The 576,716-nt window shown below is 36.5% G+C and overlaps 1 protein-coding gene, 1 non-coding gene and 1 pseudogene across 26 annotated transcripts; 1 reads left to right on the top strand and 2 right to left on the bottom strand.

Annotated features, from left to right (window-relative positions):
- Positions 1-100,018: 100,018 nt before the first annotated feature.
- On the bottom strand, positions 100,019-100,120 carry LOC141567414 (U6 spliceosomal RNA). The gene has a single exon (XR_012489997.1). It is a non-coding gene; the product is annotated as a U6 spliceosomal RNA (small nuclear RNA).
- An 11,400-nt stretch (positions 100,121-111,520) lies between these two features.
- ARPP21 (cAMP regulated phosphoprotein 21) lies at positions 111,521-533,762 on the top strand. Of its 25 annotated transcripts, none has more exons than XM_074312647.1 (21): positions 111,521-111,543; positions 425,115-425,288; positions 427,083-427,249; positions 428,254-428,295; positions 429,088-429,177; positions 433,103-433,247; positions 434,684-434,762; positions 435,406-435,465; positions 436,227-436,367; positions 450,567-450,675; positions 452,545-452,646; positions 458,775-458,812; positions 460,678-460,734; positions 464,769-464,998; positions 471,624-471,857; positions 479,189-479,370; positions 480,271-480,375; positions 481,350-481,610; positions 485,634-485,763; positions 531,667-531,815; positions 532,977-533,762. In XM_074312647.1, exons 3-21 carry the CDS (start codon positions 427,121-427,123, stop codon positions 533,232-533,234), a joined length of 2,541 nt encoding a protein of 846 aa, XP_074168748.1. In that variant the 5' UTR covers positions 111,521-111,543; positions 425,115-425,288; positions 427,083-427,120; the 3' UTR covers positions 533,235-533,762. The 25 variants fall into 25 exon arrangements, 23 of the variants coding, with proteins under 23 accessions (XP_074168748.1, XP_074168744.1, XP_074168742.1 ...); XM_074312643.1 differs by lacking the exon at positions 111,521-111,543 and adding an exon at positions 373,332-373,494; XM_074312641.1 differs by lacking the exon at positions 111,521-111,543 and adding an exon at positions 373,596-374,806.
- Positions 455,564-455,716, bottom strand: LOC141567393 (U4 spliceosomal RNA; annotated as a pseudogene).
- Positions 533,763-576,716: the final 42,954 nt, after the last annotated feature.

Raw genomic sequence — 576,716 nt, 5'->3', positions numbered from 1 at the left:
TACTATCGTGATGGATACATATCATTGTATGTTTGTCCATGTCCATAGGATATACACCACCATGAGTAAAGTGCAATGTAAACTATAGAGTTTGGGGGATTACGATGTATTAACATAGTTTCTTCAGTTGTAATAATTATATTACTCTGGTAGGGGATGTTGGTAATAGGGGAAGCTATGTATGCATGGGGATAAAGGATATATGGAAAAATTTCTGTACCTTCCCCTCAATTTTGCTTAAAACTTGTCTAAAAATGTGAAGTCTTTAAAATAGGGAGGACTCCCCTATTTCAGACATAGACCTTGTAAAATGACAAATATTGGAAGAAATTATTAATGCATGATTAGTCAGATTAATAGAATTAACTGGAAAGTCAAGAAATATATATACAAATACATGAATTTAGAGTATAACATAAATGACAATTTAAATCAAAATCAGGTTAAAGTTAGGACATTAAATAATAGTAAAATTTAAATTTGAAGAATGTTGTAAATGATGTTCAGATATCATACTTTATACTGATATAAACAGCTGATGAATGAAAAGATTTATATGTGAAAAGTAATTCTAAATGTAGCAGAAAGAAACATAGGAGAAATATATATTTTTTATTATTTGAAGAAGGAAGGATCTTCTTAAATATAGAGAACAAAACAGAAGCTTAAAATAATAGAATCATAATCAGAATATGAGAAATGTGAATAAAGGATCTAAAAGATTCTGATACAAGTTATTGACTACAGAGAAGGGAAATGATAGTTGAGGTGAATTTTATTTAGTGTATACGATTTAATTACTGAAAAAAAAAGAAAAGAAAAATCTATCCAAGAAGAACATGACCAGAGATTTGTGAGGAAGAATTTGAACATACTTTTAGAATAAAGATTAATCACACGTTATACAAAATATTACAGAAATTATAAAAGGAGAGGAAACTCCCAAAACTTAATTTATAGGACAAGTGTAGCCTTCATGCAAATTCAGAGGAGGAAAAAATGCAAAAGATATACAGGATAGTCTCACAAATAATATTAGCTAACAAAGTCCAGTATATAGAATTAATTGAAAAATAAAAGGATTGCTTAACATTTGAAAAAAAAAAAAATCTTTCAAAAGAGTAATTCAATAAAAGAGTAAAGGGTGTCAAATAAGGTGATGGAAGGAAAAATGACTCTGGATGATGAACACGCAATCTAATATACAGCTGATGTATTATAGAATTGTACACTTGAGACCTATATAATTTTACTAACCAATGTCACCCCAATAAATTTAACAAAACGAAAGAAAACAAAAGTAATTCAACATGTTCATTAAAGGGAACAGACATATGATCACATTAGATGCAGAAATTGTTCAATAAAGTTCAATTTACGTTTTTGATTTAAATAAATACCTTAGAAAATTAGGAAAATGTGTCATCTATAGTAAGACATTTTCTCCATGTATTTATAATGAATGATAGGAACAATAAATGAAATTGCTATATCCATATCACCTCAACATTGTATTAGAGATCCTAACCAATAAAATAGGGTAAGAAAAATATATGTATTTTAACAAAAGTTATATTAATTTCAAAAATATTGCCTGCAAATAGACAGTTAAAATTATAATAAATTTTATTATGATATTCAGATGTAAGATATACATGTACCTAAATGCCTATGTATATATAATACTTAGGACTATGTTTTCAAAAAATATTAAATAATTTTACAGAGAAAATAATTAAAATATTTAGGGACATGGAGTAACACTTGAATAGATGGAAATATGTGTTCTATCGATGTATACAAAGACTCAATGCCAAAAAAATGATGATTTAATTCAAATCTCTATAAAATGATATGTCATTTTAATCATATTCCCACAATTGTTTATAGAACCAGACTAGATAGTCTTTGGAGGTAAATTGCTAAACAACAGGTCTGTAATTCATTCTCTTTTCACTGGAAGATGCCCAGTGAAAGAAAGAGGGTGGTAAAGAAAGTCACCAGTTCAAATATCTTTTAAACTTTGTAGGGAAAATCGACCTGAAAACGACATAGTGGTATTTACTGGTAAGGAAGATTTTATAAATGCAGTTCTATTTTCAGGATATACGTACTTGGTTATCTATGATTTCTTTTGGTAAAGAACCTGTAATTTAGTTTTATAGGTTTTGGCCCCACGTAAACTATGTATCTGAGTATAATATGTATTACACATATTATATGACTGCATACCTTGTATAGATACCTCGTATGCTTATCTGGGCCAGAGTGTCTTGATGCTGAAAAAAGGGAAGTGTATAGCTTTGGAGTTCCTAGATTTCTCCTTACTTTATCTATGCTTTGAGATTATATGTATCCTTTGAATTATTAGTAAAGTTTGATATTGGGAAAGGTTTCTGATTCATGTTAGTCTCACGTGGCAATCTTATCCTTTATAATATCTCAAATCTAAATATTGGTATGGAAAAGGAAAGGGAAAAAATAGTGCATGTTTTTTTATTTATTTTTTTAAAGACAAATTTGAACTACCATGTTTCCTTGAAAATAAGACCGGGTCTTATATTACTTTTTGCTCCTAAAAACGCATTACAGCTTATGTTCAGGGGATGGCATCCTGAAAAATCATTCTAGGGCTTGTTTTCCGGTTAGGTCTTATTTTTTGGGGAAACACGGTATTGACTGGCTATGCCAGATATCAAAGCTCATTTAAAACCCATTATATGAAATTGGGTAATATTGGATGAAGCAAACACAATACAGCAAAAAACCACACAGAGTAAAAGGTAAACCTCAGAATGGGAGAAAATAATTGAAAGACAGCATATTTTATGCCTCTGTCTGATAACTAAGAAAATTAATCACTTTGGAGAGCTGATTAAAAAGTTCATTTTTAGTCTATATCATATTTGATGATATACTTTTTATGATATGCATTTATAAAACATTTTTAATTAAAGTTTATGGGTTTCAGGTGTACAATTCTGTAATACATCTCCTATATCTCACATTGTATTCTCACCACCCAGAGTCAGTTCTCCTTCCATCACCATATATTTGATCCCTTTACCCTCATCTGCCACCCCCTCCACACCTACCCTCTGGTAACCACTAAACTATTGTCTGTGTGAGTTTTTGTTTCCTCATTTGTTTGTCTTGTTCCTTCGTTGTTTTCCATTTTATATACCACATACCAGTGAAATCATATGGTTCTCGACTTTTTCTGTCTGACTTATTTCGCTTAGCGTTATAATCTCAAGATCCATCCATGTTGTTGCAAATGGCACTATTTCATCTTTTCTTATGTCAGAATAGTATTCCATTGTGTATATACACCACAACATCATTATCCAATCATCTATAGGACAGTGGTTGTTTCCATGTTTTGGCCACCATAAATAAAGCTGCTATAAACATCGGAGCATATATAACTTTACAGGTAAATGTTTTCAGATTTTTTTGGTGGATACCCAAGAGGGGAATTACAGGGTCATATGGTAATTCTACTTTTAATTTTTTAAGGAATCTCCACACTGACTTCCATAGCAGCTGCACCAATCTGCATTCCCACCAACAGTGTATGAAGGTTCCTTTTTCTCCACAGTCTGTCCAACACTTATTATTTGTCTTGCTGATGAGAGCCATTCTAACTCGTGTAAGGTGATATCTCATTGTGGTTTTTATTTGCATTTCTCTGATGATTAGAGATGTTGAATATTTTTTCATGTGTCTATTGGCCATTTGTATGTCCTCTTTGGAGAAATGTCTGTTCAGGTCCTGTGCCCATTTTTTAATTGGATTGTTTGTTTTTTGTTGTTGAGTTGTATGAGTTCCTTATATATTTTGTATATTAGCCCCTTATCAGAGGTGTTGTTTGCAAAAATCTTCTCCCATTCGGTTGGTTGCCTCTTTATTTTGTCAATGGTTTCTTTTGCTTTGCAGAAGCTTTTTAGTTTGATATAGTCCCACTCATTTATTTTGACTTTTACTTCCCTTGCCTTTGAAGTCAAATTCGTAAAATCCTATTTGAACCCAAGTCCATAAGTTTAGTACCAGTGTTTTATTCTATGCAGTTTATTGTTTTAGGTCTTATGTTTAGTTCTTTGATCGATTTTGAATTAATTTTGGTACATGGTGACAGATAGCAGTCTAGTTTCATTCTTTTGCACGTGGCTTTCGAGTTCTCCCAGCACCATTTATTGAAGAGGCTGTCCCTTCTCTGTTGTATGTTTTTGGCTCCTTTGTCGAAAATCATCTGTCAATATTTATGTGAGTTTATTTCCGGGTTCTCAATTCTATTCCATTAGTCTATGTGTCTGTTTTTCTGCCAATACCATGCTGTTTTGATTATTGTTGCCCTGTAGTACAAGCTGAAGTCAGGGAATGTGATACCTCCAGCATTGTTCTTTTCTCTTAGGATTGCTCTGGCTGTTCAGGGTCTTTTGTGGTTCCATAAAAATCTGATTATTTTTTGTTCTATTTCTTTAAAAAAATGCCATTGGGATTTTGATGGGGATTGCATTAAATCTGGATATTGCTTTGTGTAATATGGCATTTTAACTATGTTGATTCTTTCAATCCATGAACACGGAATGTCTTTCCATTTCTTTGTGACTTCTTCAATTTCCTTTAAAAATGTCTTATAGTTTTTAGTGTATAGGTCTTTCACATCTTTGGTTAAGCTTATTCCTAGGTATTTTATTCTTTTTGTTGCAATTACAAAATAAATTGTATAAAACATTTTTTAAGCAGATTGAAGAGTCATATTCAATGTATTAAGTATGTTAGAAAAACATCATATGGATTTAAAAAATAATTTATGATCTTCCATTTAAAATATTTATTGTAAATTATTCACAATTACAAAAATAACTGATTGCTGTAAAGTTAGAATTTTAAAAGATTTTCATTTCTCTAAAGCAGTGTGTGTGTGTGTGTGTCTGTATCTGGTATTCTTTAAGATATAATTATTTTAATGTTTCCATGATATGCCACATTTAGATGGTTTCCATGGATATAATTTCTGTTTAAACTTAGGTGAGAATGTAAGTTAATTTTAAATGAGTTGAAGAAGTGGAAATTTCATGAAATGAGTAGTAACCATATCTAGCTAGCTAATCTATTTTAAATCCTCAAGTTGGTCAAATCTTTTTTTAACCATATTCATTTCTCCTTTTTGTCCTCTTCCTATTTCTTCCTATCTTCTACGTTCTCTCTTTTTTTTCTCTCTACCTCATCCCATTTCCTTGCCCATTATACTCTTAGCTTCACCTTCCACTTCTTCTTTTGTCTTACTGAAAAATAATAATAAAAAGTTAGTACAAATTGTAGCAAATAACTGGAAAATCGTTTTACTTTTCTAAGTTCAGTATGCTCTTGTCTTGATTATTTGGTTGTCTAGAGCATTTTACAATGAATTCAAATACAGATAGTCATTGGGATCGTCTTTTCCAGGGTAGGGATTACTTCTCTCTCACCTCAGCCTAGAAAGAGAGGCTCCAGAGATCTACCCGGAGAGCTTGATGTGTGTGCTGGACTTGGTGGGACACAGTGGAGTCAGACTCGTACCCAGTTCATAGGGGGTAAAAGGCTGGCTGCAACAGATGTGCCAGCAGAGGGGAGGTCTGCTGTTTGGGAAACAGTTCACTTGCACCGATGACAGAAGGGAAGTGCAAGTTTCCTATGGAGCAGAGATGGAGGAAAAAAAGACTGGATGTAAGACAACGAAATAAGACTTTGTAGGTAGTGGAACCTCAAGGGAGACAGTTTGTAAGGAGGTTAAACTATAGGTTAAGGGGTGCACCCTGAGTGGAGAACCACAGAATTCCCACGTTAGAGAACTCCCAGGGAAAGTAGGGATCTCCCAAGAATCTATAAAACCACAGGAAACAGTCACTCTGAATACACGCCTCAAGTGGGTATGAGAGGCACATTTCAAAGGGAGCTGATTAAAATGCTTTGTATCCTTTCTCCCTCTCCCTTCCCAGTTCAGCAGTGGAGGGATCAAGAATTGGAGCTGAGTTACGAAGTGAGAGGAAGCAGGAAGATAGTGAAAAGGTCAAACTTATCCCCTATTTTCAGTGGGTTTTCCATGGTCAGTGGGCCTGAACTGGTTAAAAGGAGAACCTTTAACTTTAAATTATTTCAGAGGATTGGACATCTAAATTAATTAAATTGAGACTATTGTTCTGGATAGAAGGGACCGCTGGCCTTTTTCTTTAATTACCTAAGAGTAGATAGAGGTGATGTTTCTTGGCTTAGTAGTCACTCTAGGATAAAGAAAAACAAAACAAAACAAAACAAAACAAAAAACTAACCTTACAGGGAAGGTACAAAGAACTCCTGGTCTGAGAAGGAGGAAACTAGTCTTTTGATGATGATATCCTGCTTTTTTTTTTTTTTTTAATAATTTATCAGGTCCACGAAGTCAACATTCCATTTCAAGCCATTAGTCTTTTAGCCATCTCTAGAAAAGTGTTTATTATTTTAGAATCTCATGATTTATTTATCCAACCCCTAACAATAAGGTCCCAGTGATTGTGTAACATTTTTTGTAATAATTTATTTATTTTTATTGGGGAACAGTATATTTCTCCAGGGCCCATCAGTTCCAAGTCATTGTCCTTCAATCTAGTTGTGGAGGGTACAACTCAGCTCCAAGTCCAGTCGCCATTTTCAATCTTTAGTTGCAGGGGGCGCAGCCCACCATCCCATGCGGGTATTGAACCGGCAAACTTGTTGTTGAGAGTTCACGCTCTAACCAACTGAGCCATCCGGCTGCCCCTCCTGAAGCTCAGCGGCAGCTGGCTGTCTTCAATCTAGTTGTGGAGGGCGCAGCTCACTGGCCCATGTGGGAATCAAACCTGCAACCCTGTTGTTCAGAACTCGCACTCTAACCACCTGAGCCATCTGACCACCCCTTGTGTAGCATTTTTTTAAGCATCTCTCAAAATTTATTTATAGTAAAAGTTATTTTTACTTTGTGGATGGTAAAGTATCAAGTACTGCTAAAAGGATAATTATTTTAATCGACTATTTCCATAAATATGGGCTTCTGGATAATGTATCTTTTAAGCATTAATTTACTAACACAGCTGACATAAAATCAGTGGACGAGCATGTTAGTGTTATACTGACAAAGAAAAATGCAATATGCAAAAATTCTGAATAAAATCACTAGTCTACATGAAAAAGGCCCAGATTTCAGACCAATACTTCCAAATTAGTGTTTGCACTATAAAAGAACCAGTGTTCCTCATAAACAAGCGGCAAATCATTTAGAAAGTGTCTAATGAATGTGCACACACATCACTTTTCTAGAATACATTTAGTGAGTAAATCAAAGTTTAGCTTAACAGAACAGCAAGCAAATTGGTAAGCAACAGTTAGTATATTATCTCGTTGTTTACTAAAACCCTGTTGATGGGACAAATTTTCATTTATTTTAGATGGGGGGAGAAAAAAACTAACATTTTTGTTCACTAAATGTGCAAATAATGTAGGTCTCCTGTATTTCCTTATTCGATCGTTCCAAAACATGTCTCTAAGGGAGTTATTATTTACCTTTGACACACAAAGAATAATTGATGACAACAAACTCGTCAAGGCTCATTTTGCTTTCCATCTCTACAGATCTCAAGAATGACATGTGTAGCTCCTTAAAAATCCCCTCCTTTCTTGGCTTTGGAAATACTGCTCTCTCCTGGTAACTCTACCTCTTAGGGTCTTCTTTTTCCTTAGTCAGGTTCCTGTTAGGTGCATACTTGAAAGGTTGCCTAGAAAGATGCGGACCATCTATTCTCAGTACTTCTAGTATTATGCTATACAGGCCCTAGCTAGTGCAATATGGCAAGAAAAAAATATGAAATCCATAATAATTGGGAAAGAATATATATTTGCTATTTTGTCTAATGACATTATTGTGAATGTAGAAAAATACAAAAGAATCAACAGACTTTAGAATTATTAAGTGAGTGTAGCAGGTCTACCACATACAACTTAACTATAAAATTATAACTCTATCAGCAACAAAATATAGGAAATAAATGTGATAAAAATGTTATTATGATAACATCAAACAGCTCATATAAAAGAATCAATCTAATAAAAGTCATACAAGTCCTGTATCCTGAAAACTACAATCATATTAAGAAAATTTAAAGACTATCTGAATAAATAGATAGTCATACCATGTTCATAGGTTGGAAAACTCAATACTGTTGTGACGCAACTCGCCTCAAACTGATCTATAGATTTAATGCAGTCTCAATTAGCATTCCAGCAGAGCATTATTGGAAATTAACAAATCAATTTTAAAATTTAAAAGGGAATGCAAAAGGCCAAGATATCTAAGGCAAACTTGGAAAAGGATACATTTTGGTGATTATATTCCAGTATACTACATATTAATTTAAAGCAATAATCCTCACACCCCATTTTGTCCAATTAATTCTTAACTTCCAAAACTGACCTTAAATTTTAGGTTTTTCAGGACCTTAAACAATTTGGGGGTCTGTTTTTCCATTGTGCCCTTAATCATCCTTTTTATAGCTTCATTAGTTATTTGTAATACTTAACAACTTTATGAATATTTCAAACATAGAAAATAGCATAATATTTATGCCAGAGCACATTAACCACTTTTTAACAAATATTAATATATATTAATTTTGATATTAACACTATATTCTAATGATTATTATTGCATTGTAGTCATTATACCTGTATATGTGTGTATCACATAACTGTATATGTGAGTGGAACCTAAAAATGATCTTAAACATTCTACATTTGCACATGACTGCCCATCAAACAAAGAATTATCTGATCCAAATGTCAATAGTGCCATACAGAAATCTTCACACACCCACGTGTGTATACACAGACTTATATCTTCCAGTCTCATTCGCCTTTCTTGTGGTCCTAAAGTTAATATGTGCATTTATTAATTTAAAGTACTTATATTCTTTACTGAATCATGAGTCCCTTGAGGGCTGGGATTATACCTATCCATGTTTTTGCTCTACCTAAGCATCTAGCATTGTGGGTTCCAGACCCATATAATTAATATATTTTTTATCTGATTGAATAGATTTTAAAATTATTTTTCAGTATTCCATTTAAATTTATCTACTGGCATCTTGGCTTCAACTCTTTGTGTTACCGTTATATGTTATTATCATGCCTCCTCTAGGGAATAGTGCTACATAGCTTTTCACAATCTATTTAGAGTTAAAATAATTCCATTTCAAAATGTAAAAACCTTTCATAGGATCACATAGGTCCTTTTTGTAGGGTTACAAATCCCCAGTGTAATTTATGTTACAATATGCATTATGTCACACATCTTGAAGCACCCAGAAGGCATTTTTTGCTCTAAACTTCCATATGTGTATTAAAAAAAAAAATTCAGAAAATATATTTTATGCTTATCCAGATAGTTACCATTTCTGTTGCTCTTTATGCTTGAAGATCCAGGTTTCCCTTCAATATTATTTCTCTTCAGCCTAAAGTACTTTTCTTCAGTATTTCTTATTTCATATGCTTGCTGGTAAACAATTTTCTCCTAGTTTTCCTTCATTTGAGACTTTCTTTCTTTCGTCTTCATGCACCATGAGCTTCTCTTCTAAAAGACCGGACTCCTATTCACCATAGTGGAATGATTTCCATTCCCCTGAAGATTTTTTATAACCCACCAATGCTGTGCTGACAGATGTCTCTTCCTGTTAGGATGTAAGATCCTTGAGAGTAGAAGCATAGTCTACTTTCTGTCTGTGTTTCCATTGTCTCTAATTATATGGATCTTAAAACATGTTTGCTGAAGAAATGAATGAATGAAGCTTAGAGAATTGAGATATTTTTAATTTTAAGGCTTGGCATGATTCTACTAAGCCAGTTTATAATTAAGATTTTACCAAAAACCTATTTTATTTTCTAGAGTATATGTGCACACATACATAAACACACACACACACACACACACACACACACACACACACACACACCCGCATGCACGAACAATCTCCCCAAGTGGTTCTTCTACAATATTTCTGCTTGAGCAAATTCTCATTCCCACTCTTCTACCCTTAGTCTCACATGATGGCCTTGTTATCACCGTCTTTACAAAGACATGTGACATTGAGTATGCATTCTCATGTTTTTGTTTTTTATTTTTTTTTATTCTTTATCTCCTGGTATGTAATTCTCGTTGCAAAAGACTCATCTTTGCATATTCTCTTGTAGTGAAGAGTACAAATTTTATTTTTAAAAAGAGGTGGAAATTGGTATTCTTTATATATCAAGCCATTGTCAAATGTTTTACTTAGACTTACCTCACTATCTTATTCTCACAATCTTATCAAATTAGTATGTCAATTTCCACTCCTAATTTGGAAAATTGAGGTCAGATGGATTTAGTACCAGAGATCTGGTGTCAGAGTTATTATTTGAGGCTACAAATGCCTGCCTCCCTAGGTTACATCAGTGCATCACATTGCTGGTAGGACTGAAAGGAAGTATGGTTGTAAAGAGTTGCTATAATGTTATTATGTAGATGTATTCTAAAGTTTACAGGAAATAAACCAAAGTAAGTAATTAGAGGGTAATTAGAGGTCAGCTCTTAAAAAGGGAGTATTGTAGGCTGAGGGCCAGGGACCCACTGGAAGAAAAGAAGGGTTATGGGCACTGGGTCAGAGGAAGTCTGGAAGGGACTTAGTGGAAAGTCACATCACTTCTTTTGTCTGTGTTCTTCTTTCTTTTGTCTCTTCCTTGGAATCTTGTTCCATTAGCTATTGTTTCTCTCTTTGCTTCCTCTGGCTCTTTCTTATCTAACTTACAAGTCCTTCCGCTTAAAAAAAAAAGTTATCTCCTTGTTAGTTGTATCTTCTTAGTTACTGTCTGCTATCACATTTTTATTTCATTTTCAAACATTTCAGAAACATAATCTTATGTATCCCCAAATGCTCAAATTTTGAGTTAAGACTTTTCTTTTGATTAAAACATCTGATGAAAGCCACCCAGAGCTTGTTGATCACTAAATCAAATTTCCTTTTCCAACGCTCTCAACAATTCAACAAGACATTATATGATTAACACTCATGTTTTTCTTTGAAAACATTTATTTTCCGGATTCTCTATCTGATCTTGTATTTCTCTGATAACTACTCATTTCCCTTAGGCATTTCTTTTTCCTGCCTCCCATACTTCATGGATGTTTTCTAATCCCATGACCTTAGTTTTCTTTTCTTCTCTTACACTATCATCACACACAAGTTCCTTCTATTCTTCTTGTTACCATTGCTTCTGCACTCTAGATGACCCTTAAATCCGCTGAGATGAACCCATACTTGTGACAAATAAAATGAAACCTATTGAACTCTGACTGACATTTTCACTCCAGAATCCTTAACTCCAGACCTAGCTCCACATCTTAATCTCTAGTTTCACAATTGCAGTGGACATTGTCCTCCCGTGTGTCTCTCCGACAGCTCAAATTAAACATAAGTTAAACAGGACTTACCTTCCTCTCCCATAACTTTTCCCAACATCTCTATTTTTATTCATTGAAATACAATGACTCAAGTTATTCAGGCTTGAAACCTCAGATTCACTCTTGGTTTCTTTCACTTTCTTTGACATTTCCACCTTGATGTAAGAGGCATTCTTTAATAAATTTATTCCTGAGATGGCACATCCCTTGCTTGAGATGTAATAAGGTAGGTAAAACTACCAAGAGGCAGAAGTTTTGGATTGACAGCTTGGTCCTGGATCTTAGTTTTGCCACTTACCAGGTAGATGAGTTTACATAAAGCACTTAATCTAGACAATTGGGATAATAAAATTTCACAGGATGGCTGAAAAATCAAATGAATTAATGTGTATAAACCACTTGGAAGGACTCAAGTGTTAGCTTTTATTATAGGTCAGGAAATTGTTATTAATTTTCACTTAGGTTTTCCCATTTTCCTCCAAAATAAAATTCTGGGCTCCAGACTCTTACCTACACCAATTTATGCTAAATATTTTTAGAGAGGAATAATAATTTCCCACTCCTTCCATTTTCTTCCATGTTTCTGGAGCCTCCCTTCTCATCTTACTCCGCTCCAGTAGGTGATATGACTTATCTTACTGATAAACATGCACATAAACCCATCTTGCTGGTTGCGGACCAACCACTCCTTTTTTGCAACAAGCTGAAAACCAGCCTGCCCCGAATCCGTGTTCTAGGACTGGCTGTGACGTTCAGTTAGTTGGCCTATTGGGTTCTTACATTGAACTTTAATTCAGCTACTACCCACAGTAATGGTGATAGTGTGGCCAATATCTGCCACTGCATTTTTTTGTTTTTAAAAGCTGAAAAGATAAATTCCTCTTCTGATGCTCTTGGAGAAACACACATTCTGCTTGCTCCCAAAGCTCATTCTCATCCCGCCATTCAGAAGAAAAATAAAGTATGCATTTATTTAGTCATTCATTGAACAAATATGAGCTAAAGAAGAGGATGGGTAAGTTGGAGGGGGTGCCAGCATCTAAATGATGTTCTGGAGCATGATGGGAGAGAGATGAAGTATAACCACTGCATGCTAGGCGTAGGCTCTTGCTCACATATTGTTCGATCCAAGGCTTAAAGATTTACAGGATCTCCTTAATGCTGAACTTTGTCACGTCAGACTGATTGGAGAAACGCAGAGGATTCATTTTTCATGATTCTACTGTATTTAGTTTATTAAGCTTCTATCAAATTTATTACACCTTTCTCTGCATTATAATTGCATGGATTTTCATGGTAGCTAGCCAATGAGGAAGCAAGCTTCTTAATAAGAGGCACTATATTTCAAATAGCTATACCAAGAACTGTTGTACCAAGAATGCCAATAAATATTTGATGAATGAACTAATGTATACCCGCAGAAACTATTAGATCAAACAAACATGCATTTAATATCAGCTTCATCCCTCAGTAAACAGTTTTCCTTCACATATATAAAATTGGAATAATAATACAGAAATGATACCAGAATTAAATAAAATAATGTATGTGAACACCCAAATCACAGTACCTGGTGGATGGAAAATGCACGTTAGTGTACTCACACATTGTCTAAATATTGGCTGAATATGTGTAACTTGTAAGAACCTTTACTTCCATAATAAGTATAGGAGTCCATTGATTTTCATTATCAATTTCTCTAAATTGCCCAATATAAGTATTTAAGGAATCTATCTTGATATTGACACTCTGTTTTTTCTTTAGTGTGTATTTTGTAACAGTTTATTTCTGTACTGCACCATTTACATACTTAACTGTTGCTTTATCAAAGAATTCAGGATGGCTGATAAATGCCCAAGTAACTGTAATGAAGACTGCATTAGAAGATATGTCACCATGTAGAATTAATGACCTTTAGTGAAGCAATAATAGATGCTCAGGGTGTTCTCAAATCTTGCTAACAAGATGACATTATTTAGATTTTTGTTTCAGTTGCTTAGTTACCAGTCTCTGTAAGTCTTTTCATGTTGCTCCTAAGAGTTAAAAAAGAGGAAGTATATACATTTTTCCATTTTTCTTCAAAATAACACACGTACAGACAGACTGAAAGAAGAAAGAAGGCATGGTTGGGGGAAAGGGATTGTAGGTGACTGACAAGGAGTGACACCATGTTGGTAATATTCTGGGGAAGAAGAAGCTAATAGCTAACAGAGTATTTTGGAAGAGAGATGAAGCAAAACTGAAGCAGGCATTAACCAGCAAGAAAACGTGGATTGATATATCTTAACATCACTACAAACAAAGCTAGTGCCCATTTATTATCTACAAAAGAGATAAACTTCTATTTTGGGGACTTTGTTTGGAAAGTGTTTATTTGATGTTCCTTTAGTTTAGCTTTTGTTGTTGTTTGTTTGTTTTCCTTCATTGATGTCTGGAAAATTGGTCAGGGGGTTTCTGTCTTGTGAGTATCAGTTAAGTTGCATTTGGTTTATGAGCATTAGAAAGAACTTGATTAATACTTCTGACTTCATTTTTTAACCTTATAAAACTGAGATTGAAATGAAAGGAAATAATAATATGTTTTAATGTTTTATTGTGGTAAATTACACATAAATGAATGAAATTTATCTTAACTATTTTTAAGTTTACAGTTAAACGGTATTGACTCCATTTATATTGCTGTGTAATCATCACCACAATCCATCTCCAGAACTGTTATCATGTAGCCAAACTGAATCTCTATACCAATTAAATAACTCTCTCTCTTTCCTTCTTCTCAGCCCCTGGCAACCAAGAATCTGTTTTCATCTCCATGATTTTGACTGCTCTCAGTACCTCATGTAAGTGAAGTCGTATGGTATTTATCTTTTTGTGTTTGGCATATCTTACTTAGCATAATACCCTCAAAGTTCATCCATGTTGTAGCATATGTTGTAATTTCCTTCCTTTATAAGGTTGAATAATACTCTGTTGTAGGTATATACCACATTTTGCTTATCCATTCATCTATAAATGAGCATGGATGTACAAATATCTATCTCTTGAGGACTCTGTTTTCAATTCTTTTGGGTATACATCCAGAAGCAGAAATGCTAAATCATATACTAATGCTATCATTAATGTTTTGAGGCACTGCCATGCTGTTTTCCACAGAGGCTGTACCATTTTACATTCCCATGAACAGTGCACAAGTGTTTTAGTTTCGTCACATCCTCACCAACACTTGTTATTTTCTGTTTTTGTTTGTTTGTTTGTTTGTTTGTTTTTGTAGTAGCCATCCAAATGGGTGTGAGATGGTATCTTGTTGTAATTTGGATTTGCATCCCTGATGATTAGAGATGTTGAACATTTTTTAATGCAATTAATGGCCATTTGTATATCTTCTTTGGAAAAATGTCTATTCAAGTCCTTTCCTTATTTCTGAATCATGTTTTGTTGTTGAGTTTTATGGGTTACCTATATATTCAGGATATCAATCCCTTTTCAGATACATAATTGCAAATATTTTCTCCCATTTTGTGGGTCACCTTTTTACCTTGTTCATAGCACCTTTTCATGCACAGACGTAGGTGGCTGAGTTTATATGGCAGGAACTTGTTGGTATGTTCCTGTGTTTGCTTCTGTTCCTTTGTTGAAATATAAACAAGGGCATCTGCTGATAGTGAATATGAAGAGGAAGTATTCACTGGGTATTTTTGTTTGTTTGTTTGTTTGTATGTATGTTTTAGCTTTGATTTTAAATATATTGAGTCCTGTAAAAGATAGCTATTAATAAATGTCAGATGTGTGAGATGTGACTGATATTTTTCAAGAGAGCTTCTATACTTTTCTAAGTCTCTTCAGATTTCATTGTTCTTCAACTAGGAGAATGTGTACATGCCAGCTTGGGACGTTTTCTCCCACAACTACTAATGATAGGGCATGCTAAGCAGAAGCCACTGAGGAATGCTTAAGACCAGTAATGTATTTACCAGCATGCATACATCCCCTCACATTTACAGAGAGAAGAGAGAAAATAGACAGACACAGAGTATTTACGAGTAGTGAACAAGTCTCAGACTTTCCAGAATACACAATTTGCCAACTATTAACAGTTGCCTTCAATGTGTCAGGGATGAGCACTCATCCACCTCAGATCATAAAAGAGCACAGAAGGATTTCCAGGCAGAGAAAGGTATCCACTTAAACAGTAAACGCTAGACACTATTTCTAGGTAAATGGCCTGAAATCTATTCCATAATTATGACAAATAGGAGACAGCAGCACCACACGTCGAGCTCATCAGCACCCTGCAACTCTACTGAGACAAAATTCAAGTGACTATTCATCATTTCAATTGTATTAGCCACCATTTGTCTGAATTATTTTAGCATTAACCTTTCTCCCCTCATGTCTTTCAACAGAATTTACTTGAAATAGCTCAGAGAGGAAGTGACTAACTTCTTACCATTTATGCATTTGGTGGTGTTGGGGGTGCATCTAAAAAGACACAAATTACACAAATTATTATTTAATTAAAAGATAACCAATCCAAATTTAAGGATTGTTTGTATCTGGTTGACTTGTTTTTTGACGGTAGTTAAAGGAGACAACTATATATGTTATGTATTATACGTGACACTTGTTTATGCGTGTATATATATATGATACACAAATTCCAATGTGTAATATAAAGTATCCAAAATTAGCACAAATGTGGATGCAAGGGCCAAAATCTAGTTATTTATTATTTTCCCAACCAAAGATAAAATTGGTTTCTTTTACCAAATAATATTTTAAAATCCTTTTATTTTCCTTCTTACTTGGTTGGGAAAGGAGTGACAGTTGGTTGATGGAAACATTTCCTGTTTCTTAATTACCTTTAGAGAGATAGAAGTTACTAGACAGCACAAGTGCCCACTTGATACCTCACTCTGGAATACAAATCCAGCAAGAGAAATAGAGGCTATGAAAGTTTTTGGAGGTCTTAGGGTGTCAATCTTCTACCTCAGGGGTAAGCAAACTTTTTTCTAAAGGAAGAAATAGTAAATTTTTGGTTATATGAACCATTGGTTCTATCTCTGTAACACTACTCAACTCTGCCATTGTAGCTCCAGAGAAGTCTTAGACAATATATAAATAGACAGATGTGTTCCAATAAAATTTTATTTACCAAATTAAGGGATATGCAGGATTTGGCCTGTGGGTCATAGTTTGCTAACCCCTGTTCTACCCTATAACTGTCTCCTCCTTCTCAAAAAAAAAAAAAAAAAAAAGTTTTCACCCGAGGTGACAAGCAACAAATAATGAAATAAATATGGTTGGGAATACAGAGAGGCTTTAATGACATAGGTATAGTGTCATAGTAAAAAAAAAAAATAAAATAAAAAAATACCCATTTTGACCTCAATCAGTAAAATGTGTGTTTGTAAGACAATATGATTTCTTCCCTAGTAATAAATATAATGTGTGTCAAGGTGGTGGATGGAGTTATTTGAGAATCAAACATTGAACATAACCTTTATTCCCGCCTGGATTGACACCTAAGCATATATCTGTGATGAGCCTAGGACAGCATGCACAAAACATTATTTCTCCAGTGAACTCACTGTCTCTTGAAAAGAACAAGTTCCAAAAGAGCAGGTACTATAATTTGTGTTTTTGTTGTGGGGATGGAGAAGTTGAGAATAGATGTGTTTCTGCTATAATGTCATATATGCATGTGTGAATGTGTATGTATATGTATCTATATCTGTGTGTGTGTGTGTGTGTGTGTGCGCGCGCACACACACCTGTGTGAGAGCACATTTCATGAAAACCTCTGCAATGTAGCCCACTAAAAATTACAGGGCTTATGGGAAAAATAGAGTAGTGGAAGACCATTTAAAAACTTATGACAGGCAGGAATATTCACCACTATACTAACAAGGATAGCTAATTGGTGAAAAGCTGAAAGCTTTCCCATTACAATTAGGAACAAGACAGGATGCCCCCTGTCACCATTATTATTCAACGAAGCATTGGAAGTCCTCGCCACAGCTATCAGGCAAGAGAAAGAAAGAAAAGACATACAAATTGGGAATGAAGAACTTAAATTGTCACTTTTTGCAGATAACATGATTCTTTATATAGAAAGTCATAAAAGCGCCACCAAAAAAAACCTTAGAAACAATAAACAAATACAGTAATGTAGGATACAAAAATCAATGTACAAAAATCCATTGCATCTCTATATATTAACAGAGAAATTTCAGAAAAAGAAATGAAAAAACAAAAAAAATTCCATTTGCAATTCTGTAGCTAAAAGAATAAAATACCTAGGAATAATCTTAACAAAGGAGCTGAAGGACCTATATGCTGAAAACGACGAGACATTATTAAAATAAATTGAAGAAGACACAAATGGAAAGGTATTCTGTGTTCATGGATTGGAAGAATCAACAGTTAAAATAGCCATATTACTCAAAGCAGTATACAGATTTAATGAAACCCCCATCAAAATCCCAATGGCATTGTTTAAAGAAATAGAACAAAAAATCATAAGATTTGTAAGGAATCACAAAAAACCCAAACAGACAAAGCAATCCCGGGAGAAAAGAACAAGGCCGGAGTTATCACACTCCTTGACTTCAATTTATACTACAAAGTGACAATAATCAAAACAGTGTGGTATTAGCAGAAAAATAGATACACAGACCAATGGAACAGAATTGAGAACCCAGAAATAACCCCATATGTATATGGGCAGATAATTGTCAACAAAGAGTCAAAAATATACAATGGGGAAAGGAAAACCTCTTCAATAAATGGTGCTGAGAAAATTGGAAAGCCACATACACAGAATGAAACTAGACTGTTATCTGTCACCATAAACCAAAATTAATTCAAAATGGATCAAAGACCTACATGTAAGACCTGAAACAATAAGTTACATAGAAGAAAGCATAGGTACCAACCTTATGGACCTTGGGTTCAGAGAGGATTTTGTGAATTTGACCTCAAATTCAAGGGAAGTAAAAGCAAAAATAAATGAATGGGACCATATAAAACTAAAAAAGCTTTAGCACAGCAAAATAAACCATCAACAAAACAAAGAGGCAACTTACTGAATGGGAGAAGACATTTGCAAACAATATCTCTGATAAGGGGCTAATGTCTTATATCTTAAAAAATAATAATAATAATAACTTAAGAACTGTCTAGATGGGATAATTAACTTAGTGAATTTTCTCACACATTTAAAAAAGAATACCAAATCTTTTACAAAATCTTTCAGGGATAGATAGACAGAATAGACTTTCCAGCTTGCTTTAGAAAGCCAACGTAATGCTGATATGAGAAATTGCTAAAGAGATTGCAACAGGTAATATTGCAGGGTGATATATCTTAGGAAACATATAAATAGTCTAAAAATGATCATATTATAATGAAATTTAAGCAAAATATTATGAAAACTATATAAAAATGTGTCATGACTCACGTAACATTTATTCCAGGAATTTAAGATTGACTTAACATTTGAAGAACAGTCAATGAGATTCACCACAGTAAAAGAATAAAGAAAAAATAATTATAACCATCTCAATAGATGCAGAAAAACAATTTGATGTAATTCAATACCAATCATGATACAACTCCCAGCAAAGTAGTAAAATTAAAAAAAAAATAAAAAGTTTATTCATGTAAAACAGATCCTTGAAATTCCTCTTCATTCTGGGGGAGTTATAAACTCATACTTTGTGACTTTTGATCTTTGCTTAGCACTTTGGTTGCCTCAAATCTCATTGGTCTCACTTATCCCACAGGAGCCTCATGACAACCAAGCAAATTTGTCCATTCCAGTTCAATTCAATTTTATGAGCATCTATTTACCAGCTGATGTGCCAGCACTGAGTTTATTAGATACTTTTCATCAGTATAGGAAAGAAAACAGGAAGAAAGGCAAAGAAATGAATACTTTAACAATCAAATGTTTGTGCTTTAAAGGACATGATGAATAAAATGAAAAATAACACACATAATGGGAAAAATATTTGCAAATATATATCTGGCAAAGGACTAGTATCTAGAATATATAAAGAGCAACACATAAAACTCAATAATAAAAAACAAATAACCCAATGTAAAAATGAGTAAAGGATTTGAATAGACATTTCTCCAATGAAGATATACAAATAGCCAATAAGTACATGAAAAGATGTTCATCATAAGTAGTCATCAGGGAAATGTAAATCAAAACCATAATGAGATATCACTCCACTTCATACCTACTAAAATGGCTAGGATCAAAACGTCTAATAATAACAAGTGTTGGCAATGATGTGGAGAAACCAGAACCCTCAGACACTGATGATGGGAATATAAAATGGAGCAGATGCTTTAGAAAACAGTCTGGAAGTTCCCCAAATGATTGAACTCAAAGCTACCTTATAACCCAACAATTTCATTCTTTGGTATATACCAAGAGAAATGAAAACATGTGTCTACACAAAAACGTGTATATGAATGTTTATAGCAGCATTGTTCATAGTTAAAATATGAGATAAAAGGTATAAACAACAGCAAAGCCCATTAACTGATAAATAGATAAAGAAAATGTGGTCTATCCATAAAAGTAGAACAATATTTATCAATAAAAAGCAATGAAATGCTCACACATGCTATGACTTGGATAGACCTCGAATGCATTATACTAAAGTGAAGGAAGGCAATTACAAAAATCCACATATTATATGATTCCATTCATATTACTGTTGGAAAAGGAAAATCTAGAGACAGAAAGTAAATTAGTGGTTACGAAGGGCTGGGACAGGATTGGGAGAGGGCTGATAAGTAAATGGTGATAGCCAAAGGATTCTTATTGAAGTGATGAAAAAAGTGTACAATTGACTGTGGTTTATATTGCACATATCTGTGAATGACTAAAAGCTATTAAATTGTATACTCTAGATAGTGAATTGTTTGTTATGTGAATTATACCTCAAGCTGTTTTAAAAAGGAATGTCATACAAATGGAATCTTCAGGGAGAAAAAAAAAACAAAAACAAGGATAACATTTAATATAAGGAGAAAAAAATAAAACAATACAATGAGTATTATATAGTATAAAGAATACCAACTCTGACATCTGAAATTCACAGCTCTATTGTGAACTCCCCTGATCAGTAGCTTTAAAATTTTAACCACCAGAGGATAGTTTCTCATTTGGATAATAGAGATAACATCATCTACTTTAAAAGTTTTTTTTTTTTTAGAATTAACTAAGAAAACGTGTGAATATCATTTGTACAGTGCCTGGCACACAGCAAGTTCTCAAAAAATGTGTTAATTTCCAATTCCACCTCCCTGTTTTATTATAGAGTCACGTTAAAAGTGCCATGGTATCATATGCAGGGGAGCAACAACTGCCAAATAAGGACTAGGAAAGTTTCCAGGGGGGATAAGCTCTGAGATGGTTGAAGAGTGCTAAGGGTTTTACCAGGAGAGATCAAGGGGGGATGGAGAGGGAAATGAAAGGTAAAGCAAAACAAGCTTACTTCATCTGGAGCAATGGGGTGAAAGTGTGTGCTAGATATTAAAAGTTGTACATTTCAATTTTAGAGACAAGTAAACTGAGGCTTAGTAGGGTAAGTGACAGGTCCAAGTGCCACGATTGGTATTTGGCAGAGATGAGGCATGAGCATAGGCCTTCTGATTCCACATCTGTAGCATCTTTACAGTAAAAACAAAACAAAACAAAACAAAAAACCTGGAACTGTAGTTTCTTTATAAAATTTCTATCAGTAGAAACAGTTGTGATTCATGAGTCAGAGCCCCATGATATCCTAATTCTGAAGTTATCCCATTTTTGGTCAGCGTGAGTGGTCCTCACTCTACATTTTCTCACAGATCCTGTTACCATATCCTTGGTGAGACTGGGAGCCTCAGCAGAAACTGTGTCTAATTCAATATCCAGCAAGACAAAAATATTCATGATCAGAATTAAATGTGTTATTTAAGTAGAATGTATTCAATTGTGGAAGGTATAAAAATAAATCCTGAGTGTTTTTAAACCATAAACATTCTGAAAATGTCTTAAAGAACAAACCATTAAAAAAAAAAAAAGAAAGAAAAAAAGAAAAAAAAGACCAGCTGAGACTCTTCGGAAAATCAGGATTATTTCCAAATATTTTGGACAAGAAAAGATAATAGTTTCTGATGCATTTAGAGAGGCAGGGAATCAAAAATAACTGTTGGTATCAAATATTCATTGGGATATGTAATGCAAAGATTTGTTTTGCAGCACAATAATATTGTAATTTCCCTCCTGTGACTACTCAAAATATAAAATTCTGCAGCAATTCCAAGAGAAGCTCCTTTATAATAAATAGATGATGTCTGTACTTGCCTCTGTAAGAGCACCTAATGGCAGTACTTCAGTTTTTATCCCTCTCTACTGTCGTAAAAGCATATTTCAACCCTTTTGGGGCTGGAATGTTCAAATACACCTACCATCTTGATGCAAAAGTATTTAAAAGTTATTCCCAGCAATAATGAAATCTCAAGTACAAAGTTAAAAAAAAAATCTGTAAAAGTTTTCTACAAGTTTATTTCACAGATGCTGCATACATCCACAGACAAAGAGGAGCTGTGATTGCACCCAGTAGAATATTAAAAGTACAGTATTTTACATATTTCAAATCTTTCACTTCAAAGATGCTGTATATACATTTCTTAAGAAGGTTTTGTGCAAGCATGGTGTGTGTGTGTGTGTGTGTGTGTGTGTGTATGTGTGTGTATATGTATGTGTGGTCTTTGTTAGTGGTCGGAATCTTTATTTAGTTTGCTTTCTTTGACGGGGTGCATGTTACCATTTTTTTTCTTCCCACTTCTTTATCTCTTTCTTCCACAATTTGATTAAGTATAGCATTCATTATTTAGAAATAAATTATATTGTAATATAATATACATTTCTACCTTGTTACATTTTAATACTACATTTCAATTGCATGTTGTATTTTCATATTATATTTAAGTGTTAAATTGGGTTTCATCTGTAGTAGACAATTGGTGACTTGTTTATTCCCTTTACACTAGACTAGACCAATGTACCCATCTGTCATCTACTGTGCGTTGTGGCTGCTGGTGGCTCACAGTTTCCTCCTTCAACCCCTTTTTCTCTTAAATTGTCCTCAGATGAATGGATACATCCAACTCGAAGTCATGGCCTTCATTCACCTGGGAGGCCCATGCCTAATTCAGATGGATATGCAAAAGGTTGTCCCTCTTACCTAAGAACATGCACAACCAAGTAGCAAAATTTATGTTCCACAGTGCGTCATGGATTAGGCCAAGGCTAGTCTTAACCTGGGATCCTTTTACTCAGGCCCTTCCTTGTTTCTGTCCTACTCACTTCCTTTCCTCATTTAGTGAGGAGCAGTCCCTCAATGAATCACGTATAAGCAATTCCCTATCTAAGCCTCTGTTTCTAAAACAACAAGAAACAAAACAAAACAAAACAAAAAACTGCCTTCAGTACAATCCCTCTATGCCACTGTTTCTATCTTAATATATTATTTAGCACTTACTACAACTTCATTATGGGGTTAAGGACTGCATTAAAAATTTCATTTAACCTTGACCTCAATTCCATGAGGTTAGAAATATTTCTTTGTTTCTGTTTCGCATTCTCATATCACTTGAAATGGAGCCAGACAGAGACCTCCTCACTAATGTGACAGTTGTACCTAGGGTTTCATGGAGCTAGTCCTCAGAAAACAGTCCAGCATGTATAGAAGACACACACATAAGCTGAAACATAATGTTACATAACATAACACAAAGGATTGTGAATGTTTTCAAGTTGCTAAATAGATCCATTTAGCAAGATCCATTTTCTGTCTTCATGCCCAGGGAGTGGGGGTTGGGGGAGTGGAGGGGATGGGTATGGATAAAATGCATATACAAATTACTAATATTAATTAGTTATATCATATATGTGTGTTTGTGATGCTTTCCAAGCAGTGCAAGTGCAGGATTGTATGTTAAAATAAGATCAGGGTTCTACACCAGCCAGAGACATCAAGGAAATATACTTGGTGGATGGAACCTAAATGAGCAGGAGTTACTCAAGTGAAGAAGAAGAGTAAAATTAACTTATGGAATAGGGATCAGAATATGTAAAATACCTGAAACAAAGGGGGATACACAGGTATAAGCGATGTGAACTTATAGAGGTAAAGTTAAAAGAATGATTCCGCTTTCTACATTATGCATTTTTTGATTGTTTGGATTTTGACAACTTATGCATACATAGTAGTTTGTGAACTTGAAAGCAATAAGGAGGAAAATCTTGTGTTAAAGAATTTTAATTTTAAGTGAAATTATTTTGTGGAATCTCTGAAGCATCCTGATGTATACTCTTTGGATGCATCAACCACCCTTGGTCCAAGATTTATTTTTCTCTAGGCTTTTCATAATGTTGTCCAAATGTTATATAACTCATTACAAAATTATTTCCTCAGAGTATATAGCTGGTGATATAGGAGAAAAATTGGATGACATATATGCCTTTATGAAGAGATTTCAGGAGCTAATATTCAGAACTGCAGTTCACCAGTTCACTTTTATTTCAAGTTAATGAGATTATGCACCCAATAATTACTTGCATTCAGGTCTCTGTTCACCATTACTCAAAGCTAATTAAAATATACGGATTACTTTTTCTCTCCATTCTGAAGCAGTAAGAAAGGTGGACCGTGTCCTTTGAAAAGCACTTGAAACCTTCTTTCTAAAAACATTTCAGTTTATCTAGACATGTGTCAGTGGAATTTTAATTGTTCCCCCCTGCTTGTGAAAATGGACAGGTCATCTGTTTATTTTGTAGACTATATCTCTTAAGAATTATTATGTGACTAGCCTCCTACCAAGCTCTCCTTTTAGATGGAAGGGAATAGGGATTGGGGTCCAGCAATGATGGGGGTGTAGCCCCTCAACACTGTAGTGCATTTTCATAGTAGAATCTTAAATATTTGGGAATAAAATTAACCAATTAAGACTACTATAAAAAACTGTGTTGGAATTTTGTAATTTGATGTGTTACATCATGAGTAGCTCCTGCCAGAGAAACATGCACAGCTAGGTCATGAAAGTTGGCCAGTGATGTTAAATGTAGTCATCAGACTCAACATTATGAAAGTTTATAAAATTTCCAAATTGTTGGTAATGTTTTCATTGACTTCTGCTTTAGTCAGACTGTGTTGATCATTAATGTTCCTACAGCTGAGGCATATATGCGTTGCACCTATTTCCTCAGAATTTACGTATGTACGTATGTTTGTATATGTGTAAATACATATGTATGCATATATTTATTTTTAGGGGATCAGTATATTTCCAAGATTGATTTGTTCTATGCTGTGAGACAGAAGAAGAATGTCAAGAATGGTAACTCTCCTTTAGGACAGGACAATTAACAAAAAATAAGAGCAGACGTTGATCAAATGTTAAACTATGATTTTACAAAAGCCTGTATAATGAATGCCACTGCTATGAATTATTTATTCTATCTTTCCCTAAAATAATTGATTAGATTTTATGAAAAATTATGGAAAGTAACTTCAAAAGTCAAATTACTTTGACAGGCTCTTAGATTAATAAAGTTAAGGCATAAACCGTTCTTGAATGCAGGAGTACACGGTATCCAAATATTGCAAATTTTTTGGTATAATTAAAGTGGGGTTATGCAGCATTTGCCAAACTCTGTACATGTAGAAATCTTCCATAGAGCAGTGCTCAGAAGCAGAATTTGGGAATTACAGCTAGATATATAGAGTTAAAAAAAATGTGTAAATTGGACTTGTGAATAAATTTAAATAATACCATACCACTCTGTAAAACCTTTGTTATCAAAGCTTGGTATGAAATACCAAAATTAAATAAGTAAATGAATAAAATAAAGCCACAAAAAACAATATATTAATTTTAAATCATTTTACATTTTATTAATTGATAGTCACTTATAAATTTCCATATTATAAAGTTACTTTGAAATTTTGTGTCAAGAAGATAGTTCCCTGATTTGTTGCTTTATTTCATTTTTCAAATGAAAATTAGGTTTCTCTCTCATACTGTCTTCCAGAAAACCTAGAACTAGATTTAATGTTAAATTGCATTAACTTTGTTTGTTCAGGAACTGATTGCATTTGACTTCTCTTCTACAATTTGGATTAGACTTTCTTTCTTTCTTTTTTCGTGTGTGTGTGTGTGTGTGTGTGTGTGTGTGTGTGTGTGTGTGTGTAATGTGTTATACATTGACATTGTAAGATACTTCAAATCTACCCCTCAGTGGGTGTTAAATATATAAATCCATAATTCAAGAACAATGAATTGGAAATTCTGTCTACACAGTTCTCACACAAGTATTTTAGTCACAATGTCATTTAATATTCACCACACATTTTGTTAGCAGAAACAGTTTCTTCACAGAGAAATTACGAAGGAATATGTATTGGGATTCCCAGTTTTAAGGATATTCATCTATATGTAGGAGAATGTAACTTGCAAGTAGCTGGAGGAGAAAACTGGACTATTAAAATATATTATCTTGTGGGCCATTTCATTTTGAATGAGAAGAAATGAAATGACTAAATTTGCTCCCTACTCATTTCAGAATTTAAGAAGTGAAACAAAAAGCCATCAAAAAGGATCAATGTCATTGTAAGTCAACATTGCAAAAGAAGTCTAGGCTCAAGGAGAATGTTCCGATAAGGTATAAGGAAAAACAAACAGACAGGCAGGGTTACCAAATGCACAGTTAGTTCAGTCTTGCCATTGGCAAATAGCAGAGTTTGCTCTCGCACTGCCATCAGACGTAGCATCAGGTACCTGACCCATCTCATCACTCACAACTGTTGCCTCTACCCAAGGAGTAGTTATAGTCACCTGGTAAAAAGCCCCAAGTCTTGGGTGGTCAAAGTCTCAATTTATGCTTTAAGTGACTATAGATCAATGATTAGCTGTTAATTATTTTAGCATACCTTTCACTCACAAAATTGTCACATTTGGATAATAAATATGATCACTCTCCAAAAGACCATTCTCTTATATAACAGTATTTTCCTACAGTTCATTTCAGAATAGTGTTTACCACATAGAATAGTATTTTCAGTTTCCTTATCACATTAATTTTATTTATTTATTTATTTATTTGTCAATTTGTTTTTAAACTATATTGGGATTCCAGTTCTGATTGAGGATACATGCTTTCTTTTCTTTGTAAACTATTCTTTGAACAGAATATTCACAGAACAAAGGAAGACAAGGAAGAGGCCATCAGAGAATCACAAGCTTTTTTTCTTTTTTTTTTCATAAGTCTAAGTGTGGATAGAAGAGAGAAGAATCAGAGCAGAAGTAATGGTAACTCAGAAGACACACAATAGAAGATTGAAACATTCACAAATTGATGTATGTGATGGAACACAAAGATCACAGTCTCTTCTTTTTAAATATATATTTTTTTATTTACCAATTACAGCTGACATACACTATTATATTAGTTTCAGATGTACAACATGGTGATTAGACATTTATGTAACTTATGGAGTGATCACCCCAATAAGTCTACTACCCATCTGACACCATGCATACTTATTACAATATTATTGACTATATTCCCTGCGCTGTACTTTATATCCCCGTGACTTTTTTTATAACGGGTAACTTGCATATCTTAATCCCTTGCCCTTTTCACCCTTTCTCCCCATCCCCCTCCCATCTGGCAGCCATCAAAATGTTCTCTGATCTATGAGTTTGTTTCTGTTTCCGTTGTTTGTTTATTTTGTATTTTAGATTCCACATATAAGTGAAATCATATGGTATTTGTCTTTTTCTGTCTGACTTATTTCACGTAACATAATACCCTCTACATCCATCCATGCTGTCACAAATGGCACAATTTCATTCTTTTTATGGCTGAATAATATTCCATTACACATATGTACCACTTCTTCTTTATCCATTCATCTATTGATGGACACTTATGTTGCTTTCATATTTTGGCTATTGTAAATAGCCAGTGAACAATGCTGCAATGAACATAGGATGTACATATATTTCCAATTAGTTTTTTCTTTCTTTGGATAAATACCCAGAAGTGCAATTGTTGGGTTCTTCTTTGTCTCTTGTTTTTGCCTTTGTTTTAAAGTCTATTTTGTCTGATATAAGTTTTTCTACCATAGCCTTTTTTTTAAATTTCATTTGCACAAAATATCTTTTTCCATCTCTTTACTTTTAGTCTCTGTGTGTCTTTCTATCTGAAGTGAGTTTCTTATAGGCAGCATATATATGGATCTTGTTTACTTAATCATTCCACCACCCTATGTCTTTTGATTGGAGTGTTTAATCCATTTATGTTAAAGTAATTATTTGTAAGTATGTAGTTATTGCCATTTTATTATTCATATTTTTTTACCTTTTTTTTCCCCGCCTTCTCAAAGAAATCCCTTTAACATATAGTACACTGGTTTGATGATGATGGACTTCTTTAGCTTTTTCTGGGAAGCTTTCTGTTTGTCCTTTATTCTAAATAATAGCCTTTCTGGGTAGAGTAATCTTGGTTGTAGTCCTCGTTTTTCATCACTTTGAATATTTTGTGTCAAACCCTTTTGGCCTGCCAAGTTTTTGCAGAGAAATTAGCTGACAGTCTTATGGGAGCTCCCTTGTAGATAACTGCTTTTTTTCTTGCTGCTTTTAAGATTCTCTCTTTCTCTTCCACTATTGATGTTTTAATTATGATGTGTCTTGGTGTAGGTATCTTTGGTTCATCTTCTTTGGGACTCTCTGTGCTTCTTGGATTTGTATGTCTATTTTCATCATCAGGCTAGGGAAGTTTTCCTTCATTATTTCTTCAAACAGGTTTTCAATTCCTTGCTCTCTCCCTTCTCCTTCTGGTCCCCCTATGATATGGAGGAAGCTAAACTTTGAAGTGGTCTTTGAATACTTTTAATATGTTTATTTTTATAAATAATTTCATTGAAAACAATGTCCTTTTAGTGATGGTGCTGCAGATGTTTGTAGTGATGGTATCGCAGGTGTTTGCATATGTCCAAACTCATCAAATTGTACACATTAAATATGTGCAGTTCTCATATATCGACTATACCTTATTAAAGCTGTTTAAAAAATGTAAAGAGCTTTACATTTTGGCTGTACGTGTTAATATCACCTTACCTGCTCTTTTGCTCATAACAGCCTGTTGCTTAGCATCAGTGTTGGAACACAAGTTGAAATTAGAATCTCCGTATTGGCAGTTGGAGCTCGAGAGTAAATGTCTTCATCATTTTGTCATTCAGAGAGGAATGTAACGGATCTAACATAATAAATACAATAGATCCATTAATTATGACAGAAATAAAATAAATATTAAAGACAATAAGAATATTTTAAAATTTCAAATTTGTAGTCTCAGAAAGTTATAGAATGTATTTATCCATTAAAGAAAAATAGGCTATATAAAAAGAAAACAATTATAAAATGGCAAAGCTTTCATGAGGCAGAAATTACCTTTAAAATATGGTAGCATAATCCTTGTAAAGACCAACCTTCCACTGACAACATCTGTACTTCTGAACAGAATGAAAAAAAGATAAATACTTGGTAATTCTGAAGAATTAGCAAAAGTAGGTACATTTTGGAGAAAATTGAATAATTGGAGAAGAAAGCAGATTAGAAATGAATTTGTTTCCCTTGTCCTGTTGTCTTAATGGTGGCCTACTGTTGTAGGACAGGATAGTGCAATAAACTGAAAACTGATGGAGGTCCTGGTCTCTTTCTGGTCAGAGAAATCAGAGACAGGAATCTCATGTACCCCAGCTGGCCACTGGGGATTGAGAAAGGTAATCCAGAAGGGAGTGGCATATAAACACCGCACAAATCTCTGATTTCTCAGTGAATCACACTCATGAGAAATAGACTGAATGCAGTGTAGAAAAGGGTTATACAGTTAAACTGAGATTTGAACCACCCACAAATTAATACAGAGCTCACAGTGTAAGTTCAAGCACGTTAACTGGTTTGGGAAAAAAAAAAAAGTCCTTCAGAGGAATTTAATCCATATTACAAACAACATACCTTATAAATTAACCATGATATAATCTAAAATTATGTATCATGTGAAAAACAAGAGCAAGGTGATCCATCCTCAAGAGAAAAGGCAACAAAGGAAACTAGTCATGAAATGATAGATGTCGGAATTCCACAAAGAATTTAAAAGGCTATTTTAAATTTAAAAGTGATTTATTTGGGGGATGGGTTGTTCTCAGAAGAGAAGTGAGGGAAGCAGGATGGGGCCGGGGTATCAGCTAAGGATATGCTCTTGGCCCTAGTCTGCTGCAGCCTCTCACGGGAGAATAGGAGGGAGGATTGTACAACATGGTTGTCTCTCCTTGTGGGGGGTGGCGTTGGTTTTAGCACCATGGAGTCAGTCATTCATTGACAGCTGTCTGTTCCTGCTGGAGTGAAGGGTAACATGCTCCCTGTCTCCTATTCCTAAGGAAATACTCTGAGAACGGAGGGCAGCTCTGAGTCTTTAGAATATAGCACTTAGCAGCCTCCGGGAAGAATGCATGGTTTTGTAAAGGGCATCATCTGCACAGAGCGCTGTAGCAGCCACGAGAAACCGTGTCGGCTTCTCTATGTCTGCCCTTCTTTGGGTGATGAGAAGAAATTATCTGTGTAAATGCTCCATTTCCTTCCTTCTAAACCATGGGTGACCTTGGAGGAGCACTCATATTTTCAATGCACTTCCTAAATATGTAACACCGTAAGGAGATTCAAAAGATGATTATTAAATTAATAGTCTCCAAAGTATACATACGGTTTCTGTTACAGGCTTATTACATGGGAAATTACTCTCCTTTTTCTTTGTGTATTTCGAAAAATCACGCACGTACTTTAGAGTAAAATTAATCACAAACACACTCAGTCTTCAATGTATTCTACAATGTTACCAATCTAATTGTATGAGACAGTTGACCGGTGTATGTATTTCTGTCAGCAAATGTAAAGAAAATGTCTTATTGGTTTGTTTCACTGCTCTTGGTTTTTAATAACATTGTGATTTTGCTGACAGAAATCGATTGCTGAATTGATTGAGGTATTATGGCTTATACATTTTCATGTGCATGTAAAACTGCTTTATTCCCGTTTTCAACCAATAATTCCATTATGAATTGATTACTTTTTAAGTTCCTGCTATACAGGTAACATTTTTCTAAGTCTGCCCCAACTCCACCATGCCTCCAACTTTTTACATCAAGATTCTGCTGGGAAGGCTTTGGAGGTAACTTTTATTTAAAGAGTGATTTATGCACATAAAGAGTTGATGAGCCTATTTGAATCCTCACCTTGTAGAAATGTATACATGTCCATGTTAGCATAGGAACAGTGCTGGTCTTCAAGATGACCTCAAAAAGGAGGTCAGCTTGCAGAGCAAATACATTTCTTTCTTTCTTTATTAATTGCCCTCAAGACAATAGCAGAATTTAAGACAATTCTTGGATTTAAATATCCTGTTTTAGCTATTGAAGTTCAACAAATATAATTTTGCTTGCATTCGAATTATTCAATATCTCTGTGTCCCTCAATTATTATTATTATTAATAACCGCTGTCTAACTCTATTTTACATAATGATTCAAAGGATTTGTCATTAGAGTTTACCATACGTGGAGTTTGCACTCTCCATTTGATATTGTTTCATTTAGTAAGCAATAGTGGCAATTGTGTCAAATAAAACTGTTAATCTTTTATACAAAAGGTTATATTTCAGTTATATATTTATTAACAGAAGAATTAAAGCTCCCGTTTCTATCAAAATTACCTAGAACACATAGGGGCACTGAACTCTGGGTGTCGTAGTGATTTATTTCACCTAAAGTTCTTCCTGTTTCTCTTCTTTCTGATAGAATAATTGTGCATGTGTTAAAATGTTAGTGTTGCCCGCATTGGTCCTTAGCCTAGTTGCTTTTTTTCAACATTTTTTTTCTTTCTTTCTTCTGCCGATTGGATAATTTTCAGTGATTAGATTCCTTTCTTTCTATTCTACTCGAAAGACCAGCGTATATTTTATTGCATATGTTGTATGTGTCAGCTCTAAAATTTTCATTTCACTCCTATTTATATTTTCTATTTGCTGAGATTTCCCACGTATTTTTCTTTCATTTTGAGTGTATTTCTTTTTATTTCATTGCACAGTTATAATAGTTATTTTGAATCTTTGTTTGCTAATTCCAACATACGGATTATTTTGTGGTATTACTCCTCTGATTGTCTTTTCTATTGAGAATGGGTCGCATACATTTTTCTGGTTCTTTGTATGTTGAGCAATTTTGGGGGTTGTTTCTGGGTATTAGGAATGTTCTGATGTGGAGATTCTGAATTCTGTTATATTCTATCAAACAATATTGATTTCTTTTTGGTTTTTGTTTTCTTTAGCAATCAGTTTGTTTTCAGTCATGCAAAAAAGTTTGTCTCTCGAGTCACAATTAAATTCTCAGTTCAGTCATTTACTCTTCAAAAGATGCTTTGAATCTACCCTGCATATGCAACATTTAGTTATCATCCAGGTACTTGGATAGAGTTTATGCAGTATTCAGGAATCCCGTTTTAAGGCTCTCCTTCATGGAATTAATTATCACTTTCCAATATCTGTGATAACTATACATTACTTCTTCTTGATTTTCAGGCCAGAAAGACAGCTTACTTTCCATTAAAGTTTTAGCATCTTTTTGTACTGAGTGCATCCCATCGTTAGAGCAAAACCTATAGAAACTGGAAAATCACGTTGGGACACTTCTTTTTGCAAAGTGTTGACTTTCTACAATATTTACCTGCTCTTTTCGCTTTCCAGAGTTTCTGTTAGTTCTTTAAAAAACATTTTTATAGAGTTTAAACTTCTGGTTTCAGATATAATGTGAAAATATCTCAGAAGTTACCATTTCCATCCTTACAACAAGAAAAAGCTGGAAAGCTGAAAATCAACAAATTTTTCTGTGCCATCAGAGAAATAAAGCTGTAGGGTACACTATCATCCTGAAATCTGGAGAGACAGGTGTATTGAGAGACTCAGGAACCGAGATTATTCACTAGGGGCATAAACTCTGAAGCCATAAACTGGTGATTTGATAAATTTCTGGAGGCTGAGTGGGACTAGCAGGAGAGGGAAAAAAATCTTGGGTGTCACAATGTTGGGAGTATCTGCGTACTTTCTTAGGCTTTCCATTTAGCACTCAACTAAGTTCTCCTGGCGAAAATTTGATATATGATCCTCTTAAGAAATTAAAAATCTTCTCCAATTCCTCTATTTCTCCTCTCCCCTCCAGCCTTCTTGTCTCAGCTAGAGGGACAAAAAAATCAACAGGAGTCAGGGCTTCAAGGAAATAGGTTGGGAATGTTTTGGCCAAGGAAAGGAGCAGTAGGAAAGGGAAAACTAAACTGGTCAACCGGAAGAGAAACAGGACCCTTGTGAAGTCCGCAGCCCTGAGAGACACATCAGAAAACTAAAAGACTGACTGAGGCTTACTCAGACATTTACAAAACCCCTACCCTCACCCACACCCTCCTACCACACCAAGTCCCTACTCTAATGACAAAGTAAGTGACGGCTGAAAGAGCTGCAAAACACAGACTCTCTCTCGGAGCAGTACCTTGTTAATCCCTGAAGCCAAGAAGGGAGGCAAAAACAAGGATACTAGATGAACTCCAAGTCTGTAATAACTGTGGCTACAACAATCATTAAATACAGTCCAACACCTAGTGAGATTAAAATAAATCATCACACTAACGTCCTATTTACTTTAGTTTCCATTACTGAATACAAGATGATTGTCAACAAAAATATGCAAAATGGCAAAGAAAACTGGTATAAAAAGACAAAACAAACATCAGAACCAGACTCAGATATGGCATTATGTTGAATTATCAGACAGAGTATTTAAAAAAACTATGATTAATATGTTAAGGGCTCTAATAGAAAAAGTAGAAAACCTGCAAGAAGAGATAGGTAATATAAGCAGAGAGATGGAAACTCTGAGAAAGAATTAGAAGGAACTGTCAGAAAAGCAAAACAAAACACAGTAACAGAAATAAAAAATGCCTTTGATGGGCTCATCATCAGAAAGCCCAAGAAAGAATCAGTGAAGTTAATATGAAGCTGGGTCAATAGAAATTCTCACACTGAGAAGCAAAAAATAAATAAATAAATGGAAAAAAGAACAGAACATACTATGGGGCAATAGCAAACCTACCCCATAGAATAACTATGGGGCAGTAGCAAAAGGTGTAACATGAATGTAATTTGAATAACAAAGGATAAGAAAGAGAAGGTAACAGAGGAAAAGTGGAAGGATTAGTGGCTAAGAACATCCCAAGATTAATTACAAAAAGCAAACAAGAAATCTAGAAACACAGAGAACACCAAGCAAGGCCGCCCCCCCAAGATTAATTACAAAAAGCAAACAAGAAAGCTAGAAACACAGAGAACACCAAGCAAGCCCCCCCCCCGCCCCAAGATTAATTATAAAAAGCAAACAAGAAATCTAGAAACACAGAGAACACCAAGCAAGGTAAATTCAAAACAACCAACTAACCAACCAAACAAAAAACACCTTGCTATACCATATTCAAACTACAGAAAACTGAATACAAAAACTTGAAGGAAGCCAGAGAAATCCTAAAATTCTATATCCAGTGAAAACTATCCTTCAAAAGTGAGAAGAAAATGGCTTTCTTGAAAATCAAAAATTGCAGGAATTTAATATCAGGAAACCTGCCTTAAAAGAAATGTTAAAAGAAATTCTTCAGATAGCAATACAATGATATAGGGCAGAAACTGGTATCTTAATAAAGAAAGGAAAAGTACAGGAAAAGGAGTAAATGAATGTAAAATAAGATTTGTGTTTCTTATTTTTAACTGATATGAAAGATAACTACCTGTTTAAAGCAATACTAAAAATAATGTATTGAGTGATTCTAGTATGTAGAGAAAAGAAATGAATGACCATAACATCACAAGTGATAGGAGCGAGGAACTGGAAATACTCTGTCGTAAGGTACCTACACTACAGGTGGATGTGTATAATGCTATTTGGATTTGACCTAGGTATTTTAATGAACATGTATTGTAAACTCTAGGAAAACCACTAACTTTTTTTTAAAGTGGTATAGTGATAAATGGGTCAATTCTTTAAAAAGACATAAGAATCCTTAATGTGTATTGAACCTAACAGAACATCAAAATACATGAGGCATGAACTGGTAGAATTGAAAGGAGAAATAGACAACTATTCAAATTGAAGTCTTCAACACTCGTCTTTCAGTAACTGATAGATCAAGAAGGCAGAAAATCAGTAAGGACGTAGATGACCTAAATAGTACTATCAATCTCCTTGACCAAATTGGCACTTCTGCTGTTCCCCGTCCAGCATCAGCAGAAACACATTCTTCTCAAGCTCACAGGGAACATTCCCCAAGATAGAGCACATTCTCGGCCATAAAACACACCTTAACAAATTTAAAATAATATAAATCAGACTACATTGGAATTAAACTAAAAATCAATAATTAAAAACAGCTGGAATCCCGCCCTAATATTTGGAAATTAAACACATTTCTGAATAAACCATAAGACAAAGAAGAATTCTCAAGACAGATAAAAATATATTTGAACTAACTGAAAATACAAATTACAGAGTATGTATTTGTGATAAGCCAGAGGGCCAGTCTAGTGAGAGCTTATTTGGTCATTAACTTATATAACTCCTTCTTTGGAATATTATGTAACTTGGTTTTTCATACAAACTGTTATTCTCTGCCATTTATGGTAAGCTTAATTTTTTTTCATGCCTATTAAGATTACTGATACATTTGATCTTTTGTTTCAGTTGATCAAAAATTTTTTTCTCTACTTTTTTCATTTTCCACTTCTGGCCTTCCTGAATTTATTACATTTTCATTATTTCCTTCCATTTCCTATTTTTTAATATTCCTCCTAGTAGTGATATGATATGATATGGTATGATATATTATAACATAACACATAATATAACATACAAATGTGTGTAATACTTAATGTAATATAATTCTTAAGATACAAATTAGCATGAGAGACCCATAACTTATTATAATCCCTTAGTTCTAGATGTCTTTCTGCTTCAGCTTTTTTCTGATCTTAGAAAGGTAATGCAGCACAGAGCACCCATTACATATTATGTAACACCAGAAGCAGGACCTGGAGAAACATCGCATAATTATACATCAATATGTCTGCACTAAATCATGTGGTTGTATGCCAAATAAAGACTTTCAATATCCTGACACCACTAGTTCAGGTCACATTTTGCTGCCAGATTAGTTTTAGTTCATATTAAAGGGAAAGATTTTAAAAAATAACTTTCACCAATTTTTGTATTTCAGGATATCAGCTTAAAGGTTGTAGACTTGGTTCTTTAACCTTCTCCAGCAGAGCCATGGATCAAAATAAGAAAACAAACAAACAAACAAACATAAAAACCTTTGTTTTGAGTCTCTCACATTCATCTTCTTTCTAGTTGCCCTTTACTAATATTCTAGCTCTGTTTTTAATTCCCTGATGTAATAATCACTCCCTGATGTAATAATCACTATTTTTAGATTTCAATGAGCTTTAGCAATATGTTGCCTATTGTTTTGCTTACCATTATTTCTTGCATTCCACTCTCTTCTTGTGTAATCTCCTTTTGTGCTGAGGAAAATGTAGTATTTCTTTAGTTAGTCTGTGATTGGTAAACACTCCCAGTCTTTCTAAGTCTGAACATATTTTCTTTTTCATCCTTACTTTTGAATAATGAAGTTGTGCATAGAATTCTAGGTTCATACTTTCTAAAAATGCTTTAAAGACAATATTATATAATATTAGGTTTCAGTTTTTGCTAAAGAAATGTCTTTTGATTCATATATAAAAGTTTGGGGTTATTTTCTCTCTGATAAGTTTTAATATTGTTTTCCTATCCTTTGAGCTCATTTACTTGTGCGTTCAATTTGAAAGACTATGCTTTTTATGTCTAGAGTTGCTATTCGATACTTATGATATGCCTAAACCCTTCTATTCCTGCTTCTGATCATCTTTTTTTTAAATTTCTAATTATCTGAAAGTCTCATTCAGGTTGTGTTATTATTTCAAGAGCTTAGAATACTAGTCTTTGTGTTTAAAGGTTTGTCATTTCTTTCTTAGTGACCTCTTCGGGTATCCCTTGGGAGCTTCATGCATTGTCTCATTGGGTACATCAGTCCAATGTGTGCTTCCCTACGGTTACCTTGTACTGATTCTGCAACTCTGAGCACATGTTTTCTGGTATTTACCTCCATGGTCAATGCCATCCTGCATCAGCACCATTACCCTCTGCCTTGACCACCATAATTACTGCAGGCAGAGAGGCTCTGGGTACCCCTTTGACAGTTTATACTTGCAAAATTTATACTGTCATGGGTGCTATAGCAAAGTGGACGTGGAGCTGCTTTCTCTTTACTGAGATATTTTCTATTGTTTGGAAACCAAAACAGTGATTGGGCATCATGATGAATTATATTTTCAGTTTCACAGAGACATGTTTTCCTCCAAGAAACATATAGAATTTATTGACTATTCCTAGGTCATGAATCATTTAAGTAACATACTATTCTCAATTCAGGACTACTATCCTTAGAAACTTTCACTTTGTTGCTGAATTTGGCCCCATTCTCAGGGGCTACAGAGAACTCATAGCAAAAGGACATTTGTGCCTTCCCCCCCGAAAAAACCCTCAGGTCAAAAGATGTGCTTATTTGTTTGAGAGCAATTTTTCCATGATTTAATTTCTTACCTCAGAATGTTCTGTGTTATATGTGTATTGGAAGGCAAGTGTTATTTTGACATATCACTACAGGCCAGAAGTATTCAAATATGTCTCTGATATCCTCCTTTACACGGACAGCAGGCATTTTCTCTCCTAAATTTGCTAACAATCCTGTAGTGGAAGGAAGATGGAGGCCTGGATCATTGCAGTGCCATGTAAGTGCCGGTGTGGAAATGAGTATTACCTCCAGGCACATGTGCTCAGAGTACAGAGGACTCACTCCTTTGCAGGATGTGTCTCAGTGGGGTTTAATGTTCTATTTTCATTTTGTTTTGTTTAGTAGCCGCCTCAAATGACAGACTCATTAAGCTAAAAATTCAAAATAATTCATTTGTGAAAAGTTTTCATGACTGTGCCGCTGTATACCCATAGTAGCTTTCAGATTTCTGCTACTCTCGTTCAACTGTTAATTTAGTTTCACACATTTTTTAGCTTTTATTAGCCTTAGTAGTGAAACTTATAAATTGGAATAGTAACCTAGCTTTCTATTAATAGACAGAGCTGTGTGACAGATTGTAGTTTAATTCAGACAGGCATCACAACAAGCAAAAATAAATGAATCTAATAGTTTTTGTAAGAAAGAAACAGGTCCTGTGAAAGACAGGAATGTGAAAAAGAATCAGTAGTAAGTCTGGATTTTCCAGTTAACGTCTTGAGAAGAAAGAAAATCTGATAGCTAGCATTCATTCATTCACTTATTCAATAAACGTTTATTAAATGTTTACTGTGGACCAGTTCCTGTTCTATATGCTGGTGAAGTAGCAGAGAGCAAAAAAAGTAAGACTCTGTTTTGCTGGGCCTTAGGTTCTAGTGTGAGAGAAAATAACAAAACATTAACTAGAAAATATGTAGACTATGAGAGTGGCCAGTGCGATGGAGACAAATAAAGCGAGGAAGTGGGAGGGAGTTTCAGATGCCATTATTTGACATTGGGTACTTGAAGCAATTGCTCGCTGAGCAGGTGACGTATGAGTAAAGATCCAATGGCGATGAAAGAGCAAGCCATGGGTTTAACAAGTGAGAGAACATTCCAGGGAAGGAATAAATACAAGGGCAGGAACTTGTAGCATTTTACAGACCACATGGAGAAAGAATACTGTGAACACAGAGGAGAAACGAAGGAAAAGGAAGTGAACTAAAATGTAAACCACAGAGCTACTCTTTCAATATCATAGAGTTGTTTCTAACATTCATATATCATGGTAGTATAAATGCTTCTGATTACGAGGATAAAAATGAAGATTTACTTACCATGGAAACTAGCCTCCTCTTAACTACCAGTCAAATTTCTTCTTGTTAGCTTCACAACACTGTAGGCTCTAATTTATTGAATTCTTGCTTTTTTCCATATTATCTATATTCTTTCTGGCTCCCATGCTTTCATGAAAAACTACCTTTGCTTAGAAGATTTTCCCATTCTCCCTCACTTTAGCCCAAATACTATTCTTCCTTAAGAGATTAAAAATATGCAAACTTTCTTTTTCATCTTTCTTCCCCCTAGAATTGGTTAGGATGCCTTCAAGTGCGACCATATGACACCGTGCCTAACCCTTTCTATGACACTATACATTAAATTCTGGTACACTTACCAGCCTTAGGTTTCTTGAATGCAAGGGCTTTGTCTTTTTTACATACATATTTCCTCTACATTCAGCCCAAATCTTGGCACAGATATCTGTGAATATACAAACATTTAGTTGGCCTTAAGAATGATGATTACCATGATTACTTTGACCTCAAAAATCACAATAACCTTGCTTTATAGTGAAGTTTCCCCTCTGATGTGGAAACAACATCGTTAAAAAATGACTTTGAGTTCTCTTTACTAGCATTAGGGAAAAAAAAAAAAAAATGTGTGCAAGAAGGGGAAGTATAACCACTACAAAAAAATCTTCAGACACAACAATGAAAGCAAAGTAAATTGCTGTTGATGCAAATAGTTTCACTCTGGCACATGTATTTCAGAGTAAAAATAATCCACTCAAAAAGGAGATTAGGCAGTTGATTAGCTTCTAGTATGACAGCAATATTTCTTATGAATTCAAAGCTTGTCCTATGTTTCACTGAATGCTTGCACTTTCAAATTGTCAACACTATTCTTTGTTTGAAGTACTTGAGTTTATAAATTACATAGATACAGATCCTCAAAAAATGGCATCAGGAGAAAAATAAAGTAGCTCTGATAGTCTAATATTTTCATTAATAATTAAAATGGTCATGTAAAACTTACCCACTATAATGAATATTACTTTTCCTTATTTCAGGATTTTCAGGTATGGTTATGTAGTCTTGTTGGTTAATACTGTGAAATGGCATTCTAAGGATTACAGCCAGAGCATTTCTGTTGGTTAAATATACATCATGCTTTCACTTTCTTCCATGTTTTATTTTGGACAAAGGTGAAGTTAACTCCAAAATATGGCCCCTAGAATTAATTACGTTTGTACGTCTAGAAAGAGCTTATACCGGGACACGGTGATTGCTCACTAAAAATAATACCTAGTATCAACAAAAATGTATTCTATGGGTAAAACTTAACACTGATATTAATATTTCAATGTAATATGTATGTATGAATAAAAAGATATACACATATATATTTTCCCTGATGGTGATCAAATAGGAATGACTCAATATATACCTAATGTATTTATGTATTTAAAATGTAAATTTAAATATATATGTATATATGTATACATATATACATATTATTTTTCTCTGCTTTCTTTTCTGCTTGCTTGCTTGTTTTGTTTTGTTTTTTTCCTTTGTGAAAATACTGAGTGACTAAATGCAGTTTTGAACTTAAAACCCTGGAGTCCTTTCCACTCTGGTCTAGCCGAGCTAATAGTAACATTTGTAATAACTCAAGTGAAGCATTATTCCAAGTTTTTTCAGAGAGAGTCATGAATACAGTGACTAGTTTCCTAACACCAGGTCTAAACATCAGTGTATAATTAAGAATAGCCTGTGGATAAATATTCCCAAAGTCATCTCTAAATGACGACCCTCTAAAAGCCTTATATGAGTCTTACAGCGGTCACCCAAATTATTGCCTGATATCACTTGTAACACTTAAAGAATCTATTTTTAAAACATTGAAAACATTGATGAGTACATGGTAGTGTTCATTAAACATCTATTTTGCTCACCTACAGTAAAATAATTGCAAAGAAATCCAGCTCGGTGGTTTTGGGTATCTTTATTTGGATCTCTGGGTACACTCAAAAGTCTGTCTGTTCAGCAGATACTGACCACAATAAAAAGAACTAGCATAAGAATTATTTATGATTAATGTAGCCCATCCATTCCACAGATATAAAAGCTGGATGCAGATAGATGTCTTCACATGTATATAAAATATGTCAGCTTTCATCCTCAATCCCAGGGATTCATTAGATACAACATTGAATCTCATATCTGGTCTAGAAATGATATTGACTATAAACTCATCAGAATAGATAAATTTAAAAAGACTGACGTTACCATGTGTTGGTGAAGATATAAATCTAAAGGAATGTTCATAGATTTCTGGTAAGAGTATAAATAGGTAAAAATACTTTGGAAGAAATGTTTGACAGTTTCTACTAAAGCTAAATATATAAGTTCCATTAACCCAATAATCAAACTCCTGGGCATATAGCCAAGAAAAGTTTCATGCTTATGTATACCAAAAAAATGTACAAGGATGTTTATAAATGGTTTAAATACCCCACATACCCATTGAAAGTAGAATGAGTAAATTGTGAAATATTTATATAATTGAATATCACAGTGCAATGAGAAAGATAGGTTCATTATATACTCAACAACATGGATGAATTTCACTGATGTAATGTCGAGTGAAAAAAAACAAACACAAAAATAGTGCATTGTATGTGATTCCATTTATGCAATGTTCAAAGATACAAACATACTTGAAGGTGATAAAATTTAGAATAGTCCTTGCTATGCACTTATGGTGAGGAGGTGTGAGGAAGACTCGGTGGATACCGGAAATAATCCACATCTTGATTTGGATGGAGGCAGTCACATGGGTGCCATTCTATGAAAAAGACATCGATCTATATAGAGTTAAGATTTGTATATTTTGTATGTGAGCTTTATCTCCTGCTCAGAATATAATCCTAACAACCTGTTCTGGAACCCAGAGCTCCTTTCTCTTTGTTGGAAGTAGAAAGGGAGCTCTTGGCTGCAAAACAGGTTGACGTGGTGATATGGATTATGACCTTGGGGTGTAGAGTCTAATGGAAGCAGCAGATCAGGAAGAACCAGAAAACAAGAAGCAGAGTAATGAGAAAACCGAACTGGGCAGTGGGAGAACAGGAACCAGATTCCAAGCTAAGGAATGACAATAGATAACAGACAAAAGGGACAAAGTTCAGGAGGGTTACCCCTGGACACAGGAAGAGGAAGATATTCATATAGTATCTGAGGGCAGGAGGGAAAGTATCAAGAAGGCTGAGTCAAATTAAGCACAAAATCTCCTTATCCCCTTTCTTGGGTAGATAGAGGCTATGGTTTCCCTCGTTCACTTCTGCTTTGTGGGCTTTCTGACATTGGAGGCAGGCTGTCCCACGTGCTTCTTGTGGTTACACCACTGGACAAATATGTATGTGTGTGTGTGTGTGTGTGTATATATATATATATATATATATATATATATATATATATATATATAATTTATAATGTGCCAGATTCAATAATATCACAGCATCATCAAGAGTAGCACCTCCCGCAAAGCTTTCTCAGTTTTCACACCCCAAGTTACCCCAGTCTGTAAATTGAGGATAGAAGGTAGTTAGTAAGATATTAAGGAGGCCCGTGTATGAAATTCGAGCTGTTGCTCGAAATATAACTGTGAGTATAAATAGACCCTGTCATAAACAGTACAAGATTCTTGGATACCAGGTATTATATCTCAGTCAGTACTGCGTCTGCTCGTTAAATACGGACCATGATCAAAGCAGCTCATCCCTGTTTCTTCTGGGGTGATTATAAATGTGACATAGCACAGCAGAGTCCAGCTTTACAACTGCTATCCAAGTATAACTGTTAATGACACCCATTTTAGCCTCAAAAGTGTCTTGGTTTGGATGATAAAATGTTCAGTCATTCTGCCTACACTATAGACCACCGCCTACCTATGTTCTTCACATATGCACATACATTATTTTAATGATTATCATGTGATGTTTAAGTGTATTGCTTTTCTGTCTCCTCTGTCACTGACAATTTCATCTTTGTACTTGCCATGTATTCAGTGAGTATTTGCTGAGTGAACATGTTAATCATTGATAAAAATTCGATTATTTCTATAGTTTTCTATGGATTACTTATGTAGTTTGAAGTGGAAAGTGAATATGGATGGTACATGTGGGAAAGCAGTGGTTTGACACCTCCTGAGGCTGGCTGGGGAGAGTAACTTGTTCAGTAGAGTTTATCTGGGATGGAAGTGCAGAAAGGGAAAACCATCCATCACTTAAAGCTATATTAAGAAAGTTAAGCTCTCACTGCAAGTATGTGCTTCATCAGCACGACTCTATACTTTTCTTAACATTTTTAGCTTCAAAGACTCTTCTTTTAATTGAAACCCAATATGTGTTTATTGCTGACACATGTTAAAAATCTTGCTTATGCAGTACATAGATCTGTCTCCAAAGCCAATAGCCCTACATTGTTTGTTTCTTAATTAGCACAGACACTATGTGAAAAATGCAAGAGACATCTGCTAGGTGGAATGCCTATCAGTTTTAATTGACTATTTTTTTTTTTTTTTTTTGGTCCTGGGTACCTGGGTAGTCCAGAGGCACTGATGGTGTTGGCTTATCTTGATGGTTCCTTTAATGAGAACATTTTCCAGGTGCATTTAACATAATACTAATTTAGAGGTATTTTATTAGTTAAGTTCTAGATTCACCTCAAATAGTGCTTGGTGGCAGAGTTAAACAGCAGCAATCATACATTCTTGTCTGACATGATCTAGATATTGAAATGAAGTAAAACAGTGTCGTAAGTGTCCTGATATCAGAATAGTGTAAGCTGCATAGTACCGAGAAGTCATTGCAAAATGTGCTGTTGACAGTGAAGCCTTTTAAAGAGTCATTAGCTGGTCTGCAACAGAGCTAGAGGAGTAGACTTCAAATCACCTATAGAGTTTTTAAAAACTTAAGGTAAAATTATTCCTGTGTTCTAGTCACTACCACACGATTAGCGGTCTCTGTACTGTATTTGTGGTTCCATGCAATACCCTCCCTATCTCTCCGCCAACCCTACACACACTTTATATACATCCCATAATGAACTCTGTGCCCCTGTGCTATCATTGCACATTGACTTGTCATTTATTTCCTGTTTGACCTACTGTGAAGTCTACCATCTAAAATCAGGGCCATTCCTGCATTCATCTTTGTATTCCTAATGCCTGGCGTATTTTCTGGCAAACCAAAAGAACTCAGTCAATAATTGATGAATAAATACAATCTTGGGCAAGTTATGATAAGCTTGTGTTGTCATCTTTAGAATGGAGATAACAATATGTAACCTATATTGTTTTTGTGAAGCAAATATCTCACCCAAAATGTTTAGCCCCCATATTTAAAATGTATTAAGTGCATCAGAGAATTAAGAATCATCTTTTTGAAATAAGTTAATATGCTTTTCACACTTTGTTTTATATGAGTATCCCTGGATTTAGCTAGCAATATCCATGACCTTGAGAAGATTAGGATTATTATAGAAGGAATGTGAAGAGGAAAGATAGCTAATCATTTAAAAGGAGATTTTAGTAGGGGGTGGGTAGTGTCGACAGTACATTTGCATATAAGTCAAGACTAAATGAAGGAATTCATTCCTTATTTGTGACCAATGCCAGTTAGTAACAAATGGCTGATATTTGTTGAGAGAACTCTATTCTAGTGATAGCACTATCTGATTTATTAGGTTGGTGCAAAAGTATTGTGGTTTCAAAGGTTAAAAATTGCAAAAAAATACAATTACTTATGCACCAACCTAATACAAACATCCTCCAATTAGTTGTCACAACAGACTCTGACTTCAGAATTATCACCTACATTTACCAAAGGAGGACACTAAGGTGAGAGATGAACCTAAGTGCCCATGACTGATATTTGAAATCCAGTTCTCTGAGAATCATGTTCCTTATGGACCCAGCAGACTGAGCTAGAAGCAATGGAGTGTTCCAGGCAGGGAATAACTGAAGAGTCTGTCAATAACCCTGGGATATGTCTGTGAATTGCCTTTTCTAATTTGTGTTCACTATAATCTTTCAATCAAAGCAAAATAGTTAGACAGGACTTCATTAATTTGATCTAACTCCCTGACTCTATTCATGTCAATGATGAACTATGCAGTGTAAAATTTTCTCCATCTTTTCTTCAAAACTTTCCTCTTTCCTCACAAAGAAAACTTGCTGATTTCTTAATCCAAAGCCCAATAATAACAATCGAATTATAGTTGCCATTTGCTTAGTACTTTTACATGGTAGCAACCATTTTTCTAATTGCCAATCTATAAGGTAATTATTATCCTTATTTTATAGATGAGTAAACTAAAACCCAGAGACATTAGGTGGTTTACTCAAGGTCAAAATTTAATAAGGAGCAGCTTCTTCTTTCTGACTCTAAAATCTCCTCCCACTACATCTTGCTTTATTATATGTTATAATCATTCAACATAGTATAGTCAAAAATCAAACTAAACCAACCAATCAAGAAGCAAACAAACAAAAATGAAGCTGGAATGTCTTGTGCCAAAATCTGAGGATGTACTCAAAAGTAGATGCATATATATCAGAAACAACAAGGGAGTTTGAGAAGTCTCTTGCTTATCTCTCATTGTGGTTCATTTTATTCTTGCTATGTATCATTACTGTTCCATATAATGAATTCCTTCTAGCCTCCAGAACATAAATGTGATCTCCTATCTTTTTGTTTTTACATTTATTATCGCTTCTGTTTCTTTGTTTCTCCTCGGGCAGTGATTCTCAACTGGAGTATGATTTTCTTTCTCATGTGGGGTGGCCTACTAATAGCACCTAGTAAGTAGAAGCCGAGGATGTTGCTAAATATTCTGCAATATGCAGTACATCCCCCCACAACTGGGTAATCCCCCCAAGAATTACCCAATCCAAAATGTCAATACTACCAAGCCCGACCCTAGAGAATTTGGATATTCCTTGAGGTGATCTGGGGGCATCTGAATAATCAATATCAGCATCTCTGAGGTCTTTATAGAAGCAGACCTCAACATCACTCCCTCCTGGATGTAGATTTCATGATGTTATTTTCTCAATTGTGGAAATTGAGACCATCCAACTGAAACCAAGTAAAGTCTATTTATTCAAAACTTGCTATATCAAAGGAGTCAGTCCCCATCATTGATATTTGGCAGAGACTCAAAAACAGGCAGAAGAGTGGGAAAGCTTTATTATGGATAACAAAAGGGGAGGCTTCAGGCATGTCTGGACTGTTGGCATGAGAAGACTGTAGGCGGGGTAACTAGAAGCAGAGCATCCTCTGTGATTGAGTGGCGGTGCATTTCTTTACTCCAATGGGTTCTAAGTTGTAAATAGGGGCAAAAGTAAGAGAAGCTATAATTATTAATTAGGTTCTGGCAATTTGGGGACGAGGTATACACAAGTTATTGCTTGGCTTTCTGGACTGGTTGCTACCAGATACTAGTTTGACTTCATGGATTGATTACTGTAGACAGTATGTGGGTTGCCTGGGTTGATTGCTGCAGGTTGAGGATCAGAATATATATATATGGCCTGGCCATTGCCAATTTATTGTCAACTTGTATATTTAGTCTCTCACACTCTTTACCCATAGACATGGAAATTGCTCACTTGGATTTAGATCTAAGAAAGTCCACCAGTAGACGTTTCTAGCCAAACCCAGAAAGCAAGAGTTGAGTGAAAGGATTACATGAGTGAATCCCCAAGTCGGAAATGGGGAGGCAATTTGTAACTACTAATTTAAAAAGTTTAAAGAATGGAGTCACACAATTTTTATAATTCTGTGATTATTTATTTGTGTTATTTTTCATCCCCACACTCAATTCTATATTCTGCTTTTTTCTGGTGGGACTAGAAGTTCTCAAATTATATTTTCCTTGTTTCCTTGCTTTATATTGTCATCTTAGTTCCTTCTAATAGGAAGTCCACATGAGAGATCAGAATATAGGAGGTAACATTAAAAACAATAAAAACAATACCCTCTTGGTCCTGGCATCAATAGGGTAGCAGTTATTAGCAATTCCAGGAAGAATGTGGGGAAGCGGTTTATCCTGGGCTCTAGTAGCCCAAGAAGAGGCAGCACTTTTCTGGTGGATCTTTAAAAAGGCATCCTCAGTTCCATAGCAGTAGGTGAAGGCATTTGGACCCTAAACCAGAGGCATCAGTGCTTCTGATGTTCAAGAATGATCCCTTTTTTCTAGTTCCCTTCCTTACTTTGGTGCCCCAACTCTTCCAATAACAAGCCCCTATATTAATAACATATATAGTGAGTGGGAGAGAGGCAGAGAGAGAGAGAATTTATTTCTATGTACAGGATTGTAACTAAAACAGGCAGTGATCTGTGGATAATGTTAAGATTTTTAAAATAAGACTAATTTCACTTAATATAAATAGAATTTATTAATATCTGATATTTATTATCATTAAACTCAATCTTGTCAACAGTCTATTGCCCAAGTAGCCAGGTTAACAGAAGACCTTTAGGTCTTTATTTCTGTCTCTGTGATGAAAATCATTGTCTGTTTCAATTTTTTCAAATACCTTATAGAGAAATTGCTTCTATTGATTTTTAAAGTATTGTTGGTCCCCAAACAATGATGCTTGCTCAGCAATGCAATCCATAATATTCACTTGGCTACACTGGAAAACAAAAGGTTGTCTCCTTTGTTTTTTTGATAATTCTCCTAGTTAATGAACCAAATACACTTTGAGGAGATGAAGAATTTCACTGTTACATCAGCATCTTTTTAAAGCCACATCTATATGGAGCTAGGGTTCTTCCTGAAATAAATGTACCTTATGAAGAAATTTAAATTTTCTAGTTGCCTTTGCTTTTAAAGATATCTGTTGTGCTTGGAACCCCCCTGTCCCCCCCCACACACATACTCCTTTACCTCATTACACAAGGCTTTCTTGTATTTAGTCATTTTTCTTGATTTTATTTACATCAGAATATGCATTCAGAGTTCAATTCCAGTAAGAATGAAACAAGGTGTGAGTAGAAACTAAGATGACAAATTTTGCGTTAATCTTTCCATTAACAGAATCCAATCCCTGCACATGTTGTCTAAGAAATAAAGCTGGTATGACAGCAAAAGAAAAAACAACACATTTCTTTTCAGCCTAATCGACTTAGGGAAAGCGATAATCCTTCACTAATTTCTTCCATCAGAGCAAGCATATGTTGTAAAGAATCACATTTAGAACAAAAGCAAGCTGCATTAAGTGCCAAGAAATAATGCAAAGAAAGGTTTGCTGTCTGAGTATGTCAGATTTCGAAGGTTCAAAGAAAGAACCTATTTTTTAATGGGATATGTGAATTCTTTCTAAACAAAACTCACAAATTCTTAAGGGATTCCAACCTTGCTGTTTCAGATTAGTTCAGTATTAAACTGACTTCTTCCCTCATGGACTGTGTTATTTGAAAGTTGCCTTCAAAGTCAAGGCAATTTGTGTTGTAAAATAACCATTCTGAGGAAAATTTATTTGTTTAAAGTGATAGCAGTATCTTACCGCGTAGGAGCTGACTTCTACAGCAAAGCTAATCATTCCAAAACATAGTGACTTTGTCTTAGTCTGTCAGGCTGCTATAATAAAAATTATCTTACACTGAGTGGTTTAAACCAGAAACATTTACTTCTCATCGTTTGGGAAGTGCAAGGTCAAGGTATCGGCAGATTCATTGTCAGGTGAGAGAGCCTGCTTCCTGGTTCACAGACGACAATTTGTTGCTGGGTCCTCACATGACGGAAGGAGAAAGGAACTCTCTGGGGTCTCTTTTATAAGGACACCAATCCCATTCATGAGGGCCCCACCTCATTACCTATTCACCTACAAGGCCCCGCCTCCAAATGTCATCACCTTGGAGATTAGGCTTCAACATATGAATTTTTGGGGGATGCAAACTTTCAGACTCTAGCTGCCTTAAAATAAGGAACATGTGTAGAGTCTAGGCCTCACACAGTTACAGCTCATGGGCTAACTCTGACCAATAGCTAGTTTTAGTACAACTCAAGAGCATTGTATGGTTTTCACATTTTTAATGGATAATGAAGAAACAAAGAAGAATATAAGACGAAGAAGACGTATCCCTCACAAAACATAAATTATTTATTATCTGGACTTTTGCAGAAAAACGGTGTCCACCTCTGATTTAGATCATGTTTTTGTTGGTCAGAGGCTTATACTGGGCTCAGCAGTGTGGGTCTTTGGTCTTTATTAGGTTCAGTCACACACCTGTGACCCGCTGCCTGTCAGTCAAGTGGCTTTGCTTCTGGGGATTAGTAGCTGTTGGCTGGGTGTGGGGAGTACCGTGTTTCCCCAAAAATAAGACCTAACTGGAAAATAAACCCTAGCATGATTTTTCAGGATGACATCCCCTGAACATAAGCCCTAATGCGTCTTTTGGAGCAAAAATTAATATAAGACCCTGTCTTATTTTCGGGGAAACACGGTAACTTGGCCACATGTCTCCTATTATCCAACAAGTAACCCAGCCTTGTTCACATGGTGGCTGGCAGAGCTCCAAGAGGGCGTGCAGACGTGCATAAGTCCTCCCAAGGCCTGCACTTGAGCTGTCATAGTGTCACTTCCTTCACATTCCATGGGTCAAAATAAGTCACAAAAACCAGAGAGAGAGAGAGGCGATATGTAGCTGTTTTTGCAAAGGCCCACTCACAGAAACCGAAGGCTTCGGGAGCAGAGCTTTCTCGAACTGGAATGAGGAAGAGGAGAGCTATCAGCCACCTACACTGTTGACCCCACCCTCAAGCTCTCTTGCTTTCAGAGTCTCTTTTCTTTTTTTGCTTTCTCTACCTCTGCACCTCTTGCTCCTTTGCCTCTGGCTTGTTCCGCATACCTGCTTTACACTTAGCCTGCTGAGGTCCAGCTTTCTTTGCTGTCCCAGCCTGGGCGTCATGAGCTCATATAGTGCTTCTGGGGGAATTAGGAAACCGTAGCCTTTTCTCATACAAACACACTTGGCAACTGAATGTAAGAAAAGAGGCTACATAACAAGTACAGATTTGGTTATTTGCCCAGATTCTGTTGGTACTCTTCTGAATGACCATGTTCTACAAGGTCGGACAATTAAGTTTGTTAACTAATCCTAGAAAAGGTGCTACATTCCTCATTGCTGAATATCTCTGTGGTGACATTTGAAGTACTCCCCTTGGGAAGCTATGCACCGATGCCAGCATCTAGTGCTCCCTTCAAAGCAATGTTGGAACTCTTTTTCTGGAATGGCCATCAGAGCTCTTGTCATATTACCCATGATGTCCTGAAAGTCATCAAAATGTTTTCCTTTCAATATTTTCTTTATCTTCGGGTAAAGAAAGAAGTCATTAGGCGCCAGATCAGGAGAGTAGGGATGGTGTTGCAGTACAGCTATTTGTTTACTTGCTAAAAACTCCCTCACAGACAGTGCCCTGTGAGCTGGTGTATTGTTGTGATGCAAGAGCCATGAATTGTTGGTGAAAAGTTCAGGTTGTCTAACTTTTTCACACAGCTTTTTCAGCACTTCCAAATAGTAAACTTGGTTAACTGTTTGTCCAGTTGGTACAAATTCATAATGAATATACCCTGTGATATAAAAAAAAAGTTAGCAACATCATTGAAACAAGTTCACGAACTTAATTGTCAGGCCTCATATGGTATTTATCCCCTTCCTGCTGTGCTGAGAAATCAGTGTCTGCACTTATGTTCTCCTATTCCTATTGTCACATATAACTATCCTCAGTTTCTAAATGTATTTTAAAACCATATTATGTAAACAAACTGCAAGTATTTATTTGGGGAATCTTGTTTCTGGAATGACTTCTCAATCTCTTTGATGAGCACTGTTTAACTTGCTGGGTGAAGGGGGATACAAAGAGTGCATTCAACTATCACTTTAGCAAAAAGATCAATTTGTACTCCTATTTCTGTGGTTTTGTACCCCTGTATATTTGGCAGAAAAAAATCTCAGAGATCTTATTCTTAGAACTTTCTGTGTTCCATGTTGGGTGAACCTGGCCCATTTTCATTTTCCTGGGTCTTCTATAACCTTTTCAAATCACATTAAAGGTAAACTGAAAGGTGAGTTTTGGGGGCAAACAGACTTGACTTTGTATCTTACTTCCATAAATTATATATGGATAAAGTTGAAACAAGACACTTACGTACTCTTAAGTCTCCATCACTACATCTGCCAAATGGAAGTAAAAACATGTCTCATCATATTGTTGGGAAGATTTAAAAAATTCGTATTACTTACCCTGTGCCTGGAACAATTTTAAATTACTAGAAAGTATGTTATTTTATATTTTTAAGTCCTGAGGGAAACTCTTCTGCCCTCATCACTTTCAGAAGTTAACAAGAGACTCTGCTGCTGTTAATATGCTACTCACAGAGACATACTCTATGAGCATTTTGATACTCTATGAGGGATTAGCTTCTCCTTAAACACTGCACCTTTAGGATCCAGCCACATGCAAAACTAACCCAACACAGGTGGCATGGACATCTATGGACCCAGTGTATGTTTTCCTCATATTACAAGGAATTTGAAGGGAGGGGGTCTGGGATTAGTGCAGTGACATCGACAATACTTTTATTCTCTGCTCTGTCATCCTTAGGCCTTGGTCACAGGATGGCTGTGAATCCTCTGGGCATTGTGCCTGCATTCTAGGCTGGAAGAAGGGATGAGGGGGGAAGCAAAGGCATGCCAACTGGACCTGCCACTACTTATCAGCACCAAAACAGACTTCTTGCATGCCCTGGCCAGTCAATTTCTGCCCATGTCACATGGCAACACCTTTACATTTTTTCGGTTGTTTCCTTTTTTTAAAGGTGACCACATTGCCTTAGCAAATAACATTAGGATGCTGTTTGCAAGAGGGAAATGGAAAGTGGTGGTTAGTAGGCAACTAGCAGTTTTTGACACACATGCCTACAGGCACTTCAAAGTCCGCTTCTCCAGAAAAAAAGTCAGCTTCTCCAGCTGATGAGATTTTACAGAGTCAAGAACTGGGTACTTGACCCTTACTGCCATTCACAGGAATGTGACCTCATTTCTCTTGCCCACAATTTCCACTTCTGCTAAATCAAGGCATTCTGCCAGATCAGCTCCAAGTTCCTTACCAGAAAAACAAAGAAACAACAACAACAAAAATCTTTCTAGGATTCTGAATTTAAATGCACGTTTGATGAGTTTGGTGAAGGTCCAAAATGCTTTGCAATGAGCAAAGTCTGGAGTGAGCTGCAGATCGCTGCCCCAGTTTGTTCTCCAGCATGATCACGAATGGCTTCACCTGGCAGCAGGAAACAGCACTGCGTTTTTGTGCACATGTATGATAAGTCGTGTTACTGAAAATGTCATTATCAAGGACTTGTCCTCTGTGTCCCAATGGAGAGACCATGTCATTCCTTCTACAACTATACATAATGAGATATTCTAGGCAAAATTATGTATACACAGATTGCCAGAGAAAGCTGACTGGGAAATCATTAGCTATGGTATGAATTATAGGAAAATTGCTGTTAAAGTGTAGATGAAGGGAAATTAAGACTTCATTGGGAAGGTGGACTTTGAGCTGAGCTTCAAAATGTGTTTAGGGATCTAATGGGTGCAGAAGGTGGATGGTACATTCTAAGTTAAGAGAAGGATAATGGAAAACCATGAAGTTATAAATTAAAAGATTAAACAGATAGGTGCAATGCCAGGTCCATAGTACTAACACAGAAAAGACTGAGATAAGTGCTTTTTACCCTTCTTTTTTTCCTTCTTTCCCTCCTTCCTTCCTTCCTCCTTCCTTTTCTTCCTTTGCTTTTCTTTTTAACAGATAAATAGGCTGATTCAAGGAAGTAGGGATTTATCTAAGGTGACATTGCTCATTACTAGCAGCTGGGAATAATGCTGACCCTTGTGACTTCCAGGCTGTCCCTGAAGCAGTGAGATGGATTGAGCTCATGAGGCACTGTGAATTCTAGAAGAAATGATTAGACTCACTACCACAGGCAGTCGGGAGCCAAAGGTGCAGCACAGCCTGACTTGGGGTTTAGAAAGGTAATTTCAGAACTCATGGGAAGAATATAATCAGAGTTGGGTAGATCAGGAAGAAAATGGTGGTAATTTTCCAGGCAAGATCTGAGGACTATCATTGAGAAGGGATGGGAGAAGTTGGATACCGACATCGGGAATAAAATTGCCTAAGTGCCAATACGTCCCCTGAATGGGACCTGAAAAACTTTACCACTTGAAGGGATTAGAAAGAAAAAATTAATAGACACAATATAGCCACACAATATAGTATAGTATGGGGAATATAATCAACAATGTTGTAAAGAGTTTGTAAGGTGCCAGCTGGGCACTGAACTTATTGAGGGCATCACTTCATAGACCGTGTAGATGGCTGGCCACTGTGCTGTACACCTGAAGCTGAAGTAGAATAATATTGTATGTCAATTATAAGGGAATATATATATATATATAGTCATGGGAGGTGGAGTATAACATAAGGAAGACAGTCAATGGTATTGTAACAGTTATGTAAGATGTCAGAGGAGTCGTATCTTGGGGGAAGAGGGTTATCACTTTGTGAGGTGTGTAAATGCCTAATATTGTGTTGCTTTGTACACTTGAAACTAATAAACAAACAAAACAAAAAACTACCACAATAATCCATTCACCATAGGTCTAGTTATCTATCTAGTTGTCTACAGTGGTGTGATGGTAACAATTGTAAGCTCCTAAGAGTATAGAAAGTTGAATATTTCCTCTTTAATTCCATTGACGAGAGAGAATGCTGGCATACAGAGAGTGTGGTCTCTTTCAATACCATTTCTTCTTCTATTGGCAACATACTGACTGGGTAAGAGGGACCTGTGACTATTGTTTCTACTGCAACACTTACTGGCAAATATCCATTCCCAGCAAATGTGCTTGATTGTTTATTTCTGACCATCTCTCCCTACTGTTAAATATAACAACCTTCCCAACTCTACTACCATCTTTATCAACCCAAACCTTTTTTAGTTTCCCTTAAGCTTCATCTCAGAAAACAAATACATATATTAAGGAAAAAAAGAAACATTTGAACCATATAGCTAAAGAGTACCATTGACTGTGCTAATTGCTCTGCTAAGTCCTACATCATTTTATAGCATGTTATCCACATGTAATTTCCCCAAACATGTCTTCTAACCTTCAGTAGCGAGTACCATGCTTCTGAGCTTCTGTTTTCTAGTTTGGATGAATGAGTGAACTTGGCTGAGGGGAAGTATTGTCAAAGCTGATTTATGTTGTTGTCAATCCAAACTGCTTAGCTCTGCAGCTGGAATTATCCTCACATGCCCATTGTTCAGAGTTCAGAAAAATACCGTCTGTCTGTTCTATTGTTCAGCCATAGTCAGGATACAGATTTCTTGTGCCATTGTCGTTCTTTTCCCTTGCATCAAGCTTTCCAACAATAATGGATGACTCTGTTGCAAAGGTTTTTGGAGCCTCATAGGAAAGGAGAGAGCAGTTTTAGAAATGGGCAGCAGTGTGCTGGAGGTGATGTAGAAAGAATATCTGAAAGCCTAAAACGCTATGAACCATTTTTATTTTCATAGAATACATTCAATCACTAATGAAAGAAACCGGTTTATTTATTTATTCTTTTCATTATGGCAACTGCTATTGAATCCCTATGTGTCCTTTCTTAGGCAAGACAAAAGAAGCAGAATGTCGGACATATACATAAGCTCTGCTCAGTGATTATCAGTGTGATGCCCCGAGTGATGTATCCAAAGGTAAAGAATAGGCTTTGCTATGTATACCTGGCCTTCATCTATCAGGATTCCAACAGGAAACAAAAGTTTTGCTCAAATTACAATAATTTGAGAAACGTTTATTTATAAATGAATTGTAAAGGTAAAACAAAAAGGACAGTACCTTGATCTTGGGGAAACTTGCTGCTCTTACCACTCCTAGGCCTAAGTGATTGGAGAGATTATTGGAATCTAGACCTAGAGAGATGTATAGAAGAGTCCATCTTGAGAGAAAGAGTGGCTTGTCATGGGACACAGCTAGCCCTGGCAGTGTCTCAACGAGGGAGCCAGAGAAATATATAACTACCTATTCTCCACTTTTCAAATCTAAGGTCTCTCCACTGGCTAAACAAAACTGGGAACCAGGGAATGAAGAGTTCCAGTGTGGCTGCTGTAATGGTTACAAGTCAAACTCCAAGACAAAAAATCAGAATGGAGTATAAAGAGGGTCATCTGCAGAGGCAAACAAAAGACACATAGTAAAACATTTGTCAATATGTCCATTATTTATTTTCTTCTTGAAGTCACCTTCTCATAAGGTTAACATCTTGAGCTATTAATTCATCACTGAATTTTGTTCAAAGTCAAAACCGAGTTATATCCCGTACTTGGTGATTTAAAATGATGTTTAGGAAGTGGCCCAGGACATGGCCTAGCACAAGGTATGTGGCCAAGGAATTTGCTCAGAAAGACGGAAAGGAACCTGTCCAACTACATCACCTCTTCGCGTGATTACAAAACACTTTCCAGTTCTGTATCTCATTCAGCTTTCACAATAATACCACAGGAAAGGCAAAAGAACTGATTTTTCTTGTCTAACATGGTGCTTATGCTCTGGGCTCTACATCCTTGGCCCTGGGTCTCTGTGCACTCCTTAGGTCTGGGGAAGAGAATGCCGTCTCTAATGGATGCCACTGTTCAGAAAACTTAATAACTTCTTTTTAAAAAAGTACAGATCTTGCTTAGATATACCAAGTTTTTCCCTTACAAGGCTCAAATCTTGAAAAGTGAGTCTTTTATAATAGGCATCAAGTGTCAGAACAGTGACAACTGGGTTTTTCAGAGTTATAATAAGAGCTGCTGGACTGGAATGATTTATCTTTAGCCTCAGCATTATTCAGAGACTTCGTGTTACACTGGAACCCAATTCTCCTCTGAATGGTTTTGGATGAATCTAGCAACACTTCTGCAACTCATACCTCTAGGCATGAGGGCAACCTGAGGAGCTCTCTAGCCTACCTCTGCTGAAAGAGAGAAGGGACTCTTCTTTTCCGAATGAATTCATTTTGTAAGATCACCATTTTATTATTAAACTAGTCGGAGGCTTAAAATCCCATCTTTTCCCAGAAATGATTACTAGCGCTGTATATACAGCTTGTCACACGTTTTGGAGATCTTCCCTTGATGAGCGATAAAATCCCTGGACCTAAAGATGAGGGTCTCCTTTACTTTGCTGATTATAGTGACAGCTTAAATCACATCTGCTTTTTATAATGTCTAGATTCCTGAAGTGAGAGCTTGTGTTTCCTCTATTGTTTATTGAAAGATTAGACTTGAATCCAAAGAGAACATTTTGTTAGCCTTCTTTGTAAATATCAAATATGAACATTTCCTTGGAGATGCAAAATATACTGTATGAATGGTCTTTTTCTTTCCATTCATAATAAAAGTGAAACTGAAGAAATTCATGGATTTTTCCCTTTTGTAGTTAGCTTTCAAAAAATTTTTAAGTAAAATGTATTTCAGGAAAAAAAAAAATCACCAGAGTCATTTTCTGAATTCTTTCTTCCCACATTTGAGCTAATGAACAAGAAACAATCACAGAAATGAATTAATTACTCTAATAACATCTCTCATAATCGCATTCTTTCAAGAACAAGGGTCTTTTTCCTTCTTGTATTAAAGAACAGCCAATCAAAATACTAAAAACTCCTTGCTCTCCTTTTTAACATAATTATTTTAAATATCTGGGGAGAAAAACTAAGGAGACACAATCAGAGGAGGAATTAATTACTCTATTAACTTTGCTTTTACTCAATTTCATTTATTCACAGTTCTGGAAGGGGCCCTCCAGAGGTCATCATTCCTTGTATCTGCCACCTGCCAGGGATACAGCTAAACTATACAGACAGATGGATCGCCTCCTCATGTTTTTGCTCCATCGTTTAGGTTTTATTTATTTTTTTCCTTTCTCTCTCTTTTATTATTCCTTTGTTTTCCCTGTGCCTTTTGGGCTATAATTACCCAGAAGAATGAAATATACATACATGTATATTTTTTTCATTCTTCTCCAGGACCTTCTGTTTCTGAGAGAGAATACACTATGTCAAAGGCATACTTCATTAAACCTAGAACTTATTTTTGGAAGAGTAGCATATCTTCAAAAATATTTTTTTTCCGTTTTGAAGATGTGAGCTGAAATACTGCAGGGTGGGTAATGATAGCACTCAGGAAAAACTCCAGGGAGTACAAAAAGGAAAAGAAGACATGTTGAGAATACTGCCTCATTTCTACTACTGGCCATAAATTGCGTTTTGAACAATGACATTTATTGTCGAGATTCTCTTTAGTTCCCTGCATGTTTATCACCTCTTAAACATTCCCTTTAAACATTTAAAAGAGGATTAAAATAAACTGTTCGAAATAAGAGTGATCCTTTTTTCCAATCTAGTGCAGTAATATTCTTTTGAAGAAAATTATAAAATAAGTGAAAGAGTCTGCTTGAGGACATATTTCAGGAAAAAACTCCTATTTACCTTGTCCCATAAAATGAATGACCATTGCAACAAGCTCTATATCCATTCTCTCATACTTTCTTCTTTTCGATGTTTAGGAGTCCAGAGTTTGAGTTAAAAACTGAATAGATGTAAATTGCAACCTTTGGGTCAACATCTAGGGCTGTGATAATTCTGATTTTGAAGAATTTTGAGGCAGAGACCAAGTAACAGTCTCTGTCCAGGGACCCATGTAGTTAGGAGCTTCTGTGGAACTAAATTTAAATAATTACATATTTTGTGTATCAATCTAGATCCATGTTCAAAGGCATGTAATGTTCTCAGGTATTGCCCTCTATGTATCTTTTGCTCTGGTGTATAATTCTCCTGCAGGGTTAATTAGTGATATTGCAATATCTTCAGCACAGGCTTTTATTGTGTTCATTTCTCTATCTGAGCTCTATAAAGAGGTTGTTAACGGATTTGCAAAGGGAAGTAGACTGGAGTTGTGTGCTGTCTATTGGTTTAAGTTGATTCGATATCAATTATGCTCACAAACAATGAAAACAGCTATATCAGCTTTTGCTATGAACAAACACCTCAACTCATAGTAGCTTAAAACAACCATTTTCTTTAGCTCAGTTACATGAGTTGGCTGGATATCCCTTCTCATACCTCTGTGATATTTTTATGGGTTGGCTGGTGGTTCGATAGTCTACCTAGAATGGCCTCACTTGTGAGTTTGGTGGTTGGAAGTCTGGTTAATCTATCGGGGCTTTACATGGTCTCCCATCTTCTAGCAGCCTACCCCAAGCTTCATTACATAATGTTCACTGCACTGAATTGCCACCCCCTCCATAGAATTTTTGTCCTCCTAGAACCTCAGGAAGCCATTTTATTTGAAAATTAGTTAAGTTGCAGTCATTGTAGGTTATGGTAGGCCCTAAATCCAGTAACTGGTGTCCTTATCAGAAGGCGAGAAGGCAGACTGAGAAGGAGGTCCTGTGAAGATAGAGGTAGAAAATGGAGTAATGTAGCTACAAGCCAAAGTAAACCAAGAATTGCTGGGGGCCACCAGAAATTAGGGGAAAGCATAGAACAGATTTCCCACTGGAACCCTCAGAAGGAACCAGCCTCGCAAACACTGAGTTAAGACTTCTAGCCTCCAGAAGTGTTAGAGAATAAATGTCTCTGGTTTTAAGCTACCAATTTGTGGCAGTTTGTTATGGCAGCCCCAGGAAACTAATGCATGATGGATTCAGGTCCCAAAAAAGAGAAAAGGACAGTAAACCCAATGTAGAAGCACTTTTCAAGTCTTTGAGTCACATTTGCTGATGTTTCATAGGCCAGAGAAAGTCACGTGACTAACCAGAGTTAAGAAAGGAAAAATAGCCTCCAGCTCTTAATGGCAGGAGCTGTAAGTTTCGTTGCAACATGGCACGGACATATATGGGGAGAATATCTGGCTGTTTTTGTTTGTTAGTTTGTTTGCATTCCACCTCTGCGCTCTTGAGATATGGCCCTTGCCTATGATCTGTGGGTAGCACAATCTAGCATACAGATTCAACATGCCCCTCAAGTGCATGTTGTTTTGAAAATACTATGAAGGACATTATTAGATTAACTGATAAAAAGGTCAGCCTAAATTGACTGTCTAGTTTGTTGGATTCACAGGCCAGGAATAGAGTCTCTTGCTTGGTCATGAACGGCAAATTAGATTCCAATTGGACATTCTGACTGGACAATTACGACCAGAAACTTTCATAGTTACCCTATTAACATGAAGATGTCTTAGATGACAGATTAGACCAAAGAGTTTCCTAAGGTCAGATTTCTGTGTTGTCTATTTTTTGTTGTTTGTTTAATTTCCTAGTCTTCTTTTATGTAACTATACCAGTCTCATGGAAAGGCGTATGTAACAGATAACAGAATCTTTGTTACTGCCAGTTTCTTTTGGTGCATTGGGACATTAAGAAAAAAATTCCCTACTTTTTTTATATGTGCTTGTTCAGATGGTACTCCTCACTAAACTTAAACTTCAAAGGACTTTGTTGTTTTGAAAATGCTATAAAAGACATTATCAAACAAACGGACAAAAGTGAATATGGGTGGTAGAGTAGATAAAAATACGGTATCGATATAAATTTATAAATGTGTCAACTCTACCGGTGCTATGTAAGAGAATATTCCCATTCTTAGGAAATACTCATTGAAGTATTAGGTGTAAAGGGTCATGATATAACAAATATAAACAAATATAAACATACACATATAGGATATACAGTAAAATATTAACAATAGGTAAATAGAAGTAAAAAAAAAGTCAGGTGTTCTTTTTACTTCTTTTATTTTTGCAACATTTTTAAGTTTAAAATTATTTCACATGCAAAATTTAACATTAAAATATGTATTTTTAATCAACTGGCACAAATCACATAAAATCGAATTTCTTCTTGTTTCCTCTCTAATACTGCACAGTTGTCTCTCCCCACCCCTCCAACCCCCTGGGAAGGAGGTGACATTGCCTTATGTGGAAAATTTTTATTAGGTCAGATCTACTTTGGAAAGGCCAAGTTCTTATGATTTTTTACTCATGCAGAGGGTCTAAGTAGGCAAGCAATCTGTCTGTCAGACTGCACCAGATGTCCCAGCTATTAAGTTGATCTACTACCTACTGCCCACACTCTTTCAAAGGCAGGCTAATGGGAGAAAAAAGCAGGTAAGTGAAATGTCAAGGAGAAAGGCAGTAAAGGCTGAGAACTGTATTCTAGTCTACTTTGTAAACAGGAAGATGGATAGGAAATAGAAGCATTATGTTCAGTGGCCCTCACCGAACATGAAAAATAACTTTTCTATGTTAATAAATGGCATTGGATGTATTCATACATCCTTTTTATCACAGCCAACACAGTCATGCAGTCACAAACCCAGTGATGAATAAGAAAAATAGTCCATGTGTTAAATATCTTTTATTCAGTTACCAGTGTGTCAAGAAGACTCGACTTCGTGGGGTTTAAAGGTGAAATGGCTTTATTTTTTCATCTTGCTTTGTCGAATTTCACATCACTATCCATTAATGATATCCTGTGAATTCCACAGCTTTCTATTCACTTGCAGTTATTAAAATTTGGACCATGTTAAAACTTTAAAAACCAAAGTGATTCACTGGCAGTTATTAAAATTTCGTCCATTTTAAAGCCTCAAATTCAAACTCAATTTAAAATTCATTTCCTCACCATACTCTACATAATCCCCCATTCTCCCCTCCATCACTGCTACCAGTAGAAGCTTGAGCTGAGACGCTGACTGGGGAGTGAGAGAATGAGATTTCTGGCTCTGAGACTCATACACCTTTTTGAATCCTGCTTACCCAGAGAGCTGCAACTGGGAAGGGGGGAGGCATAGATGAAATTTCTCCTTAATTAACTAGACAAGCTTTTAATGCTCTTGTTTCGGACCACTCTTGTTGCTTTAACCAACGCTGGCTGACCTTTGCTGTCCTCTAAATGGCAGACCTGTAAGTCCTGCCTCTTTCATGGAATGTGTGCTTAACTTATTACATTGTGTGGTCTGCCCATTCTACCTTTTCTTGAACACAGGTTTGGTGATCTAAATGGGACCAGAACTTAGGTGTATGTGTATATGTATATATATGTGTGTATATACATATATATATATATGTGTGTGTGTGTGTGTGTGTGTGTGTATATATATATGTATATATATATATATATATATATATATATATATATATATATATATATGTTTGACTTGCATTTTGAAAATTAGTCCTATATTATTAGACATAATATTATATTTAGTTGTTTATGTATCTGTCTTTCCCAGACTACAGTTCTTTAGCAGTAATCATGGTTAAACATGTTTGTATGTTAGTATTAAGCATTCTTATTTTTTGAATGTTATAAAGGTTTTGAAAAGAGATTAATACATGGGTGAAATAGTGACAAGCATGTATTTGGAGGTTGGGAATGTAGAAATTAGTTTGATAGTCAAACACCTTTTAATCATTAAGGAAGACAGTTCAGGCAGTGAAAGCCATCATTGTCTCATTATTTCTGTGTCATTGTGAAGGCTAGATTTCATTGTGATTAGAATCTTTAATTTGCCTTATATCTTTCTCCATGATACTTCCACATTCTCTACTAAACATGCTTGGACTTTAGCTCTGAGGAAAAAAAAATAGTTTGGATGCACAGGAAGTCTGTGGGAGGAAAGGTAGTTGCTCAGATACAGAGATGTGTCTACTGACTCATTACTTGCCTTTTGCCGAAAGATCTACCTGCTCATTCTAAGGACAAAGAGCAGTTAGCTAATTAGTGTCCTTAAATCCCTCAAGGAAAATATCCTACTAACTGTGACCTTTATTTCAGTTCAAGTTCTTGATCTCTCGCTCTCCTGTGACTTCAATTTTTGCTTTGTTTTATGACAATTTATATAATCTCAGCTTCTAAGTTATTATATATGATCCTTAAAAGCAAGAATGTGGCATTATCCATCTTTATATCCATCCCAGGCACAGCACAGGTGTAAGGCTTTGCTCATAGTAAGTGACCGAAAATACTCCAGGAAAGAAAGACCAGCTGTTTATTAATTGCCAGTGTGCACTGTGTTATATCCTGGGAACAAACCAGTAAATAAAACAGGCATGAAAGTATAGAAGACACACATCCAAACAAATAATCATATATGCAAACGCATACTTATAAGTATTATAACTAACGTTAAGGGAGATAATTAATATAATAGGATTGTGGTGAGAGTGGAAACTATGTCCAGTGTCAGAACAAAGTGTCTCTAAGTAAGTGATACTTAAGTGGAAATCTGGGCTGAGGAATTTGCCAGGGAGAACACAAAGAAAAGAACATTTTAGCAATAAGGAGCAACTTTTACGAAAGGGAGGCAGGAGTTGAAGAACTGAGAAAAGCTGACAGAATTGGGATTTCTCCCTCACTTCATAATCCTCTTCACTATTCTTCCATGTAAGAAGTTAGAAGACGCCCATCCCCCAAAGAATAAACTGGTTTACTAGGAAGAAGCTCCATCTTAATATACAAGATCTATAGCGACTGGGAACTTCTATGCAGTGAGAAACGCAAACATGAATTCCCCGTAATACTTGAAGAAATATTTCTTTCTGTTAAAAAAGAAAAAGTCTTATTAGTCCACAAAGGTTGAGAGACTGAAACAAACAGCCAGGCGACCTTGATGTAAAACCTATTGAATGCCTTCCTTATTCTAATGGTATATTTGTCTTCAGTAGGTGATTGTTGGTTTTGACTGCCTGAAGCTGCAGTCTAAATATTATTTCATATCATTTTGAGAGATTCATTTTTCTCATTTTTCTCATTCAAAATCAAGCGCTTTAAAACACTTTTAGATTTGTTGAAAGGAGAGACATAGTTAACAAACACTCCACATCAAATTGTAGGAAACTAAAATATGGATGTAAAATAAGTTTGTATCTTTTACGTCACAGGAGACAAAAGTGACGAAACTAAAGCTGTCCTACTTTGAGCACATCATGAGAAGGCAGGGTTCTCTGGAGAAGACAGTAATGCTGGGGAAAAGAGGGAGACCAAATATGAAATGGACTGGCTCCATATGAGAAGCCATAGGCATCAGTCTACAGGAGCTGAGCAGGGCTGTTGAGGACAGGACATCGAGGATGTCATTCACTCATAGTGTCACTGGGAGTCAGAGCCAACTCAATGACATGCAACACACAGAAGATTTATTGTGACTGAATGTTATGTGATTTGAAATTAGTTATTGATGGATATACAACTAATTGCAATTTTTCCACATCTTTGATATTATCAAAACTGGTTCCCTTTTAAATGACATTTTAAAGACTTTATCATTAAGAAAAAGAAAATTTGTTGAAACCTTAATCAACCTTAATATATACTGTCATAGTCATACCTGCTATTATTATTAGCTGCTGATGTTCTAAATAATTTGAAAGCATAGAGAAGATAGTGTTGTCACAGTGGAGGTCAAGCTAAGTAGAATAAACATTAGGCTAAGAATTAGCATATTCTAGTGGATTCTGATGAGAAATAATTTGTACATTTTCCTTTTATTTCTTTTTGTTTTCTTTTTCAACTTGGGAAATTATCTGGATTACGGTATCTTTTGTATTTGCTTTTCCAGTAATTGTCAAATAAAGCCCAGAGCTTAGTATCCTCATAGAAATGGCAGCCTCTATTAACCATCTGTTGTTCCTTTAATTATGGTTTACTGTGGTGAATATGAAAGAATAGAGATGAAAATTAGATAGAGTGGGGAGCCCTAGACCAAAAGCATTCATGTACATTAGCCTGAGAAAATGTTTCTATTAGACAACTTTCTTTTCCACATTCCAAAATCCATTAGGAGTTATATAAGGTAAAAGGACGATCTACATTTGACATTGGGTTTTAATAAATGATGGATTTCAGTGATGTTAGGTTTGGAATAATTTAAAGGGACCTCACACAGGAAGAATATGGTAAATAGATGAGAGTGCTTTGTAAATAATAAGTGTAACTATTTGGACCTCAATATTTAATTCATTTCTACCTTATTTCATGAGAAAGATACCCAAGTGGACTCCTCTCTCCTTCTAAATCTGAAAGAAATGGAAGTAATGATAAAGCAGACAATAGTTTCACCCAGAAAATTCCTGATGCCCTTATGAGCATTCAGTATTTAAACAGAGGATTTAGAAAGAACAAAAGGGCCCATTCTTTGAAAAATATCACATTTTACATGAAATAATATGAAAATAACTACCACTGTAATCAGTACCCCTCAAGACTCAGGCTGTGAATAAGTCAGTCATGCATTTTAAATCTTCGTTTCACTTTTCCTTCTTCAAAAATAACTTTTGGCAATGAGTTTTGATAAAAAGGTAGTTGGATGAAAATAATATAATTCTGAACTGTGCCTGAAAAGTTTAATGACTGTGAGACACTCGGAAAATTGTCAATATTCATTAGGTCTAGGGTTTCTCAACATTTAAAAGCTTAAATATTAAACAATTGAAACAATTAAAAGTCAAATGTCATGGCTTCAAAACTATCTATATTTTCCCTTCTTCTAACATCTTCTAGAATTTTTTCTTTGTCTTTGGTAGGTACAGTTTTAATATGATGGACCTAGTTATGGTTTCCTTTTTAGTGCATTTACTTGGGATTTGTTGGCCTTATGGAATCTTCCTTTTGGTGTTTCGATCTGTTTTGGAAAGTTTTTTGCCTTTGGCTTTTAAAATATTTCTTTGGTCTTATTTTCTGTCTTATTTCCTACTACAAATCCATTTGGAGTTATGCTCAATTGTCTGTCATCGGTGCTTTTGACTCATGTTTTCTTGTTCTCCTTGTACGTCATTCTGTTAACTTTGTTTTTGTTTTAATATATAACAGCTTTATTGAAATATAATTATATACCATAGTTTGCTATTTTAAAATGTATAATTCAGTGAGTTTTTAGCATATTTGCAGAGTTGTGCAAACATTACCACAATCAATTATAAAATATTTTCACCAACTTAAAAAGAAATCCTCTAACAATTAGTAGTCACTGCTCATTCCCCCCAAATGGACCTCCAGCCATAGGCAACCACTAATGTACTTTCTGTCTGTATAGATTTCCCTATTCTGAATATCTAATAAAAGTAAAATTAGGCAATACGAGGCCTTTTTTGACTTCTTTCACTGAGCATAATGTCCTCAGTGACCATCTGTGTGATATCGCTTATCAGTACTCCATTCTTTTTTATTGACAAATAATATCCCATTGTATAGAAATACCACTTTTATTTATCCGTTCATCAGTTGATATAACTTTGGATTCTTCCCACCTTTGGCTATTACAAATAATGTTACTGTGGTTATTTGTTAGGGGATACATTTTATTCCTCCCCCCAAAAAAAAAATTCATATATTGAAGCTCTAGCACCCTGAATCTCAGAATGTGAGTGTATTTGGAAATAAGACCTTTGAAGAAGTAAATATATTAAAATGGGATCCTTAAATTTGACTTTAATCCAGTATGGCTGGTGTCCTTGTAAAAAAATAGTAAGACACAATACAGGGAGATGAGAAACACAATTAGAAAACACTGAAAGAAGATGACTATCTATAAGCCAAGAGAAGCTTCAGAAACAATCCTACTTAAGCCTCAATCTTGGGCTTCTAGCTTCCAGAACTGTGAAAAAAACAAAGCAAAACAAAATATTAGTCAAGCCAGTTAGTTTGTGGTATTTTTTACAGCAACCCTAGAAACTAAAACAATATTCATATACAGAATTTTGTGTGGATATATGTTTTTATTTTTCTTGGGTATGTACCTAAGAATGGAATTGTTGGGTCACATGATAACTACGTGCTTAGGCTTTTGAGGAATGGACAGACTGTTCTTCAACATGCCTGTATCATTTAAATTCCCTTCAGTAGTGTAAGAGGTTTCCAATATGTCCACATCCTCACCAACACTTGCTGTTTTCTATCTTTTTAAATTATTATAGCAATCCTGGTAAATGTGAAGTGGTATCTTATTATGGTTTGCTTTGCATTACTATTACGGCTAATGATGCTGAGTGCTTTTTCATGTACTTATTGCTATTTATATATCTTCTTTGGAGAAATATCTATTTAAATCCTTTACCCATTTTTTATGATTGGGTTATGTAACCTATTACCCATCAAAAATTTTCTTATATTTTCTAGATACAAGTCCTTTATCAAATATTTGCATAACTTGCAAATATTTTTTCCCATTCTTTGGGTTGCCTTTTCATTTCCTTAATGGTGTCATATGCAAGAAGACTCTGCCAAACTCAAGGTTGGGAAGATTTATTCCTATTGTTTCTTGTGAGATTTTTGTACTCTTAGATTACAGTTAAGCATGATGAAACATATTAAGTCAATTTTTATGCATAATGTGCAAATAGACCAAGGTCTATTTTCCTGGTGTTGCATGTGAATATCCATTTCTCCCACCACAATTTGTTGAAAAGATTATTCTTTGCCCCATTGAATTGTCGTGGTTCCCTCTCAGTTAACTGTAATATGAGTGTGTTTCTGCACTCTGTGTTCTATTCCTATGCTCTTTTTAGCTATCCTTATTGCCAGTGCCACACAGTCTTGAATTCTATAGTTTTGTAGTAAGTTTTGAATTCAGAAATGTGAATCCTCTAACCTTTTTCTTCTTTTTAAACAATTTAACTATTCTGGGTCACTTGCATTTCCATATAAATTTTAGGATCAGCTTGTTAATTTCTGCAAAAGAAAAAAAGATAGCTTGAATTTTGATAGGAATAATATTGACTTTGTGGATGAATTTCGGGAATGTCACCATATTTTCAGTCTTTCAGTCTTTTCAGTCTATAGCCATGGGATGTCTTTTCACTTATTTAGCGTTCCTTTAATTTCTTTCAATGATGTTTTATAGTTTTCAGAATATAAATTTTATATTTCTTTGTTAAAACAATTCCTACATATTTTATATTTTTGGTGCTATTGCAATTGGAATTATTTACTTAATTTTATTGTTGTATCGATCATAGCTAGTATATAGATGTATTTTTATACTGATCTCATACCTGTAACCTTACTGAACATATTTATTAATGCTAATAACCTTTTAGTGGATTCTTAAGATTTTCTGCATATGAGATTATATCTTCTGAAAAATAAGGCACCTTTACCTCTTCCTTTACAATATAGATGCCTGTTTTTACTGTGTTTTTTTTCTAATTGCTCTGGCTAGAATCGTTAGTATAAATGTTGAATAGAAATTGTATGAGTGTATGCCTTTGTCTTGTTCTTGATCTTAGGGAGAAAGTATTTAGTCTTTCACCATTAAGTATGATGTCCCTGTGGATTTTTCACAGATGCCATTTATCAGATGGAGGAAGTTCCCTTCTATTTCTTGCTTGTTGAGTGTTTTTATCATGAATAAGGCCTGGATTTTCTCAAATTCATTTTCTGCATCTATTAGGAATTTTCTGTCCTTTATTATATTGATTTGATTTATTACATCAATTGATTTTTGGATCTTAAAACATCCTTGCATACCTATGATAAATCCCAATTGGTCATGGGTATCATCCTTTTTATGTTGCTGGATTTGGTTTACAAGTACCTTGTTGAGAATTTTTTCCTTTATATTGATGACAGCTATTGGTCCGTAGTCTTCTAGTAATGTTTTTTTTTGTGTGTGTTGTTTTATATCAGGATAAGCCTTTTCTCATCAAATAAGTTAGGAAATGTCCCCTCCTCTGTGTTTTAGGAAGAATTTGTGAAGAATTATTATTAATTCTTTAACTATTTGGTGGAAGTCACCAGTGAACCTGGGCCTTTTTTGTGTGTGTGAGAAGTTTTCAAAACTATGTTTTTCATTACTTGTTACAGGACTATTCATGTTTTGTGTTACTTCATGAATAAGTTATGATCATTTGTATCGTTCTAGGAATTTGCCCTTTCAAGTATTTTTTCTATATTTTGGTACATTTTTTCATGGTATTCATTTATAATTAGTTATATTTCTGTAGGCTCGTTATTAATGTCCCCATTTTACTTCTGACTTTAGTCATTTGAGTCTTCTTTCTTTTTCTTGGACAGTCTAGCTAATGGCTTGTGAATTTTGTTGTTCTTTTCAAAGCACAGATATTTTTTTTTAAGTGTGTGTGTGTATTTGTTTGTTTGTTTGTTTGTTTATTTATTTAGTTTCAGGTGTACAAAACAATGTAATAGTTAGACATTTATTATTTATATCCCTCACAAAGTGATAACCCCCCTCCCTCAATCTATTAACCCTCTGATGTCGCATACAGCTGTTACATTTCCACTGTTTCTATTCCTAATGCTGTACACCACTCCTTGTAACTATATATATATATATATATATATATATATATATATATATACACACATATATGTATATATATGTATATATATAAAATTATAGTAGACATTCATTATTGTTCAGCTTCAGAGAAAGACAAATGCCATATGATCTCACTTTCATGTGGAATCTAAAGAAAAGAATAAATGAAGAAACTAATCAGAAACAGTCGCAGAGACATACAGGAAAAACTGAGGGTTGCTAAATGGGCGGGGGGTGAAGATAAGGGGGAAGGTGAGGGGATTAGAAAGCACAAGGCACCAATTTTTAATTTTGTTGGTTTTCTCTACTGTTTTTTCTTAATTCTCCATTTCATCATTATTTGCTTCCTTTTGCTTGCTTTAGGTTTAGTTTACTCCTCTTTCCCAGTGTCTTATGGTGGAAGATTAGACTGTTGATTGACGTTCTTTCTTCTTTTTTTATAGGCTTTTAGAGGTTTTCATTTCCTTCTAAGCAATGCTTTAGCTACATCTTGTGTCTTGTGTGTGTCTTTGTGTTTGTGTGTTTGGTGTGTGTGTTTGATGTGTGTGTGTGTGTGTGTGTGTGTGTGTGTGAGAGAGAGAGAGAGAGAGAGAGAGAGAGAGAGAGAGAGAGAGATTTTAATTATTTATTTTTACTAAGACTTTATTTTTTTAAAAGCATTTTTAGGTTCACAGCAATTTTGAATGGAAGGTGTAGAGATTTCCCATAAACTTACTCCCCCCACAAATACACAGCCTCCCCATTATCAACATCCCCCATCAAAGTGGTGTATTTATACAACTGGTGAACCTACATTGACACATCATAATCACCCAAAGTCCATAGCTTACATTAGGATTCACTCTTGGTAATGTACATTCTCTGGGTTTGGAGAAATGTATAATGACATGTATCTATTGTTACTATATCATACAGAGTATTTTCACTGCCCTAAAAATCTTTTGAGCCCTGCCTATTTACCACCCATGCCCCCCCACCCCCACACCCCCACAACCCTTGGTAATCACTGATATTTTTATTGTTTCCATAGTTTTGCCTTTTTCAGAATGTGATATAGTTGGACTCATACAGTACATAGCCTTTTCAGAATGGTTTCTTTCATTAGTAATATGCATTTAAGCTTCCTCCAAGTCTTTCCATGACTTGATAGTTCATTTCTTCTTAGCACAGAGTGATACTGCATTAAATGGATCTATTAGTTTATTCATTCTCCTACTGAAGGACATTTGGTTGTTTCCAAGATTTGGAGATTATGAATTAAACTACTATAAACATCTGTGTGCAGGTTTTTATATAGACATAATTTTTGCACTCATTTGTTTTAATGTATAGATTTAAATTACTTTCTGGTGTTACTTGATTTAATCCTGAAGTACTTCCTTTAATATGTTTTTTATAAGGAGGGTCTGCTATCAGTGCATCTAGATGGCTAGCAGTCTGCTATCAGTTTTGTTAATCTGGAAATAGTTTCATTTTACCTTATATTTTAAAATATTTTTGTTAATGTCTTATTACACTAGTATGATATATTTGTTACAATTAATGACACAATATTAATATAATATTGTTTATTAAAATTCATAATTCATTAATATTTCCTTAATATTTAACCTAATGTCTTTTTAAGTTCCAGAATCCCATCCAGAATATCATATTACATTAATTTTCATGTCTCGTTTGCTCCTTTTAGTGGTGACAGTTTCTTAGACTTTTTTTTTTATTTTTTGATGACTATGACAGTTTTGAAAAGTAATCATCAGGTATTTCAGAGGAGGCTCCTCTATTGGAATCTACCTGTTTTTTTCCTCATGATTAGACTAGGGTTACGCATTTTGTCTTAATTTTTGAAAGATAGTTTTGCTGGCTATATGGTTTTTAGTAGATTTGTTTTTCCTGTCAGGAGTTTAAATATATCATCCAACTACCTTGTCATGTACCTTGTTTCTGATGAGAAGTCAGCTGTTGATCTTATTGGAATTACCTTTATGTAGTAAAATAATTTTCTCTTACTGCTTTCAAGTTTTTCTCTTTGTCTTTATTTTTCAACATCTATGCTATAATAAGCTTGGGAGTAGAGTCCATTGTTGTTAACCTACTTCACATTCCTCTTTCTTCCTTTTTGTTTCTTTGTAGATTAATGGTTTTCATTCCATTTGGGAGGCTTTCTTACCATTATATTTGAATATATTTTCTCCTTTCTCTCTCTCCTGCTGTTCCATTATGCATATATTGGTAAGTTCAGTGAAGTCCTCCTTTCTCTGATTTATTCGTCTTTATCCTTTCTTTTCCCCCATTCTTTAAATCATATTATTTCTATTGATCTCTCTTTAAGTTCACTGATTCTTCCTCTACCATTCCCAATATATTTTAAATCCTCTCTTGGATTTTCATTTAGTTGTATTACTTTTCATCTCCAAATTTTATATTATTTTTTGTAATTTCTATTACTTTATTAATGTTCTTGATCTGATGAGACATTTGTCATCACGACTTTAATTCTTAAACATGGCTTTCTTTAGTTCTTTGAACATATTTATGATAGCTGCTCCGAGGTTTTGTATTTTGAATCCTACATCTGGGCACTCTCACAGTCAACTTCTATCCTGTTTTTCCCTATTGTATAGGTACAATAGGGTCAAATGTACCTATTGCTTTGAGTGTCTTGCATTGTGTGTGTGTGTGTGTGTGTGTGTGTGTGTGTGTGTGTGTGTGTGTGTGTGATGTGTGTCAGAGATGTAGACAGAGAGAAGAGAGAACTAGAAATTTTAAATAACACAAGTATTGTGGCAAATCTGGATAATGATTCCCACTCCTCTGAGGCTTGTTTTTTTTTTTCATTTTTGTTTTTTGTTTTTTGTTTACTTGCCTGCTGATTGACTTTGCTCAACTATGTAGAGAGAAGTCACTCCTCTGACAGCACAGCCTCGGGTATATGGGTATATGCGTGGTCACCCGGGATGACTTTGGTTTTAACATGGCTCTCTTTAGTTATCTTTTTCCTTAATATCTCTGTTAAGCTGCCTGCCTCTGTTGGTATTATATGCTGCTGTTAGACTCCACTAATTGCCAGCTGATTACTCTATTGATTTTGACAGTGTTCCAAGACATAAATTGATCTACAGTTTGAGCCTATTACATTGAGACCTCTCTGTAGAGATAATTTTAGGCCATTCTTTGAGGTTTGTTCTCATCCCAGAAGAGCTCTTCTTAGCTGTCTCTTTCCCCAGTTTTCTCTGGTAAACTAGCTGGTTTACAGTTTAGCTTGTTGCTCTCTTGAAGTTACTAGCCTCTGTTTACTTACTTAACACCAAAAATCTCCATTGTTTCAAGAACGCCCTTAGTCTTAAACTTCATACTCTCTTCTAAATAAAGTCAGTCTGTTCATTTGAGGAGAGCTTCAGAACAAGTTGTTCTCATGTCCTATCTCTTACCCTGGGCAGAAATCTCTATTCTATTACTCTGGACTTGAGAGCATGACAGTGGCTTGCTTCTCTTGGAGTGACACCTGTGCTATATGAGTTGGAGGATGGGTGGGGTCAATAGCTCTGGTTTTCTTAGCATGTCTCTCCTAGCATGTCATCTCTGCCCTGCGAGGACTGGGAAGAGAGTGACTGAGGATCTGATATTCTGGCCTGTCACTCCTGGAATAGAATCTCCAACTATGAATTTAATCTCTGCAACACAGAAATGAGTATTTGGTGAGAAGGACCTTCTTGGGTACACCCATGAGGACTGGAGCTGGAGGTGGGAGGAGTAGCAGATTTTGGCTCAACTGCCACGGATTTGTGCTCTTCTTACTGAGATACAGTTTTTTGTGGGTTATTTTGATGTTGTTTGTTTGTTTTTAATAAATGTTCTGCATTTCCTGTATGCCCTTTTCTGGAGACTTTAAATAATTTCTTTTAAAAATAATTTTCACCAGCTGTTATTGTTTCACAAGGGAGTGGATCTATAGAGTCCCTCATGTTATTATTTCAAAAGCAGATTCTCTTTCATTTCTCTTCATTTCTCTTTTGTTTACCTAATTCCATCTTTCTGTACAATGCTTTAAATTTTAAAAAATTTAATTGCCTTGTGGTTTATTTCTATAAGTTCTTATAACTCATTTTCAAACATCTAGGTTTTTTTTTTTAATTCCTTATCTCTATATTTGTTTTCGAGCTTGCTTCGAATTTCTTCAAACTTGATTATTATTGTTTTATAATCTCCCATATTTGTTTGTAGTAAACTATAAATAACAAAATATTTACCATTTTAACCATATTTAAGTGTGTAATTCAGTGGCATTAAGTATACTTGTATTCACATTATACTTTCATATTTTAATATCTATTTCTTCTGTATGTTATTTATGTTGGTTTGTTCATGGTGTCTGTTTTATTTTATATTTGAGAATTTTTAATGTAAGGCCCTGGTTTTCTTGCAAACATATTTATGGGCATTATTTGAGGTCCCCAATAAAGCTGTGTTTCTCCGGAAAGGTTTGTATTAGCTTCTTGCAGGTGCTTAAGAGACTATACAAGAAAGACCTCCTGAGACGTAACCACTTTAAATTAGTACATTACTTGAGTTTTTTTGGATGACCTCCTGTAATAGGCTGGGTAATGGTCCTTGAAGACGCTCACGTCCTAATGCCTGGGAACCTGTGAATATGTAATCTTATTAGCTGGGAAAAGGGACTTTGAGAATGTAATTGATATAACAATTCTGAGATAGAGACATTATTCTCAATTATCTGGGTGGACCCAGTGTAATTAAAAGAGCCCTGTTCGAGTGGAGCAAGAGGGTCAGAGTCATGAAAGGAAGATGTGAGGATGGAAGCAGAGGTCGGATAAGAAAGCAGATGTATCTAATAATAGATACATGGGAACTTGGAATATGCACTTCAAATCACTGTAGTAAAGAAATACATTCAAGAATGTTGGAATCAGGGAATAGTTTCTTTGGGGAAAGATTATATAAAGCTGGATACTTTTACTAATATTAGGTACAGATGGCTCCAAATTTTTAAATTAAAGAAATATGGAATAAGCAGAAATCATTGAGTAATTACTTAATCTTCAATATTATACAATCTTTGTATCTTTGAGCATGTTGTGAAACTTAGAAACTGTAAGGATGTATAGCTACACTGAGATACACATGATAAAAGTCTTCCTGGCAAAAATAACACTACAATCAAACTCAAATACAAATTGGAAAAAAAAAAAATCAAGCACATTTAATAGGTAATGAATACTGTCTTAATATCCAGTAATTCTTTAATATCATAAAATAAACTTGAATTTACTAATATCATTGAGGAAATCATATATTAGACAATCTACCAGGCAAACATCAATAGCATTTATAAGAAAAATTAGTCAGAACTTTATTAAAACTTAAAAAATGATCAAAGTAACATGGTTAAAATACAGCATTTTTTTCCATGAAAATATTTATGACTGTAATACACAGTGGCACAAATATTTAGGGAAAAGAGCAATTTCACTTATATGTACATGGTATGGATGGCAATTTATCATCACATTATCAGCAAGCCTTAAAAAAGTGAACTCAGTTTGACCCAACAATTTCCCTTGCATGAATTCATCCAAAGGTAAGAGGCATTTTCGCTCTTTATTGAACAATATTTATTGAGTATGTTCCAAATGCCAGTCACTGTGATGAGCACATCACACACATCACCTTTTCCAATATTTGCTGTTCCACTAGGAAGTGGGGAACTTTTAATATCCTGATTTTCACATGTGAACACTGAGACCCAGAAGAGAAAAATATATTTTTCAAATGTTATGCAACAACTCGGATTAAGTAGCAGCTGTTTTTTTATATGTGTACGTGTGTGTGCGCGTGTGTATACCTTTTAATATATTGTTATGTCTCACTTAAGATGGGAGTATGTTCTGAGAAACAGAGTGCACTTATACCTGGATGGTCTAGTCTACTACACACCTAGGCTGTATGGTATAGCCTGTTGCTCCTAGGCTACAAGCCTGTACAGCATGTTACTGTATTGAATGCTGTAGGCAATTGTAACACAATGCTATTTGTGTACCTAAACATATCTAAACATAGGAAAGGTACAGTAAAAATACAGCATAAAAGCTAAAACATGGTCCACCAGTATAGGGTACTTACCAGGAATGGAGCCGGCAGGATTGGACGTTGCTGTGGATGAGTCAGTGAGTGAGAGGTGAGTGAGTGTGAAGGCCGGGCACACTGCTGTCACTACTGCAGGCTTTATAAACATAGCACACTCAGGTGACACTAAATTTACAAAATGTTCTTTCTTCAATAATAAATTGACCTTAGCTTACTGTAACATCTTTGCTTTATAAACTTTTTAATTTTTTTAACTTTTGACACTTTAATAATAACACTTAAACACAGACACATTGTATAGCTGTACAAAAATGTTTTCTTTCTTTATATCCTTATTCTATAAGCATTTTCCTAGTTTTAAATGTTTTTAAATTTTATTTTGTACTTTTTAAACAGTTTTGTGAAAAACTAAGACAGGAGCATATGCATTAGCCTCAGCCCACACAGGGTCAGAATTATCATCACTGTCTTCCACCCCCACGTCCTGTCCCACAGGAAGTCCCTCAGGGGCAGTAACACACATGGAGCTGTCACCTCCTATGATGACAATACCTTGTTCTGGAACACCTCCTGAAGGACCTGCCTGGGGCTCTTCTTGAGGAGGTGTCACTCTTTTCAGAAATATGTAACTGGTGGTCTGCTTGGTTGGTTTCTTTCTTTCACCATAGATTTGCTAGTAGGCAGATAATGCATCATAAACAGTCCTCTCTATTTAATGAAAACCTTTCAGGGTTGGGGTCCATGTTTTCAAACTTTTAAAGGAGTTTGTTGAGGTCTGCAAAAGCTTCTGCTAAACCCTTCATTGTGAATTTTCTTGGGGTTTCTTCTCCTGCAGTTTCCTTTCTCTTGACTTTTTGGCTATGAGTTCCTGCCCCAGTTCCAACACTTCTTCATTAGTCAGTTTCTCAGGAACTCTTCAATGCATTCTCATCCACACCCAGGTTAAATCTATTTGCCATCTCAACCACAGCTTTGATTTTTACAACCTTCTCATCCTTTGAAGTCTGGGCTCTGATATCACTAGGTGATAGGAATTTTTCAGCTCCATTATAGTCTTATGGGACCACTGCCGTATCTGTGGTCCATTGTTGACTGAAACATAGTTATGTGGTGCATGATTGTATATGTGTTTATATATATATATATATATATATAAAATCTGTCATTCTGTTATTTCTTGAAAGCCATAAAATAACTTTATAAGCAATAGGAAGCTTCTAAGTTTTTTGAGTAGATGAGTGACAGGGTTAAAGTGTGTATGCGTGCGTGTGCGTGCCGTGTGTGTGTGTGTGTGTGTGTGTGTGTGTGTGTGTGTGTGTGTGAGAGAGAGAGAGAGAGAGAGAGAGAGAGAATTAATATGGTGAGAGCACACAAGAAGAATTTGATTTATTACAAACTATATGTGAGGAAAAGTGCACAGAGCTGGATGTATAACCTGACGTATTATAATCAAATTTTGAAAAGGAAGAGTGAAAGTCTGAAAACAGACTAGGTCATTCATTAATTCTCACATCAGCAAGACCAGAAAGTGAGTGAGGGAGGAATCAGCATTGTTCCTTCCTAAAGTAATTTCTGAAAAGCTTTCCAGAATATTCCTGAGCATCTCTTTTAATAAGTAGTGATGCTTAAGTCACAGAATTGCTTCCTTCTGAAGACATGCATTTAGTCAAGAGTAGGAAACAGGTGGGAACTATTTCCATGTTTCTTTTTATCTTTACAGGATTCTAATATTTTATTGAAAGAATAACAGTGATTAGAGCAATGTACAACAAAATGAAGGCTTCATTGAATTAGCAATTTAAACTTGTGCTATATTAGCATCGTGTTGAATTATTACTCATCCTTGCTAATATAGCATTTATTAGGCAATTACAGTGTCATGCCAGACTAGTGTAAAAAGAAACCCTAATGGGGCATGATGTAAAAGCTATTATGAAAGATACTCACTATGAGGAATACAAAGTTTGGCAATTAAGTTCGCAAACTCATCGTAGAAAAAGTGCTATATACTTCATTGCTAAATATCACTGTGGTCATCTTCAAACTACTCTCCTTAGGAAATTATGCACCAATGCCAGAGCCTTGTCCACCCTTCAAAGCAATTTTGGAACTCTTTTTCTGGAATGGTCATCAGAGTTGTCATCGTATTACCCTTGATGTCCTGAATATCATCAAAATGTCTTCCTTTCAATATTTCCGGGTATAGAAAGAAGTCATCGGGGGCCAGATCAGGTGATTAGGGAGGGTGTTCCAATACAGTTATGTGTTTACTGGCTAAAAACTCCCTCACAGACAGTGCCCTATGAGCTGGTGTGTTGTTGTGATGTAAGAGCCATGAATTGTTGGCGAAAAGTTCAGGTCGTCTAACTTTTTCACACAGCCTTTTCAGCACTTCCAAATAGTAAACTTGGTTAACTGTTTGTCCAGTTGGTAAAATTCATAATGACTAATCCCTCTGATATCAAAAAAGGTTAGCAACATCGTTGCAATAAGTTCATGAACTTAATTGTCCAACTGCATATACGCCTTCTTTCCAATAATACTCTTGGATTTTCCCATTGATATCTTCACCGAAATAGGGGCCAGAAGTGGACAGAGAATATTGACAATAAAGAGCAGAATTTGTATAGCTGAGTATTGTCTTGAATAAGATTTTAGTGGGAGAACTACATTATTTTTGTCATCCTCTCTTGGGAAATTTCAAGATATATTTTGAAATTAGAGGCTTCTATTAACCTGTTGACTTTTTTTTTTTTGAGGCGACATTACTTTTTTTTAATCAACTTTTTATTGAGGCTGAATTTACATAGAATAAATGCATCCATTTAAACATATAGTGTGATAAGTTTTGACAAATGTAGACATCTGTGTAAACCCTACCCCAATCAAAGACTTATTTTTATTTCTTATTTTAAAATCAATGCATTGTATTTCTATTCTAGTGGCAGGTTTGCTGAAGAGTTGTTCTTAAATTCCCTGGATGTGTAGTATATTTTTAATCTACATAAGGAGTTTGTAGATAGCCAGCTGTAGTCAGTGAGGTAGTGATGTGGAACTTAGTTTGGATCTGTAGCAAATGGTCCTTGGATTGTTTTTATTTACGAGTATGTACAGGGCTATTAATTAGTGTCGTGGCATTAATCTGCTGATGCTGGAAAATATATGCTGGCTTCCAGGTGTCTAAAGGTGAAGATAGGTATGGTTTCATTTCTCTGGTGATCATTTAATTTTGTTATCTCTATGAATGATACAACTTAAACAAATATTTGAATTAAATGTTTAAAACTCTCTTAATAGTTCAGGATTCAGCTTTATTATTACCTCCTTAATATTATCTCTTTTATTCTCTTTCACATAATACCCAATAGTGTCATTCTCATTTCTCTAAATTTATTTCTCGTGGTTTTCATTTGAGCCCCCATTCTTACAGTTCTTACTGTCCTCAGAAGGTGGCGCATATCATGTCACATCGTGGAAACACCCTCCACTTCTTTCTTCTATTCACCTCTTTCAAGAACTGATTTTAAATTATTTTTCTTCAGAGAGACTTTCCGCTTTTCTGTTTATTTTGTCACCTTGCACCCATATCTTACCTCATCTTTCATTTTATGTGTATTTTCTTCTTTATAGGCTTGTGATTGTCCTAAAGCTTGGCCTATGGATTTGCTTCAATCCATTTGTTCTCACTGTGACTCTTACCAACTGTTCCCTGAAGTAGATTAAGCCTTGATGGAGCCAGTTGATATGATTTGGGGGAGGGCTCCTTAGGAAAGAGAACACAAATTGTGAATAAAGTATTAGGTATGAAATTAAGTCTTTATTTTTTTTCTTAAGTTTGTTGAGGTGACAATTGTGAGTTAAGTTACATAGATTTCAGGTATATAATTCTATAATACATCATTTCTATATCTCATGTTGTGTATTCACTACCCAGAGTCAGTTCTCTTTCCATCACCATATATTTGATCCCCTTTACCCTCATCTACTTAAGTCTTTATTTTGATTGAAAAATAAATCATGGGAATATTATAGTATTGTCATTAATAAACCAGCTGCTATAGCTCTGCAATGTTTTTCTATGTATTTTTGGCTGTATGTTCTTTGATTATTTGATTGCCTCTTCATATAGGTAGGAATCGTTTTTGTGCTATAATCAGTAGAAAGAAGAGAAAGGTAATTCAGTACTTTCTCTAGTATGATTGCTTAAAATCTATTGTTGTAACTATTAGCAGCAGTAGTCATAGGAGTCACAGATGTAGAAGTTTAGGGGAATTTTCCTTTCACTGTATAGCTTATTATGAATAATGTCATTGTTTATAAATGTCGATATAAACTTTATAAAATTTCTAGTGAATTCCAAAATTACATAACTTTTACCTATCAACCAGAAGAAAGTTACAGGTAAGATATTCCAAGATAAAAATTGAGTATTTATTATCATCTTGATACAGGGCTATGGGAATCTCTGGAAGATAAAGGTTGAACATAATAAGTAAATCACCATGATTCTGGTCTCCCCACTCTATAAAATTCTTATTGAAGTTCTCAGACTGCTTCAGCTGCCTGTAACAGAAATCCAACTGTAGTTGCTTAAAGCAGCTTGAAGTCATCAGGGGCCCAGGCTGCTCCCAGCTCATCTCTTTGCCATCCTTAGGTTACCTATGGCAAATTAAACATGGCACTTTAAAAAAAAAAATTTTCCCATTAAGAAATGAAGTCTATGCCCCCACTCATTGAATCTTGGCAGCATATGTGACTATTTTGAATAATAGAATATGGCAGAAGTAACACTATGCCAATTTCCAGGCCCCTCAAAATACTGTCAGTTTCTACTTCCTCCTCCTTGAAACATTGGCTCTTAGAGCCCTGAGCTGTCATGTAAGAAACCCAACTACCTTATTGGGGAGATTATTCAGACAGGCTCTGAGACAACATGGAGAAGGAGAGGGGCCGGCTGTGTTCAATTGTGTAGCCACTCTTATCAAAGTGCCAGCAATGAGAGTAAGCTGTCATGGTTCTTGCAGACCTGCCCTGCAGCGCAGGTAAATTTTAATGAGAGACCTGAAATTATGTTCCATAGAACAGAAGAATCATCTGATCCCCAGAATTGGTATATATAGTTATATGTTTGTTTTTAAAGCCACTAAGTTTTTGGAGTATTTTATGATGTATCAATAGATAACAGTATCACCATAGGGTGCAGGAAGAGCTTCAGCCACGTTACAGGAAGCCATGCAGCAGAAAGGAGAAAAGGGCAAAAAATTACATGGCTCCTACCTTTATTTAGACAGACTTCCTGGAGTTCACATATAACACTCTGTTTCAATACAGTTAACTAAAACGTGGTCACAATGCCACATGGGCTTCAAGGACTGGGGAATGTAGTCTTCTGGATGGGAATATTGCCAACCTAAACAAATTCAGTTATTTCACCAAAGAAGGAGAGGAATGAATGTTTGGTTAGTGCAGAGTATCTACTATATTCCTTCAGCCCTCTCATTAGTATAATCAATTTTTTCTCATTAAATTTGATTGTTTTTTAATTTTAGTTTTTAGAGTAGAATTAATTCACAGCAAAATTGAAGAGAAGATATAGACATTTCCCATATACCCTCTGCCCCCACACATGCTCCGCCTCCACCATCATGAGCGTCACCCACTGGAGTTGTACCTTTGTTACAACTGATGAACCTACATGGACACATCATTACCACCCAAAGTCTGTTATTTACATTGCTGTTCACTCTTAGTTTTGTACATTCTGTGGGTTTGGACAAATGTATAATGACATTTTTCCACCATTATTGTATCATACGGAGTATTTTCACTGCTCCAAAATCTTCTGTGTTCTATCTACCATGTTCTCCGAAAATAAGACTGTGTCTTATGTCCAAAAGACGCATTAAGGCTTATGTTCAGGGGGTGTCATCCTGAAAAATCATGCTAGGGCTTATTTTCTGTTTAGGTCTATTTTCGGGAAACATGGTATTCTTTCCCTATCCCCACACCAACACCTGGCAGCCATAATTGAAGACCTGTGGAGATCTTTTTACTGTCTCCATAGTTTTGCCTTTTATAGAATGTCATATAGAAGGAATCATACAATGTACCTTTCAGATTGGCTTTTTTCACATCATAACATGCATTTAAAGTTCCTCCATGTCTTTATATGGCTTGACAGACATTTCTTTTTAGCACTGAATAATACTCTATTACATGGATGTACCACAGTGTATTTATCTATTCACCTACTGAAGGACATCTTGGTTTCTTCCAAGTTTTAGTAATTATGAGGAAAGCTGTTATAAACATCGATGTGTAGGTTTTTGTGTGGACAGAAGATTTCAACTATTTTGGGTAAATACCAAGGAACACTATTGCTGGATCATATAATAAGAGTATGGTCTTTTGTAGGAAACCACCAGACTGCATTCCACATGGCTGTCCAATTTTTCATTGTCAACAGCAGTGTGTGAGAATTCCTGTTGTGTTGTATCCTCACCAGCATTTGGTATTGTCAGTGTTTTGGGTTTTGGCCATTCTAATGTGTACCAATTTAAGGTGTATAGTGGTATCTTGTTGCTTTAACTTGCATTTCCATGATATAACCTATGATGTGGAGAATCTTTTCATATGCTTATTTGCCATCTGTATGTACTTTTTGTTGAGGTGTCTGTTAAGACCTTTAATTCATTTTTTTTTAATTGGGTTGTATTTTTGTTGAGTTTTAAAAATTCGTTACATATTTTGGATAACAGTCCTTTAGGAAAGTTGTCTTGCAAATATTTTCTCCCAGTTTGTGGATAGCTTCTTAATCTATTGATATTGTATTTTGCATAACAATTTTTTTTAACTTTATTAAAATCCAGCTTATCAATTATTTTGTTTATGGATCATGTCTTTAGTGTTGTATTAGAAAGGTGTCACACTCCACAAGGTCATCTCCGACTTCCCCTATGTGATCTTAAATGAGTTTCTTAATTTTACATTTTACGTTTAGGTCTAAGATCCATTTTGAGTTAATTTTTATGAAGGGTGTAAAGTCTGTTCAGTATTTTATTTTATTTTAGTTTTGCATGTGGCTGTCCAGTTGTTCTAGCACCATTTGTTGAAAAGACTGTCTTTGTTCCATGATATTGCCGTTACTTCTTTGTCAAAGATCAGTTAACTATATTTATGGAGGTCTAGTTCTGAGCTTTCTGTTCTGTTCCAGTGATTGATTTGTCCGTTCTTTTGTCAGTACTAGACTCCCTTTATTACTGTAGCTTTATAGTAAGTCTTAAAGTCTGATCGTATCAGTCTCCAACTTTGTTCTTTTTCTTCAATATTGTGTTTATTCTGGGATTTTTGTCTCTCCATATATAGTTTAGAATCAGTTTGTTGATTACCATGAAATAATTCACTGGGATTTTTATTAGTATTGCATTGAATCTATGGATCAATTTGCGAAGAGCTGACATCTTGACAATAATACTAAACTTTCCTATCCATGAACCAGGAATATCTCTCCATTAACTTAATTCTTTGATTTAATTCATTAGAGTTTCATGGCTTTTCTCACATAGGTCTTTTATATATTTTGTTAGATTTATACCTAAGTATTTCATATTTGGGGAGCTAATAGAAATGGTATTGTGCTTTTAATTTTAAATGCCACTTGTTTATTTCTGGTATAAAGGAAAACAGTTGACTTTTCTATATTAACCTCGTATCCTGAAATCCTACTATAGTCACTTATTAGTTCCAGAGAGTTTTTTTTTTTTCTTTTTCAAATTTTTCGTCAGTTCCTTTGGATTCTTTAAATAGACAATCATGTCATTAGTGAACAAATGCAGTTTTGTTTCTTCCTTCCCAATCTGTGTATTTTTTATTACCTTTTCTTATAGCATTAGCTAAAATTTCTAGTTTAATATTGAAAAGGAATGGTGAAATGGGACATTTTTGCCTGTACCTGATCTTAGTGGGAAAGTATCCAGTTTCTCACTATTAAGTATATTGTTTGCTGTAGGTGTTTTATATTTTATTTTTATTAAATTGAAGAAGTTTCCCTCTATTGCTAGTTTACTGAGAGTTTTCATCATAAATGGGTATTGGGTTTTATCAAGTACTATTGCTGTATTTATTGATATGCTTAGGTGATTTTTCAGTTTAGCCTGTTGATATGATGGATTATATTCATTGATTTTCAAATTTTGAACCAGCCATGCATACCTGGGATAAATACCACTTGGTCATATTTTTTATACATTCTTGCACTCAGTTTGCTAGTGTTTTGTTGAGGATTTTTGCATCTGTCTTCATGAAAGACATTGGTCTGTAGTTTCCCTGTAATATCTTTGTCTGGTTTTGGTATTAGGGTAATGCTGGCATCACAGAATAAGTTAGGAAGTATTCCTCTGCTTCTATTCTCTGAAAGAGATTGTAGAGAACTGGTATAATATCTTCCTTACATGTTTAATAGAATTTACCAGTGCACCCATGTGGGTCTGATGCTTCCTTTCTTGGAAGGCTAGTATTGATTTAATTTCTATAGTACTTATAGGCCTATTTCGATTTTTTGTTTCTTCCTGTGTGCATTTTGACAGCTTGTGTCTTTTAAGGAATTATTCCGTTTGTATCTAAGTCATAAAATATGTGGACATAGAGTTGTTCATATTCCTCCTTTATTATCCTTTTAATCTCTATAGGATTTGTAGTGGTGTCCCCTTTCATTTTTCATATTAGTAATTTATGTCCTCATTATTTTTTATTTTTTCTTGGTTAGGATAATCAACATTTTTGAGCATTTGATACATTCTCTAATTCTTCTTAGGAAAAAAATAATATACAAGCAATAATTCTGTACTACTTTTTATTATGTTATAACAAATTATGAAAAACTTAATGGAATAAAAACAATACCCATTTATTAGCTCTCAATCCTTTAGGCCAAAATCAGGTGAACTTGACTGGGTTCTCTGTTTTGGGTTTCACAGGGCTGAAATTAAGCTTTCAACTGGGCTGGTCTCTTACCACAATACTCTGGTGAAAAATGTATTTCTATACTCTCACGCAGGTTGTTTCAGTTCATTGTGGTTGTTGGACTAAGGTCCTTGTTTCTCAGCCGCAGGATTCCATTAGCACCTTAAGTTTGCTGCATTCCTTCTCATGCAGCTCCGCTGTCTTTAAATCAGCAACAATGAGCCAAGTCCTTCTCACACTTTGAATTTCTCTGACATCTTCTGCCTTCAGATTGCTTTATCAAGCTGGAATTTAGACATTCCTTTATATGATCTTACAAATGCTTGGACTTATAAATACCAGTGAGAGGATTCTTTATTTTTTCTTTGAATCTAAATATACCATTTAATTATTTATTTATTTATTTATTTATTTATTTATTTATTTTCAAAATGGCCACTTAAATACTGTCATAAATAATCTATATGTTAAAGTTTTTCACATTAAAATTGAGTTGGCTGTGTGAAGAGCTGGTTCACAGTGCCATATTTTTCACTGTGTAATTTTGGAACATCATCCTCACTCAGAAATTATGTATTGGGTTTTTATTATCCACAAAATTGGTGGTAAGAGGATTGGCTAGAACTTACAATGTGTGTATTGAGAATCTCAGAGCCCAATGGGGAAAGAGACAAAGAAATAATAGAAGCTAATGTTATTTGGGTTGGGTTGTAATGAGCAACCCAGGGACTAGATTAAAAAAATATAAATGATGTCTCTGACCTTACCCAAAGGTGAGGGAAAGGTTTCCATGAGAGGTGATAGCAGAACTAAATGTTGAAGGAGTGATGTGAGTCATCAGGTGAAGGGGTAACAGGGAAAAGAGTTTCAAGCAGAAAGTGTCTCTTCTCTGCAATAAGGGTACAAAAGTTTGTTGCTTGGAGTTTAAAGGGAAATAAAACTGCAGTGGAGGGAGCAAATACAGCAAACTGTTACCCTCCTTGAAGTTCTGTAGTTAAATCTGCACCCCAAAGGCAAGATTATCACACAGAGTACATTGGAAATGTTTATGAATAACAGTAAAAGAACTCTGTACTTTCTTTTGACTGTAGACACAACTTTTATTTCTTAAAACTGGCTGCTAAACATTGACCTATATTATTTTCTTAAACATTTCCACAATTAAACAGTTGATCATGTAGTTTAATTGCAAAGGGAAATTGAAGGAGACTGTTATTAAATAGAAATGGCACATTAGTTACCTATAATGAAAAAACTCAGCAGACTGAAAAATAGGACTTCAATGGGCTTAAAAAAACAATAGATAGATGGGACCAGAATTTTGAATTGCTGCATGTAATCAACTTTTCCATGGGTCTGCGTAGAAAGAAAAAAAAAAAATTTTTTCTGGCTATACCTGAAGAGTTCTAAGTCTGTCCTCTCTTTGACTTTGAATCTCTGTATGTAGTGGTTTTCCGAAATTAGCTTTTATGTGATCAAAATACTCGTTTTTTATTCTGAATTCAAAGCTTTTGTAATTATGTTCAGAGCAGTGTAAAAAAAAGTATAAATGCATCTTTAATGTATGGAGATTGGGAGATCAGCAGCCAAGTAAAACTCTGCAGCACAGAACAGAGTGTACAAGAGGTCAGTGGAGCTGTTGGAAAGAATAGAAATGAGATCCTGTCAAAAAGGGGTGGAAGAATCACACTCACCCAGTGAAAAGAGCTGCCAAGAGGAATTTAATAATGTATTCCTTTATTTGGGGAAGCAGAACATTAGACACTTATAAGAATGTACACAATTTGAAACCTGCCAATACCTACTGCCTACTTACCCGCCTACCAAGTCATGAGGCATCCAATTATTAGGTATTTAAAACATTCCTCTTGCATACACAGCATTTGCTGGGTATTAGCAAAACTGTACAGCAGTTCATATCATATTGATGAATATCCATGACTGAAAAGGAAGAGGCATGTACGAGGTAATATAAGTTAGGTTATGAGAGTTTTTCAGACTTCTAAAAAAGAACACCTACATAATTAAAAACTCCAGTAATGCTTTATGGTGTGAAAATCAGTGTGTAGCTTGGAGAAAAAAAAATTAAAATAACTGTCTTTCACATTAGATGTATTTTTTAGATTTCTAAAAAAAGAAAAAAATGTACCTTTTTGCAGTAAGCCCCTTGGCATATGCTCATTACCAAGGAAAATAAAACAGTTATGTGACTAATTAGACTTCACCTTATCAGTTCAGGAAAAGCCTGACAACCCGCCCCTTGTTATCATAAATTAATGATGCCTCCCCACAGTACATGAAACAATCAGTGGTGGTTCATTACAGCCATGTCTTCTTGTTCCGTAAACGTCAAGAGATTAAAGGTGAAAGCTTTAGTTTCACACTTTTTGAAGATGGGTTTTTAAAAGTTCAGTGTGGTCAGATTATTTTAAGATGACAGGGATGGTTTCCTCATGATACCAAAATGTCTAGTAGAAAAGTCTAAAATCCTGTTCAGAAGTTTCTATCTGTTCTTCCTTGTATTCATCTCAAATACTCTGTTTCATTGATTTTTTTTTTTTTTTAACTATAGTAGTCCACTGACAGGGTAAGCCAATGTTTAGAGTTGTATAGAAAAAAATAAAATTTTTGTGTTTCTCAAAGTTTGTAGTTTTAACTTTGTGCATAGCACAGTACCACCCCTAGCACACACACTTATACACACACACACACACACACACACACACACTCACGGCAGGTACAGTTCTTCTAAGATGTTCACATCTTACAGAAAGTCTGCTAGTTACAAGCTTGTCTGACTTAGTTGAGTTCAGCACCTCCAAAGTTTTGTAGTTAAGGCAATCTCTCTGTGTGTATTGTAACTTCTTGTAGAAACATTGTTCCCTGAAACAAACTAGGGGAAAAGCTGTTTTAGATTACAATACAGAATATTTGTGACTCATTCAACCATCCGTGAAAATTCTTCATGTCTCATTGATTTGTATAATACTGACTTGAGGGGTCAGTAGTAGCCTTCTCACCAATTGAAGGCTTTTATTGGCAGAGAAACCCCTCTCCTATCCTAGCTCCCTACTTATTCCTTCTGGAATTTAATAGGAAATTCGATCATAGTTAGGCTGGGTGAGTGTGAAGGTTCTAGGAGTTTTTCTTCATCTAGAAAATGAGAGAGTTGGACTAAACTATTTCTAAAATCTTTTGGAGCTTTAAGTCTGATGTTAAACTAAATCTGTGACTGACAGATTAATGAGAAAGGGAAATCACATTTCCTATACGAGTATGCTTTACCTCATTCATTACTATTTCAATATTTAACTATCTCAAAACAATACCATAGGTTAACGGAGGTGGAACACGCAAAATCACTGGACAAAATAATTGTAACAAGAGAAAAAAAGAGTAATATTTCTTGATACCTACTAAATGTAATAAATTCTTCTAAATATGTTACATGACTATTCTATTTAAGTGTCACAATATGCCTAATTGTGCCTGAATGTTAATAATTCCTGTATCACCGAGGAGACTGAATCTCAAAAGGTTTTGTAACCTGTTCTACAGTTTAGAGTAGAAGGAAACAGTTTGTATGTGGATTCAGGTCAGGCTAATTTCAATTTCATTTCTTTTCTATGCTATTGTGCTGGTATTAACATAGAAACAATTGATTTTAAGTTGAATGAGGGGAAGCAAATGGAAGAAAATGACATTTTAAAAGAATAAAACCTGCATGCAGGCACTCACTACTGACCCCTCAGGTAAGACCATGGTGAATATAAAAACTATTTAATTTAGGATCTATTCTCAGAAAGCCAAAAATCCAAATAAAAATATTGAGCTGAACACCTGATTTGTATTCAAACAATCCGATTATAAGAACATATTTTATTTAATTTTTTATTTCTCATCTTTTCATTTGTTATAACTACCTAAATGTTTGGGAAAACAGCACATGTAACAGGGGAATAAGAAATGTGTCCTGGCTTTTATTAAATTCTGGAGAAATACGGCCTGCTAATATGAGACGAAGCCTGCATGGGAGGTAGGAGAGTTGTTGAGCTGCAAAAATTTAATGTATGATGAAGTGAAAACAATTTTACAGAAAAAAAAAAAAGTGTACATTTAGTGTTTTTTTTTTTTTTTTTTTTTTTTTTTTTTTTTTTTTTTTAGTTTTAGTTGAAAAATATTAATGCTGCCTTCCTGTAGAAGACATTTTATCATATTTTTAAAGTAATTACCTATGAATGTCCTCTGAGTAAGAAGATTTGAAAAATTCTGTCAGTAATAGTGCAACTTTTCAGAGGAAAAAAATACAAGGGCATTAATTTCAGGGGTGATGAGGGACCTAGAGAACCAAATACATTTTTTAGTGAGATGGTATTCATGTTGCTAAGGAAGAAGACATGATGATAGTCATGATGGAATGTGATAAAAGGGTTAAAATAAATGAGCAGAATTAAAAAAAAAAAAAAAAAAAAAAACCCAGAGGGAAAAGAAAACCACAAGAAAATAGGTTCACTAATGAATGAGGAAGGGCGTGAAATTAATGATGACTCTAAAACGGCTGAGTTATTGAACTCATTTTTTAAATCTGCCTTTAACAAGAGAAATGAAGCAAAGAAATATAGACAATTAGGGAGTAATGAAGACATTGTAAAAATTGTTCTCTCCAACATAAAGATAAGGGGATTCCTTACTTGGCAATCATTGGGAGAACCACATCACCCTGAGTTATTTAGGAGATGATTGACCAGCATGTTTACCAATCTGTGCATATTTAGTCTTAGAAAATGTAAGGGGCGAGGGGGTGGTAGATGATGTTAAACGGTCAAAACTAATGGTGATGGAAGAAAAACTGACTGTGGGTGGTGACGTACAATGTGACATATAGATGACGTATTACAGAATAGTACACTTGAAGCCTATGTAATTTACTAACCACTGTCACCCCAATAAATTTTAATAAAAAATAAAAAAAAAGAAAATGAAAGAATGTTAGCATAGTGGGGAATATGGAGAAAACAGACTCTTGAAAGCTATTAGAAACTCTTGTCCAGGAAGGTGAACATCAGTACAATGTAGCGTTTAATACCCATGAAACATATTAAGAATGGGAAACTGGCAGAGTGCCTTCAATAAGAATAAAGCAGGCCATAAGAATTCATAGCTTTCCTGTCCACAAATCCACAAAAGAAATGGAAAGAAACATGGGAAAAGTCAAACATCTGGACATTCGGATCACTTGATTTGGTGTCACCAATTGTGCATAAAAAATTAATCAGAGTGACTCAAAGAAAAGTGACTTAATCACAGTTTTGGAAATAGGTTAAAGATCACCATGACTGATGAAAATATATGGCAAATTTTATAAATGACTCATGGGGCTCAGTATGGGCTAGTGTTCGTTCTCTTTCTTTTTTTTTTTAAGGCTTTGTTATTTATGACTAGCAAAATGATTAATTGTTTAAAAGATTTAGAAAACGTTGTTATTCTCTTAAAGTCAGGAAAAATTTACGAAAACCAAAGAAGCAAAAAGATCAAAGGACTGTGCATTTCTAAGTGGAGCCTTACACTAAAAAAATGAAAAGAGATAGAAAAAGGAGGGGATAGGAGGTCTCAAGACCTCAAGGGTCTTCGCTGATGAAGTCATGCAGCATCTTGCAGTTCAAATGAGACAGAAGTCCAACAATGAGACAGCAGTACTGATGAAAGACATCACCGCTCTTTCCCCCTTGCTTTCAGCTGTCCTAAAATAACTCTCAGTGCTGGAAATGCTAGTTGATATCTTGTCTCGTCTAATCAAAAATCAGCATGAGAAACATTGTATCCTGAGAACTGTAGATTCATAAAAAATTTGAAATGGAACAAAGGGATAGAACAGTGATGATTTAACATTTTAGATGACTAACTCAACAGACACTTGTATGGGAAAAACAAAGATGTGACTGAAATGACTTAACCCAATCCAATGATTTGGTGGTCTCAATGCCTCAAACGTCACTCAGGAGATAGAAGGATATTCAGACTGCGTAGTTCAAATGAAGTCTCTACTCTTGATGAAGAAAGTTCACTACCTCTCAAAGGGAATGCACTATATATTTTCCTTCATTTATGTGTAAATAATACACTGTCTCAATTAATGAGAGCTCTACCCTTTCAAACACTTTCACTGTCTGACACTCTGTCCACTATTACTACCTTAGACGTCATCCCTCCAGGGCAGGCACGGTCATCTAAGCATCACAAGTAAGGAGTGTGACAGTACCTTTATGTGGTATTTCCAGTGTCACACTGCATGGAGGTTGTGAGGCTGGATGATAAACCCAGGTCTCAGGCTCACGAATCCTTGCTGTCCTCCGCCCACTGCTGTATACCAAGATTGACTTAAAAATGCAGAAACTTCTGTTCCTCTCACTCACTGTTAAATCGGTGGCTTCTTCATTCTGGCACTGTTCCCAATCGAAAGGAACTACAATGGGTTCTTGTCAGAGTCACCGTTCTCAATTACAGCAGCCCAAAGGGGTTGCTAGTAATGAAGACATTCCATTCTCCTGAGAGGTCTATGTTACATTAGTCCAGGGGTTACAGTTCTCATCATGGCCTTCGATAGCCTGCTCTTGATTCGAGACATTTGCAGGGAGTTCTATAAACACAGCCACTGCCTGTAACTCCCATGGCAGGACAGGTGCAATTTCTGTGCTAAACAGCTATGTTTTTCTTGAATGAAACCCAACAAGAGAGATAAGGGAGTTTTTGCCTTGTATCCCTTGCATGGCAGGTCTGTATACACACTATAACACACAGGCATCTCATCTTGGCAGCCTGTGATTTCAAATTCTTAATTCAGGGTCTGGGGTTTGCACCAGATGTCTGATTATTCAGAACATTTGTTGATGGGGACTTGGATGTCATTAGATTTCCTAGAAGTTCTATCTCTTCCTGAGCATGACTTCAAATAAGAATATAATATTAATTAACTAAGTAGTCCATTCATTCATTCATTCATTCATTCACTCATTCATAGAATCATTTTATATACATGTGCTGACCTCTGGCAGTGTATGTACCAAACTCTATATCCAGCCTGAGACACAGCACAAAGGCAACTAACTGACACTTTGCATCTTCATCTTCTAACTGGTGAATCTACTAAATTATGAGGCATTTCACAAGGGTTTCCTATTATTTGTCAAAACACTAAACTTTACTGATGACTTACCTATTATATAAAACAAATTCAAAGTTTTCCTTTTAATAATGTTATTTTTACTCCCATGATTCTAATGTGCGTTCCTAAATGTGGAAGCAATTGAGTTACTGAGTTAAGAAATAGCTTATTGCCTAGTCCCTGGGGAATATGTTGCATAAGTGATCTTTATGGTTAAAACAGAAAAATAAAAATGAAGTTGAAAAACACTGGATGTTGGGGACAAACATAAATGGATGACAGTGCAACCACAGGCAACATGGTATGCAAAGCACTGTGGATGCACAGGAGACATTGGGCAAAGTTTTCTGCGGCAGGTGGAATTGGAAATGGTACATGGAAAAGAAATCAGAATGACAAACTACCAGTCACTATGGCACTGGGAATGGAAAAAGACTGGTGTTGTGGATATAAGCAATGCTTTTGTCTGAATGGAGCACAAAGGTTGTGAGCAAAGCACTGGGTGAGCTAAGTCGGGAGGAGTTTCTGAGGGCATTTGAAAACCATGCTAAGGGTGTTTGGGCTTCATGGTATAATCATTGGCAAGCCTACAAATAACGATAGGAAAGTGCAAGATATCACCATTTTTGCAAGGCTTCTTTTCAATCTGCAGTGATGAGCTGGGTCATCTGGGGAATAACAGCTTCAAGGTTCTTTGACAGTCAGCTCTCGCAGTTTGGGAAAGATAAGTTCCAGACCCAAAACTGGTTCTCCTTCGAGGGAGAGTTGAATCTACTCCACCATGATATCCATCCCTGTGTCCATCATTCACTGTATAAACTCCGAGGCCTTCAATCCACCACCACACCATCAACCCAAACCATCTAGATGCTCTGCCGGACCCAAAGCCTTCAATGCCTTCCTTACCTCTCAAATACCTGTCTATGCTCTAAAGTCTTCTGCTCCTTAACTAGAAAAGTCTCATAAGTTCTTAACTCCTTTTCTGAGTGTTTTTGCATTAACTGAAATATGACTTTTACACAGTACACGTTCTCAAGCTGCATGTCTCACCTATTTTAGTGGAAGCCTGGGCATTTTATCATGGGTCAGATTTGCAAAGTACATCGGACAGATTCTGGATTTTTAAGCAGGTTACTTTACCCCAGGTCAGATCAAAGAAGCCAATGGGGGACAATCTGCTTAAGGAGGCCTGTGAAAGTAGATAGGGTCTGGAATTTAAGAAATCAGATCATCTATAAGAGCAAAAATAACAAACAGACTTGAATCCTGATTGCTAGTCATTAATGCCCTTGTTGTCCAGGGCCCCACAACTTCTGTGTAAACCCCATATTTCATATTTGTTTGTGAAGGGGGGGCAAATAAAAGCATGAACTATTAACATTTATATACTGTAAAACCTGTAATTGAAGTATAAATGAAATGTTATGTGAACACACACACACACACACACACACACACACGCTTTGTAAAACCCCTGGTTTGCTTCCAACCAGGTCCAGTTTGAACACTGAGCCCTTATAACATTGGGTTTTGTGCTGTAGCCATGGTGAATTCCCACCAGTTCCCCAATGTGCCCAAATCTGTGTGTTTCCTTCTCTTCTGTGTAAAACATCCTTCTCCATCCAACGCCTTTACTCACTTGCTAATTCCTACTCACTATGTAGATTGCAACTAAGGTGTTACCTATTCTGGACAGCCTGGCCTGATTCCCCAAGTGACGATTGAGTACCTTACTATGACATCACATACAGTTTGTGCTTCCCCTCATTTTAGCACATGCCACGCTATACTGCCATTGTTTATCCCACGCTCCTTGATTGCCACCACCTGGAACAGCGTTTGGCAGCATCAGCTCAATAAATGATTGTTGAATGGCTAATTTAGTTGAACAAATACATGATTTGAATGGATGAATGGAAAGAAACAGTGAACTGATGGATATATATATAGATATTTGTGGCTGGCTTTGGAGTATGAGTCATACCACAGAGAAAATTATTGTGTATGAAAAGAATGAAGTCAAGAGAACTCTGTCTCTGATCAAGAGAAACATACTTAAGTAATACTCTGTTGATTCTTGCATCATTCATTCATCAAATATTTATTAAATGCCTTACTCTTATGTCAGAAGTGACCCTTATTTTTAAAATTTATTCAAACATTTATTGGATGCTTACTAGTTATGGAAGAAAGAACCCTTTCTTCTTTGCTCCAGTAATGTATTTGTTGTTTTTCATATATTTTGGAAGCCAATAATGAGCTAAACCCATTTTAAAACTTCCAGTTGTACATATAGAACACATATTTAAAAACTCAACAAATATATATTTTTTCTTTTTCCCGTCAAAGGAATTTTAAAGCAAGGAATAATTGTCAAACTAGGCCCAATGTGCACTTTTCATGAAAAATTAACCTGCATCTACATAGACAAAGTAAGTGATTGCAAATAAAGAGGGAAATTAGCTTCTCTTCTCTCTGTGTGGAGATCCCATTGGTAGTGTGCTGATAAGCATTCAGATCAGCTGCAGGCCTGGGATTGAAGTAAAGCTCTGTTGGTAAACAGGATGTTATATAAGCTCTAACATACACTAGAACTACTTCAAGAGTTGAATTTTTATTTTATTTAAGAAACTTAAAAAGAAATCAAGGGGAAACTGGACCCATGCAAAGAGCAATACTTATTTTAAATTAGAGCTGAGCTTCTGAATATCTAGTCAAATGAACTACCTTGTCCTGAAGGTGGAGGAAGGTTTCTAGATGAAAGAGAATCCCTGAGGGCCCCAGACTCCATTCCATACAGATCCATGCCTTGTGGGCACCAGCGCTGATAGTCTCTCTGAGTTTGGAGTTCGTTCACCACTTGTCCACAAATGACTTACTGACAACATTTGCTATACTTACCAAGGTGTGGGAGCAAACAATTTTACTTCAAATAAAACATGTAAATATTTTTGGGAATTTGTGCAGTGTCTTTATCAGTATAGGGACAGAGGAACAAAAAAAATAGAGAGAAAGGAGGCATGTAAAGTTCTTAATGTGGGTATTGAGATCTATAGCCTGAGGTAGTTTGGGATTCTTACTGCTTATAAGTTGGATGGTATCCACCATTCCAACTAGAACCAATTTCCAGCTTTTGTTTCCAGGTTATATTCTAGTACGACTCCTCTTACCATGGGCTGGGTTGTAGGTATTAAACCTTTACTTGTCTTTGGTTTATTTCTTGAGAAACATTTTTATGTTACCTCCTCCAGGAACCATGTTATTTTCATTAGCTCTTCTGAATTTCTAGAGTAATGTGTAGAAAACCAAATGTCATGTGAATCAAGAAAATTTCAATGATGCTGTGATGTCTGACAGTACAATGTAATCAGGATCTAGAATGTTTACAGCCTTCTTAAAAAGAGTGGAACCGAATAAGACAAAACTATAATACTCCATACAATATTTCACAATCCTGTCCTGGTTCATCTTCTTCCCATCACCATGACAACACACATCCCAAGGCACCTGGGACATTATTACCATATATAAGAAAATCAGCCTTCCTTTGTGATGTTTACCTTCAACATGTAGATGTTGGTCTTTGGTGGTCTCATAGTCATTTTCTTGAGAAGTTTTGGCAGTTTAGATCATTGTGTACCTACCTAGGATCAGGGAGAATCATCCAGATGGAACTAGGTGCAACCAACATTTTGACATTATGCTTATTGCCACACTCCCTTCTATATAGACTCAATAGACCATTTAAAAATAAATAAATAAATAATATTTTATACTATCTGAATAGCTGGCAGTGAGTAGAGAGTGAGCTATACTAACATCTAGGGGAAAAGCATTCCATACAGAAGAAATCAAGAATGCATAAATCTTAAGAGGAGAGAGCAGGAATGTTTGACAAATGGCACAGAAACTGATGTGGCAGGAAAGGAGAGAAAAAGGGGAAGAGTGGAAGTGAAGGCTAGACCCCACAGGAACATTTATTACGTTTGTGAGGATTTGGATTGTTGCTCTGAGTGACATGAGAACCCACTGAAGCAATTTTTTGTAATTGAGGTGAAACTCACATAACTTTAAACATTTCACTGTGAACAATTCAGTGGCATTTTGTACATTAACTAGTGTGCAATTGCCACATCTATCCAGTTTGAAAACACTTTCATCAATCCAAACTAAAACCCTGAACACTACTGCCCATTCCTTCCTAACCTCAGCCCCTGGTAACCAACAATCTGTGTGCTACATCCATGGGTTCATCTGTTCTGGACATTTCATTAAATGGAGTCCTGCAATGTGTAACCTTCTGTACTGGCTTCTTTGACTGAGTACACTGCTTTTGGGGTTCATCCATGTTGTCGTATGTATCATCACTTCATTTCTTTTTATGACTGAAAAATATTTCATTGTATGGATGTACCACAATTTGCTTATCCATTCATCTCTTGGTGGACATTTGGGTTGTTCCCACTTTTTGGCTATTGTGAATACTGATGCCTTAAATGTTCACGTACAGTTTTTGTTTGAACATCTGTTTTAAATTATTTTGGATATGTACCTAGGAGCAGAATTGCCTGGTTATACTGTTTCCCCAAAAATAAGACCTAGCCGGACCGTCAATTCTAATGTGTCTTTTGGAGCAAAAATTAATATAAGACCTGGTATTTATATTATGTCATATCATTATCATATCATATCATATCATATCATACCTGGTCTTATATTATATCAAAATAAGACCAGGTCTTATATGAATTTTTGCTCCAAAAGACGCATTAGAGCTGATGGTCTGACTAGGTCTTATTTTCGGGAAAACACCATATGGTAGTTGCATATTTAACTTTTTGAGGAACCCAAAATTGTTTCATTTCAATTGTTCATTGAAAGATTTTGAGTCAGAGAAAGGACCTGACATAATTAATGATTCAAGAGATTGTGCATACTGCTATGAAGAGAATAGATTGCACAGGATAAAGGCAGAAGCAAGGAAACACTTGAGTTAACTGCAGTTATCTGACTGGGAGTTGGTAATGCCTTGAAGAAGGATATAAGCAATAGAGAATAGAGAGAAGGGCTCCAATTTGGGGTGTTAAGGAAGAGCTGACAGAATTTGTTGATGGTTTGGACTTGAAGGAAAGACAGGTTGCAAGGATGAGTGTAAGATTTCTGGCTTGAGGAATTAGAATATTGAAATGACCAATTACTTGTAAAGGGGAAACTGAAGTACTGGGTTCTGAGGATAGAACCAGTGGTTCAACTTTGCATATGTTTAATTAGCAGTATCTCTTCAACGTCTGTATCAGATACACATTACTATATGTAGCAAACCACTACAAAACTCAGTGGTTTAATTGATTATGAATCTCTCATCAATTTGGGCTGAGCTCAGCTGAGTAGTTTTTACTGGCACCACCTGGAGTTACTCAGGTGCTGCAACAGGCTGATGGATTAACTGGGGCCTGGATGACCTAGGGGACCTCAGATGGGATGGATCATTCTCCTCTACATAATCTTATTCTCTGATAGGCTAGCACAGGCTTTTTATGTGGAAATTTCAGGGGAGAAAGATAAACAGTGGAAGCTGCAAAGTCTTTTGAGTTCTCAGCTTGCAATTTTCATAGTGTCCTTTCCACTGTATGCAACTGGTCATATAATGTCACAAGTTCAACCCAGATTCAATGGAGTAAAGAGGAAGACCCAACCTCTTAATGGGACCATAAATATCACATTGCAAAGGGGTAGACAAAGCCAGGGAAGAATTTGTGACCTCTTTCTTTCTCCCTCCCTTCCTCCCTTCCTCCCTCCCTCCCTCCCTCCCTCCCTCCCTCCTTTCCTCTCTCTCTCTCTCTCTCTCTCTCTCTCTCTCTCTCTCTCTCTCTCTTTCTTTACTTCCCTTCTTCCTTTTTTAAATTGTCTGGCACACTATCTCAAAGTAAAGATTCTAGAACATACTCAGTTATATGCACTGAAGATCAGGAGAGAAGACTGTGCTGTAGGTAAGTGTTGACTGAACAAGAGAATCTTCCCAAAGATTGAGCCCTGATGTTTTCCAAGAATTTAAACACCAGTGAAGTAAGGAGAAAACAAAAAAAGTGAATCATACGGACCTACCTGTGAGGTAGGAGGAAACAAAGAGACAGTTGTGTTCAAGAAATTAAATTTGGCATTGAAATACACCAAAAATGACTGTGCATTTGTTGTTTATATAGTAGATAATGGCTTTTCTGATAGTTAAGTCTCTTTGAACTTATTTGACCAGTTTGTATTGGTGACTGTTTTTCTCTCTAGCCCTAGGCTAAGAAAGTGGCAGTAGTATATGTGAATACCAAAATTCTTCCTGTATTAAGCTCATTAAAAGATCTGAATCCATTAATATCCAGGGAAACTAGGCCAAAAATTGTCTGCAATGCTAATGGGAGCTATGAATTTAAATTTTCATTGAAGTAATAAGGGCAGGTGTTTTAAACACTGGCAAAACTCATTGGTGAGGGCAACTGAAAGACATTCACTTTATACCCATGTTAAAAAGCGTGATATTTATGAAACATCTTCTTATACATAAAATGATTCTAGGTCCTCACAATTATGCAAAATTGAATGACGCACTTGATCTTGTTTTTCAAATGGGTTGCCCTGTAAATAAGACAACGTAGCTGAGATAATAACTTCCATAAAATGCTAATGGGAAGGGAAAGTGATCCTGCTCACACAGAGACATATGTATGAAAAGCATGGAAAGATGTACTTAGCAATTGAGTACAAGGGAGGCGAAACTTCCATTGCTCTCTTCCTTTCCTGTTTTGTTATCCTACCTCCACTCTGCTTTCTGCAATTACCTTCCAATAAACTAACTGCACCCAATTCCGTGTCTCGGGCACTGTTTGCAGAGAACCCGAACTAAAACAGGAACAAATTGTTCCACGTTTTAACAGATATAAAAATAAGATTATAAACACTTAAGAACTTGATCAAAATCATGTACAGAAATAATTACAATCCAGATTTGGCCCTCCATCTTCTAAGTTAAGTAATGCTGAACCACTTAGAATTAAGGATTTCGTTATTTGTTATAGATAAATAAAATATTTATAGAGTCAACTAGGAAATTCTGTGATTCTAAATTATAATTTCTTATGCATAAAAGAAAGATATATTTTCTTTTTTTTAAAGTTTATTGGGGGTGACAATGGTTAGTAAAGTTACATAGATTTCAGGTGTACAATTCTGTAATACACCATTTATATATCACATTGTGTGTTTACCACCCAGAGTCAGTTCTCATTCCATCACCATTTTTGATCCTGTTTACCCTCATATTTTCAAGATAAGAATTTAAGACCTAGAACACTGAATATTCTGGAGAAAAAAGCTCTCTTATTCCCCTACTATTTTCAATAATAAATTAGTAAAGGAATATCTTCCTATTTTATTCTCTGAATGTTTCATTTCAATATACAATGCATTGGAAAACCCTACTCTTTTTAGGATTTCAAAAAAAGTGTTCCTTGTGTTTTCTGACTCTTGGTTAAGGTCCTTCCTTAGATGGCAATGATGGCCTACACTTGTATAGAATTTTACTGTTTCAGCGCTTGCACAGATGTGCTTCACTGTTTCAGCGCTTGCACAGATGCTATTCCATTTAACTGTTATGAGGTACTTGGAATCAGTCTGCAGATGAGGAAACTTAATCACACTGATTGTATCTGGCCCATGTTGATGTACCTGGCGTGTGGTAGAACCAGGTAATGAACCCATAGCTTCTTATAATGCAAAGCAAGTTTGTCTGCCGCATCATGGCCAGTGATGGAGTCTTTGACTAATACAATGCTGAGGAAAGCAGTAAAGAAGAAACTCTCTGGGTGTGCCCCATGCATAGGAAATGGTGTACGTATGTTTATAAATAGCTGCTTCCCATGAAGTGACATCTTTTATTCTCTGCATTTCCAAAACATGTAGATGCATGCAGAAGGTTGATTCTAATAAAAGTTATAGACAAGAATCACAGTGTTGGAGCACCAAGTAGTCAAGTGAAAGACCCACAGGAGGAGGCAGATACCAACTCCTCCACCAGGGTTCCTATCACTTATCTGTCTTCAATCTCTTGACCTTCAGTTGGCTTATTTTTAAAGTGATACTGATAATGTTGTATGAAAAGAATGTAAATGAACTTACCTTTAAACCATACAACAGTGTCAAATCTTAACTTGCTGTGCAGTCACCTTTTGCTAATTTCAAGCTGCTGGCTCTCAACACACTTGAAAATGGGAAGGCAAGAATCTGTGTATGAGTACTTAGCATTTGCCTTTTCTTAAAAGTCAGGGAAACTATTTTTTTTTTTAATTAGTCTTTTCAATCTGAGCAGTTTGCAGAGGGCAAGATTTTCTGTTCTTCATCTCTTCACCCCACCTGAGAAACAATGAATCCTTTAAATCTGCATGACATTTTCATGTGGTCTTAACAAGTTAATGATACACCTGACTCTTCTACCTGATCTACAATGACCCAAGCTGTTTTGATCTGTTAACACATGTCCTCTTCCTCTCTCCAATTGATGGTACTTTTATTTTTTATTATGTTATAAAAAAATACATAACATAAAATTTACCATCTTAACTATTTCTAAATTTATAGTACAGTAGTGTTAAGTATATTCACGTTGTTGTGTAACCATTAAACAATCCATGCCCATAACTATTTTTGTTCTATAGAACCAACACTCAACACCTATTAAATGATAACTAGCCATTCTCCTCCCCCAAGCCCCTGGCAACCACAATTGTACTTTGTGTCTCTCTGAATTTGACTACTCTGAGTATCTCAACTATTATTGCCATCCATTCCCATAACTCTTTTCTCTCTTTAAAACTGACACTCTACATCTATTAAAGTACAGCATATAGAATATAGTCAATAATATTTTAATAACTAGGTATGGTGTCAGATGGGTGCTAGACTTATCAAGGTGATCACTACATAAGGTATATAAATGTCTAATCACTATGTTGTATACCTGAAATTAATATTACATGTCAACTGTAATGGCAAAAAAATAAACAGAAAAAAAAAAAAAAAAAGATAACTCCCCGTTCTCCCCTCCCAGCAATCCCTGGCAACTATCATTCTACTTTGTTAATGAATTTCACTACTCCAAGTACCTTTTATAAGTGGAATCATACAATATTTGTCTTTTTGTGATTAGAGCATTTCACTTAGAATAATGTCCTCAAGATTCATCCATGTTGTAGCATGTAACATAATTTCCTCCCTTTTTTTTAAGGCTGTCTGATATTCCATTCTATGTATATACTATATTTTGTTGATCCCTTCATCATCCATTCATGGACACTTGGGCTGTTTCATCCTATTGGCTATTGTGAATAGTGCTGCCCTGAACACGAGTGAGCAAATATCTCTTTGATAGCCTCCTTTTAATTTGTCTGGAAATAGAAGTGGAATTGCTGGAATATTTGGTAGTTCCATTTTTAATTTTTAAAGGAAACTCTATGCTGTTTTCCATAGTGGTTGCACCATTTATTATTCTCACCAACAATACACAAGAGTTGTAATTTCTTCTCATCCTCACCAACACTTGTAATTTTCTGACTCTCAGTGCAGTTATTTATATTGGCTAGCCTAATAAGTGTGAGGTGATATTTCATTGTATTTTTGATTTACATTTCCCTAATGATTAGTAATGTTGAGCATCTTTTTATATGCTTGTTGGCCATTTGCATATCATCTTTGGAGAAATTTCTTTGTAAGTCCTTTGCCCATTTTAAAAAATATGAAATACATTATGAATTCGCATGTCATCCTTACAAAGGAGCCGTGTTAATCTTCTCCGTACCTTTCCAATTTTAGTATAGTTGTTGATTCCTAATGAGAATTTCAGTGTTTCATTAACACATTTTCCTCATCTCAATAAACCATCCTTCCACTATGCACCTACATCCAATGTTTTTCTCCTTTAAAAATACAGAAGGGACTTTGTATTTATTCTTCAAACATATTTTTTGCTCCTGCTCAAGTCATCAGCTCTTTACATTGCTGGATCACTGGTAGTCCTTGAGTTGTTTTTGTTTTATTTTGTCTTATTTTGCACTTGTTCATGTCCCTAGGTTTGGTGGAGAGGAAAATTTTAAGGTCTGGCTTAACTCTGCCACCTGAAAAACACCCTGATCAAGCTGGAGATGAGTAAGGGGCAATATTTCAACCTCGCTTCAAATGGGACATAAATCTTACTTTTTTTTTTTTTTCATTTTAATCAGAAGTTCTTAATTTCCTTACCATTGATGTAAAAATCATTTATGCTTGCACTGCAACCAACATAAATCATTAACACAAAAGAACAGTAAGCAACCTGTAATCAATACCACTTTCTTCTATGAGACACTGTGGAAATGAAAGAATACAACTTGTCATTGATCATAAGTCCCACAAACATTTAGCCAGGGCCTCGTATCTTCCCAGCACTTCCTTTGCTTCAGCCACACTAACCTTTTTTACATGTTAGGGCAAATCAAGGTCGTTTCCTCCCCAGGAAATTTGCATATCTTGTTCTTTTCATCATTTTATCATTTTTATTGCACGCTTAGCTTAACACCATCTCTTTGGAGAGGACTTCTGGATACCTAACCTAACGGTGCTGTGTCCTGCCAGTCACTTTTTGTCATTGCATCCACTTTATTTTCTTCATAGCACAAACAACTTTCTGAAATTATGAAATTATGTTATTAATTATTTACTTCTGTGCTTGTTTATTGTCAGCCACCACCACCCTCCATTCAAATATGTGTCCCACAGCTCTAAAGGCCTGTTTTTTGGTGACCTCTATATCCTCGGTGCCTGAAACAGTGCCTGATTAATAGCATATACTGGGGGTGTCAAAAAATTTTACACAAGTGGATACTTTGGTCAACGTTGCTCAAGCAGTAGTTCACCATAATCAGAAGTGTCTGGATGCTGATGGTAACCACTTTGAGCACCTCTTGGAATTGCAGAAGTGAAGCATGACTTGTATTCATCTTTTGTCATTGATATATATTACAATTTTAATACAGTTTTCCTTTCTTAAAATGTGTATACATTTTTTGGCATCCCCGGTACTTAACAAATATATGTTGAATAAATACATGGTGACAATGTCAATCAAGGGTCAGCAAACTTTTTTCTGTGAAAGTCCAGATAGTAAAGATTTTAGGCTTTGCAGCCCATATGGTGTCTGTTGTAGCTATTGAACTCTGCCTCTATCATGCAAAAGCAGTCAAAGACAATACAAAAACGTATACACATGACTGCTGCAATGAGGTTTTATTTACAGAAACGGGCTGGACTAGGTTTGGCCCGTGGGCAATAGTGTGCTTATTGATGGGGTAGATCACTCTGGTGTCAGGACACACTTGGGTGTTGATTCAGATGCTGGTGATTGCCAGGAAACCTGTTAGTAATAATAAGGGGCAAAAGATAAAATTGGATGTACTTCACATATATAGACAATAATTAAGATAAAGATTTAAAAATAGTCCAGATTTTATATATTGTGTTATGACTCAGAAGATTCAATTGGAAGAGGAATATTGGCATGAAATAGAATGTGCTGGTGGAAGGAAATGTTTGACATCACCTTCCGTGCACAGCAGTTGTTCCCAAATTCATGTGTGTGTCAGTCATCGGTCATTGCTAGATGCACACACAGGGCTCCTGGCATGGTGGATCTGGGGTAGAGGCTGAGAATTTGTGCTTCTGTGCAGTTTCAGGTCATGCTGATGTTGGAGAGATAGAGGTTGGAAAAGTGGAGAAGAAATGAAGGTTAAGATGTGAGTGAGGAGACATCGTTAAGAAATTAAGGCCTACATAATAGTGGGGACTATAAACATGCACGTAGGACATAAATAAGAGGACGATATCCAGAAGAGGCACATAAATAGGAATTGAAGATAACTGGGTGAAGAGATAAGGGGAAACTAGGAACCATATGACTAGTGATATGATTATAACATTGTTATCTGGGGAAAGGAGGTGAATGATCAATCTATTCATTGAAATAGGGATCTGAGGTTTGAAGGAAAGAGCATAGTTTCTTATTTGAATATGCTGTGTTTATGGTACCTACATCCATCCAAGTGAGATTTTCTAAGAGGACTTTGGAAATAAGGATGAAGCTCAGAAATGAATTCTGGGACCAAGACATATACTTTTGGTAGCAAGTTGACGGTCATTAAATTCACGGGAAAAGATGACATAGCTCGTAGGGGACGTATGGAATAAGAAGAGAAGAAAGTCTCAGGAATTCTAAACTATGCCAGCCTCACTGCATTTTCTTCTTTAACAGAAATAGCGGACTGGTAGTCGTAGAGGTGCGCTTGGTGAAGCCTGGCATTTGCCGATATGTTTCCTGATATTGTATTGGCTAAAATGAGCCACCTACATTTGACAGTGTATGGTATTAGTACCTGATTTTAAAGGATGTTAACACAAGAGCAGAACAGTGTGAAGGAGGATGACACATGGTGTATTAGCAGTCTCTGCCCTCAGCTGTATCCCCGTTGGTATGTCAGGATAGATAAATTGATGCTTTTGACATAAAACTGGAGCAAATGTGTTGAATGGAAGAATATTTATAATAAGGTGGAGTGAAAGGTTAAATCTTATCTTACCAGAATAATTAAAAAATAAATAAGTCTAACTTTTCATAAAAAAAAGATGAAAAGAAAGATAAAAATGAGGAAGAGAGAAATGAAGAACCTATGGAGCTAACAGATATCAATACTAACATGGGAGATATAAATTCAAATGTTTATGTAATTTCATTAAGTGGAAATAGACCAAACCTTCCGATGAAAAGGTAGAGAACTTCAGATTGGATTAAAAAAATTAGTCAAGACTGTCATCCCAGTAAATGTAATTAAAAAAATATTCAAGACTTGAACCCTATGTTGTCTATATGATAAGGTGAAAACAAAAAGATAAATATATGGCAAGCACACTATAACAAGAAAACGTATTAGGCAAAGTAGACTTTAGGACAACGATTATTATCCAAAATAAAGTGGGACATTTCATAGTGATAAAAATGGCAGTTTTTCTACTATTAGGTTGGTGCAAAAGCAATGCGGTTTAAAAAATTAAAAATATTGCAAAAACTGCAATTACATTTGCACCAACCTAATATGAAACATAAACATACCTAAAAAGAAAGCCTTATTATACATTCAGCAAAAAACTATCACTTCAAAGGGAGAAATAGAAATATCAACAATTAAACTTACTAGTTTTCATTCCCCTCTTTCAGTCATTAGTAGAACAAAGAGACAAACAAGTCAGTAAATATACATTAGACTTTAACAACATAATCAACCAAAACTAGCTGATATTTAAAGCTTCTCCTCATTAAGAAGCAAAAGCCACAAGATTTTGGAGGAAAAGCAGGAGATTTCTAGGAGGTTCTTCCACATTTATTATTTTCAGAAGTGTGTTTCAGGAATAGTTGTTGTGATATATGTCCTTTTTGGGACCTCTGCACCTTTTGTAGCCCACTTCACACTGAGGGCTATTTTAAGATTGCCAAAAATAACAGAATTTTTGGATGAGTCTAGTGTTCTTTGGCAACTTAATTTCTTTAAAACCTATTAGTTTTATGATTTATTTATGTCTACTCAGTTTCATGAGTGGGTAACCAGTCACACAAAAAGTGCCTTTTGAAACTGTTCTCAGTCTTTATTTCCTTGCTTCCTAGTTCCCTAATGTATCTCAATAGCAGCTACGGTGAGTAGATGAGGCCTGACTAGGAAACAGTCCAAATCTAATCACTTTATTGAACTAAGAATTCTCATCATATCTTTGTTCAAAAAAAAATTTGTTTTTCAGTTCTCAGTTCCATCTCCTGATACTTAGGATCTAGAATTCGTCAGTGTTTCTAGTCTCACAGGCCCTAAATGTGTAGTCTCTCTTTATCCTTGCATTTCTGCTTCTATCCTGTCTCATTTCTTTATGAGTTGCTAAACAAATTCAATGACAACCAACACTTATTTAAAAGATCTTTTTTAACTTCTTTCCCCCCAACTCAGGAAGCATTTGATCAGTCTTACATATTATTGCAGGCAAGAGGCTTATCAAATATTTTGCATTTGAATAACATGCACCAGGAGCTGTTCTGATTGTTTTATGTGTTGTCTTGACATCTTTCTTTCCACCACTGACCCAGTGCTGCATATTGAAAAATGTTTTTGCAATGACATTCCGGATCTGGTATTAATTTCTGTTAATTAGGATAATTCATGCCAGCTGCTGAAACACACAATACAGAATCTCAGTGGCTTTACATCATAATGGTTATTTTGTGTACATTCGTGTGTGGCATGTACCTACCCACACCCATACCAGAGAAGGAGAGGTAGAAAGAAAACAAATAGCTCTGACGTGTGCTGGTTGTCTCTAGGCAAATGGATTGCCCAGGGCTGAAGAAAGCTAAAAACTGGATCCAACTACTACTTGAACCCCAGCTACTGCTGCCAGGTTGAAGAGCTATTGCTGCTGTGCTACTTACAGGAAGCACAAGCCACCCAAGCAGCTCATCGCTGCCTCTTCTGCCTAGTGTCCTTACTGGCACGAGTAGCAGGAAGCCAGCTTAAAATGAGAAATGTAATTGTGGATTCCCAGCCCCGGCATTAGAGACAACTCCAGAGAATGGGTGCATTTTGAGTTGAGCAACAATAGCTTAATAAGTGGTGCAGTGTTTTCTGATCTATGACAGGTACAGGTATCCTTACCCCAGTTCTTATCCCAGTCACCTTATCGCAGTTCTGGTAACGGAGGCCTAATAATAGCAACCTACGTTATTATACAGAGCTTTGTAATTTAAGAATGAGTGATTTCTCAGATGAAATTCCATGAGTCCAGTTCTCTATTTGGTAGCACGGTGAGGGCTGTGGTTACATGAGGAGGAACCAGCATGCACATTACCCAGCCCTATCCACAAACAGTAGGGATGAATTTCCTAATGGGGGGCCCTGATTCTGCCAGTTTATTTCCAGGGACAATTGTTGGCTTGGGAAAGCAAACACTTGTGATTAATCCTCATTCAAGATAGCATCTTCTGCTCTTTTACTTGCCATCTGCTCATCTCAGGAACTGGCTTTGTCCAAACGTCCACGTTCTGGTTTACTCCTGAACAATGATGTTGCTGTAGGAAGTTCCACATCCAAGATAATTGCATTTTCCAACTATTGGCAAAGTAGATAAGGTCTGCTTAACAAGTATTCCATTTATTTATTGCTTTTAAACAAGCTAGCTTCAAATAATAATTGTATCAAGTTACATAATGTTGTGTGTTCGGAATTTGGGCAGGGCTCAGATGAGCAGTACTTCTATGGTATTAACCCGAGTTACTCAGTGATGTTTAACTGGCAGTTGGGTTTGTCGAGAGGGTCAAGACAGCTTCACTCAGATGGTTGTCTTCAAGGCTGTTCTCAGGTAGAACCTCTCCCTATCAATGGAGTCATAGGGATTCTTTATGTTATCTCTCCAACAGAATAATGAGGCATTTTACATGGTGGCTCAGGTCTCCAAGAGACCAAGGCAGAAGCCATCAGTCTTCTGAAAGGCGAGACTCAGCAATGGTATAGTTACTTCTCCTGTAATCAGTGCGTTGGAAATATAGCCTCTGTTTGCCTATGTCTTCCATAGAAGATAATTTTGTGAAGGTGGCATCTTGCCACATACCTAAGTATGCAGGCAGAATTAATCAGATTAGCATATGCTGATGAACAGACTAATGAGGCTTTCTTAAGCAAGTCAGCATTTTCAGAAACAGAGACCAAATAGAAACTAGGCTTGGAAGCATGAAGTTCTGCTATTCTGGTGATTTCATTTCAAACAATAGGAAAAATAAGCATTGCTCATGTGTTCACACAATTTCTCAGTAGTCTAAAATTATATCTTAATTTGGAGATTCAGAAGTTGAGCACATCTATACTGGAAACTCCACATGGGTGCAATCCAGAGGAAAGGCTGTTTAGTTCAGTCCTATGTTTAAATGTTGTGCCTTTCCTTCAACAATGCAGAGAATCTGGTATTTTTTAAATATATGCTCATGATCCAGTTTGCACTGTAAAATCTTAAGTCTTTTACCTTGTATCTGAAGTGTATCCGCCACCCACCCTGTAGCTTGCAACACCCTTAATTTGTTCCTTGTTTCAGCTCTCTAAACCTGATATATCCCCATCCTTCTTTTGAGAAGCTTATTATTATCATTATTATTACTTTGCTTTAGTAAGAGGTGGGAAAAAAGTCTTCATTATGTAAAATGTGATATATAAATCTATGTGAAGGGCTTCTAAAAGTAGAAAGTCTGCCAAGTTCTCTAGCAACTTTACCAGTGTGTAATTAAGTACTCATTTAAACTATAGTTTATGTTTGTGTGAAGGGAAAGTGTGGAACTCAGAAATAGAAGTTGTTGTAGGGTGGTTTTTCCTTTTGTATTTTCAAATTATATGTTAGCTTCTTGTTTTGACAGCTATGACTTTTAAAGTAACAAAACTTGATTCTTTAGTTCTAGTAATGTGGTGGCCTAGATGACCAGAAAAACCCTCTTGATACAGAATGCCTAACATGTCCTGGATAAAATATATGACCTGGTGTGAAATAAGACAATCTTCAGAGGTTAGAGATTGAGAGAAAAATCAGATTTAGAACAAGACTGAGAATTAATATGGCATATTTCCTGAAGCCTCTGATTATCTCTGATGGCCTAAATATTTAAATCTGCACTTTTGTGGTAGACTGGAGATTAAAGTCTGGGACATATGCACTGCAGGTGGGTTTTATACGACATTCTAGTACAAAGTTGGCATTTATGAAAGCCAACACCGATGGCGAGCTGAAGGAAAAATAATTCAGAGGGAGATGGACAAAACAGCTGTTTGTCTCATCCTTGACTCTGAGTAGAGGGGAAACAAAGAAAAAATATTTATAAATTGTGTATATATGTGTATGTGTACATGCACACAAATACACAATTACTTTGACAATTGCTAAAAAAAACAAAACAAAACACCTCATCTTGTATATAGGTTAGATACCAATTTAAATATCTATATGATTAAAACCCTTTCAAAGACAAAATTTTAGTTTTGGGTCATTCCATGTTACTTAAATGCCTCCAAGTTAAGAGTAGAGAAATAAAATTACCTTATGGAGAAGCATAATCTAACCGCAGGAGTCAAAGATATTTTTACAGATAGTGTTTCAAAAAGTGTGACTTCACAATAGCAGCAGCATCAACAACAAAAATTTAAAAATCCAATACACAAGAAAACAAGCCACTATGAATGGAAATTATGGTGAAAGAAAAAAAAAAATGAGATCCAGTACATTAAGACAGCAGACCTTGAATTTATCAGATAGAAAATATTTTATTTAGACTTATTGGTATGACAAAAGATTGCATTATATGTGTGAAGAAAGAATAAATAACTATCAGATTAACAGATGTATTTGTAAAAGACCTGACTCAATTATATATAATATACATAGACCTATATATATACATATAGACCTCAAACAATTATATATATGTATATATATATATACACATGTGTATATATATGTATATATATACATATATATATACATATATATTATGTTATATATATATATGAGTCTTATTTTTAACTTTAATTTTTATTTTATATACATAATATATATGTAATTGGAAAGTCAATGAACAGTTTAAATAGCATATTAGACACTGTAAAAGAGAGAAATAGCAAAGTGATGATATATCTGATAATGCAATAGATTACAAACATATAAAGGGATGGAAAAATATAAAAAGTACTCTGTGATACTGTTGAATGAGAAGTCAAAAATAAAGACAAATGAAGATCTAAAGAGAAAATCTGAAATGGAAAGAGTTAATATCTAAAAAAATCACTGAAGGTTTTTGAAAATTTATGGAAAAAATAAATAAATTATCAGATTCAGGATGACAAAGGAACTCCCTAAAAAATAAATAAAATAGAAGTAAAATGTTATAAAACAGTACAAATGCCTCACCAATATATCAAAATTTACATAAAGGATACAGCAACAGAAACTATAAGAAGCCAGAAAGAAAAATAGATTATTATTAAACAAACAATAAATAGAAATCTGACTTCTCAAATACAACAAAAGAAGTCGGAAATCAGTCTAACAATATCATCAAAATATGGAAAGAAAACAATTACAAATCTGGATATATATGTCAATTACAAATCTCGATATATATGTAACCTCAGATTGGGAGTAAAATGATGAGACGTTATAAAACTGAACATGTTTGCTATGTAAAGACTCTCATTGATGAACTATGTAAAAATGTGCATCTGAGATTAAAAGATTGTTAAGCAAAGAAAATAGAAAACATGTGGATAAATCTAAATAAATGTTTACAGCAGCAACAAGTGTCTTTTGGAGTGAAAAAATGTGACAGATGTTAAATGTACACAGTCTATAACATATACATAAGAAAGGGATTCAATTAATATGAAAGTCTAAGATCTTCATTAGAACGTTAGACTTGCCTAAATGTTTAGGTTCTGACCTATCTTTGCTTTTTTTCCCCCCTCTCTGTTTCCTTTAGCATATTTTCTTATTGAATTGTCTTCAGTTTTCCTAGTCACACCTTTTACTGTGACCAATTTATTTTTAAACATATATTTCTCAGCTTGGATGTTGCATTTTTCATTTTTGGAATGCTGAATTGATTTATTAATATAACTCCAATTCTATATTGAAAGTTATCCATCTTATCTACCTTTTCCTCTATTTTCTTTAGCATAATAATTATATTTTTAAGTGGCCTAGGTATATTGTCAGCCCTTTCTTTTGATCATACGGTAGTTATATTTTATTTCCTCTTTACATGTCCTGTAATTTTTAATTTTATACCAGACATTGTGATAAAAGAGCCATTTAGGTTATAGATTGCTGTGTGTTAAAGTCCTCTTTACTTTTGTTAGGAAAAGAGTGGGAAAAGGTAATAACATCCATCTAATTTACAATTAGCCTTAGTCAGAGGTAGGATATAGTTTAAAAGACTCAGTCGGAAAAAAGAAAATCTACTTGACCTTGCTTCTAGGAACTTCCCCCTTTTAGTGACACAGGGCACTAACAGTGACAGCCAGATGGGATGCAATCCCTCCCATCTCACTAATCAGGTCTGCAGTAAACATTATTTACATAAACATGCTATACTAAATGTTGTTTATTGATATTTGCTTTTTAGATTTAAAGTACTAAACATAGAAAATCTATGGTCAAAAATAAAAATTAAGTATGATCAACTAAAGGTAAATAAATGTACATTTGGAAAAAAAAGACTCAGTCAATGTTGGTTTACCTAATCCTCAGATGAGACCAACAAGGATTTTGATAGAGTCTTGTCAGTCTCAGTTTCTTCAGCCTTGGCGGACAGGTGGGGGTTGGGACTGCAGGCACAAATGCTCTGTCATTCAGTTTTCAGTTCAGGTTCCAGTCTTCTAACTCATCTAGCTTTAATATATAGCTTGAGGGAGAAGAGAAAGTGTATTTGATGCAGGACTCCTGCTCTGTAGGTCTTTGTTTTGTTAAGAAATACAAAACCCTAACAGATTATACTCTGTCTTTTAGAAAGTTTTAAATCTCTAGCTTCCTAAGCAGCCACAGCATCCAGCAAATGCCCCCATGGGAAAAACTGACCATGGTTTGTGTTTCCTCAGATTTCTAATTTGTTGTGTTAACATCAATAACTGTTAAATCATTTGCCTACTTCTTCTGTTACCGCTAGCAGAGGTTCTCTGCCTGAGCTGGATCCTCAGCTTGAATCCAGACACAGAAAATTCCCCAAGAAAAAAAAAATTAAAGTTGTAGATTTCTAGCTTGAATCAGAGATGTTCTCTCCTCTTTGGAGTTTTAATTTCTAATGTTCATTGCTTCAATAACTTTATGAGTATAATGCCTTTTAATATGAAATATATTGGGGGTGCCAAAAATGTACACACATGACTTGTATTCATCTTTTGTTATTGGTATGTATTGAGTATTAAAATTTTAATACAATTTTTTTCCTTTTTTAAAATGTGTATAAATTTTTTTGGCATCCTATATGTAAATTTCTAGTTGTTGCAATAAAAGTATTATCCTGCCATAAAATTCTACATATTATAATTCTTGCATTCTCCTGATGACTAATGATTGTGAGCATGTTTTCATAAATTTACTGGCCATTTGGATATCCTCTTTCACTTGTCTTATCCAGCTTTTTATTTTTTTTAATATCTCTTGCTGCTTTAGAATTTGTTTGTTTTGTTTGTTTTTTATACTGAATGAGTCCTTCAATATTTATATGTGTTGCAAATAACTTCTCCTGGTCTAAACCTTAACTGTTTACTCAATTTGATAAACAGAAGTTTATAATTGTAATTTATTTTATATATATTAGATAATTATGTTATATCATTATAATTCAAATTTGCAAATTGTTTTCTCTGTAGTTGGTGATATTTGAATCTAGTTTAATAAATATTTTCTTATTCCACAATATTAGTATATTCTTCGATGGTAAATTCCTTAGAAATTTAATATTTTATTTCTCACATATAGATAAAAAATTCACCATTGATGATTTTTACATGGTGTGACCTACTTATGTTATATTATTTTTCTACATACATATACAAATGATCCAACACAGTTTTGTAAAAAGATTATCTTTTCCTATTGTTCTACTTGCCAACTGTATCATAAATCAAACATTCATATGTGTATGAACCTGTTACAAACTTTATTCTGCCTCATGTGTTGCTTTCTTTATTGTTCACTTATTAACTATAACAGTATATCCAAAGAATTTTTTCTATATAGAGAAAATATTTGAATTTAACAGCAGTCTTCTTTCTTTGTTTCCAATCTACATGCCTGTATTCTACTTACTTACTTCTTTGTATTAACACAGATTTCTAGTGCAACGGTGAACAGACCATTCAAAAGAATGTTTTTGTTAGTCATTTATAGCTACTCTATATAAGATTAAGGAAATACTTTTATTTTTGGTTAGCAGAGTTATTTTTTCATAAATTGCCGATAAATTTCATGAAATACTCTTTTTTTGTATCTATAATGCGATCATACTATTTTGCATCTATGTATATGAAAGAAGTTGATCTATATTTCTCCTCTTTTTTAATATCCTTGTCAGGTTTTGATTACTGGGTTTCTGCTGTTCTCATCGTCACCTAAGAAGACTTCATATACCTACATGTTTGGTAGAAGTTACCACTTAAGGTATGTAAGCATGCATATTTCTATGTTGGAATGACTCAATTGTAGAATCAAATAGTTGTAAAATAAGTTGATATTTTATTTATTCTTATATTAATTCCTGGAATTTAGTTTTTTGGTCAATTTTCAAATGCACTACCATGCTTCATAATATTTTTGCATCTTTTTAATGTTGGTAGAATTGATATTCATGCTTCTATTTTTATTCCTGGTATCAGTCACTTAAAAAAAAAATCTGTCTTGTCAAGGTTTATGGCTTTTAGTAATCTTTTGGAACGTAATCAGTTGGTTTTGATGGTCTTTTCTAGTGTTGTTCTATATTTTATTAATACTGAATTCTATATTATTTTCTTCTTTCTGTTTAAGTTTAATTTGCTACTCTATTTCTAACTTCCATGGGTGATTGATGCTTTAAAACTTTCTCCTTTTATAATATAATATATGCATTTAAGGCCATGTATTTCCTTCTAAGTACATCATTAACTTTTTTCCAAATTTTTCCTCTATAGTACTTTTCTTTTACTGAATTCAATGTTTAAAATATTGTCTGATATTATTATTAGTTAATCTTTCATCCATTTTTCATTTAGAAGTATATGGCTTAGTTTCCAATTATTTCTGATTTTTAAGTCATTCTATTTGTGATCAATTTTTAAGTTAGTTACATTTCCATAAGGCACTAACTAGTGTGTGCTATCCTTAGGAGAACTTAAGAAGTTGTCACTCTAATGGTTTTCTGTGTTCTGAAGCTCTTATGAAGAACTCTGGTTGAATAAGGCTGAAAGAAGCCATAATTCAAGATTCTATTAAATTTGTACAAATTTCTTCGTACTGCATGTCTGGGTATTGAGCAGTTGTTATGTTTAGTGACTCTCCTTCAAATGTTGAACTTCTTGCAGAATTTTCTTGATGGCAGACAGAACATAGTGTGCTGACATCTGAAGTATAAAATAGCTATCCGCCACTTCATTAAATGATATTGACTATAAATTGAGTGACTTTCCCAAGAATGTAAATGTTTCTTTTAACAAATGTTTCTCTTTTACTGAATCTCCTCCATCTGCTAAAATTTTTAGAGCCTTGGAATTTTTGTACTGCCTTCAGTAAATTTTGTCAACAAGATAGAAACTTTATAAGTTACCTCTCAAATGTCACAATTATTACTTGTTATTTTTCAATTTAATTTCAGTATAAATTAACTTATTTCTGTGCAAGTAGCATTAAAGCTAATAACCCTAAAAAGGATTAAGATTAGAAAGTAATACTGCCAGTGACAAAGCTCATTAATGGCCTTTATCACTACAAGCTGATGAACTACATCTAGGATAATTGGCCTAATTATCATACATTTGTTTCTTTAGACAGGTATTCTTCACTTCACTCTCTATTGATTACTTATGGGTTCCCCCTTTGTCCAATTAAATTTCTCTTTCCACTGTATCCCTTTCTAAAATTGACAGTGTATAGCTCAGATGTCCGTATATATCTGTGCTTTGTATAGTGAAGAGCTACATAAAGGAGAAAAGAAAGAGAGAGGCAAAAAGAGATAGCTTTATCCTAGAGTGCAGGTCATAAAACAAGATGTACAATGAATAATAATTCTTTTGGGTTTCCACCTATTTCTTTTAAGTGGAGATGCTAAAGTTTATTTAAAACCTAATTATACCATAGACCCATGATGTGTTCTACTTGATTCATTCCCATACAGTACTTTCAGTTATTTATTTTTTTCATGACACGTAACAGAACACCCAAATAAAAGTGACTTAATAATAACAAAAAATGTTATTTTATGTAAGAGATAGTCTGGAATTAAAGAATTTCGTATTTGGAAAAGTAGCTAATGAGTATCTCTAAGGAGTCCTTTGCTTGGCTTCTACTCTACCATCCTCAGGATCTCAGTTTTTATTTCTTGTATCTGTAGGCCCTTGCTGTTTTAAGATGATTTCCATAGCTCTACGTATCAGCACCACATCCAAAGGCTAGAAACAGGACAGATACTAAGACAGTGAAAGCAAATCATCACATGATTCTCTCTTCTATTATCAGAAAATAAAAATAGTCCCAGAAGACCTTCCCTTACTTTTCATTGGCCAAAAATTGATAATATATCTCTGTCTATATTAGAGGGAGATTGGAGAAATTCTTGGATTTTCCACTGTGTTTACTAAGACAGATATGGAATGTAAAGGCGTTCGGTAATGACTTTTGAGTATACAACTAAAAGTGCATTTAAGAGGCAGAATTCCCCTTTTCTGGTAAGTGGAAGTCTCCAAGGAACATTGTGTGTCCATATTCATCCTGAGTGTATTGTATAAATTTCATGGAGGAACAAATCTGAATTCAAGTACTTGGAGATAAGTCAGTGTTTCCAGCTGAGTTCTAATTAAACGTTAGAATCTACTATAATGTGAATGCTCATGTAATTCATTGTCCAGAATAGACATGTTTGAAAGTGAAATGTGGACCAGTAATAATTTCTCTTGGACAAGTGAAGCTTAGTAATATCCCAAGCAGACTGGTACATACGATCACTTTATTTTTAGTAACTGCATTTACAAAGCAGAGCCACAACATCACTGATTCCTGACTGTTGGTTTTATCACCAAGCAAGGTAAAAAGAACATATTAATAACAGATAAGACCCTTAGTGAAACAGAGAAGCAGCTATTACCAACTGGTGCCCCAAACCATAAATGATTCATGTATAAAACTGGCCTGTAATCTCCCTCACCTATTCATTGCCATTTCTTTTTTTTTAAATTTATTTTTAAAATTTATTGGGGTGACAATTGTTAGTAAAATTACATAGATTTCAGGTGTACAATTCTGTATTACATCATCTATAAATCCCATTGTGTGTTCACCACCCAGAGTCAGTTCTCCTTCCATCACCATATATTTGATCCCCCTTACCCGCTTCTCCCACCCCCCACCATTGCCATTGCCATTTCAACATCAAAAAATAGGTGAATCAGAGGACAGGTTTATAGAACTGACAGTCATGGATACTCCTCAGGCAGCCCTTGACAAAAGTTCTCACTCTAATTGCAAGGGTTATTCATGCTCTAACCAATAAATAATGGGACAAATAGTCAAAAGTAAAAATACTATTAAGTGGTAAAAAAGTGATTACCTGCCTCCCAGACCTATCGACTGATTGGTCAATCAATCTATCTCTCTATCTATCTCCATGCAATTATAAATAATAATAATTAAAAAAAATTAAAAAGGTACTGTCATATGTTAGGGTTTTCACCCATATTTTATTACAAGTTTGTTATGGGCACATTGTGCTTACAGAGAATGTAAGTGCACATCAACTTGATTAAAGGGTACATTAAAAAATTATTTCATTAAATAGGTTGTATTAGACAGGAACTTTCATTTAGCTGCAGATAACACTCTCCCCAACCCTGCACACACATAAAACCAGTGATTTAATAAGGCAAGGCTTTATTTTTTTCTCTTGGAAATAGATCTTTGAAGGTGGGAAGTTGCAGTCTATGATTCTGTAACTCAAATGCTTCTTAGAACAAATTGATTCTCTTAGCTGTTATTTCTGTTTTTATTAAATTGATTGGGGTGACATTGATTAATAAAATTGTATAGGTTTCAAGTGTACAATTCTATAATATATCATCTATATATCACATTGTGTGTTCATTGCCCACAGTCAAATCTCCTTCCATCACCATATATTTCATCCCCTTTACCCTCTTCTACCTCCTTCCCTCCCCCCTTTCCCTTTGGGAACCACTAAACTGTTGTCTATATCTATGAGTTTTTGCTTCTTTGTTTGTAATATTCATTTGTTGCTTTGTTTTTTATCCTCCATATGAGTGAAATCATGATTCTTAACTTTTTCTGTCTGATTTGTTTCGCTTAGCATGATAATCTCAAGATCCATCTATGTTGTCCAAATGGCAGTATTTCATCTTTTCTTATGGCTAAATCATATTCTATTGTATATATGTAACACATCACCTTAATCCAATTGTCTATCAAAAGACACTTTGATTATTTCAATGTCTTGGCCACCGTGAATGCTGCTGCAATGAACATAGGGGTGCATATACCTTCATGAATAAATGTTTTCAGACTTTTTGGGTAGATACCCAGAAGAGAGATTGCTATATCATATGATAATTCTATTCTTAATTTTTTGGGGCAGCTCCATACTGTTTCTCATAGTGACTGCGCCAATTTACATTCCCACCAGCAGTGTAGGCAGGTTCCTTTCTCTCCACAGCCTCTCTAACACTTATTATTACTTGTCTTATTAATAATGGCCATTCTTAACAGGTATGAGGTGGTATCACATTGTGGTTTTTATTTGTATTTCCCTTATATCTAGTGAAGTTGAGCATCTTTTTGTATTTGTTGGCCATTTGTATGTATTCTTGGGAGAAGTGTCTGTTCAGGTTCTCTGCCCATTTTTTAATCTGATTGTTTTATCTGTTATTTTTTAAATAAGAAAATGTTAGATGCAATTCCAGCCACCAGACACATGTTCCTGGCAAGAGAAAGAAACAAAGGAGGCAACCAAAAGAGATAGAGTCTGCTCCCCTTTTGCTCTCTTTAAAGAGAATTTCCAGAATCTAAAAACCATCACTTAAATCTTGTGGCCCAAAACATGCTATGTCAATATATTCATATATCAAATCATTATGTTGTATACCTTAAACTAATACAATATTCTATGTCAATTATATTTCAGTAAAACTTCAAAAACTGTGTTATGTTGCTATGATTTGGAAACAAATTGAGCTGGACACATTACTGCATTCAGGAAAACTATTTTTTAATAAGGAAGGAATGATGTTAATTGATAACTAGAATTCCCTTCCATTATTGTATATCATAATGTGCCTAATTGTTTATTGATGGAAATTTAGCCACATTTTCCCTCTATTTTCATTAGTATTTCATTAGTATATCACATCTGTCTTGAAAATGATGGTGAAAGTGATACAGAATTATAAAACTTCTCTCTCCCCAATTTGACAAAAATAAACAAAATAAATAAAAGTGTAAGTTATATTTGATGAGATTCTCCTTACTCCCCTCACCAAAAGCAGTTGTCTGAGGCAAAAGAATTGAAGAAAATCTTCAAAGCTTTCAAAGATAGTCTCAAGTTAGTTGGAACGAAGGAGAAGAGGGCAATCTAAGGGGGAAAATGAAAAAGCTGTTTTCTTATAGAAACCTCTGTTCTTCCACACGCTTCTCTCTGTTTATGATAAGTGTCCCTACTCCTTTAAACAGGGTAAATTGATATTTATCATTTGACTATACTTAAAAACCTCATTTCCCTAAAAAAAAAAAAAAGTTCTCCATCCATTTCTTATGTCATTCTCAGAGATTATGTGCCTGTCTTTCAGAATACCTAACACAGCAGTTGTGTTGGTATTACTTGTGTGATGATTTGAGCATTGTCTATTTACGATAGAGAACTGTAAGATCTCTATATTGAAAGTTGAATAATTAATTTGGCAAGTATTTATTGAATACTTAAAATTAGGCCAGGAACTACCTGTTGTTCAGGATGCAATGGTAAACAAGATCAATCAATCAGGAGTAGAATATACTGAGGTAGATGAAATACATGTGATAAGGCCAGGGAAGACATTTTTGAAGGCGGTGTCATTAGCAGGATGTTCTGGGGACAGAGACCTGTGCAGAGGTACCACAGCTTGCACAGTGCTCGTTCGAGGGCGGAAGTAAAAACAAAGTAGATTCACACATATAAATCAAACCAAAGCTGACAGGGATGAAAATGTCTGCCAATAATTTACCAAAAACAACCACCCTGTAAGAAAAGATAGGTAATTTCAAACTGTCTACAGCATATCATCCATAATTTTAAGCATACAATAAAAATATTAAATATGATAGTGGTAGGAAACTTGGCCAATTATTAATTTTTCAAAAGTCAATAGAATAGACTCCAGTATCATACAGAAGTTGGAAATAGCTTCAACAGCTTTAAAAACAGCTAATAAATGTATGGTTAGCATGTTAAAGAAAGTTGTAATGAGTGATCAGAAGGAATAAATTAGAAAAGACATTTTAAGAAGGTGAAATGGAAATTCTAGAAATGAAAGTACAATAATTAAAATGTAAAATTCACTTAATTTATTTAACAGAAAATTATGGAAGGCAGAAGAAAATCAAGAATTAGGAGACAACCTAAAGAACACACACACACACAAAACATTGCTGAAAATGGACAGGACATTGGTGATCAGTGTACAATATGAAGTGATCTATATAAAGGTAACCAGAGTTCCAGAAAGAGAAGAAAGTTAAATACACGTGCACGCACACACACACACACACACACACACACAGTGTTGGAGAATTTTGCAGTCTGGGTGAAAAATATAAACTACACAGGAATTGAAACTATATCTAGGCATAAATATGCAAAAAGTCAAACTCAAAGAAAAAAAAATCAAAAGCAAACCAAGAAAGACTGCATAGAAGTAATAATGGTATGATTAAGTTTGACTTCTCATCAGAAACAATAGAGGCAAGGACACAACAGAGTACCAGTTAAAACTCCAAAAAAAAAAAAAAAGGCAACCCAGAATTCTATATGGAGTGAAAATATCCTTTAAATAAGATTAAATAAAAGCATTTTCAAGTAAAGAAATGCTTAGAGAATGTATTGGCATCTGACCTAAACTACAGTAAATGCTAAAGCAAGTTTTGCTGACAAAGGCAATTCACTGTATAGAAACTTGGATCTATAAAAAGGAATGAGAAAGAACATGACAAATATGTAACTAAATATAAAATATATAGTGTTATGTTTTTATCTCTTTATGTGACAACTGAGAATTTCAAGCTGAAATTAATAACTATTTTGTTATGTATAACATACATAAATGAAAAGCTCATGGTAATAATACAAAGAACAGGGATAGGAGGATAGCATTACATCACTGAAAATTTCTTACACTTTACAAAGAATTGTACAATAGGAATTCTAAGTAAACTGAAATAAGTGAAGATACATATTGTAGTCTGTAGGTAAGACACTTAAAACACATATACACACAATGTAATAAACAAAAAAAGTAGTAGATGTATTAAAATAAAATGTTAAAATAATTAAGCCAAATGAAGGCATAAAATAATGGAAAAAAAAGAAACAAGAGATAGAATGGACAAGTGAAAAAATATTCAAGATGATATATTAAATTACAAAAACATCGACATCACCTCAAATGTAAATAGGCTCGGTACTGCAATTAAATGCAGAGATTGTTAGACTGGTTAAAAGATAAAACCCAATATGATTTGTATAGAACCCACACCTTAATGACTCACGTGGAAGGAAAATAAAAATATGGAAAAGGATATATATTTTTTAAAAACATGAAAACCAATTTGACATTCTTAATATTAATGAAGTTAAAATTCTAGACAAAGTCAATTTATCAAGAAGATATATTTACCCAAATATGTACATGCTTAACAACTTTCCAAATATGTGGAACATAGGAGTGACAGAATTAAAAGGAAATGGGCAAATGCACAATAGCTAATTCAATCATAGATAGAATCAATAAAATGCTATTAGTACAATATCTGTTTTCCCTCGGACTAAGATGCTCATCCCTCGTATTTTGCAAAGCTGACTAAAATATTCTTTTCTGTCGTAAGTTGGGTCTTGTCATGCAATCTAATTCTAAACAGCTTCCCTTAATCACCCCCCTAAAGGAACCATGACTGACTAGCATTTTTCCATGTGTTACATTCTACATAGTCTATGATAATATCAGACATCTTCTTTGTTTATTTGGTTATTTGCTAATTTCTCCCCTCCCCAGTGTAAATTCCAGGATTTCATTATCTTCTGTCTTGCTGCTCACTGTTGTATCCCCATGCCTAGAGTAGCGTCTGACAAAGGGGGTTGGAGGGGCTGCACTATAAATGTCTAGAATGAATAGATGCCTGAAGAAAGGGTGGTAAGTTTATGATCTCTTTTTTTTTTTTTAAACTGAAGGTAAGATTTGTTGAAGTATAATAAAGAGACAATGTAAGTATAATAAATATTTAATGAAAAGCTACATAACATAATAAAAAAGAAAATATGTGTGTAAAAGAATGCAGAGTACCAATAACATGGGCAGAAGAAAATAGCACGTTAAATAAATTTAAATGTGCTTATTTCTTTTCATAGTAGGAGATTATTCTATTAATAATTGTTAAACTAAGAAATAGGGATTTCAGTCTATCATTAAAAATGTAAAAAAAACTAGTAATAAACTAAAATTAGACTCTATAAATTGCAAATGGCTAAAAGATGAAACAAAAGGAAAGAAAGTGTAAACAATAGACAAACATGACAAAAGAGACACAAAGGAAATCAAGTTAACTCTGTTTTATGTTTTTGTTTTTTACAATTTTTCAGTAAGCTGAAAAATTGGTAAAGTACATGGGAAAAATGTTCTTATGAGAAGTTATTCTTGTTTTGTGAAAGTGATCCATGTAAGAGAACGTCATGCATTATTATTGAAAATAAGTATTGGCAAAGACACATATGGCAAATGCAAACAAATATTAGGCAGAGGTCCTGACATTAAAATGTTATGAGAGTAATTAAAGTCCAGATACATTGTATGAGACAAATGTCGTATGTCTAAAACGTGGTGTGATATAACTAAGAAAGAAAGAATGGAAATTTGGAAAATAGTAAATTCAATTTGTTTGAAATGCAAAAAGAAAGAAAAAAGGAGGAAGGAATTAGTAAATATAAATAACCAATTTTGATTTATTTATAAACAAGATATTATAGCATAAATAATTTAAAATACAGTTAACTCTGAGGAAAACAAAGCAATAATACCTGTCACTAAGTAAATCAAAAGAAGGATAAAACAATTTACAGAATGAAAACTGAGAATGCAGAAATAATCACATGCAGAGTAAGACTATGGAAAGAGATAACAGGAAGAATTCTTCACAGTCATGCATTCAATTTGAAAGTCTGTATAAAATAGATGATTTCTCAGGAAACATGTATGACAAAAAAAAATAAATGACTCCAGATAGAAAAGAAAATATAACCAAATCAATAATTACAAAATATATTAGATAAGTTAAAAAATAGTTCCAGGCAAAGGTGTTTTCACAGTTAAGTTACTTAAAATCTCCAAAGAACAGGTATTTTAAGGACTATTTAAACAGGACACAGAGAAAGAAAGCTTTAAAACATGTCTCTAGAAGGGTAACAAAGAACAAATAACAAAATAATGAATGGAAAACTGTATACCTGCACTACCCAGTAGGGTAGCCTCTAGCCATAGGTGGTTATTTAAATTTAAATTTCATTTAAGATTCAGTTTCTCAGTTGCACTAGTCCATGTCACATTTCAATTTCTTAATAGCCACACTTGTCTAGTGGTGACCGTGTTGGACAATGCAGAAATAGAACATTTCAGACTTCACAAGTAGTTCTGGAATAAAGAGCCCCAGTGAATTTCTCCATCCTGAACACATCAATGAGAAGAGGGGAGGGGGGAAAAAAAACAAAAAACAACAACAACAGAAAAAAAACAACTGAGACAGGCTAATTGGCTAAACCTGGTCCAGCTACCCACCTCTGAGGACAGAGAAGAGGGATACAGAGAGATACTGTGATTTATGGTTCCTGTAGAATCTCAAGAGAAGATAAACAACCCATGTCACCACACACTTTCAAATACATTATGCTTCCTTAGCGCAATAGCTTTCTGAGATGGATAGATAGAGTGGAAACGAGACTCTCAGTGAGCTTGCTCAAGTTCATTCTGCTGATAAATGCCAGTGCTACTAGCTAGGTTTAAATCTAGCCCTTCTGAGTCCAGGCCCACTGTAGTCTTCATAATATATCAACCAATTCTTGCTCAAAGCAGGTCGTGTGGCACCCTCTGAGTGCTTAGACCTATTGGTATAGCACTGTGTACATGTAACTGAAAGATAATTTGTAATCCACAAGAGCCTGCCAACTGTGCTATCAAACATCCAGGATGCAGATTTTCAGTAATTAATATTGGCACTTGTTATTTGCCAGGCTTGATAAATAAAACATTTAATATACAGCATACAAACAGAAAGAGGCAGAGGAGGGGAAATAGTTTGTAAAATAATAATATATAGTAGATTAGAGAACATAACTAAACCAATTTTATACGAAGACAAATAGATTGTTTGGAAAATACTCTTTTTGAAAGTATCTAGCTTACACATAGTAAGTACTCAAAAGATGTTTGTAACAGTGCACTGCTGGCAAACTTGAGAGAGCTGAAATGGTATCTACCACATTCTGTAAAAAAGCAATGGCCTGTTTTTCTTGGAAATCAGATAATCTAAGAAACAAATCAAGGGACACCTAACATACTATAAGTGTCATATGTATCAATCTAGTGGCCTCCTTCTTGGTTTTATTATGTGGGGGTCAGTGTCAGTGGAATATTTAGGCTGACCTCAAAATGACCGCAAACTAATCTGTAAATTAAAATATCCCCATTGCAGTTTACTGCTGTTCATCTCAATGAGCAGTGCCCATGCCCAGAGCACATGAAATGGCAGATCTGATGCTAGTGGAGTGGGGAGATAACCCACAGGGTACCAAGCTATTTAATGCATTTGTTCCCATTCTCAATGGTGGTGTTGACATTGCTTCAGAGCCCATTTCTGTAGGCGGGCCCAGCAGGGGTTTCTGTTTAGGCATCTGTGGAAGGCCCAGGAGCATTGTCAACTCTGAAATTAACTGGAAAATTGGAGTGAGGAAAGGGAACGAGGTACATTAAAGTGTTATCACCCTAAGAAGTCCATCACTCTGAAAAATGGGAAATTGCTTGTTCTAGGGCATGGTTCAGGAAAATATTAAATTGACAGTGTTTTGCCGACTAGGTTGGAGAAGGGAATGTCATAGATAAGGACGCCAGTGAGAAGTCTAACAGTTTCAAAATGCATGCCACAGTGGGAGTGGGAGGAAAAACAAAAGGACCAGGGAAGAGATATTAGCAGTTGGATAAATTGATTTATTCATCCTGCCAAAATTGAATGTTTCCTATAGCAAGTGTCGGTTTTCTGTGAGACAGTGTGACGGAGATAGAAAATAATAATAAACAAAACATGGTACCTTTGTTTCAAGAAGCGACAGACTAGAGTGGATAAAAGTGTGTCAACAAATAATAAATCCTAGTAACTTCTATTTGGTGAAATTGGTGATGGGTAAGAAGAAACCAATTATGATAATGAGGTTTTTAGGCCACATGATGAGAACTGACCAGGCAAAGAAGCAGGATTCCTGTAACAAGAGATACGGGATTTGCATTTGTGTGCAAGTTGTTGGTGCCAGAACAGTGATGAGTGTTAAGAGTGTGATAAGAGGAAGAGACATAAATAGGATGAACCTAAAAGGCAAATCAACACAAAAAAGCCAAGAAGTTGGTTTTTTGAACTCATTTTAACACAGAATATTGTATGTGACGTACCAGAAAAAGGCACATGTTTGTACTAGTATCTAGTTGGTGAAGAGGAAATATTTATGGCACAATTAACATAAGCAGGTCTAATGGTATGGATTGTGACCTAAGAGAAATTGTGTATTAACTTTACTAATTTATTTAGAAATCATGAAATAAAGGGAGTCAACTATGCAATTTTTGTGAATAAGGAAAGTTAAATATTCCTTAGAAAAAATGGGGAGAGGTGGTGAATCTGGGCTGTCGTACTTGCATGGTGTGATCACAAAGGACACATTTTTCTCCTCGCTGGCATCCTTTTCTGTCGGTCTGAAAACAAGTGGGAATCAGTGCACTCTCCATGATCCTATGGAACAGCATGAACTTTAAAAAATGTTTAAAATTAAGAAAGCAATGCAATTACTTAGCAGTGTTCTTTAATTGAAAATAGTTTTGTGTGCCAGGCAATATGGTTAGGCAATGGGCATTAAAAGATAAGTAGAACACAGTCCAACTCCTCAAAAGTCCAATTGAGAATACAAACACATTGACAATTAATGGAAAAGCAAAATGCTTTGTTAAATATATTTGTCTGTTTACAAAACACTTTTTCTTACCTTATTCTATGTGATCCTTATACTAATGCTGTGAGAGAGCAATTTAGTAATATTAGATTTATCATCCCCATCTTGTGATACAATTGAGGAAACTGAGTCATAAAAAGGTTTATTGACTGGACCATGGTTAGAATTTTGCAGGACAAGAATCCAGATTTTCTAACTGTAAATGATTGATTTCTGCATTCAACTAATAATAGTCTTCCAAAAAGAAATGGATTTCTCCCCTATTATTGTAGTGGTAAAGATACAAAACAAGACACTATGTCTATAGAAAACCAAAAAATCAATCATGCCACTCAACGATTCAGTAAATTATCTGGAAATGTTGTCCCCATGATGTTATTTATCTGCATTGTTCACGTCGTTTACTGAGTTGACCAAACATTTTGATATGACCTCAGCATTGACTTATGACCTAACACATTGGAAAAGTATTTCACCCAATGACTTAAAATGTCACTTACATAATCTGCCCAGATTGCCTTGCTGCCACTAACACATTTTCCTGAAATGAAAACTGTCAGACGAGGGCAACAAGGACAGCATAATTCATGCAGATGGCTAGTAAATGATAAAGATTAGGCTTTGTCCAATCTTATTTCCATTTTAATGATGGCAGAGAAGAGAGAAGGTACTGAGAAGGTGAAAGAGATAGCCAGGTATCTCTGCATTCCTTTTCCACTCTACAATTCCCTAGTTACCTTGGAGAGACACTGATATGTGTTATATTGGTCATTCCTTGTGTAACTCTGGGTAACACGTTTTACTGAAATCTGAAGATTAATGGGAGAGACTGCTACCAAATGTTGTCCTCAGAATTGATAACATCAATGTAAAGAGATAATGAAATATGTCCATTAAGTGCCTACTGCATGTTAGGCTCTCTCACCCATTTAAAACATTGTAATTGTAAAAGATACATTTTCAAGTATGGAATCGGCATCTCAGGGAAGTGACACCTGTTCATGACCAACTATAATTAATGGTAGAGGAAATGCTCCCTTAGACCTGAGCAATTCCTACGACGCTAATGTGCAAAATGCTTCTGAAGGGTCTAGTTGAGAATGATGCTCATGAAAAAGTCACTAGGATGAAAGCTGACACTCAAGAAGCAGAAACTACCTGAAACAGTGAAAAAAGAACAACTAAGGATTATGAAATAATGAGTGAGTTTGGGAGTCAGAAGGAGATGGTGATGTGTCTGTATTCACGAACTCAAGCGTGTAAGGGATCACGCAAACATTGTAGTTCAACCACACATTTAATACTTCTCCATAAGGTCCACCAAACTGTCATCCAGCTGAGTAACTGTCTCTACTTCAGGCTTCTGTATTATTTGACACCATGTCTGTTACTTCTTGTGCCACACTTCACATTCTCTCAATTTCCCTTTCCTCCATCCATTGCTGCAATAGCCAATTTTATGGAGGGTAAATTGGCAATATTTTGTCTTAGCTGTCCAAGTGTATATATTTCATCCACAAACCTTCTCAAGGACCATATCCAGAGATCTGCAGGAATTCATGCGCACATATAGAAATGTGAGGGATTTAACACCTCTTTTGGCAAGTCTGACCAATGGGGCATGAGAGCTAGCAAATAAATGCTTCATTTCTGGAGCAGAAAATCCTGAGGCAACTTATATATGAATGTTGAGAGGAATCCAGCAGAATTGAGCTCCCACTGCCAGAGCAGTGACAAGTTCAACAATGCACGCTTGCACTAGCTTTCTCTCTTTCCTTCTTTCTTACTTGCCTTTTCCCCATTCCTGTTCCCTTGAAGTACTTCCTAAAATAAACTACTGGCACATGCCTTTTTTGTCTGTCCTTTCAGAGAAGCTCAGACTAGGATTGGGCGTGCATGGGCCAGGGTGAGAAGAGACACTTGTTAGGCCTGACCTGGCATGCAGTGTGTCCTCAGGGCTTTCTGTTTTCATTTCCTTGTGTCAGATTAATTTCTGTATACTTAGCACATGCGACAAATATTTGAATCCCATACAAAGGATCGGTGATGTATTCATGATGTATCCAATGGGGAGAGATACTTGTATGCATAAACCAGTGGCGTGAATGTGGCCAAGATTGATGTGCTTTGGGTTCAACTCTGAAGTTGAAGCCAAGAGCCCCAAGAAATGTCCTCCAAAACAAATTGCTGACAAAGTGGGAAATATGAAGAAGCAGAGGGTTCATCCATTCCCCGCTGTGACACTCCAGTAACAAAACACTAATGCACAGTCAATCTGTGTTGTTGATCCTAAGAATACTGATTTTTTTATATATGGAATGTTTACATTTTAAGGCTTATTTTAAATAAGTGGACTCAAAGACTGTGGTAATAAAATCCTTAGGGGTGCTGTCTTTGAATATATACGTTGACATAGGAATAAAGAGTAAAAACAGGAACATAAGAAAACTATGAGGTAACGTAGAATTCTTGGGAGATTAACATGTATGCCTACTTATTTTTACCTGAGAAAGACAATTACTGGCCCTGGGTCTACATGTATCTATGTCTGTGCTAGTCCTATTGAGACTCAAGTTAGTTTTATGAAAAGATCTCAGATCCTGGCACTTGAAAGTGTGCCTACTAGGCGATAGCCACTTACACTTGGGTTGCACATCTACCAACTGGAAATCAATGCAAAAATAATGGGTAGATTCAAGAGTCTGGACTCAAAAGTACAGAATTCACTGGACTTTGAGTCAAAGTATTTGGTTTGAGTAGCTTAGTAGCTGCATGTCTTGGACAACGCACACACTCCCCAAGGCCATGTATTGCTATTAATAAAAGAGGGTGTTAATTCTTGTTCTACCTGTCTCAAAGGGTCAGTGATGGTATCAAGCAAATAAATTTGTGATAAGGGAATTTAATCGTACAATAGCATACGTATTTGAAGTATGTTGTTTATGTGAGCCCCTCCAGATCAAGTACTATGCCCAAGGTTCCTATTTTCCAGGGCACCTGGGGCAGGCTACTGTAGAGAGAAGCTTTTTCAATTGAGTCCTTAGAAGATTAAGAAAATAACTCAAAGGCTGAAGGGATCTATCTACAGGGCAAGATTAAAGGAGGACATGTAGTTCATCATTCTGTTAGGCAATGCGTAATGGAGGGTCAGGAATGCAAAGACATATTTCAAAGGGGTAAACAGCAAAGATGGGGAAGAATTATTTCAGTTGAGACAAAAAGAAATAAGACCATTGAAAATGAAATGAAAAGTATTTGGATACCAGAAAATGATCAAAGTTCTCTTATTTGGAATCTTTCAAGTTAACACAACAAAGCCTAGATTTTTTCCATCTTTACTTCATTTTATCATTTAGATGGTCTCCAAAGACAAACATACATTTCCTGATATCACTCTACCCTCCCACCTCATATTAGATAGACACTCATCCTACATCAGTGTCTTCTCTTTTAAATTCAAATGTTAATGGGAGAAAAATCATCACAAAATACATTGCTGTTGTTTTTTTCCAAGGTGCCAAATTATTTTCCACTTGCCTTTTTAAAATTTTTATTTATTTATTTTATTTATTTTTTTATTTTCCTACCCACCATGAACTTTTTTCATTCCATAGTGTCCTTGGGGAAGGCTTCTGTGAGTGTATGAGTAGAACTAATTGAACAGATAAAATTTAATAGAATTTAAACTTACTGAAGGGGAGATAAGTTTAGTTGCAGTAGTTATCTGGGGAGATGTGACAAGACCAAGTGAGATCCTGAAAACAAAACACTAGAACTGCTCCATAATGCTACAAAGACAGATGGGTGTTTTAATCTTACCAGAAAGAAAATAGAATTCAATATAATTTGTTATAATTTTTTTAATCCAAAATGGCACACCTGATTATTTTATTTTTCTGGCAAAGACATTTGATCAAAGGTGAAAAGAAAAAATAATAATTAAATTCTTCCCGTTATGAAAACAAGACTGTTTTCTTCAAATTCAATAAAGAATTGGCATTTCACTAGAACAAGGCAATAGTTTATTTGAACTTTTTCAAAGGATAAACCATAAGCAAATTTGTGACATTCGGCAAGTTTGTCTTCAACATCACTTAGAACAAATTCTGAGTTTGTCTTGAGCCCTGTACTTACTTTTCACATTTCTCGGAGTCACTTCCTTGGATTCCAATTTAAGCCTGATCTTACTGAATAGGGCCTGCTGATCATAAATGATGATGAGCTCTTGTTGTACAGCTTAGAGCTGTCCCCTGCATACTTGGTTTTCCCAGTGATACTAGGAATTTTGATTCCTAACGTAGAGGTTCCTCCCCCAGCTCCCATAATACTGAAGTTCTCATGTTCTGTTTTTGTTTTTTTTTATCCTGGCATCTTCATTGCCATCAAAAGTAGCCATTATGTGACTCGTTTCATCTGGGCACTGTCATCTGCTAATCCTGGAGGATGTAGGGATCTAGTCTGTAATTACAGTAACCAGTTTTGAATTCTTGCATTAACCACCCTTGTTGACTCTGTTTCCTCATTTATTTAATAAGACAAGATGATTTCAAACCTTGTCACAAGAATTTAAAGCAGGGCTTCTCAACCTCAGCACTATTGACATTTTGGGCTGGATAATTCTTTGTTGTAAGGGAATGACCTGTGCGTAATAGGATATGTAGCAACACCCCTAACCTCTACACAGCAGATGGCAGCAGCAAACAGTACCCCTCCACAGACATTGGAAATGTCGCCCAACATTGCCAAATATTCTCTGGGTGGGGGGGCAAATATTCCACAGTTGAGAGCCACCATTCTAACGCATCATCAAAGAAAGCATTTCTTCCTACAAAATGCTAACATAGGTTTCATGCAATTATCTTGGAGTTCCTTAAGCATAAGCTGACCTCAAATATTAATTCCATATTTAGTAGAATTCCATTGTCCCCTTGTCATTCCTGCAATCTAGGAGATACTGGCTCTTCTCTTTATTCCCTGTTTCAAAGCTGCTTCTGCATCACCAGACGTGGTCTGATGAAGGCTCGCCTGACAGTGTGTGCTCTGAGCCAGCCAATTGACCGGAGCTGGTATATTCAGCTATAGTCTCTTTCAATGGTTGCAAGCAGGCCTGTTTCAGAATCAGCCCTTGTGACACCTGGCTGTGCTCCTCTCCTCCCTGAAACCCTATCTGCATACCCACCTCACCCCACCCTACCCCACAACTGAAAGAGGTCAGCAGTTTCTACTTTGTGGTTTACCTCCCCTTCCCCAGTGACAACTGGTGACTGTTGAGCGGAGCCACATCCGTGATGAACTGCTTCTCCACCTGGACTGTGTCTGAGGGTGTCTGCTGCTGTGTTCTCTCAGTGTCCACATCTCTGCACTGTACTAGTTGAAGAAAACTATGAACAACAATCAGTATATGTACCACCTGAGGCTATGCAATGAATATTTGAAGATCTATGACATATTTAAACACTTTTGGTAACTTAATTCAAGGTATGTCATATGATGCTAAAATTGAAAATAATTCATAATCATTGTTTTAGATATTTGCTAATAGTAACTGCGTATGAATTAGGAGTGCATCGATGCACGTTGAAGACACATAACAAAAGGTTTTGTTTCCATTTTGCCAAGAGTGCCAACCTGTGGACTCTTTAAGCAACCATTTACTCCCTTTGCAGGACCCTGTTAGAGGCATCATTTCATTTGCATTGACAGGAGGCAAAATTGTGTCATAAATACAGTCTCTGGAAACATGAGTGGATGGGTGATTCAACCCAACAATCAGTGCAAGAGATATTTCGGGCAAAAGGGATCTTTGTCTACCTAGAGATCTGATAAGTTGTGGAACCTGTGACGTGCAGTAACACCGCCCTCCCCCCACCTGCCCTCATACCTCTAATACCTTTCCTTCCAACGGTAAATATTATTGAGAAGGACTGTTGTAATTAGTAAGCACACTTGTGTCTCTTAGCATGACAATTGGATTTAATAAATGCAGAGTTGATTAATGAGCAGTTTGAATTATGGAGACTGTTCCAAAGCAAGGTTAACCGGGACTGGACTTTTATTTTTATTTTCATTTGGGTACACCTGGCCAGGGCCATGCAGAAACCCAGGACGACATCTTGTCACTTACCAGTCACATGAACGAAAATAAACAGAAGTCTGCATCTGGCCATCAATGTCTGTTCTGAGTTCCTCAACCCTCGGTACAAAGACCTCCCTTTACGGAGTGTAAAATCTAATGAGAGAAGTAGACTTAGCACAAAATGCACCCAGGAGGGAAACAGAGAAACACTCAGCAATATATTGATTGCTGAATAATAATCCATTTGTTTTTAATGTTATGATTAATTTGGTTGTATTTGCACCTGCCCTTTTCCTTTTTGTTTTCTACATGTGTCATGTTTTATTTATTCTTCTATTTCTCCTTTACTTTCTTTTGTATTAATGGATATTTTATACTGTAACATTGTAATACCTTTAATGTTTTGTTAAATATTGTTTTGAGGTATTTTCTTAATGATTGTAGAAGAATTTACAATATACATAATTAATTCATCAAAATCTACTTCAGATTTACACTTTTACTGGAGCTCTTGGATTTTAATTACCGTATTTTGCCATGTATAATGTGCTCCCATGTATAATGCTCATCCACATTTTTGGCCCAAACTTTCAGGGAAAAAAAATCTTTCATTTTAATTTTCTAATGGATTTTCCAATAATTTTTGTAAAAATATCAATTAGATTGCTTGCACCCTCCTAAAATGTACAAAGAGAAATGTCACGCTGTTCACACTGTGGTAATAAAGTCGGCATCACCTATCTTATCAAGGTCACATACTCTGTGGACACAATACATCACTCTTCGTTTCGTTTAGTTAATTTTAGTTTGGCCAAAATTACTTTCACTGCAAGTTCATCATAAATTAAAACCGATTATCCTATTCCAAGGTATTATTTTGTATACAGGTATCATTATTGATTTCTGAAGTTACACTTTTAACTCATAAGCATAAGTAAAAGAATTAAAAACATTTATATAGATACGGAATTAGTACTACGCATGTATAATGTGCATACTTATTTTTCCCTCACAAATTTGGGCAAAAACTGTGTATTATACATGGCAAAACACTGCACTGCCTGGTTTTGCTTGTTTTCAGCCTGGAAAACTTCCTTTAGTATTTCCTATGAATCAGGAATCTGATAGCAACAGATTTTTTTTGGATATAAGATTCTTCATTAAGAGGTTTTTTTGGGGGGGTTTGTGGGTTTGTTTGTTTTAACATTCACCATTTTAAATATGTCACTCCAATGCCTCTGACTGTCATTGTTTCAAACCTGAAATCAGCTGCTAATCTTATTGAGGTTCCTTTATGCATGATGAGTCATATTTCTCTTATTGTTTTAAGATTAGCTTTATTTATGGCTTTCAGCATTTCCATTATGATGTGCCTGGGTGTGAATATCTTTGTGCTCACGCTGCTTAGAATTTATTGTGTTTCTTGTATGTGTGGATTAACATTTTTCATCAGATTTGGAGTGTTATTTTGCCATTATTCCCTTGAATATCTTTTCTGCCCCTTTCTCTAACTTACTTCTTTCTTGTTTTAAAATATTTCGTTCAATTAATAGTACTTTACCAAATGTTGACTTCTTAGTTTTTTGTTTGTTTTTTTTGTTTGTTTGTTTGTTTGTATGTTTTTGTTTTTTACATTCAATATTATTTGACATTAATTTCAGGTATACATCATATTGGTTAGACATTTATATAATTTAAGAAGTGATCCCCCTGACTACATCTAGTACTTACCTGGCACTATACATAGTTATTACCATATTATTGACTACAATCCCTGTGCTTTACATCCTCATAACTATTTTGTAACTACCAATTTGTACTTCTTAATCCCTTCACCTTTTTCACCCTGCCCACCAACCCCCTCCCATCTATCATCCCTATAAATCTAGAGCCCATTGGACACCAGACACATCTAACTTACCTCTTTCTGTTAAACCCATTGTGCAGAGGTTGCTGTGCTTAATTCTGTCCCAAATTTCCCTGGGGTTCTATTCATTTTACTTCATTTTTTCCCTCTGTTCTTCAGACTGCATAATCTGTCTTTAAGTTTGTTGATCTTTTCTTCTGCCACCTCAAATTTACTGGTGAGTCCCTTTATTCATTTTTTAATTATTGGTTATAATAACTTTCACCTCCATCATTTTCTTTTGGATATAGATACTGATGTGGATAGATAGATGAAGATATAGATATAGATATAGATATATAGATATAGACATAAATATGTAGTTTTTCTATCTCTTCGTTGATATATCTACTTGAGGCATGGTCATTATACCACTTTTAATTCTTTTGACATGGTTTTTGTTAGTTGTTTTAACTTATTTATAAAAGTTTCTGTGAACTCTCTTTCTGCTAAGTTAGACATTTGGTCCCCACCTCAGTGGTAGCTTTTGTTGTCTGCTTTTCTTCCTGTGTATTGGGTATGCTTTCTTATTTCTTGACATGCCTTTTAGTATTTGATGAAAACAGGACTTTTTAGAAAATATATTATAGGAACTCTGAATAATGATTCGCCAACCTCTCCCTAGGATTTATATTTGTTAACCTAAAAATAAAACGCCGAAGTGAGAGGCAAGTAGTATTTTTATTTGAGATTCAAAAGAATAGCTATTTGGGAAGCACTGATTCAGGCAGAAACCCAAGTAGTGTTCCGATTAGGAAGTGAAGGCAGGGTTATGTCTGAGAAAGGAAAGGGAACAATTGCATCAGTAGGAGGAAGGGATTTCTATAAATGCGGATAAGCTAAGCTAAACAAAGTGATGCTAATTCTAAAGAATGTTTTTAGTTTTCAGTCTGGTAGTCATAGTATCTGCTTTCTTGTTATCTTTCCAAACAGTAGTTTGAGATACAATGTTGCTTTAGGCCCAGTCCGAAGGTTATTTTGCCCCGTTTTAAGGTTCCCAAGGTTTGTGGAATAAGACGTGTAAGACAGTTCCTCTGGAATGGCAGCTCCGACTCCATATATATGTATATTAAATATTGTTATTACGGTTTGCTTGGTCACTTATTTATTGTTTAGTGACTTAGCTGGTAACTCTGTGAAATTTATTTCCCCTGCTGTATACACTCTCTGATGTCCCTGTTCAGATTTTATTCCTTGCTTTTTCATCTTTTAGGCTGGCTACCTAAGTGTTGCCCTTGGGCCAGCTGCTGATGAAAGGTTGTCCTTGAATCTCCTAGCTATTTATTTTTTTACCTTTTAATGTTGGGCCTGTGGGGCTTTGAGGCTTCTATCACATTTAATTTCCTTTTTTTGTCCCATGTTCAGCCAGGGAATAGCTGCTTGGAGGTTTCCTCTCTGATTGTTCCTGAGAGAGCAGACTGGGGCATATACAGATTGATGAGAATCAGTGAGATTGATTGATTGATTGATTGATTGATTGATTGATTGACTGACTGACTGACTTTTAAGCCTGGCTTCCTAAATATTTTCAGTGGGTAAGAGCAGCTTATTATTCAGCCAGGTTTTGATCAAAGGTTGTGTCTAAATTCTGTGTCAGTGAGGCTTCACCCTTTGTTGAGCTGTGTGTGACTTCGGGAATGCTTGCAAGTCTGCGCCAGGTCTTGCCCTGATTGCTTCTGAGTAGATGAAGTCTCACACTAGTGCACAGCCTTCCCAATTGCTGGGGTTGTCTGTGATCCCAGGAGGGCACTTCTTTGTGATTTCTTTCCCTGGTTCTCGCTGCTAAACTTCTAGCTGCTCTGCCATTTTATATGTTGCTACCTACCCTCTTAATTTCTCGCCACCAAGATATCCATGGTTTGACAAGGCCTCCACTGTGTAGGCATGGAATTCTTTATATGATGTTTGAAATAAAGTCATTTCCTTCAGTAAAGCTGAAAAGTTCTCCATCCTTAAGACCTGCCTCTCACCCTTCGGCACAATTCCTACACCACTAAACCAGAGCTGGGAGTATGAACAGTGAGCCCTAGAGTAACACCCCTGCTCTTCAAGTCGGTATTAAATTCTACTCTTCTCAGTTTGCCTTTCCTGGCATGAAGCCTTTGCCCTAGGAAATACCTGCAGTGAGGTGCGATCAGGGCTTCAATGTCTTCAGTGTGCCACATCTCAGGAGATCTTTCTCCTAATGAGTAGGGGCTGTGAAGGGGAAAGGAGTCTCAATCCTTTCCCCCATGCCCCCCAGGATAGAGCTCCTGCAACACAAGGCTGGGGATGGGTGTGGTGGTGGAGAAACACCAGTGGTCTGCATCTTCTGGGTTGATACTGCATAGGCCTGCACTGGGATCTGAGGGCTGAGGGAGTTCTTATCTTCCTGGCTGTACCCAACAGTTTTCAGAACATGAAGCAGGGGTGGGGGGTGAGGAAGAAGGGCATGAATGTGACTCAAATGCCACAGATTCCTGGTGTTTTACTAAGATTTGGTAGATTTTCTTGAATAAGTGTGTCTCTGTTTTCTGTGTGCTTTTAGGAAAGTTTTCAGAAACTTCCCCTAAATGATTTTCACCAAATACACTGTTGTTTTGCTTGGGAGTGGTTCAGCAGAGCTCTTCAGAACTACTGGAAGCCCCACCGCTCAGTCAGTTGTCTCTAATATATAGTCAAGGAACATTGTTCTGTTTAATTATTATCTTCTGTCAATATCTAACTCCTAAATAATTTCACCTCTTCTGATCTCACTGAGGACATAAATAGCATGGTCACAAATTTGGTATATACCTATTTCTTGAGGCTTTCTATTTTGGCCATATTGCTCCCAACTTCTTTATTTCTACATTATCTATTACTTAAATTTTGGTTTTCCAGTTCCTTCACATCTTTGTTAGTCTTCCCTCTGATCCCCTAATGTAGCCATAGGGTGGTGTGATGACATATGCTTTTATTGTTCATGACATAAGGGATCCTCACATACCCTGTCAAAGAAGCCCCATATTAATTGCTCTTAAGATGAGCATCTTCCTCTTATCTAGAGGGGTCATAATTAAAGGATCTCAAATTCTATGGGATGGGGGGAGGGGAGAGAATGTCAGCCTCGTTGCATTTCAGTTAACTTTACCTTTACATTGGAAATCATTAATTAAGGTGCTAAATTTCTTGTAAAATTAAACAATTTCAATTTTTTTGGGTAAAAGTTTTTAGAAAACATTGCTGGTTATTTGTGTGGTTTAAAATTTCCCATTAGCTAAGAAAATCCTTAAGATATGAATAAAATTAATAATAATAATGTTCCTATAATAATTATCGTGCATAATTGTTTATCAAGTATTTTCTTCACAATAGTTTTATGAAGTATGTATTTTTGTTTTGTTTTGTTTTCTGATGAGGTGAAGTGTAGCTCGCTGCCCAATTTTGCTTCCTGGTGGTAGAAATCTATCTAAAATCTGGCCTCAGAGGTGATACTCTTGATAACTGTATTTTCAAGTGACTGTTACAAAGGGACCTTGCCCTCAACAATTTGTGTATCTAAGAAATAGATAACAAAAGCCATGTACAGAGGCACAGAGGGATAGAAAACAAGGTGCATTGCAGCCATTTGCTTATAGACAGAGGCCCCTGAAACCTATGCAAGGCATCAGACTCCTTTCAAAGAGACCTTCGGCATATTACCAGTCTATGGAAACATTCTTTCAGAAAATGTGTGACCATTAAACCCACAGTTAAGTAATGAATTAATTCAAAAATTTGTACGAGTCACCGTCTCTCCTCTCTCTGTTACTGTGGGCCTCTGCCCTCTTCGCTCAGGTAACATGTCATTTCCTTACATGTCACTTAGGGCGTCCCCTCCACTACGTCAGCTGCTGCGCTCCGCACTTTTAACTCACTGTATTCACCTTCATGGTGCCGATCACATGGCATTAGATTTTCTGTTTATTGTTTCCAGGCCTCTTCTGAACTATGAGGTTTTCCAGGATGATCCCTGGAAGTGATTCTGTTGCATTGTAGCATTAAGTGCAATTTGTTCACTAAAACCATGAAGAAAAATATTCTTTCCTATGTTTACCTGCTGAAGACAATTGCAGATCTCTTAGAGTTTTCACGTCTCTATAGACACGCTAGCAACTTGTTTTCCTGTCTCCTTCTTTTTCCTTCTAATTTTCTTTTTACCTTTCTCCACTTTTATATCTCAATAGTGAAGTTATTTGGTTTTTCTTAGTTAAGGGTACCTTTTTTTTAAAAAACATAGTAAATAATGGAAATATTACAGGTTTTCTTGGACTATCCAGCTCAATGAACTGAGTCATCTAGAATGAACATAGGTTTGTAATGACGAATATGAAATCTCTTTCTTACACTTACCAAAGTGCCTTTGATTTTTTTTTTTTAGAATGTAATTCTGAGAACCTTTCTTTTCTCCTTCTATTTATTAATAAACATTCATCTCGTCTTAGTCCGATATATGGCAATAATGTGAAAAGTACTTTGGTCAGTGATGCTGGTGATTAAAAGGCAAATAGGATATGCAGATGTTCTCTAGACCTCACCATCACAGGGAAACCCACAAAACATAAAAACATAAATCATACACACACACACACACACACACACACACACGCACGCGACAAGCTGATACAAGGGTTCTAAAAGATGTTCCTTGGTAAAACAGGATGCCCTGTATTCAGACATTAAAATCTGTGACTCCTGATCCCATGCACAGTACAAGATAGGAAAAAATAAGTGGCTTTTAGTCCCAGGCAGATAAGTCCTAAAAATATCATGACCTCAAGAAAGTGAAGTGGAAGTGTCTGGCATACAAAATTTACTGTAAAGGAGAGTGGCAGAGTATACTAATGTTTTAAAGATTGGAGAAGAAGGATGCTTTATTTTTTGACATCAACTTTTATATATATTCCATTTTAGAGGAGCTGCATTTTCTTGACCAGATACTGTACAGGACATTCCTAAAAGAATAATAATTCTATATGCTTATGGCAGAAACTATATAAATCTCTTGCTTCCTGCTTTAGAATTTTTTATATCATGATAAACTTCTATGCTCTTTGTTGCTTCACTTCAACTGTGTTTTCATTAAGCTTTCAACCTAAATGTCATTCCAACTTGCAGAAATTCAAAACTGATTCCAGGCTTCAGTTCAGCTCATTTCCCTCATAGCCCACGCCTCCATCTCTTTTGGGATCATCCACCAGAATACTTGTAAAAAGGGTTTCTCAGATTGACTTGCATGATCAAGAGTCAGTGTTCTGCTCTGTGACTAGGAAATATTAAAATCAACCTAAGCCATTTCTTCAATATATACAGCAACATTTAAGGACTGTTCTCAACTGAAATTTCCAGGAAATGTGTATTGAGTCTTTCAATGTTAAAACAAAACAACACAGAACTAAGTTTGAATGTTAAAGGCAGAAACCATCTTTTCATGGCTCTTGGTCTCTGGGTTATCAATTTAGTGTTTTAAGATTATATAGTTTGCTTCTCAGAAATAAAGGCCCTATTTTCTTCTTGTTCTTATGTTTTTTGATGCACAAAACAGACCTAAAGTTTGGTGTTCTCTTTACTACGTTTGAAGTCATAGCCCTTTAGATCAGCTTCATTTTCTGCTTGGATTTTAAAAGTGTTGAGAGTATCTTTTCCAAGAAATAGGAATTCTCAATTTCTCACTTTCTTAAGAAATATTACATGTTGAGCTTTGAGAGTGCTGTTTCTTTTATACCAGTGAATTCAGTTTTGTGCCCTTTAGAGTCATAATTCAATAAGTTGTTTTCCGTTGTTGTTAAAACCCCAAATTGAAAGACTATCAAAAATCCCAGATTTAAATATTTCAATCAGTGAACATTTATCTATATCTTGAAACTACTAAGCTTAGAAAGTCCTCAGATAATATTTCACTTTGAGAAACGACTCTGTAATTCACATGTTATGTTAATAGTTACTTTTTTAAATTTGGAATAGGTTGAAACTACCTTTCGATGTTTTTATTGGTTGTATTATAGGTATTGGCTTTAGACATACTATGACCTATAATACACATAGAAGAATCATTTCACAGAGGGCTCACATTTGGATTAAATAGAATCTACGTCCATCAGAAGTACACATCATTAACAGAGAAGAAAACTGTCCAAGTATATTTGAAGAAAACTATTAAAATAACTTAAAATTTGCCATTATTTCATTTCTTCCTCAACCCCATGTCACTGTGTTGCTCATGCTTTAACACAGAGTGAACCCACCATACTATGTGCAGTTCCTAAATCTGTGGATTTCCCTAGACTGACACACCATTGATATATTCAACCTGAGTCCCAGGTGGCCAGAAATTTGAAAAGAGTAAGAAGATGCACCCTCAGATCTAATATCTACAACAAACACAGCTTATACTGTCAATTCCTAATTCTTTTTATAAATGAAACAATACTAGGACCTATTTTTAAAGAAACACTGCAGACTGGTGAGGAACATGTTAAAGGCATCCATCATTTCAAGCATTTGAGAGTGCTGAGTGATACCATTTCTTGCCTTGTGAAGCATGGATAATATACTGAATGCTGACGGGAAATCCTGCCAATCTGGTACCTCCAGATGGCTGGGAAATAGGAGTTTATCAATTGGATTGCTACCTTTACTGAATACATCATACATTTTCCGGTCATGTTTCTCCTTAAAATATGCCTCATTAAGTGAAATGTTTTAAAGATGTTTGGATAAAATTGTGCATAAACTGGTATCCAGGTGTCCGGAATAACTTGACTCAGCTTCCCCATGAGTCAGACTTATACTTGGGGATTTTATCAGGCCCTTGGACACTCTAGTTCTCTGAATATTTGAGGCATTAATTAGCACATGTGTGTCCTCTTAGGAAATATTGGGGAATATTAGATTGATTTAAGAATATTCAATTCATCTTCTCATGCAATGTCATTAAGTTAAACCCTTAGATATGTTTATATCCCAAATCAAATATAGCTATAAATACACATGGTTAACTTTTGTATATGGACTATCATTTGTTGACAATTAAGTTGAAGTAACTTCTGAAATTTTAAATAAATTAAATGTAATGCAACCACAGCACATAATTACATTACTCTCATTGCCCTACTACCCAATAATTAAGTGACATGAAGTGACAGTGACATAAATTAAAGTTTCTATTTATAGCTTAACATACCATGTGCTCTCATTCAGACAGAAGGAGATGGATGAAAGTTAAACTGAACTTTGAAAGAAATATTATGGCTATTAAATTTCATCATGGAATGTGAAAGAACTGACCATCACACATCAAACTGAACTACATGATGAACTTCCTTCTAAATCTAGCACCACAAGCTTTGAATTCAATTTTCCAAAAACTTGATTCGAACATAATGACTCTATTGGACCGCTGGTATCATCAGTAATTTTCCTGGCATACTTAAGAAGAGTCATTAAGGTCCATTTAAGAGAAACCAACAGGGAATGGTAGAGCCTTGTGGGGTGAGCAGAGGAAAGCAATTGTCAAGCCTCAGCCTGATGGGATGAGCAGGAAGAGGGAGATTGGTAGAACATAGAGGGAGAGCTAGCTGGAAGGCAGAGCTCCTGGCAGGACATGTGACCTATCAGAAGGAAATACATGCACAGCCAGTCCATGACCTCGGAGGAAGGCATCCAGGTGAATGAATACCCAAAACTATGTCTGCCTCTTGCTCTGATCATCTGCTGTGCCTCCCATTGACTGCACGCAGCCTGAAGTGTTAGGTCACTCTCCCAGGTGACTGAGCTTAGTGTAGACATATGGAAAATAGATTTGGTATTTGAAAGTTTCTGAGAGAGTAAATCCTAATCGCAAGATTTTTCTTTTTGTTTTCTTTTTTTTTTTACTGTTATGTGGTGATGGATGTGAACTAAATTTGTTGTGGTAATTATTTCACATTGTATATGTATGTCAAGCTATTATGCTATATACCTTAAACTTATACAGGATCGTGTGTCAATTATACCTCCATAAAACTGGAAAGGAATAAAAAGAAAAAAAGTAGATTTGGTGTGGTAAATGGGGAATAATATCCGGGCTCAGGGACTCTGCTGAGTCCCAGTCTGAGGGGTGGCTGTCATGCATTTTCACATTATAGTAATGAAGGTCAATTTTGTCTGACTCTCTGATTCCTGTTCACAAAAATTCCATTTATAGGTCTACAAAGGTGACTTCTCCAGGCCACACATTCTGGAAGCAAAAAAAAAGTAGTTATATTAACAGGTGCAAAATACATTTTTTAAAGTGACCTAAATATCCATACTGTACTATCTCCTTTTCCATTGAAGTATCTCCTGCTTTATGATTTCCGATACCTCAGCTGGACTGAGGCAAATGAGGCAATCACATCAAGTCAAACTTAAGAGGGTAACAAAATCTCAGTAATCAAAATAGTTAATATCTTAATGCAATCCCTTAGTGCACTATTTTAAATTACCAAAACAATGCAAAAATTTATAATGAACAAAATACCACTATTTTAAATTAGGGTAATATCCAACTGCAATCTTGAGCAATGCTGCGTCACTTGCCTTAACTAACCCTTGTCCAATGGCACAAACATCTGTCTTCTGTTTTCCCTGAACTGCTTTGTAATAGCAAAAGTTTATTTTCAGTCTGAAACCAAAACAATTATAAAACGGGAAGGAGTACAAGAAAAGTTGTCAAATAACTGGAAGACAGAAAGTGGTTGAGATCAATTTCAAAGAGAAAGCACATCAGATTATAGCCGACTACACTAGAATTAATATTTATGAGCAAAGTCCCAAATAATAGGAAAGAACGTATGACGAAAAGTTAATAAGGAAAAACAAGTGATGAGAGAGAATGACCAGAATAAATAAATGGATCATGGAATGCTGCATAAACAAGAGAATAATTTGAGGAAGAAAATCTTAATTTGATAGGTTCTGGGAGATGATGCAGAAATAAAAAGTAAAAGCAGAATACAATGGAAAGAAAGTAGCAAAAAAATATATCTTAGAAATCTACAATTAATTGCCAAAATCATTTAAAACATTTAACATGTGAATTAAATAAATGCATTTTTAGACCTGAAAACTGATTATTCATCTGGAAGGTAAATTCAGTCATATTCCCAGAATGCAAATTAAAAAGGCAAGGAGTACTTGTCAGTGTAATTCAAACTAGCTGCTGCATAAAACAACTTTGCCTAAAACCCAGGTCCTTAATAAAAGTCAGCACTTCTGGGAAGCTCTTCTCTAACCAGGGAGTCAGGAAACCAAACTTCTCCCATCTTTAGCTCACCATCTTGCGGCTTCCAAGTTTCATTGGTATTTGTCAGCCTTCAGATGAAGGAGAGAACACAAGCTAGAACAATGGATACTTACATCAACTTGTACTGTAACAGACACACACATAAATTTGTTAACTTCTCATTGGCCAGAACTAGTCACATGGACCCTAACTACATAAAAGGGATGCTGGGAGATGATGTTTTATTGTGCTTTGATAGAAAATAAAATGCTTTAATAACTGTATAGCCTTGTATCCGCCACAGAAGGAGATAGATTACTTGAGAGAGGAATTTAGAGGTATGGGAAAAATATCCAAATACATCATCCATCTAACAAAAATTCTATATGGAGAGGAACAGAAACAAATGAAAAGAAAAAAAGATAAAATAAGTTAGAAGATGTGTTTTGAAATGAAGAATCAATTATTTAATTTAGGTGACATACTGAGAAAGCAAGATTAACAAAGTATTGTCCATATGTACACACATTGAAATTCCATAACCTCAGAGACAAAGGGAAAATTCTGAAAGCTCCCAAACTGCAACAGAAACTTATTCACAAAGGAAAAAAAATACATACAGACAACCATCCATTTTCTCAATAACACTGGATACAGAGAAGAATGAAAAAAAGTTCTTACATTCTGAAGGGGGAAATAATCACTTACAAACCTAAAATTCTATCCCAATCAAATGTGAGGGAAACATAAAGACATTTTATCCATGAAAGAGGTTTTAAATTTCATTATCAAAGTACGCATTATAAACATATTGATCAGGATGTAGCTTCAACAAAATGAAAAGTAATTTAACAGGGGATGACGTGAGCTAAGGTAAACAAACATAATTGAGCATGATACAGAATAAGAAAGCTAGAAAAATAGAGTGTAATCTAACACACTGAAATACAAGTACTATTCATATTGATAACTTCAAAACTTTATAGGTTATAAGGCTTCATTTTCTTCTACATGATTTCAACTATACAACCTCATTGTTCTATGAGTGAGGTATGCATGCACATTATCATAGAATAAATACTATTGTTTTCATTTTGAAGATTGAAATATAGACAAAACACAAATAATTGAATGTTATTTAACAGAACATTCCATAAATGTAAAATACAGTATGTGTAATAATTAGAAGAGAGAGGAGAGGTAGAAGAAATATCTTTATTCCCTTCTCTTTTATAGCAGGAAATTAGTAGGTACTTTCAGTTTGACAAATCAAGAAATGGGAATTAAAGTTTAGTATTTAATCCTAGAAATGTCAACTTTTGCAAAAACACAAAGAATAGTGATATATTCAATATTATTGGGGATGGAGAGTTGTTGGAGAAAGTGGGAAGATGGGAAGTAATGTATGAATAAATTTTCTAAAGCAGGGATATAATAAAATTTGTCTAGAAAACAAAAATCAGAAATGGAGATTTACATATACCCTGTTTCCCTGAAAATAAGACCTAGCTGGATAATCAGTTCTAATGCATCTTTTGGAGCAAAAATTAATATAAGATCTGGTATTATATTCTATTATATTGCATAAGACCCAGTCTTAATAAGACTGGGTATTATATTGTATTGTATTGTATTATATTATATTGTATTATATTGTATTATATTATATTATATTATATTATATTATATTATATTATATTAATTATATTGTATTAAAGACCCGGTCTTATATAACAGTGAAATAAGTCTGGGTCTTGTATTAATTTTTTCTCCAAAAGACGCAAAATAAGACCTAACTGGACAATCAGTTCTAATGTGTCTTTTGGAGCAAAAATTAATATAAGACCCGGTCTTATATTATATTATGTTATATAAGGCCCAGTCTTATTTTATTATATTAATTTTTGCTCCAAAAGACGCATTAGAGCTGATTATCCAGCTAGGTCTTATTTATGGGGAAACATGGTATTACATGTTAAAATGGTAACCAATGAAAAAACTTAATGAAGAACTTTGTACTGCTTTTTTTCTCTAGTAAATATTATTAAAAGAAGTACATTTTATTATTCTATGTCTATTTCCATAGCTAGTATTTTTTAATTGTGAAAAATGTCTTATTTTTATACCTGTAACATTAAAATGATATAATGTAAACAGTATCCCAAAATAATGTTATTAGTCCTCAGGGATGATTTTATATATAATTCACATAGATTCTGTCATTTTTTTCCTAAGAAGATACACGTTCCAGTTATAAATTATGTGGTCTGGGAACATTAATTAACCATGCTTAATTTTAGCCACATGGCACTTTCTAAAAATAGAAGCTATAAAATTAAATTGTATTAATGGAATGAAATGTGTCCTTTCTTCCCAATTGCCATCCTTTGAGAATGAAGTTGTGAGAAACCCTTAGCTTGGTGTTATGAAATTTAAAACAAAACTTAAAAAAAAAGTAAGGCAAATCACTGGGACATTAAGGCAGGGTGTGAAAAATAGCAGATAGCTAATGTCCAAAGGGGAGGAATTTGAAAGTCAGTGAAGTCTGGAGAAGTGTGGATAAGATTCAGTTAGGTGCTGGGAGAAATACAAGAAGTGTTTTGCCTCAATATGTATGGTTGGGTTGCTAAACAAAGTCTCAGACTCAAGAACCAAGGCCAACTTTTATTCCTGGGCTAATACTAAAAAGTTATTTTAAAAACAAATAAAAACATAGATCATGAGGTTGTAATCTTTCCATGACTTTGAAGAATACAAACAGCACACATGTGTTATCATAATTGTATCTTTTATTCCAATTTCAGTTTTGATTTCATCTTTGTGTTTCATTAGCTGGGTCTGTTGAGATTTTCTTTAAGGCTTTCTATAGGAATGATTCTATAAATCCCTTGTGTGTGGTTTAAAAAGGGCTTTTATTAAGTATAACATTTTCACATATGTCCATAAATTCAACCCTATTAACTGTTTCCTTCAGACAATCTACATATTAATTTCATGATATGTATGATAGACTATGAGTGAGTACTTCTATTGTCTTTCTGTCAGTTTCTCATTCCAATATCTGAGTTACTTATTTAAATTGACATATACTGTGACGCCCGTATGTTGGTCCAAATTGTGTATTTTACTTTTATCATTTTATAATATCTATCATTATCTTGTTTACTATTTTAGGACTGAAATAAACTTAATTAGCTGGTTTTTATCATATTACAACTATCTATTTTATTCACATAAATCTTTCCGTTGTTTTTCTATTTTTTGACTTTGAAATTTAGAGATATTTTTGGTATATGTTTTCTCTATTCAACATATGGGTTGAGTTTAAAATTTTGAGACAATCTAGTGACTTAAATATGTACAAATATCCCACCTATATTTATACATATAATATTTCTATTTGGAATTAACTCTGCCATTTCTTCTTTTTAAATCCTTTTATATTTACGTTGTTTTCTAGTTTTTTATCATATGGATTTTCCTTTAATTGCTATGTAGTATACTTATGTTTGAATAAGCATATTCCCTTGATAATTTGGAAGGTATAGATTCCTTTCAGAACTTCCTACAGTTGCTTTTACAATGCAAGGGGTATTTTTAACCATCTAGTTCTTGATATATAGTTAGAATACATGGACTATTAAATACACTAGAAACATTGAGAAAATTAGCACAATCATATCAGTCCCACTTCCTTTCCTTGTTTTCACTTACTGGTTTGGTGTGGTTATAGTCCTACTTAACAAGTTTTTTCTTTTCTTTTGGAGGTTCTTTGTATTAGTTTACACAGTATACTTGACCCTTGGTTTCTTCTTTTTATTCAATATAAATATTATCTATTAACTTTCAGATAAGGAAGATAAAATCAACGCTATTATACTTCTTCCTTCCGTCCATTTCAAGGGTTTTTTGGTTATATAATTGTTTGAATTTAGATTGTCAAGGTTTATAACTTGGATTCTATTAAATAATGTTTTGCAGAGTTGATGAGTTGCTAGATCTACATTCTAATGGAATGATCCCAACCTATATTTTACCAAGGATTTTTCTTCAACTTTTGTAGCAGGGACATACATGCTGTGATGTCTGTGTGTGTGTATGCATGTGTCTAAATGCGTGTGTGATCTATCATAATTCACCCTGTAGCTGGGCTCTGAACTGTTTTTTGTTTTTGTTTTGACAGAACTTACCTGACAACTTTGTACATGAATTATAACTTAACTGTGTGTAATACTATTTTAACAAGTCTTCCCTTAAAACTTGCTTAAACTGAGCTGCATAGAAGAATCACATAGAAAACTTTCAAAAACACTGTTGCCCAGGCTGCTCCCCAACCTAATAAATCAGAATCTGTTAGATGTGGAACAAACATTCATTGTTTTTTTCTTGGTTGGGGGTTGTTTTTTCAGTAACTCCTCAGGTGATTCCAGTGTTCGGCTGGTTATCAGATACCATGAGCCTCCGTCAGCTACATCAAAGTTGGATTTGGGGCCAACCCAAGTTTGCACAGGCTGCTCCCTCAACCTCATCCTCACTACAAATTGCATTTGACTTCCTTTTTCTTAAAGAATTATTTCATTGTCTTTAAAATTCAATCACTGAAACAATTCTGTTTCATGCATGTTAGACGCTTTCCCACATCTCTATGTTTATATTTTCATAATTATATTTTGCCTATTTAGAAATTCAGTGGCCTGTGAAAGGAAGCCATTACCAAAGGAGTCTTATAGAATATGTCTGCATCCCTTGTCATTACCAAAAATTAACTGAGGAGACTCACCTTTCCTTCAACTGATAAATATGGTCCACCTCAGACAGCGGTGCCAACCGTTGTGTTTTATTTATCAGGCTTTCATGCTAGTGAAGCTGGATGTGTTTAGTGAAGCTAGCAGTTCCCCAGGCTATTGCTAATACATTTCAGGTTGATATCTACCTACATTAATTCACCTGGATCTGTCCCCCTCCCCAGTCTAAACTCTGAACCACACTTAGGCTATTACCTCCCTGTTGTCTATGCCTCATTAACTTTTATCCAGCTTTTCTGATTGTAGGAGTTAGCTGTGATGTATACTTGACATCATGAGAAGTTATTTTGCTTCAGCAATTATCAAGCCGAGTAAGGATTGGTAAATGCCATGGGCAGCTCTGACAATGTCCTTTGGTAGACCAGGTTGTTCCCAGTCTGATTTGAGCTTGTGCAAGTCTGAGGCTCTGCTTGTCACCTTATCACTGCTTCCCAGAGGAGCTTTATTTCTGCATGTGTGAAATTGCTGCTACTCAAAACTTTCTCCATCCTGTTACATGTGCACAATGTCTTCCAGACATGCTGAAAAGTCTGTTGCTTATTTATTGCCCTCCTCTTCTATTTCTTGGGTTATTCAGTGAGGATTTGGGAAGAGGGAAGGTAAATGTGGGACCAGATTTCCATTTTTCTCTGATTTGGTCCCACATTTACCTTCTTTCCCTTCCTCATTTTTTATAAAATATCTAGAAACTTATGCACAAAATGAGTGTTTTCTTCAAAATTCACATCTACACCATTACTTATCTTAGCCCAGCAAATAAATGTTTCAAAATCTGGAAATAAAAGCTAATCGTGGAGTCAGTGAGCTCTGTTTCTCGTGGAATCAAAATTTATGATATTATGTTTGTTGCCAATTCTTTTGACAACTCTCAGGTAAATTAAACATGCTATATTTGGTACATGATTCTCTTCTTTGGAATTGCAGAAAGTCTCACACACACACACACACATTATTAGTTTGTTGCTTTCGGTTTTATATCCCACATATTAGTGAAGTCATATGGTTCTCGACTTTTTCTGTTTGACTTATTTCATTAGCATGATAATCTCAAGATCCATCCATGTTGTCACCAGTGGCAGTATTTCATCTTTTCTTATGGCCAAGTTATATTCAATTGTATATATACCACATCTTCCTTATCCAATCATCTATCAAAGGACACTTTGGTTGTTTCCATGTCTTGGCCATCATGAGTAATGCTGCAATGAACATAGGGGTACATACTTGTATATCTTTACAACTAAATGTTTTCAGAATTTTGGGATAGCTATCCAGAAGAGGTTTTGCTGGGTCATATTCTAGTCTTAATTTTTTGAAGAACCTTCATATTGTTTTCCATATTGGCTGTACCAATTTACATTCCCACCAGCACTATATGAGGAGGGTTCCTTTTTCTACAAAAGAAATCCAAGATTGGGTTGCTAACAAACTATTCCAGTAGAGGAATACAAAGTGAACCCTGGGTACACACACACACACACACACACAAAACAAACAAACAAACAAACAAACAAACAAACAAAAAACCACAATCCAACATTGCAAACTCCACACTTTTGTCCAAAAATTGTTATCATTACCTTAAGCCTGAATACTCCAATTAGGTATGCAGTGAAAAGTGAACTTACAACATTTAACAAAGCAGGACAGTGAGTCAGTGGAAGACTGATAATCCCAGCTCTCTGAAGAGACATTAATTAAGCTTTACTTTCAGTAAAAAAAATGGAAACTATATCATGTGTAAGTGAGTAAAAATGATATTTACATTGTTACATGGGGTGGGGATGAGTTGGGTTCTGGATAAGATTGTCATGTAAAAATAGGACTTAGACTATGCAGAAATTTGCACAGCAGATTATTTGAATTCCTTCTAAAAATTGCTGGCATGATTAACAAAACTCAACTATTGCAATCTAAGATACAAAGGATTTAAACAACATATGTCTAGTTAAATTTTATGTAATAAAGAAATGACAAGCAGAGATTGCATTTTCTTGTAACCATTAAATCTTAAGAAATCTGTTGCAAAGATGCTACACCTTTTTAAGTCTTTAAGTTGGGGTAAAAACGATTATCTTCATAAATGTGAAAAGGGTGTTTGATTAAATTCAACATCCATTTCTGATGAAAACTCTTAATTAAAAAGGTAGTAGTTACTATTATAACATGATAAATGTGTATGTTAAGCTCAGATACACATTTCAAGATGAGAATCATCATTAAGCTTATGATCACATAACGGAAGCATTCTTGTCAAATACAGGACATGACAAGTAAACTTTTATCACCATTGATACTGAAAAGCTTCGAGGAGTCTTCCAGTGCAAATATACAAAAGAAAAATGCCAGCCCTGCTAGAATTTAAGTTCCATGAGGGTCATGGTTTGTCTCTAATTTAGTATATAGTTATTAAATTAATTATCAAAGTATATAAGTTAAAAAGGAAAACCAAAACTACCTATATTTGCAAATCACTATGCTCATTTATTTAAATACCCCAGAAAGCAACTAAAAGGCAATTAGATCTAAGAAGGGAATTCAATACATTGGCTGGTTACAAAGATATAAATAATGAACAAACAGCATATAGGATTTATATGAAGTCTATTTTATGATTCTCTTGAGGCAGATAAAGAATATTTGAATAAATGGTATAAAATACCTAATTTGGATCTAGAAGATAGTATTCATATTCTAAGAGTAGCACTTAACAATAAATTAATCATACTTGTATATCCTACCAGGCAATAAAATATAAATTATAGTTAGAAGAATTTAATATTTCAGGAATACAGTCTTTAAGACAAAAAAGAAAACACAGAAATAGCCTTAAGTAAATATGGAAATATAACATAAAATGAGATTTGCAATTCAAATCCATGGAAGAAATGGATTAATGATTAGGTTGGTGCGAAAGTAATTGCAGTTTAAAAGGTTAAAAATAACTGCAAAAATCACAATTCCTTTTGCACCAGCCTAGTAACAAACTGAGGCACAAAAATTAGAGAACAATTAAAGCCAAATTACCTTACTTGTTGTCCAAAATAAAATATTATAAACAATGATTTATGAAAGCATGAAAATACTAAAAGGATATGTGTGACAACTCAGAAGGCATAACAGGGAGTGAAAGTGAAAGATGACTACATTTTTTTTTTAAATATAAGGCAATAAACCTAAAGTCAAAGACAAGTGATAACATGAAAATAGAAGTTTTCAACATATATGCATTACAGAGAGGTAATGACAGCTTTATACTTATAATCATACATATTCTTTGACATTAATAAGGAACAAAAATTCATCCAAGAAAAAAATGGGGAAAGAATATAAAAAGACATTTCACTGGACAGTACACTTTTCAAGGAAGCATTTATAACTTATTTTTATAGAAATTAGTATTAAACTTCAATAAAGGAAATTATAAAAAACTAAGGCTGTTATAAATAACTCCGAATTATATGCCAACAGGTTAATAAAATATCTTCTTTTAACAATGACAAAGGAAAATCAGCTCCATTTTTTAAAAAAATATCCTAGGACATCCAGAAATGTTGAATAAAATAATTGAATTATATCAAAATAAACATAATTGGTATTTAAAGAGTTATTTCACAGAAAGTAAGATAAATAAAGGAAATTTTATGAATTAAAAAATAATAATAATGTATTCACAATTAAGCAAATATATATTGAAATAACAATGAGACCATTTTTTACCAAAAAGTTTAGCGAAATATAAAATGTTGATTATACCAATGCTGGTAGGACAAAGTAACCCTTTCATCCAGTTTTGGTGAGAGTATAAATTTTGCTTGGAAATTGGCATTGTTTATCAAAATTTAGAATGCTCATTCCCTTTGACACAAATTGTTTCTAGAAATCTTTTAGAGTACCTGTCCTGTGTGGAAGGCTGTACGTTATTTTGGAGAAGAGAACTCTTAATTTAAATCACTCTAATGTAATTTTATCTTTTAGTGCAATAAGATACATTTATATCTTGTTTCTTAATCAAACCAATTTTGTCCTACAAAGTAAATATTTCTTGAATAATGTTAAACTGGAGCTAGGGTGGGGTGGAGAGGTAATTTGGCCTTTTTCTTACTGCTAATGACCTCAGAAAATTCACTTTTAGCAGTAAAACCCATTCTCTATTAAACAGGTAGGAGACAGGGGCCATCCTATATATTATATATACATCAGTTCTAATTCTTCCATTTATTTATTAAAATAAATGTTCTGATCTGCATATTGAATATAAGGAAATGTGCTTTTCATGAATGGAAGAGAAAGTTTGGACCCCAAAGGGAAAGAGAGATGATAAGATAACCATGTGGCACACTTTGTTTAATCAGGGAGTGGAGAGAATTTCCATTCTTGCAATAACTGATGTCTGTTTCTGAGCCTGGAGAGAAGAACTAAGTATTACCTTATGTTAATCTCTAGGTCAACGCAATTAGTTTCACCCTGAGAAAAATTGCTTTCTTTAAATTAATAGAACTTAATACCAGAATCCAGGAGTCAGCAGAAATTAAATTTTAATTTATAAAAGTATTATCTTAATTGTCTTGTGGTATAAAGAAAGATAAGCTTAGAGGCTCTTTACATTGAAGCTAGACAGAAGAAAACGTTTCTCCCCAAGTTTGCTCAATGCGGTATAATATTTATGTGAAGGAGATTGGAAAATTCCTACTTACGAAAGTCTGGATACCAATTAGGATACTTACAGCTACAAATATCTGAAAAGCCAAAAGACATGGCTTAAAGAAACAGGAATTGTATAGCTTCATGTAACAAGTAATGAAGAGACAGAGTAGGTCCAGGCCAGTTAATCGATTGGTTCAGTGATGTCAGAGTTTCTGATCAGCTTCTCTGTGACTTTTCTCTTACAGTTGTAAGATAGCTGCCAGCTAGTAAACATCATATCCTAAAAAAGGAAGGGGACATCTTAGATTTGTGTTTCACCTTAAGAGTGAAAATAACTTCCCAGAAGCCCTCATAATGTTTGTTTTATGTCTCATTGACCAGGGCTATGTTTCATGCTTCTATCAAAATAACCACTGGCCATGGTTCAGAAATCCCCATTGGTAGCTCACTTTAATCATCAGTCAATGTATGGAATGAAATAGAAGCCCACAAAACACACAAGACCAAGCCTTATCCAGTGTCTGCAAAACTATTACTAAATTGCTTTTTTTTAAAAAAAAAAATACAGAAGAGCAAGGAATGACTCCTCAATTTTTTTTAATGAGTTTCGTATTTTCCATTCATTTCTCATACAAGTTCTTTCCAAAATTACCAAATGTGATGCATTTCTTTCTTTATACTGACACATTAACTCCTATAAATATACTGTATCTAATGAATATTTTATAATTATTTAATCAGTTTTCTAATTCTGATTTCTTTTCCAACGGGACTGAGATTACTGATATATTCACCAAATTAACCATGGTTAAATACAAAAGTAACTCTCATCGTTGAGATGAAACCACATCTTGGTCTATAATACTCTCGTTTAAGTAAATAATGAAATATCATTAATCAACTTTTTCATTCACTCATTTTTCAAATGAAGTTTTAAGTGCAGGTGTTTCTACAGTCTCAGTTAATTTCAAAACCTCAGGTCTGAAGCAGCCCAGTAATTTGGGGGGGGAGAGAAAGAAAAAGAAAAAAAACCTGTAGATTTATTTTATTTCTACTGATGGAAATTTATTGGTTTTGAGAGGAAATGTCTTTTGGTTCCAAATTATGTATATTGTGCAGCTTCTGTATGTATTTTCCAAGTGATTTAAATGAATTTGAATCAGCTCATTAGGTTCCAGACTGGAGCTGAGCATAATGACTCATTCCTAAATTAATATTGTCTACTCTGAACTACTCCTGTCTAAATCACTTTAATCACTGGAAAGATTCATACTTTTCAAAAGAACGGCCACGTTCAAATGAATTCTGCAACAGTTCATTAGGTAATGATGTCATTTATGTTCCCTGGGTCAGCAAATGTGTTCCTGCTTGGCTTTAAAAATGGACTGACTGTGAGCAGATAAACAGGTACTTTGTATGCATTTGACATTCATACATGCACAGAAGGGAGGCATTATGTTGGCATGAAATGTTTCAATTTGGGACATTGCTATGTCTCAGATTCAGCATCATTTTTGCTCTTTTCATAGTTTAGCAGCTTTATTGGACACATGTTCTTGTCTTTCAAAAGCAGTTAATGTGTCAAATGCTTTTTCACTTATCACTGACACCCAATCATTAAAAACGAGGGTCTACCTGGACTCTCACGTGGGCACAATATAAAGCATGCTTATAGAAAGAGCATCATGTTTGATATTAAGATATATAATCTCAGATTCCCCCTCCCACTGTCCCTTGAAATTAAAAAAAAAAAAAAGCCAAACTGGGAGTTGAATGTGCGTAGCATGTTAATACTCTGATGAGTAATCTTTGACAGGAACTCGTCCAGTGGTTCCTCAGTGTGTATCCAAGAATCAATGTCAGTTTGATTCCATCCACATAAATCACCAGAGGGCAGTGTGCTCTGCCCTCTCCTGGGAGGTTCTCCTTCCTAGACCTGAAGAGGCTAGTAACTTATCTTAGTTCACAGTGCCTGGAAGTAGGACAAGAATTTACACTGTGGTCCTAATAATGGATCCACCTAATTACTAACTTGTTAATTCATTCAAAAGCATTTATTATGTAAAATATCTACCTTTTATTGAGTGCTTACTCTGAGGTAAACATGACACTAGAATTTTTAAACTATTATGTCTAATCTTTAAAACAAGTCTATGAAGTATCTTTGATCCTATTAACAGTAAGGAAATTTAGAGATATCAGGTAACCTGCCTAACCCCTTAAAATAAGTAAGGTGCAGAAATGGGACTCAAACCCCGATCTGTCTGATATTAAACCATTCTCATTCTTCTATTTTCCACTTGTTCCCTTATGCCAAGACTTGGGTAGGTAAGACTGGAAGAGTCAAAAGGTACAGAAACCATTATTTGTACCCAAGGGGGGCTCACCCAATATTCCAATTGCCTATTTCTGTGTTACAAATTATTCCAAAACATAGTAGCATAAAACATCTATATTATTATGCTAACAGACTTTGTGGGACAAAAATTTGGAAAGGGCACAGTCAGAACAGGTGATAACTGCTCTGTGATTTCAGGCATCTTAAAGCTGGAAGACTCAAAGCCTGGAGTAGTTTAATGATTAGAAACTAGAATCCTTTTGGAATTAACTTCATTATATGTTTCATGATTGATGCTGGCAGTTCTGGAGTTCTCACCTGTGACACCTACGTTTTGCCTTTCCATGTGTTCTGGGATTCCTTGAAGCATGGTGGGTGTGTTCCACAAGTGAGCATTCCAAGAAAACCAGGAAGAAGCTGAATAACCTTTTTATGGCCTCGCCTCAGAGTTCTAGTAATTTTACTTCTGCTCGGGTCACAAGCCTGCCTAGATTCAAGATGAGGGAACATACACACACCTCTCCATGGAAGGGGCCCAAAGTTGCTCTGAAGAGCATGAAGGACAGGAGCTATTGTTACAGTCATCTTCAGTAAGTGAAATCCACCATAGTCTCTACTTGACTAAAATCATGTAAAGAAGCCTCCACTAGACCATAGAGCACAAGCAAGTAACAGGTATCTCCATGGGCTCACTGGTGCAAGGCCCCATTCAAATTCTAGAATGGAATTCTAAACAGCATGTTTAAATTGCTGTGTAGGTGACCTGCCAGCTCTTTTTCATGTTATCCTTTTCTTTCAGTCAGGGACTGTTTTCTTTATTCTGTATGCTCTTATGTACAGAGCAAAGCATCTCAAGTCATCCTAGGTCTCCTGAGGCAGAACAGATATGTTAAATAGAAGAAAAACTATGTATAAAACATCTACAGGGGGCCAAGAAGTGATGATAATAAGTTTTTATGAAACAAGTTCTTAGCTGAATCCATTTCTTCAAGGTTCTTAATACTGTATGTTCTTACAGATGGCACTTGCATTTCACATGAGAACTTTCTATTAATTTTTTACAAAATTCACAGTCAGATTAAGATGTAAAACACAGAGAAAATTCTATAGAGTGACTCTGCAGCTACCATGTTTCCCCAAAAATGAGACCTAACCAGACCATCAACTCTAATGTGTCTTTTGGAGCCAAAATTAATATAAGACCTGGTCTTATTTACCATAAGACCAGATATAATATATAATATAATGTAATATAATATAATATAATATAATATAATAATATAATATAATACTGGGTCTTATATTAATTTTTGCTCCAAAAGACGCATTAGAGCTGATGGTCCGGCTAGGTCTTATTTTCGGGGAAACACAGTAACACATGTCCTCCTCCATCAGGTGTAATTAAAATGGATAAATCTCTTTTCAACTTTCAGCACCTCCAAAATTATGCAGGCTTTGTTTCCACTCTGCCATCTTGGACAAGAGTGACAAAATAGAAAACATCTAGAAGGGCCCAAGAGGTAATATTAGTAAATAAAGTGACTGGTGAAAGGCAAGAACCATAATTTAGACAAGCAGTGCGCTAAGAAGGGATACATATGAGGTCTGACAATTAAGTTTGTGAACTCATGGTAGAAAAAGTGCTACATACCTTATTGCTGAATATCACTACAGTCACCTTCGAAGTATTCTTTTTGGGAAGCAATGCACCGATGCCAGTACCTAGTCCACCCTTCAAAGTAATTTGGGACTCTTTTTCTGGAATGGCCATCAGAGCTGTCATCATATTACCCTTGATGTCCTGAATATCATCAAAAGGTCTTCCTTTCAATATTCCCTTTATTTTCAGGTAAAGAAAGAAGTTCTTGGGGGCCAGATCAGGTGATTAAGGAGGGTATTCCAATACAGTTATTTGTTTACTGGCTAAAAACTCCTTCACAGACAGTGAGCTGGTGATGCAAGAGCCATTGTTGTGATGCAAGAGCCATGAATTGTGGGTGAAATGTTCAGGTTGTCCAACTTTTTCATGCAGTCTTTTCAACACTTCCAAATAGTAAACTTGGTTAACTGTTGGTCCAGTTGGTACAAGTTCATAATGAGTAATCCCTCTGATATCAAAAAAGGTTAGCAACATTGGCACAACAAGTTCGCGAACTTAATTGTCAGACCGCGTATAACGTGTACCTATGTATGAGATAGAGAGAGAGAATAATCACCCAGAAGTAGTGAGAATTCTACCAAAACAGAGTGAAAATTTCATTCTAAAGAATGCATTAATCATTTAGCTTTGGATAATTGCTGCCTTGTGGGAAAATATCCCTAGTGTTTCTTGGTGTAGCATGTTTTAAAGAACTTGGAAATGTAGATTTTAAGTAAAAAAAAAAAAAAAAAAAATCATACTAGTTTTTAAATATTGATGATAAAGTCATTTTCTATAAAATGCTGTAGCAAGGGAGGAGGAATTTGTTCATATTCTGTTGTCTCATAGTATCTTTGAAAAAGGATCTATTTGCCTATTGTCTCCTTTTTTAGGAATGTTTATCCCATTGTATTTGGAAGCCTACATGTACGAATCAATGTCTTGATCATGACGTGCTTTGAGGGTAGGACTGTATCACCGGCGACCAACATAAAATCTTACAACAACATGTTCCTAATAAAAGAGTAAACAAAAAATCATATAAGAATGTGGTTTTAAAGTTAGATACTTGTACAGCTTAATCTAATTCTAAAAGACCAAGGAATGGCCTTCAAACCTGAAATAGCCAAGGAGAGCAAATCACATGAGGTAAACCTCCATTTATTCAGAGTCCCTGATGGAAACATGACATATAGTCAATTGGTCCAGCTGGGTTGAAATAAATCATTTTATTCTAAGTTTTAAATTTCTGAAAAATAATGTATAAACACAACCTCATTGCACAAAGATTCAAACAATAAGAATTATACATACTGATACATCAAAGTCTCCTCTCTACTTCCCTACCCCCAACGCCTTTTTCAGGGACAACCACTGTTTACATTTAGAAGTGTATGTTTTCACTTCTTTTTCTATGCACAATATACATACATGTACTTGTATGTATCACATTTATATAATATCCAAATGAATAATTCTATATATTGTTCTGAAATTGGCATTTTTCAACTTATATGTGGAAAATAGTTGAATATGATTGTTTTCTGTATGTATTTATTGTCAAGATTGTATAATATCTCGTATTGCCATATATTTTAAAAACCATTTCCATATTGATAAGTATTTCAGCTACTCTGAGTATCACTCTCACAAATAAACCTGCAATAACAAATCTTAGACATGCCATTTAGGCACATGTGAACATTTATATGATACATTTCTAGATGTGTTTTGTTGGTTAAAAGAAGCGAATCATTAAAATGTTGAATTCATTAAATACTAAATTTCAATTGGTAGTGCTAACATTCCTTTTAAATGCTTAACAAATTTTAAGAGAATATCTGTTTCCTCACATTCCAAATGAGAATATCTGTTTCCTCACATTCTTGCCAACACAAACATTATCAATTCTTATGATTTTTTCCAATTTTATAAATGAGAACTGGTAATTTGTTAACAATGTATATTTCCCTGGATGCTAGTGATTTTAGGTATAGGTTCATATATGTTATTGATCATTTACATTTTTTCTTTCTGTGAATTACCTGTTCATATTTACATAATTAGCTGTGGGCTCTTTTATTGATTTTTGTTAGCTTTTTATATATTGTTCATATTATTACACCATTATTTCTTAAATATATTTAAAATGTTTCTTCCTGCCTATATATTTGACTTTAAATTAATTACTTAACCTTCTTTGTAGGTTAAAACTCAGATTTAGTGTCCATCAATCTCTATATCTGACATTTACCAGTTGTTGACTTTGGGGAAGCTACTTAATCTCTCTGTACCTTAATTTCCTCAACTAAAACTTGTAATAATCATAATACTCGGGTCTTTTTATTGTTGAGTGGATACAATGTATTAATACACACAAATCAGGTAGCACTGTGCCTGGCATATATTAAGCAGTCAATAAATATCAACCATTTTAATTTCTGTTAACCATACTTAGTAATTAATAACCCATTGATTAGTAGATTTGCTTCTCATTTTTTATGATTTTTTATATTGATGTGCATAAATGAGCCTGACTTATACTTGTATTCTCTACTGAGTTTTAAGAATTCTATTAGTTTCACAGAATCAACTGAGTGATGCAATATGTCTTTACTTTGTTCTCTTCGAAAACAAGACAGGGATTGCTTTTTGAAGGTGACTCAGTTGGTCCTAGAGTTCTTGATTCCAATGTCTATTTAAGAAGCAATTCACAAATGGATAAGCATATACATAACTTCAGTTTTTCCAATCAATGCTAGTGACAAAAGTTCATGGATCTGAGAGCTGATGCAAGTAGGTTAAAGCTATCATAACTACCCTTCATTCTTTACTATTTATATATAAAAAATTCTCCTGAGGGATTAGTACATAATTTGTCCAATATAAAGGCTCTTGATGAGGTCAGAATATATTGCCAAAGTCCCACAAATTTACTTCCTGTCATTTGTCATCAACACACAGCCATCCAAACTGCTCACAAAGGAAAATTAATATAGAATTTGGCCACAACAAAAATCCCAGAGATCTACACATTATGTAAATTCCACAATGTATCTTATTTTGATGAGAACCTTTGTTCTGAAAAGGAGAGGGTTGATCTATTTCTGTCACTGAATACAAGGGTAACTGAGAAGACACTGACAAAATATCCATCCAGGCAAAAGTAAAATCACTGAATGGAGACCCTTTCAAAAAGGGGGAAATATGGAAGTAAATGCTGATCAACTAATAATTCTTGATTAATATCATTCATGATATTGGTGGAAGAAAGAAGTGAAAGTAAAGGAAGTTGGATTAAAGACAGTGGCGGAGACAATATTTGGAGAATACTGATAAAAGGAAGGAAAACGGAAATGAGGAGGATGAAGAAAGATCAGAAAATCAGATACCAATGAAGACAAATGACATCACCATAAAATTGCAAGGCCTTTTATCTTTTAAAATTTCTCACCAGTCATTTATACAAATATATAGCATTTTTTTCCATTTTGTTTTATGTTTCTCTTTTATTCGGTTACACCACTCCTTGAGGTCTTCATTCTTTCTGATTAATGCCATTATTTGAAACATGTTTTTGGAGAGCAAGATCTTAAACTGAATATAGTAGAAAAATAAGGCTTACAAGTTTATCTTCCAATTTTATGCCTGACTTTCTGTGTCTCAAAACAAAAACTCCACATAGAATCAGCATACCATAATGTTGTGCTGTCTAAAAAAAAAAAAAGAAAAGAAAAGAAAAAAATCTTATTCTTCCCTTCTATTTGACAGAAGCTTTAGAGTCCCAGATTATTATATGCTAGGATATACAATCACTCCTTTTATTTTCTTACATATATACATATAAGTCTCACAGTTTACATTGTTTTTATCTTAATGAAGATAGGAGCATTTACCAGCACAGTTCCCTATTTTTCAGTATTTGAAAGAAAACAAATAATACAACTTGGTTAAAAACATCTGAGTGGGTTAAATCAGCAATTTGATAAGCTGGTTTCTCCTTAGGAATGTTTAGTCGTGATGTCTATCAGACAATTCTGTAGTTTATGTATTTAAAAAGAAGGCATAATTTTATATACTGGATAGGTACTCCAAAATAAGTATGATGAGATTATCTCCCAATAAATTAGTAAATGTTGGTTATCATTCTTAATAAAGTTTAATTTAATTTAAATTTTTAAAATTAATTTATTGAGTGGAAATAAAAATATTTGGTTTTAAACTTTTAAGAGTTCAAGTCATGTTGTACTAAAAAGAAAACACTGGTTTCAGTTTGGGAGCACTTCACTTCTAGATAAATTACAGTAGATTTTAGAAGGTTCATTCAACTGATGAAAGGAACTACAAAACCTGGATATATTACAGTACTTACAAAAGGCATCAAGGAGTGTAAAAAAAAATGAGGGTGAGTGGAATAAAACACCAGAGAGGAGAGAATCATTCAGAGGTAAACTGAATTTCCCAGCAATTTTTGCTCTGGTGGCATTTACTAATTTTGAGTGCAGTTTAGAGATTGAGAACTATGAGTCATATAGGCAGAAGGATCTTCCTAGGTAAAGAGAAAACAGTAGATTTGTCACCAGTTGTACAGGGCTAGAGTGAGAAGGAACAAGTATGAGGATACCTCCTGTACTGTGGTACACTTAATCATAAAATTTCTGATTCCTGCAGCTGTGTGGAGGACTAAGGAAATAGGCCTAAAATTCTGCATGGCAGAGGAGTATCCTGATGTGTGTGTGTGTGTGTGTGTGTGTGTGTGTGTGTGTCTATATGTATATGTATATGTATATGCATATCTATATCTATATCTATATCTATATATGTATCTATAAATGTCTTCCATGATGAGTGGGCCTGCTAGAGGGTAAATCCAGGCTTGACCATGTAAGGAAACTTCATGCCTTAGAAAGAGAGGCAACCAGAGATACTTTACCAAAACTGCAACTTAATTTGGATTGAAGTCATCAGCTCCGCATTCTCTCTGCCTTACAGAGGAGGGGATTAAACGTGTATGGTTGAGTATTGCATGATTTGGAATCCTGTGGTTCTCTTTTAAACCATCAAAACACTAAACTTGAAAAAACATCAAGACTATATGACCAATAATCAACAATTTTAAAAATAGACATTAGAACAAGATCCGTGTATACTGGAATTAGCAGAAGGGGATTTTAACATAATAATGATAAACATGTTCATAAAATACATAAAAAGATGGGAGATAGAGGTGAAAGGATGGAAATTTTCAACCCAAAATTGGAACCTATAAAAACCAAATTAAATGGACATTTTTAACTAAAAGATAAATATCTGAAATTAAGAACTTCAATGGATGTGTTTAGCAGTAGGTTAAACACAGCAGAATTAGTAAATAGAAAAAAACAGATAAATGAAAAATGCAAAACTGATGCACACAGAGAAAAAAGCAGGGGAAAGAAAGGTGAGAGACAAGTAAAATACAAACGATACGTGTAGTGGTTGCATAAATGGAGTCTCAGAGGAAGGGAAGAGAGAGAACGTGTCAGTAGAAATAGTTGAAGAAATAATGGCTGGAAATTGTCCACATTGATGAAACGACATCAATCTAGACTCAAAAAGTTTATTGAACCCCAAGCAAGATAAGCCCAAGTCAAACCGCAGGAAACAAAGACAAAGAGAAAATTTTAATTAACAGCCAAATAAGAAAGACATATTATTTTCAAAGAACCAGCAAGACTGAAATTTACGTTAAAAATAATGAAAGCCAGGAGATGATGAAATGGTATTTTTTAAGTGCTAAAAAAATAACTAGACTTCTATAGCTAGTGAAAAAAAATCTTTTATAAATAAAAATATTTTCAGAGCAAAAAACTGTTAATTAATATCTTATAATGAATCAATCAGAAAGGAAGCTGAATAAGGTTTATGCATTTATCTCAAGAAATTAGAGGAAGACCATAATCAAATCTCAAACATATCTAGAAAACCTTGGTTAAATTCATAAATACCTGCAAACATTGATCAGTACAAAGAGTGGGGGGGAAAGTTGCCAATACTTGGAACACAAAAAGAAGTCATCACTGTGAGATTCAGACATCAAAAAGTATTGATGTTATGGACAACTTAATTGCTAAATAATTAATAAGATTATATGAAATGGAGAAGATTTTTCTGGAAAAAAATTTGATTACCTAAGTTAACACAAGAAGAAATTGAAACTCTTAATAATTCCCTATCTATTAAAGAACTTGAATCTGTTATTAGAAACATTTCCAGAAAGAAAACTCCAGACCCATATGGCCTCAACAGTGATTTCTTCCAAATATTCAAGGGAGAAATAATACCAATATTAAACAAACTCATCTGGGGAGTAGGACAAAAGGTAATGCTTCCCAACTCTTTTATGAGACCAAGGGAAACCCAACACCAAAACTTCACAAGGACATTAAAGGAAAGGAAAGTTACAGACTCATTTCTTTCAGTCACATAAATGCAGTGATCCTAAATCCAATCCTAGAAAATAAGATCCAGTAACATATAAATAGGATAATATATCACGAAACGTGTGGTTTATTCCAGGAATATAAGGTCGGTTTAACATTTGGAAAAACACATACATATGTTCACCAAAAGATGTGCTCATGAATATTCATAGCAGCAGTATTCATAAAGCCAACCTGGAAACTACCCAAAGCCCTATCAGCAGTTGAATGGGTAAATAAATGGTGGTATATTCTCACAATGCAATACTGTACAGCAATGGGAAGGAACAAAATACAGCCACTCACAAATATAGGATTGAGGGAAACAAGCCAGAAAGGAAAAAAATGTACCTATTTTAAGATGCAGTTTGCATAGAGCACAGAAATAGGCAAAGTAATCCATGATGTTAAAAGTCTAGATAATGGCTCCCCTGGGGTGGAAGAAAGATCATAATTAGGAAGCACGAAGGGGGCTTCTGTATGTTGGTACATTGTGTGTTAACATTTGTAAAAAATTTATTAAGCTGTACACTTATGCTATGATCACTTTTCTGTATATATACTTACTTCAACACAGACTAAGAAATAAAGTGTTCTAAATGGGAAAGATGCCTCACTTAGCATTATATGTCTAAAAAAAAAAAAGATTTAGTCCGCTCTGCCACCCCACCCCACCACCTGTCGTGTTTATTATTTTAGTGACAATCCTCGAGAAAATGAGGTGTGTGATGACGCTGTGGTATTTCAAGTATTGCGACTCTGTGATTCATTTACTTAAGCAAGGACTGCTTTTGCCTTTCACAAATGATTATAGGTGTATGTTTTCTGCAGGTAGAATTATTTGCTGCAGGATGAAACAGAAGATATCCATTGATCAAAAGTGAGAATACAAAAGATATGGCTAGGGGAAAAAATTCTAACAAATCCATTAGGGAAGCAGTTTAACTTTGAACAACATCATTTACAGAATCAATTTTATAATTTCATTTTTTGGAAGATTTTCAAAGTTTTCAAAACATAGCTAGTTCTGTAGTATAAGTCTCACAGCTGTGATACTGAGTTAATTTTCTAATTCCTTAGTAAGAGAGTCGATCTGCATAGTCAGTCCCTGAAACAATGGTGTATATTTCCCCTGTTAAATATCTGCTTAAAGCAGCGTATTCTTTGATCTGTGACTTATCTGGGAGAAAGATAATGAAGCTAAATGCAGTCCATTCAAATCAATGCATATTTAAAAGCATATAAGTGTGCTGAGTTCAGGCACAGAAATGTGGTAGTTAATACGTTAACAGGGTTACTAATTTGCAAATAAGTCAATTAATGCAGAGAGTGGGGGTTGGAGCCAAACAGGAATAACAGGTGTGATAAAAAATTACAGCGAATATTTAAATTAAAAAAATTAATACAGTAAGAGACACATTGCCATTAATCCCCCTCAAAATACTCCCCCTCACTTCAAACACGCTTATCCCATCATTCTTGTTTTTATTAGTTTCAGGTGCACAAAACAATGTAATAGTTAGACATTTATCATTTATATCCCTCACACAGTGACAATCACCCTCCCCTCCTCCACTACCCCTCTGAAATCGCACACAGCCATTATATTTCCACTGTCTCTATTCCGAATGCTGTACTCTGCTTCTTGTAACCATATATATATAAATTGTAAATTGTAGTTGACATTCATTATTGTTTCGCTTCAGCTTCAGGTGTACAGGGCAGTAATCAGGCTACTTTCTGAAGCAGTTCTGGAAGTCCTCTTTCGTGAGTGTCTTTAGTTGCACTGTTGTGGCTGCCTTGATGTCCTGAATCATTTTGACTTTAGGGAAGAACCAGAAGTCGCGCGGTGCCATATATGGTGAATAAGGTGGATGAGGAAACACTGTAATGTTTTTTATTCGACAGAAATTGCTGTATAACACAAGTGATGTGTGACACAGAGTGTTGTCATGGTGGAAGATGATTTATGGCACACTTTAAAACACACCTTCTCTCAACCATAGCTCATACCTGACTGGCTGCACCAAACAAGTTGAAACTTGTCACACACTGTTACTAAGGTTCATTGTGCCACTTTCCATATTGAAGATCCCTGTCTTTCCGCTGGGTAGCACTCAGCAGCAGCATTTACTGTATTTCTTGATCACAGCTCATATATTCCTCAGAGAGATAAAAGTAAAAATAGCCCTTCTAAAAAAAAAGGAAGTTTTTTTTTTTTTCATTTTTTTCATGGAAATGTAGAAAGGATACTGTTGACCAATAAAGTTGGCACTTGGGAATAAATTGTCAGAACACTTTGACTTTTGTGTGTGACCAGTAGGCAAAGTGTCGCTTAAACAAGGGTTTGAAGGGCAGAACCATGATTAGATTTACCTTTCTGTGAGAGGACTCAGGCAATAGATTGAAAAACAGATCTGAGATGGTAAGGAGCTGATCAAGGAGAGTGGCATGAGTTAATAGAGAGCCCAAAATGAAATACACAGTAGGGCATAACATTAAATGAAATTAGGATTCCAGGGTCTTGGTTGTATTCTGTTTTTGCGTGTTTGTTTGTTGTTCTAATTTGCTTTACTGGTCGACAAATTAAGGACTCCTAGTTTCAGATATGGGAGTAAAAATATCTGGAGATCCTTCCATTATAGCCATAATTTTCTTAATTATGAAAAATTGTCACCTGTGCTTTTCATGTGCTATGTTCACGTTCACGTGAGACTTCTGTACACAGTTGTAGACCATTATGGGCGTGCATTCCCAAGTATCCTAAGATCTTGAAGCCTTGTGTTTTATCTCATAATTATGGAAACCATACATATATCTTCTTTTTTTTAATTAAAGTTTATTGGGGTGACAATTGTTAGTAAAGTTACATAGATTTCAGGTGTACAATTCTGTATTACATCATCTATAAATCACATTTTGTGTTCACCACCCAGAGTCAGTTCTCCTTCCATCACCATATATTTGATCCCTCTTACCCTCATCTCCCACTCCTCTCCCACTTACCCTCTGGTAACCACTAAACTATTGTCTGTGTCTATGAGTTTTTGTTTCTCATTTGTTTGTCTTGTTCTTTTGTTGTTTTTGGTTTATATACCACATATCAGTGAAATCATATGGGTCTCTGCTTTTTCTGTCTGACTTGTTTCGCTTAGCATTATAATCTCGAGATCCATCCATGTTGTCACAAATGGTCCTATTTTATCTTTTCTTACTGCCGAATAGTATTCCATTGTGCATAGATATATCTTAAAAGGAGCTAACCCTTACTGTTTTGGTTCATCTCTTTTCCCCACTGGATGAATATGTTAATCTTTCAAAATATTACATAACGTCACTGTTTTGTACCTCCTCACTAGCAATTCCAATGCATGGATACAACACCAGTTAATGCAAATAATAGAAACTTGCTGATTTGTAAGATAGAGGAGCTGAAACAAATAAAAGCTGAACTTTTATCTTAGGCTATGAGCTCGTACCCCAAGAACCAAGCACAGGGCTGACCACATGGTAGAGGGCCAGTGCATACTTGCGGAACTAAGCCGATTGGCAGAACTTGTAACTTCAGCATATCAGGAGATGTTTTTTGTCATACTAACTAGAAAAACTCTAGTAACCTTGACTTCTTTTACAAATTGGTCAAGAGCAAGTCCTGTTCTGATGTTCGTGTCCTTTTCGCTCCCTGAGCTTAAATTATTAAGGCCTGGTCATTGATTTACTAAACTTCACGGGGAGCATTTTTGTCACAATGAAGTAGAATTTCATAGGTATGAAAATCAGAATTTCATACGTGACCCTACCCAAGACTTGAGTTAAGTCACTGGCTTATCTGACCCTTAGGTTTGTCATTGAAATCCGTCTTTCCCACCTGTGAACTACTTTTTCCTAGGGATTTCTGTGAAGATTAATATATTATTCGTAAGATACTTTAAGATTCTTTGAGGAACCAACTTGACATGTGAAGTCCCATTGTTTTCTTAAATCAGAGAGTCAAGTGGAAGGATCCTGTTCAAGAAATTATTGGCAAAATAATACTCAGAAAGCTCCAAAGAGCAAACATCTAAGAATGATATATATGAGTTATACTTTATCTCCCATTTTTCACACTAATTTTTTTATAGTCAGCAGTAAAAACAAAACAAAACAAAAAAACAGCTTTAACAAGAAAACCTCCCTTAGAAATTATTGCTTTAGGCAAAACAAGAGAGTTTTATCTAAATCATTACAATCAGAGAGTTCGATTTTGGTAGTGATAAACACTAAATCCTGAAACCTAATTTCTTTGGTGCATTTTGTATTTTCTTTTCTCAAAACCATAGCAAAAATTGCTTTATTTTTCTAATCATTGTAGACGTCTTCTTTTCAAATCACTCTTGAGATGTTAGTTTAATTGCAGCAAATAACTGTACTGTTTTGCATACACAAATAGCATTTTATCATTTGGCTGTGATGTAGCTTCCATCCTTTGTGGACAAAAATCCATTATAATCTAAGAAACAGATTAGATAAATTAATGTTAGTTCCAAATGTTAAAATCAAGCACTATTGATACTTTCTAGATCAAATATCCATAGGCCTACTACATATTCATTACTTTTTAGATGTCTAACATATCCAGAAATTCATTGCACTGTTTCCCTTTCTTCCATGTTCCACCACTGAATCCACTTTTGTATTTACTGTCACTGTCACTGCAATGGAGTCTTGGTCAGCTGACTACTCCTTATGGTACCCTGCAGGGTTGGCTGGTGGCTTTTCTTTTTCTTTTTTTTTTTTTTTTTTTTTTTTCTTTTCTTTTTAAATGCAAGGCAATTGAAAGGGTAGGAAAAGAGAAAGGAGTAAAATTCACCCAAGCTAATAATAGCCTTCACAGTTTGGTTATATTCTAGAACTGCTGCCTGTCTTCAAGTTTTCTTGAGCTAAAACTTGCCAAAGGAGATAAGACACAGGATACACTATTGATTTTATTCACCATATGGATTTTTGCTTCATTATCCCAAATATCCAACGTTATATATCACTTCCGGTGCCTAATACAGATCAGGCACTATGAAGAAAAGTTAAAACATATTATCAGTGGTGACAGACCGGTGATGATGATGTTGATGATAATGATGATGAAGATTAGCTTCTGTCATAAAAAGAGTTTCCAGCACGAAATCCATGCAGTTACCAAGCACTTCTAGACAATGAGCATTCACCAAAGGGGTCCACACATGAGAAGAATGCGTCTGGGTTGGAAATGGTATAAATTGCAGTGCAACGTATCACATGTGATATAATGCAAATATGAATTTTAAAGTGTATAAGTTGGCTTTTAGCAGCTGCTACTGAATGTTTAAGTATCTTCTGAGTGCCTGCTATTTACAAGGCTTCAGAAATGGAATGTGGTGGGTCCTTTTTATTTAGATATTCTGTCACAGTAACTTTCACCTGCCATCAATTAAACGGGTCTACAGATGAAAAAATAGTAGCATCTGGAAGCCAGGTGATAATGTTTTTGGACTTTGGCTAGCTGCTTATTTTGAAGAGCTGCTGCCAATATCCCTTCCCACCACCAATCTGTCAGGAGCATTCTGTAGTTATGCTTTGGACAGTCCTTTTATGGACATATCTGCCTGGGTGCTTGGATGATGAGATCACAGGCCTCCATGTAACTTGAGTAACAGATGTGGAAAACAGTCCTGCATTGCTAACTGTTAAATAACATTAGTGGTTAGAGAATTTGGGGGAAAATAGAGAGGAAGGAAGGGAGGAAGGGAGGAAGGGAGGGAGGGAGGGAGGGAGGGAGGGAGGGAGGAAGGAAGGAAGGAAGGAAGGAAGGAAGGAAGGAAGGAAGGAAGGAAGGAAGGAAGGGTAGTGACGGAGTCCCAGAGAGCAGTTTCCCAGTTCTCAACCTCATGTGGAAAGGTGCTGGCTCGGTTATTAGATGGCCATCAGCTATAATCAGATGGCCATCCACTGTGGCTGGGTGGCCATCAGCTGTAACCAGTTAGCCATTAGCCACTAATATAACTGCCATGGCTACGCTAGCAAGCTTGGATTGCGGCTAGCAAGTGTGGATAGCGAGCAGATTATGGATTGCGGATCGTGTTGATCCTACTACCTGTGTCTTGCCCTGCTGTGAGATAGGGGTGCAGGAAGACCCCTCGTTGTGGTACTGGCGGATGTTTGCTTTTGTGTCTCGACCAGCCACCATCGAGAATACAGTGGTATGACTCCCCATCTGTGGCTCCGTTGTTGTTCCTTTTTGGCCTCACCGTATCCTGTGTTCTTGTGGGGGGAGCAGGAGCTGAGTCCATGCATTACAGAAGAAGGGAGGGAGGGAAGAAGGGAGGGAGGGCGGGAGGGAAGGACGACAGAGCTTGACTATATATCAGACATTTTTATTAAATTTATTGAGGTTACATTGGTTAATAAGATTATATAGGTTTCAAGTGTACAGTTCTGTAATACATCATCTATATATTGCATTGTGTGTTCACCACCCAAAGTTAAATCTCCTTCCATCACCTTATATTTGACCCCCTTTACTCTCTTCTACCTCCTCCCTCCCCCCTTACACTGTGGTAACCACTAAACTGTTGTCTGTGTCTATGACGTTTTGCTTGTTTGTTAAATCCAGATTATCCAGATTATCATTCTAAAGCAGCATTATTCAATAGAAATAAATGTAAACCACGTTTCTAATTAATTTTTTTTCTGATAGTCACATTAAAAAAGTAAAACAAAATGGGTGCAGTTTTTAATGATAGATTTTAGGTCATCCAAAAGTCATCATTGCTACATGTAATCAGTAAAAAAAAAGAAAATTCATGAGCTATTTTACCTTTTTTTGTACTATGTCTGTGAACTGCTATGTATTTTAAACTTGCAGTACATCTTAGCTCAAGTTAATCACATTTCAAGCACTTAATTGCCATGTGTGGCTGATGGCTGCTATATTGGACACTGCAGCTCCAGATCTTCTTATCAGATCAGCCTAAAGCGATTCTCCAACTGAGAATGTCTTATCCTGTTTTTCTCACCCATTCCTCCCCAAATACATCACTTGTACAAAAATTCTGACTTCAGGCTTTGCTTCTAGGGAAATTGACCTGAGCCAATGCTTAATAAAAGTTAGTATTTCTTACTTAATGATGAATCAGAATTTCTTTTTGATACTACCTTATCCTTGCCATACTTCCTGTTTCCTTCTTCCTCAGTGTCTACTCATCTCTTTCTGTATTCCACTTGTATTGGAGAATATCTATTCTGTAGGAACTTCTATAGTCAGCATGTCACCTCTTCGTATCCATTGGAAAGGAGACGCTTAATCACTTGGTGAGGTAACACACAATAAAAACTCCTGATTTGGACGTTGCTTTCCAATTTGGATCTAACCTGTGCATAAGGTTACACTTCTACCTCTTGAGTGGGCTTTGCCTGTTCTTAAGTTTTCAAAATGTTATTCCAGGGTCAAGGGACAGTGTTCAGTATGAGCAATAAATGTACTCAGGTAAAATGTCAAAACAGAAACTCTTTTCAAAAGTCAAGTGTGGAAAAAGAACGATTTTAACAATTCCCTGTGAGATGTATTGGAATATAGCCTTGAGTTTATTCTTTCTTTTTTTTAATATTGTTCACTCAAATTCCATTAGGAGAAACAAGCGTTTGGTTTCTGTTATCATTGGGGAGCAAGATAAAAGACCTTTACAAGTGTTCTCCTTTTTATGTAGCCTAAGCATAGTGATAGATGGACTGCTAACTGTTCCCCAAATGGCAGAATATTGGCTAACAAGAAAAAATGTTATGCATCCTTAGACAGCGCTGACTCTAGGATAACGTTGAAGCTGTCTGTCTGTTACTTAGCTATGCACTTTTATGTTATTGTACTCTTTTTTAAAATGTATATTGCTTGTTTATATTTTAGGCTTGGTCAGAAGCACACTGGCAAGTTGCAAACTTTCTGACTGGCAAGTTGGTGACATCATTAACATCATTTTAAAATCAGTTCACTTAAAAAAATTCAAAAGTAAAGAGAAAAGAAATTTTAAACAATCTGTGATTTAAACTCCAAATAGTTCTACAATTTGTTCTAATCCATTCAAACTCATAGTGATTTCAAATGTACTTTTTCTAAATATTTCTTCAGAGGTGGTCAGAACAGGAGAAACGAAGGTTGGTAAATGCAAATTTTTGTGGGTTTGTTTCATCTGTGAAGATAATAGAAATAGAGGCTAAAACTACGAAAATGGAAAAATACAAAAGAAAAAATTAAACCATGTTAAAGTAAACCAGATTGTTAAGTGAGAGGTAACAATATCATTATAGATGAGTGTCTTAGTCCGTTCAGGCTGCTATAACAATATACCAGAGACTGGGTGGCTTATAATCACCAGAAATTTATTTTTCACAGTTCTGGAGGCTGGGAAGTCCAAGACCAAGGCACCTGCAGATTGAGTGTCTGGGGAGGGTCCACTTCCTGGTTCATAGAGACAGTCTTCTCCCCGTGTCCTCACATGGTGAAATGGGCAAGAGAGCTCTCTGGGGGTTCTCTTTTACAAGGGCACTAATCCCATTCTTGAGGGCTCCACTCTCATGAACTCGTCACCTCCCAAAGGCCCCACCTCCTAATGCCATCACATTGGGGACAAGGTTTCAATAAATGAATTTGGGAGGGGGATACAAATATTTAGTCTATAACAACAAATATCAAACTTGGAGTTAGAAGATTGGAATTAGAGTCATAACATGTGACCTTGGGTAAAACACTGAATCTCTTGGAGCTGCAATTTTCATCTTTAAATGGGATAATTGCACTAAATGGTTAAGCTCCCCATCGGTATTACGGTTCTTTGGTTCCAAGTCAGCTTGTATAGAGGTGCTTGATATTGTACTGCTTGCTTTGCCCTGATGAGAGGTATATTCCTGGGTCAGTAGGTATGGTGGAAAGAGTTTTGAGGACAGATAAATCCAAGTTTAAATTCCACACCTACCACTTAACTATATGACCTTGAGCAAATTACTGGCTCATCTTAAAAACAGATAATAATAACCTCTTCCCAGAGTTTTGCTGATGTCCTTGAACAATGTCTGGAACAAAATAAGTTGTCTTTTTCTTTTCAGTTACTAGGAGGCCATTTTTCTGACACATCTCTCCTGTATGTGAGAAAAATAGTTCTCCACAGGAAACTGACTTCTTCCTTAGCCTGTGCAAAGCAGTGTGGGTAGGAGAGGGGGAACTGGGCCTCAGTCCCCTCCTGCGAAATAAATTCTGATGCTCCAGGGGAAGCCATACCTTATGAAAGATCTTCCCAGAAGGCCAAAGGGACCCAAGGGGGCCAGAAGGCTATTTAGGTAAATAAGCAGAGAAACACAAAGAAATGTTTCTTAAGTCTCAACATATGACAAAAGAGAGCCAGAGAAATAATGCAGAGCACAGCAAGGGTAAGGGTAGGAGAGAGAAGGGGAAGACTGACTTATGGATCTGTCTGACTCCACAGCACGAATTTTGGAGCTTTTTCATGTGGGATCAGGGCAAAAGTGACTTTCAGCAAGGTTGGCGTTTTGATCCATTGGCAAAGAAAGGATTTGGGACTTTTCCACATCAAAATTGTAAAAGAAATACCACTTTCTATTTCTCGTAATCTAAAATAAAGCCACTGGTATTGTAGTCCATCTTCTCTTGCACATTTTTAGTTCATAATAATCACACTAGGTTGTGATGATTACATTTTTGCATGATTGCGTGATCTGAATAAGTGAAGATATTGCATATGTCAAGTTATCATTATGTCTAATATCTCCTGTTTAATGTGTCCAGGAACATAATTTTTGATGTGAGCAATTTGCATATGCATTTTGTCTCATTATCTTAATATAATACTGTTTAGGAAGACTGATTCTTAAATACATAATGAGAATCCAATTACGCTGATGAGGTCTGGTTTAAATTATCAGAAAACTTTTTAAATGTGTTTACATTCTGATTTGTATAAATTAATCATTGAAACAAGAATTAAGGATTTTAGTAGAAAGATTATATGCCTTCTTAACTAGGTTTTCCTGTTTTCTTTTTACACAAGTATATTGAGTGTTTTCTATTAATTGTGTATTATGTCAAGACTATTAATGGCCTGTCAGAAAAGGGAAAGTAAAACAAGAGAAACCTGATATTTAGGGGACTTCAAGGCAGAAAGATGCTGAATATTTTATTTGTGTTGTGTTTTTTTTTAAATCAGAAGTTTATTAAACATATAAATATTACATGTAATTTATCAGTTTTAGTGAAATTTATTTAGCATTAAGCTCGTCATTTTAAATATGAGCCTTGGCTTAGATGTTTCATATGTGCTGTAAACTGCTTGAGGAATAATAACCAGTGAAGCCTAAAGGAACATAGGTTATCCTTTATCCTATGTAATCATTCATTCATGCATTCCTTCATTCCAGGAAACATTTACTGACCACATGCTATGTGCCAGGCATAGAGCCAGAAGCTACCAGTATAGTGATAGTGATGACACAGCCCGTGCCCATCAGGAGCCCCCATCTTAGCAGGACAGATAGATAAATGAGCGATTACCATTGACTTTTGCATGCCTCAAAGCTGAAGAGCAAGCCCCCTGCTGAAAGCCACATTGCTCTCCTGGCCATAATGAATATGCCTTGCTCCTCTTACCAAACACATACAGATATTCAGCTATAAACATGCTTATGTCTAGAAAACCATGAACATGCTGCACTCTTATCTAGATTTGTGTCTTTTTTTTTTTTTCCCAAAGATTTTGTTGGGGAAGGAGAAGAGGACTTTATTGGGGAACAGTATGTACTTCCAGGATTTTTTTTTTTTTCCTAAGTCATGTTGTTGTCCTTTCAATCTTAGTTCAGTTTAAAGTTGTTGTCCTTTCAGTCTTAGTTGTGGAGGGTACAACTCAGCTCCAGGTCCAGTTGCCCTTGCTAGTTGCAGGGGGCGCAGCCCACCAATCCCTTGCGGGAGTCGAACCGGCAACCTTGTGGTTGAGAGGACGCGCTCCAACCAACTGAGCCATCTGGGAGCTCAGCGGCAGCTCAGCTCAAGGTGCCATGTTCAATCTTTAGTTGCAGGGGGCGCTGCCCACCATTCCTTGTGGGAGTCGAGGAATTGAACTGGCAACCTTGTGGTTGAGAGCCCACTGGCACATGTGGGAATTGAACCGGCAGCCTTTGGAGTTAGGAGCATGGAGCTCTAACCACCTGAGCCACCGGGCCAGCCCTAGATTTGTGTCTTGTACAACTTGTGTCCTAACCAGTGCTCTTCCTAGTCTATAAAAATACTAAATAAATTCAAGGGAAGAGAAGAAGGAAGGCAGTGGGGAGGGAGCTGGGAGAATCACTATACTATTGCACAATTGGAATGTACAGACCTGGAAGTCAGGAATATCTAGGATTTAATTTCCTGTCATCAATTTCTCGTTGTGTGACTTTGAAGAAAAAGTATTTAAGGTTTCAGAGACTCGTTTCCTTTTTTATACTAGGAAGAAGAAGACATCTCTGCCATAGTGTGGCTGTAAGGATCAGAAAAGGTATTACGGGCATGAATACTGGCAGACTATACATAGTACTGAGATACAACAGAGCAGGAAGCCTACAAAAAGGGCACAATACAGCAAATGCATCAGCATTTGACTGCTGAGATCGTAGAACTGAGTTAGAATCCCAATCTCCCTCCCCTTGAAAAACCTTTTTGGACCTCTCCATCTAGCCAAATCCCAATGAAATTTCAAAACCCCTCCTTCGCTTCATTCCCTCATGGAAAACATCCTCTGATACCCCAGCCTTCTGTGAGCTCCTCTTCTCTGAACAACACCACATCAGCAAGACATCATCTGTAAGATGAATGCATCCATGCCCCGGGAGTTTAAGGTGACAGCTCGACAGAAGAAACAAGAACTAGACTTTTGACCATGATTTGCTGACAGACTGATGCCATTAATCTCTCTCTGTGAGCCTTGGTTCTTTCATCTGTGAAATGGGTCAAACTCCCTATGGGAATTCAATGAACAATTGAATGAATATCTAGCACGGAATAAGGCCCGTGGCATGAATTCAACAAATTCTGGTTTGCTTTTTGTATTAGTTTCCTAGGGCTACAGTAACAAAGGACTACAAACTGGGAAGCTTAGGGAAATTTATTTTCTTACAGTTCAGAAGGCCAGCCATCTAAAAATCAAGGTGTCAACAGAGCTGCTTCCTTCTAGAGGTCCTGAGGGAGACTGTTCTGTGTTTCTGTTCTAGCTTCTAGAGGCTACAAGCAACCTCTTGTCTTAACGTGGCCTTCTCCCCTGTCTGTCTCCTCTGTGTCACTTTCCAAATCTCTCTCCTTTCTCTTATAATAAACCAGTAATTGGATTTCGAGCCCTAATCCATATGATCACATTTTCACTTACATCTGCAAAGGCCCTATTTCCATATGAGGTCACAATCTGAGGTTCCCAGTGGACATTAATGGGGGAGAGGGGAGCATTATTCGTTCTATTTTTGTGTCCCCCATAGCATCTTACATAATGTTGAGCATGTAGTAGGTGTTCAACAGGCAGTACTTGGGTGACAATGAACCTGAGCTTCTCTAAGAAAATCCTTGGCTCCATTGCCAAAGACTATATCTCTTAAGCCTCAAATGTACTGTTTGAAAAATTCACTCTATTGTTCACAAACAAGAAAAAAACAATTAGCACAGAAAGACTGAAAGTGTATTATAAAACCCATACCCTAGTTACTATTCATGATGACTAAATAATAGCAGTTTTTCTTATACTATGAAAATGTGTCTAAACACTAGAGTTGTGTCCACATATAGCAGGAATAATTTTTTAAATGAATTGTTTTTTTTTTTACTCAAATCTCAATACCTACATTTCAGTGATAGTGTGTGTATATGTGTTCTTTGCCCATGAGTGTGGCATTATCCCTTTTCAAAGGTGGGAGTTGTGAACCAAAAAAGACTGAATTATTCCTAGTATCTTCTCTATCAAAGATAATGGGTCCATACAGTCTTTTGTTTTACCATGATCGTTTCTCTTGAGAACATGAGGGGCTTTTGAAAGTCTAACCCTTTGGGGGAATTGCAAAGAAATACTTTTGTCAAACTGGACTTTGAAGAAGCTGTTTGGGGTTTAACAGTCCCTCTCACACTTATACTCCAAATCACCAGTTCTATTTCTTAATGTTGTACTAGAACATCTCAATATCAATGTTTAAAATAAAATATGTAGATGATAGTATGCTGTGTTTAAAACTTTACTATTGAACAAGGAGTTAGCCTAAAGACGTATTCTAACAATGGATCCATGAGTGGTATTCAAATGGATATATAGGACCATCTTTGGGGATTACTCATGCCTTTGCACATAGTGATTTTTATAACTGGAAAGCTCTTCTCTTCTTTGAGATAACTGTTATGTGTAGTAAAACATATATGTGTCTCCAGGGGGAAAAGTCTACACTATGTCTCTTCTTAGGTGTACAAAATTAGATTAATTATAATTCTAGATTCCAAACAGAAAGAAGCTTTATGATCTCATTGGATGAGGAACGGTTAGGTAGGTGTCTCTAGTAGTAGAAGGAAAGGCCTCCAGCTCTGTTCTTCTGCCATTCTCTTGTGTTGGCTGCATCCTTAGAATGTAGATGTTCCAGGAGCTTCTTCCAGGCATAGATAGTAAAAGAAAATAGTCACTTTTGTCTTCTGTTTATTTCATAGGTGAGAAAATAAGATTTTCCCAGCGCCCACAGCAAATACTCCATCACATTCCAATGAATAGAATTGTGCCTATGTTCCCCATCCCTAAACCAAATATCACATCATCTAATTATTTGAGGTGAACAGATGTTGAGATTCCACCACATTATCATTGTTTAATCCTACAACACCCTGGATATATTGAAATAGACAATTGAAATCGATTTGTTATAACCTTTAAATTTCAAAACCCAGATCCAAGGGTATTTTATGATCTTGTGGGCCTCGTTCCTAATTATGAGGAAGAAAGCAAAGGCTTCATTTGATTTCCCCATTTACTAATTGTATGATTTTAATCAATTAAGTTTGCTCCTCTGGAAATTTGAGCTTTTGTATTCATGATAAAGGATTTTGGTAAGAAATTATGTTCTCAATGGGTATTGTGTAAATGGTCTATGATTTTACATCTATCTCTATATTAAAATTAAAACTCCAGTACATTTATGCTTATATGAAAATGTGCATAGTAGCTTTAAATAAATCAGGATAAACATGGGGGAGATAAAATAAATTGTTAAGATGGGATTAGTGAGGTGGTTCAGAAGTTCACGTCTCTCGTTTACTTTTCTTTCAGTTTCCATTTACTCTCCTATTTATGGTCTTATACAGCCCTCTAGCACCTGGCCCTTGTCCATCACCAAAGATGTCCCAAAGAACTTTCTGTGATGATGGAAGTATTTTATTTCTATGCTATCCAATATATAGCCACTAGCCAGACATTGCTATCGCACATTTGAAATTTGACTAGTGTTACTGAGAAAAAGAATTTTTATTTTTATTTTATTTGCAACCATATGGCACTACAATCTACCATAATGGAGAGCCAAACCTACAGTCTCAATTCCCACCTTGCCTCTCTTCACACTGTCTACTTCAGCTATTATCAACTCTAATCAGCTTCCACAACTGCCAAGCAATTTCATGTCTAATGTACCTTTGTCACCATCTCCCCTTGCCTGCAATGCCTTTCCCTTTTTGTCTACCTGGTAAACTTACTCCTGTTTTAAAATCTAATTGTCACCTTCCAATTAGCCTATTAATCCTTAATCCCTCCATCCTTTGAATATCCATGGCTGTGTTCATTACTATTAGAATGTTTTAAATAACTTAAGTGAAACTATGATGTCACTGTCCATTGTTACTCATCTCAATGTGTTTGCTAATAAACTTAGCTCATAGGGGTGTATTTTTTTTTTACAGTAGTATAATTTTTACAGGATTAATTGACAGTGTGACCAAGAAATGTCAGTGTTTGATTGTGGGGTTCAGGACAATGCTTTCTAGGAATCCATGGAGACAATGGAAACAGCTCTGCTGAACTAGTTGATAATAACAAATTCATCTAAGTTAGATTAATGAAAAACAAAGGCAAATTGACTGTTAGTATTATAATTAAAAGGGGATAACATTTCTAAAGAAGAAGCACAAAAACGCAGGCCGTTAACAGGAAATATTATATAAAAGTATTTAATCAGAAGTACCCTAAACAGTGCTGAACTGTCTCTGTCCTGTTGTTGCTAGTTATGCTGGAAAGATCATCGAACCCCCAGCATGAGTTGCACCATTGGTTGGTGAGGTAGCTGGTATAATGACAACTAGGAAAATGTGCTTCTCATCTCACCCCTTAGATTTACAGGCTCTGTGCTCGTGGGAAAGTTACTTAACTGTTCTGAAGTTTGTTTTTCTTTTTCCAATTACATATTTACCTGGCTCACATACAATCATATAAGGTAACACATGTGCAATGCTCTTTGTAAACTATATAGTAAGGATATTGTCATTATGATAATAATGATGATGATTGTTATTATTTCCTGGTTGATCTAGTCAATAAACAGTTCCTGAAACTCTGTCCTTTTTCTGTCCTATGTTAGGTACAATAAATAGCATCGCTTCCCAACATGTAAATTTAGTAGACACGTGAACAAAAGTTTACATTCATGGAAAAGTTCTAGGAAGTGTCCAGGTACTCAAGTTTAAAAAATAAAGTGTGTAGGATCTAGCAACTTGAAGGACAAATCAATTTGATATAGAAGGTATATAAAATACCTCACCTTATATCACTGTTCAATAATCATATTGAAAATTATGCTTGCAATTTTTCTTTCTAACCATATAAAATCTTTACTTCATCCTTAACCATATCATAGTCTTTATTTCCAAAATATATGGACTTCATCCCTTCATCATTTTACCTCTTTCATCATTCCTCATCCAGATTACAAATTTCTTGATGGATTTTCTTTCTCCCATGATTTCTCCTTCTTCTTCTTTTTTTTAAAAATCAGGATCTAAATGAGGTCTTTCTTTTCAATTACAGTTTATTTGGGTGACAATGGTTAGTAAAGTTACATAGGTTTCAGGTGTACAATTCTGTAATACATCATCTGTATATTACATTGTGTGCTCACCACCTAGAGTCAGTTCTCCTTCCATCACCATATATTTGACCCCATTTACCCTCATCTACCACCTCCCTACCCCCTTTCCCTCTGGTAACCACTAAACTATTATCTGTGTCTATAAGTTTTTGTTTCTTTGTTTGTTTTGTTCCTTTGTTGCTTTCAGTTTTATATCCCACATATCAGTGAAATCATATGGTTCTCAACTCTTTCTGTAGGACTTATTTCACTTAGCATAATAATCTCAAGACCTATGCATTTTGTCACAAATGGCACCATTTCATCTTTTCTTATGGCAGAGTAGTATTCCATTGTGTATATATACCACATCTTCTTTATCCAATCATCTATCGAAGGACAATTTGGTGTTTTCCATGTCTTGGCCACCATAAATAAAGCTGCAATGAACATTAGAGCACGTATCTTTACAGATAAATGTTTTCAGATTTTTGGGGTAGATACCCCGGAGAGGGATTGCTGGGAATGCAGATTGATACAGCACCTATGGAGCACAGTGTGAAAGTTTCTCAGAAAATGATTTCTCCTTCTGGTCTACCTTCACTGATTTTTTTTTTTTTTTCCTGGATGGAATTCACTTTCTACAATTCAAATATGTCATTGTTTACCTCTGTAAAAACTTCCATTTCTCCTTAAGGACTATGGATAAACCCAAGTTTCTTAATTGGTTTACATGACCCTTCATCTCACTTCTAAATCCATTCCCACAACTATTCAACCTAAGTCTAAGTTGTCCAAATATTGCAGTTTGCCTATGAACCAAGTATTTTCTTTTTGGATATTCTACTCCCTCTTTAAATAAGAGTATCCTTCATTACCTGTCTTGACTGAAGAACTCCCACCAAGACTGAGATGAATATAACCTCAGTTATACTAAGCTTTCTCAAAATAGGAATAATCTATCATTCTTATAGGATTCTCTTTAATGTGATCTTACTTCTTAATGTTGAGTACTACTCAGGGGCCTGAACATCCACAAATGACTTCAAAAACCTCCCTAAAGTCCCCAACATACAAAGGATTTAAGCTATAATAATAAGAAATAGCATACTTGGTATTTGGGAGCAGAAGGTTTTTATATGCATCCTCAAATTACCCCTTTACTGGCTGTTTCGGCTAATCGTCATTTAAGCCATTAGCTTCTATGAGATGCCAAGTGATTTCTGTACAAATCTTTCACAGAGGACAACTAGGGAATTGGTTAGGATAATGAGACTCCCATTTTTACAAATGCTAGTGCAGGATAAGCAGTGAATAGCATCATCCCAGATTGCAATGCTCAGGCATTTCAATTAAAAAAAAAAAAAAGTAGCATGTTAAATTTTACCAAAAGTTTTTACCCAATGCTTTTCAAGTAGGATCAATTAAAAAATGCAGATCTGGAGTTTTCTATCAAACCATATTTTAGTGAAGACTGTACAAAATAAAAGATAGAATTGATTCTTCTTCTTTTTTTTTTTTTTTTTACAAAACTGGAAAACCTGCACTTGTTTTCAAAGGCTTATAACTTAAAAACTGCTTCTATATTTCAGTCAAAGTTTTCTAAAAGGAATTTTTCTTCCAGCTAGAGATTTTACAAGAAAATGTTCAAATGGGGAAAAAAAAGAAAAAGCTTTTAACAGAGAGTTAATAGGGTGGCCTAAATGGAACCTGAAAATGGAAGCGTTCACCCCCTTAATGTGACTCTCTATGGAACTTCAAAAGAAAAGACAGCATGACAGGCCTTCACTAAATGCAAGAATGAGGGTGGGCTGCAGTTATCATTAGCTGGATATGGTTACTTCATTTCTGAATGTATTTTTCTCTACAACGAAAGTAGTTGCCCATGGTATTTAGATTATTTAAGCACCAAAATAGTCATTGGCTGGAAAATTAGAATGTCTCTCTATGGACTTTGTTCTCAGCTTTGTGAGGAGAACAATCAGGTGGAGTTGTCATTTTTCATCTTAAGGAAAATGTGCTCCAAAGAACACAAGATATTAGAGACACATTCTTGAACTCTTAGAAAAAGAACTGATAGTGTGACATTTCCCATTCTTTTTCCAATCATTGTCATGAAAATGTGAATATTGGTTATCTAAATGCCAATGATGATCTTTTTACATTTATAAAAATGAATGTTGCTGGAATATCCACTTGTGTGAACAGTGTAGCTTTTTGCTTGGTATGAGGTGACATTTGGAATATTATTTCAACCTGAATTAAAATTCATCCTTAGTCTTGCTCAAAGCCTGAAACATAAAGTACTATAGAGTATCTACATTATTGTATCTACCATTCTGATTTTTTGAATTTGGCTTTAGCTCCATTCAAAGTTGAATAGTTTTCTATAGGAACACAAAATACAAAATTTAATAACCCAGTATAGTCTCCACTCAGAATAATATTTCTCAGCATTTGATTCACATCCAGATGTTCTAAGGAATATGTCTAAGCTATTACTGTTTTATCTCTGTTGTCACCTAAATTACTCCTAACCAAAACACCTGGAAAGGACCAAGGCCAAGGGGAGACCCCAGGGAAAGGGCATTCCACAGACCAGGAGCAGCAAGAGATGGGCCGGCTCAGATAGATAGATCATGGGACAAAGAAAAGCCGTATGTAGTCCTCTTTCTGTCCAAAGGACGAGCATAGGACCAAGAGAGGAGGGTTCAAAGCCTGATGAAACCAGGAAAGCAGACGAATATAAAGAGCCAAGGATGATCAGGGGAGCATATAAGCCTGTTGATCATATCCGTGCTAGTGGTATAATATATGGTACTATCTGACAAGGCACAGATTGGACCAGACATGGACTTTTTAATTAAAGTAATTATTTGGAAAAGAAGCAACTATACTTCAGGGTGTCAAAGGAGCAAAGATAATTTCAGATATGTACAAGATATCCTTTACTAATAATTACAGATCCCAAGCCATAGGAAGCAACTTCCTTAAGGTCGTCCTTCTGAAAGGGAGCTTGCGACACTGTTTGCAGAGCTTGACTTTCATGTGAACAACTTACTAGCTGTGTAGTCTTGGGCAAGGTTTCTTGTTCTTTTCCTTTTTTTAAACATCTATTTGCCTCAGTTTTCTCATTTCCAAAATGGGAATAATAATAGTGCATTTTTCACAGTGTTGTCATTAATATTAAATGAGCCAATATATATAAGTTCTTACAGAACTGATTATGGATCTTATTTCCCAGGGCTTTGCTAGAGTAAGGAGAAAGCATTAGAATTGTAATGGCCATTTGGAATGACAAGAGGGATTGGAATCTGGGATCTCCCCAAACATAGATCTAGTTCTCCCTGCTTGCCTCTTCTGTCCTACTCCCTGGCATTGCAGGAGGGAGAAGGGTGTTGGTAGGGCATGTGCTATAGGCAGAAGGAAATCTCTCCCAATCATGTGGTATTTATATCTCAGAAACCTGCAAGGAGGAGAGCCCTAAAATAAAAACAAGGCAGATTCACAATGAAGATTAAATAAATAAATAAATAAATAAATAAATAAATAAATGTGAAATGAAACTAATTAAAGCTGCACAGAGCTCAACCCCAGCTCAATATCTGAAGAGATCGAAGTAAATATTCCCTCTCCTTTGTTTTCTGACAGTGAAACTTGTATATCCCCTTTGGTGAAAAATAATATTAACTCTAGTCTGTATTATTTTTGTTTAAATCCAATGTCCCCAGAGCAACAAAAAAGTATGAAACATGAAAAAATATCTGCAAATTTGACATAGGCAAAAATAAGAATATATAACAGAAGCAGACCCACAGAGATTCTGATATTAAAATTTAAAACCAAGTATTTAAAATAAGCGTTATAAATTTGGTAAAGAAATTATAGGAAAATTGACAAAAGAGCAATTGCTGAGATTTTCCATAATTGGTGAAGGAATTGGCCCACATATACAAGAAATGTATTGAACCCCAAACTGAATAAATTAGAAGAAATTTCTACCTAGAGCATCACAACTGAACCACTGAAAATCGAAGATGAAATTAAATTTTGAGAAGTAACCAAATATAAAAAAATAGCCGTTTAAATACAGTGCTATAATTAAAACAACAGCTAACTTACTATCAGAAATATTGGAAACTAGAGACAATGAGTAAGAGTAAAACACTGCCAATCTAGAGTTGCATAACAAGCAAAAATATATTTCAAAAAAAGTAATACTATCAGGAAAAAAATGGTAATATTTTCATTTTCTATGGGCATTAAATGGGTAATATGAAAATATCATTAAAAATCTTCTGTCAAGAAATTTTACAATTTAGATTAAATGGGTAAATTTCTTCAAAGGCACAAATTACCAAAACTGGCACAAAAATACACTATCTGAGTTCATCTGTATCTATTAAGTAAATTAAATTGATAGTTAAATTTCCCCATAGAAACATAAGCAGAGATAACTTCACAGGTGAATTAAATCAAACATTTATATAAAGATTTCCGATGCTGCACTAACATTTTTAAAAATTAGTGGAAGAAAGAACACTTCACAAGTCTTAAGACCAGCATTACCCTGACCCCAAATCCAGAAAAATAAATTAGAAGAAAAGAAAACATTGATCAATATCCCTTTGAATATATATAAATCCTTGACAAATATGTGCAAATCAATTTCAGCAAAATAATATAAAAACAAGAAAATGCATTAAGGTCAAATCAGATTTATCTCAGGAACACAAGATTAGTTTAACATTTAAAAACAATCAATACAATTCACTATATATACAAAATAAAGGAGAAAAATATATGATCACCTCAATAGGTAAAGACAAACCACAAAATTAAAAATCCATGTGCGGTAAATATTCTAAACTAATTAGATATAGGAGGGAAATTCCTTAAGGTGACAAAATACATGTATGAAAATCCTACAAGTACTTACTCATTGGTGAAATATCTTACAAGATTGTTAAGAGAATAAAAAAAATAATAATTCATATAGAAAGAAGAAAAACTACCCGGCACCAAGTAAATGCTAGGGAAGTATTAGTTATTATTAGCAAAACCATAGGAACATCAAATATTCATTAATGAGGGAATTGATAAATGAATTCAATATATTCCAGTATTTTCATATTGAGAAAATTAAAAAAAAAAAATAGGAATAAAAGAAAGAAAGTAAACTAAATCAATGAGAAACCACATGCACTGATAAAGTCCCAATTAGTTCAAAAATAATTATGGACAGTTGTGTGCAGGAGCCGGTTAATATTAATTTGGAAGAGTTGGTTATGTGCATCTTTTCCTATCTTCTGATTTAGTGTCTTCACGTGGGTAGCTAAAATCAGCCATGTGGGAGTTTTTACAGCATGGAAATCAGCAAATGCTACAAATAATTATTTTATACCCTCAGAGAGCTGATTGTTAAACACCTACTAGCACACCACTGATTACAACGTCTTGTTGCAGAGGAGAAAAATCCAAATTGAAGCCACAGTAGAGAAAACAAAACTCAGAAGCTTTCTTTAATTAAGAAGGGTTCAGAGTAAATTTTACTTAGGCCACTGATGAAACTCCAAAGTTATACTAAATAGTAAGAACAGGTATTTGCTTTAAACATCAATGTTTATGTTTTAAATCTTGCTGTGTATTATACTCCTTTGCTAATGTCTAACAAATTTTGCAAGGAGTAATAATTGTGAGGCAAAGAATAGATAGGCCAACTGACTCTTACTAACCCAGAGCTATTAAGCAGGAATAAATGTAGAACTGTGGAGTTTGGTCAATTTCAGTTGTGTCAGATTTCCATTTCTGTCTTCTTTCTTGGCACATGATGAAGAATAAGGAATGAAAGCTAAAATTATAAAAAGATCGAACTCTACATCGTCTCTTTCTTCTTTCCTTGTGTTTCACGTCTATGCAAAGGAAAGACTAAAACTTAGCTCATTCACCACTCTTCTTATGACTCATTTGGTAAAAAGAGAAATAGATATAATACAAACTCCCTTCTGTGTTTTACTTCTTAGCTGCCTCATGTAGCTTTATTTCTTACACCTCCATTCAATTTTTTAAAATGTGTCTCTTTGTCTCTTGCGTTTATCCTCTTTGGAATATTTTTAGCCAGCTTTATTAACAAGGGGAAAACAAGTAGTAACAAATGTTTCATTAGACATTCTGGGTTGAGCTTCAGACTGGAGCAAACAGTGCATCTCAATAACACTGTTTCTAGGGCACCTCCTGCTGAGCAAAAGAGCTTCTCCATCACTTTAACTCTCTAGGGGGTTCTTTCTCCAAACTCTAAATTGTTAGGAAGGCCAACACACCTAGATCACACACACACACACACACACACACACACACACACACACACACAAATAAATGTACGAGGATAGTTTAGCTGCGGGGTAGTTTAGCTGCATGCGTGATCTGTTTTTTCTCCTGCTTAGAAAGGTAGCCTGGTGTACTGCAATGCAGTGAACTTTGGGCCTGCAAAATGCCCGGTTTTGATCACAGCACCATCACTTGCTAGCTGCAAGTCCCTTGATGTGTCTGAGTGGAAGTTTCCTTTTCTATAAAATGAAAAGGCAATACCTACCTTAAAAGTCACTATGGGATTAAATGAAATGCCTAATAAGCACTTGACGGGTAGAAAATGCTCAAAGAACTATAGTTTGTATATTTACAATTGCTGTTGTAATAACAGTTATTGCTACAGAAAAAAAAATTGCATTGTTAAGATTCACATGTTTGGGGTAATGGTTAGGCTTCAGTCAAGCAGAAATTATATATTAAGATTATTTTTAGAATTGGGAGGGGGCTGATGGGTAATGTGTTAACTAGTCATTTTACAGCTTTGGTGGCATAAGAATCGCTTGGGGTACTTGGTAAAAATGCAGGTTCCCATGTTCCAACCACAGAGCTTTTGTTTCATTAGGTCTGTCAGGAGATCCTCACATCTGTGTTGTAAGGAGCAGTCTTGTGATCTCATGCAGGGAATTCCAGGAACAATTCTGGGGAAATACTGTTTTGTTTCTACAATGGGCCATGCAGTCTCATTTGCTATCTCATGTAATCTTATCAATAAACTCCGGGGCTCAACTTGGAAAAATCAAGCTGAGGATTTTAAGTCTATGTAAATATGTCCATACTATGTTTCAAACCATTGCTTAGCCTGCTCACAGGTCTGTATAGAGCAGCGTGAGACCTGCCAGGTCCTTGGCATAGGGTCACATATCAACCTGTGTTTGCCTATTCTGGGTCTTCTTGAGCTATGGTGTCTCCCAGGTGCTCAGGAAAGATTACCTACGGATCTGGAAGCACAGAACAGGGTTCATGGCCATATGACCTGGGCAGGCCCACAGGTCTCTGCCCTAAGAAGGGCCTGTGCTTGAAACTTTCAATATATATTTTTAAAGGGGTCTCACATTTTATTTGGTATGGAGCCCCAGTAATGTGTAACTTATCCTTCTGACGCAGCTTGGTGATATACAAAAAATTAAATCACTCTCAGGTAGCAAATAAAGCAAAGAATCTCAGATGTGGATTTATTTGCCACACATCACACTCATCAAAATACAGCCAGGACTTGAATTTGGGTTGGTGATTGGCCATGAGGTCCTTATTTTGCAAATAACTTCAGAAGTCATCCCAGGAAGTTCTGCATCCCTGAGAGGCCTGCAGGCAGCAGGACAATGAAAGAGCCCCAACTGAGTAGGCAGGGAAGAGAATTATCTAAGTCATAGTAACTTGTCCTGGAGAAACCCAACTAGCAACCCGGGGCCCTCCTTCCTGACTTAATCATGTTCGATTCTTCCTGCTGTACCTGCAAGGCCATTTCCCTAGCAGCTGCTTGAGAGATAAAGACATTTAACCATATTCCTTTTTTTGCACCCTTATTTTAAACTTAGAAATATTCCTTAAGTTTTGTCCCACTCACATTTTGATTAAAGCCGAACACATGCATTATTCCTTTTTATACACTCCATTTCCCTGCTTTGTGTTACATTTGATCCTCAAAAGATACCGGGGTAAGCCCCATCTTTCCTTTCTTCATCTTCAGTGGCAGTTCCCAAGGGTATTTTTAAAGTGGAGATGAAAAAGTGACACACAGGGACTATGAAAGATGAGGAAAGAAATTCTAAGTGATTAAGAATTTTCTGCTCTTTTTTTCTGTGATCTGTATATAACACAAAAGCATTTGGCTTTGTTTTATTGATCAACAGAGCTAAGCAAACTCAATCACTCCTGTAACTTTCAACCTCTACATACCGGTCCCTACAAACAACCAGTACAGTACAGACCTTCCAGGCAAAACAGGAGGCTCACACATGTGAGGGGGTGTGATGAGGAAAGGGCAAAAAGAAATTGACAGGCAGGTAAAAACGGGTTTGGTTCCCAGATCGAGCACTTGAGACCTGTGTCATTCTGGGAACATTTTTTGAGCTGCTCTAGGTCTCAGTTTCTTCGTTCCCGACAGAGCAATTGTATTAGATGCATCAGAAGGTAGATTCTAAATTTAAATAAAAATGGATTGGGAGTAGACAAAGAGAGCTAATTACCCTTCCTGGGATTCATTAGCTTCCTAAACTTTTGCTGATTCAGGGCTTGCTTCCATCGGTAGAGCTGCTAGAAGGACCGATGACAAAATGAAGGAGTTGTTTAAAAAAAAAAATGAAACAAAAAACCAAGCAAGATAGCTGGGAAAATTAGTGGAAGAAAGGATTTAGGCTGATCACCAAATGGGGATCGAGCCCGGAGCAGGTAGGAAAAGCTGGAGGAGCAGATCCAGGGGAATTCTAAACGCCCACATGTCTCACCTGTAAAGACATCAAAGTTCCCGGATTCTTTGCCCACTAGCAAACTTTGCCCCTCACTCCCAGTTCCTGGTATGTTAGAAATTTCTGCCAGGCCTTTGTAGTTTCATATGAACATTTCTTAATTACCTAGAGAAATAGACATAGAGGACATGGAGACATCGAGAGTAGGATGGTGAGGCTATGACCTTCAATGCCATTCTTCTTGGGGTCATTTGCCAAGATAGTGGTTCTTAAACTGTAGGGTGCATCAGGGTTCCATGGGGAGCTTTGGTAAAATTGATTGTGAGACTCACCTCCAGAGAATCTGAGTCAGTAGATCTGGGATAGGACCTGAGAGTGAACAGTCCTAACAGATTCCCAGGTGATGCTGATGTCACTGCTTGAGAACCACTGCTGGAAGGGATTCATTTAACTGCAATGGGAAGCAGTTGTTAAGGCTCTGAGATTAGCAAACTGCTAAGGATGTCTCCTCTGCAAGTTTCCTATTTTTAGTGTCCAGCTCCAAGTGCCATCAAACTGCCATCAGAATGTACTGGACATTGCTAGTCCTCCAAAAATGTTGTCCTAAAGTGGGTATTAATCTTCCAAATTTGAAATCTTTCCTTTTATGTCTTCGGTGATTGATCTTTCCCGGCTTCAGAGGCAGGCCTATTTTGTTTTGCTTTCAGCAACAGTTGCTTAGAGAAAAAGGGGTAAAATCTTTACATGGGAGTATAACCTTTTCAAAAACCATTACAGAACACAGCCCAGTCTCTGAAAGGTGCATTAGGAGGACAGCTGTGGAGGAGGCATTTTGAGGAAATCTCCAAGCCTGTAATTTGAAGGCCCTTTTAACCACCTCCTGTGTCCCAAAGACCTCAAGCTTTCGTTCTCTCAGACAAGATGATTATTTCCATGTTTTTCCTTTTTGTTGCCTAAGACTTCTGCATAGTAACACATGGACCCCTATTTATGCTCATTCTTTTGATTTCTAGCTCCTTGAACTTGTACTCAGAGTTAGCTCCAGGCAGCCTGCTGCTTGCTGATGTATATGGGCATAGTCAGCAAACTCTTACCATCTTCAAAACAAAACAAAACAAAATGAAACGAAACAAAACAAAACAAAACATTCATGTGACAAAAATAAATTCAAAGGGTGAAGCCTAAAATGAGAAGGTGAAATCCTAAGTAAGGAGTCAAGTATTGAATGAATCCTGTTTAGTATTAACCCAGTGGGTGAAGACAGCAGGTACACGTGGACTGGCTTACTTAAACTTTGAGACCATATAGGCATCAGGCTGTGTCATAACAGATTAACTAGAAGGAAAAAAAATCATGAGTCCATTTTTGAGGTTCTATTGGATGGAAATTAAGGTTCAGCCAAAGTCAAGAAAAGACATTTTTGGTCTAGGATACCTACTCTACATCTTGCTTCCTTTCACTGGACAGGCACATCTTCTTCTTCTTTTTATATTATTATAATTATTTTCAGGTATACAAAATAATGTAATAGACATATGCACCCCTCACAAAGTGATAACCCCCTCCCCCAATCTACTACCCCTCTGACATCGTATATAGCTGTGACAATTCTATTGACTCTATTCCCTATGCTGTACTCCACATCCTGTGACAATATATATATATATATACACACATATATACATGTGTATATATGTATGTGTGTGTGTGTGTGTGTGTGTGTGTGTGTGTATATATATATATATATATATATATATATTAAATTACAGTTGACATTCAATAATATTCAGCTTCAGCTTCAAGTATACAGCACAGTGATCAGGCATCTACACCGTCCATGAAGTGGTCTCCCTAATAAGACAAGTGCCCATCTGACACCCTACAAAATCTTTACATTATTGATTGTATTCCCCAAGCTGTCTTTTATATCCCGTGGCAATATTGTGACTACTAATTTGTACTTTCTAATCTCTTCTCCCCTATCCCCACCTCAGGCACATCCTCTTCTGATTCCCTAGTAGAATCCTGTAGCAAACAGAGAAACAAGATGCTGACCACTCTACTAATTTAAAAAAGGTGACAGCTTCCAGAGTATGATTTCTTTACCATCTTTTCCAGATTATTAGATTGTTCTTTTCAAACCTCACAAAATATGATATTGACACTACTTAACAACAGGCATGGCCTGGACAGAAACCAATCAGAATTGATGCTGGCCATGTGCAGCTCGGGTGGATATCTTGGTGCATATTTGCTGAATATCCATTCTGATTTGACTAATGCTAAACCAAAAGAGAGCATTCTCCTCATAATTTTATTTACCAGAGTCACTGATATATCTTATTCTTATATATTTTGCAATACTGGTTTAGGATCAAGATATGGAAATCAGCACCTCTCCTGCCTTCTTCTCCTCTATCCTTTAAAGCACGCCAAAGTTGAGGTAAAAATGCGTGAGACTCTTTAAGTGATGAAACTTTGATAGGACCCAATTTATTGAGGAAACAATATCCCAAAACAAAGTGAGAAGAAGACTTCTGTGAAAAGGGGCAGTGAAAGGAGGTAGTAGCTCCATTGCTACTTCCTGTCTAGAGATGACAGAGAACAGGACTAGGTTGTGACTAACTCATGAGTAGCTCAGCAAATGTCTCCCTATTCCATGTTCTATGCTGGTTCCAATCAGCCAGGGTACTGAGCTGTGAGCCCTGAAACCAGTGAGGCAAGACAGTTCTCGGTATAGATAACAAAAGGAGGAAAAGGAAACACACATACCCAGAAGTAAGAAATGTGTGTGAACCCATGAGAAGCATGTCTTTCCTTCTTCCAAGATTATTAAAGTGAAAACAAACTACATACACAGGAAGGATGAGAGAATCTTAAATATAAACATAAATAATGCAATGGGGAAAAAATGAAATAAGCTCAAATGGCAGAACATATGCCAAAGAAAACAGAGTTAATAAAGTAATAGAAAGTGGAATGCATAAAATTGAAAGGTAAAACAAAGGGGACTGCATCATTAAAGCAAGCTGCTATGGAAAAGAAAAAATATATACAATTTGGGAATAAAAAATTAGATCATTGAAAGAAAACAACTATGAAGACATATTTGAGAAGTCATACAAAATGATAATGGGAAAACGTGAAAGAAAATTTGTCTTATGGAAACTAGCTCCTGTCACATAAATACGTCTTAAATATGAAAGCCAGAAAAAGCAATAAGGAAAATAGAAAGGAAAGAATTCCCGAAGAAATAATAGAAAATTTTCCAAGGTTGAGGAGAAACAAGTCTTGATGATATAAGGTCCCATAGAATGCTACAAGCCGTTCAGCACAGCAGTCCTTGAAATCAGAAAATATATGAGAATATCGCTATGATTATTACCTCATCTTTCTACTTAGGGGCAAATATCTGCTGAAATGCAAGGACAGGGGGTCCAAGCAGAGCATGCCAGTTTGATGAGCTGAGGAGACAAAGATAGGGGTTCTGCGTTGCTAAACCAGCTAGAATTTGTGGAGCGGAATGCTAGATAGAGGACTCTTTGCTAAGGGGGTACCACAGAAATCTGGGAACTATTTGGGCTCTTGGCCAATGGGTTCTCTCTATTGTGCAGCATATTCCCGAGGAAGTGAGAATGGACACTGATAATAGAGAGGTCATGAAATGTCTGGAGAATTCATGTCCTGGACCAGCCAGAATAAGTAGACCTTTCTGTGAACCTTAACCCTTTACCTGAGATCCCAGAAAGGCAACAACTTCATACCTTTTCAGTAAGTAACATGCCATAGCACGAGGCCAGGACACTATCCTGGAACTAATTTGAATACTGAAATAGGTAGACCTTCACAAAGAAAAACAAACTAAATTTAAAAGGAACAACAACAACAAACAACACAAGTAATTTGACTCACTATAAGAACAAAATCCAGGACCATTGAAAGGAAGAGAACATAATCCTGACTTCCATCAGTATATCATAAACAATTCCCAGTAAGCAATAAAAATTAACTAAACATGAGCAAGAGATGTATAAATTGTAATTATTTAAAGAGAGAGAGAATGTAAACAGTGAAGTGGTACCATGTTAAGAAGGCTACGTAGAACATCATCAAGATGCCAACAAACACTGTTCCTCACTTCAGTCCCACTAACAAGACCAAATAGCAACTTTCTATTGACAAGGCACCCTTGTGAAAATTCCAAAACACAAACGTGAGGCTGAAGCACCACCCTGGACAACAGATACCAAGAAGAACCACATTAGAAGGGTAAGAGGAGCAGCTATGCTTTGACTACATCATTCCTCCCCAGCCTGTAACAAGAGGGGCCCTCCTGGCCTACAGTTTATTCAGTGGGAAAAGAGAACCCAAGGTGAACATTTAGTTCCTGCAGCATTGCAGGATGCTTCCCAAAGGCACACTGTGGTCTCACCTTATGGGGATCACTGGGGAAAGCGACACAGGTTGACAGCTGGGGATCAGATTGAGATGGAGAAGGGTTTACAGAAACCAGCACTGAAATCTCGATGAGCTGCATTCCTGCTTATAGCAGCACCCAAGCAGAGAGCCCAGCTAGAGATTCTGCCTATCTGTAATGGTAAGCCCTGGCCAGGCAGCTAGGTTAGAAGTTCTTTCATTTGGACCCCCAGTCAAAAGGCTTTACCAGCCATGGAGCCCTTTGTACAGCCCCACTAGGGCAGAAGAGCATATTCACAGCCCCAACCAACTGCTGAGCATAGCTTCCATCCTGTTCCTTCCAGAAGTTTGGCCACAGATGTCAAACGTGTGACATCAATAAGAAATTCAATTATATTTTTATATTATAGAAAAAAATTTTAAATGCCACTAAAATTACATATACAAAATATGAAAAATATTTTAATGAAATAAATTTAACAAAAATAGTGAAGACTTTCACATCAAATCTATTGCAAAAAATGAAGAAGATCCCAACTAATGTTTATCATGGATTGGAAGACTCAATATTGTTGAGATATCAAATAAATTGAGAGAGTCACAACTTCACATGTAATTTCAATGAAATTTTTGATAGACATTGGCAAGCTGATTCTGAAAGTAACATAGGAATTCAAAGGACTTGGGACGGCTGAAAATAAAATCTTGAAAATAAGAACAAAGTTGGAAGAGTTACACTAACTCATTTCAATATTTACAATAAAACTATAATATTTGATCATTGTTTTTACAAAGGCTCTAGGGCAATTTAAATGGGGAAAAAAAGTATTTTCAGTAAATAGTGCTAAATAACTAAATAGTGCATAACCATACAGTTAAAGTGAACCTCAACTCTTTCTTCACATGATACACAACGGATAGATCATGACCTAAGCATAAAACTAAACCTACAAAGATTCTAGATTAATAACAAAATAATTCTACTCCACAGGGTAGGCACAATTTCTTGTGGAAGACACAAGAAAAAACGTTTACTAAATTTAAAAAAATGGTTCATTAATGCACTGGAAAAATGAAAGCATGTATCACAAACTGGGGGTGAGGGGAAAATATTCACATTAAATATATCTAACAAAGGAATTTTTACCAAAACAAAGTTTTTGTTCTCAGAACCCTTTTATACTTTTAAAAATTATTAAGAACCCCCCCATTTTTTTCAGATCTGAGTTATATCTATCAGTATTTAGTGCATTAAAAATAAAAATAAAATATTTTGAAAATATTTTTAAATTAAATTTATTAAGGTAACATTGATTAATAACAAATTTCAGGTATACAACTTTATAACATTAATAAGTCTATTAAATTTCAATAGAAATTGCATATAAAGAAAAACAACAACTATTTTTTCCCAAACCAAAATTAATGTAGTGAGAAGAAGGCATTATTTTACCTTTTGAAATGTCTTTAACTTCTGGCTTAATGGAAGACAACTGTTTTTTTGTTTGTTTGTTTGTTTGTTTGTTTGTTTAATCTGCCTCTGCATTCAGTCTTTTGTGACTTTTTTTTTGGGGGGAATAGAAGAAAAAAATTGCCTCATACAAATATGTAGTTGGAAAAGAGAGGGTGATTTTCATAGCTTTTCCAGATAAATATGGATATTCCTCTTTGATACTATATCAAATCTTTACATCTTCACAGGTGGTTGTATAGTAAATGTTAGTTGTAATGTGGAACCGGAAACCATATCAGTGAACTTTTTTATATTCTGTTACGTTAAAACCCATTTGTCTGTCTTGCATGTTAAATGCATTTTACCCATGAGTGATTTTATAGTATCACACACACACACACACACACACACACACACACACACTCACTCAAACACATTATACCAAGAAAATGCTAAATAGAAAAAAAAGTGAAGCAATATTAACATTGGTACTGGAAAGTTCAAAAAGTTTGTTCCCAGACTGGTTAGAATAAGAATGGAGTCTTTCCTTATGTCTCAACTTTCATAATGTTAATTTTAGCAACATGGATAAAATGAGCCCATTTTATACATTCCTTATTTTCACTCTTTCCTCATCAGCTACATGCTTTGGAGAATTGGAAAAGAGGGGAACAAGTGATATAAAACTTTGTCACTACTGTCATTCCTTAGTACTCTCAGGGGTATGGTTCTAGGACTTTCTTTGGATATCAAAATCATGGGTGCTCAAGTCTCTTATGAAAGAATGGCATAGCATTTGCATATAAGCTACAAGAGGGTATGCCCACATATCACTTCATTTGTATGGATTCAGCGTAATTGTGAATTAAAGTATTGCTTTTTGGAACTTTGTGGGATTTTCTTTTTCCAAATATTTTTGGTCAGTGTTTGGTTGAATCTGCAGATGTGATACCCGTGGATGTGGAGGGCTTACTGTATTGAGGGACAGAGACATTGAGAATAACTCTGAGTTACTTCAATTTCTTTACCTCTTTTTATTTTCTTTCTGATTTTAAAAGCTAAGATGCCAAATTTTAAGTTTTAACATCCAAAATAAAAACTTTATCCAAGAAATTTAAGGTGTTGGGTTTATCCAAAACCCAACACTTTTTATAATGCTTTAAATCTGAAAAGACATTATGGCAGACAGTCTTCTCTGGAGGGGATAGCTTTTGGGTAGAGCTGGAAAATTAATATGAAATGCATTTGCCCTGCCATTGCCCTGCCATTTTTTTGACAACCATACGTAGGGGAGCAAAATATGCCACCCTGTATGTGTCTCTTTGGCATAAGGATTATTTTAGGCTGATTATTTTTAGGAAACAAAAGAACATTCGACCTTCCCCCTAACTTCCTAAAATAATTTAGATAGAGGACCTACTCCAGGAAGGGAGCTATTGTCATAGATAGCTAGAGTTTAACATGAACTAGGTGTGATGGAGGGAGAAACCTAGCAGAGTTCATTTTATCAAACTCTTCTCTGTGTCCCATGGTTTTTGGATGGCCCAGCAAACATTTGTTTACCAAATCTTTGCGTTTTTCATCCTCCTCTAATTGGCCTTCCTCCCTTTGAAGTCCAGACTCTTATGCCTTCTCCTTATTCAAAATGGCATATAAACCCCAAATGCCTGACTGACTGTGGGGTTCATAATTCTTAGTGAGCCCCATACATATGAAATTAAATTTGTTTTTATTGCCTGTTAATCTGTCTTATGTTAATTTGATTATTAGACCAGCCAAAGAACCTAGAAGGGTAGAAGAAAAACTTTTCCTTCCCTTCACATATAAGCAAAATTATCTTACATTAGAAATACATCTAATCTCCAGAAAGAAGCATCTGTAAATTCTCAGTACCCTTGCTCTCCTCCTTGGATTTGCTTCCTGGCTCTCATTGGCTTTCACAGGTGTCTTGACTTGTAAATACCCTCTTCTCATAGACATTATTTTCTCAGATCAGACGCCTGGAATTATAGTCATTGGTAACCATGAGGATAGGTGTCCTGAGACCAACCTCCAATTTTGTAGAGTCCTATTGAAATGCCAGTCCAAGTTCCAGGCAGCAGGAGAAGAAAGCTACCCTGGGGCATTTATATTCTGAAATGTAAATTATGGTTTTCCTTGACTTCCACTGAAATCTTTAAGATGTCCTCCTCCCTTTGTTCAGAAATGTGCTCAGTGCAGCTGGGGATGCTATTTCCAATTAACAGATAAATCTACTTGTAAGGAAAGTCTAAGATTATTAATATTCTTAGCCTTAAGCTTAGAGTTGTTTTGTTTTGCTTTTTTTTTTTTTTTTTTTTTTAATAGACCATGTCATTTTTGCAGTATCTTGAAAGAATCATGGTTTGGGTGGACTGTGGTAGGTTCAGAATGAAATAAAAGTTTACTAAGCATTATACTTATTAGAGCTTAAGAATCATGAACAAAAAACCCATGCTAGCCTATTTAGTAGGTTTGTCAACCACCGCAATTCAAGGATATTTTATAAATACAAATAGATAAGAATCTATTTTGTACTTCAAATTGACATTTTTAAATATTTACTTTCCTCTGAGAAATGTTAGAAATAATGAGGAATAGTTGCTTTTGAGAAAAATCAGCATCTGTATACTCACTCATTTACTGATACATGGAAATACTGACTTCTCTACATACATGCCTTTTGTAGTTTCCCCTAACTGTGGTAGATTTAATTATTAGTTTCAACAATATATTTCTCCTACCAGTGCACCTTTACCATGTAATTTTGCAGTCTCTTTCACTAAACGTAGAGCAGTTCACTACTGCTTTATTTGGGTCAATGGGATTTTTGTAGACATAATACAAGTAAAGGCTTGAAACAAACGCTGTGCTTGAAAATGTTTAACAACTGGCTTTCCACTTATTAAACAGCTTGGGTGGGGAATCAATTATTAAACGACATGAGGAGAAACATTCTGATTTGTTGCATTGGCTAATTTCCATGGTATAAATACTCCAATCACAGCCAATTTCAAGCTACTCATGGTGACTGCAAAGGTGGGAAGAGAGATACACACAGTAACATACTGGTTTAAAGTATCTACCATACAGAAGTATTATATTATAATACTTAAATAACTGCAAGATCCTAGATGCTAAGAGAATGTAGAAAACTAATGAGAAAGTAATAAATTTCAAATATTTATGTTTGTTTTTTTACTGTAATGTTTTCAACTCTATCTTATACAATTTAAATTTTAATCATGGCTGTTTTTAACAACCAACTCACAAGAGGCTGAAAATGTAACAATGAACTCATAAATAAGTACAACCAGCTGTAATACACCCTTGCTTGAAATGAACTTTTCAGGTTGGCTGTGCTCTTCTGCACCTCTGCCATCACGCTCAGAAAAACGTACCCTGCCTACTAGCCCACTGGTTCAAGGAGCATAAAGACACAGGGAACAGTACCTCTCAGTTCATTCACAGGCCTGCAACTTGAAGGGGAGCCGCTGGGCTAAACCCCGCCCGAGTAAGCAGACCGACAGCTACTACAGATCCATGGAAATGAATGATTACTATTTCAAGCTACTTAGTTTGGGAATAATTTGCTACCTAGTGTGATTGGAGTAATAATACGACTAGTATGTCGGCTTCTCTCCTGAGCGTTAAAACCAATATTGCACTGTGTTTATTATTATAAGAGCTAGTAAGATGTTTATCATTATCTGAGATTATTATGTATTTTTTGTATTTTCTGTGGAATTTAATCTAAAAAAATATAAAGATATATCTTAGATCATATACTTGCCAGTTTATTATCAGGAATTACTTCATAGCTTTCATAACTGCATTTGATGGGTATGTATGATTATTTTGATGCCAAATGAATATCTATGGTAACAACATTTGACAATTAATATGCTGGCAAACAAACCTGACTGACCTTAGTAGGGCATATTTCAACGTCAACTTAACCACAGTCATCCAAGGCCTACAACTGTATTAAATGACCAGTAACATACACTTGCCTTTGCAGTGATAATTCACAATCCCAGGAGAGTTCTACAGGATGAGACTTTTGTGTTTCAGTTCTTAAAAAAGTGAGACTTTGTGTGACATCATAAAAATGGCAAGCCAGTAGAAGAAATTTTATTTCAGTTGTCCAATGAGAGAAAAAAAAAAAAAAAGAATAGAAAAGTATGCAATGATCTGTATGCAACAAATGGAGATCATTGCATGCCGGATAGGCATGGTGTGTAGAACAAGCAATGGTTTCCCAATGGTTTAAAAAAACAAAAAGGACAATACTTAACCTATTGGGTAGGGGCCTTGCAAGTATGCTCGCCTCAAAATCACATGTGCTTTAACAAGCAATTTCATATTTGTGTGCCAGAAAGTACCACTTCTTCCAACTTCCACTGCCTTCTACCCTGTGTAAGTGACCAGCAACTCCCACCAGCTCCCTCCTTAGGCACCCCTACTTCTGCCTTTGTTTCCTGCAACGACTCTGCTACAATAGAACTCAAATCAGGCCAGGCTTCTGCTCAGAACCTGCCCAAGCCTCCCTATCTCACTCAGAGTAATGCATAATTTCTTTTAAGGGCTTCCAAGTCTTTCCAGGACCCTTCTCACCTCCTGCTCACCTCCTCCCCTCCCCACATTCCACTCTCCTGTCTCTCGACCCCCTTTCTTACTACTTTCCCTATCCAGACAATGAGTTTTCATGACGTGGGAATGTAGCAGCTTTTGTTCTTGCCATTCCCTCTGTCATGAGTTGGCTTCCCACATACATCATCACTGTTCACTTCCTTTTATACTCTAAGCTAAATAGAGTCATCTAATCAATGAGGCCTGTCTGACCATCTTACTTAACATTAAAAATCACCACCCCTTTTTCCTCATTATTTGTGTCAATACAACATAACTGTGTGTTATATTACACTAATTTATATTTTTGTGATCTGTGTCATCCCACCAGAATATAAGCTTCATGTGGGTAGGAATTTGGATCTATTTTGTTCACTGTGGTATTTTCAGCACCTGAAAACATCTACACATAATAGATGTTCAATAAATAATAGATGCTGATTAAATAAGTCCCTTGCTTATCAAATGGTGAGGATTCGATGAGATCATCTATGTAGAAGGTTTGTCATTTTGTCTCATCATATAGAAATCTCCCGGCAAATGTTGGTGATAATCATATTTTTTTCTTATTGAAAGTCAAATGTAGGGGATAACAGTTAGAAGAGAGAAGGCTTAAATTTAAGAGACAGGCACATTATAAAGTGTTCTAAATAAATCTCTAACAGTCCTGATGATTTTCCAAAACTATTGAGAAGCTTTGGACTTAGCATTAAAAAATAACCAATTTCGAATTCGCTCAGATCTCTCTCCATTTAAATTCTCAAGAGAAAGTAAATAAAGTGACAGATGAAACAAATGTGATGAAAGGCTTACATTTTTGAGTGTTTCTCCTTATGTTCAAACTCAATAAAGAGCTGACATGTCTCTGGAGCCTTTGCCAACAAATAAGCACACTTTTATTTTCTGGCTCCCCTTTCTGCCAGGCACACTAGCTGTACGTTGCTCAAGGCCTTTTAGTTTCTTCTTCAAGGCTCTGTCCATCAGTGAGTTCACTACTCACGTGTTTTTAGCTATTGCCTGTGCTCAGATTATATCCAGTTTTCCCCAACTTTCCCTGGTTCCTCATTCTTTCGACAGTTTTATACTCTGTGCTGTCTCTAAATTATCTTTATATCTAAACATCATAACTCTACTAGGAATATGAAACTCTGTCACCAAAATGTCAGTTGCCTAAGTGATCCCAGCCTGTGTCATCACTCTTCCTTACTTGTGTTGCCCTGGAATGCCTCATCAAAGATCTGAACTCTTTTCTGCCCTTATGACAATTCCTGTGTCTTAATTTTCCCTTTTCTCCCTGCAGCTGTATTTGCAATAGCATATATTAAAATACATTTCCTGTTGTTTTCTATTTAGTATTACTATTATTATATAATATCCCGGTACATAACGCGTATTGAGAATGAATACCCATATGCCTATCACTCAAGGTGAGAAATAAAACAGAAAAACATCAAAGCCCCTGTGTACTCTTCTGCAAGCACACTCTTATCTTTTTCCACAAATAATAACCGATGTCCTGAATTTATTGTCTATCCTTCCCATGCGTGAGTTTTCAATGTAAAACTAAAAGCTTTTGTTCATATTTGTTTTCTTAAACAAATCACTAGTCTTTTTAAAAAAATTTTGCATTTTATTTAAATGTCATCATGCTGTTTTTGCTCTCATCATTATTTTTTGGGGATGCATCTATGGTGATGTGTGCAGTTCCACTCCATTCTTTTTTCAGTGCTGCATAGCATTCTATCATATAACCATACCACAGTTTATTTTTACAGTTTGCAATAGATTATTATCAGTTCTCTTTGTTTCTGTACTATTTAATGCCCAATCCACCTGGCAGTTGCTTAAATAACCTTGCTTAATACCTTCCCTAGTCAGTTTCCTGCCCTGCTCAGGGACAGAAGTAGCTCCTCACTGCCTGTAATAGCAACCCTAAATCTCCTACAGCTAATATTTAAGATAAATCAGCCCATTGTTTTTCCTATACCACCATTCTCCCAACTATTTTCTCTATATCTTGGTAGAACCTATTCTATTTGTATCCCCTAATACTATCTTCCCAATATACCACAGAAAACTAGCCACTGGAATAATTTTTCTTCTCCTTCTCCCTTTTATCTGTTTCCTTGTTATTTCTAAACTTGTCTCTAAAGTACGGTTCTTGACTTTTACTTGATTTATACCTGTTCCTTGTACTTTAATCCCTAACTCCTTCTTGCCCCCGCCAACATGCTTTTTACACTAGTGGCCAGTCATTTTTTCACTGTAATTATTATTTTTTATGAATATGCAGAAAAATATCCATTCTATTCTATAAGTATTTATTGGACATCCCGTGGGAATGGATGGGATGCAAAGATAGAACCAGAATAAAACATAGTTCCTATCCTTGGAGACTCAGACTAAATATATGTCTGTAAAGAGACAATGACAATTCAGCATGGTGAACAGTATGTTCAGATTTTACATAAGGTTTTATGGAAGCATAGACCTGGGTTCCTTGCAAGCCTTTGGGAGAGAGGGAAAAGCATGCTTTCAAAGAGATAATAAGACGCCTGTAATGAGTTTTAAGGATGAATAACCACTTAAGAAAATAACATGGGAAGTAAATGGAAGTCATACCAAGCAGAGGAAGGAATATTAACAAAATGTCACGAACGATAAGCCACATCACATATGTACAACATATAGTGGGAACGGCAAGTTTTGCAGCTTGAGAGTAAGGCAGTGATCAAATCATATTTTGCTTATAGGAGTGTTATGAGGATCAATGAATCAACATATTTAAAGTGCTTAGAACAGTGCCTCGCCCCAGTAAATGCTCTAGCATTGTTAGCCAAATAATAGGAGACGTCTAATGTCAGGCTACAAACTTGGGTCATGGAGAGTGTTCAAAGGCTTTTAAATACAGAAATGGCATGGTAAGCTTTGCTTTCTAGATGCTCTTTGAAAGCCTCCTGCAGGGATAAGACAGGAGGCAGGGAAATTAATGTATAGGATGTTTCATTTTCTACCAAAAAAATGGCAAGGCTAGGGCAGAAGAAGTAGCAACATAGATGAAGAGGAGATGGATTCAACAATCACTTAAGCTATTGATCTGCTGTTGAATATGGTAATTGAGGGAGAAGAAGGAAAACCCAAGGTGGTAGATTAGATGGCTGGATAAAAGAAGGTGCTGTTAAGACAGTGAGAGCATATTCTCCGCATTCCTCACCATCTAACACATGGTTCTTGATACTGTGTATGCTCAACAAATGTGGCTGATTATGACCAAGACTGTGAAACAATGTTCTCTGAGATGTGTTATGGCATATGACATTAATGGATCATGTGCATTAAAAGCAATTACAGCAGTGTTCACCCAATAGAATGAGCATGGTTTTTGGTACTTAAAAAAAAAGGCAGGTATTAATTTTCAAAAACAAAAACATGCCTTTGACAATGATTCCTGGATTCAGACTGAAAGTCATTTGTTTTATAATTGAGAAAATTTTGTCCCCAGAGTAGTGTACTAATTGTGGCTGTCGTATTTGTGTCCTTTAATTGTTCTGTGAGATGAATATATGCTTTGTGAGGATAATTTCATAAGTAGGCTTAAAATACAATAAGCAATGTATCATCTCATCTTCTTAACATGGAGACCAAGGCCTAACTATCCGTTTTAACTCAATAGCCATTAATTCAACTTTCTTTGCCTTCCTCTATGTTTACCATATGCAAGAAAGTGTCTGAGGAAGTGGAGACACAAGCAGAAAAAGCAGAAAAACTCAGTGTTGGATTAGGTCACAGTTAAATCAGAATAAATAGACAATTATAACAGAAAAAAAAAAGCCACCTCATTGTAGCAGAAGGTACACAGAAGACATGAGAACAGTCTACTGAGGGTCTGAGATGCAGGGAAAAATGGGGAAGCCCAGCAGTTTTTTAAACGTGGAAGTGAAAAAGATCTGAGATACATTTTTTTTTTTTTTAATCAAAGTTTATTGGGGTGACAATTGTTAGTAAAGTTACATAGGTTTCAGGTGTACAATTCTGTAACACATCATCTGTATATCACGTAGTATGTTCACCACCCAGATCTGAGATACATTTTTAAGAGAATCTCTTTGGTTGCAATGTGGGGAATGAATTGAACAAAATTAATATGAGAGACAGAAGGCTGCGATATGTGGCTGTTAGATTGCCTAACTGAGAAAGATTTAGTACTTTAACTAAGACAGTGATATAGAATATGGGGAAAGAAAGTGGCCAAACGAGTTTAGGAGTAGAGCAGAGAATATGAAGGTGGTAGCCTATTGAACAAGTGGTGATATAGGCATATGATTTCCATCTGACGCCAATCAGATGAGTTAGATGTCAGCAGAGGTGGTATACCATGGTGGATAAGAGTGTACTCTGCCTGAATTTGAATCCTGGAATCTCCAGTTATTTCACTGGGTGTCCATGTGCTTCTTAGCTAATATAAGCCCCTTAGTCTCTTCACACAACAATTATGAAAGAACTTTGTTTCTCGAGGAAATAGATCAGCCAAGTTGCTTCAGTTACCCTGGAGTGTCATTTCTCTAGTACCTACCCTATTGAGTTGTTGTAAGGATTCGGCAGCTTAAAATATAAAAGTGACTAAAATAGTGTCTTATGTACACAACGGAAGTACAATGCGGGTGTGGTCATCATTTTATTACCACGTTCAGGTACATAGTTCTAGTAGCATCACGATACAGTTATGAGAATTTCCAGATGATGTACGTCTTGTACCTTCTAAAAGCAGATGATACTTTCCTGCCAGAAAGAGAGAGTAGCACTTAGGGGCTTTGCATGTTCTAAACACCTAACCTTCTTCCACGCACCAGAACTTCTTCCTCACTTTCAATTAGGGCCTTGCTCAGCATCATTCAGAAAAGTCCCTCATGCTTCATCTGTGACTCATGGTCCAACCATTTGAATGGTACAAATGTTTCCTCTGCAGGAAGGAGCAGATGCTCGGGTGGAAAAGAAAGGCAGGGTGTGGGGAGTGGGGGGTGATAAAGCAGGGAGCGTCATAAATGCAGAGAAAGTTGGGGCTAAAGAAATCTCAAGTTTCCGTAGACATGTTGGCTTCTACAAGCCCCTTATTTTTCATGACACAACAATCATCAGAGACCTTTGTCTCCAAAGGAAATAAAATCAGCCATAGTTGCATCAGTTGCTATCCCTGGGGTATTGATCTGCCATTGGAAGCTACACAGCGGGAAAGGCTTCTCTCCAGGTAGCAATGAAAGAGTTATCAACTCACTCTGGTACTCCTCTGGGACCCAAAAAGAAAAAAAAAAACAATCTAAGTCTGGCACCTAGGTACTTTCCTGAGTGGGTTGTCATGACAACAGGATGTAGCAAGAGTTTTCAGAATTCTAGGATCTTGGCAATACTCATGTGTTTCTCTGCCTCAGCTTCTATGTATGCACAGACATATGGACACCAGAACTGGTGCCAGAATTGTGAAGAAGATTGGAAACTCATGCCAGGATTCCTCTGGGTTACACAGGACCTCAGCCGACCTCACAGAGTTTAGCTTGCTCTGCATCACTGCTGATAGCATGACCCATCTGGTTCCATTGCCTGCTGGGCTCAGTTGCCCCAGCTGTAAAATGAGGGTATTGGACTCAGCAAGCACAAAGGTTAATGTCAGCTCCAGAATGTTTTGAATCTCAGTATTTTTATAGAATTTGCTTCCAGAATTCTTCATGGTTGAGCTTGAATATACTGTTGTGAGAAAAAAAAAAATCACCGCCATTAATATTAATGACATAATTATTTACTCTTGATCAAGGACTTTATTTTTATTCAAAGAAAGCATTTAACTGAACTCACAGTGTATAATAAACATATTTTAAGTGAATATATATGTATATAAAATGTGTGTGTGTGCACTCACAGAAGCTTGAGTGTAAGGTATGAATATGACTAACTCTCTTGTAAAAAGAATTTAAGATTTAAAAGAAAGACACCAAAATAGGGCCACTGAGAGAGTAGAGCAGCTTTCCAATATTCGTATATCCTCATTCATTCCTTAATAATTTTATTTATTTGAATTATGACTATTAGGCATGCAATATTGTATTAACAATATATGAATGTGTGGTGTGTGAGAGTGTGTGTCTGTGTGTGTGTGTGCATGTGTACATGTGTGTGTTAGATATGTTATGCCATGCAAGGCTCCAGCTTGAACTCAAGCTTTATTTTCCCCAAGCATTCAGAAAAGGCTGTAATTTTTATAAGCACAGTCATTGTGTCTATCTTGTATGTTGTTTTATTCTTACCACTTTCGACAGTACTTGAAAAATGTTAGATGATTAATCAATATTTGGGGAATAAATGAATGAATATATAAGTGAAATAGAGTAAGTCTACTTGAATTTCTTTACATCTGCTAAAAAGTGCCTCTTGAGAAAGAAAAAATGCTTTAAGTGTTCTAGTTATCTATTGCTGTGTAACAAAAAAACCCAAAACGAAATGGAAGAGAAAATCATTAAGCATTTTATGCTTATAGATTCTATAGGTCAAGAATTCAAGATGAGTACAGTGAAGGTGGCTGTTTTCTGCCCCATAATGTCTGAAGCCTCACCTGGGATGACTGTCAGCTATGGATGACTCTAAAGCTGAGGCCTGAAAGATGTGGGACTAAGGGACTCACTTCCAAGATGCTTCCTTCACTTCTAAGTGTCGTGCCTGGAGGGGATGGCTGAAAGGCTGAGTTCACCGGGGACTGTTGGCAGAGCTCCTATGTGGGGCTTGAGCTGTGCTCAGCCTGGGGACTGGCTTTAGCGAGGGACGATGTGGAGCATGATCAAAACAGAAGCTGCAGGACTTCTTCAGACTTAGCCTTGGAAGAAATAGTGTCATTTCTGCCACATTTTATTGGTTGTAAGTCATAAAAAACAGTTCAGATTCAAGAGTTAGTGACAGTGAACAGTCCCCGTTGTGCTGGGATGAGTGACCAGAGGTGGCAGAGAGGGTGGCAGAATATGAAGGGTTCTGTTAAAATGCAAGTGGTAAGAATAAAATAGTATACAAGATAGACATAATGACTGCTTATAAAAATTGCAGCCTTTTCTGAATTCTTGGGGAAAAGAAAGCTTGAGTTCAAACTGGAGACTTGGGTGGCATATACAGTCTCTTAACACACACACACACACACACACACACACACACACACACACGCCAATCTGATTTTTTTTTTTTTTTTTTTTTTTTTTGTACTTGCTCTGCATCCTCTCTGAAAGCTTTTAGAGTGTTCTTTGTGTCTTTAATGTTCTGGGATTTCACTTCATTATGTTGAAACATGAATTTTTCCTTATTAGTACTGTTTAGCATTCTATGATTCATTTTAGTCTTATTATCTTTCTTTAACATGGAAAATTTATCTTCATCAAGTATTTTCTGCCCTTCATTCTTTTACTCCTGGAACATTATTTACTTTGAGGCACTTCTATTTTGATTCTCCCTTGTTTTCTTTCGATCATGTACTGCTATCTCCTAAGAAAAATTTTTTCATCTTATTTTTCACCTTAATAATCAAAGTTCTATTTGTGTCCTTTGTGGTATTTATACCATTTATTGATATTCTATTTTATATACTTAGTATTTGATACCAAAATATTTCTGCGTATTTCTAATTTGACACTTCTCTTCCTGACTTACTACTGCCAGTATTTTTTTCCGTTTGTGTATAGTTATTGTAATTATATTAACAGTCATCTGTTTGACTTTTTTTTTTTTTTATGAAGCATTTGTAACTTGCAGGCGTCTAGTCATTTTGGCCTGGGATACCAGCTCCATGATAATGTACAATGTGATGGGTCAAAGGTCTGGCCTTGGTGTGCATTCTAACTGAGGATAAGAGATGAGCCTGAGACACCACAGAATGACTTTGGGTGGTCCTCTGCACTGAAACTCTCATAGGCCATCTGCCAGTCAGAAAATTGCCTTTAAGTTTTTACAAAAAAATTATACGCACACACACATACATATACAGAGTGCCAAAAAAATGTATACACATTTTAAGAAAGGAATAAACTGTATTAAAATTGTAATACTCAATATACACCGATAACAAAGGATAGTTACAAGAGGTGCTCAAAACGGTTACCGTCAGCATAATTTTAATAATTTTTTTTTCCTTTCTTGAAATGTGTACACGTTTTCTTTTGGCACCCTCTGTATATATTATGAAGAGGTATTTTTCATAGCTGCAATCCTCCGGCCATGGGAATTACAGGGAAGGGGCTAAAATAATAAGTACTCCAGACTTGTTTTCATCTACCTGTCACGCCAGCAGCGCTTTTATACTGCTTTCATATTGACCATTCAACACTGACAGCTAGATCATTGCAGTTTCTATGGGAAAGGTCAAGAGACAGCTCCTTAAAATGCCTGGCTTCTCAACTGTCTCCATCCACAGTCCGTTTCATCACCCCCCCCCCATATACACACACACACACACTCAAGCACGTGCACACACACATGCACATGCACACACCAAAGCATCATGATGGCCTCATGTTTCCCCCAGAGCCCCTCATTCTTTTATTTCCCTAATTTTCCATGGGTTGATTTAAAGGAAGAAGCCAGCAGTCCATATTAGTTTTCCATCTCATCAAAAATGGAAAGCCCCCTCCAATATTTTTTTTTTTTCAAATTAAATATGTTTTTACATAATAAAGGGATAAGAAAATATATTCTTTTTCTAAATGTTCCAATAGAAGTTTCTAAGGATATGCCTATAGGACATATATGTTTACATAAAGCTTTTCTTGGAATTTTAGTTCACATATAATAATGATGATTATAATTATAATCAGTATTATCATCATTGTTGTAGTTGTAGTTATTATTATTATAAATGTTGTGATCTGTTCATTAGTTGCTATGTGGCATATTCTGTAATAATCACTTACATATATATCATTTGAAATCTATGGCTTCTGGATAGGTTCTGTAATAAGGTCATATGCAAAGGTTCCGAATTGAACAGTCTAAAATAAAACAAAATGAAATGAAATGAGGAACCCAGTTCTTTATCCCAGACTCTAGTGGGAATTTCTGGTACCTCCTTTCCCACTTCCTCAGCTCTTGGCCTTCCCACATTCTCCAGATTCTTGTTCTACAGTCTCCTTCCACCTCCTCATTTTTTTCACTGATTGACCGAACTTCTTTACTAAGCCCTTCTCCTCTTACTCATGAGTCTTAGGTCCAATTATTTTGGGCTTATTCTGCTCATAAAAGGTTTCTCTGGAAGAGCTGGACTCTATAAAAGGGGTCTGAGACTGGAAAGTTGAATGAACAACTGAAGGAGAGGAACAACATCTCGGAGTAATTCCTTATTCATATTTTTTCCATCACATCCGTATGATCTCATTTAGTTCTCTCAACACTATGGATTAAATATCATAACTATATTTTTCACATGAGAACAGCCCTCTGAGGTCAAATTGCTTGCCCAAGGTTACAGTAGATTGTCTTGAAAGTGAAAAAGTGTGGATTTAGAGACAGATTATCTGATGTCAATGCCCATACTTTAATTACTCTACAGTATTGCTCTACTTCCTCCTAAGGAACATTTCAAAAAAGAACATCAAGGTCCAGACTCTCATATAAACTCTCCTCTTCATCTGAACGTTTCTGTCAAGGGAGATATCACATTTAAAAGAAACTGTCTGAGCGCTCTGATTTTGCTTCTGCTTGCTCAAGTTTATCTCGGTTCCCAGAGAACTGCTCACCTGAGGTCACCACTGCAATTTCAGTCTACGTAATTTAATAGACCTGTTACCAGGGTAGCAGCTATTAACAAGCCATTAGTAATCATTCGGGCAAGGCGAGACAATCTTTTGTACTAAAGCTTTTATTGTAGAATTTTAAGTCATTAGATTAATAAATGATAAACTACCTACCAGAGATATTCACTATAAAAAACCACACTTTGAATGTCCTGGCTTACGTTATTAAATATAATTAAGTTATCCAACTGACAAACTTAAGCAGCAGTTCTCAGAATCCTGCCATGCCCATGACCTTACAAACAGCTCAGGAAACCGAGTGCTTATTGTCTAAAACTAGGATTCAATTTCCAGTTGCCATGAAGTTGAAAGAGAGGTCTATCTTCTCATTCAAGAAACGCCTCTGCAGAATGTCAACAATCACCCTACCTGCAGACATTTTGTTATGTTTGATAGAGTGAGAAACCCAAAGCGGGGGAAAAAGAGGTGGGGTTTAAGACATGATGTTTTATTTGTACCTGTGAGCCAAATCTCTAATAACAAAGGAGAAGCAAAAATTTGGACAATTACCTAGAGAATATTTCACCCGCCTTTGTAACCAATTACAGATGGTATACACCAGAAATAAACCACGTACATTTTCATTTCTGACCTGAAAAGGACAATAGAGAACATTTAATTCAATTTTCAGAATCTGCAAATCTGTGAAAACTTCAAGTCCAAATGGCAGGCTATTTTGTTTTTTCCTCTTGCAATATTCTGGGTAATAAACAGTTCACTTGCTGGTACTCAGCAAACAGGTAATGAATGAAGTAAAAAATAAATAAGTATTTATATTTCTGTAGTGTTTTTGTAGTTTACAAAGTATATTTACTTATGTTATGCCCTAATAATAAATGGCAGGAATTAGTGCTGTTATCGTCTTACAAATAAAAAAGCCAAGGCACACACAAAATAGTGAGGCAGAACATCAGAGGCTTTGGAGCAAAGCAGATCTGTTGTTAATTTTACCTCTATCCCCACATTAGCCTTTCGTTTGGGCATTGCTCTCCAAGCTCAGTCTGTTCGGCATCAAAAGGTGAACAGCGACTCTCTCAGAGAGGAGTTTTGTGTATAGGTGTTCCAAAAGTATTTGACTTGGAATATTCCTTTGTGATGAAACATCCTGTCTAGTTTGCGTTTCATTTTGCCCTGGCATCTTAGTGGTTAACAGTAGCTGACTGATGGCAGCCAGAAGTTCACTACCAACAACAGGAGCACGAGTGCCACCATGATGTAGAATTTTACCTGATCCCAAGCTGTCATACCAGCCTTGATTTGAGTGAGGAATGTTTAACAAAGTGTGGCCATAAATACCAGCCCTAGCCCTGAGAGAGAGAGACTAGGCATGAGGCAGGGTTGGCGAGGCAGCCAGCTGAAAGAGCCAGTGATGACTCAGAAAAGCGTATAAGATCATTGTGGTTTCGTAATGGGTACTCGCTGCCCTGGGGAAAGCAGGAGACATTTAATGGAGCTCGCTGGGTTTGTTTCTGCATAAGTCCCATCTCAGGGGAAATGACTGGCACAACAATATCAGATGTCAGCAGTGCAGACATTTGGCAGATGTGGCATTGTCCTATTTACCAGAGTGCAAGCTATGAGCTGAAATCCAAGTGAGTGAGCGTGGGAGTATGCACAGTGGATTGGTGTGGATGTGTGTGTGCATGTAGTGCTTTTTTTTTTTTTTAAATCTACTGCCCACAAAGCAGGAGCAGAGTTGAAAAGGTGAAATTCGACATGAGATTTGGTGCACAATGATGCAGTTTAGTTTTTACAGCTGCATTTTTAAAGCAAAAGCCCCACACACATACACTCTCTCACACATACGTGAAAGAAATCAAATTGCCCGTGGCACCCATGGGAAAGCAATGCTATTACTGTGCTTCCAAAGTAGTTGTCAGATCCTTGGTAATATCTGGAACCAGAGCCTCGCCTTTTATGTGACAAGGACTCTTAAAAGCCTGATAGTTTGTTCTGGGGGGGGGAAAGTGGGTGAATCGAGTTTATTTGAAGTTAAAGTTGAGAGAAAAGGAGAGACAGAAGATTTTATATTAATATGTGATAATTTGTCCTTATTCTGCATTTTCATCCTCTTTTTTCAGACTGAATAGTGCCCAAAGTAGGGCTGATCTCAAAGCAGGTGTCCCCAGTACGTGAATTGTATTGAATTAACTTGAATCGAATCAAATCAAATCAAATAGATTCTGTGAGTGTTCACTTCTGTCCAAAGAAAGGTTGTCTGAGATTGATCCTGGATATAAGAGAAATAATATGAACTCCCACTGTGGCACATATCCCAGGTGGGCCAGAGTTTCTAGCAAGCAAGAGAAAGTCTCAGATTTTAAATCTGAGAGCAAAAGCAAGATCAAAACCAAAGTTTCAGACAGGCAATGGATCTGACTAAGAAAGCACTTTGGAATTTGGAGCCTGGAGAAAACCCCAGAAGCCTAGTGCTCAGAGCAAACCTGATTGTGTATGAGAATGGGTTACTAGAGTAGAATAAATATAGGCTAGTCACGTGGTCAGGAATGGGAACAAGAGGCTCTGATATTCAGATATTCGTGGTGGGTTGTCACCCATCATGGTCACCAATATTTTCTAAACTTAAGGAGTACCGGTCAATATAACTATCAGAGCTGGTGAAATCAGAACAAGGGGTAGTGTAGGGCCCTCATGTAGAAATCCTCACCTCTCTCACTGAACAGAAGCCAGAACATTGTAAAATCATTAAATTGCTTCCTTCATATGCATATATGGGGTTGAAGCACGCGAGCTGAGAAAAATATCTCTTTATGTTAAGATGATTTTCACAAAATAATCGTTATATTATTTTTGCTATTTATTTTCACATTCAGAAGAAGGGATTCATTTGAATGCTGAAGATGGTGCAGCCCTTCTCTCTTGCACTAAGTAAATCACAGAACCAAAAGTCTGGTATGCTCTGAAAGAGGTAACGAATCCATCCTCCCACCTCAAGGCTGTTGTATGGGTCCCAGAACAATTAATTATAAGTGTACTAGAATGATTTAAAATTCTGCAGCACTGCACGACCCTGGGCTAACAACTACTTAACCTTCCAAACCTTTCATTCTCTCACTTGTAAAGTTTTGCTAAGAGTAATTGCCAGCACTTACCCAGTGGTCAATTTGTGCCCAGTACTGTTCTAAGGACTTTATGTGAATTCACCCATGTTAATCCCCACAATCATTCACTAACTCAGACTACAACTCTCTCCCTTTTAAAGATGAGGAACTGAGGCATGGAAAGGATTAGGAACTTACCCAAGTCACATTACTGCTAAGTGAGGGCACTGGCTTCTGAACACAGGCCATCTAGATTCCCAGTCTATTTATTCAACTACCAAATTATGCTTCCACCGAGGGAAAGTAATCCTTCTGTAACATGATGAATACAGTACAGGTGAAATGTAAAATGGGTACACATTAAGACCCAGTAAGTGCTGTTTTCTTCCTCCATCTTATCCATCACTTACCTCCCAACCTCACCCATGACGGGCAGAGGAAAGGGAAACTGCAGGTATATGTATGTGGGTTTTAACTCCCCATGTGATTCTGACAGAACTCCAAATTCAAGAACCTTTGTGTTCTGTGAACCCATTTCACGGTTTTGTAACATTCATTCTCAGGAGGTTTCTTCCTGACTTCTGGCTTAATTCAAACATGAGGAACTGTAAGGTGTTTCCTTCTTGTTCTATTAAGAATTCTGTTTTACAACACTCCTAGGAGTTGATGATTATGTCAAACATGTCAAGTTCGTTTGGTCAAACACTGTTTGGATCTCTGAAGACTCAATTTTCTTCTAACATTTGCTTGTACAACCGTGGCATTGCTATCAGAGGATATCTCCTGACAGCAAGCACATTCTGCTTTTTCAGTTGTTGACCACTATTTCCAAAAGTTAGGCCTGAGTGTGATGTGCTCTTGCTTTCTGATCCATTGACTACTGGCTGAGCTAGACTCACATACCCCATCTCTGTGTGTCCCTCCTTCTCATCATCCTGGGCTTCTTTATAGAGATCTTTGGCATTAATTGCAACCCTGGGAGATATCTGAAGAGCATGAAAAATGTGAGACCAATTTAGAAGCATTCAATGTCCCCACAAATTACTGTGGTTTTAGGCGGTTGTGTGGCTTTCCTTTCATGATCAAAGATGAGAAAAATACTTAGAAGTGCCATCATTTTTTTTCATAGCTATGTGATTCTAACTTCTGTGCATGCTTATGAAGCATTTCAAAGCAGTTTAGTACAGGAGAAAACGAGTGAAATAAGATAGGGGAGTATATCGATGAGGAACTTTCAGATTTATGTTTTGTTTGAATAAAACTGGAAAGTAGAAATTCTATAGAATTTTTTTTAAAGCATGAGGAGAATACTGACACCCAACCCCCATGGATTATGAATATTTCAGAGGGACTCTGGAGGATCCATGAGTCCTTGAGGTGATATTGAAAAATTTATAGTTGCATTTTTGTGAGGAGGGGAATCCATACCTCTTTTTAGCACCTTCAAATGGCCTGTGACATAGTGAATTAAGGATACAGAGCTAGAAAAAATAGATGGGAGTTTAATATTCATGTCTGTACCGAATGGAAATTTGCCCTATATGTATCCTGTTATGTATGTATTTTAAATAATTCATTGAAAGTCCTTTGCTGAGTGTCTGCAATGTGCCAAACACAGTGCAAGGTGCTAAGAATAGTGTACAAGTTCAGATCCCTATTTTTTAGGAACCAAAACTGCAAATGGAGCTCTTTGCCAACCCTGCATTGATTCCTTTCAGGCTTGCCATGTACCTGAGCCTCTCTACTTTCTTGTCACTTGAAGTGGGTTCTCTAATTCTCACATGCCCCTCACTTTTCCTGGACCTTACTGAGGCTAAGGAAATAATGGGACTGCTTTTGATATGTTTTTCAAATCTAGGAAGACTCTAGATTCTCTTCTAGCATAACAAGATGCCAGAGTTATAGATAGAGAGAGTTAACGTTCACAATGCAAAATGTCTGATTGAATTTTTAATGCTCCTCTATGATTTTGGACCTCTATGAAGGTCTGTTCTTGCTTTCCTTCATTCTCAGATTTTAAAACTCCCACTTCCAACAAGGATTAGAAACAGACGTGACAGATATGAACCCTACCTTAATTTTGAAGACCTTGCACCAGAAGAGTTAGATTTTGTAGTTATAGGGAAGGGAGAGATAGGTAGTGGAAGAAGAAGTATTCAGCCCCTCTGCTGACTGAAGCAGGTGGCCATAGAATGTACCTTAATAATCTAGAATGAAAGTCCATGGCCTATGTTGATTAGGCAGAAGCCAGTGCAAATTCTCCACTATCTTATGAACTATGCGTAATTTACAATTTAACATGGGATCTTGAGGAAAAGAACAGGTTTAACAGTCTCTCGGAATCTGCGTGTACCCAACAACCTAACAGAGAGTTTTATAGAAATGGTACTACTGTGGTCTTTTATGATATAACTAATCAATTCAGTAACAAACTCTTAACATGAAAATGTGGGCATCAGTCAACATTAGTATTCTGAGGACAACCGATTGAATAATTCATTAGCCAAAGTTAAAGAAACAGGTAACTTGTAAAGGGAGAGAATGGGCATAAGTGTACCCGAAAACCTAAGGGGAAGATAGTTACAACAAGTACCAGTTTAGCTCTGAACTTTGTGGAGAAGGGATGAACAAAATAAACCATGACGATATTTGACAACTAGGTGAGGCCAATGCATGACATGGAAAGAGGCCTTAACAGGTAAAATTCTATCCTATCCATTTACTCATGAAACTGTACAGTTAGCTCTGAGATTGAAGTTAATTGCAAGGGATATTTCACATTATAAATCAATTTTTCCCCTAAATACTTCTCTATTTAATTGGCTCAGAAATATTTAAATATAGTTCTCATTTCTGCTTAAGACTGCACAGCTCATGGGAGATACAGCTGCTGCTGCTCTCACATCTGATATTGCCCCAGGTTTCCTACGTCCTTGCTCTGCACAAATCCTCAGGTTGGGCATTTGCAGGGGTAGAAAGTATTTAAGTCTGCTAACATTTGTCTCTAAAGTGAAGTTGATGCTTTTCAATCAAAACACTACTTTCTATTCTTAAGAGTTTCTGAAATAGAATAAGGAAAGTTTGCTCTGAATTTCAGATTACCTAAATAGGGATTTCAGATTACGTAAAATAAAGAGGTCCATATTGACTCAAGACTCCATACTCAATTATTTGGCTAAGAATATAATTGGAAAAATTTCTATATAATATTCTATGTAACATTTCTATGTAAAATTTCTATGTAATATTCTTGCAACATCTGCTTTGGAGACAGGGCTATGTTTTGGGCTTGTTTCACAGTTCTGTAGAATCCCTAAGGTGCTTACCATTATTTAGGCTACTGTTAGGGAGAATAGGATGGATCACCAATTTTTTTTTAATCTATAAGCTGTGTAAATATCAAATAATATTCCCAGTGAGTCAGTTTATGTCATATATATCCTGAATGACTCCCATTCTGCAAATTTGCTAGGCACGGAGGCCCCATGAGTCCAAGGGATAGCAAACACCTAAGAAGGAGCTTGGCAGAACTGAGACAACTATACACGATCTTCCCAGGCCATCCTTTAATGCCTGGGAACCTTCCATACTTGATCCTCCAGACCAAGACGAAATTCCCAAGACCACAGGATCTACATAAAACCAAGTGAACATTCTAGGTGCAATCTGGCTAAAGGCCATCCAAGACTGGGCTATAGCTCACAAAACAAGGGCACGGTTCTCCAAAATCCACCTTTACTTAGGCTGGCCTTCAGTGTAGATTGTAGAGATTACTTGTGTTGTAATACTAAGGATTACATCTTAATAGGTTTAGACTAGCATTTTTAGAGAGTGACCCTAAAATCTTTGTATCCTTCATACCAAGCAACGCTATTCCTTCAAGATTCTCAAAAGAGTAGCATATAACACTGAAATGAAGAATGCCACCTTTTAAAATATGCAGGTTCCTAATACTCCAATGCTGATCACCAAATAAAGGCTGAGTTAGACCAAGTGACTTAGATTTAGAAGCCTAAGTGGGTTTCCCACGCTTCCCCATTTTCCTCTTTATTCTCCCTGTTCCTCACACCAAAAAAGAAGGAAAAACAAGCACGGAAAGAAACAAACAAGCCACATACACACACACACACACACACACACACACACACACACACACACACACACACACGAAAAAACAAAGAACACTGAATCCAAATTGGGAGACCAGGACCCTCAACCATGTCTTCAAAGATAGTTGGCTTGGATCACAGTGGGACCTAAGTCTGCACTGCTAACAATACTTTACCGAGTGGAAAAGAGAGACAAGAGCAGGGCTGCCTTTCCCTATGAAGGTGTTCTGTCGAAATCTGAAGCGTGAAATTCAAGACAGTGGAAGGACATGGTCTCCTTCCTTTAAGGCATAGTAACTCCACCCAGTAGGAATTCAATGCAGATTAAGGCTGTGAAAATGAAGTGGGCGACTCTTTCTTTTTTGGTAGGAGAGAAAAGGCAGGCCTGATCTATGAAGAGAAAGCAAATTAGCCTTGGGGGGGGGGGTATATATATATATATATATCCCTTTCCTTTCCTCCATTTAATCCATTTCGTTTAGCATTGGAGTCTATATTCAGCCACTGCAGGGAATGAGGTTTTTCCCTAATTTAGATTGCTGTTGTATACTCCCCATTGTCATACATAATTCAATACAGAACAGCCGTGACTACATAACCCAAATGAAAGACAAAGCATGGGAGACCATCAGATTTCCCTTTCACATGCATGTTAAAGACAGCCATAACCCTTGGAGTTTTTTAGATGGGCTAACAGTGCATCCCAGAGACAAACAACAGGAAATAAGTAAATCTATATTCAGTATTTCATGTGTCTATGGATTCTAGATTGAGGCTACTAGCCAAGATAAGGACTCTGGGATTATCTATTCCTTGGTTAAAAGAGTACTTGCTCTGTACACACACGCAAGTTTGTTCTTTATGTTCCAAGATTCTATTTCCCCAAGTGCTGTCATCGCTGGTAAAATTCCACTCCAGGGAATTATATATAGGACATAAAGCTGTGATTAGCCTTTGCCCTCATTTTCAAATCTGACTCTTGGTCTTTCATAACCAAGCACACCTCACATCAGCACATTTTTTCTAACTTTCCTTTTCTCCTTTTTCTTTCCAAGGCAGTAACTTTTTTACCACCCCTAAAAGACATGACAGTGCTGAAAAATAATATGGAGAAGTTGATATTTGCTTCCTTTCATATTGAAATCATTTTCCTTTCCTCTCTTCTTTCTTCTATTTTTCATTCCTTCTTCAATTCTTTATTTCTGTTTTGCTACATTTAAATGTCTTGACTGCTATGATTATGTCTCTTCTTTCGGGTCCCTCACATATTAATCTACATCAAAGAATGGAGAGGGAGGGTAGCTAACACAAAGATAAAAGGGGAGCTCTGCAGCTTTTGCTACACCCCTTATCCTACAGTCATCTTTCTTCCCTGCTATTGAAGGACACATTTCTTCTCTTTTCAATTTTATTTTTTCCTGGATCTTGCAACACCTATTTTTACTTCATCTTGAAACATATCAGTTAGGCCACATATGTCATGCCAAACTTAATGACTTAAAACAGTAACCATCTGTTACGTTCACAATTCCATGCACTGTCAATTTGCACAGGGCTCCGCTGAGCAGTTCCGCTGATGTGGCCAAGGTTGGTTGATCTCACCTGGGTTCACCTACTTGTCAGGAGTCAGACTCCAGATTGGCTGTGGGGTCGCTGGTCAAAGGTGGCCCCGGTGGAACAGTTTGTTTCACTTGCCCGCTCATCCTTCTGCAGGCTAGTCCAGGGCAGGATATGCCAAAGCTGAGAGGGACGGTGCAAGGTCTCTTGAGGCCCAGGCACAGCACTCACAAAATGACATATGGCTGCATTTTATTGAACAACTCGAGTCAAAGATTGGAAAGGGGAAGGAGACACGACTCCATCTATTGATAGGAGGATAAAAGTTTGTAGCCATTTTCGTAATCTACCACAGAGAACAACCAGGTGGTATAGTGTAGCTCTAACGTTTGAGTCTGGAGTCAGAATACCACAAATCCAGTCTTTCACAGCTTGTTGATTCTGTACATGTTCTTTCTCTGTGGCTCCATTGTCTACATATAGAAGGGGATAATACTAGTACCGATGCCATAGAGTTGTTGAAGATAAAATAGGAATGTATTTACATTTGTATATATTATAAACTTAGCACAGTGCCTGATGCATAGTAAGAAAATATATCTGTGGTATTGTTATACTGTTCTCATTATTTTTATTATTAGAGCGTTAGGCCTGGCTCTTCCTTTAGATATATGATGAATAATCTGTAATTGTTTCATCGAACCCTGTAAGCACCTTTTGTCTTGAAGAAATATTATTCTTATATTTGTTAACCATTTATATATTTGACCTTGGGATGGCAGATGTGACTCCATTCTTCTTCTGACTCCATGACAGACGTAGTTCATTGATTTTGGCAATATTTTCCAGATATGTTGAACAGATCTCCAGAAAGCCACTACCAGTTGACCAAAGGTGGTACAAGAGATAAAAATATTCTCAATATACTAGAAAGCGGGTCAGAAGGAAACAGGGACCCTGGCAGAAGGAGAACCAATAAGTATATCTAAAGAGAAAAACTAAATCGCCAAAACAAAGAAACCTCTTTGGAAAGGATCATAAGTCATCATGAAAAGTCAGGATGATTATGAGGGAGCAGCTTGGCCTGTGGGTGAGAGAATGTGCAGGACGCCTGTTCTGGAAATTAGCTCACGACTTTCTCTCTCCCTATACCACTGACACTTTCCCTGAGTCCAGGTCAAGGCAAATGAAAAATGGTTAGTGTAATTTAGAAGAATTTAGCAATAAGTGTATAAAGGAGTGACTTCTGGCAAGCCAGTTAAACTCCCTAAATCTGAATACTGATCAGTTGTATAGGAGGAATATAATAGAGCTGATAAATTAAGGACTAGGGAAGAGACATAAAGAAACTAACTATAGTATTTGTAAGAAATAAGAGACTAGGAACTCAATTCAGCTGTGTATCTAAACTATGAATAATTTAGATTAAAAATATATTTCCAGTTACTTCAGTGCTATGCATCTCACAGCACAGACAAAACCATTGGGAGTGGGTAGTTTTTCAATGTTTAAGCGAACATTTTCTGATACCTGATGTGGCCAAGATTCCAAAGAACTCATAAGCGGTCTTGACTTTCCTCCCTTAGATAAGAAGAAAGACTGTTTCTGTTTCTCCTTGCTCTCTCTGCCTTGCAATTAACCTGATGGGCTTGGCAATAGTTAAGGGGCCACCTTGCAATAAATCACATCCATACAACATGCTGTAGGGTAGTAAGTACTGCTCTGTACTCTTCACAGCAAACTCAGGGAGGAGGCTTTGTGGTTATCTCCATCTTATGAGTACATCTCAGGAAGTGAAGTGCCTTTCCCAAGGTCGTACATCAAGTTCCTGACAGAGCAAGTCCTCAAAAGCTGTTTTTCTCTTACATTCTGACCTCGATCCACTATCCTTGCTGCTTAGGAGAACATGACCACTTGCTAAGTATATAAATGTTGTTTGATTGCAAAAGTGTTAGATGACTATGTAGATAAATATTCTCAACACAAAATCCTTAGGGTAATATATGGTTATTATTCCCATTAAAAACAATTAATTTGGGCCTTTTGTTAACTTCGTATTTTCTTGTGTTGATTTGTATTTAACACGTTATTACTTTTAAACATTAAATTATGTGACTAAAGTTATCACTCAGTCAACGGTAAGTAGGACTTAGAATATTCTTTTGTTCATCGATGTGATGGAAATACTGGCTTTTATTCCTAAGGGTCCCAGAACACTAAGATTATATAGTGTAAAATAATGACAGTGATGCTTACTGCCATCACTGAGTTTCTATGTGGCACTTCGGAAATGCAAAATGCCTTTTGTCTCCCATTATTTTGCAAGCAATCCCAGGAGTTAAGTCAGTATGATTTGAACTTTACAATTAGAGAAATGGGGATGCTGAATGTCAAAAAGCCGAGTAATATGATGCTAGCTTTTAACACATACTTCAAAAAATATAACTGTTAAAATACAAAAATAACACTAATTCACTACCATTTCAATGACTATATATAGATATGAACATAAAAGAGCCTAGAGGGGCTTGAAAACATCAAGTCCATAGGAAGATTTATTAATTTGTTCAATGACTCAAGTTCAGAGTTAAGTTCTAAGGATACAGAACCTAAATAAGAACAGCTGCATTGAATGTCTGATAGAGTATACAATTTACTAGGTAAGAAGGAGGCTGACCAAACATTCAAGCAAGTGAATAAATGCAAATTTTCAATGACAATATTATCAGGTTTTGATTGAATGAGAAAAGATTGATTCAGAATGCAATGCTCAAGCTGAATGTAATGGATAATTGTATGTGTCAACTTGACTGGGCTAAAGGATGACCAGATAGCTGGTAAATATTGCTAGGTTTGTCTATGAGGGTGTTTCTGGCAGAGATTAGCATTTGAATCAGGGGACTGAATAAAGAAGATGCTCCCTCACCAATGTGGACAGGCATCATACAATCAGTTGAAGGCCCAAATAGAACAAAAATGTGGAAGAAGGGCAAATTCCTTGTCTCTCAGCTTGAGCTGGGGCATCCATCTTCTCCTTCCCTCAAACATTGGAGCTTTTAGTTCTCTAGACTTCGAACTCCAGGACTTACACGGTGACCCCACTGGTTCCAGGCCTTTGGACTTGGGCTGAATTACATCCCCAGCTTTCCTGATTCTCCAGCTTGCAGATAGCATTATGTGGCATGCCAAACTTTATAATCATGTAAGCTCATTCCCATATAAATCTAATCTATCTATCTATCTATCTATCTATCTATCTATCTATCTATCTATCATCTATCATCTATCTATCTATCTATCTATCTATCTATCTATCTATCTATCTATCTATCTTTCTGTCTATCATCTCTTGTGGGTTCTATTTCTCTGGAGAACCCTGACTAATTCAGTGAGATATGAAGTTCTGTTAGAAGTAAGCTAATTGGAGAGAAAGAGGTAGAGGACCCACAGGCAAAAGGAACAGCATGGCTAGAGTCCTGGTGTTGGGAAGGAGAACTGAATGTGCAGTGTAGCTGGGGAAATGTGGTGTGGGATAGAGCTGGGCCAAACATCACGCATAGACTTCAGTCTCTAAGTGATGTTTGACTTTCTCCTAAATGTAAATATGGTGCTTGAATTGAAAGTAGATGTAGATAGTGAATCAGTATGTAATTGGAAAAGACCTTTCTGCTTTCAGTGTGGAAGAAAATTTAGAGTGGGAAAAGCACATGAGGAAGAAGATAGGGGCCTACTCCAGGGTTCTGATGCTGCTAACTATATTAAGGGGGAGTGTGGGTGGAGCTGAAGAAAAGTAGAGAGATTAGAGAATTAGGAGTAAAAATTGAAGGGACATGGGGTTGCATTAAATGAAAGTGTTATGGAAAAGGAAGAGATAAGAATAACTACTAAGTTCCTGGCTTATTTGAGTACCTGGGTGGTGGTACTATTCACTGGGGTTGGGGGGACTGGAAGAGGTGCTGGGACTACTTTGAGGATGGTACTAGAAGAGGACATGAACATATTGGGTTTGAGACTCTCTAAAGCATCCCAGGGAATATGTGAGGTGGTCGTTTGGCTAAATGGGGCTGGAATTTGAATAAGTCATAGGCGACATGAAAAAAAAATGGAGTCATCTGAATATAGAGAAAGTCAGAGTGAGCACTTTGTTGACGACAGCCCTCAATAGTGAGAAATTCCAACATTTAACCCTGGAGAAAATTATGCAAATGAGTCAGAGAATGGATGTCTGGAGAGGAAAGAGAAAAATGAAGAGACTTTCATGCCGCAGAAGCCTAGACACAACCCTATGTAAAGATGAAGAAGAGATCCATAGTTCCAAGTGCCGTTCGACTATCAAATAAAATAAGACCTATAAAATAATTACTGGGTTTAATGCCATGGAGGCTATTGTAACTCGTAGGTTTTGGTAGAATGATGCAGCAGAAAGCAGGTTACAGTAGCAATGAAAGTGTAAATGAAGCGAGAATGAAGTCTAGAGATAAAGACGCTTTGGTGTAAAAAGCAGTAAAGATCAAAAGAACAAGAGAACTTAGACTGGTAGAAAATCTTTACAAAAGACATATCTGATAAAGGATTGGTATTTAAAGTATTGCTTCCCCCCCAAAAAAAAAATACCTTTTAAAATTCAACAGTAAGAAAATGAACAACCCAACTTAAAAATTTAGTGAAAGGTCTGATAGTGAACGGTCTATATCTCCCTCACCAAAGAAGATCTACCAGTGGCAAATAAGCATATGAAAAGCTACTCCACATTATATGTCATTAGGGAATTGGAAATTAAAACAGCAATAAGACACCACTGCACACCTCTTAGATGGCTAAATTGCAAAACACTGACACCATCAAATGCTGGTAAGGGTGTAGAGCAACAGGAACTCTCATGCATTGTTGGTAGAAATGAAGAATGATACTTTGTTATTTTGGAGACAGTTTGCAGTTTATTACAAACCAAACATACTCTTTCCATATGATCCAGAAATCATACTCCCTGGTATTTACCCAAAGCAGTTGAAAATTTATGTTCACACAGAAACCTGCACATGAATGCAGCTTTATTCACAATTGCCAAAACTTGGAAGCAACCAAGATGTCCTTCAGTTGGTGAATGGATAAATAAAGTGTGGGCCATCCAGACAATAGAATATTTATTCAGTGTTAAAAAGAAATGAGCTATCAAGCCATTAAAAGACATGGGATACGTGTATTACTAAGTAAATGCATATTATTATGTGAATAAGCCAATGTGAAAAGGCTACCTTACTGTATGATTCCAACTATATGACCTTCCAGAAAAGACAAAATTATAGACACAGTAAAAAATCAGTGGTTAACAGGGGATAGAGGGGAAGGAGCAATGAATAGACAAAGCACAGAATTGTTAGCGCAGTAAAATTATTTTCTTTGATACTATAGTGGTAGATAAATGTCATCATAGAATACACAACATCAAGAGCATACCTGATGTAAACCAGGGACTTTGGTTGATAATAATGCATCAGTGAGGTAGGTTCATGGACTGTAACAAATGTGCCATTCTAGTGTGGGATGTTGATAATGGGGGAAGCTGGGCATGTGTGGGAGCAGGAAGTATATGCGAACTCTCTATACTTCTCAACTTTGCAGTGAATCTAAAACTGTTCTAACCAATAAAATCTATTTTCAAACAGGTAAAGGAGTAGAGAGAAAGAATAATAGCCAGAGAGTTTTTAATTCTTTTATTTTTTATTTATTTTTTAATGGGAGAGTCTTGGACAGGTTCAAATGCATGGCTACAATACAACTGAAAGGAGACAATAAATGGAATATAGAGATATCTGTTCTTTAGTCCTGGAAAATTGTACTATTTTCTACTAAGAAGAGTGCAGTTGGGCGGCCAGTTAGCTCAGTTGGTTAGAGCATGGTGCTCTTAACAACAAGGTTGAGGGTTCGACCCCCACATGGGCCACTGTGAGCTACACCATCCACATCTAGGTTGAAACAACTACTTGACTTGGAGCTGATGGGTCCTGGAAAAACACACTTAAGAATAAATAAAAGTTAAAAAAAAGAGTGCAGTATTACATGGATGGAGAGTTACATACTAAATTAAGCTAAGAAATCAATTACGACAGCTGGGCAGTGTTGCATACCCACTTGGGATTGGTTATCATAAGTTTATAATGGAATTTGTCTATCTCTTAGGTGGGTTTCTCTAGAAGTGCTCGTATTTTCATCTGTAGGCATATGGAAAGTGAATATTTGGGTTTATGTAGAATTGGGGTTTTGCTGGATAAGTGAGAGAAAAAGACGATAGGGCAAGGGAGTTTATGATATTGCCAAGGGAAGATCATGGACCCCAAGTAAAGTTATGATTCAAAGACCCTTGGGTTTAGTTGCTTGATGGTATATATTCGTTCATGAATCCATTCAGTTTTTATTACCTACTTACTGAGGGCTGAGCACCGTTCTAGGCATTAGAGACAGAACAGTGAACAAAAGAGACAAATTAATCTTTTCTGAAATTTACTTTCTAAGGGAATGGACAAGTAAATATATAAAACTTAAGGTTTTATGAGTTTCATGAAAAGAGTAAAACAGTGCACCGAGGCCATAGAGTGGAGTGTACGATGCTTTGTTAGACTACAAGGGTGACGTCCAGTGCATTCTATGGGCATGTGTAATGCCATTGCCCTACAGCTACAGGAGAAGCTCTGTTGGAGAACACTGCAGGGGGACTAAATAACACTGCACATAGAGAAGTAGAAGGGAAATATTGAGAGAAATGTGATTTCTGCTTGTGTCTGAGTCTGTCATATAATTGCCTTTCCAGAATCTCACCGTTTGTTTTCAGAAAGTCTCCTGTATCGATACAGTAATATTGTATTTTGCCTTAAAAATGACTGAGTACAACAATAATGATAATAATAATTGTATTATTTATATCCTATGAAGTCCTGAGGAACAACCCTGCCATATATATATATATATATATATATATATATATATATATATATACATATATATAAGGAGGACACACTGAAGTGTTTTATTCAGAGGATTGTAATGAATAGATTTGTATTTTGGAATCCTTAGTCTTATAACTATGTGAATGAGGGATTTGAAAGGAACATGAATGGAGTAGAGAGGTCATTTTCAGACTATCGCAGTACTACAGGTAAAAGATAATGGGGTACTGAACAGCACTGAGTGTTAGAATGGAAAACAGAGGAAGGATTCCAGACATGGCTAGGTGGTAAAGAAATCAGGATTTTATAGTTATTTGTTGAGTATCAGGGAGAACACTGAGGCAGGGTTGAGGCCAAATTTTTAAGACAAAGTTTATAGCCAAAATGCTAATTTACATGGAACAGTTCTTTTAAATCATGATTAGAATGGAAATAATGAATTCAGTTTGGGATATACTGAGCCTGAGATATGGACATTTTTGTGTTTGTTTTTTTTTTTCTAGTGCACAGCTTGAAATAACCCTAAATATGGGGCTGGAGGACATAGGGCTGTCTGAGAGGTAAAAATTTAGGAGTCATTGGCTTATCTCTTATAACTAAATTCATAAAAGCATTAGACTTCTCTTGGAGATTTCATAATGAAGAGAATAATGGGTCAGTGTGCTGGGGTACTGCACAATTTAAAGGCCAGATAGCCGAAGAGGATGTCACAAGAATCAAAAGAGTAGTAGCAGAGAGTGAGTTGGAGGCAGAATCTGGAGAGGATGCTATCAAGATGAAAGGATGTTAAGGAGGAGTGATCAGCTTTAAAATTCAAAGAAAGATACACTAAGAAAACAAAACAAAATAATATTTGGGGATCTATAGTTAGAACATTTCTGAGGGCCTGGAATTGGCTCAGTAGATAGATTTAATTGATTGACAGACTGTACCACAAGCTGCAGATTAAAATATTCCGAGAGAAGTTCGCCTAAAATGTCAGCGCTCTCCACAGATCATTAATTGGAGCTTCCAGTGTGATAAAGATGCTTATAAAAGTTGAGGCACAAAGCCTCAAACAAAAGAAATTATGATTCAAAGTCCTTTCTGCCTTCTCCTCATGTTTAGACTTTAGTTCCTGTTTAGAAAGAACAAGCAAAAGAGAAAGTGAGAGAGGTGTTATCTAGGGACAAGCTTTAAATGCTAAGGTAATTTCAAGAGCAGTTCCTTATTTGGGTCACTGCAGGCCTGGGTCTGGAATTCAGCTTTACTGGTCAGGAAATCTTGTTTCTAGAGCTGACTCAGAGGAAGTGACTATCTGAACTGAACTCCCAAATGGAACATAAACAAACCAAGAAGCTAATTCAATTTCCATGGCTTCGAAATGACCCAGTTTTTCATGTCCACCAAATTATACGCCTCTCTAGGGTAATCAGAAGTCATATTAGACCAGCAGGCATCTGATACGTGTGATATCAGGGCACAAGCAGTAAGAAGGGAAGTTTTAGGCATAACGCATCAATTCAAAGCCAGCTGAAATGTTCTTGTCCTGCTCTTTCCAGGATGTAGAATATTCACTGCATTGCCCAGTAGCTCTCCCTTGGACAGTCGTCCATGGTCAGCTGACCACTTCTTTCCCTTTGCTCATCTTTCTTTCCCTTTGCTCATCTTTCTTTCTTTGAGCACCATTCAGATCGCCTTCATTATTTGTGGTCAAAAGCACATCAACTTATAAAATAAAATGCACTGTATAAGTAAGTTTGGGAGTGAGACAGGCCAGCGTTTACTTATGAGTTGGGTGACTTTATACAAGTGGAACAACTTGATTACTTTTTTAGCCTACTTTATTAGACATGAAAAGCAATACCTAGTCTTCAGGTACATTATGAGGATAAAGGAGATAATGCAACTAGTCCTACACTTGGAGGCTCTTTTCTCTTTATGCTGGTCTCTGTCTCTCAGTCTCCTGTCCCCTATTGTACTAGTTTGGCCCTAGATTCAGCTGCACGTTGTTTTCATACGGCATTTCAGCCCAATAAACATGCAGGCTTCCAGGATCATGTACTAATACTGACAGGCGACAGGTAGGAAGCAACTCTAAGAATTGCATGCATTTGAGTGTTATTCACATTTACTCGATTTTTTCAACACATCAACTGGTTTTAAATTAATCAGGATTAAAATGTGAAATAACATTATATGAATTGCTGGCTGAGTATTTCTTCATTAAATATTTAAAAGTTTTAGGAGTTATAGAAATGTGTGAGGATGCTGAGGAACTCTAGAAGAATGTCTGACAAAATTAGAGCTAAAACAGACGTCAATTCTCAAAGAAACTGGAATCGCAATGAGGATCAAACAATCCTAAAAGAAAGAACAATTGGAAATACAAATAAAAATGAAATAATGCAGGGCTAATCAAAGAGAGATGCTGGATGTGAATAGTCAACAAATTATAATCAACATGGAAAAACAAAATATGAGAAAAGTGTATGACAACTGTGATCCATATAATGTTAGATGTTCAGAGCACAAGTTAATAAAAGCAAATAAACATGCTAAATGTTGCTGAGGAGGAAGATTTTCATCCAAATCATTCCTGTCTGATATTTGGTCTACTTTGAGACACAAGGTTTAATGTGAAACAAATCTATAGACAGTGTAATTTAGTAAAAGTCACTGAGATTAATTTATCTTCAGTATCTAATCACAGATAACTCTGTGTTGCTCTCTCAGGAAATTAATCATGCACTCAGTAAATTCAGTATTTGAGAAGAACAGGATTATTAATTGTCTTTACAATTTAAATATATAAATAAATTTGGAGGTATAAACATGTAACTTTATTAAGTGAGGGTGAATCTATTATTTTAAACTGGATAGAGGTAGTTGTTTTTCCTACTGTGAAGGCTTTGTGATATATTAATATCACTGCTATCATTCATAAGGAACTACTTAGGATCAATTATTAGAATCGTTTATGACTGCGTCCATTTTATCCATTTGTTATATAGTTGGTTAAGTCATTGCCTTTTTAGTTACAATTTCAGATATGTTGATAGATTTAACCCTCCTGGGATTTTTCCAGGGGCATTTTAACTGACCTAGGCATTGTCACAGTTCAGTCATATTTCATGACCCTTCCTGAGGACAGGTCATTTGTAACAGATTACCAATTTAATTCAGATTTTACCTGGGTTTGACTTGCTTAACATTCTGTGGTTGAAATTATTTTTTATATGTTCTTAAAGCACTCCAAAATCCATGAAGTATTTCAAAAATGCTCACAATGGAATATAATTGAAACAAAGATGATATAACTAAAAATATAATATATGTTGGCAAATATGGCGATCTAAATAACCTAAAAATATAAGACAGTTTTAGGTAGATGAGCAGTGTCAGGGTTTTTTTTTGGTTTGTTTTTTTGTTTTTTTTGCAAATTGCAAAAAACTAGTCTGTTCATTTTGCTTTGAGCAAAAAGAGAGATGCGGTAATAATTTAGTTACATTGTCCTTAATAGGGAAGAATATATATAATATATATATATATTCCTCTGGAGGAGCAGATCTTTTTTGGGGAAGGACTATTTAAGGCTAGCCTTATTTTTGTATTTTGTGATGTGGGGGTGGGGGCTAGCGAGCTTCACCTTGAGAAGTCAACCTGGAGGATTTATCACACATTGCATTTCAAAGCACTACAAGATGTTTCCACTAGGTCTTCCGAATTGCACTCCTGATTCTCTTCCTTGTAGAAGTTTTGACTTTGAAAGTTCAGGAGTTTCTCAGTTTTATCCGTGTGCAAAGCACATTTTGAATTTCTTTCATGTAGCTTGCAAGCTCGTTCTGTATTTCACCCTTGCATAACTCAAAAGTAGCAGAACAGATTGTTCTCAGATTGGGCAAAAGCAATTACCAAGCCCTTAGACAAGGCTAGTCATGGTCCCAGAAGATAATTTTTGGGAAAGCCATCATGGCACATAAATCCAGAATTATTAAAGGTTTTCATTGACAGCTCAGCAGCGTAGTGTTTCTAGCACACACCTTCTCATAAGGGTCTGCAGCACATTTTACATGCTGCATTAACTTTGGTTTTTGCATATGCTCCTGGTTCTATGTTCATTCCAAATTATACAAGCAATAAAGATGTTCAATAATAAATATTGGCTTATTGAACATTGACAAGGTGCTTTCATTATTATGTTTTCCATTAGATCCTCACAACCCTATGCGTCATGAATAATTTTTCCTTCTTTTTACTGATAAGAAAACTGAGACTCACCCAGTTAATAAAATAATCCAAGGCCACTTCAACTCTTCAGGGGTCAAGTCAGGACTCCGATTAAATATTCTATTTGTGCAACAGTTACATCCTGGAAGCCTACTATGTGCCAGGCACTGAACCTGGCAAAGGAGATGCAGGGATGAACAAGACAAGCAGAGTCCTTATCTTTATGAAATGTTCAATGCACAAAAGGAGATGCACAGCAAATGAGCATAAAATCCTGAGTAATTATACTGTTATAAGTTGTGATGTTCTAAAGGAAGAGCTCAGCCCTCTGAGAGGGGAACACACGGGCACCCGATTGAGGTCAGGTGACCACTATGAGGAAGATGCAATTAAGTTGGGCAAGAAGGAGTTAGGCTCTGGCTCCACAGTGCACTTTTCAGCTTTATACTCAGACTATCTTGGCATGACGATCTGACAATAACCAAAGAAATTTCAACATTGAAAAATAAAGTCCTCATCTTGGTCTTTATTTAAAACTAGAAACTACGGGATAATAGTCAAAATCCACTTCCTCTTTAACAATATTCAGGATGATAGGCCAGAGTATAATTTCACAGCCTTCTCCAGAAGGCGCTCTGGATTCTGCAACCAGATGTGACTGATCGCCTCCCGAAGCTCAGATAATACTTTGTTTCATCTCCTCTTCAGACACCCTCACCTGTCTTGGGTGTAATTGGTTCTGCCAAGTTCCACTGTCCACAAGGGCAGAGACCGAGATGTTTCCACGTTTGCATTCACAAAGGTGTGCTGTTTCAACATGTGGTGTTTAATTGAATTGGTGGATGGAGATGCATAATCTGTGCATGGGAAAAATATACACTCATATAAGAAGCAGCATAATGTAGCATAAAGAGCAGGGACCGTTAGGTCTGATTGATCTGGCTTTACGTCCTCATCCTACCCTGTCTGACCTTCTTACTTAAGCTTCTCTGAGCTTTGGATTCCTTGTCTGTAAAAATGGATACTGACATCTCCCTTAGAAGACTGGTAGTCTGTTGTGGAGAGAAAATGAGATGTACTGATTTGACAGCTCTAAATTATAATTACTGTTATGTCTTATAATTCTTTTCTAATTATAGTTTACCCATCTCTTTCAGCTATCCAGAATTCAGCCAAAGAAAATCGGAGAAAAAATTTGAGTATTAGGATATTTAATGTACTATGTAGATGTTTGTGACATGTCACCGTGTCATAAATGATAAAGGTGCTAAGACATGATCTATTAAGAAAAAGGACCAGATAAGGGTTATATTTTATTCTGAACAACAATTAGCTAGAATAGCATTCTTGTCCAATCAAAACTGATTTTGATATGAAAGATACTGCTTCCTAGATTTTTAAAGATTGTCGTTAGATGTATCTGAGAATAATTACAATGTAGTAGGGCTGCATCAGCCCGAAATCACTTAAAATCTCTCTGTGTATGTTTAATCAGCTTTCCTTGGTTCTTGAAAAGGTACCTTAAATACCCACCATTCCTGGTGCATAGGTTTACTGGCTTTGCAACTGATAACAATCCTGCCAAGCTAATTCTGAGCCTTCTCTGACTCAGGGAGAGAAAGGGTGTGGGTGGTGGTCAGCAACAGGAGGAGAGGGAGAAATGGGAGTTCCTGCTGTTAAGCCAAAGCAGGCATGGTAATCCCCAAAGTGTATAGAGGGAGAGCAATAAAGCCAAAATCATAATAAAAATATCCATCTTTGTCCATGTTTCAAACTCACCAAAGATAACATGAGCACGAAAGACCCCAAACAGAGAGCATCTTTTCATGCCCTTGGAGAGAAAAACAATACTACAGACTTAATTAAATCTAAATTACTTCTAGTTGATACATTATCTTTACTTAAATATTTCCTGTCTGGAATGTAGCAGATAATGGTCTGATGATGACGAAGATGATGATAATGATGATGATGATGATGATGACTTTTAGTCTTTCCCTTCTCCTCTTGACATAACTGCTATCTGGGATTATATTCAAGTAAATGGATGACCAGATGTTTCTAGCCATCGTTGGGCATGTCTTGGGAGTCTTAATTACCACACAGTGATGGACCAGGCAGCGGAACTCTCTGAGTGCAGTGTTTTTCTTTGTACATTTCATATAGTTGGGTGCTCTGTGGAGATTTTTCTAGTCAAATCTCACTTTGTGCTCAGCTTATAATCACGAGGGAAACATGCAGCTGCCTTTCTCACGTTCAGCTTTATGAACTGTGACTCTTCTCCACCTGGCTGATGCAAAACCTGTCCATGAACATTTTAGAAGACAGTATTTTTCTTCTTTTGTCAGCTCCAACAATTGGGAAGGATGGTGAAGCTCTAAATGCTGAGTGCCTGTGAGTAGCAAATTGTAGGAAAAGGGCTTCAAGGATGCTTCAACTTCCTTTGATGCCATTGGGCCAAGCGGTGCGAATCAAGGGAACTTGACTCAGGTCTTCTTTCTTTGCAGTGACCATGGAAACCTCTGTGTCCTTTATGCTCGTTGTGTGCAGTGGGCTGAATGTCTTGTTAGAAATGCTCAGGGCAGAGAATCTTTTAAAATTTTAAAACCAAAATTTTGACACGGGCCTGACACTGAATTTAATGAAACTAGCAATATGCCCAGAAAATAGATTGCAATTGTTCAGTGATGATAGCTAAAGTGGTTCCAGTTAAGAGTGGTCTGGGTTGCACGTAACTATTGTAACTCTTCAAGAGGACAGGACAAAGAACACTTTGTGAATTCTGGAAGATTCAGTGCTGCTTCTGTGTATGTGGCGCCCTTGGTGCCTGCATTGCCTTCCTCCCCAAAAGCCCTTCTTTCTACTCAACCTCTGCCTATCTGCAGTCTACCTATTTTTAAGGCTCAACTGAAATGTCACTTACTCTACACAATTAACCTGGCCCTCTTCAGCTGGAAGGAATCCTTTTCTCTGAATTCACAGAGTATTGCATCTGATCTGATTCTCTCTAAGGGCGTTTTTTATTTTTGTTTTTGTTTTTGACTTGTGTTTAAGTTAAAAGTGAACATACTTCACTCATTTTCTAGTAGAACAGACTATCGTAACACCCATATTTGACTCATTGTTGGCCTTTAGAATATGAATGTTAAATTAATGTAAAACTAATGAGTATCATAATGCAAGTCCCAGTCCTAATTTTTGTGGTACAGCTAATAGAAATCAGTACACCAGTATCAAATTCCAATGCTCAAGATTTTTTAATTTCCTGAAAAATCTGAGTAGGTTCTTCAAGTAGCAGTGGTGCTCCAGTCGAGGAATATGTGCTTGCTGCATCATCACCTGACAGATCAATCAGCCCAGCGGGCCATTTTGCATTCTCTATAACTCTGCCCCCATCAAACAACGTACCAAGATCCAGAAAAGCAGGTCTTAACTTGAGTGGGGATTCCAGTTAAACTATAGATCAAATACAAAGACCAAGTGAAAAAAAAAAAAAAATACTACTTAATCCTTGGCAAAACAGCCATGGTTTATTCAATGTTGACTTCAGATATTTGGGGAAAATTTGTTCAACAAGCCCTTATTGATACATTTGCTGGGTTCTTTGAGAGGATACCAAACAACAAAACAGAGGTGTTGCCAGCAAGTGGAAAAACTGGACATATGTTATACACAGAAATCATTTAATGCTTTATTATTTTTTAGGACACGACTATCTTTCAAAGGAGCCAAACACTAGCCTAATAGTCAATGTTATGTCTACCTTACTTTCAGCATTTATTTAGTGGCCATAGTCAATTTCATATTTCCCCCACTCATTTGCTTATTTATTTATGACTGTTTTATTCATTTAAGTATGTTAACAGTGGGTTGTAGGAACTTGCATAATATATGTGGTCACCCTTTGAACGTGTTGCATTGTCCTTTCTCTAATGTGCCTGCCATATTTCCCTACTAAGTGGACATTTTTTGGTTCTTGGAGTCTAAGCATTGGAACATATTTTAACGTCACTTGGTCCAGGTTTTTCCCAGGTGGATAAGTGCCCTTTTCAGGAAGCAGATACACTCTGATCGATGTGTACATGGCAGCCTCCAGGATCGGGGGTTCCCTAAGTAACAAACATCAAACTCTCTTCTGGGCAGCTTTCATTTTACAGAGTAGCATGCTTATTTGGTTGGCTGTGTTATATGGATTTATTTGTTATCTATTTTTTAATCAGACTTTAAGAGCCTTTTTAGGATCACAGCAAAATTAAGGGGAAGGTATAGTGATTTCCCATATACTTACTGCCCCCACACAGGCCGAGCCCCCCATTATCAACAACGCTGACCAGAGTGGTACATTTGTTACAATGGATGGATCTACGTTTACACATTGTAATCACCCAGAGTCCTTAGTTTACTTTAGGATTCTCTCAGGGTGTTGTACATTCCATGAGTTTAGACAAATGTATAGTGACATGTATCCACCATTACAGCATCATACAGAGTAGTTTCCCTGCCCTAAAAATTCTCTGTGCTGTTCCTATTCATCCTTCCTTTCCTCCCCTAGCCCTGATATTTTTAGTGTCTCCATAGTATTGTCTTTTCCAGAATGTCATAGAATCAAAACCATCAAATAGGTAGCCTTTTCACATTTGGTTTCTTTCACTTAGTGAGATGAATTTAAAGTTCTTCATGTTTTTCTGTGGCTTGGTAGCTTATTTCTTTTCAGCACTGAATAAATATCCCGTTGTTTGGATGTGTCACAATTTACCCATTCACCTACTAAAGGACATCTGGATTGCTTCCAAGTTTTGGCGATTACGAATAAAGCATCATTCACGTGCAGGTTTTTATGTGAACATAAGTTTTCAACTGCTTTGAGTAAATGCCAAGGAGCATGATTGCTGGATCATATGGTAAGAGTATGTTTGGTTTGTAAGAAACTCCCAAAGTGTTTCCAGAGTGGCTGTACTATTTTGCATTCCCACCAGCGATGAATGAGAGTTCCTGTTGTTCTACATCCTCCCCAGCTTTTGATGTTCTCAGTGTTTTGGATTTTGGCCATTCTGGTAGCTATGTGGTCGTATCTCGTTGTTGTTTTAATTTGCATTTCTCTGATGTTCTATGAAGTGGAACATCTATTCATATGCTTATTTGTCATGGGTATATCTTCTTCAGTGAGGTGCCTGTTAAGGTCTTTGACCCATTTTAAAATCAGATTGCTTGTTTTCTTATCATTGAATTTTAAGGATTCTTTGTGTATTTTGAATAATAGTCCTTTATCAGATGTGTCTTTTGTGAATAGTTTCTCACAGTCTGTGGCTTGTCATCTCATTCTCTTGAAATTATCTTTCACAGATGGTAATATTTTTAATTTTAATAAAGTCTAGCTTATCAATTATTTCTTTCATGAATTGTGGTTTATTGTTTTATCTAAAAAGTCATTGCAATACCCAAGATCATCTTATGTTACCCTCTAGGAGTTTTAAACTTTTATGTTTTGCACTTAGGTTTGTGATCTATTTTAAGTTAATTTTTATGAAGGATGTCAAGTCTGTGTCTAGATTCATTTTTTTGTCTGTGGGTGTGCAGTTGTTCTAGCATCATTTGTTGGAAAGACTATCTTTGCTCCATGGTGTTGCCTTTCCTTCTTTGTCAAAGATTTATTGACTATGTAAGTCTATTTCTGAGCTTTCTATTCTATTCCACTGATTTATTTATCTATTCATTCACCATACTGCACTGTCTTGATTACTGTACTTGTAGCTTTATAGTAAGTCATACAGGGTCAATCCTCCAACTTTGTGCTCTTTCAATGCTGTATTGGTTATTCTGGGTCTTTTGCCTCTTCATATAAACTTCAGATTCAGTTTTCTGATATCTGCAAAATAACTTTCTAGGATTTTGGGGGATTGCATTGAATCTATAGATCTATTTGGGAAGAACTGACATCTTGGCAATATTAAGTTGTCCATTCCATGAACCTGGAATACCTCCATTTATTTAGTTCTTTTTTTCTTTTATCATTGTTTGCTAGTTTTCCTCATATAGATCTGACACATATTTTGTTAGATTTATACCAAAATATTTTATGTTAGGGGGTGCTAATGTAAATAGTATTTTTTATTTATTTCAAATTCCACTTGTTCATTGCTAGTATATAGGAAAGTGGTTAACTTTTGTATATTAACCTTGTATCCTACAACCTTGCTATAATCACTTACTAGTTCCAGGAGCTTTTTTGTCAATTTTTTTGGATTTTCTCCATAATCATGTCATCCGTTAACCAAGACAGTTTTACATCTTTCTTCCCAATCTGTATATATTTTATTTCCTTTTCTTGCCATCTTGCATTAGCAAGAACTCTACTATGATGTTAAAAAGGAGCGGAAACAGGGGACATCCTTATCTTTTATTTGATATTGGTGGGAAAGCTTTGAATTTCTCACCATTAAGTACGATGTTAGCTGTAGGTTTTTTGTAGATAGTCTTTATCAAGTTGAGAACATTCTCCTCTGTTCCTAGTTTACTGAGAGTTTTATCATAAATGTTTTGGGTTTTGACAAATGCTTTCCTTGCGTGTACTGATATAATCATATGATTTATTTTCTTTAGCTTGTTGATGTGATGGACTACATTGATTTTTGAATGTTGAAATATCTTTGCATACCTGGAATAAATTCCACTTGGTTATTGTGTCTAATTGTTTTTATATATTCTTGACTCATTTTTCTAATATTATCTCGAGGGTATTTACATCTACTTTCTTAAGAGATATTGGTCTATAGTTATATTTTCTTGTAATGTTGTTGTCTGGTTTTGACATTAGAGTAAATCAGTCCTCACAGAATGAATTAGCAAGTCTGCTACTATCCTCTGAAAGAGATTGTATAGAAATGACATAATTTCTCCCTTAAATACTTGGTTGTATCTGTTACCTGTTTCTATATTGAGCTTCAATTGGCTGATCAGGACTGGATTGTATTTATCTATCTATAATTCATGGCTAGTCAGCTATACTAAACTAAATAAGTACAGTCTTTGGCCTTGAAAGAGAAAATACCTGTTTTTGTTTGTTGTTTTGTTTGTTTGTTTTGACAAGAATAGAACCTATGGCTTCAGTCTTTTCATTTTCATGTGCATTCTGACTCTGGGTTTAAACTCTAGCTCACCATTTAAAGTGTAAGTCTTTGAATAATTTCCTTAAATTCTCTAAGCCTCAACTCCTTTATCTATAAAATGTAGTTTATGATATCATCCTTTGCTTGCTCACATGGTTATCGTGAAGGTCAAGTAAGTTCATGCTTATAGAAGTACTTTATAAGCTGCCTCTATATGCATATAAGTGTGAAATACAAGATTATGTGCATTCAAAATAGTACCTTGAAACAGGGTTGCTAAGTGACCATATGACTCTGAAAGAAAAGAATGACTCCAGACTCACAGTTCATCTGAATACAGACTGTCGTGAGGAACATTTGGATGTCAAACGTCATTATTAATTTGCCCCATTGTGGCCCCTCTAAATGTCCCAGGAACATTTGTCTGTGAGAAATTCAAGAAAAGCTGCCTCAGGTGGCTCATTGTAGGCTGGTTTTCTCTCTGGCTATTCTGATTCTCCAGCCTGTTTCGTTTGTCTTTGTACCTTGTCCTCCATTTCCATGGACCGTAGAATCATTTCTAGGCTGTGACAAATTTTTTTTTTTTTTTTGCTTATTGATATATACAAAAAAAAATTGCATTTAAGAGGTACCCCCCTAAGCTCCCACATTCCCAGATCTGTCACAAATGTGAGGAGAACAACTCACAACTAGAAACCACTAATAGTTTAATTGAGAGGCCTCTTCTCTTTGCTTAATTGGCCCTCATGTGGGAAAGACCATGAAAGGTCTGTATCTTTTGCTAGAAGACACCCCTTCCTGCACTTCAGCCTACTCTTTTCCATTTGAAATTCAATGAGCTTGGAGATAACAACAGATCCTGCCCCTTATCAGGCATCGATGGGAATATATCTGTCATGTAATTGAGGAGCTTGTGACATTGGGAGACCCAAGTCTTTGGCCTACAACCTTCCATCGCCTGTTCGGGGAACACAGAAGAAATCACATTATTCATTGCAGTGGCTAAATGAGAAGAAGCCTGTATAGGATTTGCTGGTGTAGGATTTTTCATTTAATTAAATCTGAGTTTATATCTGCCCAAGGAAACTTATTGATAAAGGGAGGGTGCTGAAAAGGCTTTGTTGGTATTTAAGTCCCACAATAACTTTTTCCTGATATAATTAAAGTCCGGCCATTGATTTTGTTCTCAGGGAAGGTTATTGTTTTTGAGCCAACACTGTCATTGTGACTTTGTATGTATGGAACAATTTTATTAGTCCTATGACCTTGGGCAAGTCAGTTAACCCTGTTGACTTTGGGTATAAAGCAGTTATTAAAGCCTTCTAAACAGCTGCTGTCAGGATTGCACAAGATAATGCATGTGAGAGGCCTTGATACTTAGAAAGGGAGCCCACCTGTGCTATCTCAGTTCATTCATCCTTACAATAGCAGTGTGTGGAGTGCAGGCCAGTGTGTGTGTGTGTGTGTGTGTGTGTGTGTGTGTGTGTGTGTGTGTGTGTGTGTGTGTGTGTGTGTGTGGTGTGTGTGTGTGTGTGTGTGTGTGTGTGTGTGTGTGTGTAAAGCACCAAACTCCAGATGAGGACTCAGATTCAGAAAAATTAAGTAAACGGTTCACTGTTGCTGAGCTGAGAGGTTGCCAAACAGAGATTTCCCTCTGGCTATTTTGACACTCATAACACATCAGACCTACATACTTCCCTGACAGTAAAGCCTGACCTCGTTTAGGAATCTCATGTTGACTCTCAGTATGTTGCAAGAGATCAGACATTTAAAAGAGCAAACAAAAGACTCTATTAGGAATCTATCAAAACTGAACCAGTGGTGTGCCGGGATGGCTCTCACTGTTGGGTGAGAGTTGACTGTTAAATTGTTAGGAATTTTATGAGCCAGTTGTTAAAAACAGACATTATTAAAAACTAAATTGTATAAACATAAGCAATTAAATTACAGTAAAACAAAAGGTGATTAGTACTCAAAACTTATCACTTCCTAAATGTTTTTACTACGTTTTACTATTACTATTCTCTTGAGTATATTGTATCTGTAAGGTGGACATACTGTATAATGGTTATTTATTGCATATATGGCAGAAGTGATAGCATGTCCCTTTCGATATTAGGGTATCAAAGACTGCAGCTTCCATCTTGAGTTTCTTTCTGTCTCTTGGATCTCTAACTCTAGGAAAGTCAGCTGACATGTCTGCAGGACACACAGGCATCCAGTGGAGAGGCCCATGAGGTCTCCAACCTGCAGCCAGAAAACAGTTGAAGCCTTCCAGTAACCACATAAATTTGGAAGTTTTCAAATGACTGCAGTCCCAGCTGTCAGCTTCACCTCAACCTCATGAAAGACCTTGAGGCTGAAGCAGCTACTCCCAATAATGGATAAGCACTACAGTAGCAAAGCATCTAAATGTTACTCAACTTGATGTCTGATTTTGGAGGGGTTTCTGTACAAGTCAGTAAACCTCTATTTCCCCCCTAAATATTACAAAAGTGTGGACAAACCAAAAATTATACCTGCTATTAGTGTAAATACCTGTCCTTTTATATTTATAGGTTAGTAGGTCCAGGCAAAGGCAACCTAACTCTGCTCTCTCAACCTATTTAGTCTGAGGGAAAGGCTTATGATTTCAAGTGTGAATTTGAATGTGAATATAGCCTGCTGACAATATTTTTTTTCCTCTTTAAATATCAACCATGACCATGCAAAATTAAGTCAGTGTTATCCAGGAAAGTCTCTGGAAGGTCTATGTAGGATATGAATAGATTTCTCTTAGCAGAAGTCAAAATTATGAGATTGTCCTTATTGGGTAAAGGAATAAAGGTGGCCGGGAAGCGTGTTACGGCACACATGTGGATGCCATTTTTACAGCAGGGAAGGTACCTAGCCAAGAAGCTTTGGGTGTTTTTGCCAATGGAAGAAAGTTTAGTGGAGACGCTGGAACTAACCTAGAACTTGCACACATTTGCTTTTACTGCTATAGCTCTTCCAGAGGAGGTATAGTCCATGGCTACTGGAATTAGTTAAGGGAAGACTAACGTAAGCCACAGGCCTTTATGATTGTCGTGGAATTGAGTCAATGGCCTTAGTGCCTGTCCAGATCTGTCATAAACTGAAACAGAAGAGGGTTTCTGAATCTAGAATCTTGGAAACAATTATTTTGGTAGAAAGTTCTTCTACCAGTTTTTGTGGTTGAATATGAATATACTTTTTTAACCTCAAAAAGCATATAATCATTAAAGAATATTTGTATTACCGAGTTTTACTTATGTGTAATTAATCTAGAAGAATCAAATCTCTTTTAGATTCACCAGTTGTTTTTTTCCTTCAAATTTGGTAAATAAAATAAATCTCATAGTCTTTAATTAATTAAAATTTAGAGAATGCTAGACAAACCTAATTATTCATACTGTCTTTTATTGTATAGAGTAAAGGACTAAATATTTATGTGATTTAATGGTCATTTTAAGAAACCAAATCATCGATTAGGTATAGAAGATATGTTTACAACTTTATCATTCTGAATTCAGGTAAATTAAGAATTATTACCAAAGTGGACAATATTGAGTCATAAATGTCTAAAGGCAAGAAAAATTTATAACTAACATTGTGAAAACAAACACAATAAACAATAATGATTATTAAGAACTGAAATTTTTAAAAGTAAGAAATAATGAATTATTAAGAATATAGAAAGTCACAGAGAATTAAAAGAATATTTTGGGGTCATGGAACAAGGTTTACAAATCTCGGCACAAAATGGCTTAGTCATTTTACAGAAAGAAAAAGATCTATATTTTAATTTTATTCTTTTGTTACATTATTCATGTAACAATTTGCAGTAAATGATCTATTAATATGTCTTTATATGTATTTTTAGGCATAAACAGATATATAAGTATGTAAACAGCTAAGAAATTAAAGTTTTTAACACAGTTTTAAAACATAGTTCTCAGTATTTTAAATAAAATAATATATTTGCTATTAAATCAATTTTCATGAAACTTCAGTAACTTTATAAACAAGCAGAAAGTCATGCCTATTATCTTACATACATATTCATATTTCTCTGAAATTATTGAAGTACTATAGCCAATAGTTTATAGTAATTATTATCTTTAAACAAATTATTATCTTTGTTTTCTCCTGACAAAAGGGAAAACTAGAGGACAGAAATACAATAACTGTTCAGCTATTAGATAAAATGACCATTTTTTAAAATAATTTTTAACAACTTTGAGGTAGCAACACTAATCCTTTAATAATACCATTTTAAAAATTGCATATTTTTATAATTCATAGCTATTTAAGAGAGAAATGTATTTTGTACTTTTAGTGACTAGCGTTTTCTGTCTCTTTTACTTAGAGAATTGTCCAGGCACTCAAAGATTATTTATTAGTTAACTCAAGGTCTTAAAATTAACCTTGTGGAAATTACAATTTGGATTTACACATTAAATCCTTCTGATTTGTAGCATTGTCAGAATTTAATAAAAATAAACAGTTTAGAAGGAAATCTATAATGAGTATTCCATCTAGGTGAGTCTCCCCAGCATCGTGTGGTCTCTGAAATCACTGGTCAGCTTTTAGCTTCCCAGCAGTTGTGCTCTGCTTAGCCTTCCACAGTCTCGCCCTGACCTTGAGCAACTTACACAGATTTTCATGACTCTTTTGCTGGTCCTCTTTTTTGTAGTATCCTACTCCCAGAAATCCAGCTGCTCCAGCAGCATCCAGCTCCCATTGCTATTCCCTCTGGCCAATCTTCCCTATGCAGGCTCTATTTCCATATATAGATACTCTACATGGTGGACTCTTGTGTTACCACCAGACAATTGGATGTTTTTCCCCTCCACTTGTATTATTAAATCATGATACAAAAAATAAAAATCACTTTAAAGAACGTACTTCCTTTTGGATTCTTTTCTGGGGGGAATAAATCTCAGGAATTGGGTGCCTAGGTTCAGAAGAATAAACATTTTTTCAATGATTCTAAATATGGCAAATATGCCCTGATATATCACTAGGAACCTTTGCTACTTACAGAAGTGGCAGAAATGATATCCTTTTTACCTAAGTAACCAAAAGATTCTATACCCAGGCATCACTAGAAAAGATATCTATTGAGACTTGGGTTTGCCCTTAAATAGTGTCTTGCATATCTTTAGAGGTACCCAGGCTTCAGATCTCCTCTATCTATCTCTAGCTCTAGCTCTAGCTCTGGATTTATATATCTATACATACAGATGTATACAAGATCTGACTATTACGTTTGTGAACTTGTTGCAACAATGTTGCTAACCTTTTTTGATATCAGAGGGATTATTCATTATGAATTTGTACCGACTGAACAAACAGTTAACCAAGTTTACTATTTGGAAGTGCTGAAAAACCCATGTGGAAAAGTTACATGACCTGAACTTTTTGCCAACAATTCATGGCTCTTGCATCAGGACAAGGCACCAGCTCACACGGCACAGTATATGAGGGAGTTTTCAGCCAGTGAACAAATAACTGTATTGGAACACCCTCCCTACTCACCTAATCTGGCCCCCAATGACTTCTTTCTTTACCTGAAGATAAAGGAAATATTGAAAGGAAGACATTTTGATGACATTCAGGACATCAAGGGTAATACGACAACAGTTCTGATGGCCATTCCAGAAAAAGAGTTCCCAAATTACTTTGAAGGGTGGACTAGGCACTGGCGTCAGTGCACAGCTTCCCAAGGGTAGTACTTCCAATATGACCATAGTGATACTCAGCAACGAGATATGTAGCACTTTTTCTAGGATGAGTTCATGAACTTAATTGTCAAACCTGGTATAAATTATAAATGCTGACATAAACTTTATAGTAATAGAGGAACTTCACTGGACCTCATCATATTTCTGTTGCTGAAAAATAAACCATCTACAACTGCATGGGACAACTTCTTGAGCTTCAGGTGTTCACACCAAAATTTGCAATATTTTGGAAAATATGAGACAGATGTACAGAATTTTTGTGCCCCCAAAGTTGCCAAGTGGGATAATTTCCTGAATTGAAGGACTATGCCAAAATCACTTTAAAGATAAAATCCTGAATAAGAAAGTCCTTGAGTCTTTGTGTATCCTATGGTCTTACAGCCGAGAAAATAACTAAGGCAGCCTAGATACAGTTACTAAAATAAGTCCAAGACTCCCAACTTTCTCACTTGTTCTTTTTTGTTGATTTCATTTTTTTTCACGGTAGTAATTTTTAGGGGATGGAAGGGTTTCCTACACTAGATCCTTTTACCTCTCTTATTTTTAGAAAGTGATACCTAAAACAAGTTTATTTTTCTGGGAAAAGTGTAGGAAATTAGTGAGGCAGTATTCGAACCTACTAGGAGACATTTTATTTTATTTTTTACACATATTTATACATGTGAGTTATTTCAGTCTTTCATGTTTCCCAGCCAAGGGAGATGGTAATGACAATGTTGTTTTCTAGGCTAAGGTTCTTTCTTTTTCCTGATACATAGACAGACTGCTTTTTCAAATTTAGCTTCAGGCCCCTCTGATTTAAAAAATGAAACTAGGTCTAGGAAACGTCTTCCCTGGATTCTATGCACCTCATTTCTACTCTTGAAAAGGAGAGCTTTCTCTTGGGCGTGCCAGTGCGTGCCTCACCTTTAGAAGTGTAATTTTCTGGCTCTTTCTGAACTCCGCAACTACTGATATACGTTCAAAAGTTCTTCCTTCTATTCCTCTATTCACTTTCAACTACTTTGGGCAATGCTTCCTCTTTTCCCTATGCTTCATATTTTCAGCTTCCTCTACATGTCACTGAATAGGCATTTACATTTTTATTTCTGATCCCCCTTGATATTGTGAGAGCATTTCTCAAATGGAAATGGGCCAATGCTGATTTTATGCCAGTATTTTCAAACTAGACACCCAGTTCTTTTGTTTTAAATGGATTGTACAGAGTACACATAATTGGATCATCAGTCTAGCCTAGAGACTCTCTTTAAATTATACTACTACCTATGTTTTAGAGTTTTAAAAAGTTGATATATATGTCTAAAGTATTTACATAAGTTGAGGAAATGATGCTGCTAATATAGATTTCTGGAATTCTGTTCATTTCAATTTTCAATTAATAGTATTGGTAATAAAAAAGCAAATGAGGGACTCATCAGCTGTAGCTCTTCCATTACCTGCATTGGCTCAAAAATGTCCTCAGCATAATTTTTGATATTTACAGGATAGTTCTCAAATGAGCCTAATTTTTACTTCAAATACATAAGGGACAAAGGATATCTACTCCTTAAATTTACATCAGGTTTTTTTATTATTATTTTTGAGGTGCTGCTGGTATTGAAATTCATTTATAGCATTGAGTAAAGTTCTATGATTCATTAAAGGAAAGAGATCACGTGAGGTGAAAAGAAAAACGTGTGAAAAATTAAATTTCATATAAAAGTAGCTGTACTTTTAAAACCTAATAAGTAAGGGAGATTAAAAATCAACAAGCCTAGATGTTTGTGTTTTTTTTTTTATTTTTTTATTTGGCTTAAATTATTTCACTATAGTATCTAATCCAACATTAAATAGTAGTTCTATACAATCTTCACTACCTCTTTCTGGAGTAAAGGGATCCTCGGTCAAACTGTTTCTAGCCCAAAGAGTCTATCTAATATTGATGATGTTGGAAACCAACTCCCATTGTGATGTACGAATTTCTTCTGTTTGGTTAGAGGTTTTGTGTGTCTGCATGTGTGTTCACTTTCTATCAAGGTCAAGTGAATCTGGTTCCAAGATTAACATGTATGGAATTTAGTAAACAGGTGAAAGTGTGAGAGGGGAAAGAGAGTCATGTCTGGTGACAAGTGGTTTCTGGTTTCTCCTGGGAAGATAGTCTTAGAAATGACACTTTTGCTGAAGCCCAGGCTCTTCCAAGAGGGTAGATACACTGCCCCTTTTGAGAGCTTCATTGGGGAAGCAGACACACATGGAAAATTTTACCGGTGTACACGAAGAAACAGTAGACTCTCTAAAAAATATGCATGGCAGTCAGTGCATGCCAGCCCTGCCATGAGTCTACACGAATAAAATGGAAGAGATAGAGGAGATCTGAATCCTGGGTACCTCTAAAGATATGCAAGACACTATTTAAGGGCAAACCCAAGTCCCAATAGATATGCACATACAGGTAACCATTAACTGAGGCACTTCCATGGGAGGATGTAAATATGTGTGTTCATGTATGCTCATTCATCTCTCTCTTCCCTGTCATCATGTCTCCCTGGAGTTTCCAGAGTCATATACTCACGGTAAAACCAGTCTGGCAAGCAGGAGGGTAGGGAGGATTATTACCTTAGCTGGTAGTAAAGGTTTGGGTTATGCGTCTCACGGCTAGCGCAAAGAGAAATGGTTAGTGTAGATGTATATATTGCATCAGGCTTCTCCATTCCCTTGAAATGCAGCACCTCTCCTCCATTATCACAATGAAAGCTCTTATCAAAACTGTAAAATGGCGACATTTAATGTTTACTTTGGAAATTGAAGGGAAGCAGAGTCTGCCACCCCCACACATGCCTTTTGGGATATTAATTATTTTAAGCTGGCTATTTTTAAGAAACAAAAACTAAGAATGTTTGACCTTCTCCCTAACTGACTAAAAGAATTTATACAGATGGCCTGCTCCGGGAAGGGAGCTAGCATCACAGACAATTATAGTTTAATATGAAGTCGTGTGATAGAGAAGGAAGAACATAGTAAGGCTCATTTGATAACTATTCTCTTTGTGTTTTCTTAAAGATGGTCCAGCAAACGTTTATTTACCAAACATTTGCTTTTCTACCTCCATGTGAATTGCCCAAACCATGTCCACCCACTTCTCCTTGGCTCAAGAAGGCATGTAAGCCTTACCGTGTTTCCCCGAAAAGAAGACCTAGCCAGACCATCAGATCTAATACATCCTTTAGAGCAAAAATTAACATAAGACCCAGTCTTATTTTAATATAATAAGACCAGATATAATATAAATATAAATATAAATATAAATATAAATATAAATATAAATATAAATATAAATATAAATATAAATATAAATATAAATATAAATATAAATATAAATAATATAATACTGGGTACAATATAATACAATATAATACCGGGTCTTATACTAATTTTTGCTCCAAAAGACGCATTAGAGCTCATGGTCCCACTAGGTCTTCTTTTCGGGGAAACACGGTAATTCCCCAGTATGTTCATGGGTTGCATCTTCTTATGGAGCCTCCTTACGTACATACGTAATAAATTTCATCATTTTATCCTGTTAATCTCTCTCAGATTCTTTTGATTATCCAGCCTGGAGAACTTAGAAAGGTTGGAGGAAATTTATTTTTCTACCTCCACAAGACCTTTCTGTAGTATTTTGGGATCTTTTAGTGAAATTTGTCACCTTTCAAATAATACTGAATATGCTTTCAGATAGGTTGGTGACACCCAACATCTCAATTCAAGGAAAAGTCTTTCATAAGTGCATCCTCTGAAGAATTCTAGTACTAATTAATAATACCCCAAATACAAAAGGTAATATTAAACCTTAAATCAAAATGAAATGCACAAATTATGCAAAATGACAGTTTGATAAAATGAGGATAAAAATTCAGAGTTTCAGGTAAGACATAAATTGAGAGAGCTCCCTCAGGTACACAGGACATCCCTCCTTGCTGAGCTAGGAATCAGGCTGTGACCAAAAGCTGAGAGTGCCACAGCCTTACTGTCTTGTTCCCAGAGCTACCCTGGCAACTGCCTGGGAAAACACAATTTAGAAGATGACATTTGACTGTCCTCAGAGAGACATCATTAGTTAATTAAAGTATAGCTACTTAAGCACCTGTAACAAGTAATGGGAATTATAATTCTACTGATGAAAAGTATTATTTATAATGAGCCTTACCCCCAAATGGGTTCTGAATGTGGAAGGCTGACCATTAAATTGTGAGTCAGAACACTACCATAAAGTCAGAAGCTGTATGTGTTGATTGCAAGGAGAACCAGGATATGGAGAAAGTATGAAAGCTAATGAGCCCAGCCAGCGGAATATTAGGCTCTATGAAGGGTAGCCTTGGTTTGCTGGGGTAGGAAAGGGAAGAGGGAAAGCAATCAGGAAGGGGGCATTGTTTTTTTCCTCCCCATTACTATGAGATTCAAAGGAGAGGCAATGGTTTTTTAATATTTTTGGAATGTTCTCCATTTTTCCTCTAGGAAATGTCAGCAGCAACTATAACTTCTTAGAGGAATCATTCAATGATGTAAAATGGCTAGGATCAGTGCTCCCTGGCCCTCAAAATGTTTTTAAAACATTCCCTTTCCTGTGAAATTAAAAGCCAGCTTTAGGTTTGAGATCTTTATATACCACTTCCTTAAGTTGTTACAATAAACTATAAAAATCTCAGGACATTTACTCCCTTTCTTGAAGATTTTAGCACGAGGAATCACAGTCACTCTCCTTTAGACTCTGCCCACCATGCTCCTTGGTGATGCCAATATTCATATAATCTTCCAATACAGTAGTTTTTCCCTTCCTTGACCTTCTCTGTTCAAATAAATTTGAACGCCCTAACTAACCCATGGCCATACCTAAACCTGTCCATTGCTAGTGATTAAAACCCTCCACAATCTCCAACTGAACCTGTCTTTTCACTTCATGTAATTCAGTACCCAACAACAAAATGTTCTCCAAACCCACAAGGACTCATGAACCATTCGTTACTGATCATAACGTAACCTTTATTTTTCCATTCCTTATATTCTCTCACTTTCTAATGCTTCTTTACACAACCTAGATTCCACAGTAAATTTTATATCTTCAATTAACTTTTTTCTTTATTTTATTATACTAATTTGGAAAACAATTAACCCTGCTAAAATGCAAATTTCTAGCATTTTTATGCATCCACTCCCATAGCTATATATGGTAGGAAAACACACACACACACACACACACACACACACACACACACACCTGCACTGACTGGTCTTAACCATTAATCTAAAATAGAACTATAATGCATGTAGGCATAATCTTTGTTTTCTCCCACTTCCTGAATCATCTTTTCTACCATCCTTGCTCTCAGATGATGACCTTTCTCCTTTATTGACAAAATGCAATCGATTAGAAGAGACTTCTTGCAAGGTCCGTACCTGTACTGCCTACCAACCTCCATGCTCATGAGTCTGCCTCCCCTTTTATTACTGTAGATGGGTTACTTGTGCCCCTCATTGAGGCCACCTCTCGTGTGCACAAGAATGTATCCCCTGCCCACCTCTCAGGAACATCACTCTAGCAAGTCTTCCACCCTCCCTTTGCATCCTCAAACTTTCCCCTTTTATTGCTTTGTTCCATTCACCATACAGACATGTTTTTTGATTCCGTATAAAATACTAATAATAATAAATAAATATCTTGACCCTACTTATAACTCTCACTACTGCCTCACTCCACTGCAATTTTTCAGGACAAAGTATCTCGTCTTCTGTACTCACTATCTCTGATACCTTGCCTATCTGTTCTCTTACATCCTCTCAAATCAGGCTTTCCACCCCCACCATTCCTATGGAACTGCTTTTCTCAGGTTCATCTCTGACTTCCACACTGTCAATCCTCAGTCTTCACAATGCAGTCCAGTAAGTGGCCATGTAGCTTGGTTTGCCTGGGACAATCACTCAATCACTGTTTATACCTGTTGTCCTACTGTGGGTATTAAAAGTGCCATTATTCATGCTTAAAAGTATCCTAGTCTCTTGAAAAAAAAAGTGAAAGAAAGTAAAGAAAAAGAAAAACAAATAGCCCACCAAGGTTTTGGAAGTGGCAGATTTATGAAGGCCTTCCATTCTGGTTAGTAATACTTCTGAAACTTGCTTTAAAACAATTTTATGAAACTTAATATCTTGTTTAATTAATAACTTAATTGATGTATTATCGCAGAAAGTACCAAGTTCTCTGAGAAGCTGTACCATTTTAGGCAGTCATTTAATGTCGCTGTGCCTTCACAATTTCCTTTTAAAAGTAATTCAACATTTTGTATAAACTACCAACTCTCTGGGCATGACACTGCTCCCAATATAGTGTATACAGCAGTGAATTAAAACGTTTCTACATTAACGGAGCCTCATGAAGGATAAAGAAAATAAATCAACACACAGCTATTAGGTCAGATTGTAATAAAAACTATAATGAAAATAAATCAAAGATGGGGCTATAGTGATGAAGTAGGGATAAATAGAAAGGAAGAGGCTTGGCAGAGTAAGACAGTCAGTGAGATAGATCAGAAAATGTATTTGAGCAGTGGGGGCAGCAAATGAAAAAGCCCCAAGGAAGAAACATTGAAGGGGAGCAGAATTTGGCACCCCAAAATATGCCTCCATAAGGATTATCTTGAGCTGGCTGGTTTTTTTAAAGGAGTAGATACAGGAGACGCTCTGAAAACTGAATAGAAGTTACCCTTTGTAAAAGGTATTCACATTTGTAAGGGAAATCTCCATTTATAAGGGTGTCTCCCTCTTTGAACCAGAAAGAGAAAAATGACTAAATCTCTAGAAACTCTTATTAGACGAAACGGTAATGACTTAAATCTGTATCCAACCTTACCCTTGTCTACTCTGCTTTTTCTGGTGACCACCCATAACTGACTCCTGATCCCCAACATCTTTTGTCTTTAGCTCGAGATGGTGTTTAAGGTGCTACCTTGGGCCATTTTGAGGAGTTACTCAATTTTCCTGGGTCTGCCCCAAGTATACAGAAGGTGTGCATGTTATTAAACTTCTGTTTATTAAATTTCTCCTATTAATCTGTCTTTTAGTACTGGGGGGTGGCTGTCTCAACCAAGAACCTAGAAGGGTCGAGGGAAAATTATTTTTTTCCTCCTACAGCATGCTTGGTAGTATAGCAGAGACAGCGAGGAGGCCATATGATTGGAGCCTAAGTGAGCAAAGGGCAGAGTAGAAGAATCTGGGAGTCAGAAGAGGAAGTCAAGCGCAGTGGAGCCTTCAGGGCAATGAAAGGTTTCAGTGTAAAATTCTTCAAATGGTTGTTAACAGGTCTCATCCAGGCTGCTAGGCAAAGAATAAACTGTCAAGGTAAAGTGTGACTATTTGGGAGATTCTTGATTTAATCCAGGTCAGAGGTAAGGGTGGCTTGATGAAGAGCCATAATGTAGAATTGTTCGTACATGGTACAATTCTGGATGCATTTACTGATAAATTTGATGTACGTTCTGAGAGAATATGAGAAGACAAATTTTTGTTATACATGGAGTAATTATTCAGTTTACTAAAGTGAAAAACACTGAGGAAAGAGCAGGTTGCAGACTAGGGGCCTGAAAGACAAGGGTTCTAGTTTAGTTTGTGGTATTTTGAGTGTCTTTGTTGTTGTTTTTTCCAAATCCAAGTGAAAATTTAAGTAGATAATCCACTCTATGTTGCTGCAGCTCTGGGAAGAAATCAGAGCAGCTCTTGGGTAATTTTAGTTGGGAACTATGAGCGTGTTTCCCTCTCATGCTTGAAAGAGGTATTAAAAGGCCCCTAATACAATTCATGTGTTATATATACACAGGGTGTCAAAAATGTATTAAAATTGTAATGCTCAATATATGCCAATAACAAAAGATGAATACAAGTCATGTGCATACATTTTTTTTTGTTCCCCCCAAAAATGTGTCTGTGGGTGTATTATGTGTTGTTTTTTTTCATAATTTTCTTCCCAAGTTTTCTTCTTGAAAACTGCATAAAATAGGAAGCTTTCTAATTCTCAAAAGATTCTATTTTGTTTGGGAACCAAATTAGTAGCTAGATATTTTTTTCTTTTAATTTGAGTCAAAATTTGATTTCCTTAAATATATATTCATTGATCATTATTCAGTCTTAGGAAATACACGGAAAGTTCACATAGCAGACTTTAGAATGTGCAAAGACAGTAATTACTTCTTGATGTAAAGTTTCTGTTGTGTGTTAATATTCTCACTTCTTAATGACTCGTTCTACACTGTGTAATTCGTTTTCTAGATCCACTACTACTTTATTTTTCCCCTACTGATACACTAATAGTTACCAATGCACCTTGCAAAGCATATACCTCAGATTGAGAAACCACAGCCTTTCTCATCACTTATTGTCACCTGAAAGTAAAATGGATATCCAAGTATTTTGCATAGCTTCATGACCCCATGTCTCTCTATGCAGGGCAGGCCTACAGTATTTGAAAGAAAATAACAAACATTAAAAGCAATGTTTCCTGTGAACACAATCAATTTTTGTTTGTTCAGAATGTATACTTTGAGTTGTAACTGGGAATGAGATCTTTAAGGCTACTGATACTCTCTGGTACATGCTGGTGAAAATTATTCTAATTAGTACAGTTTATAAATGGAGGGGGCGTGTGTGTGTGTGTGTGTGTGTGTGTGTGTGTGTGTGTGTGTTTCTGAATCTAACAAACTGACTTCAAACCTCTGCCCTATATTTTATGCAGGTTAATGCAATGGAAGTTCCATTGTAAGAAAAACCAAACACAAACTCTTGTAAGCAGTAAAAGATAAGAATATCTTGTGTGCAGAAGCAACAGTAGAAGACTTAGAATGAATATATTTCATTGTCTAAATTAAAAACAAATCACTGTTGTTTCCTTAAAGGCATGATGAGTCATGCCTTTAGAATAGGGCCCAGAGTAAATGTTCTGCGCTCTGACATTAGTAAAATGCCCGCTAAAAGCATGTCATGAAATATGACCCAGAAAATTGGTTTAAATTGACTTGCAAAAGAACACAGTAGCATAGGTTAGAAACTAGCTAAATCATGAGAAAGACCAATGATGATTACAGCTGTGACCTCTCTGTGTGTAGGGTCCCAATCTATAGTTAACCTTCTGATTAGGGATATTTTCACCATTGCAGTCTGAAAACGTAGTAATTTAGGAAGTGCCAGATTCAATCTAATACTCAGATGAGCTGTACGTTGAATTAAAGATGACCACAAATTATCTGACAGTCTTTCCATCACGACGTGGAGTTTATGTCCTCTCCCCATGAGTATGAGTAGCCTCTGTGGCTGCTTAATCAACAGAACACAGAAGTGACCTTGTGATATTTCCTTGGCCCAGGACTAAAATCTTCCACTCCTATCTCCTTCTTGTCGGCTCTCTCTGGGAGCTCAGCCATTCTACTGTGATAAACCCAAATTACATAAAGAAGACATCTATAGGTGCTCCAGGCATCAGACTAGCTGAGCTCCCAGCTGATAGCAAGGATCAAATGCCAGCCATGTGGAGAAAACATCCAGCCCCGTAGAGCCTTTGCGTGATGCCAGCTCCCACCACCATCTGAAGACAACTGCGTAAGAGAGCTCGAGGAGGGAGTCCCCAGCTTACCCCTGCAACCCACAGAACTATGAGAGAGTATGATAAATTTGGGGAACAGGAGTGGCAGTGACACAGCAGTAGGTAAATATAACAACCTTGAAATAATGGCAATGTGGTATTTAAAACAAAACTATAATCCTTCAGCAAAAGAAGATGCTCTCATGGATTGATATTAGAAAGTATCTGAGGATACACACACTGGATACTGAGATAAAACTGCAAACAAATGTGATTCCTACCCCTCAAGAAATCTTTCATGAATTTATTATTGAAATTTTCTCTTTTAAGTCAGCAGAAAGGGAAGAGAGTTTTGCTATATCCACTGTACTATATAGTCTGATTTAAGATGAGTATTTGGTTATATTTTAATAATATCTACAAATACTAATAGGATTTGTTTTATTTTTCCATTATTTTACTGGTTTTCGATGATACGACTATACAGATCTCAGATCATATTTTTAATAGCCATACTGAGGTTAAGCTATATTTAAAGTTAAAAGAAAGCATTCTTAAACAAACCAAAGTTTCCTTCCTGAAAACACAGTATTTGCCATTTCAAAACATGAGTGTGATAGTGATGAAATAGTAACCAACACAGGACTGAATAGTCTTTTCAGGCCCTAGGAGGCACTCAACAACCACCTGTTAATCAACTGATTGACGGCCTGCACTACATAAAAAGCTTCCATGTCATGAAGACAGACAACTTTGTACATCTCTGGTTGTATCCTGCATGCAAGGAAATGCTTCAGGCTGCATGGCGTAGACATTTATATAAATCAACACCTGGAGGACTCTTTTAAGTTACTCCATTATCAATCTTTATCTAACTCTCTGACAGTTCATGTCATAGTCTTAAACATCCCAGTACAATCTGGATCTGGATTTTAGACATGGTAATTGATTTAAGACTGTCTTCAGATCTTTCAAGAGAAAAAAGAGAGAGCATTGAGTTGACTTGTTATGTGTTTCAGTACCCGTGGCAGACATACATAAGAATTAAAATGATACCATTTAATCACTTCATAATACTTTCATAACTAATTTAGATTTTCTTTTTTCAAAATCTTTTGAATATAAAAAAAAAATAATTAGGAAGAGAAACCAGATACTTCAAATAGTGGAATCTTTGAAATTGTCACCTGCATTCAAAAACAAAAAACAAAAAACCCTGTTTTGTTTTGTGTTGTTTTTTCTTTTTCCCTCCACTCTAGAAATGTGATCTAATCCAATCCATTACTGACTTCAACTAGGACTCATGCCAGCATTGCAGATTGCTACCTTATCAAGACTCCTTACTCTCTTTTTGTTTGCCTCTTTGAAAAAAAAAAAAAAAAAAAGATAAGTTTGAAAGAAAAGAGAGAAGGTTTATACAGAAAGTTAGCCTGGTAAGAAGGATGAGGAAGGGAGTCATATGGAAGTATCAGAAATAGATGCTTCCTTGGCATTCCCTGCCTTCTGGTATGTGTGAGGATCTTTTTGCTATTTCCACCAGTGTAAAAAGGACTCAAATAAAATTGGAATGAAAGAGAGAATTTTTCTTCTTACATTTCCTTTATCCTAAAATAAACTTCAATCAGAGGGAAAATAAAACATACTCTTTATACCTTCTTTAGACACCTTTTCGTTTCATTTGCTTTTTAAGCCACTGCTTATACTGAACCTCGTAATACAGTGTGTGTGTGTGTGTGTGTGTGTGTGTGTGTGTGTGTGTGTGTGTGTGTGTAAGTATTCTTTAAAGCAATCCTGAAGTTTCAAAGTACATGGCAAGGTTGCAGAAGGGTACCTAATTGAGAGACTTTGACAGCAGACTGTCCACACTTTATCTATTAGATGGTGAACATGGCTGTTTTGGAACATTTCCCTAACACTCTGCTGGATGCTGTATCGCAGTGATTATCAGCCTAAGTGAAGCAAAAATGAATCTGTAAAAATGAAATATCATATAGAGAGAGATTCTCTGAATTTTCAAGGTTAAAAAAAAAGTTTCTTGAGAAACCCAGACATAAAAAGTAAAACACCAATTTTAGACCCCAAAATTTCACTGGTGTATTTTATCAAACATGTAAGATACCGATCTCACACAAGCTCGTCTAGAGAAGAGAAAAAAAGGAAATACCAATTTGCTTCATGGAACTAACATGACCTTGATACAAAAATGTAATAAATACATTACAAAAAAATGAAAAATGCAAGCTAATTTATTTTAATGTAGAAATACATAAAGTGGATACCACAATATATTTTAGAAATAACACTATTAAGATAAAAAATAGGTGGAAAGATATATCATGTTTGTAGATTCTGTCTCAATATTTTTTAAGATGAATATTTTCCCCCAATATCATTTATACAGTCATTGCAACTATAATTAAAATACTGGCTTTTTTTTTTAAATAGTGACTGGTTTATTCTAAAATTTATATAGAAATGAAAATGGCCAAGAAAGCAAGAGAATCTTGAAGGAGAAAATATGTATGAAATAGAATTTAAAGGTGAGAAACAGATTCCTACAATAATTCACCTTCACTAAGGACAAAAATTGAGTTTTTCAGTACTTTTATATCACTCATTTTTTCACATAATTCTTTATTTAAACTATAGACTACTTAGGTGAGTTAGTAAGGACCTTAATATTTGTAGTATATTGTAAAATCTAACAGTAAATTTTATAATCTTTAATGTCAGAGGCTCTACTTGTCTTACTGATGACTGTATCTCCAGGCCTAGAACAATGTCTGACATTGTAATATATTGTCAATAAATATATTTGAGAAATAAATGTATGAATGATTGGCAGAAGAAACAAATAAGGATAAAGATCAGGAAATGTGATAATCCCCATGCCAATTTCTCAATATGCAGTAATGGGAAAATCAATTTTCCTGGTAGACAACAAAGTGACAGCATTTAAAAATAATTCAGTAGTAAAGACTGGAGGCATGAAGCTATCTAAGTAAGAAGAAAGGTGTAAAAGAGTAAAAGTGGATCAACAAGAAAAATGTTAAGAGATAAAATGCAAACTTAACTAAAATGTAAAGAAATCTAAATTCATCCATAATGTAAAGCTCATGGCTATGCACGAACCTGGAGTTTATCCAATATGTAAAGTACTCCGTTAACTCATCCTTGTCACAAATTCATGGACTCAGAAGTTAATTATTCTACCATGAAGTGGCTAAATGGATGCAGTGGGACCTGGTTTGGGTTGTTTCACATGAGCAAATATAAGTATATATCTTAATTTAAAAGCTTCCCTGATCTTAAATTATTTATTTGAAGGTGTGTTTTTTTGTTTGTTTGTTTGTTTGTTTGTTTTTAAACCAGTCTACTTGAATCAAAAGTCCAAAATTACAGGCCTAATTATATCTACCAGACATGAAAAGGTACAGTCTTTTCGGTTTATTTCCCATTGATTTTTTTATTATGACTCCATTAGAGATTAGAGTGAATCACAGTTTCTAAAAAATATAGAAAATTTTCAACATTGACCTTTAAAAAGTAGATACAAGAAAGAAACAATAGTTGTTTGTATTCTTTCTGGTATATTTTGGGCTACTACTGTAGCACTGACATGTAAAGAACTTGAAAGTTGTCAGTCTTGTCCTCAGATTTTTTGGGGGCTAATCAGAGAACTGTGGGAGAGAAGGAAGTTTTCCTCTACCCTTCTAGGTTCTGTAGGCTGGTCTGAAAACTAAATTGATGTAAGACAGGTTAACAAGAGAAAATAACCAAATTTAATTACGTACTTATGTATGGGAGCTCTATATATATCCTAGAATTGTATACCCATCCAAACTGTTACTCACGAGTAATATGTGAAAAGTCTCAATTTGTTTTTCCTTTTATACATCTGTTATGCAACAGTTAATGGAGGATTATTCTACTCCCTCCCTCCTCCCTCCCTCTCATCTTACTTTGTGTATCTTCTTAAAGTTTCCAAGACCTTTCTTCTGATATGGCTTTCATTTGTGTAGTAGGTTTATTTTTCTCTTCCATTTCTTTCCTAATCTTGTTGAGCTCATATTGATCACCTTGTTTTGTCTTATCATCTTATTTTAATTTATCAATATCTCTTATTTGATCTCCCTCTTCACAGGGAATGTGTTTTCATTAATTTTTTTCTGGCACTAAGGAAAACTGTTTGAACTCGTTGGTCTCCTGGAGTAATTATTCTCCTGATGAATGCTTTCTTTTTGTTTGTTCTCTTTTTCTTCTTCTGATTTTTATAAATGTCAATGTCTAGGCATAGGTCTTATGCTGATACCATTTTGATCATTATAAATACTGAACTGGGGTATTTAGCTACATGCTAGAAAAGATTTTGGGGAAGGTATGAGGTGTGTAAGTTGGGTAGTCTGAATCTTACAGTGCAGCTGTTACCTAAAACTTTCTTATCAATTATTATATGCCCTCTGTTCTGAAGACACATTTCCTCTGGGTTTTTACTGCCTGGATGGTTTGTGAGGCTCATGAGGAATCCCAGCCAGTTACAGAAGCTTGTGTTGTGACTTGCTGATTTTCTTTGTCCCCTTCTGTCCTTCACCTGGAAATCATTTCGGTCAGAGTTCCGTTACCAGGAGGCTGAATTATAAGTAACAAGGTGATGTACGTTCAGTTTCTTTTTCTTTGTTCTTCAGTTACCTGCCATTCTCTCTCTTCATTCATCCCTTCGTGGGCAGTAGGATTAAATCACAGACTCAGAGAATAAAGAAAAGCTATAGCAGAGGGAATTTTCAGTTGGAAACTGTAGAGACAAAAATGTCAGAAAACTTCAAATTTGGAGCTGTGACTGATACTTTTGCTTCCTGAGAATGACGTTCTGCCTGATTTATATTGATTTCACAATATATTATAAAGGTAGACTACGACTCAGCATCCATACTGAAGACCGTAGCTATAAGCTGGTGAAGAGAAATTCTTAAAAATCTTCACACCACATACTCGCATGAAATGAATGGATGCTGTCATCAGAACTAGTGAAAATGTATCTTCCTGGATGAATGTGGATATTGGCTATCACAATGACTTTATATTTGGAGTTATTTAGTTCTTAGGCTTGTTTCTGTGCCACTCAGCACATATAGTAGAATTCTCGGGCTACTAAATATTGGTGACTCGAGAGATTTTAAACATGGATGAATTTAACTGTGCTTCTCTTCCATCTTCCATCTCAGCTACTTAAATCAGATCTTCAGATATCACTGTAAAATGATTACCAGCTTATGGGTGCTCACAATGAATAGTAGCCCCCATTACTCTGAGGTTTAGCTTTCAGTGGTTTCACTTATCCGCTGTCAACCGATGTTGGTCAATATAAAATTGAAAATTCCAGAAATAAACAATTCATAATTTTAGACTGCATGCCATTCCGAGTAGCATGATGAAACCTTGCCTCATCTGGCTCCATCCTGCTCCATCCAACCTGGGCTGTGACTCATCCGTTTGTCAAGGGTGTCTAGGCTGTATGCACTACCTGGCCTTTAGTCACTTAGTGTCCATCAAGGTTATAAGAGAGAAAGACCACAGTTATAATTGTTCCATTTTATTATTAGTTATTGTTAATCTCTTACTGTGCCTAATTTATAAATCAAACTTCATCATAGGCATGCAGGTATAGGAAAAAACATGATAGATTGATAGACAGGTAGACAGATAGACAGGTAGACAGATAGACAGATAGACAGACAGACAGACAGACAGACATATAGATAGATATGCATGGTTTCCGGCATCCAGTAAGGTTTTGGAACATAATTCCCCGCCACCATGGGTAAGGGGGGATGACTGTATAACATGAGATATGATGACACAGTTCTTAACATACAGTGTATAGGGTTTATTCAGATGATTTTTTGCAATCTTCCTGAAATGATGGTTTGCTATTGTAAATTTATTCCTATTCATTGTAATTTATGTAGAAGTTTTGAAGAAAAAGCATCTTTATATATATAAACCAAAACAACAGAAAAAACAGATATGTCCAGCCCAATTCCACTACCATGCATAAACACATTAATTTAGTACATACATAATTTCATATTTTATATGAATATTCATATGGAGATAATTTTCAATTTTATTTTTTCGTATTACTAAATAAGAAATAATAATTTTTCTATATCAATATACAGCCTTTTACAATGATATAATAAACGATTAGTAACTTTAAAATATGATGTTTTTAAAATATGATTGTTTCAAACTACTAATAGTTCATTATATTCTTTAATGTATTTCTCTTATCCAGTGTTTACTTTTACTTTAGGGATTTCCCTCTTGTTAATTTATACAATCTTTTAAAGAATATTTTGCTTCATTATTTAATAAAGGAAACTCATAAGTGGAACTTTTAGATAAAGGGAATAATGAATTTTTAAGACTTCTATTAAATTTCATCGAATTGCCTTCTACAAAATTTGCACTGATTTGTAATTCTAATTTATGTGAGGCTGTCCATCACCCTGCACCATCTCTGGCACCAGTGGTTAATCAATAGTTATATCTTAGCTGAAACTCAAAAATTGAACCTGGGATAGCTTTGTTCTTCTAAATTTTACTTTTTGAATTATTGTAAATGGTAAATATCATAAGATTAATAGCGATTTACAGTTAATTACTCTTGCAAATACTTTTACAATTTTTACTAGAGTCCTGTTTTTTTTAACTACATAAGATTGTATATGTGTATATATACATATGTATCATTTACTCTTCCTGAAATTGGCCCTTCATTGTTAGATATATGTTTCATTTTCTCACTCGCTTTTTAATTTTTTTCTCACAGCATTTTATATAAAAGGAATATGTTAGTTTTTAGGTAATAAAATTTATCAGTACTTTGCATTATGGTTTCAGAGTCTACTGTCATAGTATGAAATGCTTTCAGCAGCCCAAAATTATACTCTGCTTTCATATTTTTATAAATGTATTTTATTGCAATTGGCTATTAATACTTCTATACTTAATTTGATGTTAGATAGAATTCTAATCTACCTTCTCAACTTGTCCGAATACAACTTATTGAACTATTTTACCCATTGCTTGAAATTCAAATTGTATCATATAATAAGTTCTTATAAATTCTTGGATTATTTCTCAACTGCGTAGTCATTTTCACTGCTGTTTGTCTTTCTGCACCAAATTCTGTCCTCATTCTTTTTTATTCCCAAAATTTTCAGTTTGCCCTTCTGTTTTTTTTCTTGAGGATGAACCATAGAACTATTTTGTCGCGTTCCTTATATAACCCCAACAGATTTTAAATAGAATCCATTTGGATAGAATTAGCATCCATATTATATTGAGTCTTCACATCCAAGAACATGATAAGCACGTGTTTTTGTGTAAAACTTTTCCATTGATCAAACAATGAGCTGTCATTTCCAAAAAGGCCCTATAAAATTATTGTTATGTTTTATATTTTGTTCCCATAGTAACTGAGACCTTTTCCCATCCCCATTTAATAATCTTTCAAGCTCTTCACATCCATATATCATTTTAAGCTGCTTTCTTACTGAATAATCTTATTGGTTCTAAAAGTTTTGCAGTTTATTATTTAGGTTTTACTCAAAGACAATTTCTAATAACTATTATTTGTTGTGTATATATTATATGCCAGACTCTACCCTAAACACTTGGCACCCATTTAATAAAAGCACATGATAATTTAAACAATTTATTATATAATCTTGTCTGATTGCAATGTTCTAGCCAATCAGAGCTAGATCCCTGTCAAGTGACAGTTCCTGTATTCTGTTTTTATTCTTGACTTATTCAGGATGCATCAGTATTTTAATACTAAATGTCAACTATTAGCTTGAGATAGAATTTACAAGTAATATACTACTTCTGTTATAAGAAAAATTATTATAAGATACCTAGGTTAAATATAATCAAATGTGTTTTAGCACTTTTAGCAAATATTGTAAGAATTGCATTTTTCATATCAATATATCAATATGTTATGGTCCTAATGATACATCTTATATTACTATATCAACATAATGAGGTTATATCATGTTTTTAAAAATATGATAGCATTTTTAATTATTAAAGTTAATACAGTATTTTAATAAGTCATTAATTCCTTGGTTAAGGAATTTTCCATTTTTACAACATTTTTCTTCAGTAAATATACACGAGGTTGTTGTGTACTTGGATTACTTTACAAAATTTTAAAAATATGTGTTTTTCCGGTGGGAATTATCACCAAGAAATTTTAACTTCATCAAGGTTAATTGGCATTGCATTATTTTGTTTCAGAACATATAAGTAGCAAAGAAATTATCTGGTATAACTCACTCATAAAACTATCTGGAAAGAATCATTTAAGATGTTATGTTAGTGTCTTTGGACGACATTTTGAATTTATTTAACTTTTATTGCTCTGTTTAGGTAGATATTTTTGACTGAGTCAAACATAATAATTAGGTTTCGTACATGTTTAATGTCCCTTCATACTGCAGTTTTATCACTTTTCTAATTAGTAATATAGTTTATTTTATTTTTTCTGCTTTCCTTGATAACTCTCAACAAAAAAGCTTGTCTTCTCTATTAGTTTTCCCTAAGAATAAACTGCTGAGTTGTGTTATCAGTTTCACTACTGTTTTGAAATTACTTTCTATTTTTATCTTTATTTCTTTACTTTTACTTGTTTCTCTTAGAATTGTTGTATTATTCTTGCTTATCTAGTTAAACAGTTGATAGATATATATTCATTTATCTTTAGTAATAAAATCATGGAAAGCTATGATTTTTCATTGAAAAGTATTTGCTGAAGCACTTGTTTTGATGTGTACTGTAATGATTAACTTTTACTACTTAAGTCATCTGTAATGAAGTTATCTTTTCAACTTTAACCTTATTTCTTAGGAGTTTGTGAATTTGTGGGTGTTTGAGTGACATTTCATGATAGGCTGGATAATCCTGCAACAACAAAGAAGCCCTGGTTTCAGTTTCTTAAAACAATCAAGTCATCACATCACACAGTCCAATTCAGGTTGGGTCGCTCAGGTGTCATGTCTGCTTCCATCTTGCAAATCTCTTATCCTGGAGTCCCTTCACCCCAGCTTCAAAAGGGTAGAGACTGAGATCACTATAAATTCCCAAAATACAAAGACATATGTTTCTTTTCTTCATATCCCCACTAACAAGGACTCAGTCATATGGTCCCAACCTCACAACACGAGAGGCTAGGAAAGGAAGTCTCCCTCTGTATCCAGGAAAGAGAAGTGATGAGCATACAGCACGTCCATGTCACAATATGAATGTTCATCTCTGAATCATTTAATTAATTTAGTTATCCCTAGTTATTAATTTTGCAACTTACTGAATTGTGGCCGGAAAACGGACTGAAAAGTTTAAACGTATTGAGTTTCTCTTTAAGAACTTGGGTATAATTAATTTTGTTAAATGGTCCATGGACTTTCAAAAAGTTTGTGAATTCTTTAAAAGGTAGAAAGTTGGATATATCTGTTAATCAAGCATATTTTATTCTATAAAACCTCCTAAATATCGTTATGTTTCTACCTAGCAAAATATTTTATAATTTCTTTATGTATGTGAATTGTTTTATTTTAATGAAAGCCCTTATTTTATTCAGATTTCTTTAGTTTTTCCCTTTTCCTGTTGTTTTTCATAGTCTAGTCCTGAACACCATATTATATTTAGTCTTTATGTCTCTGTAAGCTTCTCTAGACTATAATAGTTTCTCATATATTCCTTGTTTTTAATGACCTTGATAGCTCAGAAGAGCACTGATTCGGAATTCTGTGGAATGTCCGTCAAATGGGATTTGTCTAATGTTTTCCAAATAATTAGACTGGGTTATAGATTTGGGGGAGAAAAACAATAGAGGAAAAGTGCTACTTTCAACCCATCATATATATCAAGGTTACATACTTACCACAATTTACGTTAACCTGATCATCTCACTGAGATAGTGTTTGTCAGGTTTATTCTCTGCCAAGTTCTTTTTTTCCCATAGTGTATGTACTCTTTGGGACGAAGTCACTATATGTTGCCAATACTTAAGGAATGGTGCTTAAGCTCTCCTTCTTCTATATAAATTCTTTGGGGTTCCTCTTCACAGGAGAGTTGTCTCTTCTACACATGTATTTATTCAATCATTTCTTTTATATTGGTATGTACTCATGTATATTTATTTTGCATTTTGGGTTATAATACAACACTATTTTGTTGCTCAAATTTTTCCAGCTTTGATTATTGGAAGCTCATTCAGTTGGGTTTTGTTTCTTTTTGACATACCTCCATTGATTTTTGCCCCCACCCTTTCTTTTCTTGTCCTAGTGCTAGAATCGGGCATTTTTCCAAGGAGCCCTGGTTCTTCTTTTCGAAGAAAGATATAAACCAAGCTCTGAAAGCTAGATGGACTTTTTGCTACTGGATGACTTTGCTTCTAGGCCCTCTCAGATAATAAAACAAGAAAATATGCATATGTACACTAACCTGTGTCTTCACACATAGCTAAATATTTCTATATGTAACTATCTGTGTCTATATTAACTACAAATGTGTTTATATTGATGTCTCCAACTCTAACTCATTACCACAAGGATTATTGAAGTCTGTTCCTTCTTGCTTATCCATAAATTACCACTGCAACAGTGAGATAGAAACCTGGCACCCACCTCCTGCTATCCATTTCATCAATTGTTCAATTCCATATGCAGAGGGTGCCAAAAAAATGTATACACATTTTAAGAAAGGAAAAAACTGTATTCAAATTGTAATAATATATACCGATGACAAAAGATGAATACACGTCATGTGTATACATTTTTTTGGCACTCCTGTATATGTATAGAAGTGTCAAAATTGTAACACATACACTCATAGGAATCAACTTTATCAAATACAGTACACTGATTAGGAACAATTTCCATTGCCTTTATTCTTGCAGACTTCAGACATTTCCAAAATTACTTAGGTCCACGTGTTTCTTCCATACTCCTTTTAGTGAAATTATTTCATATATTTGTAATACTGGTAGATTATTTTTGTCATATTCTAAGCTCATCCTGAAAATTCCCCTAATACCCTAAATTATTTTTAATCTTAATTTAATTCTAATTTTTACAGTTTATTTTAATTAATATTCATTCTTGGTGCTGTAAAGTTCTGTGGGATTTAGTATAAATATACCCACCATTGCAGTATCGTACAGAATAGATTCCCTACCCTAAAAAATGACGAGTATTTCACCGATGCAACCTTACCCACCGCTTCCTGATCCCTGGCAACCCCTGATATGTTTACCATCTTTACAGTTTTATTGTTTCTAGAATTCCATGAAATCGGAATCTGAAATTTATCGAGACTTTTCAGATTGACTTCAACCAGCAATACATATTTAAGTATCCTTCATGTCTTTCCATGGTTTGATAGCTCATTTCTTTTTAGTGCTGAATAATATCCCATTGTATGGATATGCCACAGGGTGTTTACTAATTAATTTATTGGCAAACATCTTTCCTGCTTCCAGTGTTTGATTTTTTGTGGTTTTTTTTTCTAGATGACGAATAAACATTTATGTGCAGTATTTTGTGGACATAAGGTTTTCATATCAGTTGGATAAATACCTAAGAGTATGTTTGCTGGATCATATGGTACAACTAAGATTAGCTATGTAAGAAACTGCCAAACTGTCATCAAAAATGTACCATTTTGCATTCACATCAGCAATGAATGAGAATCCTGGTTGTTCCACATCCTCACCAGCAGTTGGTGGTGTCACTTTTAGGTTTTGGCCCTTCTCCTGGGTTTCCAATGATAGCTAATTGTTCTTATAATTTGTAATTATCTAATGCCAAACGGTTTTGAGTATCTATGCATATGAGTATTTGCCATCTGTATATCTCTTTGGTTGTAGTGTTTGTTCAGTTCTTTGCCCATATTTTGATTAGATTGTTTGTTTCTCATTGTTTCATTTTAACAGTTTGTTGAATATTATTGGCAAAATTCTTTATCAATATGTAGTTTGAAGAAACTTTGTCTGTGGCTTTTCTTTTCATTCTCTTAACAGTGTCTTTCTCAGAGTAGAAGTATTCATTTTTGAAAAGTTCAACTTACTTTTTTTTCTTGCATTGTGCTTTTGATGCTATCCCTAAAAATTATGACCAAACCGAAGGTTACCTACGTTTTGTCGTATATTTTCTTCTAAAAGTTTTATAATTTTGTGTTTTACATTAAGTCTATGATTTACTTTGAGTTAATTTTGTGAAAGGGTAAGATCTGTGTCTAGAATCAATGTTTCTGTTGTTTATGTACATCCAATTGTTGCAGCACCATTTATTGAAAACACTGTGTTTTCCTCATTGAATTGCTTTTGTTCCTTTGTTAAAGATTAGTTGACCGTATTAGCATGCTTCCATTTCTGGGCTGTTTATTTTGTTTCATTGATCTATATGTCCATTCTTTCACCATTACCAAGCTGTGTTGCTTACTGTCACTTTAAAGTAGATCATGAGGTTAGTATGACCCTTTGAAATTTATTCTTTTTACTTTAGTAAAGTATTATGTTCATTTTTCTAGGTCTCTTCTCTTCCCATATAAACTTTAGAGTCAATTTGTTATGATCTAAAAATGGTATTTTGATAGCAATTGTGTTGAATCTGTAGCTCAACACTGTTGAGAATTGACATCTTTAACAAGGTTAAGTATTCCAATCTGCATTTCCTTAGAGATGGTAATTCCTTGATTTATTTCATCAGAGCTGTGTGATTATATGCCTATATTTCTGTACATGTGAAAAAAAAGAATCTGTACATGTATTGCTAGATTGATATCTAAGTACTTAATTTTGGGGCATGCTATTGTAAATGGAATTGATTTTTAAATTCAGGTTCCAATTGCTCACTGCTGGTATATACAATTGCCTTTTGTATATGAACTTGTCTCCAGTGACCTTACTATACTCACTTATTACTTTCAGGAGTTTGTCTGGTTCTTTGGGATTTTCTACATTGTCAGTCATGTTATCTACAACTAAAGACAGTTTTATTTCTTTCTCCCCAATCTGTTCAACTCTTGTTGCATTCTCTTATTGCACTATCTAGGACTTCCAGTTAAGATGTCGAATAAGAGCGGTGAGAGAAATTAGTCGCCTCGTTCTCAATTTTAGGGTCAGTATCCTGCTGTTAATTAATAAGTATAATATAGCCTTTAGCTTTTTTGGTGTATGTACTTTATCAAGTTGTGCAAGTCCCCCTTTTATTTCTAGTTTACTGAGCATTTTTATCATATGTTAGACTGTCAGATATTTTTTCTACATTAATCAATATGGTCATATGATTTTCTGACTTTAGCCTATATCAATATGGTGGATTATATTAGTTGATTTTTAAAATACTGGACCAAACTTACATACCTGTAATAAATCCCACTTGTCATGGTACATAATTTTTATGCATCATTAGATTTTATTTGTTAATATTTTGTTGAAGATTTTTGCACCTATATTCATGAAATATTCAGCTGTAGATTTATATAGCTTATCATCCTACATCTTTATCTGAATTTGGACCTAGAATAATGCTGACTTCATAGAATGTTTAATAACTGTTGTCGCTGCTTCTGTTTTTGGAAGAAATTGTGGAAAATATGTATCTTTTCTTCCATAAATATTTGGTAGAATCTACCAGAGAATTACCATATGGACATGGTGATTTTTTTATTTAAAGGTTATTATTACTGATAAATATCATTAATAGATATAGACCTATTCAGATTATGTCTTTTTTTTTTTTTTTGAGTGAGCTTTGCTAGTTTAAGGAATTAGTCCATTTTATCTGAATTATCAAATATGGGGACATAAGTTATTTGTAATATACTTTACTAATTTTTGAATATCTGTAGACTCAATACTAATGCTTTCTATTTCATTTCTCATATTAGTAATTTGTGTTCTCTCTCTCTTTCGGTTATCCTATCTAAAGGTTTATTGAGGTCTTTGACCTTATGGGGGTGGGAGAAATGACTTTTGGTTTCCTGGACATTTTTTTATTGTTTTTCTGTTTCCACCTTCATCGATTCCTGTTTTACTTTTTATTATTTACATTATTTTGCTTGTTTTAAGCATAAACTGCTCTTCCCTATTTTCATAAATTGGAAACAGGTTAGCCATTATAGATCTTTCTTTCTTTTTAATTTATGAATTTAATACTATTAATTCCCTCTAAGTATTGCTTTCACTGCATCCCAAAATTATAATAGGTATTACTTATTTTCATTTAATTAAAAGTATATTTCTCTTGAAACATTTTATTTGACCCATGTGTTATTTTGAAGTATGGTCTTTAATTTCCAAATATTTGAGAATATCCCAGCCATCTTTCTGTTATTGATATCTAGTTTAATACCACTGCGGTCTGATAACATATTTTGCATGATTTCTATTGCTTTAAAATTGTTAAGGTTTTTTTTTTTTTTTTTTGGTCCAGAATTCCCTATGTCTTGGTGGCTATGCCATGTGAGCTTGAGAAGAATTGTGCCACTATCAGATGGGGTAGTATATAAATGTCAGTTTGATCAAATTGATTGATAGTGCTCTTCGGATCTACTACATCCTTACTATCCTTCTGCCTGCTTGATGTATAAATTAATGAAGAGGGAGGCTAGAATCTCCAGCTATAATAGTATATTATCAGTTTTTCCTTGCAGTTCTATCATGTTTTCTCTTCTGCTTTGACATTCTGTTGTTCAGTGCATAAATATTAAGGATGGTTATATCTTCTTGGATAATTGACCCCTTTATAACATATAAAGCCCTCTTTGTCCTTGATAATTTTCCTTGTTCTAAACTCTGCTTTGTTTGAAATTAATATAACTACTCTAACTTTTTTGTTAATTTCACAAGGTATATCTCGCCATCCTTCTCTTTTTAATCTGTCCAAGTCTTTTGATTTAAAGTGCGTTTCTTATAGACAGCATATCATTGTGCAGTTTGGTCTTTTTTTATTTTCACTGTGACAATACCTGTATTTTAATTGGTGTAGTTAGCACACATATTTAAAGTGATTATTGATGTTTTTAAAGTAATATGTACCATGTCTGTAACAAATTTCTATTTCTTGCATTTATTCTTCCTGTTTTTCTTTACTCTCTCTTGGTTTAATGGAGCATTTAAGATGATTACATTTTATCTCCTCTCTTAGCATATCAGTTATGCTTCTTTTAAAAACAATGATTGCTCTCAAGTTTTCAATGTACTTTTTTGTTATTTTACTAATCTAAGTCAACCCTTACATAATGCTGTATCACCTCAGGTGTAGCATAGGATACATAACAGAGTATCTTCAATTTCTTCCTCCCATCCTTTATGTCATTCATTTTACTTATCTGTATACTGTAATCATCAAATACAATGTTACTATTATTAATTTAAACAGTTACACTTTTTTTATCAAGAATAATAAAAATAAAGAATTTTTAGGAAAAAAATAAAACATTTATTTTCATTTATTTTTTCACTGATGGACTTCTTTTCTTTATGTAATTCTGTGTTTCCGATCTATAACATTTTTCTTCTCATTTCATGTAGGACTGGTCTGCTGGCAATTAATTTCCTCAGTTTTTGTTTGTTGGAGATAATTTCTGTTGTTTTTTTTCTAAGGATAATTTCATTGGGTTTAGAATTCTGGTTTGGTGAATATATATACATATATAATTTTTTTTTGCCATTCAATACTTTTACTCTCTGGAGTAGATTTCACTCTACCCTTTTCTTGCCAGTTTGTTTTTTCTGATGAAAAGTCAGCTGTAATTTTTTGGTAAGGTATCTTCCTACCAACCTCATCTTCATTCAGAATTTTCTCTTTCGAATTTTTTGAAGATTTTATCTTTACAATCTTCCTTAAAAACTTTATCTTTAGTTTTATGCATATTGAATTTGATATTTATGACATATGTTTTATATTTATTTTACTTGCTGTTCTCTGAGCTGCTTGAATCTGTGGTTTTATGTCTGCCATTCATTTTGAAACGTTCTCTCATGATTACTGAAAATACTATCCTCTTTTTTTTTCCTCCTTTGACATTCCAATTAAGCATATAGTACACTTTCGGGAACTGTACCACAGTTCTTAGGTGTTCTATTATGTTTACTTCATTCTTTTTTCTCTTTGCATTTCAGTTCCAGAAGTTTCTATTAACATATCTTCAAGCTTACTTATTCTTTCCTCAGCCTTTTGGAATCTATTGATAAGCCTGTAAAAAGCATTCTTCATTTCTTTTACAGCGTTTTTCATTTCTCGCATTTCCTTTTAATTCTTAATATTCTATTTATTTCTTAAAATACCCATCTGTTATATTATACATTTTCTATTAAAGCCCTAAAGGTATTAATCATTTTTTTTCTCATGTACGTTAAAGGCTTTAAGTAAATGGGTTTGCTATTATACCACCACAAAGTGCTAGGAAGGAAAGGCACCAAGTATTATGATAGAAACAAAACTTATAAAGAAAAGGTGATGTCAGTAGGACATCACTGAGAATAAAATAGATGTTTTTGTCATGGGAGGTAGACATAGATCTGAGAAAAATAAGCAGAATGTGTAACGTTTTTATAGCAGGAATGTGCTTGGGATATATTAGAAAATAAAATTTTAAGATTAAATATTAAAAGTCATAAGCCTGGAGCAAAGTTGGTATAACTGTAGCATCAGATGATGTTGAGGAGAGGTAAGACTATATCCTCTAAGGCTGGGAGAAACTGGTAAGAAATATAGATTATTTTCTAATTATGTTGGTAATCCCTGAAAACACTTAAAGGAGAGGAGTCACATGATATGCTTTATATTTTTAAAGGACCACTTTCCCTACAGTGTGGAAAATTAGAGAACAGAAAGAGAGAAAACAAAAAGACAAATTCTAACTAATTTGTAATAGTCTGTGTCTCTGCTGACCAATATATGATAGCCATTATACATGTGACTCTTTGAGACCTTAAAATGATGCTAGTATGATTTAAAAAGTTAAAATTTACATTTATTTTTGTTAATTTTAAATTTTAAATTAAAACAGTATAAAATATTTTCCATTAAACACACCTCTCTCATCTTTTCATAGACCTACATTTCACATTAACAGCTGCATTACAGAGATATTATTGCTATATTTTATGTGCCTGTCAGGCACATGCATTCTTTCTAGTATCACATAAACAGTTATTTTTTTTATTACGCGACAACATAACATATGGTATTTATTGAAATACTTTGTGCAAATCACGTGCATTGCCTTGATGTCCATTCAAATAGTAATTTTAAACAAATTGAAATATTCATTGTTTTAATTATCATATAATTAATTATATAATTTAAATTATATGTTTAGTTTAAATATGTTTATTTTTATATTTTTAGTTAAAAAATAAGTATGGGCAAATATTAAAATTTAAAACAAAGGCATGTAATACTGATGCAGGATTCAGTGGAGGTACAGTAGATCAACCAGAAAGTAAAGTGAGAAAGAGACTAGAGAGGTAGGTCACAATTTCATTGTGAATAGAAATTGGAATTTGCTGCAGCAGAGTGAAATGAAATTTTAATAATTAAAGAGGATGAGTAGACAATATTAAAAATTATATTCAGCAAATATATAGCAAATATGTTTCCTCCCAATAGTCAAAAAAGAATTGACAAAATTAGTCACCTAAATGTAGAATTCTGTCCAAAAATGTTTTAATGAGTTTTAGGAGGAAATAGGATTGCAACATTGGCCAGGTGTAAAATAGATTGGAATTTGGCACAAAGAAGGAAGACAATTTTTAGATGGAGAGATGGTATTATAAATAAATATATAGGTGTATATATATATATAAAGTATATATGTATAACTATATATGTATATTATATATAATATGTATTATATATGTAATAGATATAATGTATATATAAAAGAAATTATCATTTCAGTCATAAAAATTTAGTTAGAAAATTCCATAAAATACCACTTTTATAAGCTGCAATATTTTTTATTTCACTGTTTATAAAAATGACATTTTATGGAATTTTCTAACTAAATTTTTATGACTGAAATGATAATTTCTTTTATTGCACTTTTTAACAATACCAGAAATAAGTGATTCACAATTTTTAAAATTACAGCTTTCCTTTGTCTTTAGATGATTCATACAGCATATAAGCACTGAACAATTAAGATTTATGTATGTTTTGTTTCAAAGAACTTCCATATATTTGAGAAATTTGTCAATTTACAGATGAAACATGGAACTGTATCATATAAATTACTGAACCTTTTACATCCATGAAAGAATTTCAGTCAGGTATGCAAAGATTTTACTATTAACATAGACAGTGTTCCAATTGTTAGGTCAAAAATCAGGTTTCCTTGTAAGTCTAATACAAGAGCTGACTATTTCATTATTGTTTTTTAATAGGCTTTACTTTATAGATCAGTTTTAGGTTCACTGAAAAGTTGAGAGGAAGTTACATACAAAGATTTCCCATATATCCCCTGCCCATACTCATACATAGCCACTTCCATTACCGACATCCCCCCATGAGCATGATACATTCATTACTATTGACATAATGAATGATATGTCAATAAGGATTGACACATCCGTATTACTCAGAGTCCATAATTATTGATAGGGTTCACACTTGGTGTTATACATTCTATGGTTCTGAACAAGTGTATAATGACATGTATCCCCCATTAGACTAGCATACAGAGTAATTTTATTGTCCTAAAAATCTTCTGTGTTCCACCTATTTCTCCCTCTCTCCCCTCAAACCCTGGCAACCACTGACCTTTTTACTGTTTACATAGTTTTGCCTTTTTCAGAATGTCATATGCAGTTGATCCTTGAACAACACAGGTTCAAACTGCTCAAGTTCACTGACACACAGCTTTTTTTTTCATTAAATACCTATACTGTTTTCTGTCTGTCCTTGGGAGTCTGAAGATGAAAAGGGCTGACTGTATGCATTGATCTATGTAATTTTTTACAAGGGAATTGAGGATTCCCAGATTTTGATATCCAGAGGGTTCCTAGAACCAATTGGCTTCTTTCACTTAGTGATCTGCTCTTAACTTTCTTCGTGGCTTGATAGTTCATTTCTCTCAGCTCTGATTAATATTCCATTGTCTGGGTGTACCACAATTTATCTATTCATCTACTGAAGGACATCTTATTGCTTCTAAGTTTTGGCAATTATGAATAAAACTTCTGTAACATCTGTGTGCAGGTGTCTGTGTGGACATATGTTTTCAGCTACTTTGGGCAGATACCAAAGAACAAGATTGTTGAATCCTATTGTAAGAGTATGTTTAGCTTTATAGGAAACCACTAGACTGTCCTCCAAACTGACTGTAACATTTTGCATTACCACCAGCAATGAATCAGAGTTCCTGTTGCTCCACATCCTTGTCAGCATTTACTTTTGTCAGTTTTTAGATTTGGGCCATTCAAATAGGAGTGTAGTAGCATCCGATTGTTTTAATATGCATTTCCATGATGACATATGACATGGAACATATTTTATTTTCATATACTTATTTGCCATCTGTATATAGTCTTTGGTGAGGTGTCTGTAAAGGCATTTTGGCCATTTCTTTTTTTTTTTTTAATTATGTTGTTTGTTATCTTTTTGTTGATTTTTAGGAATTCTTTGTATAATTTGGATCAGAGTCCTTTAGCAGATGTTTCTTTTGCAAATATATTCTCCCAATCTATTGCTTGTCTTCTTGTTCTCTTGATATTGTCTTTCACAGAGTTTAAATTTTAGTTTTAATGAAGTCCATTTTATCAATTATTTCCTTTATGGATTATAATTTCAGTGTTATATCTAAAAAGTCATTGCCCTGCCCAAGGTCATCTAGCTGTTCTCCTATGTTATCATTTAAGAGATTTATAGTGTTGCACTTTACATTTAGGTCTGTGATCCATTTTGAGTTAATTTTTATGAAGAGTATAAGGACTATCTAGATTCACTTTTTTTCATATAGATTTCCCATTGTTCCTGCACTATTTCTTGTAAAGACACAAGTTTATTTTATAATATTGCTTTGTTGTATTGCCTTCGCTCCTTTTTTAATGATCTTTGGCTATACTTATGTGAATCTGTTTCTGGGCTCTCTTTCTATTACACTGATCTATATATCTATTCACTTGTTAATACCATACTCTCATAATTACTGTAGTTTTATAGTAAGTCTTGATGTCAGGTCATGTCACTGCTCCAGCTATGTGCTCTTCTCGTTTAATATTGTGTAGGAGTTGCAGTACTGATAGGTTCAATCTACCTTGATTTAACCGCACTCTTAATCTACCATGGATCCCAGGTGGAACTGAAAGGTGTACGTGCACCCCTTCTGCTTTGATGGGACCTAAACTCCATTTTTGCTATCCTAACACTATGTGACTGCTGAAATTACGCTGTGTTTTTCAGCCATTGTGTGAAGAGCTTCTAGCCCTCTCACCCTGGGAAGCTTAAATATCAGTTATGTGGGATTGCTGAAAAGCCTTCTGCCTCTGTGACCCTTAGCAGCAGTTCTCTCCTTAGCTTCTCAGTCTTTCTCCATAGACTTAAGAAAGGGCAACCTGATCAGAAACCTGATCAGAAACCTGGCACGCAGAAAGTTGGGCTTAGCTCACTGAGCCTTCTTTCTTTCTGAGCATCTACCCCATGAGTTCTGGTTGCCTTGGCAGCTCTCCCATTCATTCATACAGGCATTGCTTAGCTATAAGCAACCTCTACCTCATCATCCAAAGCAGAAGTCCAATCCTTCATGGGTCATGAATTCAGTCACTCTTGTGTGATATTGCTCCAACAATTCTCATTTGCATTTGGTTTTAAGAGTACTTCAGAGGAAATGAAACTCTACCATTTGCCCAGTCTATATTTTTTTATTCTTTTGATTTTTAACTCTTCTGTGTCACATTATTTTAGGTATATTTCTTATATATGGAATTTGCTTTTGATTTTATTATTTTAATCAAATCAGAGAGTCTTTGTTTTTAATCTGAAAAGTATCCTCTGAAAGGTGGCAGAATATGTCACCCCAAAATATGACTGTAGGAGTTCAGGACATGGCGCTCAAAATATGCCTTTTTTGGTATATTGACTATTTGGCACTGAAGGCACTTGAAAAAACAGCAAATTCAAGGAAAAACTTTCTTAACTTCTTTATTTGCCTAAAGGAGGATTCTCCAAAAGGAACTTCATTATAATAAATCCTCTCCCTTGGAGTTTCATCAACGGAGGAAGATTGACTCTTATTATAGGAGAAGATACTAGTAGTTGACACCATATTCAGACAAACTTGTCACAAACTATCATATATCCCATTTATTCTTCTAAGGACCCATTCATTTTTCTGAAAAAAAGCACTTAGAAGACTGTATCCTCCACTCCTTTCCTTATTAAGGTGGTATTTAAGCCTGAATTCTAAGCTACCTGGGAGAGTCACTCATTTTTCCCTGGGTATCTCCCATGTACACATGAGGTATATATGTTAATAAAATTATGATTATTTTTCTCTTCTTAATTTGTCTTGTTATAGAGTCCCCATCTTTAAATGAGTTGAGGAAATTATTGTTTTTTCCTTTTCCTATACCTCAAACCTAAATATTGTGGTAGCCATTAGGTATGATCTTATTTTTCTTGTTTAAAAATTTTACATTCTTTTTCATGCCTCTTTGCTTTTTTAAAAATTCTGGCATTCTTCTTATTGCTTAAGTTACATATGCTCTTTTCTCTATATATTTATAAATTATTGTTCTTATTTTTATTTTAGTAAGAGATACTTTAAATATAAATGCAAAAATCCTATATGCCCATGTATTTCTACAAGAATCAAGAGTAACTGATCATTTAAAATAGTAATTTTTCATGTTATACTTCCCTATACCAATGATCCACATTTATTTTAAGAATGTGAGGTTTCACAGGTTTCATTTTTTTTCCTAATGTATTCTTTCAAATATTATTTCTGATATTTATATTGTCCCCTATATCATTAGCAAATAATAAAACACGAATTCTATTTTATAGCCTTTGTTGTCCATGATCCTTTTTATCCCTAATCCTATGTCTTCTTCATTTTTAATATCTTTGTTTTGATTTAGTCCTATTGGCCACTATATTTCTTCAGGCAATACTTTAGGAGAGGGATAAGAATGGTAAATTATCTGAATTCCTGGATATCTGTGAATGTTTTTTTTTTTTTCTTCTTGGCGTCAAAACAATAACATATTTACACGCACAGTATTTTTTCCTCAGAACTCATATGAATTTCCCTATTTTTTCTTTTGTTTTTTGTTTTTATTTTACTAATACTTTGTGTTACATAAAATTCTGTTGCTAACTTTTTTTTTTTGCATTGTAGATAGGCTGGCAATAATCAATTTATTTCCTTAGTGTATGTGTATGTTTTCCTGTCTCAATGCTTAGAGTAAAACAATTAGAACTTTCAAAATATTTCTGTTAGTCTCTTTTCCTTCATTTTGCCGGAATTTCAGCAATTTCTATTAAATAACATATATATATATATATATATATATATATATATATATATATATATATATATACATATATACACACACATATACACACATATATATACACACACACATATATATACATATATGTGTGAGTGTATATATATATAATTCTCAGAAATGTTCCGTATTATTTATTTGAATATTTATTTTCTTCTACTTTCTTCATACATTTTTTTCATTCCATGCTCTCCGTGCCCTAAAAGTAGATACCACGTCATTTACAGACAAATGAACTGCATCACACAAGATTTTACAACTCTCCCAGCCTGATCAGACTACAATACCCTACTTTCTGCTATGAGAAAAGGAATATATTCAGTTAACATTAAAAATATAATTATATGTATAAATATAGATGGAAAAGTAAAGCTCAGAGGGGTAGTTTGTGTCAAGCAGTGTCACATAGCATATTTGGGGACGAAGGAGAAAATACGAAGACTGTAACTCTAAATTTGGAGCTCTCGCTTCTAATATTTCTAATTGTTCTAATTTCAAATATTTCTGTAAGATGAGCGGCAGAAGGAAAACTCTTGATTTCAACAGCTCCAAGGGATGCATCTTAGGAGGGGCACTTTGGAGACTGGCAGGCCACAGTAGATGGGACCTGCAAGGAAAAAATCATTTGTAAATTCCTCTGCATGCAACTATGCAAAGAGACTCCGAAGCAAGGCTGTTCTTCTTTATTAAGGAGTCTCGGAGGTGGCAAAGCAGTCATCAGCTTATGCAAATTCCTGTGGGGACAAAAAAGGGACCTTTTAAGCTGCCTATTACTTTATTATTGCTGAAAGAAAGAAAAGAAAAGCATAAAGGGAGGAGGGTGGGGAGAATTAAAGATCTAATTACAGTGAGCGCTCCCTGCCCAGGTTGTGTTTCTTGCTGTGTTTGAATGATTTTTCTTTGTCGACAGCCTTGCACTGGGCTATTTTTAGCATCTCTTTAATAATTGAGCTGTAGCAATTGTGCTCAGCAGCTGGCACAGGCAGGGAAAATAGCAGCTCAAAGAAATAGTGCAGCAGGGTCATAATTTAAGTCAAGCGGCATTATAGAGCATAACTTTCTCAAAGGTAGAATGCTGAGGTGGGATAAAAAAAAAATAAAAAAGAAACTTGAGAAAAGTAGAAAGAGAAGAAGGCAAAAGGAATTGATAGATGGAGAGTTTTCTGTTTTTCTATTAAAAAAAACCACACACACAAAAGAAAATCCCGAGAAGGTGTGCCCTGTTGGACAGATTCTTTTAATGGTAAAGAGAGTGGAGAGGGAGAGCCTTGCCACTTTATGAGACAAACAGGACAGAGAAACTTAGGTTGCCAGGAGAACTGAGGCTGTCTTTATCCCCAGGGTTGAACAGAAAAAAGGCATTCCTGCACAACACCAAAATCCCACGACATTGTTTTTGTGGCTGCTCATTCTTGGGTGGTGAAAGAATTCACGAAGTAGGTAGAAATCCAGAAGGAAGGTTTATTAAAGTGAGAGAAGAGTCGGCTGGGCAGAGTCTGCTGGGAACTACTGCAAACTACTGAGCTCAGTCTTTGTTTTGTCTCAAGTTTTATATTTTCTAACCAGGATGTAAATTGCTTCAGCCTATAGTGGAATTTTCTATTGAGTTCAGCTTTGTCCGTTAGGGTGGGGAAAGCGGTTAATTGGGTTATCATATGTTATGTAGATTTAAATTGGGGCCAGGAGGGATCCCATACAGATGCAAAACCTCTCTCAAGTCACAGGGCCAGCCTGGCTGAAGTAAACAGAAACACTGAAACTGATATAGTAAACGTACAGTAAGCAGAGACATCAAGGCTTGCGGAAAGGAGGAAAGAACAGAAAGAAAAGAACAGAAAGCTTGCAAAAAGTCCCAAGCTAAATTACACATTAATTCAAATTATACCAGAGGTCCAAATGGCAAAATAGAAGATTTAGTGCCACCATTACAATCTCCGGTCTCATCAGTTGTGAGTGGCATGAAGCTAAAAAGTCAGAAGAGGGAATTTTGGCCACTACAGGGGAATTGACTGTGATGAGGGAGGGAAAATCTCACATTGCCCAATATTTTCCTGTCCTGAAACATTGTAAACAAGGAGTATACACCTTTTGACCACATAGTTAGTTGGGTTTTTCAAAGCCCAATTCTCAGATCCATCGTTAAATACCTGATTTAGGTCATTAAGCCAATGGGCATGGTGTGTATCTCACTTTGCTGAAATTGTTACTTTGCATCGCTGGCTCTCTTCCAGGCGGAGTCTGCAGAGCCCAGAGTGAGGTGGAGACCTGCCAAATGGAGACTTAATAAGTGCCCATATATCTGATCAGTGGAGACATTCAACCTGAGTAATTTAGGCACTCTAAATAAACAAACAAACAAATAGCCAAAATGGTCAAGGTTGTCTCCAATTAATTACATGATCAAACTACCTAGACAACTGCCAAATTGCTCATGTCTCTTTTTGACCAGGCAGAGACTGCTAAAGATTGATGAGGTTGTGAGCTTTCTTCCTCAGCACTTCAAACTTTTTACCTCTTACATTTTCCTCCTTGTTTTCTTTTTCTCTTTTTAGCTATAATCTTGTTTGTCCTTCACTACCTCCATTTGTTTTCGGTGCTTGCCTCCCTGCCTTCTTCACTGCATCCGCCTCTGCCCTTTTGCTTCCCCTCAGCTTTCTAGCTGGGGGATTGGACTGGAGCCTTAGGTGACTGAAGAAACTTTCTAAGCTGAGCTGGGTTGGTGTGACATTCCATCCAGTAGAGGTCAATATGACAAAGGGAATTTCCACAACTACCTAGGCTTATAAACAGGCTATCGGTACAATATAGGGAAGCTGAATGGCAACCCACAATTGCTTGTTATGGCAAAGGAACAGTTGTTCCCACCAGCACCCATGTCCTTTAATTATCAAAATAGCCATGTATTTAAAACTAGTCTTTAGGAACTTTGAAATGGAAAGTCAGCATTAAAAATGTTTTTATATATTCCTTAAACATCGAGGTAAATGTCAATTCATGGTTCTTCCAAATAGGAAAAACAAAAAAGGCAAGGTGGAAGGAAGGCTCTGGTTAAAATGTCAGTCCTCATATACGTGTTTAAATACCTCACACACTTTAGTTCTTCGGGCCAGAAAGAGAGAGTTTTCAGGTGTAATAAGCTCGAACAACCACCAAAGGAATCAAGTTGAATCAGTATAAAACCCGGTACATCAGAACTCACTTTTTCACATGGATTCATTCTGTAATAATTTGTATGTGTGGGAGGATTGATTGGATAAGGATTGTTTGGCTGAAAAACACTTTCAGGAGATACAAAGAGGGCAAGAGGATATCTGTAGGATTGTCTTTGCATTTTGTAGGCTTTTGCTCTTTTTTCTGTCTGTGAGTCGCACAACATGCAGAGTATACAGGTGCCGCTGTCTCTGGCAGGGAGAGAGATCCATAGAGCAGTGCACTTGCAACACTTAGGAGAATGCCGTTGTCAACTTCACAGACTTGCCTGAAGGTTCATCGCTGCTGCCAGTTGGATCCATGAAATTGAAAACCAGATCTAATGATGATTTGGAGAGATGAGCACTTCAGAGCAGGAACCTGTCCTCTCTGGGTACCTGACTCTGGCCACAGAATTTACTTTCACCCCGTATTACTTTCATAGAGCTTCTGGAACAAATTGTCACAAACGTTGTGGCCTAAAATGACAGCAATTTATATTCTCACAACTCTGGAGGCCAGAAGACCAAATTCAGTATCACTTGGCCTGAATCAAGTGTCGGCAGTGGCGAGCTCCCTCCAGAAACTCTAGCCAGGAATCTGCCCCTTGCATCTTTCAACTTCTGGGGGTTCTTGGTGTTTCCTTTTTGTCACACATCACTCCAGCCTCTGCCTCCTTGGTGGCATTTCCCCCTCCTCTTCTGTCTGTCACTTTCCCTCTGTCTCACTCTTATAAGGACACTTGTCATTGGGATTAGGACCCGCTCATGTAATATAGGATAATTTCCCTATCTCAAGACCCTTCAATTAATTACACCTGCAAAGATTCTTTTTTTTTCAAAATCAGGTTATGTTCACAAGTCCCAGGGATTAGGAGACATAGCTTTTGGGAGGATTACTCTCCGGCCCACTACACGACCTCTGGTCTAATAAATCCCACGTCCCCGGGTCCGTTCAGACACACACAGTTGAAACTCTAAATGAGACATTTTACTTCTTGTTACTGTTTCTTATATGATGGTATTAACAACAAGAATTGTTAATAATTATTGAGTGAGTGTCATGACCCACTCAGAAGAAAGTTATGTATTGGGCTGAATCACAGGTAGGTATTAATGTTTGTCAGTGTTTGAGCCACACAAACAGCAATTTCATTTGGTTTAGTCATGTATATTCACTCGTTTAAAACTAATATTTGCTCCATAAGAAAACTGTGATTATTGCCACTTTATAGAACGGAAGTAGAGAATAGTTGGGGAACTTAGTGAAGATCACATAGGAAATTGCTGATATCATCAGCATTCACCCCACATGGCCGAGTTCCCAAGCTCCTGCTTTAACCTGCCTCCAACTACGCTCTAATTCTCCTGTTGTAGATGAAGCTTTCCTATGGCTCATGCTAGATGGTGAACTGGGGGCCATCCCTGGGTCTTGATGGTGATCAGGTCTTTTTGTACCTTTTCTGAAATCTGCATCCAAAGGGTAGAAAAGGAAACAAAGAAAGATGATGGATTGCCTGAAGGAGGTGAGGGAGAAAAACACAAAAGGTAAAGAATCAGAGTTACAAGCAAGGAGACAAAAACTCAGTTGAAACAGAAAAGAAATAAGATTCTTTCTCTGAGACAAAGAGGTGGGGAATATACATGCGTTAAGCAGTGTTCCAATACCAAAACTCTTCTAAAGATTAACTTCACTCGCTGCTGAATACTCACAAAACTCCTGCAAGGTACTATGGTTATCCCAAATTTATACCTGGAAACCATGGTTAATCACTCAGACAGTAGAACCAGGTATTTAAAAAATAAAAATGAAAATGAGAAGGAGGAGGAGAAGGAGGAAGGAACAAGAATAAATGGCTCATTGTTTATTATTTTTCAAATCATGAATAAAGAGACACAGTACTCGATAATCTATAAGTGAAATAGATTACTTCTGAAAGCAAATACCTGCACACTCAGTCCCTTCATTTAGAGATGGAGAAGTGAGGGAGGCAGAATGAGACAGTCATTACCATGGGTGGGTGAAAAGGGAAGAAGATGAAAGAAGACAGAAAAATAATTATATCTATACATATATATATATATATATATATATATATATATATATATATATATAAAATCTCCTATATACATGTATATAGCTCCCATATATACGTCTATATGTATATACATATACACATACATATATACATGTGTATATGTATATATACACACACATATGTGTATATGTGTGTATATATATATACATATACACATGTATATATATGTATCACATGTATACATGTATATATATATACAAATATATATGTGTTTACATATGAATATCTATACATACATATATACATATATACACATTCATTCTCATACATATACAACTTCAGCTTTTGATAACGTTACTTTATTAGTAGCTTATGTTACTTTACTAGTAAAAAAAAAATAGAAGAACAGGCATGGGGAGGCATTTATTTAGTTCTACATTATACCATGTTCCACTAATCTGTAATGAAAAGAGTAAATCATAACCCGTGGTAGGAAACATGAAATCTTTTTTTCCCTTTAATTTTATTATTTTAGTGTCCTGTGTTTTACACAGTACCAAGAACTGGAGATTAGGGATGTCTGGTCTCCTGAAAACAAATCTCTGTAAAATAAACAACTACGGATATATAGAATGGAGTATTGAAAAAAGACCTGGGGATGCCCCAAGTGTCATCTATTTTCAATGTCAACTTTTGGGAAAATTGTATCTCTGCCTTCCATTAAGGTGCAGTGATTTCTTTCTTAAATCTGCTCAAATGGGATACCTGCTGAAAGAAACTGTTACTTCAGTTTTTTGACATATGCTTTGTTTTTGTTCTCATAGGAACTGAATTACACTTTATTCTTCCTTGCAAACAGCAAAATTTAACCATGACACTTGACTTCTAAGCTGCTTATATTTCAAAAAAAAGTAAGAGCATTTTTCCTACTGATTAAGAAGCAATGTATATTCATTATAAAGAATTTAGAAATGTAGACAATTAAAGAGAAATGATTAAACTTTACAATAATCCTAATAACCAGATATGACCACTGTTAATGTTTGTTAAATTCCCTTCAAGCCTTCTTTGTATTACATACAAATGTTATAAAATACAGTAATGCTGTTTAGAGGATATTGGTTTTCACTTTTTTACCAAATAATGAGTGTTTTCTGAGCTTAAATATTTACAATATGATTTTAATAATAAGCTTGTTCTCCAGTAATGTGTATAAAAGGCAGATAAAGATAGTGGCTGGGGGGAGGGGGGGTTAATATAAGGAATTGACTCACATGATTATGAGAATTGGTAAATTTGAAATTTTGAGGGTAAGCTAGTAGTGGTGCAGGGGACCCAGGGAGACCTTCAGGCAAAGTCAGTATTGCAGGTCAAATCCAAAGACAGTCAGCTGGAGAATTCTCTTACGCAGGGGAAATTTGGTCTTTATGTTCTACTCATCATCAACTGATTAGATAAGGCCCACTCACATAAAGGAGGGCAATCTGTTTTACTCAAATTTCACTGATTTAAATGTTAATCTCATGCAAAAAAGTCTCCCAGACACACGCAGACTAATATCTGGCGAACTGTCTGGGGACCCCATGGTCCAGCAGAGTTGAAACATACAATTAACCATTACAATATGTATACCTTGATTTGTTTAATCAGAGTTCATGAGTGGCTATTTAGGAGATTTTTAAATACATGGAATTTATAATAAATTATCCCTCCATCACCCATGATAGACAGTGATATTTTATTGCACAACTCTTCCCACTAACAGTGAGTAAATAGAGCTTTTTTAAACACAGCAACCCAGGACCCCCAGTGTCAGCCAATTGGAGATAATGTTTCCCTGGAAATGAGTTTTCTATTTCTCATTCCATGTGTCTCTGATTGACTGATGGGGAATTATTGAATAGCCCCACCTCCTATTCCCCTGTTACTCTGAGGTGGTGCAGTATATGGGCCGTCATTGTCTATAGCTGCCCTGCTAGTGGTGCTCTCCTGGTCAGCGCTTCTGCTCCAACTGCAGGACCTACAGCTTAGCAAGATGTACTGCTTACCTGTCCTACCATCCCAATCCTACTTTGTAGGACTATGCTTTATTCCCTGATTCTTGCTTTGCATATATTTATTTTTTTAAATGAGGATGAGGGGATAGAAGTAGGAGGCACCATTGAGCCTAGGGGATAAACAATGTTCAGACATCCCAGAAAGCAACACATAGGAGGAGTAGGAGAGGTCTAGTTGGGTGTGCTAGTTTTCAACATTTACTTTTTTGATTACTTGGTTAAGGCAGAATCATGAGAGATATACCAATTGTCTTCCTAACTCCTGCACTGCCACCCATCTACCTTCCAAAACCTCTCTTATGAGGACTAGTCTATTTATGTTATAAGGTGCCTTTCAGATATCTGTGGCTGTGTTTTCATTTCTAATCCAGGTCAATTGGCCTTATTATTAGAATATGTTGCCTCTAGATTCTGGAATTACGTTTTCTAACAGTGTCAGTGAGATTTTCACTTTTATTTGTATTTTCATATGTAGAGAAGTTGAAAAAGACCATTTCTGGTCCTGCAAGTCAGACACAATTTTACCCGATGGTGTATGTTTTAAATATGAATTCACACCATTGTTATCTAGAACTGATATATGCCCTCTGCGATCCACAGAGGTCAGTGACCTAGCAAACTGAAATAACTTGATAAAGTTATTTCTTAATGCTGTATTGTAGATTTTACATTCGCAACTGTAACTAATTGCATGGAACATGAAATCTAATGAAAACCTCATTGTACCATCTGTGTTCTTTGGTTAAAGGACATGTACTGTTAAACATGTGTTGAAAAGGAGGCACTGAAAGAGTTACTTAAAATTCAATTCCTTGTATTTTCAAAGACCGGATGATGGCAGAGTGTAATACCCCATTGTTGTATCTACTCTTTAAAAGCTCTTCAGAACTACAGCTAATTTTCCTATTAGTTACAGACGAGATTGCACCACCAAATTAAACTTCACAAATTTTAGCAGTAAAGAGAGAGAGAGAAATATGCACACAGAAACACAGAAACACACAGACATGCACACATACATATGTGTGTGTATGTGTATGTGTATATATACAAAAATGCAAAAAAAAATCCTTTTTAATGTCTTTTTTTCTCTCACTTTACATAATGCAAATGAGAACGATTTTATATAACTGGGAAGTTTTAGGACTTCCTCTGCCTGCAAATGGACCAACCTCTTAATGATTGTAATCTCTCAGTGTTACCTGGTACACGGGTTAGAATGTAGAAAAGGAAGGAAATCAAGAAAGAATACTGTTGGAGTGAAATACATACACCTGCAAAACAAATATTAAGCGACTACCATGGTTTAACCCACACTAGTGTGGCCTATATTTAGTTTATGCCTTCTATGATGGTCACGTGATACCTACAAAGAAATAGCTGGTGTTGAGTCTTAGCTGAAACACTAAAAAACAATTGCAGAGGAAGTTTTCATAGTCTCCTAGTCTGTTAAAAAGCCAAAAAAAAAAATAATAATAATAAAAAATAAGACATTTTGTCTTTTTAGGTCTTAGATTAAAAAAATGAAAAATAAAAAGCCTGGTGGCATCTAGTTTATTTATATTCCAACAGCTGCAGTCATGACATCAAGATGCAATAAAACGATCTCTCAGTTAAGCATGCACCTGTTGTTAAGGGAAAATCTGGGCCAAATGGGCAGGGGCAGTGGGATCCTAAGTGATAGTGGAAGCCCTGAGAAAGTAGATGTGTTTTCAGGGCAGCTGGGCCAAAGATTTAGGCATCAGTGATGGAATGTTTCCTATTTTGGCCCTTTGTTGAACTGTCTTCTTATTCACAGACAGGGAGACATCAGTTTTCATGTGAAACCCACAACAAAACTATGATAGAGCGAATTATGTTTTTCCCTTGTTCTTAAAGCTGTGTACCCTGTTGCAGAAAACCCAGAGGCACACAGTAGACCCTCAGCTAATACCAGTGACTGATGGGGAACAGAAACTTTAGACTTTGAAATGATCCAGAACAATAGCAACCTAATTGTTTTCAATGGCTTTCCCAAGTATCAAACAGGCTCATTGATGGGTATGGTCTTCATAAAAGCCATATCTGATAGACTAAGCAGAAATTGTATTATGACGCTTGAGGATACTGAAGTTCTTAATGATTGTAATCTCTCAGTGTCACATGGTACACAGGTTAGAGTGTAGAAAAGGAAGGAAATCAAGAAAGAATACTGTTGGAGTGAAATACACACACCTGCAAAAAAATATTAAGCAACTACCATGGTTTAACTCACACTAGTATGGCCTATACTTAGTTTATGACTTCTCTACTTGGAAGTTGAGTGATTTGCCCAAGGTCACATAATGTGTAGCTGATCCAGGATGAGGATTCAGTTAAAGCAACTCTAAGTTATCTGGACATACACACACCTGAGTTTGAATTCTGAATTTACTATTTGTTTTCTCTCTGAGACTCAGTCTCCTTGTCTGTGCCTGATTTGATGCGGGATCAAATACAATTACTTACACCTGACAAAAACAACACCACCATGAATGACATCCAGGACTGTACCTGGTATGTGGCAGGTGGACTGTACTTCCTATTTAGGTGCCTGTGAGCAGGCACCTAAACTACCTAACGGAAGTTTGAAGAAGGGACCTGTAAGGATATGGTTCTTCTCTGAGACACGTGTCTCTGCTCAGGGATAGCCCCATCACAGCTAAGGTTGGGCTCTGGGGGAGTAGTTGGTCTACTCTGAAGATAACAGACTTTGATTTAAGGTCCTCAATACATAGATGCTTCCCACCCACCTGAAAACAGCACCCCAACACCTGGGAAGCTGTTGAGGTGGGGAGTGGAACTGGAGAGTGAAGAGCATCAATAGTCATTGGAAGCCATCCTCATAGGAACAAATGAGAAATGTTTGATTCTGCAAAGAAATCCCAGGCTTTTCCAGTTTATTGTTGTTTTCAAAAGAAGAGAGTTTCATAAGTCATTTCATCATATGTGGCTTTCAGACTTGAGGGATCTCTAAAAAATATATTCCACGGTTGATTCCTTATGTCCAAACACATATTTACATGCTGAAGCTCTCTGATCCTTGCAAAATAAGCTCTTTGGCTGAAATGCCTGAGTTCTCTTTATCAACTCTCAGCAATAAACCATCCTTTATTAATAAGCTGGCTTCGGGCAGGACCTGAGAAAGTTCTGCATCTCAAACAGCTTTAGAAATTCCTTATTTCCATTTTTCACATATAAAATAAAATTATGATGATAACATCAGTGATATATAAACCCACTGGGCTCTTGCTCTTTGCCAAGCAACTACACCAAGACTTGACAAACAATAACACTCTTGGGTGGGCAATGTTAGTAATTGTTTTATAGCAAAGAAAACCAGAAAAACACACAGTAATACCCATGGCAGTCCCTTTTGTTGTATTTACCATGTCATGCACTATTATATATCTGTCTGTCTATCTTTATATAACACATATAATTATCTATACCTACAAACACACACTTCATAACAACCCTATGGAAGAATAATTTTCTTTTATTTCCATTTACAATGAGGAGGCAAGGAGAGAATAAGCAACTTGCTCAAAGCCACACAGTAATAAGTGGTGCAAAACAGACTGGAACCCAGGAAATCTTCTTCAGAGTCCATATTCTGTCACTATGCTATAGCGCCTCTTAAATGCTCATAAAACACTTCCTTAAAAATGAATACATGCCATTTTCAAAAGGATAAATTGCCATTTGCGACAGTGTGGGTGGATCTTGAGAGTATCATGCTAAGTGAAATAAGTCAGACAGAAAAAGATAAGAACCACATGACTTCACTCATACGTGGGGTATAAAACAAAAAGCAACAAATGAACAAACAAAACAAACAAAAAACAAACACATGTAGACAACAGAATGGTGATTACCAGAGGGGAAAGAGTTGAGGGTGAAGACATAAAGGGGTCAAATACATGACAATGAAAGAAAATTAAACTCCAGGTGGTGAGCAATGGAATACACAGATGTCATATTATAATGTACACCTGAAAATTATGTTATTAATCAATATTACCCCAATTAATTTAGTTTTTAAAAAGGATAAATGAATGGATAGATAGAAGTTCTATGATGATGTAGCAAATAATGCTTATAACAGAAACTCCGACTCAACGAGAGTGCTTCTCATCTTGTCCTAAAAGAATTTTAGTTGGCCTTGATTTTCCTTTTAATAGGAAAATGCTCAGAAAAAAACTTTGTTTTATGCCTTTATCAGTGATGTAATGAGATATGAATTGCACAGTGAGTATAGGAGCTGCTGCTACAAGATAATGTGAATGTATCTTGTACAGTGCTCCTTTCAGTAATTGGACCACATATTCTGAATATACTGTATACAAATTAATGAGAAAAAAAATCACAATTTATTAACCAACTGCCTGATAAACAGCAGCAGAAGTCAACCTGGTTTAACATCACTGAGTTTGATATTTTAAGTTATCAGAATAGGAAAGAGGGGCCAAGTTAGACACAATCTCCAGGAATTGTGTTGAATGATAGACCCTTTGTAGTATGAAAAGCAAGCTTTTGTCATTTATAATTATAACTTTGCAGATAATGTCTGATTTATTAAAATAGGTGATTCTTTCAAACAATTTCTTTCCTTTATACAAATTTTCAATATCTCTAAGATTTGTAGGCATTAAATAATTTCAGTCAAAGGATTTAGATTTATAAATCCAAGTTCAAATTCAAATGAGGATGCTCAGCCTGCTCTCCTTTTAAACTAATTAGTATTCATGTGACTATAAATTATGAAAAAATGGAAAATACAATTTTAGAAATGGAATATAAATTATAAATTATGAAAAAATGAAAAGTATGAAGACCAAATTTGAATATCAGTATTTTAATTAATATATTGATATGTATTCTAACCAATATGAGTTGCTTGGTTATGTCTGCATTTTATAAACATGTTACTTTCATGGTTATTTGCTTATATGCAGTCATAATTTTCCATGTTACTAAATATTCTTCAAAACATAATTTTAATGAGTACACAGTATTTTACAGAGTAGGTAAGCCATGCTACATCTAACCAATCCCCAATTAAACATTAAGGTTTCCTGTTATAAACAATACTATCTGAGCATTCCTGAATATTGTCTACATACCTGATAGGATCTTCAGAATATCTGGGTGCTGCTCAATAATTTCATGAAGGATTGATATTTTAATAAAAATCCCTATGACTATTGTTTTCAAAATATATTAAAATAGAAAAAAACCTGAAAGTTCTATATTCTATTTCTTTTATAAATAAAAGCACCAGTAGATATAAATTCAAGAAATGGTCATCACATTATAGTTTTCTAAATTACATATTCATTGCAGCAGTTCAAAAAAAAAAAATCATATTGCTCAGATAATTCCAGTTTCAATTGAATGTATTTGGAATGGAAATTTCATGATAATCTTTATTTGTGCTATTAATGAGCCCATGTAAAAAAGTATATATAGAGAGAAATAACAGCATATTATTTTGAAAGGAGTAATATTTTACTAGCAATTTCCGTAACAATTAATGCATTTTTATAAAGGAAATTGGAATTTTATGGAATGATATAAACACCACTTATTTGGATACCACTTCAGCATATAAGACCATATAAAGTTTGAAGAGCACTTACCATCCAAAGATAATTTTGACTTTATAACAGTACTCATGAGGCAAAATTATGGAGACAGTAAAAAAGATCAGTGGTTTCCAGGGGCTTCAGGTTGGGGGGTGGAGATAGAGAGAGAGATGAATAGGTAGAGCACAGAGATTTTTAGGGCAGTAAAAACATTTTGTATGATATTACAATAATGTATACTTGTCATTATATGTTTGTCCAAATCCATAGACTGTACAATAGCAAGAATGAACCCTAATGGAAACTTTGCACTTTGGGTGATTACAGTTTGTCAATGTAGGTTCATCAACTGTAACAAATATACCCTTCTGGTCAGTGATGTTGATCATAGGGGAGATTATGGGTGTTGTCAAGCGAGGGTGAATATAGGAAGTCTCAGTACCTTCCTCTCAATTTTGCTGTGAACATAAAACTTTCCTAAGAAAATACCTCTTAAAAAAAAAAAAAGTACTCATGTGTTCACACATTTTTTTTTTCAGTAGAAGTATAATGAATAAAACCAAGAAACACCATGTGAAACACCATGATTCCCAAAACAGAACAACAAACATACTTGCCTTTGACTTCAAATGTTACCCACATATTCCCACTTCATTTCTTCTTGCTGCCATTTAGAGTTTTATACAGGTTAACCTGTATCAGTCCAAGGCAACTACCACCAGGAAGTTTAAGACACATGTCCTCTTTAGTGTACTCTTGTACTTTAGTTTGATTGCTTGGTTTTAATACTTAGCTGAAATTCCTGATGTGAACAATTTGATACTCTTGGGAAAGAAGGACTGAACATGGATGCAGTTCATAAAAGTCCAGGCCTGGCTGTGTCCGTTAAAAATGCTATAGGAAATAACAATTAAGAAAACTGAATAATAGGTATAAATTTCCCTAACTTACCAAATTCATTTGCTTTTGCCTAGATTATCATTGCCTTAGTAAGAATCACTGCCTCTCTCCTATAAATGGGAAGTTCTTGTGTCATGTATGTGTGCCAAATGCCTCTGGTACCTTGTGGCACATTCCCTTAACCCACCTTTGATTGCAGCTACACCTACAGGGGGCAGTTATTTGCAAGTTCAGACTCACCTTGCCCTGCCAACATACACCAACAAGTCCCAACGTCTCTCTACATTTTGCCATGCAAGGGCCCTATCTAATGTCCCAATGCTCACTGGTCCCAGGCTTGCAAGCTCATTCTGGAAGTACATTAACTCCTTAATGCCCTAGAAGTAACCCTCATCCACTGGGGTGCCAGTGGATAAATGCCGAGGCCGGCTTTTCATCTTCAGGTGGGTAATCCTGGGAGGTGTTCTACCTGCTCTTCAGGAAGCCTAGGGGAATCAATTCCTTTTTGCACAGGAAGCACATTAATGACAAATCTTTATCTGGGTTTTCTTCTTTATTTTTATTCCCCCCCTCTCATTCTCTTTATTCCCTCATTTCTGCTTCTTGGGATTACTTCTCTAATTAACCTCCAATACTCAAATCCTTTGTTCCAGCTCTCTCTGTATGGAACCCCAAACTAAAACAACATTCTGTGTTTTATAAAAATTGTCAAAATACATATTAATGAATAGATGCAGGTTGCTAATGAACATTGTTCTTTCTAGAGGTGGTGTGCATGAATTGTAAAAGCAGTATAGAGATTTATAAATATCAGAGCCATTTCTTTAAGGATTAAGGATTTTTAATTGAAAATCATGGACTTCACCAACATTAACAAAATACAAACTCAGTTCATTCTGATACTTGACTCTTCTCTGCGGTCTTCCTTGAAAGGGAATTTGAGCAAATAATTGGTCTCAGAAGAGCAGTTAATAAAGATTCGAGTCTTCCAGGTTATTTGGTATCGCAAACCAAGCACAGCTGAGAGATCGTCTTTATCTCTTTATACAGATATTCCCTTTTTAGTGCTGTTTTCTGCCACTTTTCCTCCATACCTTTATTGCCTCTGCTAAGTATATAATAAAGATCTGTGCTGCTTCATCTAGATGCAGCACAGAGCTTCTGATAAGAACAACCAGAGAAAGGGAAGCAGCTCATACTGATGCATTTGGTGCAAACCTTGCATTGGATCAATCAGTGCTCTCAGATCATTACGAATTGTGAGCCAATGGTTTTGTTCATTAGTTTGTTTTGTTTATTTTTTTCTTTTTTCTTTTCTTTAGCCTTGTGTAGGTTAAAGAAAAATTCCTACTGGAATTGATCAACCCAATATATTCAATGTCCTGGAAATGACTGAATTTCGTGGGAAAGCAGTAGTATGCTGGATTTTAAGGACCAATGAATATGAAGATAGACAATTAACAAATCACCATAGATGTATGGCAGTAAGGCTTGCTCTGAGAAACAAAAGGTCAACAGTGAATATTCACTTTCTCCTGAAGCTTGTCTCTTTAGTTTACTGGTCGATGGGCAAAATAAGCCACTCATAAATATAAAATATGATATTGGTCTGCCCTTAGAGATTATCTAGACCAGGCATCCCAAATAGAGCTATTCTCATTTTCAACCCTAATTAATTGGTAATGACTGCCAAATTAGCCACATTCAGAAAGATTATAGGGTTTTGCACAGAAACAGGATAAAATGAACTATGATAGATTAATAATGTCTGTCATGGCCTGAATAGGAAGAATGTCAGTTCATTTACAATCCTGATTCCAACCTCCAATACTAAAAGAGCTCATTAATTCTTATAATATTGGGACTTGGATTTTGAGGAAATAGTTATCATTTTTTAACTAAAATAAAGTAAAACATAGCTAGGTCAGGATCAATCTAATGGCTTTGAGACTTCTAAATATTGCTTATCTAAGACATCCTGTACATTTTAAAATAAAAAATAATAACTAACAAAATATAACCTGAAGTATACAGCTTTATGAATTTTTGCATAAGTAAACACCTGTGTAACCACCACCTTGATCAGGATGTAAAACTTGTGGACATTTCCCTTGAACCCCTTCCAGTTAATAATCTCAGAGTAACCACCATTCTTACTTCTATAACCAGTGAGTAGTGTGTATGTTCATACACGGCATAGAAATGGAATCATAGTGTATACATGGGCATCTTTTTTTTTTCTTTTATGTTTATTGTCTGTTCCTGTGCTGGTAACTGATTATTCACAGAAAGTTAATTGAGAACCCAGCATCTTGTGATTGGAAAAAGCATTGTACTTTATAGAAGAGATTGCTCTGGAGAAAGAGGTGTATTAGATCCTACGCAAATCTTTCAAAACTTCAGTGCAGTAGCTCTTTTAGCTCTCACTAAACTGGCGCCTTCACCTTGAAAAGGCTTTCTGGGAAACTATATATGCTGAAAAAGCTCTCTATATGAATAACTATACATGTTAATTAGAATATAACAAAATCATTTTAAATGCACAAATGACCTCAGTAAGCCCAAGACCAGGAAGAAATAAAGAAAACTGTACTTCCACTTCTGTATCTTCCCTGCAGTCAGAGGATAAGAGGAAACCATACTTGATAATCAGGAAGAGGAGATGGAAAATTCTGCCTTTTCAAGGTGTGGCCCTGGAGTTGAGACTGCCTCTTGAAGCAGAATATATGTGTAATGAAAGTGCAACAGGAAAAAAAAACAACACAAAAAACAAAAAATAAATCTTTCAGCTGACACAGACAGATGACAAAGAAAACGGTTGGAATCTGAGCGGGGTCTTGCAGACAAAAACAAACACTACATGTAATTACCAAATGTAGCACTCACCTTGCATGTATTTGAGATTCCAATTTAGACAGCCTGAGTGGTCTGGAAACACTTAACAAATAAACGAACATAAACATGGCTGTACTCCTGGAACACATGGCAGAGGCAACCACACACTCTTAACCCAGACCTACAGGGTTGTCATGGACAAATCCCTTCTAAACACGTGTTCAAGTTCCAAGTTACAATTGCAAGATAAATGAATGAGAGTCAAGATATACATTACAATATTACTCATGTAAATTTGTTTATTAAACAATCTGTTAAAATACAATTTAAAAGACTAGAGCTAAAGAGAAATTTAAAACTGTAACAAATAAAATACTATCAGGAAAAGGGGGAAAAAGAATAACATAAAATTATATAATTAAATATATGTATATGTACATACATATGTATATAACATTTAGAGATGACTTGTGCAACTTAGAACAGGTATAAAATCATTGCTGAAGTGGAATCTAGATTTAAGGCAAGTATACAGAAAGAAACAAAGATTTTGAAAATGAAAAACATAAAAGAATTTAAGAGAAATAAAGAGGATATAATAGTAAACTTTGACATACATCTAGTGAGTATTCTATGATAAGAGAATGCAGAGAATCAGAGCAAAAGATTATTCAAACAGAAAAAGACATACTTTCCTAGAATTGATGAGAAGCATAAGTTCTTGGACTTTCAAAACATAATGGATCCCAAAGATAAAATAGAATCCACTCCTAATAGTAGAAAAGTAGGGGTGGCCTATTAGCTTGGTGGGTTAGAACGTGGTGCTAGTAAACACCAAGGTTGCCAGTTCGATCCACACGTGGGCCACTGTGAGCTGCGCCATCATGAAAATAAATGAATAAATAAATAAATAAATAAATAAATAAATAAATAAATAAATAAAAGACAGGAAGTAAATATCAGACTATAGGAATGATACAGAAGATTTCTCAAATGCAAAAATAAAGGTAAAAGAGTTTGATAGTATCTCTAAACTTGTGAGGAAAAACAATCATCAACCTGAAATGTTTTGTTCAGAAACATTATTCAAGAGTAAGTACCAAATAAAGATATTCTCAAACAAATGGAAACTGACAGAGTGCACCTGTGTTTTTCCTTTTTCTTATGTCGTTCTCTGGCTTTTGTAATTCAAGTCAAATTCACTTGTATAAGTAACTATAAAATTCTTAAAGACTATATTAGAAAATCAAATCTAATGTTGTGCCAAAAATATGTAATCTAAATTTAATGTTGCATGACCAGGTTTGGTTTATCCCAGAAATACAAGAATTGTGTAATATTAGAAACCACTCAAAAAATATGTATTGAACGATGTAAACTTCTTTCTTTTGTGTTATATACTTTTACTGTGGAAATTAACCCTCTATTATGGCTAACACAAAATAATTATATTTTATATTTAAAATATAAACCTATAAATTATATTCAATGTTGTATTAATTATATATTGCTGTATAACAACGTTACCTCAAACTTAGCGGCTGAAAAGAACACACATTCATTATCTCACAGTATGTTGGGTCAAGAGTCTTGGAAGAGCTTAATTGGTTCTCTGCTTTAGGATTTCACAAGGTTGCAATCAAGGTATTGATTGGGGCTGCAGTCTCATCTGAAGCTCCATTGGGGAAGGATCTGTTTTCAAGGTTGTATGATTGTTGGCAGCATCTAGTCCCTTATGTGCTATTAAACTAAGAGGCTCCATCTCTTGCTGGCTGTTATTTGGAGGCTATCATCTGCTTTTTGCCATGCGGGCCTTCTCAGTATAACTGCTTGCTTCTCAAAGCCTTCCAGAGAGAAATTCTCCTGACAAAATGGGTTAAAATCTTATGTAACATTATCACAGTGGTGACATCTCATCACCTTTGCTAAGTCACGTGTCTCATTCTCAGTCAAAGAGCAGGAATTTCATAGGGTATGAATACTAAGAGGTAGGGCTCTTAGGGCCACCTTTGAGTATGTCTACCACAAGAGCATTTATATTTTTAATATATTTTATAGTTATGAAGAAATGGTAATAAAAGTTGTTTTTCTTTTCTTGACTTCTTTCTCTGTTTTTGCACTTTCTCTTTTTTTCTCTCTTCACTTACATTTGTCTTGCTATAGAGTTGATGCTGTGCATTCCTCTGGTCATAGCAACATCCAAGGTGAGTGCTGATCATGGCTAGCTGTCTACATCATAGCACATATCAAGACTTGCATGTCATTTCAGCAAGGTAGTTGGACTAGAAACTTTGGAGGGAATGATGTTTTCTAATAATTAAGTCATTTAAAGAGACAATGATATAGAAAACAAGCCAGCTGAGTGAGAAAATGAGGCACTGGAGATACATTCCAAATGGTATGGAGACTTACAAATACCACATAGCATTGAAAGAATTAATGTATACATTTCATTGACTGCAACTAACTCAAGGTGAGGACTACTAGACTAACAATAAAATTTTCCTCTTATGCAGAATTTCTTTATTATAAGAAATAATCTGCGATTTCCTTATTATACATCTGCGGAATGAATTTTTCAGGGGAAGTGATCATTTATGTCTACTCCATTGTCTCTTGGAAAGGCTAATTTCTTTCAAACAACCAGGGCTCATTAATTTAGACTACTTCTTGGAAGGCCAGGCAAAATATTCAGCAGTATCCATAATCATTCAAAAAGATCATGTAAGCTCTTACTATAGGAAAACCATTATACTTTAGATTTTGGAGTATATAATGTTATAATTTATGAAGTCCCCAATATTGAAGAAGAGTGACATGTCTATCGGTCATTGAATATGGTAGCTCAAACTATACCAACAAAAAGGTGCTCGGTTTTGGAATCCACAAGACCTGCTTTAAGAATCTATATTGTTCCTCATTAACTTTATTTCTTTTTTTTCCCCTACTTTAATTGTCTTGAGCTTATTGGTGTTAAATAATTGAATGCTTTGACATTCTGTTCATGTTAATTTAACTAAATGATCTTTATTCTTATACTCCAAACCAAGCTGTTTCTGAGAAATTCGTTTATAGGCTCTAAGTTGCTGTAAGTTACATCTCATAATTCTTAGGATGGTTTACTCCAAAGTAGGAAGAAAGTCTTGGTGCCCCACATAAGAATCAGGGGTCTGGAATTTTAGGCATTGTTTCTGTTCCTTAATAACCTACATTAAGCAATTGTACCAGAATCTGCTCTCTATTAAACAGAGGCTCCCTGGGATATTCTCAACAAAGTTTGTCTTAGAACATTTTCCACTTGCCTCTAGTTGATACAGAAAATTGCTATACTGATCAGACAAAGGACCCACGCGTCAATGTATTAGAAAGCCTGAATTCATCAGCACAGATAAGTGGATCTGAAGATCACCAGAGCCAGATTTTAAGAAGAATAGATGGGGTTTAACAAGGCAAAGAGTAGTTTACTGTGGAGGATGCTGTATCTAGCCTCCATTCTTCCAACGCTTTATGTACTGAAAAGCTGGAATTCTATTTTAAAAAAAACACCTCTTTTTTCCATTTATGTCTTATAACTGTTTTATCATTTTCCATGGGTTTAGGATAAAGTCTGAATTTCTTAAAATGTTGTATTGGGTTTTGCACTATTTGGTATATACATACCTCTTCAGCTTCAGCTTAGATCATGTGCCCCACCCTTACCCCAGCTCTTTCACTCTAGCTGTTCTGTCACTTTTCCCAGTTCCTCAATGCAGTGTGTTCTCATCACCACGGGACTTGGCACATGCTCCTCCCTTTACCTTAATTAATAAAAACACTCTCCCTTAACTATCTCTCTCCTTTCCTCCTTCTCTCCCTCCTTAGTTAACTCTGTTCCTTTAAACCTCAGCTCAATTGTTTTCTTGTTCCAAATAGCCTTCCTGATTGTCCAGATGAGATTTAATCTCAACTTTATAGCATTTCCAAGCAACACATACCTATTTTCACTAGCAATTAAAATACTTGTAATGTTCTATAGTTTGTGTAACAACATGTCTATCTGTTTCACTAGATTGTAAGTGGCATTGGGGCTCTGTTTTCCTCATCATTTCCTAAGCCACATCCCATAGTAGGGATTCAATAAATATTTATTATTTAATTAATTTATTATATAGTTACCATATGTTCTCTTCAACAGATGTCATATAATGTATATAGTTACTCTGTGATGATAGACGGGAGCAACAACAATTTGAAAAGATGGTGCTGTGTGATCTGCACTGTGACAAAGGGCTTCCTGTGATATACGTACAGGAGTCTTTTAGATGGGCTCAGGGACCATGGGCCTTTAATTTCCATGATGAAAATTACAGGTTGCCTGATGAATCTTTGTCATCTCTTAATGACCAAGAACAAGATAACAAAAAAGGGAGAATTGCATGTGGGAAGAAATAATGACACAATAAAGCAGGTTTATAGCACCTTCCTCCAAAACCTAACAAAATATACCAATCTAAGTTTAAAATGTACCAATATTATAAAACCGCTATATGATTCGGTTTTTACTAATGAATCAGGAAGCGGAAAAGATCAAAGTCTTATAGACAAAGTAAAGCAGAAACACCTCACTAATAGCTCCATAAGGAAGTATGTGAATGAAGGGAATTGCATTTGTAGCTTAAATGTAAAGAAGCTAAAAGCCCCTTTAGAAAAACAAACAAACAAACAAACAAACATACCTGCCACTGTGTATAATTAATGACTCAAAGGAGAAGGGGAAAATTCTTATCTTGCCTTATTTTGCCCTGAATAGGAAAAATGCAGGAGTGAGCACAGAGAAAGTTCTCCCTAAACTAATCATTCTTAAAAATACACAGAAAATGCCTTTTGAAAATGTCTCCTCCAATGATGATTAAGCGTTTCATATACTAAAGCCTGAAATATTGCCTATCTTTTCTTTTCTCTCACCCTTGCTCCACTATTCGGGGCAACAAAAAAAGTAGATAGAAAAGTAGCCTTTAAATAAGACTCAAAGATGATGTCACACCCAGGTCCTAGACAAGGTGTGAAATTAGTTGCGGAAGAGCCACTGAAAATACATTAAAACAAATAGAAGGTCTGGGTAAAGCTACCTATGTGTTTTGTTATTTTCTAAGTAGAAAATTATAGAGCATAATGAAATGCCATTGGGAAAAAATAGCATAATTAGAAAACTTTAAAAACTTGTCTACTTGGAAATATTTTATCATTCTCTCGAACAACTTCTGAATTGCAGAGAAAAGCAAAATCTCAACTGTACACTACAAAAATAATAAAGTCCCTGAATATGAAACCAAATGTTTAAACTGCGTGAAGACATTGCAGTCTTAAATACTTGTATTATTAAACAAGAAAGAGGAAAATGAATGACTTAAAAAAAGCCAACATTAAGTAAAAGAACAATGCAATAAGAAAATAAGAAACTGATAATAAAAGAAACACAATTTAATGAATTAAGAAATAGTAAGGTAATAAAAAGTATTCTTGATATATAAGTTGAGGTACTGATGATTTTTTAAATCTAATAACATCTAGCTTTTTGAAATGGATTTAAAAAGTAAACTCAATCACAAATTAGTAAAAAAAAAGAAAAAAGAAGTATAATCATATCTTGAGAAATAAAAAGGGGAAATATATTGTAAAACCATATGTAATATAAAATTTTGATGTATTCTTTTAGAAATGTAGAAATCAATTAAATTAACCCCAAAGGCTACTAAAATGCTTTAGAAAAAATATTCAATGGACTTTCCTGATTTTAAATCCTTAATGAATAGAAAAAAAATGGATAATCTTGATATGATCTCTTCTACCTCTCTCTCTCTCTCTCTCTCTCTCTCTCATACACACACACACACACACACACACACACACACACAGTGTCCAGAAATATTAAAACATGCCCATGAATATAATTATGATTTAGCAATCATAGTGATAGTCAAAGCAATTAGTTAAGAGTATGAAATAACAGATGAAAATATTGGATTGGAAGAGACAAAATTATTATTATTTGAAGATCTTATAAATACATGCCTGGAAAACACATAAGGAAAAAAAAAAGAAGGAAAAAATAGGAATTTATTAGAGTAGCTGGTTACAAAAGCAACATATTTTATTTATGCCAACAATAACAACTGGAAAATATAAAGAGAATTTTCCTTTCGCATTAGTAACATAAAAGATGGCATGCCTAAATGAATTTACAATACTATGTAAGGTACAATACGATGAAGAAGTACTTAAAAGTCTACCTACCAACATCAAAGAAGGCTTTAATAAAGCAGAACACTTAACAGACTGACCTTGGATAGGAAAACTCCGTGTTACAAAGACACCAGCATGATCTTTACATTTTCATTTCAAATGAGTTGATAGGAAGTTTATTAGTTTATTAGTGTACAGATGAGTTGGAGTGTATGTGTGTGTGGGAGACAGAGAAAGGGGCTGCGAGAGAGAAGAGAGAATGGGCAGGCACTGAGGGGGAAACAAACTTGGGAAATAAGATAGTAAAATTGACATAAAAAGTGAGAAAGCTAGCAATTTTTTAAAATAATAAATGTGCAAGAGAGAAAGAGGCTTATCAGATTCTAGGTCATATAAAGCTTACTTATTTGATTCTGATATTCAAAGAGACATAAAAATCAATGAAATAATTTAAAGATTTCAGACACAGCCTCAAATAAATATTAGAATCAATATGTGATAAGGGTAATATTTCAAACAAGCAATGTGACTGTTTATATTTGGAAAGTATGCTGCATCCTTCTCATTATGCTAAAATATCAGTTCAGTTAAAATTTTACTTGTAATAATGTACTTAAAAGTACTCAATAAGAACATGAATGATTTATTTTTTATCTTACTTGAGAGATGAGGGTGTTTCTAATTATAAGTTCCAGAAAAAAAATTAAATTTGAAATAAACATTAAAAACTTTTGTACTGAAGATAGATTTTATAAAAACAAAGGTGACAAGCTAAAGATATAGTTTATCCATCTTATATATTTATATAACTACAGATAAAAATATATTTCAGACAAAGAACTTTTATCAGTATTAAGAAACAAGCAACCTGAAGAAAAAAGTGAAAGAATAAGAAAATTTGATACACTAACAAAGAAATACAAATGGCAAATGATGAGAAAATATGCTAAATTGCATCAGTAACTACATGCAAATAAAACAGACACAATTTTCATATGCAATATGTTAATATTTGCAAAGATTAAAAGTTAACTTATATTTAAGCCAATTGAAAAGGAACATTTTTGAAACAATGGGAAAAATTTGAATATAGACTTGGTATTAGGTTATAATAGGATTGTTCATTTTATTGGGTTTGACAATGATATTGTGGTTGCACAAGGAAGTGTTTGTACATGTTAAAAACAAATTGTGATAACGAGAGAAGAACATGACATGGTGTCATAATTTTATTAAATACATCAGAAAGAATACATGAAGCAAAAAAAAAAAAATCAAAATGTTAATGTCATATCTGGAGGCTGACTACATGGATGTTCATTATACTATTCTGTCCACTTATGTGTCTTTGAAATTTTTCATAACAGAAAGTTAAATAAAATAATTTACTAATGTCAAATATGGCCCAGTATGTGAAGAAGTGGGCAGTCTCTTGTAGCTAGAGGTCAAGCTGCAATTGGGTACCCATTTTTAAGGCTCATCCTAGTTGACATCTTAGTAACCTTTGGTGCTGCTGGAAATCCTGCCTTCATTAGCTCTGCTTGCCTCAGCTTCTGGGGCAGTTCTCTCTTCTGGAGGGCCTTCTTACCCCTTTGAATATTGCTTGTCAACCCCTCTGCAGACACATCCTTTCCTGTTGGTCATTAACTTCTGTCATTTCTGGACTCTCCATCCCTCTCCCTCTAAAATTTTTAGAAAGCCCACATTGCTTCTTAGCTCCCCTTCATGTACACCTATACACAGAAAGTTCTTATCTATGTAGTGGTTACATGCATTGGTGTAGACCATCTTGTGAAGAGATGAAGGGTTACTGGGTTACTAGGAATATGTACATATTCCCCTCTAAACAACTTTGTAGTGTTGCTACTATTATTATCCCTGTTTATATATGTAAAATACTTATATCAGTGCTTGGAATCTAATAAAGCCCGATTTGTGAAAGCTAAATTATTCCCAAACATATACCTGTAAGCCTTATTTGCATAAAATTCAGTGTCTATGTGATATCTCCAAAGACATCTATATGCATATCCAATGTAATTTTGCATGTGGTACCATCTATTGCTGCTATAACAAATTACCACAAGCTTGGTGGCTTAAAAGAACACAACTTTAATATCTTATAGTCCTGAAGATGAGGAACCTGGAATGGATCTCAGATTGTCAGGGCCTTCTGGAGGCTCTATGGGAAAATTGGTTTTCTTGCCTTTCCTAGCTTCTTGAGGCTGCTTTCATTCTTTGGCTCATGGCCCTTTCCTCCATCTTCAAAACCATCATCAAATCTTTCTCTGAGTCTCACACTTCTGCCTTCCTCTTCTAAAGAACCTTGTGATTACATAAAGACCACCTTGGTACATCAAGATAATCTTGTTTCAAGGGCAGCTGATTAAAAAGCTTAATTCCATCTGCAACCTGAATTAAGCTCTGTAAAGTAACATACTCACAGGTTCTGGAGACTAAGACGCAGACAACATTGGGGAACTGTTATTCTGCCAAGAATACCTGATTGCCCCTTGTTTCTGATATGTAATCCTTTATCTAATTCTTTAGTATTTACCACTTCTGCCTAATCTGAAAACAGGCAATAGCTGGACAATAGCAACAACTGCTAAAAATTCTCCCTACCTCCCTCTCTCTCTCTCTAAATCAAGTTTCTACCAACCAAAGTGAAACTTTCAAAACAAACCTAGCATGACATCTTGCTCCTCCTTAAGCCCTTGATTGGTTTATTATTGCTTATTGTTCTTAGGATACAGTTCAGAATCCTCATTATGTGCCATAACGTCATTATCATCATATGTCAGAATCTACCAAAGAAGGGATGTGTATCATTCAGGACCCCAAAGAAAGCAGAAGATATACCCAAATAAGGGTAATTTGAGGAGGGCTAGTTTACAAAGGATTTGATTACAACGATGTGTGTAAACTGAGACAAATCACAAGCAATAGTGCAAGGCTAGTGGCAGCAGGTGTGAAGGGATAGGAGTGGGAAAGGCTATCAGAACCCAGGAAGAAAAATGTTATATTGAATAGACTGCCTTGAAAAAGCAGAAGCGTCTTTCAAGGGAAATAATCAGCCTGAGGCAACCTCATCAGGAGGGAATGCGTACCCTTAACCCCACTGAACTTCATTTCTCTGCCCTTCTCTACCAGGTCTCCCCACTGGTCAAGCCCTACGGGAAGCCAATGGGCAGAGGAGACCTTTGCTTAGCCAGGGCAGGTCAGCCTCCTCTGGCAAAGAGCAAGATGGAAATAGATGGAAGGTCTTTATGGAAGCATATGCAGAAGATGGCTGATTCAGGGAACAGAATGGGTGAACAAATGTTAAAGTTCATTCTGAAAAGTAATGAGGCATACGCCTGGATAAGGAGTCAGGGAAAGTGTGGTGGACAGTCAGATACATTTAGAAATAAATGCTTTGGTCTGTAGGCAGCCACAGCAGGTTTTTGAACAGCGAAATGAAATTTAAACACTAAGGTTTCAGGAATATTAGTTTGGCCATTGTGGGCAGGATAAATGGAAAACCAGAAAGTGGCAGTCCAAGCTTAAATAAAAATGTGAGCATACAGACTATTATGGTGGCCTTAGGAGTAGAAAGTAATTGGTTTACACTGCTTTGATTGTTTTTATTCAAGTATCTTTGAGCAACTATCACATTACAATGTCTTGGTACCAATTTTTCTGAGAAGACTTTCAAAGAGTAAGAACCACTTTAAAGTTTTGCACACAAATGGCCAAATTACCCTTCAGAATGCTTGAATGGATGTATCCTCTTCACCAATAGGTATGGAATTGTCCATTTCCCATTGATTATTACTCCTCTTTTTCTTTTCCAGTCTCACAGGCCACTGAGACGTTCCTTTCAACTACCTTATGATGCCCTGTGAAAACCTCCATAACCAGACCATATTTTTAATCCTTTTCTGTGTGTCCTAAGTCTTCAAGTGCCTCTCACTTCAATGTTTCTGGTGTCTTTCTAGTTTTCTCACATTCTTCCAACATGGGGTTCTCTGAGGGCAAAATGGAAGTGTCTCAGAGGAGGGTGATTAAATGGATAATATTCTTAAAACCGAATGAAAGAAGATGCCACATCTTTTGCACCCAAAGGAGTTTATTTAAAGAAAATAGAATTGATCAGATAGTAAGGAAGAAGGCTAGATTGCATGGCACCCCTAACTTTTTCACTGCATTAGTTGATATTAAGTGTTTTTTCCAAAGTGTGTCAAAAATCCACAAAAAATTAGAGGTTGATATTTTGACTATTTTATGCATCTAACAACATTTTGAGCTGCTTTGTACATATATGACATTATTTTCATTTTAAACCTTTGTTATATGGTAATAAACTTACCATTAGATTGAATTTTAGCAAAAAATACTCAAAACATACTAAGTGGCATTAGATTTAAGTATACATTAGAATCTAATTGCATTGATGACATAAAAGATTTATTACAAAATGTTACCCAATATGTCATACAAAACATCTTTGTTGTTGATAGTACAAGTCACAGGAAAACATATGAAAACTTCGCAGCAAAAGAGCTAACCAAGATAAAGTAGAAAAAAAAGATATATATATATATATATATATATATATATATATATATATATATATGCAATGAGTGTCAGGGTAAGAAATTCATTCACTATTAGAAAGACTGGTAAGTTCAGTCCCTGATTCTGATTAATCTCTCTATAAAAATATGAAGAACAGAGGGGCAGGGTAATAATAGGAAGTGAGTCTGAATGAATTCAGCAATTGCATGAAATTTGAGGATAGAAGAATTGTTTGTGCTACACTGGGAAGATTCTGATGAGAAGTCATTAGTTAGGAATACCAAGATGTACTAAAATAGAAGAAAGGATAAAAATGAAAGAAAAAACTTAAGCCTGGGCAGTGTATATTTTTTTTCCTAGACAAAACTGAGAAAACCAACAGCTCTATGTAAAACCGAAGAAGGTAGAGAAGATATAAAAATATGACAAAATAATGACAACCTAATGAGAAAATGCAGTCATATGAGACGAGGAAATGTCTTCCATACATGTAAAGGAGTAACCTGAGATATCATAATTTAAAAATTAAGATCATTTGGCTATATGATCTTACAAAATAAATTTAATAGCCATATTGTTATATGATTCCTTTACTTATTAAGGAATGTGATATTATTTTAAATAAATCTGTAACATCTAGATTATTAGTATATTCAATTAACATTTAATATAGAATTTAATGAAACTTCTTTATTAAAGTTCTTCCTTCTTAAAAAAAAAGGAAAATAGGGAAGGAAATTATTAATGAAGACAAAATGAGATGGGATTTGCTTGCACAGATCTAAAGTCTCCCTAAGATCAGAAACCTTCAGTTAATTCCACTTGTACGTCACCTTCATGTACACTCAGAACAAACTCTAAAGCCCTCTATGGAAATGGCTTATTGCAATAATTATGTACTATATCATAGGCATTACTCTGCAGGCTACAAAATTGGAATCTTATTGACTTGAGTTTTCTTCACTGACAAAAACAGGCAATTAAAATAGAATTGTGACTCTGTGTGAGTGTGTGTGTGTGTGTGTGTGTGTGTGTGTGTGTCCGTGTCCATTAGCCAAAGTCCTTGCAGGAAGTAGAAAATGAATATACCTGGGTGGGACAGGTGTAGAAACTATGGGTTTTATACCAGGTATTCAAATATACATACATTAGAAAGTAACTCAGACCAAAAGTATCGTAAGCACACATAAATGGTGAACGGACATCCCTCGTCTCTGTGAATTGTTGTTGACAGAGTTTAGGATTCTGGATCTAGCTGCCCTAGCTTTTGGCCACTTGGTCTCATGTTATCCTTACCCTTCACAATGACTTTCTGATTCTTCAATTGCTCTTCCACGTGGGAAAAATAATATTCACCTTCTCTCCCTACAAGAGAAAGGACTTTCATTTTGATCACTTGTTTATTTCTACATTAATGTCTTACTAGTTTCCCTGTACACTAACATGTGTTTCTCTGATCTTTAGCAAGTACTCATTATGTTAAGCATTCTTATCCCTATTTTAAAGATTTGTAGCTGTGGTTACCAAGTTCATTCAAGTTTGACCTTCCAACACAAATACCTGCTGATACAAACTTGCTCCACACTCCCCTTCTCCAGTGTCCTCTGCCCCATTCCCTTTTTCAACTCTCTTATTCCTATCAAAGGGTCTTCTGCTCCCCTCTGTTTTCATAAACTGCAAGTAGTAGAATTAGAGGCTATAAACACTACAACAAGAAGAGACACTGGAAAGCATCTATATTCTACATTGGGAACTGGTTTTGTTGTGAAGGCAAAATTCCCTTAGTTAATAATGGTTGCCTAGAGAACCTAATCGATAAAGAGTAGTGAGGCTTCATTTGTACCTAATGGCAAAGCTCCATGATTGATTAATGATGTCTGGTTCAGTCACGGGACTACAGAATGCTGTCACTTGTACTGGAAATGGCACACTCTAATCTAGTCCACACTCCTTATCAGTTGAAGGGTATAAGGTTCTTAGACTTTAAATAACTGGCTTTCTAACAACTAGTGGATGTCATTGCTGGAAAGAGAAACCTGATTTTTCTGAGTCCTAGAAACCAGTGTCCAGGTATCAAAGGAAATCTCATTCCAAGAGTCATATTATCTTTACTTCTCCCTTGTTATAGCGAATCATAGCCATGATTTCTTCAAACTTTCTTTTCTTTGTTTTATCCTTTCCAGCACCTAAGTACAGTCACTTTTCTTTTCTCACAAACATGTCCAGCCCCTGGCAACTGGTTTCTTATTTGGGAATCTCAATGACTTCTGCTCCAAGCATCCATGTTCTCTGAACTGGATAAATCTAATGCACTAATATCATAATATTAATCTCCAGCTTGAAAACAATAACAATGTAAATATTTCCAAAATAAAATTCATTCCTCCAACTACATTTTAAGGTCTTCCATGATATCAAACTACCACTTGGGAAAATGCATTTCCTATTATAACTCCTATTATATGTGCAACATATTCACCCGCTATTTTGGTTTTGTCATATACCTGAATATGGCATTATAATTTCTATCTAACAAAGCCCTTCCTCTGTTTTCTCTACCAAATTGTTTTCAACTGCTTCCCCACCTCTCTCCAGCACCTTACTCTATCTCACAATACAAACATACACACATAGATTCACACTTTACTTTTACTCACCAAGAATCTGATCAGTGCCACAGAGGGCAGATGAAAGAACTAGAAGATCAAAGAGTTATGTGAGAACCTTCACATATGAGGAACCACAAAGAAGGTTGGTCAGATCTTTACCATACATAGTAGGAAATCTAATAAGTATTTTTCTGATAATCATGTTGATATAAAAAGATTGTAGTTACTCAGTCTGGCCATAATTTTATTAGTTTGAAGTATATCTACATACTATTTTTCGCCTAAAATTGACTCTTTAGAATCCCTAGACAATTCTTTTCATTACTTTTTCTGAAATTGATCAATTTCATCCCTGGCTTGTTTGACAGTCAACAAGGAAATTGAATTGGTTTTGAACAAGTAAATGGTTTTCCACTCCTTTTCTTACTTGAAAGAAAATACTTATTTGCAGCACAAATAAACACCACACATGTCCTTTTCCACAATACAAAAATCCTTTGAAGAACTCACTCAACTAGAAAATATATTGGGGTAAGAAACTATACACAAGTCTAGAAATGCAGTAGGTTAAAAAAATATATATCTGACAGTGTCTGTACCTGTTTATTCCTTGTATGAGGAACAGCTGTGGCACCAATAGTTCCAGTTATTTTAGGCATCCCTTCACTATAAGCCTGGGTCAGATTGCAGGGGGTAGAGAAGATGAGGGAAAAATCTAAATTAGATATACAAGAATTTTTTTTTCCTTTAATGTTTGTTTGATATCATTTTTATTTTGATTATCGTTAAGAGAAAATCAGAAAATACTATTAGTTAATAATGGTTAAATTCTGGATACAAGTAATCCCACAGAATCCTATAGTTTATCTGTATCCCCCAAAGATCATGAACTATGCCACTTTCAGCTTTGAGAAAGCTATTTTCACACACTCTTTCATGAGCCATATCATGAAGCCTACATGATGACCTTCTACCATATGGTCAGTTCATAGTAGTGCTCTCTTCTGAAGAGACCATTCTACCACAGCAGCTCTTCGTGGTGTAATAACTCTGCCCATGGCCAGCTTGTTTCCTGTGCCTGCCAGGGGTTTACCAAATATTTAAGAAAGACATTACACCAATTTTCTACAGTCTCTTTCATAAGATAGAAACAGAGGAAATACTTCATAACTTGTTTCGTGAGGTCAGCATTACCCTAATAATAAAACCAAAAACATTATAAGAACTACTGACCAATATCTGCCATGAACATAAATGTAAAATCTTCAATAAAATATTAGTAAATCAAACCCAACAATGTATAAAAAGAATTATGCATCAACCAAGTGGGATTTATCCTCGGTATGCAAGATTTTTTTCAACCTTCAAAAATCAGTGTAATTAAGCAAAAGAAAATAAATGGTATATAGATTGGGAAGGAAGAAATAAACTCTTTGTTTGCAGATAACGTCTATGTAGAATATCTGAACGAATCAAGGAAAAAAATCACCTGTAACTAATAAATAATGATAGCAATGTAGCAGAATATAAAAAAAGTCAATTACTTTCTTACATATCATCAATGAACAAATGGAATCTGAAATTTAGAACACAACACCGTCTTCATTAGTGTCCACAAAAATGAAATACTCGGTTATAAATCTAACAAAACATGTACAAGATCTATGAGGTAAAAAAAAAGTCTAATAAATTAAACTTTAATAAAGAAATAAATGGAGAGATATTCCATGTTTATGAAAAGAAGACTCAAATTGTCAAGATGTTGATTCTTCCCAAATTGATCTATAGATTCAGTAGAATCCTAATCAAAATCCCAGATAGTTATTTTGTTGATTCAAAAACAGACACTAAGGCTTATATAGAAAAGCAAAGACCTAGAATAGCCAACACCATATTGAAGAAGAATGAAATTGGAAAAGTGACACTTCCCAACTTCAAGACTCACTATAAAGCTATATTAATCGAGACAGGGTAGAATTGGCAAACGAATAGATAAATAGATCAAGGGATCAGCATGAATAATCCAGAAATAAACCTACCTAAATATAGTCAACTGATCTTTGACAGAACATCAAAGGCAATACAATGGAACAAAGACAGTCTTTTCAATAAATGGTGTTGGAACAACTAGATAGACATCCACAGGCCAAGGAAAAAAAATCGATATAGACCTTAACATCTTTTGCAAAAATTAACTCAAAGTTGATTATAGACCTAAATGTAAAACACAAATGATAGAAACTTCCAGAAGATAATCTAGATGACCTTGGGTACAGCAATGACTTTTTAGATACAATGCAAAAGATGAGATCCATGACAAAAATAATTGTTAAACTGGATTTCATTGAAATTAAAAATTCTACTCTGTGAAAGATGATGTCAAAGAATGAGATGACAAAAATGCAGACTGGGAGAAAACATTTGAAAAAGACATTTCTGATAGAGATGTCCTCTATCAGAAATTATACGGACACTTTCAAAGATTCTTTGACATTTTCATTTAAAACTAAATATACTTTTACCCATACAATCCAGCAATTATACTCCTTGGTATTTACTCAAATGATAGGAAAACATATGTCTACGGAAAATCCTGTACATGGATGTTTGTAGCATCTTTATCGATAATTGCTAAAACCTAGAAGCAACCAAGGTTCCTTCAGTAGGTGAATAGATAAACTTGGTACATCCACAATGAAGTATTATTCAGTACTAAAAAAGAAATTAGCTATCAAGTCATGAAAGGATGTGGAGGAACCTTAAATACATACTATTAAGTGAAAGAAGTCACTCTGAAAAGGCTACATAAACTATGATCCCAAATATATTACATCTGGAAAAGGCAGAATTATGGAGAAAGTATAAAGATCAATGGTTGACAGTGATTAGGGAGGGGGCAAAAAAAAAAAAAAAAAAAAAAAAAAAACGCAGAGAAAAATGTTAGGGCAGTAAAATTATACTGTATGATACTATGATTACAGATGCATGTCATATAGTTGACAAAAGCCATAGAATGTACCAGACCAAGAGTGAAACCTAATGTAAACTATGGACTTTGAGTGATAATGCTGTGTCAGGGTAGATTATTCAAATCTACCATATGCATCACTCTGGTGAGAGATGTTAATAGTGGGGGAGGCTGTGCATGTGGGGAAATGGATTGTGTAGTAGCTGTGTGCACTTTCTGCTCAATTTTGCTGTGAACCTAAAACCACTCTGAAAAACAAAGTCTACTTAAAAGGGAAAAAAAAAACCTACCAACTTAATTTTTATACTGTTGAACGATATTCCATCACATGAATATCATAATCACTGAAGCCATTCTCCTATTGATAGGCATTTATGTATTTGTGATTTTTCTTTACTAAAAATAAGGCCATAAGAAAAATCACTTTTCACAATTGTTCTAACATTAGAAATAAATTCTTAGAAGTAGAAATTGTGCAGAAGACCCAGAAATACTGAAATTTGATACTGATTGACAAATGTTCTCTAAAACCTTATGCCAAGGTTTAAATCCCACCAGCAACATATGACAGTTGTGTTTTTTCCCCTGAAACTACATTAATATTGAGAACTATTATTATTTTTTATCTTTACCACACTAATACTTCATTGTAAAATATTTGCATGTTTGTAATTGTGTAGCTAAGAAATTCTTTCTATGTTTAAGGGATATTTGTACTTCTCTCAATAATTATATTTTCTTATTGAATGACTTGCCTTTTATTATTAAATAAGAATAAATGATTGAACTAAGTACTCAAATTGTTAAAATATAATAACACGAACCTTCATGAGGAGGAAATAATTAATAAACCATAATATAATAAATATTTTAAAAATTAAAAAGAACAAGGATACATTTGAAAATTATCCATAAATGCTTGTTTTTTAACATGGTCATTAAAATAAAACTTTTGCCAAACTTACAAAAATAGGCTAACCAATTACAAAAAATTTTAAATGCTCTTGAGGACATAATCATAGACATATGAAAGATTAAATATAATAGCACACTAAACATTCCATGCTAACACATCTGAAAATCAGGATGAAATTCATTTTTTAAGAAATTATAAATTACTAGAACTGATTTTAGAAGAGAGTGATAATAGAGGAGGAAAGTTTTAAAAATTATCTAAAGTACCCAAAGCAATGTTTCACAGACATCTATTTCTGGTTAATTTTTTTTAAAAAAAGTGAGAAATATAAATATATAGTAGTTTAAAATGTCCTTTCTGGAATAAGTAATGAATTACAGGAAACACATTTGAATTAAAAAAAGAAAAAAAAAGATATTGCTGTAGTCATTAATCTTGCTTAAGAAATTTAAGTCAACACTCCTTTGATCCTTAGTGATAAGAGTTCCAATAGATTTTATTTATTTACTTCAGAATTACATACTATTAGAATAAATAAATAGTTTATTGGAAACTATAGAAGATGTTGGATTCATGCTGTGCATGTCTCTAGAATGTCATTTCATTAAAATTCACATACTTTATTTGCAAAAATATGTTTTCAGTGATGATTAGTTGCAAATAAGGTCCTCAGCCCAGATAGTTTTATGGATGAAGTCTATCAAACCTTCAAGGAATGACAATACCAAATGCAATGTTAAGTTCTAGAACATAGACAAACTCCAGCTTTTCCATTACTATTATACAGCTATCATAACCCTCAAATGGAATTAGATTTAAAAAAACAGACCAACAGAAATGTAAAGACCAAACTTGACTATAGAGTATTTATATAAATAAATGTTAATTAAAAACCATTGCAACTCAAATTTATATTGCACGTTATGACTAAACAGTATTTTGAAAGAAGATAAAAGTTGTTTGACATAAGAAAATCTACTAATATAATTTATTATATCGAAAATTTTAAAGGAATCTTCTCATTGATTTTAAAAAAGGATGTTTGATAACATTTGACAACATTGTTTGTAGAAAACAGTGAACTATGATTGAAAAGACACTTCTTGTATCATGAATATAGTCACACTGAACCACAAAATACTTGAAGCAATGACTCAAGAACAGGATGGTCACTATTATGGCCATTCATCAAAAATTTTAAAAAGTTCTAGTGGATGCCAAAAAAGAAATAAGGGTGAGAATGTTGAGGGAAAAGGCATGAGTTTATAGATATTGTACAGCCAAAATAGTAGCATAAAATTACGTTAAACAGAAATAGTATGAGAATCAAGGAAGTAGTTAAATGTATACAAATCAATCGTCAATGCTAACCATTTATTAAATGTAATGAAAATTATTCCCACGATAGCTAAAAAGTGAGATAATAATAAAAAAATGTGTATAAGGAGAGTATGCAGAATTGATCATAATATTCCAAACCTTTAATTTTTGATATCAACTATATTAATAAATGGAAAACTGTGTATCTCTAGATTGTAAGAATTAAATTTGTAAAGATATTTTTATCTCTGAAAATGCATCGTACATACACCATAATTTATAATCAATACTTTACCATTATTATTGTGTTTTTTGTTTTAATTCATTTTGGGTTTTGTTTAATTCTAGTGGAATTTTGAACACTTGCAATATAGTTAAATTTCCTTTGGAAAAAATATATGGAGTAGTTAAAACAATTTTGGACCTAGATGAGAAATGGAGGTGATATAAAAAAATATTTATATGATCTATATATACCTATAAAGTTACTAGTTAAAAAGTGTGTCAAATAGATGGATGGTTCAATTTGACATAATTAAAAACCTAGAAGAAAATCTAATATTAATAGTTAATACTTGTTAAGCAGTAACAGGCATTTTTCTAAAGACTTTATATACTGTATTTATTATTCTGCACTACAATCCTTAGAAGTAGGTCCTATTATTATCATGCTCATTGTCAAACGAGAAAAGTTGAGAATTTTACGTAACACAATTTTGTGTTGCTCCATAATCTGCCCTTCTAAACTGAATATATTATAGTCTCTAAAAATATGTACCAAGGTAAGGGTTTCATTTCAGATCAGTCGGATACAAAGTGAATAATACAAAGATAATGGGCTAACTGAATAAATAATGTGATATTCCTTATTTCACAAAATATATTCCTAATAAAGTTAAAATTTAAATGTAAAGAAAAACAAACAAATTTTGAATTGGAGAAGTCTTGGATTTTCTAAGCATGGAAACAGCAGAAATTACAAGTGAATATATTAAATTTTTTTGATTATAAGAATAAAACAATTTTCTATATAAGGGAGAGCGATAAACCCAAGGGAAAAGACCCCAGAAAAAGAATCAAGAAGCTATTAGGTTGGTGCAAAAGTAATTGCGGTTTTTGCAATTATTTTTAACCTTTTAAACCGCAATTATTTTTGCACCAACCTAATACTTATTAAAAGGTTCATCCATTGATCAAGGCTACACACACACTTTGCTTCCAATCAGTGCTTCAGTGACTTATATTTACACATAAACTGTCATTCAAGGATCACCAGGCTCAAGGAAAACCTATGAACTGTCAGAAAATAAGACAAGACCAAGCCAAAGTGTAACAAGGAGTTTGAAAAAAATGCCAAGACAATACAGAGGGACAGAGTTCAAAATATAAGACAGTCTCCCCTTATTTGTGGTTTTGCTTTCTGTAGTTTCAGCCACCCGCAGTCAACCACAGTCCAAAAATATTAAATGGAAAATTCCAGAAATAAACAATTTATAAGTTTTAAATCGTGTATCATTCTGAGTAAATGATGAAATCTGACGCCATCCTGCTCAGTCCTGCACAAGACATGAATCCTCCCTTTATCCAGAGTATCCACACTGTATAGGCTCCCTCACCTGTTAGTCACTTAGTAGACATCTCAGTTATTAGATCCACTGTCTCCATATCGCAGTGCTTGTGTTCAAGTAACCCTTATTTTACGTAATAACAACCCCAACACACAAGAGAGCTGGCAATGCTGGCAGTTCAGATTATGACAAATAGAAGTTGTAAAGTGTTTCCTTTAAGTGAAAAGGTAAGTACACTACAATAAGATATTTTGAGAGAGACTACATTCATATAACTTTATGACAGTATGTTATTATTATTTTTCTGTTTTATTAGTTATTGTTACTCTTTTACTGTGCTTAATTTATAAATTAAACCTTATCACAGGTATGTATGTATAGGAAAAAACATAGCATATATAGGGTTTGTTACTATCCATGGTTTCAGGCACCCACTGGGGATCTTGGGATATATCCCCCATGGATAAGAGACTCTGTACTGTACTTAGTACCCTATGAGTAATAGAATGTTACATCCTTGAAAAAGGAGAGGATGTTACAAAAGACAAAGAACATGAAAGATCTCTGGAAAAATTAAAAGAAAAAGTCCAAAATACTTAATAAAATGATAGCATAATAAATTTGTGAAACTTCAATAAACAAGAATCCTCTCCTCAATAAAAAAAGAGAAACAAATGGGGAAACAACCCAGAGAGTATAATATCCAAATAAGTTTTTCCAAAAGAGAAAATAGAGAAAGAAGATAATAGGAGAAATTTAAACATATTAATGAAACTTTAAAGTTATAAATTTCTGCTTCAAAGAACTGAGAGACATGAATTTCTAGATTGAAAACTATCCTTATATAACAAGTACAGTAAATAAAAACAACCAGGAGCAAGATATGCTGTTGAAAAATTTCAGAACACTTGGATTAAAGACAAAGTTTTAATGTTCCAAGAAAGAAAAATAACAGACCAAATACAAAAGGATAAGAACCATAATGCTACCACATTTATTATGATAAACATTGGGTGAAAAAAATCGGAATCTGAGAAAGCATGTTAATCTAGAATTGCATACCTACATAGCTAAACTACAGAGGTGCCTAAAAAATGTATACACATTTTAAGAAAGGAGAAAAACCATATTAAAATTGTAATACTGAATATATATCTATAACAAAAGATGAATGCAAGTTATGTGTATACATTTTTTGGCACACCTGGTATTGTTCATGAGTAATGACAGGAGAGATATTTTCAAAAATTAATAAGCAATATTTAAGTTCTCAAGATACGGTTTTTAAAAGCAATTTCAAAAATTGGTAAGTAAATTGAAATAAGTTAATATAAAGATGGACTTAACTAAGAAAGTTATTGACAAAGAATAAAAGTATAGGTGGCCACTCTTAGAAAGATATGCTCCCCTATAACAAAAGGTTAAACCAAATAACAGTAGCAATAATACTGAGAAAGAAAAAATTTCAGGATAAATTGTGCCACTAGGACACAGAGTATTAATTAGGTCTAAATGGTAACTAGTTTGGATTGAAGCAAGAAGACTGAGGACCAGAGACCTCTCTTGGTAAAACTGGGAGGAACAGGAAATGGAATTGAGCGATCAATTGACATTTAAGACCATCTTGAAAAAACTTTGGAGCAAGTTAGTGACATGGCTACAACTAACCCAACAAAAACATAAAGCAATTGTTAACTGTAGCAAGGCATGAGTTTATAAGAAAGGAAATCTCATTATAATATACTACATGGCTTGCTCTGAAAAATATTTACAGTCAAAATATTACAAATGCTAATTATTGATTTAATAAAAATCTTTTGTTACAACTTTTTGGAAAAAAAATGAAGGGGAAGAAAGTGTAGGAGGAATTTGGGAAAGATGTAAAAGAAATTGGTCCTCATTATCAAAAGTAGGAAGTCACTTGATTATGTGTAACACTGAAAACCATGAAATAGTACCCTAAGAATCTGTTTAGAGGTATGGAAGAAATACTAGAATAAACATTAAAATGTTAGAAGAAATTATATAAGTGTGGGAGGGAGGTTTGTATAATGAACCACTTTATTTTTTCATTCTAAGCCTTGTGGTACTTTCTTTTTCACTTTTTATGTTATACTCTTCTAATAATCTGATAAAATAAAATTTAATTTTCTGTACCTTAAATGATAGCATGGCAAAATTACAAAAACAAATAACAAAGCAAGAAAAATGCTCAGCATAAGCAATAAGAATATGGGGGAAAGACCCAGAAAGGCAATTCATGAAAGAAAAACATAACGAAAGTAACGAAAACACAAAAAAATGTTCAATTTGAACTGTCAATTAAGGAGTTTCTATATCATTTTTATACATCATGTTGTAAAGTTTTTTAAGGGTCTATTTTATATACTATGTGTCTCTGCATGAAGTCTGAATAGCATTTCTGAGATCAATTTCGCAGGATTTATTAAAATATTTTAAACGTGTATAATTCCTTTTAACATAGTCATTCTACTTCCAAAAATATATCCTAAAAGAAATGATAAAGTTTGGATATCATTGTAAATGATAAAGGATATTTAATTTGTACCTAGCTGCAATGATTGTGCTTGTGATCTTAGACCCATAAAGTAACCTAGAAGGCCAGCGATGTGAATTAGTTAATAAATCATGGAACATTTCAAAAAATATGTGAATATACAAATCGTTTGTCTATTTGTGAAGAACCTTCAGGAAGTATTACTTGTCATATAATTTTAATAAATTTCTGAAAATCTGTCATCCACACCTGTTTTTCACGGCAGTGGAGAATGTCTTTTTCGCTGCTTCTAACACAACTTCCATTTTGTAAGAGTTCCATTATAATCCATTTTCCATGATTGAGAGTTTGTATAGCTCAACATCTTCACAGAGTCAGCCTCCAAGCCCCTGTGGATGGAAAAGAGATAGTTAGCTCAAAAGAATGGTGGAGAGATATAAGTGAGCTAACGATTTTGTGTGAGGAGTTTAGGTGAATTCTCTGATGCTCAATTTGTGTGCCTTGGCCTTGCTTTCCAGGAGACCGTATGTCAGTGAGTCTTCCTCCAGTCCTGCGGGAAGGTTCTGTGGGCACTTCACTTTCAACTTCCTCCACTAGATGGCAGGTACCTCTCCTCTGCCTGCGTTCCATCTTCTTTCATGCCCCTGTTGTCTCCTCTCATTCTTCTTGTCCTTGCTTGATGACATCGTTTCTTATTCCTGTCTTGTCATTTTAATGCATTCTGGGGAGGAAACAGACAGCCATTGTAGAGTCAATTCTCTCTGGTTAGCAGGAAATATAGTAGGTCCTTTTCAAATTGGGGGGATATTACTGGACTAATGATTTACAAAAGGACAGTATGAGAAAAAAGCTAAGGGTGGATTGTATGGGATTCTTTAGCTTTACTTCTCTCCCTCCATGTGGGATGAGAAGCTGTGTGGTATTTTATCACACACAGCTTCACTTCCACCCTACTACACAAATGGCCAGCTTACTGCAAACAGGACATCTCTGCATGTTCAGGTAAGCCAGACTCCTCTGACAGTCCATAGCTGCATACCAGCTTCAGGAAAACTCTTGGGGTTTGATCATGCTGTTGGAAGCAAGGATAATTAGACTTGCCAATCAGGGAATATCACCTACTTTGAAGAACCCTGCCTTTAACAGTTTGAGCTGTGCAATTCCGCAATTTTTTTTTAAAAGGATGGATAGCTAATTGAGGAATGTAGAAGAGGTGTGTTCTATAGGATGGTATAGTAGGTTTATGGTTTGGGGGTGTGTAACAGAAATTGCCAGGGATCCTCCCAGTTCCTTCAGGTCCGATCCATTTTTATCAGTTTAGCACACTCAGCTTGTCACAAAAGTCACAGGTGCTTCTGTGCCTCCTTGTCAGAGGACTGCCATCAGGCTGTCAGAGAAACCTTTTTGCCTAAATGTGTGCAGAGCCAGATTGCCTAGGAATTCTATCTCCCTGGGGTGATGCTCATCCAATGACTGTTGGTGTAGGAATACGGAAGCCCAGTTCCCTTGCCTTAGACGAGGATACCTCTGAGGCATAACTGAGGCAGAACTCCCAAGTTCTCCTGGGGGATCAGGCTGCAGCTCGTGGAACTCTGCCTAAGACTGCACCGTTGATTACCTTCCCACCCTTCCCTGTCCTGCTCACCAGCTCTCTTACCTGTATCTCCTGGTAGCACTTCCTTAATACGTCATATGCACGCAAATCTCAAGCACTGGTTCTCAAGAACTTGACCTGAGACATGAAGTATTTGTTTAGTTTCTGTTCTTACTTTTATGTGATAGAAGAGTATACGTTAATTTTAAAATAAACCTGTATTTCTGCGTCAGTGTTCTCTAAAACTCCAAAGTACTTCTAGTGGCAGGATGCCTGAAGAGTTGTGAGAGAAAATGGTTTCCATTCATAGCTCCAACCTTAGGGAAGGCAAGAAAAACACATTCTCAGATGTACAAGTATTCAGAAAAATATGCCGTTTGTATATAATTCTTTGAAAACGTTCCTGAAGTCATAAACCATTATTCTATGAAATAAATAACAGGAAGAATCAAACACTCAGGAAGAATGGGGATGCTGTAGCAGATAAATTTGTAAAGCTGATCTTTTGTGCTGGCAAAACAACAGTGATGTGACAGCCAGCGCATTTCACTAAGTGCTGCTTCCTACCAGGCTGGCAGTGTTACGTCAGGAGTACAGTGGTGAGCAAATGACCACAGATCCTGACCTCATGAAGCTGAGATGCTCGTGAGCAAACATTAATCATAAGAATAAATGTGAAATTGTGTCTGTCCTAGATACTATGATATTTGACCTCATAGATTCAAGGACGGATATAAATTTGTCACAATTTCCTACACTCTTTAAGTGCCATTTACTTATAGTTGATATCTGTAAAACGGTCCGAGAAGTTTAATATAGTGCCTTTGATCATTAAAGAAAGATTAGACTGCTATTCAATATAATGCTATGTAAACTATATTTCGTCCCCAGCGATCAGCAGGGACTGATCTTAAGATCGCCATCCCCACCAGTCACCAGATCCTATGAGGTCTGGTCAGTATCTCATACCCCCGACTCCCTTCTTGAGAGCCTCTTCTCTTTTGACCTTTTGTACTATGCTCTTCCCTTTTGCCTGTGGATCCCTTGTCTCCACAGGCTTGTTTTTTTCTGGTGATCCCCCAAAGACATCTGCTCTCCTCTTGTTACACCCTCACCTGGCAATATTATGATTTCCAGAGGTATCTGCAGGTCAGCAGCCTCCAAACTGTATCTTCAGTTCTCATGTCCCTCCAGCATTCCACCTGGAAGCCTGTCTGCATGGAGAGCTACTACAGAGCTCCAAAACATGTATCTTTGAAGTTCATATTGCTGTTAAAAATATTCCTTTCTAAGGGGGAAAAATTATATATATATATATATATATATATATATATATATATATAATATATATATAATATATATATGTAATATATATATAAATATGCTCTTCTTCTAATTACATCTCAAAATTTTTGTCACAATGTTGGTTCTCATTTACATATTTTCTAATGTTCTATTTGCTTTTTGTCCTTAACACTAGGTTGCATATTATTTCCATTTATATATTTCTTACATATCTAACACATCAAGAATATAAGTATATGTTGAATGAATGAAAGAATTAAATGCATAGATTCACTAGGCCATTTGCTTATTGTACATCAACATGGCTCTATATCTTGAAAGCACTTAGGAGCAGTTAGTTTAAAATCATTTATGATGTAAGTACGGTAAGTCAGACGTGAAACTCTTTGAGAACACAGACACGAATAAGTCATAGGCCTTGACCTTGAAGAGCTCATAGTCTGAACGTACATCATAGTGGATTGGCTTCAAAAGGAAAATTATTTTCTATTTACAAGAGTCACTTGCACTAGCAGTAAAGTCCTGTCTTAATTTAAATCCTCAGCAGAATACCCATCACATAAAGGACAACTCGGGGAAGTACTTCACTTTGGAGTGTATGCCTGGATTTTGAATTTCAGCTTCCCTAAGCCCAGTTCAGTGGATGATAGTGGATTGATTCACACATCAAAAAGAACGCAATGCTCTACATACTTAACCTTTGTAACCAGCTACTGCTGGAAAAATAATAAGCAAGTCTTAGGAAGGGAAAAGAGTTGCTTGAAATTCTGCAATTCTTTTAATCTTGTGAAGGATGGGCTATAAATCAATAAATAACAATAACATCTAGAGGTTCAATTACATTTTCTATCCACTTAAAAACACTGTGAAGACATGGTTGGTTCCAAAAGCTTTCTTCCTTTAAAAGTAATAACAGACTAAATCTTTACTTCTGGAAGTAGGGCATGAGTCTGGGTCTGGGTTAGTGTCCTTTCACTGAGACAGAAATAGCCTAACAAAAATAAATTGAAAAATACGTCTAAGTCAAGAGATTTTTCCTGCCAACTTTCTCAAATTAGAAAAATGTGCATCTTTAAAGCTATGTCTTAAATAGCATCAAAAAGTGGGTATTTGTGCAAAGAATTGTAGAGATAGTTGGAATCTTAGAGGTCAAGTGACTCATTTTAAGTGAGAAAAAGTGACTTACCTAAAGCAATATAGCTACTTTTTGATATTATCACATTATAATTCTGACCTAAGTACAAAACGCTGTGCTAAGAAGTGAACTGAATTTGGACCAATATCAACAATATCCATCTTTTTTTCCCCCCATTTTTGTAGTTAATCAGTTCCCTCTGTGCCAAAGGTATTTTATTTCCTTAATTTAGAATTGTTGGGTCTTTTCCCCTGATTTGTTTGATTAGAAAGGTAATGAGATTTACTTTGATGGAACAGGTACCATCATACTGTTAAATTTTAGGTGTAAAATAATTTGCCTAAATATTCAAATAGAAAGCATTCAATGGATGTGTGCTCAGAATTCATCAATATATGTTTTCTTCTTTTTAAAAGAAATTGTTCTTTCAGTTAGGACCTGGATGGTTGAACTGGAAGGCTTGATGTAGGGTTTTAGACTAGTAGAAATCCTGAGACCTAGTGATAATAGGAACCCAGAAGGAAGGAAGGATTCATCAGCAGATTAAGTGGAATGGGTTGGAATGATAAATAAATATAGGTAGAATTATATCGGTGACTGATGAAATCTTTGTTTAAATTCTTGAAGATTAGATCAGAGTAGATACAATGGGGAATATACTGCACTGGCCGCCAACGCTTGTTTTTATGGAGAGATGATATTCAGGTGCTACTGAGCCTCTGTGACACAAATCTCCTTTATCTTATTAACTGCTTTTTCAGCCATACTGAACAACCAGACGTAGCATTTCCAAGTTCATTCATCAAGTAGAGAGAATCCTAAATGGATTTTGCTGGGTAAATGATACCTTTAAAAAGATATAGACAGACGATGGTAGCAAATTCACTCAAATAGAGAGGTAATTTGAGAACCAATGTATCCTAGGCTTACCCTCCTCTCCCATGCCCCGTGGGTCTGAGGTTTTGGCTGGAACCAACTGTGTGACTCAGAAACTAACATACACTCTCTGTTTCTCCAGCCTTTAATTTTAAAATAAAACTCAGGTACAGAAAACCAGACAAAATGAATGAATAGCTTGGTAAATTATTATAAATCAAACACTCTTAGATCAAACAATAGAACTGCAAGATAATGCAGAAGGTTCTTCTCTCCCTCCAAATGTAACCATTCTCTTGATGTTCATGGCAGCCTTGCCTATAATAGCATAATAAGCAAACAGACAAACATGAAAACAAGAGAAATAATATAGACAATCAGCGGAATACTATGCAGCAGTTATAAAGATTGAGACTGAATTATTTGGTGAATTCTTTATTTGTGAATGTCCAGACACAATCTTAGCTTCTGGGGGATAGGAAAATGAGTAAAATAAACAATATTCATGTCCTTTTAGAAGTGACATTTGAATGGAAAGACAGAAAACAAGTAAACAAATGTGTAATACAATTGTAGTTAGTGGGAATACTTTGAAAACAAAAGATGGAGAGCATAGAAGGGTGCTATCCAAGGAAAAGCTTTTGGAGTCATGAGCATTTGAGCAGAGAACAAAGAAAGATTGGGTTTCCAGTCAGACTGGGTTCAAGTCAGAATGAATAGCAAGGTAAATTCAATCTTTGAATAAGAGCAGAGTTGGGAGAATATTAAGAGGTAAGTTCAGAGGATGGAAAGTGCCGCTCCTGGAGGGGCTCAGAAGCCATGATGTAGAGTCTGGACTCTATTTTAATTGCATTCAGAAACCATTGGAGGATTTTGAGCAAGGAAGTAACCATCATACTTGTGTTTTTAAAAATCATACTGGCAGTGAGGAAAGGGGTAATATTTAGGGGGGCTCTCGTGGTAAGTCTGGAGAAAGATGATGGTGGAAGGAAGGTCTGCATAGAATAATGTGGAAAGGTCTCCAAGGCACATTGTTGATTTGAAAAAAAGCAAAACATTTTTTTAATGTGTGATCCTAGTTATGTAAAAATAGTGAAATTAGTATTTTCCAACCACACAACGTAAACTGTGTATGTGTGAGTATGTGTAAACATTTAAAAAGCTCACAGGAAAGATGTGGAACATACCAAAAGAGACAAGAGAAATAACTGGGAACACAGTGGGTTTGGCTGTGGGTGGGGATGAACCACTTTTGCATGATTTCTTTTTATTTTTGCTCTAATAATGTATTCATTTGTTGACTGCATATCTCCACTACAAATTATAAGAATTATATAGCTGAAGCAAGCAGATGGGGTGTTAAAATTTACAAAGACTTTTTAACTGCTACCTTCAAAAACATAAATATTTTAGAGAATCCGTGTTTCTGAGGGCATAAACTAAATCTGACAATTTTCCATTTACAAATGTACTGTCAAATTATTTCACCACAAAATTAATTTTGTAAAAGATTAGATATACATTTATATGGAAAATGAGTAGGATGTTTAGAAGGTATGAGAACATGTACTGATTTATGACAGATTATGCAAAAATTTTGATCTAGAACGGCTGATGGAGAATAAGCAGAGGAAAGCTAGTCTTAAGAGCACAGGATTTGGAAAGAGGAGAATCCTGACATGGAAGCCCTGGTCCCCTGTTTTCTAAGAAGGTGATGCACGGCAAGTCATTTAACCTCTCTCAACTTCCATGTCCTGTCTGCTAAAATGTGGCTAACCGTCTCTGAGAGAGAGAGAGAGAGAGAGAGAGAGAGAGAGAGAGAGAGAGAGAGAGATTATTTAAAACCACAATTGACTGCAGCAGGTTCTACCCCTTAAGGGAGTGGTTTATCATTTCTCTGCAGAGTAGGTAACCTTCTGTTTAGCAAAACAAAATGATGGGCCTTTTAGTTGTGATAATACTGGCCTCAAGGCATGGTAGAAAGTTTGTAAAATAAAGAGGATTAAATTGCCCTACATGGATAAATAAGAATTTCCAAGTTTCTGGGACTGGAGAGAAGCCCCCTAGGATGGGGATGGTAGGGCCTCTAAGAGCATTCAGCCTGGGAGAGTAGCTGAAGATCTGAAGAAAATGACTGTCTAATAATAATTCGTTTTAATCTGTTTGCTAATTATATTGCAGTGTGACACCCTCACACCCACAAATCTCAGTAAAGGACTGCTCCAGAAAAAGGCGTCGGTTTTGGGAATTCTGGTGAATGAAAGGTGTCTGTTTGGGGGATAAATACAGAAGGTGCCAAAAACATGTCTACACATTTTAAGAAAGGAAAAACTCTATTAAAATTGTAATACTCAATACATACCAATAACAAAAGATGAATACAAGTCATGTGTACACTTTTTTTGGCACCCCTGGTAGTAAACAACATATAAGATTCCAGAAGAAACTCCAGAAGAATTACGGGTTTCCAATCCCAGGTACAGTAGAATTTGTCAGCAATGACAGTTTCTCCAGATGACATCTGGTTGCGTAGGGGTAGCTGAACCAATGCAGGTAAAGAGTGATTCACAGCACCAAACATAACGGTGCTCAGTGAGTGTTACTCCTGTGGACAAAAAAGGACCATGCGCTGAACTTGACAAGCTCAAGGGAGGCCTGCATGGCGGGCCCTACAAACTCCGATGCTGAAAGTAACCGCAGAGGATGGTCTGAACATAAGAATTCCTAACTAAAAGCGAGTGATGGCCAATAGGCACATCCTCCTCCTGGAGCTACCTTAACAAAGGTCAACCTTTACCTTAAGTGAAGCTGTCTATTGTATTTTTGCATCTAAGATAACATACCTTTGAAATGTCAGAGTAATCCTTTTCCAGACCCCTCAGGGCACACCACTGCATCAGAGCCTGAGGCCACAGAACCCCTCCTTGTTATCTTGTTCCCCCAGTACCATCTCTGTGTGCTATAAATGTTAATCATTAACTCTCCTGTGCCCACCGAGGTCAGAGAAGTGTGTGTTTCTCTAGTTTAGTTTTTATCCAATCTCAGGGATTTCCCTGCTTTGCTTTCTCTGACCCCCTTAATCTGCCACCCGTGGATTTTATGTAACCCTCCTTATGTCTCTTTCTTTTATTCTAATGTGTAAAATAACCTGCAAAACTGCCATTCTCTGGAGCATTTTCTCAATCCCTTGAGATTTTGGTCCCTAGCAACTGTTGTCAGTTTGGCTCAAATAAAGTCAGAACAATTCTCTCCAGGTTTGGATGTCTCTTAAGTGGACACTCCTAACTGACCCACAGAACAGTGCTTGAGATTGCAGCCTCACTGGTTGGGTTCATAATCCAAGTTTCACCAGTAATGCCAGCATGGTATGTTGCCACCGGCAGTGTACTAAACTCTCTGAGCCTCAGTTCCCTTATCTATAAAATCTGGATACTACTTTTAATTTACATATTTCTGGTTTTGCAATAATTAAATAAGTTAACATACTAAAGTGCTTAGAACATAGCCTGGAATGTTGAAGTAGACAATAACTATTATTATTAAATCTTTTATTTCCTATACCTATTGTACTTCAAAGCAATCTCATAACAATTAATTGCAATGGAGGCAGCAAGACATTTTGGAAAGAGCAGTCACCCCAGGAGATCTGTCACTGCTGCTCCATTTACTCACTGTGGGGCTCTGGGCCTGGTAGTCCCTAAGGTTAAATTGCTTCATCTATAAATTATGGACTTCGAACGGATAATTCCAAAAGTATGTTTTCATTCTTGCTAGCAAATCTGGACTCTCTAATTCTATATACATGTATCCATTACTAATGTTCCATACATTTTATTGAGATGCCTCACACACAAAGACAGTTAAGCTTGTTTTCTATCTCTTTGGCAGAACCCTCCAAAGACTCATAAAAGTGGCTTTTTCTCCAAGCCATATATTTTTATGGAAATGCCTTTGTCTCTGCGAGTCTTGGGTAGCCCATGTACGAAAATAAAGTGTCGTTTCAAGAAAAAAAAAAAGGGATAGTCTTTGTCAACTTGGGAGTCGACATTACAGGAGTCAGAGTATGGATGGAGGAAGGAGGCAAGAGGCAGTCAGGAATATAGAGCACTGCCTGGCTTTGAGAGTTGCCACAGTGAAAAGCCACGGTCACTCCAGAGCAATGAGGAAGCCAGAGGCTTCTGGGAACCTGAGTTTGTTAAAGGTGCGGATGAGAAGAAGGTAGTACAAGAAAGAGAAGGGCCAGAATCTGAGTAGGACATGAGACAACTCCTGAGATTTGCCCAAGACTAGCTAGTAGGAAAGTGACTTACAGATGAGGGGGAAAAAATCCTCTTCACACTTTATGTACCAAGCAAGAGATGAGAATGTCTTAGGTTAAAGTACTAACAGTAGAAATGGAGAGAAACTGATATATTTGAGATATCTTTGCAAGTAAGATTGATAGGATTCACTGATATAGCAGACTGGGGTGTTGGGAAAAGGGAGAATCAAGAATGATGCTAAGTTTCTAACGTGAGCAACTGAGTATTGGGTTAATGCCCTTTAATTAGGTGGGAAAGTCTAGAAAAAGAATAAGCCTGGGGAAGAAAATAAGAAAATTAAGATTTTCATTTTGGACCAGTTAATTTGAGATGCAGGTGTGAGTTCCAAATAGAGAAGTCAAATAGCAGTTTGATAAATAACTCTGACATACAGAGAACAGCTTTGAGGCAGAAATATCCTTCTTGCTGTGGTCCACACTTGAATGACATTTTAAAGCACTGGGAATGGATGAAATCACTAAAGCTAAGAGGGCCTAGCATCAAACCCAGGGAACCAGGATATGGAGTGGAAAAGAAGCAGGAAGCTATTAAGGTGAAAGGAAAAAAATGGCTCAACAGGTAGGTTTAAGAAGACTGTAGTATTCAGCTCTGTGAATTGTAGCTGAGCAGAGAAGTTGAGCATAGAGAAGAATCATTTGGGTTTTGTACATGGAAGTTATTGTTGATTTTTATAAGACTAGTTTGGGTAGTATCTTGGGAGCACAAACACAGTTGAAGATTTTTAAAAATAAATTGGAAGTCTGACTGAAAGGAAGCAGCACTTTCAGCGAATTGTTTTACAAATATCACTTTTTAAGAAATGCAGGAAAATGGATGGGAGCTTGATCAACCTGAATTTATTTAAAAAAATTTTTGAGTGTTGTTGGGTATTTTCTGCTCATTGCTTGGTATCTTCTCCTAACACTAACACCATCTCTGACTAAAGCTAGCTAGTAGTGGTGGGCTCTGGACCCACCATTGCTAACCTTCACATAATGTCAATTTAGTTGGAAATGATGGAGACTTCTAGTCCATTATGGATTTATAGAAGCTCCCTCTGGAGCTTTGAGTGACCCTTCACTTGACCCACAGACTAAGGATGATCCTAGTGCAATCCAGGTAGATGTATCTAGGTATAATACTGGTTAGGAATGTGGTAGGGACTGGGTTAATGGAGAAGGGACATTGCTCATTGTAGGGCAGTGTAGCTGAAGGGGGAAAACCAAAGCTGCAGCTAAGAGCAATACCCTGTGCTAACCCTGAAGGAAGATGGACTGTAAAGTAGCTAAATATGTGGTGATTAGCTCAACCTATGCACCCATCCTTTCAAGGACTGACCTATGCATTCAACTTTTTTCTAAACTTCCTTTGTCCCTGAATATTCTGACTTTGGCACAGCCTCACAGACCCCCCAGGACAGTTGGGATGGTTTACCTTTTTACCTGACGCTTACACAAGTGCACTTGACCCAAGGCAAGACCCACATGACTGGTATCTAGTGAGATGGTGGAGACAAGTATGGAGCCCTTAGAGATCTGTCTTTGTATATCGAGCCCCCAGTTCCTGGAACTATTGACTATTCAATAAATGCTGCTTAAATAGAATACTGCAAAGTCTCACTATGTAGATTCATCGTAAGGTCTTTGCTTCGTTCCTGAGAATAGCTTTTGTGTGAAGTCGTAAAAATGCATTGATGAGTAGATAGCATCCCAAAACCAAGATTTTCAAGTGCTTTTCAATAATTAAATTCTGAGGAACAATTTAAAGCTAGCATAGTTTTCTCTCAAATACTCTCTAGAGACAGCTGGTGCTCGCTGGGGTTCATGGTTTTCATTATGAGTTCATTTTCCTTTCTTCGGTGTTGGATATACTGGCTGAAATCAGGCAGGAGGAAGGGGGAGCACAAATTAAACAGGTAGAGCCTGGAAGGCAGCAGAGCCCTCTCCTAGCCTGTTAACTAGTAGGCTGTGCGCTCAATCTTGGCCATGCTAGGCTTTAGTGTTCTCAATGAAATCAAGCAAGTTAGGTTAGTTGCATGGGCTTACGATGGCACTTAGTGACTAAAGTTCTAAGGTCAGTTCAATCAATGAGGGGCCTTCAACAAGTCTCTTATCTGTTGGGTGCCTCATTTCTCTCTTTGGATTAGAGGATTTATAAACTGTTGTCCCAATGAGAAAGAGTGAAAAACACCTTCAGAATTTCTACATACCTGACAACACACAGACAATGCTAGAAGTTTAATCCAAAGGGGCATTTGGCCTGCCCAAGTTAGAGTTCAGTAAAGGTAAGCCTGAAGACCTTTCTACTTCTATCCATTCTGATCCCTGAGACCTTTCCATTATGTTAGGTCTACTCAGCACTAACGCTTCACCTCTATCTGGAACCCATTACAGGAACACCTTTCATTCTGGAACTTTCCAAGTACATCCTCTTCTTCCTCCTCCAAGAAATCTTTCTTTTCTTAGGTTATATTTCCCCAGTTTTTCATCAGGTACTAGTTGGTGTTATGTATCACCGGTTGATTGTAGCAGTGATTATTGCTGACTCTAAGAACAAAATAGTGTGTTTCTCAGACGATAGCTTCTAAACCCAAAAGAGTGTTCCCTAGTGATTTTTTTAGACTGAGTATCATGGGCAATGGAGAAGGGACATGATGCTTACACTGAAAATTCAGGAGGTAGTAATGAGACAGGTTACTGTCTAGCTGTAGGAAACATTTCAGTATCCTGCCCAGTGAGGAGGAAATGTGTAAAACCATATTTTGACTAGAAGAAATGGCACTCCATACTTACAGAAAAGCAAAGTCTTAAGTGTCTCACACTTTACTTTTCAAAGGACATTCTATTAATTACTAATTGGATCCTTCCTAGCAAAGCACCTTCTAAATTAAACAGGACTAGTCATTAAGCACACTTTTATAAGGTGAGGAAACTGTAGCTCCTAAAGGAAAAAAATTTAAAAAGAGATACTATTTTCATCTCTGCCATGGCCATATTGTAGACTGGCATTGTGGGCATTAAGGCCTGTGTAATGCACGGGAACTGCAAGTGGGAAGGTTAGATTAGCATGAGCACAGTACTTACTCCTACCACCGGGAGTTAGGCCTAGGGGAAATCTGTAACACGCCTATCTCTGAACATGTTGAGATTTAGCATGCATCTCTTATAAATGCTTTGTAAATGGTTAGTGTTAGGCTACAACATAGGATTCTTATCTTTGTTAAATTCTTTAACCCAGATTAACTCAGGTGATATGCCAAAAATAGAAACTGATAAATAATCCAGAGCCTTGATTGGTTTGACCATTTCTGCTTTAGAATCATGAGTTAATAAAACAATTATTCGTTTAACAAGTATTTATTTAGCTGCTTATGTTTCCAGGCACAATTTTAGGTGCTGGTGATTCAGCAATAAACAAAATAGGCAAAGATTTTACCCTCTTGATGCTTATGTTGTAAGGGGGACCATTAAGTAATCGAAGGTATCAGGCATTAGCTAGATCCAGATGGTTTCAAGAAAAGAAGCACATAGTAAATCACTGGTCCAGGGATGAAATTACTCTTTTTTTGTTATTAAATTTATTGGGATGACATTGTTTAGCAAAATTACAGAGGTTTCAAGTGTACATTTCTATAATACATCATCTATGTATTGCATTGTGTGTTCACCAACCAAGTCAGTTCTCCCTCCATCACTATGTATTTGACCCCCTTTTCCCTCTTCTATCACCCCTTCTCCCCTTTACCCACTGGTAACCACTAAACTGTTGTCTGTGTCTATGGGTTTTTGTTTCTTTGTTTGTCTTGTTCCTTTGTTGCTTTTAGTTTTATATCCCACATATCAGTGAAGTCATATGGTTCTCAACATTTTCTGTCTGATTTATTTTACTTAGCATAATAATCTCAAGATCCATCCATGTTTTCACAAATGGCACTATTTTATCTTTTCTTATGGCAGAGTAGTATTCCATTGTGTATATATACTACATCTTATTTACTTAATCATCTATCGAAGGACACTTTGTTGTTTCCATGTCTTGGCCACCATAAATAACGCTGCAGTGAACACTGGGGTACATATATCTTTACAGATAAATGTTTTCAGATTTTTGGAGATAGATATCCAGGAGAGGGATTGCTGGGTCACATGGAAATTCCATTCTTAATTTTTTGAGGAACCTCCATACTGGTTTCCATAGCAGCTGTACCAATTTACATTCCCACCATTAGTGTATGAGGGTTCCTTTTTTCTCCACAGTCTCTCCAGCACTTATTATTTGTCTTGTTGATGATAGCCATCCTAACAGTTATGAGGTCATATCTCATTGTGGTTTTGATTTGCATTTCCCTAATGGCTAGTGAAGTTGAGCATTTTTTCATATGGTGACAATTCAAGTATATGAGCACCAGCTTTGCCTAATTAGGGAAGCTTTGACTGTAGCAAATGAAGGTGGCATAAGCACAATCAAGGAGAGGCATATGCAATCTGGGAGAGATATGGTTGATTTCAATGCTTGCTTTTTAAAAGGATATGAGTTTTCAGTTTGGTCTTATGTGTCAAGTTGGAATCTCAAGTCATTGAATCATATCATCTTAAAGCTGGAAGGCTCTTCAATAGATTCCTAATCTAAACTCAGTGATCATTATAGAGACATCAATAATTGAGTCCATTCTTGCCCAAGGAAGATATTTGAAAAGTACCTTGAACAATTCTTTGCACATATCACATGCTTAATAAACATATTTATTTTGAGAAATGATAGAATCTTACATGATTATGTTGTATGTTAGCTGGGGGCTGGGATATTATACTCAGGAAGTGATGACAGACTATCCATTTATTAATTTGTTATAAGAACTATTTCTTTATGCTACCATTGATATCTGGGGAAGAGGCCTAGCCTAGGAGATGAAGACCTGGATTCTAGTCTTGCTGTAGAAAATGAGCAGGTCATTAAATTTTTGAATACATTATTCTTATAATTTAAAATACAGTATCTATCCTACCTCCTTTATGTAGATGCAGTGAGGTTGGCTGAAGTCATAGATGTAAAACTTCTTTAAATAAAACATTGTAAAACACTGGACTAATATTAAGTAATCCTGGTACTACATAGATATTAAGAAATGATGGTTTATGGTTGGGTCAATCTTTAGGGCCATCAAACTTTCCCAATGCCTCTTTCAGTTGCATACTTCCTGTCAGTGAAAGAGCTCCATGGGCTCTGTCCAAGGGACCATGAGGACAGGTTCATGGCTATGTCCTCTATTATGACATCTACTTAAATTCTAATAATGGTGCCAGGGATTGAAATCCAGACATTGTTGTTATGGTTGTGTCGTTGAGCATGTAGTAGCAGCTTTTATATTTGAGTTCCAGATGAATGACTTTTTGAAAAGTATAGAATTTGCTGAAAAGTGAAGATGATTTGGGATCAAAGTAATGCTGTTCTTTATCCACTGCAGTCATTTCAGGATTTCAAATATTTAGTGCCATAGTGAGCACAGATACACACAACAGCAAGCCCTGGTTTTGTATTTACCTGAAAAACCAACTCTGAGATTTATGTTTACACTCTATTAATGTTGGGTTTTTCAAAATAGAACCAGAATACTAATAATTTTTTTCTGCTTCCTTCGCTCAGCAAAGTCCATACATATTTGAATCCCCTCAACTTCACTATCACCTTTGCCTTAGAAGTTTGCTGTTTTGAGAGGAGAGAAGACACTATATTAAAATAGATGTGGGGAACCCAAGGCAGCTGATGGACTTGCAGTAATTTTGAATGACATCATCCAGTATGACATTTTTTTAACCATGTATTCTAAAAGCTGTAATGTAGTATGGTAGAAAGATACAGGGGCCATTCAGCAATATTTCCCTGTATATATAGTTTCACATTAAGTATTTGATATGTTAGGTGGAGCGACTGCCAACTGGGGATTATCACTTAGGTTGTGCTGTGTAAGGTTTTTATTTGCTTACACAAAAGTGGTAATGACGCAGCTAGGTCCACACTGAAGTAAATGTTTCATTGGATATCCAGGTACTTCTTCTGTTTTATTATTTATGGTCCTTCCTAATGTCACTGAACATGCCAGAAATAAGTCCTGAGCTCTGACATCTTGTGCCACAGCTGCTAATGTGGCAGGATAGTGAGACACATAAAATTAAAATAAACAAGAAAACTAAACCTTCTTTTTATTAAGTGAGTCAGTAGGAGTAAATTTACTATTTGACATTCCTATTGGTAATGTTAGAGGCTTCTAACTAAAATGTTTTCTATCTTTCCAAATTGTTTTTTTCATTCTTAGTTCAGTAAAATCATGTCACCAATGAACAATAAACTGAAAATTATTTAGACTTTTTTTTAACAAACCAATTTGTAAAAGCAGTTGTCTTACAAGATACAGAATACTAACCACCAATGTTTTGTTTTGTTTTTAACATGGTTCCCTAGAGGGAAAAAAAAAACAAAAAACAAAAACAAAAACAAAAAACTATTCTTAGCAGACAGTCATCTTTAAAACAAAGTCCCCTCACTAATATAATCATAGAAGTTTAGATAATTCTGTAGGTCCGTTAATTTTTCTCCACTTATTGTGAGTTACAAACCTTTCCTATCCTTTTTCTTCTTTTACCATATTGTAAAACCATTCAGTGTGCAGGTCAGTCTCTCCACTTAATGTCTGCATGATGAGGGCAGGGCCTTATTTTAGGATTGCCTGAGCCTTATGGAGGGAGAGGGAAAGCTTTGCACTGAGCAGTAACTGAAAACAAACTATATTTGGTTCAATTGAAGTATTTATTCTATGCAATTGCTGTGAAAGTGGTGATTCTTTTATGAACACATGTTCCCAATAGTTAATAGGAAGAACAGGAAGACATTAAGACTTTAAGACTCAAGAGACTAGCCTAAGTCAAAGATTCTGAAATTAGAAGATGGCAGATTGGATGCCAAGATTGAGCCCTGGTTGGAAGGAAGTCAGTTAGATATTTGAAATTCTCTGTTCAACCTTTCAAGTTGCACTCATGTTTCTGTTTTGCTAGGTTTCTAGGGTTGCTTATTTTTTGACTTCACAGGAGACCTGAGAAAATCACTGACCTTGGAAGAACTCAATAGATAGCCTTAAAATCAGATCATTGCATTCACACCACACTTCCCAGCTTACAGGGCCTATATATGCATATAGATATATTGGACAAGTAACTCTTACTAAGAACTACATTATAAGTATCAGAAATCTTTTAGGTAATATTATTCATGATGCATATTGGAGGCCTTAATGATAGGGTCTAGAGTACTTTACATAAGAATTTGCAGTTATGAAGTGTGAATCAGTCTAGATATCTAATGTACAGCATGATGACTATACTTAGTGGTGCTGGACTGAATATTGGAAATTTGCTAAAAGAGTAGATTTCAAGTACTTTCACCACATACACACAAAAAATTGGTTATGTGAGTACATGAAATTTTAATTAGCCCGACTATAGTCATCATTTTATTGTGTATGAGATACATATATCAAATAATCAAGTCTACCTAAAATATATATAATTTATATTTAAAATAGAATAAAATAAATATTTTTTAAAAACAAGTTTGTTATTAATGTTGGTAGAATAGCATTATAAAGGAATCACCATTCTTATAGTCAACTTCAGTTTTAAACATTTTAATGAAACAAAAGGAATCCATATTTATGAAAAAAGTGAAAATATGAATAACTCACAAAACACAAATGGCTCAACTCCTACTGTCTATGATAGGCAAGCTTATCATTTTTCAGGAAAAATAAAGACTTATACTGTTAATAGTAGCAGGGAGTAATTTTTAGTTTCTTCTCTATACTCCTTATATTTTCAGTTATTAACATTGTGTATTTATTTCTGATATAATTAGGAAAAAGAGCAATTGAAATCTCCTCAGACTAGATTTCCAGAAACCTACATCTTTTTACGTAGATCTTCTTTGTGATTCTGCTATAAATTATTTCAGATGACCAAATGTCTTTATGTTCATGCAAATAAAGAGATTTTTATTTTTAATATCCAGCTGTGCATTCCTGACATGTACAGTTAATATTTGGATGCAACTTGCTCTCCAGAATGTTGAAGCTTTAGGTAGATTCCTCTGTTCACTCAGAGCTATAAACAGATTTCTATGAATCTGAAAATCCCTCTTTATAGCATGACTGAGTCTATCTTTTTGATTAAATTAAAAATAATCCATATTCCCAGACATGACTTTTTGAAAACCTTTCCAGTTTATTTTTAATTTTGTTGTTTTATAAACTCTGCTGGTCTCCTCATAAGTGACATCTCTGAATATTACATACGTTAGACAATTTTATGTCTTGAAAGCATAGCTGTAAAAACAATTTCAGGCAGGATCTGAGAAAGTAGTTGGGCTGTCAGCTCCTTGGCTCTGCCATTTTTACATGTTCATAACATTGGCCTGCTCAAGGCAAAGTTGTAATGTAATCCAACGCGATTATTAGTTGTCCTCTGCTTTTTCATTCCATAATGTTATTGTGTCTCCAGCAGCTCAGTACTCCCCTAATCAAGTCAAACCCTTTAGCTTTATTCCTTGGGCAGTATCTCAAAAGTTGTATCTTACTTCCTTCAACTCCTGTCAAAAAATTACTGGTTCTATTATCTCTGGAGAACCCTCTTCCCTGAATTCACTGCTAAATGTACAATACCTTTATTTTTAATATAACATAGTAGATAACTTAATTATCATCAAATAGATAATGGCCACCTATATTGTATTCCTTCGTACATGTATTTTCTTACTCAGGAAAATATCACTACTCCAGCTCTAAATGACTGAGAAAGTCCTTAAATCTTGTAAACATGGGTTGGCACACCAGATGAAAGGTAACATAAAGATGAAACAACAATAACTAGGAAAGGTTGCATGATTTGGTCATCAAATAGTACAGAGCTGTGGCTAAAACCTTTAGTTATCTGCTTTTCCCACTCCTCCATTCCGTTTACTAAAAGTAAGATTTGCTAGAAAGGGATGGGAATCTTGGGCTGTGTGAAAAGGATGAAATATTGGAAGTAGCAATGATTCTTCTGCCCAGTTTACAGAACTGAGTAGGACGTCACCAGATATTTCTTAACTCACTTTCCATTTAGCCACACATCAACTTGGAAAATATCTTGTGAGCTGATTTTTACAGGGTATTTTGTAAGACAGAGAGAAACAGAGGGAGAAAGAGACAGATACAGAGAGATAGAGATAAGGGAGACACAGAAACAGAGAGACTAAGAAGAAATAGAGATTGAGAGGCACAACCGTACATCTGCCTGGACCAGACCCCTCTATGTGGATACCCCCTGTGTTCTAAATCTCACTAGACTACTGAAAGCTGATCCTGTGAACTTCAGGGCTTTTCCAATCTATTCTCTATTCCAAACCAGATGGTCCTTCCATTTTGCAGAGCAGTAACGGAGATAACTAATAAGCAAAAAATAAATTCTGGCTCTGCTGGAGGAATAAAGGTTTCCCAGTTCACCTTTCATAAAATGTGTTCACACCTGTTAAACAACAACATGTCATTTCTATAGGCTCATTTCTGAAGGTTTAAGCATTTTTAAAATATTTAATATAATAGTTCTTCAAAGCCTCTATAAGCTCAGAATGCCCATCAGCAACGTACAGTAATAACAAAAGAAAGCAAAAATGAAGATAAAATATAGAAAGGCAGATATATTTTCTGATGTTTCTCCTACTTGCTACCATCTCCCTGACTTTAAGATTCCTTGTTTCTTTTGGCCATAATAGTTCTCTTATGCAAGGAACACCCTTCTGATTTCTCTGCAGAGATTCACAACCTGGTCCTTGTTAACTCTCCTAGATTCAGTTCCCGCCATGATTTCTACCCACGACGAGCTTCATCCATATCAAACTGTCTAGCATCCCATTCACTTTTATCTCTAAGACTTTGAATATACTGTGTCTCTTTTTTTCTACTAAGTACTATCTATTTGATAGTGCTTATCAGCAATGCCTAACCCCCACACTCCATTTGTTCCTTATCACCTCTCTACACCCATTGAAGGGTTTTACATGTATTGTAACTAGCTCCTAATGATCCTCATCTCCTAGTATTTTACACATTTGTTAGTCTCCTCCCACACTGAATCAGGGCTGCTCATGGCTGACAGTGTATATAACCTCTAAGACTAATCATAAAGGCCACCAGGGCTTCTGCCTCTTGGATTGCTGGCTCTGGAGTATAATAGGTACCATTTTGTGAGGACACTCAAGGTGCTCCTATGGAGACGAGCAAAGGCCTCCTCCTATTCACAGCCAGTACTAGTTTGGCAGCCATGTGAGTGAGCTACCTTAAAAACCAATCCTCCAGCCACAGTCAAGCCTTCAGAGGATTGCAGTCCTATTAAACATATCTAACTGTACCTCACATTACACACTAAGCTAGCTCTGCCCAGCCAAGCCACTTCTGAATTCCTGACCCACAGAAACTGTGAGAGACAATGTTTGCTGTTCATTTAGTACTAAGTTTTGTAATAATTTGTTATGCGGTGATAGATAACTGATAGGACATCCATCCAATAGATGATTTAATATGACAGCCATGATGGGTGCCCTAGTGTAGGCTAGATGGCTCCTCACTCTGATTCTGTGGCCCGGAGTGCTTTCAAACATCTTACTAAACTAACCATATTAAACCTTAATCTTGGTTTACCTGGGGTTTTTGTTTGTTTGTTTGTTTGTTTGTTTGTTGTTTGTTTGGGTTTTTTTGTCTATCTCACTCACTTCAAGATATTTGGGAAATTATCAAATTCTCTCAACTGTGGAAGCTGTGTGCTACAGTAGAATTTAATTGTCACTGGTAACAAATATCCTGTATTGGTGAGAATGTACTAATAATCTCAATCTTTCCATCTGTGATAAAGGGAGAAACTGTCACCAAATTCTCCTATAATCAAAAGAAGGCATTTGATTGACGTTTATAACCATAGTTTGCCTAGATATCCCTCCCTGCAATATGCAGTGGTAGGAAAGCCTCAGCATGATCTTTCTAGGTGTAAAGATTATAGCTCAGACACACACATGTTTATCTCCTTCACACTAAAATGATTGCAAGACACAAAGAAACAGAGAGGAGATAGTGGATGAGAGATGACTACTAACTTTTGGGATATGCAGAATGGTTGCTTGAATGAGGATTAATGACTTAATAGAGTTGGGAAAACTATAAATCTGGAGGACTGTTTTAAAGTTTGTATGAAGAGCAATTAGATCCCTAGCTCCTCTCCAAACCTCACACAATCATGTCTAACCTGGAAGAAGAAGAAGCTTGTTCTATGAAGAAACTAAACAAGAAGGAATCCAGGGAGGGAAAATGGGGTGCTGAGCTGCAAAAGGTGGCAGCCTAAAAATTGGGCAGGTGGGCTTCTACCTCCACAGTTAAGGGGATAACAAAATGTTTCACCCCTACCTTACCAGTATTTGTGGAAGCCCAGAGTCAGTCCTTCCCCCCTTCCCCACTATACACATAGAACTTCCAATTGGCTGTTTAGTGCCTCAGTCTTTAACATAAATAGGCAACCAGTAGTCAAAGACATTTGGCGAATGCTTCAAATATGAGAGATGGAGAATGGAGCAAAGTATTACCAAAGAACACAAAGGAAATGAAAACTCATCAGAGAAAAGAGAAAAAGACTAGAGAGCAGAGTACAGTATCTTTTATTTAATCATGCCAAAGCTGCCCTTGGGACTCACCCTGGGCAATAAGTGTCAGGCCTACCTGGGAGACGCACAATGCGCTTTATTTTTCTAGACTCAGAAGAGTTTGTTTTAAACAAACAAATGAGCAAAAACTGCACTAATGGCCCCCAAGCATAGTTCGCTGGAGACTTATGCCACTCCCTGGATGAACTACCGCCCTGTGGCTCTGTCATCTGGGTACCTGTGTGTGTCCACTCCCAGAACCACACAAAGTTCAGGATGATGGAATTGGATAGCCTAGTCCTACTCAACTAAAATGAGTTTTTGTTTTGTGAATGAGACTTAGATTTTCTGGTTTGAATAGAGTCAAGCAAATACAATTTGGGCATCTTGACCTTGGACTGAATTCTATTCAGATCATGCTTTTCTATGTAAATTTTATTACCTTCCACTCCTCTTCCAGACTAGGACTTATCATGTCTAGAAGAGGGCTTTAGTATAACTAGGTGATGTTTATTCTGACAAAATATTATTGGGTATATAAATGTTTTAGAAACATTTGCATGCCATGATAGTGATACTCTAAGTTTTAGACGAGCTAATATAATGGGCTAGTCTAACTGCATAGTTTATTTGTTTCAACTAATTTAGCATGAGCCTAGACAGATGCTGTCTTAATTACTCCAAACAGTTTTCTGCTGTTTGAATATTTAGTGGAAGTTTCCATGAGTGCTTAAGTTGCTTTCTCATGAAATAAATGCTTATAATGGAAAATTATTTTATTTTTATTTTTGATGACCCCCAAGCTAATGTCTCCTGCTCTATGTGGATTTGAATGCAATGTGCCACGTGATTTGTGGCTTCAAACATCGGCCCATCACCACTTTGTCTTTTGGCATGAACTTAATATATAAGAATACTGGACAGGAGATGCACCGGGGTGATCTAATGAGTCTGGCCAACACATGCTCAGTCTCTGCTGAGGAAGATGGATTGTCAAATAAGCTACCCTGTGCTCTGACAAGCTACCTCAGTGGGATAATCTAGTTTAAGATCTTGCTACATTATTCATTAATTTTCTCTGCCACTAATCTTTGCAGCATGCTTCTGTGATGTTACTGTTTGCATTCTGAGAGCTGTGGAAACTGTTGTTTTATGATACAGATAAAGCCTTTCATTAATTTACCCATGCTTTGCAGAAAGAGCAAGAGAAAGCAATGATCTCTGGCAGTTTTCAATTCACAGACTGCTTCCTGCAACTGGTAATTCCTATTGGTTAAAGGAGAATTATTTGTACATGAGTAGAGATGATAGCAGACTTAGACTAGGTATCTGTCAAATGTCCATGAAGAGTGGACTAATTGAAAGACTTTTGAACAATGCCTCATTATTATATCATCAACCTGGTTCTACCATGTTTGCATGTTTTCTTATAAGCACTTGGAGGCATGGACACAGACACATGAACACTGCTGCCTTGCAAGCAACCTGTATTCCATTGCCTTTCAACATGAGTACCATTGCAAAAATAAGTAGAATTAGCACAAAGATGCAGTTAAAGAATCATAGAACAAAAACTGAAAAGTTTCTCATGAAGTTACTATGATAAGTTCTAAAAAATAGCTAAAACAATAACTTCAAATAATAGTGAAAAATTATTAAAGGAATAAACATGTTATACTAGAATAATTTCACATAATGCAAAAGAAAGCAGTAAAGGAGAAATGAAAAAGTGAAAGCTAATAGGAGAAATAAAGATAACAAAAAGTAAAATGTCAGACATAAATCCAATTATTTGGTGTGTGGTGGTGGTTTATCAACATTAAATGTGACCAGATTAAACAATCCAACCAAAATGCAGAGATTTTCAATATGGAATAAAAAGGAAGATCCAAGTAATTGATGTCTTCAAGACAAACACTTTAGATTCAAAAATGCGTATAAGTTGAAATAAATGAACATGAAAAGATGCATAATGCAAATAGAAACTATAAGCAAGCTCAAGTTGCTATAGTAATATCAAACAAAATAAACTTTAAAATAAAAGTAAAATGTTATTAGAGATAAAAAGGAGCATTTTATAATGATGAAAGTGTCAATCCAGAAAGATATAACAGTTATAAGCATACATGCACCTAATAATAAAGCCCCCAAAGTACATGAAGTGAAAACTCACAGAATTAAAGTGAAAATAGTCAATTCAACAGTAATAGTTAAATACTTCAATACCCCACTTTCCGTAATGTATAGAACAACTTGACATAGCGTCAACAAACAAATAGAAAACTTAAACAACACTAGAAACCTACAAGACGTCTTTAGAACACTGTACTCATCAGCAGTAGAATACACGTTCTTCTCAAGTGGACATTGAAAATTCTCCAGAGTATGCCATATGCTATAAAACAAACCTCAATGAATGTAAAAAAAAGATTGAAAACGTGCCAAGTATCTTGTCTAACCCCGAGGAAATGTAATGAGAAATCAATAACAGAAATCAAGTTCAAAATTGGTAATAAAGTAATATACTCTAAATAACCAATGACTCAAAGAAGATTTACAAGGGGAATGAAAATATACTTTGAGATGAATGATGATAAAGACACACTATAAGAAAATTTATGGGCCATAGCAATGCTTGGAGGAAACTTTATAGCTCTAAAAACCTATATTAAAAAAGACAAAAGATCACAAATCAATAATCATTAATACACTGGAAGAAGAGATCAAGGTACATCTAATAATAGCAGAAGAAAATAAATTATAAGATTAGAGTGAGAATTAATGAAATAGAAAATAAAGAAAAGAACAACCTAAACTTGATTCCTTGAAAAAGTAAACAAAATTGGCAAAACTTCAGGCAGACCAAGGAAAAAGAGGAGACTCAAATTACTGAAATCAAGCATTTAATAGAGGACATTAATACTGACCATATAGAAGTAGAAAGGATAATAAGAAAAAACTATTAACAGTTGTATGCCCACAAATTAGGTGGCATGGCTAAAATGTACAAGTTTCTAGAAAACAAAAAACAAACAAACAAACAAAAAAAAAACTATGAAGTGAATCAGTAAGGAATAGAAATCTGAATAAACCTATAATAAATAAAGACTGAATTAGTGATCATAAAGATCCCCGTAGGGTAAGGTCCAGGACAAGATGGCTTCAATTAGGAATTCCACAAAACATAAAAGAATGCATATATTCTTTATATATAAAGTGATATCATGTATTCTTAAAATATCAAATATAAAAGAATATATAAAATAAGAGGTAAATTATATGTCATAAGATAAAAGAATATATAATATATAAAGAATGTCTATTCTATGTAATCTATATTTATTAAATAGTTATTTTTTAGTTTAACTGATTTATAATTGACAAATGAGATTGTGACATATTTGAAGTATACGAAATGGTGATTTGATATATGTATATATTGTGAAAGGATTCCCACAAACAAGTTAATTAACATACCTATCACTTCATATATTTACCTTTTTTTGTTGGTTTGTTTGCTTTAGTGAGAACACCTAAGTTCTGTTCTGTTAGCAAAAGTCAAGTATACAATACAGTGTTATCAACTATAGTCACCATTTTCTACATTATATCCTCACACGTTATTCATCTTTTATCTGAAAGTTTGCACCCTTTTACCAACCTCCTCTCGTTGCTCCCAACCTAAGCCCTTGGCAACCACCATTCTACTCTGAGTTAGACTTTTTTTATTTATTTTTTTATTCTACTTATAAGTGATAGCATGTAAATAGTATTTGTCTTTCTCTGTCTGGCTTATTTTGCTTATCATAATGCCCTCTTAGTTTCATTCGTGCTTTTGTAAATGACAGTACAGCCATCCTTTTGAAGCTGAATAGCATCATAAATATACATACACACACACACACACACACACACACACACACACACACACATATATTACATTTTCTTTAACAATTTGGCTATTGATTGATGCTTAGTTTGTTTTCAGTTCTTGTCTATTGTGAGTACTGATCTGAAAAAACTACAAATTATTTTGTCATATAAAAATCATTTTTATTATTATTCAACAAATAATCTAGTTTAATTGGGCAAAGATGCAATATCAAGTTAATTTACTGTGCCTTACCCTTTTTGAGATTAAATGAAAGGTTTTTGCACATAGTATTTGATTTTATACATATAACACATCAGAACTTCCTTTGAAAATCTTCACCGTAAAAGCAACATTAAATACTATACACCTAGTGACCTGATTATAAGGCTTATTATATTTTTTAATAAAATATTAAACTTTAAGGTATTTGTAAAAGAGCTGAAAGACTCCAAGACCTCCGTCCCTCATTTTCACCAAGAGCAATGTTCAGCTTAAAATCTCATAATTTTTAAGACCTCAGAGTCCTCTACTGCATTTTAATATAGGAGTTGTCATTGGATTATGTATGTCTGAAACACTAATAGAAAAATCAGAATTGCTTTACACTAGTATGCTATCTAAATAGCCAAAATGAAAGTTAGGCAATATTCTAGTAAGCTAAGAATCATGTAGTTATATTTTAACTAAAGGATTAATGTTATTACAGGTGGGACTTTGAAACATCAGTCATTGCTTTGGTAAGATGCTAAACAGAACTGGTGTCAGAAGGCTACCTTGGATAATGGGAGTGGTTGGTCCATGACATGACCTCTATCTTTCCCTAGTTAGCAAGGGTGAGTTTATTAAAAGAGCAAATTTAACATACTGAAAATTCTCAAGGGCCAGACCTCCTATGTTAGAGAAACTTAGCTTTGCTTGGATGTTCAAAGCAGGGTGGAAAGGCACTAGGACTTATGGCTTCATGAATGGGGAGAAAGCTTTGTTGTACTGGGCCCCAGACTATCTGTAATTATAGCAATAACCACAGCAACGTGTAGTAACATTTAATGGGAGTTTGCTTTATGCCAGCCCCTGTGCTAAGAACGCTGTACATAATAACTCAAAGGGGATATTTCATTCCATTTTACAGATGGGAAGATAGATTAAATAACACATTAAGGAATACATGTATTCTGACTCAAAAGTTTAGGTACGTTAAGGCTACCCTTCATTCCTAATGGGAGACTGAAATGCTCACTGGGACCAGGAGATGATGTAAGTGAGTGATGCAAGTTCAGTGTAAAACACGAGGACTGATGATGCCTATGGAGAAGAGACAACCTTTTTGTGTTCCTTATAAAGACTTTATTTTAATTTGCTTTGTGTTGTTCTTTTTAATTTTAAAAACATTTACTAGCCAAAGACAAATTGAACAGTTTGCCAGTTGATAACCTTCCAATGAGGGGATGAAGTTCAAGGACTTTGTGAAAAATCAGACCCAGAAAACCAGCTTTGTTTTGTTTCGTTTTTCATCTGAGAAAAATGTGGACGCTTTTCAATTAACACCTGCATCAACTACGGAAAGAGAAATGGGTGATAATGCCCAAAGAGCTTACCCTTTTTCTGTCTTCTGCTCAGACTTTCCATTTCCAGGTGCATCCTGGGGAAAAAAAAAAAAATCACAACAAAATTCAAAAGTCCACTTTAATTCATGGGATGTCAGCCCTCTAAACCTAAGAATTAAGACAGTAAAATTCAAAAACATGTTGATGAGCCTTTCTGTTTACCCCTTTTTCTTACCACATGCCTCTGAGTAGTTTGTTCTTAATCAAAACTCACTGCCTGGAATAGAATGGGCCAGGGGAGAGGAGCTCGAGGCATTGCTTTTTCTCTGTAAGTACAAAACAATAAGCTGAAATAATCAGTTGTCTCAAACTATGCCTTGTACTTCCTTTCCTCTGCGACTCTGTGCTCACTCTCCTGCTTTGTTGACATTTCCTTCTCCTCCTAAGAGAAAGGAAAGAGAACGTTCTACGAACCTAAGCTTTACAGCCAAACAAACCTGGGTTTGATTCTTGATTCTCCTTCTAAAAACTACTGATGTGTAAGTTATGTCATTTATGAGAATTTTGGGTTCCTTAACTTTAAAATGAAAATAGTACCTGTTCAAGAGTACTGTAAAGGTTAAATGAGTTAATGCCTGGTACATTGTAATTGTTCAATAAAATGGCTCTTGTTATGATCATCTCCACCTTTACACCTAACCCAACCCTGGACACCCAACTCCACTGTCATTTCGCCCATCAACCCTTAAATTATCTCTATAGACAGAGATTTTCTTTGCTTCTCCTATGTTTCTATAAGTCCCATATCTGTCCTTTTATGACACCTACTCCAATAGGTATCATAGAAATAGTTATACAACTTCTTTCTATTTTTTCAATTTTAAGTTATAATGTTGTAAAGGTAGAAGCCGTATCTTATTCCCCATTTATACCCACTGATGTCCAGCGTAGTATCTTGCTGATAGTAATCACTCAGCAACATTTATTGAATAAATTCAACAGTCTTTCATATATTTTATTTACAAACATGAAGCTGTACAAATTATGTTTGTATAATTTACAAACATTAATTTGCACAAATTATAATTGTAGAGAATCTTGAGAAGAGGCAAATGAGCATATCCAGGCAACTCACCACTAAGGTTAAATAACAGATATTGCTGGCATATCACCAGCAGCTTGGAAGCTACTCCCTCCTACACTGGTGATCACTATTCTGACATTAACATCCTACCGTATTTTAGTTTTGTATGTGTTTCAACCATGTATATCTATCTACGTATAATACATATACACAAATCAGAGTGGTTTTTTTCCTGACCAACAATATTAAGGATATTATTACTACATGTCACTCTGGGTAACAGAAATACCTTCATTGTAATTGCCAGTAGCATTTCATCCTGTGGAAAATTCCACACTCTATCCATTTCAGTGTTGATATAAATCTGGGTTATTTCTTATATTTGCAAATTTTAAAATATACTTCTAAATAACCATAGTAAAAAGAAGATATCACAATGAAAATTTGATGTCATTCAAGCCATGATTAGAGTGAGATTTAAAGCCTAAGATGCATATATTGGAAAAGAGGAATGCTGAAACATAAATCAATAAGCTTAGCATTAATACCAAGAATTTAGAAAAATAATATATTTAGTTCCAGGAAAATAGAGAAAGAAAATATAAAGACAAGCTTAGGATATAATGAAATAGGAAAAAAACACACATAATAGAGGGCATCGATAAAGTCTAAAGCTCAATTCTTTGAAAAGACTTTTAAAATTGACCAGCTTTGGCAAGAATAATCAAGGAGCAATAAGAGAGAGAGCAATCAATAATAAATCTAACGGGGGGGGGGAGGGGAAGGACACATCACCACAGAGCTTACATTCATAGCAAGATAATAGGATATTCTGGATAACTTTGTCAAAAATGTGTGGAAAATTATATGAAATGGACAAATTATAGAAAAACAACAAAACCTGACATGCAAAAACTTTAAAATTATTTTTTTTCCTAGTGCCGATGAAATAAAGGAGTCAGGAGAAGATACAAAAAGGAATAAAATTTGTCCTTGGTTTGAAGGAGCCTGCAATACAGCAGGCTAATTGACAGATGCACAAATGTATAAGAAGAGGTAGACTTATAATAGAGACTTGGAGCCAGGTAGATATTGTGCTTTGAGCACCTCTGATTGCCCATAACGTTTTTTCCAGACCAACTAAAGAAAAATGGCAACAACAAAAAATGCTAAATAAAACTATTTCTAAGAATTGACAGCTTTCAAAAACTAACAAAATAATAAGATATTGCTCCCACCAAACTTGAAAGGAAAATGAGAACTCAGAGGTGAACAATTTAGCTTTTCCTTGAAGGCATTTACTAAATCCTGGAAATTTAAATTATTCTTTTTACACCCTGCCCTGTGTAACAGAAAAGAAATTAATAATCATGACTCACACAATGTGGGGAACATAAACCCACAATTAAATCATTTTCTAAAGCACTACATCCCTGGGATAAAGTTGACTCAGATTAACCTGGGCATTTTTGTTGCCTGATTTATATGCACTGGATAGTCCAAAGAAGCTCATGACTTGAATTTGATTTAATGTGGTCCAAGAAAAGTAGTGCCTCCGGATACTTGGAGAAAGTACATACGTATCCTCTGTATGGATGAAGGGATGGATACCTTCATCCATAACCCAATATTATTCCTAAAAATAATTTTACGGATATAATGAGCATCACACTGTGAAGGCAATCAAGCAAACAAAGAAACAAGATATGGTGAGCGAGAACTGAAGAAATAAAAACAGACCAGCAAAGATTTTTGATACTGTAGTTATCACACATATTTTAATATATGGAAGATAAGCTAAAATGTTTGCAAGTAACAAAAACTATAAAAAGTGACAGATGCTGTGTTATGATTGATTATTCAGAAGAGAAATAAAATTCAGCTGGGAGAATGACACAGGTTTCCTAAATGTGGCAGCATTTAAGTTGAATCAGGAGGATTTTTACAGGCAAAGATAGGATTGAACATGCCTTTCAGATGGGAAAATCTCCTGAGTAAAAACATGGGAACCTGAAAGCATTAGGTATCTTTTAGCAGTGAGGCCTAGTCTAGTTTGTTGAATAAGATATATGAGAGGGAGAACTGAAGATAAGATTGGTGATTGAACTTAAATGTTAGACTCTGCAATGATTGAATGGATGTTACCATTACCACTTTTTCTACACCAACCTTAACTTCTTCTGTGATATAAAACTAAATACAACTTATCATCCTGAGGACTCTTAAACCAATTATTACAGGTGACCAGAGGAAGGCCCTGAGGATAATCTTCTAGAAGGAAAAAAAAAAAAAAAAAAAAAAGGCAAATCTCAAAATACTGTGTAAAATAACTTAGAAAAGCATTGGATCATGAATTATCTTAAAATGTATCTAAAAACCATGGTAGGTGATGACAAAAGATACCCATTGTATGAATTTAAAATTTTTCAGTATGCTCATGATTGATTATTCAGAAGAGATGCAATGGACAGTCATGCAATGGACTGGGAACAAATCATAATTCAGGGTTTGAAAAGATGCCACAGGTATATATTTGTTATTCTGGAATTAACTGCCTGGTGAGGACATTAACACGTGCTAGAATCAATCAATATATTGATTTTGATATATCTATTCAATTGCAATGTTACAGACGTGGCAAATAACAATGATTATATCTTCATAGTCAAAACTATGTCTTCTTAAGATGGAAGGATGAAAACCACGGAGAAGAGAGATAGAGGCTATGTCCTTGTCAGCACTGAGAATTTAGACAAATTTCTAGAAGATAATAGGTGGATGGAAATAAATTGATGGATGAACTTGAGCAGAGAGAAACAGCCAATAATTTCCTTGGGATGTGACTGAAGAATATGAGACATTCTCTTCTCTGAGCACAGATTCAAACTTGAAGAAGTGAGGTTCAGATGATGGGAGCGAGATGGACAAAACCCAAAATGGTTCATGTAACAACTACTTTGGGGACAGATGGGTACATCACCACATCTCTCTTCCTTTCCCTAATCTTCTGTATAAAGAGCCATTGATACAGCTACTTCAACCTCCAGAATAAAATTGAAATGATCCTCTCCAAAGAAATAAGATAAACTCCTCGGGGAGATTGGAGTTCCCACTGAAAGTATGGACAACAGGCTCTAGAACAAATACCCCCAATTTGTAGTGACTTCAAATGTTCATTTCTTCTTCATTATTTCCCTTGAGTATATGTATATGTGTCAGGAATTAGGGCAAGGCTCAGCTGAGTGGTCCTACAGCACGTGACAGCAGCTGGCCACTGGGCTGAACTAGAAGGCTTCATCCACATGCCTAGTACTTGAGTGCTCTAACATATTCTCTCTCTCTCTCTCTCTCTCTCTCTCTCTCTCTCTCTCTGTCTCCCCACCCCCACCCCACTCCCCATTGCTGTCTGCCATCATTCAGTAGTCTTCCCTGAGATATTCTACATCATGGTGACTGATTTTCTTAGAGAGAGCATTCCTCATGGAGAAGCCCCAGTGGCAAGCCCTGAACAAAATAAGGTTTAATTTAATTGAATTTCCATTAACTTTCTTGGAAAAAAGTGAACTCCAGCAAAAGAAAACAAAACAAAGTGAAATGAAGAAGGAGAGGGGAGAGGGAATATGACAGATTCAATTCAAGGATCCAATAGACCAACTCAAAAGGGCAATGAAAAGAAATTCCACATTAGATTGTGGCTATGTTTATCCTTAGGGAGTAAAACTGGACTGGGAGAAAAAGGAGGCAAACTCTAATTCTCATTTAACTCCAGCAGTACAGATCGAATTAGTTCCGAAAGTATGTATTACTTTTACAGTGATTTTAAATGCAGAGAAAGCTTGGAAAAACTGACAAGTAGCTTTCTTCAATACCAAATATAAAATTTGTTTTAAAGTTAAGCTTCCTATAGTCCCCATCTACTTCTCATTTATACTCTAAAGATTATCTTTGATATAACTTTGATATTTGGGGGGATTTTCATTGTTTCCTAGATTGTGCCAGAAAGGGGGGTGGATTTTTTTTTTTTTTTTTTAAATCCCTTCCTGCAATTCTTTTGGTTTTTTGAGTTCATTTTGTTTTGTTTTCTTGACCTACCTCAAATAGTGTTTCTTTGTAGAATTGCTGACTGGAAAATACTGCCCATGAGTTTCATGTTCCGTCTTTCTGATTAAGCACTAATTAAGAAAATTAGGCTTCACCAAAAGTATAACCTCATTCAAAACAGACAAATGTAGGTGATCAATAAATCTGTTCATTTACAACCACTGAGAATAATTCACATTGAAGAGCAAAATAAAAAGAAAAGAGAAAGGAAGAGAGGGAGGAAGGGACAGACTATGTGCATATGGAGAAATGTAAATGTAGCACTTCTTGTATAAAGCATTTTCTAAAAGAGAGCTTTCCTCTGGGAAAGGAGCTACCAGTATGTTTTGTGGACATTATCTGATTAAAGTTGATGGTATTCAACAAGCTGAGAACAATGAGAAAGTTTGTGATAGGCTAGAATTTGTGATTCACAGAATGACAGCAAGTCTTAAATCCTATTTCCCTTACTCTACCTTTTGTTCTGCTTTTATACGTTGTAATTAAAAACCCTCACCTTGCAATCCTACAGATCTAGCTAGGAAGATCTCTAGGACTTTATGGAAAAGTCAGACATGAAGGTGTATTTGTATGTATGTGTGTGATGTTTGTGAGGATCTCCTTGCCTTTTTCAGTAAGCTTGATTTTTTTTTTAATTGGAATAAACTTTGAGCTGTGTAATCAGGCCAAATCTATCTGACACCTCTACTTATTGGCCTTTTCCTGGTCAGAGGGTTAGTATGACTATCTCACAAGTGGGGGAAATCCAATATGCATATGACAGTGTCAAACAATATGCCTTCAGTTACCTTTATGCAACGTAGAAATCCCTCTTAAATATCTGACTGGCAGATCTCAAACCCTATGCCCTTTGTATCAGTTAGCTATTGCTGCATAATAAACCAGCCTCAAACCTAATGTTAAAACACCAACCATTTATGCAGCTCACAAGATTGTGTGTTGGCAATTTTCGCCTGAGCTCAGCTGAGCGGCTCTTCTGGCCTCAGGTGGGCTCCCCCTTGAGTATGTTGTAGCTGCACTATAGCAGGAGAACTCTGCCTCTGAGAATTGCTGGCAATTGGCAGGGGTGACATGGAGGCAACAATTCCACATGTCTCTGTTCATCTTCTAGCAGCCTTGCGGTAGTGGTTTTCATGGTGACCAGGCAGTCTTCCAAGAGGGCAAAATAAGCATGGAAAGCTTTTAAGGCCTAGGCTTGAAAGTGGCACTCCTGTTTGTTGCAATCTAGGATCCAAAGAAAGGTATAAGCCCAGCCCAGATTCAAGAACTCCACCTCTAGAAGGGAGAAAGAGCAAAAGCATATTACAAAACATCTTTGAGCTAAGGAGTAAAATAACTGGAGCCAGTTTTTCAAACAATCCACATTATCCTTCTTATTGTTTTCTGGTATTTCCTTTAGGGTCCTTCACCATGACATGTCAAATCCAAAACAAATCACAAATTAGTTTTGAATACCAGGATCTACCCCAGAAATGAAGAGGCTGCTTTAACGTTAGAAACCTATTTTTAGAATTCAGTGCATTAACAGACAAAAGATAATATTTAATATCTAATTAAAATGTTCTAACCTTAGAACATTTCCTTTGTCATCCCCGGTACAATGTTGAGTACTTGATATTTGTTAACTCATTTTAATTGTAACAAAAATACTAGCAGATAAATGCTGTTATTATTCAACTTACAGATAAGGAAACTGAGTGTTAGATGTTATAATATAAGGAACTTGTCCAGAGTCACACAGCTAGTCATTTGCAGAACAGGAACTAAAACACTACTCCCAAAGTTAAAATCACTGTTAAAACCCCTCATTGATGACGGGCACATCATCAATGGAAAGGGTTTCTCTATATGTTCCCACTCTCCCTTTCCCCACTCATAGTTTACAACCTTCAAGGAACAACTCATATCCTCCAGTGAAGACGATCAGGGCCTACTTTGCAATGTAGTCTATGTCATCATGTTACTGACAGCCCTTGAAGCCTCAAACTCCTTGGGAACCAAAACAGCTGGAAATTTTAGAAAAGTACAAATGTGAAACTGGAGCTTTGTTCTTTGGATTTTAGAGGAGAGAGGATCCTTACAGTGGATTCAGGAAGCAAGAAAGTCCAGCTCCAAAACATTTAATCTACACCTGTACCGGTGGGGGTTAGGGAAGCTACGTCTCTCTTTGGGGAAATAAGTATCTCAAGAGTTAGTTCACTGGTCAGGCACACTGCAGGGTCTTTTGTTCATATTAGATCACAGCCTAGCTGAGGAACTGAGTCAGGACTAGCAGCCTTAATTTGGAGCCAGGAGAGTTTATGAGGATTAGGAGAAAAAGAACATAGCAAGTATAAAGAAAGCAGTTTATCTATCTATCTATCTATCTATCTATCTATCTATCTATCTATCTATCTATCTATCTATCTATCTACCTACCTACCTGTCCATCCATCCACCTATCTATTCATCAACCAAAAAAAATTACTAAACTCTAAGCCGCACTCAGTCTGACAGTGCAGAAAGATAGATTGAAGTGAAAATGATTACTCACAGGTTATTATTTGGGTAAAATGTAGGCAATTCCTGAAATAAGGAAGAAAGCTTAGCCCAGAGGAAAAATAGTGTTTATTATTGTCATTTTTACTTACTACTAACATTAGATGCTGAGAAAACTCAGGTTTGGGAATAATTAATTCTTCCCTGAGTAGCGATGTGTAGGATCAGAAGTAGTGTCACTGATGAAGTGGCATTTGAGCAAGATCGGGAAGAGTGAGTAGGAGTGTGCCAAGTGTTCTAAGCTTCCTTCTCTGAGTCCTGAACACGTGTTAGGAGATGTTACAATGTAGCACCCATGGCCAGTGTTCTGCCTTGTATAACCACAGAGGCACAGCACGACAAGTAGAGGTTCACAATGACTGAGTTCTAACCATGATTTCCAGGCTTATTTCCTTAGCTTAGAGAGTTAGTTCTAATAGGTACAAAAATCAATGAAAGACCATGTTTAGCTCTAAGTCCTTCAGACAGAGCTGCTAATTGTAACTGTGGATCTGACTGTGTTATCAACCTTCCTTTTCAAGTGAGCTTGTTCTGGTGGCATTATTCTCTTTTTAATGGCTATTTGTACAGAACAGCAAAGCCAGAATGGCCCTTGGAGACATCTTGTCCAGACTTCAATCTTTGGAGCCCTTTCTCCAGACACAATCTTGTTTAACATCATAAACAAATCAAAGAGGAGTGTTTGCCTTAAGGAACCCTCGTGTGGCTGGGTCTGTTCAACCGCTGCCCAGACTCACAGCTGCAATGACCCTAGTGGAAGCTCCAAGGACACACCCAGCCACCTGATCAAAGATCGTGATCATTGTTTTGTCTAAAACTTTGTTCTTAGAGATGAGAAAATGTATACCTAGAAAAGTTCATTGATTACTTCAGGTCACACAGCAAAGAGTCGTCATAGCTACTCCAAAGTCACAGTATGTCCTATTGTCCTGTGGTTACTCTCCCAAGTCTCTTTAGTAAAAATATCACGGGTTGGGCACAAGTCAAGGATAACCTTTTGGCCACTTGGAATAAAACTCATTTTGCCTTCTCATATGAAACATTTGGTAGGACAATGAAACTCAGAACTTCAAGAGCTTGTTAACAACATAGAATCTTTGACCCCATTCCAGAATTAATAAATTAAAATTTTCCTAGGTCAGAACAAGGAAAGAGATATTTTATAAGGGTGATTCTGATACAGCCTGACAGGCAGTGTGTTTAGGATTTGCCTCTGGATTTATTATTCTAGGGAAGTTGTAACTTATAAAACTTTGGAATGTAGAACTTCCCATGCAGAAAAGTATGTAAGTGATATTTAACTTATTACAGGGACAGGATAACTTCAGCTAGGGAAGAATTACATATACAGTTCATTAACTGTAGTTTCAGTGAGTAGTGGGTATTCCCACCTGTCTCCCATAGATTTCTGCATAAAACTCATTGGCCTGTATATTATCGAGCACATGGCCACAAAGTCCAGTGGGAAAGGCTGTGGAAGCCATATTAAAGCGTCCTTCAGTTGTCCCCTCTATACGTAATTATCTGAAAGTAAGATCTTGGCTTCCAAAAAAACACTACTAAAGATCTCTCAGAAAAACTGAATATACAGAGATATCCTACTTTTATAAGTTTAAATTGGAAAATCCAAGTTTATCGACAGTTGGAAAAGTAGGGCTGCTTTTCTGTATAAAATAATGAGGAATCTCATTATTTTAGGAATTTAAAAGGCATCTCAGATATCAGAGTTTATCGCTGTCTTTTTACAGGCTTGGTTAGGGTTGCAGGGGCCCATACCTAGATAGTTGTAGATAGCTGTAGGGCTAGGCCCTGAGTCAAAAGCCAGGAAAGTACATACATTTTTTAAAGTAAGTAAATATTTTGAATAAATTATTAAATGGTATACAAAATAAAGTTTCCTCCAGAATTTCATGTACATGAAATTTGAAAATAGGTAAGAATAAACTAAAACAAAGTGGGATAAAGAGAACATTTAATTCGTTATTTGGGAACTTTGTAAGTCATCATTGTTCTTTTTCAGCTTGTATTTATTGTAAATCAAATTTGGGCACACACTGGTTTAAGAATAAGGGATTCATCCTCACTAGTTTCTCAGCAAAGGAGAAAAAAAGCAATGAGACTCAATTTGATTTTTAAAACATTGTGATTTTAGATTAAAAAAATATATATACAAAGAAAGAGCAAAGGGCCAACATAGCAATGGCAGTGATTCTAGGGCCTGGCTACTCTAGAAAATGCTCGGTCCTTTCAGCAGACATGCAGACTCCTTCACTATAACTCATACTTCATAGCAAATGCGTTTTATACACTGAAATGCAGCACTGGACAAAATTCATGGCTCTGCCAGGATGTGCCTTTGGCTGTGGTTTAAGCACCTGCTTCTAATTCTTCTCAAGTCCATCAGTTTATGAAAGAGATGTGAATGGGCCAATTCTGCCTCCTGAAGAGTTGAGAATCAAGAGGCTGTGCTGTGTTCCCTGACTTCCCAGTTCCCAGCTACCTCTTTTAGCTAGCCCTGGCTGGAGCAGTGGCAAAGGCATAGGGGATGCAGGAAAGGCTGGCTTCTGATGGTGAGATGCTCAATCTGTGCCATCAAGTGTGGTGCTTGGACATGTATCATCTTTGGAGCCAAATAGTCCTAGGTTCGAACCTCGCTTTCTCCTCTGAGATCTTGTACAAATTATTTCATTACTCTGATCTTTTGCCACCTCTGGTCCTTAGTTTTACATTTAAAAGTGAGAAAGATAAGAATAATAGCTCCGTATCAGATTTGCTGAGTTTGGTTTTTGTTTGTTTTTTTGTGCCTAAAGCAAAATAAGTTCTCCTTAATCATTGGTTTTCTCCTCAACCTTCATCATAGATTTCATGCCCAGTTGTCTTTCTTTTGACAAGTATACCAGTTGTAGCTTGTGTTGTATAATGAGCCACCTAAAAATATTTCAAACAACAACTACTTCCTGAGGTTAGAGTTCTGTAGATTGGCAATTTGGGCTGGACTTAACTGGATGGTATGTTATGAATTTGGCCAATCTTGGCTAGACTTGCTTATGCTTCTGCATTTCCTGGTAAGTCAACCAGGGCCGTCTGGGACCATTGGGCTTTTATCCATATAGAGAGCCTGGGCTTACTCCCATAGATACAGTAGAGGTACCAAGAGAGCTGAGTGGAAACGCTAAGTCCTCTTGAGATCCAGGCTTGGAACAAAATCGTTGTTTCTTTTGTCACATTCTTTTGGCTACATCTAATCATAAACCCAACCCAGATTTAAGGCATAAAAGGAATTCATTTTCTTGGTGGAGGAGCTGAAAGAATTGGTGCAATGTTTGCAATTTACCACAGCAGGTAAACTCTTTCTGGAGACTCTTTTAATTGATGGAAGGTGCACTGTACTGCTTGACAGGACACTTACTTAGTTCCTGGTGATTTCACTGAGTCTTCCTCCCCTCACCTGCAAAGTAGAGCATTTCTCCCAACGCTTGGTTATTTTATTTTAGAATTGAATCTCCTTGTAATTCATCCCAGAGCTAAGACAAGCATAGATGTCATGCATTTATTTATTTGGAGGTTGGGGGGCTCCTCCTCTTTTTTTCTTTTGCTTTTTTTTTCTTTCTGACAGGTGTCCTGGGAAATCCTTCTGGAGTAGCAATCTGGCCCTTCTTCTCATTTTGCCAATCTGATCACCCTCGGGTAGGGTGATTTAACAGGAGTAATTAATCATTGTGTTTTCTGAAATTGGAAGCCAAGGCACATTAGCCTCATACCAGAGAGCATGTATGCAAGTGAGGGGGTTAGGAAGGAGTGTGTGTAACGAGAGAGGTGAGAGGCTTATAATTAAGGAGGAGCATAAATAATAATGAAAGTCATTAGTGCCACTCGGTTGAAAGAATGTCATAAATGTAATTGGGGCATTAAAGTGAAATCCATTATGACAAACATTAACACATACAAAGAAAGGGAAAATGTGGTTATCTTGAGTTTGACAGATAGTGTCAGCTTCCAATGGGGCCCAGCTGGCATTCAGGAAAATGTTATGAGCAGTTTTATTTTAATATTTTTGGTTATGTGATGTTTGGGAATTGAATGACACAAACACATGAGGAATTTTCACATGCCTGGCCTTGAAGCGGCTGGCAGAGAAGAGAGGTCACCAAAGGCAGCAGTTGACTGGAGGATTTCCATCTCCACTGCACGACTATTTTTCTTAGGTGTTGCGATAACACAAGGCATATGATGCGGTCTGGCATTTTTCCTCTGTGAAATTCCCTGTTGAACAAGACATGCAGTTTGGATGCTTTCTTTAAAGAATAGCAAAGTGTGGGGAAAGCGACAGGGATGAGAATGAGGACATTTAAACAATTATGCAGGAAATTATATGATGCTAAAATTGAACACGGACAGACTGTTCAATGGCAGGATTCCCACTCGTACTGAGCTTTGCAAACAGGAGGATTATTTTTCCTTTCTCTCTGGAACTGTAATTTTTGAGCACGAAATAATTCAGAATATAAGGCAAAATAAAAACGTTTAAATATGTCTAGAGGCAGAGAGAAAAAAAAGGAGGTTGTAAAGAGAAAATTAAGATTGTGTGTGTGTGTGTGTGTGTGTTCAAAGGGAGGGAATGGTGGTTTGGGAAGAGAAGTTCTTCTCTGGGGTTTCTTTTTGGGTCAATACAGACTCAAGGGATCAAGAGGTCCCTGCCAACAAGAAAATCATGAGGACTCGATGAGTTAATATATGTAAAAGTCTTAGCACACTGACTATGAACATGGTAAACCTTTGATAGATGGGAGCTATAATAACTATTATTAAAAGTGTTATTGTGTGTCAAGGCTGGTGGAATAATCCATATTTGGGGATTGGGGTCTACAGTATGCATGCATGTTAGGGAAGAGGGTGAGGAAACGGACATCTGTGTCAAGCCCACTGTAGGCACAGATATTTAGATAATCGGAGTATGTTAGTTAGCTCACTTAATCCACATTGCAAAGCTGTTTTTATTGCCTATAATCCAGGAGACAAAGGATCAGGTAGTTAAAATGAATGTAAAGCCATTAAAACCATCACTGGTACATAGTAAATGCTCAATAAATGTTCACTCTTACGATCCTCATGCAGTGTTTGCAATCTACCACAGCAGGTCACACAGATAGCCACTGGGAGAGTCAAGATTTAAATCGATCTCCCTTTTATTCCTATTGCACCAAGCTGCCTCTCCCTGACTCACCTGGAGCAATCCACACCCCCACAGATGGATGTTCTATAGTGAAAAAGCCATGGAAACAGCTGGGATGGAAAGGAAAGTCTGTGAAGCCTGGATCCAGAAACTTGGGTTGAAATGTGTGAGACTATCTCTTAAATGCATGGTTTTTGCATGTAAGGAAGGATTGGTTGCCTCAGTTGCTAGTAAGACTGTTGGTAGACAGTCTTCTGCTGTCAGCCCTTCAGGGATGGTTTCAGTTGTTAGGAATCACCTCATATAAAGACATGGCCCTTCCTGAGCAAGTCCACACTTCATGACTGATGGCTGTGGGAGTATAAAGGCACAGGCATCCCAACTCAGGAGGAACATGACTCAAGGGCCGTTATACCTCTAGGGCTCCACATGAGTCTGCATGGGGGAACGTTGGCTGAAGCTGTGATTGGGCCTGCATGGTAACTGGACATTTTCCTCCGATCCCCTTTCACACAAATGGATTCCCAAGTGCTCCTTTTAATAAACACACTGCACACTAAACTCTAGCTCAGAATCTGTTTCCCAGGGAACCCAAGTGGAAACAATTTTGAATCTGCAGAGGGAGGTAGGAGTTACCTAAGAGATTTCTGCAATGATTTAAGGGGAACTAACCCTAACCCTGACCCTATTCAGCCAGGAACACTGTTCTGAGCACATAAAGGAGTTTCAGAAAATGTTACTGAATCTAACGCTGAGCCAATTGAAGAAAAGATGACAAGCACACATCATAACATCAGCACTGAGCAGGATCGTTTAGGGGGCTGAAGAATTTCATTCACCATCTTCACCCCACCCTAAGGAGATGCCATCCTGCATGCAGGTTCATCCCTAAGGAGGTTGCTGGGAGGCAAACAATATAACTTGAGTAACAATGTCTTGCTCACCTTCTTCCTCATATGTGCTCTGATGTAGAATACACCTGTTTAAAATGAACATCAGAGGCATCAAAGAGGGGAAAACAAGAGTCAGAAAAGGACAACACTTGGATCCAGGAGGCTATATAGAGAACAGGCTGTGTCTTGATTTAGGAAGCCTGATTTAAGAGTCCAAATAATGAGTAATAATAAATAATAAGAGTGGGACAGAGGAGGAGGAGGCAAAAGCGAGAAGCTGGCTTAATTTTGTCTGCTTACTTGTTTTTAAAGTACATTTTCATTTATTTTAAATTAAATGAGTAATACGTGAATGTACTGTCAAATTGAAAAAACAGTACGTTCCTCCTTTAAGGATCTAATGCTAAACCTATCCTGCTCGCCCCAGAGGTTTCCTTTTAGAAGTAGAGAAGATTTGGGGGCTAGAGATTCTTTTCTATTAGTGGATAATGGTCTTTTTTGTTGTTGTTTTTTTCTAATTTTCAACCTAAAAGTGTTTACTTGTGTATTTTTTCTTATTTTCTTAGAGAATTATCTCATTTTAAAAGAAGTTGTATAAAAAGTATATCTTTGTTATAACAAAATTACAGCAAGTCAATCTTTACCCTTTTATATTATTTTAATGTTTGGTTTAACTGTATTTATCTTTCTGTTTTTTTCAGTTGGATATTTAATCACTATTCAATCATTTCTTTTTATCTATCTGTCTATCTATATATCAATCTCTGTCCATATCACTGTTTGTAGGACTATGAAATCCCCTCTGAGCACAGCCTTAGCTACTTCCTGCTGGCTTGCACAAAATGTTATTTATTTTAAATAGTTTTCATATTCTGTTATTGCACTTTTTTAAACCAGTTTATTATTTATAAGTGTGAAATTTAATTTCCTAACATTTTCGGAGGATATTAGCCATTAATATTGATTTGTAATTTTATTTTATCAGGATTACAAAATATATTTTCTGCATTTTTAAATTAGAGTTAATTCTTTGCTCTTTAGCATATAATCTATATTTATAATGTTTCATATGTATGTGATAAATGCGTATTTTTTTCTTTGAAAGATATGAGCTACTCTAGAGAGCTATTTGTTTATACTTATTAATTGAATCATTTCATTCTGAAATCTTTGTTATTTTTCCCTTTTTCTTCATTTCTTAGTCTCTCCTATAAATTCTCCCATTTAAGCTTTACATATTTTTGAAGCTACTAAAAAATTTCTCTTTGCCTATTCAAAATTCCATCATTAGAAATGGATTCCTTTGTATCCAAATGGATTATTATTTTTGAAATTTTTCTATTGAAATGCCATCAATCTTGGAAAAGGTACTACTTCCAGCTGGGCTGGCAATCACAAGGTATTTACGCCATCTCTCTTCCCTACTGGGCCTTTGCCAGACTTGGCTAATTGATCAAGGTCTTCCTTCCTACAGAGTCCAGATGCTTCCTTGGAATATACTACTCAAGTCAGTTGCTACCAGCTGATCACAGTTTGCCCTTCAGTTAAGACCTATTTGCCCTCCCTGCTTAAAACATTATCAGTCAAAGTAAGAAAGTAAAGTTAACCAATGTCTTAGGTTTAGAGGGAAACATAGAATTAATAAGTTACCTGTCAAGTTATTACTCAAGGCAATTGGCCAACATTGTTAAACATAGTTAACTCTCAAGGTAATAAATATCTGTGAGAACTTCTTGAAATAATTATTTGACAAAATTCAGACAACCAAGAGATGAATGAACATAAACAATTATGCATTAAAGAAACTTGGTACATGGAATTCATCGAAATAAGATTAACCAATTATAATTACAGAACAGAATATTTATAATTTATACCCATGAAAATGAAGTTACTTGGGAGAAATAAAACAGATGACCTGTGATTATTGGGGTGATGTTGTCAGGGACGGAAAAAGGTTGTTGATGCCACTTAATCTTCTTTTAAAGATATTGATAACTAAACCCCTTGATAAATAAACTAATGATATTTGCTAGGAGGGAGGTTTCTTATCCATGGAATACTATTAACCAAATATGCCTGGGTTAGAATTGCTTATGACAGACAAAACTAGTATAAATGGATTTATGAAGCATGATTCCCAAAGAATAGCTGTATGACTCTCTGGAACATCAAATGGAAATGTTTTATGACTAAAACATTTTTCACTGTGTAGTGCTCTGGCAAATTTCAATTGAAGGCCTCCTGTATTACTCTGGTCCAATACCTCTTGTCCCATAAGAGAAGGAGGAACCTGAGTAATCATGTAGGCCCTCTGAGAACTCTATTTTGCTTGGGCCTCTCAATTGTTGCATTTTCAAAGTATGAGTAAAACTTGATATTGGATAAGCCCATTGATTTGTGTGACTTATATTTAGCAATCAATTCTTTATTTTTGCCCAGTAACAAAAATTAGGGAGATGTCTAAGCAGAAGTGCAAAAATGACTATTTCTTTAAAATGTTTAAATTGGATAGTAACAGTATAAATTGCAGATGTACAATTCTGTAATGAAACATATGTATATTGCACTGTGTGCTCACCACCATAATCTAGTCTCCTTTCATCACTGTATATTTGACCCCCTTTACCCTCTTCATCCTCATACCACACCCCGTCCCCTCTGATAACCACCACGCTGTTGTCGGTTTCTATGAGTTTGTTTTTTTTGTTGTTGCTTTCTGTTTTATATTATACATATGAGTGAAATCATGTGGTTCTTGTCTTTTTCCATCTGACTTATTTTGCTTAATATGAAATTCTCAAGATCCATTCATATTGTCACAAATGGTAATATTAGATCTTTTTTATGGCTGGGTGGTATTCCATTATACTCCTATATGTGTACCACATCTCTATCCAGTCATCCATCAAAGGACACTAAGGTTGTTTCCACATCTTGGCTATTGTGAATAATGCCACAATGAACACAGGGATACATATATCTTTATGAATAAGTGTTTTCAAAATTTTCAGGTATATACCTAGAAGTAAGATTGCTGGGTCATATGGTAACTCTATTCTTAATTTTTTATAAGGAACTCCCATACTCTTTTTCATAGAGGCTGCACCAATTTACATTCCCACTAGCAGTATATGAAGGTTCGCTTTTCTCCACATCCTGTCCAACACTTGTTATTACTTGTGTTGTTGATAATAGACATTCTAACAGGTGTGAGATGGTATAGCATGGTGGTTTTGACTTACATTTCCCTAATAGCTAGTGAGGTTGAGCACCTTTTCATATTCCTGTTAGCCATCATGTATGTCTTCTTGGGAAAAGTGCCTATTCAGGTCCTCTGTCCATTTTTTAATTGGATTGTTTGATTTGTTGTTGTTGTTGTTGAGGTATATGAGTTCTTTGTGTATTTTAGATATTAGCCACTTATCAGAGGTATTGTTTGCAAATAACTTCTCCCATTGGGTTGGTTGTCTCTTTGTTTTGTTGGCAGTTTCTTTTGCTGTTCAAAACTTTTTAGTTTGATGTAGTCCCATTCATTTATTTATTTATTTATTTTTGCTTTTACTTCCCTTGCATTTGGAGGTCAAGTTTACAAAAACCAACCAAGGTTCATAAATGTAGTACCTATATTTTCTTCTATGTATTTTATTGTTACAGATCTTATATTCAATCTTTGATTCATTTTGATTTAATTTTTGTGTATGGTGTCAGCAGTCTAATTTCATTCCTTTTGCATATGGCTTTACAATTTTCCCAACACCATTTATTAAAGAGTACTTTCTCCATTGTGTGTTTTTGGCATCTTCGTTAAAAATTACTTGTCTGTATAGTATGTGTGGGTTTATTTTTGAGCTCTCAATTCTGTTTCATTGGTTTGTTGTGTCTGTTTTTCTGCCAATACTATATTGTTTTGATTACTGTAGCTTTATAGTATAATTTGAAGTTAGGGAATGTGATACCTTTGGCTTTGTTCTTTCCCCACCCGCCTCCTGAGGATTACTTTTAAAATGCTTCCTTCTTTTTTTTTAGCATGCATTCCAGCAGTACTGCTCAGAATTGAAACATGGGGCTAATAAATTGTATTAATCTCTACCTTTTAATGTGTTTCATAATATTTATACAGTTATGGGTATTTTTTTAAAATTTCATCTCTTAAAGTGTGAAAAAATTTTATCTCTTATTTAACAAATCAGTTTGTTTTGCTTCTATTTCTTCTCATTCTATTTCTAAGTAATTTTCTTATTAAAAGTAGCATGTACCATAAAATCCTTGTACAAAGTTTCTGTCTTTATCTATCTATCGAGCTACCTATATATTTTTTTCAAGAACACACACATTTCAAAGATTACTTAGCCTTGAATTCTTTATAATAAGTGTGAATAATTTAAAAATGATAAATGGTTAATTATTTATTTTAAAGCTACTAGCCAGATCCTTAGAGATTGATTTAATAGGCATAAGATCCTTTGGAAATATTAAAGAATGGGGAGGAAAAATATTAAAATGTGGCACTCAACATTCCCAGTCCTAACCTTTTGTCTCCAATCTGGTACTTTATGCAAATTTTAGATGGTCTATGCACCCCCTTTTTTATTTTTATTTTTATGTATGGGCACTTACTATGTCCCAAGCACTATTTTAAGTGTTGATAAAAAGAGAGAAGATAATCTTCCCTGAAGAAGCTTATAGTCCAAAGTAACAGTATATTATACGGTTAAAGGGAATGAGCTCAGTATGGAGTGCTATGGAGACTTATAGGACGGAGGCAGTAACACTGCCTGGGCAGCTAAAAAAGCTTCCTTGAAGAGGGGATAGTGCATGGATTAAGGACACCTAATTCATCACATATGGGGAAGTTTTAAGACTTTGACATTCCATTATTCAAAATAGCACCTTAAATGGAGTGCAAAATACAACTGTACACCCAACTGAAATAGTCACGAAGGAGAACCCCAGTTTCCTGCATAGTTACATAATAAAATTCAAAGAGCACTAGGTAACAAATGGAGAGATGTGGATGACAATCCTGACCCCGACACTGTAAACTTTCACAATTAACAGGGTAAATAATGTGAATTTGGGAAGTGCTATAAACTCTGTGGGTTTCATTTTCTTTATCAGATAAGACTGGGGTTAAATCACATTACTCAATATTTCTTGGATACAGGAATCTGAAGCATAGTGTAGTGACTAATAATACATTTATACCATAAGAGAGAGACTACTGTAACCAAAACCTGCCCTAAGAGACATTGGCCTATCAATCAGATAGTGGGTGGTGAGAAGACTGATATCAGTGCAAAATGTTTGCTAAAATTGTTATATACAGTAATCTAGGCTGCAAATGACATTCCTTACATACATGAGGCCATAGGAAAAAGAGTATGAAGACAAAACACGTTAGTAGTGAGAGTAGGATATTACTGGATACATTGGCAAAGTGTTAAGAGAAAGATAAATTACAGATAGAACTGGCTGGTTTGCAAATACGAATGAAAAAAGGCAGAGGTCTAATGTTGGAAAAACAGATTGCGTCTCGATCCTAGTTAAGATGGCATATAACGAAGTTTTGAATGGAAACATGCCCAGTAAATCTGATTGTTTGATTAAAATGATGCAAGCAAAAAAACAAAATAAGAGTATAGCCTACATACTTATTGTTAAAATGTTTCAGTGGATTAATGTGCCTCAAGGAAAAGATTAGACAAATGGTGTGGCCTTCACACATCTTGTTGTAGATAACCTCTTAAAAGCAGAGAGAGAAGAGAAAGTGAAAGGTGTGGGGAACAGGGTTGAGGAGTAGAAAAAAACCTATTTAGGAAACCATCTGAAGCCTTGAAAGATAGTTACTACCAAAACAACGAAGAGCTTGAGATGTAAAATGACCCTTTGGCGCTCAAATTTCTGCGGTCAGGAGGCAGAATAAGAAAGCTTTAGGACCCTCCAGAAGTGTCAAGGAGTATAATGGAAAAAGAAGAACCTCCTCTAGGTAATGAATGACATTCATTACCTAGAGTCTTCAAGAACTCTGTACCCAGAGAGTAGAAAACCTTAAGCATGTCTGCCTAGAAGGATTTCAAAATTTGCTATACACCTGCGACTGTGTGTATCTCCATTTTTCTACTTCCCAAATGAGAATGTTTATTGTGGTTATCCTCTCCTAGTCCAATCTCTGCATATTGGGTGGGTTGGGGAAGGTGGCGGTAGAGATTCTAGACTTTGAAATAAATGTATTAATTAGTTAGTATTTGGGATTGTCTCCCACGACAAACGAGTGTATTTTGTTTTGTTTTGTTTTTGTGGTTTGTTTTATGTGTGGGGGAAAAAGGGAACACAGAGATATATTGTGACTATTAGTATGGAAAGTTATAGTATTTATATATTTATATGACTGAGAGACAAAAATATCAAGGATAACTGAATTTAATAGTTATTGTTCATGTCTCGGTGTTCTATTGATAGCTTAGCAATGTTTGAATGAGTAATAATATGAAGACATGCATACTATATAAATCAATGTATATTTATTCCATGAGATTGCTTCTCTTGCCTTTATTATAGGTAAAATCAATAATCATGCTGTTACACAGTTTGTCTCACAATTTGGTTTCAAGGGACAATTATATAAATGATTAAAATATAAAGTAGAAATATATTCAAAGTACAGACAATTTGAATATAAAACAAATGTAACCATCAAAAAATAGAGTATTTATATAGTTTCAAAAATGTTTTTTCCTCTAAAGTATTCATTTTCCATTAAAAGTAAAACAGTTATAAACATAAATCGTAAGTTTGATCTAAAATTTAATAAAATTAATTTGCATTTATATTTTGAATTGTATTTAAATCATACTCAGTACTTTTTAGACATAAAACTATTCAAAATTCTAGTCTTTAATGTCCATCTAGTTGCCAGTATAAATAATCAGTGTTGTCCTTCAGATATATTGCTAATAGTATCAAATAAAAATACAAGACACCCCATAAATTTGAATTTCAGATAAACAGTAATAATTTTTAGTACAAGTATGTCCCAAATACTGCATACAACACATTTATTCTAAAAAAAATGTATCCACTTTTTAAATCTAAAGTTCAAATTTAATTGTCTGTCCTATACTTTATCTAGCAACACATTGCTTAATATTAAAACATGTTTCAGAGCCAGTAGGTACATCTGTTGCAAATAATATGATGATATGATGATACATAAGTAAGTAGCTGAAGAGGGATTCATTGAAAACCACAAATAGCAACAAAACAGACACTTGGCAATACTGGAACAGTATATATATATATATATATATATATATATATATATATATATATATAAAATTCTTACCCGGAGGAAAGATTTGACATATTAATAAATTTGTCTTCTTTCTTACCTAAGTTCTTCCACTTACGTAATTCTGCCCGCATTCTATAGCAGCATCCACCTTCATATTTAGCAATGCAAGACATTTTCATGGTAGTCCAATGGAGTTATCTTTTGTCTCTAGGCCATATGGCAGAAGGCCTGGAGAAGAGTTTTTCCTCTGAGACCTGAGTCCTGAAATGGTATTAGTCATGAGAGTGGAAATCAAGAGTTATGAAGTATGCTCTTCAGTGCAAAGTCCTTCATCACCAGTGACATTTAGCACATATATTCTTTAATAAGTGTGTGTGTGGGGGGGGCGAGGGTGTTCTCATTAAATCCTATTGAAAGCCTAGGACCCAGAGTAGACATCCCGCACACCCAGGTGTAAAGATGGATAAATTAGCCTTCAGATATACTTCTTTCTCCAATATCCATGCTCCAACAACTTCCCAGTCCCCTCTGTAGGCCCACTTTAGTCCAAGTGAGTAGTTCTGGACAATGGACTGTAAGCAGAACATGTGTCATATCTGTGCTGTTTCAGAGCTGGTGTGACAGCCTTCCACTGTCTCCAATCACAGTGTTGACATTGAGGCGCAAGACTGTAGAGTCTCCATTTCTGACTGAGTGGAAAAGAGCCCCACACCAACCTGCCTTAGACATGTAGGAATAAACAGAAGTATTTTGGAAGTTTTTCCCTCTCACCAAAGCCTGGCATAGCCTGAGTAATATCAATTCTGTACTTTAAAAGAGCTTTCCCATTCCAAGATTATGTATCCACCTATGAGTTATTTTTTTTAATAGTAACTTATGCTTTGTTTATTTACTTTCAATGTTTAATCAGACTGAAATTTTGATTTAGTGTAACCTATAGTATATATATTTAAGGTTTCATTTCAAAAAAGCCTGTGTAGTCAAAATTTATTGCATAATCAATTTCTTCCCTCAATAATTTCCAATAACTCTATTACCATCCTCTAAATCAGGGGTTATAAATTGTGTTCTGCAAGCCAAATCCCGCTTGCTGCCTGCTTTTTGTTTGCTTGTTTGGTTTTGGGTTTTTGTTTTGTTTTGTTTTGTTTAACAAATAAAGTTTTATTGGAACACAATCATGCTCATATGTTCACACACTGTCTATGGCTGCTTTCATGCCATGACGGAGTTGAATAGTTGTGACCTATACCACATTGCCTGAAAAGCCTAAAATCTTTACTTTCTGGATCTTTAAAGAAAAAGTTTGCCAACCTCTGTCCTACCTTCCGGTGACTGTGTAAGATCTAAAAGCAAGGCACAGTACTATGCTCCTTTGACATCCGGTGAAATGAGGAGGGCCGCACACACGGCTTCACCACAAGTTCTCCTCCCCATTCTGCTCCCTCAAATAAGCACCCCCCTCCCAGTTCCACAACCCTTCTGATCAAGGTGCCAGGCACAGTTTCTGCTTATACCTGAGTCATGCCTTTCAGTTTCCAGCCAGCCCACTTGATACTCTAGAGTCTACCTCTCTCAGCCTTTGGTTTTTCCCTGTTTTCTGAGTGCAACCCCATGAGGCCCTGCATGGTGCAGTGTTTCCCTCTCCTGAAAAAATACATGAGCATACATGACTAATAAACTGCTTATCTGTCCAATAGTAAGAGTCTGCTACTCAGCCATCTCTATAACCCCAGGAGAGAAACCCCTTCAGCACCAATGGAGTAAATATGAAGTAATTAACACACATTGTCTCTAGACTTCTAGATTTAAAATTGAAAATATATCTTATACTATTTTATGACTATGTGAAAACATATTACATTAACATTTTCCATTTATTAAATTGCTCTGGCAAATCTTAAATGTTTTTTCTTCTAGATAGAAATTTAGAATCTTCTTTTTTTTCAGTCAAAGGAATCCAGTTGTGATATTAACTGCAATTTCACATAGTATGGACTGATTGGGAGAATATTGTCATTTAAAATCTTAATTTTCCTCAAAAAAACTTACAATTTTAATTATATAAATCATCAGTGTTTATCAAATTTATTCTGAAGGTGTTTAAGTTGTAGTAGCTGATTTGTTTTTATTGCTATTATCATTAAATCTTTGTGTGATTTTTTTTTTTCTGAATTAGTAAGTAATCACTTTTATGTGGGGAAGCTGCTTAGTTTTGGCTTCATAAAAATTAACTGTCATAGTGAACTATTATGTTAATTGCATTGGGAAGATATCTATATAAAAATCATTAGAAAATAATTTTAATTTCAGTCTTCTCTTTTCCAATATTTATATTGTTTTCCAGGGTTTAGTCTCCTATGGCTTCTGTAACTGTTACAAACTTGATGACTTTAAAAAGCCAGAAATGTATTCTCTCCCAGTTCAGGAGGGAAGAAGTCTGGAATCAGTATCAGTGGGTTAAAATAAATGTCAGCCAGGGCTTACTCCCTCCAGAGGCACTAGGAGGAGAATCTGTTCCTTTCTTCTTTCCAGCTCCTGGTGGATGCTGGCATTTCTTCCTTTATATCACTCCAATCTCTCCCTCCATCTTTACATTGCCTTCTCCTCTTCTGTCTGTGTAATCTCCTTGTGCCTTTCTCTTATAATGACAATTATCCAATTGTCATTGAGTTTAGAATTCATTCAGATAATCTAGAATGATCTCTTCATTTCAAGATCCTTAATTTATTCACATCTGTAAATACCCTTTTTCCAAATAAAGTAGCATTTACAGGTTCCAGAGATTAGGACATCTTTTTTCCTTTGGGGGTAGGCATTTTAGCCTAAACATTCCGTTTTGTTTTGTTTTGTTTATTTTTTATTTTATTGCAATGAGGAAAACTCCAGAATAGTGTTAAAGAACAATGATGATAGTAGTTGTACTTAGCAAGAGTGCTGGTCTGTAATAGTTTGCATTAGAAGAAGAAGAAATCTATTCTTCAATCTTTATGCCTTTTATTTTTTAGTAATTTTATACATTTTTCATAAGATATTTATTTGATCTTTCCTTTAATTAAAGCCTCATTCAGATTATATTTTCCTACAATTTATTTTCCTATGAATTGACACTTATTTCACATTGTGTTGCGATGGATTGCATATTCTGTTAATGAAATTATCCAAATAAAGAATTTAAAGTTGAAATCATTTTATCATTACTGGACTCGATTACATACTTCGCAGAAGTTTTCGATCTGAGACTTACAAACTCTACCAGAACAACATAATTAATATGTAACTAAAGAATCTTGCAACTTATTACTTTTGCTCTGTTTCTTTGTATCTTTTTTTTATTACAATTAATGAAACTTTTCATGTGCCTGGTAATTTTTCTTTCTTCACTACTTCTTCTCTATGTTTATCCAGAAGGAAAAGCCTTTTCAGAAGTTCCCCCAACAAGCTTCCCATTATGTCTTATTGTTTATAACTGGGTAACGTGACTCCCATTCCCATGGCTACAAGAGAGATTTAGAATATACCTGACAGAAGGCCAAAAGATTGTCATGATTGTCTTAGATAATTTGATTTACCATCTGGAGCCTTTCCACCCTGAACAAAATCAGATATTTAAAAAATATCCAGGAGTCTCTATAGATACAGTAATGGTATTAAGCACTTAAATTACTTTAAAAATTTATAGCATGATGTCTGGATTTGAGGGTCAAATATTTAAATAAATATATTCATTCAATAATCAATGGAAACACATGTAGTATTTATTAAAAGATAAAATAATTCTGTTTTTGACCGTATAGTAGACTTAGTCTTCAAAAGTTAAATGTGAACATATTCTGCAATCTGATAAATTAACTCTGAGGATGTATCCTTGAGAAACTTTTGCACAATTAGTACAGTGAGATATATACCATTATGTTCATAGCATCATTGTCTAAAATAGCTGAAAAACAGAAGCAACAAAAATGTCTAGTTATGGAAAAATGGTTAATTACACAATGGAATATTATATAGCACTGAGAAGTAATGAAACATGGTCAAACCTTAGTAATAAAATATTGAGTTCAAAAGGGCATGTTCAAGAAACTACATCCAGTATGAATGTATTTTTGTGTCTTAATAAAACTCTAAGAAATAAATCTGAACAACATATTGATTTGAAATGAATACATATGTGGGGTGAAGCCATTTAAAAAGGAGCATGATGAAACAAAACTAAGGTAGTAATGAAATTTAGCAGTGAAGCTTTGGGATGGAACTTTGGAGGTCATAGGTAGATTTCAACAATACTGATAATATTCTAGATAACACTCTAGATAGTGCAAATTTAGTAGATTGAAAATTGTTTGATTATGTTGCTTTAAAATTTCATATTTATTTCATAAATTATTTTGTATATATCAATTATTTTTATTTTAAAATATCAAAATATAATGAAAAATATTTTTCCACAACTCAACTTTTGGTCCTTTGATAAAAATCATACTCCATGGTTTTCTTACTGACAGATAATTATGCCTGAATACTATATAAAAATAAAAACAGAAACTGATAAATAGTGAAGAAGGAAAGACAAACTCCATAAAAAAGATAATTCAGTTTTGCCAATACCATATTGGGCTTGATGCAGTGAGTAGAATAAGAGCCACGTCCATGTTTTTGTGAGAAATATTGGATTTAATAATTACGCAGGAAACATGATAGAGTTGCTAAGACCAACAAGGAGGGGTGTATAAAATGACGTAACATAGAAAATTTGAAGGCATCCATTTTTCTAACGCAACTTTTTCAGTTACCTAATTGCCAATGAGTGGTACAAGATCCTTTTGTTGGCCCACGTGCACAGTCTAGCCTGAAAGAAAAGCCCCAGTTTCAGAGCCCTCAATTTAAATATGAACAGCCCTTTCCTGATAAGTAGAGATTATTGAAAGACATTTTGCAGTATACGTCAGGGAGCAAACTTCCAGAACAGTCAATTCCTGAAGACCGGGTACCTAAAATGAACATTGAGCAATCTGCAAGGCAGTGACAATGAGAGTAAGAATAATTAACAATGAATATTATTCTAATGACACCTCACCAAAAAAATCCAAAGAGTATGGATCCAGGTCACACCACAGCAGAAGCTGTGAACCATGCAACCAGAGAATCAAGGACAGTGACAATAATACCCTTTCAATATGTTGCTTTAAAACACAATATGTTGTGTTTGCCGCCATTTTCCACCAGGCTCTGGTCATGTTCTACTTCACTTTTAATTAATGGTCTTTAAAATTTGACCCTATTGGAGAGCTGCCTGTGTAGACATATTAATCTCTACCAGTGTGTATTTGTCAATGGAACAATTTGGAGTTTTTCATTCTGTGAATTAGTCCAACCTTCTTTACCAATTTTTCCTTTTATAGATTCAGACCATGGAGATTGCACCCATTTACTTCTGAATGTTTGCATCTTTCTCTTTGAAATCTACAGGAAGACATGTAAAAGACTGACTGTGCTCAATACACCCTATGCCAAGGTTGCTATAACATCCTTTTTGTTAACTAATTCCCCCTAGTGCATAGAATTGGGCCTAACATAGGCTTTTTCTACTTCTTAAGGGATGACATTGTGATTGGAGCACATCAAGAATGTATCAGGTGTACTACTTTTAGGCAAATGAGACTTCGAGCAATAAAAAAAGTGTTTGAGATCCCCCTGACCACTGTATCTTCTCCTTGTGTCAGTTTTAGGATCAGCACCAGGAACCCAGCATCCATCTGGCTGAAAAGTCATTCCCTCAGGGGTCTCATTGTGTGGCCCACTCTATTTCCACCTAAATATTCTCTATCCTGGTTCAATAATCACTTAGCAGGTGTATATATCTTTTCAACTCATAGCATTACTCTCCCTCTCCTAAAAAATCTGTAGCTTCTGGACAAGCTCTACTTATTCACTGCTTTTTTTTTTCCTATCATGACCTTTTTCCAGTCATAACTAAGTGTCACAAGGGATATCATATTTAGTTATGCAGCGTTCTTGTTTATTACTAGTGTTCATCCAGTTATGTTCTCATTTATTTTGGTGCCAATATCTCCAGTCCTCTCCGAACATCTTGTTCCTGGCTTCATTTTACTTAACAAACTCCTGTTTAGGTTAGTAACTTCTTTTGTTCTCTAGAAAGCAGGGCAGGTTATTCTGAAACACTTGTTTTTTTCTTTTTTTTTTTTTCTTTTCTATGCCAGAAATTTTTTACATAGGTAGGACATCCCCAAGTAAAATTTTAAAATATTTAGATTTACTTCTTACTTTCTATTCAAGTAAGCTGGTTAGAATGCAAGAAGTATGGATGACATTGTTAAAGAAATAACACTGAATTTAATTTAGTTTTAAAGTAACTAGCAAAACTTAACATTTAAATTTAGTAACAAATTGAGATGCACTTCGTAACTAATTGCAATATTCCAGGATCCTGACTATGGTCAATAACCACTGATCAAAAAGAAACATTCTTAAACGTTTTTGTCTTAAAATGAGAGACCAGCTAGGTTTTTATCCATCCTATATTGGTGAATAGATCCAGCAGGAAGATGTACAAAATGCTTCAAAAAGGCCTGAGAGATGGTTCCTCTGTTTATACACATGTAGAGAGAGGGTTTAAGTGTCTACTGTTACCTAAGCCTGAGAGCTGCTGAGATAAGATGCTTTACTTCTATTCTTGACAAACTATATTTCCTAAAATCTACCCCAGCCAGCGTGGTTGAAACAAATATGCTTGTGTTTCAGAGAAAAATACCCAGCTTTCAATTTCATAAGGAAGATGAGGTATGTAATCAGTGTAGAAGCCAAAGGGGAGACAGTGACAGATAATGCAGTCAATCTACTTAACACCAATTTTGACTTCCTTTTCCCAGTCCTTGACTATAGAAGATGGAAAGAGAACTGTGTGACTTCCTAGGCTCCCTCACATCTAGACGTGATTATGATGAGACATCATTCTTGACAAAGGGATCGAAGCAAGAGAATCTGAGGATGATATCCCCTTCCTGGCCTCAGAATCAAAACTTGGTAGATAGCTTTTTCTCCTTTGTCTTCCAATTTTCCTCTTTCTTCCTTCGTGAAACTCGATATTGAGACCTGCTGCCCATATATGGCTGAGTAAACTTCTAACAGACAAAGTCTCTCTGAGAGGACAACAATAAACTCTGAGGAATGAGAGGCAGCAGATTTTGGAAGGTAATTGATCCTTGATTTAAAGGACTAGCATGGCTTGAGTTCAACATTTTTCACAGCTGGCATTCTGAGAGCAATCAAAAGTCAGCCCTGGATGGCAACTATAACTGATTTAATTAAAAACCAAACAAACAAACAAACAAACAAAACCATAGGCTTCATAATTAAAAGGACCACTGGAAAGTAAGGAAACATTTCTGGGAAGGACAGATCCAGAGAGAAGGAGCCCCAAATTCTATTTCTAAACTCTTGAAATCTCTAGCTAATCCCTGAACCACAAATGTACAAAGCAGACTGTAAGAGGTCCAGTTAAAAAGACAAAGAAGGGCTGGTCCAGTGGCTCAGGTGCATAATACCAGCATGGGCCAGGGAGCTGTGTCCTACACAACTAGACTGAGAAAGAACGGTTTGAACCGGAGTGGGGGGGGGGAGGGGGGAGGTGGAAGAAGGGGGAAAAGGAAAGAAAAAAAAGATAAAGATATGATCTAAGATTTTAGCTGCTGATTTTAATACTGTGTGCAATTTGAGCCCTATCAAGTTAATTACCTGCTTAAACAAAAATATCAAGACCGTATTCATTGGACCATAGCAGAACACAAAATCTCCACAATGTAACATTTACATGATCCATGACACAATCCAAAATTGATTGATATAGGAAGGTGCCAGAAAATATTACTCATTCTCAAGAGAGAAACAAAAAAATCAATGTAGGCCAACCTCCAAATAGCCCTGATTTTGGAATTAGTAAATAACTTTAAAGCAGCTATCATAACCAACCTAAATGAGCTAAAGGAAAATACACTTACAATGAATAAAATGATAGAAAATCTCAGTAAAGAAACAGAAACTGTAAAAGAATAAAATGCAAATTCTAGAACTAAAAATAATATCTGATTTTTTTTTTTTTAAATACTGGATAAAAGTCTCTTTTAATTAGGTATATATATTATATATACACATATAATATATGTTATATATATATTAATTATATATATAATTAAAAATCAATAGATGGTTTAATAAGAACACCAAACATATTGTAAAGAAAAATGTCAAAGCTACATATGAGCAAATCATATAGAAATCTGTGTAGACAGATAAGAAAATTTTGTAGAGAAAAAAGCTCTAGCTCAATACACAAAGTCCCTAGTAAGATAAATGAAAACAAATAATGCAACAAACCCTGAGATTTTATTTTTTAAAAGATCCAGTTGTATGGTTTCAAATGAACCTTGACTACAATATAGAAAACACACACATACAATGCAGAATATTTGAAATGAGTGTAATATATTGAAATGAGTGCACATTGTAGCCAAAAGTTCTAGAGTGTATATTAGTGAAAGACAAAATAGAATCTAATGTAAAATCATCGATAGATACAAAAAGTATGCTTAATTATTTAAAAAAGAACCATCTATCAAGAAGACACACTATTTGTAAATCTGTATCTAACAAAACATAATAAAAATGCATAAAGCATAAAGTGATTGAAAAAAATCAACAAATCCATAAGAATAATCAAATATGTTAACACAGTTCTCTCAGAAGCAGATGGATCAAGCAGATAGACTTGAAAAGATAATAGCATTTAAAAATATATAAACATTTTAATTTTACAAGTCTGAATTAATAGATTTATATAAAACCCTCTACTAAATAGAGAATATGCATTGTTTTCAAGAACACATGGACTATAAACAAAAATTGTTCATATGCCAAATCCTAAATAAGATCTCAGCAAACGCAAAATCATTGACTAAAATGAAATAAAATTAAAACCCAATAGTAAAAATTGGACACTCCCTGAAAAACAATATCTTTACAAACTAAAATTAAAGAGAAAAAAATGCATTAAGTAGTCCATGTGATAAAAATGATTTTAATGGGAATTACAGTATAGAATTAAATGATAAGAAAGACCTAATAATAAAACTTTTGTTATGAAGCTAAAATGTATTAAGATGAAAGAAAATATATATTCTTAAATGTATATGATAGGAAATAAGAAATATAAATTTTTTTGAAATAGTAAAATTTAATGAGCTAAGCTTTCTCCTTAAGAGGCTATAAAGCAATAATTAAACAAACTCCAAAGTAGTAGAGATACAAATGTAGTAGTTACTGAAGTAGAACGTATAGATTTTTTTTTAAGCTCGTTTTTGGGAAGAACTAATCCCCAAAAAAAAAAAAAAAAAATGCTAGCAATATTAAGTAAAAATAGGAGACATGGTATAATTAAACAACTTTAGAAATTAATGATGCCATACCTAGAAATAATATGGATATATACTAAGGGACATCCAAAAGCCAACTGAAAAATAGAAGAGATCATAATATTCATACTTGGGAAGACAAAGGAAAGATGTCAATTCTCTAGTCAATCTATAAATTCAAGGCAATGTCAATAAAAATACCAGTAAAATGTTCTATGAAAATGTCTAGGCTATTTCTAGAATTCAAATGAAAGACAAAAAGTAAAGTTAAAAAATATAGCCAAAATAATTATTAAGAAGAGGAACTCTCACCACCCTCCCCCGCACAAAAAACAAAGGTGTGTGTGTGTGTGCCTGCGTGCATGTGTGCGTGCGTGCGTGCTTGTGTGTGTGTAGTGATGGAAGTGTTAACTAGATTGTGGGAATACTTTCACAATATATACGTATACCAAATCACCACTATGCACACTTTAAATGTCTTACAATTTTGTCAATTATACCTCAGTGAAACTAAATTAAAAAAAAAGGAAAATGGAATCTTGGTTAGACAATATCAAGAGTTAATAGAAAACATTAGTAATTAGAATAGTGTGGTATTGTTCAGATGAAGAATTAGTGCTATCACCTCATTTTAGAAATTTAAAAATTAAAAATAACTCAGGCTTTAGAGTGGAAATAACTTATTTGAGTCTCACAGTGATTTGATAACTGATTCAGGACCAAAATTCTGCTCTCCTGAATTCCAGGCCTGACCTCTGTTTACTGCAGTACATGTTACTGTCTCATGTGGTGTTAGACTAGCAGAGAGTTTATGAATCAGGGAATCTAGGTTGTGCTGTGACTAAAACAATCCTAAAAATTCAGTTGGTTAAAGACAGTATTTTTTTTTCTTGCTTAGTTTATATGTCTGACATGAGTCAGTGTTGAAATCTGCTCCACACAGTCACTCAGGGGCCCAGACTAATAGAGTCTGATCATCATGTAGCTAGACTGTCTGGACAGTTGACCTCATCTGTGGCCATGTGGAGGGTCAAAAAGAACTTAGAGAATTTCATGGAGGCTTTTCATTGCCCCAACCCCAAAATGTCATGTGTCAGTTCCATTAACACATCACTGCTGCGAACTTGTCACATGGCCCTGCCTGACTGTAAAAGGCTGCAGAGTGAGATGTCTTATCTCTCTAGGAAGGAAAGAAGAACTGGCTATGAGCCCTGGACTGCACTTACATGGAATAAAGTGAAAGTGACTGAATTGTTAGGCTGATGATTCTTATGTGATTCTTTCTCTCCCATTGAGGCTTCCGGTTTGTTTGTTTTTTTAATACATTCCTGAATGTCTGTGTCTGTACCCTCATCTTAGGAGTTGAAGGATAAATATATGATAATGTAAGTCAAATCAGTGGGTTTGGTTCTGTGTGGTTAAAATGATAAACAAAGGAAGAGAATCAAAACAATGATTTGGAGGCTTGTCCACAGTTCCCAGGGGTCTGCTTTATTTGTGGAAAAAAGAAGGCAGGCGTGCAGTTTACCAAATTTCAACTTTTTAGCCTAAAATGATTTATTCATCTTCCTCAAATAGTTATCTTTTTTATAGGGAAAAAATATGTGTCAGGTGTCTGTGTTAAGGGAAAAATCTAAAGCAAAAATATCATTAGTTAACACGTATGATTTTTATTTAATTCTCTTTCTGTAACAAAAGTTTTTGCTGTAATTTAATACAATTCAATTAAAAATATACATAGAAAAGTGTCTTATATGTTTTAATGGAATATTTATTTTATAATCCATATAATTTATACCAGGAAGGCAAAAGATTAGTAATCAAAACAAAAGATATTTGAAGAGCAATTCACATTTTAAGGATTTACCCTAAAGGGATAATCTTCCAATTAACAAATCACACCTACCAATAGCTTTCACTTATGTATAACACACACACGTTTTGTATTTAATAGGCTACTATGCTGTCATTAATATATTGATACAGTCAATGTCATAGGAACAAACCCCATGACTTATTCTCAAGTACAGAACAGAGAGCCGATTATAAAGTAACATGTATTTTGCAATCCATTTATGCAAAATATAGCTATATATTTATGGATATATATGCACAGAGATTGGCTAAGCACAAAAGTGATGGCTGTTTGGGTGGTGATATTTTAGGAGATTTTAATTTTGTTTCTTTTTAATTTTGATCCTTTCTCCCCCCCTTTTTTTTCCCACCAATGTGTAGCTATAGATTTTGCAAATATACATTTATTTTCAAAAGAAAAACAAATTTTTTAAAGAGTGGCTTTGGAGAACAAGTCCATACATTCACGCAAACTTATAAATATGCATATTCCCCTTTTTGAGGATATTGGCCCACAACTGGGTTTACAGTAAGATCTTAGTACTCTTTTGAAATATTAAAATTGTGGATATATTTTACCCTTTAACCATACACACACACGTATGCACACCATTTTAAGTTATGAAGAACAGTTTAAAAATATAAATGTCTTACATTTCATTAGAGATGGATTGTAGTTGTTGTATTCTAGTGCCTAATTCATAGACCTTTTAATATTATCTCCTTGTTGAGAAGCCACGTATACTATTCCAAGTTCTGAATAACTTGGTAACCTTTGTCTTCCTTTGTGTGAAAAAGGGAACAGTGTCCGATGTGGAGGAAAATGCTGTATCTCAGGAACTGAAATGTAAAACAGGAGACAGCATCACACACAGTGCTTTGGCAAGTGTTAGTTTATGCTCTGATTCATCCCTTGCATTTGGGGGAAAACATTTACCTCTGTTCTCCCCATGTACGCTTCTGATGCTTCTGTTTTCAATTCTGGGCTCATTTGCTAAAAATGATAAACATCTTTTGTGGGTTCCATAGGAAGTTGAGAACACTTCATGCTTCAGAAGGTCCTGGAGGGGGCTGCTAACACAGGCCAGGTAGAGAGGGCCTGCAGGACGTCCTGCCTGCACACACCTGCTCTGCAGTCAGATAGAGTTCCTGCATCTGTGTGCTCTGCTGCCTGCCGCACATGCCTCAGCTGTGCCAAAGCCGCGGGTCCCTCAGGGCAGCCAGTGCAGGGAGGAAAACAACGCGATACTCTGGGGGCCAGAGGGACAAAACCCCCAAATACTAAGGGTGTGTCTAAATGCTGGTATTTCTATCCCAAGAGATGAGGGAAAGGCATATGCTATTTAGTCAACAGCCCTTCTTGTCTTGTGATGCTCAAATCTTTCAGTGACAGGTTTCCCAAACCTCTCTTTAGTTGTTTCCTCCTATTTCTTCTTATTGTCCTTCCTCTGATTTAGCTGCATCTTCATGAAAATACTACACACATTCATGTTCGAGGAAATGTCTTGTTATGCATTCTCAGCAAAGTATCACTGTGTGGTTGTGCAGGCCGGTGTTCATTTATGGTCTGCCTGTGAGAACACCGAGGGTTCGTGGAGGTAATTTTCTTATGCTGCGCACAGCAGACTACAGAGAAAACATGGCTGCCCATCAAGGGATCTGTGCCATGAGAACATTTGGTTTCTAGTCTCCCAAGTCCTCTTTGTTTTTGATCGTGACATTTCTTCATGCTCAGATGCATACGTGATGTAACATTCTTTGTTGATGTTCTGAAATGTGTTTTAGAGTTATTTTGGCTCAGTACAAAATAAGAATGGGGAACTAAACTTTTCTGGTTGAAATGCTAATCCTTTTTTCCCCTTCTTATCCCCCTGCCTTTCTGTACCACGCATATTTGTATGGCTTTAAACCCAAGACTGGTATTTAATAAAAACCAAGATTGTTTTGTTGGGAACAGGGCAAATGAGAAGTCTCTCTAGGGGATCTGTGGGCCTTTATTGTGGTGGGGGAGAATGCCCTAAAGAGGAGTTCCTCGCAGCCTAATTGTTGAGGAATGATGGAAGTTCAACAGCATGGAAATTCTACTTCTCGCTTCAGCTGAAAAGGTGCTTATAAAGGTAGTTGGGCGATTTTAGCAATTTGCCTTATTTTGAAAATCCAATTTGGAAGCTTCATTAAAGGGCACTAATTTAGTGTCTTAGGGGAATATGTGTTTAAGGGAGCTTGTCGAGACAATCTTAGATGTTTGCCAGTGTGTAGGTGAGCTCAACTCCCCAAGCTGGGGATACCTGGTTACATGTAGTCTCTTTCATTTCAAACATGATACCGAATAAATTCAAAAGCACCCAGACCAAGAGAATACCAGCACCACTTTCTCTTCCCACACTACTACCAGTTCCCAGCCCTAACCTTAGTTAGGATGCTTTCAGTGCATAAATACTTCTGTGACTGGCATTTTGGATCTGTCACCCAGAGGTCCAGTAAGGCAGATAACAGTTTTAGTGCGTTTAGTGGTGGTTACTATATGACAGGTCAAGGACCTTAAGGAATGATAACTGTTTCAAATCATTTAAGGAAATACAAACACTTTCTGAATGCCTAGAAGAATCATTATTGTTCACTGCCTGCCTAATAATCCCAGAAGTATATTTCAGTTTTACATTGGGACACAAAACTTAAAATTTGGTTAGCTGAATGTTAATTATCTGCATGGCCTCAAATAACCTTAGCCTTCTCCAGTTCCTACTTTGTTGACAAAATATTATGAGAAAAGGTAGAAAAAATTTAGTTGAAGCAAATTAGTGTTATTCATCTTTGGGGTGCTTTCTTTTTAAAATAAAGGTTAAAATCCATGAGAAATTGCAATAAATGTCATCAATTTTGGCCATGCACTATCAAGATATTGAAACATTTTGTCTTGTTCTTTTACGTAATCCCTGAAGTTTGTACTAAGAGTACTGTTTGAGTTCCCATCCCCCTGCCCAATGGCTATGAATTTCTAATCCAGTTATAGCCTTGAGTTGCTTTTTTTTTTAGTGAACTCTCAGAGTAAAATCTGATTCATTCTAGGAAGAGTTTGTGTTAAGAGCAAGATGTTAAGGTTCCCTGTTAGTAGATCACCCATCCATCCATTCAAGAGATGCTGATATGTACTGTTATCCAGAAGGAAAACCAAGTATCCTGACCCTCATCCCAGGTAGTCCCAATTGTGTGAATTTATGGCATAGCATAACTTGGCATAACAATTTTCCCCAAAGAAAAGCCGTTTTTTAGGACATAACTTGAAATAAAGGAAAGGGAAAAGAATCAGAAATACTTTTTATTAACTCTCTCTTGACTTCTAGATTGCTGGAAGGAAGAGAAAAATGCTTGTCAAAATGCTTTTGGAAAGCACTGAGTAGAAATAGATCAACATAAGGGTCTTGAATTCCTTAGGCTTCATTTGCTGAAACCTCATACACACGGCAGATTCATTCTTATTCTAGCAATCGCTGATCCCCAAGGGAGACAATTTCTAGTATTTGGAAAATACAGTAATTACCTATTCATCAAGGACCAGTACCCTCCTATCCTAATTTTTTTCACAGAATTTTCTAGAGCTACACATATCATCTGTTTGATATTTATAGTTAATATCTTAGCATAGATGAACATGGCTACAGATGTTGAAATTACATTTCTACAAAAAGTGGAAAGCACATCCTTTAATAAATCTGTGTATAATGTCTGTCATTAGAAATGGATGTCAATAAATGAGTAAAAGGATGTGGAATTTTTCAACATACGGTTTATGCTAGTTATTTATTTGTTGTCTATTCATGGGATTACTAATTGCAGCTGGTAAAGTTGATTTTCTCCTCTCTAATTTATTACGGGATGGGGCGTTCATTGCACCAAATCCATAGTTATTCAGCATCTACATTTCAGAAACTGAATTGCTGGATACTGTCAGAATGAGCTTTGGAAATCCCATGCAGGCGTGCACAACTATAATTTTGCTTCACATTAATAACAACCTAGCAAAAAAGCCCAGAATCAAATGTCTTGGTCTCAGCTGGGGGCAGAAAGCCAGTGATATATCTTGGCTGGTGACCTATAATGTTGGAAAAGTAAGCTCTATATGCACTCAGGATGGGTGGGCGGTATTCCGGAAATATATTCCCATTCCTCCATGATTTTTTTTTTTTTTTTTTTTGTGTGTGTGTGTGTGGTAGTGTGTGCCCTGAGACAATAAAAATGAAAGACAGAATTACAGATAATAAATTTAGCACATCTCCAGAACAAATGGGAAATGCCGCGCTTTTATTTCTTCGGATGTCAACTCTGTTCCCTGCCCCACGCCCTGCCCTGCCTTGGTTTCTGCAGCACCTCGGTGATTCTAAACCAGCGCTCAGGTGGGCAGCGGTCCGGGGGGCAGTCATCCACAAGGACTGAACTTGACGCTGCGCGCCTGACTTTTGGTCTTGCTCAAAGCCGAGAATCTCTAAGAGCTCTGAGGCTACGGATTCATTTGGGTGGAGTGAGGTGTTATTGTGGGATAGTCTCTGCAGAGTTGGCCTGGAGAGTGAGCACCCGAGCAAGAGAGCTGAGCAAGGCTTTGCCAAGTGTCCGAGGAGTCGCAAGGCACCGGGGAGCGGTACGCTGGAGGGCTCCGGCACCGGGGGCGGTGCACGCTGGCTGGCGGGGAGCCGGGAGGCGGTATGGAGGGGCAGGGGGCAACGTGCCAGTTTTCTCTCTGATTAATGATGCTCACGCGGCCGCGCGTGGTTCATGCGCTTTGTCTCTAGCCGTGGGGCTGGCGGAGAACAGCCAGGAGAATGCATGGCACCGCGCGCGCCAGGCACACCCGGCAGGTCCCGGCGCTCCGACTCGGCCAACTCTGGCCTCGCCCGGTGGCAGAGAGACCCCGGTGCCCATAGGCACTCAGCCGCGGCCATCTCCCGGGTGTGGCCGGTCAGGGGACTGGAGTCTGCAGCCGGACCAGCTGCGGGGCCACATGCCACACTCGCTTTTCCTCGCGCCGGGACGGAGACCGGACGCAGCCAGGGCTGCGGAGAGGAGCCAGGCACCGCCCCCGGCAACAGTGCCAGCCGCGTGGGAGGGCAGAGCCGGGCAGAGGGTCAGACAACGGAGGCGGGGAGACAGGGGACGCGGAACCGGAGGACGGACCGAGGCTGGCTGGCTCTGGGTGGGACTGACAGAGTGACTGAGCCACAGAAAGCAGTTAGACCGCTTGAGACAGGGAAGCCAGCAAGAAGAGAGGGAGAGGCAGGGGAGAGAGAGAGAGAGAGAGAGAGAGAGAAAGGAAGCGTGCTCTCTCTCCACTCCAGACGCCCTCCTCTGTCCGAGCAAAGCGGCTGAGGGCACTGAATGGGAGAGGGAGAGAGATGCGGGCACAGAAGACTGCAAAAGGGACCCTGTATTACTAGTGGGACTGAGAGATGAGGAGGGACAGGCAGACCGACTCACTCACGGACTGACAGCGAGAGTGGCAGCTCCCAGAGCAGAGCGCAGGAAAGCCAGAATCCCGCGCTGAGCTGCCAGGCTGCGAGACAGACGGTCAGACAGACAGAAGTGCAGAGGAACAGACTGGCAGACAGGAGGCGGGGTACGTTCATTCCCTGCAGCCAGCCGGGTAAAGAAGGCTGCGGCGGCGCCCCCTGAGAGCGTCCGGAGCAGCGATAAGCAGCAGGGGCAACGGGGTCGCCAGCTGAAGCCACCAGTGTCGCTGCAGTGGCGTCCGCCACAGCCTTGCAAGGATCCCAGCCGACAATGCAGAAAAGCTCCTTTTGAACTAGCAGTTAAATAAATCGACCAAAAACAAAATTCCAAGCTAAATCAAACAAATCCAGCCAAATCAATCACTGAGAAACAATAATATTAATAAAAACCTAATTAAATCAATCAAGGCACCAAGACGCTGGGGGGATATCCACTGTTCGGTCAAGGTAATAATCAAGGTCTTCCGACGTGAACATTGTCCGCCTTTTGTGATTCTTTCTCTCTCTTCCTTTCTGCCATATACCTGTGCTTTTCTTTCTAATTGTTTCTAGTCTGTATTTCTCTTTCGTGTTTGTAGAAAGCTGTTGTCATATTTGTATTGTGTTTTTATGTTTCGTCAAAGGAGGGGTATACTCCCCCTCCCCCAAATGAGGCAGAAATGGAAAGCTGGAAGAGACTTGAAAAAGGCATTTCTTTCCATCTGAGAGGTCTACAGTGATTTATGTCGGTATCAAGGTAGAAAGTTCCAAGGGCTCTGTTTCATTTGAAAGAGAGAACTCTACAAGGGGGCAAAAAGTTGTAATCTGTTTGTTGTACTGGTAGGACTTGGGGTCCTGACTCCCAAGGGGTTTAGGGAGAAGAGCTATTCCCATTTTATTTTCACATGTTTGGAATCTGTGTTTCATGGCAAACTCCAAGTTTAATGCCTTCTGTGGCAGGTTGTAGATATAGTGGTAGAATTGAGTTGCATTAGACAAGTGCTTAGAAAGTTTCTTAAGAGAAATTGACTCACTCAATGTTTATGCACAGAAACAGAGCTGGAGTGGATGTGGTGGCTGTGGGCTGCTCAGATTCAGTACTTGGTCACCTCCTGAAGATACAGGATAAGGGCAGAGTCCTAGCCTCAAAGGAAAAGCAAAAATGGAATTGAAAGTTAGAGGGATGGGGAGCTAGTTAGTACAATGCAATCACTTTCATGAGAATATGTTTAAGTGCAGAAATCAGTTGATTTCTGATTTTTTAAGTCTACTGGTATGACACTTCAGCTTCTCTCAACAAGAATGACGTTCCCCAAAGTTGAAATGAGTCTGTACAAGATTTTGCTCCAATGCTGACTAAAATCAAATGATTCCTACCTCCTCCTCATTCACTTTGGAGATCAAAATTGTTATGATTGTTTTGAGAAAACAGTGACATGGAGATGACAGGAAATCATTTTTTTGTGGGGGGGGTGGGTAAAACTTAGAAAACCTTTTGACACACACTTTAAAATAAATGCACCTGTTCCTTTGATCCTCTGTATTTGTGTCACCACAGGGCTTGCATGTCTTAATAGGATTTTAGTTAATGTTACTTTCTCAAAAGGCAGTCATTTGCAAGCTGAGAGTTCTAGCTATGTTTTGTTCAAATAGTCGAGTAATCTACTATCTCACCAGTAATTGCTTCTGCTGCTCTCCTAATGTGGATCCCATGTGAGAAATTATGTATGCACTCTTTTCAGGTTTATATGGATTTTTAAGGTATGTATTTGTGTCCGATCCTGTTTTTCCTTTTATATCGCGTTCTTTTTATCATTTCAACTAACAGAATATTTTTCAATTTTCTGGAGAGTTTAGTATACTCTTTACGGAGTACACTTTCTTATCACAAAAGATACAAAAGGCTAACCTATTACTATCCTTGCTCATCAATGCTAGTATTTGTTTGAAAACAATTTGGTTTAAGTGCAACTTCTAAGGCATTTAGACTGCTATGCATACATGTCAATGTACCCTGTCTGGATGTGGTTTATTTTATTTGATTAATAATATAAACAAGTTGCTATAGATGAATGCCTGTTTGACAGGATACTTTGTTTAGGTGAGTCATATTTAAAGAAACTTATACAGCTCCAGTAATTGACAGTTTCTCAGTGACTTAATTTCACTCTGTGTTGATTTATGTTACAATGTTCATCTCAGACCTGGACAGGGTTGTGTGTGCTATTAGATTTGCAAATTGCTGATCTCCCAGTGACTTTCCCTCTGAGATCCCAGCTGACTATAGTTACCTTGAGAACTGTGGGTTAGCCCTGTTAGAGCATGCTCCACTGGGGAGTTCAGTGCAGTCTATTTTTAATGCTATTTAATGAAGGAGCAAGCACCTCACTCAGCAATAAAAGAAGCATGATGGAAGACAGAGCAGTGCGTGGTTATGGATACTGGAGAAGGATATTTGGAAAGGTGCAGACTGGCTGCTGGATATGGTAATTTTAATTAGTTCTAATATATTGTACTAAGAAAAATCAATTAATTTCCATGAGAGATTTACACATGAAGAGTTTGATATGTTTTCATAAATCTCTTCAGTAATGCTTAGAAAGAAGACTCAGTAATTGGAGTGCCTTGAAACTTAAGGGAGATACTCACCGGGGAGTTCCTGCATAAATATAATTTTTAAGACAAACTGTCAGATTCTTGGGTGGTGAGAAGTGCAGAAATGATTTCAGATTTTTATAATATTGTTCTAGTGAAGGGTTTGGGGCATGTAAAATATTTTGGGCATAGAATAACTAACATCTTTCTAAGGTATTATAACTTGAAGCTCTGCCTTGTGATTTTTTTTTCTTCATTTTCCTTTATAAACTTGGAGTCTAAGTCCAGAATTGTGGCAACTAAGTAAAGCAGGAAGTTTTGATTGAACTCAATAGAACATTTGAGTTGTTTTCTCTTCTTGCTTCAGATAAACACGAAAGATTATGTTACTGAAGATTAAATACTTTAAAAATGTAGATAGCAGAGGCAGCATGGATAATTTTTGGAATGTAATGAGGGGGAAAATATCTTAATATTACAGTACATAAAACATAAGAAGCCATCTGTCTGCAGTGTTTGCATATATGCAGAACACTTGCCTTCTGGTACAACATGAGAATGGTCAGTCAGAACAGTCTCTGTTGTTCAGTTTCATATTAATAACATACTATAATCAGGTTATGTCTTTGTTCAGAGTGCAACTGATTAGGCAAATGCCTAACTGGTTTCAAACTTAATAAACATAAGAGAAAGTGAGAAGTTTTTATTAAGTGGGAAAGTGAGTCAGATAATTATTGTTCAATAAAGCTGTTAGAGCAATGTCCAAAGTTGTTCTGGATTTTGCCAATTTCTATCCAAAACAATAAAAACTACTAAGGGAAATACATCACAAGGAGTTACTGTTATTTGTTGTTATTGTTTGTGTTTTCCACTTTGTACATCTAGAGGGGAAAGTAAACCACACTGGCTGTAATATTTCCCTTAGTGGTCATCTATCTACCTTTCTCAAGATTCTCAAGTCAGTAGGCATTCTCATCTGAATTCAATGTGTATTTTGTCCGTGGACAAGATAATAATAAGCTACATGAGTAGAGTGTGGAATGAGTCAGCCACTGAAGACAACAATACACAACGTAGCCAGAAATGAATATGATTGAATTCTCATTAGTATGGGGAGACAGTTTAAAGTCCATAAGTTTGGAAACTGCAAATGAACCATTTGTATATAAGCTAGTTTAATTCTGATCTGCTTTGTGACAAGATCAGGAAAGAATATGGGGCTTAAAAATGATGTCGACACTGAAAGCCATTTCTTCAAATGGTAAGTACTGGCATCATTCTACCTGGTACCACAGGGTTGTAGCATGTTTAGAAATTTGTGAATCTCTAATCAGAAAAAGAATTGGCTTCCTTAAAAATGCATTATGTCACCTGTATAGTCCTGAACATATTTCGAATCAGTGATGATGAACTTATAAAATATATACTTCTTGTCTTTAGACAAAGGATCTTTATTTTTTAGAAAATCTGTGGTTTCAGAGGCTCTGTATTTCTGCTGACTTTGCTTTCTTTTATTTTTAATTCTAACATTTAAAGTTAAATATGATAAATGATTTCCAGCAGAGATATAAATAAGTGCTGAAGAACAACTGAAGGTAAAAAAGAATATTAGTGAGATAAACTCGTATATGTGACTAGATTTGTTTGCTTCTGAGTGTTAGTTTCCTTTAAGGTGTATTAATGCCAAGTTCTAATAAATTGATATTGTTCAGTGACTCGGAGTCTTATAATTCAAATTAATTTTGCTCATTTTGGATTAAACTTGGCCCTGGTTGTTTGAAGTATTTATTACTTAAATTTACATCATAACCATTTTATTTCTGTGAGAATTAGATATGAGCTGAGATACAAAGTATTAAATTGTCTGTAATATGCTTGGTAAGGAATAAAGTGCTTGAGACAGAGAATCAAGTTCATTCAGCAATTTTTAATGTTTGGTAGCATTGTTATCTGTGGTCTCAAAATCCTCTATAGTCTGATGACATTTTCTTACGGCACAAAATGCCCATATAACATTTTGAACGTGCCTTTCCCTAAAATTACTGGGGCATAGCTATGCCCTGGGCAGTAGTTATTCAGGTAAACTAAAAAGTGAATTGAAATAATTATTTTGGGCAATTGAAGGGATATTGAAAAACAAAAGGATTGACTAAAATATACCAAATTGACTCTCTACTTACAAATTGAATCCTTGGTATTATGTTATGTTCTTTTTTTTATAGCTGCCAGCATAGATCTTAGCATCGCCAGGTAGCGTTTGCTAATCACTGTCTACGGCCACACTAAATCAATATTTTAAATTCCTCTACGTACATTTCCCCAGGAAATTTCTTCTGGTTGTTTTTTATAACCCCCGCTTAATAGACATGTCAATGCTACAGGTTATATAAGATTTTTCATAAGTTCTATAGTCAAGTGATATCTATTAGCATAAAATCACAATTAAATTGCTAAAGATTTAGTCCAAAATTGTCTCATTCAAAGTTCATATTCATAATTATTCCTTAGTAATAAATTCATACAACACTTTTAAAGTACTCTACAATTGTTCCTTTTATCTAGCAACAGAAAATAATTTTCTCCAGATAAAGGGGACAGGGGCCCACTAATCATTATCCCTTTGAAAACCAGGCCTCTTACCACATTCTCATATTTCATACTACTTCAAAATGATACAGCAGTTCTTACATTAAAAATCCATTGTGGATAACACACAAAATATTAATATTCTGTTAATAAAATTGCTTCTCTAAATAATAACATTGGTTTTAAGATAAATAAAATATGGTTTCAATTGAGAGGAAGAGTTCAAGATTTTTAACAGGAAAACAATTACGTCACTTCTTATACCAAGTGTCGTGGCAAATTTTGTAGAGATTTATTTGGCCTGTTGTGCTTAACGTTTCTACACAGAATTGCATAACGTAATATACAGTCTTTTTTCTACAGATTTTTTTCATTGAGACATATTCACAAAGCTTATCTACCTAGATAAACCCAGTAATCAATCCCTGATACCCACACAAGCTAAGAAATAAGGCTTTGTAATAGGAAAATCCAGAAGAACTGAGGGACTTCTCAACCAGATTGAGTGCTGTAATTCTTAACAAATATGCATTCTTTTGCATTTGTATTATCGTCGGTTGCCTCTTTATTACACACTAAATACTTGAGATAAGAACGAGGACCATCTAATAGGGAAACGGAAGCCAGAGGAGTGGTGCTGATATATTTAGCAGATTTTCTTCTAATTGCCAAGATATAATACTTACTTTAGAACATTCTAGTGTATAGAATCATATCTTAAAGGGGAAAAAAATTCATGCATGTTGACATACTTTGATCTAGTCAAAATTTGAGAACCAACAATAGTTGAGGTAAAATGTTTCAAGATCTTCAGAGAACAAAGTGGAAACATCAATTTCTAAAAGTTTGCTGGCCCTGGGAGTCCAACTAGAATACCTCTTGACATGTAAATCGGAAGGCCCAGCTATTATCTAATTGTTTAGTAATCTGAGTTTCTTTCAGATGATCTCACCACTGTTACAGAAATCTAGAAGAATCAAGCTATGGTTCAACAGAGAGTGAAGGAAGGGCACAAAACTCAATGAAATTCGGGGACTAAACATAATTGTTTAACTTTTATTTGCTCATAAACGCAATAAGAAAATAAAAAGCTATCAAATTGCTTTAACAGCTTTTATAAAAAGTTGTATAACAATGTTTCTAAAACCTCAAGGTGAAATCCTCATGTGAAGTTCTCTGCACTGACATGTTTTTTCTTAGCACCATGATAATTAATATGTATGTAACTTTGGTAGAAATTCCAGAATTGCTGGCATCTGACTTAATTTAATCATCAAAAAGCTGTTGGACAGAAAATATGTAGATTCCATATGAGTATGTGATAGAATCAAGATTTTGGCAGCATTTGCAAGCTTTAAATACTCATAAGGTGCTTCTTTAAAACACTTTTTTTTTTTAATGAGAGTGTTAAAAAAGCCTTTTGATGGGAAATATGGCACTTTATTTTCATTTTTTGGAGAAAGAAGATTAATATTTATAGTCAAATGATGACTCTTTAAGCCATTGCAGCACATAGTTAGGTTAAAATTACTATTAAATTCCGTCAAATAAATTAATTGTCAGAACTTTGTAGTCATATCTATGATCTCATTTATTTTATGTGGATTATAAGAATGATCTAGCTAACATTTTTAAATTACATAGCTTTATGTTTGTTTATTTTAAATTTAATTAGATATGCTGATATTGAACGAATTTTAGAAAATTATCAAACATCTGTCATAGTACTCAAGATGAATTCAAAAGTCCCACTGCTAACAATTAGTTGGTATTAATGATTCTTCATTTGTTTCCACTCCGGTGCTGATTTAACTTTGGTCACAGCACATATTTCCTTTGTGAAGATTAAAATCTTACTCCACCCCTGAAGTTTCCACATAATCACTAACAGAATTCTGGAAGAATTAAATAATATAGCATGCAATCATATTGTGTGTTACATGCTGTTGCTATCTGCTTAAGCACAGTTAAGCACTCTTAACAACTGGATGCTTTAATTATTATAATTATTGTCCTCCTCCGGAACTATGAATGACTTAGTTTTCAATGATTTTGAATTATTTTCCAGTGTCAAGAGGTGAGAGAGCATACCTAGTTACATGTGAGAGAGTTTATATATTTAAAAAAAAAAAAATATATATATATATATATATATATATATATATATATGTACATGTATATATATGAATACATATTTTAGGAAAAGGATGTAAATATCCCTTCAAGAGGGATATTATTTTATCACACAGCTGATCATAATGTCTGCATTATTGGTCAGAAATAATGTGGGAAGCCGTGGTCAGGGACATGCTTTGAACTCAGTGGAACTTTGGATCAAAAGTCAGGTTAAAACTAACAGAGGGTTCGTATAGGTATGCTAGGAGCTAATGTTAGTGGGAGCAGGTAACTGGTGTTTGTAATGAAGGAAGTCTTCACTAAAGAGATACATGGTGCTCCGTGGAATTCTGCAGGTCCAAAAAAATGTGCAAGATTTGAAATAAAAGCAAAGGTCTGGGAACACAAGGCCTAAATATGGTGGTGTATCCAAATCTCACTTCTCCAAAGCTTACCTCCATAAATATGCAATTTAGCCCCCAAACTACTAGTCCTGGTGTTTGGCTCCTAAGTCTGAATAAATAACGGATAGTGTGACTATGGCCAAGACTCTGAATCTCTCTGTGTTTCATAGTTTCTGCGGATTAAATTGTGTAGTAACACCAGTCCAATCTAAAGAAATTACTAGTTACTTTAGCAATTTGATTAATTTCTCATTGCTTCAATTTTCTCATTTATAAAGCAGGGTAAGGCCTACTTAAAGGATTGAAGCAGAAACAAGGTACCTGGTATAATTCTTAAAAAGAAACCATCATCTTTTCATATGGAAAACTTTAGAGAGAGATTTAACCTGATTATATATATACATATACATATACATATACATATACATATACATATACATATACATATACATATACATATACATATACATATACATATACATATACATATATGTATGTATATGTATACATACATATATATGTATATATGTATACATGTATATATATATATATATATATACACATAAATGAGACAAATCTCCCTTTATTTTTTTTTTTTTAGTAATTGTCAAGTTCTTTTGTTTCCACCCTATAAAAATTTGAATGGTTAAAATTGGAAATTAGCTTTACTCTTTCTGTGCCTACGAAATATCAAGGACCAAGCCAAGGCAGTAACGAATGCAGGAGGTGTGCACTGTATAAGAATAAGGATGTTTACTAAGGCCATTGTCTTCTGTCAGTCTCCAAGGGAAGGAGTAGCCCAGTTCAGATTTGTCTAAAAGAGGAGCATATATGTATTGTTTGTCCAAAACATTTTAATTGTGTAATTTCTATCATCTAAAAGAAGTGGCTACAGAACCGGACCGTTGACTAGAATGGGGTTGGAATGGATCCATGGACACTGGGTGAGAGCCAGTAAGCAGCAGATTTGGAGTGGATGGGAGATGGAAACAGTTTTCAACTTCCTCTGAGATCTGAAAGCAAGCAGAGCTTTGGGCTTGCTGATGGGCTCCCTGGCACCCCCACGGAGGCTCCCATTTCCTCTCTCTAAGCACCAGTGAGCTGTTTGGACTGGGCAGCTGATCTGGCCTCTGACCCTTCAGTATTTGTGCCTTAGTTTCACTGAAATGAATCATTTCTGCATCTGTGTGAAAATGACCACAGGATGGGGAAACTACTCTCATAATTGGGGTTTAATTAGATGATTCCCCTAAAGGGCAATGGAGTACCGCGAGTGGTGTTCAGCGCAGAAGAGGGCGAGCCATGCAAAGCAGTACATTATTCAGAGTCGCACTTTATTTTTCAATTGTAATTTGAAGATCAGCCATTCTTCTCAGGGATAGCACAATCAGAAAGTTATCCAATGGAACTTCTCAGAAGGTACCTGAGAATAAATGTATAACCTTCGGTATTCTAATATTGGCTGAAACAAAAACAAGGAAAGCATAGACAGATTATATATACGGAGGATGCCAAAAAAAAAAAAAGTATACACATTTTAAGAAAGAAAAACTATTAAAATTGTAATACTCGATATACACATATACCAATAACGAAAGACAAATACAAGTCACATTTGACTTCTGCAGTTACAAGAGGTGTTCAAAGTGGTTACCATCAGCATCCAGACACTTCTGATTATGGTGAACTGCTGCTTGAGCAACATTGACCAAAGTATCCACTTGTATACATTGTTTTTTGGCATCCTGGTGTGTTTGTACATATATATATATCACACACACACACATACATATGCATATACATACATACGTATGCATACATACATATACACATATATGTATATGTGTGTGTATATGTGTGTGTATATATATATATATATATATAAAATCAGCATAAGACACATGCTTAAATACAAGTCATTTAACTCACATTAAGAAAAAAATAATTTAGCCCCAAAGCATACTTCCTAATATATTTTTCTTTACTCTTCCTTAGCAATTCTTGTTTACATGTGGCAGATATTTAATCAGTTTCTTGAGTTAAAAATTGAGTTTTATATTGTTGATGGCATCTAATATTCAGGATTCAAAATCAGGATTCAGGATTCAAAATCAGCTCTAAGTAAAGTTTTAATTGTATTTGTTTCCCTCAAGTTTCCGCTTTCGTGAGTTTGACATTCACCTTTCTGAAAAAGAGAACAAAGAGATGCCCTTATATGTAAATTGCAACTGAACTGGAGATTATTTTGGCTCTTACAAAGACGTTTCTTCAGAGCTCAGGCAATGGCTGGGGCTTCTACAGGAATAACAAGGCCCCTAAAATATTCTGCTTAAACTGAATACATAGATCACTTTTCCATCTCCATGGAGAGGAGAGGAGGCAAAGCCAAGTTCACAAATAATTTCGAAATCATTGATACGTGGAACTGGAGACAACTCATGTTTACTGGATATATGCCTTTAGCCACGGTGAAAGTGGTCCAGGATGCCGGGAAAGAATCTACTTCTCTGAAGGTCTGGGCAAATAGGCAGTGTTGGATGAGAAGGCTGGGGTGAGGGAGGCAGGGAGGGAGAAATAATACAGATAAACTGGGGAATTCCAGACCCCTCTTCCTTCCTTCAGCAGAATAGCTTCAACTAACCTATAGGAGAGTAGCCCTTCTCCCTGTTATGAGGGCATAGTGATAGGATTTATCAGGGTTAAATGGCAAACCATTTAATCCACTCAGGACCATTGAAAACTGGATTAATGTTTTACCCCTATGTAAAAATAATGTAGTCCAAAAGGAAGGGATTCAGCTGATTAAGGATGGAGTGGGTTTGCTTACCTCCTACATTTTAAGATATGCTAAGTGTGGTTCTGATTGATTGAACTTCTATTTATCCATCTACTTCCCAAAGAAACCCAAAACCTGGCACCTTAATTTAGAGAGACGAGGTGCACATTCTTTTTTTCTCTGAGACCGTAATAGGCTTTCAGAATACATAGAAAGCAATAGATTCTGACACCGCTGGTATTCTCATCAGTAAGCCAGAAAAAAATGTATTCTGGACCACACCGTATCAAAGTAGAGGAATTTCTATGCATGCAAATTGAGGAGAACTGAGTTCTTGTCCACACAAGCAAGACTTGTCTTTGCATCAGATATCATGATTATTCTTTTGTTGATTTTTGTTTCTCAAATATTTATTGAGAGTTTCCTATGTGTCAGGTCACATGCTAAATATTTGGGAAATTGGCTGTGTAGGATTTTTAGGCATTTGGGAGAGATAAATGCATTTTAACAGTTTGAACAATGAATTGCATGATTGAGACTATGAGGAAACTCCAAAATGATAGATAGAGACAATATCTTGGATGATACAGCAATATGAATTAATTTTGACAAATGAGAAAAATATTTCTTTACCAGTAAAGTGAATTAGAAAACATGATAAGGAGTATGCCTAAAGAGTAGAAACCATATTGTTTCCAGAAAACAAACATGGAAGAATGAGCACCACTGGTAAATTGCTGGGGAAAACTTATGTTGTTGGTTAGACCACAAGCTAAAACTCAGTTGGGAAGCTCTCTAACAAGAGAAAGGATATCCTCTGATTAAGATGGATGTATATTGACTTGGGGTGAGCCAGTCATATTCTCTTTTTTATTTTCCCCATGTTCTCTTTTTTGATTTTATAAAATCACACAATGACAATATTACTAAAGCTGCAAGCAACTGATACAAATTTAACTGGAATTATGAACTACAAAGTTCAAATTCATATTAGATCACCCCAAAATATCTATTTAGAATTAAAAAGTAGATTTTTCTACAGGCAAATTATTCTTTGAGTTTGTTGTGAGATTCCACATTTGTGTCATAAGAAAGGAAACTACAATCATTTCAGGCTATTATCAAAGTCCTTAATAGATTAAAAAATAGCACGTGTGATGAGAAGGAGACAGGATACATATGGTTTTGTAGGGACACTTCAGAGGAGTTAGATTTGATCTGTAGGTTACCTGAAGGATGATTTATTTTTTTTCCCCCAGAAAAGGATGCAGTTCTTTTCATTGGCAGAGATAAATATTTAGGTATTTGGAAGCAGAGCGATATCTGCATACATTGCCCCAGACCTGGTTCATATCTTGGCCTGAAACATGGAGAAAGAATCTGCTTTCAGAAGTTACCATTAAGCAACAGAATTACACCAGATGATTGCTGAAATCTTTTCTGGTTTAATTTCTGTGATTCAATGGCCTTTTTTGTTTAATATTTATGGGTCAGTTTTATGTTGCATTGCCTATAAATTTGGGTTATACTTTTTATTTTCAGCCTTGAAAATAAACATTAATGCTACCAAATACGAGTGAAATGATTAGAAGGGAATTTTATCAAGAATAGTTGGCTAAGTAAAGAGCATATGGGGTCCCAGACCAGGGTTCAGATCCCACTCTGCAATTTAGTACATTTCTTAAGCTTTCTAAATTTCAGCTTCCTCATTTCTAAAATGGGATGGTTGTAAGATTTAAAAATGAAGTGCTTAGCCCAGTGCTTAGTATTATTTATTTATTGTTTCCCAGTGCTCACATTATTTTGCTTGCTCGTCCTTTGTTTTGTCCTTATCACAACCCTTGCTTGATGCCATAGGCCTCACACAAGTATATCATCCTCTTAAGATCCCTCTCAATCGTGAGAATGTTTTCATGATGTGATGAGTATTTTGTTCACGCATAATTGGAGTTCATTTTCAGCCCAGCCATAGCGCACATGATAAGCACTTCCAAGCCAAGGGTTCAGTGGACACCTAAAGTCCAGATGACTTTCTAGAAGATGCTCATCTGCGTAGATAGTAGGGTTTGACCTTTTATAAGCTTGGATGGGCAGTAGGAACCTTGAAAAAGAGATTTGGGCGTGGATAATTTATTATTCCGTGTGGACACCAAATTCCACACAGTATTTCATTAACTACTAGTGCTGACTCATGTGGGGTAAGATTGTGGCTCTGATGCCTATATTTACAAAGTTAACTAAGCTTCCTTCTAGATTTGTCTGGGTAAAGCGTAGAGAGTTTTCAGTCTTAGCACTCTTCCAGGAGCAATTTGCAACTTTGAGAACTAGAAATGATTTCAAATAAAGTTGTAATAGACTTATGATTTGTACACTTTGCAGATAAGCAATAATTATATCCAGCAGAAGGCCATTTGTATAATCAGAGATTTACCCAGCAGATCTAGCAAGAGAAGAAAGCTCTAAAATCAATTTTTCTAAAATCACCAGAAAACATTACCTCATTGTTTTGACCTGGCTGTGAAAATAGATTGGTTTTGATGTTTTTAAGAAAGGATGAGGTGATATCACTTGTGTTGTTGTTTATAGATTAGATCTTTGGGCTTAGGCAGGGATCAAACAATGTACACTGTTAGTCAAGGAATTCATGGCTGTGAGACGGAACCAGACCTGAAAATTTGAAAGCTTGATGTATTTTACTCCAAGTCTTGGTGAACTTACCTAATGTTTTGAATTGGTAGAAAGTCAACTTTTGGTTATTCCCGATGAAGTACACTGATAAACGGTAAGAAAAAAATCTAAATGAAAGGAATGTGATGATTTTCTGCACTTTTTAGGAAAGCTACCCAGTGGCCTTTTGTGGAGGAAACCTGTGCTTATTTCTGTATTGATTTGGTCATTAGTGCCATTTGTTGTGCTCTGCGGGAGTTCCTTCCCTTGGCTGGCTGGCTTCTTCTGCCCTCTGAACTACCTTGTTTCTCCAGGCAAAAATTCTTATCAGTATAGAAATTCAAGATTTCTGTATCCTGCTGTATCATTTGGTGAAGCCACAGGGACAGTGGTGATGATAAGGAAAAATCAGCATTCCTCTACAAATTCTGAATTTACCTTTGAATCAATTTTGATCAAGTGCAGCTTGTGGGGTTATTTTGGAAAAATAATCTGTTTTATTGTTTTGCAGCGTAAATATTAACTGATATTTATGAACTGCCTCTCATGTGAAAGGGACTCATGTGCCCATTTGATATCCCCACTGATGTGCTCTTGGCAGTGGTCACAGCCGTGGCAAAATTTCTGTTGCAGCATACTTGGGGATTCTTATCTAAGGAAAAAGAAAGATGTTTATTTCATCCTTCTTTTATTTTTTCCTTTGTAATATGATTTACACTGTAACATGCAAAAGCCATATGAAACACAGAGAATTAGATCTAATCTGGAGATCAGGATCAGGATGTGAGAATCAGGAGAGTGGAAGGATGTGTGGTGGGGCCGTAACAAAAGGACGTGGGAATTCACTTTTGAAATCGGTACAGCATAGTTGGAAATGTGTGTGCAGGCCTTTCACATCTATGCCGTGGCTTCCATTTGGGGCAAGGATGGATTCTCAGCTCCTGATGTCACCTATCCTGGGGGCACCCTTTCTCCTACTGTCCCCATTGAAGGGCAATAGGCTTGAGGTCAAAGTGACTTAAGTTTGAATTCCTTCTCTGCCTCTCACCGGCCTGGCCAAGTTAATTAACCATTGTGAGTTTCAAATTTTTTTTTGTTACAAGATGTGGGCAAAAATACTTCCTTCACCAGTTATCATGTGTCAAATACTTGCTGCATAATAGACATGTAATCTCCCTCTTTGCTTTCATTTAAAAGACTATTTATCCATTAAAACATTGAAACCTAGAAAAACATGTATAATGGAATTATGTATATATCAATACTTGTTTTAAAATGCTATGAGGTTGTAGTTAAGCGTCACAAGTATTTTATCTGTCCATGGGTTATTGAAAAGGAAAAAAAAAGAGACATAAAAGATTTGGGGGGATGGTGGGATTCTTTTGCATTGGGTTCTATAAGGTGTAGACAATACATATCAAACAGTATAGGAAAAGAATTTAAAAAAAAACAAAACTACACTGCATCTAAACCTGTATCTTTTCTTACTTCTCAACTTAGTCACTTAGTTAGAAGCAATATTATTGACTTAAGGGACCCAATGGTTCACACTTGAGTAGAAATATTCAGAATAAGCAACTAAAAGAAAATGTTAATTTAAAAAAATTTGAGTAAATAAATGAAAAAAAAAAAAAAAGAAAGGTTTTGGAGATACCAGTTGAGTGATGAGTAGTTTAAAGAAAAACTGCCTTTTTTTTTTTTTTTTTTTTCTAATAGGTTCACAAAGTTTGGGCTTTCAGAATCATGCTTAATGGCACTCTTTTGTGATTGTTTCTGGTGAAGGCATATTTTCTTGCTCTTCAAATATGTATTGTAAACTATCCCTCTGTTAGGATGGGGAAAAGTGCTACAGAGGCGGATTTATTTACAATCCGCCTCTTGTCCCACGAGGGAAGAACTAATGCCAGGTAGATAAACTGATTTTCAGCCTCCCTGCCAACACATATTTATGTAATATACTGAGATAGAGGATGAAGTGATCAGTTTTTACTAATGTTTTCCCTCGAATTATCTTCTGGAAATCTTGAATTAGAATTAGCCAGTGTGAGCTTCTTCATAGACTGTTTCTCCTCAACTTGTTTTCTACCAAGCAAACCCCAGACACCTGGAACACACACACACACACACACACACACACACACACACACACACACTCATTCTTTGCCTGTGCTTTCCATGTGTTTGGCACAGAGGGTGACGGTTGCTTTTGGCAGATGTACAGGATCAAAGCAGCCGTTTTAATCCTTCTACCCTCAGGGAGTCAGTTTCTCAGATAAAGGAAGTGGTGAGGTTAACAGAAGTTTCAGCCCTACCCTGAAACAAAAGTCAAGTGTACTAGTAGTAGGATAATAACCTGTTTATTCATGATTTGTCAAAGGTAGTACCTTTGTTACAATATTTGGACAAAGAAATTTAGGGACTGTGATGATTAAATGTTCTTTTTGTTTATTTATTAAATGTTTAAGTCCTATTTTGTGACTTGAAGCAAACAACCAAAATAATCTTAGTTGTTTCCTCATTTAGCTAATTAGAAGAAAGGGACATCTTAGCAATATTGTTTATAGGTAAATATAATGATGTATTTGATATTAATATATTTTACATTATATACAGAGAACATATTGCTCTAAATTTCCTATTTTGTCTATTCTATCATATGAATTAGCTAGGTTTACTTAGATAAACAAGAGATTACCTACAATTTTATTGTTGGGAATATATATACCTATTCTTTGATAAATATATATGTATATTTTCATATATACATTTATAAATACATATATACATACACACATATTATATGTTATATATATATATATATATATATATATATATATATATTACATATACATTCTCAATCTGGTTATATTATAAAAAGAGTAATCCATTATTGTGAGGTCAGTGATGGGGGGACCTAAGCTTGCTGCTTTTCTCCTTTATTTTCCCTCTGAATTCACTTATTTCTCTGCTAACAAGCAATATCCCATTAAGGACAGGGTTACAGAACAGAGTCAATGAAGAGAGGAAACTTGCATTTACACTTGTTCTCTGTCCATCAGCATTGATAAAATGGCAAGATAGAAATAGAGGGTAGGATGAGGAATTTATTGTTTCAAATGAGGAGTTAGGGATTTCAGGTTTTGATCCCATAGCTCTGCTCCAGTGACCAAAATGAACTATACTGTCTGTCTTATAAATGTCACTGGGTGATCGGGGACCATATTTTAACCAAATGAGCCATCCTTTTCCTTCAGTGAATGCTATTATAGAAGGAAGTAAATGTGAGTGAGTGAGTAGTCATCTCAAAGGGAAGTTTCGGACTCTGGCATTCTATCTTCTGTAGGGCCCATCCCTAAAGCTGGGGTTCTCAGATCTACACATGCATCAGAAATCAACGAGAGGGTTTTTCCCAATGCAGATTGCTGGACTCACCGCCAGAGTTTCTGAGTCAGCGGATCTGGGGTGAGGTCCAAGTATTTGCATTTCTGACAACTTTCCAAGTGATGCTAATGCTGCTGGTCCAGGGACCACACTTTGAGAACCATGGATCTAAAACATAAAACTCCTTGTCAGAATGTAGAATTGGCATGATTGATGTGTCCTAATGTGAAAGATTAAAGGAATACTGTAAAATTTCAAAACAAACAAACTTGGGAATGAATTTTAATTTACTTTAATTTAAAAATTATTTTTAAACATAGCATCTTAAAAGAAGAGATGAGAATTGCAAATTCCACTAGACAGAAAGAGTTAGGAGCCTCCGTTTTGGATGATTACAGGAGGATGCAAGTTTCCCCTCCCCTTGTGTTCTAAGAGCTTCTAGTGTAGGATTCTAAAATCCATGGAGATAGAATAATTTGTAATCCACAAGCTTGGATAGTCTAAGGGTCAAGAAAAATGTATATGTAAAAATTGGTGAGCACTAGTGGTGAGCACTAATACCATGAACACAAAAACCTGTAGACATTGGTGTATTAACAGTTTTATTTATAATTACGTAAACTGGAAGCAAACTAAATGTCCTTCAAAAGGTGACTGGATACATAATGGTGCACCAAACAATGGAATCTTACTCAACAGTGAAAAAGATCCAACTATTAATGCAACAATTTGGTTGGGTCTCCACGGCATTATACTGAGTGAAAGAAGCCAATCTCAGATCATCACGGACAGTATGATCCTACTTATATAAAACCTCAAAATGATAAGTCCGTAGTGCCATAGGAGGACAGATTTGTGATTGCCAGGAGATATGTCAAAGGGGTGGTGTGATTGTAAAGGGATAGCATGAGTTAGTTTGTTGGGGTGATGGAACTGGTGGTTACACAAACTTATACATGTGTTAATTTGCAGAACTTTACAGCTCCCCTCCCTCAAAAAGCCAAATTTACTATATGATAATTTCGTGTTAGCCTATAAATACGATCATTTAAATTGTGTTTGAATCAGAATAATACTGGATTTGTACAATTATATGAGGTTAAAATATCAATTTATTTACATAAATAAGAATGCTTTATCTCAAGCAAAAGCAAAAAAAATGGTCTGCAAGAGGAGTTTCCTTCATAAATGCTCCTAAAGTCATTTACTGCACCCAGAGATCCTAGCAAAAGTTTGGATTGGGAAAAATCTGCCTGGCACAGTTATTACCTGTGGCTCCTCTGGCACCCCTCTCCTAATTCATTATTTGTCCTTTTCCTTAGAATCCTTTTCTGTAAGCATTGTCGCTTTCAAAATGAGTTTCAGGAGCAGATTTGTTCTTCTCATTCATACCAGCTGAAAAAAACTGTTGACAACTTTGAAACTGTCATCCAGATACCTACCACATATAGGCATTAGCTCTCAGAAATGGCCATTCACCCACAGCATGGACAGTCCAGTGATGGCTTCCTCAGAGTGTTGGAAGGAAGCCAAATCCATTTTGAAGTAGCTATACTTTTTAGAGACTAAGGTCTCTAGAAGTGTCTAGAAGTTCTGAGCCTCCAGAAATGTTAGCAGTTCAATTCTAGCCAGAGTTCTAAATAGTTAATATCAGTAGATATCTGTTGAATGGATGCATGTTTTGTTTTGTTTTTCTCAGTGAGAGGTAGTCCATCACTAATACATATACCGGGGGTGTCAAAAAAATGTATACAAGTGGACACTTTGGTCAACGTTGCTCAAGCAGTAGTTCACCGTAATCAGAAGTGTCTGGACGCTGATGGTAACCACTTTGAGCACCTCTTGTAATTGCAGAAGTCTAACATGACTTGTATTCATCTTTTCTTATCAGTATACTCATATATTGAGTATTACAATTTTAATACAGTTTTTTCCTTTCTTAAAATGTGTGTATGTTTTTTTGGCATCCTCTGTATGATGCTATGTGTGAAGTACTCTGCTGAGTGCTTTACATATATGAACTTGTGTAATCCTCACAACCATTTGTGAAGTCGGGGCTCATATTATTTCCATTTTCAGATGAGGAAACTAGGCACAAAGACGCTTAGTAACATGCTCAGAATCTGTGGTGGAATCAGGCTTCCAGCCTTGGACATCTAACTTGAGTCCAAACAGTTAACAATTAATTATACACCTCTGTGTTCTTTTTTTTGTTGTGTTTTGGTTTTGCCTATACTTTCTCCTTTTATGACAGATTGATATTTTTCTTAATGATACATTTCAGTTTACATACGATCCACCAACCCTGAGACAATTCATAAACTCTTATACAGAACTACCGTGTTTCCCCAAAAATAAGACCTAGCCAGACCATCAGCTCTAATGCGTCTTTTGGAGCAAAAATTAATATAAGACCCAGTCTTATTTTAATATAAGACTGGGTATAATATAATATAATATAATATAATATAATATAATATAATATAATATAATATCAGACCAGGTCTTATATTAATTTTTGCTCCAAAAGACGCATTAGAGCTGATGGTCTGGCTAGGTTTTATTTTCAGGGAAACACGGTAATCTTGTAACAGCAACTGGACAGTCCATACAGATTCTAGTGTTTGAACCAGTCCCATGGGATGCCTCCCAGTGAAGTTCCCCATGGGGGCACATGTGTGGGTAGAATCACAGCTGTGGGCAGTGGGAGAGGGTCACGGAAATGCCGGGGGGATAGCTGAAGCACCGTGGGGCTATTGGAGTTGCGTACATGTTGGCAAACTCCACAATATGATGTCTTCTGTCTTATGTACTCTTAGATCTTAGAGGATTTGGAAGCTGCTCTCCTGTCGGTCAGGACTAAGTGCTTCTGGGTCAAATCTGAAGCTTGTTTAAGAGATCTCCCACTGGCCTTACGGAGTCTCTTTTTCCAACAACCTTGGATGAGCAGAGAAGATTTTGACTGGGGAATGTAGAGAAGACCACGTCTCCTCGCTCTTTCTCTGCTTCAGCTTGTGGAACAGACAGGGGAGATTAAAAAAAAAAAAAATGCAACCCAAATCTTAGAGAGGGTTTCCTTAGGTTCAGCACTAACTAGTTCCTTCTCTCTTTTTTTTTTTTTTTTTTAAGCAGTGGGCTGAGGTTACAACACCTTAGGGCCTGCCCTCTTCCTCAAAGAAATCTCCAAGGCTGAATCCTAGCATAGTAGTCAGGGTGAGACCTCATGAAATAGTCCTTCCCCAGATGGGGCAATTTTCTGACATGGACCAGAGGTCATACATGCGGTTTGTAATAGCAGGGTCTTTTGTAGCTCATTTACTTCTCAGTTTTAAGATTACCACAGAATCAAGCACTAAGTTTTTGGTTGTGGTGGTGGTGTATTTTTGTATTTTCTGGTGTTTTTTTTGTTTTTTGTTTTTTTTTTTGTTTTTTTGTATTTTATTGGGACATCCAAGGCAACTTTGCTAATGAAAAGTAATTGCATATTTCTGGCTAACGGTAGCAGAAATGATACTACCTTATGATAAAAGATGTAGTTATTATGTGGTTTGGCATCTTTCTTGAATAAGTACCCATGATTTTATGTGTGGGTATTGCATTCACTCCTCATGAACATATACCAAACGCATAGATTGAAAAACATTATGGGAGACATTGGACAAAGAGAGCATGGGTTTTTGAGACCAACATTTGAATAATATCAGTGACATTTACCTTTCACAGGGGACCTATGCTTTCTGAACCTCAGGTTTCTTCCCTCTTTTTTTCTTCCCTTCTCCCTCCCTCCCTCCTTACTTTCTTCCCCTTTCTTCCCCTTTCTTTCTCTTTCTTCCTCTCTCTCTCTCTCTCTCTCTTTCTCCTCTCCTCTCTCTCCTTCCTTCCTTCCTTCCTCCCTTCCTTCCTTATATGTGTGAATGAGATTAGTGGTAGTGAGGGTTCAAAACACTATGTGTAAATTGTCCCTTGTGGCATTTGGCACATAATATGATACATGAAAACATGATAACTGTTATTTTTTTATAGTGTGGGTTAATGTATCTGTGTTTGAAGTTGAATTAAATGTGACAACTTGGGAATTTGTGATCATCATTATCTGAATACCAATTTTATGAATTACTTTAAAAAAACCCAATATGAAGTATCAATTTCCTTTGGCTACAAAGGATGCACCCAAGTTTCTTCTCTTAGTGACGTATCACTAAGTTTTGTGAGGAAATAAAGTAATGTAAACATGAGTTTAATTTCCAGCACAACTTAGAGGTAAATATGTGTCTATAATGCCACACTTCATGACTTTAAGTACCTGCCTTTTAGACAGGTTCTTTCTGAACTGACCCCTCTTTGGCCCCCAGGCTCTGGTGTGCATGACGAGACTTGTGCTGGGCTGAACTTCAAGAGTGAGTGTACAAATGTTATATACACTATGCATGGTGAGAGGCAGAGTATAGGCCAATCTCCTGCAGCTGGGAAGAGCAATTAGCAGCTTCATGAATTAGGGTCTTGTTTACACTGTTGTCCAAGATAATCATTTGTTTGTTTTAACTAAGATGCTGTATCTTCATCAAAGGCATCAGTCCTCATATTTAAATGATAAGGTCTTTGAATCTCATAAATAATGTTTGGATTTCACAGCAGGAACCCTGTTACAGCCCCTATTTTCTCTTCGCGGCTTTGGTAATCAAGACATGCATTACGTATAGCTTTCAAATTATTCTTCAAACAGTCATGAAAAAATTATGTGATCTTTTCCAGCAACTTTTTTGACACAGATCTATTTTTAAAAATCCCTGTTAGATGAACTGCCAGCACATATGCATACATACATACATGTGCACAGACACACCCCACAATCACTTGCACCCACTTAGGTGAAATAAAATTTTACAAAATAAGGCATAGCCTTACCAAGAGTAATATATTCTAATTTTTATCTACTGTATTCTTTTTAATTCCCCTCCATCCATTCACTCCATTCTGTGTTCTGTTTATTTCATTTTAAAAATTCAAGTTACAACCAATGATTTGACTTCATGATTTACTAATAGGTCACCACCTAAACTCTGAAAAACATTGATCTACATATAAATTTACCTATGGTTCTATCTTCTCTCCTAGGACATATAGAAAGGAACATATCTGGCGTTACTGTCTTTTTGTTCTTCAGCTATGTGTTATCTTAATATAATGATCAAAACATATCAGTCTTTGCACAGAGTAAATGCTATTTCGTATCCTTCTAAGACAATAATCAAATCTAGTCACTTAATCAATACTTACTGATGAGTCAGATAAATTATTTTGGAAATCATGGATGTAAGTCATTATTAAACTATATCCGGTTTTCCCAGAAGAGGGATTTCTTGAATAAGGTCAGTATATTCCTGGAAAATGTTTGCAGATCTGAGTTGTGTTCTTTATGTAGCCACAGCACACAAGGTCAGTATATTTTCTTACGGCATAAGCCTTAAAAACATGTTTTAAAATATGATAGAATTGATAGAAACAGTTAATATTTTAATTAATTGTAGAATTAGTATACTTTTCCTGATCAAGATGATTAGAAGACATTCATGGAATGCTTTTAGAAACATTAACTTCCTACTATGTTCTTGGTGGTTCCTAGAGACCCAGAGATAAGCAAAGCACAGTCTCTGTCACTGGGGAACTTACAGCCTGACTCTCAGATACCTCAGGACTCTGTGATAAGTGCTGAAATTGAGATGTGTGCCCTGGTAGAGGGCAACGTGAGCACAGAGGAGCAATACACCATGGAGAGTGGGGAGACAGCCAGGGATTTGTTAGGGAGGATGTGACTTCTGAATCTCATCTCCTTGGTTATTATATAGGTTTAAAGCAGTGATCCCTCACGTGTGGTAAAATGAGTTTCTTCTCCAAAGGAAGAATCCTTTGGAGAATGGAAGTGGCTGAGGTGTGGTCGTAACTGATGGTGGGACTTTCTGCTTTATAGGAAAAGTATTCTACTATTCGGGAGAAGCTTAGTCAAGAAACACATGGGTACATGATGACACCTACATGCGTAAAGATCCATGTAAGTTCTTGTAATAAAAACATCAGAGAGCTGTTTTGTGACAAGTGTCACAGGTGTGCATTGCACCATCTGCTGGCATAGGGAGAGTATGAGACACATTGCCAAGGGCCACGTCAGTGTTCTAGCCCTGACAAGCCTTTCTGGCATCATTCTCAGGGATTCTCAGGTTATGGACCTTGATTTACTTCGTTTTCCTTATTGACCAGGTTCAGTGCAAGAGGTAGTTTAATAAATAAGCATAAAGCACCACTTCTAAATGACCGAAGATTCATTTAAATGTTTACAATTCAATAGTTATTTTTCATTCCCCTAGGCGGACACAGCGGACTGCTCTATTCACACATTGGACAATGAACAGGATACCATCTATAAATAAATGGTGGGTCCCTCCACTAGAGGACCATTTGCTCTGCCACATCTGTGCTTGTTCTTGATGTCAGCTTCTGACTCTGGTCTGATTCTTCCAGATGTCTGAACTCTGCCTCTGTGCCCTTCCCCTGCATGCACACCCTAAATACACATCCCCACTGTAACCTTCCTCTTGCCCTCTCATCCCATCCTTGCCACTGGCAGTAGCTTGTGCCCTCCTTTCTGATCCCTGCTGTCCCATTCCTGGAAAAATGTCTGGAAAGACAGAGCCATACTTGGGCTCTCAGGGAGGGTTAGAGGGAGGTTGCTCCCAACTCTTCAGTGTGTGTAAACTACAGGGTAAGATCATGAAAAACTTTATTCTTAAAGTTCACTTCTTAATGGGTAATTGTCAGACTCAAACAGAGAATTAGTAACTGTTGACTGAGGACTTTGCGTAAATGTTTTTTTCTTTCTTATTTGAAGAATGTACCACTCTATTCATCTCCCTGGATGAGAGGGAGTTTTCTTTGAATCATAAATTATCTAATCAAACTTTTTCCCCTTGAAAACTAATGAATTACTCTATAAGGATTCCTTTGGAATTCACTATTTCGCATGCTTACTGAAAACCAGAGGAGATAAGTTCTTGGAAAGCTAAGTAACTCATTTTTAGCAGATTGTAATATTATTTTTTTTAAATTAAAGTTTATCGGGGTAACAGTTGTTAGTAAAATTACATAGATTTCAGGTGTACAATTCTGTAATACATTATCTGTATCTCACATTGTGTATTCACCACCTAGAGTCAGTTCTGCTTCCATCACCATATATTTGTTCCCCTTTACCCTCATGTACCACCCCCCCACCCCCCTTACCCTCTGGTAGCCCCTAAACTATTGTCTATGTCTATGAGTTTTTGTTCCTTCATTTGTTTGTCTTGTCTTTTGTTGTTTTCAGTTTTATATACTACATATCAGTGAAAACACATGGTTCTCTTATTTTTTCTGTCTGACTTATTTCGCTTAGCATTATAATCTCAGTAATCATCCATGTTGTTATAAATGGTATTTTATCTTTTTTATCGCCGAATAGTATTCCATTGTGTATAAATACCACAAGTTCTTTTTTCATTCATCTTTTGAAGGACATTTTGGTTGTTTCCATGTCTTGGCCACCATAAATAAACCTGCAATGAACATTGGAGCACATATGGATTTATGAATAAATGTTTTCAGATTTTTTGGGGGTAGATACCCTTGAGAGGGATTGCTGGGTCAGATAGTAATTCTATTCTTAATTTTTTGAGGAATCTCCACAATGCCTTCCATAGTGGCTGCACCAATCTGCATTCCCACCAACAGTGTATGAGGGTTCCTTTTTCTCCACAGCCTCTCCCACACTTGTTACTATTTGTGTTGTTGATGATAGCCATTCTAACTGGGGTGAGGTGATTTCTCACTGTGGTTTTTATTTGCATTTCTCTGATAATTAGTGATGTAGAGCATTTTTTCATGCCTATTTGCCATTTGTATGTCCTCTTTGGAGAAATGTATCTTCAGGTCCTCTGTCCATTTTTTTAATTGGGTTGTTTGTGTTTTGATTTGTTTTTCTTTGTATGTTTGTTTTGAGTTGTATGAATTCCTTGTATATTTTGGATATTAGCCCCTTATTTGAGGAGCTCTTGGCAAAAATCTTCTCCCATTCAGTTGGTTGCCTCTTTATTTTATCCATGGTTTCTTTTGCTGCGCAGAAGCTTTGTAGTTTGATATAATCCCATTCATTTATTTCAGCTTTTACTTCCCTTGCCTTTGGAGTCAAATTCATAAAATACTCTTTGAACCCGAGGTCCATAAATCTAGTACCTATGTTTTCTTCTGTGCAGTTTATGTTTCAGGTCTCATGTTTAGGTCTTTGATCCATTCTGAGTTAATTTTGGTACATGGTGACAGAAGTCCAGTTTCATGCTTTTGCAAGTGGCTTTCCAAATCTCCCAGCTCTTTATTGAAGAGGCTCTCTTTTCTTCATTGTGTATTTTTTGCTTCTTTGTCAAAAATTATCGGTCTATATTTATGTTGGTTTATTTCTGCGTTCTCAGTTCTATTCCATTGGTCTATGTGTCTGTTTTTCTGCCAATACTATGCTGTTTTGATTATTGTAGCCCTGTAGTACAAGCTAAAGTCAGGGAGTGTGATACCTCCAGTATTGTTCTTTTTTCTTAAGATTGCTTTGGCTATTTGGGGTCTTTTGTGGTTCCATACAAATCTGATGATTTTTTTGTTCTATTTCTTTAAAAAATGCCTTTGGGATTTTGATGCGGATTGCATTAAATCTGTATATTGTTTTGGGTAATATGGCCATTTTAACTATGTTGATTCTTCCAATCCATGAGCATGGAATGTCTTTCCATTTCTTTGTGTCTTCTTCAATTTCTTTTAAAAATGTCTTATAGTTTTTAGCGTATAGGTCTTTCACATCCTTGGTTAAGTTTATTCCTAGGTATTTTATTCTTTTTGCTGCAATTGCAAAAGGAATTATTTTGTATTTCTTTTTCTGAGATTTCATTGTTAGTATATAGGAATGCAATGGACTTTTGTACATTGATTTTGTGGCTGGCAACTTTACTGTATTTGTTTATTGTTTCTAATAGCTTTTTGGTGGAGTCTTTAGGGTTTTCTATATATAGCATCATGTCATCTGAAAAGAGTGACAATTTAACTCTTCATTCCCAATTTGGATGCCTTTTATTTCTTTCTCTTGCCTGATTGCTCTGGCGAGGACTTCTAACACTATGTTGAAAAGCACAGGTGATAGGGGACAGCCCTGTCATGTTCCTGAACATACAGCAAAAGGGCTTCAGTTTTCCACCATTAATTATGATATTAGCTGAGGGTTTGTCATATATGGCCTTTATTATGTTAGGTTTTTCCTTCTATACCTATTTTATTAAGTGTTTTAATCATAAATGGATGTTGTATCTTGTCAAACGCTTTTTCTGCATCAATTGATATAATCATATGATTTCTGTCCTTTATTTTGTTCATGTGATCTATCACATTGATGGATTTGTGTATGTTGAACCATCCTTGTGTCCCTGGGATGAACCCCACTTGGTCGTGATGAATAATCTTTTTAATGCATTGTTGCATTCGACTTGCTAGAATTTATTTAGGATTTTTTCATCTGTATTCATCAGAGACATTGGTCTATAGTTCTCTTTTTTTGCTCTATCCTTACCAGGTTTTGGTATCAGGTAAGGATAATGTTGGCCTCATAAAATGAGTTAGGGAGTGTTGTCTCTTCTTCAATTTTTTGGAAGCATTTGAGTAGGACAGGTATTAGATCCTCTTTGAAGGTTTGGTAAAATTCACTAGTGAAACCATCTGGTCCCAGGCTTTTGCTTTTCGAAAAGTTTCAGATGATCCATTTAATTTCCTTTCTGGTGATCCATCTATTTAGATTTTCCAGTTCTTCGTGATTCAGCCTAGGAAGACTATGTTTCTAAGAACTTTTCCATTTCTTCTAGGTTATTGAATTTGGTGGCATATAGTCCTTCATAGTACTGTTGGATGATCCTTTGTATTTCTGTGGCATCCGTGATAACTTCCCCTCTTTCATTTCTGATTTTGTTTATTAATGTCTTTTCTCTTTTTATCTTAGTGAGTCTAGCCAAGGGTTTGTCAATTTTATTAATCTTTTCAAAGAACCAGCTCTTTGTCACATTAATTTTTTCTATTGTCTTTTTGTTCTCTATTTCATTTAGTTCTGCTCTGATTTTTATTATTTCCTTTCTTCTGCTGACCTTGGGTTTCATTTGTTCTTCTTTTTCTAGTTCTTTAAGGTATAACATGAGGTTATTTATCTGGGATTTTTCTTGTTTCTTGTGATAGGTCTGTAATGATATAAATTTCCCTCTTAAAATTGCTTTTGCTGCATCCCAAAAATTTTGGTAGGATGTATTTTCATTCTCATTTGTTTCTATGTATCTTTTGATATCTCCTCTTATTTCTTCTTTGACCCAGTCGTTCTTTAAAAGTATGTTGTTTAATCTCCACATATTTGTGTTTTTTCCTGCTTTGTTTGCAGTTGATATCCAATTTCAAAGCCTTGTGATCAGAGAACAAGCTTGGTATGATTTCAATCTTCTTAAATTTGCTGAGGTGTGTTTTATGTCTCAAAATATGGTCTATCCTTGAGAATGTTCCACTTACACTAGAAAAAAATGTATAGTTTGATGTTCTAGGATGAAGTGCTCTATAAATGTCAATTATATCCATTTCATCTAATGTGTCATTTAGGGCTGCTATTTCTTTCTTTATTTTCTGTTTGGATGATCTATCCATAGCTGTCAATGATGTATTTACTATACATCATTGTGTTTTGGTCAATTTCTCCCTTTAGTTTTGTAAGTAGTTGCTTGGTATATTTCAGTGCTCCCTGATTGGGGGCATAAATATTGATGACTGTTATGTCTTCTTGTTGTATAATCCCCTTTATCATTATGACATGTCCATCTTTGTCTCTTGTTACCTCTTTTATCCCAAACTCTGTTTCATCTGATATCAGTATGGCTACACCTGATTTTCTTTGGATACCATTTGCTTGGAGTGTCAATTTCCACCCTTTTACTTTGAGTCTATGTTTGAGAGGTGTCTCTTGGAGGCAGCATATGGTTGGGTTTAGTTTTTTGATCCAATCTGCTACTCTGTGCCTTTTTATTGGTGAGTTCAGTCCATTTACATTTAGGGTGATTACTGATATGTGAAGATTTCCTATCATTCTATCTTTGGTTTTCTGGTAAGACTGTGTTTCCATTGTTTCTTTACCTTTTTATTGTCTATTATTTCTGTGTGGTGGTATTCTATGATTTTTCCCTCTGTTTCTTCTTTTATTACATTACATATTTCAGTTCTCGATTTTTTTTTTATGTAAAAGGAAGTTTTGATATTTAGAGTATTGCATTTTCTTCATCTTGCTTACGTTCTCCATTCCTATATTCCGGTTCAGGCCTTTACTCTCCCCACTTTTATGGTTTGGTTGCTGCAAATTATCCGTATTTATGCTGGTCTAATAGCTTCATTCAGTATTTCTTGTAGTGCACGTCATGTGTTAGAAAATTCCCTCAGTTTCTGTATGTCTGGAAAGGTCTTTATTCCTCTTTCATATCTAAAAGGATATCTTTGCTGGATATAGTATTCTTGGCTCATAGTTTCTCTCTTTGAATAGTTTGAATACTTGGTTCCACTCCCTCCTGGCTTGTAGAGTTTCTGCTGAAAAATATGATGATAATCTAGTGGACTTTCCTTTGTAAGTTAATGTCTTTTTTTTCCTGGCTGCCTTGAGGATTCTTTCTTTGTTGTTAATTTTTGACAGCTTCGATATAATGTGCCTTGGAGAAGGCCTCCTGGGGTTGAGGTAATTAGGTGTTCTGTTTGCTTCTGGGGTTCAAGGATCCAGTTCTTTCCACAGTTTGGGAAGTTCTCCTTGACTATTTGTTTGAATATACTCTCTGTTCCCTTCTCTCTTTCTTCTCCTTCTAGTAATCCCATTATTCTTATAGTGCTCTTTCTGATGGAGTCAGAAAGTTCTTGTAGAGTTCTTTCATTTCTTTTAAGTCTCAATTCTCTTTCTTCTTCCATCCGTGTCATTTTCAGATTTCTGTCTTCGATGTCACTGATTCTTTTCTCCATCTGGTCAACACTCCTACCTAAGCTGGCTATTTCATTCTTCATTTCTTTTACTGAGTTCTTAATCTCCAGAAGTTCTATTTGGTTCTTTTTTAAAATGTCAATCTCTTTGGTAAAATGTTCATGTTGTTCTTTGATTGTGTTTCTGAGTTCATTAAACTGCCTGTCTGTGTTTTCTTGCTTCTCGTTGAGTTTTTTAAGAACTGTAATCTTGAATTATCTGTCACTCACTTAAGTCACATATTTCCATGTCTTTAAGTTCATTTTCTGTAAACTTTTCATTTTCTTCCTGAGCTGTATTGTTACCTTTGTTATTCATGGCAATTAATGATTTATTATTTATCTTCCTAGACATCTACAGGAGTGGGTTCTGCAACAGGTTGATAGAAAGAGGTCTTTCTTTTGTTTTCCAGTAGATGTTGGTAGAAAGTTTTATTTTCTCCCCGACTGTAGCCTTTTATTCTCTCTCACACTGTAGTATTATATTTTCTCTGCATTATTCCGGCTTCTCACACAATGGGTGGATTCTCTGGAAGGTGGGCTTCTCTTCTGTGAATAGTTTGCCTGGGTCATAGGGTGCTGCCTCCGTGGGGGATGTGGAGAGCTTCTGAAGTTCCAAAGCTCTTCCTGCACCAGATTCAGAGTCCATGTGTTTCAGCAACTGTGGGGACAGAGCCAGGAGAACAGTTTCCTGGCTCTCGGCCTCACGTGGAGAGGTGCTGTCTCAGATGGTAGATGGCCATTAGCTGTAGCTAGTTGGCCATCAGCTGTAACCAGTTAGCCATTAGCCACTGATATAACTGACATGGCTGAGCTAGCAAGCACAGAGTGCAGTTAGCAAGAGGTTGTTTGTTGGTAGAGAAGTGCGGATTGCAGTTAGCAGCTTGCAGTTGGTTGGTTGGCAGAGAAGCAAACAGTGGATTGTGCATTGTGTGCAGCCTGCTTCCTGTATCTCCAACCCAGCCACCAGAGAGAGTATAATGGTATGAGAGTAGAGTGTACCTCTCATGATCCATGGCTCCGTTGGTGTTCCTTTTTGGTCTCACCATATCCGGCGTTCTTGTGGGGGGAGTAGGAAATGAGACCCTGCATTACAGCAGCTCTGTTTATTCCTGTAGGGATCCACCCAGAAAGGGTACAGGGGCAGGGTGGGTTGTGAGAGGTGGCCCAGAGCAATGCCGATGACCACCACTACAGCCAGTCCTGCTTCCACGGCTCTCTCCCCTTTGCCAGAACTAGTTGGGCTATGAGTCTGTGTCTGCGAACCACACACTTCTCAGAACTGCAAATATTCTCTTCTTTTGATCTGACACTGCTACTGTTCTGCTTCTAGCACTGGGCAGGTGGGGGCGGGGCAAGCTCTGGGAGGGTAAGGAGGGGGCAGTTAGTCTCAGTTACTAAGGCTTCCGTTCTCTGCGGCAGTGAGGGCTTAAACCACCGTTTTCAGCCTTCTTTCCTCAGTCTTTGCTCCAAGGTTTCTGCCATGAGCATTGGATTCAGCCATGTTATATGTTGTCCCTTCAGCCCTGTGGGCCATAAGCAGAGCCCTAGCAGTCCGAGTTCTTCCCTCTCCTGCAGCTGCAGTAGTTCAGGGATGCAGTGAACTCAGAGCACCAAGCTAGGTCTGCGTCCTGTGCCCGCGCGGCCCCATCTCCACACTTCTCACTTCCCTCTTCCCCTGCTCACACAATTTGCCCACCTTTAGATGATATCAGTAGTGTGCCTCTTAGTCTTGCCTGTCTGCAACAAAGGGAGTCTTTTGTAGGGTTATAGTTGTTCAATTCATTGTAAATTCCAGGGGAGATTTCAGGAGGCTCACCTCATGCCTCCATTTTTATGACATCATCAAGGACTGACTGGTAAATTTTTTGAAGGCAGGTGCTGGACCATATCTATCTTTGTACCTCTCATGATTCTTAGCAAAATACTTTACACCTCGTAGTAGGAGCAGCAAATAATTGTTTATCGACTCCAATGGCATGAACAAGGCCTGGTTATGCACACGCTAATGCACACATGGATTGTCTGGACAATTAAAACCAGACCCTCCAAGAGACCAAATGTTTTCTACTTTGACCACTTTAAATACAAATCTTCTCAGCCTTGTAGGACATCAAATACTGAATACAATTTAATATTGTCTTATTGATTCATTGTCATAGTAGGAAAATCAGTAATCGAGCTGTGCTCATGAGAATAATGATTCATGCTGTTAAAACTTCACCTCCCTCAGTCCTATCCACAAAAAGAAGTAGTGAACCATGGAACATAAAGAGGGAAAGAGAAAAAGTGACTCTGTGAGTCCTTACTGGTAAAGATCATGGAATACTGCTCAGGGTATAGGAGCACAATATGTATTAGCTGTTTAAGCTGCTCCTTTATTGTGCTGATGCATATACTCTGTATGGAGGAGAACAGAGAAATCAGAACACTTGCAAATGTCTTATGGCCAGCTACGAAATTTAAAAAACAATATTCGAGTCTAATTAAACTCATTATGTCCTGCCTATTCCCCAAAAGAGTAATTTAGGTGAACAACAATAATACATATTTCCTGGAGTGAACATGAGGCATGGTTGTTACCTTTTTGCTTGTTGTGTCCTCTTAAGGCAGGTTTCTTGGTCCCAGATGAGTCCCCCAGATGAGTCTCAGTTATCCCATCTGTATAACAGAAACAGTGGCTGTAATTATTAGTGATTGTGAGGGAGTAAATGAGATAATTTGTGTAAGCTGCTTAACATTCTATAGGCATTTACTAATATGTCATATTTTGAATGCCTGCTATGTATCGAGCATGGTGTTAGCTGCTGATGGTTTTGAAATTACATTTGGAGACATAACTTTCAGAAATGCTTATAAGTAGACATACATTAGATTTGAGGTTGGGGGACTATGTAAACTAATAGTGGCCTCTGAGAGTCGGAGGTGAAAAATAGGATCACATTTCATGTACAGGTGAGAATTTACAACTTTCAGAAGAGTCATAGATTTTTTTAATTGACAAGATTTAGTATGTGGTTCCCATCAGCACCAGTAACTCAGAAACATGGAATGCCATACCAGGGCATATTGAACGTACAAGTTTTAATATCTTTACAAATATTGCAAGATTTGGATCAGTAATGAGGTGTCAGAGGTCAGAGAAGGTGATTTAGGAGTATTAACAAGGGTTTTAAGCCAAGCAGTGATTCTTAACCTGAGTTTTATTACCAATATAATGTGATTTCATCCTTCCAAAGAGACGTCCTGAAGTGTCCCAGGTAGGGTTCCGGGAAGCAGGTTGTAAGATGGGGGCTTAGTGTGCAGGATGTACTAAGGAGTGTCCCTGGCACCGACACCATGAAGGACAGAGAAAGGAGCAGGTGAGGACAGAGGAAGAAGACCAGCTATAGTTCAAGCCAAAGGAGGAGAACAGCCTTGGCCAACTCTGGGGGGCACCCTGCACCTAGAATCATCTTCAGAGCGTCTTGCTAAGATTGGGATGGCCAGACCTTATACTCTCACCCCCATCAGTTATTGGATGTGAACTGCCCTAGAAAAGAATGCTGCACTGGAGACCCAGCTCTCTGCAGCTGAAATAGTCATTCAAGAGACAACAGTCCCTCCTTGAAAAGGCATCTGTGTCTACCACTGAAGTGACCACAAAGGTACAAAAATTTGCACCGTGATGCCCTAGAGCAGGGGTGTCCAAACTTTTTTCAGTGTTTTTTACCAAGGGCCATATGCAGTAAAATACACAGACAGCCGGGCCACTCACTCGAGGCGAAGTACGTATTGCCTCACCTGGTTTATTTAAGTAAACTAAATATATTTTTGGAATTTGCTTCGGGCCAATTAACAATGGATTGGGGACCACAGTTGGCCCCCGGGCCGCAGTTTTGACACACCTGCCCTAGAGCATTATGTATCTCGACACACACACACTTGTGTTGAGTAAAAACTGCCATGCATCACTCCAAGGGAGAAAAGCCGTAACTAGATGTGGGTCAGTTTTTCAAAGCTGTGGTCTTTAAGTGGTTTTCAAACCTCTCACATTCTCCCTGGAAATAATAATCACTTACAAATCAGTGTCTCTCCCACCTGGACTAAAGCTGGTTTTGGTGCATAGTATTTGTATCTGAAGATTATTTAATCCCAGAGAAAAAGTTATACATTAATCTTTTTATTGTGGAATTCTTTTTCAAAACATGCACAAGTAGAGATAATTGAGTGACACACCCCCGTGTACGTGTCATGGGGTGTCAACAGTTCTCCCTTCTCATCCCAGAGGAATTTTTAATAGCATGAAACATAGCCTCTCATCTTGATCTCAGACAGATCCGGACAGATGTGTCCTCAGAGGAGGGTGAGATTTCACAACGTTTGAAGTCAGGAACATCTCTTAATAGTGTTGACGTGAGTGCAGTAAAAGCCATCAGAGCCGTGGTTCTGGGAAGGGGCCTACCTTCCCCCATGAGCCTGTGGAGCAGCGCCCAGCCAGCCACTCACATTTCCACTGTCCTGGCTCCACAGCCCAGCCGTGAACACTGGATTTGAACCTGGAATGTGTGCTGATGCCTGAGGCTGCCACCATGTTTCATGGCACTCAAGAAGGCCACGCTGAGTCACAGGCCAAGAAAGTTTCAGGACGTTTGCTTCATGTTCTTAATCATGTTGTGTTGAGGGGCCTCCTGGAAATTGGTGAAGGTGCTCAGCCTCCTGTGTTCTCAGCAATTTTTCTGCCCAATATAAAACCATACTTAATATTTCTGTTTAGGAAAGGCATATCTTAGGGAGATTCTACAGAGAATATCTAAAGCAACTTTGGGGATCTTGTTTGAATGCTCCCTGTGACTTGGATGTCCAAATCATTTCTGACTCCTTTGCAAGTTCAAGTCCGGGGGTGAGGTGGGGGTGGGGGGTTCTGCCAAAGCATTCAGGACGGTATCCCAGCTCTGTTAGCATGTCTTCGCCAGGCTTTGTCCTGAGCAGAGCAGTCCTGGCATGCCCAGGCGTGAATCACAGTCCACTTTACCCCTGCAACTCGAGCAGGAATGTGTTGGTTGTTTGGTCCCAGAGCAGGTGGCGGTGGGGGTTGTGGCGGTTGCATTTCCTCTTTGAGGTGGGGGCTCAGCTGTTTCCTTGGTCACATGCCCCTAAGTGCCTGGAGGAGGCAGGAGGCCAAGAATACAGCTGAGACTTGAGCGGCAGCCAACTCCCAGCAGCTGCTAACTCTGTTCTCTGAGCTGGAAACAACCCCAGGCTGCAGTGTGGCCTGATCTGGCATTTGGGGAGGGGCCTGTGAAAAGCATCACTTGCACATTCTGAGTGATCAACTGGCCTGCCGTATGTGTTTGTGTGTGTGTCCTAATGTAAGTGAAACTTCTTTGACATTCAAATTACATGAAAATTTTAGGTCTGTGAAAAAAGCAAAAGACTCCCTCTCTAGGGATCAATGGATTTGCAGATCATAAAAAGAACTACTCTAAAAAATAAAGCTGAGGGTACTATCCTAACTCAGAATGTATATGTTTAACAGAAGCACATTTTGGTTTATATTTCGTCTCTCTACATATGCACAAAAGAAGCTTGGAAAGGATATTGGACTAGGAGCAAGAAGAACTGAGTCGTAGTTGCTGCGTGGCCTTTACAAAGATAGGTGTGTGACTTTGGACATCATCATTGGCCTAAGCTTTCACTTGTTTGTATGTTTTGTAATATGCTAACTGAAGACCATACACTTCTCACAGCAGATTATAAGAACTTGGTTTTATTTTTGACAAGTAAAGTAGTTAAAATAAGGGGAAAATTCTGAGCAAAATGCTATCTATACATGGACACTAAAAAATTATACGATCAGTACTTAGATATATACGTCATTATGCATTTATTACTACATAGCAATAATTAGTAGGTCATTTAAAATGGCTCACAATAGCGTTGTTTTATGTAATGTAAACATCCATTTGGAGATAAGAGATCATTTTAAATACCCAGGTTCTGTTATTCCCTATATTAGAGAAACAAACAAAAAATTCTCCAGGTAAACATCTCGAGCTCATGACTCTATCCTCCTATGCAAAAGCACTACTATTGATGAACAGCCATTTAATGGACTCCACCCATTTTTTAAAAAAATTAATACAACTTCCCCCTCAAGTCTGGGTCTTCCTAGAGTTGGGCAGTAGTCTAGTCATCTTTGCACCCCTGTTCCTACCAAGGTTCTTATTAAGAGTATGTAGAACAAATGAAAAGGTATCCAAATCATCCTGTTCATTACAGTTTTGAAAGGAAAAATGATGATGTGTGTTGTCATAGTTTAAAAAATAGCCAAATTACTGCTCACAGTGTGTAACAGCTCAGCCGATCCTTGCCCATCTTCTCAGACCCTTAGCTCCAACCTTGCCCCTCAAAGAACACTGGTTTAAAAGTGACAAACCTATATGGGGGCTTCTCAGTCAAGGGAATGAATAGATAGTACATACGAAGAATGCTATAAATGATTACAGACATCACTCATGTACCCTTCCCTGAATCCAAACATACTAAGCAGAAAGGAGTCACATTTCTTTTAATGAAGTTATAGGGCCTTCCCACAGGCTACTAATTTTCCCTGACACTTGTTGGGTGATTTTTTTTTTTTGTAGAGAGAAGTGAGCTTCAAACACAGAATTCAACTCAGTGGCTCCACATAAAAATATGCTTGAATTCTTAAGAAATTTTAGCCCAGTCTGACTTGTAATTGCTCTTGACTTTGTTTTTAATACTTTGACTCATTTGGGTTTGGATATTTATTCCAAGCACAAAAATCTATTTTAGGATGATTTAAATGTTTATATAACTAGTTTCAAGATTGTTTTAGCATTATTAAAATAGTTTTTTTTTTAAGTTTTGTTACATAATTTGGTTTGTGTATACAGTGTTGTTCTTTTATTTTATCTTTGACGTTTACTTAAAACATATCTTTTCATAGACTTAGTTCTTTGTATTGCCCATTTGATTAAATGTCCTTATTCTTTATTTTTGGTTCTGTTAACAATTCTTTATCTTATCTTTACTTTCAATATTTTCTGCTTAAATGGATAATTACATTGCAACCACCAACATGCTTCACAGGGCAATTAACACTGCAAATAGCCAATTTTAATTCATTCATTATGTTTTGGTCTCGTCTCTATGTTTACTCTTTCTGATTAAAAAAGAAAAAATAGGTTCATTTGAGAATAGTTGAAAAATCTAGAGTAGGCACGCATGCTCAGATGCCCCTGTGGTTCTACCCCATGAATTTCCACTGACATCACTTTGGCATGCCTTTATTATTAATTGCCAGGGCATGTGATGACTGCTGTCCTTGCTCACTTCAAAATATTGTGGTTCAAGTTGAAGTCCTGGGACCAGGCTGTCAGAATTTAAACTCTGGCCCCACCATTTCCTAGAGTGAAATCTTGGCTATGATACTTCAGGTCTCTGTGGATCAGTTTCCTCCCCTCTAAAATAGGACATCTAAGGGTTAATCCTTTTAGCCTCTATTTTTTAATCAAAATAATGTCAGGCACAGAATGCATAGCCAGTAGATGAATTGGAATTGTTTTAAATTGGCTCTGTTTACACTAGCACTTAACTTTATGTAAGATCACAAATTGTTATAGTAAAAGTAGCTTTCTTTACTAGTGTGATTGACTGGCAGTGATAATGATAATGAGGAAATAATTGCTAGCTGAGACAAGAGACCTCAGCAGTTTTGCTTTACTAGTCGCCATAATCTCATGACTTGTTAAATCTATGTATTAATTCATTAAATAAGTGCTTCATCAAACCATTACTGAATGCCAGGTGTTTCAGTACCATAAAAATAAGGATAGGCCCTGTTTTTAAAAACTTATGGGAGAGAGAGAGATAATTTACAGATTCTTCTTGAAGAAGTGCCAGTCCCTTCGGCAAGGTCTATTGGGAGTTGGGTTTCACTTGTAGCTCTGCTCACTCCTTAATGCATTTTGGAAAGGTGCTGGGTTGAAAGAAGAGAAAAAATTCTATGTAAGATTCTTTAGAGTTAATGGAAGGAAAATGTAATCTAATCTGAAATGGGAAATTATAATGCCCCAAAACGTAATTTATAATGAAATTCTAAATGGTACTGATACAGCAGCACTCCAAAATAATGCAAGCTAGCGAAGGAGCAATCATTTTGACAATATCTACGTTTTTTAATAGACACTGATTTTAAAAAGGCAGACCTTTATATGCTGGGATTACAGCAGTTGGGTACCACTAATGGTGACTGGAGCATCTCTATATCATCTCTGACTTTGTTTTTATCCATTTTGGAGAGAGTAGTACTAAACATAGACATGTTCATTTCTGCAGGAGCATTATCTCTACTAAAAATAAAAAAAGAAATAAAAAAAGAAATAGGAGCCTAAAAGCCTTTTTTGGGGGGAATGCTGTATGTATTACTTCTAATAAATATTGTATTTATTGTTTCCTTAACATATATTGAGAGAGAGAGAGAGAGAGAGAGAGAGAGAGAGAGAGAGAGAAATGAATGTGTATCTGTAAAGAGGCTATATTAAGATGGTTAGAGACTATATTTTACATTGACCATGGTGAATATAATATCAACAACTTATTGTCTGTCAGAAAACAAATTTTTGCTCCAGTGTTTATTTCAAGAACAGGCCACATTATCTTTTAAAACCCACTAAAATACCTGCCCCCAAAATTCAGCTGTAATGTTTTCAGGAGAAAAGAAAATCAACAAATAGAATAAATTTACTCCTAATTTGCATATATTACTTTCGAAAAAATAAAATGTGAAAATGGTGCATCTTAACACCTTTTAAGAGAAAGTTCCCTAAAGTTTTTAACCAGTTTTTAATAATGTTACCAGGACACAAAATCTACAACTAAGCTCAGGCCACTCAACCTAGAGAAAGAAAGCCAGGTGATAAGGTAGGCTTGGTTTATAACCAGAGCATTTTCTTTTTTTGAAGATTTTATTGGGGAAGGGGAACAGTGTGTACTTCCAGGACTTCTTTTTTTCCAAGTCAAGTTGTTGTCCTTTGGATCTTAGTTGTGGAGGGTGCCATTCAGCTTCAAGTTGTTATCCTTTCAGTCTTAGTTGTGGAGGGCGCAGCTCAGCTCCAGGTCCATTTGCTGTTGCTAGTTGCAGGGGGCGCAGCCTACCATCCCTTATGGGACTCGAGGAATTGAACTGGCAACCTTGTAGTTGAGAGCCCACTGGCCCATGTGGGAATCGAACCGGCAGCCTTCGGAGATAGGAGCATGGAGCTCTAACCGCCTGAGCCACCGGGCCAGCCCGCATTTTTAAAATAAAAGTCTTCCAAAATTGGCTGACTGAATTCATGCATAAATGATACCGCAGGTGGGGAGCATTTTAGATAGGAAGCATATTCTTTTGGTTTTTCAATCACTTTACATTTGGCACGTTGGTGAGCCAGTGGATTGCCAGCAGAGGGGAGGAATGGTTTTGTTTTCTGCTCCTCAGTTATTCTCCCAGCACTCCTGCTGGAATCTCTGAAGTTTAGAAACATCGTGACCTGACCTGGAATTGGCATCTGTGGACGTGCCCAAGCCCCCCATCTGTGGTCAGGCCACAGAGTTTCTAGCAGGGAGCCAGCATGCCAAGAATTGAAAAGCACCTGCCAGATTGTAAGGACAGTTTTGGACCACAGAGGATTTCAAACATCTCTCTCTCTCTCTCTCTCTCTCTCTCTCTCTCTCTCTCTATATATATATATATATATATATATATATATATATATATATACACACACACACACACACACACACACACATATATATATAATTTATGTATCTCTCTATATATATTATTTATATATATTCTTAATATTTACATTATGGTACTAACAATACTTTCTGAGGCTAAAAGTAGGCATTTCTGCTATCATGCTTAGAATTCTTTGGTACTTATCAATTCAGATTACTTTTCTTGTCTTCATGTACATGACTTTTGAGAGGCAATGAGATCCTATCATGTTCTTTAATTTCCTTATATCTTCTATTTTTTTCCTCAGTGAAAATGTGTAATTGTTTGAAGTGCCAAACACATTTTCCTATATACCAAACTTTAATAAATACAGGGAAATGCTATTCCTAACATACTATTTACCTGTAATGATGAATAATCCTGTCTCTGCTTAGATGTTAAGAATAATGAGTGAATGGCTCTTTTTGTCTTCTTAGTTTTCATCAATTTGTGAAAATTAAATGTTGTTGCAGACTTCATCCTGACTTTCTCCAAATATTGCGTGTTCCACTTTCACATATTAATTTTGCCAGGTTTTTATTTTTTTACAGTTGAGCTGGCTAGCCCCTTCCTCCCTCCTTACCTCCCTCCCTTCCTTTCTTCCTTCCTAACTTTCATTATGAGTATGATTTCTTTCTTACTGTATAATTTTTCCCCGTGTTTAGGCCTTGAACTTTTTATTAAGGAGTCCATATTCAACAAAAAAGATTCCACTTCTGAGCGTGTCTTGGTATATGTTATGAATGCAACTACTGACTTCTTTCTTATCTATGTTTAAAATCTTGAAAGTATCACAAATAAGGCAGCAGCTCAAAAGCTGACTATTGTGCATTACATAAGATTGACAGATATTTCATTTCTGGGATATAGCAAATCATAAATTTGATTCTTTCGCAGATAATTTCAGCCTGGCCATTTCCATATCTCTAGCCTGGATATACACTCTTGCAAACTTTTAATAACTGCATTCACCTACGTTTCCCTTCTTTGGTGCAATGCCAGACGCCCAGCCCCCATCCAGGGATCGGGTTGTCCTGCTTTGGTGTAGGGTTGCTACATTCCGTTTGATTTTTCAGTGCAAGGTTGTACATTAGAGACATCAAAGTGGATGCGTTAGCCTCATGTCTTTCTTCTGAAAATGTCAGTTTGCTCGAGGTACACCAGCAGTTTTCTTTCTTTTTCTTTTTTTTGAAGTCTCTTAAAAGCAAGCATGCTTCAATATTATTTTGTTCTCATCACTCCACACATGTGCAAATCTAACAGCCCCTTCTCGGCCCTCTTAGCTTAGGCATTATAGAATCCATGAATAAATAACCTGACCCCAAATCTTCAACTTCACCATCAAGAATCCCCAGGGAATTCTTGTACACAACGTGGTACTCCCTTCCCTTCAGCAGTGATGGCATTATTCAGCCCTGGAACCCCAGGCCCATATTTCCTGTCACCTAACTCGAGACTGACCTTGTGTTTCCTGAATTTCGTCAATAGTTTCTTTCAGTTCCTGCATATAGAATGGTTTGAGAGCCTGCTTTGTCTCTTTCTTTAGCACCAGGTTAACTAACAGGCTCTAATAACTCGCAGAGCTTCCACAACGATGGTGCACCCCTGAAACTCATATTATAATATTGTATGTTAGCTATATTTTTAATAAAAATCTTTTTAAAAAATAAAATAAAATAAAACTTTTAATGTTCTGGAACAAGATGCTGGGTGATGGCTGCACAATATTGTGAAAATTATAAATGCCACTAAACTGTATACTTAAAAATGGTTAAAATGGCAAATTTTATATTACATATATTTTACCACAATAAAAAAAAAAAAGATTACCAAAATGGATTAGCTATTTAAAAATATAGAGAGTTATAAAAAGCAAACACCCATGTTCCTTAACTGGGGTTTCTCAGAATTAAAGGTCTTCCTGGAAGGTTGGAACAGGGTGCACCCAAGTAGGAGAGTCCAGCAAGGCCTTCACCTGCAAGACACTTGGTATATGTTATGAATGCAACTACTAGCCTTGAATGCAGCTAACTCTTTAACTGTCCCTTCAAGCAAGAATGTTTTATTTGAGAGAGAGAGAGAGAGAGAGAGAGAGAGAGAGAAAAAGCATGCTTTATGTGAGTCAGACTTGGCACAGGGAGGTGGGAGGCACGTCATCGTGCCTGGACAGCATTTTCAGGTAGAGAACGGTCATGCAACTGCAATTCTGACACTGAATGGCGGCAGGCAGGCCAACTTTAAACTACAGTCCCTCTCTTGGAAATGACCAACCACATGCTCCCTTCAGGTTACTTTCCAAGCGGGGCATCTAGGGTCCAATCGGCACTGGCACAGATGGCCCAGACCTGGAGTAGTTCCCAACACCATCAGGCACACACCAATTCATATGTCTTAAGGAGGAAATTACCTTCTGGCTTAGCCCTGGACACTGCAAAACACACATCCCACGCCACCAATGTGCTGTTAGGTTGCTAAAAATGTTTCCCTCCCAGAAATGTATCCATTTCTCCTTTCAGCAAACTGGTATGGATTTGTTCCTGCTGTGTGTAAGCACTACCAGAAGTCTGAGCTACACTGGCCCAAGGGCCCTCTGTTCAGGGAGTCTGGTGCCCACATTCATCATCTGGAACATTTCTTTAGAACTCTTATGTGTAAAGCAGGATACAAACACAAGAGAAGCCCTTGATGGCTTAGAAATAAAGGCTGAGACAGTGTTTTGCATATTAGCTTTCATTTCCTGTACACTTATTCTACCTGTAAATTCTCTACCTGTGTCTCTGTAAGGTCTCTGCCTCTTCCAGGAAAGGAGGCATCCTATGAAGCACTTCAACCACCGCTTTTGTTAGCACTTGAGGTCCTGAGCTCAAACCCTTTCCCCTCAGTGCATTCACACACTCAGTGTGTGTGTGTGTGTGTGTGTGTGTGTGTGTGTGTGTGCGGTGGTTTGTTGTTGCTTTCTCTCCTATATCTACCCTTTGAGTAGGCTTTATAGAGATTTCATTGTGTGAAGAACAATTCCAACATAATGTTGCTACCCATTAGGAAAAAAAGAATCATGGCAATGTCCAATGAATTCATCCATCCTTCATTTCTAGTTCATCTTCTGTCAGGAAGTCTGAGGGTAGTAGGAATTATTTATTGAACACTCTGTTCTCCTCTAGCAAATGCGTTGGTCTCAGCACAGTGACTTCTGCGTTTTCATGACTTCTTTCTCAGGGGTGTTGATATGAAATTTTGTGTAGCCCTCATTCGGCAGTATAGAGAATGGGGACACACAAAAGATGGGGGGAAAGCCCCTGCATTCAAGAAGGGGCATATATGAACACCATTGTACCTGAAGTGGGTGGCATTTCATCCTGAGGGGCAAGATGACACTTAGGTGAGGGCTCTGATAAAGTGAGCACTTGGAAGAAACTTTGTGTAATAACAAAAAAAGAGGAGCATTTGGGAAGAATGAGAGGCTCTAATTCTACATATTTTTTTTTTTTTAGCCTAAAAATGTTAGCAAGGTCTAGATGTCTGGCCAGTTTAATTAGGATAAACCATGCTTTTTATCAATGCCATTACCTACTGAGACTGAAGCTCAGACACTACCAACAGCCTGAAGAAATTCACCTACACAGGTATCTTCAGTTCAGGAGTTCAGGACTCTGCTTGTCTTTAGTGAAAATGTCTTTCCCATTGCTCATTTTCTGTTAATTACATCTACTAGTTCCCTACAGTTTGCCTTCAAAATTAAACTTTTCGAATAGAAGACATTAAGAAAAACTTAGGTTGGCAGTGGTGTATATTGTTTCTAAGATATGCTTTAGTCTTCTGATTGCTTTGTTTTGAAATCCCTTTGTCTGTTGAACTCTCTAGTTAGATTGGTGACTACTCTGGGGCAAGCATCCTCTCTTTCCTTTCTCTAGTATGTAATCCAGAAGGCCACAAAATGTTCCACACAGTAGATGCTCAAGAAGTAAGCTTCGGCTCTCTCTCTGAATGGACGGACCCACTACCATAGAGCTCAGCCAGACCAAAACCTTCTTGAGAGCCATACATCCAGAAGCATGTCATGGTTTTTCCCTTTTAGTGGCCATCCGGTGGCGTCTTTTCTCTTAACTGCTGCCACATTGCTTAATAAGTCTCTGAGTGATTAAATGTCTTGGCTTTTAGGTGGAAAAAGCAGATTCACAGTAAAGTCACCCACCCATCACCGATTAGAATCCAGTTAGAGCGTGGAGTCTCCTCTCATTCACTGAATCAAGAAATCCTGCTGTGTGTCAGGCACCGTTCTCGGTACTGGAATTAATACAGAGGTATACTAAATAGGCAAACATCTCTATCACAGTGTAGTTTATGTAATTGTGAGAGGAGAGTGATTTTTACTACTTGGTTCAAATTTTAAGCCTTGTGAAAGGATGACTCATTGCATTGCAAGACCTGGGGGAGCCAGTAATGAGAGGAGCCAACAGCCAGCTGACTTAACACTAAAGAATAGGACAAGCAGGCAGCTTGCTTGCTGTCTTCCCCGCTGTGAGCTAGTAATGAATGGCACCGTAGATATGAGGATAAAATGCAATGATCTATGCAAAACACTCAGTCCAAAACATTCATGTCATAGTAAATACTCAATAAAAACATTGATTGGTGTGGTTGTTGAACGCTGTACAAATAGCAATATCAATATGTTAATACCCCAGAGATATCCAACATAACTAGAAACTCCCTCTATACCCGTGCCTCTTGAAATTCCATGTAATATACTTGGGGTGGCAGCGTACATCTATTTCTGCTAAATCTCTCTCTCCCTCCCTTTTGGGAGTGGAACACACCTCCTGTAATCATAGACCCTTTAGACCCCATCTTGGCTTTTTATTTTCAGGAAACACCCTTCAATTCCTTTGCTCCACTGGAAAATCTTTCATTCTTCTGCTGTTGGGGGGGGGGGGTAGGTGGGAAGCAGAGTTGAGGTCGTGGGTGGGTCATTTAAACGTCAATGTTGATTCCTCTTGATTAGGTTTAGTAATGATTGCTAATAGTAATTCTGAAAAGGCAACATTAAGGCATGAAATATTCATATGCTATGGCACCAAATACGAAGCATTGACATAAGGGAAAACAAAGACACCGTAGCAATGGAAACCTCTTATTTCCCTGATTTACATATGGGAAAAAAACAATTTTTTTCACCATTTCAAAAACCTGACAGAGTAATAATTTATCAATTTATCTTCACTTTTATTCATTTCGTCTAAATGTCTCTTCCTTTCTTCTCTTCTGCAAGAAAGGTTTTAATAATTCAAGCATTTAGCTCCCACTCTACCACCTATAACAGCATCACATTTAAGTTTCATTGTTTTTGAAATGACAGATGTTTCTTCCACTTCTTGTAAGAATGAAGGAGGAAAGAGTTCATGTCAGAAATGCTGAATTAATTTTTTTTTTGAAATGCCTTTGCTCTTCATGATGGGTTTTTATAACTTTTAATCCTTTAAAACAGAGTTGAAAATATGTATTTTGTGATAAATCCTCATTCCATTACATGGTGTCTCCAATATCAATAATTGAAAATAAATAATGGCTTATATTTGTGGTGTCTCTATCAAAAGGACATTTAAAAATATTCTTTGAAATGAATTGAACTGAATTTAGAATGTAGAAGTTGTAGCATCAGTGAGATTAATAATACTCAAGCAAAATTATTATTTCAGTTACTTATCCCTCCCATACCTAAAAATAGTGTTGCTTGTTGCAGGAGGTCAGAATACAGTGATATGGAGGGGAATATTTACAATAAATATGTAATTCAGTGGGGTTCCTGGAATATCTAACTCTTTCAGAACATTTTTGTTTTAGAAAGTTATATGGAATCATTACCAGCAAGATGCCAGCAGTGTTATTTAAATTCCTGGAAAATTTGTTTAGTTACAGTTGAAATGACAAGAGAACTCTTCATTTGAGATCCTGGCATTTTGCTTGAAGAGTAGGGCGACACACATTTCTAAATATTACATGTATTCTGGCACCAGTATAGATCCTAATTGTTCCACATGAAAAAAATTGCAATGCCTTTCTGCAAACCCTGTGTACACTTTATCTGGGAATCTTTTAGGAATGTGACTTCCTGTGTGACCCCTGGAAAGATGTGTACTATGAGTTCTCACAGTAGAAGGAAGAAATTGTACATATAGCTAGCAGATAACTTTAGGTCATCCTGATAGTTATAGCTTATGGGCTTTCAGGATTTTCAAAGAGAAAGACCAAGCACAATGTCTAGAAAACCAAATGTGTCCATCCGATTTTTAAGATAAAATCAGAGAAGAAACACACATACCATCATCAGAAGGTATATTTGTGCAGTGTCTGTGCAGTATTTCCTGGCTCCTGAAAGAGGACAGAAGATAGCGGTCGAGTGAAAACCAATGTGTAGAGCTGTCTTGCAAAGTCCTGGGAATTACTTACTTAGGAAAGGTGAGCCTGGTCTAGGTTTCTAGGAGAGCAGTCAGTAGAGGAATATAGTGTATTAAAAATAGCTCTGATCCCCAGTCTAAATGAAAAGGTTTTTGACCCAGCTCTGTCACTCTATGGCAGTGACCTTGTACAAGTCACTGGACTTTATGTCAGCTAGACACGCTGATTTCAAGGTTCTTTGCAATGCTATAGTTCTCTAGGTACTCGCACATACATATATTTTTTAAGTTTGCACCAGCCTGGAGGTCGATGATACTACTCTGTGTATGGAAAAATCATGCCTAGACTCTTGATAGAATGAGGTAGGAAAGAGAAGGTAGTGATTAGCCTTCATGGGTTATGAAAATTGAGGCTATTTAAAAATCATGGAATTATTCACAGTGGACACACAGTCAAACCAAAATGATCCTCAATGTTTTCTCAGATTATTTGGATTATTTTGTAACATGGTAGCAGTGCCATGGGCCCTGTGCTCCGTGGCACTAATTTCATTGCAGATTCTCCTTACCTGCAATAAAAAACTACACCAAAAACTGGGCCAGGGATGGGACAAAGCTGCTGATCAGCTTCTCCATTACATTCGGCTCTCTCACCCAGTTTATTGACATTGATGTTTATAGTGCAGCAAGACTGCACCCAGAGTAAGCTTTGGCCATTAAAAATGACAGTGGTCTTTTTCAGTTAGCAATGGCGTCTGTTACCTTTTGTGGATGAGAACATGTTGGTCATGCATGCCCTGACTTGGGGAGAAGTGTAGTGGAAGGTTCTCTGACCATCACATCCTAATCCTTTAATTCATTGCAGTGTCCACATTGCATGGTTAAATAGCAAAGCTTATTTTGCCAAAGACTAAACTACTAAAATGATGATGAGTATACGGAAGGTCCCATTTGTTTTGTGCCTATTAAAGTACAAACCTGGGCAGGTTACATGCACAGAACTTGTCTTTATATGAATGTATTACCAGGGGAAATTTTGTTAAGTAGTACTATCATTTTATGCCTTTGATCTGTTTGTATGTGTATTAATTTGTTTACTCTTGATTTATATCATATTCAGGGAGAAAAAAATATTATTTTAGGTTCTTTTCTGTTGTGGTAAAATATACATAATATGATATTTATCATATTAGCCATTCACAAGTGTACACTTTAGTGGCATTAAATACATTCACAATGTTATGTAACCATCACCACATCTATAAGCACAACTTTTTCATCATCCTCAACAATAACTCTGTACCATTTCAACAATAACTCCTTTCCTGTCTACCTCCAGCTCCTGCTAAGCTCTATTTTACTTTTTGTCTTAATGAATTTGCCTATTTTACATGTCTCATGTAAGTGGAATCATACAATATTTGTTCTTCTGTTTTTGGATTATTTTGCGAAACATAATGTTTTCAAAGTCCATCCATGTCATAACACCTATCAGAATTTCATTCCCTTTTAATGGCTTAATAATATTCCATTGTATGTTTATACCATATTTTGTTTATCAATTCTTCTGTTGATGGACACTTGGGTTGTTTTCACCTTAGGTCATTATGAATAATGCTGCTATAAACATCAGTATATAAACATCTGTTTGACTGCTTTCAATTATTTTGGATATATATCTAGAGTGGAATTACTGGGTCATATGGTAGTTCTATGTTTAAAAAAGCAGGTTCTTTTTTTCCCCTAATTCTAACTTTTGTAACTATACCAAGCAAGGTCAAATTCTCTTTCCCTGAATATGCTTTAAGCATTTGGAAATAGCTATTCTGTCCTTCCTAAGTCTTCTTTTGTCTAAGCTGAAAGTGATACAACATTTTTTGTGTTTTGGAGCCCAAATGTAAGATCTTATACCAACCCCTGCTACATTTCACTTTATTACTTTCACCAATTAGTTCATTCTATGGGGATATCCAAATATTTATCTAGGATCCAGTGCATTACATACCTCTCCCAAGTTTATATATTCCTGTCTTTGAGATACACAGAAAACATGGAAGAATTATAAAAGCAGAAGTCATCTTTATTTTCTAGTTCATGAAAAATAAAAAAGAGGATGGTAAAGATAACATTTTTTAATCCATTTTTTTTAATTTCTCATGTGGACCCATTAGAAGTATTTAACTTTTATTAATTTTTAGGGGGGAAAAAAGAAGGTTTTATAGAGATTGTATTAGTTGACCTGAATATCATGTCATAATGTAGAATATCTTTGAACATAGTAGAGGTTCCATAAAGACTTGTTACAGGAATTGAAACATTGGCCTTTATCTTTTGGATGTTTCTGTTGAGATCAGACCTGTCTTTGTTTTAAAAGCACTTGTGATTATTGTGGGGCTGTTCTTGTGCTCAAAGTTTTGACATCAGCTGTTTCCATTACTGTGATTCTGCTAAATGTAGATGTCGGTTATGTTTGTGTCCAGTTTACAATAATGGTTAGAGAAGAAAAATTGATATTCTACATATGAACTACTATATGTTTATAAATTGCTTAGCTTTTAAAGCTCAAATAAAAATATTCATGTAAAATATTTCTATCCCCTAAGACCCTAATATGAAAATTCCTTTTTTCAAATATCCTGCTGGGTGCTTCCTTCAACACAGTTGTCTGGTAATTTTGGCATTTGCATGGGTGACTCAGGAATCTTCCAGAATGCCTATGCATTGGGTTGACCAAAAAGAATTTAATTAAAAGGTAGAGTTCCTGGTTGAGTGTTTCTTGTACATGTATTGAAGACGAACATTTCCTTTGGGAAATTAAATTTGTTTGAAAATTTCTTATTGATGTTTTTTTGTCACCTGGGTAAATTTTCAAACTTGCTGAAGATATTAGACTGTACATTCTGTTCATGCTATGGTTGCTCTCATTTCTGAAAAAATTACATTCCACTAATTTTCTTATTTTTACTCTTTTAATTTAATCTTACATATTCATAGTATTTTTAAAAACTTTAACAGGATAACTGTGTTGAGAATAGGATATGCCTTGGGTTTATAAGGTGTTGCAGCTTTTAAATTCCATATGCAGCAAATGACAAATCACTAATTCACCACAATTTGTGAATGGCTTGCATTTGCAGCACTGCGATAAAAAATTTAAAAAAAAAAAGGAACAGTACATATGGGAGAAACATTTTAGTCATTCAAGTAAGTATTCTTGATTGTGTTGTTTCTCCATCAAGTACCTATCCTGATGTGGGATAATGTTAGTCATCCTGAGTTAATTTTCAGTAAAAAGATTGTGAAGAAAGTGAGTAATAAAGTGACCCGCCCAACTTGCTAGTAGATTTCAACTTTCATTTCCCATTTTAACTGTCCCCTGAGAACTAAATAATTGCTGGAATTTGAATCAGGTCCTAATTTTCTTTCTCCACATGATAGAGCAGTGATTAATATCTGTAACACACACACACACAATTCGGACACGCGTATTTTGGTTGGTGCTGATGAAAAACAGAGTATTTAGTATTTTGCATTGTGTCTTTCTCCTCTCTTTCTCTTTCTCATCCCTGAAATCCCATAATTGCTACTATTTTCAACTCTAAGCTGAATAAATAAGAAACAACAAAAGTATAAGGTGAGATGATAATTATTTTCCTTATTGTAAATTGCTGACAGCACTGTTCATCAATTTCCTATAGCTTGTTTTGCAAGCGATTAACTGCCTTTGCTAACTGCTATCCTGTATTATGGCTAAAGTATTTTCACTGAAAGAACTGCAGCAACTTTTATTTTGTACATCTGTGTAGAGTCTCCTCTTTCTCCCTCCACCCCTCCAACTATAGCAATTGAAACTTGGCCAAAATATCTATTAACTAAAGGTTGGATAAAAGGTACTTGTTAAACATAGTTTTGCTTCTTTGTGAAAATAGGAGAAATTGGAATAGATTAAGAATAAATGGAAATGGAAGAGTCAGGTTAGTTTGGTGAACAGAAAGCTGGAGTAGGGTTGATTTCCTGGCACTGCTTTCTTAGCAAAGAGAACAATTTTAATCAGTTACAAAAATATTTGTGATCCATATGTTCCTCTCTGCTCATTCCCATATGCCCATATTCACTTTTATCTTGGTAGATGATGACTTTATGATTCAGGCATGCAAGAATAATACCTCGCTGGCTTTAGAGCTCAGTGCTATTTCAAAACGTGTCCTGGTAATTACGTGCACACATCTATTCAGGCTGTTCGCGCTTTGAGTTGGTTAACTGGATATCAGTTTGTTTTTTTCTCTTTCTTCATGGAGAGAATTACCTCTTGCATCCACCTACTGGGGCTGGAATAATGCGACCAGGTTTAGATTTGAAAACTGCATTGCCATTCACCTTTTGGATTAAAGGCCAGTGTACAAAGATGAGTATCAGGAAAAGGAGACAAAAAGGTTGTGATGATCGTTGACAACGTCATTTTCTTTGGGAAAAAAGAAAACAGAATCCAAAAAGCATTTGGTAATTACTAGTGCCTTTACTAGTGCCTATTCTAAGACATGTTAGATAATGGCTGGTTATTTAAACAGATTGTAATTTTAAGACATGTTGACTTTTATTTATTATTGAGTGTTAGTCGTAGTAGCCATGGAGAAACTGGTCAAAATTGAAAAATTAAAATTACGGTGTATTAGTGATTCAGTTTTTTTTGTCCTAAATGCATGTTTGCTTTTCTCTCGATAGCTACATCATTTCTAGCAACAAAAGAAACATATTTTAAAGCCAAATTATCTATTATAATAAAACATGAATAAAGCTAGAAATTATTGATTGCATAAGTGATTGCATTTTCAAAAGTCGTTTTTCCCTTGCACAACAAATGGTGTTGTAACCCAATATGTTGTTAATATAGCTGCAGTAAAATCCGGTGACGAACCAGCTGTGCTCATTTAATCTTGGGAGGGGGGCTGTGAGGGAAGCAGAGAGGGTTTCTAAACTTCAGACTAAATAACTGAGATGCAGTCAGTGTTTGCAAAGATGAATATATGATGGATGCGGTGTGCATGCTGTTGGATGTAGCAGGTGGGCAACAGGGTTGGAATTGCAGCGAAAGGAGAAAGATACAGCTTGGTTTTGGCAAATGGTATTAGGGATGGGTCTCTATGTTTACATTCAAGCTGTCTTTGCCTCTGCTCCGTAGGAGTTGTGAGAAAAGAAAAGTGCACATTGTAGCGTGGATTGTTTTCAACAGGCTCAAAGTTTGCAAATCTGCTGAATCCCTCTGACAGTGTGTCTTCGCTGTCAAACAGAATGCCCAGCTGGCGGTGGCAGTCCTCCTGGGGAGGGAGGGGGTCTAGATAGACTGTGCTCATTGTGCAACAAGAATATTAGGAATGCTTCTTCCCAAACTGTAAGTGGAGAGGAAAGAGCTCTCTCAGTCATGCCACTGTAAACATTCTCTTTCTTGTCCTTTTTTTTGTTTTTGGTTTTGTTTTGTTTTTTTCTTTTGTAGATAATGCTTCATTAAATCAAAATATTTAAATACATTTCACTAGGATAACTTGCATAAAGAAAGGAATCATGGAAACAGCATTAAGGTATATTGTATTATTATATGAATCTATAATTAAGACAAAGGCTTTGGTTTAGAAAGGAGGCAAGATATTTGCTCATAGGTGATCTGTATTCTCATTGAGGCAAACACACAAGCTTGTTTTTTTTTTTTTTTGTAATATAAAGTGCGAGATTTCTCTAAAAAAGGTTAAAATTGAAGTGAGTAATCTTCGGTGCATAATGCAATTGTTAATTTTAGCTTCTTGCGTGGGTGCCGTTCTGACTTGAACAGCCGGCTGTAGCCTTCATTAGAGAAGAAGCAGGCAGCTTGAGACAGGTGGAGCTGGATCAAGCTGTGAACGTGATTTTGCTGGAAGCTGGTCATTAGTTTTAGAAATCCGGTCTTATTTCTTTCGTCCTTCACCCTACCATGATTATTGCAATTATTATTGTTGACTTTTCGTCTTTTTTTCAGGTTGACGATGTGTCAAACTGTGTAAGGGAATCGCATGGACATGGGCATTCCGAACTGTTAATGGGGACATGGGACTCCAGTTGTCTCTGATCACTTGTGTGGATTTTCCCCGTGTAGAACGACAGAAGCCGCTAGTAAGTGGCCAAGACCTACAGCAGGAATTCTGCACCAAAGGTAAAAGTCTCATTGTCTGGCTGTCATTTCGTCTGTATCTCTTTATTATTATTATATAAATGTGCCTGTTTGCATAGAACATTTCATTAAGTGTAACCCAAACAGACAGAGTCTGTATCAGGGACCCAACTGGCTTATAGTTTGTAAAACTGAACTCAATTTGTTCATTCCATTTTAAATCTGTGTGTTATTGAAATGCTCTGCAAACAAGTTAAGGCAACAGGAGTCCCATCTCCACCCCCTACCCTACATTGAGAAAGAAGCTGTTTGCCATCGGGAAACGGAACTTTTTCTTTTGTTATCTACACCCATATTCAGTGTCACTGAAAGAAGAGAAATCTGTCAGAATGCACTGGATGGAATAGCCTGAAACCTCCCTAAACCTAAAAGCCTTGGTCCCTGGTCACTCACAGACTCAAACCACCATCCTTTAAGAAAACTTTTCATTTACATTCCCACAATCCTTTGCCAAAGGATCCTGTGTTTTTTAAAGATATCATTAGACACCATGTGTTCTGTCACGGTAGATTTTAGCAAATTTACAAGAGAAATTGCTGTGTTTTAGATTTTTCTCATACTTCCTATATCCAGTTAGAAGTAAGTTACTGAATTAGTAAATGGTAATTAAACACTCCCAAAGAAACAGTGGTCAAATTGGGATTTATCCAATACGAATCATCACTGTGAGAAATAGGAACAGAAACAGAACCATCATTGCTTGGGAATTTTTGTGGAAAAAACTGACTTTCTAGCCTACAATGTCTTCTTTTTCTCTCTTTTTTCTTTCATTCTATTTCTTTCTTTCTTTCTTTTCTTTCTTCTTTTCTCCTTTTTTCTTTCTTTCTTTTTTTTCTCTCTTTTTCTTTCTTTCCTCCTTATTTATTTTTGTTTCTCACATCTTAAAAATATGGAGGAGAAAGTAAATGCTAAATTATTCATGGGCCTCATTTGACAGCACATCAAAAGGGGACCCATCAGGAGCTTTATGGCAGTAGGGGGAGAGATAAATAAATAACAGGTTTTATCGTGGAAAAGCCACTTCTAGTGTCTGTGGAGTAGCGGAGTTCAGTTGGGATAGCTTCATTAGAGCTGCCTGCCAGACTCTTCCTTCTGCAGGACCTGGGCAGCGCCAGGAACTGACAGGAACTGGGAAGAGGCCTTGCACTTTTAATAAACTAGCTGTCAGTTTGCAGCCTGAAAATGTTGGCCCTGAAAGGTTTATTGCCAAATTTAGATCCATATTTGTAATTGAATTCCTATCTCCTAAATTGATTTTTTGCCCCCTAGTTGAATGTACTGTGTTCCTTATACACAGAAAAGCACGTCTACAGTTAAAACTTGCAAATAATTTTTGAGTCATCTGAGAGGTGCCACAGAACACCAACACCAGCTCTCGACTCAGCAGTGGAGGGGCATCTGTTCCAGAGTTAAAGAAAGACTGTCTTTTGCTTTTCTTTTGTTTCTCTACTTTAGTCGGGCACAGGGACTGTTAGATGTGTGGGAGTTATGTGTCTCCGTTTAACATTTGTTGACCCATTTTGATGGCAAGGTGTATTCACAAGTGTATGTGTATGTGTGTGGCGAGGGTGTGGTTAGGGCCACCGACTCTGCCTCTTGCGTTTGCCTTGGGTACTTGATGTGATCTTGTTTTATTCTCCTGTTGTATAAAATTGGCAGGGATGCCTGAGCCTCTCATGTGAATGTGACTATAAAGGGAGAAATGAAATATCTCAAGAACAATAGTAACTACTTCAGTCGGTACTGACTTTGTTTTCTAACATCTTAACCTCGTAGGGCATCCAACGTTGCTATTTTAATTTGCTTCCGAGAGAATGTCTGAGCAAGGGGACCTGAATCAGGCGATAGTGGAGGAAGGCGGGACTGAGCAGGAAAGGGCCACTCCAGAGAATGGTATTGTTAAATCGGAAAGTCTGGATGAAGAGGAGAAGCTGGAACTGCAGGTGAGTCTGGAAAATGACTGTTTCTCATACCATTGTGTACAGTTCCTTTCATTTTTAGACTACTTTGAAGGTTCGTTTTATTTATTTATTTTTTTTTTAAAAAGCGAGTTTGACTAGTAAAATGAATAGAAAACCCATAAAGTTAATCCTCTCCTTTCCCTGTTATTACTTTTTTTGACAAACCATCCTCGAAAATGTCCCTTGAAATGAAAAATATCCAAAGGATGTATTGAATGACTGAATTTGCACACAGCATCTAATTTCCAGTATTAGTACTGCACCCCATACTAATTTCTAGACCACCTGAAGGAGTTTGTGGAGGGCTTCTTCCGAGGCAGCTTTAGGCTAGCAGAATTTTAAAAATGGATTTGCTACTCTATAGCAAGATGAAGACCCAGCTCATGCCGGACTAAGAAAAATCCAAGACGTGAGCTCGCTTGATCTTCATGGAGAGGCTAAGGTTCAAATCTTGTTAACAAACAGGCCTAAGCCCTACAATTCTGTGAGAGAGAGAGAGAGAGAGAAACACAAAAGTGGGAAGGTGGGACACTGGGAATGACTGACCATACTGAAAAAGTGACATTATTAAATACACCATGAGTTATGAGAGAAGGAGATTCTGTAGAGGGAAAACAAACTGTTTTTGCAAATAGCCTGTATGGATTTTCTTTGAATGAAACTACAAAAGTGTTAACTCTTTTTACATACCAGTGAGCAAGAGCAGATAACCACTTAATGGCCCAAAGCCATCAAGGTCTGTTTTTCCCCTCTCCAATAGCTGCCATAAGGAGAGAGAGAGCTAAAAGTTAAATAAATGATCAAAAGTTTGGGGGAGTGAGGGAAAGAGTGCTTATAATACACTTTGCTGTTTCTGTTGATTTCTTGACTATAGTGACACATTTTACTCTCTGTGTCTCTCTCTCTGGTGTTCATGTACTATTTGTTGTTGTTTTTTTGGTTTGTTTGTTTGTTTTATTTTGCTTTATTTTATTTCTGACATACAGAGGCGGCTGGCAGCTCAGAATCAAGAGAGAAGAAAGTCAAAGGTAGGGTTCTGGATATTCTTTGTAGGCCCGATATCACAGATATCGATTCCATATTTCCCATCTGAGTTATAGGATGTGCCAACAAGTCAGATGGCTGTATGTAGATGTTGTGATGGACATTGGCTGTACTGGTGCTGTCTGCTTTTAATGGGGCCGTGTTCACATCACATCTGTCTTCCTTTCTCGCTCTGTATGCTCTTTCATTGGAGCATGTAGGGTCCACATAGCTGCACGTGTATATATTCGATCCCATTTGCACATGTACAGATTTGACAGTGCATTACAAAACACCTGGCTGCTTGTTTTGTTTTCATTTTAAACAAAATTTGGAGTGAATGCTTTAGTCTCCCCAGTTGATTTCTGCCTTGAAGCACACAGCTGCTGGTGTTTGGAACACATTCTTCCCCTTTTTAAAGCATCTTAGTCAAATCCATCCCAAACTTAGTTTTAGTAGACTTTTTTTTTTTTTTTGTCATCTTTTTCTTCTGATATTTTCATGAAATGACAGCAATTCATCCTTCGTATGTTTCCAATGTGATGAGCACCCTGTGCTGAAAGGGTTTCTTAAATTCATCCATTCACATCCCCCCTCACCTTTGTCCACATCCACACAGGGGTCTGATGGTTTGCGCTGCCGAGGTAGCTAGCACTGAGCGGCTGGCTTGAAACTCAGTTTTAAAATCTAATTTGGGGATGTCGTGTGAAGGTGGAGATGATTTGATGGCCCGAGAAGGCTTTCTGTTTGTTTTCTTTATTTTCTTTTCCTTTCCTCTTTTTTTTTCCCCTTCCCAGTCAGGAGCAGGAAAAGGTAAACTGACTCGCAGCCTTGCTGTCTGTGAAGAATCCTCGGCCAGACCTGGAGGTGAAAGTCTGCAGGATCAGGTACACCCCCGTTACTATCATGACTTGCATGAACGGGGTCCACCTTTGTATGCATGGGTATGAATTTGGCATTAGACAGTGTCTTGGGGGAGAAAGAAATAGTGAAAGAAAGAAATCATTGTCTGGCTTCATCCTCTGTTTATAAGACATTGGAAACTAGTGTAACAGTTTGTCACAGAGTGTCACGTTTGTTTTTTTCCAGACCCTCTGAAAACTGCAAATGGAAAGGAATTCAAAAGAATTTAGATTAAAACTTAAAAAGTAAGCCCGGTAGAGCTGAATTTCCTCAAAGGCTCTCTCTTGATAAGACTGAACCAAATATAGTTCTAAGTGTCCCATCTCCTCCCTACGGGAGATTGTTACCTCTCCCCTCCCCAAAATGCATTTGCCTATAAGAAACACAACCCTGGCTCTTATGAAACTTTAGAAATAGTGAAAAAAGGTGCATTGAGCTTTGGAGGAGCACTTTTAATGGCCTTTGGGTGGAGAATTCTCAATACTGGAAAAATTGTTCAGACATGAATCTGAGCTGATGGTGAATTTAAGTTAATATTGTTAATATATTGCTGTATATTCTTACACTTATTTTTGCTCCTTACAGCAAGACTATTAGGCTCTAAAAATTCAAATACCAACAAAACCCTTTCGTGACAAAATGGGAAACTTCACATCATCCTTATTTTTGTTTGCCTTTTAGGCATCATATTAGTTTTTATTAAAATAGTCTTGCTGTTGATATTTCCCTTCTTTTATCAGAGGCTGAGAGCAGTCAAGGCTAAAGTAAAATGATTTATCTGAGCCCAGGGGAAGGAAAATTGATTAAGATATCATTATTTTTGTTTGGTCTTGTTTTGCTTTTCTCTCTGTACTTTAATTGAAATACTTTAAATTCTCCTCATGGATACAGAGCGCATTGAGAGCACTTTCTTTAAAAGGACCAAAAATAAATCCCTTATAGGTTTCATCCTGAGAGCATTTTTTTTCCTAGCCTCATTTTCTTAACATGCCACTCATGTCGTAAGGCGTGGACAGGCTACCTTTCAGTAGCCACCACTACGTCTCATACACAAGCTTTCTTTTCCTTGGGTTCTGAGAACTGTGTGGCTTTTCTTCAGCATTTTGTTTGTGCTTCTATTTTTAATGGAGATTGAAAAGGGGGAATCATGACTATCACGGCTGGTATTATTCAACGTTGACGGAAGGCTTATAAGGTACTGCACACGACCTATGTTAACTCTGCAGAATGACAGACTCTGGGAGAAGGAATGCCCCAGTTGTTCCCCCACTCCTAATGCCAGGCAGAGAAGGACAGCCTTGATAGATGTCATCTGTTTTTTATCCCATTTGACAAAGTACCAGGAGGAAATTTTTTAAGAGATCATCTGTATCATAGTGCCCGTCCCTGGACCTAAGTCTAGTTTCTCCATCCAATTGGTGCAGAGAAATAAGATGCAAACGGTGCTTTGTTCCTGCCGGTTCCAAGCTCAGTAACCAAGACTAGCTTTGTAGGAGAGAATTAGAGCTGCAAGCTTCTCTTTGGACTGCCCGAGGGGTGGTGGGAGCAGGGGGGACTCCTAGAAAATACCCAGACACACACATAAGCAAGTGGCCATGCTACGACTCTTTTAGAGAATAAAGAAGCAGACCTTTAAGTTTATATGCACAGCCTTCATTAGGTACCACTGGCACTTACAAAGTGTGAGATCTGAATCCCAGAGAACACTGGCAGAAGTATACAGTGTATGGATTGTATTGCTTCCCCGATGTTTGTATATTCACAGTATTTGGAAAATTGCCTTCATTTTCCTGTGTGGGAAAAACTTTTGCTACCTGTATTACTTGATCTCAGACCCATAGCTGATGGTTCAGTCTGTCCTTCAGTTAAAGGAGTTTTGCTTTTCTAATGTTTTACTCTTTACCTATCAGTGTATTACTGCAATTTGAATCATTCTTTTACTGTTGTTGGATATAAACTTATCCTGTACCAATGTATTTATTAACACCTGTATTTTATTATTGAGCATATCAATAAAAATATTAAAAAATAACAGATTGTTTTTTACCAACTCTATAGCACTTTTGTGTGTTATTTCAACACCATAATGTGTATGTATGTATAGAACAGATAGGCATTTTTCTAAGTATAGTATTTGTCAACACATGGCATGAGTTTGTCCATTTTTTTGAAGATGATAGCCTCTGCTCTTGCATTTACATTTCCAAGCTTCTTTGATTTTAGATTCAAACTTACAGAGGCTAGATAGTTCAATCAGTTTTGAAGAAGCAATGAGACCACTTCCATGGCCTGGCACTCTGTTTCTCCTGATCAACTGTCGAATTGATTCTTCTGCACCCCTTGCCCTATCTTCTGAGCGAGAAATGTTCCAGCTGTTTCCATAGCAAGTAGAAGCAAATCATAACCCTAAAATCTGCCTGAACATTTGCAGACTAAGACATTTCTGTCCCAAATCAAATGATAAAAGGTCCTATAATCAAATTACAGTCAGTTTTACATATTTAGTATATATTCATCGCCAAGATAAACATGTGAAAGTCAGGAAATCTGCTATGACTAAATCTTTAACATGAGAACGTGTTTCAGTTCATCCTGTATATCATGTGTCTTTCCAACCATGGTGACTTTTTATTTCACCCAGCAATTCACAATGCAGCCCCTCCCCCAAAAAAGAAACTTGGCTTTGGAGGACTTTTATTTTATGCTTGTTAGATTTAGCCAGGTTTACCAAGAACCGTTTTGAATCCCAGATGGGCTATAGTTTGGGGATTTACAAGCATCAATTTAGTCACATGTAGATGAACACTAGTTTAGTTTTCAGTGAGAAACACTATTAGTCACTGGAAATATTTTTTTCCCTACATCATAAATTTTAATGTCACTAGTGAAAGAAAGCTTTCCCATCAAATGATCTCTTACATAAGAACAAGTGGGCTTAATGTTGGCTAATTTGTCATAGTTTTAATCATAGCATAGGTTTTTCATAAAACTGAAAAACATAATTTGGCTCATTCTTCTTCAAAACAGTGAACATGCTCTCAACCAAATGGCTTATATACGAGTTAATACAAAATGATTCATTTTCGGTGCAAAATAAATAAACATAAAAGTGGATTCAGACCCAATACTATAAATGGTCACTCTTATATCAAGCGTCAGTTCAAGAGAATCTTACATTTTGGAAATGATTAACTGATACTAAAATTAAAATAATATTAAATATTTGTATATAATTGGTGGAAAATATAATTCTGCTCTGTACCTTTTCTAAAAGGCAATGCTTATTGCAACTATATATATGATGTTTTATTAATGGCATTTGTAAACAATGTATGATAATAATCTATACCTAAGATTCCTGTAATTATATAGCCTGGTTTTTCTTTGCAGTAAAAATCATTGTTGATACAGTTCTAAAATAGACTTTTTATTGTAAATTGACTATTAAGGCCTTTATGTCTGTGATTCGTAATCTATGTCTGTTTGTGTTTGTGCCAATTTCTTCTTATAAGGAATTATAGAAAAGAAATGTAGAAGCCTCTCTTTTTTTGAGACATGACAGTGGCTGTCATGCAGGCTTACCGATCAAGAATTTTTTCCTGGTGTTTAAAAATAAACCTGTAGAGAAAATAAGAGTTGCGATATACTAGAAAGTAACTTGCTGAAATTTAATATTCATGAGGCAAAGTTTTAGTACTGGATGTTTCTCATGACCTCCCATTGACTTCTGAAGTTTAATTCACCTTAAAGGGCAATTATTTTTCTGACAGGTTTAATTTTTTACCATTTAAGAAAAAAAAATCTGCACCTGGCTTTCATTTTCCTGTACTTAATAACCTCTATGCAAAATGGAAACCAGACAGAGATTATTAAATCTGGCCCTAAATTATTATATTTTTTCCCCAACAGGAATCAATTCATTTACAGCTTTCCAGTTTTCCCAGCCTGCAAGAGGATGATAAATCTAGGAAAGATGACTCTGAAAGAGAAAAAGAAAAGGATAAAAACAAAGATAAATCCTCTGAAAAACCCAAGATCAGAATGTTATCAAAAGGTGAATGTGAAAATGTTTCCTTAACTTATTCAATTTGGGCACACAGAGTCGCAGAATACAGTCTAGATTTACACACATATTCACCTTCCACCAAACCGCATCTAATTTTGTGTTTGTGTGTGCGTGTGTAAAAGATGTGAAATTGATTTTTTCCCCCGTTGATGGCGTCATTATTTATGTAGCCAGAAAGGTTATTTTTAAGATCACATATTTTGTTGGATTTTCATTTGAATCTCCTATTTTCAAAGATGAATGTGTACAAAGCAGTGAATATAAATCTGCTCTTGATTCAGGTTTATTAGTCCCATTAATTTGGATTGATGGGAAATGGTACACAGTTTTATATCTTAACTTTCATGTTTATTATTAAAAGACAGTGGATTAGCAATTCTTAGTCCATAAGTGATGTCATCCCCAAACCACAGATGGATGTGTCAATGTCAATGAAATACACACAACAGTTTGCCTGGCACAAATGAATTTGGTCTCTGCAACCCATATACTGCCACATAATATCTCGCTTACAATATACAGACTTCTACTTCAATGACGTTTTCCCAAAAAAAGTCATTGCTTCTAAAACTGCAAACCTAAAATCCAGATTTTTCAAATTGTTGCCATACATGTAATTGTACAAAACTAAAAGAAAAAAAGAAAAAGAAAACAAAACTAAGTTAAGTTGAAATGAAGAGTGCCATGAATAAATAGCTTTGCAGTAGACTTTTTTTTTCCCTTCAATAACTGAGAAAGACTAGGGCATCCAATCAGCTGAGGAATGATAATTAGTTCTAATATGCTCTATAACCTCGTATCTGCTTATAATAAGTGTCTTTGCTGCTGAATATCTAAAACCCAATGTGTATACAAGAGTAAAGAAATACCGGTTCCTAAAATGGTTTTAGAAATTAAGCTTTAGCCAGCATCAGAAGATTTGAAAGATTTGGGAATATTTAGTGTCCTCCTATGTTTTGTACTGATTAATATTTAGATAGTCTTAGCACAGAACTTTGATTTTTTTTTGCCTCCTCTGCTTTAAGAGAAAAAGGTTTCCCTGGGATCTCAAACTCTGAAGAGCGCTCTCTGTCCATTGAGAGTACTTGACATGTGGGGGTTGTGCCCTTGATGATTTAAAATACAGAATGAACATGTGATATTTGACTCCACCCACCACCCACCCAGACTGTGCCCACTTACCCTCCTATGACAGTTGGATCTTTTCACACTCAGCCTCTATTGGGTGTTCCCAATCCCTGAATCTGATTTTCATTCTGATATTATACTGTCAGATTGCTAGTTTTGAAATATGTATCTTTCATACCAATAGCTTCACCTAAAATTTACCTGAGCAGGAGGGAAATGGGAAAGGTTGGGAAAACCTTTTCTACCCCACCTCCCCACCATCATTCCTGACAACTCCATCCTGCTATTTGTTTCAGATTGCAGCCAAGAATATACGGATTCTACAGGCATAGACTTACATGAGTTTCTGATTAACACATTAAAGAATAATTCCAGGTAAATTATTAAATACACCTCTTATTTTTAGAAGAGTGAAGTGGAATATTACAATCAAAGTCATTAATCCGAACACTCTAAGTAGGGAGTTGTAAAGTACAGATGTCTTAAATTATCTCTTGTATTTTCTCATTTCTGTTAATAGTTTGCATGTTTAGTGTTTATAGATAGTCTTGATTCCTCGGTAGTTACCCAGTGAATAAATTATAGTTAACAAATTCTGTTTTGCTAGTCACAAAGAGATACTGGTAAAGGAGAAAAAAAATCAGTATCAAATAAACCAATTATGCATTAAATGCAGTTATAGAACCATCTAATTGGGCTTTACTTTGTTCTAGTTGCCTATTAATTTAAAATATGCAATTTACTTGATGTGTTTTATGGGCCTAATGCCATGCATATCCTGATTAACGTTAAAACTACAAAAGTTTTAATATGATAAAATTCTTAACAAATGAGATGAGAAACAATTTTATGTAGAATCAAACCATGTGTATTGGACAGCATATTCCAGAGAAGAGTTGGATGCAGGTTTGTAGTCACATACATGAAAACCATCTTTTCCGTACATCCAAATGGACTTTTTAGGTCTTTGGGAATGGGAAGTCCATAAAACCTTTACATTTTAACATTTATTTTGCAGGGACAGGATGATACTCTTGAAAATGGAGCAGGAAATTATTGATTTCATTGGTGACAACAAGTATGTGAAATTGCAATGCTGGTTAATTTATATGATACGTCGTAGATTGGTATTTGGGTTTAATTATTCATTCTGGAAAGATTTAGGGATAGATAAAACATTATTTAATACGTTTGCTGATTTGTTAAATGAAGATTCTATTGGATTTAGGAGCTATATACTAATGAGAATTGTTGTTTGGACCATGTGTGCTTCTGCTTGTTAAATTCCTGACAAAATGGCTATAAACAGGGGGCTACTGATTAGCATAGAGTAGCTATAACAAGAAGCGACCCTTTTCATTTTTATTATAGTTTTTTAATGGGCTCCAGCTGGCTGCAGTCAGTTATGCCTGGAAATAATTGCGCTGCTTTCAGTGTAAACCGTGTAATGACGCATCTCCAGATAGGCATCTGCAGTCACATATTATGTCATATCATTTGTCCTGTGCCTGGCTCCGTTAAGGTATCATGGACTAAATAGAATACTTTCCAAAAGACATTAAGTTATCTTTGGTGAGAGTAATGTGCAACTACAAAACAAAGATATTTATTGTAGCTTACTGAATAAATCTATAAGTGGAAAATTTCTCTGTAAATGAGAACATTAAGTGATGCCAGAGATGAAATGGGTTTAGTGGTTTGAATGAAAGAGAAATGATATTGTGTGTGTACCTGTAACATGTCTTATCAATCCAGAAACAAAAATGCTGATTCCACAGTTTGTTTGTTTTTTGTTTTTTGTTTTTTTGTGTGTGTGTGTTTTTTTTAACTTTCTTTCAGTAATCATTATAAAAAGTTCCCTCAGATGTCATCCTATCAGAGGATGCTTGTCCATCGAGTGGCAGCTTACTTTGGGCTGGATCACAACGTGGATCAAACAGGAAAATCTGTGATCATCAACAAGACCAACAGCACAAGAATGTAAGCCTTATCACCGTATTTACTTAGCATTTTCTTTTTCTCTTATGGGTTCATTTATAAGAGCACAGTGTAAAATTCAAAGTACATGACATTTAAAATGTGCAGTGTTATTTACCTCTTGCTCTTATCAGCAGTAGGGTGGCATTTATCTGTAGAAGATTATCTGAGGACCAGGCAAGTTTACAAAATTCAGGCAATAAAGTGGATTTATTCCCTGATCTTTAACATAGCTCCTGAAACATAATTTATTTTCTTCCATCTGTACTCCGTGTGATTACAAACAAAACCATGAACGTTTTAGGTCAAAATATAGCTCAAATTAAAAATAACAGACATTGTAAAACAACGATGATGTACGCAGGATAATTGTCTGTTTCTTTCCTTTTCTGGTTTGTAAACATTCATCTTATTGTGGTTTCTAGAGTAACAAAAAGCGTCAAACCTGGACACAGAAATCCTGCCTCTAAGACCCAATTCTTTTACTTACTAGTTGTGTGACCTGAAATAAGTCATTTGAAATCTGCCATCTCAGTTTTTTTTTCACTTATAAAATGAGCATTTTGAACTAAATGATATCTAAGTTCTAGCTCTAAAAGCAGGTGGTTGTTTTGGTCCTTAAAATACTTGTTTTGCTTCTTTCTATCTTGGTATCTTGTCATGGTCCCATTGAGTCGCCGAAAGCATAAGCTACGTCGTGATTTGTTTTGGAAATTTGGAGCTCTGTCTCTTGAACCCGTGTACCTTGTGAGTGTAGAGTGAGCTACTTCTATAGCAAAATACATGTTAAATGGGAAAACAGTCCCTATGTGAGGCATTCTCTGAAAACATTTGTGAATTACAGTTTCCTGTCCCACAGTGTGCTTGGTAAATTGTGTAAATTGCATAGGTTTTAGGAATTCTGTTTTAGTGAAGGGAACTTTTGTGTCAAGCAGAGCAGCATGGTTAAACCACTCTTTATTTTCTGCTCACCAGAGTTTGGGACAAGTAGGGATGGAGATGAGGCTCTTTCTCTACTCAAGGCTCAGTCTGTTCAGCAGCACTAGAGTGAAGGTCACAGTGGAGAGAACACAAACGGAGATCTGGGACCTGCCTTGGCTATTATCTCAGGGACACTGAACACTTCACTTCTCTAGGCTTCAAATGACTTATTTATCTGCAGGAGGGTTTGAAGTGCATAATGTTTAAGAGCCCTCGAAGCTTCAGAATTATTGGGTCTTGTGGATGTATTCTATTGTGCTGGCAAATAAATTTTAAAATTTAGCAGCTTTCTGCTTTACCTGATGGTTGGCACATGTGCCTCCTCTTTTGAACAGTAGTAGGAATGAAAAGTCACTGTCCTTTAATCTTTCACATCTTCACTTTCCATCAAATATTTCTAGTTATTGCTATTGTTGTTGCTAATTCTCCATTCGAGTTTTTCCATGACTTTAAGATTCCACAATGCCGGAGCACACTGATTGTAAAATAGGCAAGCAATTGACTATTTCTTTTTAACCTCTTTTTTCCTTCTTTCTGTATAAGGCCGTAACAAGTGGAAAAGCCCGTAGATCAAGTAGATTGTTAGTAGAGATAGTGCTTTAATTTTTGACGCACACTAATTTTACAGTCACATAGTCATGCATAGTTGTACCAGTGTTTGAGACCTGTTTTCTCATAGAATAGTTCTTGAGAAAATTGAGCATTGTGGGAAGATTCTTGGTAAATGTTGAGTGACCGCTCTGTATGTGTTCTTTCCAATACAGTAGCCACCAGCTGCATATGGTTATTTCCATTTCAATTTAAATTAATTAAATATAAATAAAATGTCAACTTGAGTTCCTCAGTCAGGCTAGCCACATTTCAAATGCTCATGTTAGACAGATCATACATAGAACATTCCCATTATTTCCGAAAGTCCTATTAGTCAGCTCTTCTCTAAATCCTTGTGGTAGTTGCAAGTTTCCAGGTACCACTAGAGAATACAGTTGGTCCCTTCAAACTTTTAAGCCTTCTAATTTCTGCGACTGAGCTTGGCTAGTACAGGCATCATGTTATCACATTATTAGACTTCTTCACTTCACTTCCAGGGGAGCAGCAGCTTTTCAAAAATGTTATGGCCAATTTCAAATAGACCCCACATGTTTGTGCCTTCAGGAAGAGCAAAAAGAGCTTGTGCAAAGAACACCCTCAGGTGAGGTGGCTACAATGGAAAGCCTGGGCTGGCTTGGTCTCTGCTTTGTTTCTGCTCTTGCACACCATCCTTTAGCCCCCGCTCTGTGAGTCAAATCATGCCTAAACCAAAAGGCAAATAACTGTATGTCATAGATGTTCCAGGTGTTTTCTGAAAAGTAGAGCTTAATAATGTTCAATTGATAGCTGGCAAGTCCTAACTGTTCATTTCAACCACGTTTCTGACCACCCTCTATTTGAGTGGCTCTTGCTGGGTAGGGTGTGAGGGCTGTTATCTTTTAGGACAAAAGAAAAGGATGAATTAATTATCCTTTTTCAAATAGTAACAAGTCATATTTACAGGACCTGGATCACTGTTAGCAGTTTTAGAAAAGGAGAAGTGTTGTTCTACATTTGATATTAAAGGTCTGTTGCCATGTTCTTTTGGAGTCGAAGCTCAAAATGGAATGTTCTCTTCAGAATATTCTATTTAAGTCCTAGGTGTCTTGGTTTTCTTTGGTTCCCTGCAAATTTCAAGAGTTGTGCTAGCAGTGCCATTGACACATGAAGGTTGTTGGGACCATATTAATTTACATATTTTTTTGGATGGAAATGTCCATATATATAAAGGAGGGAGGCTGAGATGGAAATTCCTCAGATGGCTCCTCGTGGGTCTTGTGTTTTGGGAATACCTTTTCAATGTATAGAGTTTAATGAATGCTACTCCAATCAAATACATAAAAATGCATATTTTAAATGTCATTGTAGCCTGGGAGAAATGCAGAACAATGTAGATGGAGGATGCAGAAACATATGGGTGGAGGGTTACAAAAATAAAATAAAGGGATGAGGGAGAGAAAGCACTTTTTCATGTAATTTTTAATTTTCCTTTCTCAATGACACTGCATTGGCATATAAAGTGACCCTCTGACATGGACGCCTATCAGCTACATGTTGACCGGGGTTTATTTCCCACAATCCCTGTATTTCTAGAGTGTAGGCAGTTCAAGTAATTGTAGGTTGTGACTTGAGAATATTAAGTTTTGCATGGAGAGAAAATAGTTTCACATGAAGTTCAAAATATTTAAATCATGATGACACATTGGGAGGATTATACAGAGGGTACCAAAAAAAATGTATACACATTTTAATAAAGGAAAAGACTGGATTAAAATTATGCTGATGGTAACCACTTTGAGCACCTCTTGTAATAGCAGAAGTTAAACATTACTTGTATTCATCTTTTGGTATCAGTATATATTGAGTATTGCAATTTTAATACAGTTTTTTTCCTTTCTTAGAATGTGTATACATTTTTTGGCACCCTCTGTATATACATACATATATGTACTGCACTCACCTCCAGTATTTTCTCTAATATCCTCAGTTATATTTGTACTTTCATGATGGAAAAACTCTGTCTGTGGACAGACTTTTCAGTTAGTTAAGTGATATAATCTCTTACATATAACATTACCTATTGTTTATTCATTGCACTGAACACTTTCCCTCTTATTTCATGCATGTTACTTGATTTCATCCTAAAAGCATACTTACAACCTAAGTAATTAGAGCCTCATTTTACAGAAGAAGAAAATGATGCACAAATTTAGGTTCAATTTTGGATTTTCAGAGAAGCAGTGATTAGCATGGCTGGGATCGAAACCAGTGTGTCAAATGCCAAGAAAATTTTTCTTAAACAATCTAATTCTCTTTAAAGCAAAAACATCCAGAACATCTTGAGCAAAATCTTCAAGAAGACTCTTTGGATGGGTAGGGAATTTCAACTCTATTAAGTCTTTTGTTGTCTGATAAGGAACAACAATTGACAAAAAGATATGATTGCAGATTAACTCAGTGGTATCAGTAAATAACAGATATTCGCTACTCTTTGATAGTTCTTGCTTGATTTTCTGTGTTTAACGCCGTTACAAGAGGTGATATTTGGGAGGGGGTGATATCCATTCAATTTGAACCTTGCTTTATTCCATTTCAGTCTTTTTTCTTTCTTGAAATGAAAAAGCTACATTTATCACTAATGTCAGTGTAGAAGATGAAGCATAGAAGAACCTATTCATTGTGTCATTCCAAAATTATTGCTATAAGGAACCCAATTGTCCAAATCCAAGGTGTTGCGCCATAGCCACAAGAGCATGGGGTCGGGTTAAGGATATAATAGTCCAGAGAAAGCAGGAAGTAACTGTCGTGCTTATGTGGGAGGTATTCAAAGAAGGTGCCTTCATCACAGCAAACTGATGCATTTTAGAGAATTAGCTCAGGCAAGTCACTTTACCCCTGCAACACTGCAAGCTTGTTGGTTCTAGGAGCTAGCCAGGGTACAAACAGGTGAATGAACGTGACCCAAAGCCTCGCAGCACACCTATTGGTCCACAAATCCAATCTTCATGACTAGGGACACCTCTCATTAGAATTTGCTGCTTTTTGTTGTTGTTGTTCTTGAAATAATGAAGTTTTGAGCTATGTTTTTCAACCTTTAGTTCCAGCTCTCTTTCCTCCATATATTGTTAGAAATATGTTGGATTTTCTAGAATTTTTCAATGTTTTCTGTTGGAATTCTTTGGTAGCTGTCATATTAGGTGGTGACACCAAATGAGCATCTTGGAAATCTGGGGTAGAGGTATTAAAGTCTGTGCTATTTAAATGCTACAAATATAAGTGTCTGTTTTTATATAAGAAGTTTTGCTCTTCTCTTTGTCTCTCTTTCTGATCTCTGTTGCTTATTTTTCTGTGAGGTTAGCTGGTTGTTCTTTTATTCCATTTTTTTCCCCACCTCCTTCTCTTTTTCTTCATTCTAGAGCAAGGATATAGGCTTGGGGTATATTATTTGGAGACTACAAAGTGTCTACTTGCACAAGTGTTTTTCAGGGGGCCAAGATCAGTCACAGGCAAAGACCCATGTGCGCCTGACTGTCTTGGCATGTGTCAGAGTGACTGTTTAACTAGTCCCAGATAATTTTCATGTTAAAAGGTTGTCATCTCTTGAATATTTTTTCTTTTGTCTTTCACATCCACCCACTATCATTGCCTCAAATCCCCTACTCTAAAGGTACAGAGCAAAGAAAGGAAAGAGCAAATCCACTGAAGGAGAATGGTTACAGGCCACAGAAACCGTGCAAGGAGAATAGTGGCCTAAAGGCAAAGGTTTGGGGTGACACCTTGGAAGTCCAGTGCTCAGGAACACAATGCCTTAGTTCCTGAGAAGTGTGGACCTGGGTATTTGCCTGGAATGATGAGTGGTATTAATGACTCCAGTGCTTTGCTTGTTTGTTTGTTCCAGGAAGGATGATTAACAAAGCTGGTATTTGGTACATCACAGGCACCATGAAAATGTGCTCTAGTACTAAGTTAGGCTTCTCTCTAAGTGAAACAGTTGAGCCCAGTTGGCTTTACTGAGTTTTTGATGTGATGCGTAATGACTGCACTAAGAGGCAGGATTGTGGGACCCTCCACTGTCTCAGTGGGCAGACCCAAAGGGGCGTGCACGTCAGTATATCAGAGTCAAAGACATCTGTTCTGCTGAGTTTCCTGGAGAGGCAAAGGTTTAAAATGAGAATCACTGGTTTTTGACCCTTAGGCATTCCACTCCCTGCAGGTGATTAATTGCAGTTCTACCACAACAAAACAAACTAAAATTTCCATGATTTCCTCCCACATTTGTTCTCTTTCTTTTCCTTTGGCTGGGAGTGTGAGTAGTACCGTGAGTGAGTGGCATCCTGAGGTGGATGCTTGCTTAATAATCCTCTGAAGAAGACCAAGTGCCTCTTGGAAACCCACGAGTGGTTGGTTAACATCCTATCATTTTTAAACATGGCAAATTTACTCCACATTTTTTTATACAAATAGCCTTGAAAACCGTCTGACTTGAAGTCTAAGATCAGAAGCCTAAGAATTGCATTGCTCTTAGGAAAATCATCAAATTTTGTTTACTGAACAGACAACCTGGTCCTTTAATCAATATGAGACTCAAAGTAAAACTTTTTTGTTAACATTGGTCAAACGCCATATCGCTTCTCTCAAATATTATATTTTCTCATATTATTATTCTCAAATGCCGTAGAGAACATAAGCTTCTGTTGATGAGATAGGTAAATCATAGAAATATGTTTTGTGAGGAAAGAGTAAGTTTGTTGTATTCCTTTCCCCACTTGAAATTATTCATGAGCTTTTAAGTGTCAAATGTATAATGTACCACTTAATTTTGGAAATGAAATATGCATGTACCTTCTGTAACATTAGTATCCTTTAATATATTTTTTTCTTTTAAAAATATTTTCCATGGAGTAATAAGACTTTTAGATTATTGACTTATTTATTTAGCTCACAACATTCTAGATAGATAAAACTCGACCATTTTACAGGAACGAAAACTGAGATTCATGTCTTGGTCTTACCTACTCAGTGACGAAAGACCAAGGCTGAAATCCAGTTCTCCTGCCACTCAGCCATTACTCTTCTAAAGTTAGAGAAACAAGAACTAATGTTAATAGAACCAATACTCTGAAATGATAAAAGCAAGAAGAAACCAAAACACTATTCTTTCACCAGTATCCACTGATTTCCTTACAACATCCTAATTTGCATGTATTTTCAAAATTGAACAGAGAACCCAATTCAACAATGTGTGTACTAAGAAGAATGGCACCAACAAAACTCCAGAACCACAGAACACACTGGGTGAAAAATTATCCTGGCATACTTGAAAGTGAGATAAAACCCATGTTCTTAAGCTGTCAAGCAAAATGTATTTCTCAGATGTTCAGTATCATGCTTCCAACAAAAGAAATATAGACTATGGAACATGTCCATCTTCTGTTCATAGTTTATTTGAAGAGCCAAGGCTCTGTGGTGTGGTCAGGACTCTGTGGTGTGTGTGTGTGTGTGTGTGTGTGTGTGTGTGTGTGTGTGTGTAAGTGTAAGTGCATAATGTATAAGTACAAGAACGTGTGTAAGTGTATAAATACATTTCATTATCTCTGTGATACAGTTTGGGACAGTTTGGAGAAAGCTTCACTATACCTACACATACTATCTGTAGTATTGCCCTAAACATACAACAGTTACTGAGGAAGCAAGATGACTATATCTTGTTCCCTCCACCTGCAACTATGCTTGCTGGAGGTGGCAGACTTAGGCTTCCATCCCGAGGGCTTCCTTTGTTGCTTCTAGATCCATCCTCAGAGGTGGCAGTCATTTTAGTACTTGTACCTTGAGGAAAGTTTTATGGCATACTTGAAGGTGAGAGCCTGGTTGTATGTAATGAATAGTGGATTTTCTTGTGTCTTGTTAATCTTAAGATTTCTGATATGAAGAGGCAATTATAATATTACCATGGCTTTTTAAAGAAGAGATAATTGGGGCAAGGAGTAGTAAAAGAATTTGTTGTTTATTGGTTGAAGGTGTTTGGTTTCTACTAATTTGTATACGTAAATGTAAGACTGTAACTATTGATACAAAATCTTCAAACAATAAATTGGAATCTACCAAGAGAGTTAGACTCCTACCAAATATACAAGTATTTTGTCCCACAACCAGACTCCTTCCAACCTCAGCCTTTCTAGAGTTCACACTTTATAACCCCTACTTCCCACCATCTGGCCTTTAAACCAGGAATATGAAAAAAATACATTTCTTTATACACACAAAAATTATCTCGTACCTCTATATCAATAAAGTGCAGTGATCACTCTGAACCTTCTCAGAAAGTAAAATACTTTATTTTCATATAAACTAATATGGAATAGTTTTATACACACCATTATAATATGTAAGTAAAAAGCCTTCGGTGCCAAGAAACAACAATCACATTCAGTAGTTTTCAAAGAAAATGTTACTTTATGAAAATTGTTACTTGCTTATTTGGAACTGATGAATCAAACCATTATTTGATTATAGTACACATTGGATCTATTCTAATTAAGGTTAGCACTAATGTAAATGTTAGTTCAAAATTTGTTGGTGTACTCTTAGATTTGGGCTACTCAATAAAATGTGAAAATGATAATAATCGTTTATAACGTTTACTGAGTACTTCATTAGTGTTTGGCATTGGACTTGACACTACTTGCATTATCTGTATCTCATTTAATCCTCCCAAGCACTTAAGGTAAGTATTATTACTTTCCATTTTTTACAACAAAACAAACACTTCTCTCATAGGGATGTTAAGTAACTTGTGAGAAGTCACACAATCAGTAAGCTGCAGAGATGAAAAGACACAATAATGTGTTTTGAAAAGACAAACTTTTGTTAGGCTTGCTTATCATCATTTGTGTGTCAATTGTTTAAAACTTAGTTTAATTATTAAATTATTGCTGTGTTAAATTTAGTGTGCTAGTTTCCATCCATTTTATGTAAAGCATTGGGTTATATGCTAAAATTCATTGTGTTTTAGGGGGGAGCCAAGCTTTGAGTATTTGGATATATTAATGGCATTGCCTTTTAATGTTCATATAACATTGACATGAAAGAATGGAGAACTCAAAGACAGGAAAGTATCTGTACTAGCCCTGTTTTCTTATTTTTCATTTGTGGAAATTCTCAATTTATAGGCAAACTTGCAAAAATACACCTGTTTTGTTAAGCTAAGTATATTGATCTGGTGTGTATGATTCTTTGGTGTTGCTCCCAGTACATGCTCAATGCAGTTCAGAAATAGCCAAACTCACAAACAAACATAATATTCCAGATCCTAATTGCATGTGACTTCTTTTTGTTTTTCAAATTACATGTTTTCTCCTTTTTTCTTTATCCCTCTTATCTTTTTCTAGATCATTCTATTTTGGATTTCCCTGTTAGAGAGGAAGAAAAAAGGTTGAGATTGATTACACACTCCCACTTATTATGATCATCATATTATCATTAGTAAATGCATGTTTCTATGCATGTAGATCAAGAAGAACATAGCAATAAAGAGGACACTTTTTCTTTTTGGCTTGTTTGTTTACATATATTGAAAGGTCTTAATACGATAAGCCAAGACCAGAAGTAGGAAGCGCAATTAATCCTGGTATTTTTAAAAGTAGCAGTGCAGCAGAAAGATTAAGAATTAGTTTGACAAAATAAAATGGCTAAATGTTCATTTTAGCTGATTATAAAATAATATAGGCCATGAAAGAAAATTTAGAATATATTCAGAATAAAAGAATATTTTAATTGTACATAATCCAACGATTTAGATACAAACCATTTTTAAGTCGTTGAATTTGTTTCCTATCTTTCTAAACTAATAGCTTTTGTTATTTTGTGGTTATAAAATACATCTTTATATAATAATCACAAAAGTATATCTATTCTTTTATAACTTGTTTTTCTATGTTAGTAAATAGTATTGGGTATCGTTTTACAAAGCTACATATTACATATGGAGATATTTTAAGTTATTTAACCAGTCCACCATGGATTTTCACTGTTTCGCTGTCTTAATGCAACTCTTACTATTTGCTATGGTTTCATTCTAAGACATAGAATCACTTTGTCAAGGTGGATTGACATTTTTAAGGCTCTTTATGCCCACAGCCAGTTTGCCAGAGCAGTGGTGCCGATTTAAGAGATGTCTCACAGACCCTTGTTGTCTTTGAGTCTTCTTCTTATAATTTTGTTGTTGTTCATGAATAACGTTATTTTAAAGGAGGGCCAGCTGTTTCCTATGTTATTTTGCATGTCTGTTTACATATACAGTACACAATCAAAATAGAGAAGAATAAAATGAATTTTTCAAACATGTAGATAATTGAGCACATAAGTTTGAAAGATGCTAATAAAGGAAGCTTGGTAGCACTGCCTATATTGGATTTATACCATATTAGTCTCTTTTAAGTAAGTCTTAAGCCAGTCTCTTTAAGTAAGTCTTACTTAAAAGAGACTAAAATGGTATTAAATGACGAAATGATAGTGGGAATTGTGAAATACTTCAAGAAGAAAAATGTTTGGACTTTTTTTTAAAGAAAAAACATCATTTATAAATATTTTCATTGAAAATTTTAAAGAATTAAGGGAACAGCAGTGCCACTTAGAGTCCTCTAATATGTTTGCCTACTAAAATATTTTTGATAGGTGTCTTATACCCCCAAAATATTTTATTCTGTTGCGCACAGCAACCTTTATTGGTTAAGACGTTTATACATATTGATGACCATCTTTCAGTTATCCAGTATGGAATTCAAATACTTTGTACCCCTCCATATTTAGTAGAATTGAATTATTCATTTATATCTGTGCGGGAGAAAGGGACTGGGAGGGATTAAGCTTAAACTATTTGGAAGATAAGTAATAAATTTAGTCTCAAACTGGCAGTGCAAATAAATCATGGAAAATACTTTCATGTCCAAAGATTTAAAAAATAATTATAAGGAGTGATCATCTATTTTAAACTTCAAGAGAAAAAAAGTTTAACTAATATTGGAATTGATTGACCAGAAGTGTTTGATTGTCTTATACAGCATTGCATTCAACCACACTGCCTCTCGATTCATGAACTACATCTAATAAGGAACAATGGGGAGTTAATTTTAATTTTTGAAAGGTTGGATTGGGGATGCCCGCGCTGTTCACACATGAACAATGAGTTTTACAATAGATACCTGCTACAAATTGCGGGAAAACATTTTTCTTTTTTTTACCTTAGAAGAGGAAACTTATGTTTTCATTAAGAAGAAATGTAAAATTCATTTTCTCTGCTTTTTGATGATGATCTAGAGAAAGCTAGCAATGATAACTCCTGGGCAAAAATCCACCAGAAAAAGAAATTTAGGCACATGTGATACATGGCCATAAGATATGTAGTAAACCCTAGTTATCATTAATTTAATAAATATCATGATGCTTTGTAGTTTTGAGCAGTTTTTCCTTAGAGTTTCATCCTTATATTGATATGTTAAAAGTAATTCATTCCATTTTTCAAAAGTGTCCATAATATATTACTTTAGTTCTAATCATTGTATGGCTAAGAGACAACATTGCTATGATGTTAAATTAGTGATAAAAAGGATTTTTAAAAGCCATAATATAATGGTGCATTACTGGTAATTTTTAGTTTAATCCTATGTAATACTTCAGCTGTATGCTATAGTTTTCATGAGCTTCAGCTGCAAATTTCTCTTTAGCTCTACACTCATAGGTAATTCTCTATAACATCAACCTGGAAAAATCTTGTTAGGTTTATTTTATTCCTTTTACACAATCTTCAGATGGTTACTTTATAATCACTCAAAATATTTTTTGGAAAATCTTGAAGGGATTAATAATTTTGACTATTTCTAGAGTTTGAAAAAATTTAAATGCGATATTAGAAAAGCAGTTATGGAGAAAGCACTTTGCATAATTTATATTAGTAAGAAATATTCTTGCTCTAAATAATATTGACATCATTGATTAGAAAAAGTTCCTCTGACTATTCTTTGTTTATGTGATAGATATATTTTTCCTATAAAAAACAAATAAACCAACACTATGAAGAAACTCAAATGAAATTTTAAAAGTAAGGTTTAAGTAACTCCCTCATTGCTGTAATGACATTTTAAACTGAGAAGTTCTCAGACTAGAAAGCTAAGATTCTCATTCCCATTCTCTTCCCAAGATACCATCAAATTTTAAAAACTTTTATTTACTAACGATTATTTTTAGTCAACATGAAGCAAAACATAAATTTGATTTTTAAAGAACATGTTCTTAATGCTTCTAAATTTAAATTTATGTTCCTACTAACCAAACTCTCTATTGTTCTGTTTTATAATTTAAAAATTTGTTACTACATATCTTATTCAGTGACCCTTTGACATTCCCTTAATTACAGTGATTTATATACAATTGTACTAAAGTTTTATTCATCTGTACATTGATTCACCTATTCTTTTAACCAATGCCTCCTCTATGTCATGTACTGTTGTAGACACTTATATAAAAAATAAGGTCCCTACCAAATAGAACTTACATTCCAGCTGCAGTCAGTATGTTGAAATCGCACGCTAAATGATTTTCTTCTTAAAGGAGAATTTAATCTAAAGCCAATTCACCTTATGTTCACAAATCCAAAAGTTCACATTCCCAGACCATTTTACTTCTAAAAAATCAGTTACAGACTATTAACAATAAATAAAAGAAATATACGTAAATTGAGCAGCAAGTAAATCATTTCATTTATTAGAGTTTATTAGATTACAGACCTTGGGGATATTAGGAGAGACTTAATTAGCATTGGTACAATCAGCATTTGTATTTAAGTTAGTATCTTAATTTTACTTGCTACATAAAACAACAATATAACTAAGTACTGGTTAAAAATATTGGTGTGCTTAAATATGCGTAATTCCAGAATTATCGTTTACAGTGACCTCCAACTATTCACGCTAGTATTGTAAGATTTTATAGTATAAGTAATTGAAGTGTACTGTAACTAGGCTACACCACAATATGTTTAATTTCTATGCTGTAAATGGTCTTTTTACTGTAAAGTACAAGTTGACTGTATTCCTTTAGTGTTCTGATTTTAAAATGTCATTTTTGCACTTCCAGATTGTTACATTTTATTACATTTCATTTTTGGTGGAAAACGTTCACATTGATCTTCAAGATGATGTGATGCAGGGTTTTTGTTCTTTATTGTAAGGTTTGAGAGCCTCTGGCCCACTGTATCCTGTATAAGCAGAGGGAGACTGAATCACATCTCTACAAGGATGTGAATGGATTGATGTTTGTGGCTTAGTGGACAAATCTATAAACTCAGAGCCAAAATGATCACTGAGCAATGGTTTCTTTATCTGTAAAAGAGGCAAAAATAATTTGCTCCTCTTACACCAAAGTTTTACTGTAAGGATTGAATAGGATAATGATATCACTGCAAATATACACAGTTCTAGAAGCTATAACTGGTATTATTCCAGTGTTTTGTTACTGTCTGTTCACCAGTATTATTATAATTTATGTGCATGTGTGAGCCTCACCAAGATTTGAAATATACACTTAATTTTTTGTTTGCAAAGTGCTATTTGCTTATATTGGATCTGTAAGGAAATGATGAGATTCCCTTAATTACTGGTCACCCATATTAAACAACAAACTGAAGAGGCTTCCCAATGACTGAATGCATAATGAACCCAGTAGGGACAGAAAACCCACTGGGCTTCAGAAGTAATACATCAGATATGACAGACACACTTTAATGAGATTCATAAATGACAACTGCTTCTAAACCGAGGACAAATATTTCAGCACATCCTCTGGGGATGACCCCAAACCCAAGTCATTCATTGAGTTCTGTGGAGTGCAGTGACGATTGTGGGAAATGAATAAGGAAGGGGAGCCCTTTCCTGTAATAACACAAAATGAGTAAGAAGACCTAACAAAATCAATTGACTGATCAATAGTGTGTAACTGCTTGAAGGATTTTCCCCATGCTAATCAGTCATCAAGTTGTTTAAATGAAATATCTCCAGTTTCTCCAATTACTGAACTGATTTACAAGACATGGTCAAAGATATCAGAACCTCCTGGAGCCAGATTCCAGAGCAGCTGTCATTGGAGAAAGGTGGAAATAATTTATAAATGATCCTCTCTCACCACAGATTAAGACCCTTGAAAGGGAAGATATGATGGGAGGTGTTCTCCTGGTTTCCCGACGTTGGCGAATTAGTGTGTTATTCCCAAGTTCTAAAGATGTATATTTGTTCTACAATATGGGTGGGGACTTAATTAAATTCAAGAGTGATTGAGGTCCAAATAACTATAGAAAACGTCTATACATTGTATATGTACAGACCTTTAAAATATTTTTTTTAACTCATCCATGGTGCATAGTATGCAGCAAACAAGACTCCGAATTCAAACCAACCGAAGGTATAATAACCCCTGTGAAGGGACTTGGTATTACCTACCTGTATATTGCTAGTGATTCTGGTATCAAAACCACATGTAAACTTTTCTTTTTTTTTTTCTTTTTTTTTAGTTGAATGCCACTGTGGGGGAAAAACAGCACTAAGAAATAACTTTACACGGGGGGGAAAACTATTTTATTGATATGTTTTACTTTGCTGGCAGACCAGAGCAAAGGTTTTGTGAACATTTAAAAGATGAAAAAGGTGAAGAATCCCAGAAGCGGTTTATCTTGAAGCGAGATAACTCTAGTATTGATAAAGAAGACAATCAGGTTGGTTCTCAAGTTTGAGAGTGGCTGACATTGTTTTTGAAGGTGGGCTGACTGATGTCCTTGTTGTTCCTCTGTCATCCCTTTCTCCCTCTCCCAATTCTCCCCTCTCTGCCTCTGATACTACTGTCCTCTCTCCAACCTCCTGGCCCGCCTTGCCTTCCCCTGTGGCATTCAATGGGTAGCAAAAAACTCCATGTCCTGGCCGCTTTAGCAATGGCTCTGTGTTGGGCTGCATGGGTGGTGCTTGGCGCAGTTCCTGCTGCATGTGTTGGGGGGTTGGGGTGCCACAGGCTCGGCGCTGTTGGGAAAAGCTTTGTCAGTCGCATTTCCAGATGTCTGTGTAACTATGGCAGTCGTTCCACTCCCTACAGCTTTGTCCTTCAGTTGTGCACAAATTGAGCTGGATTATCAAAACGGACCGATGAGCAACTGGTGTAGCTGTAAAGAACAAACCTTGTTATGGTGAGGACAGGTGGATTTTGCAACTATCCTAAAATAAGTCTTCACAGAAAAGACTCAAGTCCATGTTTTAGTCTCCTGACCCTTCTCCTTCCCATGTTTTATTGTCCGTGTAAACCGTCTGCTTGTTTTGCATGAACCGTAGCAGAACTTTCTCTTGATGTGTATTTCACTTGCGGTCAACCATTATGTTGTTCTAGAGTAGCCTGGTTCACGGCCTCTGTAAGGGTAGAGATACTTCACTAAATCTCTTCTCCAGCTGAGGGTGGGGGATCCTGGGCGATTAGGAAGAAAACAAAGTAAATGGCAAAAGAAAAAAAAAATTTAAATGAGAATAAGAACAGTAGAAAGTCATATAAAGGCCATTACAATCACACTTTGTGTCTCTGACAGTCAAATAGACTTTTTTGAAAATGACTTTGCTTTCGAATTCGTAAGGGTAAAATAATAAGCATCTCACTCAAGTTATTATTTTAATTATTCTCAGTGAGTCACTGCAAGCCAGTATGTGCATCTCTGACGCACTTTTGTTTTTCACCTGTTCATCATTTGTATCTCGTTTCCTCCCACCACCACCGACAGCACCACCGAGCTGTATTACGGCTCACGTTGACTTCTGAAACATGTGCCTTTGTTGTGTACTTAGTGGGTGTTTGTTGAATGAATGGATGAACGTGGTTAGGGCAGAGCATTTGGTAAAGAATGGCAAGAGTAAAATGGGAGGGTAGTTGAGATGCAGGATGTGGTTCTGATGAAAAGATGAGCAGTCCTCATGCTGGGTTCTTTGAATTGTTACCTTAGATTTGATGTTGACTGTAATCAACAGACTTTAAATTTAGTTACTACTTTTATGTCAGATGCAATTCCCAGAATCAGTCATTGAGTGAATTAAAAAATTAGGATACAGAGAAATAGTGTCCACATCTTTCTTTCCACCCATTACTTTCTGCACTCCCTTATTCTGTTTCTCCAGTCCCCAAGTTTCCAAAGCCATTTCGTCCCTTAGCCACCTTGATCTTGCCACTTCCTCTTTTTTCACCAACATTCTTCTTCCTTCTGAGGAGTCAAAATCACACAGATTAGCAAAGGAGAGAGTCCATCACCGGTGAACTGTCACATAGCTGAACTAGGTGAACCTGTGAGGCACATCCAGGTCTTTCATTCCAGAAACACCTGTGCTATTTGCATACATCAAGGAAGCAACCAAGAGCAGTAAACATGGCGTTGCTTGTCATGTGCACACGGCACACATATCTCCTACCACGGCTTCCTTAGGGACCAGAAGGTGTAAGACTTTTCATGCACCATATGTTTAAGTGAACATTTATTATTCTCAGCTGACAGTTGCTTAACTGCAGATTTCTAACAGCTCAACTTGGATAACCCTCCTGATTTCTTTTTTCTGTTCAGCAAAACAGAATGCATCCATTTAGAGATGACAGACGAAGTAAATCAATTGAAGAGAGAGAAGAGGAATATCAGAGAGTGAGGGAGAGAATATTTGCACACGATGTGAGTAGTTGTTTTAATTGCCTCTTTAGTGCGGTCCTTCCATCAGCAGTAAGGCAGCCTCCTTCCCCAGACAGTGAGCTGGCAGGGACCAAGTAAGCTGGAGCCAGGGAACAAATAGAACTGCAGCAAAGTAGAGGTGTTTCTGGAAGAGGACCTGGTTCAGGGAAGTGATGGAAAAGTAGCCAGGGGTTTTCGTATATTCCTAGGATATGACCTTTGTGGGAAGAGAGGTATAATTTTGGTCAGTTAAGTCGCCCTCAACTACAGGGATTTGAAGAAATGTCTTCATGTACCTGTTAGCCATCAGATGCCACATTGTTGCCTTCTTAATACCAACACTTCGCACAGGAATTACAAGAAAACAAAGAAGAATCTGTTGATCACACACACAGAACTTTCTGAATTCATAACTGTGGGCATTTTACTATATCAAACTTAAATAATAATACTCATATCCCCCCTCAATTTCAGACCAAATTAGTTCTGTGAATGAACAGTTTTCAAGGGAATAATGATAGAACAATTTCTTTTGTTTAAATCACAACAAATAAAATGGGGTTGGGATTTTTTTTTTTTTTAAATCACTTTACCCAGTGTGGTGAAAATAAAATGCAATTAAATTAAATCAAAATTAAAAGGTGAAAAAAAAAAAAAAAGGTGGCTTTAAATGCAAGAAAATGAAAAGGGACACGCTGTTGCCATAGCTTTTCCATTCTAAGAAATTATCTGATAGCCTCCTAAAATGTGGGTTCTTCCCTCTGCAGACGTAGAGGTGTGAGCCATTTTGTGTGGACTCATTGTGACCAACACTTTGGGCCTTCCTCAGTCAGGTGGGGCATCTGACCTCCTGTGGTGATTTGCTCCTGGAGACTACTGCAGAGTCCTAGGCTTCGTGTATTTGGAGGAGAGCTGCTGTCCTTAGAGATTTCAAGCTCAGGCTGGTTTGCCTGATCCTCCAGTGGGGCTGGGTCTTTTAAAACGAAGCTGCAGAGGAAGCAACACTCTGTACTTCTTTCACTTATACGGGTTTCAGTTATCTCTTCTAGACCCTCTCTGCCTTCCTTGGATACATTACAATCAAGTTTTAGTGATTGAATTATCTGGCCCGGAACTCTGGAATCAGGCAAGTGGGAGAGCGGGAGACGGAGGTAGCCATAGTTGGATGGTGTTCGAGTACAATTCTAGAAGGTGCTGCACAAGTGTGGACTACTTAGGTTTTTCTTATGGTCAGAATTATTGGTGGTGCAGCCTGACACACACAGGCCTTTAGTTGTGTTTGCCGCATACAAGAAGGAAGCAATGAGAGGATCTGTGCCAGTCATGGTAGCGTAAGGATGCCTCCTGTGGACTGGACGGAACATGTTCCTGTCTGATGACCTTCATGGAAGAGACTTGACTGAAGGCCAGTTTATTGTTTATTGTCTCTCTTTCTCTGACTCTCTCACACAAACACACCGACATAAACACATTTCCCCTCTTACTCAGGTTTCGGCAAGCCATATAATGGATGAATGAGTCGTTGTCTTCAAAAGCAATTATTAAGGACCCAGATAATGCACAAGCAAACAACATTGTGCTTCCCTGCCCCAAAGTCATGACACATTGTCAGATATTCAAGAGCTAGGTGGCAGAAAGTAACATCACTGATGCCTGTGTGTGGGGAGGACAACATCTGTGTGGCTGTGTTTTGTGGATTCTCGTGACTGCAGAAATGTCATTACAGGGAGCAAGGGTCAGCATGACTTCTTTTACATATTGTATTTCCATAGGTCCTGATTAAGGAGATGAACAGTAAAGGCCCTAGGTTCCAGGTTAAAGATGGGAGGCAAGTGTCACTGTTTAAAGCCTCTCAGACTAATGCTGCAGTCACTGTTTTTGAGGTTGTTGTTTGTCTTTTTGTTTAAGTAAAAGCAGATTTAAATCTGAGAAAGCTTCAATGCCAAACTCATTGCCATAGCCTACTCAGTTCATGAAATCCTTTGGCAGCCTTCTTTAAAAATGCTGTGACTTTTTCTCTCTGCAGGAGTAGGGGTGTGAGCTCCTTTGAAAGGCAACATTTCCAGCTTTAGTAATTCAACTGGGGCACTGACCTCTTTAAGATACTACTTTTCACCTGATCATCTAGGGCAGGAATTTTTCAGTTGGCATTCTGTTCCCAGAGTGTAATCATAGAAGGGTTTCCAAGATGAAGTAAAATCCCTGATATGAACTGCAAAAATACTATGTTCAGGAGCATACATGCATTTGTCTAAGGAAAAGATCTCTAGTGTTTATTAATTAGAAGTTTTCATGACCTTGAACAGGCTAAGAGCCACTCTCTAGAGGGAGAAAAAATGCCCAGTGTCTTTCTACCTAGTCCAAAACCTCTGTAGAGACCATGCCACTGGTATCCATGTTTCAGCTACATAACAAATAATCCCCAAGTTTATCAACTTAAAACAACAACAACAAAATGCTTCTTATCTCACAGTTTCCATGGGTCAGGAATCTGGGAATGGCTTCTCTGAGTGCCACTGGCTCAAGGTCTTTCATGAGGTACAATCAAGCTGTCAGCTGGGGTTGCAGTCACCTGAAGGCTTGGCGGAGTGGTTATCTGCTGCCGAACTCACTCACTTATTGGAAGGCCTCGGTTCTTTGCTGACTATACACAGAGATCTCAGTTCCCACTATGTGGGCCCATCCGTAGGCTGTTGAGTGTCTTCAAGACATGGCAACTAGCTTCCCCTAGATCAAGTGATCCAAGAGAGATAGAGAGGGCCCCAAACGGAAGCCACAGTCTTGTCTAACCTAATCTTGGAAGTAACATGCCTTCCCTTCTGCTGTATTCTATTGGACACACAGACCAGCCCTGGTACAATGGAAGAGATGCTATACAAGGTTGTATAATAAATACCAAGAGGTGAGGATCACTGGGGGTCACCTTGTATTAATGGGATGTTACTATATCCTCCTCTACTGACACAAACTCAAGGGCATGACAGCAAGATGAACTTTCATGAATACATTGAATTAGCAGTAACCACGCCTTGGATAAACCTCATTGGCTACGATACTGCCACTGCACAAAGGTGGTGAATACATTTAATAACAATTCTTCCTAATCAGTTACATAAAGAGAGGATACTTTAGGGAGCTAAAGTGAAATTCCAGATTCGCAAATGATCATTACTACTGCCTAGATTGTTGAGGTACACAAGATAATCATTAAATTATATTAAGTCAATTATAAAATAAATGCAAAGAATCCAGCATAAGGAAATTAAGTTACAAATGTTTAATCTTTTTCTTAGTTGGTCTTTAACTTAGCTGGTCTTTAAAAAACTTAGATAATAAAACCAGCTTTACTTGCTAATTATTAAGTAGTGGAATCATTCAAATAGGTTCAAATATTGATATTCTTAAGTAGAATCATATTTTCCTACTGAAAGTTACAGTAAAAGTGACAGAGAAATACTTTTTGATATTTACACTCTAGCAAAACCCAAATTTATTTTAAAATTAGATGTTCTCTTGAATATTTTGCAAATGTATCTTGGTGTCTAAGGTGTGTGTGTAGGTATGTGTGTGTGCCCGTGTGCGTGTTTTTGTATGTAGGAGCCCAATCAAAATATGCAGATTACTTTGGGATATTCTAGAAAAGAATTTCAAATATAGTTTGAGAATTTTGGTATCCTGAGATAAGACAAATTTATTTATGATTTGAGAGCTAAATTGTTGTCAGAGCCCACAATTTAGCTCTTAAATCATAAACAAATGCATTTTTGTAGTCAGAAGCGTTTGAAATATAACTTGTGTTTCCTTTGGCAAGAATTTCAGCTTATTTTATGATTAATCCTATGCAATGTTGCTAGTTTCGGGAAAGTTGATAAAGCAATATATTTTAAAAAGACATGTTTTGCCTGGAGAGTAATTTCTGAAGGATATTTATGTATAAATAGGGACTCAGAGAGGAGCTCATCCAAGGTCTCCTTTTGCCTGTACTGGGATTCTTCCTCAATGAGAACTGATAAGGGCATGAGGTACCACCTGGATTGGGGGTGGGACGTGGGAGAGAATTCTGTAATCCATTAGGCAGAGTCGTTTTTCTCCTTAAAAAAAATAAAATAAAAATGAGCCCTTTATATCTGAGAATGCGTAAGTGACAGCTTTGAATACCACATTAACTCCTGTGACAATTTTATCTTCCTCTGCTATTAAAATGTGCAAGTTATTAATACTACTTTTTTAAAAAAAAAAAAGTTTATATTCATCAGCTGCTGAATCATGGCCCTTCACTATCTCTATCTTTTTATGAAAATGTGGTGGAGGGTTGATGAGATGATTCTTTATGACCTTTCCACAAAAATCAGAAAAATACTTTTTGAGATATGTTTTGGGAAATGTTGTCTTTGACTTGCAGGTGCTCTATTTTTTAATTCAAAGAGTTCGGGCTGCTTAGTTCTTCCCCAAATGCTATTCAATTAATGAGTTTGAAGAGGTCAGCAAGCCTTTGATCAACGCCTTCAAAGTAGGTGGTAGAGTCTCAGTAATTCCAATACCCAGCGAGATCATTAGAAATGTAACTGACCTCTTTCCAACGACAAGCGCTGAGATGTAGCAAAGAATTGAATTCATAATGTGTCTCTGAGACAATCTCATTTTCTTTCACATACCATGACTTAACTCAAGCCAGTAGTAAAACCAGACTAGAGGAAATAAAGACAGTAAGATAGTTCATATACTGTGGACATAGCTTCACAGGAATAATGTCAGTGGCACACTATTTGTGCTTATTTCCCTTTATAAAATTAAATGTCAACTAGGAAACAGGTATTTTCCCAAAAAGCTTTTTTCTGAGTTTACTAAAGTGTTTGCTTTTTGTTAAATAATGTTTTGGCACACCTGATATTCAGGATGCATTTAAATAAATGCACGAGGTTAAAACAGAAATGGTTCTCGAGATGCCCTCACTGAAATGCTCAGACCACTGAGAAAAATATTATGTCCAAATCTAGCCCTTTTGCTTAGTGGAAGGAAATGATTTATCCAGTAAAAGGTAACGAGAAACCAATATCCTGCTTGCCTCTCTGAGCCGTGGTTACATTAGCACCATCTTTGAATTTAAGAATTCAATATTGAAAAATCATTATTATCTCTTTAGTTTTATTTTATCTTCAAATGGACCTGTGAAGTTTCTGTTTTTTCCCTTTAGCAGGTCACTTATTCATCATTTAGAAAATCTGCACGATAATACGTTGTATATATTTATGTTTAGAAACTCTACTTTGAAAATACTTTTAATTCCGAAACACAGTCACTATATTATAGGACTATTGTACCATATTTTGTTTAGACTTCTCTTTTTCTGTTTGTTAAAATTTAATTTGATCTCCCTTTCCTCAGCATGTAATGATAATGGAATCTTATCTTCCCTACATTGTGTATTACACACAAGATAGTAGAGAAATGAATGCTAAGGGGATGGAAGCTAAGGAGAAAGTCATTTGTTTTTTGTGTGCGTGTGTGAAAAACTAAGAAATCTTAGATGGAGTTTGACATTTCTTTTTCTAATTAGCTTCATTTTGTTTTCACTTGTCTTCTGCCACTCTCCCCTTAAGATTGATGGCATCTCTTCAGTTTTGAGAGTCTTGCAGTCAGTCTGTTTATTTCATGAGAGTTTATCATTGCCAGGAAATAATTGTGGCTTTGCAGCTCTCCCATCCTCAGGTGGATCGTGCCAAGTTTGCACGCTCTGCTTTGATTTGAACCTGTCATTTTGGCTCTTGTTGGTGGCTGCATCTCGGCAGCCCCAGAGGAAATCGCTAGTTCAGGATCTGATGGTCACACGTTCCTCCAGCAGTTTCATTCACATCTCTCTTCTGACCTTGATGCTGAACAGGCTAAATCTGTTTGAAACCTGGAGATGCTCTGATGGAAAAGTACCGTGTGCTGCATGAGAATGGTTTCCATTTCTAACTCTAACCTATTTTTTTTTTCCTTTTTTATTTCCATTTTTTCTAAAAACGGCACATATTTTTCTTAATTCTTCTCCCCTTGGAGGGGAAAAGTAGTTTTAAAATCAGGCAAGGATTTGGGATCCCTCAGCATATCCAGAACGTCTGATACAATGCCTTTGTTTTATTTTTCAGTCAGTTTGCTCCCAGGAAAGCCTTTTTGTGGAAAACAGGTAAAATGAAATTTGCTTTTTTGTGTCTTTAGAGGAACAAAGTCTGTCATGTGTGTCCTGTATATTCATAGGTATATATACCCCATATATAAGTGCATGCTTGAATATATATATAAATAAATACATATATCTATGCATGCACCCATATATATATACGCACATATATGTGTTATTTTACATGTATATAAACTATTTTGGGGGGAAAAAGCTTCTCTCAGTTTCTTCCAAACATGAGTTTAAATATCTTCTTTATTTAAAGTCTCAACTTCTGGTTTGTCCTAAGGTCTAATTCCTACTACCTTCACCAGGCATTAAAAAGTATACATGCTGAGACAACGTAGGAACTTGCAGTTTCATTGGCTATTGAATAGGCTGTTAAAAGTACTTGAATATTTGGTATTATTAACCACATATTGTGCCCCATAATTATATGTAGCTATACCAATAATAATTTGAATAATATTAAGTTTCTCATTCTAAACAATCTATCAGTCTTCACAAAATGCTTAACTTGGATATCTTATCTAAACTGGCCCAGATTTAGCAATCTACCTGGCTTGGGAGTTAGTAATGATAAGTGAGTGTTGTGAAATGAGTGGGTTATAAAATTTATACAAAGCCCTGAGCATAAGAGCAGAAATTTTTCAAATTTAACATATACTTCTAAAAAAAGTTCTAAACTGACATACGTATTAAAATGCTCCATTGATTTAATTGCAGATTTTTAAGGGGAATTAAGGAGTTCCACATTTGCTGTGCGATCACATTTAAGATGCATCAAAATGGGCAAGTTGGAATAGAAATATGGTATCCATTAAAGAAGTGATGGTTAATTTCATTTCAGGTGTAGGCTTAATGGGTGTACCCATAAAATTGATTAAAATGGAGACCATTTGGTTAAATTCTGGTACTTAGAGAAAGTTTAAACTGGGCATTATAGATAATTGTTAAAAAAGAAAAAATGCCATCATTCATATTAGCAATTAGAAACCTTCAAGTAACCAAATCCCACAATGGAATAAACTTCTTTTAGAAGAAGACATGAAATTAGAAAACAAGTCTACATGAGGCATTCAAAAGCAACCTTAAAAATCCATGCAGATTCAGACAAATATTCCTTATTTACAGTAAAGTTAAGAATCCATAAGCATTAACGTCTTAGGAATGATTCTGAACCATTCCAAAATTCTATATCCTTACCAAAAAGATTAAGTGAGCATTTATTATTTAGTTTAATGGGAAATCTTATCCCCTAGTTCTTCTAGCCAATTTTTTTCCCTGCTTTACTCTCTAATCTTTTTCATTTACTTAGGTTTTGTATAAAAAGACTGCTAATGTACTTAAGTGTCCCTTCTATTCAAATTAGATTATATTTGTCCAATACAATAATTGGTCACAAACATGCATTGCATATATGAACAAGTTTTAATGTTCCCCAAAAGCAAAAGTCTGAGTAAATTTCTTACAAAAATAAATATGTTTCTTGGATACCTGTCTCTGGAATTCCAATATTTCACTATGCTCAAGAAATAAAGAATAAGTTTAATAATGCTCAAAGAAATAAATCACAACTAATATACTTAGTTAAGTATGCATTATATCTATATCAATTTATTTCCTTATCTTCTCCTCTTCCATTCGCTCTCTGTCCTCTTCCTTTTCCCTTATCTAGCACCAGTGTTTGATTCCTAGGGTAGTGAAAACCATGCTGCCATTAATTTGTTATGGCAAAATTCAACATCACGCAAACCAAACAGTATATGGGGTTGATTTGCAAGATAAGTAAGTGTGCTATAGTAGAGTACACATCTATTTAGTGCCCTTAGGTTTTATATCATAAAAATCATGTTTTTCATTTCCGGTAGGCTCTTGGAAGACAGTAACATATGCAATGAGACCTATAAGAAAAGACAGCTCTTTCGGTTGGTATGGTTTACTTTTTTAAAACTGTGTTTTCAGATTAAGTGGCAAAATCAATGTTCAATATAATTGTATTAGTGTAAAATATCTCTGTTGATGAAATAAAATATGTTTGGTTATCTCTTTGTAAAGCTTGTTACAGAGCTAATGTTGAAGCCACATTGGATAATGTAAGCTATGGGACTGGGAGACCATTATTTTGGATACAATCCGTTAGGGTTCTTCCTCTGATTTTCCTCAAGGGTTAACTTTGGAAGCACACTGATTTAATACTCACAAATCAACTTTGATGAATTTCAGAGTTAACATTTCTCTGACAGGTTCCAATTGTATGGACATTCCCAACACTGGAAACAAATCAATGATAACTCTATTTGAGTATTTGTTTTTTAGCTACTGCATCTATCATAATATTTCAAACAGTATTTTTTCAAGCATAGATTTTATTTCTTAGGAAAGGTATGGGATTGCTTCCAATTATAATGAATTACTTAAATCAAGATATATACATATTTACACACATACACACACACACACACACACATATATGTTTACCAATAATATTAAGGTATATAATATAATATTATAACTCGATAACTATAATATAATAATAATATATATTTTTAAGTTATGAACTAGGTGGGAAGCTCCATGAAAGCAGAGGGATCATACCCATTTTCTCACTACTCTATTAAATGTATCTCTATGAAACAAAGGATACACAGTGCTGTATATATACTCAACACCTAATACATATATTTATATGTCAGTGCTTTTATGACTATTACGATTCATCTGTTGTAGGAAAGATAAAACAAACAAACAAACAAACAAAACTCTTGCCCACTTACAAGTAAGAAAATATCAAGAAAAATAAATGATGTGTGTGCCTAGAAAGTATCTTTTTGCAGTAAATCTGAACTTAGGATCTAATCATTAGAAAAGGTACAGTAATTTGTTCCCTTTACGCTTTGACAGAAACACAAACTGGATTTTTTTTTAACTCCCTTCATATTTTTAGGTTTAACTACATAGTTTAATGCTTTCCTCTTCTATCGTTAGATACTTTTCACACTTAAAGATTAAGAAAATAACTCTGCATTTTTCTCTTGAAAGCCCAAAGAAAGACTAGATTTATTAGTACTCTTGCATTCATATACCATGACCTGGTTTGTTCAGACAATATCGATAAAATATGGGTTCTTGCCCCACGTAGGCCCATTAGTTTTACATAGCCCCAAGTAAGGTCCCTCACAAGAGCTACCATCTACTCAGATCAGCCATCCCAAATATGGACACCATTGCCCACCCAAATCACCAAACATAGAAATCCAGGAAGATGATATGGCACAGAGCCATCCACACAATATAAAATTAATTCAAAGTGCATAGCATACCTCATTTGGGCAAAAAGAAAATGCCATGCTCAAACAACAAGGAAAATAAATGTTATCAGTTAATCAGCTCAGAAAGAGAACTTAGAGCATGTGCTTTATGAGTACTCTAAGATCAAATTCTAGTTACATATAGGAGGGCCAAGTCCTCTTTATGACTAGACATCTCATTACCATTGTCTTCTTGGTTTCCAATAGGAGGACTAAGGAGTGATGGAAAGACACTTGGGGATATGTTTATGATGTTTATGATTCCACTGCCAAGTAGACGTAAAACTTAATTCTGGATCTCACCTTACAAGTGTTAAAGAAAATAATCAACAGAACATTATAAAATATTGTTTCAATGTTTAAATGTCTAGAGGTCATAAACTAGAATTAGATGTGTTGTTTTGAATCTCATTAGTGGGAAACCTCTAAAGCAGCAACTTAAATTCCCTCTTTTAAAATGCACAGATCGTGACTTAGGAGGATGATTGGAGCTGATTGAGTAGAGGGAGAAGAAGTTAAGGAAATCTTAGGTTGCCTTATTGGCCAGCAGATGTGGCACAGGTCTAGAGGAAGCACCCAGTGTTCTAGAAACATCTCTGCCAGAGTGAAGGGTGTAATCTACAGCACACTGGTTTGCACCCAGAAATAGTGGTGGACACCTCCTTTGTAGAGAAAGGCCCAGCCAAACTGACAGTTAGAGGAAGTCTGGATTCCACCTGTAGAGGTGCAGCGTTCATGGAGGAAAGGGATAATTGAAGCAGAATTAGTTCACCCCCACGCGGAGAGCTTCCTTCTGACGCATCCTGTACGCTGAGGTAGGGACTATCCCCAAATATTTTCCTATAACAAATATTCCATATTAGCTACAAATGAGATCATTGTCGCATCTCTTGTGCATTCACAGTTGCTAAACAATGATTTAGCCAGGTTTTGTCAAATTCATCAAAATTATATGGGAAAAGGATGATGTTAAATTTGGAGATTGAAAGGGAAACAATCAGGAATCGAAAAACTGCTAACCTTTCTAGCAGAAAAAGGTAGTTTTCCTCCAGGCTACCTCTTCTGGCTTTCTTGATATTTAAAGGAGTTTAAGAACTAAAGTCACGGGGCCATTGGTGAGTGTTTGATACCTCCTACTACACCGTGTCTTTTTTTAGATGGTCCTTGTTTCTAAAACCAGTCATCCTATGGTACTGAGAACAGAGTGTTTGTAAGGAAACATTGACAAATGACCGCAGGGCACTGAGTGCTTTCGTTTTGTGAGTTTTCTGTTCCACTTCCTCCCCTCACTTTACAAAGTTCTATCACAGATTAGCTATTTCATTTTTATTATCCCTTAGGTCCCTTTACCTTCTTAGGTTTTCATGAAATAAAAGAGAAAAGTTTAGTAAATAAAGTTGAAGTAAAACCTAAAATTTTCTGTGTATCCTCTATGCAATTTGATTGGTGAGTATTTCAATCAGATACACAAACGTCTAATGTCTCAACAGTCCATTATTGTCTTTAGGAGAATATTTATTTAACAAAGCTAAATGATCACATCTGTAAGATATGGATGAAGATCTGAGTAGATCATATTGCCCAGTGATATGAAATTAGAGGTTATATCTGTTGTCCCTGATTTATGAACCCTTTATTTATTTACAAGCTATGAGACTTAGGATATTTTAATGACCCATTATTTCCAACTGCAGAAAAATCTTTGAAAACATTAACTAAGTTACTCGTTAAGCAGATTGGAAACCAATGAAAATGCAAATTTTATCAACTTTCTCTAGAAAAGACATGCAGTTTTGCACACTGCTTAGAAATTCGCTGGAGTCTTCAAAATCCACTCTGGCTATTGGCTCTCTTCCAATAAGTTCACTTTTTCTCTATTTGAATTTTCAACAAATGTGTTTTGTCACCTATGGAGGTTTTTTGTTATTTCCATTGATCCCTTTAGAAAGGTTCATGTCAGTGTAGTGTTTATACTGTTGTTATCACAAGCTTTACCATGTGAAAAGGATTAAAAGGCTCTTTCCTCTGCCCCTGAAGGTTAAACTCACTGAACATAATTCTCACCATAGCCTAACAGTAATTTCTGTGATTTCTGTGCTGTCTGTCAAAGCCTTGATGAATTCAGATACACAGCTCATAAAAATTAGAAAATAAATTAATAAATGGCTTCCCTAGAACCGTGTGCATTTTACCATGGTTCAATTATTTAATGCTGAAGGGAGAGACAAAAGTCTTCTTCTTTGGTGGAAGTTGCTTTTAGGATCCTCTGCGATCATAATTGTTTCCAAACATTGATTCATTATTGATTTTGTTCAGAATTTATCCCCCTCTCCTCTCCACAACAGAAGTGAAAATTTATATTTTATACCGTGGTTTTCTAGTGTCTCCTTCATTGGCAGAGGGATCGTGTGACATTTCTAGGTTTATTTTTTGTTTTTTCTGTTTGTAACGAGTGTTATGTGTGATGTGTATCTGTCTGTACATCAGTGAGGTATTTATCGTATTGTTTGTGAGGCAGCAGGTTTCATGGAAAGAGTTGCCCAGATGGGCCTTGTGTAGACGACTCTTCCAATAAAGGTCCCATTCTATGTCCATACCGTTCATGGAAGCTAACACTGTCCCTGTGCATCTTTCTGATGGTCATGCTCCAGGAGCAACAGAGATGGCTCGGGGAGAACGTCCGGAAGTCGGCAGAGCAGCTCTGAGAATGAACTCAAGTGGTCCGACCACCAAAGAGCCTGGAGCAGCACAGACTCTGACAGCTCCAACCGCAATCTCAAGCCCACCATGACCAAGACAGCGAGTTTTGGGGGCATCACGGTGCTGACCAGGGGTGATAGCACATCCAGTACCAGGAGTACCGGGAAGCTGTCCAAAACAGGTAGTTAATACTGAAGGGGATAAGTCCTGTGGTATTTCCTGAATTCTACCCAAGCTATAAGGTCACTATTCGCTCTGACTTCGAGTTAACTACTAACATTAATTAGGCAGGTATAGATAGAGGTCAGAAAGTGCAGCTTAGATACCAGTACTGCTTCTTGCTGTGTGCCTAGGTCTAATTATTAACTTCTCTAATCTCTAGTTTACTCATCTAGAAAATATAGGTGATAATGGAATATTACTCTAACCCCCCTCAGTAGATTACTGTAAGTTTAACTTCAATTATTTATATAAAAATGGTTACCAAGGTACATGGCAACTATTTTACAAAGTTTAGGATTTTTTTTTTTAATTTCATACCTTGATTTATCTCTTAAAACCACATTGTAAGATAATTATGATATTAGTAGTTTCCATTCCTGCTTTGACATACTGTTGGTATGCTCCTGGGGAAGTGAATTAATCTGTTTTTGTCTCAGTTTCCTCATTTGAGAAATGGGAATAATAATAGCACCTATATTGAAAGGTTATTAAGACCAAGACTTAACATACACAAAGCAATTCAAACAATGCCTGGCAAGTTACTAGCCCTCAATAAATACTAGTTCTTATTTATTTTTATTATTACCATTTAATATTTTCATCCCTCCTTTGCAGATAAGAAAAGTGAGCCTCAAAAGATTTAGAGTTTCCATGTAGTCAAATTCCAGCACCTTTTTTTTCCCTTTTTTTTTCCCCTCTAAGTGAATAGTGATCTTTTGAGGTAGGTAGTTCAAGTGTGCACGGACAGTCTTTGGGAGGTGCATGGGGATGAGAGATATAGGAGAACCATTCACTTGAAGCAACTTTAAACACATAGAGACATCAATACTGTGGAGTTCATATTAGTCTGCAAAATACCCTAGTGGTCTGCCATTACTAGCTCTTCTGTCTCCCAAGAATCCCTCACCATTGTTTTAAATTATTTTCATGTGTTCATGATTCAAATACCTCATAAAATCCCAGGAAGGTGACAGAGGACTATTCAAGAGCACTCCGTGAACTTCAATTTTTAGTTTAGTATGTGTCGTAATTGTGTTGGTTTGGTTTTGATTTTGCTTCAGAAGTTTGGAGGCCCTGATTCTCAGTGAGGGTGGGGGTGAGAGCTGTGATTCAGTGACAGGCCGTGGATGTCAGGTTATACTGGTGGTGCATTCACAGCCTGGTATTGCTGGTGAATGGGAGGCCAAAGTCAGGTGGGGGATGGTGAATGGACAACACCAACCAGGGGTTAGCCATGGGCTATCTAACCTAGACTATGAATAGTTTCCCAACCAAAAGTCACATTCACTCTAGGGCAGGGACTCTATGAAACATAGACTCATTATGCTAATTGTTTAACATAATTATGTTGTTGACAAATGCCTCCTGAGAAATGATCTCATGTTTTCCTACCTAGGCAGGAAATTAATAGCATTTAGTCACAGTCACTACTTTGTATATCTTGCTTCTTGGAAAGATCAGGTGGGCTCACATTGCCTTCTGTCATTTTTGTTCACCAATTGGAGAATTCTTGATTTCTTACTCTAATTAATTGCTCTTATATCCCACTATTGCATCAACTGAAGTCAAGAAAATCCACTGTGGTGCACGTAAGCTCTTGTAAACTAAGAAAGGTTAAATAGTTTTAAATCTCCTTAAAAGTCAAAAACCAAGTACCTTAAATGGCTTACTTAAAAATTCCAACACACCAAAAGAGCGCTTATGATTTTTAAATTAATCATCATTCTCCATGTGCCAACCCCCAATCACTTCCAAAGCAAAGCTTTTTGGAAACATTTAACACACTTTAAGAATGCTAAAATGCCATTTTCTTTGAAGAATGATTAGAAATTGTAAGTGCTTCAGACTTTTTTTTCTTTTAATCTAAGTGTCTCCATTTGAAAGCTTGTCACGGTGCAGGAGTGGAAAGCAAAAAAAAAAAAAAAAAAAAAAAATTAAAGGAGATCAAGATAGGTTGTCAAAACAAACACAATTACCCAAGATGATTTTATGAAGCAAAGCTGTCAGTTTTGCTGTCGTGGAGCTTCAGAACAGCACAAAGTTTCCATTTTTTTACCTCCTTGTTCACAATGGAATTGCAAACTTTCTTTTGACCTTTCAGAAACCAAGTCTGGAGTTGTGACATTTAAGCTACTCTTCTTCTCCTCTAATTACATAGGTTCGAGCTTTAAATAGATAATAACAACCTTTTTTAGGTGGGAAACATGTTTCCCTATATTTTGGAAAAAGCGTATTATCCAAGTCTGAACCCACAAGCACATTTCTCTTGGCCTGTACTGCTTTTCCCCTATTGTATCGCCCACACTGAGCCCAGTAATGGTCACCTAACAGGTATACGTCCAGCACACACCTATGGAGGGAAATGATGTCATTGTGTCATTACATCCTCCTTGTAAAGAGAACTGGAATGGTGGAGCTTGCGCTGCAAACTCCGCTGTTTCTCAGTAGTGGCGCTGTGGTTGAAAAAGAAGACGATGACATCTATTTCAGTCCACACTGGCCAAACTCCATTGTTTTACTGTCATCCTTCCCTCTTGATCTGCCGTGCAGGGGTTCTCGACTTTAACTTCATGAACGTCACATGAAGCATTTCTTGAAGCACAGACTGCTTGTTCAGGAACCATGCTTTGAGAACAACTTCTCCAGGGAAATAAGACACTTTTCTGTTTTGCTTTCATAATTTTACCTGTCCTGCTCTTTTGTTTTCTGAATGCAAGGGTATTCTTGTTTTTGTTACCTTTCTTGTCTACACCCTAGAGTATTTTTGGAACCAAAGTAAGATTCCTCATCTTGCTGCCACTTCCTATTCTTCATGTTTACTTTCATCACTACAGCAAATCATCCTGGATATTCTCTTCTTCATTGTAATTTCAGATCTTTAGGTTATTCTTCTTCACTCTGACCCTTGCATCTGTAAACATTTTCTTGAATTAAAAAAACAACAACTTATAGTTCAGAGTCCTTATACAAGAAAAATTGCGTTGGGTGAGTTAAACAGGCAAGGAAGACTTTATTCATAACTATTGCAATTGGAGTCAAGACTATTACAATAGGGGAGTTTTGCTGAAACAAAAGGCAAGGGAGTTTTTAAGTGAGCTTGTGGTAAAGTACTGGAGGACATTAGAGATGTGATTGGTCAGTTTGATTAAACCATGTGTGTTTGCTAATGGGGTTTATCTAAGGCAGGCTCTTACTCTACCACAGAAACTGACAGGTAAGGGCAGGATTTCTTGATGATTACATTTCAAAAGGATGGCTCCCAAATGCTTAAGTAAGACATTCCTGGCTTGTAAAACTCATAAAATTCTGGGAGAAGATTTACATCTTAAGGGAGCAAAAAGGGAGGTAAAGGGCCTATGTCAGGAAGAAATTTGTCTGAAGTCTAGCTGAGCTGAGGGGCCCTCTAAGGCCACCATCCTCATTATCACTCATCATTTAAGTTGGTGGCTTATATTTTACAAAAGAGGATGTTGAGGTCTCAGGAAGGAGTCACTTCCTGAAGAAAACACAGCTAGTGCTTGGCAGAACTAGAACCCAAACTCAGGATGCTTCCTCCCTCGAGAGTGACAGGCCCCCATACTTGAAGCAGATCTGCCCATGCCCTTCCCCTTCTGCCCTGCCCCCTTCCCAGTTTTCCATTTTGTTTTGTCTTATGATCTCTTTTCTAATCTTTTCCCATTTTCCGCTTTTCCTTTTTCTTGTCTCTGTCTTGAGTGTTCACCTGAGTCTCTCACCCAGCCTCCCTACACCTCCCACAAGCTGCCTCTTAGGGTCCAGCTTTAACTTCTGAGCATGCCTTTGAGAGTAGCATTGAATTTCCGTGCTACATCTCCGAGAACTAGGCACAGACCTGTTCAGGGCTCTGGGCCCCACCTGGCTCTCGTTTCAATGACTCTAGGGAAAACATCGGACCTACTGGCTTAGAGTGTGTCCATGGATTCATGTTACCTCAGTTTGACCTCAGACTCCACTAAGTGCCCTTGGGAAATTTACTTAACATCTCTGAGGATCAGTTCTCCTCTTCAAAATGAGGGTACTGTGAAAATTAGATTGGATCGTTCATATGAAGTGATTAGCACAATGACAGTGCCCAATATTTGCCATTGCTGTCATGAAGTCCCCGAACAAGGAAACAAAACAAAACAAAAAACCCACTTTAACTCTCTGCACCCGAACTAGTCAAGTTCTCAAATATCAATTTTATTTTTTAAAAGAATCTTTGAACAATTCTAATCCTGTGTCTTTTATCACCATTGCTAACATCCATTTTTGATCAAGAATTTCAGTAATGCTGGCTGTGTGTAAAATATCGCTTTCTCTGATTATGGGTGCTTGGTGCTTACAAGCTGATCAAAGCTTATGATAAATCAGTCAGAAAGGCCTGTTCCTGAACTTGGTGACAGGGTGACTGCTGAGCCACCCCTCCACGGAGGTTTGACTTTGTCTCCACCTTTGCAAGTGTTGAGATTTTAAGCTAAATTGACTTCCTTTCTTCCTTCTTTTAACCTGTGGGATCAAATCATTTGCATTGTATTTACATTGTCTCCTTATTGTTCCTATTGAAGCAGCTGATTTTCCCCAGCTGATAGGAGGGACATTTTAAGTCAAGGATTGATATCCATCTTCTGAAATCAAAATGAAGTCACTCGTTGAGTTCCCCACCCCCAACACACATACCCATGCCCGCACTAGCTCACCCCTCAAATCAGTTAGGATGTGCCTCACTGGACCCAACTCTTTCTCACTGTCTATCTCCTGGAGATGGACGTAGTCACTTGTGTACAACCTTACATGTTTGGGGACAGGAAGTTTTATTGTATTATTACCATTGTTGCTGTTGTTGTTGACTCTGTACTAGTGTCAAACTTGGACTGTCACATCAAATCACATGGGAATGTCCTCAAACCAACTCTAGTTTGCATTGGCGCTGTGACTTCAGTTCAACCTCAGGTCATAATGTCAGTTCAACCGCAGTCTCAGGATTACTCTTAGCATTTTCAAATTTATTTTTCTCCCCATATGTTATTCAGAAGCCCATTAGTATTTAAACCAGGTAGATACAGCAACTTGAACTGACCTGAAACTTTATCATTATCAATAATCAAGTCATGGAAAAAAGCAAAGATTCTCAACTGAGAACACTTGTGGCCATCCATGGTATCTACATATGCATAATTTCAGGAGGCAGTTGGGTCATGGTTAAATCTAGATTAGTCTGCCAAGATCAAATCCCAGCTCTGTCATTGTTTAGCTATGTGAGTTGACTTGAGTTATCTAACCAGTCTATGCTACAATTTCCCTATCTATATAGGCAGCAACAGTACTTGCTATTAGTGTTTATCCAAGTGCTCACACATACTAAGTGCTCAGGAAATATCACTGTCCTCTAAAAGTATCACTCTTCAATGGCCCCTCTTCTCTGTAATTGCATGTTGTAGTCCTATTACTTATTTTAAAAGACTTCCAGTTTAACTGAAGAGCACATTTTAGAATCTTGAAAACAATGTTAACTATTCCTTATATATATAAACCTTCAATGACACAGAAGAATGTATTTTTAATGACATAAATCAAGAGTTATGGGCTAATAATTTAAAAAATTCCCTGTACTACATTCTTGCAACCTATGATATCATCCAAATCATCTATTAGTTTGAATTCACAGACACAAAAATTTTGCTTGGTGTGTTTTCTCTCCAATGCTTGGGTTCATATTCAGTGCCCAGAACAGACATGGTCAAGGGTGCCAGAGCTGCTTGGCTCTGGTTACAGTGAAGAGTGTCTAGTATCTAATGGACATTGAATGTAGCCGGTGTTTCTTTGTCCACAATAGAGGGAAGGGAGATGATCAGGGCTAGATTCCATCTTGGGGGCTTCTGCATACTGATCCAGTTACCTACATGTTTGAGAAATCCACAGTCCACAAACATCCCCCTGACTTGACTCTTCTGTGCCAACTGGAGGATGCTCAATCATTGCCATAAAGGCCAAACCCTCGTTGGTCCACCTCTTGGCTGTATTAATGACTTCTGTGAATGTGTGAAATAGAGAGCAGAGCCTAAGCACTCCCAATAGAAATGATCCAATTCTGCTCCCTTCTGAAAGAAGAGATTATTTCTGACTACGCACCTTCAAACTGAGCCTTAGGGACATTGAAGAACCAGTACGTTAAAACCATCTGTGTGATCAGCCCCTCCTAGGCCTCCTCCTTACACTGTAGTCTCTTTAACTTCCATCCTAGTCATTTTATCCTCATGGCTCCAGCTCAGGAAGACATTTCCATGGCATTCGTTACTCACCGTGATGGGAGTTTTCAGGCACTGAGTTCAGGACACCACTTACCAATTCATCACCTCAGGGGCACGTGAGAAGGCCGAAAGGAAATACTCATTCTTAATCTCTTTCCTTTTAGGAAATTGACACAACAGAAAAATATGTAGTAAATATTTCAGTAAAATGTGAGCCCAAAATGTGGGAGGGGCATGAGTTAATCTCCTCCCACAGCACTCACCTCACATTCTTTCATGATGGAAGTATTTAGAACCAGAGTGCTTGAGTGATGTGTTGCTTTGTGTCTCTGGTAGGTTCTGAGTCGTCCAGCAGTGCGGGTTCCTCAGGATCACTGTCCCGCACCCATCCCCCTCTCCAGAGTGCACCCCTGGTCTCAGGTGTTGCAGCCAGTTCTCCTGGCTGTGTACCCTATCCGGAGAGTGGAATTGGGGGCCAGGTTGGTGCCGGCAGCACAAGCTACATCCTCCTTCCCCTTGAAGCTGCAACAGGCATCCCGCCCGGAAGCATCCTTCTTAATCCACACACAGGTTAGTATATTTCCTCTGCTTTGGCAGGGCCACGAGACCAGACTTTAGTTCTTGTGTTTGATCTTATACATTTACTAGCAAGTTTTCTGAAAATTCCTGAGCAGGAGAGCTTGGTGCATGAACTGCTATGAAAGGTCTTGGTTTAGGAAGAGTAGATCTATAGCTATAACCAATATATCTCCATATTGGTGTCAGTATTGATATAGATATATAGATACTTCCCAGAAATAGCTACTTTTCTCTCTGTCCTCTCTTCACTGACCATGGTGTGTTTCATGTATTCCCAAGAACTAAGATCAGAGATTGTGGAGTGGTGAACTGGGATATACTAATTAAAACTTTGTTTCTCAGAATAAATCCATGGATAGCCTGTTGTGATGTTAAAAGTGTTTTTTGCATCCATGATATTTCAGAAACTTGAGATTTTTAACTGGGACACATAATGATCAGTAACTATGGAAGTTGCTTTCTTCCCTGGCCACTTCACCAAACTCCTACTGGAGATTAAGGATTACCAGTGGTGAAGAGGATACAGAGAGCAAATTCTTATGTATTTTAGAGATTTTAAACCTAGACTAGTTTTGGTGGGGTTTGGAAAATTGCTAACTTCATGTTGATAGCTTCTTCCATGATGAATGGCCATTGGTTCTTGATTTTTCAGTTTCTCTAGTGGTCAGTTAATCTCCGTGCTGATTGCAAAGGACACAGAGCATTGAGAAAATAGACTGATGAATATCTGCTTCATGGGGGAAACGTCTCAGTGTGATTAGGGGGTCAATGTTCCATGTCTCCAAAGCCATTTGGCAATATCTGCAGACATTTTGATTTTCATGACCTAGGGAGGAGCGGGCTGCTACTGACACCTAAGACGGTAGAGGCCAGATCCACCATCCACAATGGACAGTGCAGCCCCTTACAACACAGGATTCTCCAGCCCAAAATATCAGTAGCGCAGTGGTTGAAAAACCTTGGATTGGAAGGTTTGACCTTGACTAAGTCCCTTCCTTAGAAGCCTTTATAAGTGATTGGAAAAAAAGTTGAATTGTCTCAAAATATATCTGAGGTTTGCCTTAGATTATTGCAGAGTATTTCTTTGATTAGCTAAACTTGAACATGCGAATCTCATAAACATGATCTGAGTCAATCTTCTCACATGTATAGTGCTACTAGTAATTAGGAAATCCAGAAAAACATGAGAATGATAGTAAAATAGTTACTTGAATAATTGCCACATTTTCATGAAAACATATGGCACATTCTCAAGGCATGGTGTTTGATTGAGACATTTTGAAAATGCCATCAGCTTCAGGGAAAAAAAGGCATAATCATTTTATTGAAAACCATTTGAAAGCTTTCTGATTAGATACTTCTAAGGAGAATATTAGATCGCTTTCATTTTATTTGGATCATTGTAAGCTCTATAAAGGAAATTAAAAGAAAACCAGAATCATATTCATTACTCTGGGCACTGATCGAAGTATGATACGACTCTGCTGGCTTAAATTCTTTCACTTTTAATAGAGATGAAGGGCTTGCAGACAAAAACACACACTAAGCATTAGTTATGAGCAGTTTGTTTTAAGCAAAATTACAGAGTGCTTCAAAAAAGCTCAACAGAGTATTTTTCGGGTAGAATGCAAGAATATTATTTGTAATCATAGTGTGGCTGTGCATCTGTATGTGTATATTATTATCTGCAATCTTGTTTACAGAGAAAGAAATAAAGTACTGTCTGGTGCCAAGTCCCAATTCTTATTCATTGGATGGAGTGGTTTAGAGGCGTTATCAAAATATTTCCTTTGAAAAAGGATTCTCACTAAGGAACAGGATCTAATAACATTGTCAATAGCTGCACCATACATACTTCTCTGATCTGACAAATGCTACACATTAAAATAGCCCTAGTCCAAAAGAAAAATGTATTACTATGTTGTGTACTGTGGCTGAGTGGTGAGATGTAAGGTGACTATGATGTTTCTTCTCTTACATAACGTGGTTTGTTTTTGTTTTTGTTTTTTTTAATTGAAAATATGCAAATGCATGTGTGTATACATGTATGTGTGTGTATGTGTGTCTGTGGTGTGCATATGTTCGTGTCTGTCTGTCTATCTACTATCTATCTATCTATCTATCCATATCTGTCTATCTGTCTGTCTATCTAATCTCTTATCTGTCTATTAATTCTTAAGCTGGAAATGTGCCTCCTTTGGTCTGGAACTCATCTTTCTCTGCCATTGCTGTGAACTCCTGAAATCCATACTTCTCATCTTCTGCCAAATACATGGCTTTGGTGTTAGGAACCAAGAGCATTGATTACTTTGCTTCTCTGTGTGAATGTTCCTTGTGTTTATTTCCTTTTTGTCCAGCATATTTATAAGCTCCTTGTAGGGAGGGGCCTTACTTGGCTATTTTTTTTGCTTCCCTAGAGTGGATAACAAAGTAGTCTTAAGTAAATTATTAGGCTCAATAATTATATATTATCGAAATACTATCTACTACCCATTATATATGTTGATATGCATGGGGAGCAGTTTTTCATCTGATGGCTTATATTTGAGAATGTGGCAGATGTGTAACTTGATTAATAAAATATCTGTCTTAAGCAGGAATAAGACAAGCAATGATTTGAAAATACTAAGGTACCTACCAGTCCTGTCTACTAGATGAAACACAAATGAAACTCCCTTGGTCAGCACAATAGCCTTGGCTCTTACTATGGACTAAATATTTGGCTCCCTGAAACCAACCCCACCCACAAATATTCTTGCAGTTCCGCAGGCACAGCCTTGACTTTTTGCCTCTCCTTGGACTGGGCTCTCAGCTGGTCTATTTCTAACTCAGGACCTCTGACCTGTTCTTTCTTTGCTTTTCAGACATCTGGATGAGTGGGTTGCTGCAGAGGTTCTTTTTCAAAGTTATCCCTCTGTAACATCTTCGTCCTTGCAGGGCAAGCCTGGGTTTGATGCTTGAGTTTGATCTTCCTCCAGCTGTCTTGGACTCAGCCTCCTTTTGTAAATTTTTAGCAGAGAGTTCATCTTTGTTTGGCTATTTTCTGTTAAATCAGTGCTATCCAGAGATGCTAGCAGGCTTTGGCGTCCCTCAAGTACTTGTTGATGCCCGTATATGTTGTGGTTCTGTTTTGCTTTGCCTTCATCTGGTACAAATGCATAAGTGTATGATGTAAGAGCATGCCATCTGCAGAGATTTCACTCTGAGCAGCCTCGTAGGGCTGGTCTGTTCCAAATGGCCCTGACGGGCTTCCATGACCCTATACCTTTTGTTTTTCACAAAACTTTTAGCATTTATTTATTCAAACTGCTTCCACCTTTTTTTAAATGCACCATAAAGTTTTGATGCACTATCTATAAAGCATATCTTTGCAAGATCTGAATTCACCCTTGACTATCTGTGAACAATAGTGCATCAAACAATAACTTCCTTGTAATTCTGTTGATCGCTTTCTAAAAACTAAGAAAGGCAAATCTCTTTTCCTCACCCACTCTCTTTCTTTTAAAATAAATGCCCTTTGCCAGGTACATGGCAGAAATGCTTTGGTTGTTAGGAACCAAGAGCATGTGACTACTTTGCTCCTTGTGTCAACTGCCCATGGGTTCAGTGACTTGTTACCAGCACATTTATAAGCTCTTTCGAGGGGGTGCTCATACTTAGTTGTGTTTTTGTTTATGTTTTGCATGCTGAAGGGTAACAAAGTCTTAGTTACTGTGCAGATAATCAATAATTCTATGTGAGTAAAATAAAATCTGCACATTAGACGTGTTGATGTGGAAAAGGGAGAAGTTCTTCACCTAATATCATGTATTTGAGAGGAATGAACTCACTGCATTAAATCCTTCTTTCTGCCCTGGCTGAGCTCACAGCACCCTGGCTTACCTCTGTCTTTGCACCCTCTTCACCTATGCCAACACACATGCCAGGGGGTGCTGGGCACACTAGTGTATTTCCTGACTTCCAAGTTGTATAGTCCTAGGGCCAGCTAGTTTTCCTTTCCCCTTTGGTCTTCAGCAACTGTCATTCAAACTAATTGCTTGTATTCAGAGGTAATTGCATCTGGATTTGTGGTAAATGGTAGAATATTGAGAGGTGATCATTGCCTGATTTGAAAACCAATAGTTACACAGCATTGCTCTCTTAGGAATTTGTTTTTGGTCTCTTTCCATCTTATTTCTTTCATTTTCCTCAGTTATTTTTACCTCTCCTTGGTGAGCATAAAAATCAAACTTTTCAGAAGAACCTGCAATCTCCCTCTCCCTAAGTAAATTCTTAGTACTTTATATATGCAATTATTTAGAAACATTTCTTTCTTCCGCTCCACAGCATATTAATATTTCAAACAGGAGATCTAAAATTTATCACAAAGAACATCTGAATATTGTGTGGTTACGTTTTTTCACCCTAACTATGGTCATTTTTTTCACACTCCTCTGGGGTAAATTGAAAGTCATGTAGAATATAATAGATTCTTTCTTTTAGCTTTCCATCTTTGTGTGTATGTTTGTATGTGTGTTTGTGTAAGTACAGAGTAAGACCCATTTTTAAATGATTTCACATAATGTCGCTGTGAAGATTTTTTTTTTAATGTTAGGTATTTAAAAGTTTTATCTTTTTAAGACACAAATGAAAGCGGGGTGGGTGGGTGGGGGAGCAATTAAAGATTAGAACACTATATGGGCTGATAAATTTTTGAAAATTGGACTATTTTTCCATCCTTTCCCAAGTTACTGGTTTTTTGGAGGAAAAATGAATTGCAGATTTTAAATATAAAAGAAAGTTATTTTTACAAAATTAAAAATATATAAAACAATATTAATTGATGGTAATAGGAAAACAAGTGTCTATGAAGAATATTAGGAAAAAAACACCACTAAATTTAGTCATTGTTCTGTGACCATAATTCTGGCACATTTGCTTTTCCATCACAGCACACTGTGATTGGTTCTGAAACTGTTACCAGAACTTCCACAGTTGTGGCAGGTATGTTCATGAATATGCAGCATCTAAGGTATCCTGTCGCATACCCACAAATATCGTTTGGCTGGAACTTTCTGGTAATAGTGGGGAATGCTCAGCTCCCATTACAGTTCCTAACTGAGCTGAAGTCAAGTCCATCACTCTTTACCTGTGAGCATTTTGTGTGGCTTCACTATAACCCCAGCATTTCCCTCCCCAACCTGTTCCAATTTACTTTCTTAATGTCATTTATAAAGGGCACAGGTGAAGTGCATGATCTACACACATCTGACGTGGAGCCTTGGTAAATATTTACATCCATGAACACCTGTGTAAACATCACCCAGAGTAAGACAGAAAACATAGCTAATCTCCCAGTAGCTTCCATCAGGCCCTCTTAGAGATCCCGCTATTCTGATTTCTGGTCCGTAGGTCAGTGCTGCTCGATTTTGAATGTAGTAGAAATGGAATTATACAGGCGCCACCCTCTTGGGACTGGTTTCTTTCAGGTAGCATACGTTAGCTAATTTGCTTAGTTCCTATTTTATATCAGTCTGTTCTTGTTGTTGAATAGCATACAGTTCGTTTTTACTAGAATACTGTTTCCTTTTTGGTCAGTTTTTACATCTTCCCTCTCTGTCCTGTTCGTTTTTGGTGCTAATTTTCCTCATATTACTGGTGATCTTCGGTTGTTCTTCATCTACATTACAAAAGAACAAGGCTGATTTCCTTGCCCAAGATGTGCCGCTTACCATGGGTAAGAGTACTCATGTAAGTCCTGCTTACTGGACACTGTAAGGACAGGTGTGCGCTTGGGAAGCACTCAGCACGCTGGCGCTGCCATCTCCTTGATACCAAGAGAGGGGAGGTTCTCCTCTGAGACCCTAACCCCATGCTGGGCGTCCTTCTCCTCCCAGGCATTTTGCTCAGGTTCCTAGAGAATATCTCCATGGTTTCCACTTGGGGACACACATTCCTACCTCTCCCTTCCCCATAGGGATGTGGGGATTATAGAAGAGGGAAGAAAGGACTCACAAACCATCCCACAAACACAATCCATTACTCCATATTCTGATCCTGCTCATTCTTTATCTACCAATCCTGGGTGTAATTCCACCTTGACACATGGCCCCCACCTCCCCTGACTTATTGCGCATTGAATAATAATTTTCAGGGATGACTGGACTTTTTTCGTGGTACCTCCTTGGACCAGGTACCCATTATGCAAACTTGGATAGTTCAGTTATTGGGTGTAAATGGCAAGTCAATGGAGTTTGCAGTCATATTGACCAGAGTCTTTTCCTGGTTTGCTCACTGTTTTTTGTGTTTCTGAATAAGTTGCTCGGTCCTTCTGAGCCCTAATTTTCTTGTCTCCGAGGTGAGATGAGGTTGCATACCTGTAAGTTGTTGGAAGAGCTAAGATCATGCATGTCAGGTGCTTGTCACTGTGCCTGCCACATTGGAAATTGATCTGTCCTCTCCTTTACCTTCCCTTTCCGCCCCCTTTTCGCTCTTTCATTTGCTGTCTCAGACTCTTCTCCTTGCAGTTCCTATAACCTTTTTGCTGGGCCTCCATTTCCTCTTCTGAAGCACAGGGAGGTGACAACTTCTTTCCTCATAGAGTCATGATAAGGTTCCAATAATACTAGTTTGTAAACTATCAAATACTCCCCAAATAGTAGTAATTATAATAGTGAACTATGCTATTATTTCAAAAGGCAAAATCATGTATTTTGCTTCATCATTATAAGACGATCCTGGGATAGGTTTGTTATGCATCACCTTTAAAATCTTAACCCCCATGTACTCCTAATTATGTTATTCAGAGAAGTGTGAGTGAATGGATGTGATATGTTTTGTTGTATAAATATTTGTAGAAATGATAATGATACTGAATTGGGGACGAGGTGAGGAGAAGCAAAACAAATGTATTGGAAAATAACGTGTAACTGAATGTAGCTGGAATTGCATAAAAGGAAAGCAGCCCCCTCTCAGGGTACATTATCTCGCTGATGGCTGTGAGGTACCGGGCAGCAAAACACAAGGCTTTGTGAAGATTGCTTCTCCACAGGCTTTCTCCACTGGGTGCCACTGTACACGGATGTACTTAGCTTTGGCAAATCTCCCTGAGGTGGTAGATTTATTTGCTGCCTCTTAAATTGCTCAGGGCTTACACTGTTATCTGATTTAGCTGGATGGGTCAAAACCAGTCAAGTTTTCACATGAGCGAAGGTTCTCATGTCCTAGATTTCCACCGCCCTGTCCCTCTACCTGAGATTGCTTTTCAAATATCTATCAGAGGGGTTCTTTCTGCCAAAGGAGAGGCTGAGACACACCTGGACCAAGCTATGATTCCATTGCAGGCCAGCCCTTTGTGAATCCCGATGGGACCCCTGCAATATACAACCCCCCCACCAGTCAGCAACCCCTGCGAGGCGTGATGGTGGGGCAGTCCCAGCAGCAGCCACAGCAGCAGCCCTCACCTCAGCCACAGCAGCAGGTCCAGCCGCCACAGCCACAGATGGCAGGCCCACTGGTCACTCAGGTAAGGAGCTGCTTGGAAAGCAGGGAGGAGAAGGGCTCCGAGACGAAGGCTGCAGAGTCCTCAGGACAACAGCACATCAGAGAGAGGGGATATTTTCCATCGGTGCCACCTCCATTTACTCATAACTACAACCTTGCAGCCTAGAATCCTCGGTTGCAGGTTGACAGGATTTCATCTGGAGCCTTAAGTTTGGGTAGAGATGAGTGGCCAATCCGATGACTTGCATGGTCAGAACATGCTACTAGGAAAAATGAAAGACAAGTTTTTCTTAGGTCTAGATGCTATTTTTATGTCTCAAGGAGCCTATCTTGGGAACTGAGCTCATGTTCCTACCCAGGGCATTGTACCAACTTGCTCACCCATTCCCAACACAGACCAAGTGTTCATGTTTGCAAAGAGTCGGGATTAGTCTTTATCAATGGGAAGAATAGAAATCAATTCATTGCAAAGTGGCCTGGCTGTTCATACTCCCCTTAGAGAGATGTCGTGCTGCCCTCCTTTGCCTCAGGCGACACATGGAAATGTCCACAGAAACCTGAAGTGTACCAGATAGGTTGCTGGAGTGATCCTTGATTTAAATATATGTATATATTTTCCTCACTTCTGAGACCTTGGGCAATATTTTAGACCCTGAGGATCTAACCAATAACAACATGAAAAGTATCACAGTACCTTCTTAAAGGAATGGTCACTGAGCAAACGAGCCTCCGTGAGGCCTGCTGGGCTCCAGTCCACCTGGTTTTGACTTTCCGTTGGTGGCTGGTCCCTCTCTCTGAAGTGCACAGAGCTAAGAGGACCAGTAAGGGGTGATGGTGGCGTGCTTCACATATGGCAGCCTTCCTGTGGGATTTCACCCCCCAGTGTATCCCTCTTACCTGATCGGCTTTTTCTTTCCTCCAGTCTGTCCAGGGGCTGCAGGCTTCTTCCCAGTCAGTGCAATACCCAGCAGTCTCTTTTCCTCCCCAGCATCTCCTGCCTGTGTCTGCAACGCAGCAGTTCCCCCTGGTACTGTATTACATGTGTGTGACTTTTGAGAGCATGTTCATTAGTTTTACTACCTCCCTGTACTAGGCTGAATGATGCTGGGTGGGTGCCCTGGGCTGACAATGAGGGGTATGTGTGTGCGTGTCTCATTCCAGAACATTGCAACCCATCTTCCATATCATGGTTTTCTTTCTGTCATCTGTTCCATGTTTCGTGCTTCTGCCATCTGGTGCCCTTTTATTTTTAAGAGTTTCCCAGTGAAGCAGGAATTGAATGCCCTCAAAATTAGAAGTCAGAAACATAGAGACACATGAACTTGGTGTGAGGGTTTGGGAAATATCTTAAAGTCAGTGTTGAGATGGTAACCATCATCATCCCACTGTCCTGATATAGGTGTTCTCACATCCCCATCCCCTAATTCCTCCTTCATTTCTGTTCAATGTACTAAGTCCTTTTGGATAACAACGGTGAGCACTGTCCCTAAATCTCATGCCAGGCCAGTGAACAAACACCGCCTGGTATAAAAATGGGACCCACCCAGCCTGCTGGTGATACAGGTACTGCCTCCATCTTTGCAGCAGTCCTGGGTAGTGAGGAACACAAGTGCTTCTGCCTCTCCCAGAAGACAGATCCTGTGGTTACTGCTGGGAAGAGCAGTTGACCCTTCAGGACAGAACACCAAGCTCTCCTCGTCTCAGTGCCATCCTGAGGAGCCCAAGCCCTTAGCGAAAAAAAACCCTAATTTGATTCCATTGAAAGAGGGAGATTTGGGTCAAATTGTTTGCCATCTCTGATCCTCAGGATGATTAAATCTGTTTACTCTTGTTACATTCTCTTGTTCTGGATGGCGAATTCCTTTATTTTATTTTTTCCAAAGTGTGCCACTCCCTGCTTCTCCTACAATGACAAGCATGTGGCCTGTGTCTGTCTCTGTGTGCCTCTCCCGTTACTAAGCTGATCTCGCTGATTTCCTGCTTTATTTCTGTGTCTTGCAGAGAGAGGATGTGGCAACACAGTTCGGCCAGATGAACCTGAGCAGGCAGTCCTCAGGAGAGACGCCTGAGCCCCCATCTGGCCCTGTTTACCCGTCATCCCTCATGCCACAGCCAAACCAACAACCCAGCTATGTCATCGCCTCCACAGGCCAGCAGCTCCCGACCGGGGGGTTCTCAGGCTCTGGACCTTCCCTTTCCCAACAAGTTCTCCAGCCCCCACCCTCACCCCAGGGATTTGTGCAACAGCCTCCACCTGCACAGGTAAGCATGCTTTTTCTCACACCTGTGACCTATAGCTGAGTTGTGGTATACTTTGACTTCTATATTTCCATGGAGAATATTGTCAGGTCAATCTGTCTTGCTCTTCTGGTCCATACTGATGTTCCCCACCTGTAGGAGCTGGTCTGTCCTATTCATCCATTGTGCAAAAAGTAGATGTCATGAAATTGACCCAACAGTCCATGATACAATGGGGGAACATCTCATTTTCCAGACTGCTGGTACGGAGTCCACATCAACACAGCCCCTTTCATGTGATATCCTGCTCACTGCATTGCCCAGGAAATTGGAGAGCCTTGGAGAAGCAGAACTCCTGCTCCTGGGGAATTTTCAATGCTCTCTTGGCTGCTGCTCTGGAAATTCGTTCTTTCCTTTCTTATTGATTCAGAGCATTTTCTGGAGCTAACTTGGTGCTCTAGGCAGGAGCTCCTCTGTGAATGTGAAGGAGGAAGCTAAGCCGACATCCACTGTCCTCTCCTTTCCCTCGGGGGAAGCTGAGCTCACTTGTACCCTCACAAGTAGCCATAAATCATATTTAATTGACTCGAGCATGTAAGACACCACAGATCACTGATTTTTACTGTCTTCTCAAAGACTGATTATGTGTTACTGTTCTCCACCAAACATGGCCGGTGCTCTCCTGGGTATCCCTTGCAGAATATTGCAAGTGATTACTGTCAAGATGTAAAATGCACAGAGGCGTTTTCTGGTCCATTTTCAAGGCACACATATCGCAAGCATATTCCATCCTAATTATGAAATATTGCATTGGATGAGCTGCTTAAAGTACAGTGTCACCTTCTTATCATTTGTTTCACTGCCTTAACATCTTGAGTAAATTATTTTCTTTTCAAGCCATGCAAAACCCTCCACCATGAAATAATTTTCACTCAGTTGTTCGTTTTATTTTGAGTGGTTAATTAATAGTTCATCTTTAGTTGCCTTCTCGGTAATGTTTCTTCACTAGTAGGATTTAAGATGTGAAAAATAATTTGAAGTTATAGGAGAAAGGTCCTCATACATATATTAATTATTTTGCTAATGAGTTAAATGTGTTAAGCTTAATTATTGGGAAAATTGTTCAGCTCTTTTAGCCTCAATAGCATCTAAGCATTCTTTTACCCACTTCTGTTGTCAAAGAGAAGAGTTGGCAGAATATTTAATCGAAGACTTTTTTAAAAAGTCCTTCTTTGATGAAGGAATTTCAGTATTAGTGGACTGTAGGACAAAAGACAACTCAGAATCCCTGGGATGTCTGCAATAGAAATGCTTTCATTCCATTTTTAATAGATGTAAAAATAGAAAGGGGGGAGGGAAGACAAAAACATATGTTCATGATTCATGATCAGTTTAGACATCCATGAATTTCTTTTTAAAAGAACCACAGATTGAAGTATAGGATATAACCCATAGTGATTTTCAATTTAGTAAACATTTTAAAACTTGATTATTCAACTGTGGAACAATGAGAAGAACTTGTGAGAGACAGATCTTGGGCATCCAAGGAAATATGTTAAACGTATGCAAAAAAGGAACTATTTAATACCCTTGGAGGTCAAGTGTGTCTGATTTGTCATGTGTGCTTTCTGAATGCTGACTGGAAGGTGAAGCAAGAAACACATGGACAAGGCAAAGAGGGATTTGAAGAAGGGAAGTGAGAGAAGGGCTTATTGTTTTTGTTTTCTTTTTCCTCTCACTTCTTTATTTCCTCTCCTAATCCACTCACTTTTTGGTTCTCTGCATTTTAACATAGTTATTTGAAAACACATATTTCCTCCCTTTTAGACTATTCTCACTCCTTTGTCCCTTCCGTTCTCTCCCTTCCAACCTTTCGTATTGACCCTTCAGAGGTCCCTCTTAGCTCAGCCCAGCTTCCTTACTCTATGAGGCGGATGAGAATGAGTCCAATGCCATTTCCCACTTGCATCGTATCTTGGGAGCTGCAATTCCTGAGGGCTGGCTGATGATCCACCTGGAGATGCTGGGAAGAAGTGACCAAATCTCAGCCACCTTTTGTCAGGGTATCAAAGAAGTTAAAACTGGGAGAAAAACAAGATTAAAACAAACATAAAAACAGTACTAAAAATGAGTCTCTCCCCACCCCCACCCCTCTCTCAACTAGGAATTGCACTTTTATCCAAACCATTAGTTCTCATCAGGAAACATTTTCAATTGTTTGAACCCTGTCCCTCAGCCCTGAAGATATCATCACGTTTCATACTAAATATAAGAGGAGAGAGCAGGGTTGGACAACACATTTAAGAGCTTACACTGAATCAACAAACAATCTCTTCCTTTGTTCCAATAAAGGAACAAAATGCGATTCTTCCTAAAAGTCCTACAAATATAACGCTAATGAACAAATTAGATAGTACTTGTTCTTACTGTTAATATTGAGAAACACCTGCTGTATAGAATGACAGTCATCTTTAATAGCATCACGATTTGCTGGAGCATAACTAGAACTTGTTCTTACTCCAGAATCATTTTGGTTTTTATTGTTATAAATTGCCTGACAAAGAAAGGGAGAACCAGTAAGATCAAATAACTGTGAACAATACATATAATAAATTAGTTAATTGCAACAGACTGACCTGTATTGGTTTCAGACTCATTCAGCTGTTTACCCTTGAACATCCATATTGTATGGCTGTTCCGATATTCCGATAGTCAGAATTGTATTTCATCATCATTCCATGGGATTGCAATACCACAGATCCATACAGGCCACGTTACCTGTCTTGGACCTACTTTATCCTGAGGCCGAAAAACAGGCTACGTATGTTTCAATAGCAAGATTGAAATTGAAGAGTGTTTCCTATTTGACATGAGCAAATCAGAAAATAAAATAGCCATACAAATCACAGTTCTCAAACAGGTGGCTCGTAGTTTTATTCTATGAATGCACTACTTGTAGGCTGCGTCCTGGTATGCCTCTGTTTACACTTTAAAGAAGATGACAGAAGAAAAGTCAGAGGCCTAGAAATAAAGAATGTTTAAGATTAGTGAGAGAATAGCCTGAATATAAGTGACCTGAAGCAGGCAATGAAGTCTGTCCAGATCAGGAGCTATTTGATTTGAATCTTACTGGAAGTAATTAGAATATGTACAGCCATTCTCAGTCATCACACAGGAACAGGAGGTGACGTAGACAATATTTTAGCGTATTTCCCTTTTTTAGGTTGAACATAAATTTCTTGGATCCTGCCTGTGTGCCAATCACGCTGCAAAGTGCTTTGATAGACGTTACCATATTTCCTAATTTTATTCTTTGCTTCTTTTAGGCCACAGATCAGCAGTTTTCATGTCTCACCTGTGTTTGCACCAGAAAAACAATTCCAGTTAGATACGATATTTAAAACCACCATAGTTTTCTTTTGTGTGTGTGTGTTGTTGATGACTATTGCATTCACTCATTTCATTTCAAAAACACAAAATTCAGTGTTTTAAAATAACCACCATTGTATTGCTCATGACTAGGTCAGCAGTTTGAGCAGGACTGGGTGTGGATGGGCCATCTCTGCCCCATATTGTACTGGCGGGGACAGTTTGACTGGGGCTGGAACATCCACGAGGGCCTCACACATGCCTGGAATGTTGCTGTAGCCTGCAGAGTGGGGCTCCTTTATTCTCCACCATAGCCTCTTCCTCCAGCAGGATTCCCTGGACTTCTTTTCCTGGTGGCTGGGCTCTCGTCCTGCAAAAGCGAAAGCTGCAAGCCTCCTTAAGGATCAGGCTTGCAAGTCTTAGAAGTCCTCATTTCTGCCTGCCTCGTGGCGTTGGTCAAAGCCAGTCACAGAGCCAGCTCCGATTCAAGAGCTTAGGGAATAGATGTCACCTCTTCATGGGAGGAGGAGCGTGAACACCCATAGGCCTGGAGGAAGATTTGGGCAGTTATGTTTCCAATCTACTCCAATCATATTATGTCATAAGATGACAATATGTTTTAAAAAGTTACTTAATGCACAGTTGTCACTCCCTGCTGTTTCTCCCTTTCTTCCGCAGATGCCCATATATTATTACCCATCTGGTCAGTACCCTACCTCAACCACGCAGCAGTACCGGCCCATGGCCTCAGTGCAGTACAGTGCAGCTCAGCGGGGTCAGCCGATGCCACACACAGCACAACACGCAGGTACCTGGAGTCTGTCTCCCATTTTCTCTTCTAACCAAGTTGTCTTTGCATGTAAATCTCTCCGCTGTCCTCTCTGGGTGAGTATTCAAGCGTGGCAATTTAAACCAGCTCATTTCCCTTACCCAGAGAAGATAATGGTGCATTTGATTAACTCTCTGCAGAGAGGTAACAGGTACAAGAAGGTGAAGCCCCCGTCACTCCAGCATCCCAGGCATGCATGCTAAACACAGTGTCTGTGAATTATTGTTGCATCCTCTTTCTTAGTTTATTCTGAAGCAGAGAGCCAACCCTATCCCTATCTTCCTAGTTCATACTTTTTTTTTCCTTCAACTTAAAGAGAATTCTATCCCTGGTGCCTAAGGCTAGGGGATCACATTAGGTTGTTTCTAATAACCTCCTACAAAGCCCTGTCTGTAGAAGAAGGTCACTGACATTGCAGCCTGTGTCCCGGTGGCACTCTGACTCCATGGCTCACTTTCTCGAGGGCCACACGTCTGCAGCCCAGAGCTCGGCAGCCACTGTGCAGTGGGAAGGGGGGCCGATGCACTGTACGAGAGTGAGTAGCAGGTCTCACAGTGAACCGGTCTCTTTCCCTACTGTGTCACACTCCTAATGGGACGCCGGTACCCAGAGGGCCACAGCAAACCAGCAGGGCTCACTGACGCGTGCTAGGGACAGGTCTCTGTCCTTCCTGCCGACCACACTGCAGGGAAAACTGCTAACTGGCACCCCGAAGACCGTCAGACGGGGGGACCCAACCTTCCTTCAGTAAGTAGGTCCTGGTAGGGCCTGTGTTCCCACTACCGCTCATCAATGCCTTGTCATCTATCTGCAGTTAACTGATGGATGTGTGTATATAATATGTACAGATATAAGTGTGTGATGGATACAGAAGATGTACCATTGTTAGAAGCTATGACAAAAAGCACAATCCTTGCCAACGGTTAATACCAATAAGAATACTAATGCTGACACTGCTAGAATTTTGTCAGATTGGAAAAATAATGGAATTCCTTTGTATTTGTGGATAGCTGTCTGTTCTTTCGTTCACTGCATGGCCTACAGTCTAGGCGAGAAGAATGAGAGAAACGTTTGGGAGGCAACCCGACGTTGGCTTGTTTCCACACCATATTAGTTTGAGAAAGAAGATAGTTTGACCTCTGAATTGACTTTACGCTTTTACAGTAATAAGAACACAAAAGGGTTTCAAATTACTAGTGTGTTGTTGTTTTTTTTGACAAAAGCGTTTGGTAATATTTTCTCTGACTGTTAGAAAATGTCATTATCTCTATTATTTGGTGGTAACTGTGCTATGCATTTAGATATATGCTATGGTAATGTGTTGTTTGCATTCTGCCCTGTCTTATTTTCTTCTGCCAATGTTTATCAAAGAATTAATTTATAGTCTTCTAGCTGTTGGTCCAGAGGTGATAACAAAGTTTTCCTTTTGGTTTCCAATGCCTTTAGAAGAAGAAAGATGCAGATATCTACTGATAATATAGTTTAAATTTAGTTTAGTGTCATTGTTTGACAGATTTCTAAAGAGATATTGCAGTCTTGCATTAGAGTATAGTTCATATACGGTAATGTGGTTACAAACATGCCGGAACCCACTAACCCTGTAAACTCTGGGTCTCTTGGAGGGGCTGAGAACATTGAATGAATGTGTTAAATGGGCAGAAGAATTAGATTAGGAACAGGCTTCGGGTTTCCCATTGATTCTTCTCTACTAACTTCACTTATGAGTGTCAACACAAGGAAGAGTACATGTGACATGTTTTACTCCTTTGAAAAACATCCTGGGATAATTTAGGGGTGCAGAAACACCCCCTCTCTATCTCAGAGAGATCTAACAGGCCTCAACTACATTCCGTGGAAACTGGTGGCTTTGACTGGCCCTATGCTTCTGCCTCACCACGGAAATGCCACCCTCGAGATGAGATAATGACATTGCAATTAGAAGAATGCATTCTAAAGCAATATCATGCTCAAAATAGAAGCAAGTGCTTCAAGTGGTAAGGAAGTGAGTGGCCACTAATGTGGTCTGTGGGAAGAAAAGAGAAATGATACATGAACAATATTTTCTCCAGAAGTCAAACATCAGGATATGCATGTGGACTGAGACTTTTGAGCTCCTAGTTTTTGACAACCACAGGTGATATCAGACCTCAAATCCAATGCAGTTTCCACTGCAGTGTTGAATTTACTGAATGTTTGGAAAGGCAGATCACGTCCCCTGACCTCACTGAGAATAATCTCTGCTAATAAAACTCAGGTAACCCAGCTCATGCAATGTCTCTATAACAATGCATGGAGGCTCTTGGCCCTACAGTTGGCAGGCATTTTGCTGGGTTTAGTGATACAAACAGGGACTTTCAAAAGGGACATGGTGTAATTATTTGGGGGAGCAACTCTTTGTCAGTGGACCATCTCATAGAGGAGAGAACCTCTTTGGATAACTGTAAAAGCCATATAGTCTAGAGGACCTTGAAAATAGTTCCTCTCTAAGATGACCTCTGGACCATTGTTCACATGTCACCACCCCACAGTGCTGCCTTGCCTCGCTCTTCCTCCTGTTTCCTGTAGCCTTGCGTCCTGGATCTGACCCTCTCCCATCTTCAGCTGGTACTGACACCAGACTGTATCACCGTAAACTCAGCTATCCCAGGATTAAGCATTATAATGGGGCAAAATTATGTCAGCTATAGCCATCTGAGATTTTAATCCCAATTTGCTTCTTGGCACTGTTCTTAATCTTTATTTAATCGCAATTGAAAAGTGTCTCTTTCTTCTCCCTTCTTGGCAGCATTGAAATCTCTGTAAATTACTATATCTTTCCTAGGTCTTAAAATTATACACAGTGGATTTTTAGAAAGTGAATTGGATATTCTACAATTGACTAACTAGGACACTTGAGTTACATTGAGGCCCAGTAAGGGGCATAGTCTTCCTCCTGGTGATTTTGTACTCTTTACCCTACTAATGGGTGATAAAAGTACTAAGCAGGTGGCAGAAGAAGCATGTGCTGGTGAGATTATAAATAAAGGCCATTATTTTAAGAAACTTTGGAAAAATTGAATAGTAGCTTTGCACAGCGGTATTTGAATTTTGTAGCTACATATGTGAGGAAAATAAAAACCTTTAGTATAGAAATGTCTCTAATGGAAAAAAATTGTTTATTGTCAATTTGACATTATTGGGTTCCCCCAACGGGGGGGGGGGGGGGGGCAATGTTCTTTATAAGACAATTGTTGATAATCCAGCGCTACATAGAAAGGCAGTTAACAGGTTACAGCCAAAAAACTATGGTGTTCAAATCATTCTTGCTTTGAGAGACTTGAAAATGAGAGTGTCTTACTTGAGAATAGATTTTCCTCAGTGATCAGATATTGATATGAGGTGCTGATGAACACACTTTTCAGTCCTTAATGTTTAGGTTTATTTTAATAGTCAATTCTCGTATCACTTTTAGTTAATACCTATGTCATTATGGTTTTACTCTTGATTAATAACATCTTTAAGACCACAAAAATGTTAGCCATAATTATATCCACCATGAGTTCAAGGTCGCTTATGGACTAGTTGCTAAGTATTTACAAACATTGCATTGTTTAATCCCCACCACAAATTTGCAAGGGAAATACTAGCTACTAGGACTCCTGTTGTACAGACAGGAAAACTGTTACTCAGAGAGGTGAAATAAATCACTTTGGGTCCCACAGTTGATCCAGTTGGGAGGAGCAGCCAGGTTTCATGTTTTTAAGCCTGAGTATTAATTAACCATTTTATGGTAACAGCATAAACACAGTTACTGGTTTTGCCTTTATTGGCTGGCATGGATAATCACATAGAAACTAGCATTTTGGAACTAAACCAGTGTGCCCATGTTACAGAGGCAGATAACTAATTTATTCAACTGCATAAGTTGGCTTAATAGCAAAACACATCGGGAACCCTGGACTTTTGCTTCCTGACCCACCATGGGCTTCCATATTATTTTGCAGAGCAAGTCATTAACAAATGGCACAGAGCAGCTGAGATATGGATGTACAGGTTACACATTGGAAAGGGATTTAAAAAAAAAATTCCTATTTGATGGTGTCTCCAACTCCAAATGCCCTTTTCAGTTTGACTTAAAAAGACATATATGTCGCTTCATTCTTGGCTCTCCAAAGTCTTGGACATGTCCTAAATTCAACAAAAATGAATTGGGAGGTATCCCTTCCTCTTCTATATTTTGGAAGAAATTGTGTAAATTTGGTGCTTTTTTCTTGTAATGTTTGATCGAATTTTCTAGTGAAACCATTTGGGCCTGGAGATTTTCAGAAGCATTATTTTTTACTTTTTATTTTAATATAATTTCTGGAGCTTTTTAATTGTGAATTCAATTCATTATGGACTGTTCAGATTATCTATTTCATCTTTGCTGAGTTTTGGTAGTTGGTGGTCATTGAGGAATTGCTTGTTTAATTTGTGAGTAAAAGGCTGTTAATAGTATTACTTTATTATCCTTTTAACAGCTGCAGGAGATGTTGTGATGTCCTATTTCAGTTTTGAGACTGGTGGTTTTTAAATTCTCTCTATTTTTGCCTGTCTTGCTAAATTGACCAGTTTTATTGGTCTTTTCAAAGAACTAGCTCTTTGTTTTTCTCATTGTTTAATTATATCACTTCTGCCCTTATGTTTATTATTTTCATCCTGCTCACTTTGGTTTTATTTTGCTCTGCTTTTTGTAGTCTCTTGAGTAGGAAGTTAAAGGATTGATTGGAAAACTTTTCTTATTTCTAGCGTGAGCACTTAGCGCTATAGGTTGCCTTCTCGGCTCTGCTTTAGCTGTGTCACTCACATTTTTGATAGGCTGTATTTTCATTTTCATTCATTCATATCTACTGTTAATGCTTTTGAGTCTTCTTTGACCGATGGATTATCTAGAGGTGTATTGTTTCATGCCAAGTGTTAGGGGATTTTCCTGTTGTATTTCTGTTATTAATCTCTGACTGATTCCATATTAGTCAGAGAACATACTCTACATGATTTCAATTCTTATAAAATTGTTGAGGTTGGTTTTATCGCCCAGGACATTGTCTGTCTTGGTGAATGTTCCATAAGCTCTTGAAAAAGCTAGGTATTCTGCTGTTGTTGGGTGGAATGTGTGTACATGTCAGTGAAATCCTGATAGTTTATTTTGTTGTTCAGATCTTCTATATTTTTGCTGATTTCCTATTTACTAGTTTTATCAGTTGCTAAGAGGTAGGTATTTATGACCACAATTATAAGACTTCCTAAAGTCCTGAAATGAATCTCAAGGCAAAGGTTGCCCCCAGTACTCCCAAAGAGCCGGGATGGCGGAGAGACTTTGAATTTCGTTACAGCATGCTATTATTTGATTCCTTCCCAAGTAAATAAGAAATGTTGCATTCCCTAAAAGAAGTTGGAAACATTCCATAGAAACAGTCTAGAAGATAAAGGCCCTCTGTCCATATATAGCATATATATAGCTGTTCCTATAAGCGGCTGCCTGTATCTCTCCCCTACCAGACTTTCAATACTGTTGCTTAATGCCAGTAATATTACTTTAGGTTTAGGTAGAAAAGTAATGTAGATAAGTGTTTAACCAGGCAGTCCAACAGTTCTGTTTTCCTGATAGATTAAAAGATTCCATATTCTTGAATGTCATAAAAATACGACAATGGGAAGATGAAATGGCTGCAGAGTAGTGCAAGAAGTGGGGAGATCACAAAACTGGAGTGAACCTTAAATTAGATTAACTTAATAACTGCAATAAATCATTTGGTGTGGATTCTGAAAACGGTGGAAATGCATCCCACCTCTGCATTTTACAATCCTTTTTCTCACCCCTACTCCCAGTTATCTGCTGAATGATTCCTTTTGGATAAAAACCAGTTTCACAGAGCATTTTCATGAAAATGTTTTACTTTTCAAATTGTAGTTCAGAAGGAAACCATGGAAAGGAAATCTTTCAAAAATGCATCATATTGTAAAATATCACACAGCTTTTGTGAAGCTTCTTTAAACTTTTTACTTTACTTTTAGTCTGTTACTCTCCGTCTCTGTGTTAAGTAAACGATGCTCCAACTGCTTTGCAAGAGTAGAGTTGGAATCTCTTGCAGGAGACAATAGTGGAGGTCTTTGGAAGTTTTTGAGCTTCTTTCCTCACTCTTCACCTTTATTTAACGGAAACTTCCCTTGGACTTTGTCTTATACTTGGCTCAACAGCCATCATGAGATATGAATAGTATAAATAGAAATGGAGTTTAAACACTCAGTTTTGCTAAATAAGGAAATTGAAGGTCAGCCTCCTGCCTCATGTGGAATCTCTCTTGTCAGAGCCAGAAAGGAGGCTTGTACTACTTCACTATTTACAGATTTAGTAACAGATGCAGATTTCAGAAACTCAGCTGGCTTCCTCAGGCTGACAAAGTCTAACTTGGGAGATTTTGCCCTTGATTATGTGACCTCAGTCCCATCTAACACATGCAGGGTTGTAAGGAGAGCACACAAGCAGTCATGAAAATAATACCCAGAGAACTTGGAGATATGTTATCACCCCTCCCCATTCATGAGAGAGAAATCAGAATTTCCCCACCCCTCAGAGTATCATCTTCCCCTGCCCTGAAAGAAAACATGGAAATAAGCCTTACAACAGACCTCCTGTTTTCCAGCTAATCACAGAGAAGAATGATGGATGCAGATAAAGAAGGTTGCAATTAATTTAAAATATATGTACATAAAAGCCATACAGAAGAGTAGTGAGGGAAGAGGAAACCAGGTCAGGGAACTTTGCTCCTGTTTGTTTTATTTTGCTAACTGATAATGGTCTAACAGCATAATCCAGGAATCCGCCTGAGACACTCTAACCTTTAGAATATAGATTGCATTGATTCAAACTTCAATTCTACATATCCAAAAAGCCATTTGTGTGTAGGGAGTTCTTCAGCAAACAATTATAAAGTTAGAGAGGGTCAGCATGTCAGAAATGCAAGCTCTGTAACAAGCCATTAGATTTTTCTGGTCCTCTCTGGAACAAAAATCCAAAATACCTCTTATGTCATTAGGTAGAGCAATTCAACTCCCTCTAGCCCCTTCTACAGGTAAATCAACTCTAGGCCTCTGAAGATTCCTAACAAGAGCTTATAAATGCCATGCCCACCCCCTCACATGGTGTGGGTGTTGGGGGAGGCCTACTGTGGCCAATGCTCCTCAAACTTTACAGTATATAAATACCACCCAGGATCCTCTACAGATGCATATTTTGATGCAGTAGTCCTGGAATGAATCCTGAGATTCTGCATTAGTAGCGTGCTCACAGGTGATGCTCATGGGGTCTACCATCTTGAGAGCCATGTAATAGACAGTACATGTTCAACCACGCTGGCCTGTGTATAAGTCATTGCAAAGGGAAAAGACATATCCAAATTTACTCTTTTATTTGACATTCTTTTTTATGTCAGGCACAAATCTAACACTTCATAGTCAGCATACATGATCTTATGAATTATAGCCAGTAAGTATTTAGTATTAATTCATTAACATGTACAAATCCAAATTTTGAGTTAGAAAATAAGTACAGCATGATTCTACTACATAGCAGGTGCTCATAAGCATTGAGAGAATGAATAATACCTGTGCCTATTTTCATATTACCTTGTACAGGGAGCATGCATGTATATGTCCATGTACATGTGCGTGTGCGAGAGAGAGACAAGTTTAAAAGGCTACATAGAAACCTCTCAGCCACCCAATTCAAACATTATTTAGAGCAAAGCTGTAGGTAAATGTTATGAAATGAAGTAGAAAGGCAGCCTACCAAACCAATCCACATCAACAAATGAATACACACATTTTTCAAAGTTCAAACAGCCAAGGAATATGTCACAGAAACTTTGGGCCACTTTCAGGGGTACAGTATGTTTGGATTTGTGTATGCTTAGCAAGTTGCGAATGTTGATGAATTTAAAGTAATAATGCTCTCATCAAAACTCATTTCAGCTGACTAGGTTTGAAAGTGTTCAGATGGCAGGGTATGATTAGGTCCTGGAAATCTCATATCACCCTTTGTTCACAGCGGCCATTTCCTTCATCATTTTCTTTCCTTCTGAATGCGTAGTAATGGAATGGACTTGGTTACATCTCTGGCAGGAAGGTATAATTATATGTGACACGCATATATTTGTAATAGACCAAAGCCACAGTTCCTTTCCTGATAGGTCTGCATAGAATTTCGATAAATAAGAACATGTTTAGCTTTTTGTTTTTCTTTCAGGAATAATATTTCTGTTGGAATAAGCATGTTGTTTATATTAGCAGCTCCTGGTAAGAAAGAAGACGATTGTCTCTTTAATGTTCTGAAACACATTTGGGATGGGGCAAAATGTACCTTAATGGAGTCTATAAATTTGTTTAACCAGAGCAATTGAGTAAAGTTGACAGTGAATTCTGTGTTTTTAGCTTCAGTCATTAAGCAATCAGTGTCAGTGTAATTGAGAGGGGTTTTATCTTAAGAAACCTTTTCTCTTTCTTTGTTCTTATGATATTCCTCACCTTGAATCCCCCACCCCCACCCCCACCGTCAGGTGGGCTGGAGATGAGGAGAAAGAATACCAGCGCTAAAGAAAGAATTTGGAATATACCACTGTAACCAATAAGATACATTAATTTTATAGTGGGGTTTTCGCTTTTTATCTTAAGTTGCCTTTCCCAAATTCAATGTTTTAGAAAAGACTTATTTGTCGAATTGTTCTTCATATAATTTCCCTACATTTTAATAGTCAAAACCCCTAATATTTTATATGTGTGTGTATATATATATATATATATATATATATATATATATATACATACATACATAGATATGTGTATATATATATTTATTTAATTTGAGGAAAATACACTATCAATAATCACTCAGAAACAAGGCAAAAATTGTTACACTTGACAGCTCTGAGGAAGCAATTTATACTATAGGTGTCTGCATTATTATGTTACTAAAAGCAGAGGGGGTGAATTAGCTAAGAGTTACATGAGGATTTAATTGTCTATTTTCTGTTAACATCAGTGGAAGTCACATGGATAAGTCCTTGCAGAACATGCTGTTCTGAAAATATTAGTCTAGAAAAGGTTTCTATGGCAATGTTCATGTGTTTCTTTCATTAATTGGCCTAATTATCCCATTTACAGAAATGGGAATGAGAAGTATTAAGATGAGATGATGAGAAAGGTTAACCTTATTGGGAGCAATAATTGCTATTTTTAGGCCAGAAAAATCTTACAAGTTCCCAAAACAGTATAGACGGCAAGGTTCCCTCTCCCCTAGGAAGTTATCATGAAAGGGATTTATTTAACACATTTGTAAGACTTGCTTTTGATATATCTTTTGGTGTTTACATATCCATTTGTTATGCAGTTAAGCACTACTGGTTTGGGTAGCATTTCTGCTTTTCTGTAAAGATAGGAAGTAAGACAGATGCAGCAATATTTCTGTAACGGTAATATGCAATGGAAAGTGGAAAACAGTAGCTTTAAAAAAAAGAAAGAAAGAAAGAATGGAAGGAAGGAAGGAAGGAAAGAAGGAAGGAAGGAAGGAAGGGTTGGATAAGAGATGGTAAGGAGAGAAAGGTGGTGAGATAAGCATACAAATTCTGTTTTTTCAAAACTCTGACATTCCTATGCAGTTTTCCTAAATAAGAGAATCTGAATGCTTTAGAAAAATCTAAGGAACCCAAAACTAGTTATTCCAAGCTCGCAGGTTTACCTCTTGATTTAACTGAACTAAATTAAGAAAGGTTAAGATTATTTTTTATTTTGTTTTCTCCCTTTTCCTCCTCCTTTTATTTCTTGTTAATTTATTTTCAACAATTTCTGCAGTCACGTGTCACTTAGCTCTATGAATTACCCCATTTTCAGTCCCATCTTTCTTTGGAAGCACTTTCTTCTTTTTTTTTTTTTTAATTCCTCATGGTCTCTTCATTTCTGTGTTCCAACTTTGAATGGACAGCAATGTGCAAATCACTGAATGTAAAGGACACTACCTCAGAAGTAAGTAGCCCTGAAATGTGCTGCTCTTTAAAATTATTTCTTCTTCCCACTGTCTTCAGATGGGGCTGTGTCCTATAAATTCAGCCAAACCAATCAGCATGGGTGCTCGGTGCTCACTCTGTCCTAGCTTACCCCTTTCCCAGACCATCAACATAAGAACAAAATTTTAATCTCTCCCTTCCAGCTCTGAAATGCCACGGGCCCTTCTGTCCTAATGAGTGGCACATGAACACTGCAGTTCTGGAGCCAAGCAACAATGACTACAACCCAGGAAGGCTACAGGATTGTGTGTGCCAAGTAGAGTTAGTATAATTATAAAAGACACACAGTGACTCACAGACCTTTAGAGCTGATGGGCGTCTCATGCCTACAAGTAAGGTCACTAATTGATTCAGTTGTTACAGCACGTTTCCATGGCAGAAGCATTTTTGCACATCTGTCCCTTGGAAGATCATGTTAGCAACATGCAAAAGCTTTCACACTTATGCTCTTGTCCAAATTCCTGAAGCCTTGCCAGGCCACCCTTTTTGGTTTCATCCAGGTACTATTCAGAGTTGTCACCTTACCTTCCTTGACTGCAGTAAAGATTTTGATGCCCTTCCAGGACTGCCACCAATCCCTAATTGCCTGATGACGTCTTCTCCTTATTCCCACATCATTTCCTTGAAGGTATCTAGAGACTCATTAAAATTGCATTTTTGATGTTCTCCCAGATGCTCTTAATCTGTTGTTTTGGGGGTTTTTTTGGGGGTTTTTTTGGTGTTTTTTTTTCAGTAGGTCCAGCACCATTGCAATTTTTATGAGCCATTCTGGGTCATAACTATTTCAAGAATTTAAAAAAAAAAAAGTGATAGAAAGAGAGGCCAGAGTAGTGCCAAAAATTCAGGCTACTACAATGGAGTACACACTTCGAGGTATTGTTAAGACTATATGGCAGAATCTTTCAAGTTTAGCTCCAAGGGGGTTGCATGCATTTTTTTCTCAAGCGAAACAACTTATAAACAAATATCACTCTAATCACTCGTCTATACATGGACAGTGTTGTCCAGAGTGGGTGGTAGTCCATGACAGAGGTCTGAAGGTGTTAGGTGTTCTTTAGTGAATCTTAATGGAGACCTTGATTTCCCCAGCTGAGACCGACTAGACCGATCTGGTAAGAAAGGCTTAGCTTTTATCAGGAAGGTGATTCAAGAGAGAACAATTCAAGAACAAAAGATAAATCAGAGAGAAAAGCTCCTGCCCTGCTGAAAATTGTGGCAAGAATTAGGAGAAAGAGAAGATGGTCCTAATGGTAATTTTTATTGTTTTATTTTGAGTATGTAACTTTTTATAAATTATGAAACAACACAGTACTTACAATAAGGGATTTTTTTAAAAGACACACAAACTTCACACTAATACAACAATGAATTTTTATTTTTGCCTCTTCTTTTTCTGCCTTTGAGCTTATTATAGACACATACCTGTACTGTAAGTATAGATCATGCCACTTATTGATATAGCATCTTTATTTATTAAAACTCATGATTTAACACATGCATATAAAATTGATGCTTCCAACATTTGTGTGACACACTTTTTTAAGAAGTAAAACTGTATTTGTAGATGATATCCATATTTATCTAAAAATTTCAAGACAGTCTACAAAATGACTAGAAGCAATAAGTGAACTTAACAATGTTGCAGAATATGTGGACGACATAAAGGAATCAATTGTGTTTTACATACACTGGCAGCCAACAAATGGGAAATTTAAAAATTCAATTTGGAATAGTGTGTGCCACAATTTTAATAGCAGTGATTAATCACCCCGCTCCCAACCTTGTAGGTCCAAGGAGGGCCTTAAACATGGCCTCCGTCTTGCGGGACCACTCAGGTGAGCCCCAGACACCCCCAATATCTTGGAGAGTAATAGCAATGACAACATGAAATGTTTCTCAATGCAGTCCTTATGCTAATTTTCCTCTCCAATAAAAAAAGCATACGTTGTGGAGGAACTGAAGCTTTCCAATTTCTCATTTATTTATCTTCTTCGACTTCCGTACTCAACAAAAATTTCATAACAAACTGTCATTATTGGCTTTGCTGCTTCTCTCCCCAAACAGAGAAAACTCCACAAAAGTTTCAGGGTATTTTTCCTCCCTCTGTCAATTGCTTTTTGTCTTTTTAATTTCCCATCAGTTGAAAACAACGCAATTCAAGGAGCTCACACTCTTTTTTTTATTTTTTTATTGATGCACATTGTTTATTATTTTGGTTAGAACAAATGAGTGTGGGTTCCTCATTGTATAATAAACAGTCACTAACCCTGAGAATTTTAGTACTGCTCCTTTTGTGTTTTATTTTTTTTTACTTTTTTTTAATTAGTTTCAGGTGTACAAAACAATGCGTTAGACATTCCACTTCTCACAAAACTGAATAATATTGTATGTCAACTATAATATATATATATACATACATATATATACATACATATATATATATGCATATATATGTATGTATATATATATATATATATATAGTCATGGGATATGGAGTACAGCATAGGGAATAGAGTCAATGGAATTGTAATAGATATATACAATGTCAGAGGGGCAATAGATTGGGGGAGGGGGTTACCACTTTGTAAGGAGCTCACACTCTTTGAGTTCCAACTCTACCTCAAGTGCCTCTGGGAATACGCCACACAAAGGAGGTTTCCTTGGCAACAGGAATGTTGAAAAAAAAAACCATGGAAACGTTGGCTCCCTACTTCCTTCCCTAATGCACCCTGCACTGCTGTTTGGCAGGCATGGAAACTATACTTGCTGGGCATGGAAACTACACTTGAGACAAGAGTCACTGCTCTTGATTGGTTTAGCCTTTGACTATAAGACTCCACTATCAAATACTTGCTCTATTTCCCCATTAATGAAACACTTCAGCTGTGAAATGGGCATTTTCTCATTATTGCCTGTAGCTAGTCTTTTCTAGACATTTAAATAGAAATGGAAATTGGGTTTGAAGAATTTGGTGTGTGTGTGTGTGTGTGTGTGTGTGTGTGTGTGTGAGAGAGAGAGAGAGAGAGAGAGAGAGAGAGAGAGATTGTCAAGATGAACTGAATTTAAATAACTGGTAACACTTATTTTTACATTTGTTTTCAGTCTCTGGAATTTGCCTAAAAGGTATTTTTTAAACTGTGGCAGGACATAACGTCACGTTGGATGACTTCTGTGAAAATTAATGTATTAATTTGGCAGAACTTATGACTCACTTATTTAGTACGCTTCTAAATAAGTCCCTGTGAACTCAACAAATTTTCTTCTCCTATTAAAATTGTCAAGACAAATATAGACATGTGAATTTATAGATAGGTGAATCTATGAAGTCTAATTTCAGGGACTTCATTCAGCACATAGGAGATCAAGTTATGCGATTTTAAGCCCTAAGCTCTCACTATGCCCCAGGAAATCAATCAATAAACCCATGTCAGTGGGATCCAAAGCTCAACCTTTACCCAATCCCCTTTATCCCTCTTATCTGTATTTTTTTCCTTCTTCAGAACAATGATAGAGAATATGAATATATAGTTGTCGATTTCTAAATTACCCCGCTACTGAGCTTATCAGTTACTAAGGGATACTTAGTGTACTGGAGGCTTTTTCTTCTTTTTCCTGGTAATTGAACCACCTGTTCAATTTGGACCTTTAGGAATTTAAGAGGTTGCCAATAGTTTAATCTCTTATTCGGGAACAAGTCTTTAACATAAGTAGGAAAGAAAAGAGAATTAGTTTCTCCCTTTTTTGTGTATGTAATGTAAACAATCAAAATTTATTTTCTCACAGTTCTGGAGGCTACAAGTCCAAGGTCAAGTTGTCAGCAGGTTTGGTTTCCTCTCAGTCCTCTCTTCTTGGCTGACAGACATCTGCCCACTCTTTTTTAAACTAAAGAAATGAAGAAAGATATTAAGAAAGCCAGTGTGCTTTCCCAAAGCATTCTTATAATGTCAACAAATCCTCACACTTTAGATTGTCTTAACTGCCAACTAGAATGAGCCAGAACAGAAACAGCAATCCTTCCCATTTTGTTTCTTCCCATTTTGAGCCACTCTAATGTTGCAGGATTTCATTATGCCTTCGGGAGCTAGGTGGCATGTATTAAACATCACATTGTATCTGCATGTGTGTTTATAAAAGGAGAGTAAAAACCTAAAAAAGACATGCCTGGAGTTACTCAAAAGCTTTGAAAGACAGAGTAAAAAGACAATGAAAAGCTTTCTTTTTCTTTTTTACTTTCTTTGTCGTGTTTATCGTTGGTTTGTGGTAACAGTAACTGACTATAAATGATGTGAATGGGGAATTCCAGCTCTCAGTAGCCAGGGCGCACTCTTCCTGTTTCAACTCACACTGGTGGCCCTCAGGGTCTGTGGTATTGTCCCAAAGACTGGCTGCTTGAATTCTGTTCCTTTGCCTGGTGGTGACAACCAGCCCTTGCAGGACGACAACTGCCATCTGGCTCTTTTGCTGGTTGTGTTGGTTTTGGAGGATGTGAGCATCTCCAGGGAAGTTAGAACCTCTGTGAAATCACCACAGATGGTTTTGTTTTGGAAGCTAACAGGCCTGGGCGTAGAAGTACGAAGTAGAAAAATAAATCAATTGGGACTTTGATGTCTATGGGTCTTCAAGGGACTTGAAGTAAACCTCAATAATTTATTAGAACTATACTACATACCTGGAAGAATTTGGAGGCATTTTGAAAGTGAATTGAAACTTGCAAAAACCCCATCATGGACCTGTGGATATTAGAGTCTTCCTCCAGAAAGGTGGTGATGTGATATAAATTAGCCATGGGAAAAATGCATGTTCATTTGATTCCTAAATCACTGTTTCTCAAGAGATGTTCCACCTGCATTAAGATGGGGAGGAGAGCTTATAAAACATGCAGATAACCAGAGTTTTCTGGATTGCTGAGAGTTGGGCACCACCTCTCCCTAAGGATTACTCAGTGTCTCTCTCTCCAGTCTCTTTAAAAAGCTTTTTTTTTTTTTTTAACTAACTGTACTGACTCTAAAGCTCAAGCAGATCAGCTTTTCCAAAATGCATTCTCAAGCAATTAGCATGCCATTAATAATTAAGAATCACTGGCCTAAAGATAATCTACTTTAAGAATTCTTCTGATATTTATTTCCTTCCCTACGTTCTAAAGAATTCACGTAGGCAGGATACCATCAGGTTCAAATTGGGTACAAATTTATTTTCACATTTTCAAAGGTGTCCATCTATCAGGAATACTATCTGATCCAGCAAACGTTTGTGTTCTCTAAAGATATGTTCAGCGATGATTAAGATTGGAAAGTGGCTGACTGGTTAGATGGAGGCGAGGTACATGAAACAAGTGACATCTGGCCAGCATTTTTGACTAGTTATAAGGCAAAGCTCCTTATAAACAATTATATGACCTCTGAGCCTTCCCGGGGCTTTCTTCATCACGGACTAACGTCACTCACATGAAGACAGAGGCTTTGTATTGGAGAACAGCCTTCTTGCACCCCCTCCCTGTCCTTTCTGTGCCTTGATGCCCATGGAGATGTCCCCTTGAGGCTGTCAGCAAAGTTGGTGTCCTACTCTGTTATTTAAAGGGTATATTTTAATATTCTCTGAGGGAAAAATCATCTGAGTAGAATTAAGAACCAATGTGATTCTTTATTATAAAATGATGGAAAGGGGATGCTAAGATATCATGGAGATATCTTATCCACAACATCTTATCATGGAGCTGCCGATGGGGAAGTACAGTGTGTGGAGTGGGAGGCTGGAATGATTAGCACTACAGCCACCGGTGATGTTAATGCCGTGAGCAGACAGGTTCGTTCAGGGTATATGATGAGTCTGTCTCTACAGATGGAATTTCCAAGTGAAAGCAGAACACCAGTTTTGCAGCCAGGCATTTAATTCAGCCAGTGTTTACTGAGCCCCTACTAGAACCAGTGATATCTGGTGACACAGACCTGGTGCCATCCCTCACTGAAGTTACTGGTACCTCCCATACAGGAATCCACTCAAATCTATTGAGATTCTACAACACATTTAAATAACAAAGAGCTTTCTCCAAAAGCAGAGCACTCAACACCAAAATCGAAAACTTGATATAACTGCATACACACGCGCACGCATATGGACTACTGTGTTTTCCCGAAAATAAGACCTAGCCAGACCATCAGCTCTAATGCGTCTTTTGGAGCAAAAATTAATATAAGACCTGGTCTTATTTTACTATAAGACTGGATCTTATATAATATAATATAATATAACATAACATAACATAACATAACATAACATAACATAACATAACATAATATAATATATAGTATAATATAATGTAATACCGGGTCTTATATTAATTTTTGCTCCAAAAGACGCATTAGTGCTGATTGCCTGGCTAGGTCTTATTCTAGGGGAAACAAGGTATGTATTATTATTCTTACACTCAATTTTTTTTTCCGAAAGTCAGTTGTTATTTCTTCACGTATTTATAAGCTAAATTACAGAGATATTCTCTCATGGAAAATATTCTTTTTTTATCTTGGTAAGCAAGATAGACTCCACCTTGAACTCTGTAAAAATTATATTTCTGAGGCTGTTTGGGAAGTGCTGATATTATTTCTCAGATTTTACTTATTTGCTCTTCTACGTAAAACCAGTAATATTGGCAACTGGCATTGCCTATACCAGGTGTGACACTGTTCAGGTTATTAATATATTAGACCCGTCATCTGATGCTTTCAGGTCCTCATATATTTTCTCTTATTATAATGTCTACTTATTTCTGACAAATATTGGATCCATAAAGGTTAAAAGGCTGGGAAAGAAAGCATCTTTGACTACTTACTGCTCACATCCTTGATACCAATAGTGTCAATAGAAACCTCACAGAGCAGCCACACAGGCAACATGTCTTGAACAAATGACACAATTTCCTAAAATAATAAGACCAAATGTTGGAGAGGATTGTTCTAACCGTATAATTTAACCCTAATTTAAGGACTTTTCTATGTTACGGTTTTTGTAAGTCTTCAGTTAACATTGTATTGATGGCCAGACGTTTAAAACCAGATTTGGCCTCTGGAGCCAAGTAAACTATAAAACTATTCGCCAACATTACTCAATTCTAGTGGGGGAGTCGTGCTTTAACCACTGTCTCTCAGTGACTTCTTTTACTAAATGCATTGATTCTAACGCTCGGATAGACCAGGTTTTCTGAGTCTTAAATATGCTAGGCTTTTGAAATAACGACTAGGGAACTGAATCAGAGGCCTCAGTAGGGGACACAAATATAGGATCAAACAATTAGATGTGATAGAGGAAAACCCCTAGACATAAGTCTAAGATTAGTGTTTCCGTGTGTCTTTTCAAGACTCTGACGGCACAGCTAGGATTGGGGAAATCCCTCAAACATTCTGTAATATAATTCAGTGACATACTTGAGGTGCATTAAAACACCAGTGATTCTCATTAATAGTTCTCCCACTTGCATCATTTCTGCCTCTCTGGGCATTTCTATTCCAACTGGGCTCTTGGTGGAAGATGGCATTTTTACATGGCCTTAGGACAACTCCTTAGAGAGTCAGAACCGTGTTATGACTTGAAATTCTGTCAAGGACTGCAGAGAACTGCAGACAGTGCATCTGATAAAGTTATTTAAAAGTCTTGATATGTGTGTAACATCCACCGGTCTCTCAACAACATGCCTCATGAAGGGTGAGGAGTTAGGAAATGGCTGCCTTATTCACCATGCTTTTCATGGTGCAATTATAGCCATGAAGGAAAAGACCTATTATCTGATCCCATGGAGACTGGACAATCACCAAAATGGTAACCCAGAGGTTCTACTTTTGACAATCGCAAGTCCTTTGGGAGGAGGGGGAGGGTCACTGTAAAATCTAATAAATTTTACAGAAGTGAATACAGTACATTAATCGAGTTTGAAGTCAAAACTGACTTTAGTAGCAATTAGAGGCTTAGTAGGGGCCTTCCCGCAGTACCAGCATGGAAATCATGTATTAACTAACATCATTTCCAAATTTTTCATCACCTTCTAACATTTGTGGAAACATTAAAAAATTGTTCACCAACAGTAAAATTTTGCTATGAATTACTTTGTAGTCCAAAGATTTAAAAGGGAGTGAATTGCTAAGGATGACTAAAATAAAAAGATACATTTTAAAAAAGCTTCACTTGTTTTAGGAATTAAATGTTAGTCTCTGTTCTTGTCCTGTAGAAGAATATGGTAAAAGTTTTAACTTACATTGGTAAGCTAAAAAAGATGTAAGTTTGATGAAAAATAATAGTATTAGCCATGTGAAATCTCTTAAACATATATTTATCCAGGGAAATTATAGCTGTATTATATGCATACATAGGCATGATAAATAATACCATTTTCAGAAATGCGTACTTTTAAGATTATGTATTTGATTTTAAGAGCTGACAGCTTGCATTAGAAATATCCATTGTGAATGACATAAACTGGTATGGCAACAGATTTTAACAGTATTTTTTTCCCTCATGTATTTTTTTTTTTTTTCTCTAAGGCTGATGTGTGCCCCTGACCTTCAAAGTTAAATTTGGATCCTTATGCGCTTTCTTCCATACATCCCTGTGGAGAGATATCCACTTAGGGTACAGTAGGTGGATGCCAGGAATTAGCCTCAGAAAGTGGCACACCTGCATCCCTAACTCCACGTGACCCTCTCAAGCATAGTTTTCTTTGGTTACAAAAGAAGAGGGTAGTAAGAACACAGAATTACTGAGTAAAAATGGGAGGGGATAATGTTTTGTGGGGATTTTAGTTTTCCATTTGCATATATATATACGCATTTTGTTTTCTAAATGGTCGTAGAGAGGGAAATGCAAGTCTACCACTTCTACTAAAAGTACAGCTGTCTTGTTTGTATATGAAATATAGAAATCCATAGATACAGGTAGAGGGGGGAGGGAGGGGGAGAGAGAGAGAGAGAGAGAGAGAGAGTCTATAGAGGATTTTTAACTACTTATTGAGTTATGGCAAGGAGTTTGATACTTAACTATTTCCAAAACCTCTTCAGTTCTCAGGATCTGAAGTACTTCTCTATGTTGTGTTGATTAAATGCAAAGTAACAACATCAGAATTAAAATCCTGAAAATTACATTATTGTCTCATGTATGTACTATTGCTGAAGGCAAAAAAATTTTCACTTAGGTGAATTTTTTTTTAAAAAGAAAATTATCCTTTTAAGTAATTGAACTTATATTTTGGATAGAAATTTTGCGTTAGAGATTTCACTTCCCCACGTTACTAGAATATATGCACTGAACATAACATTGCCTCTTCGTACCCTAAATATCTCAAGACTGCACTGCTTTTTCCTGGTTTATGTCTATCAAAATGTCAAATTCTAAGCAGGATTTCCTTGGAACCATTTTTTATTCTTCAACTGTGATTTGGGTTGAAAGAGTAATAACAAAGCTTGTTAGAAACATGTCTGACATTGATTCTGAGGGCCAGCTAAGCCGCTTAGCTAAGAACGAAAAGCATGGGGTTTAGTATAGAAATGTTGTAACACGTAGTTAACTGGGTTCTCTCTTTTGCTCTGGGTCTTTCAGTTTATCGCATAAGTGAAGCATCAGTGTAGTGAAAAATCAATCAGCAATTCTTCTTGTCAATTGGGCATAACTGGAATATAATTTTGCATGCTTTCTTGCCAAGGAACAAAGCTCATCCATTCTAAGAAAAAAAGAGATGACATGAAAATGTAAATGAAAGTAGAATGCTTTCAATGTTTATTAAATTAATTGAACGTAAGTAGTTTCCTCCTACTGAGATCAAAATTGAGAAAGATGGAGAAGATAAAAATTAATCCTTTAAAATCAATTGGCCCTCAATAATTATCACATATAAATAATTTATTCTGTATAATGGAATGGTTAGGAATAAGAACTGGGTTACATTACCTGGCTTCAAATCTCTGTCATTTATAGCTGTGTGACCTTGGAGAAATTAACCACGTTGCCTTAGTGTTCTCATCTGTAAAATGAAGATAATCCTGGGACCAGCTCATCAATGATTGAGTGCAATAATGAGGGTAGATTACTTCAAGTGTTGGCGTTAGTAAGTGCTTGATACATAGATAGCAATGACTGATTAACTGTAGCTCTGGGTACTTCATGGAGCCTGCAGAAGAAATGGACGGTGATTGTGAAGACTTTCTATTCCTATGGTACCTCTTTTCTGCTTATGGGGAGTAGCTAATAACCGAGGAAGTGAAATGTTCCATTTAGTGATCTTCCATTAGAAGTTAAACTTTCTGGGTTTCAAATGCTTATCACACAACTAATGTTTTTATTCTTTAAAGAGGAAACTGGGCATCTTGGATTCTTTGGGAAAACATAGGCACCTGGTTCTGCCAAGTTGCATTCTGTAAACAATTTGTAAATCTCCACAGATTGGTAAATCTCCATCATTGTAGTTTTAATGGTACACATGCTTAAGGTAATGTTGAATGCAGTATGAAGGTGCCAATCCCTTTATTAATGAAAACAAGAGAAGCTTTGTTTATTAAAAAAAAAAAAAAAGCACTATCACAAAATGAAACAAGCAGGCACTAATTTGTTTCTTTGCCTACCCTCGATGCCATTGCATGTGAGGGATTATCATGGAAAACACATTCTTGCTGTAATTTGGAGCCTTTAGGCATTTGATGTGCCAATTGCCTTCACTTGGATCTGGTCGGTAATTTATCACTGGAGTGTCCTGCCCTGCTCAAATGCGCCCTTTGTGGGCAGAGGCAAAGCTAATACACTTTCCAAGTGTATTTGAATTGCTTCAATAAATCACAGCTGCCACTGTAAGCAGTTTTATCATTTGCCAGAACAATAACTTATCTTCATGCTTTATAGACACAATGCTCTCCAAGACTTTTATTTGTGTAAATTGTAATGCATCATAACCCATTTCCTAAAATGAAATTAGGAAGCTCATCATATAGTGTGTGTGTGTGTGTGTGTGTGTGTGTGAGTGTGTGTGTGTGTATGGAAGTATTCCAAGGAAATCGTGTAAGCTCACAAGAAATGGGGCGATTTTTATCCTGTTTATTTTATAGCAGCAATTTATTTCTTTATTATTACTATAATGATGTGGGCATTAAATGCTTGCAATTGGAGTTAAACTTCATTTAGCTCTTTATTGCTCTAGTGTGTAGGTGAAACCAGCTTGCAAAAAAGGACTAATCAGTAATGGTTCTTGTTGGGTCTGCCTTGGAGGAGATGGAGAAACCCAATGTTTAACAAATACCCATCTCTATTGATGACTCTATAGACAGCCATTCCAATAAATCCAGCTGCACAATCAAATTTGTGCTCATCCTGATCTCTGGGACTGACTGCCAATTTCTCCTTTATTTCACAGTGAAAAAAACCCGAATTCAAACCTGATTTGAATCCGTAGACTCCCGAGAGGGAAAATGTACTACATAACAATATTATGTCTGAAGTTGCCAATGAAAAAGACAATCTAATTTTAATACTATTTCAGGACTCTCTTCAGAATGATGGACAATAAAGTGTGTTCTTTTTTTTTTTTATTGGCTTCACTGGAGAACTGCTAAATATTTATAAACTAATTTGCCATCACTTCTTACATAAGAAAATACTTTTGTTTGTAATGCCTCAATAGTTCACTCCAAGCAGAGAAAACAGTGTCTATAAAGAAGCCAGGTTTTATAATTAAAAACTAATTTATTTGTTTCAAAGCCAAGTATTTTCCCATGCATGTTACAATATTTGAATTTGCTTTAATTCTTCCTGTCTTTATTATCAATAGGGGACTTACATGTCCTTGCATGGAAGTTTCGATTTTTCCACCCATCACTTGAAGTTTGGAATGTTGTTTATTTTACAGCAAACTACCCACTAGCTATTATTAAGAACTTCATAACCCCCTGCTTTATGCCTAATTACAGTACCTCTAAGCCAGTGTTCCCCAACTTCTAGGTAGGGGTCCCAACCTACCCCTTAAACGATCCTTGAAACTCAGTGTTCAAGTCAGTCATAACTCGCCCATCGTCCTGAGTTTGATCAGGATGCACCCCAGGATTTTAACCTCTTACCCCCACTTTTTATACACTTTCTGGCTCCCCCGGCTGCCACCTTGCCTCTCTGATACCTAACCCAGGCAAACCCACTCTAGCTCCAGGTTCGTACCTGCTCGATGCCACACATTCGTGTTGGGGAGGGGGGGGGGGTAAAGGGTGGAGATAGGACTCAGATTCTTCACTGTTATAAGTATGTGGAATTTTGCCTCTCTCTGTCCCACAACCTCTTTTTCCCAGGCCCTCCTCACCTCATTCCCTTTCTCTCTTTGAGTCCGTTTAACGGAGCTGGTTTCCTATTTGCCAGCATGGATTCAGTGGGCAGATTCTCCTCCAGACAGTTTATGTGGATGGAGAACTGTATCACTTTTTGAAAGTCTTACTCATTGTCCCAAAACAAAGGAACATTGCTGAACACTGAGCTATTAGTGATTCCAATTATTTTTAAAGCTACCACTATTTTATAAATACCCATTTGAAAAAGAAAAACAACTGATATTTGGTTTATAACAATATCATTACTGTTAACGTTAGGCTGGTGCAAAAGTAATTGCGATTTTTGCAATTGTTTTTAACCTTTTAAACGGTGATTACTTTTGCAACAACCTAATAGCAGTGTATCTTTGAAAAAAAGAGCTATACAATAAAAAATGGTATGCGTTCATGGATGATTGTTTGGAAATTTAATTGACAATGTTTCTATGTGGCATCCCATTCATAAAATTCCTTTTTAGTAAAAATTCTACTTTAGAACATTGAGTTTTACATTTTTTCAAGTGTTTAGTTGAGCATGACTCATTCTTTAATTTTCTTTTCACTGAAGGGCCAGCTGAGTCCTTTAATAAATTATTAGAGTATTATAGTATTATTATAATTATTTTATCATGAAATGCTTGCAATTTATTGTCATATTGTCATTGTGTTCTTTACTGGTGATGTTTTTCAATATCCTAAGTTCTTGTTAAAGGCATAGTTTACTAAAGAATCAGGGATGTTATGAAAATGAGAAAGGGCTAGAATAAAGGAATTTCTCGTTTGAGGTATCAACCTATATTAAGCCCAGATGGAAGGTGAAGAGAAATGATTATCAATAATCCTTGAAGAAATTACACACCCTCTGTCTTTCTCTCCTCTAGGTCTTTGTGTAGCTGTATGATTATATATTTAGATCTTGAGAAAGTGAAAATTAGCTCAGCCTGAGAAAGTGAAGCTCTGCACAGCCTTTCTTCAGGCTGGAATAACAGAGAATAGCAGAAGCAGTGTGGATGGGAAACATGTCCCTTTAGGGCCTGTTGGAGCTACAGGGTCACAGCAACCCCCTTATTTGAGTGACTACTGCTCTTTTTTAAAAAATTAAATTTATTGGGCTGACAATGGTTACTAAAGTTACATAGGTTCCAAGTGTACAATTCTGTAATACATCATCTATATATCACATTGTGTATATGATGATGGAAGGAGAACTGACTCTGAATGGTGACTACCGCGCTCTTATTCACGGAAAAATCTTGTCCTCTAAAATAATGGACAATCACATTTTTCTGTTTGAAGTTATATCAGTTATGAATGAGACATCCTACTCCTGTCTAGATGACCTATATCACCATCACATAGGGGAGCAGGCTCGATTTACCTCCCATGTACAGTTTCAGATAGGGGTCCCAGGACAAAAATTCCTCATTGGTCTTCAATTTGTGGTTCCAAAAGATGTAGGCCCCTGGGTCCACCTCGCAGCCCAGATAGGATGTTGACTCTTTGATACAGCCAGGCCCTGCTTTAAATCTATTAGAATTCTGCTGCATTTAAAATCCGTGTGAGGTTCCTATGATATTTTCCTCTGTCCTTTGTTGGTGACACACCCCGTAGTTTCTCTACACTATGGCCTACTTCATTGCAATGAGTAATAATTTGTCAGAGTAGAGTTTTAGTCTTAGGATGATGGGGCTAGAGTGCCCTCTGTACATCCATCCAGGTGACCATGGTGATAATTTGGGGCAAACTTTCTTTGCTTACCTGCCTAGAAAAGTAGGCATGTCTGTCACCAAAGCCATACCACCCAGCCAAGAGACAGAAAAGGCAATTTGATACGGAAACATAGTGTGGGAGTCGGAGTAGAGGCATTGCTTAGAAGAGCATTTGGTAGTTTGGCTTGAAAATTCACAAAAGTTTACCCCAACTGCAAAAATAAAAAGTGTACAGCTTTGTGGGGGTGTGGAGATAGGTAGCCCACAAAGAAGAGGTTTCACAATCCAAGAGACTCACTCTTCAAATTTGCTATGTTGTCACAGTTAATAAAACCCATTGCATCTGGGCAAATAAAATAGCAGCTAGAAAGCTGCTGGACCACAGCCTATATTAACTGCAAAATCTGAAACATGCTTTTTTTTTTTAATCTCTGGGATTAAAACCAAACCAATTTTATATGATGCTTTTCTTCGAAGTGTAGCTCCACATTGGGCTTCTAAATTCTCTTAAAGAAAAAACACCTTTACTCTTTTCGAGGTCTAAAATTTCTCCTTTTAGTCATTTCTTTTCTTTTCAGCAGCTTGGCCTAGGAAAGAATAGCTTGGTTTTACCAATGGCAGTTTCTTGAAGGGTATGTGTTAGTAAGATTAGTCCACGGCTCAGTATTCTGTCTTGGGAACTACTGTTTGATGCTTTTATAGCTCGAGCTGCTTCTCCTCTTGGAGTGGTAGCCTTTTATCTCCATGGCTTAGGGACAGAGTATTCTGAAACAGCAGGTGGTGCTTTTTACCACAAACAGTCAATGTTGTTTGTGGTAAAACAGTTGCTGCCATGTTTTTAGAACTCTTGAAGGGTGACCTGGACAACACTCAGCCTTCAGAAGTGAGGACGTATTTCATTAAGAGTTTTTACTGGTGGGCAGTGACTTTGCCAACTTCAGCTTATGCCACAGTTGCTGAACAACCTTTCTAAGCATGGGAGAGGGCCTGCAGGAGAATTACATACAAGGTTAAAGTCATAGGAGCCTATATTGTTGACTGCATTCCTGTGCAACAATTCTTTATGCCCTAATAGTTTGTGTCATCTATGTGATTTATGTGACAATAGGGGGGATATGTGGGGGAGTCACTGCTCTTACACATAATTTTGGCCAGTGGATAGCTGTTTGGTGTGACAAATAGAGTTAATTCAGCATCAGTAAAGACCCAGGATTTTCAAAGTAGACCAGAAGAATGCCTGTCGATATTGGCAAAACATCCAGTCTTGAGTTGTGGAAGCTGGAGGAATTGTCCAGTGCTGTCATTTTTCACCTAAGAAGCTGAGGTATTGTGAGTTATGCGCCGTGCCTAAAGCTACAGCGTTCATTTATGTGACCTGAGGCACCTTTGGAGAGAATTTCCTTTCTCTTTCTTTTTGTTGGAAACTGCCTGTCCCCCAGAACTGGAGTCACACTTGGTGAGATGGGAAGTCGGAAGAGTTAAGGATTACACTTTTTCCCAGCTGGACTTCAGTATTCTTGGCCCTATGCACTTTGGTTTTCTTCGCTGGTTTTACTTCTTGGCCTCTCAGTTCCACTCTAAATCATCTAGGTGAAATGCTACGTAACACAAGACAGTCAAGCTGTGTTCTCTAGCAACATTCATTTAACAACAACAATACATTTATTAAGCATCTGCTGTGTGCAGGCATTGTTAATGCATGGAGCATCTGGGGTAAGCCAAGTGGAAACAATGAAACAAGGATAAATAACACAGAAGCAGTCTCTTACTGGGGTTTTAGTCAAGAAGAAGAAAAGTGACTTTTTAAATTACATGAACACATATTAGGTTGGTGCAAAAGTAATTGAGGTTTTTGCAATTATTTTTAACCTTTTAAACCGCAATTACTTTTGCACCAACCTAATATTTCTAAAGGCCTGTTGGACGACACTCTGTTCAGATCAAGAGGATTTTTGTGGTTGGTTTGTTTTCTCCCAAAAGATATCGCTGTAGACTGATCTTAACAGATTCCAGAAAAATCCAATTCATATCAAGCAAGATTTTTTTTTTTTAAGAAACTTAATATTTGGTTCAGGCTCAATGGTATCTTTTTAAGTAGCAAATGTAGCTGTTCTTTGAAGCCATTAAAGTTCTAATTTTGGCTGCAGTTGGTTATTGCACCTAGTCAGAAATGTAACCTTCCATGAATTTGACAAATTTAATTTGAAACATTTGGGGCCATCTGTTGAAGTATCTAATATCAGTATCAGCTATTCTTGGGAGTGGAATAAAAAGGAAAGATATTTAAATGGGAAACATCTTCCAGAGCTTAAAAAGTTCATGTCAGAAGAATCACTTTCTTAATTGCCTTCAATAAAGCAATTCTGTTTAAACTGTAGAATGTTAGAGTCAGAAGAGATCTTAAACAGATCTAATTTAGCTCAGGACCCTACCTTTTATAGTCACGTGGATCACAGCCCAGGGCAGTTAAGTCAGTTTAGTTTTTAGGAGCCATACAACTCAATAAGTCATAGGCTGACCTTCAGGTTGTCAAACAATTGGTCAGTGATCAGTACAGCAATCCTTGTTTCAGAGATTGGGTGTGTTTTCTGCATTCAGAGGTGAGGCGGCGTCCTCCTGCAGCGTCCCCACAGTCTCAGATTCTCGATCACATCTCCATTAGAACTTTTTCAAAGCCAACCAGTTTTATGCCCAGTGTTATGAACTCACCTCTACAAGATATAGTCCGCCTCTCTTTTTATTCCACTTTATTTTGAGCAATCATCTGTGTGCTGATCACAGATTTCTTAGTTGCAGAAAAATGAAAGGGCTTTGGATGCCTGAGAACAGCTGCCCAGGCTTTGCCCCTTGATTTCAGCCTCCCAGGGCAGGGCCAGCCAGAGCCTGGGTCAGCTGCTCTTCCAGAATTGCTCTTTTGAAACAGAGCCTGACATGATTAGATTGCAATTATTTTTGCCTACAGCAGGCTGTTCCTCATAGATATTTTGCTTTTTATTGACGTGAGATAAAAGGAATTTTGTACTTTAAGAAATGGCTTTCTTAGCTGTGTCTTCAGCCTAAGCATTGAGTTTCTTGTTATTCATAGGACTCAAAATTATGTCTTAAGAAATTAATAAAAACTATATCACCTTGAGGATAAAGCTTATTTTTAAGAGTGTGTTGCCTCTTGAGAAAACCCTGGGGTTGTTGTGCTCTTAGCAGGAAGTGAATTTCTAACTTCGTTCATTTTTTTTGAAGTTATAAATAAAAGCAACTTGAGCGTTTTCCATATGCCAAGCAGTGGGCTTACATGTGTTATACCACTTAATCCTCCCCCAGGCCTATGAGACAGTAGTCATTGATTGTATCACCTTCCCCATTTTACAGATGATGAAAATAGAGCTTTGGCAAGGGGGGTGGTAACTGCTGCAGGATCCACACAGAGTCTGTCTCCCAAGGCTGGGTCTTCACTACAATATACTGCCTCTCATGACTTGACAATTTGTGCTTACAAAATAAAACAGTAATGATCTTTGCTTCCTCCCAGATAAATGTTTTTACTGGTTTTTAGGATGAGAAATTTGCATCCACTGAGACTTCATTAGCTATATAGTCATGGGTATTAGATATCAAATAGCAACTCTTTCACACCTGGGCAAAGCAGTTGTAATTGTCTATTTTTAAATTGCTCAGCGATGTCCTTCATCACGATCTTGTTAATAATGCCAGGCCGCTTAGGAATTACTGGTCGTGAAATTTCATCATATAAGCTTTCCAAGGGCCCTCACCTGCTGAAATAACTAACGGTCCGTAATTAAAATTGTATTCTCCAAAGAAACAGCTCTATGTGTTTTTAGTAAGTTAATAATGAAACTAATTATTGTGCTAGGCTGCCTGGTTTGGCTACATCTATTTAATATAGGCTTTTGTAGCTTTGTGTTCCCTGGCAGCGTTATGAAGGCACAATGTCAGCTAAGCTGATGTTTCTTTTGGGAGAGTCTGCCAACTCCATTTCAATCAAGCACTTTCGTAAGACAGTATCTGCCCTGCTTTGGCTGTTCGAGACAGTTATACTGATGATGAGGTACAAAAGCCTAACAGCTCAGTTAGTGTTTTTTTGTGATTGTAACTGAGGTAAGATGGAGAACATCCCCCCCAAAATGTGCTTTCCGATTTAATAACAGAATAAAAAGGATTTCCCATATGACAAGCAATTTAAAAAGCATAGCTGAAAATATTAATAAGTGAGAAACATTTTAAATGGTGTCCTTTATATTTGGGGATGTCTGTATCAGGACAATTTCCCTTCAATATTAAATTCACAAGGACCTTTCAAAGTAAAATCTTGCTTCTGTTGGCAGTCCCTGTTGGTTCAATCACAGATGCCTGAACTTGTTTAAGTGACATTAAATTGCTCTTCATCGATGCAAATTTATTCTTTGAGAATTCCTCAAGCCCTCCCTCCCTCTCTTCCATTACTTTTTAATACTGAGAATCTTGCTGGAGGAGTATATTGAGAAATGGACTCCATTTGAATTGTCTTATATTTGAATGATACAGAATGAGAATTACTCATCTTTCCTGCTCAATCAGGAGTTTTAAATTCTGAATTTTGTGACTGCATTTCTGGAGTTCCTGAAACCAGGAAAATGTTATGCAAAATGTTTTTTATATGTACCTGGGTACAATTGATTAGTAAAAGAGTCCAAGACTTTCATCAAATTTTCAATGTGATCCATATTTGTCTATAACTGTTAACTGTCAGTGCCATTGATCAATAAACTTCCCAGTGGCGTCTATTGTTTCATTGTCCTATTCTCCCCGTTTCAAAGGTTACTGAGGAAATTAAGCAGCATTTCCCAAATCATAGACTTAAGTGTTTCTGGAAGTTCCTCTTGTGACAAACAGTAAATATGTCAATTTAAACAAGATTAATACTTTCAATTATTATAACCACTCAATCCCACCCCCATCACCCCTCTTCCACCCCCCTCTCATCCCCCCCAAAAAAGAATTCTGAAGATGCTCTCTGGGTGGGAGGCTGTTAGTAGAGATTAGAAGAGCAAGCATACCATAACTCAGTTATTCATTTATTTCTTTTGGCACTGTTTTGAACCCAATTATCTGCCAAACTGATTTAAATAATTTCAATTCTAGCCATACATTGTTTAGCACATATTCATAATGGACCATTGGTTAAAAACAGAAAGAGAAAGAACAAATGTCGCAATGCAATTTATGAGGAGCACAAAAGAGAGTAACAGTTTTCTAAATTCAGTTAATAAAATCTTCACTAGTTTCCTTTAAGAAAGGTATATTTATGTATAAATGTACATATGCACATGCATGCAAGCACATGTACATTTAAATTACACATATATATGTGTGTAAATGTATGCACGTCTGTGTATGTATGTGTATATATAATGTATCTATAATAATTGTCCAATTATCTCAACCCACACACATATGAGAGCAAAAAGGAAGAATATTAATAATTACACTAGAGAAACAGGCATTAACAGACACATACGATCACCCTATATATAACTGCAATATTTGCCTCCATCATTTAAAAAAAAAAAATCCAGGAGGGAGGTAGATTTTAATCTCCATTTTATGCCCCTTTGGATAATGTATATTATATAGAAACTAGTGTTTAAAAAGTCAATACATTCCAAAGTTTGAAAGAGGAAAATGGTGACATTTGTATGCAGTTTGTCTTTTTGTTTAGGAGGGGTAAAGGCTATATCTACAGTGTGTGTAATCTACAGTGTGTGTTTTTGTGGATAAGTGCTTGCAGTGAGCAGTGTGAATCCTTTTGTCTTATCTCATCAGTTGGAAACAAAACACAAAATCCTCAAAACCAGCCAGTTAATTTTTAATGCAGAAAGTGGAACATTTCCAAACATCAAGTTAAAAAGCACTTTTTAAAAATCTATTTTGGTACTTCAACATGTCCTTAATTTAAATGTCCATTTTATTATTCACTTGGTCCCCAAGCCCAACATTTCAAACCATGATTTTTATTTTCTCACATGGTTAAATAGAAAGCAAATGAAATATTATGTGTCATTTGTTAAAGGGGGAAAGTAAAATGTGTCCATATATATCATGAATGTTGTTAAATATTTCATTTGAAAGAATACTATAATATAATCAATAATATGTTAATTGAAAATATTATACTTTTTCTTGAAAATCACTTGCTTTATCATCTAGCACAAAAATAGTGCAAAATGGTCAGGTTAGAAATACTCGTCAAGTGGAAGATGCTTTGTGCTTCTGTGAGGCTCTCAGGGGTTTCAAGGTGCTGGGGAGCATTCTAATAGTCTAACAAAACAGGAGGTGGGCCCTGGAGAGAGCAGCCAGCCTGGGGAGCAAAGCAGGAGGCCCTGCTTTGCATCTTCTCTTTGATGCCATGACAGGGGCCTCCATTTAATAAGTCACCAAAAAAAGGCTGAAAGGTGCCTGCTTGAACTCAGGGTGCACTCAGCACCCCTTTGCTCTGAGATGGCTTTAGATGAAGGGCAGCTCTGCTTTTCCTGAGTACTCTGATCAGGGCAAGCAAATGTAGCCTATGGGAGATGTAAGCATAGCTGTGATTAGGACACTAGAGACAGAGGGGGGAGTGGGTTTGTTTCTTGTATCAGAACAAAAGGAGCTGCACATTTCCCTTAGTCCTTGGGATTCGACATGGAGGAGAGCCTCTAACTAAAGAACACAGCACCCCCGGCTGGCCTAAAGCTACAGCCTAGAAATGGGCGTTCCACCAGGGATTGAGTCTGGGCCCACATACCTTCCAAATGATTCTTGCCTGCACCCAAACAGTTGCTCGCCCTTCTGACCAGCTTGCCTTTGGCACTCCCTGCTATGCTGGTGCTTTGCCTACCTTCGTTCAGAGCTGCTTCTGCTGCTTTTTGCTTCTAGAAATGGCACTTTCCACATAATCCAAGGACAGAACAGCATAGTCATTGCATCACCCATGGTCACATCCATGTGGATTGCGCTTGGTTTGGAGAAAATGTGAGGAACTGAAGCCTGAATATGATCAGCTAGAAGGAGCAGTTCAAAGAATTTTTTCTTTTTTTTTGGGGGGGGCGGGGGTAAGGGAGGGTGGGCAACAGGGTAGGTAGAGTCCATCCTGGTACTGTTGTCAACACCCAGTTTGTTTTTCATTTAAGGTACAATTCTGCAGAGATGAAAATACTATCATTTATGTAGCACCATGTGGTGGAAACAAATGTGAACTCTCATGTAGGTAGAAAATGGCATGTGCTGAAAGACGGATGAGTCACATGACCCTATATCTACTTGACCTTCAGAAAAGCCCTGGGAATTGGGAATTTTTAGCCCCCAGTTAATAGGCAAGCAAAACAATGCTCAAAGATTTTAGATAACTTCCCCCAGTCACAGAGCCAGTGGGTGGAAAATGGCATTCAACCTCTTTCTTGTCTGTCTGATTATAGAGTCTGTGATTTTTCCATTAGGAAGCAGAAATTTAGATTTAACCCCAGAATGCTTATTTAAAGTCTCATTTAAATATTCCTATATAGTAGTTCACATTGATGATTGTTGCTTTAAAAGTTTGAAAAATTATGGCTAAATATACTAAACTGGAGACTAATTGATGACAGAGCATTTTCTAAACCAAATAGGCTTGAGGAATGGAAGATCAGTTAGGGTCGTTAGAGAAATAAACTAGATTCCTCTTTTCCCTTTTCCATTTCCCCTGAAATATTCTTTGCCCATTCTTATCCGTTTGATCTCAGCCATCTGGATCTGCAGCCAGAGAAGGAAAATGTCAAATGCAACAAAATGAGTAGTACTGCTTGAGTTGAATCATAATTTAACTTTTTTTGTCTTTGCCCTACAGGATATTTAAACAGTAACATTACTTTATAGTACCTCCTAAGTTATTATCAATTCCCTACAAATGTTGCCATTTCCTCAAAATGGAAAGGCAAGCATTAGGGCAAAGAGTCAAATATTCTGCCCTAATATCTAATGACATAAAAATTTGCGAGTTAACATTTACTTAATTGCTGAAGCAGTCATGCTAAGTGCATAGTCTGACATATTATCAGGTGTTTAAAATGGATCATCTCTGAGGGGGGAAAAATCTATAAAACCAAAGGTAGCACTCTGCTGAAATTATTATCCAACTATCTTTAAAATCTTCATTTGAGCAGGTTGGCTTGCAGGAATACAGCTTGCAGGAATGTATTCTTGGAATCGTTGAAGGGAAGGGACATGCTAGCTATTCTGTTTGCCTCTTCTCCCATCACATAGTCATTCCTGATCCTTCTCTTCTGACCCCCACACACTGCATCTCTCTGTTTCCTTTGCCTGTGGCTTCCAAGTGTGTTTTACTAATGGAAGGTATCAACCGCAAGAGATCAGGGGGCAGAAGGTTAGACCGATGGTGTCTCTTCAGACTTCCCCCCTGCCTTGGGAGTCAGTTGGTTCTCCACATGGCCCCTTTAGCTCTTACTGGCTTCCGGTAACACTGGCTCCTTCCCTAAGACTTTCAGGCTAAGGGGAGAAAACCATTCCCCACCATTATTAGGCTGTGGGTATCTACCTTGCTTGTGGGCACTTAACCTGCCTACTCATTTGGCAATGCTCTCTTTATTGATAGCTCTTCAGATGAATCATTTGAGTGGAATTCTGTGGCCTGCCAGAACCAAATGGTGAGAGAAACACGCAGAACACCAGCATCTTAATTTTGGCACTTCTGGGATGCATGGTTCTAAACAAGCTATTCAATTCCTGTGCTTTATTTTCATGCTCTGTAAAATGAGAATAATAATTATATCCATGTCTAAAGTGCTTAGCCCAGTAAGTACAGTAAGGCAGACACAATAATGTTAGTATGGATGAAGAACGGAGAATGCTTGCTCTTCCTGGATTGAGTTAGTGCAAATGTGGTCCATACTAACCCACTATATGACTTCCTCAGAATGTTGCCTTTTGGTAAATAACTGCCAATATCTATATCTGAACATTGGGATACAGTTAGCCCTCTAAACCTCAGCTTCAACACCCAGAACCTCTTGGACCAAGAGATCTCCAGAACCGTTGTGCAGTCAGGTCCTGGAGGCTTAATGGGGAAAAAGAAGAGATGTCGTAAAGCAAGGAATACCAGGTGTATGCTGTATGCTGTATCAGGGAAAGTAGGTATGGTCCAGGTCTCTTGGTACTTCCTTACTTTTTTTTTTTTTTTTTTCGACCAAATGAAAGTTGAGGCATAGTCACACGAGAGTATAACCATTGGTTAGCAAACTCAGTGATGTCCTAAAAACAAAACATGAGGCTACAAAAATCTGGTTTGGTTTCCTTGATGCCTTCCCAACTGCTAACAGATAGGTTTGAGAATGCCGAACAGAATCTGTTTCAGATGCATTTTTTTTCCCTTCCCTCTCCACTCCCTTGTTCAGCAACTTCCCATATTCCTTCCTCTTTCTCCTGTTTGGATCTATCCTTCCCCCATCTCCACAGCAACAGGTGGAAATAGAAAAGTGGGCCACGCCCTCTTGATCTGCTGTTAGAAGGAACTTTTTTTTTTTTTTTCCAGAGGCAAAGAGGGTAAGAGAAAACAGTTGACATCTGGTCGACATTTTCTGTATTTTGCTGCGATCGGGACAAACTGTTTCCCTTCTGCCACCCCGCATGTCTGGGCATGGCTTTGGGCGCTCTGTTCTGAGTACATTGTTTCTTCATTCTTTTCCTCCAGGTTTTTGTTTGTTGGTTTATTTTCTATTATGTGACATTGCAGGATTTTTGTAGGGTGAGTGTAATAGGGGCAGTTTCTTTACCAACATCATCAATAGGTCTGCTTGAGGTGCTGAATGTAAAATACAAGACTCAGCAGAGACATGCTTCCTTTTCCAAAGGACTGTAATCTACCTGGGTGGGAAGCAGGACCTAAATAAGGAATAAAATGTAATTCAAGTTCCTAGAAGGTGGAAAGTGCCAAGAACAAGGGCAGGGCAATTGCACATATTGATTGATCATTGCTCAATCACTAGAATGTGTCTTGCAAGTTGGATCTTAGTTCACCCTTACACTCCTTGAGAAAAGGACTGTCCCCATTTTGCAGATAAGGAAAATGAAGTCAGAGAGGAGCGGTCGCTTCCCACAGTGTGTGTTTGCCAGATTCCCATCACCCTCTCTAAGAGAGGGAAAATGGGTGGATTAAATAAGAGGAATTCAAGGCGGAAGTATTTATTGAGAGCCAAGGCCCCGCACTGATTCTCAAAATGGGGTCCCCAGACCAGTGGCATCAGCATCACCTGGGAACTCGTCAGAAGGGCACATTCTCAGGCCCCAGCCCCAACCTACTGAATCAGAACCTGGGGTTGGAGCCCAGCAATTTGCGTTTTAACTGGCCCTTCAATTTGTTCTGGGATAGGCCAAGGCTGAGAACCTTTGATCCTGGGAGTAGAGCTCCAGGGAGGGGTGGGGAAGCAGTCAGTCAGAGGTGGAGACAAGATAATGAGGCAGGATGGAGAGGCAAACAGAGTGCAGAGCTCTGAGAGGGCAGCATGCAAACCTTGCTGGGTAAGGATGTGCCTGGATTAGCATTCTCTCAGCAGTACTGCTAAGAGTAGCCCTGTGTCCCGCCAACAATTGAACTTGAGGCCTCTTCCAAGTTCTCTTAGACCCGATGTGTGTTTACCTTGGCTCATTACACTGAAGACAGCAGCCATGCATTTGACCCAGAGGGCTCCCTCTGCCTAAAGGTCGAGAGAGCTGGTTCTGCTTTGCAGGGCTGCTTCTATGAGGCCTTGAAAGGAACGTCAGGCAAGAAAGGTTGTGACTATCTTAAAATGCTCGTGCTCCATTTGGGTGCTTATAAAGCATTTAACCATGATGAAATATGAATATTATCCTTAAATGCCTTAGGTTGAAAGGAAAAGTTAACAAGTGAATGATCTGAATCATTTCTCTTCCTACCCTGGAGCAGACCATTAAAAATAAAATAAAATAAAACTGTTCTGTCAACAGTGGAGACAGCCTGCCCTAGAGAGATGATGGAAAGAGCCTTCAGGACAGACCATTTGTCCTTCAGTTTTATTTTCACTTTAATTATTGTGTAATGGGATTTAAGTGTTGACCATAGCTTCCAATTCCAGACAGCTGAAAAGATAAGCACATTTTTGTATTTGTGCGGACAAGCCTGAAGACTTCTGATTGTTGTCTCAATCCAGATAAAAACCATACTTTTAAATAATAGTTTCCCTCATGGTGAGATTAAAGATATTTCTTATTGCTGTTACTAAGAATAATCATGAGTTGATTATGTAGGTAAACAGAAAGTATCTCTTTATTGTTGTTTGGAGTTGTGACATCATCTGGTGCCCAGAGGCTTTACTCTGGGGCCATCTGTTGGAATATTGATGAAGTGACAGAAAAATAGGGAATCAGAAGTCATGTTCCCCAAACTCAAGCTATAATGAAAACTTTGCAAGTGTTTATCCCCAAATTCTCTTTGTAAAATATTGATTATAGGTAGACTATGTAAATTTTTACCAAGGTCAGTTTTTTGTTTTTTGGTTTTTTTTGTTGTTGTTGTTTTTTCCTTGTTTTGTTTGTTTGTTTTTGAATTATACATTATATAATCTAAAACCAGTTAATTACTCTTGGGTTGTAATGAAATGCAAACAAGTTGACTTTTTAACTTTCTTGGCATTCTAAAATTCAAAACTGACTGATTATATAGATCTGGACCTTAAGGAAAAATCAGAAGAAACTAAATCCTGAAAGCATTACTGCTTAGCATTATATATATATATATATATATATATATATATATATATGTATATGTATGTGTATGTGTATATGTATATGTGTGTATATATATGTATATGTGTATATATACACATATATGTATATATACATATATACATATATGTATATATACATATATGTATACATATGTATATGTATACTGTGTTTCCCCAAAAATAAGACCTAGCCAGACCAACAGCTCTAATGCATCTTTTGGAGCAAAAATTAATATAAGACCCGGTATTATAGTAAAATAAAATAAGACTGGGTCTTATATTATAGTAAAATAATACCAGGTCTTATATTAATTTTTGCTCCAAAAGACACATTAGAGCTGATGGTCCGGCTAGATGTTATTTTCGGGGAAACACGGTATATTCAAAGAACATGTATCTGCAATATTGCAGGAAACATCTTATTGATGCTTGTTTCAGTTTCTTCATGGAAATTTCATGTCATTGTCTCCTTCAGTATATAATGTAGAACATGGCATCATCTCATTGGATCCTGTCAATTAATTTTGAGTGGAAAGTTACTGTGGCGCCGTGAGCTTCTCATTCATCTCTAATCAAGACTTCCTTCAGTTATTGCAATTCCATGTGAACACTGATCATATTCATCAAATAAATAAGAGTGTCTTTCCTTCAGATTCTTGTCAAAAGTTCTCCTGGGTAGCTTCTGTTGCCTTCCCCAAATTATGGCCTTTTTTTCATGTCTCCTCACAAACTCCCGGAGCTGTCTTGTCTTCAAACCAGTTGGCAGAGAGGAAAGATCCAGGAAAGTTTACTGCTGGATCAAATGAGGTGTATAATAGTGCGGAGGTGACACTGAAAGCTATCAGGTGGTCCAGAGAGAAACATGTTGACTCTCTGTCACGCAGATCCCAACCTTCTTGGTCATATACATCTCTTGATGTTTCATATGCTATGAATCATGACATTTTCATAGATTTTTTTTACTCTTTTCCATATTTTTAATCTTTTCCTCTTTATTTTCCTTTCTAAAATATAAAAACCTTTATTTCACATTTATCCCATGTTAAAACAGCAACAAAAAGAAAATAATAAAATCTAGTCGATCCTGTGTTTCCCTCTAGCTCTCTGCCCAACATTCGGACTCACTGTCAGGCCTCTCAAGGGAATCCCTTTCCTTCCTTTTCCTTCTTATCTGGTAGCTTTACCCATGACTGCCTTTGCTTTTGTCGAGATCACCAGTATATTTTTGAACCTAGGGACTACTTTCTTCTCTTCCTTGGCAGTTCTGCAGCTCTACTCATTGTTTCTCCTTCTCATTTCTCCTATTCAGGCTTCTTTTTTTTTTTTTTTCAGACCAGTATTTGAGTAACATTGTGCTTTGGGGCTCCATCTGGATTGTCTTCTTAGTCTGTACCCACTCATAAGTATATTGGCTCTATGAGCAGGGATGTCCTGATGACTTCAGGCTGTTTGCCTGTGCCCCAGAATTATTTTGCCCTTGTGGTCACTGATCATCTCCATTTGGTGTCCCTCTTGCATGTACGGCTAAGGCACTACAGTCAACTCTCTTACCAATCCAGAACTTGGGATTTATTCTCGGGTTTTTTCTTTGTGTTGCACCCTCTCTGCCATTCATAGATGCCAGTTTCTGACAGTTCACATCCTAAGTATCTCTCTTATGTGCCCTTTCTCTCCATTCCTACCACCCTTGCCTTAGTTCATGTCTCTGCCCTGAATTATTGCTATGTCCCTTCCCCAAGCCCTAGGAGTCTCTCTACCTCCACTTACGCAACCCCAAATTGACTCCTGAGGAAACTTTATGCAATGGTTATCCATCATTATATTGTTCTGCTTATAAACCTTACAGGGCCCCCTAAGTCTTTCAACATCAAATTCCAATACCAGAAATGGTTTTCAAGGCCCTAGGATTTGAGCCTGGCTCCTTTCTATCTTTCTGTCCTGCCTTTCCCCATTTCTCGCCCGCCGTCACCTCTGAAGACTCTAAACATATTGTTTCAGATCTCTGGGCTGTTCACATGCTGGTCCTATGTTTATGCCCCCTTTATCCTGATTATTCCCACTTCACGCCACTCCATCAGCAAACACCTGCTCTTCTTCTAATGCTACATTCAAACAATCTCCTGGAAAACCTCTCTCACACGCGTCCCGTTTCCCCACTCACACCAGACGTAAATCTCCCTCTTCAGTGATCCATGAGTCTGAGATATGTTCCTATCCTATTGTCATCCCAGTGTATTATACATTTCTATTCCTATCTCCACCAATTGCATTAGCTCTCTGCATGGATCTTATAGTCATTTTTACACCAAATGTCAAAAAGCAAAGAGTAAATAAGGCTTGAAGAAAAAAAGAATAAAAAGAACAAAATTTAAGGAACTGAAAATTTGATTGTTGGACATTGAATTTTGGTCAGTGGTGTGCCAGAGCGCTCTCATTCAGGTTTACAAGAGCAATGTTAAAAAAGGAAGGGAGGGAGGAGGGAGGGAGGGAGGGAGGAAGGAAGGAAGGAAGGAAGGAAGGAAGGAAGGAAGGAAGGAAGGAAGGAAGGAAGGAAGGAAGAAAAATTAGGAATTTTGCCGGCTGATTGTTAAGCCATGTGTAGCTTGAAATTGGCCACAGTGGAAATATTTACACCAGGGAAATAAGCGCTACATATCAGAGATTTTATCAGAGTCAGTTTACCAGCAGACAGCTGATATTCATGATTATGGTACCGTCAATTCATCCAAACTCCTGTCCATCAAACATGTGATACCTCTAAAAATCCTAGATGCCAGTTTCTGACAGTTCACATGCTACGTATCTATCTGATGTGATGTGCTCCTTCTGTCCATCCCTACCACCCCTGCCTTAGTTCATGTCTTAGTCTCTGCCCCGGATTATTGCCGTTGCCTTCCAATACACTCTATACCACGAGAACTGTATCATTGTTAAATCTACCACTGGAATAATGTTTGGGTAAGAACGCTGCCAGTCTGAAATTGAAAGATAGTTATCTTTTACTACTTGGGGAAAATAATGTGCAGTGATTTATTATATAAAGGGGACATGTTGTTTCACTATTTGTTGCCTATGAAGTAGTTTTTCCTGTTGTAGTGATAGGTAGATTTGTGCAGATTGAATCTGTGACCGTAGCACTTATTTTCAAAACAGTTGGCCAAGGCCAGGTTGCACCCTGTAGCTATGTGACAGTGACAGTTTTGGATCACAATGGTGTTGACCCCATGACTTTTGACATCGTGATTATCCTGTTCTATCCAGCAGATCAAAAGCAATCCACCAGGGGGAATGTTATCAGAGCGATCTCCATCCTGACTTTGCCCTAAGCTTCCTCTGGGGAAAAAGCTCCTTATGTTGCCTCAGCAGCAGTTCGCTGCCACCCAGCCTGGTTTTCAGCATGTCCATAATTAACACCGGTAGAGGTGCAAGAATGCCACGTTTTCTTCTAAGCCACACAGCCTCATTAAGAAAGGAAAACATTTGTGAGCCTTTCATGCAGCTCTTCTCCCTCTGAGTTGTTGAAGTTCTCTGGCTGTCAGCACAGCACTATGGGCCAGGAAAGTTCAGAGAATTGCTTCAATAATATGACAGCCTCTTCCATTTAAAATGGAATTCAATGCCAGCTTCCCTCAGAGGCATTCATTGAAATTCCGTGCATGATCCATTCCTCAAGTCATTTAACAATGTCTCTCATGTTTGCCCTGATTTAAAAAAAATAAAAAAGAGAGAGAGAGAGAAAGAAAACCAGCTTTGTAGTTGCGATAACATGGATCAGGACGGTATAATTGCAGTGAAGAGGCCCCCGAGCTTGCAGTAATAGGATGGTTCATCTGATGTGTATTGCCATTAGAAAATGACCCATGCGTGGATGTTCTCAGGGGACAGTAAAGAGGCTTTTAAGAATTACACTCTGTGCAGTATGAAAGCTAATGAGCAAAAGAGCAAGTACGAAGGAAAACTACGGCTTCAGGAAGCATGGTTCCACTTAGGGCCTGTCACAGCTCTCCTCAAATGCATTGGGATGGATTGGTCATTGCTGGGACACATACTGCATTACCTCCATCCCCAAGCAGACTCCCTGCAGGTCATTATGCATCTGTTCCTAAGGAATTAAAACCACTGAATAATAAATGGTGGGGAAAAGAAAGAAGATAGATGCAGAGACTACCATAAATAAAATGAAGGCAGACTTGGGCACAAAGATGAAAGAAGTCCTAATGGGTGTTAAGAAAAAAATAAAAAAAGCAATTTCTTGTATTCTCCTTTTAGAATTCTTAGGACCATGTCATGCTGTTTTACTTCATGTCTAAGAACAGAACAGTATCTGATTATGATTTGCAGGTTAGGTATTTGTATCCTATATCTTAATCTTTGAACGTGTTTGAAGATTAGGAATGGCTTCTAACTCAGCTACATGGCTTTCTCGTTTTAAAAGTCCTCCTTAGAGTTTGAAGTCCTGTAAATTGGGAGGTTAGCAAGAAGACAAAATGCTTCAAAAGATTCACACTTTGCTTTGCAAAGTTGACCCCACTTGGCCCACATCGTCACACCTGGGATTTATCACCTGGGACTTGTATTAGCGTAGGAAAGCTCTGTAAAGGCTAGTGAAGTGAGGTGCCTGCCTTAGTGCCCAACGACCCCTGGTTCTGGTAGGCGTCAGTGTAAAGAGAACTGTTGGGGCCGTCTTCTATTTTACATGAGGGTGGGGTAGCAGGCAAGGGGCATCCACTACCCCAAATCCACCTCTCTGAAGCATAAGGTGGTGGTTCTGCTTTCAGGAAACCAGAGAAATATCATCATATCATGCTGTCCCCACCCAAGGCCACCAAAGAGCTATAGGTAGATGAAGCTAGAAAGGACTCCCTGTGTTAGAGTCAGTATTCTAGGAACAAAGTCAACCTGGGGAACAAATCCATAGTGTTCGCAGAATTAGAAAGCATAATGATAGCAGTCTATAAACTCCAATAGTACAGCCTGAGTGGCCTGGGGGGGTCTTCATTTCTCCATCTGCCATCCTAGTTTGTTCTGCAGAGTCCCTGCGTATCCTTTCTCCCTTATTTTTATCTTTCAAAACTATTAACACTACTTTTGTTTCCAAATGTCAAGTGACTTTCCTAGGGGCAGCCAGTTGCCTGGAACAGTCAAATGACCAAATCGATCTTACATTTAATGTGGAAATAAATTAACCTTATATTTTAACATCAGTTTGAGAAAACGATTCAGAGGAAATACAGTCTTCAAAGATTGAGAAGAGCCATTATTTGAAACAGTTGTAGTAATTGAAAACTATAGTATCAGCTGATTAGAAACTAATGAAGTAAATGAAAAGACTAGAGTCTATTTGACTAACCCCCACTGCACTGCAACCCAACTGTCTGTCTGGTGCCCCATTATCTGAGTAACAAACTTTAAAACAATTATTGATTGGTGTGAGTTGATTTTGACAGGGCAGTTAAATGCTTTGCCTTTGATTTTCTTTCTTTCTTGGATACCAGCAAGATCTTGCTCAACAAAGTGTGGATCATAACTCTTGTCCTCTTTATTCAATTGTTTTAACTATTGAAAAAACAATGAATGCAATAAATGGCCATTGAGTATCTGCCACACTAAGGGATTATGTTAGTGGATGAAAGTTGTAAGAATGTATAAATAGTGCTACCACTTAGTGAGTGAGTTTGGCAACGGTGTCAAAGTCAAGAAACCACAACTTGAATTCTAGCTTTCCCTCCTGCATGACCTTGACAAGTTCCTACAGCTCTCTAAGTCACACTTGTCTTTTTGGTAAAAGGAGTTTAATAACAGTGGCTGCCTCCCAGGATTGTGTGGCAATAAGGTAAAAGTACTAATTCACTGTTTGAATTAGAGTTAAGTGATCAATAAATAGAGCTAGTTAGCTAGTTTATAGTGGAAATGTTTCAAAGGAGATGAAAGTGTAGAGGAATTGATTGATAGGAAACCAAGAAACAGAACCCAGCAGATATCAGAAAGGGGTGCAATGCATGAAGTATGAAAATTCAGCAGAGAGAGAGAGACTAGTACTGGATAAGCATTTTTCTTCTTCACATTCTTCACCAGCCACACCACACCTGAGCTAACTATAATTCCATCTCCAAATTACATACAAAGAGCAGAGTTTGGATTCAGAATCAAACAGCTAGCTGATCCCTTAGGAACTTGGAGAAATATTTGTATTTTGATTTGTCCAAGATAAGTGATTTTTATATTTAGCAGATTATTAACTTTAATCATTTGAAAAGACATTTTACCATATTAAGAATGTTTCCTTTAATAAATCCAACATGAAAATTACACTGCTTTGGTACTTGGGGTAGGAGGTAGATTAATTTGCTACGTAGATTTTGCCCTCTTAACTACACCCTTCCCCATCTTCAACCTCCATAGCCAACAGCAGGGAAACAAAAACCTTAGAGTACAGGTTACCATTATGTCATTCATTCATTTCCAAAGTGTTGGTTTTGTAACAAAGTATTTGAGTAAGAGTTAAAATGATGTCAGTCGCAGTCATGCCAATTTATAATCCTTAATCAGTTTACATTCTGATTTTTCATAATTGGGCTAATTCATTAATATTCTGTCAAGGAAACATCACGAGAAATGTTTCCTTGACAGAATATTAATGAATTATCCTCAAACTGCAATTACTATTCAGTAACTGTTGTATTTTAGTAGAAACACTATTAAATTTTCAAATTTATAAGATCCAGGCATTTTAAATCTTATAACTCCTCAATCTTAGCAGAGTGCATTCTTTTATTTTCTGGGAGGTGTTTGTCCACTCCTAACCTTTTTACCTTCAGAAAATAAATGGCACGTGTGACTTGAAAATTGAATGAATCTTGACTGAGAAAGAAATAAAAATAGCTAATGTCTTTATGATCTCCATAGCGTGCCTACAGGGCAGATACTGTTGCTGTTTTGGTTTTCTAAGATGTATTCTATCTTGCTAATCCTCAATAGATATGAAAAACTGATCATTTCACAGCTAAGAATTCACAAACCGGAACACATTTCTCATTTGAATAGACAAGATAAGCAGGTTGCCACCAGCACTGGCATCTCTGCCTTCTGGTGTGTCGTGTCCCAGTCAGACACTGTTAGTTCATTCTTAGGTCACTGCTATCACATTTCTATTTGTCTCTTCCTGGACCAGAGCTCAGATTCATATTCCAAACAGCTTCCTGTCTAAGGACCATTCTGCTACCTACTTACCTCCTGCAACATAATTTACAGAAATGGGTACCTCCAATTAAACCATTCCAGGTGTAAATGTCTTGCCTGGAGAGCAAATTGAGTAATGAATGGGGTTCATGAATATAAATTGGGCTTCCTTTACACTTGAGTTTCATTTTGAAATTGTAGAGCATTATTTGCTCTCCACATAAATCTTTATTTGCCTTAAGTGTGTTTACTGTGGGAAGCCCAGCACAGAGCTGGTAGCCCATTGCGATGCAGAACCGAATATTAAAGTTCACAAATCAGCAGGCAGAGGAGGCCTGGGGAGGGAGACACCACAGCCACTGCATCTGTGCTCTCCGCGAAGATGAATCGTGCCCTCACAGGCTCTGCATCCCCCCGGGAAGGGGTCACACCACCTCCTCACTCTTTTTCCCTCCTTCAGTATTGTTTGATATGCTTCAAAGGGTGACTTGTAAATTACACACTCGCCCTACCTACTGACCACCGGCATGTTAGGCCTCCCAACTTGGTGTTTCCCCAACCTTGCTCTCTCAGATGTTCCAGAATGAGTACACCTTGTTTCATCTCGTTTGATGAACCGAGCTGATCTCTTAAGTCAGTGACTCTTTGCAAGCCTTGTTTGCAATGTTTCTCACATTTCATACCACTCAGTAAATATTCCACAATATTTCTAAGATGAGTGAAGATACTCTTTTGTATGGCCAAAGATACAAATATTGTCCTCCATAAAAAATTGTAATTTAATTTTATCCTTCTTCACCTTCCTCAACATAAAGTTAAAACTCTCACATGCCCTCAAAGTATGATTATTTATTAACAGTGCATATTTATTAGGAATTATTTTTACCCTGTGTTTCAATTTTTTTTTTAAAATCTGATTGTAAAGCTTAGTGTTGGTGTTAAGAAAAATCTAGGATTTTAAAGATTTTCTCTCAGAGAATTGTATTAAGATAGCAGTTGCATTCTCAGGTTAATAATACAACCTCTGAAAGAACCTTATTTTACAGCATAAAGTGAATTTGTTTCATTTCTCTGCTACCATATCATTTTCACCTAAATCATCACTTTCTTCCCAACATTTGTAAGAATAGTTTACACACTTCCTTTAAGAATAGACATTTCTCCAAGGAAGACATACAGATGGCCAATAGACATAGGAAAAGATGCTCAAAGTCACTAATCATCAGAGAAATGCAAATTAAAACCACAATGAGATATCACTTCACATCTGTCGGAATAAATCAACAAACAACAAGTGTTGGCAAAAATGCGGAGATAGGGGAACCCGCCTCTTGTGCACTGTTTAGTGGGATTGCAAATTGGTGCAGCTACTATGCACCAAAAACAGTATGAAAATGCCTCAAAAAATTAAAAATAGAACTACCTTATGACCCTGCAATTCCACTTGTAGGTATTTAGCCAAAGAAATCCAGAACACGAATTCAAAAAGATACATGCACCCCTATGTTCATTACAGCATTATGTACAATAGCCAAGATATGGGAGCCACCTAAGTGCCCATCAATAGATGATTTGATAAAGAAGAGGTGGTACATATATTATACAATAGACTATTACTCGGCCATAAAAAGAATAAAATCTTACCATTTGTGACTGCATGGATGGACCTAGAGGGTATTATGCTAAGTGAAATAAGTCAGACAGAGAAAGACCAATACCATATGATTTCACTTATATGTGGAATCTAAAGAACAAAATAAACAAAACAGAAACAGACTCAGAGATACAGAGAACTAACTGATAGTTGCCAGATGGAAGATGGGTTGGGGGGCTGGGTGAGAAATGTGAAGGGATTAAAAAGTACAAATTGGTAGTTACAAAATAGTCACAGCGATATAAAGTACAGCTGTAGTAACTATCTGTGGTGCCAGGTGGTTACTAAACTTATTGGGGGCATCACTTCATAAATTATATAAATGTCTAACCACTATGCTCTACACTTGAAACTAATATAAAATAATATTAAATATCAACTGTAAATTTTTTTTTTTAAATGAAAGAAAAATCACTTGTGGTGGAGATTAAAATAATTAGAACAAATAAATTCTGGTCCATTAAAAAAGAAAGAAAAGAAACCCAACCAAATTACCCACCCAGAAGGACACATAACACATAAATGTAAATGTTGCATCCTGTAGCATCTGTTACATGTACATGGTCACTTATTGGAGTGTTTTACCAGAACATTCCCTTGGAGCTAGTAGTGGTGAAGCAGAATAAAAGCATGCCATACTTTTCACTTAACCATTGCCTTTTGTTTAAGGGAGCAGACATTGAATTAAGGTTCTGAATCATCTTGTTCACGAGGACGTGGAAAATAGAATGAATGTAAAGTTAATAGGCTATTTGTGGGGTCTCTGGGTGAAATGAGAGTGTACAAAAGGGTGGAGAGTAAGAAAATTAGTCAGTTTAATTAGAAGAAAACTTGATAATCTGTGAATTCTCCGAGTAGCCTCAAAACAAAAGCAAAAGACGTCTATGAAAGTTATAATGTATAGCTGTCAACTGATGTCAGTTGAGGTTCCTGTGCTTGTGTCATGAAGAATTTACCATTTTGACAACATGCTCAGGGAACCATTCTGCATAAGGATGGAAATAGCAGTCAATTTTTTGGACTCTTGTCCACACTGAGAAGAAAAAAAACAAAAAGGCATTGATGTGGAGATCGGGATGTCTGAAGGTTGCCTTGTAAACAAGTGCTCTCGCCTCACCACATATCACTTGTGTGTCTCCTGGTACAACCAGTTTAAAAGGTGTTTTTTTTTCTTCCCAGGTTACCAGCCAGTTATGTCTGGTCAGCAGGGGTTCCAAGGCCTAATGGGAGTGCAGCAGCCGTCTCAAAGTCAGAGCGTGATGAGCAACCCAACAGGAACTCCAGTGCAAAGTGTAATGGTCTCCTACCCAACCATGTCTTCTTATCAGGTACACAGCAGTGGCATGGAAATTGTGGCTTGTAAAGTGTTACTTGCCCAAGCAGAGGTTGTGGGTCCATCCCCGTGTCGGGTGGTTGGCTGGGTGGTAGGTGCTAGGCAGAGCCACTGTTGATAGTTGCCTTTGAATTGAGATGATAATACACAAGAAAAAAATGGTAAACATATGCTTCTATAACTGCTGTGGCTTTTGCATTCCCCGCTAAGTGTGGTTTCATATAAACTTTCTATTTATGGAGGAAAATTCTTTAGTCTAAATGTCTATTCAGGAAGACCTTCGGTCATTCTATTGAAATTTTCCTTGTTAGGAGAAAGCCCTTATGCCAAAGTCCCATTCATTTTTGTACACACCCCATCCCCACCCACCGCCCCAAAAAGAAACTTCATTTTACCACACTTTTAAGTTATAAGAGATTTTAAAATGGCATCCCAGATTTATTAAAAGGGCATTTATGGGGCCTAACAACTGCATTTTCCGGACTAAACATATGTTAGATATTTAAAAAGTGTTCTGCACCTCTGTGATTGATATCCTGACATACACTGGAAGTGGAAGTGAAAGGTTAGTGAAATGCTTTATTCATTACATTTAACTGCACCAGGTACTTCTGGCCCTAAAGACCTTATCCTCAGCCCTCCTACCCTGACAGTCCTTACTCGTTGCATCAGTTTCTAGCTTCGGCCCCATAGTAGATGTTCTCTAAAGCTGTAGGTTGAGAGGGAGTTAGGTACCTGGGACAAAAGTCCATCTTGCTATAGATGGTTCCGGGCCACTTCATTTGCATAAAACCAGAATGGAAGCATGGCTTTCCAAACAGAGAAATCCAGAGTGGGAGATCCGGACTGTAGCCCATGCAGGGAGACAAGAGAGAGGAAGGAAGATCAGAACACCATCTGAGCATTTACTGTATGTCAGGTGTGTACCAAGCATTGTACATCATCCCCGCTATCCTCTCGGTGGCACTTGGAAGTAGGTATCATTATGCAAATGATCTAGGGAATCAGAGAGATTACCAGACTTGCCCAATGTGAAACAGCTAATCAAAGGTAGATCTGGGATTGGTGAACTATTAGGTGTAACTCAAATGTTGACTATTTTTCATGATACCACAGTCCCTCTGCATGAAGTGTTCTCTTTTGTGTCCCCCTACAGGTGCCAATGACCCAGGGTTCTCAAGGACTGCCCCAGCAGTCATACCAACAGCCAATCATTCTACCTAACCAGGCAGGTCAAGGGTCACTCCCAGCCACTGGAATGCCTGTGTACTGTAACGTCACACCGCCGACCCCTCAGAACAACCTTAGGCTGATTGGTCCACACTGTCCCTCCAGCACTGTCCCCGTGATGTCGGCTAGCTGCAGGACAAACTGTGCGAGTATAAGCAACACCGGGTGGCAGGTCAAGTTCTGAGGCTCTGGCTGTGGTACATTTCTTCAGATATTACTCATGGCCTTTGAGGAAAGAGGAGCAAGGTGGGAAAACTGGCTGAGGACTTACGTATTCACTCAACACTCAAATGATTGCTGCTGGTATTCTGTAAAAAAAAAACAAAAACAAAGACTAATATACACATTAGCTGGTTAATGGTGCATATTTCTGTCATGTCTGCTAGGTATGCCTTTATAGCTTAGCTAGTGACATGAATTCATCAAGGTAAGATTTTCTCCTACCACTGAATACCACTGTGTAGACTATAATATCCCTAATTTGGATTATTAGTTTTGTACTTTGTGTTGAGTTTGTGATGTTCAAAGTATTTAAATACTATATATCGAACTCATATTGTACCAAAGCTGTAATGGAAAAGAAAAGAATTGATGAATGGAAGGAATAATTTATATACACTATAGAGTTTTCTTTTTTAATGGATATATGCTGTATTGTAGTGTTTAATCAAAATAAAACTATTTGACCTTATGGAGGAAGGTCATGTTTTTACCCCAGTTTGGTTCACTCTCTCTTCCAATATGTGTTTGCCTATATGTCACTGTTATCCCCTGGGAGCACCACTGCATGAATAATGCATGGAAAAGATGTTCCAGGTATTTGTGCGTGAACTGGAATAACATTGGGAGACATGGTAGGCAAACACTTAACCAACTGTAGTTTCTTATTCTAATACTACAGGGGTCCTGAAAGTCAGATGGCATCTATTTCACCCATAGATTGACTGCACATTTTTGAAATGCATACCTTGGTTTTAGTCTTAGGGTTATTGAATACATGTTGCTATAGTTCCCCAATTAGGAAAACTTGAGTGTCTATGTAACAGCCGTCCTCTATCAAGCCCTGTTCCACATTCATTCAAGTTCTACTATATACCTGGAAAACAAGATTTCTTCTTTTAAAGGGAAATCAGAAGAGTCATGGTCGAATTCCATAGATTGTATTGTGTCATACAATGTAAAGGGCTACTAGTCTTGGCAATGAGTCACTAACTCAAAGATGCTAATGTTAGGTGTCCTAGTAACTTAAAAGAAGGTAAAATATAGCAATAGCTTAGTGACAAAGATTCAGAGCATTGGCAAAAATTTTAGAAGAGGCTTACTTCTGTCTAATCCTAAAGTGTTTAATCCCCTATAGATTCTGCATTTAAGACTGATTTATGACAATCTTTGAAAAACAATAACAGAACTCTGAGTGTCAGCTTTGGCCTTCTGGGAGATATTTAATGGGGGAATAAAACCCCAGAACTTTCACTTTACTTTTTCACTTTCACAGTACAATACCTATGTAGTAGTTTTATATTTTATACTTTCTGCCTAAAATCCACCATTACCAATGAGAGGGCTATGGAAAGTATATTGGGATAATTCCCATTGTTTTTCATATTACCATATTTTCTGTATTCAATTTTTTCCATTTTCATGTTGTTTAGCTGGAGATAGAGTTAAGCAACTAGTTTAAAAACTCTGTCAAAAAGATTACCATTTCTTAATTTTATATCATAATTTTTTTCCTTTAAAAGGGAACTTTTACACATACTCTCATTAGCTTCATTCCTGGTGAAACCTGTCCCATTTTCCCAAACCTCCGTCGACTGATTTCTTCATTATAAATAAGCCCTAACCATGGAAAATGTTATGAAAATAGGATGTTGCATTTTTTTATTGAGCCATTAAACCAATAGACTGAGTAGCTATTAAACCAATAACTTCTCTGAGAAGGAGCAATGTTTGCCTAACTAACACCTTCCCCTAATGGAAGGATGGGGCCGAACAATATAGTTTCATTTTTGAAATGTATTCTCCATTTAGCTCTCTGATCTATTTAGCCCTCTGATCTTGGCAGTGATCCCAAATTCAAGGATCTAAATATGAATCTGAATGTTTATCTTCTTCTCATAGAATTCTGGGAAATTTTGATCTTTTCTTTAATGATCTCTAGAATTACTGAGCCTACTTTCCCATAGTTTGGAACATGCTAGGGGTAAAGAAGGGCCTTCTTTCTCTTTTGCCACTCTTCTCCAAATGTGTCACACTCTTTCATATTTAGACATTTGACTTTTGTTGCATAAATCTTTTTGCATACTATTTCAGGCTGGGCCTTCTTTTCTACTTTCACTAAATATTGATATCCAGCATTATACAATTCCAAATCTTATGTCATGCTGTCTTTTACATTAGAACATTTGACATGGTTGTGTAGAGAGATAGTGATTTAGAATAAAGTTATAAATCATAACAAAATAAGTGGGGTACATACGCGGCAGAGCAGCTTTATGAGAGAGATTTGAAGGACAAAACAAATACAGCTGAGAAGAAGATGCTGCCATAGATATGGCTTGTGAGGCCTAATAAATGCATATTTAGACACTGCTTCCACTGTTGCCAGCAGGTAGAGTGTTATGAGATGCTTTCATCCTCCTGTTACCTGTGTTCTGTATACACAGGTACATATTGTGGACAGAGGTGCAGGCCCACCGCTTACCTTTGCCCTGGCACTTATCATCACAGGCAACTTGGGTCATTGACAGACCAAAAAGAAAGTATTATAAATACCTCACCCTAAGGGCAGCGTTAAAACAAATTGTTTGGATTTTGCATCGAAATAATATCGTAGAATAGCAGTTTCTCAATTATTTCCGTGGAAGACTGCTTTCTTGGGACACTGAGAGTTGTTATGAAAAAGACCAAGGACAATTATAATTGGGAGACATGATTAATGAAGGTTAAGCAATGTTTTTTCGAAAGGTATCTAATTTCTGGAAACCTTTAACCTATCACTTTATGTTATGAATTTCCATCAGGAAGATATAATAGGCATAGTTCCTCAAACGTACTTGAACACAATATCCTTTTATCACAGACTATATCAAAAGACTAAAATTATGAGGAACATATATGTTTAAAAATTATATCAGAGAGTCCTAAAACAAGAGTACAAATGTAGTTATTTTATTTCTATAGAAACCATTTTATATATCAAAATGTCCTATCGCAACCCTACTTCCAACTATGACATCTTTCGGTGACTGCACTGGTGTGCAACTGTTTCCTCCATGAATGTATGAGTCTGGAAGGTAATGCCACACTGCCAATATTTCTGGACCTTTTTTTCTTAAATTCTTTTTGTTGAAGGATTTGATGTTTATATCTAAAATTATAGTAATTGTCATATAGATATATAGATATACCATGTTTCCACAAAAATAAGACTGGGTTTTGTACTGTATTTCCCCAAAAATAAAACCGGGTCTTATATTAATTTTTGCTCCAAAAGACGCATTAGAGCATATTTTCAGGGGATGTCTTATTTTTTCATGTACAACAATCTACATTTATTCAAATACAGTCATGTCATCTTCTTCTGGAACATTGTCATAATGTACTAAATGTGTCCGTCTGGCTGACGATCTTAACTGGGGCTTATTTTCTGGCTAGACCTTATTTTCAGGGAAACACGGTAGGTATCTCTAATGAGCCTTTACATTCTATGTGAGTATAAAAGAGAACAAGAGTGAGTTATGCATTCATTTATTCCATGCTTCCTAATTTCAAGACTTTGTGCCACTGCCTACGGAGCCCTTGCTTTTAGGAAGTTGATGAGTTTTCAGAATTAATTATACCAGTATATAAATAACTGAAAATATAAGAAAGTGGCCATAGGTCTCATGTAAAAAATACATGGCCTGTAAAGATAGGATTCTAGAGAAGGAGCAAAGGGCTTCTTGCTGTGGTTGTATGAAACTTTGGACCTGAGCTATGTTGGATAGATGGAATTTGGGCATACAGACGTGAGGGTGGGTGAGTTACAATCCCAGCCAAGAGAAATGCTTGAGAGAAATGGAAAGAAACACAGAAAACATGAACATTATAATTCAGGCTGATTGGAGTAAGAGGCAACTAGATAGGGGAAAGGGACAGGATGAGTACTTGGAAATCCACAGTGAGCCTGACTGGCATGACCCTGAAAGAGGTGAACAGGGGCTTCTCAAGATTTTTGAGTGAAAGGTAGGTAATGTGATCTCAGCCAGGGTTGATAAAGAAGCATGGGCCTCAAAAAATAGGATGGATTAGACTTGAAAAGGCTCTTCATTCAGAAACCAGGGACGTACAGTAATAGTTACAGTTTGTCACTGAGCTACCGCTACCATTAGCATTGTTGAGATAAGTCAGAAATGAGTACTAGCTCTTAACTCTTAACACAGCAATTCTATCGCACGCACTGCAAAGCTTTGGCAATATATGACTACATCTTATTTTTCAAAACTTCTGCATGTAATGCCCTGTGTTAAGCTGCATCACAAGGCATGGTTACTATAACCTGTCAGCTTAAAACAAATGAAGACTGCCGAAACTGGAGACAGCATGGGAGGGGCTGCCAAGTTCCTATCATAATATATTCAGTATGGATACACAATATGCAGTGAAATCTGATATCAACTTCCTATGCTCCCTTTAAAAAAAAAAATGGTGTGAACACTTATCCATTATGGCACAGAAAACAAAACAAAACTGTGTTCTGTACCCAAGGGATACCATGTCTTGTACACAAGACCAGAAATCTCTACTTCTTCCCAAGTTATTTTGCCCCAAACCCTCCTTACTAAGAAAGTTGTTCTCTTAGGGATCTGAGATTATTCTCCTACAGTTCTTAGCTTTAGTGTTTGTTTCAAGTTCAAATCTTTATCACCTGCTTTCTGCAGGGTTTTGCAGCCTGCAATCTTCTCTACGAAAAGATTTGCCACTATTATGTGTCATCAGTGGCAAGAGCTTCGCACTCTTTGAGCTGGGTTCTCTGCTGCTCTCAGCACTATACACACAGTGGGGGTGAAAAGCGTCTGAGACACTTCTGTTGAGGACAATCATTTCCTGATTGATGTCCTCACAGAAATCTGATTCTTCTGGGCATGGGGCTGCTTTCGCTAAGACAATATTAACCAGCTCCCTGACTGCAGACGCTCAGGGAGTGCTCTGATGTTTGTGTTTTATATATGATTGGTTTTATTTTACTGCTTTATTCCATTTTACTCTCAGTGTTGGCATAGAAGGAGAGGGAAGAGGTCAGATACTGCACAAACAGGAGGAGACATAAATCTAAGTAGGGGTGAACACCGACACGGGATTTGATGGCTTGTCAAGAAACAAACCCATGATGACACACAGGCCCAGACCTGCTCAGCTGGATAGTATCCCTTTGGAGGAGAGTCACTTTCTGAGCACTCAAGGCCTCACTCTTTCAGTGTCTGGTGGATACAGGGGAAGGGAGGGCATTCAGGGGCAGAGAGGGAGAAGGTAAGGCGTGGAGATACAGAGGTCCTCGAATTCAACATAGGGCGGATTTGAGTTTCTTACTAAAAGATCCAGTGGCCCCATACGAATGGCCCAAGAAAATACTTCTGACTAAAGGTGGGGTCAGCTTAGGGCCATATTGCTGCTTCTGTACCCCAAAAGTTTTTACAGTGTTAATACCTTTGAAACAATCAATGCTCGCATTGCCATAATGCTCCCCAATAAGACTCCCCAATTTCTTAACAGTTTGTGTGTGTGTGTGTGTGTGTGTGTGTGTGTGTGTGTGTGTAGTTTTCTGCTGATTTTCCTGGGTTCTTGAGCACGTAAATCAGTAGGTACCTCTGTCTGTGCAATTGTATTCTCTCCTTTTGTGTAAAATATCTCAGCTAATACAAGGTTCACTTTTCCTTGAAGAAATATGAGTGTGCTTACCTTTCCATTACAGGGACACTGGAAGAAACACCACATACATAGTACAGTCCGGGCCATCTGTATCAGTCCCATGAATTGTTTCTAAGTGGCTGAGAAAACACAGACACAGGAAAATCATCAGGCTTTTTGCTTCTTTGTTTTAAGAAACAGGACGATCACCTATCTTTTTCAAGTGATTTAAATTTTGGATCTGCAGGAATGAGGCCACGTTTTCAAATGAAATGCACAAGCTAATTTCATCCTTTTCAAAAGAGAGAGAAGTTACTTAAGGTGCTTAATAGCGATGTAATAGAGAGCAATGGCCTGAGACTGAAAAAAGCAGCGATTTAAATTGGACATTAAGAAAATTTCACTCAAAGCAAGGGCAATTATACAATGAAATAATTTCCTAAGGGAGAAACAGTGAGATGCCATTAAAAGAGTTGTTTAAAAGAGAGTAGATAAAAACAATTGCAGCTGAATCTGCCAGAAGATCATTTTATGATTTATTGCTTTCCTGTGTCTGCGTGTCATCCTCACTGGAGAGTTACAAGGCTCAGGGAGTTTACCTTACAGCCAGGAACAGTGTGCACTGTACCACAGGACTACGGTGTCTGTGTTCTCTTCTTCTTCATCCAAAAGTGCAAAGCCATAAAAGGAATATCGGGAAAAGAGGTAAGGAGAACATAGGGGACGCCAGTTATTCAAAATCTACTCTGTGTCCTAGAATATTTTTAGACACGCACACGTATCTATATCTATTATCTATGTCTATTATCTATGTGTGTAAGTATCTATCAATATATCTGTCTATATATCTATTTAATCTTATTCAAATCTTCAAGCATCTAACTGATTGATTTGTTCAAACTGATGGCTGTTAATCAGTTGGTATCACTGGGCACAAGGATACATGATCTAATTACTCCTTCACACCAACACATTGCTGTACCTGCAGTGTGGGATATAAAAAGCATGCTTACCTGATGTCAGAAGTCTTGAGTTTGAATCCCAGCAAACCTCCCACCCCCACCTCACCTGCCGCCATACACACACACACACACACACACACACACACACACACACACACGGATTTGTGCAAGTCCCTTAACCTCTCATGGTTTCAGATTCCACATCTGCAAATAGAAATGTGAAATGCCGTATTGGCTGAACAGTGTTCACTTACAGAGGTTGTCAGTTTTTTAGTGCACGATTATATGATTCTAAATGAATCTGGCTGCCACACAGGCCTGCAAAATTCCCTGAAATTCTCACTATTAAGGTTCTTTCTGGAACCCTATGCATTTTAGTGGCTATCTTACCTCTTCTCTTATGCTATCTAAGAGTTCACTCCTGGAGGAATCCATCACTGCAATCTCCTTTTCTGATCTTGCTGTCCCCTGACTCACTCAGGAAAAGGCCACGTCACATCTCACTCCATTTCCATCAGTTTTCACTATGCCTACACCATGTCTAGTCCTTGTTTGTATTGGCTGTATCCACCCTGAGACAATCTGAAAATACAGTGTTCGCATCCAGCCTTACTAACAATACACTACCTATAGGGACGGACACACACTGTAGTTCCTGCTGCCTGAGTGTGTGGGCTCAACTTCATATGAAATGATCACGTCATAAAGGCCGAGGACCCAGAAATGCCTCCAGGCATTCAGAACATACAGTTCTTTTTTTTTCCCTGTCCTCCAATCATGTATTACTTTCCAACGGCTGCTACAACAAAGTACCGCAAACTGGGTGGCTTAAAACAACAAAAACATTCTTGCACAGTGTTGGAGGCGAGAAATTGAAAATCCTACCAAGGTGTTTGTAGGATTATGTTCCCTCCGAAGCTTCTTAGGAAGAATCTTTTCTCACTTCTTTCCAATTCTGGTAGCCCCAGGTATCCTTTGACTTGTGGTGACATAACTTCCATTTCTGCCAGTCTTCACGTGGCCGCCCATTATATGTGTCTCTGTGTCTTCTTTCCTCTTCTTATAAGGACCCCAACCACAGTGGGTCAGGGTTCACTCCAATGACTTCTACTTAACTTGATCACATCTACAAAGACCCTATTTCCAAATAAGATTCACAGGTACTGGAATATAGGACTTCAACATGTCTTTTTTGGGGGCCACAATACAACACACAACCCACCTAGTGCCTGCAGGTCTCCAACTGTAGCCAAAGCTCAGGCCATCCTGTCTGCTGCAGTCCATCATCAGTCCTGCAGTGCTTGGTTGTGTTTCATAAAACACAATCAGACTTTGGATAAAGAAGATCAAATTTCAAGTCCTTGAAGATAGTACGGGGGTAACAATGGACAAGCCTTTCTTTCCTCAAACATTGCTTCTTCTGGATACTTTTCCAGTAGCTTCTCAATCCCCTAATAAGAGTAGAGTAAGCACTCGATGTTACTGTCATTATTTTTCATATAACTGCATTGAAACTTTCTCTTTATGACTGTGGGCTCCATCTTCTCCCCTTGGACAAGTTAGTCAGTCTTTGAGTCTCATCTGCAAAACAGAGACAATGACTTCTCCTTCACTTGATAGCATAAGGATAAAGTGAGATTTCAGATAGGAAGCGCTGTGTAGGCATCTGTCACAGCAGCAAGCTCTGTTCCAGTGTCAATCATGGCATTTTCCATTGTGGTGCCATGTTCCTCTGATCCACTGGGACATTTGGGAGACTCAATATCCAACAAAGGTGATAGGGGTTAGGATTTCAGGACTTCATTCCTTTAGAAAGATCTACCAATGGCTCTACTGATCAGTGAGATTTGTACTAGAGGACCTTTGAGATCCCTAACATTTCTGAGACAGTGGAGACCTATGTAGGATCTGTCTATGTCATGCTATTAAGAAACAATTCCATCTAGGTTTTCAGGACTATGAGAGTGTTTAGGGTAATTCTCTGAGTGTAAAAAGGGGTTCGTCCTCTTTTAGAAGGCACAGAATTTCAAAGACAGATAGAATTTGGAGGAGTTTGCAAAAATCTAGTCCCCCTTTGTAGAGTTTATTTAAAAAAAAATAATAATGTTCCTAAACTACCTTTTCATTGGAGACACCACCTTCGGCCTTGGGCTCCTTTACTCTTGCTTTTTTGGTGATAGATATTCTTTGCCTGTTTATTTTTCTCCAACAGATATCATTAATCATCTGCACATCTATGAATCATTTACACAACTCTCAGCAGGTCAAACATTTTGGCATGTCTCTCCAAATTTACCTCTCATTGCAGTAACTGTAGCCCCTAGCTTATGGTGGCTAAGCAAAACCACCCAACTCTGTCACTTGGGTGTGACCTCATTCCTGTGAATATTCGTATGTCCAGCTCTGTGACCCCGTCTCCTACCACTGACCGTGTCAGTGATGCTGGTGTCCTTCTCACCAGCACACCTCTGATACTTTTAATGAATCATATGTCCTCAGGACTCTCCTATGAAAGATAAACTTTTGGGTCTTCTGACCTTTTCAACTGTATCCCTCTCAGTACACCACTCCCCTCAACCTTGTTATGCCTCCCTCCATCATCTGTCATGAAAACTTGAGCCCTCTAATAGAGTTTGCCACAACCCCCGGGGTTCTTGCCCAAATGTTAAATCCCGTGTCCTGAGAAAGTGTTATATTCTAGCTCCCATGATCAAGCACCCTTAAAATCTGACCTTAAAAATTCCTCTGGGTCCTGGACGTACCTGTTCTCTAATTATCGCCGTTCCTTCCTGCATTAATCTCTTTCTTCCCTGATCAGGCCCAGCAATTGCCCAGTCAGCTTGTGCAGGGATTCACACTCCTTATGAGCCCACCAGCCAGGAGAGAAAGAGAGGGCATCTGCTGGAGGGGAAGGGCTTTCACAGTGTCTTTCCCAGCCCAGTGCTGGGAAAGTGCCACCTCTGTGAACTCCGAAGTTCCAGAGGGACCAGCAGAACAAGCATCCCCTGGGACATATACAAGGATGTCCCCATCCATGGCTCAGGATCTCTATTTTCTCAACCAGGGCCCTGACTTTAGCATCATAGACCTTCCTAGTAGTACATAGAAAAATCTCTGGACTTTAGAGCTCATGTTTGCTGTCTGCTGCTCAGCTGTGTCACTGCAGAAGTTAGAAGCCTCTTTGTAAGCTCCCAAGAGGCCCTCTGCCTCTCACCCTTAAGACTTGAGAATTGTTTGTTAATGGTCTTCCATTCTCCATTATGCTTCTACAGCATGTCGACACCATTTAGCAGTCGCTAACCACCACTCCACTAGATTTGCAGGCATTGTTCTCCTCATATCTTTCATGTGCTCAAATCATCATACCTACAGGGGCACATTCCTCCACAGGGATGCTTTTCCCCATCACCACCAATAGAATATTGAGCAACGTAACTGTGTGCCAGGTGACTCAGGATGGCGTCTTCTTTGCCAATCCCTGAGTCTCATCTTACTGCCCATTATCTTATTCCACTCTTGGTACCGCTTCTGTTAGTGGAGGTCCACTGAGAAGCAGATGCCAAGACTTCCAAAGAAAATTAGGTAAGGAAAAATGTGGCAGGAGCTGGCGGAAAGCAGCAGAGTCATCTGATCATCATGCAAGTCTGACCCCTGTAGAGAGACGAGGGAAAGAAGAAAAAGTCTGGGTGGGAAAAGTCTTAAAATTCAGTGCAATTCAAGAAAGTTTCATCAAAATCAATGGGAAGTCCTCAAGTCAAAGTTGCCATCAGAAGAGACTCATATGTCTCAGGAATGAGCCCACCTTAGCATCTCAGCTGAGCTCAGCCTGCCTTTTGGCAGCACGTGTAACAGTGGCCTTGTTATGAAGATGGTGATGGCTTTCAGAGCACAGTGGCCGGGGTCTTCAGTCAATCTCACGCCCCACAGTCAGAGATCTGTGAGGCCTATTCCCATGGCTGCCACACACAGGGACCCAGAATCTTTGCATCTTGAGGATTTGTCCTTCTATTTGGTTCTAAAGTCCTCTGCACTCAATCAGTGAACAGGAAGGGTGAAAAGCGACACACACATCCCTCTGCTCACATTGGTGAGGATCAATCACATGGATAAACTTCATTGAACGGAGAGTCTAGGGAACGAGTTCCTGGTGAAGGGGGCCGCTGAGCAGCAAGACGTCTACAATATGGAGAAAGAAACACAAGCCTTTGGTGGATAGTGGGTCCTTCCTGCCACTTAGAATAAATAAAAGTGAAAAGATTCACAAAAATGCTATTATTCTGATGGGATTAATGATAAAAAATATAATACTTTATCCAATAGTTGAAATGAGATGAAAAAATAAAATTAGATGTTTTATTCTACGAGGTACACAGAAATAACATTGAAGTGGATAAAAAAATCATAAATAAGTGAAGTGATGGATGTGTTAATTAACTTAATGAGGGGAATCCTTTTACAACGTATGCATATATGACGTTATCATGTTATACTCTTTAATATCTTACAATTTTGTCGATTATACGTCAATAAAGTATAAAAGAAAGAAAAACATCCTAAATATGAAATGCAAAGCCATAAAATGTTAGAAGCACATCTTTATGTCCTCAGGTTACGTATTGATTTTTTAAAGAGAAGACACAAAAATCACAATAAAAAATTATTAATAAATTTTGATTACCACAGAATTTAAAACTCCTCTAATGAAATGTCACCATGGCAAGGTGAAAAGAGAAGCTCTTGACTAGAACATACTGTTTATAGTCAAAATATGTAAAGAACACTTATAAATCAACAAAAAAGACACCTAATCCAATAGAAAAATAGAGGACAGAATTGAACAATCAAGTCACAGAAGCATAAACTTGAAGGTCAATAAGCATATTTAAATAAAGACTCAGTATTACTCGTGGTCAGGGAAATGACAAATTCAAAATTCTAGATACCATTTTACTCTCAATCACATAAGCCAAAATAACAAATCAGGCAACAATAAGTATTGGATGAGAATGGGAAGCAACAGGTGCTCTTATCTACAATTAGAGGTGTATGAATTGGTGTAATCACTTTAGAAAAGCAAGTAATATTATCTAGTAAGATAGAAAATCAGCATATTCAGCATCCAACAATTCTACTTGTTAGGAAAACGCCCTAGAGTGCCCCTTGCACAGATAAACAAGCACACACTTACAAGAATGATTCATGGGAGTGTTTTTAAGAGAGGAAAACTGGAATCAACCTAAATGCCTACAAGTAAGAGAACAGATAAATGAATACATTCAGACAATGAAATATCATACAACAGTAATAAAGAATGAACTAGGGCTGCAAATGCCAGCATGGAAAAATTGCAAAAACATAAATTTGTAATAAACATATAAATAGTGGAGAAATAGTTAAAGTATGATACTTTTAAAAACATTCAAAATAAATGTGTATGGTTTATGAATACGGATAAAGTGTAATTTAAAATGAGCCATAAAATGCACATGTGAATAATAAATACAACATTCAGGCTAGTAGTTAATTCTGGGGAAGAGAGGGGAAGAAATGAAATGAGTATAGTTACATAAGAAGGTTTGACTAGATCTGAAATACCCGATGTGAAATAAATGTAAAAACAATGACTTCACAAAAAAATAGATGACTAAATACTGGATTATAAAATGTATTCTCTAGATTTTCCTGAAAGCTTGACATTAGAAAGTAAACATTAAGACACATAGGAAAATGTGTTTTGTTGTTTTAGTTTTGTTGCTTTACCTCTGAGTTTGGTGAATCTTGTAACTGAGAAATATTCTACATTTCTTCTTACAAGCATTAGAGGGTATAAAAGGATACATTTGGGAGGTTTGATAGTTTATCCATGAGCACTGCTAGCATTTTATTTTTTGCCTGTCATAGGAGAAATGTTGCTTCACAAAGTCATAAGGACACTGGCCGCCTATTTAGACATAGAACTTTCTTGGAAGAGAAAGCAGACCTAAAGCTATGTTAAGGAAAGAAAAGTACCTATGTGAGTGAATGTGACTGTGTGTGTGTGTGTGTGTGTGTGTGTGTGTGTGTCCTCAGATCTCAGGCTGTGAATTATTGAATTAGATTGGAGTTCTCAGAACTTTTGGAGCGTTTGGGTATTGTTGGTACTTTTGTGTTCTGTTGAAGTCAAATAACATTTCATCTGTATTTTTATTGCTGCTATAAATTTACCAGACATTCATTGAATACTAACAGTACAGGCTAACTGAACAATTGAATTAACCATATCTAGGATTTTCGTTAGATAAATATGTTTCTTCAGGGGCCTGACTTCTTTTCTTCACAAACCCCAATGTCCACCAGCAAATCTGATTCGATAGCCCTGAGTAACTTCTACAACTCCAAACAAGTTCACAAATGTTTGGGGCTCAAGTTTCCTCATACCAGAAAGGTATTATTAAGCTGAAACATTATTTATTCTTCTAATTTCTGTAAGATTGTGTACATCACTGTAGCAGTAGGAAATCACTGAATTATAAACTCTTGCACCTCACATGACAGTAGAGAGAATTTAATGTTAGTAGAGGCCCCTCAGGGTGAATTTTGAAAGCTCATAGTGAGAATGTCAGTAATATAACAATCCAGGTGTTCTAGTTTCCATCTTAGTAGTTATTCATTCTAAAATGAGTATACTTCATTATTTTTCTCTGTGAGAAAAAAGGTACCATCATCAGCATTCTCTACTTTTTAAAAAATTCGTAATTCCCAACTTCAATTAAAAAAATTAAAGTCATGCAAGGAGAAAACAACAACAAAATGTTAATTAGGTAACAGAAGCAAATGCGAAGATAAATAAGTTAGAAGGGTCAATGGAGAATCTTTAAATGGTCATCGTACGTCATTTAAAGAAAATAGATTTTTTTAAAATGGCTGCGAAGATGAAGATTTCCGATTGAGATTTGCAATCTACAGAAAGGAATCAAATGGATATTGTACAATTGAAAAGAATATAATACCTATAACTGAGAACTACTGGATGGGTGGAAAGAGACATTTAGCAGAGGAGGACAGAATTAGTGAACTCAAAGACAGACTAGAGAAAATATCAGAACTGAAGCACAGAGGCACAGAAATGATGAGAAAGGCAAAAAAGCATAGGAAATGTGTAGGCAGCCAAGGGTGTAACGTAAATGTAAACGTAGTCCCAGGTGAAGAGGACAGAGAGATGCAATAAAGACTAAATGGTCAAGATGTTTCCTAACATGCTGAAAACTGGCAACCCACAGATTTGAGAAGCTCAGCAAAACCTAAACAAGATTAATACGAAAAAACTTACACACCTCTTGGGCTCTTCAGGCTGAGCTCATGCTTGATCAGCTGCTGGGTTGACAGAGGGCTGGACGATACAGGACGGCCATAGCTGAAATAGGTTGCATCCGCTCCATGCGGTCTCCTTCAGCAGGATCTCCTGCTTCTTCTCATGACAGCAAGGGGGTTCAAGAGAGAAAGAAGTTAAGCTCAGAACTGACATGTCACCTCCACCACCTTCTATTAGCCAAAGCAAAATACAGGGCCAAGCAGATTCAAGGGGTAGAGAAATTGTTTTCACTGCTTAATGGGATAAGGGGCAAAATCACACTTTGGAACAAAGTGGAGTATGGAAGAGGGTGGGGAGTAATTACAGGCAATTGTGTAACAATCTACTGATGCTTATCTGAGAAACCCACAGCTCTTTGCATACACAAAACCATTTCTTCTAATTGATTCTGACAACCAGAGTTTGGGTTAGTTTCTATGAATGAGAAAATCACAGGAAAAGGATGTTTGTACAATTTGTTTAAGATTAAACGAGTGGTAGGTAGAGACTTCACCTTATTATAACAGGCTGCCTTCCAAACGCCTGCCCCAAACCATCTATTACAAAGCTCTACATGAGGAATAACACTGCCATCTACATGAGTCTTAAAAATGTGTTCTATTTGGTCATTAAAGTGTATTCCAAGTTTTGCACTAGTTGCTGAAAGTTTCAATGCAAGTTCAAATGCTTGCTTCTGCTGAGCACCTGAGGAGCCACAGCAGCAGGCCCTCAGCGGCTTCATTGCAGCAAGTGTGTGAGAGAATGTTTTCCCGACTATAGGACAATGTTTTCCCCAGGCTGCCCCAGCACCCGCATTCCCCACAGCTTCACCCACACCAACTGCCCTCATTACAACTTCCTGACCTTTGAAGCATTTGAGTTTGTAACTCCCTGCTGGATACCAGGGGCGCAATTCTATCGTTCATTAATTTATTAGCTACTAATATTATAGACTCGTTCACTTGGTTTCTTTTTCTTAGTGAAGAAGAATGAAAACATGAAACTAGTTATCTTTTCTCCTCCCTGCTTTCTATTCCAAGAATCAGCAATGCACTGAGAGCTAGAGATGAGGATCTTGTAATAATACCGGTTCTGCTTCCGTGGGCCTGGCTGGGGCCTGAGATTCTGTGTTTCTAACAAGCTGCCAGGTGAAGCCTTTGCTGCTGGAAGCCACTTCCCATGGCCATATATCCTTGAGAACTGCAACCTTCCTAAGCTCCAGCCAGAGCAAGGCTGAAGAGGCTTTGTTTTCACCACTTACAGTTCAAGAAGACAAAGAGCTGCTTTGTTCTGGGGAAGGGCAGATTGCTGTTTGATGGGTGGAATGGGGGCAGAGGGGATTCTCCATCATGAAGGGACAATCTCTAGGCCTAGAAAAGAATAGTTGGATTTTGTGGGTCCTGTAATTAACAAGGACCTATTCTCTTAGAGAGCCAGTCCCACAGGACTCTGATAAGGTGAGGAGGGAAGATTCAGGGCTCGGACAGAAATAGCAGGGTGGGCTTCATGGACACGCAATCTTTGCAGTCTCACAGAGCTCCACACTTAAAAGGGCCTGAACGAGAGTTAAAGCTCTGCTGTCACCATCTTAAAAGTCTTAATACATTTGAACACGAGGCCCTGAATTTCCATTTTGCACTGAGCCCCACAAACTGTGCAGCTGTTCCTGAGTCACAGTGAGAATTACCTCAAAAGATACCCATTTGACAAGAAGCAGGGGAAACTCATCCATCCTTGAGCTAACTCCTGAGTTCAGAAAAGAAGCGTTTAAGAGACAATCATAATTAACTTCTCTGTAAACCCATCCACCCCATGTCCCATCTCCTTTAAGTGCTACATAAGACTCAACAATTTTTTGTAGTCTCAGAAAAAGGGACTCCTGCAACCTGAGTGAGCTTCCATTTCTTGTCACTCAGGGGAGTGCAGGCTCTGAATTAAACTTAATTTGATTTAGACAAGTAATGAGGCTTTTTTAAAAAAATAAACAAGCAAACAAACAAACCTTGGATGGTGAAGCAAGGAACCGCACAGGCTTGGAAAAACAGATCAATCTGATTGAGAAGCTTACAGGCAGTTGAGACCAGTTATAAGTGCATAAACACCTAGCCAAAAGGACATCATGTCAGCTAAATTGATTGACTGTTAAATGGAGGGTAGCTTGTGATTACATCTGTTCGACAGACTGTTGAATCCACAACATCAAAGCGGTGTTAGTATGGGCCACAAGCCAAGACTGGGAAAGAGCTGGTTACGGGGATGGGTGCTCTGGTGGCATTCATTAAAATCGGATGCTGTCAGGCATTTTGAGTGATGAAGTAGAACAGGAAGCAATTGACATTTGTTCAGATCTTTCAAGGGAAGCTGGATGTGTGAACAAGAAGAGTTTGAAGAAGATCTTCATTAGTGATGAAGTGATGCATCAAAGCTTGCAGACGAGGCTTTCATGCCCAGAGGTCCAAGAAAATACATGTGTCAAAATCAGAAGGAAGCCCATGTTGCTTTTTTTTTTCTCCTTTGACATCAATTTGCCTTGCTTGTGTAAAATTAATCTCACAGGGTCCATCTATCCTGCATGGTTAGAAATTAAGACACAATTGAAAACGTCTGTGTAATCTAATAGAATCAAACCGTGCCTTTTTCCTTTAGAAACTGAGCATGTCATCTATTGAATACCCGCCATGTGAGCAGCCCTGTGCTTTGTGCCAGGGTCTGTAAAAGAGTACAAAGATGATTCAGGCTTGTGTCCTACAATCAAGATTACACTTTTCAGAGACAGACAGTACCTGGACAAAACGGAGGGAAAAAGTCATGCCCTGTGAAGGACACTGTGAAAAACGCCTACAGTTATTGTGAATCCAGGAGTTTTATTCCTACTTGGGAAGACTGGTTGGGAGCATTAGGTACAAGTTGAAGCACCGTAAGATATTGGTAGGATTTCACTTTTCACTGTTAATGGGGAAGACCATTCTAGAAACATGAAGCAACCTGGATAAAAGACATGGAAGCAGTGAAGAGTGAGCATCCATGAAAACTTTTAGGGGAAACACATCTTGGAAGGAAGGACTGAAAGAGTGAGAAAACTTTAATACCTTAGGTGATAGCAACGCTTTCAGCTGTCTATCTGTGTTTGTTGGTTTGTTTTCAAAAGACCTTCATAAGCTGTTAATATTCTTAAGTTCGTATGAATTCTCAAAGGAAGATGCATCAGAGTTCGCTATTTGAAAAAATAAAATTGTATTCTAGAACACTTTGATTTATAGAATTGTTGCAAAAATAATAGAGTTCTTATATATACCACAACCAGTTTCCCCCGTTCTTAATATCTTACATTAGTGTGGTCCATCTGTCACAATTAATGAAGTAGTACTGATATATTCTTATTAACGAAAGCCTGTGCTTCCTTCAGATTTCCTTAGTTTTTACTGGTCCACTTTCTATTCCAGGATCCCAATAAGAACATCACATTAAATTTTAGTAGTCTTGTCTCCCAAAGCTTCTCTTGACAGAACAATCTCTCAGACTTTCCTTACTTTTGATGACCATAACATTTTGAAAACTGATGTTCAAGTATTTTGTAGAATGTCCCTCAAATGAGATTTATCTGGTGTCTTCCTTATAATTAGAGTGAGGTTATGGTGTTTGAGAAGTAAAGTGCTATGTTCATTACATATCAAGTGTACGTACCATCACCAGGACTTATTGTTGATATTGGTCTTGATCGCCTGGCTGAGGTATTGTCTGTCAGGTTTATCCACAGCAAAGTTACCATTTTTGTTTGTTTGTTTGTTTGTTTGTTTGTTTTCCATACTCTTTAGAGGAGGTCATGTGCTCAGCTCAGACTTCAGGAGTGAGGTGCTATGCTCCCCATCCTTAGGAACAGATTATCTACAGTTGATTATACAAGGTCTGACAATTAAGTCCGTGAACTTGTTGCAACACTGTTGCTAACCTTTTTTGGTATCAGAGGGATTATTCATTATGAACTTGTACCAACTGGACAAACAGAACCAAATTTACTATTTGGAAATGCTGAAAAGGCTGCGTGAAAGAGTTAGACGACCTGAACTTTTCGCCAACAATTCATGGCTCCTGCATCACGACAATGCACCAGCTCACACGGCACTGTCTGTGAGGGAGTTTTTAGCCAGTAAACAAATAACTGTATTGGAACACCCTCCCTAGTCACCTGACCTGGCCCCCAGTGAATTCTTTACCCGAAGATAAAGGAAATATTGAAAGGAAGACAATTTGATGACATTCGGACATCAAGGGTAATATGACAGCTCTGATGGCCATTCCAGAAAGAGTTCCAAAATTGCTTTGAAGGGTGGGCTAGGCACTGGCATTGGTGCATAGCTTCCCAATGGGACTACTTCGAAGGTGACCGAAGTGATATTCAGCAATGAGGTGTGTAGCACTTTTTCTAGGATGAGTTTGTGAACTTAATTGTCCGACCTCGTATTTGTGTGGGTCTATTTACAGGCAAAGTATTCTGTTTCACTGATCTATGTATCTATTCTGTCAACAATGCCATGTTGTCCTGATTAATGTACTCTTATGGTAAGTCTTGATATCAGTGGTAGGTCTTCCATCTTCGCTCTTCTTCCGCATTGTGATGCTTAGGTAAAATAGTAGAGATAATTGATAGTGATATGTGGTAGAGAGTGACTGGGGGCTAATTTTGCCAGTGCAGTTAGGGAAGACCTCCTTAGGAAAGGTCATTTGAGATAACTAAATGAAGAGAAAGAGTGAGTCTTGTCCAGTTCAAGAAAATAAATCTTCAGTGAAGAGACTAAGGAGTGAAGGGTTCTGTGTAAGTTTCAATTTGCTTTGTTCAAGCAACTCCAAAAACAGTGTGGTTGTTGCTAAGTTAAGCAAGCTGGGGAGAGATGGAAGAGATGAAAGCTGAATGAAGAGGGAGCACTAGGTGGGAATTAGAACCTGTAGGGGCTGATGGGCAATTACAGACAGAATTTTAGACAGCAGGGGGAGGTCAGAGTGACCCTGGAAAATTTTCAGACAGAATCGGGCAGGCACCTTAATACTTGATTGAAATTCACGTACAACATAATTTCTTGCACTGTGTTCAAAATTTTTCCCACTCTTTTTTTTGTTTTAACCTTTGTAGCAGTTATAAAGGAAGGCTAGAAAGCATGACAAGAAATAATTCAGATAATTTTGTACTTTCCCTTATGGACCAAAGTTTCCGATAACCATAAATTCCTGCCTCACTTGTAGAAGAGATTAAAATACAAAGCAGTGAGTGTCCATGTAATTTGAGATGTTCTTTATGACCTTGGATTTATTTGTGTACAGACCTCTTTTTCAATTTCTTACTATTCTTTTATTACAGCTTTCCCTCGTTTCTCTCTCTCTTCCACCCTCCCTCTGTCCTCCTTCTCTACTCTCCCCCCTTTAAATTTGGTTCTATTATCTATCTATCTATCTATCTATCTATCTATCTATCTATCTATCTATCTATCTATCTACCTATCTATCATCTGATCTAATTCAAGGACCTCCCAAGGTTAATCTGTTAACATTGCAGCATTAGCTTGTCTAGAGGGACTTTATGCTTCAATAATATAGAAGTATTTGCTATTCCCCAGACTTCTGCCTCATCTGTTTGCTCATGCTCTTTCCTTTCCCCTGCCACCAAGTCTCCACCCTACAGATATCCGACCAATCCTACAGGATCCCATCCAAGTGCTTGCTAGCTTCTCTACAAATCACTTCTTGAGAGTCAAAATGCTAGAGATGACTTTTGCCCGGGTAGTGCTAGATCTAAACTGTGCTTTGGGGAAATTACTCTGACATGTGTGTGCAGAATAACTGCAAGATAAAAAAAAAGAAAAAAAGAAAAAAGAAAAAAAAAAGGAAAAAAAAAAAGAAAAGGAGAGAGGGCTGGTAAGACTCAGAAAAAGAGTTTTGAAAGCCTATGAGCCATTTTCCCCAACTATCTGTCGTTTCTGCACATTTTCCTTACTCATATGTGTCAGTGGCACAGGTGGTCAGTAATTTTCTTTCTTAATGAGAACAAACGAGTCCTGGATGTTTGATGTAGGCTGACTGAGTCCCCGTGATGATGACAAAATCACCAGCTTGGTCTCTGGAGTTGAAAGAATACTGTGTAAACATGGCTGTGAGTCACATGCATTCAATTTAAGTAATTGCACTTGGACATGTGATGATTCTATCTGAAAATGGGATCAGTCAGGGAGAAAAATGGACTTTGTGAGGCTGAAAAAACAAGTTACTCACCAAAAATGGAAATTTCCATTTTATCCCTGAATTCTTAGATGAAGCTGTCCATGTCTCTGAAGCTCTGGAGAGTTCTTTTTGCCTTGTGTTAAATATGTAGTGCATGCTCATGTGTGTGTGTGTGTGTGTGTGTGTGTGTGTGTACCAAATGTGTGCAATGATCCTGCTCTATTTGATATGAAGCAAGATGCATGGCACTGCAGCTGTCACATATGTTAATCTGCATCCTGCATGGCGCAGACTACAGGACAGTTATCCTGTGCTCTCTCTCACTTTCTTTCCCCTCCCCACCTTTCTCAATCTACATCAAAACGAACAACCATAATGACATTTGCCTTGGCAAGCTAATTGCATTTCCTGAACCAAACAAGATAACACTAGGGCTCTTTGGGAACATGAGTTAACTAACTTCATATCTTTATGTTTGTAAAAATATGATTTCTTCTTCCCCGGCCCATCAATCTTAGCTAATCTGAAATGTACATTGTCATTATTTCTAAGGGCATATAGCCCTTGGTTCTGAGATGGACCACCCTCTAACGTACTGAGGTAGCAATTGTAGGTTGAGATTCGCTCTTTAGCAATGTGTTCAATACTTTGTAGTAGTAGTTGTATCAGTAGTAGTAGTAATAATACCAATAATCATATATGCTATTTATTGGGAAGTTATTATGTACCAGCCATGGTGCTATGCACAAGCTATATAGTATCTAACATAATCCTTTTGGTCATCTTCTCAGTAGCAATTATTATCCCCATTTTGGCAATGAGTGAGTTCAGACTCAAAGAGATTATATAGGGCAAACAACTTACAGGTATTACAGCCTGGATTCAATCCCAGGTCTACTGAAATTGTCATCTTAATACCCCTGCCATATTGCCACTCAGAACCTTTAGAAGGAGAAGCTCTTACCCCTAATACTAGAATCTATTATAGATAAGCACTAAACAGAGGGAAATGAATTAGACCCAATCTTTGACTTTAAGCACAGTTAGCAAAAGAGGTTCCTACAAATAACAAGAAAGGTCAGATTGGTTTAAAATGCTTTAACAAAAAACACATAAAAGGGAATGAGGTGATCAGGGAATCACAGACCATTGGCCATAGTTGGAACATTGCATTTTAAACAGTAGTGTTCCAGAAAGATGGAGATAAGCAATTATATAAAACCATGTCAATGGATATAGCAAAGTCCAGAGGGAAGAAAAATCACACATGTGTCTCCAGTAGCCTTGGAAAAAAGCATGGAAGAAATAATTCTTACTCCTCATGACTCGTGGTGAGGAATGGTTGTGGATTCAGAGAGTCACAAAAAACAAACAAACAAACAAAAAATTGGACTGCTATGTTCATTGCAGCATTATTTACAATAACAAAGATATGGAAACAACCTAGGGATTCATCGATAGACAAATGGATAAAGAAGATGTGGTACATACATACAACGGACTATTATTCAGCCATGAAAAAGAATAAAATCTTGCCATTTACAACATGAATGGATCTAGAGGATATTATGCTAAGAGAAATAAGTCAGACAGAGAAAGACAAATACCACATTATTTCACTTATATGTGGAATCTAAAGAATAAAATAAATGAACAAACAAAACGGAAACAGACTCATAGATACAAAGAACAAACTGATAGTTGTCAGACGGAAGGTGTGTTGGGAGACAGGGTGAAAAAAAGTGAAGGGATTAAGAAGTACAGATTGGTAGTTACAAAATAGTCATAGGGATGTAAAGTACAGCTGAGGGAATATAGTCAATAATATTGTAATAACTATGCATGGTGTCGGGTGGGTACTAGACTTATTGGGGTGATTACTCGTAATTTATATAACTGTCTAATCACTATGTTGTACACCTGAAACCAATATATTGTAAGTCAACAGTAATTGGAAAAAAAAGAAACTGGATTAATTCCTTTAGTCCACTCAATTTGCAATGACAGAAAACCCTTAAAAGATAAAATTTACTCAAGATCAAACAGGTGTTTCGTAGTGACATAAGAACTAGACCCCAACTGTCTAGGTTACTCTTCCTGAGTTCTGTACAGGGAGATGTTTCTTTGAGTCTGCCCACACAGTGTTTATCACAAAACCTTCTAAAGTGGGGGGCTGGGAGGGTTAAAAGATAAGCCTTCTTTATTTTATCTCTTGGGGCAACTCAGAGGACAAGATGATCAGCTGCCAATGCAGTAGAAAGTGCCCCCAAACTATATTTTAATCTGTTGGCTGTAAAGACACCCAAACACTCCATGACTGATAGGAGAGGAAAATCCATTTGAGGCACTTGTCCCTGCCGTATGTCTTCTTCTCAGTCAACAATTACCAATTACTGAGTTGTGCTACTGTGTTTCCCCGAAAATAAGGCCTACCCCGAAAATCAGCCCCAGTTAAGATCGTCAGCTGGACAGATGCATTTAGTATGTTATGACGATGTTCCAGAAGAAGATGACATGACTGTATTTGAATAAATGTAGATTGTTGTACATGAAAAAATAAGACATCCCCTGAAAATACGCCCTAATGCATCTTTTGGAGCAAAAATTAATATAAGACCCGGTCTTATTTTCGGGGCAATGCAGTATAAGACCCAGTCTTATTTTCGGGGAAACAGAAACAGGGCAAGCAGGTTGAAATGTTAGTAGAGTGTAGCAGTTAAGAGTGTGGGTGAAGCCAGACCCATCTCGTACCATCGCTTACCTCAACTAAGCCACATTTTTCACATTCTCCAAAACAACAATGACAAGAGGGTTTTATTCAAAGCTTATGGGATGATTAGTAAATTAATACGAAAAAGTACTGAGCACATTATCCGGCTTGGGGAAAATTTCTCAATAAATGACATCTACAGCTATGATTATTTCTGTTGATGTCATTGGTATCAATTCAATAAACATCAATTAGGTGCCAGTCCACTGCCTGCGAACCGTGGCCTCAAGAGAGAATAAAACCAACAGAACCAAAGCTGACTAGAACGGAGGGTTAGTGGGCCTTCCAAGAGAGTGTGGGTCTCCCATCCAACTCACGAGCAGCATCTATCTTGGTTTGGGTTCTCTGCTAAATCAGACCCTGAGGCAATGATTCAAGGGCAGATGTTTAAAGCTGGATGTGATCCCAGGAAACACAGATAAGAGAGTGAGGAAGTAAGGCAGGGAAGAGAAGGAAACTAACAGTGGATATGTTATTAAGCAGGGGACACTGTGGAAAACCAGATCTCAGTTCGGCTGGGGTCTCTCAGAGACAAGGTAAACATGCCTCAGCGTGATCTGATGTAAAGTCAAGGATTCTAGGGCACTTTGCCATGTAGTCCCTTTCCATTATTGAGTGATCTCTGCTTTTGCCAGTATTGTCTCCCCAGAGATTGAGTGTGCTTTGCTAGCCAGGAAATAGCCCTCAGGTAGAGAATCCCGGGTATTAACAAGAAGCAACCTATGAGGGATGAAGAAGTGAGTGCATTAAGAGATGGGTGAACATATAGGGACAATTACAGTGTCTAACGATTCCAAATAAAGGCAATACTTATGTTCACTGCCTCAGACACTAGTTGTTCTAATCCTGGTTTTATTGATGACTTTTGTGATCCAGGGGGTGATTATAGTTCTAATTACTACTAATAAAATACAGCTTGGGTCAGCAGTGGGAGATACAGAAAGATCTGAACAAGACATCTGGAGGAGATACCAGGATGGAAGAGAGGTGGACTTCATGCGAGCCAGGCTGGGGCAAATGTCCCAGGTAAAGTACTCCCTTTCTGTGGGCCTGTGACATTGGGAGCGGGAAGGAGTTTCACTCTGGTTCAATGGCAAAACTCTATCGGGGAACCAGGTAGAAGGGTGTGTAACTGCTTGAGATCTTGAAAATAATCATGTCCACCATGAGAAGTGAGTGGAACTTCCACTGACCAATACTGAATTCTCCACTTGTACGTCACTCCAGTTCAAAACAACCATTTCCATGTTCTGGTACCTTGCTGTGTTGGAGGAACTGAGCCTTACCGCACCTACTACAGCTTCCACACAAAACAGATCGAAATAGCTTCAATTCAGAGAGGGTACGTAATGCACCAAGTTAGCAGGGAGAATCAGACCAAAGCCCGTGTTCTTTCCACCCGCCTCACTTTCACACCTGTTGTGGAAGGGCAGCTTATGCCAAGTATTGAGCTAAGGGCACTCGCACAAATAGCCTCAGTTAATTTTAGAGTGTCGTCTCCAACAGTGAGCCAAGAACATTATCCTGACTCCACACTGCTCCTCTGGGCCATGGCTTTCCTGGACCTCTCCAACGCAGTCTGCTCAGCACCACCACAGTAGGGCTGGGACTGAAAAACCTGCCATTATGAACCTGTCAGTTCCCCCTTTCTACTTATAACAAACGTATCCAATTTTACATGTAAATCAAGATAAAAATAGTAGAAAATTGTTTGTTTTTTGTTTTTTCCATAATGAAAAAAAGGAGTATTTGCTGAAGTCATTGTGATTGAACAGTGTTTAATTATTACTTATTTTATTGAGCTTTTTTGAGGTATAAATAGAACTGTTTCACAAGGTAGGAGGCTGGCTTGGGGCTTATTTCAATAAGTTGTAGTAGAGGAAAATGGTTTTATGGACACCAATGGGAAACAGCCACAATTTTTTTAAGCTGCACTTAATTTTAAGTGCAAACTCGTTCTTTCCTATCGCACTGGCAGATTAATGGTTTTAATTTCTAAATACCAGTCTATTCAAATGTCAGACAAAAACAGGGTTCCACCAACACTAATGTATCATCGTCAACGAAATTGGGTTAAACTGCTGATTCCCAGGTTCTGCTCAGATTCAGATTAATAATTCAGGCATTGTGTGTGTGTGTATGTGTGTGTGTGTGTGTGTGTGTGTGTGTTACAAACTAACTGGGTGAATTTTATGAAGGTAATTCTCAAAAGAAAACACTAGATCAATAATAAAATTAGTTTATGTGTATCTCTGAAAAATAATTTGGCAGCATAAATTAGAAATTTGACATTGCAACTTTACTCAGGGAGATGTAACTTCTAGAAATTAATTTACAGAGAAGAGAAGCCCATGTGCACTGTGGTCATGTTCCCCATTGTTTTCTTAAAATAGTAACCTGAAAAAACAAAACGCCTCAATATAAAACAGTGCAAATGTACACAAATTATTTAACCACCATGAAACTCAGTTTTCCCAAATGTAACAATAAGACAATTTTTACCTAGTATCATTGTCGATTATAACACAAATGTCTGCAAAGTGCTTACTCAGTACCATTTAAATGTTAACATCCATGTTTCCTCTTTTCCTACACCCATCAAAATACTATACAAGATGATATGCACCAACTATTGAGTAAAAGTCAGAGATGTTTGCAATACAATGCTGAGTGAAAAAACAGGGTCTGTATAATAAGTACAGAATTAAGCAATTGACAAATATGTGTTATCATTTTAGTTCAGGGGTGTCATGCGAGGTGTCATGCGGGGTCTCTGGTCCTGCTCCCCGCATAAGAATGCAGGATATGGTGACGCCCAAAAAACCACCAACAGAGCCATGGATAGGGGAGTCATACCACTATATTCTCGCTGGCGACTGGGTTGGAGACACAGGAAGCAAGAGCCACACGATCGGCAATCTGCCATCCACTTCTCTGCCAACCAACCAACCAACCAACCCCTTGCTAGCTGCAACCCATGCTTGCTAACTTAGCCACGGCAGTTATATTAGTGGCTAATGGCTAACTGGTTACAGCTGATAGCCAACTAGTCACAGCTGATGGCCATCTACTACCCAAGAGTCTGGAAACTGCTCTCTGGAACTCTGTGCCCACAAGGGGTCACCAACTTTTCCTGATAGGACCATTTAGTAAACATTTTAAGCTTTGTGGGATATCCAGTTTTTGTTACAACTACTCTGCCATTTTAGCATGAAAATAGGCATAGGCAACACATAAAGAAATGGATGTTGTATTCCAATAAAACTTTACTTATAAGTCTTGTAAATTTTTACAAAAGCAGATGGCCAGCCAGATTTGGCCCACAGGCTATTGTAGTGTGCTGGGCCCTGGTCCAATCTCCGTATTTTAGCTATATAGGAAATAAAAGTGAAAATACTGTGTTTCCAATCCAGAAGGAAATGTCCCAAAGTGTAAATTAGATGGCATTTGGGTAGTTGAATTATGCATAATTATTTTATTTTGTATACATTTTTGTATTTTACCAAATCTCTCAAATTAGTATACACTACCTCCAAAATGAAGGGGGGAGAGAACATTTGAAAATGTTTACACATTATTAGAGCCCTCAGAACAGTAAGAAGACTCCCACCTGAGATTAAAATATTGCTGTAAAATACTGACAAGTCTAATGCTATTTGGATAAGGTGGGACATCAAGGCTGCAATTTCAAAATCCACTGTGCACTTGGAGCTCTGTGACAGATCTTTATCAGACCGTTTCAACTGTGTAGGATTTGATGTGTGTATTTTTGCAGCTGTGATGGGGGGCCCCTTTCTCTCAGTTACACATGAACTCAAAACGTCACTTAATCAAAACCAACTACATTCAGTGGTGTTTGTCATTTGTTTAGCACCCTGCTAAGAGCTATGAAAGATAAAATGAGACACCATTATCATGATTCTCAAGAGTAAATTAAAAAAGGAAAAGTTCCAGAATGCTGGACATGGTAGCGGCAGGCAGTGTGAACAGTTTCAGTTGCTGCTGATGTTAGCATTCTGGTGCCACTGCCCTTGGTGACGTGTGTGACCAGTGGCGTTATATCCCCCAAAATGTATTTGGAAGTCGTAAATCCAGAATGTGGCCTGGTTTGGAACTAGGATCTTTGAAAATGTAATCAAGTTAGGATGAAGTCATTGGGGATAGCCCTAATCCAACACGATTGGTATCTGTATAAGAAGAGGGAAATCTGGACACAGGCACACAGGGGGAAATTCCCTGTGAAGACAGAAGCAGAGGTTGGAAAGATGCATCTACTAGCCAAGGATCGGTTGCAACCACCAGGAACTAGGAGAGAGTCATTAAAGGTATTCTCCCTCTCGGCCCTCAGAAAGAACCAATCCTAACAACACCTTGATTTTGGACTTCTAGCTTCCGGACCTGTGAGAGAATAAGTTTCTGTTTTAAGGCACCCAGTTTGTGACGCTTGGTTATGGTAACTCTAGGAAACTAATACAACATAAAACAATTAACCTTGGATACAATCTGAGAAAAGGGATTTATAATTTATTTGGAAGCATGTCGTTTGTGATTCCTGAGCACAGTTGTATTAGACAGTGTGTTTTCATGGATAATCTCCAGGTAGCTGCCAACAGTCCCTGCCACCCTTGCAAGCAAATGCCACTCTCATGACAAGGGGCAGAGACTACAGTTTTGCCTTTCCTTGATCAATAGAATGCAGTGGAAGTGACAGTCTGGGACCTGCAAACCCAGGCCTTAAGAGGACAGGCAGCTTCTGTTTTCTCTCTTTTGGAGCCCAGCTTCCATGCTCTAAGGAAATCTAAGATAAACTAGCGAATGACTAAAGAACACCTGAAGGGAGACCCTACATGATGACAGTCCATCTTCAATGTTCCAGGTCTATCTGAACTCTTAGTTGATTGTAATCACCTGAGTGACCCAAGTCAGCATCACAGAGAACAAAAGAACTACCTAGCTGAGCCTTGCCCCCATTCCTGACCTATAGAATTGTGATACAGAATAGGCGGTTTTATTTGACCACATTGGGGATTTTATTACACAACAATGGATAACTGATATAGTGTGTATCAGTGTCGGGGGTTGATGGCAGAAGTAGTGAGGTGGGCAGTGGGCTAGATTACAATAGATTAACATAAAAAGGAGTGGAGGGAGAAGGGAAAGACTACTAAGATTAGAAATTTGGCAGTGGATGTACCGAAGTTAATTTGTCAAGAACAAGGAATAGACTAGATTTGTAGGTTTTCTTGTTTTGCGGTCAGAGCAAGTTGAGCGTGCTTGGAGAAAGGAGTCAATGATTGAGGAATACTTGCCCACCTCCAATTGTACTTTTAACTTAGCTGTTCAAAGGACTGTCTCCACAGTTCTGCCTAAAGAGCAGACAGGAATATGGTTCATCACTACACTCTCTGGTTCTATGCCTCTTAGCATTGAGTTTTCTCCATTCATTTTTCTCTTCTTGCTCAGGATAAGTTTTTCAGCAAAAAGTTTATCATGTCTTTTAAATGTGACATGCTCATTTTTAATAAATTGTCATACCTAGTTAGTGTTGTCATTCTCTAAATACTTTAAGACAACTTTGGCATAACCCAGGTGGCTCAGAAAATGCAAATTATAATCAGTATAATAATCTATTGCCCAGCTACACAGCCCACTTTTTGGTCCAAAGAATGTAAAGACATGAGCAGGTCCCTATGTTTTTTTGCACAAGGCTTCCTAAACATTCTAGATATTGGAAATGGTTGTCCTCCTCCCCTTCCTATTCCATTTACAAACATACATGGCCACCATTAGGGCAAATCCATACTCATGTTTGAAAACTGAAGGCAGACGTTGCCTCCTTGAATCCCATATACATGTAAAGGCACGTAAAAAGTACAGTGAAAATATAGGGGAGACAGTGGTATTTTCACTCTGCTTTTTACGTGCCACTCTCTTCTGACATTTGAGCATATATGTGCTTCTTCTCTAAATGTGGAAGCTCCACAAGGTCAGTCTCTTGTCTTATATATTCCTCTAAGCTCAGTGTTTCCAGCACATCAAATTGTTTAATAATGTTAAATAATAATTGAACGTATGATCTGATACCAGAATCTGTGGCATGATCTTGCATGAGTCATCTAACTTCCCAATGCTTGAGTACTTCTTTGTCTCTAGCTGAAAGGAAGTGATTGCTAGTTGCTCCTGTCTACTCTACATTGCTCTTCTGAAGTTTATCCAGTTAATCATCATAAAATACTCAGAAGACAAGGAATATGGAACAATGCCAGATGGTAACAAAGTCCCAAGGCATTTCGAAGAGACCTGTCAATCAGTGAAAAGTCATGGAATGCAGCTTCAAGTACCAGACACTCTGACAGCTGCAACATCTTGTCTGTCTGTCATGCTGATGTCAGGGGTCCTGGGGACTCAGCTATGGGTCCTGCTGATTGATGCTTATAGTCTCAGTTCTGCCGACACCTGTTTGGGTGTATCCTTGAAAGATGAACATGTGACACCACTGCACTTGGCTCTGATATTCAATTTCACATGTGTTCTTTATTTATCTACAACAGTTGCAAATCTTTTATAGTTGTGGATTCTAACATCACAGGAATTCAAAGCTGGGATTGTCTGGACAGGCTGACATTAGCCCTGGAATGTGGTTGTCAATTCTTTTCATACAGTCCCACTTTAAATAATCAGATGTTGGATGAAAAGCAAACATTGCTGTTTAAACGCAAATAAACATACATACAAATGAATGCACTTTCCAAAATTTCCCACATTTTCCAATATTTTCACCTTCCAATATTTTCCAAAATTTGCCACAACAGTGGATCTTCCAACCCCATTTAAGCTACCCTAAGTAATGCTGCAAGAATCAGGGGAGGTTCCCATCAAGCCCTACCAAAATTGAAGATTCAAGAGCAAAAAAATGTTTTGTTTTGTTTTTATGCCTGTAAGTTTTAGGGTGTTTTGTTACACAGTGAATGATTACCGATACACTGCCCTGTCTAGTCCTAATTCCTACTCTTAGAGGCAGCTATTTTAAATTTCTTTTGCTATTTCTTCTGGAAATTGCTTCCATATTTACAGCTAGCTAGCATCATCTCAATACCAATTAAATAAAGTTATGTATACTTTCTAAGACTCAGCATTGTCATATATAAAATGAGACAGCAATAATAGTTTTGTTACTGGTTCTTCTAAGGATTACCTGAGACAATGAACTTAGACACACTATACAGGAAATGGCACATAGTAAGCACTATGTAAATTATGGTTTTTATAATGAGGAGAAAATTACATTTTTCATGTCAATGTACAATAATCAAGACAATAGAGATCCATAACTGGGATATACATGGTCAAGGTCTACATGGATTTAAAATTAGCATGACCTTGAAAACAGAGACGTCTGCACAGTTGAGTCAGTTCATACATATGCTTATATAGGTGTTTCTTGAGTTTTAAAGGTGGCTATTATCTAGAGAATATGATCACTAGAGAATATGATCACTCACCTCTCCTTACAATGATTATGAAGGCATGCCTTTCTCCATCTTCCTGTTCTGGTAACATCATAAATTTTACTTTAATTAAAATTTAGTATTTACATACTTATTATTTAAATATTTTTGTATTTGACACATTCCATTTTTCAACTGTTTCCTGTTTTTATTTTGTGAAGTTAATTTTCACAGTTTCATTTTCACAGTTTTTTGTTGTTGTTTTGCTTAATTTTCTATGTACCTGCCATTAATTTATAAATAGTTTGCTTTAGGCTTTCCTCTGATTCCTGGCTATCTATTCAGGCTTGTAAGTGAGTTACTAAAAATCTGCCTGGAATTGACATTCCAATGAAAAAGCAAGTTGACAGGTGATTTTGAATGTAGAGAGATAAGGAATTAAATGGATTTTTAATGAAGATACCCCAATGTCATTCTCTCTAGCAATGGTCTTTTGGACTGAAGAATCACCTAAACTCTTGCCTGAAGCAGATAAGCCTCCTGGCCTAAAGAGGGCAGAGGTTCTCATCATTCATCTGTTTTCTGCTGGGAATTTCAATCATACTAGCTATGCCTAACGACCACAAGATGCATAACTGCAGCCCTCCAGAAAGTAAGCTTACTATGTCCTGGTTTTATGAAGTGGCTGTTACGCGGCTGTAGGAATTTGAAGAATGATGTGACAGCTCTAACGGCTCCTAAACTTTCTATTCTTTTTTCTGCCCCTCCATCCAACACATGGGCCTTGCACTCCACCTTCAGAGGTAGTTGGAACTTCTAATTTCTGAGCCTTTCCAGGGCACTGTGGCATGAATCAATTTGCTCCTTGAAAGCTCCCCTTTGCACACTTTCAGCTCTGTATGCTGAGTCAGTTATCACTGCCCTTATTCTTCTCAGCTTCCAAAATTAATTAAATTAACATTTTAAATTAGCTGTTGTAGCCTAATTCTCATATCGCATGCCTCAATTCCTTTACATTGTCCACATGTTTATTCCTTTACTTTCATTTAAGTGTAGTTTAAGAGGAAGTGAGGTAAATCTATTTGTTTACATTAACATGTTTCACTGAAAAGCTGTATCTTCAGTCCATTATTCTCAAATATTCTCTGGGATTAAAATCAGAAGCTAAGAGTGAACCAAAGAAAAATTGGGTTCTGGGGAGAACAGTTCTGTCCCCTACATACCATGAGACTAGCTTATTTGAGGGGAGCTTTCAAGCTCCTTGGTCAGTGAAACTCTCACTATTGTGGTAGAGATTTCTGGAACACCATCTGTGGAGTCAGGCAGGGGCTGACTCCTCATGAAATTTCACACTGAAATCAAGCTGAGTCAGAAAAGATAACAAAGGCTCTGTTGGAGTAAAGGTGATTATTCTTTGCAGGATTTGGAGCCAGGAGCCTCTCTTCTGGCTTTGCCAATACACTCAAATCAGGAAAACCTCATTTCCTCGTAGAAGGGAAAGTGGGTTTCTGTAAAGCTGAAGGGCAAACATAAACTTCATATACATTTTTCTATTTTTAATTAAAATAATTTAGATATTTGGTATACAATATTATATTGGTTATATCAATTTCAGGTGTACAATATAGTGATTTGACATCTTTATACCTTATAATGTGATCACTCTATTAATTCTAGTAATCATCTGTCACCATGCACACTAAGCACAATATTATTGAGTATATTCCCCTTCACCTTTTTCATCCATCCCTCTGCACCCCCTCCCCTCTTGCCACCATCCTTACCATCTCTGTTAGAACTGACAAGGGACAATCCTGAAGCCTCTGTCACTCATTGCTGACCAGTCCCTCCTTGATTGTTGCTTCCGCCCTCCTCGGAACTGCTTAGCTTTACATTTGAGAAAGGTAACCTGACTGAACTTTTTGTTTTATATAGAAACTGGCTACTTTAGAATTTCTTTTTTTTTAATTAAAGTTTATTGGGGTGACAATTATTAGCAAAGTTACACAGATTTCAGGTGTACAATTCTGTGATACATCGTCTATATATAGATATCACATTGTGTGCTCACCACCCAGAGTCAGTTCTCTTTTCATCACCATATATTAGATCCCCTTTAACCTCATCTACTACCCTCCTGCCCCTAGAATTTCTTCTCACGTCCCCAGCTCTGTTGGTGGAGTGTAGCTCTTGCCCCAGCATGAGACTTTTTCTGTTTTGAGATGCAATCAAGGAATATGTTCTCCCTGGCTGAGCCTTCTGATATATGGGGCATTTCAGGACTTGCCTCAAACAATGTCTTCCCACTCTGTGGTCCAGAACAAGGTTTTGGAAGTAGAAATGTGAAAGCATAATACAACTTGAGACTTAAAATCAATTAGAGTTTAGTTAGAAGATGCTTGCTAAATAGTGCAAATACACACACACACACACACACACACACTTTTTTTTTTCTTTCAAATTTATGGACTGTTCTCTTTTGAATGGATAATGAAATTAAATCAGACATTTAGTTTTTCTCTTTTGGTTAGTTAGCTAAAGTTCAATCTGCTGAGTAAACCTGAGTAGACCAATTAGGCAATCTCAGTGACTGAGAATCAGATGACTGAGCCCTTTCTCTCCTTTTTCCCATTTTCATTCTCCTAAACCATAGTAAATTTGTCCATCTTGAAAAATGATGTCCTTAGAACCGAAATGGTAGAAATTTCCTAAGTTACAAAGCGTGAGGGTTCTTCATCCACTTCTCAAATATTTTTCATATGAAATTCCACAAACAAAAGCATGGGATTTTTATTCTGTTCACATTCTTGTAGTATTCTCACACCCTCCATTCATTTTTGCTAGAAAGGATAACAATTCCCAGACGGTACATTGTAGCAGAAAACTTAAACTGAGCATCTTTTAAAAATAAGTTTTTCAAGTGTTACTGGCGTCTTTTATTTACTTCTTCTTCTTCTCCTTCCTTCCTTTCCCCCTTTCCTTCCCTTTTATTCTTCTTCCTTCCTTCCTCTACCTCCACTTCCTCCTCCTCTGCCTCTTCCTTTACTGGTATCTGAAATAAAGTTGTCCAAAGAAGATATTTAAGTCTATTTAAGAACTTGAAAAAGATAGACAGGCAGGGTAGTTTTAACTGTTGTAGTCTTGGTGATAAAAGTCTAATAAAGCTTTAAAACTTGACTCTTCTCTCATCCATATCCTCTTCTCTGTTTTAGAAATCCCAAATTGATTTGTCAAGATAGATCAAAGAGGAAAGAAATTTTCCATTGGGATTATTGCTCCTGTGGGTGAACAAAATGTAGGCAATGAGTTATAGGCAATAAAGAAAATGAAAAAAATGCATGGTGTTCTAGTTTTATTACTTTTTTATAAGGCCAACTTAATGATGACTTTCACCATCCTCCTGGTAAAGAGAAGGTGCAATATTTCTATCTTGCCCTAATCTCTCTGAGATCTAGTATAGTCTAATATCTTGCCCTCTATTCTGAGAGTCAAGAATTCTTGCTATTTCCTATGCTTTCCTCCAGAGCACATGGAATGCAGTGGGTGCTGTGATCTCAATACCTCCTCAGTCATCATGGACCACTTGAGCCTCATTGTTCTCTTCTGCAAAACAAGGTAACAATACTCTACCTATGTATAAGTTTAGCTGGATTTGGAAAACACAGAATTCTATGTCAATGTCACTCTAGTCAGCTTACTTGTCAGAGATAGATAGATACATTTGTTTATACCATTGTGCATGGGTCTTTGTGTGTGTGTGTGTGTGTGTGTGTGTGTGTGTGTGTGGAGAGAGAGAGAGAGAGACAGAAACAGATTCAGAGATAGCAGAGGGAAAGAATATAGAAAGGAGAGGAGTAGGATGAATATTTACATACATACATATATATGTATATATACACATAAACATGCACACACACATATATACATAATTTAACTGCAATAAAAACAACTATGATTACATCAACATGACAGGAAAACATCCTTAAAAAACAAAAAACAAACCCAAAACACTTTCCTTTGCCTTTACAGGGGCATAGGGTAAAACAGAGCAAATTTAATCCAACCACACTGACATTTTGTTTGTTCAAACGTGAGCACTGCATAGAAGACAGAATTAGGCTCATCTGAATACATTACCTGAACATTTGCCAGTTTGATCTTTGTACAGTACAAATGCACTTCATGAATTAATGTCACCCCTTGTTCTTTTCTAGAGGCTGTCAAATTCCTGTCATTCTTTTCTATTGTATTCAGCTATTTGATAAAGAGGGGAAAAACACTGGCAGAGGGTATAATTTTGGAAATAGAAACAGCCCTTAAGCCCTTAATGGTAGCTGCAGTATGTAGTCGTGAGGTGTGCGTGTGTGCGTGTGTGTGTGTGTGTGTGTGTGTGAGAGAGAGAGAGAGAGAGAGAGAGAGAGAGAGAGAGCTGTAGGAATAGGAATAACTACCTATCCCAAGGATTAAGTTCTTGGCTGCCCCTGAATACGCACTGAGCTAAAGAGATCAGTCTTAGGGCACTTGATCCAGACACTTGCAAGACATTTGTTTTATCTCAGAAAATACAAATTTGTGAACAATGTAAGAATAATATCAGTAAACATTTTGTTAATTTTGACAAAACTTTCCTTTGTGGATCATAAGGAGAGTTCACCATTTATTTCATAAACAGAAGGAAAATCTACTGAGGTATTTATATTTTGTTTTCATTATTATAGTAGGTGGAATGTAATCGTAAGAATCAATCCTCCCAAGTCCCTCCAAAGAGATTTTCACTCCCTGCAACAGTATTGTAGGCCCCAAAACAGTCATTGCCAGACACCCCAAAATACAACCATGCATGAGGCTTTTGTTTAGAGGGGGAGAAAATAATCCTTAGATGGGGAACACGAAGAAGGACAAACCACGGCGGGAGCATATTCTTGACGACTTCTCAACAACTGGAAAAGGAACACGTTTAATGGTTTTCTGTGAACAGAAGACATCAACCAGCTCCACTGCAGAGCTCCTTCAAGGGACAGGACTATTTATGGGGCAACAAGAGAACCAAAGCATAGAGAAAGGGAGTGCAAAGAAATGGCCAAGGCCCTAGGATCTGAGGTCAAAATTCCCCACAACAAACATTGGCCCAGAAGTAGCTAAACTTCCCTCCTACATGAAACTATATAAACTAGAATTTGGAGCTTATCAGAAGTGTCAACCATGGAATGAAGATGGAAGGCCTTTTGTCAGGCATTCTGGAATGCAAAAAGTCCATAAAGCTTGAATGTCCTTGGATAGGGAAAGAGCTCCCACAGCCTGTGACTGAGTTTGAATTTGCCACCAGCTGAGCTATGTGGGAATCTCTGAACTTCTTTGTGTAATGTAATAAAATGAAGGAAGGTAACATTTTTCACACCTGAGATTTTGGAGTAAAATTTAGAGCAGTGCCAGCATTTATTTTGCATCTAGGCAGATTTATGAGAGTAAAACTATAAAGTAGATGCTGCCTTTCACTAGAGGAGCTTACAAGTATAGTGGGAGAAAATTCATCCATTGCAATATTGGGTTATTGGGTCACTAGTTAAACAGAGATCAGTCCAAAGAGCTATGGAATTGGCTGGAGGCAGTTGGGAAAGGGAAGCCTTCTCAGGTGAAGCAACCTGAGATGGGTCTTAAAAGATGAGGAAGAACTTTACCAGTGGGAAAGAGGCAGAAAGGGATTCCACATAGATGTAAACATAGTCAATGTCCATCATGAATTAGTGTGTAGAGTTTTAGAATTTTAAGTTAATAACAAGGAATAAAGGGGAGAGGATGCAGATAAAACTAGTGAGGTGAGCAGGAGCCAGACCCTAAAAGCACGTGCAAGCCAAGAAGTGGGTTTGCTACTTTTGATGACCACAGGGTGCCTGTAGGGTTTCAAGCAGCAAAGCAACATGGTCAGGTCTGCGAAGTAGGAGAAGGTGGTGATAAAGGTGGAGAGAGAAGGAGAGTTAAGATTAGAGAAGATTACCCACTGATGTTCCCATTGTCGTTACTTTAGACTTAGCACTTGGTACAGAGAGGAAATAAACATAAATGACCAATCTACTACGTTTAATGGAAGCCTTCTTGATTCTGCTGATTCTGGGTCTCTGGATTGTGATTAGAAAAAATAATGCAAGCATATTTGTTCACCACCTAATATAACCTTCTGCAGTAATTCCAGGTGAGTGAGAGTCACCACAAATGTATATTTTTATATTACATTTTGATCAATGAGCACAGGCAGTTTTCTCAATGTGTGGGCTGTGTAGATGAGGTGAGAGTTCAAACAAGGATGTGAGAAAGTAACACATTCATTGATTAGGATGGTCAGCAGCAGCGTGTGTGCGACTCTTGTTTTTCCAGAGATTTCTCACTTACAGAGCCACAGACTGACCAGCATGGCCCTGACTGTGTTTTCCCTGAGGTTCTAAAAGCCCCACATCACCCAGCCTTTATCCCCAACTTGGCATTGTACCCATCAGAATCCATCGCAACCAGGAAACAGAGAAATACGCACAATTAACACATTTAGGAAGTTGGATATGGGTTGTTTGTTTTTTTGTTGTTGAGTTTCATGAGTTCCTTGTATATTTTGGATATTAGCCCCTTATCGGAGGCACTGTTTGCAAAAATCTTCTCCCATCAGTTGGTTGCCTCTTTATTTTGTCGATGGTTTCTTTTGCTGTGCAGAAGCTTTTAAGTTTCATATAGTCCCATTCATTTATTTTAGCTTTTACTTCCCTTGCATTTGGAGTCAAATTCATAAAATGCTCTTTGAACCCAAGGTCCATAAGTTTAGTACCTAAGTTTTCTTCTATGCAGAATAAACCTTTCTGAAGTCATCTAATTTGTAAATTGTGGATACAGAATTCAAATTCAGATTTGTCATATTTTAAAGCAATTCTGATTTCTGCAATTCCAGAAAGGGCAGTGAGTTATTTTGATGGCTATGTAGCAGAGGTAGGTATCCTGATTCATTCATTCATTCATCTATTTATATTCATCCATCCATCTATTTATATTCATCCATCCATCCATTCATTCGCACAGCAACAATTACGGAAAACATATTTTTTATATATGGGTAAGGTCTTTTCTTCAGACTGTTTCAACTAGGGGAAACAGATTTCCGTGTCATATTTTGCCTGGAGTGTCCATGCATTAGCTTTCCATCTGTCTTCATTGATTATTACAAATAAATGTTTGCTATTATTATTAATAATAAAATAAGTTATATTAATAGACCTCCAAACACTAACATGTTGCAATTCATGTTTAAAACTACATGTTTATAGTGAAAATTATGAATCCTTCTCACATGTAATCTTCTAACCCCTATTTGGACCTCAAAATGAGGGTTTATAACAGCAAATGACTTTGCCACATGCCAGGTCAGTGGCATCCACAACTCCTAAAATGTATACAAAATTGTTCTCAGAGACGCCACACACTTAATTCACTTCACAATGACATCTAGCCAAGAGAGTGAGCAGCAGTTGAAATCTAGTCCAATTACACCTTCCCAAGCATCAATCAATAGTACCTTTTTCTAATTCACATACATCCATTGTTCACTCCCCCAAACCACACACCAACACAGCTGTGTTATCTCAAAGGGAGACAGCGTCATTTCAAATTCTCCCACAGGCACCTTGTGGGCTAGAGATGACCACAGGTGGTTTGAATGCCCACCTATGGACCCTGACTCTACAGTTCCTGAATGAAATACAGTCAGAACTGCAGTTTACCTGAAATTCGCTTTTTAAAGGTAATATTCTAAGTATAGATGAAAATACATTTTCAGGTGATAAGAATTTGAGAATCTGATTAGAATTATCTTAATTATTTCTAAACAATTTGCCTTTTGACTGTTCATAAGGTTTCCAAGGTGCAACCAAATGGATAGGACAGAACAAATATTAATAAGGCAGAGTACATCTTGTTGCCGTAAATGCCATCCGTTTCCTAATTAATGATAATAATAGTCTCTGCATATCTATAATATCTTTGCTACTATTTGCAACCTATAAATGAATCGTGAGTTGGAACTTCACAGTGGGGGGATTTTGAAGGCTTTAGCACATGTCCTGAATGGCAAAGGCTTTCATGTTACTGTAAAAAAAAATCTCTGAATATATGTTCTCATGGCAACACATTCTGAGATGAAAGACTGCACCAAAATAGTGCAGAACATCTGGAGGTGCCCTTACAAAGGGGTCAGTGTTTGACGACCAGCCAATGGGAGGAGAAAAAAATACGTATATAGCAAATTCTATGCAATCAATTGAATGTCTTTGCTCCCTTTACTCTGTTTCTCTGTTGGAGTCACATATTCCTGAATTTCTCACTGCTGGTCTTTGTGCACAGGATCCTTCTCCTCACTCACCTATTCAGCGTGCTTCCCATTTCTTTCAAGTGCCTCTTTGAAGCTTATCAAAGCCACCTCTTTCACAGTTCTTTTAATTTTCCTCTTAAGGAACCTCCAAAGCTGGCGGTCCCTGACCCTTCTCTTTCTGATTACTCTAAAGTGACGCCTGTAGATAATGGATATCCCAATGACTATTTCTAGTAATGAGTCTCAGATTACTCACATGCCAGTCAGTCTCATAAATTCCCTAGGGATTCATCATGAAGATGACTAAAGCTCCAAGGAAATGGTGAAACTCACAGTTTGGATGTTTCAGATGGATGTGACCTAAATATTCCAATATTGACAAATCATTCTTATATGGTTAATAGAGAAGTCTCACTTGGATCAGGTGCTCTGAAAACTCACTGACGGCATCAGTAACTTTTGCTCTGGTAATGGCAGACAAGGCTAAGTAGACCAAGCCTTTTGCTGAGATCGATGGAATCACTGGAAATAAAGCCTGCTTGAAGGCACTGCTTTGATAGCCAGGTTATAAAGAACTACCAGAAAAAAAGATCTGAGAAAAAAAAAAAAAAGAAAATTCAGAGAGGTAAGGATGTCCTTTGAGGCTGCGTTCCTCCACAGTGTTTTGCTGAATTCAGAAGAAAGAGAGATTGAGAACCTAAGAAGTAGATTTGATAGACTCATGGATTGAGGGGGATAAAAACTGGATTCCAAGCCCGCCCAAATCTCACACTTTGGATCTGAATAGGAGTAGGCAAACTTCTCTGTAAACGGCCAGCAAGCAAATACCGTTTGCCTTTGCAAGGCCATACCATCTCTGCTGTAACTACTCAACTCTGCTGTTGTAGCATGAAGGTACCTGTACAATTCTTACAGAGGTGTACAACGAAAAACATATTTCTTATAAAAATGCTTCCTTCAGACATTCATTCTTCATCATTCAGTAGAATCATGTGCACTTCCTCAAAAAACTTGTGTCTGGCCCATGCGACCTCACCCACTTACCTGCCTCCCCCTCTCTTCTTTTCCCATGAAGTGTTCACATGGAAAATTCTGCCTTTACTGAACTCACTATGTGCTTTCATCCTCTCAGTTCAATTGATCTCTACTCTGTGAAACCTTACTTGCTTCATCCTAATCTGTTAAGAGCTTCCCTTAATCATATATTTTACAATAATATGTTTATATATTCACCTCTCACAGTAGACTCTAGGATCATGACTGAATCTCCATTGTGTCTTCAGCACCTAACATTGTGGCTAGCTAGGTTTATTTACTGAAGAATATTTAAGGTGCATGTTGAGTGTAGTGTCTCATAAATAGGTCATTGTTATATAATGCGCCAAGAGACAATTTTGCTTTACAAAATCAATTCTGAATAGTTAAAGACCAGAAGTTGAATGTTTCTTCATCTATTAGACTGCATCCTCTTAAGAGGAGAAACTTATGTCTGAATTTTCTCTCTAATGCTGGCACCTGCAGAAGGGTCTGATAATGCGGAGGCACTTCAACCGGTAATGCATTTCAACCAGTAAATACTGGTTGAAAATATGGCTAGAAATATCACATTAAAATGGGGACCATTACTATAAAATTGAGTCAGTACATTTGACTTCTGAAAGTCACAGTGGAAATTCGTACTATATTTGTAAAGCAGAAAGAGAAAAAGATAGAATTGCTCCTGGTTTAGATTTTCCTCAGACAAAAATTTGCTGAACTATATTGTTGATGCTACAAATAGAAGGGAAGAGAAATTAATGTTCTAAGATGAACTGAAGCTATTGAAATAAGTTAAAAAATTTCAAATTAAAGTTAAGCTTTTTGAGGAATAATGTTTCCTTTAATTTCCAAATAAATTGAATATTTGCTGAATAGCCTCATACTACTTTTTCTGTACTCTAAATGTCTGCAGCAGAAACTGTTAGATTGGTTTTAGGTTTTTGATGTGTTGCTATTATTAGCTCTCAAGTACTTAACTTAGCATCAGGGAAACCAGGACTGGATATAATAAATTGAGGTTTATTTTTTAGCGAGATTCAGTCTCAGAGAAGTGATAAGTCCCCTCAAAATTCCTACAGAAGGCTCCTTTAATTTAAGTGAATCATACACACATAATCGTATTTCCATTCCTCCTTTCAAGTTTTAAGCACTTGCTGAGAAGGGTCCATGAACTTAGATGTTTTGGCCATAAACTTCAATAATTTAAGATCAAATTGTAGCTATTTCAGGAAGGAGGGAGAAAGAATCATTAGCTGAGATCATTTGCTTGTAGACAAATAGAAACTGTTGAGCCAGAAGAACTGTACTCATGAGTGTCTTAGTGCATGAAAGGATCACGTGATGGAAAAGTGGACAAAGACAACATGGAATTCTTGTACGTGGTTTGATTTTATTTTGTGTTTTAAAATAAGAAGTAACGTGATAGCTTTGCAGTCCCACCTTTGCATTTCTAAATGTAGAAATTTGGAAACTGCTAGAGGAAAGCATGGTGTCATTTTGGTTCTGCATTCTGGGTTCCAAAGGCACCAACATCACACAACTGAATGCAAAATAGGCAACACTACAATGTGGATATCTGTCACCAGGCTTCATTTGACGTTTTCTTTTACTGCATAGGTAACCTATAGGTGATATGATGGATTCACCAGACTAAGGTGGAAATATAGTTAGTCTTTTGAGTCTTTGTCTGCATTCTGGGTTGAGAATTTTTTTTGGTTAAAAGTCTCAAACCTGTGTTCTCATATTTTTTCATAGAGATTGTCACAGAATGAATGACATTTAAACATCACTGAAAGAAGGCCATTCAAGTTAGTTGTACTATAGTATCCTACTGCCCTCCTGTTCAAATAACCACCTTTGCATGCCTTGGTTAGTGCTCTAAGGTACACTATTCTGTCTGATTGCTGAAATAGTTTGCACAAACAACCTGACTCTTTGGTGGGAAAAAACAACAACACAAAAACATCGTAGAGATGAAAATGCCATGAATCTTCAATCAGACATAATGAAATCAAAGCTACCAACAACTTGACAAGTGAGAAGCAAAGAAATGTGGCTATACTTTAATTAATAGGAACAAATGATGTTTCAAAGAAGATTCCTGAGGCAGCTATGAATAAAACTAACACAAACTGCGTGGTGCTTTATGAGATTAAAATTGTATAATGTTTTTGAAAAATAGTAAAGTAGACCTAAATAAAATGAGAAACATACTATGCTCACGAATGAGAAGACTCTAGTAGACATGTCTGCACTCCCAAAATTAACCCAAGAATTGATCTAATTCCAATAGAAAACCAATAGACAATTAATAGAACTTGACAATTTGAGTTTAAAATTTATATGAAAAACCCAAAGTCCACAAAAAGCAAAATACTGAAGGAAAATAACAAGATGGAGAATAAGAAAAAGATTTATTGATGAGATACAAAGACTAATTTTAAAGGCTATTGATTAAACAGTATGATTTTGGCTCAGTGATAAATAGACCAATGGGACAGAGTAAAAATCTAGGAATAGACTGATGACAATACAGGAATTTAGTGCTCTTTAACTCTGACATCACAGGTGGGAAGGAAGAGGATGAATTATTCAATGAATAGTTTTATCTATATTAATTATACATATAGAAAAGAATTCAATTTCAGTTCCTACTTTTTACACAACATTTTGTGGATAAACTGCTTAAATGTGCAGGCAAAACTATAAGACATTTTTTTAAAAGTATTAATTATATTGATAACATAAGAGTACATACACAGTCCTTAAACAAAATAGAGAAGTACACGATATATCTGACAATGTTAAAAATGAATAGCCTCTATTTCTGAAAAACTACCGGAAAGAAAAAGAAAAGACATGTCACATCATGGGAAAAATATTTGTGCCACACTCACCCAAAATATTCTGATCTAAAATAGATAGAATGTCAATCTGAAAGAGATAAGAAGTCCAGTAGAAAAATGGACAAATGACTTAAGCAGGCACTTTACAGAAGAGGAAACTCACATGAACTGCCTGAGTGGCCCAAAAGTAATCAAACCAAATAGTTAATTTATAGTCATTTTTAAAATCATAATCCCTCAAGGCACCTTGCAGAAATAGTTGAAAGTTCTCTGTTGAAAAAAACTCACATTATTCTAGGCTTCAAAAAATATTCATGTATATAGTAGTATCTCACATGGGAAAAATGTCACAAAATCACAAAATACGTAGAAAAGGTACATAAGACAGTTACCAGAAAAAAAAAAAAGAAAAAAAAAGCCATCACAATCAGAACCCAAAACTCAACTCAAAAATAAAATGTTTAATTTTATTCAAGAAATTCACTGAGAGTCTTGGCATTATTTTTTAAAAGGGAGCACAGATATGTTATAAATTGTTTTAAATACTTCTTAAAATTAAAATAAAATAACTGAAATAAAACACTGACAGTGCAGAAAGGATGTGATCTGAAATGGAAAGTGTAAGATGCAAGGAGGAATTAAAAAAGAAAAAAGATAGTAAATATGGACAAATATAAACAAATACTGACTAATCAAAACAATAATTACCATTATTGTTCAAAAGAGGGAAAGGGAAATGATTTACTTTAGAACGCAAGGACAAGCATATCTTATTTATCATCCTTCACATATATTGATTTTTTTTTTTTTTTTTTTTTACAAATTGAAG

This window comes from Rhinolophus sinicus, linkage group LG10, assembly GCF_036562045.2.
Source record: "Rhinolophus sinicus isolate RSC01 linkage group LG10, ASM3656204v1, whole genome shotgun sequence".
In the NCBI taxonomy this organism is placed as follows: domain Eukaryota; kingdom Metazoa; phylum Chordata; class Mammalia; order Chiroptera; family Rhinolophidae; genus Rhinolophus; species Rhinolophus sinicus.
Note: the sequence above shows the minus strand (reverse complement) of the source record. Positions and strands in the feature narration are given on the sequence as shown.

Excerpts from the sequence above, each read along its gene's own strand:
- ARPP21 (XM_074312647.1), top strand. The coding sequence starts at position 427,121 with ATGTCTGAGCAAGGGGACCTGAATCAGGCGATAGTGGAGGAAGGCGGG. Across the intron at positions 434,763-435,405 it reads ACATTAAAGAATAATTCCAG|GGACAGGATGATACTCTTGA; the intron begins GTAAATTATTAA and ends TTTATTTTGCAG. Across the intron at positions 471,858-479,188 it reads CCTTCTTAATCCACACACAG|GCCAGCCCTTTGTGAATCCC; the intron begins GTTAGTATATTT and ends ATTCCATTGCAG.